The sequence below is a fragment of the Hyperolius riggenbachi genome, chromosome 8 (assembly GCF_040937935.1).
Source record: "Hyperolius riggenbachi isolate aHypRig1 chromosome 8, aHypRig1.pri, whole genome shotgun sequence".
NCBI classification, from domain to species: Eukaryota; Metazoa; Chordata; class Amphibia; order Anura; family Hyperoliidae; genus Hyperolius; species Hyperolius riggenbachi.
In genome coordinates this window covers 44,106,660-44,542,420 of record NC_090653.1, presented here as the reverse complement: position 1 = coordinate 44,542,420, position 435,761 = coordinate 44,106,660, and the positions used below count along the sequence as shown (strand labels likewise).

The 435,761-nt window shown below is 46.2% G+C and overlaps 2 protein-coding genes across 5 annotated transcripts; one reads left to right on the top strand and one right to left on the bottom strand.

The window, feature by feature from the left end:
* Positions 1 to 34,928: 34,928 nt before the first annotated feature.
* On the top strand, positions 34,929 to 254,220 carry LOC137528776 (complement factor B-like). The gene is made up of 18 exons (XM_068250347.1): positions 34,929 to 35,036; positions 67,699 to 67,893; positions 71,146 to 71,331; positions 73,409 to 73,579; positions 76,573 to 76,668; positions 94,545 to 94,678; positions 99,045 to 99,183; positions 103,443 to 103,574; positions 108,443 to 108,538; positions 143,188 to 143,325; positions 176,655 to 176,755; positions 197,553 to 197,670; positions 214,587 to 214,731; positions 220,170 to 220,249; positions 236,361 to 236,479; positions 241,607 to 241,739; positions 249,137 to 249,186; positions 253,800 to 254,220. The coding sequence occupies exons 1-18, from the start codon at positions 35,003 to 35,005 to the stop codon at positions 253,953 to 253,955; spliced, it is 2,223 nt and encodes a 740-aa protein (XP_068106448.1). The 5' UTR covers positions 34,929 to 35,002; the 3' UTR covers positions 253,956 to 254,220.
* Positions 254,221 to 267,383: 13,163 nt separating this feature from the next.
* On the bottom strand, positions 267,384 to 410,218 carry LOC137528775 (complement factor B-like). 4 transcript variants are annotated; one of them, XM_068250342.1, is made up of 18 exons: positions 410,113 to 410,218; positions 408,103 to 408,306; positions 404,882 to 405,064; positions 400,490 to 400,663; positions 373,462 to 373,554; positions 368,460 to 368,596; positions 361,801 to 361,939; positions 351,415 to 351,552; positions 339,504 to 339,590; positions 337,193 to 337,330; positions 318,016 to 318,110; positions 308,777 to 308,894; positions 305,656 to 305,803; positions 302,221 to 302,294; positions 298,144 to 298,253; positions 280,626 to 280,755; positions 274,797 to 274,846; positions 267,384 to 268,841 (listed from the first exon to the last, which is right to left on the bottom strand). In XM_068250342.1, exons 1-18 carry the CDS (start codon positions 410,144 to 410,146, stop codon positions 268,689 to 268,691), a joined length of 2,205 nt encoding a protein of 734 aa, XP_068106443.1. In that variant the 5' UTR covers positions 410,147 to 410,218; the 3' UTR covers positions 267,384 to 268,688. The 4 variants fall into 4 exon arrangements, with proteins under 4 accessions (XP_068106443.1, XP_068106444.1, XP_068106446.1 ...); XM_068250343.1 differs by having other exon boundaries at positions 368,460 to 368,593; XM_068250345.1 differs by having other exon boundaries at positions 404,996 to 405,064.
* Positions 410,219 to 435,761: the final 25,543 nt, after the last annotated feature.

Below are 435,761 nucleotides of genomic sequence, written 5' to 3'. Positions count from 1 at the left end.
AAGAGTATGTACTTTTCTTGTTTCTTGTGGGAGGGGTTTCACCACAATATCAGTCATACAGCGCCCCCTGATGGTCTGTTTGTAAAAAGGAATAGATTTCTCATGTAAAAGGGGGTATCAGCTACTGATTGGGATAAAGTTCAATTTTTGGTCGAAGTTTCTCTTTAAAGAGGGACTCCAGTGAAAATAATGTAATAAAAAAGTGCTTCATTTTTACAATAATTATGTATAAATGATTTAGTCAGTGTTTGCCCATTGTAAAATCTTTTAAATCCCTGATTTACATTCTGACATTTATTACATGGTGACATTTTTACTGTTGGCAGGTGATGTAGCTGCTGCATGCTTTTTTGGCAGTTGGAAACAGCTGTAAACAGCTATTTCCCACAATGCAACAGGGTTCACAGACAGGAAACTGCCAAGAGTACGTACTCAGAATTTCTTTGTGGGAGGGGTTTCACCACAATATCAGCCATACAGTTTGTGAAAAGGAATAGCTTTCCCATGTAAAATGTAGTATCAGCTACTGATTGGAATAAAGTTCAATTCTTGGTCGGAGTTTCTCTTTGAAGGCAGCAGGGACAGCCGTACTATCCCAGGAAAAAAAAACACAGTGCACATTTTGATTTCAGTGGATGTTATATAGTAAATAAAGAGAATTCTGTTCCTGCCATTTGCCATCTTTATTCCCTCTTACTGAAGCCAATTCTCATGTCATTTCCTCCCTTACTTTTTTTCTCTCTTCTCAGCCAATCCCTCAGCCCTGAACTGCCCTCCGCCAATCAGCGAGGAACAGGAATGTGGGTGGGGGCAAGCTTTCTTCTCGTTGGCAATGGCAAAAATAGAGCCAAGCTGATTGAGAAAAGATTTATTACAACAGAAACATTTCTGATTAGATTGGAGTGCTTGCGATGCAGGGTGAGATTCCAAGCTGCATATTAAACACAGAGCAGTGGGTAAATGGAATTTGATTTTGTGGCTGACAATCCCTCTTTAACCACTTGCTGACCGCGTCACGCCGATGTGGGTGGATGCAGCGGCAGCCCCAGGACCGCCTAACGCTGATTGGCGTAAGGTCCTGGAGTAGTGGTTTGCAGGAGATCTTTCTGCTCCGCCTTCAGTCTCCCAGCAGCAATCGCCGCTAGGAGACTGTTAGACGGCAGCGCTGTACTGGAGACAACCGTGTGACATGGTGGTCCCCCTGGGACACACGAGAGCGATCAACTCTCATAGGCTGAAGCCTATGACAGCGGATCGCCGTTATTGGCTGGCTGGGGGGAGGGAGGGATTTGAGTAAAGAAAAAAAAATTATAAAAAGAAATAAACACTGGGGGAGCTATCAGACCCCACCAACAGAGGCAGAAAGGGGAGGGGGGGGGGGGGGGTTGGGGGAGATATCACGTGTGTGCTGAGTTGTGTGGCCCTGCAGCTAGGCCTTAAAGCTGCAGTGGCCCATTTAGCAAAATAATGGCCTGGCAAACTTAAAGAAAATTATATGCAGCCTGGAATTGACTCAGTTAAAGGGAAAGGGAATGTCTGAAGTAATTAAAATACAAAAATCTACTTACCTTGGGATTCCTCCAGTCAGCCTTCCTCCAGCTCCTGGCAGCCTTGCCAGGTCGGCATCTACTTGTGCTTCAGCATGCAGCTCACGGAGTCAAACTGATGCCATCCGGACTGTACTGTTCAGGCACAGAACTACTAAACCTGCGCAGTACAGTCCGGATGACGTCAGCATGACTATGTGAGCCACACGCTGGAGCGCAAATAGGCCTGTTGTACCGGAGGGGACCCTGGGCCACCGGCGGGGAGCGGAGCTGCGGTGAGTGCCTTGGTCAATCTCTTTAAACACACTTCCTGATGATTTCCCAATCCAAAACTCTGTGAATTATATTCACTATAAACTCTACCCCCCAATTATCTACAACCCCAACCCCTAAACAAATTTTTTGTAGAACATGACAAAAAACAAAAAGTTACAATGTCACTTTTAATTAAGTTGTATTACAATGGCAATCCTTTGTGTTTGTTATGTTAATTTGCTTCTATTTGCAGATCGGGTTTGATCATCCTTATCACAGTGATCTGTAATGATGATCCTAATCAGCTAATTATGATTATGCAAACTTTTGCTTAAATTTCTGCAATTGTGCCCATACATAATTACGATTTGTAAATTCTATTGATTTCGTAAAATCATTCTTAATTTTGAGTACATTTTCATGTAATTTTTGTGTAATTTTGTGCCAACTTTACCGGTGAATAGCAAAGCCCCCATCACTGAAATTGCTACAAATGTTAAGGAGAATAGTGAGTATAAGTCAAAAAATGTTTTTCAAAAAGAACTTTTTGAGAAAATAGTTTTTAAAAATGCAAAGAAAAATGGTTTTTAAACTCAGAAAAATAACAGTTAAAGTACTGTTTTTCCTTTGCATTTTTAAAGCGAGTCTGAAGCGAGAATAAAACTCGCTTCAGCTCTTATATTCAGCAGGGGCATGTGTGCCCCTGCTAAAACGCTGCTATCCGCTGAACGGGGGTCCCTTACCTCCCAAATCCCCTCCGTTCTTTGCGGGGATCTCTTCCTGGTGAGGCAGGGCTAATGGCTGCAGCCTTGCCTCACACGCGTTTGTCAACGCGTATCTCTGCCTCTCGCCCGCCCCTCTCAGTCTTCCTTCGCTGAGAGGGGCGGGGGAGAGGCGGCGATGCGCCGCTGATAGACTCGCTGAGGGGCAGGGCTGCAGCCGTTAGCCCTGCCTCCAGCAGCAGCAAAATTTACAACCAAGTTGGTCATAGATTTTGCAAGGGGGGATTTGGGGGGTAAGGGACCCCCGTTCAGCCGCGGGATAGCGGCGTTTTAGCAGGGGCACACATGCCCCTGCTGAATAAAAGCTCTGAAGCGAGTTTTATTCTCGCTTCAGAGTCTCTTTAAAATCGATTTTCTCTAAAAAATACAAGGTCTTTTTAAAAAATTCCTTTTTTTTTTACTTACCCACCGTAGCAATTTTCATGGTAATAGCATTTATGTGGGCGTTGCTATTAACCAGTTCGCATTCAGTCGTTTTTCACTTTATGCATCCGAGCTATGTTCACCTCCCATTCATTAGCCTATAACTTTATTACTACTTATCACAATGAACTGATCTATATCTTGTTTTTTCCGCCACCAATTGGGCTTCCTTTGGGGGGTACATTTTACTAAGAGCCACTTTACTGTAAATGCATTTTAAAAGGAAGAAAAAAACAGAAAAAAAACATTATTTCTCACTTTTCGGCAATTATAGTTTTAAAATAATACATGCCTCCATAATTAAAACCCACTTATTGTATATGCCCATTTGTCCCGGTTATTACACCGTTTAAATTATGTCCCTATCACAATGTATGGCGACAATATTTTATTTGGAAATAAAAGTGCTTTTTTCCCGTTTTGCATTCATCACTATTTACAAGCTTATAATAATAAAAAAAAAAAAAATAGAAATATTTCATCTTTACATAGATATTTAAAAATTTAGACCCTTAGGTAAATATTTGTGTTTTTTTTTTTTATTGTAATGGTTTTTTTTGTTTTTTTTTAATGAAACATTTTATGTGGGTATTTTTGGGAGGGTGGGATTGAAATTGTATTTTTTTTGTAACTATATGTGTATTTTTATTTTCATTTAACATTTAGATGTAGTTTACTTTTTGGCCACAAGTTGGCAGCCATGGGTTTGTTTACAGTGACGTCACTCTAAGCGTAACACGTATGCTTAGAGCGACGTAGGAAGCAGAAAAAGCGCAGCTTCCGAGAGAAGCTGTCGCTTTTTCTGCGGGGGAGAGGAATCAGTGATTGGGCACCATGGCCCGATTCACTGATTCGTTGGCTAACGAACCGCGGGCTGGGAGCGCGCGTGCACGTGCGCGATCGGCCGCGGGAACGCGCAGGAGCGCACATGGCTTCCTGGACAGGAATGTCAAATAGTTAATGTCTAAAATCAGCCCAAAATTACACAGAAATGATTCGAAAATTTACAATTACACACAAAATTAATTAAAATTTCTCCAGAAGTTCTGCATTACGATTTTGCATTGTAACTACGAATTTTGAAATGAAATTACATCTATGGGAAATTTGTGCTCATCGCTATGCCCATGACACACACCACACACAGGCAGGAGCCAACAGGTTGTACAAAACGAAATCCTTAATACAAGTAGAGAGACACCTAGTGGCTGAACTGCAATACTGCATATTGCTACACTTTGTGAGGAAAAGGTCAGTATCTCTGTCCTGATCTTGTATAGTTGGCCTGTTCTACTGATCCACTAAATAAACCTGAATACCACGGTACACTTCTCTACGAACTGTCTTTATGAGGAAAATTTGGGACTTCTAGTCCATGGACAATGGAGAGTATTGTGGGTCACTCCACATTGAACTCACACCACCCCAGATGTTGCATCTCTCTTTCTCCATATTCTATATGTCCATATTGGTGCACAACATCCACATACGCCAGTCGCGTGTTTCATGACCGCTTCTTCAGAGGCACAAACTCATATCTCCCAACTTTTGAGCCAGGAAAACGGGACACTAAGACACGTCCCTGCCACACCTTTAACCACACCTCCATTTTTCAAAATCACACCCCTCCCTTATACAGTTTCCCCCTCCATCCTATGCAGAGATTGATGAATGGAACGATGGTAGGCAAGCTATTTCAATAATAATCACAGCACACATATGTATTAAAGGATATAAATTAGAGTAAACAGCTCTACATGAAGAGTTATGAATATATTAAATAAGAAAATAAAGACTGAAATGTGCAAAATATTAAATTCTTTATTTCTGGGCTTCTGTCAAAAAACTTCACATATCAGAAATATTAACACAATGTCTACAATTAACTCTAGTCCCAGGACTGTAAAAACATAAAATCACACAACTATGCCTAATTAAGGATTTTGTGCCACGATATGGGTTATTAATAAGAGCAATAGCACAGAGAAATGCAACCAATATGATTGATACATATCGGATTTCTAGCACTTCACAAGCATATTGAAATTATCTTTCAATATATATATATCCACCTCACTATTCAGATGCTCTGTAACCAGGGTAGCCCTGTCTCTCACTCTCTCTCAACGTCAAAGACATTCCTTGCTGAGCCTGGAGTTTTATGTTATTGTGCTGCTGATGAAGTCCATGAGGCAAAGCTGCAGAGTGGGATGTGATGCATGTATTTTAGTGTTCTCCGCAAAGACTCTGGGCAGTGAAGCAGTTAAGGTAACTGCAAACTCTCCTTCTCTGTGAAGAGGACGGGACATTTGACCAGTGCCCCGTGATACAGTGATAGAGGCTGCAAATCGTTAGTGCCACAGAGAAACCTTGACACTTGTCCGGTCTGCAGACTTTACAATTCATTGCCAAGACACAGCCAGGGGTGTAACAATAGCTCCCATGACCCCTGCCATCACGGGGATGGGGGGAGGGGTGTTGGTGCTAGGTGGGCACTGAGCGTGGCAATGAAAGCGTCATCCATTATCTGTCAGTTGAGTTAGGGACACGTCATCTTCACTTCTCTCTTCCGCTGCGCCATACAATGTAAGAACTGGGACCCACTAGGACATTTTTGGCAGTGTTTTGGGATTGCCAACAATGGCTGTGAAAAGTGATTTTGCAGTGATTTGGGGGTTGAGTCATTAAACATTTAAATATAGATATTTAATATTTATACTTACCGAATGTCCGTATTTCCGGCTTATGTCCGTAGCCCAGTCTTCTAGCAGTATAGATCACGAGGCTTCTCTGATTGGTCCTAGAGAATCCCCATGACCTCTTCCTTTATGGGGTGGGGCTACAGACAGAAGCCAGACACCTGGTAAGTATACTAAAGTTTATTGAAAAAAAAAGTGAATTGCTAATCGTAAGCACTGTACAATTTAGTGTACAGCACTTTTAATCACAGGGAAAGACAAGTGCAATCGCACTAGGAATCACTGCACACAGCGCTGTGGTAATGTGAAAGCGCTGCATCGATTTCTAGTGGGTTCCAGACCAAACTCCTCTCGTCTTTCAGTAGGAGGTATCGTTAACTCCATGCTGTCAAGCAGCTGCAACAGTTATAGCAGCTGCTATGGTGCCCCGGCCGGAGCAGAGGGTGCCCCCTGCCCTGGTGGTACGTGATGTATATGCTACTTCGGGTACTGGCCGGTCAGAATGCGAAGTGGCCGCGTTGCAGCGGCAAATGTCAGAAATAAGTTTGATGCCGGCTCCACCCCCTGCCTCCCTCCTCTCACTATTCGCCCATTGTCCTGAGGCTCCAGCTCCTTCCCCCGCCCTTCCTCTCATCAGTCTGCCCATATTATGCTGTTGTGATTTGTGACGGCGGCAATCCAGCTCCTCCCCTATAACTTCTGGCAACTGCTATCCCCTAGGTACCCTTTATCTCCCCTCGCACACCATTCATTGCCGCAGGCAAGAACTCGGAGGAGCAGGCAGCGGGAATGCTGCAGACATTGCTTCTGCCAGTACCCGCTCTGGTGGCACTAATCCCTGCTCCTTGTGCTTCCTGCAGTGGGGAAGATACAGGACAGGGGTGTAACAATAGGAGAAGTAGCCCCTGCACCCACCCCTATGGGGCCTGTTTAGGGCCGTTTTAGGGGCAGGAGAGGTCGCAGCATTAGGGGAGAGCATTGCACATCGGCGGGGAGGGGGGACAGTCCCCCACCCCTCCCTCACTTTGGGCTCTCCCCTCTGCGCTCCCCTCCTGCATCTATTAGTGGCAGCGGCAGCTATAAATACCTCCATTCACCACGGAGGTCTCAGATCTTTAAGGGCTTCACACTACTTCCTGTTAAAACAGGAAGTAATGTGAAGCTCTTACAGATCGGAGACCTCCGGCCGTGAATGGAGGTATTTATAGCTGCCGCTGCCACCAATAGTTACATATATTACATATTTATTTTGGTTGAAAAAAGACATACGTCCATCGAGTTCAACCACTATAAAGTACAACACCAGCCTGCTCCCTCACATATCCCTGTTGATCCAGAGGAAGGCGAAAAAACCCTTACAAGGCATGGTCCAATTAGCCCCTAAAGGGAACAATTCCTTCCCGACTCCAGATGGCAATCAGATAAAATCCCTGGATCAACATCATTAGGCCTTACCTAGTAATTGTAGCCATGGATGTCATTCAACCCAAGGAAAGCATCTAAGCCCCCTTTAAATGCAGGTATAGAGTTTGCCATAACGACTTCCTGTAGCAATGCATTCCTTATCTTAATCACTCTTACTGTAAAGAAACCTTTCCTAAATAAATGATGCAGGATGGGAGAGCCCGTGGTCCTCATCGATGTGAAATGCTCTCCCCTCATGCCGTGACCCCTCCTGCCCCCAACCCCAAAACAGCCCAGGAGGAGGAGGGGTGCTCAAATTCTTGCAGGGGGGCCCGTTGACTTCTAGTTACGCCCCTGATACAGGGTAGTGTGTGCTGGGTGGGGATAGGGTTAGGCATCAGGCAGGTAGTGTGTGCTGGGGGAGTTAGGGTTTAGGCATCAGGCAGGTAGTGTGTTCTGGGTGGGGATAGGGTTTAGGCATCAGGCAGGTAGTGTTTGCTGGGGGACTTAGGTTTAGGCATCAGGCAGGTAGTGTGTGCTGGGGGAGTTAGGGTTAGGCATCAGGCAGGTAGTGTGTGCTAGGATGGTGGGGGTATAGGATTAGGTATCAGGCAAGTAATCAGCGCTGCGTAATATGTTGGCGCTTTATAAATACAACAAATAAATAAATAAATAATGTGTGCGTGTGTGTGTGTGTGTGTGGGGGGGGGGTTAGGGTTAGGCGTCGGGGGAAGGTTTTGTGTAGGAGTAGGGTTGGGTTTCACCATAGAAGAAATATCGGTATACAATACAGATATTTAACACTTTAATAGTAAAATATTGGTATATTATTTTACTATCAACATTACTGGGTGAGCACATTTCCAGGCAACTTTTTTGTATGCATGTGCTGCTGAAGAGTGTCTACATCTGAGGGCCCCATGAAAGTTTCGCTATGAAGCCCCATAATCTCCAGCTATGCCACTGTTTGCCTCTGGTACACTGATGCATGCAGTGAGCTCTTGTTTCTCTGTTCAATGTAAGTACTGTATCTGTTTTTTCCAGTACAAGTTCTCTTAAAAAGTTGTTGGAGTTCTCTGCTTACTTCTGCTTATTGCCAAATTACACGGGGTTGCCAAATACCTCAGAGAAACTGTGAAATAGAAAATTGTTTTGAAAGTTACTTCCTATTTAAAGCTGTTTATTTAGTTTAGTAACTTTTATCCTGGTAGCGATCTCTCTTTTGTTCTAACTGTAATAAAGCAAACGTAAAGCATAGTTACATAGTTATTTGGGTTGAAAAAAAAAAAAGACATACGTCCATCGAGTTCAACCAGAGAACAAAGTACAACACCAGCCTGCTCCCCCACATATCCCTGTTGATCCAGAGGATCAAGAAAGCAAGAAAACTCACTTCAGGTTAGATACTTACCCAACCCTCTCTCGGGCTTCCACTGTCCCCGGTTCAGGACCCTCAGAAGGCTTCAGAAGCACTTGTATCCCTGAGCACTTCCGAATATGGGTGCTGTTACAGATCAAACCTGTTAACCCCAGCATCGGCAGTTGGCACGGGTTGTCCTGAGGTGTGGAGCCTAAGCAACCACTTTTGTCTTCACCAGAGCGCCCCGCAAGGGACAATGGACTGCTTCCCCTAGTGGGCAGTGGACTGCTTTGCTGCAAGTGGTTACCAGGTCGCGGCCCCCAAGATCACCCCACCGGAGACGAGGAGAACAAGTGAGCCCACAACTGGGAGACGTAGTCAGGAACAAGCCAGTAGTCAGGAGTCAGGGCAGGCAGCAATCAGGATAATCGAATAACAGGCCAGAAGTTGAGGCAGGCAGCGAGCAGGAACATGGGTAACAAGCCAAGGTCAGTAACACGGGCAGGAGAGCAGACGTGATCAGGAACAAGCCAAGTCAATAACAGGTAAGCAGTAAGCAACAGGTAAGCGTCTAGATCTGGAGCAAGCTGGTCAGAACTATCAGCAACCAGCTACTCTACACCTTGGTTTAAAGGAACACTGTAGGGGATCAGGGGAAAATGAGTTGAAGTTACCCGGGGCTTCTAATGGTCCCCCGCAGGCATCCTGTGCCCGCGCAGCCACTCCCCAATGCTCCGGCCCCGCCTCTGGTTCACTTCTGGAATATCAGACTTTAAAGTCTGAAAACCACTGCGCCTGCGTTGCCGTGTCCTCACTCCCGCTGATGGCACCAGGAGCGTACTGTGCAGGCCCAGTATGGTCTGTGCCTGCACCGTGCGCTCCTGGTAACATCAGGGGAAGCGAGGACACAGCAGCGCAGGCGCAGTGGTTTTCAGACTTTAAAGTCTGAAATTCCAGAAGTGAACCGGAGGCGGGGCCGGGGCATCGGTGAGTGGCTGCGCCAACACAAGATGTCTGCGGGGGACCATTAGAAGCCCCGGGTAACTTCAACTCATTTTCCCCCGACCCCCCTACAGTATCCCTTTAAATAGGTTCCTTAATAGGAACACACACCCTTGTTTTGGCGCCTAAATGCTGCACCTGCGCAATTCCTTCTACCAGCACCGTGAAACTGGAAGTGCGGGGAAAGTGACGCACGCACTGATGCCAGACTGTCATGAGCATAAGTCCGGCGATCATGACGCGCGCACGCGTAAGGGAACGCGTACCATTACGCGTACTGGCGTAACTACTCAGACAGCAGGTGTGATTGGAGCCGGAAAATGCGTTGTGGCCAGGACGACGAATGTGCCCAGGACGATGACGGGACACAGGGCGACAACCCAGGGGTCGAGCACTGACAGACCCGGGAACAATACAGCAGCCAGGAGGATGAATGCGGTCTAAACCAGGGGTGTAACGATAGACTCTGCAAGGGATGCCTCCGCAGGATGGCCCAGAAGCCACAGGGGCTCATGGGGGGAAAAGTTTGAGAGACTGACAACTAAGGACATGGAGAGAAAACGTATTCTGCTCTCTTACCATTGTTATATTGGCGGCATGTGTCCACCACACAGATAAGGAATCATACACACTTTGGAATTTGTACGCTGTCCCTGCTCCCTAGGGTTCGTAAAAAACATCTGTCTCACACTGCAGTAAAGTTCTGATGACTTAATATACAACGTACAAAGAAAGGAGTCAGGGGTTGAAAAAAAATGTAGACTGACCCTTAATCAGCAATCCCTCAGAAGAGATTCCTAGATTCTTATCACACACAGGCTAGTGACCTTATGGTGTCGGATTATGGACACAGTGGAGTGGGTAATGCCTAATATACACGGTACGATTTTCCGTGCGATAGATGGATCACATAGATACAATCTGTCATGTCCGATATTGCTCCCGATCGTTTCCGTGCTCAATTTCTCATAGCGGTGAATGGAAAAAGATAAGAAAAACGAATGAAGATAAAAGAATCAAGCGCAAAATTCTGCGGGAAAAAACGATCAGGTCGCAAAATCGAATGGAAAATCTTACCGTGTGTACCCAGATTGATGTCTGACTGTCGCTGCTTCATTGAGATCCTATAACAGTATCAATCAGTGACATTCTGAATGTTTTGCCAAAGTTTTGCCAAAGTTACAGTGAATACTATATCTTATGTTCAGCCTGTCGTTGTTGTCCCTCCATATAGCATGTACTCTCATCCTCTATAATAAAACCCCTGTGTCCCTGCGTCACGCTGTCCCTGTGTAGCTTGCTCCTTGCTTTTTGCTACTGTGCATGTGCCCAGCACAGACCCAGCCTCACAGAGACAGAAGGATGGGGCCAGGGAGCGTGTGAGCGGGCGGCCAGGTCTGCGGCGGGTGCGCAGTAATATGCGGCGGCGAGAAATATACCCTAGAGCCCGTTTTTAAATGGGCTTGGGTCTGCTAGTGTAGTATAATAATACTGCTGTGTGTGTATGTATGTACTGGGATCAGAGCTGCGACGAGGGACTTGTCGGCTGCAAGGGGCTGGAGGCAGGGCTGGGCTGGAGGCAGGGTTGGGCTGAGGCAGAGGCGAGAGAGGCTCCAGCCTCAGGGCGCAGTGTAGGAGGGGGCGCACAACTCACTCATCTATCATTCCCCTACTGTGTTTGAAGCACAGAGAGATAAGAAAAAGGGATACATGGCAGGGACTGCAAGCCAGATAACAAGAGATAAAGGTTTTGTGGGCCCTGGGGCGCCTCTTGATCTAATATCAGTGTGTGATGGCTGGGGTGGGAGGGATGGAGGGGCGCACTTTGGTGTCTCAGCCTTGGGTGCTGGAGGACCTTGTCCCGGCTCTGGCTGGAGGAAACCCCAGTAAGTAGATCTGGGTGTAGTATAGATTGCCTGACATTTTCTTTAAGTCTAAGTGTTTTTATCTGCATGGGGAAAACACATTGGTCCTCAGTTTTCCTGTGCAGAAAGCGAGGGAGGTGGGGTGGGAAGGCCCCATCCAAAGTTTTGCAGGGGGGCCCTGTGATGTCTAGTTACGCCCATGTAAACGACCGTAAGTATTATAACGGTACATCCATATTGCGCACGTGGGACTGTGGAGTCGAGCGTGCGCTGTACGGACCTGCTTGTGTTCGGAGGTACTCGTGGACTTGATTACTTCCATGGAAGGCAAAAGACGTATTTGACCTGGAGGTCAAATAATTTCACAGAGCGGACATTTTCTATTGTCAGTCACAAAGTGCTTGAGAGCTGCAGCCACTAGGCATATGCTCAATAGGCCACCCTTCAGTGCTAGGGAGTTTTGCCCAATGACTTCTTACTGCATGGGTATTGGCTTACTGAATAGGAAGGAAAAACACAATTCAATATACATAATTTTTTACTGTATTGTATATGGCGGAGCTAACATATGTAACAGCGAGGCATAAGAAAGCAGTGTTTTCCGCCATGATGTGGTGAAACGAGGATTCGCATCTTGGGTGTGCAGAAACTATGATGCTATTTATACCCGCCGTAACCCCAAAGCAGCAAATATAGCCAACTATGACCATTAAGGGCTCATTCACACTATTTGCTGCACTGTCAGTTTTGACGCAACGCACATAATGTAAGATTCATATGGTAACATGAAAGTCAATAGACTTCCATGTTACCATTCACACTACAGGTGTGCGTTCCCATGCGTTACGTTGTAACGCATCTGGGAACATTTTAACGCACACGTTTCCCCGATGGGTACAGCTGCCGACGTCCACGCTTCAGCGCACCACAACGTGCATTCCGTGCGATCACTGTGCGTTGGCAGCGCATGCATGAAATCGCATTCGTGCATACGTTCTGTAGTGTGAATGAGCCCTTAATAATTAATGCAGCAAGTTACCCCAGACACCAGAAAATAAACGCAATGTGTGCAACATTTCAGCAGAAAATAATGCAATGTGGGCCACATTGCACCAGAAAACAAACGCAGTGGGCCAAATTTCACCAGAAAATAAACGCAGTGGGCCACATTTCACCAGAAAACAAATGCAGCGGGCAGCATTTCACCAGAAAACAAACGCAGCTGGCAGCATTTCACCAGAAAACAAACGCAGTGGGCCACATTTCACCAGAAAAACACAGTGGGCCACATTTCACCAGAAACCAAACACAGTGGGCAGCATGTCACAGGACATAAACACAATGTGACAAAACATTGGGCCGCATTTTACCTGAAAAAAAAAAAGTAATGTACTCACCTGACAGAAGTCTTCTCTCTCGGCTGGGCTCTGGCGCGCATCTCTCCCGGATGTTCCTCCTGCAGTCTCCCGCGCTGCCGCTGACAGGCAGAGTGCAGGGCTACGGGAAGATGGCGCCCGAAGCCCTGTACTGGAAACACAAATAGTCTCCAGTACAGGGCTTCGGCAGCCATCTTGCCGTAGCCCTGGTCTGCCTCCCCGGAGACTGCGGGGCTGCGGGATATGAACTGGTGCGGCGGCGTCTAGTAGACGCTGCGGCCAGTTCATAAGCAGCGGTGGCGTGCCAGCAGATTAGGCTACGCGTGCCGGGCCTGGCACGCGTGCCATAGGTTCGCCACCGCTGACCTAGACCATGATGTCACACAGCCTTCTGTTTCTGCTCACTATGGTACACAGAACAAACATTCCACTGTGATACACCTTGCCAGCAGTAAAGATAATATTAACACCTGTGATAAATTAAAAGCCAACCTGTCAGATCAAAAAAAAAAAGTTAAACATTACATACTGTATCTACAGACTTAAACGGGTTCTGTGGACTGTTTAAATAAACAAAAACCGCCACTTACCTGGGGCTTCTATCGGCTCCCTGCAGCTGAAATGTCCTGCGCCGTCCTCCTCCGATCCTCCGTTCCCTGCCGCCGGTCCCGGTCTAATCAGCCATCTGATTAGACTGCGGCTGCACGGCTATGGCGTGTGCTCACTCCCGCATGCGTCAGCTCACTGAGCAGGCACAGTACAAGAAAACATTGTACTGCAAGCTCCCGATGATGCACGTGGGAACAAGCATTATTTGTCTTGTTACACGAATATTACAACGGGACCGGCGGCGGGAAACGGAGCATCGGAGGACGGCGTGGGACATTTCAGCTGCAGCGAGCCGATAGAAGCCCCAGGTAAGTGGTGGCTTTTGTTTATTTAAACAGTCCACAGAACCCCTTTAAGTGGAGGGAAGGAAGTATAGAGTGGCAAATGTTGCCTTGTCCAATAATAAAAAAGAGTGGAAATAGAGGATGTGTATAAGTGCTAATAAAGCTGCTAATAAGGTGCTGAAATGCAGGTGGTGGATGATTAGATTGATTAGTAGCCAAGCAAGGGTTGTAACTTGTAACGTCTAAGGGCTCGTTTCCACTATCGCGAATCCGCATGCGTCCAACGCATGCGGATTCGCACATGTAATGCAAGTGGATGGGCCTGTTTCCACTGTAGCGTTGTTGAGGTGCATTTTTTTCAGCGGTAAAAAAACGCACAAAAGAGCCAACGAATTCGCCTGCGAGTGGAATGCATGCGATTCGCCGCTAATGTATTTAATAGGAAATTCGCATGTGGCTATGGTATGCGAATTTTCATGCGAATTCGCATGCGAATTCGCATAGGTACCAATGTAATTCAAACAGGCAGTGACATGGTTAAATTCGCATATACCCTCACCTATGCGAATTCGCATGCGAATTCGCGGCAAAAAACGCGCAAAAATTTGCATCCGCATGCTATTTCATGCAATTTCAACAGCGGTGGAATCCAGGCGATTCTGCACCGCAATAGTGGAAACGAGCCCTCAAAATAAATAAAAAAAATGCTCAAATATAGTAACCCCTCTTATTTTTCTAGCCCCTCCATATGTCCCCCATTTTTTTTTCTTTTTACCTGGTCTGGTTGCCTTTGCCTAACTGCATGATCTGTGCAGTTACCAAACTCAGTTTTTGAGTGGAACAAGAAAACACAGGGTTAATATTTCTATTATAATATTAAGAATGAGTAGAAAAGCAGCTAGCGTATTTTTCGGCATAAAAGATGCATTTTTTATTCCCCAAGTCTTGGAAAAGAAAAAGTGGGTGTGTCTTGTATTCTGAAGATCCGGAATAAAGCTATGCAGAGTGCGCAGGGAATACTATACCTGCCCCTGCCACGTGCTACTCTCCCCCGGGTTCCGGCCCTGCTGTCAGATGCCACCTCTTCTTCAGCCGTGTCCTCCATACTCCTCGTGCTGATTACTGTTGTAACGCTAGTGGCGCATGTGCGCTTGGGTCACACATGATGTGACCCCATGCGTGACCCTGGTACACATGTGCCGCTAGCGTTACAACCTTAGCGTGTATCGTGTAAAGAAAAAAAATTCTTTGTTATAACTGATACAAATCCTGCAATAAATGTGCAGTTTGTCCACTTCCTGCTTTCATGGAAGCAGACATAGGGTTACCATCCTGTGTTTACAAATTAGCTGCTCTGACGAGGCAGCCAGCTGACACAGCTGAGAGATCAAATTACTCTTGTGATTAATCACAGATGAGGGGGAATTGGACAGGCTAAACTCTCCGTATACATACAGGGTGCATTTCTCTGTGTTTCCTTTCCATCCTGTGCAAGAGTTCAGGTCCACTTTGAGTGCACAGCAGGTATCTAAGTCCACAGCAGGTATCTCAGTGTACATAGTTTGTTCAAACACTTGCACTGTATATAGCTGATCTGGCAAGGATTTTGTTTTCTGCTCATGAGAGTTACACATTTATAGCTCCTTTAACCCTTTTGTTTTTGCTGAAAGGGGGGGGGGGGGGGTGGCGCGTTTGGGGGTTAGGGCAGCCGGATCCCTGCAGGGTCTTGCTTGGCAGTTTCCTACCATGGTGGCCAGGTGTCCCCCCTTCATGCAGACCACTTCACTCACCTTACATGCTCCAGCGACGAGCCGCAGCGGACACCTCTGCTCCGGCCGGCATCTCAGCTCCTACTGCCGCTCAGCAGTGGTGCTCAACAGAGCTCGAATATTCGAGTAGCTCGAATATTCGAGCTCTTTTTCAGCTATTCGAGCTCGGTATTCGAGCTCCGAATAGCTGGAGATATTCGAATGGGCTATTCGAGTAAACTCGAATAGCACATTCACTATTCGCGCTATTCGAGCTAACAGCGCTATTCGAGCTCGAATAGCGTCATAGCCCAGATTGATGTCCTCAGAGCCAATCAGAGGGCTCCCAGGCCCTCTGACGGCAGCCAATCACAGAGGGGGACCCTGGCCAGCCCCTACCCTATAAATAGCGGCCGCCATGTTCGTTTTTTTCGTCCTTGCCTGACTTGGTACAGAGAGAGATCTGCTCCTTTGTGCTTTGGCTTAGCAAGAGCTTTATTGTGGTCATTCACCTAGCGTTTTTGCTCACATACACCTCCTATATACACCTATATTGTTGTTAGTTAGATAGACATTGTATTTTAGTTAGTAGCTTGTGTGTTACTAGAGAGCCAGCTGCTGCAGGCAAGCTTACACAACTTTAGGCCTCAGGGCCTGCCTGTGTGGGCACAGCTGTCCTCCTGTCCTCTGTTAGTTTATTTCTCATCTATACCAGTATTTCTGCTGTCCTTTACTAGTACTACTGAGTGATTGTATTTTGTACTGTAGTTATATAACTGTACTAGGACACTCACTGTCACTGTTTGTTCATAGCTCCTGCGTGTGACCGTGTGTGTGTGCGTGCACTGTCTGTAGTTTACACACACTCTATTTCCTTCTGATTACTGATTATTGTAATTTCTAGTTGTACTTACTGTTACTACTTACTGTACTAGGGAGGGACACTCAGTCACTGTTCATAGGCTAGCTCCTGCGTGTGTGTGCGCGTGCACTGTCTGTAGTGTACACACACTCTATTTCCTTGTGATTACTACTGAATCTGATTATTGTAATTTCTAGTTGTACTTCCTGACTGTTACTACTTACTTACTGTACTAGGGTAGGGACACTCACTCAGTCACTGTTCATAGGCTAGCTCCTGCGCGTGTGTGCGCGTGCGTGCACTCACTGTCTGTAGTGTACACACACTCTATTTCCTTGTGATTACTACTAATTATTGTAATTTCTAGTTGTACTTCCTGACTGTTACTACTTACTTACTGTACTAGGGACACTCACTCAGTCACTGTTCATAGGCTAGCTCCTGCGCGTGTGTGCGCGTGCGTGCACTCACTGTCTGTAGTGTACACACACTCTATTTCCTTGTGATTACTACTGATTATTGTAATTTCTAGTTGTACTTCCTGACTGTTACTACTTACTTACTGTACTAGGGACACTCACTCAGTCACTGTTCATAGGCTAGCTCCTGCGCGTGTGTGCGCGTGCGTGCACTCACTGTCTGTAGTGTGCACACACTCTATTTCCTTCTACTGAATCTGAGTGATTACTACTTATTATTGTATTTTCTAGTTAGTGTACTAGGGGACACACTCACTGTTCACTGTTCACACTTACTGATTACCGATTATTGTATTTTGTATTTGTACTGTACTAATCAGTTAGCGATCTAATCACTTAGTGATTAGTGTCACCTCACCCACCAACCCACTCCATTAAAGTACCCCACTTTTCACCCGCCCTTTTTAAAAACTTTTGTGTTTACGCCCAAAACATCTAAGATGTCTGGAAGTGGCAGCCAGCGCGGTTTGGGCAAGGGGAAGGGCAGCAAGGGAATCAGGAGGAGAGGGAGCAGCATTGTGGCAAGCCGCGGCCGCGCCACCATGCACAGTTCCGCAGCAGCAGCGTCAGTGGCTAACATTCCTCCTATAGCCACTGGCCGTGGACGCCTTGGGCGCCGCCCAGCAGGAGCATCTGCAACTCACGCTGCAGAGACACAGCAGCAGCAGCGTGTAGCACCTGCTCCGATTTTCCTCCAGCCGGGTCGGAAACGTCCCATTGAGGAAAAGGATGCAGCCACTGTGGTGCAACTGATGACGGAGGATGAGCAGCAGTGGCGTAGCTAAGGGGCTGTGGGCCCCGATGCAAATTTTACAATGGGGCCCCCCAAGCACTCTATACATAACAATTGATACAGCGCACCAAAACCTGCCAATGGCAACTACAGTGTTAGAGGTACAAGAAGGGGACAGGGGACAGTTTGTTAATGATTACCACTATTCAAATTATCTATAGAAGTGAATATTATGATCATAGGACCAATAGAGAGCTAATACTGTAGTTGAGGGAGGGCCCTTTGGGGCCCCTCTGGCCCAAGGGCCCCGATGCGGTCGCTACCTCTGGACCCCCTATTGCTACGCCCCTGATGAGCAGCCCGCCATCAGCTCTGCATCCGAGGCCTCCACCCTCACCACCACCACCACCCCTGTTCGCAGCAGCCGCCCAGCAGGGCCTGGGGAGGAGGCCAGTTCACCGTCAGTCGCCGACCTGTCACTCAGCAGTCTTTTGACCCCAGGCACCATCAGGGTATTGTCTGCTGTTGTTGGCGATTTTGAGGAGGAGATGCTGATGGGCACTTTGGGGGAGGAGGGATTGGACAGCAAGACTGTGGCGACAGTCAAGCAGCCCATCCATGCATCAGGAGAGGAGTTTGGGGGGTCATCATCCCAGCAGGACATGTTTCAGGAGGGGGAGGATGATGATGACACGGTGACAGACAAAGACTGGGTGCCACCAGCTCCAGGGGATGTCGTCAATCGTCATCAGCAGCTCTGAGGAGGAGGAGGATGCGCTTGTGGGCCTTGCAAGGAGGCGCATCATTGCAAGCATTGGCAGCAGTAGGCAGGTCCCACAGCCTGCTGGTGTCTCAGGCTCAGCAGCAGCAGCAGCAGCATCTGCCAGTACCACCACCAGCTGCACCCAAGCCCCCGCCCCAACCACCACAGGGAGACAGGCAGCAGCGGCTCCAGGCCGTAGGGGGTTGTTTTGTCACCAATCTGGCGATTTTTCACCATGCCCACAGTGTACAGCAAGTACGCCACTTGCAACCACTGTCAGCGGAAGTTGAGCAGAGGTGCAGACCCCTTAAAGTTCAGCACCAGCTCGCTTATCAACCACCTTGCTGCGAAACATTTCCACCAGCATGAGGAGTTCCAGAGGCTGAAGGCATCTGGTGCTGGCAGTGGCACCACACCCATCACTGCACAGCCTTCAGCAGCAGCAGCAGCAGCAGCAACAGCAGCCACCCGCCCTCCTGCTCCTCCAGCAGCACCAGCAGGAGTGCGGAAACGCACTGCTCCTCCCCCCTCTGCAACTCCTGCCGCCGACACTGAGGCCTGTTCTGGCAGCCAGTCCTCAGTGGCCTCCTCTGCTGTGTCTGCTGATTCCCGTGCTAGCAAAAGGCCACGCCAGAGCCTTTTGAGCGAGTCCTTCTAGGGGGTGGTTAGGGCTCTGCCTCCCAGCAGCCGTCGCGTGCGGCAGCTGAACGGCTTGCTGGCACGGGCCATGTGCTCCCAACTCCTGCCGTACACGCTCGTGCAGGAGGGGAGCGACATGCGTGCGCTGCTTGCTTGTGCAGCCCCAGACTGACAGCTCCCCAGCAGACACTTCTTCGCCCGCAAGGCCATTCCTGCACTGCATCGCTTTGTGATGGCCAATGTGGATCGAGGGCTGGAGCACGCGGTTGGTGAAAGGGTCCACGTCACCATGGACTCCTGGAGCAGCCGCTTTGGGACAGGCCGCTACCTGTCCTTCACTGTCCACTGGGTCAGCTTGGTGGAAGGGGGTGAGGATGGGAGAGCAGCAGCGGGCACAGCAGCAGCAGCAACACAGTGGGTGGTGCCACCCCGCAGGGTCAGGGGAACTGCAGCAGGTTCCTCCGATCCTCTGCCATCCTCCGGCACACCTGGCCAAACCCCCCGCCTCAGCAGCAGCGTGAAGGACCGCCACTGCCAAGCGCTGCTGCACTTGGTCAGCCTTGGGAAGACCAAACTGACGGCAACCCATGTGTTGGCCAAACTCCAGGAGCAGGAGAGGATTTGGCTGACCCCCAGAGGCCTCAGAGTCATTGAGGTGGTGGCCGACAATGGGGCCAATCTGGTTGCCGCAATAGACAGGGGAAACCTGACCCACATCCCCTGTCTTGCCCACGTGCTGAACCTGGTGGTGCAGAAGTTCTTGCGCACCTACCAGGGGATGGGCGAACTGCTGGAAACGGCAAGGAACGTTGTGCGTCACTTCCGGCGCTCGGCTGCAGCCTGTGCGAGCCTGGAAGACGTGCAAAAGGAGCTGGAGCTGCCACGCCATCGGCTGATCCTTGACGTTCCGACTCGCTGGAACTCCACCCTGGCGATGTTGGAGCGTCTGGTTGAACAGAAGCACGCTGTCAACCAGTACCTTGCCCTGGCCACTGTGTCCGCCGCTCAGAGAAGGGACAGGACCAGCAACATCCCGTCCATCGTCCCCGATGATGACTGGAGGCACATGCAGCAGGTGTGCTTAGTGCTGGCTCCCTTTCTGCAGGCCACTAACATGGTGAGCAGGGACCATGCTATGGTCTGCGAGTGGGTGCCCCTGGTTTGTCTGCTGAACAGGGCCCTCGATGCTTTGCTGGAACAGGGAGCGGCAGCCTTGGACCAGCAGGAGCGTCATGCAGCTGCACAGTCCACCTCTGAGGGGGAGGAGGAGGAGGACTTGGTGGAGGTCCCTGACCTTGCTGCTGATGAGGGGGATCAGCACAGCGCAGCTGAGTTGGTGCAGGGGTGGAGAGAGGATGAGGCTGAGGAGGCAGAGGAGGAGGATGAGGACAGCACTGCCGTCGATGTGCCAGCACACGTGGCCCGCCTCTTCCCAATGGCAGCGCACATGCTGACGTGCCTGCGCAAGGACCCCAGGGTGATCCAGATGAAGCAGAGGGAGGACATCTCGATCAGCATGATGTTGGACCCACGCCTCAAGGGGAAGTTGAGCCAGTTCCTGCCGCCTGCAGGAGGAGACCCAGCGCAACAAATAAGGAGCTTGCAGCAGGCCCTTGTTGAGCGCTTGGAGGAAGCCTTCCCCCAGCCTTCCACCCCCACTGTCCAGCCAGCACAGAGGCAGCAGCAGGTGCCTGCATCCAGCAGCAAGCGCCCCACAGACCTGCTGTCTCTCAGCAACGAGCTCTACAGGACTGTAGAGGCTCCGGCAGCAGTGACTAGAGAGGAGGTGCATGCAGCAGCATCCTCCTCCGGTCACAGCCAGCGCCTGACCCGAATGGTGGCTGACTACATGGGGTCCTACAGCGGGCTTGACAGCGATGCCCCTGTTGATCCCATGGAGTATTGGGTCAAGCGCCTGGAGATCTGAAGCGAGCTGGCGCAGTATGCCCTGGAAGTGCTGTCCTGTCCCCCTTCCAGCGTGCTGTCCGAGCGCTGCTTCAGTGCAGCTGGTAGCGTGGTCACCGAGAAACGCTCACGTCTGTCTCACAAGTCTGTGGACAGACTGACGTTTCTCAAGATGAACCAGGCGTGGGTGTAAGGCGAGTTCCTGGCCCCTGTTGTCGGCGAGAGGGGGACATGAACTGGCTACCGGAAGAACCATCGTTAATGTGCCTTACCACCCTTTACCACCTCCTGGCTCCTGCTCACTAAGCCAACCTGGTTCACTTTGACTATTATGTCGCCTGCAGCCACACATTTTACACCTACAGTGGGCTGCTGTGTACTGCCCTTCTGCTGTCTGTCTGTGTTTCCCACTGCCAGGGTACACAGGTTTACCTTCTGCTGCCACTCTGCCACCAGCTATTACGTCAAACAATAGCTATATCTGTCTGTGTAATTTTCTGTAAAAAACAAAACAAATAAACCATAAAAAAAAAGGTTTAATTTTTCTGAGGTGCCCGGGTTGAAAACTGTGTTGTCCCAGTTGTGTATTGGACACGATGTGGGCTGCACGACCGCTGTCTGGGACCTCCTGCTGTGTTTATTTACAGCCCTGGTATCACCGCTAGGTACCAGGGCTATTATGTCACGCTGCCTGCCTGGCCTGCTGCCACACTCACACTACTCCTCCATTCCTCCTGCTGCTGCTGCTGTCTGTCTGTGTTTCCCACTGCCAGGGTACACAGAATTTCCTTCTGCTGCCACTCTGCCACCAGCTATTACGTCAAACAATAGTTGCTCACATTACTCCTCCATTCCTCCTGCTGCTGCTGCTGTCTGTCTGTGTTTCCCACTGCCAGGGTACACAGAATTACCTTCTGCTGCCACTCTGCCACCAGCTATTATGTCAAACAATAGCTATATCTGTCTGTGTAATTTGTTGTAAAAACAAAACAAATGAACTATAAAAAAAAAAAAAAAAGGTTTAATTTTTCTGAGGTGCCCGGGTTGAAAACTGTGTTGTCCCAGTTGTGTATTGGACACGATGTGGGCTGCACGACCGCTGTCTGGGACCTCCTGCTGTGTTTATTTACAGCCCTGGTATCACCGCTAGGTACCAGGGCTATTATGTCACGCTGCCTGCCTCATTGACTGCCTGCTGCCACACACTCATCCTCCTCCTCCTGCTGCTGAATTTACCTCCTGCTGTCTGTGTGTTTCCACTGCCAGGGAGCACATACAATGGCGCTTCCAACATGCGTGCGCCACCAGCTATTTGTTACGCTCAAAAATAGCTGCATTTCTTTAAAAAAACCAAAAAATTATATATACTTTTTATTAATACTGTGTGATATTATTTTTAGAGGTGTCCGGGTTGAAAACTGTGTTGTCCCAGTTGTGTATTGGACATGATGTGGGCTTCACGACCGCTGTCTGGAACCTCATGCTGTGTATTTACGGCCTGGTACCACCGCTAGGTACCACAGCCTATTATGTCTCGTCTCGCTGCCTGCCTCATTGACTGCAAGAAGAAGAAGATGAAGAAGATGAAGAAGATGAAGAAGAAGAAGAAGAAGAAGATGATGATGAAGAAGATGAAGAAGAAGATGATGATGAAGAAGATGAAGAAGAAGAAGAAGAAGAAGAAGAAGACGATATAGAAGAAGAAGAAGAAGATATAGAAGAAGATATAGAAGAAGAAGATATAGAAGAAGAAGAAGAAGATATAGAAGATAAAGAAGAAGAAGAAGTATATACAGTACTGAACAAAATTTTGGACACAACTTCTCTTTCCACCTTTTTTTTTTTAAAGGAACATCCCCACATAATCACTTGCTGTTGTTACTTGGAAAAAAAGATGTTTCTTGCATCATTCACCCTCAAAACAAGTGTTGGAAGCTATTTAAGGCCAATTCGAATAGTCAGCTCGAATAGTGAGCTCGAAGTCCGAGGTCGAATCGAATAGTAAAAAAAATTCGATTCGAATATTCGACCGAACGCAAATAATTTACTATTCGAATTCGACCAAACTCGAATAATAAAAAGGGGTATCCGAGCATCACTACCGCTCAGTTCCGGGTGGCGGCTTGATGACGGGAGGTGAGTGGATCCTCTTCTTTCCCAACTACCACCGCAGCTGTCAAATTGATCACTACGATCCGCCAGCGATCGTAGTGATCATACGATTAGCAGCCATACGCAATGGATGCTGATCACTGAGGGGAGATGTCAGCTGTCGTATGACAGCTTAATCTCCCCTCTCCGGTGCGCACGATCGCGTTGGGACGGTTCGTTAGCATGGATGTTGAATCAACGTCCGGTCAGTGCGGCAGCACCACCAGCTGGACATAGATTCAACCTACGTAGGTCCCCAAAAGGTTAACTAAGTAAAATGAAGCAAAAATGTTTACAGAAAAAGTTATTATTATAAATAATCATAAGCAAATATAATAAAATTAAATTAAAAGTGAAAATACTAGCACTCAGTCAGAATGTCAGTTTTCCTAGTTTATGTCAGAGTCAAATGTAGTCATGTAGTTTTATTACAGCACACCTGTGGGAAAATGGAAAAGATGGATTTTTGCCTCAGTAGAGGAAGGTCAGGCATGACCAAAATGTCCGGCCAAGGGGTCAAATGTAGCCCTTCGAACCTATTCTTGTGGTCCAAAAAGCTCTCTACAGTTGTTCATTCCATGTGGCCAGCAGGTAACAGCAGTAACAGCCACTGGTTAGCAACTGCCACTGCGCAAGCAGCAGTAGCAGCCACCACTGTGCCAGCAGTAACAGCCACTGATCAGTAGCTGCCACTTTGCCAGCAGCAGTAACAGCCACTGATTAGCAGCAACCAATTTGCCAGTAGCAGTAACAGCCACTGATTAGTAGCTGCCACTGTGCCAGCAGCAGTAACAGCCACAGATTAGCAACTGCCACTGTGCCAGCAGCAGTAACAGCCACTGATTAGCAACTGCCACTGTGCTAGCAGCAGAAGCAGCCACCACTGTGCCAGCAGCAGTAACAGCCACTGATTGGCAGCCACCACTGTGCCAGCAGTAGTAACAGCCACTGATTAGCTGCTACCACTGTGCCAGCTGCGTAAACAGCCAATGATTACCAGCCGCCACTACGCCAGCATCAGTAACAGCCACTGAATAGCAGCCACCACTATGCCAGAAGCTTTAGCAGCCACTGATTAGCAGCCAAAATTGCTAGAAATGTTAAGGAGAATTTTTCAAAAGAACCTTGTAGTTTTTGAGAAAATCGATTTTAAAAATGCAGAATAAAAATTGATTTTTAAAATTGCAGTTAAAAAAAAAATCACTTTTTCTTTGCATTTTTAAAACTGATTTTCTCAAAACTACAAGGTCTTTTTTTTAGCTCTGATCCCGCTATTCATCTTAACATACATAGCAATTTAGTTGATGATAGCATGTTTTGTATGAACTCACAGAGGTAATCAGCTCTTCTGCAACACTGATTACCTCACTTGTGCATGTTTGTGGTTTCCTACAAAACATGTACTGTTGGTGGGCCTTGAGGACAGGGTTGGGGAACTCTGCTCTATAGTACCCAGAGCCTTCCCTCTCCTTATGCTGGGAATACACGGTTCGTTCTTGAGGTGATTGGATCATACCTCCCAACATTTTAAAGTTAGGAATCGGGACACTTAGGCCACACCCATATACGATGGGGAGGAGGGTGTCCGTGTGTGGGTGGGGAGGAGGGTGAGGATGGCCGTGAGAGTGGGGAGGAGGGTGCCAATGCAAGAAAAAAATCATTGATCCATGGATACCGGTAAGCTGACAGCCCTCTCCGCTTAGCTGCACACTCTGCAAGCAGGGGGGGGGGGGGGGGGGAAACAGTGGGGCAGATTCCAAGGGAGGAGGGAGATAGAATGTAAGGACAGGCATCCCGCATCCCACTTCGGCGCGGCTGGCGCCTCGATCATTTTCTTCTTGCATTGTCACCCTCCTCCCCACGCCTCGATCATTTTTTTCTTCCTCCCTATCCACTGCCGCCCGGGACTTGGGGGGGGGTCATATCGGGTTAGCGGGAGAGTCCCCCCAAATCGGGACAATCCCACAGGATTCGAGATGGTTGGGGGCTATGGATTAGATGGTTCGATAGATCATTTCCGACATGTCCAATCTCCCTTTCGATCCTTTCGCCGCTCGATTTCTGATAGAAGTAAATGGAAAAAGATAAGAAAAATGAGCGGAAGATAAGAGAATCCACTGCAAAATCGAGCGGCAAAATCGATCAAGAGGACAATTGAGCACCAGAAACGAACCGTGTATTTCCAGCATTAGGTAAGTATCTGTTTTTTTTTTATTTTAAAATGGCTTAAGACTCCCTTCACCCCTCAGATAAATTAAAGCCATTTGATCTATTTGACTGTTAAACAGTTCAAAAGATATCATCAGCTGGGTATAAAGAAGTATATTGTATGGAAATCAAGATCAGTTTACTTCTGGTGAAAGGTAAAGCACAGTCCTCTCTCTGAAAACACTGTTGCTAGCATTATGGCCCATACTCACGGGCAACTTTTTGGGCCTGTCGCCAGCACACGTGAGCGTGTGGGCGACAGGCCGGCGACAGCTCCTCGCCAGGTCCCTCCGCGTACACACGCGGAAGAGGGACCAGCGGCGCGACGGAAGCTGTCACCGACGTTCCTCCTCCCCCCGCCGGAAGCTCCGTATTCCTCAATGGAGGTTGCTGTCGCTAGTCTGCGTACTCACGCGGACTAGCGACAGTTGCGGCGGAGTTGCGGTTCAAGCAGTTCAATCGCCTGGCGAAATCAGCGACGAGCGACAGTTCGGGGTGCGCGCCCGTGCAACGGCACATACTCACGGGCGACCTGTCGCCGCAACACGCACGCGCCGCGTGTTGCGGCGACAATTGTAGCCCGTGAGTATGGGCCATTAGTCTCTCTGTAATTGTTTATGTTCATGCTCGTATTTGTTGTTAGATCAGGGGTCAAGAACCTTTTTGGCTGAGAGAGCCATAAATGCCATATATTTTAAAATGTAATTCCGTGAGAACCATACAATATGTTTCAAACTGGGACAGTGCGCATGCGCAGCAGAGGGCTCATGTCCCTGTTGCCATGGTGATGTGTATACAGTTGATCCGCCGGGCAGCGGAAGTGCCTTCAGCTTCTCTTGGGTTTCAGCAACATCAGCAATTTCCCCAAGAGCCAGACAGGAGAAATACCAACTAACAGCTTGTACAATTAGCTAGCTGACTTGGGGGATGATTCACTTTGTAGGACGAGACCTCCGCACTTTGGCCCAATAGGCTGCCTGTCAAGTGACAGACAGCCTATTGGGCCAATCAAAGTGCAGGGATCTCATCCTACAAAGTCACTATATTGAAATATTGGGCAGTGGCGCAAGGTAGATGTAAAGCGACACAGGTGTACTCAAGGCCAGTCCCCAAGCCTTAAAAGGAAGAAACAATATAAAAATCTCATCCTACAAAGTCACTGGACCTGGCAGGGCCAGGGTGGTACAATTGGAGCAGCCGTTAGTTTTGGGGTAGTATTAGTAAGTTAGTAGTGCATGCTACAGCAGTAGCGTGCCTAGTTTGAAAATGTAACTTGCACTGCCACACTAAGCTGCTTCTTGAGCAGTGGAGCTTAGTGAATCAACCCCTACTTATTTATCTGTGAGCCAGATGTAGCCATCAAAAGAGCCACATCTGGCTCCCGAGCCATAGGTTCCCTACCCCTGTGTTAAACTCTACAAATAACATTCATTTATAATAAGGAAAAATGAAGTTTGTCATAACGGTTTGTGTTCACCCTCTTATAGGTGCTTCTATCGAAAAAAGGTGACCAGTGATCCCAATAATAAAAAACTGGTATACAATACTGATATTTTTATATTAAAGTGTAAAATATCATTTTCAAATACCGATATTTTACTATGGCTAAACCTAAGCCTATTCTCACACAGAACTCTCTCTCCTGACGTCTAACCCTAAACCCTCCCCCCGCCTAACCTGATGCCTAACCTTACCCCCCTCCAGCACAAACTTCCTACCTGATGCCTAACCCTAACCCTCACAAAAACATCCTACCTGACGCCTATCCCTAGCCCCCCCGCACAAATTTATGACCTGATGCCTCACGCTAACCCGCCCCCCCCCCCCCCAACTTCCTACCTGACACCTAATTCAAACACCCCCCACCCCCTCCACCGTACAACTTTCTACCTGATGGCTAACCCTAAACCCCTCCTCCCGCACACACTTCCTACGCAGGTGCCCAAATTATGCCTCAGTGCCAATATTTCAATTGGCACGTATGGCAGTGCCCACATTTCCTGCTTCACTTATAGGTATTAGTGATGTAGCGAACATCACATTTTCGGTACGCAGATGCAAATTTTCCACAAAAGTTTGCGAAGAGGCGAACCAGGTGAACCACCATGAACTTTAATTGGCAGGTGAATTTTAAAACCTATAGGGACTGTTTCTGGCCACAAAAGTGATGGAAACGTTGTTTCAAGGGGCCTAACACCTGGACCGTGGCATGCCAGAGGGAGATCCATGGCAAAAGCACCACCAAAAATGACGTAGTTGACGCAGAGTCGTGTTTTAATCTCTAAAGGGCAGAAATCACATTCTTAAATGTGTGGAATTAAGTGCTTTAAAACATCTGACATGTTTACACCTAACGGTGAGCAAATCATTGGTTTTACTAGTTGACACCTCCAGGACATTAATGTTAGTCCTCTCGGTGGCAATCTTTGTGTAATGGTATGTAGTGGCTGCACATTCGCGGGAATGCAGGCGATCGTGATTTTCCAGCCCCTATGGTCAGGCTGAGGTAGTTCAATGACAGTTAAGTGATAAAAAAGCCCACTGATTCTGCACTGAGGCCTTATACAGGGGGCAATAGTGGATACTAGATGCCAGTAGTGATGGTGAAGGATTATTGGGTTATGGTCAGTCCACTACTTGGACCAGCAGACATGTCTCCAAAAGCTAACATGTGCACTGGATACACAGTATTGCAATATAACAATAGCAAGAAAAACAGCCCTTACAAGGGGTATGTAATGAATAGTGGAGATGCCGCCGCGCGGTCTGGCGGCAGGGCGGTTGTCTCCGCATTCAGACCGGTGGTTTCCGAACAGCAACATGTGTTTGGTTTGCCTGGGCCTTCTAGTGCACACAGATGGAGAGCTACGCGCGCGCGCGCCAGAAGACAGGACCTTTATGCCAGCAGGAGAGGTATCAGCTGATCAGGATGATCAGCTGATCCCAGCGGAACTCCTGATTGGCTGAGTGGCTGGGGGCGGCGATGCGGAGCGCTGTAGTATATATAGATCTTGCTTGCCAGTTGCTGGTTGTCTGCCGTTGTGAATACTTACGTGTGAGCACTCAGACCTCAGTCAGATCCTACAGTGTGTTAGAACCAGTTGGAGCTGGGAATTCACACTTAGCCAGATTCCGCTCTTGAAGTTACTGTGTTATACTTTAGATCAGTTCCAGGGTGTTGAGACCAAGGACCTTACACCCAAGTATAGGATTACTGTGTTATTACTGTGTTATACCTTAGACCGGTTCCAGGGTGTTGAGACCAAGGACCTCACACCCAAGTATAGAATTACTGTGTCATTACTGTGTTATACCTTAGACCAGCTCCAGGGTGTTGAGACCAAGGACCTAACACCTCAGACTAGGATTGTGCTTATTGATATCTGTTATGACCTCTGGCTCTGTTGACTTCTCTCTTGCTTTCTGATTCGGTACCTCTGCCCATCTGTCTACTAGTTGCCAACCTTGCCTGCACCTGGTTACCAAATCAGTCTTCTGTCTCTAGTCTGTACCTTATCTGCTTGTGTGTTGCTGACCTGGCCTGTCTGACCCTTCTGGCTGTCACTCATCCCTTGAGTGATCAGTCTGACTGTACTACTCGTGACACTAATCCTCCAGGTGTCAAATAGCTGCAAGGGCTTCCTGCTCCTCATGAAGTCCTTCCTGCAGTTCATCCAGGGGCCTCTACTCCATAGGAGTCCACTGGCTGCAGTACAGTCTGATTCCCAATCCATCAGGGAATCCTTGGCTGCAGTACAGTCTGATTCCCAATCCATCAGGGAATCCTTGGCTGCAGTACAGTCTGTCTCTCCTATGCTCAGGAAGACAGCTGAAGTACAGCCAGTGGCCACCTGCACCTCAGGGGTCCACTGGCTGCAGTAGTATCTGTGTCTCCCGCTCCACGGGAGATAGCCTTAAAGTTGCACCAAGCACTTACACTTCATTAGGTGTCCAGAGGTTAGTCATACTTGTATTATTGGTGATTCTGCAGATCATCCTTAATCAGGTATACATCTGTATTGTTGGGAATCCTGCAGATCATTGATAATCAGATACTCTCTGTGTGCTGACACCAATTGTTACAGAACGGCAGACCAAAAAACATGATGGACGCACTGCATAGTCATGTTGAAGTCCTGACCACCGCGGTAAACAATCTTTCCGGGGTGATTATGAACCAACTCAGTTCCATCAGCTATTTGGGGCTATTCAGGAACTTCAACTAACTATAAATACAGTTCGCAGATATTACCAGCACACCAGGGGTTATGAAACGCACTTTATTGTGCCAGTTTCCACAAGAAATCCAACAATTGTTTCGGGGGCCACACAGGGTCCCCCTTTATCAAGGTATGTGGTTACATGTGACCTAACTATAAATACAGTGCGATCTCCTCCAGTCACGGACATTTGCATATCCGAAAAATTTTCTGGCTATAGATCTGACTTTCGGAATTTCAGAAATTGGGTATTGTCTTATTTTGAGTTGAGGACTACCTTGTCAGGAACTGAGTCGCAAAGGGTAACATTCATAAAGACCCTACTGTCAGGTGATTCCCAAACATGGGCATATAGCCTGCATGCAGAGCATGAGGCGTTATCATCAGTTCAGGAATTTTTTAAGGCCATGGCCATTATATATGATGATCCGGATATTGCTTCCACTGCTGAAAAGAAGCTCAAGATGCTCAGGCAGGGTCATAAATCGGTTGAGAGTTACGCAGCTGAGTTTAGGAAATGGGCAGTGTCAGCTAGATGGGGAGCATATGCATTATTAGACTGTTTTTTGGCAGGATTGTTGGATACAATCCATGATGTGATGATTGGACATCCTGAACCCAAATCTGTCGACGAGGCAATTTCTTTGGCCATGCAGATAGATCGCCGCTTGCGCTACCAGAAACAGATTCGTGGTAGGAATGCTATAAGGTCTGTCTCATACGACTCTCTACCTTCATCACCTCCTGACGAGCCGATGCAAATCGGATACTCAGGGCTGAGACAAGTGAAAAAGAGTCACAGAAGGTCAGGAAAACTTGGTCTATATGGTACTGAGGAGGGCCAGGTTGTCCAGAATTGTCCTAAAAAGCCAGGAGAATGCTGCCGCCTATGGTTAGTCAGTGGTCATACCATAGGCGAGCGGTCTTTATCTCTAAACAATAATCGTCTGCTCCTTCCCTGCTCTATTACATAGGAGGGTCAAACTAGTTCCGCAGAAGCCTTTGTAGACTCTGGTTCTGCAGCTAACTTCATAGATTATGATTTCGTAAAAAAATTGGGGATTCCCTTATTCCCACTAGATCGGCAGATTCTGGTCACTCCAGTGGATGACTCTCCGTTACAGAGTAGTCAACCTCTTTTGCAAACCCCTTTATTGTTGTGTAGTTTAGGGGTGTTACATCAAGAGAAATTACAGTTCCTGGTTCTGCCAATGGTAACCTCTACCGTTGTTCTTGGTATGCCCTGGTTGCAACTCCACTCTCCTCAGGTTGACTGGGCTTCAGGTCAACTACAGAAATGGTCAGCTCATTGTCATCGGCATTGTTTGGGGAGAGTTGCTACCAAGATACAGGTTGGAGGAGTGGCAGTGCAATGTGCGGATTTTGATGACGGGTTCTGTCCTTCCCGGTCACCTGTTACGCATATTACAGGTAGTAAAAATATCAAAGCAGACACTCTATCTAGGTGTTTTGAGCCTAAGACCATTCTACCTCAGAAGGTGGTCTTGGCAGCTACTGAGCCCCGGGAGGACTGGGTGGATACTCTGGGCCCTTACCAACGAGATGTTTCAGTAGGTAAGCCATCTCCTCAGGCGCCAGTGGGTACATTGCGACCTCTGCCAGTGCCAAACAAACCTCGGACTCAGAAAAAAACTGGCAGATAAGAGACGGTCTGTAAAGTGGAAGTTTTCCCCAGGGGACATGGTGTGGGTATCCACTCGGCATTTGGCCTTGAAGCAACCGTCACCAAAACTGGGACCTAGATTCATAGGACCATTCCCAGTGACCAGAAGGATCAATACTGTCACTTATGCGATTGATCTCCCATCCAGTATGAGAGGTGTGAGATCATTCCATGTGTCTCTGTTGAAGCCGGCAGTGCACGTGGATTCCTCTCCCTCCCCCCCTGTGATAGTTGATAACCAACCTGAATATGAGATCGAAAAGATTCTGGACTCTCGCTTAGTGCAAAATTCTGTGCAGTATCTGGTCCACTGGAAAGGATATAGTGTGGAGGAAAGAACATGGGTGCCGGAATATCGCATGCATGCGGAAGAATTAAAGAAAGAATTTCATGACTCTCATCCTGGGAGGCCGGGTGGGAAGTGTCCAGAGTCCACTCCTCAGGGGGGAGGGGGGTTATGTAATGAATAGCGAAGATGCCGCCGTGCGGTCTGGTGGCAGGGCGGCTGTCTCCGCGTTCAGACCGGCGGTTTCTGCACAGCAACATGTGTCTGGTTTGCATGGTGCACACAGATGGAGAGCTACGCGCGCGCGCGCCAGAAGACAAGACCTTTATGCCAGCAGGAGAGGTATCAGCTGGTCAGGACGATCAGCTGATCCCAGCAGAACTCCTGATTGGCTGAGTGGCTGGGGGCGGCGCTGAGGAGCGCTGTAGTATATATAGATCTTGCTTGTCAGTTGCTGGTTGTCTGCCGTTCCGAATACTTATGTGTGAGCACTCAGACCTCAGTCAGATCCTAGTGTGTGTTAGAACCAGTTGGAGCTGGGAATTCACACTTAGCCAGAATCCGCTCTTGAAGTTACTGTGTTATACTTTAGATCAGTTCCAGGGTGTTGAGACCAAGGACCTCACACCCAAGTATAGGATTACTGTGTTATTACTGTGTTATACCTCAGACCAGTTCCAGGGTGTTGAGACCAAGGACCTCACACCCAAATATAGGATTACTGTGTCATTGCTGTGTTATACTTTAGACCAGTTCCAGGGTGTCGAGACCAAGGACCTCACACCCAAGTATAGAATTACTGTGTCATTACTGTGTTATACCTTAGACCAGCTCCAGGGTGTCGAGACCAAGGACCTCACACCTCAGACTAGGATTGTGCTTATTGATATTTGTTATGACCTCTGGCTCTGTTGACTTCTCTCTTGCTTTCTGATTCGGTACCTCTGCCCATCTGTCTACTAGTTGCCAACCTTGCCTGCACCTGGTTACCAAATCAGTCTTCTGTCTCTGTACCTTATCTGCTCGTGTGTTGCCGACCTGGCCTGTCTGACCCTTCTGGCTGTCACTCATCCCTTGAGTGATCAGTCTGACTGTACTACTCGTAACACTAATCCTCCAGGTGTCAAGTAGCTGCTGCAAGGGCTTCCTGCTCCTCAGGAAGTCCTTCCTGCAGTTCAGCCAGGGGCCTCTACTCCATAGGAGTCCACTGGCTGCAGTACAGTCTGATTCCCAATCCATCAGGGAATCCTTGGCTGCAGTACAGTCTGATTCCCAATCCATCAGGGAATCCTTGGTTGCAGTACAGTCTGTCTCTCCTACGCTCAGGAAGACAGCTGAAGTACAGCCAGTGGCCACCTGCACCTCAGGGGTCCACTGGCTGCAGTAGTATCTGTGTCTCCCGCTCCACGGGAGATAGCCTTACAGTTGCACCAAGCACTTACACTTCATTAGGTGTCCAGAGGTTAGTCATACTTACTTACATACTGGTGATTTTGCAGATCATCCATAATCAGGTATACATCTGTATTGTTGGTGATACTGCAGATCATCAATAATCAGATACTCTTTGTGTGCTGACACCAATCGTTACAGGGGATTGATTTATCAAGTCTTGCACTACCAGGACCAGCAGACCTGTCTCCAACAGCTAATGGGTGCACTGGACACACATAATTGCAATATAACAATAGCAAAAAAAAAGAAAACCAGCCCTTAAAAGGGTGAACTACTGTAGCACTAAGCACTGACTGCTCCTGTCTGCAACAGCTTAAAGGGAAGGTTCAAGCAAAAAAAAAAAATGAGATTCACTTACCTGGGGCTTCTACCAGCCCCATGTAGCCATCCTGTGCCCTTGTAGTCACTCACTGCTGCTCCAGTCCCCCGCTGGCAGCTTTCTGACCTCGGAGGTCAGGGCCACATTGCATACATTTTTACGCATTCCAGCTAGTGCAGGAACAAAAATTTACGTGTTTCACCACTAACGCGTAAAAATGTATGTGTTAATGTTCCTGCACTAGCGGGAATGTGTAAAAATGTACGCAATTTGGCCCTGACCTCCGAGGTCAGAAAGCTGCCAGTGGGGGACTGGAGCAGCAGTGAGTGACTACAAGGGCACAGGATGGCTACATGAAGAAGCCCCAGGTAAGTAAATCTCATTTTTTTTTTTTTTGCTTGGACCTTCCCTTTAAGTGCACTATGTGGACACACTGAACAGCAATATCACAAGATCAAAACACAGCCTTTAGAAGGGCTCTTGGGGTTATGTAGAAGGGGAATTGGTACTGTAGCACGGATCAGTGAATAATGGCGCACAGCGCCTATGCATACAAATGGCGCCGCATTAAAAAGATACGCTTATCGCTATTTATGGTTAGTACTGCATGATAATGGCGCACAGGAAAAAAAAGAAGAAAAACGGCACACAGTAACGTTATTTATCAATAGTGCCGTTCATATGCCAAACAACAGACGTTATTGTTTAAAGTAACGTTATTTATCAATAGCGCCCTACATAAGCCAAAAGTGCAGAAGTTATTTAACTGCAAAACAGTGAATGGATTTAATGTAGTACTGTCAAGGTTAGGGTTAGGCACCACCAGGGAGATCTTAGGGTTAGGCACCACCAGGGGGGTGGTTATGGTTAGGCACCACCAGGGGGGTGGTTAGGGTTAGGCACCACCAGAGGGGTAGTTAGGTTTAGGCACCACCAGGGGGGTGCTTAGGGTTAGGCACCACCATGGGGTGGTTAGGGTTAGGCACCACCAGGGGGGTGGTTAGGGTTAGGCACCACTGGGGTGTTTAGGGTTAGGCACCACCAGGGGGGTGGTTAGGGTTAGGCACCACCAGGGGTTGGTTAGGGTTAGGCACCACCAGAGGGGTCTTAGGGTTAGGGATAGGTACAGAGAGGGTTCTGTGTGTTAACGCTAAACAACAATAAGGCTTTAACATTAAATAGCGATAAGGTTTTAACGTTAAATAGCGATAAGCATTAAACGGATTAGCGGCAACACCGTGCGCCATTATTCGCAGGCGCCATTTTCAGATGGACCCGTGTGAACTCCACTGGGTGGGACACAGGCCTAACTAACACTTTCCCTAATAGCAGTACAGCTCTCTCCCTAGTCTCCTTCACTGCAGCCACAGTCAGCGTGTAAAATGGCTGCTGTGCTGGCTTTCTGATAATTTACCAATATTCTACCAGCGGCTATTTCAGGTGCCCAACTTTCCGGGTGCCCTTTTTGCATTTACGTTTTTTATATACATGTGTACGTTTGTACTTTACATTTGACAGGTGTCGTTTTTATTTTTTTGCCATAATGCCCCGTTAATAATTCAAAACCCCATATTTTTTTTCATCACAAATAAAAAGTTTTTGTTTCTGTGGCTACTGTGGCTACGTTACATCAGCTGCAGCTCATTTCCCCTAATTTAGGCAGCTACCATGTACAGTACACGTTCAGTCTACCAGAAAGTATCAGGAATTTCCATCTCTGTGTACTATTGTGCAACTGCTCGCTTTCCCTCCTACCTTCTGCAAATACCTGTTGTGAAAGCAGCTGTTTATTCTTTCAGTTACAGGAATTTACCTCATCCTCTCCTCCCAAAGTTCACATGTCCACAACCCCCCTGCTATATACACAGATAAAGAGTTCATCCCTCTAAAACATTCAGACTAGAACACTACAGAGGAGGCACAGAGATCTTCAAAGCCTCCAAGATGTTGCCTCTGCTCCTGCTCTGCCATGCAGCACGTAAGTCACACCGTGATACTTATCGTTGTATCAAGACAGATTCCTTCCAACAACACAAGCTATGGTCTATATCTAGATCGGGGGTGCCCATTGGGTAGGGTGTGATCAGATTGTAAAGGACTTCTGGGTAGATCCCACACCACCTGAGTGACATACAGGTTGTACACTCTCTCTGTGACTTGGATGAGCTTAGTGCATTATGCTATCCTGAAGTTCTGCACAGTAGTGTAGAGAATTATGTGTTTGCATGGTGGGGGGCTATACATTAAGAAGCATTATGTGCTACTGTTGATTACAGTGTTGCTGAACTGAGCAGCATGTTATTGTAAGCATAATATTGTGACTCTGTTTGGCTAAGTACTGTTTCTCTTGGCTCACTGAGGAGGACTCTATCATATACATCGAACGGCTTGTGGTAATCACTATGTACTGCCGCTGTACATGTGTTGTTGCAGTTGTGACTTGTGGCAATAATTGATAGAGTGCCACTGGGGCGTAACCATCACCCTAGCAATGGAGGCAACCACTGGAGGGCCCATGGGGGGGAGAAGCCTAGGGGGGCTGCAAAGGCGTATCTAGAGAGGTACAGGCATGACTTGTGCCATGGGCACCACAGCAACATGGGCGCCATGTCTCCTCCTGTGCTGCACCGCCATGCCTGCCCCTGTGTCTCCCCATCACTCAGATCAGATTAATTCTGTTATCTGGGGAACATGGCTATGTAACTTTTGTATTTAGAGCTCACTTGGCTGAGTGTTAGAAAAGAGAACAGAGAGGGAATAGGAAGAGATATTTCCCCAAAAAGTAACTTCAGTAATATATTGAGGAAAAAAACACAGGAAAGCATAACACATGTATGCAGGAAAGGAGGCGGTTTATAGAGGGGAAGGGGGCTCTGGCTGTGTGTGTGTGATGGGAGGGGGGCACAATTTCAGTATTTGCCAGAGGCTCTATATTACACAGATACACCCCAGGGGGGGGGGGGGGAAGGGGCTGCAGTTTTTAGGGGCAGGAGGCGGAGCAGCAGGCACACACAACAGAGGGGAGGGGGGGCCTGACTCCCACAAGCAGGTCATTTTTGTGAGTCAGTTTTGGCTTGTGGTAATAACTGATAAACTGTCGGTGTGCATGTCCTGCAGTTTTGGCTTGTGGTAATCACTGCTGGGCTGCCGCTGTGCATGTGCTGCAGGTGTGGCTTGTGGTAATCACTGATGGACTGCCACTGTGCATGTGCTGCAGGTGTGGCTTGTGGTAATCACTGATGGACTGCCGCTGTGCATGTGCTGCAGGTGTGGCTTGTGGTAATCACTGATAAACTGTTGGTGTGCGTGTGCTGCAGTTTTGGCTTGTGGTAATCACTGATGGGCTGCCGCTGTGCATGTGCTGCAGGTGTGGCTTGTGGTAATCACTGATGGACTGCCGCTGTGCATGTGCTGCAGGCATGACTTGTGGTAATCACTGCTGGGCTGCCGCTGTAAATGTGCAGCAGGTGTGGCTTGTGGTAATCACTGATGGGCTGCCGCTGTGCATGTGCTGCAGTTGTGGCTTGTGGTAATCACTGATGGGCTACTGCTGTGTATGTCCTGCAGTTGTGGCTTGTGGTAATCACTGATGGACTGGCGCTGTGCATGTGCTGCAGGTGTGGCTTGTGGTAATCACTGCTGGGCTGTCGGTGTGCATGTCCTGCAGTTTTGGCTTGTGGTAATCACTGCTGGGCTGTCGCTGTGCATGTCCTGCAGTTGTGGCTTGTGGTAATCACTGATGGGCTGCCGCTGTGCATGTCCTGCAGTTGTGGCTTGTGGTAATCACTGATGAACTGCCGCTATGCATGTGCTGCAGTTGTGGCTTGTGGTAATCACTGATGGGCTGCCGCTGTGCATGTGCTGCAGGTGTGGCTTGTGGTAATCACTGATGGGCTGCCGCTGTGCATGTCCTGCAGTTGTGGCTTGTGGTAATCACTGATGAACTGCCGCTATGCATGTGCTGCAGTTGTGGCTTGTGGTATTCACTGATGGGCTGCCGCTGTGCATGTGCTGCAGGTGTGGCTTGTGGTAATCACTGATGAACTGCCGCTGTGCCAGTGCTGCAGGTGTGGCTTGTGGTAATAACTGATAAACTGTCGTTGTGCATGTGCTGCAGTTGTGGCTTGTGGTAATCACTGCTGGGCTGCCGCTGTGCATGTGCTGCAGGTGTGGCTTGTGGTAATAACTGATAAACTGCCGCTGTGCATGTCCTGGAGTTGTGGCTTGTGGTAATCACTGCTGGGCTGCCGCTGTGCATTAGTGATGGGTCGTTCGCGAACGACAAGAGCCGGTTCTCAGTTTTGAAAGAGCCGATGCCTCAGCTGCCCCACACAGCTCTGATTTGCTGTGTAATAAAAGGCGCTGAGGAATGCTGGGAGATGTAGTCCTCCTCTTGCAGCTTGTAGGAGTGTATGGGGCGGAGCAGCAGTTGCAAGAGGGATTGCCCCAGTCAGAGAAGCAGTCTGGAGTGGTCATGGAGATGGGGGCGGGGCTTTTACTTCGATTCTGAGTGGTGTCTAGTGATATTTAATGAAGAGCCGATTCAGAGCCGTAAGAGCCGGCTCTTTAATGGGAGACGATTCAGAAGAGCCGATTCTCTGAGAAGAGCCGGAATTCCCATCACTACTGTGCATGTGCTGCAGGTGTGGCTTGTGGTAATCACTGATGGACTGCCGCTGTGCATCTGATGCAGTTGTGGCAATCACTGCTGGGCTGCCTCTGTGCATGTACTGCAGTTGTGGCTTGTGGTAATCCCTGATGGAATACAAACTAGGGAGTAGTGGACAGATTTTACAAAATTCTTAATTCCGACTTTTGCATCAGAATTTCACCGTCTCACAGAATCTTGAAACTGATCCAGAAACGGATAGGGAGACGGTGTAGGGCTTTGCAAACGAAAGACGTGAAAGCAGAGTGGTGTGAAGAATGGATGAGTCTGCTGCCTTCATAACTGATTTGAAGGGGGGTAATGTGGTTCAAGGGGAGGGGAGTAGATGATGAGGGTGAGGATGAGAAGCTTGGTAGTTTCAGGAATGGGCAAAACTTGGAGATGATCTGGAGGTGGAAATTAAAGGGAACCTAAACTGAAGAACCTAAAAAAAGTATATGGATTTTTCCTTTTAAAATAATACCAGTTGCCTGACTCTCCTGCTGATCCTGTGTCTCTAATACTTTTAGCCACAGCTCCTGAACAAGCATGCAGATCACGTGCTCTGACTGAAGTCAGACTGGATTAGCTGCATGCTTGTTTCAGGTGTGTTATTCAGCCACTACTGCAGCCAAAGAGTTCAGCAGGACTGCCAGGCAACTGGTATTGTTTAAAAGGAAACATCCAAATCCCTCTCAGTTTAGGTTCCCTTTAAAGGCTCTGGTAACAATTTGGCTGTGGGGCCCAAAGGAGAGAGTAGAGCCTAGGGTGAAGCCCAGGCTGTGGGCATGGGAGATAAGGAGCATGGTCAGCTGAGGAGATAGCCGAGAGGCAGGAGGAGACCTTGTCCATGGTGGACAGTGTCGGATTGGGAGCTGGAAAAGCTGAGGAGATCCACCTGCAGGCCAAGCAGCAGTAATCCTGTGTTATCACTCCCAATAAAAACCTGCAGCAAGTCTTTACTATGAGCAGCAACACCTGATTACTGCTGCTTGGCCAGCAAGTGGATATCTTCAGCTTTCCCATCTCCCAGTCCGACACTGATGGAGGACGAGAGATCTGGGGTATGGAGATATATGTGGGTGTCATCAGCATATAGGTGGTATTTGAAGCACAGGGAGCCTTGAATTGTAAGCTGTCACAGGGAGCCCTCGTGGCTGACCGCACTTAGCCTTCTAAACGGTGCCAGCGCACAGATCGTGCGAACTCTGGTCGCAGTCAATTAGTGTTGGGCGAACAGTGTTCGCCACTGTTCGGGTTCTGCAGAACATCACCCTGTTCGGGTGATGTTCGAGTTCGGCCGAACACCTGACGGTGCTCGGCCAAACCGTTCGGCCATATGGCCGAACTAAGAGCGCATGGCCGAACGTTCCCCGAACGTTCGGCTAGCGCTGTGATTGGCCGAACGGGTCACGTGGTTCGGACCCGAACGCGCTCTGATTGGCCGAACTGTCACGTGGTTCGGGTAAATAAATACCCGAACCACGTCATATCTCCGCCATTTGTCTGTGGGTTTAGCTTTGGGTAGGCAGGCAGGGTAGTTCGCGCTCCAGCCACGCTAGCCAGGGTCCCCCCCAGTCATTGTGTGTCACTGCTGGGAACAGTAGTACACCGCTCGTTCAGCCACACTATATAGCATTCTGTGTACTGTTCTGTGTCTGCTGGGAACAGTGGTACACCGCTCGTTCAGCCACACTATATAGCATTCTGTGTACTGTTCTGTGTCTGCTGGGAACAGTGGTACACCGCTCGTTCAGCCACACTATATAGCATTCTGTGTACTGTTCTGTGTCTGCTGGGAACAGTAGTACACCGCTCGTTCAGCCACACTATATAGCATTCTGTGTACTGTTCTGTGTCTGCTGGGAACAGTAGTACACCGCTCGTTCAGCCACACTATATAGCATTCTGTGTACTGTTCTGTGTCTGCTGGGAACAGTAGTACACCGCTCGTTCAGCCACACTATATAGCATTCTGTGTACTGTTCTGTGTCTGCTGGGAATAGTGGTACACCGCTCGTTCAGCCACACTATATAGCATTCTGTGTACTGTTCTGTGTCTGCTGGGAACAGTAGTACACCGCTCGTTCAGCCACACTATATAGCATTCTGTGTACTGTTCTGTGTCTGCTGGGAACAGTAGTACACCGCTCGTTCAGCCACACTATATAGCATTCTGTGTACTGTTCTGTGTCTGCTGGGAACAGTAGTACACCGCTCGTTCAGCCACACTATATAGCATTCTGTGTACTGTTCTGTGTCTGCTGGGAACAGTAGTACACCGCTCGTTCAGCCACACTATATAGCATTCTGTGTACTGTTCTGTGTCTGCTGGGAATAGTGGTACACCGCTCGTTCAGCCACACTATATAGCATTCTGTGTACTGTTCTGTGTCTGCTGGGAACAGTAGTACACCGCTCGTTCAGCCACACTATATAGCATTCTGTGTACTGTTCTGTGTCTGCTGGGAACAGTAGTACACCGCTCGTTCAGCCACACTATATAGCATTCTGTGTACTGTTCTGTGTCTGCTGGGAACAGTAGTACACCGCTCGTTCAGCCACACTATATAGCATTCTGTGTACTGTTCTGTGTCTGCTGGGAACAGTAGTACACCGCTCGTTCAGCCACACTATATAGCATTCTGTGTACTGTTCTGTGTCTGCTGGGAATAGTGGTACACCGCTCGTTCAGCCACACTATATAGCATTCTGTGTACTGTTCTGTGTCTGCTGGGAACAGTAGTACACCGCTCGTTCAGCCACACTATATAGCATTCTGTGTACTGTTCTGTGTCTGCTGGGAACAGTAGTACACCGCTCGTTCAGCCACACTATATAGCATTCTGTGTACTGTTCTGTGTCTGCTGGGAATAGTGGTACACCGCTCGTTCAGCCACACTATATAGCATTCTGTGTACTGTTCTGTGTCTGCTGGGAACAGTGGTACACCGCTCGTTCAGCCACACTATATAGCATTCTGTGTACTGTTCTGTGTCTGCTGGGAACAGTGGTACACCGCTCGTTCAGCCACACTATATAGCATTCTGTGTACTGTTCTGTGTCTGCTGGGAACAGTAGTACACCGCTCGTTCAGCCACACTATATAGCATTCTGTGTACTGTTCTGTGTCTGCTGGGAACAGTAGTACACCGCTCGTTCAGCCACACTATATAGCATTCTGTGTACTGTTCTGTGTCTGCTGGGAACAGTAGTACACCGCTCGTTCAGCCACACTATATAGCATTCTGTGTACTGTTCTGTGTCTGCTGGGAATAGTGGTACACCGCTCGTTCAGCCACACTATATAGCATTCTGTGTACTGTTCTGTGTCTGCTGGGAATAGTGGTACACCGCTCGTTCGCCACTGTATAGCATTGTGCTCTGTGTCGCTGCTGGGAATAGTGGTACACCGCTCACCCGTCACTGTATAGCATTGTGCTCTGTGTCGCTGCTGGGAATAGTGGTACACCGCTCACCCGTCACTGTATAGCATTGTGCTCTGTGTCGCTGCTGGGAATAGTGGTACTGTATAGCATTTCTGTACTGCCACTGTACTGCTGCCAGTCAGCGTGTACTGTAAGGATAAGTGAAATGAGGAAGAAATCCGGTGAAAGAGGGAGGGGCAAGGGAAGAGGTGTTTCCCCTGACGGTTCACGTACAGGCCACAGGGGAGCACCCAAGAAAACCCACTCAATACCGCCCATGTTGTCCAGGACAACAACCCTCACAAATCCAAAAGAACAGGACCAGATAATTACTTGGATGACCTCTCAAGCGTCCAGCAGTGGGTTAAGCAGCACCAGCACATCACGCACGAGGTCCGAGTCCTCAGCCAGTTACAAGGAGCCAGTGGGCACAAAGCTGACACAACCGGCAGCGACACCACGCACACAACTGCCAGATAACCAGTCCGATGAATTACCTCAGGACACAATGGGGTATTCGCAGGAGCTATTCCCAGCCCAACAAACTTCCACCTTTCAAAGGTCAATGGAGGAACAGCCAGAAATGTTGTGCCTGGATTCACAACCGTTAACTGTGGGAAATGCACCGCGCACTGAAATACAAGGCGAGTCCGAAGAGGACTCGGAAACCCAAATCCCAGAGCAATTTGGGCAGGAGGGGTTGCAATTGCAGGAGGTCGGCCGACAAGATCTGGAAGACGACGTTGGAGTGTGCTGCGCAGAGGTTGTTGTGGGGAGCTCTACTCCACGGCGGTGGCCCACAATGACATATGACGAGTTTGAGGAGATGGAAGAGGAGGGTATGGACAATGTGGACAGAGACCCAGATTTTGTTTGTGAACGAGAACATCGCCGTCGTAGCAGCAGCACAGATGAGTCTGTTGAAGAACACACTGCTGCACGAGTTCGCCTTGTGCCACAAGGTAGGCGGCGCGCAATTTCAGGCACCACAAGCGTGGAAGTTCAAGTGAGAGGCAAAAGAGGAGCAAACAGAAATCGCCAGCAAGGAGGCAGGTGCTCCAAAGTCTGGGCTTTCTTTGAAGACTGCACTGAGGATGTTACCATGGCGATTTGCAAGGTGTGCAAGACCCGCCTGAGCAGGGGGAAAAATATTAACAACCTCTCCACCACCAGCATGAGCCGTCACATGCTATCCAAACATCCCACTCTTTGGGCAAACGCGTCAGGACAGGGTACCAGAAACAACACTGCCTCCCTTGGGTTCACCAGACTCACCACCAGACCCGCCTCAGCAGCAGCAGTAGCCCAGCCATTGCGTGGTTCACAACATTCACAAACATCAGACGACGCTGACACTGTCACTTTCCGGAGTAGTGCTCTTGAGGTCTCCCAGTGTTCATCAAACACAACAACCAACAGCCCTTCCGTGTGCAGCGCTACGGTTCAGTTGTCTGTGTCGGAGATGTTTGAGCGCAAGAGGAAATTGCCAGCAAATGACCCCCGGGCCGTGGCAGTAACAGCCAGCATAGCCAAGCTTCTGGCCTGCGAAATGCTGCCATATCGATTGGTGGAGACAAACAGCTTCAAGGGCATGATGTCAGTGGCCATCCCACGTTACGTGGTTCCCAGCCGCTACCACTTTGCACGCTCTGCAGTGCCTGAGTTGCATGAGCACGTGGTCAGCAAAATAACCCGAAGCTTGAAGAATGCCGTTGCCTGCAAGGTTCACCTCACCACTGACACCTGGACGAGTGCGTTCGGCCAGGGTCGATACATCTCCCTTACCGCGCACTGGGTGAACCTTGTGGAGCCTGGCAGCGATTCCTCACCTGCTACGGCACGGGTGTTGCCCACGCCACAAACAGCTGCACCGCCGTCCCTCCCACTGGATAACAGCAGCACCTACCTCTCTGACTCCTTCTCCTCCAACGCATCTCAAAGCTGTACCTCATCCGGAAACGCTAACCCAGCAGCAGTAGGATCGTGGAAGCAGTGCAGCACAGCTGTTGGCATGCGTCAGCAAGCGTTGCTGAAGCTAATCTGCCTTGGGGATAAGCAGCACACAGGGGAGGAAATTTGGAGGGGAATAAAGGAACAGACGGATTTGTGGCTGGCACCGCTGGACCTGAAACCGGGCATGGTTGTGTGTGATAATGGGAGTAATCTCATTCGCGCTTTAAGGTTGGCTAAGCTGACACACATCCCTTGCCTGGCGCACGTGATGAACCTAGTAGTTCAGCGGTTCCTGAGGACATACCCAGGCGTGCCCGATCTGCTGTTGAAGGTGCGTCGAGTGTCCAAACATTGTAGAAATTCCAGTACTGCTTCGGGGGCACTCGCCAAGATGCAGGAGCGCTTCAATCTCCCCCACCATCGCTTGCTGTGTGATGTCCCTACGCGCTGGAATTCTACGCTGCACATGCTAGCCCGCTTTTGCGAGCAGAAGAGTGCAGTGGTCCAGTACATGACGGCGCAGTACCGAGGCGCATCCGGCCAGCTGCCAAGCTTCTGTGGATCCGATTGGGCCAACATGTTGGACCTCTGCCAAGTCCTCCAAAATTTTGAGCAATCCACGTTGCTTGTGAGCAGTGACAACTCTTCAGTCAGCATTACCATACCACTGCTGTGTTTACTGAAGAGGTCGATGTTAAAGATCAAGGAAACAGCTGTCATGATGCAACTGGGGGAATCTGAAGGAGAAAACGATCAGCGTGATGGTACCAACATCAGGCCATCCGCCTCAGGGAACGCTGGCCCCAGCAGCTATGACGAAGAAGAGGAGGAGGAACAGCTGGAGTTGGAGCAGGAATTTCATGCCACCACTGACGAGGGCCAGAGCGGTGCACGTTGGACTTCCACAATTCAACGCGAATGGTCAGCAGAAGCAGACCAGGAGGAAGGTGACGACTATGATGCATCACAACAACTATCACAACGCTCACAAGAGGATGATGAGGATTCTGGTAGGACTCTGGCACACATGGCTCAATTCATGCTAGACTGCATTGAACGTGACCCACGCATTGTGCGCATTCTGGACAACACCAATTACTGGGTTTATACCCTTCTGGATCCACGGTACAAACACAATGTTCCAAAACTGCTTGAAGAAAGAGTCAGACAGGTCAAAATGGAAGAATACCAGCAGGCCCTTGTGGAGACTTTAGAGAGGAGATTGACATCCTCCCCCTCCTCTAGCCAGTTGTACGCAGACAGACTGACTTCCGCAAACCCAGGACGACCAGGAGGGCAGCAAACAACGCAAGCCGCAGCTAGTACCCAAAAGGGAATGGTATCGGCAGTGTCCTTGGAGTGGGAAAATTTTCTGACACCCATGCAGCCGCAGCCCACTGAACAGCAAGCGTGCAGATCCACCTCCAACACCGATCGCCTGGAGAAGATGGTCAAGGACTACATGTCAGATGGCGTAGCTGTGTCGAACCATCCATCTGCACCCTTCAACTATTGGGTATCGAAGCTAGACACCTGGCACGAACTGGCAATGTACGCAATAGAGGTGCTGGCTTGCCCGGCAGCCAGCGTTATGTCGGAACGCTGTTTCAGTGCTGCCGGAGGCATCGTCACAGATCGGCGTATCCGCCTCTCTACAGAAAATGCAGACCGTCTGACTCAAATTAAAATGAATCAATCCTGGATTGGAAATGACTACGCAACACTCCAGGACCCCAACCAAGTAACATGACCAATGAACATCTGGGATGGTGTTGCGTTTCCGGGCCCTGTTTATTGAACCTCTCATCTGTATTACATTTATGACTGCATGGCGGCAAAAAGCATTGCTGCTATATCCGCACGCTTTTTGTCCACATGCAAGGCCTGGGTTGTTGTGTCTCACAAAGCGTGGCCTTCTCCTCCTGCGCCTGCTCCTGTTCCATCACGTCTGCTGCTGCTGGGTTAGCGTTGCCGCGTGGTCCCTGTTTATTGAACCACTTATCTTTATTACATTTATGACTGCATGGCGGTACAAAGCATGCTATCCGCACGCTTCTTGCCCTCATGCAAGGCCTGGGTTGTTGTGTCTCACAAAGCGTGGCCTTCTCCTCCTGCGCCTGCTCCTGTTCCATCACGTCTGCTGCTGCTGGGTTAGCGTTGCCGCGTGGTCCCTGTTTATTGAACCACTTATCTTTATTACATTTATGACTGCATGGCGGTACAAAGCATGCTATCCGCACGCTTCTTGCCCTCATGCAAGGCCTGGGTTGTTGTGTCTCACAAAGCGTGGCCTTCTCCTCCTGCGCCTCCTCCTGTTCCATCACGTCTGCTGCTGCTGGGTTAGCGTTGCCGCGTGGTCCCTGTTTATTGAACCACTTATCTTTATTACATTTATGACTGCATGGCGGTACAAAGCATGCTATCCGCACGCTTCTTGCCCTCATGCAAGGCCTGGGTTGTTGTGTCTCACAAAGCGTGGCCTTCTCCTCCTGCGCCTGCTCCTGTTCCATCACGTCTGCTGCTGCTGGGTTAGCGTTGCCGCGTGGTCCCTGTTTATTGAACCACTTATCTTTATTACATTTATGACTGCATGGCGGTACAAAGCCTGCTATCCGCACGCTTCTTGCCCTCATGCAAGGCCGGGGTTGTTGTGTCTCACAAAGCGTGGCCTTCTTCTCCTCCTGCGCCACCCTCCTCCTGTTCCATCACGTGTGCTGCTGCTGGGTTAGCGTTACCGGTCCCTTTTCCTGGAACCTCTTATATGTATTACATTTATGACTGCATGCCGACAAAAAACATGTTACCTGTGCAAAGAAAACAGACATTTCCCGCATTTAAAAGACAGTTTTCCCTTTGAAACTTTAAAATCGATTTTCTCAAAAACTATAAGCTCTTTTTGCTAATTTTTTTTTCCTCTTGTACCCACTCCCAAGGTGCACATACCCTGTAAATTTGGGGTATGTAGCATGCAAGGAGGCTTTACAAACCACAAAAGTTCGGGTCCCCATTGACTTCCATTATGTTCGGAGTTCGGGTCGAACACCCGAACATCGCGGCCATGTTCGGCCTGTTCGGCCCGAACCCGAACATCTAGATGTTCGCCCAACACTACAGTCAATGCGCAGGAACCGTTAAGAATTAGCCGCAGACAACTCAGAAGGGAGCCTGTGAGACACGGGTAATTACAACGTCACCTACTGGTTCAGCGTAAACTGCCACCACCGCGGTTACTATGGGACCGTGGGGCCCACTAACTGACTGACTAATCCTGCGAATAAAACGGTTAAACACACGATATTCTGTCTAGCCAACAACAGACAAACAGTAGCGTATCTTCAGAGACCCGGGATCATTTCTGTGTGGGCTGATAAGCAGGGTAGCGAAACAGTGAATGACTTGGGGAAAGTCGTTTATTCACGCAATATAAATAATTAATATATACAGACAATTATGAAAATCAACAATTATTAAAACAGTAATAGCCAGTATGAAAAATAAAAGAAGGGAGAAAAATACTTAGTTCCTGGAAAGATGTCCTTATTGTGGGAAGAATCATAAAGTTCTTGGTTTCAAAGTCCAGAGTTCAGAGTTCAGACCAGGTGGATGCCAGCATATCCTCAAGCTGGCATCTGATGAGTGCAAGATGGTTCAGTGTGGAGGACACTGAGTTTGGGTCCTCAGCCATTCTTATGCCCCTGCTTCAGTAGGAGGGAGTGAGGGCGGGGAGCCATACACCCCCTTCAAAGATGAGATGAGCCCTCCCCTTGTACTGGGAATGAGCCAGTGGGTCTGGCTTTTAGCCCAACTAGATTGCTCCTGCCATGGTGCTTGTCACCTTATACCTGATGGATGGGCCATCAGCACAGCTTGACGCCAGGGACTCTCTGGGGCAGATTAGGCTCAGGCTCATTAGCATATCAAAAGAGCCAGCCAGCCTTTGGAATGGTGCTCTCTTTGCTAAGAAAAGGACTTCAGCTGTCCCTACACACTCAACCCAGATTGTATCGTTTTGAAGCGCAATCGATGCAGGGATCGAGTGCGATCGTTCTTTTCTTCACGGGCGGTTCCAGGACGCGCCTGCGTCCCCGCAATCGTCCGTGACAGCCCTCCCCCTTGTCCGTGGCTTAGCCACTCATCCGCAAGATGTGTGGCGGCGCCGCTAACCTGGCTGACGGGCCTCGAGTTGCCGGTACGGCGGAAAAACCTATTGGAGCCTGTGGCTCGGTTCCCCTGGACCGGTCGCGGTCTGCTACCCTCAGGGTTGACCCAACATGGACCGTTCTGGACAGGGCGTTTGCGCCACTGCAGTCGGACGTGGTGTCTGCCGGGACTGCTGACAACGGGCAGTGGGTTGGTTAGGTCAACAGCCAGCCCACGCAGGGTTCCCCTGCGGAGTGGCTGTGGACCTAAGGGAACCCCGCGGGAATCCCTGGACCTTCCCAGCTCCTGACAGATGGCACATGCCCTGCAGTAGTTGGCTACATCCCTGTTCATCCGGGGCCAATAAAACTGTTTCCGAATACCGGCGAGTGTCTTGCGAACACCCGAGTGCCCTGTCAGAGGATTACCATGTGCGGATTTCAGCACATGTCCCCTGAACGCACTCGGGACCACAAGCCACTTGGTATCCGCGTGGGATCTACCTGTAGGGGGCTGTACAGACTCACTGTACAGTCTCCCACCTTCCCAGTACACTTTGAAAGCGGCCCCGTCTGCGAGGGGCTCAGCGGCTTGCTGCCTGAGCACCTCCAGGCTCGGGTCACTTTGTAGTGCGGCTGAGAATATGGCGCTGTCAGTTTCAGCCAACTGGCTCATGTCACACGAGGCCAGCGGCTGAAAGGTCTCATCCCTGCGGTCAGAGGAGGGGGAGGAGGCCGGAACCCCCTCCACCTGTTCTGAGCTCGGGTTCTGAGCAGTGCAGCTGCGCGGTACTGCTAGCACAGGTACACTGTCAGAATGGCACAGACGGACATTACTCAAATCATCATTGCATGCAGTAATGACATTGACAGGTATAGACATTTTTTCATTACAGACAGGTTGTACAGTAAACTCAGGTACAGTTACAGCATCATCACAACAGACAGTCTGTACATCAAACTCAGGTGCCTTTGAAGCAGGCACTATTGAACCTGGTACCCTTGAACTGGGCACATTCAACCCACCTCCCCCTGGTGCTTCCCCAAGTGTATAAAGTACCTGGTGGTGGGTGGAGAGTCCGTCTCCTTCCGTGAGCGACAAAGCGGTCGTGGCAGGTTCATAGTAGGACACAAGCTTGCCCAAATCAGTCCCCAGCAACACAGGGACTGGGAGATCCTTCATAACCCCAACAACCCTTTCGTGGACCCCTCCCACTCCCCAATCCAGCTTCACTCTTGCGTGGGCTATGTGGAAAAGGGTGCCCTCTACTCCAGTAAGGGCAAGGGATCGGCTGGAGCGGATGCTCTCCTTTGGCACAAGATGTGAGTGAACTAACGTGATGTCAGCTCCGGTGTCTCGAAATCCGGTGACAACTTTGCCGTTCACTCTAACAAGTTGCTGCTGGTCGGTTCGGTCGCGGATTTCCTGTCCGCGTGCAAACAGGACAAAATCTGATGATCCAGGCTGTGGTTCGCTGGCGGGTTGCCTCTGCTGTGGGTGAGGTGCAGGTGATGCAGATGATCCAGGTGCTGGTGGTGTCTGTCTCCGCTCCGGACAGTCGAATTTCATGTGTCCGGGCTGGCGGCAGTAGTGACAGGTGACCTCTCCAGGCGCTGCAGGCCTGGGTGCAGCAGCTGCGCTGGGTGGCCTCTGTGGCGGACGGCTCACAGGGGCAGGAGGGTCTGCCGAGGTATTGGGCTGACCTCCTCTCCAGCTGGATGGGACAGTTCTGCGGGTATCAGCCACCCGGGTAGTTGCAAAGGTCTCAGCAAGGTCTGCAGCGACAGTGGCTGAAGCCGGCCTGCGTTCTAACACAAACTGTCGTACATCAGCAGGGCAAATGTTCAGAAATTGTTCGAGGACTATCAAGTCCTCCAGGACGCCATAAGACCCTTTGGTGAGGCCTAGCGTCCACTGGCGGAGTGTGGTGAGCAAGCTGCTGGCCACATCTCGGTACGAATCAGAAGGCTTTTTCTGCCAGGCCCTGAACTTTTTCCGATAGGCTTCTGGCGTCAGCTGGTACTTAGTAATGATAGCGTCTTTTATAGCAGCATAATCATTATCCTTCTCCGCAGGCAATTCTGCGAAGGCATCAAGCGCTTTGTAGCGCAGCAAAGGTGTCAGATGTCTGGCCCACTGGTCTTGGGACAGACGATACTGACGGCATGCTTTTTCAAAAGACCGCAAAAACAAGTCAATGTCAGTGTCTTTTTCAATATTAGCAAATTTAAATTTTGCACTTACGGGTGCTGCAGCTCCTTCAGCAGGGAGGCTGGGCGGTGAACTCCGGCTGGCCTGTTGCACTTTTGCCATGTTTAGCTCATGCTGTCATTGGCGCTCCCGTTCTCGCTCCCGCATTTGGCGCTCCTCACGCATGTACTGCAGGTACTTGTCCAGGTCAGTGTCCATCAGCTTTTGTAACGCCTGCTGCATTAGCGGATCAGTACAAACGGACAGTCCAGTACTGGCCGGTTCCAGGCGAGTACTTTCAGAAACTCTGGGATTGGGGTCCACACTGACATTCTCCGGCGTAACTGTTGATGCAGGGCCCTCAGGATGCACAACCTCTGTACGGTCAGGAGTCTCAGTCCCTGGTTCCCCTCGATTGTCAGATGGGCTGGTATCCACTTCAGCGGACACTCCCGGCTCCCGCAGTTGCTGGGTATCCCATTGAAACAATTCCGTTACCAGGTCCTGTTGTTTCTTGCGGCCGACCTCAATGCCTCTCTCTTGGCAAAGATTTTGCAGGTCCGCCAGGCCCATTTTCTTGTAGTTCCCGGACATTTCCATGCCAAATAAAATAAAACTTTTGGGGAGGGGTACTGGCTACACAGTCTCTCTGTATATATAAAAAATATATTGCCTTCCAGCTACACCAACGAATTAGTTCGTTTCTCGATAGCGCTAGCGCTATCGTAGATACTTTCAGCACAACACAGGTCCCAACCGCTGCCTAACACTGTCACAGGGAGCCCTCGTGGCTGACCGCACTTAGCCTTCTAAACGGTGCCAGCGCACAGATCGTGCGAACTCTGGTCGCAGTCAATGCGCAGGAACCGTTAAGAATTAGCCGCAGACAACTCAGAAGGGAGCCTGTGAGACACGGGTAATTACAACGTCACCTACTGGTTCAGAGTAAACTGCCACCACCGCGGTTACTATGGGACCGTGGGGCCCACTAACTGACTGACTAATCCTGCGAATAAAACGGTTAAACACACGATATTCTGTCTAGCCAACAACAGACAAACAGTAGCGTATCTTCAGAGACCCGGGATCATTTCTGTGTGGGCTGATAAGCAGGGTAGCGAAACAGTGAATGACTTGGGGAAAGTCGTTTATTCACGCAATATAAATAATTAATATATACAGACAATTATGAAAATCAACAATTATTAAAACAGTAATAGCCAGTATGAAAAATAAAAGAAGGGAGAAAAATACTTAGTTCCTGGAAAGATGTCCTTATTGTGGGAAGAATCATAAAGTTCTTGGTTTCAAAGTCCAGAGTTCAGACCAGGTGGATGCCAGCATATCCTCAAGCTGGCATCTGATGAGTGCAAGATGGTTCAGTGTGGAGGACACTGAGTTTGGGTCCTCAGCCATTCTTATGCCCCTGCTTCAGTAGGAGGGAGTGAGGGCGGGGAGCCATACACCCCCTTCAAAGATGAGATGAGCCCTCCCCTTGTACTGGGAATGAGCCAGTGGGTCTGGCTTTTAGCCCAACTAGATTGCTCCTGCCATGGTGCTTGTCACCTTATACCTGATGGATGGGCCATCAGCACAGCTTGACGCCAGGGACTCTCTGGGGCAGATTAGGCTCAGGCTCATTAGCATATCAAAAGAGCCAGCCAGCCTTTGGAATGGTGCTCTCTTTGCTAAGAAAAGGACTTCAGCTGTCCCTACACACTCAACCCAGATTGTATCGTTTTGAAGCGCAATCGATGCAGGGATCGAGTGCGATCGTTCTTTTCTTCACGGGCGGTTCCAGGACGCGCCTGCGTCCCCGCAATCGTCCGTGACATAAGCCTATGCTGGGACATGGAGTAACTGAGGGGCTATTTCTTATGCCCCAGATACACCTCAGTGCACTTGAATGCAATGTAACACAGCTTTGATAAATGAGAATGTTTATGGACTAATATTGGCAAGTGTAGCCAATGTTTAGAGTCACTGCTGGAAATAATTCCCTTAAAAGCAAATAAATCAGTTCCTTGGAACAAACCATCAAGGCATTTTAGTTTGTAGTTATTACGTGTACATACAGTATTTATACTGCTATGAGTCACTACAGGTATTTTCAAGGAAGCGCTTCCAAACAGACGCTGCACCTGAATTGACTACCTGCACAAGTATGCAGAGCTCGACTAACGGGCAGGTTACACACCTTGCATTCAAAACAGGTACAGTAAAGGGGGCGTTAGCTTCAGCATAAGTTGTGCACAAATTATCCCTAATAGACTCTCCTACGGCGGTGACGTGCCCCAACAGGAGAGAAACTAACCACTAATCTAGCAGTGAAACATTTCAAAAAGTGAAGCATGTTCAAATAATGAAAATTGTCCAAAAAAGAAAAAAAGGGTTAAAACCTCAAACTAGTGTAACAGTGAAGCATATTCAACAGTGAAACATATCCAACAGTGGACCCTAGCTAGTCTAAAATTAAAATCATAATCCTTACCTGGTGCAGCTAGCCATAAATGGTATACACATTTGTTCAAAAGACAGCAAGCAATGGGCAGCGCTCACAGGCTGCAAGTGAAGTGAAAGCTCCAGAGATATGCCCAGCCCCTTGGGGCTAAATACATACCTTGAATACAAATCAGATGCAAATTATGTGCTAACACTAATCTAAATTCTAAAATTTGAATGCAAGCTGACACCCCTGGAGGCAGCTAGCCTGAAGTATACTTAAGTTTTGTACAAAACTTAAGTATACTTCAGGCTAGCTGCCTCCAGGGGTGTCAGCTTGCATTCAAATTTTAGAATTTAGATTAGTGTTAGCACATAATTTGCATCTGATTTGTATTCAAGGTATGTATTTAGCCCCAAGGGGCTGGGCATATCTCTGGAGCTTTCACTTCACTTGCAGCCTGTGAGCGCTGCCCATTGCTTGCAGGTATTTTCAAGGCTCAGCAATAGAATTCCCTTGTTGGCGTTTATTTCAGGCTATTCCTCCTCTGTAGCTCTGTACTTTGCTTCTACGTGCAATAAATGCAACCCCCCTCCCCCCCATACATTTACACATGGCACCTTCAAAACATTTAGGCACTAGTCTAGTTTTGGGGACCCAGCAGGAAACAGTTCTCCAATCACAGCACCCTCTACAACATGTGTGTTGTGACTGACCAAATAGTGTAGGAGTAGTTTGCAATCATCTGGATCTGAATCTGCTGTCTGAGTCTGCTGGAAAAACATGATGTTACAGGGGATGTTACAGGCGAGCCCAGAAATTAGCAATATAGTGAGTCCAAGACCACTAATTACTGCTAAAAGGGCATCCATTCAGGATAGGTTAATCAGAAGTCAGTATGTACCTTCCAGGCAGGACAGTACTTGGTTGTGTAGCCTTGCGGGGAAACGCATGTACAATTGTGGCAAATGAAAAATGTGTATATACAGTGGCTTGCAAAAGTATTCGGCCCCCTTGAAGTTTTCCACATTTTGTCACATTACTGCCACAAACATGAATCAACTTTATTGGAATTCCACGTGAAAGACCAATACAAAGTGGTGTACACATGAGAAGTGGAACAAAAATCATACATTATTCCAAACATTTTTTAGTGGGGTGTGCGTAATTGTTCAGCCCCCTGAGTCAATACTTTGTAGAACCACCTTTTGCTGCAATTACAGCTGCCAGTCTTTTAGGGTATGTCTCTACCAGCTTTGCACATCTAGAGACTGAAATCCTTGCCCATTCTTCTTTGAAACAGCTCCAGCTCAGTCAGATTAGATGGACAGCATTTGTGAATAGCAGTTTTCAGATCTTGCCACAGATTCTCGATTGGATTTAGATCGAGACTTTGACTGGGCCATTCTAACACATGGATATGTTTTGGTTTAAACCATTCCATTGTTGTCCTGCTGGAAGGTGAACCTCCGCCCCAGTCTCAAGTCTTTTGCAGTCTTCAAGAGGTTTTCTTCCAAGTTGGCTCCATCCATCTTCCTATCAACTTTGACCAGCTTCCCTGTCCCTGCTGAAGAGAAGCAACCCCAGAGCATGATGCTGCCACCACCATATTTGACAGTCGGGATGGTGTGTTCTGAGTGATGTGTAGTGTTAGTTTTCTGCCACACATAGCGTTTTGCATTTTGGCCAAAAAGTTCAATTTTGGTCTCATCCGACCAGAGCACCTTCTTCCACATGTTTGCTGTGTCCCCCACATGGCTTGTGGCAGACTGCAAACGGGACTTCTTATGCTTTTCTGTTAACAATGGCTTTCTTTTTGTCACTCTTCCATAAGAGCCAACATTGTGCAGTGCACGACTAATAGTTGTCCTATGGACAGATTCCCCCACCTGTGCTGTAGATATCTGCAGCTCATCTAGAGTCACCATGCCTTGTTTGGCCTGTGAGTTTAGGTGGACGGCCTTGTCTTGGTAGGTTTACAGTTGTGCCATACTCCTTCCATTTCTGAATGATCGCTTGAACAGTGCTCCTTGGGATGTTGAAGGCTTTGGAAATATTTTTGTAGCCTAAGCCTGCTTTAAATTTCTCAATAACTTGATCCCTGACCTGTCTTGGACCGGTCTTGTGTGTTCTTTGGACTTCACGGTGTTGTTGCTCCCAATATTCTCTTAGACAACATCTGAGGCCCTCACAGAGCAGCTGTATTTGTACTGACATTAGATTACACACAGGTGCACTCTATTTAGTCATTAGCACTCATCAGGCAATGTCTATAGGCAACTGACTGCACTCAGATCAAAGGGGGCCGGATAATTATGCACACCCCACTTTGCAGTTATTTATTTGTAAAAAATGTTTGGAATCATGTATGATTTTCGTTCCACTTCTCACGTGTACACCACTTTATATTGGTCTTTCATGTGGAATTCCAAAAAAATTGATTTATGTTTGTGGCAGTAATGAGACAAAATGGGGAAAACTTCAAGGGGGCCGAATACTTTTGCAAGCCACTGTATGTGGGAAAAAAACTAAAAAATATTTTTGGACGATTCAGGTATTTTAAAATACACAATTAACAACTTTCTGAACTTCAACCCTTATAGAAAAAAATGGGAGAAACTGAGAGCCCTAATAATGCAGTATGTACTGATAAAGACAGAAATGTATGTGAATATGGAACTATACTCACAAACGTGGGTCGCCTCCCAGGCAACCACTGTAAAGGCAGGGTGGGATAACAGTCCTGTCCTCACTCAAGTAAAATCGTAGTACAGTATCTCTGTAGTAGGAAGATAAGTGGGGATACACCGTCCACTAAGGGTGGACAACGATGATGATTGTGGGGATACACCTCTCCACCAAGGGTGGACAACTATGATGATTGCGGGGCTACACCTCTCCGCCAAGGGTGGACAACGATGATGATTGCAGGGTTATACCTCTCCGCCAAGGGTGGACAACGATGATGATTGCGGGGTTATACCTCTCCTCCAAGGGTGGACAACGATGATGATTGCGGGGATATACCTCTCCGCCAAGGGTGGACAACTATGATGATTGTGGGGATACACCTCTCCGCCAAGGGTGGACAACGATGATGATTGCGGGGATACACCTCTCTGCCAAGGGTGGACAACTATGATGATTGCAGGGATACACCTCTCCGCCAAGGGTGGACAATGATGATGATTGTGGGGATATACCTCTAGTCTCCACCAAGTAAGGACAACTATGGTGATTGAGTTCAATGATACAGAGGTGCCAGATAGAGTAAAACACTTTAAAGTCGTTAAAATGAGGTAGTGGCGGACTTACCTGCAGGCAGTAGGACACAGTTGTCAATTTTCAAAAGCAGTTCTTTATTAGTCAAAGTGGAGCTATCATAGTTGCTGTTTTTTTTTTTTTTCTTTTTTTACTAATAAAGAACTGCTTTTGAAAATTGACTATTCTAAAAAAAGGAAATGGAGCGCACGATAGTGCATTACCTAAGGTAAACTTTATTCGCATAAGAATTTTGGTACTCACAAGATTGAAGATAAAATCAGCGTTTTGTCAGCGGTACAGCCACCGCTTAACCTAGCAGACGATTCAGCGGTACCGCGTTGTGGCCAGCAGCGCGTTCTCCGGTTGAATTGGGAGTGCCGTCTCGCTGTGGGTCTGGGCGTGGCTGAGGTTCAGTGTGCGTATGGCGTCATGACGCGTTTCGGCGCTCCGCGCCTTCGTCATCTGACGAAGGCGCGGAGCGCCGAAACGCGTCATGACGCCATACGCACACTGAACCTCAGCCACGCCCAGACCCACAGCGAGACGGCGCTCCCAATTCAACCGGAGAACGCGCTGCTGGCCACAGCGCGGTACCGCTGAATCATCTGACGAAGGCGCGGAGCGCCGAAACGCGTCATGACGCCATACGCACACTGAACCTCAGCCACGCCCAGACCCACAGCGAGACGGCGCTCCCAATTCAACCGGAGAACGCGCTGCTGGCCACAGCGCGGTACCGCTGAATCATCTGACGAAGGCGCGGAGCGCCGAAACGCGTCATGACGCCATACGCACACTGAACCTCAGCCACGCCCAGACCCACAGCGAGACGGCGCTCCCAATTCAACCGGAGAACGCGCTGCTGGCCACAGCGCGGTACCGCTGAATCGTCTGCTAGGTTAAGCGGTGGCTGTACCGCTGACAAAACGCTGATTTTATCTTCAATCTTGTGAGTACCAAAATTCTTATGCGAATAAAGTTTACCTTAGGTAATGCACTATCGTGCGCTCCATTTCCTTTTTTTAGAATTGTCTCTTGCCCTGTCGTTTGGAGCTGCACATGGCATTGAACTAAGGCACTAAGAAGATTCATTTGTGAAAGAGTGTGTCTGCAGTCTTTGAAAGAGGAGCGCAAGGATACTTTGTTTGTTTTTGAAAATTGACTACCTGTGTCCTACTGCCTGCAGGTAAGTCCATCACTACATCTCCTCTGTATCATCAAACTCAATCATCGTAATTCTGAAAGAGTAGTTTACTCTAGTGGTGAGCAGAAATTACGCCAATGCATAATTACGTATCATAATTTGCAATTATGCATCGTAATTGTAATGCAAAATTTGCAGATTACGCGTAAACATTTTTGGCATGGAAATGTAATCGCTGCCAGTAATTACGCATGTTAGCCTAATTCATGCAAAATTTGTTTGTGTTACGCGGCGGCTCCATAGACATAAAGGGCAGGCGAATAGCGGTTAATAGCAAAGCCTCCTTACATGCTAGAAACACCAAATTTGCAGTGTAAGTGGAGGGGGACAGTAAGAACAAGAGGAAGAAAGACCTTTTAGTTTTTTGAGAAAGTCTATGTTAAAGTTAGAAGAAAAAATTAGCAAAGTTACTGCGCTAAAATGACAGATAATGTATTGATTAACATGTATATAAATGTATTTTTTTAATATATGTTCAAAGTGTGGCAAATATTTTAAAAAAATGATGTTGGTTCCCCCCTCCCCAGCCTCTTTAACCTCTTGTCCCCCATGCAGGCTGGGATAGCCACAATGTGGAGCCCCGGCCGACTGGGGCTTCGCACCCTGAGCTATACCAGCCTGCATGGTCCATGGTATGGGGAGGGGCTCTATGGAAGAGGGGCGGCCAAGCCTCCCCCCTCTCCTCAAAAGCCCTTGTCCAATCTATGGCGCTCCAGGAGGAGGTGGGGGTCAATGACGCCTTGGGGTGGGGGGTTCATGGTGGCATCTGGGAGTTCCCTTTAAGGCTGGGACCCCCAGATGCCAGCTCCCCTCGCAGGAGAAATGGGTATAGGGGTACATGGTACCTCTTAGCCATTTCCACAAAGGGTTAAGTAAAATAAGAATATAATGACAAGTAAAGACCTTTAATATTCTTAAATAACCAGAAATACTTACCTGTACCTTTAAAAAAATGTTCCCACGTCAGTATCCTCTGAAACGATCACACGCCAATATCCTCTAACGTGACTGAAGATCTCCGGGCACCTGACCACCACACATTGCTGCTCTGTGCAGAGCTAGCTAGTATAGCTAGAACAAAAGCATCTTTGAATTTGGCTCCAAGGAATCGGATTCCCATTGGTTTAATAACAGAAAGGAGGCGATCAGGAGGATCCCCATTGGTCTGTTATTAAACCAATGGGGATCCTTGAAGCCGAATTCAAAGATGCTTTTGCTCTAGCTATACTTAGTATAGCTAGAGCTGCGCGGGCAGTGTGGTTTATGGCTCTTGTTCCTCTTGTTCCCACTGTTTTTCCTTAACATACCCTGCAAATTTGGTGTTTATAGCACTTATGGGGGCCTAGCTATTAACCGCTAATGTCAGCGGCCGCTGAAACATTTCCCACACGCTGCATGAGAACTTTAAAATCAATTTACTCAAAAACTATAAGATCTTTTTGATTTTTTTTCCTCTTGTACCCACTGTCCTCTTCCACATACCTTGCAAAGTTGGTGCTTCTAGCACGTAAGGGGGCTTTGCTATTAACCGTTAAAGTCAGCGGCCAGTGACTTTAATGTAAAAATGCAAATAGATGTGAATTTTATTACGCATGTACGCGTAAATTATGCGTAATTACAGTTCAAGTAATTGCAATTATGCAATGCGTAAATGCGGAAAATGACACCAAATTTTGCATAATTGACCCATTACGAGCTCCACTAGTTTACTCAATGGAATGCCCTTGCAGTATTATGTACATAGACAAAAATTGCCATGATTTCAAGTCGAGAATTTTGGAATATTTCAGGGAAATAGAAGATGGTGAATTAGTCACTCCTTTATACTCTCATTACAGAGAGTGCCGTGTAGCATCCCTGCAGGAAACTAAGGTCAAGGGAATGTGTAAACTGAATCTGTCGGAGGGGCGGGGCGACTTGGATGATGTTTTACTTGACAAGGAATCCATGTTGATATAAATACATTGTACCGCATGGATTCAATGCTTAGCTGGAACTCGCCCCTTTCTTCGACAGATGACCTACAATAGATAGTCTGTCATGCATCTCTGGTTTATTGGTGTGTTCAGGCAAATAACTTGTTTAGGTGAATGGTGGATTGAATGGCTAGGCTCTTCGAAGATTAATGCTGTATGAAAAGAAAAAGTTTATGTATTGCTCTATAGGAGTTCCTCTCCTATAGGCTCCCTTTTGTGGTATTCCTTTCTCTCCTCTGTGCCTTTTTTTTCTTTGCCCCTCCCCCTTTCGCTTCACACACTCCCCCGCCTCCCCCCTTTCCCCTCCTTCCACCTTTGTTTTGATGATATCCCCCGTGTTCATTATCCTTCCAATTTTAAAGGCAGACCATTAGGGGTTAAAAAAGCCAATGGGTGGCAAAAAGCCACGAATATGGACAATATAAAAATGGAAGCAGGGATAGCTGGATGGGTCTGCATCTGACATGTATTGACATAGTGGACGGTGTCCAGTGTTGAGAATTAGAAGGCAGCTGTACTGGACTCTTTGAAAAAAAAACCCTCTGTGTTACCAATAACAAGTTATGAGGATGCCAGCACGTCTGTAATGGGCGGTAGCTGAGAACTTTGTATTACATCGTAGGAGGAGGTGGGGTGAAACAGCACCTTCCGCATATAGGAAAGGGCTTACAGTGAGTTGGAAACCATGCCCTGACGAAGCGTCTGATGAGGTGAAACGCGTAGGAAGGAGCCACTAGTAGTAGTGAAAAAAAGATCCATGTGATTCCAGAAATGAGAGCGCTTGTCTCATTGGCAGGGCCGGTGTTACCATAGCGGCGCGATTGCCTCAGGGCCCTCCAGTGCTGCTGGCCCCCCCCCCAGGCCTCCCCTTTACTTGTGCTCCCTGCAAAGTTTTGTCAGCACAGCAACTCAACTGTCTCGGTGTGCTGCTCCATCCGTTCCCCCCATCTTCATCCCCTCTCAATGCCGCTTCTCTATGACCTGTCGCAGGTTATTACCAGTGGTGGGCCGAAATTTTGCATTGAAATTCGCAATTACGAATCGTATTGCGAAATTTCAGAGAAAACTGTAATTTATTTCATATGTAATAGTAATATTTCATAATTTTCGTGCAATTCCGCAAACGTTTGTGCCGACATTATAGGTTAATAGCAAAGCCCCCCATACATGCTATTGCTACCAAAATTGCTACATATATTAAGGAAAATATTTGGTACAAGTGAACATTTTTTTTTCAAATAGACCTTGTAGTTTTTGATAAAATTGATTTTAAATATGCCAAGAAAAATGGTTTTTAAACTTGTCTTTTTTTGTTTTAAAACCATTTTTCTTTTCATTTTTAAAATCGATTTTATCAAAAACTACAAGGTCTATTTGAAAAATGTTTACCCATTATTCTCCTTAATATACAGTGGGTTGCAAAAGTATTCGGCCCCCTTGAGTTTTTCCACATTTTGTCATATTACTGCCACAAACATGAATCAATTTTATTGGAATTCCACATGAAAGACCAATACAAAGTGGTGTACACATGAGAAGTGGAACGAAAATCATACATCATTCCAAACATTTTTTACAAATAAATAACTGCAAAGTGGGGTGTGCATAATTATCCGGACCCCTTTGATCTCAGTGTAGTCAGTTGCCTATAGACATTGCCTGATGAGTGCTAATGACTAAATAGAGTGCACCTGTGTGTAATCTAATGTCAGTACAAATACAGCTGCTCTGTGAGGGCTTCAGAGGTTGCAGCAACAACACCGTGAAGTCCAAAGAACACACAAGACAGGTCAGGGATAACGTTATTGAGAAATGTAAAGCAGGCTTAGGCTACAAAAAGATTTCCTAAGCCATCAACATCCCAAGGAGCACTGTTCAATCGATCATTCAGAAATGGAAGGAGTATGGCACAACTGTAAACCTACCAAGACAAGGCCATCTACCTAAACTCCGAACAAGGAGAGCACTGATCAGAAATACAGTCAAGAGGCCCATGGTGACTCTGGACGAGCTGCAGATATCTACAGCTCAGGTGGGAGACTCTGTCCATAGGACAACTATTAGTCATGCACTGTACAAAGTTGGCCTTTATGGAAGAGTGGCAAGAAGAAAGGCATTGTTTACAGAAAGCATAAGAAGTCCTGTTTGCCGTTTGCCACAAGCCATGTGGAAGACGGTGCTCTGGTCAGATGAGACCAAAATGGAACTTTTTGGCCAAAATGCAAAACACTATGGGCCATATGCAATTCACTTTTTCACCTGAGTTATCTCCTAGGAGATATTTTTCATCTTCTGTTTAAACTAACTTTTAAGCATTTTACAATTAAAAAAGTACCCAGAGCTTAGTGAAAGAGTACCACCACATTTATTTTGAGTATTTTCTTGCTTGCTGGAAGCTTAAAAGGAATTGTATGGCAAGTTGTGAAAATATCACCTAGGAGATAACTCAGGAGAAAAGGGGAATTGCATATGCCCCCATGTGTGGCAGAAAACTAACACTGCACATCACTCTGAACACACCATCCCCACTGTCAAATATGGTGTTGGCAGCATCATGCTCGAGGGGTGCATCTCTTCAGCAGGGACAGGGAAGCTGGTCAGAGTTGATGGGAAGATGGATGGAGCCAAATACAGGGCAAACTTGGAAGAAAACCTCTTGGAGACTGCAAAAGACTTGGGACTGGGGCGGAGGTTCACCTTCCAGCAGGACAATGACCCTAAACATAAAGCCAGGGCAACAATGCAATGGTTTAAAACAAAACATATCTATGTGTTAGAATGGCCCAGTCAAAGTCCAGATCTAAATCCAATCAAGAATTTGTAGCAAGATCTGAAAACTGCTGTTCACAAACGCTGTCCATCTAATCTGACTGAGCTTGAGCTGTTTTGCAAAGAAGAATGGGCAAGGATTTCAGTCTCTAGATGTGCAAAGCTGGTAGAGACATACCCTAAAAGACTGGCGGCTGTAATTGCAGCAAAAGGTGGTTCCACAAAGTATTGACTCAGGGGGCCGAATAATTACGCACACCCCACTTTGCAGTTATTTATTTGTAAAAAAATGTTTGGAATGATGTATGATTTTCGATCCACTTCTCACATGTACACCACTTTGTATTGGTCTTTCACGTAGAATTCCAATAAAATTGATTCATATTTGTGACAGTAATGTGACAAAATGTGGAAAACTTCAAGGGGGCCGAATACTTTTGCAATACAATATGAAAAGGGGGGATCTGGGGGTAGGGTGGCAGACGAATCAGGGGACCAGAGGGTAAATATGCTGTGGAGTGTGTGTATATGTGTGTGTGTATGGAGGGGGGGGGTGTTAGAGCCCCCCATGTTAATTTTTCCCCAGGGGCAGGCCAAATTCTGGCTTGAACTGGCCCTGCTCATTGATTATTTTTGTACAAAGTAATGTACCTTTTTTTTAACCTCCAAAGTTTCAAGGTGACCTGATATTTGGCACACAAAGGTCCTATTTTGTTCTCAGGGAGGGTGGGGATTTCAAAGGAATTATTTGACTTCCTTGAGTTATCAGAGGCCTCCTTGTGCTGATAGCAGTTGGATTTGTAAACAGGTGAAGATAATCAGCTCCAAAGGACGAGTCAAATTTCATCAGACTCTCAAAATGAGAATAACAGACTATACCTGGCTTCATGGGAATGCCAAACAAATGGCAGACGACCATGTCGACCAGAGAAAATCTCTACTGCATCCACGCATCTGCTCTCGGCCATGGGAGCATGATCGATGACGTGCATGGCCAGGCCAGCGCAGGCACAGTAGACGGAGACAGTGGCGTAGCTAAGGAGCTGTGGGCCCCGATGCAAGCTTTACATGGCCTCCCCCCAAGCACTCTATACATGCTGTAACAATTCATATGTCGCACCAAAACCTGCCAATGGCAACTACAGTGTCACAGGTGCAAGAAGGGGATGGGGAACAGTTTGTTAATGATTACCACTATTCAAAGTATCTATAGAAGTGATTATTATGAGCACAGGACCAAGAGAGCGCTAATACTGCAGTTGAGGGAAGGCCCCTCAGGGCCCCTTTGGCCCAAGGGCCCCGATGCGGTCGTTACCTCTGCACCCGCTATTGCTAAACCTCTGGACGGAGACAGAGCCAACTGCCGAACACTAAACTAGGGGCGGCGGGGGACCCAAGGTTTGCATTCAGGGCATGTATTTAGCCCCAGAGGGGCTCTGCACACCTCTGTTAGTTTTCATTTCAGGTGCAGCCTTTAGCGCTGTCATTTGTCTGTCTGCTTGATGAAATGTGTACACCATTTATGATCAGCAGCACAAGGAAAAATGTATGTTTTTAATGTTAGACTAGTGTTAGGACTTCCCCATGAGGGTCCGTCATCGCTGTGGGGAAGTCCAATAGGAAATAATCTGTGCACAAATTATTTACTGAAGCTAACACCCTCCTTTGTTATACCAGTTTTAGTGCTAGTTGTGTAATGTTGTCCAGTTTCTTGAGCTCTGCACATACAAGCAGATAGATCATTCAGGTACAACTTCTGTATGCAAAGCGCTGCCATGGCTCCCGCTGTACAAATTGAATGTAAGTTTACCTGCGGCTACCTGCATTCATTGCTTCAATCTGTATTCAAAATCTTTTAGATTAGAATTAGTACATAATTGCATCTGTTTTGCATTCAAGGCATGTCTCTGTTATGCTGGGCATAGACGGTACGTTTATGCGCCGGTATCGAGCCAGCGAGCGTGCGCGCGGATCGATTCCCGCTTGTCCCCGAGGGCACTTCCTTATCAGCGGTTCGTTTTTGCCCATTATCCGCCCGCGGGGATCGAGCCAGGAATCGATCCACGCGGTGATCGGACACTTCGGAAATTATCAATCGAGCCGATGAAAAAAACGTACCGTCTATACCGAGCATAAGTTTGCATTTCAGGTGCAGCCTTGAGCAATGTCATTTGTCTGCCTACTTGATGAAATGTGTATACCATTTATGATCAGCAGCACAATAAAAAATGTATGTTTTTAATGTTAGACTAGTGTTAGTTCTTCCCTATGAGGGTCCGTCATCGCTGTGGGGAAGTCCAATAGGGAATAATATGTGCACAAATTTTTACTAAAGCTAACACCCTCCTTTGTTATACCAGTTTGAGCACTAGTTGTGTAATGTTGTCTAGTTGCTGGAGCTCTGCACATCCATGCAGATAAATCATTCGGGTACAGACTTTGTATGAAAGCGCTGCTAAATCTAGTTTTTACTTTTTCATTGTCTCTGCTCAATGACACATGCCTTAATCGATGCCAGAGCTCAAATCTAAGAACTATTGACTATTTTTAACTCTTTCCTGCTCTCAGAAGCCATTTACTGATAGGAAAGTCTTTTATGTCTGTATTTCCTTATCAGTGAGGGTAACACTATAGTCCGACCAGTCTCGACCTGGACAGAAACTGTCACTTGCATACCTGAAGTTTAACGATTTCAGGCAGAGAAATAAAAAAAGGAACACAGCATGGTTATTTGTGTGCTTGACACTGTACATACACATGTCTGTCTCATTATGTCACGTCACCTCAATTGTCCTTTAAGAAACTTCACTAGTTATCTATGCAAAAGAGCTTCTCTGAGCCCTCATAACAAACTTGGGTTGGCTACAGTGCTGTTTTCTGAAGCACTTATACAACCAAGAAACAGTGAAAGACAACTTCAGATAAGGTTTTGCTGTGCGGAAGTTCAAAGGGTAATCAGCTCTGCTCTGTTTCATAGTTTAAAATACAGAGTGTAGTTTGTAAACTGCAAATATTAGAGAATGATGCAAGGATATAAAAAATAAGCTATATACCTGAAAATAAAAATATGAGACTCTTTTCTTTGCTACTAATGTTCTATTAATTATCCGTACTACACATACAATTCATTATATCATATGTTTTTTATTTGCTTTAGTGTCACTTTAACTCTGACAAAGTGGTGTCGACCTTTGTCCCCAAAACACACTTGGGCAGCGTACCCCAAAGCATAAACAGGCATTAGGGTGCTCATCCCTCCCCCACATCACTGGTGTTTACTGGTGTCTGTATCAATACACTCATTTCCATCCTGTTGTCTCTTTGTTTTCTACAGCTGTCCTCCATATGTCAGCCCAGCTATAATGAAGTGCGGGGTGATGCGGCTACGACATATATCACTCCACATCGCACAACACTGCTGGACCACGGGCAGCATTCCTTTCCTTCCTCCCTGTAGTGTGGCAAGCAGGGCCATAATTACAGGGTTAACCCACCTAATTGCCACTTCCAGCACCTATCTCTATGACCACATCAGTGTTGTGTGACTTGCCATCAGCATGTGTCAGCGTGTCACATGACGCCACTTTGGCCATGGAGATTGGCAATGGAAGCGGCGATTAGGTGAGTAACCAAGGATCAAGTTTCAGTCCAATCAGTAGCTGATACCCCCTTTCCCATGAGAAACCTTTACCTTTTCTTAAATAGGTAATCAGTGACATCTGTATGGCTGATATTGCAGTGAAACTCCTCCCACAGCGTGATGTTAGGACCTATGTTGCCTTGGATGCTGCCTGGCCGTGATGCTGGCAGTGATGATGGCTGGTTGACCATGGTGCTGGACTGTGTCTGACAGTGATGCTGGCTGGTTGGCTGTGATGCTGGTGGTTGGCTGTGATGCTGGCTGGCTGGCTGTGATACTTGGCTGGCTGGATGGCTGGCTGGGTGTGATACTTGGCTGGCTGGATAGCTGGCTGGCTGTGATGCTGGTATGGCTGTCTGTGATGCTGGTTGGCTGTGATGCTGGCTGGCTGGCTGTGATACTTGGCTGGCTGGATGGCTGGCTGGCTGGCTTTGATACTTGGCTGGCTGGATGGCTGGCTGGCTGTGATGCTGGTATGGCTGTCTGTGATGCTGGTTGGCTGTGATGCTGGCTGGCTGGCTGTGATACTTGGCTGGCTGGATGGCTGGCTGGCTGTGATACTTGGCTGGCTGGATGACTGGCTGGCTGTGATGCTGGTATGGCTGTCTGTGATGCTGGTTGGCTGTGATGCTGGCTGGCTGGCTGTGATACTTGGCTGGCTGGATGGCTGTGATACTTGACTGGCTGGATGGCTGGCTGGCTGTGATGCTGGCTGGCAGGGATGCTGGCTGGTTAGCTGTAATGCTGGTTGGCTGTAATGCTGGTTGGCTAACTTGGCAGTGATGCTGGTTGGCTGTGAGGCTGGCTGGCTGTGATGCTGGCTGGCTGTGATGCTGGCTGGCTGGCTGTGATGCTGGCTGCCCGTGAGGCTGGCTGGCTGTGATGCTGGTATGGCTGGCTGTGATACTGGCTGGCTGTGATGCTGGGCTGGCTGGCTGGCTGTGATGCTGGGCTGGCTGGCTGTGATGCTGGGCTGGCGGGCCTACTGTGATGCTGGCTGGCTGTGATGCTGGTATGGCTGGCTGTAATGCTGGTTGGCTGTGAGGCTTGTATGGCTGGCTGTGATGCTGGCTGGCTCTGATGCTGGGCTGGCTGGCTGTGTTGCTGGCTGCCAGGGATGCTGACTGGCTGTAATGCTGGTATGGCTGGCTGTGATGCTAGCCGGCTGTGATGCTGTTTGGCTGTGATGCTGCTATGGCTGGCTGTGATGGTGGTTGACTGGCAGGGATGCTGGTATGGCTGTGATGCTGACTGACTGTGATGCTGGCCGGCTGTGATGCTGCTATGGCTGGCTGTGATGCTGGCTGGCTGTGATGCTGGGCTGGCTGGCTGTGTTGCTGGCTGGCCGTGCTGCTGGCTGGCTGTGATGCTGGTATGGCTGGCTGTGATGCTGCTATGGCTGGCTGTGATGCTGCTATGGCTGGCTGTGATGCTGGCTGGCTGTGATGCTGCTATGGCTGGCTGTGATGCTGGCTGGCTGTGATGCTGGGCTGGCTGGCTGTGTTGCTGGCTGGCCGTGATGCTGACTGGCTGTGATGCTGGTTGGCTGTGATGCTGCTATGGCTGGCCGTGATGCTGGCTGGCTGTGATGCTGGTTGGCTGGGATGCTGCTATGGCTGGCCGTGATGCTGGCTGGCTGTGATGCTGGTTGGCTGGGATGCTGCTATGGCTGGCCGTGATGCTGGCTGGCTGTGATGCTGGTATGGCTGGCTGTGATGCTGGCTGGCTGTGATGCTGGTTGGCTGGGATGCTGGTTGGCTGTGATGCTGGTATGGCTGGCTGTGATGCTGGCTGGCTGTGATGCTGGTATGGCTGGCTGTGATGCTGGCTGGCTGTAATGCTGGCATGGCTGGCTGTGATGCTGGCTGGCTGTGATGCTGGTTGGCTGTGATGCTGGTATGGCTGGCTGTGATGCTGGCTGGCTGTGATGCTGGTTGGCTGTGATGCTGGTATGGCTGGCTGTGATACTGGCTGGCTGTGATGCTGGCTGGCTGTGATGCTGGTTGGCTGTGATGCTGGTTGGCTGTGATGCTGGTATGGCTGGCTGTGATGCTGGCTGGCTGTGATGCTGGCTGGCTGTGATGCTGGCTGGCTTTGATGCTGGTTGGCTGTGATGCTGGTTGGCTGTGATGCTGGTATGGCTGGCTGTGATACTGGCTGGCTGTGATGCTGGCTGGCTGTGATGCTGGTTGGCTGTGATGCTGGTATGGCTGGCTGTGATGCTGGTTGGCTGTGATGCTGGTATGGCTGGCTATGATGCTGGCTGGCTGTGATGCTGGCTGGCTGTGATGCTGGTTGGCTGTGATGCTGGTATGGCTGGCTGTGATACTGGCTGGCTGTGATGCTGGTTGGCTGTCAGGGATGCTGGCTGGTTGGCCATGATGCTGGCTGGCTGTGATGCTGGGCTGGCTGGGATGCATCAATGGGGTGGCATGTTGTGTGCCGTTGTGTGTGTGTTTCTCACCTATGCCAGCTTTGCCCCCACAGTCTGGCAGAAGAGAGATAAGGAGGGCATAGCTAGCAGAGAAGAGGGACACACACAATGGTGCCAACTCTGCCCCGGTCCCCAGATGTGCCCTGTATATCCCCCGGACTCACCAGCACAGTAGCACAGTGGATGGTGGTGTATTCACCTCTTCCATCCACAAGAGACATCATAACTTCATGGCTGCCTTAGAGGCTTACAGTCAGACCCCAGGAGCGCTAGCATCTGATTCGTTCTCAGACAATAGGGGGAGAAGCCTGGAAGTCAAGATGTCTGCAGACTTGCAGAACAAGCAGCCAGAGGTGAGTACTGTGCGCTACTCCGCCGAGGAAAAGCTTTGGGCACCCCAATACATCCATGGGGCTAGCGATGCACCTAGTGCATATTATTTTTTTTACTTGGTCTAAAAGAGTTTAAATAGAAGATACATTATATTGCATATTAAGTGCCCAGTGCTGTGAGGCTCAAAATGACATTGACACTCTTTTTCTCATTCTCAGTGACCATTGCTGCCCCCACACGGCAGTGTGACCTCAACAAAGCAGCCATTAAGGGCGGAGACCATTATTTAAGTGAGGATGAAAATACTGTGCAATACAACTGTTCCACAGGGATGTATCCATACCCAGGTCCCATTCGTGAGTGCACGAGGAGAGGGACTTGGACCAATGAAAAGGAAAAGGCTGAATGCAGACGTATGCAAATTTGGATGATTTTTTCTGTGCTGTTACTGCTTGCCTCTTCATGTGTTATGTCACTGCCTGCTTCCTCCTGTGCGGTGTCATTGCCTGCTTCCTCTCTGCTGTGTCACTGCCTTCCTCCTTCTGTGCTGTGCCCCTGCCTTCCACCTCATGTGCTGTGTCACTGCCGGTAACAGTAAATTCGGGCGCCTGAGGCTAGTGGACAAATCGGGCGCCGCCATTCACTCCTATAATAAATATCGTTTAATGGGCGCCCGATAGGAAAAAAGGGCGCCGGAGAAAAATAATGTTTTAAAAGCGGCGCCCGGAGACTTAATGTTTTATTACTGTTTCTCATGATTACACATTATTTAATGATTTATAAATTTTTTAATTTTATTTTTAAACGAAAAACAGTACAATATTTTTTTTCAAACATTATTTTTAAACGAAAAACAGTACATTTTTTTTACATTATTTTTAAACGAAAAAACCAACAGGGGGGTCTTAGGTTTAGGCACCAACAGGGGGGTCTTAGGTTTAGGCACCAACAGGGGGGTCTTAGGTTTAGGCACCAACAGGGGGTCTTAGGTTTAGGCACCAAAAGGGGGGTCTTAGGTTTAGGCACCAACAGGGGGGTCTTAGGTTTAGGCACCAACAGGGGGTCTTAGGTTTAGGCACCAACAGGGGGGTCTTAGGTTTAGGCACCAACAGGGGGGTCTTAGGTTTAGGCACTAACAGGGGGGTCTTAGGTTTAGGCACCAACAGGGGGGTCTTAGGTTTAGGCACTAACAGGGGGGTCTAGGGGTTAGGGGTAGGTACAGGGAGGGTTACTTAGGCACCAACAGGGGGGGTCTTAGGTTTAGGCATCAACAGGGGGGTCTAGGGGTTAGGGGTAGGTACAGGGAGGGTTACTTAGTAATTTTTTTTTTAAACGTTATTATACGTTTCACTATTTAAACGAAAGATTAACGTTTTTACAATTGCCGATTTAATGCACATTATTTAATGATTTATAACTTTATAAAACATTAATTTTAAACGAAATACAGTACAATACATTTTTAAACGTTATCCATGCTTATCGTTAAAAACCCGGCGCCCTTTTTTCCCAGCGCCCCTTTTTAACGTACGCGTCACTGCCTGCCTCCTCCCATGCTGTGTCACTGCCTGTCTCCTCCTGTGCTGTGCCACTGCCTGCCTCCTGCTGTGCCACTGCCTGCCTCCTCCTGTGCTGTGCCACTGCCTTCCATTTCATGTTCTTTGTCACTGCCTGCCTCCTCATGTGCTGTGTCACTGTATCCGCCTCCTCCCATGTTCTCTCACTGCCTGCCTCCTCCTGTGCTGTGTCACTGCCTGCCACTTCCAGTGCTGTGTCACTGCTTGCCTTCTCCCATGTTGAGTCACTGCCTGCCTCCTCCTGTGCTGTGCCACTGCATGCCTAGCCTTCTCCTGTGCTGTGTCACTTCCTGCCTTCTCCTGTGTCGTCACTGCCTGCCTCCTCATGTGCTGCGCCACTACCTGCCTCCTCCCATGTTCTGTCACTGCATGCCTCCACCTGTGCAGTGTCACTCTCTGCCTTCTCCTGTGCTGTGTCACTGCCTGCCTCCTCCTGTGCTGTGTCAATGCCTGCCTCTTCTCTGCTGTGCCACTGCCTGCCTCCTCCTGCGCTGTGTCACTGCCTGCCTCCTCCTGTGCTGTGTCAATGCCTGCCTCCTCCCGTGTTCTGTCACTGCCTGCCTTCTCCTGTGCTGTGTCACCTCCTGCCTCCTTCTGTGTCGTCACTGCCTGCCTCCTCATGTGCTGCGCCACTGCCTGCCTCCTCCCATGTTCTGTCACTGCCTGCCTCCACCTGTGCAGTGTCACTCTCTGCCTTCTCCTGTGCTGTGTCACTGCCTGCCTCCTCCTGTGCTGTGTCAATGCCTGCCTCTTCTCTGCTGTGCCACTGCCTGCCTCCTCCTGCGCTGTGTCACTGCCTGCCTCCTCCTGTGCTGTGTCAATGCCTGCCTCCTCCCGTGTTCTGTCACTGCCTGCCTTCTCCTGTGCTGTGTCACCTCCTGCCTCCTCCTGTGTGGTCACTGCCAGCCTCCTCATGTGCTGCACCACTGCCTGCTACCTCCCATGTTCTGTCACTGCCTGCCTCTTCCTGTGCTGTTTCACTCTCTGCCTCCTCCTGTGCTGTGTCACTGCCTGCCTCCTCCCGTGTTGTGTCACTGCCTGCCTCCTACTGTGCTGTGTCACTGCCTGCCTCCTCCTGTGCTGTGTCACTGCCTGCCTCCTCATGTGCAGTGCCACTGCCTGCCTCCTCCTGTGTTCTGTCACTGCCTGCCTTCTGCTGTGCTTTGTCACTGCCAGCCTCCTCCGATGCTGTGTCACTGCCTGTCTCTTCCTATGCTGTGTCACTGCCTGCCTATTTTCTGCTGTGTCACTCACTGCCTGCCTCCTGCTGTGCTGTGTCACTGCCTGCTTTCTCCTGTGCTTTGTCACTGCCTGTCTCCTCCTGTGCGGTGCCACTGCCTGTCTCCTCCTGTGCTGTGTCACTGCCTGTCTCATTCTGTGCGGTGCCACTGCCTGTCTCCTCCTGTGCTGTGTCACTGCCTGTCTCCTCCTGTGCTGTGTCACTGCCTGTCTCCTCCTGTGCGGTGCCACTGCCTGTCTCCTCCTGTGCTGTGTCACTGCCTGTCTCCTCCTGTGCTGTGCTACTGCCTGTCTCCTCCTGTGCTGTGTCACTGCCTGTCTCATTCTGTGCGGTGCCACTGCCTGTCTCCTCCTGTGCTGTGTCACTGCCTGTCTCCTCCTGTGCTGTGTCACTGCCTGTCTCATCCTGTGCTGTGCCACTGCCCGTTTCCTTCTCTGCGGTGTCACTGCCTGTCTCCTTCTCTGCAGTGTCACTGCCTGTCTCCTCCTGTGCTGTGTCACTGCCTGCCTCTTCCTGTGCTGTGTCACTGCCTGTCTCCTCCTGTTCTGTTCCACTGCCTGTCTCCTCCTGTGCGGTGTCACTGCCTGTGTCCTCCTGTGCTGTGTCACTGCCTGCCTCCTCCTGTGCGGTGTCACTGCCTGTGTCCTCCTGTGCTGCATCACTGCCTGCCTCCTCCTGTGCTGCATCACTACCTGCCTCCTCCTCTGCGGTGTCACTGCCTGTCTCTTCCTCTGCGGTGTCACTGTCTGCCTCCTCCTGTGCTGTTTCACTGCCTGCCTCTTCCTGTGCTTTGTCTTTTGTACTTAAATGCCATACAATTGACCTTTTCCTTTTCTTTATCTCAACAGCTATTGAATGCCCAAAACCACAAACATTTGAGGGTGGAGAGTATTTCCCAGTTGCAAAAAACTACTATATTGGTGCTATCCTAACCTTTGAATGCTGGGGTGGATATAAAATGGTTGGTCCCGAAAGCCGCACATGCCAGGCAAATGGAAAATGGAGCGGAAGAACAACAATATGTGATGACAACCGTAAGCTCACGTGTCCCATACCTATTCCTTGTGTTGAATATGACTGACTTGGCGGTGCTGATGTACTAGCAACTGGTGATGAGCAAATGTTGCCATTTTCTTTTCAACATAATAGTAAACAATTTACAAGAAATGAGAAAATACCTTAAAGGGAACATGAAAAAAAGAGTATTTTACTACCCTGCAGCCCCCTGCAGCCGCCCTGTACCTGAGCCGTCATTCCACAATCCTCCAGTCCCCACCAGTGACTAAGTTTCGCGTTTGGCAACAGAGCCAGTCATTGGCCACTGCGGCTGCGTGGCCCTGGCCGCACGCGTCCTCTATTACACTCCGCCCCCGAGAGCGTCCTGTGCATGCGCAGTACGACTGGCTCGGCAAATGGCTCTGTCGCCGAAAGCTAAACTTGGTCACTGTGGGGCCCTGGAGTATGGCTCACCTATCCGCCGTGTGGTTCTTCCAATCAGGGATGCTCTCCGACCTCAATCATGAGTAATTACGAGTGATCACTCGTGAACCAAATGAGGTTTAATTACCGCAGGCGTGCAGCGGGGATTGGAGGGGTTATTTACCCATAAAACAGCATCCTCCCTGCGCTCCAAAGTGGTCCATGTGTCCTATTAGTTGTGTCCAAGCCTCGCCGCCGTCACTTCCCCCTTCTGGCTTGAAAGAGGAAGTGACGGCAGCGAGGCTTGGACACAACTAATAGGACGCATGAACCACTTTGGAGCGCAGGGAGGACGCGCTGATTTATGGGTAAATAACCATTTCATCCCCCGCCACACACCTGCTGTAATTAAACCACATTTGAATCACAAGTAATCACTCGTAATTCCTCATGATAGAGGTCGGAAAGCATCCTTGCCCGTCAGCTGCTATTTTGTTCATGGTTAGCTGTGTGATGTGAGGACATACAAGAAAAGACAAGACAAATAACATTTATATCGCACTTTTCTGCTGGCGGACTCAAAGCGCCAGAGCTGCAGCCACTAGGGCGCGCTCTATAGGCAGTAGCAGTGCTAGGGAGACTTGCCTAAGGTCTACTACTGAATAGTTGCTGGCTTACTGAACAGGCAGAGCCGAGATTTGAACCCTGGTCTCCTGTGTCAGAGACAGAGCTATCCAGCCACACTACACTATCCAGCCACACTACATGACACTACACGACACTACACGACACGACACTACACGACAAGGTACTGTAGCACATACCTTACTTTATCACTAGAGGCCTCTAGTGTTACGCCACACAAGCAGGGCCGGTTGAAGGGGCCCCGGGGCAAACTGGCGTATGGTGCCCCCTGCCCACCTTCCCCCCACCATTACCACACTGCTTCCCGGGGCCCTGCAAGTGTACTTACAGCACTAATTACCTCTGTTCCGGTGGGCGGGCAGCAGCTGCGCATTCCGTGCACTCTCAGTCTCATGATCTCCCTCCCACTCTATGACCCGGCGCGTGTTTACACATAACACGCCGGATCATAGAGTGGGAGGGAGACAGCGTGGCCTGAGAGTGCATGGAATGTGCAGCCGCTGCCCGCCCGCCTGGACAGATATTTAATTAGTGCTACGATTACACTTGCGGGGCCCCAGGGAGCAGTGCCACTGATCGTAGCAGGGCCGGCGGGGGGTGGGGGGGCCCTGCGGAGGTTGGGGCCCCGGAGCAATTGCCCAATTTGCCTCTGTGGCAGCGCCGGCCCTGCACAGAATCATCTGGGGACCCGGGAGTGAAGAGAGAGAAAGCAGACAGTCGGGAGAGAAGACACCAGAACTGCACAATGAACGGTGAAAGAAGACTCTGTGTCACTCACTGCAAAATCGATTGCTGCTAGGGACGTGCTCCCGATCCGCCACCAATCGACTAAAATCTTACATTCTGCGTAATCAACCAATTTTGGCCGAAGATTGATTTGCAGTGTTTCTATCAAATAATCAAATTGGCCAGATATTGATGCAAAAGAATCTATTAATGTATAGCTATGTTTATTCTTTATACTATGGATGGATTCTCAAACTACTCATATGTGGCTAAACCAATATTTTATGTAACTCACAATACTTTTATGATCTCTCCAAACAGAGGGTTATTGTCCTAACCCCGGTATCCCTATTGGGGCTACTAAAGCCGGCACATCCTACAGAATTGAGGACAGAGTGAGATATCAGTGCCAAGATGGAAGTATGTTTGGATCAAGCGAAAGGGAATGTCAGGAGGATAAAACCTGGTCGGGAAGAGAGCCATCTTGCCGAAGTAAGATGACAGAAAAAGATTTAAACCGTGGTTACAAAGTTACATAGTTATTTGGGTTGAAAAAAGACATACGTCAATCGAGTTCAACCAGAAAATAAAGTACAACACCAGCCTGCCCCCTCAATTATATCCCATTACACACATTTATCCACATTATAATTATATGCTTTATGATCCAGAGGAAGACGAAAAAAACTTTTACAAGACATGGTCCAATTAGCTCCAATAGGGGCAAAAACATCCTTCCCGACCCCAGATCACAATCAGATAAAATCCCTGGATCAAAACAACCGGGAATTACCTAGTATTTATAGCCATGGATGTCTTTCAAAGCAAGCAAAGCATCTAAATCCCCTTTAACCTCCTTGCCGGTCTAATTCCGCCAGCAAGGAGGCAGCGCAGCACTTTTTTTTTTTTTTTAAAATCATGTAGCGAGCCCAGGGCTCGCTACATAATAGCCGCTAAGTGGCGGCATCCCCCCACCCTTCGGCGATCAGAGTAAGCAGGAAATCCCGTTCAGAACGGGATTTCCTGCAGGGCTTCCCCGGTCGCCATGGCGACAGGGTGGGATGACGTCACCGACGTCATCGACATCGGGACGTCACAGGGAATCCCGATCCGCCCCTCAGTGCTGCCTGGCACTCATTGGCCAGGCTGCGCAGGGGTCTGGGGCGGGGCGACTCGGCGCGGCGGATAGCGTCGAATCGGCGGGTAGCGACGGCGATCGCGTACTACACGCAGCTAGCAAAGTGCTAGCTGCGTGTAGGAGAAAAAAATTATGCAAATCGGCCCAGCGGGGCCTGAGAAATCCTCCTGCGCAGGTTACCCCGAGCTGAGCTCGGGATAACCGGCAAGGAGGTTAAGGATACCCGAGGTGACGTGACATGATGAGATAGACATGTGTATGTACAGTGCCTAGCACACAAATAACTATACAGTGTTCCTTTTTTTCTTTCTCTGTCTGAAAGAGTTAAATATCAGGTAGTTAAGTGGCTGACTCTGTCCTGACTCAGACAGGAAGTGACTACAGTGTGACCCTCACTGATAAGAAATTCCAAATATAAAACACTTTCCTAGCAGAAATTGGCTTCTGAGAGCAGGAAAGAGATAAAAAGGGTCAATAGTTCATAGATTTTAGCTCTGGCATACGTCAATGAATGTGTCTTTGAACACAAACAATAAAACAGTTAAAACTTAAAAAGTAGTTTTAAACATAAAATAAAACCAAGGAGTATCTTAAAAAATTCTCTTTAGGAGAAGGAAGATAGATACAATCATTTATTTCATTAGTTTATTTTCGCCTCGGGGATCCTTTAAATGTTTACTAAAGCCCCCCAAAAAATTAGTTTAACTCACCTGGGGCTTCTTGCAGCACGGTAAAGTCATCCTGTGCCTGCGCCGTCCTTCTGAGACCCTCCAGCGAGCAGTGGCGACCTCCTCCAACCTGGCCAGTTGGAGGCTACTGTGCATGCACAGCCCGCTTTAGAATTCCTTTAAACGCAGATAGAGAATTTGACATAACTACGGTACTTCCTGTGGTAATACATTCCATAATGCAACGAGGTTCACAGACAGGAGACTGTCAGGGCCTAGGTCATGACCTCACACTGTGGGAGGGGTTTCACCACTATATCAGCCATACAGACCCTCCTGGTGAGCTTTTAGAGAAAAGGTAAAGATTTCTCATGGGAAAGGGGGTATCAGCCACTGGTTGGAATGAAGTTCACTCCTTGATTAACGTTACTCTTTTGGTTGGCCAATAACAGTACAATGTCCCAAACAATCGGCCATATGAATGATTGGATCAGGTAGCATTAATGGTGCTTATTTACGACAAATGATTGTTCTAGCAATTGGATTGGTTACCATTTTCTCCTTTGTGGAAGGGAAAATGATCCTTTCTGATCACTTTCAACAATTGGACTGTGGATCGTTCAAGTGATTGTATCGTTAATGAGCACCTTAAAGCCCCATCTACAAGATACAATTTTTCGTGCTATTCGATCGGATCAAATTTGATTGCTCAATTAAATCTGACATGTCCGATCGGGATTCGATTCGATCGGTAGTGTAATCGATTTGCCATTGTTTTGCAATGACATTCGACCACACTATCAAATCCCGATCGGACATGTCGGATTTAATCGATCAGTCGAATTTGACTCGATTGATTTGCACAAAAAATTGTATCGTGTAGATGGGGCTTTTCAGTAGGTTATAAAAATCTAACCAAGAAACTACGGGATATCAACCAAATAATTATCCTAGAAAAATAAATGGTCATATTGCACAAGGAATAAGGGAGCCTAGCATACATTCAAAGATTAACAATTTATTATTATATCTGCATACAAAAACACCAAAGACATTATAAAAATGCCACCCATAAAATTCCCTGTGGTGACTAAATGAAATGCCCTGTAACCTGTATAGATAATCAGCAGTCCTGGAGTGCACTCCTTTTAGAACCAGCGCTGTGTCTCATAAATAATCTTCAGGCCCATTTAGAATTCCAACAACAGTAAAAGACAGCCAAATAGGTTGGAAGGAAAATCTTCATCCTCTACCCGTGTGCCAATTAAAGGCACGCCTCTATATGATACATATATACGTGCGCATTACAGCCACTGTTGTGTCAAACCTCTCAAACCTCAGCTGGCAGCAGCCACTCAGGTATTAACTTAGGCGAACTCACGTGACCCAGCACGGCGCTCTGCTCAAACCCCTCTGAGGAGAATTGGAGACCCGCAATGTTTAGCCATGTTGTAAGCGTTGTTGTCAGCGGGGAAGGCTGCAGATAGGCGTGCTGTATGCTTAGCCGACAACCACGAGGCGAGAGGAAGCGCACGGAGGCACGGGGAGTCTGCAGCCTTCCCCGCTGACAACAACGCTTACAACATGGCTTACAACATACACAAAGTAAAGAACAAATATGACGATGGTGATAATAGTAGCAATAGTAATACCCTGTCTTGTACATGTCTTCTGCACAGAATGGTATGCCTATGATACTCCAGAGGAAGTTAAGGAGGATTTTGCCTCCTCTCTTGCTGAAACCATTGAGTCTTCGAACCCAAATAGAGTTGAAGGTATGAAAAAGATCTAGTTAATATCCATTTACTATTTCCCTGTTGTTGACATCTGTTATTACTTTCCAGAAACTATGCTGGGTTTTCAAACTTTTGTTCCTGGAAATTTTAATCTATTCAATTTTCCTTCTTTAAAGTAAAAAGTGCCACTAGGTGATGCTTACCTCGGGAGGGGGAAGCCTCTGGATCTTAAAGAGCCTTCCCCATCCTCCTCAACAGAAACAATGTAGCGCTGGATCCTCCGCATCTGCACAAGCACACTAGTGGCTTTCCCACAGCCTCCGGTGGAAATAGTTGAACCCAATTGGGCATGCTCTACTGCGCAGGCGCAAGCCGTCTTCCAGTAGAGTGGACCATATAGGACTCGGCTATTTCCACCTGCTGGAGCTGGAGTGGAGAGTCGCTAGTGCACCTACACCAAGCCCCCCAAGTGTCCTGAATCCTGTGGGACTGTCCCAATTTGGTGGGCGCTACCGCTATCCTGTGCCACCCCCTTGTGTCCCGGTCGCCTGAGCAGAGAGGGGGAAAAATTATCGAGGCGCTGCGGGGCCGGCATCACATTCCTCCCTCCCTTCCACTGACTGTGTCCTCCTGTGTACCCCCTTCTTGCAGAGTAAGTGTGCGCAGTGGAGCAGGCTGTCATCTTACCATTTATCCATGCATACCGGCAGCCAGCTTCACTGTGCTTCCTGTGACATCACAGGAAACAGGAAGCAGACAAGAGCCGGCTGCCAGTACGCGTGGATGAATGGTAAGATGACAGCCCGCTCCGCTGCGCACACTTACTCTGCAAGCAGGGGGGACATGGGGGGGGACAGTCGGAGGAAGGAATGGATGAATCTGATGCAGGCCCCGCATCCCGCATTAGCGTGGCTGGAGCCTCGATCATTTTTTTCGCCTTCTCTCCTGTGGCACCCTCCTCCCCACCCAAGGGCACTTTCCTCCCCACCCACATACGTTTCCGTATAAAATCTTTATAGTAAGCGTGACTAGGGGTGCCGGGGTGTGGTTAGGGGTGTGGCCTAAGTGTCCCGCTTTCTGATTTCAAAATGTTGGGAGGCATGCTACACAGGCAGGCAAATGTAAATATTATTGTGCCTACTTGTTTGGAGTTGCCACTTGCCAGTGCTGGATTGGGCTGGCTGAGGGAGACAGGTGAAGCCTTATTAGGATTGAGAGGCTTCCCCCTCCCGAGATCGGTTTATTTTAAGCTGTTGATAAGATGTAATATTATTTGACTGTGTTAGCTTATTTTAAAGGGACAACAAGTGAGACGTGAATGATGAGACGGTTGATCCAAATTGAATTATTTATTATTATGCAACTGAAGAAAGAAAGTTCTTATAGATAAAAAAAAGTAACAAAATATCTTAAATTGCAACTTTTCTAGGCAGCATTTATATAGCAGCATATGTCCCAACCAAGGGTGTACTTAAGTGCTGTAAACTAAATGTCCGTTGTTCAATCAGTGGATAAATTAGGATCCAAGGTACAAAGAATTAAGGTGCCCATATACTTGTCAATTTTAATAAAACGACAAGGAGATGAGCGCTCCTATGGTGTATTACCCTTTTATTTACAATCACAATAATGCACAATGCATATACAAGAAGATACAGACATTCAGGCAAGTGGAAATCTCAACTAACCAGCATGCCTGTTGGATAACGGGGACCTTTTTGTGGGGGCTTTGTGGGGTTGCTGGCAGGCAGGTAAAATACTTACTGAGCCTCCAGCGATGTCTAGCAACCTTCCCATACCTCCTTGCGGGCTCCTAGTGGCTTCCGGTGTCCATGTACGCTGCTGTGTCACCTGAACCAATGCAGGTCAGGTGACATGCCAAGTTAGGTGCATGGGGGAAGCCGCAAAGGCTCTTAGAGCCTGCAAGGAGGTACAGGAAGGCTGCTAGACTTCACTGGACACTACACTAACCCTACTACACCTCCAGCACACAGCATTACACTTCACTACACTAGCCCCTACTACCCCACCAAGTATGCTTCAAAGCATTACATTTCACTACACTAACCCCTACTACCCCACCAGCTATGCTACACAGCATTACACTTCACTGCACTAACCCCTAATACCCCACCAGCTATGCTACACTGCACTACATGAAACTAATCACTGCTGCCCCAGATTCCAGGGGAGGCTCTTGGATGAAAAATGGGACAGGAGCAAAACTATCATTCTGCAGTATTACATACAGTAGTAAAAGATGGGCACAACATTTCGGCTTCACCAACCTTCCTCAGCTGCCTAACCTGTAATGAGGACTGATTAGCCTTATCAACCTGTAGTTAGTGTTGGGCGAACAGTGTTCGCCACTGTTCGGGTTCTGCAGAACATCACCCTGTTCGGGTGATGTTCGAGTTCGGCCGAACACCTGATGGTGTTCGGCCAAACCGTTCGGGTTCGCCCGAACTACTAAATGCCCGGCTGAACAGGGCCGAACAGGGCCCCTGTTCGGCCGAACAGGGCCCTGTTCGGCCGAATACCGCCCCCCTATGGGGTCGCAGGCATAGGGGGGGAGCATGCCCCGATCGCGGGGGGGGGGGGGGTCGGAAATTCCCCCCACCCCCTCCGCTAGCGCTCCCCCCTCTGCCCGCTTCCCCATAAAAAAGTTGGCGTAAAGTTAAATATTACCGGTGGTGGCTGCTGCAGTGGCTTGCTGGCAGTGGTGTGAATGAGGAGGAGGAGTCCGAGTATGACGCGTTGAGGCCAGGCAGCGGGCGGTTCAGCGGTAGTACCCTTGTGGTACTTCCGCCCTTTCTCTGACCTCACGTCCTCTACGTGATGACGCATACGAGGGTACGCGTCACGCGTACCATCGTATGCGTCATCACGTAGAGGACGTGAGGTCAGAGAAAGGGCGGAAGTACCACAAGGGTACTACCGCTGAACCGCCCGCTGCCTGGCCTCAACGCGTCATACTCGGACTCCTCCTCCTAGTCCTCACTCACACCACTGCCAGCCAGCCACTGCAGCAGCCACCACCGGTAATATTTAACTTTACGCCAACTTTTTTATGGGGAAGCGAGCAGAGGGGGGAGCGCTAGCGGAGGGGGTGGGGGGAATTTCCGACCCCCCCCCCCCGCGATCGGGGCATGCTCCCCCCTTATGCCTGCGACCCCATAGGGGGGCCGTATTGCGGCATGTTCGGGTCCCCATTGACTTGCATTGAGTTCGGGGTTCGGGCCGAACATGCCGAACATCTGGCCCATGTTCGGCCTGTTCGGCCCGAACCCGAACATCCAGGTGTTCGCCCATCACTACCTGTAGTCCACATACCCTAAATGTTCAGACACAATCTTAATGGCACATATTGTGAAAAAGTCAAGTAATAAATGAGAGCACTTTGATTCACAGAAAACAGCGTAAATTTCCATGGGCGCCAAAACATCAAAGAGGACAGGGCCAAAACAGTATTGTTGATTAGGGATGCTCGCTCCGACTCTGTATTTCCGATCGGTAATTGAATTTCCGCATCGGAATTCGAAAATCAGTAATACAAGTGCGGTAGGCGGATTTTCGCAGAAATTTCAGCGGACATTTCCACTGACTTTGACATTGATTTTCTCAAAAACTACAAGATCTTTTTGAAAGATTTTTTTCCCTCTTGTTCCCACTCTTCTGCTTAACCCCCTTGCCGGTCTAATTCCCACCGGCAAGGGTGCAGCGCAGCACTTTTTTTAAAATGTATTTATTTTTTAAATTATGTAGCGAGCCCAGGGCTCGCTACATGATAGCCGCTAAGCCTCCGGCGATCAGCGTAAGCAGGAAATCCTGTTCAGAATGGGATTTCCTGCTGGGCTTCCCCGGTCGGCATGGCGACGGGGCGTGATGACGTCACCGACGTCATGGACGTCGGGACGTCAGAGGGAATCCCGATCCACCCCTCAGCGCTGCCTGGCACTGATTGGCCAGGCTGCGCAGGGGTCTCGGGGGGGGGGGGGGGGGGGCGGCTTGGCGCGGCGGGTAGCGGCGAATCGGTGGGTAGCGGCAGCGATCGCGTACCACACGCAGCTAGCAAAGTGCTAGCTGCGTGTAGGAAAAAAAATTATGCAAATCGGCCCAGCTGGGCCGGAGAAATCCTCCTGCGCAGGTTACCCCGAGCTGAGCTCGGGATAACTGGCAAGGAGGTTAAGATACTCTGAAAATGTGTGTTTCTGGCACCTACGGTGGATTTTCCTATTAACCACTAAAGTCGGTGGCCATTGTCTGCAATGTAAAATGCGGAGAATCCCCATTACCGAATTTCGGTATGCCGCTGACTTTAGAGGTTAATAGCAAAGCCCCTGTAGGTGCTAGAAACACCAAATTTTCAGAGTATGTTAAGCAGAAGAGTGGGAACAAGAGTGGAAAAAATTGTTAAAAAAAAACTTGTAACAAACCAGAAAAAAGATCAGCCATCCTAAATCTGTGTCGTAGAGAAAGGGCGGTAATTGTATGCCTGCAGGAAACGCATTTTAAAGAGACTGTGTAGCAAAAATAAATCTCGCTTTAGAGCTCATAGTTAGCAGGGGCATGTGTGCCCCTGCTAAAACGCCGCTTCACCCCCAAACCCACCCCCGCAAACCTTGGTCGTAGAGTTGGTCGTAAATCTTGTCTTCCTGGAGGCAGGGCTAACGGCTGCAGCCCTGCCTCTCAGCGCGTCTATCAGACGCGCATCGCCGCCTCTCCCCCGCCACTCTCAGTGAAGGTAGACAGAGGGGCGGGGGAGAGGCGGAGGTACGCGTCTGACAGACGCGCGTGGGGCAGGGCTGCGGCGGTTAGCCCTACCCCAATGCGGAAGCGCTCCCCCGCTGTACGGAGGGGATTTGGGGTGAAGGGACCCCCGTTAAGCCGCGGGATAGCGGCGTTTTAGCAGGGGCACACATGCCCCTGCTAACTATGAGGTCTGAAGCGAGATTTATTCTCGCTTCAGACTCTCTTTAAAGGCCCTACAGCCCCAAGAATGTTTGATATGTACTACAAAACAATATATAGGAGTGGCCTGCAGGCATCCAAGATCAAGGGAACAGCAATCCTAGTGGCAAAGGATGTGCCATTTGTATTGGGGGAGGAATATGCGGATCCGCAAGGTCGGTTTAATTAAATAAAAGGACAATTATTCAATAGAACAGTGACAGTGGGTTTGTATTATGCGCCAAATGCCAGTCAGGCAAGAACATTAGAACAATTTCTGAAAAAAGTTGAGGTGTTCGCAGAAGGATGTATTATTATTGGTTCGGATTTGAATGTAGCCCTGGATCCACAGATAGACACCTCTGCTGGTAAATCGACCATTCCTGGTGGTATACAAAGGAAGAGTAAAAGATTATTGCATGGACTGCAACTGGTGGATGTTTGGCGCATATGCAATCCCACTGCGTGAGACTATACATATTATTCTCAGGTACATAATAGATATTCTAGAATAGATTATGTTTTTGTTTCACACGATTTGCTTTCTATTTCGAGGTCCCCAAATATAGGCCCTATAACACTCTCAGACCATGCACAAGTATCGGTGGAATTGAGGTGGGGAGAAAAGGTTAAGGGCCCAATGGTATGGCGCTTGAATGGCGCATTATTAAGGAATGAGGAAGTGACCCAGAGGGTGCGGGAAGAATTGGAAAGCTATTTCCTTCTTAATTCCAGGGGCGAGGCTTCGGATATGACGGTCTGGGAGGCCAATAAATGTCATATAAGGGGTATTCTGATACAAGAAGGAGCCAGGAGAAAGAAAGAGAGAGATAAAGAAATCAAGGTTTTATTGGATAATATAGCAGAATTACAAACATAAAAAAGATAAAAATGAGAACATATTGGAAGAATTAACTAAGGAAAGGAAATGTTTGGAAAATCTCCTCTTAAAGAGAACCCGAGGTGGGTTTGTTGAATATTATCTGCATACAGAGGCTGGATCTGCCTGTACAGCCCAGCCTCTATTGCTATCCCAAACCCCCCTAAGGTCCCCCTGCACTCTGCAATCCCTCATAAATCACAGCCACGCTGCTGACAAACAGCTTGTCAGAGCTGGCTGTGTTTATCTCTATAGTGTCAGTCTGCTGCTCTCCCCGCCTCCTGCAGAACTCCAGTCCCCGCCTGCATCCCTTCCCTCCCTGCTGATTGGAGTGAAGGGACGGGGTCAGGGACCAGAGCTATGCAGGAGGCGGGGGAGCAGCTGAGACTGACACTACAGATGTAAACACAGCCTCACAGCATGGTTGTGATTTATGAGGGATTGCAGAGTGCAGGAAGACCTTAGTGCGGTTTGGCATAGCAACAGAGGCTGGGCTGTATAGGCAGATCCAGCCTCTGTATGCAGATAACATTCTTTAAACACACCTCGGGTTCTCATTAAGTGTATGGCTACCTTTTATGAGTATGGAAATAAATGTGGTTCATTGCTGGCCAAATCCCTCAAGAGACAGCAGAAAAGTAACTATATAGCATGTATTAAAAATACGAAGGGAGAGAAATGTTACAAGTTGGAAGACATAGTTGGAGAATTTCAGGAATATTATAAAAAACTATATAATCTAAAAGGGTCAATGCATGAGAGAGATATGGAGGTAAAGAATAGGAAGATACTGGATTATCTAGGAGAAAGTGGAATGCCCAGACTGTCAGATGAAGAGGCCTCGGCCCTGGAATTCCCTATTTCACTACAAGAGCTAAAATTAGCAATTACACAGACACCAACAGGAAGGCCCCCGGACCCGACGGGTTTACAAGTGAATATTATAAGAGGTTTGGGGATAAAGTGGTGGGACATCTGGTAAAGGCAATGAACAATATAACAGATGAGGGGACACAGAGAGGGTTTTCCCCCCGTATGTTGGAGTCCTTTATATCGGTACTGCACAAGGAGGGAAAGAACCCCACACACTGTCAGAGTTACAGGCCAATTGCCTTGTTAAATGTGGATGTCAAACTATATGCAAAGGTATTAGCTAATAGAATATCCCCTTTGATAAATAATCTCATACACCCAGACCAAGTGGGGTTTGTTAGAGGTCGGGAGGCAAGAGACAATACTATACGGACTATTAACTTGGCCCAATGGGTGACAGCCCACTCCAACCCTGTCATGTTTCTATCTACAGACGCTGAGAAGGCTTTTGACCGGGTGGAGTGGGCCTTCATTGAAGGGGTACTGAAATATATAGGCATAAAGGAGAACATGGGAAGAAGGATCATGGCACTATACTCAGAACCAAATGCGAGGGTAAGGGCAAATGGGGTCTTATCGGACACGTTTGGTATAAAGAATGGGACGCGACAGGGGTGCCCTATGTCCCCAATGATTTTTGCGTTGACATTGGAACCCTTCTTGTGTAGGGTTAGGCGGGACTCCAACATACGGGGCATTGAAGTAAGGGGAAAATTGTACAAGGTGGCAGCATATGCCGATGATATGTTGTTTTATCTTGTGGATCCGCATATTTCTCTCCCAAACTTGATGTGGGAATTTCATGATTTTGGTTTAGTCTCAAACTTAAAAATTAATTTTGACAAAAGTGAGGCAATAACCTGGGGGTTGGAGGAGCACCAGAGGAGCCTGTTGAAGGAGAATTTCTCGTTTAAGTGGCCAGATAAAGCGCTGAGGTACCTGGGAGTGAAGATGATGTTTAATTTAAAGGATTTGGTATTATATAATTATTACCCAATGCTGGAACAAGTAAAAAAGGATTTAGAGTCCTGGGACCAACCAAAATTTTCATGGTTTGGCAGAGTGGCTATAATTAAAATGAATATTCTTCCTCGGTTACTGTATCTGTTCCAGGCCCTACCCATACCAGTGCCATCTTGTTTTTTTTATAAATCTAACCAGTTGCATTAATAGATTTATAAATAGGGGCCAAAAGACGAGAATAAGTTATAGACTACAATCAGCAGGAAGGGAAAGGGGGGGGGTTGGCGGTACCAAATTTCAAGTACTATTATGAAGCCGCGATATTGACAAAAATAGTAGACTGGCATAAGCATGCAGAAGAAAAAAGATGGGTATCTTTAGAGGAAGATATAGCGGGATGCCCTCTGACAAAGTTACTGTGGACTTCAGAGAAAAATAAAAAGAATATACAAGGCAAAGGAATAGAAATTATAAAATACACGGTAGGGACCTTTGAAAAATATAGGGTAAAGGAAGAGATTTCCCCCTGGCCAACGCCCGCTATGCCAATACTGGGAAATAAAAATTTTCCTCCAGGAATACACCCAAGTAGTTATCCAAATTGGAGGGGAGAAAAGGAATTAATAGCCCGAGATCTAATGATTAACGGAGAATGGGTCCCCTTGCAAGAATTGGAAAGGAAGGGGGAGAGGAGAACACTAGATGAATGGAGCCACATCCAATTTAAATCTTTTTTGAAAAGATGCGGTACTAAAGAGGCCCTGAGCAGGAAAAATACCCCATTTGAAGAGATGTGTAGGGGAAGGGGCCAACAAAGAAGGACCCTTTCTAAGATATATGCCTTATTGAATGGGACAGAAGACCCTGCGGTCTCAGTGCGGGCTGGTTGGGAGAAGGACCTGGAAAGACCATTCACTGATGAACAGTGGAAGAAAATAACTAAAATGGCAGGCAAGTCATCTATATCTACAAGGGGCCAGGAAGCAGGATATAAGATATTTGCTAGATGGTACCTCACCCCGGAGAGGCTGAGTAGGATGTTCCCAGGTACCTCAGCGCAGTGTTAGAGGTGTGAAAAGGAAAAGGGAGACATATTAAATATTTTTTGGGGGTGCAAAGAAATACGAAAGTTCTGTGAGGCAGTGAAAAACTATACTTCCCAAATAACAGGAGAGGAACTCCCTGATGACCCCGCCTTTTTTCTACTGCATAGCAATGAATGGCCATCGGGGAAATATGGGGGGTCTTTGATGGGGGTCTTGATTAATGCAGCAAGGACCCTCATAGCAAGGCACTGGAAATCGACACAAGGCCCAAGTGTCTGGGAATGGTTTGTGGAACTGGAAAGGGTCTGGAAGATGGAGGAATTAACTAGTTTTGTACATGGAGATACAGGGAGACATGAGGAAAGACAGAGGCAATGGTTCGAATTCAAAGCCTCAGATGAATACGACAGAATGAGGAAGAAATCAGAATGAGATGAGACCCCTGGGGTTTTGATGGACAGGAACTAGGAAATAAGGAGAAGTTAAAGTAAGAACGAGACGGACTGACCCTTGGGGGGGGAGTGAATGGAGGCTTGTATGGTGGGAACTGGCACGTGCGTGTGGGGGTTATAGGAATTTAAGATACGAGAAAGGTCATATAAAAGACACAGTGCTATAAACTAATATACATGGTGGAAGGTATGACATTAGAATATAAAACATCTATAAAAAAAATTTTGGGGAGAAAATCGATGTTAAAATCGGCAGAAATTTCCATTAAAATCCACATCGGAATGCGGAAATCGGTAGCGGTAATCAGCAATGGCGGAAAGTGGATTTTCCGTGGAAGTGGAAATGTGGCAATTCTGACCATCCCTATTGTTGATAGTAATGATAGAAACCTGCTAATTATGTTTAAATAAAATTTCACATTTTAGAAAAATGTTGCAATTACGGCGATATGTAATTGCGATTTGAAAATTCAATTGATTTTACGTAAGTAACGTAACCCATTCATAATTTTGTATAACTACGCCAAGTTTTGGGTAATTTTTGGCCGGCTTTAGTGTTTCAGTGGTTTAGTGGTGCTGGCAGCAGATCGATGGCCCATAGAGTTGCATTGGATCTAATGGTGCAGTAATGCATTTAGATCATTTAGATTTCATTTGGAAATCTATTGGAAATCTGTTCCTAGTGTGTGGCACACATCAGATAGATTCCTGTCAGATTCGACCTGACAGGCATCTGACAGAAATCTATCTGATGGTCGAATCTGCTGCAAATCTGGCCAGCCATCTTAAGTAAGAAATTCCTGGCAAAGTTGATTCACAAATTTTATCTTCTTGCCATCTGGAGTCAGGATCTTTTAACTGTTAAGGCTAACTGGCCCAAGCCTTGTGTGAGTTTTTTGGCCTTCCTAGGGATCAGCTGGGATATGTGCGGGTGTAGGACAGAGATGTACCTAATTTTCTTTTCTTTGTTGAACTTGATGGATGGGGTCTTTACTTCAACCAAACTATGACAATGACAGCAACTGAAAATATCAAGAAAGAATAGTAAACTTTCATGGGTGAATTGTGTTGCTACAACATGCACAGTAATAAATTAATAATGATCAAGTAGTGGTGTGACAACAGCTACTGAAGAACTGAAGACAGAATGTAAGCGGGAAATTTGGGCACCTGCAACTAGAGGTGTAGCGAACGGTTCGCCGGCGAACGGTTCCAGGCGAACTTCGGGGGTTCACGTTCTCCTGCACCAGGTGAACTTTTGCGGAAGTTCGATTCGCCCCATAATGCACTATGAGGGTCAACTTTGACCCTCTGCATCACAGTCAGCAGGCACATTGTAGCCATTCAGGCTATACTAAGCCCTGGAGCCCCACCCCCCTTATATAAGGCAGCCTCCGGCGGCCATTACAGTCATTCGTCTGCCTGCTATTAGACAGACTAGGGAGAGCTGCTGCAGACTTGTTCTTCTAGGGACAGATTAGTTAGGTTCTTGGCTGCTTAGCTTGCTCCTGGCTGATAGTTATTGCTTTCATAGCACCTCTCAATAGCTCTTGTCAGAGCTCATCCTGTACTTTTTTTTTTTTTTCTGTGTGTCAAACTGACACTTTTGTTGTATGCACAGCATTGCTAATTGATAGTGTGTGTGCCACTGCCAGCAGCCCAGCACATTCAGTGACTACCTGTGTGTGCTGCACATTGTACTACCCAGTACTGCATATACCCCAGTACCTGTTGTGTATACTTAACCCACCTCATCACTGCATATACCTAGCGTTGTGTTGAGTGAACCCAGCTCACTGCATCTAACTAGCTGTTGTGTTGAGTGAGAACCCACCTGGCCACCTCACTGCATTTAACTACCTGTTGTGTTGAGTGAGAACCCACCTCACTGCATCTTAAGTACCTTTACTGTTCAGTGAACCCAGCTCACTGCATCTAACTACCCAGTACCTGTTGTGTATACTTAACCCACCTCATCACTGCATATACCTAGCGTTGTGTTGAGTGAACCCAGCTCACTGCATCTAACTAGCTGTTGTGTTGAGTGAGAACCCACCTGGCCACCTCACTGCATCTAACTACCTGTTGTGTTGAGTGAGAACCCACCTCACTGCATATAGCTAGCATCCCCCCGAGATGGACAAACCAGGTAGAGGAAGAGGTAGAGGCAGACCCAGAGGAAGGCCACCAGGCACCGGCAGGTCTGTGCGAGGTGGTGTTACTCTGATTTCGTGCGGACCTGCCCCAAAATACAGTGCTCAGAAGAAGGCACATGCCATCACTTCCCAAAATCGTGAGGAGGTGCTTGAGTATTTAACACAGAACACCTCATCTCCCGCAGCCACCAGCGCTACGACAAGCACCACATCCGCTGCATTTGACACTTCGCAGGAGTTATTTGGTGGTGGTGGTGAAATCACTGATTCCCAGCCACTACTGTCACAACAACAAGAAGGCGCAGGTACACCACCTCATAAGTCTGAGTTAGGTGGCGATAGTATGGACGTAACGTGTGTGGATGGGGATGATGGTGGACCACCTGAAGTTGGTGCACTTGAGGGGGTGTCTGAGGAAAGCGCAGCTGGCCAGGAGGATTATGATGACGATTATACGGATACCACATATGTTCCCGGTAGAGGAGATGACCAGGGGGACAGTTCAGAGGAGGAGTCAGAGAGGAGTAGAAGGAGACGACTCCATGAAGCAGAGGGAGCTCGTCCTCAGAAACAGCTGGGGGCAGTGTCCGGCGCCATGTATCGCCAGCTATGGCCAGCCAGCACACATGCCCTTCAACGTCAGCTGCTGATGCCACCGTAGCGCCATCACCCCAGGGGGGCTCAGCGGTTTGGAAATTCTTTCACGTGTGTGTCTCAGATCGGAGCAAAGCCATCTGTTGTCTCTGCCAGCAAAAATTGAGCCGTGGAAAGGCCAACTCTCACGTAGGGACAAGTGCCTTACGAAGGCACCTGGAGAGAAGGCACAAACAGCTATGGCAAGAACACCTGAGGAAAAGCAGCACCCCTCAAAAGACAAGCCAGCCTCCTTCTCCTCTTCCTCCTTCAGGTGCATCATCTTCATCCACTTTCTCCCTTGCACCTTCACAGCCACCCTCCTCCACACCGCCTCTTCCCTTCAACGGTTCCTTCTCCTCTGCCCACAGCAGTACCCAGCTGTCCGTGAACGAAGTATTTGAGCGTAAGAAGCAAATGTCTGCCAGTCACCCTCTTGCCCGGCGTCTGACAGCTGGCGTGACGGAACTATTAGCTCACCAGCTATTACCATACAAGCTGGTGGAGTCGGAGGCTTTCCGTAAGTTTGTGGCCATTGGTACACCGCAGTGGAAGATACCAGGCCGCAATTATTTTTCACAAAAGGCCATACCCAAACTGTACCGTGCAGTTGAGAGGCAAGTGGTGTCATATCTGGCACACAGCGTTGGGTCAAGGGTCCACCTGACCATGGATGCCTGGTCTGCCAAGCACGGGCAGGGCCACTACATTACATACACAGCCCATTGGGTCAACCTGGTGACCGATGGCAGCAAGCAGGGAGTACGTGGCTGCGCAGCGGACCGACTTGTCACACCTCCACGGCTTGCAGGCAGGCCTCCAGCCACCTCCTCTCCACCTGCTACCACCGCTTCGCTGTCATCATCCTCCTCCTCCTCCTTGGCTGGTGCCACGATCTCCTCTCCAGCTACACAGCCCCAGCACCCCAGGGCCTATGCTGCATGCCAGGTACGATGGTGTCACGCAGTGTTAGACATGTCTTGCCTGAAAGCGGAGAGTCAAACTGGAGCAGCTCTCCTGGCTGCTCTTAACAAACAGGTGGAGCAATGGCTGACCCCGCACAAGCTTGATATTGGCAATGTGGTGTGTGACAACGGCAGCAATCTCATTGCTGCGTTGAATTTGGGAAAGCTGACACACATACCCTGCATGGCACATGTGCTGAATCTGGTCGTGCAAAAATTTGTGTCCAAGTACCCAGGCTTAGAGGACGTCCTGAAGCAGGCCAGGAAGTTGTGTGGGCATTTCAGGCGCTCTTACAAGGCCATGGCACGCTTTGCGGACATTCAGCGTAGAAACAACTTGCCGGTGAGACGCCTGATTTGCGATAGCCCGACTCGCTGGAATTCCACCCTGCTGATGTTCTATCGCCTGCTAGACCAGGAGAAAGCCGTCACCCAGTACCTGTATCATTACAGTACAAGGACACAATCTGGGAGAATGGGGATGTTGTGGCCCAACAACTGGACACTGATGCAAAATGCATGCAGGGTCATGGAGCCCTTTGAGGAAGTGACCAAACTGGTGAGTCGCGATGAGGGCATCATCAGCGACTTGATCCCCTACGCCTACTTCCTGGAGCGTGCCGTGCGTAGAGTGGTGGATACAGCTGTGGAGGAGCGTGAACGAGAAGAGTTACGGCAGCAGGAGTCGTGGGAGCCATTTACACACGAACCCGATGTTCCCCGATGTTCCCACAACACCTGCAGCAGCACAGAGGGGGGAGGAGGAGGAGGAAGAAGAGGAGTCGTGTGGGGAAGGAGAGGAGTCAGACTCTGATGATGGTGATGATGAGGAAGGTGTTTCTGTGGAGGAGGAAGAGGCGGCGGAAGAAGAACAACCGCGGCAGCCGTCACAGGGGGCTTCTGCTGCTCCACGTTCCCGTGGTATTGTTCGTGGCTGGGGGGAGGAAGAGGAGTTGCATCCCGTCACTGAGGAAGAGCAAGAGGAGATGGAGAGTACGTCTGTATCCAGCTTTGTGCAGATGTCCTCTTTCATGTTGTCCAGCCTGTTGCGGGACCCCCGTATCAAAAAACTCAAGACGAATGACCTGTACTGGGTGGCCACGCTACTAGACCCTCGGTACAGGCACAAAGTGGCGGACCGGTTACCAAGTCAACACAAGGCGGAAAGGATGCAGCACTTGCAGAACAAGCTGTCGATGATGCTTTACAATGCGTTTAAGGGCGATGTGGCTGCACAACGCAATCAAGGAACCACTGGCAGTAACCCTCCTCCTCCCAAGCCCACGCAGGCAAGGACAGGACGCTCCAGCGATCTCAGGGTGATGTCGGACATGCGGACGTTCTTTAGTCCAACTCCTCGCCATAGTCCTTCCAGATCCACCCTCCACCAACACCTGGACCGGCAGGTAGCCGACTACCTGGCCTTGAGTGTGGATGTAGACTCTGCGAAAAGCGACGATGAACCCTTGGACTACTGGTTGCGCAGGCTTGACCTGTGGCCAGAGCTGTCCCAATTTGCCATACAACTTCTCTCTTGTCCTGTCGCAAGCGTCCTTTCAGAAAGGACCTTCAGTGCAGCTGGAGGCATAGTTACTGAGAAGAGAAGTCGCCTAAGTCATGAAAGTGTTCAGTACCTGACCTTTATCAAAATGAATGAGTAATGGATCACGGAGGGCTACTGCACGACCGAAGACTAAGTCAGTCCCCACACACAGCATCTCTGCCTGCAGGCCGCTTGACTGCCTTCTCCGCCACCACCAACAGGGTCCAGGACTCTAGGCGGATTCCTGAATTTTTAAGGCCGCTGCTAGCAGCGGCCGCTACACAAATTTTTCTGGTGCGTGTACATGCCTGCCTAATTTTTCTGGCTGCACTGCGGCGGCTGCAACAAAAACACAAAACGCATGTACATGTGCCTATCCCCCTTCGTGATCATTACCTTGCCGCAGTGAAGGGGCTTGCGTATCACAATGAAGCAATGACCGCCGGCTATTTGAGTGTCTCGGGTGGGGGTAGCACACCAAAGATAATAAGGTCATTCCTTCATTGTGGTCAGACCAAATTTGATCAGCTGGACAGTCACTGTTGTTCTATCATTGAGCTACCACAGCCCGGCGACCATATGGGCTTGAAAAACGCCACGGCCTACACTCTGGCCACGGTGCGCACCACTACAGCATGGCCGTCACTACGCAAACAGCTGTTTGCGGTGCGTTACACAGTGAGTTTGGTGTGTCAGTGTGAAGCAGAACTCTAATTACACTCTCTGATTGATGTATACCCATGCAAAATGTTTGAAAGCACGTTAGACCTGCAATTTAGCATTCAATGTGATTTCTGCCCTTAAAACGCTGCTTTGCGTCACATCCAGATTTTCCCCCGGGACTTTTGGTATCTATCCCACTCTTCCATGCAAAAACTCAGATGTTAGACCCCTTGAAACATCTTTTCCATCACTTTTCTGGCCAGCATAAATGTTTCTATTTTTCAAAGTTCGCCTCCCCATTGAAGTCTATTGCGGTTCGCGAACTTTTCCGCGAACCGAACCTTCCGCGAACAGAAAATCGGAGGTTCGCGACATCTCTACCTGCAACCAATGGACGATTTGGACGCTGCCACAAGTGCTAATGCAAATATCGGTTATTGGGCGCCTAAAGCAGAAATTTGGGCACCCAATAAATATTGGTTTGAAAATTAGAACATTATAGTTATTGAAATTTTTGGTCTTTTGTACTTAACATGAACAGTTTAACAAATTGTATTTTACAATTTTTGTTTTTTGAAAATTAGTTATACATTTTAGGGTTAGGCGTCAGGAAGGTCCTGAGCCTACTAACGCAGTTAGGCCCCTTTTACACTTAATATGTTGCTCTCAGTTATTACTGAAAGAATACTGATTTTCAAAGTAGCGTCCATGTTTTCCTATGGCACAGTTCTCACTATACGCATTTTAACTGAAGTCTTTTTCACACTGCACTGCTTTGGAAAAACCCGTACTAATGCACACTACCGCATACCAACTGATTAAGTGTAAAAAAGGGCCCTTAGTGTCCGCTTCTGGCCACTTTCCATCTGTTACATTGATGTGTAACTGAAAAGTGGACACAACTGCGTCAGTGGGCTCAGGCCCAAAGGGAGCTTTTAGGGTTAGGCCCCATTTACACTTAATCAGTTGCTCTCAGTTATAACTGAAAGAAAGGACAACTGATTTTCAAATGCCCATGTTTCCCAATGGCTCAGTTCACAGTATTATCTGACAGATTTTTCCTAATGCACTGCTATGGGGAAGAAAAAAAAATGCGTACCAACTGATTACGTGTGAATGGGGCCCTAGGCAGCAGAAAGAAGGGTTTTAAAAGTTAAGCTGGCCATACACTGACCCGATTCGCCGCCGTTTCGACAGCAGATTCGATCACTGGGATCGAATCTGCTGCCAATCGTTCGCGCTACACGCCGAATTTCGATCCTTTTCGTCCGATCCCGTCCATCGCTCCGTGCGGAAAATTAGCGTCGATCGCCCGCGGGTAGGGAGCCCGTCGCTAGCGGCGTTCGAGTACCCGACGACCGACGCAATAGAGCCGCATACATTACCTGCTCCGCCGGCGCGACTGCCCCCGCTGTCACCGCTGCTTCTTCTCCGCTCTGGTCTCCGGCATGCTTCAGTTCCTCCTGCCCGGCAGGAAGTTTAAACAGTAGAGGGCGCTCTACTGTTTAAACTTCCTGCTGGGCAGGAAGAAGTAAAGCATGCTGGGGCCGGAGACCAGATCGGAGACGGAGCAGTGGTGACCTGGGGACTGGAGTCGCGCCGGCGGAGCAGGTAATGTATGCGGGCATGCGGAAGGGTGGAGCGGCGGCAGCACCACCACCACCACATTGTGAACGGTTTCAGGCTGAAATCGGTTCACAATCTGTTTGCGGTAAAGGTAGCCATACGATCCCTCTCTGATCAGATTCGATCAGATAGGGATCTGTCAGTTGATCGAATCTGATGGCAAATTGACCAGTGTATGGCTACCTTTAGGCATCGAAGGAGGGAGGATTTGGTGTGACAGTTGGGTTAGGTTTAGTTGTAGTAAAATATTGGTAAAATTTACCAATGTTTTACAATCATCATTGCCACTGTCAATATTTTTCATATTCATCAGACGTCCAATTCACAACAGTATTTATTGTTTAGACTTATATTGGCTTCACCCGGCACCCATTTTTCCTTGTGCCCCTATTTCATGCACTCACAGGTCTGTCACCATTTGAGGGTAGACTGCTCAACATTGTTGTATGTTTTTGTACGTTCAGCTTTGAGGAAGATGGGCACTTTTTTCCCTACAGGTTCACTTTAAGTGCACACTTCCCTTAAAAGCGGGATTGTCACCATAAAAATCAAATTTCAACAGCAACTGGTATGAGTGTATTAAGTGATAAAGATGTTAATCCTGCATTCAAAACTTTCATAACTTTGTCTGCTGTTATGGTTTGGAGTTATCACATACCTTAGGAGCACTGGCCCTTTAATTGCCATTGCCATCGGTTGGCAAAACAGTTGCATGCTGTGGGGTCTTTTTATCTATAATATATTCCTCCTCTTCCCTTTATTTCCCCCTCCTTCTAATGACATAAGACAGTGCACTTTCTAGTATAGGCCTCAGTGGGAGTGTCTGAAGACTCTGGGAGGAGGGCGGGTAATGAATACACAATTAGCAAGAGGAGAAAACAGAGTGAGGGAGGAAATGATGTCAGGATTAGCTTCATTCAAAGGTAATCAAGATGGAAACTGTCTAGAATAGGATTCTTTGCTTTTCCTTTATAAAATTTACAGGAATCATAATGTGAACAGTGCAATACATCTGTTATGTAAGTAGAACTAGTATTTATCTACTTATATATGTGTTTTTTATTTCTAGGTTAGCATGGGTATCACTTGTTCTTTAAGTGCCCATTTCACTAACTCTCCATCCTTCAACCTCCCTTATGGAATTTCACCTGTACTCTCTTGACAGAAAAAACCGACCGGAAACTCTCGATAACCGCAGGTGGCCTCATGAATATCTTCATCATCATTGATGCCTCGAAAAGCGTTGGAAAAAAGAACTTCAACACTGCAAAGGATATTGCCGCAACATTCATAGAGAAGGTACACATTGTTGTGGTGCAAGCGTGTCTGAACTGACACATGACATGATGATGATGAGATAAACAGAGGTACATATGGTACCAAACCCACTCATTTAAGTTGTGAATAAACATACATATATCCAGGCACATCGCCTCTAGTTAGGACATTAAATAAATTATTAGGGAAAGGGAGGTGCTGAAGGGGGTGTGGCTAGAAAACAGCAAAAATCTATTAACCCTTTGCACACCCACATGCAAATGTTCAAACAATTGCATTCACAGATTCACACATCCAGGCACAACTGTTATCCCTACAGCTAAATTAAAAGCCAGGGTTTTAGTTCACAGAAGAATGCATTCTTATGCTTAATCACCTATACTGCGCAGAAGTACCCAGGTAAACATAGGTGTCCTAACTCTGGCCCTGTAACATGCATAGTGCAGACATGCAAACACATTCATTGCATCAAACCTATCAATGGATTAGGAGCACACATCCTAACTTCCTCTCCTGGGAAAGACAGTGCATCTTACCAATCGCACAAGGGAGCTAATGTTATGTGTCCATGTGCACCATGCGCATACACCAGCATAAGCTGTCTGCATGCTGACAAACATACAGGGGAAGGGGGGAGTGCACCGAATTGGACCCTAGCCACAGGGGTCAATGATAAGAATAAACATACATATATCCAGGCACATCGCCTCTAGTTAGGACATTAAATAAATTATTAGGGAAAGGGAGGTGCTGAAGGGGGTGTGGCTAGAAAACAGCAAAAATCTATTAACCCTTCACATCATTTAAGTTGTGATTCTGTAGCCCGACAGTGGAGGATCAGCATAGATAGTGACCTTTATCAGAATATTTTATCATTTATTCTGACTGTGGCAGAGTATCCTTTTTAGAGGATATAAGGCATTGGCCTCAATTCACTAAGCTTATCTCCTGTCTTTAATAACGTTTCTAGAGTTATTACCATGGTGATAAGGCATGTAGTATTCAGGAAACATTTTACCTCAGGCAAACCTAAAGTTAACTCTTCTGTCTTTAAGTTAACTCTCCAATCCTTAAACTAACTCCACAGTTAAAGACAGGCTGTTTATTACCTGCGTGTGAAAATAACTACAGAGGAGGTAAATTAACTACAGAGGAGGTAATGTAAGGAATGAAGAGATAAGATAACTCTCTCACTGTGTGAGGTAAGTTTTCTCTTGCCTTATTATCTCCAGCATGATCTTAGTGAATTGAGGCCATTGACTTCTTTCATCATCTGTTTACTTAAGGCCCGTACACGCGCTCAACAAAACTGCCTGCTTGTCGTCCGACTTTAGTCCGTTTTTGACTGTTGGACGAATTGGGCATGTGTACGCGTGCAAACCTCTTGACGAGCGACTGATAACAGGCGTTGCGCCCAATCCAACTGTCGGATCTATGTCGGCCTACGGTCGTCTGATATTGTGCAGATTGTCCATGTGTACAAGTTGTTTGAACAACTCGTTGTTTGAACAGCTCGTGCGTGCGCTCCCGCCACTCGTGCACGCCGCCGCCCACTCGCCTGGAGATCAATGAATGGGAAAATACATTCCCGTTCGTTGATCTAAGCCCCCGCAATGATCTGCTGCTTCTATGAGAAACAGCGCGATCATTGGGATTTTCCCAGCCTCATAGTGCTTCCTGTAAGCGTCCTTCCGGATGCTTACAGGTCGCATGAACACAAACTCACTGTGGCCATCTTGTGGCCAAATAGTAAAACTACACCCTAAAGCATTTTACATATACAAATACATTAGTTTTACACATTAAATTAACTCATTACCTCCCACACTCCCCAATTATGTTTTTGTAATTAAAAAAAAAAATACAATAAAAACAAAACAGAAATAGGGACTTAGGGACTGAACCTTTTAAATATTTATGCCAAGAGGGTATAACACTGTTACTTTATAAACTATGGGCTTGTAATTAGGGATGGACGCAAAACTGAAAAAAAATGCACCTTTATTTCCAAATAAAATATTGGTGCCAAACATTGTGATAGGGACATAATTTAAACGGTTTTATAACCGGGACAAATGGGCAAATACATTTCATGGGTTTTAATTACAGTAGCATGCATTATTTAAAAACAATAATGGCCGAAAACTGAAAAATAACGATTTTTTCCCACATTTTTTCCTATTTTCCCATTAAAATACATTTAGAATAAAATAATTCTTGGCATAATGTCCCACCTAAAGAAAGCCTAATTGGTGGCGAAAAGAACAAGATATAGTTCATTTCATTGCGATAAGTAATAATAAAGTTATAGACGAATTAATGAAAGGAGCGCTGAAAGGTGAAAATTGCTCTGGTGTTTCAGGGGTAAAACCCCTCAATGGTGAAGTGGTTAAGCAAGCGCCCGCCGACATCTGTTACCTGGTGAAACTGAAGTATATCCGTAAAGTTAACCCAAGGTGAAAATAAACTGATGAGATAAACAATTATAATTATCCTCCTACTCCTAAAAATGACTTTCTTTAAGTATCCCAGGATTTTCTCTTATTTTTAAACATTCACAAAGTAGGTTGAACGTTTTACTGTCTCTAATCAGTAGCCGTCTATTAAGTGTCCCAGAGTGAAAATACATGAACTATTGAGCTTGTCTTACCTCTCCCCTGTCCTCAGAAGTTGTACTCTGCCAAGAAAAGGTTTATGGCCGTAATTAGCTTATCAGTGATGTTTCCTATATTACCGACAAGACAGAAGCTGTCACTTCCATGCCTAGAGATGAACTCTTTCAGGCAGCAAAATAAAGCAAGTAAAACAGCCTGCTTATTAATGTTTTATAGGGTACATGCACTTGTTTATCTCATCTTGTCATATATCGCCTCAGGTACACTTTAAATTGTACGAGAAGCATCTCAGGTACCATACTTACCTGGGGCTTCCTGAACCTCCCTGGCGGTCTATTAAAACCTCCAGGGGGCAGCGCAACACTTTAATTTTTTTTTTAAATCATGTAGCTAGCCTGGCGCTAGCTACATGATAGCCGCTGTCCAGCGGCATCCCCCCACCCCTTCCGATCACCTCCGGCGATCAGAGCAAACAGGAAATCCCATTCAGAATGGCATTTCCTGTTTGGCTTCCCCGTCGCCATGGTGACAATCGGAATGATGTCACCGACGTCATCAACGTCGTGACGTCAGAGGGAGTCCCGATCCACCCCTCAGCGCTGCCTGGCCCTGATTGGCCAGGCTGCGCACGAGTTCTGGGGGGGCCCTCTAATGCGGTGGGTAGCGGTGAATCGGTGGCGATCGAGTTATGCACGCAGCTAGCAAAGTGCTAGCTGCGTGCAACAAAAAAAAATTGTGCAAATCGGCCCACCAGTGCCTGAGCAATCCTCTGCGGCTTAGCCCGTGCTCAGCCAATTGTGCTTAAGGCCACTTGTCCCTTGCCGTCTCCCGGGGTGGCTCCTGTCAATCACAATAGTGCCCGAAAGCCTGGCTGAGGATGCCATGCTTCCGTGACTGGGAGCGTCCTGCGCAGTACTAATGCACAGAGGCAGAACACTCCCAGAGAAGGGAACGCAACAGGTGAGCGCGCCTAGCCGAGCTACGCATGCACGAGGAAGTGCAAGTTGGACGAGGAACGAGCGACCTTAAGGTGGCTTAAAGGATACCCAAAGTAACATGACGAGATAGATGTGTATGTACAGTGCCTAGCACACAAATAACTATGCTGTGTTCCTTTTTTTCTTTCTCTCTATGAAAGAGTTAAATATCATGTATGTAAGTGGCTGACTCAGTCCTGACTCAGACAGGAAGTGACTACAATGTGACCCTCACTGATAATAAATTCCAACTATAAAACACTTTTCTAGCAGAAAATGGCTTCTGAGAGCAGGACAGAGATCAAAAGGGGAGTGTCTTATCAGTGGGGGTCACACTGTAGTCACTTCCTGTCTGAGTCAGGACTGAGTCAGCCACTTACATACCTGATATTTAACTATTTCAGGCAGAGAAAGAAAAAAAGGAACACAGCATAGTTATTTGTGTGCTAGGCACTGTACATACACGTCTATCTCATCATGTCACATGTCACTTCGGGTATCCTTTAAGGAAGCCCCATGTAAGAATGGAACCTGAGAAGCTTCTCATCTCAGGTTCTCTTTTAGCTGATACAGCTGGAACAATTGAGGTGAATACGAAACTACTGTATATTTATAAATACCTATGGCTGGGGAGCGCAACTTTTATTCATTTGACTTTTTACAACTGGTATTGTGTAAGAGGAAATAAATATGGCAGTCTCCATATCCCTTTCACCTCGGGTTCCCTTTAATTGTATGCACGTTCCAATGATTTCTTCAACTTCATGCACCTAACCATGTACGTTTCTTTTTCAGGTTTCCACTTATGCCTTTACACCCCGATACTGCATCATCACCTATGCCTCAGAGGCCAAAACCTTAGTATCTATTGTAGATGAGAGAAACACAGAGGCAGAAGATGTTATTGACAGTATTAAAGCATTTAAGTATGAAGGTAAATTGTTGCTGCTTTATTAAAATTAAACTAAACATGAATACACTGGCTAACCTGCCATCCTACTTGATGTAAATCCAGGCCTAAATCATTTCAGCCATAGTGAGATACTGACTGAAATGTTGTAGGCTTGGTTGAGTGGTGAACCAAGCAAAGTAAATATTAAGAAAAGGCAAAATGTCAACAATAAACGGTGTTCCTAAACACAGTGATGGACATGATGGATTATTAGTCTTGCTGCCTCTGAGGGAATGAGAAGAGTAGCATAACTGATAATTATCAAATAATAGACCAAAATGAGTTGTAATTCAAATCATTCTAGCCGGGGGCTAACCTACCATGAAGTCACCTGTATCATGTGATTCAGGTGACAAAATCTAGTGGGTGGCGTTTGTATAAACATTTTGGGCCACCTGACACCTGCCTCCTCTCTGGTCTTCCGACCACCTTCCTGTCTTCTCCGGTCTTCGGCTCGCCTTCCTGACCTCTCCAGTCTCCCGCCTATCTTCCTGTCTTCTCTGGTCTCCCGCCCACCTTCCTGTCCTCTCTGGTCTCCCGCCCACCTTCCTGTCCTCTCCAGTCTCCCACCCACCTTCCTGTCCTCTCTGGTCTCCCGCTTACCTTCCTGTCCTCTCCGGTCTCCCGCTCACCTTCCTGTCCTCTCTGGTCTTCCGCTCACCTTCCTGTCCTCTCCGGTCTCCCGACCACCTTCCTGTCTTCTCTGGTCTTCAGCTCACCTTCCTGTCCTCTCCAGTCTCCCGCCCACCTTCCTGTCCTCTCTGGTCTCCCGCTCACCTTCCTGTCCTCTCCGGTCTCCCGCCCACCTTCCTGTCCTCTCTGGTCTTCCGCTCACCTTCCTGTCCTCTCCGGTCTCCCGACCACCTTCCTGTCTTCTCTGGTCTTCAGCTCACCTTCCTGTCCTCTCCAGTCTCCCGCCCACCTTCCTGTCCTCTCTGGTCTCCCGCTCACCTTCCTGTCCTCTCCGGTCTCCCGCCCACCTTCCTGTCCTCTCTGGTCTTCCGCTCACCTTCCTGTCCTCTCCGGTCTCCCGCCCACCTTCCTGTCCTCTCCGCTCTCCTGCCCACCGTCCTGTCCTCTCGGCACTCCCGCCCACCTTCCTACTCTCCTCATCCACGCATCCCTGAATCCCCACCCTCATTTGACTGGTGGCACCTGCCGCCCTCCTTCTTGACATCATAAGCAGGTTAGGTGTCGATGTATGCCTCTTATTGGGCTTGATTCACAAAAGGGTGCGTTTTCGTGTGAATTTTCGTATTGCGCGCGATCGTGAATTTTCACGTGAAACGATAACGGTTTTCACGCGCAAACGCGAATTCGCGTGAAAATTTTCGATCCCGCGCAATGCGAAAATTCACGCGAAAACGGCCGTGCTAACAGTTAGCACTCTTTTGTGAATCAAGCCCATTGACTCTTTCAAAGTTTGCTTCAGGCAACAGAAAGACTAGAACCGACCCTGATTCTAGCCTTCCCCCCATTGTAACAAGTAGTTCAACTACTTTTCCACTTCTCATGATGCTGTTTCTTTGCAATAAGAATATCCCACCCCACGCTCTGTCGACAAACATCCTTTTTCGAGGTGCTATTATCACACTAATCTGCCTAAATATAATCTTGTTCTCATCATACATTATGATCAGGTTGCTAATTTCATACTTTGCCTAAATTGGTCTTAGGCATCGTATAAAACCAGGGTCGGTTCTAGACTTTTTGCTGCTTGAGGCAAACATTTGAGCATGCGCCCTCCTCCCAAATTTGGACTGATCGCACAGCACCCGACAATTTACTCTGATTCATTTAATGTTCTCACATGACATGCTGCAGCTCAACACTACTAGCACACTGGCTGTGAGTCTGTGACAAACAAACTGCTGCTGACACTCAGCCACTCCATTCCTCGTCAGTCAGGAGTAGGACAACAGTGCCACCTCCTCCCTTCTGCTGTGCAAGTCAAATAAAACACTGTTGCTCTTCTGCCTCCTCCCTCCTCACACACTGTCAGACTCCTCACACAGCACAACAAGCTGCTTTTCCCTGATGACCTCTTCACCTCCTGCTCCTCCTCCTACTCTGACTGTATGCTGTTAGTGTAAGCACAGTGCAAACATGCTGCCCCTGTAATCTCTGTGCCTGATGCAAATGTTTTTCCTTTCTTCATGAGAGAACTGGCCCTGTATACAACACCAGGGCAAAGCACATCATATTTTGAAATCAAAAAAAGGCATTTCATGTATTGCCTGAAAAAATTTAGGCATTTTATAGAGTTCCTGAATTCCATAATTCAGGCACTTTATAAAATGCAAAAGTTTACCAGCAGTACGGAATTCCTGAGTACCTTTGCCTAATAAAAGTCTGCTCTTTCTCATCAATGGCAAACAAATATTAACACTAATAGGCATGTAATGATTAAAGGTGCGTATACACCTTTGATTTTGATCCGGACCCGGCCCCCTTGTTCGACATCGCTAGTCCAGCCAGTACAGACACGTGTCAGCTGTGTAGCCGGCAACGGGTGCGAATGATGGAGCGGGACGTGCGTGACGTCACGTGGTGAGTGGGGGAGCGATGTGAACAATGAAGTTGGCGTCGGTCGGGTGAGTTGATCTACCAGGTGAATCACTCATGAGTTGGGGGTTGGGGTCTGCAGTATACACACCAAGTGTGTGTACAAACCTCAAACTACAAAGTGTGCACAACATTGCTATAGGATACAATCTTCTCAGAGTATAGTCTGTGTCCAACCTCTTGCAATCTAAATAAACAGCAGTAGAAGCATCATTCTTCTGAGGACCCTGATACCAACTCCCTCATCAAAGCTGATCAAACTTTAATCCCGATCATTTTTTTCTGTAAATTCCTAGCTTGCAGTTTCTGCAGACAATTTTCTTGAAACAGCAGTAGAGCACATAAAAAATAACTACTTGGATGAGTCTATGAATAGCTATCCAGTGCTTTTTTCATGAAGAGATGATGGATTTCTAACCATGTTGAAGACCTGCCATCTGGCTATGAAACTGGACAAGGTGGCCCATACATAACAGTCAGGGTGAACAGTTCTACAGTTGATTGCCACGCTATTTGCGTCAGTTCTGAAGCTGGAACTGACTCATTCAGTTCCTACTTTATCTCTGTCCATCCAGACCTCACCTAGAAATGCATTCTCATAAGTTCGATAGACGGCCTATTGCTTTCTACTTCAGAATTCCAAATTCCAACACAAGTACGTCAATCTCCCCAAATACACTCCACGTGAAAGGAAAGAGGTCATAGCAAAAGAACCAAATATGCTGCATGCAGCATTAACAAAACACTTTTCCTATCATATACTGTATTTTGTTTCATACTTTTTTCAGACAATTCTCTCTGAATAAGCCATGGACTATAGCATGATAGATGAAGTACCTCCTCAGGTGAGAAGGTTCCAGGTGAAACTTGATGGAAAATGTAGTTCCTCCAGGACTGACAGTCACCATTTCACTTTTGTCATTACGGTGGTATCTTCAGAGCTGAGAAGCAACAGTTGACCCATTTGGGGAGCTGAAGATACATCTGGGCTAGGCTAGGAGGTGGTACTAGCTGTTTTGTAGCAATTTTAGCCCTTTTAGGTCTGGAGGCTGCAGATGACATGACGGAAACCTTATTTCTTCAGACATGAGAGAGTCATCATGGTAATGGTACTTCCTGTAGGGCTAGGATGTACCCATGATCCTGTGGTGATAACTACAGTTACACTAGGCTGAGAGGCACCACTTGATCTTAGGTAGGATAGATCTGCAGGTTTTTCTATGGTGGGCAGATATCAGCTAATCCACAGTGTGAGCTGCATTTGCATCCAAGGTTGGGAACTCGGGATTGCACAATTTGACCAGAGGTGTAATAGTTGTTCCTCCAGACTTGGTTTGATCCATAAAGGGAATTGGAGAAACTACTACAAATTATTAGATGTCTCTTGGGAAATGAAGCTCCTTCCAGGATGGCAATCACCTATAAAAATTGTCAAGAGGCCAGTAGTACCTGCAAAGCTGATAATGCTTGCTTATGTTTACTTCTAGGAGGCACTAGTTAACCCCTCATGGAAGTTATTGCTCCAAGAAGACTGAGGGTCACCAGATAATTTTTGATAGGAAATATGAGTTTATCCAGGGACGCAGTTCCACATTTTACTTGCGTCTACCTTTGTCTGTATAAGATTTAAGGTATTATGATTATTCTTTTTGATTTTTCCCCCTTTAACCCTGCAGCACATGATGACAAACAAGGGACTAACACACGTGGTGCTCTTCGGGCCGTCTACGGTGAGCTGAGTCTGTTTAAGTTGAGAAATGAAAAAACTTTTTTGGAAACCTCAAATATCATCCTCCTTATGACAGATGGTAAGTAGTCTGTGTTCTGGCTTGGCAACACTCCCAATCCATGTCCTCCTTTTAATAACTGAAGTTAATACAGGTCTTAAAGATTAACTTCATGCACATTACTTATAATCCAGAGGCTTCCCCCATCTGCTGAGTCTAACGGAAAATAGTCGTCAAGCCCTTGTCAATGGCTCGCACATGTGCAGTACCTTGGGACCGCTTGGGCTTTGGCAGAAAAAGCAGAGCCTGATTGGGTGCGTGCTAGGCCAAAGCCCAAGCAGGTCCATGCTACTACGCAGGTGCAGTGCAGCTGTTCTTCGGGGGTGGGTCCTAGTGCTGGATCTGCCTGGTGATGGAGGATCCGGAGGCTTCCCCTTCCTGAGGTAAGTATCTAAATTGATTGTATGGAAACCTTGCAGGGTGAAGACGGGGCCTGGAGGTTTGGTAGATTCTTTCTGCTGCACTGGGGTGGAGGTTTGTACTTTTTTGTCTGGTTGCTCAAGCAACTGACAAGCACACGTATCTGGCATCAGGCATACTGGGGATCTTGCTGTAATAACTAGGTACACTGAAGTAAGAAATTGCACCCGGCACGTTATCTTGAGGGTTGGCCTCTCTGCAGGAGCTTGTACATGTAATAACAAATGCTTCACCTAATCCACACACTCCTCCATAAGCTGTAAAGGTATTTTTGTATGCAATGCACCCATGCCACAATTTTGTACGCATTAATCACTTTTCCCAAATTTATGTACGCATCAAGCACGCATCCCAGCAATGTTATTTAATATGCCATGCGGATTTTTAGCCGCATGATAGCGGATCCCCGCCCCTTCACATTTGACCTCTTCCTTGTACACACTCCAGCCAATGAGACAGTGCCGGAGGCGCGGCCTGAAGGTCCTATGAAGGGAGCCGCACGGCGCTGTCTCTCTAAGGACATTGCACGTGAGCAAGCGCCGGTTCTGGCGTGAAACGGCTGTAGTGCCGTCCTGTTCACCCCCTGGTCACCCTTCCCAGCTCACCAGACACCCTCCACCACCCAGGTTTGATGCATCTTTACTATTTATCAAACTGTTGCATTCGTGGCTGTATGCTGTTTACTGAATAAAAGGTCTTAAAGAGACAGGTGCACAGTCATCTCTTGCTGTAATAACTGCAGGTCCTTCTCAAAAAATGTGCATATTGTGATAATGTTCATTATTTTCTGTAATGTACCGATAAACATTAGACTTTCATATATTTTAGATTCATTACACACAACTGAAGTAGTTCAAGCCTTTTCTTGTTTTAACCTCCCTGGCGGTAAGACGCGCAGGAGGATTTCTCCGGCTCTGTTGGGGCGATTCGCCCCATTCAAAGTGCTGTGCGCGCAGCCAGCACTTTGCTAGCCGCGCGCACAGCTTGATCGCCGCCGCTCTGCGGCGATCGCCCGCACGCAGCGGCGAAAGAGGCCCCCCCCCGCCAGAGCCCTGCGCTGACCGGACCAATGAGTTCCGGGCAGCGCTATGGGCTGGATCGGGTGCGCCTTACGTCCATGACGTCATTCCGATCGTCGCCATGGCGACAGGAGAAGCCAAACAGGGGAACGCGTTATATACACGCTCCCCTGTTTGCTATTAGTGTCGGCGACGATCGCACTAGAGGGACACATGCGCCCTCTAGTGGTGTTTCATGTAGCTACCACTCTGGTAGCTTTACATGAAACAAAAAAAAAATATATAAAAAAAAAAAGATTTTTGCCCATTTGAAAAAAAAAATTAACCGCCAGGGAGGTTAATATTGATGATTTTGGCATACAGCTCATGAAAACCCAAAATTCATATCTCAAAAAATTAGCATATTTCATCCGACCAATAAAAGAAAAGTGTTTTTAAAACAAAAAAAGTCAACCTTCAAATAATTATGTTCAGTTATGCACTCAATACATGGTCGGGAATCCTTTTGCAGAAATGACTGCTTCAATGCGGCGTGGCATGGAGGCAATCAACCTGTGGCACTGCTCAGGTGATATGAGCAACAGTCCAGTGCTGCTTCTTTGTAGCCCAGGTCAGGCGCTTCTGCCGCTGTTTCTGGTTCAAAAGTGGCTTGACCTGGGGAATGCGGCACCTGTAGCCCATTTCCTGCACACGCCTGTACACGGTGGCTCTGGATGTTTCTACTCCAGACTCAGTCCACTGCTTCCGCAGGTCCCCCAAGGTCTGAAATCGGTTCTTCTCCACAATCTTCCTCAGGGTCCGGTCACCTCTTCTCGTTGTGCAGCGTTTTCTGCCACACTTTTTCCATCCCACAGACTTCCCACTGAGGTGCCTTGATACAGCACTCTGGGAACAGCCTATTCGTTCAGAAATTTATTTATGTCTTACTCTCTTGCTTGAGGGTGTCAATGATGGCCTTCTGGACAGCAGTCAGGTGGGCAGTCTTACCCATGATTGCGGTTTTGAGTAATGTACCAGGCTGGGAGTTTTTAAAAGCCTCAGGAATCTTTTGCAGGTGTTTAGAGTTAATTAGTTGATTCGGATGATTAGGTTAATAGCTCGTTTAGAGAACCTTTTCATGATATGCTAATTTTTTGAGATAGGAATGTGGGGTTTTCATGAGCTGTATGCCAAAATCATCGATATTAATTTAAAGCAATAAAAGGCTTGAACTACTTCAGTTGTGTGTAATGAATCTAAAATATATGAAAGTCTAATGTTTATCAATACATTACAGAAAATAATGAACTGTATCACAATATGCTAATTTTTTTAGAAGGACCTGTATATACGCAGTGAAGCCTTGAGTGTCTAGCGCTATTGTTTTCATCATCTTAAAGGGAAGGTTCAGGGAGGGTGGGGAAAAAATAAAAATCAATTTCCACTTACCTGGGGCTTCCTCCAGCCCGTGGCAGGCAGGAGGTGCCCTCGCCGCCGCTCCGCAGGCTCCCGGTGGTCTCCGGTGGCCGACCCGACCTGGCCAGGCCGGCTGCCAGGTCGGGCTCTTCTGCGCTCCAAGTCCTTGTACTTCTGCGTCCCACACCGGCGCTCTGACGTCATCGGACGTCCGCCGGGCTGTACTGCGCATGCGCAGTAGTTCTGCGCATGCGCAGTACAGCCCGGCGGACGTCCGATGACGTCAGAGCTCTACTGCGCATGCGCAGTACAGCCCGGCGGACGTCCGATGACGTCAGAGCGCCGGCGTGGGACGCAGAAGTACCAGGACTTGGAGCGCAGAAGAGCCCGACCTGGCAGCCGGCCTGGCCAGGTCGGGTCGGCCACCGGAGACCACCGGGAGCCTGCGGAGCGGCGGCGAGGGCACCTCCTGCCTGCCACGGGCTGGAGGAAGCCCCAGGTAAGTGGAAATTGATTTTTATTTTTTCCCCACCCTCCCTGAACCTTCCCTTTAAAGAGGCACTGCAGGGTGGATTTTGCAGATGGATTTGGGGTGTATAAACCCCTCGTTTTGCCGCAGGATAGCGGCGGTTTAGCAGCTGTTATACTCATTGACAGGAATACAAGTTAAAAAAATAGAATTTATCTTCGCTTCAGAGTCTCTTTAAAGGGAATCTAAGCCAAGAGGCATACATAGGTTGCCATATTTATTTCCTTTAAAACAATGCATAATGCCTGGCTATCCTGATGATCCTTTGCTTTTAATACTTTTAGCCATAGACCTGAACAAGCATGCAGATCAGGTGCTCTGGCTGAAGTCTGGCTGTGGCTGGATTAGTGCCATGCTTGTTTCTGGTGTTATTCAGACACTATTGCAGCCAAAGAGATCAGCAGGACTGCCAGGCAACTGTAATTTTTTAGAAAGGAAATAAATATGAAAGCTTTGCTTTAGGTTCACTTTAAAGAAAACCTGTAATGAAGAAAAGCTCCCCTGGGGCCGGGGGGTACTTACCTCTGGTGGGGGAAGCCTTTGGATCCTATCGAGGCATCCTCCGTCCTCCTGTGTCCCATGGCAGTAGCGAAAAAGCTCCAGGAATGGTGGGGTTGTAAATACCCTCCCGGCACCAGCGCAGGCGCAGTATCGGCTCTCTGCTCAGAGATAGGCGGAAATAGCCGATCGCTGTCGGGCCGCTCTACTGCACAGGTGCAAGTCTCCTGCGCCTGCGTAGTAGAGCAGACTTGAGAGAAATCGGCTATTTCCGCCTATCTCCATGCTGAGAGCTGCAACAGCGCCCCCACTGGAGCCAGGAAGGTAAATATTTACATCCCCGCCGTTCCCAGAGCTTTTCAGGCTTGTCAGGATTGTCGAACCAGGATTGCGGGACACTTTGGGGGAGCCAGCGCTGGACTGCCTGCAGCTACAGGGATGGGGAAAGCCTCATTGGGACCCTGAGGCTTCCCCCTACTGAGGTGAGTACCCCCCGGGGGAATCTTTTTTTGTCCCAGAGTCTCTTTAATAATGTGGTATCAAAATTATTATTATTATTTAGCACTTGTATAGCACTGACATCTTCCGCAGCGCTGTGCAGAAAATATATTGTCTTGTCACTTAACTGTCTCTCAGAGGAGCTCACAGTCTAACGCCTGCCATAGGTCTATGCGTGTATCGTGGTCTAGGGCCAATTTAGGGGGAAGCCAATTCACTTATTTGTATGTTTTTTGGGATGTGGGAGAAAAACCATGTAGGCACAGTGAGAGCATACAAAATCCATGCATATAGTGCCCTGGCTGGGATTCAAACCTGGGACCCAGCGCTGCAAGGCAAGGGATCTAACCACTATGCCACTATGCTGCCTTTGAGTGGCTCAACATCTGTGTGAATTGGATTCTTTTGTTTCTACGGTCACTGCACCTCCACATAAGAACTACATTGAAAATAGACTTTTCTTTTTCATAAGCACAGCCCATGCTTTGACTGCATAGAAGATTATCACTTATGTCTTTTTCACTCCTTAGGAAAACATAATATGGGAGGAGATCCGTCTGTGGAAGTAAGAAGTATCAAAGACTTTCTTGACATCAGGAAAGATAACAGCCGGGATGATAAACTAGGTATGGACATTCTGCCTATAATGGATTCTTGAAATTCCCAAACCAGCACTTTAGAGCGAATCTGAATCTTATGGGATAATTAATTGTATGTGTAGTACAGCTACATACACACTTGAGATAAGTCTTTGGAAAAGGCAAGATCACAGACCAATTTTACCCCATTCCATGCAGTATGAGAGCAATACTACAAAAACAGCACTGTAGCTGGAGAGCTCAGAGAAGCTCTTTTGCATACATAACAACTGAAGTTTCTTGACTCTTCCATTAATGGAAACAGTATGAGACTTGTGAGACTGTGTTTTTGCTACTAATGTTCTATTTCTTGTGGTGTGTACACACTTGAAAGATTAATGAAAGATCTTAGACCAATTTTACCCCCTTCCATGTAGTATGAGAGCCATACTCTACACCAGGTATGTCAAACCGGTCCTACGAGGGCCGAGATCCTCACACATTTTTGATGCAGCTCAAATGAATTGATGGGTCTGAATTAGGAAAGGTGTGGTCCATCAGGTAGAACGCTATCCTTTCTTTCTCAGTCCATCCTAAACGCTGGCATGGATCTGGCCCTCCAGGCCTGGAGTTCGACACATGTGCTCTACACAGTCTATTCTATGGAGCCGAACTCCCCATCAGATAGAAATCTTTGCAGGATGCTGCACACACAGATGCTGTACACATTCAAAAGATCAGTATCTGCAAAAGATCTGTTCCTGCAAAAGATCCATTCCTGCAAAATGCATTCATAGTCTATGATATCTGCAGATCCTCATACACACCTTGTTTAACCCCCTTGCCAGTCCAATTCTGATGGCAAGGGGGCGGCGCAGCACTTTTTCTTAAATTTATTTATTTTTTTAAATCATGTAGCGAGCCCAGGGCTTGCTACATGATAGCCGCGGACAATCTTTGCAAGCAGGAAATCCCGTTCAGAACGGGATTTCCTAATCCCGTTCAGAACGGGATTTCCTGCAGGGCTTCCTTGGTGACGGGCGGGATGACGTCACCGACGTCATGGACTTCGGGACGTCAGAGGGAGTCCCGATCCACCCCTCAGCGCTGCCTGGCACTGATTGGCCAGGCTGCGCAAGGGGTCTGGAGGGGGGGTGGGTGGCGGGGCGGCACGGCGGGTAGCTGCAAATCGGCGGCAAACGGCGGCGATCGGGATATGCACGCAGCTAGCAAAGTGCTAGCTGCGTGCAGTAAAAAAAAAAGTGTGAAAATCGGCCCAGCGGGGCCGGAGAAAACCTTCTGCGCAGGTTACCTCAAACTGAGCTCGGGTTAACCGGCAAGAAGGTTAACAGACATGAATACTGGTACATGGTCATATGATAAATAACATCAACTAGGATTGCAAATCAATGTTATGGCTTTTCCATCATGAAAGATTAAACAAAGATGGACCCTTTTCTGCAGCAAACTCAGAGGATGTGCACAAATCAACCAATCCACATTATGTTGAGAAAGCTGGACATGGTTGGGAGGCAGATTTGTAATCAAAGGCGTATTGTTCTTTCACCAAATATATAACCCTAATCTATATATTTAAAGGGGCACTACAGCGAAAAACTGTAAAATGTAAAATATGTGCAAACATATACAAATAAGAAGTAAGTTTTTCCAGAGTAAAATGAGCCATAAATTACTTTTCTCCTATGTTGCTGTCACTTACAGTAGGCAGTAGAAATCTGACAGAAGTGACAGGTTTTGGACTAGTCCATCTCTTCATAGGGGATACTCAGCCAGGCTTTTATTCTTTATAAAGATATTCCCGAAAAGGGATTTAAACAATGATGCCGGCCAGCCTCCCAACTCCCTACACAGTTTTTTGGCAGTTGGACAGAGCAACAGTTATTCACTAAGTGCTTTTGAAAATAAATATATCCCTAAGAATCCCCTATAAAGAGATGGACTAGTCCAAAACCTGTCACTTCTGTCAGATTTCTACTACCTACTGTAAGTGACAGCAACATAGGAAGTACATAGGAACCAGGGGCGTAACTAGAAATCACTGGGCCCTGAAAGGAGTCATATCTATTTAAGTTCATGTCAGATATCAGATGCTTTAGACTACTTCACTTCCTGGCGCCAGGACATAAAGTTGTTAACAGAACACACAGACACAGGAGATGTGAGCACAAATTATGGTATATTATGAGTTCCCTATTTTCCTTATATGCTTACTGAATACAGGTTTTGCTCATGCGCAGTATATCATCATACATCACCATAATTACAGAAAGTCATGTGATTTACGAGAATTAACACAGTTCAATGATCACGGGGAAAACATGTTATTTATGACTTTCCAGGTGTCCCCATTTGGGGCACTTATGGGTTTTGCCCAGCAAGAAGAATTTGGCTATTCTCTATTCCATGCAGCCAGCTCTTCCTGCACAGATGTGTGGGGGTGGCTGATTCTTCTATAGACACATTAATATCACATTGATCAGATACATGTATGCTTGTATATGAAATTGATCTATATACTATACTATATACTAATATATATATATATATACATATATACCTACATATCCTTTCAGTCCCCCCTTTGGTAATTTCTTCCAAAGGAAGAAGATGACCATACTAAAGCCAATACCTAAAGCAGGTAGAGCTAGCATCACAGTGGGCAAAATTTTGGTCGAAGCCTCCTAATGGTCAAAACACGAATAGCTATTTGGTAAAGTATTTCTAACAAAGAAAATTATTAACTAACCTGTAACCTTAAACAACCAATTAAACAATTTTGGTCAATCTAATGGTCAAACAAATCAGAAAAGAACCCAATCAGAAATTAATCAGGAAAAACCAAATAATTATTTTTCCTGATGCAGATCAGAACTAAGAACATTTCTCTTTCCTGATGTGATCTAGTAAAGATCTTATGCGCACTACATGTGAGGGTACACTCATGTGTATAACTTAGCCTGCAGCAGGAATATTTCTCTTAGATCAATACAAGAAAGAAGCTTTCTTATTATCTTAGTACTTACTGCAAGAGAAACTTCCATCTGCTCTTTTCTGGAAAAGGACTTTTCTAAATACTAGGCCTTAGGTAGGCCAAGGTCAGAAACCCTTATGGTGGCAACTAACTCATGCATAAGGTGGCCATATTTGGTAGAGGGTGGTCTTGACTCTACAATTTAGTTCACAAACCGTTTGTGAGGCATGGCAGACCACTCATCCTCCATCAGCCACTGTACTCCAAGCTATCTCTGCATCCTTTACTCAAAGTCACACACTCCTGTTAACCCAGGGGGTGAACACCAACCCAACTACACTCATACTCAGGTCTCAATGCCCAGAGTACAGAGGCTGAGATCAGAAATACAGGAGTACTGCCAGAACTCACCAAACAATTCAAAAAACGTAGCTACAGGCCTCAGTCCAGGACACATTTGTGAAAGGGAATACAGATCACAGCAAGAGACTAGGGAACAAGGCTGCATGAGACCATCAACATCTCTGGCCTTCCAATTATCCCATATTAAATATACCAATCCGGTTGCTCAAGGCAACTGTGTTGCTGTGAAATTGTAGTCCATCACACCAATCATACTGACCAAAGCCTGTTATGCTTGCTTCAGACAAACAGATACAGCTCTGATTTAGTAGGGGAAGGGAATGTTAGCTAATCGACTTTTTACCACAGTAATGGTAAATATCTATACAGACATACTACAAATCAAAGCAGAAAAAGATGTAACTAATAGCAACCTCTGCCAAAGATACTCTTTCTAGGTCAGGACTAACAGGACAACTGTAATGATGGCTACCTTCAGATTTAACCATACTAGAAGGACTCTGCTAATCACACATATGGACACTCACCAACTATATTCACAATCAGGATAGGACACAACACAATAGCAACATGGACCCTTCACAAAACAATTATGGCCAGATTGAATCTACTGAAGACCAAGGTATCAGAGAATAGGAGACTTGTTCCCTGAAAATCGCCCACTGAGATCAGGCCTGCTGAATGATATGTGTCAGTAACACGTATGCGTATGTATATATATATATATATATATATATATATATATATATATATATATATATATATATATATTTTACCGTCTGATAAATATACAATTTTATAGTTATCTGGGTTGAAGAAAGATGTGTGTACATAAAGTTTAACCAAAAACAAAGCACCACACCGGCTCATTTCACTGCTGATCCAGAGGAAGGCAAAAACCCTTATAGGGCATAGTGTAATTAGCCCCAGAAAGGGAAAAATTCCTTCCCGACTGCAAAATGGCAATCAGAAAAAATCCCTGGATAATCAGCACTTGGCCTTATTTAGTAATTGAGATAAAAAAATTATCAGCTCATTACATATCAACCCATTATCTAACTTACAAAATTCCTAATCCTAATCTTTACTTAAAGAATGATATAGCAAAAATAAAGGCTTTTTACTATTCAGAAAGCATTAACCCATAATGTGACTTCCAACTAACTCTCCATCTAGAATATCCTTAATATCGTAGCCCACCCCTCTAGTACTGAACCAATAGAAGTTATTTTTAGATAAACCAAGGTTTTCCCCATAGCTACTATTAATAGCTTTCCTATGGGCCCAATACACATAAGAATGTCCCACAATCCATACAATCTTCCTGGGTCTGAGATCCAGATCTTGTTCCATTCTTCAACAGATGACACAAGCAACCTTGAAACTTTTATCAGAGCACGCGTTACTGTCCACCTGATGAATAGTCTCTTTTTTCTTGGGATTCAGGACTTAGTCGAACTATTTCACCCGATACAGTGGATCCAGTAGGAAATCCTTCTGTAAAGATAGCCTCAGGATAGATGTCTGGCAAGTTGTTTCTGAAAAAATAAAGAAAAATGTGCGAGCATCATGTTTTTCCCAAAAATCCAATAAGTCATTTATTTTTCCTAGTATTTGTAATACTACTATTATTCATACTCTCCACCATGAACTTCAAAACATACTTAGCGGATCTTTCTATGATCCTAACGGATCTCTCGCAATACCCCGTTCGCATGACGTCGTGTCGCTGTACCCGTGCGAGTATGTGACTCCATACATGGCAGAGAGGATACATTCCCAATGAATTTTTACACCATAATGAATCCCCATTTTTCATTCTTCCATTACCAGTCACACTCTCATTCCATCATACCTTCCACAACCATACCACAAACCCTAAATAGTGATGTATTTAAAGAACTTAGGTGGCCCTAGTGCAATATCTACCTCACTACCCCTTCTTACTACACCACTATATGAAATGACATGACACAGATCACTAGGCCTGGGCAGGGCTGGACATGTGTATAGACAACAAACTAACATGACCGTTCCATATACCTCCTTTCCCCCATTTGACCATACATTAAAGTTATTTTAATGTCTGGTCAGAGTTAGTAAGCTATAAGGCATACTATGAGCAGGGTCCCAGTACAGCAGAACAGTGGCCAGCACTGTCTCCCTGTAATAGGGTTGGGTCCCCTTTCAGATTTAAAGCTACAGACATACAAAGAACATCTATAGTGTCCTTTTTCCCCATAGTGCGCTTAAGGTACTACAGCTATGGTTGTCCCCGAGACACACTTCTATAGGTACACATACAAAGAACAGCACTACAGAGACTAGGCTAAGGCCTCCTTACTAAACAGACACTGAACTACAAATCAAGCAGAACTGAAATTAAAATCCTGTCAGAGGTAAAGCTTCTAATCAGTACACTATAAAATTAAACAGTGTATTTTTTTTTCCTCTCTGGAGTCTTCAGAACAGTGAAAAATCCATAAAATAATTGTCATACCAACATCAAATGATTCTGCAGTTTGTCAAAAAGGTTCAAGCACTAAAATAAACTATTTTCCTAAGGATGAAAAAATGAACTTATTTTCCTATGCTGAGTGTGAGGACTTTGGGCTTACAAAAACCCATATATTCTCAAAAAACACGAGTAACTTAGAGTCAGAGTCTTAAACAACTCTCTGCTAATATATGTCATTAATTACATACACACAAAGATGTTGTGACACCCGGAGAGGAGATATTAATTTAAAGGAGATGGATTTATTAACAGGAAGAGGGGTTATTAAGGTCAAAAACCCCACTATTTGGGAAAGAATTCCCATAATCTAAAGGGTAATATGAAATAAACAGCAATCGTGACCCAGAACTACACATGCGATCTTAATTGACCTAAAACTGTATACCTGTCCTGACTATTTAATATGTCCTCAATGTTTTCCATAAATTTTCCCAAATGAATATGGCTTTCACAGTTTCACAATATCCACTAAAATGTAAGTACAAACAGTATACAATGCGTTATTTCTTTAATAGTTGCATGACATTTAGAAATATTGAAGTTACAATAACTGTACTTTATCAGTATGGCTTGGAGGAGGAGCAAGCTGAGAAAATTCGTTCAACTGGGTGACCAGGCCAGTGAAGAATTAAATCAGGCACAGTTTAGTTACAACAGCAAGTAACATTTCAACAATGAGTTGCAAACATCATTAAATGCCTTTTCTGCTGCGATTTATAAAAAATACAGCCTACCAACTATGATACAATATTCAAGAAGGAACTTATCCATGGAGAACTATTGAGTAAATCATTTGAATCTATATGCGTCAAAGTTACAAGCTATATAAATTCTGTTCAAATATGAACATTATTCTAACAACTTATGGCACACTACCATGCCATGGGGAAATGATTTAACTCTACTCACTTGTATAAGTCTGGGTGACAAATGCCATCAGTTAATTAATCCACTTTAGACTAAGGGAATTAGGTTGTACTAAAAACTCAATTCACTTTACACTATGAAACTAAGGTAACACAGTGACGTAGCAGCCAGTGCTCTCGCCTTGCAATGTTATTCAAATCTCTGCCTGGTCAACATCTGCAGGGGGTCCGCATGTCCTCCCCGTGTCTGCATGGGTTTCCCCCAGGCACTTAGTTTCCTCACCCAAAAAAACACAGACAAATCTATTCTGTAATATGGGAAACGTCATTCACATACATATAGACCTGGGTGACAGTTGGTATCAGTGAATTAATCTAATTTAATCTAAGGACACTAAGTTTCAGGAGAAAAATCATTTTCATTAAAAACTTCCTATACTAGACTTTTGGACTTATTTAGAGACTGCCACGTGTGTAGTGAACACAGAAGCAGGTATATAAAAGAAAGAAAGGGACAAAAGGAATATATATATATAAATTATTCACTGTTCCAAATACTCCAATAATATAACTCATAAAATTCCTTTCTACTCCTATATACGTATATAATATATATATATATACGTATATTACATGTATACGTGTATACAGATATATTGTATTATTAGGTAAAGCTTTTTAAATGCATTTTTTCCTCTCTACTTTAGTAGTGAGGAATGGCAAAGTAGTACGTTAGTTCCTCATTTCTGCTGGCAGAAGAAAAAACCCACAAGCAGGTGTTTTGTGCAGCCACCCGGAAACACCAATTAAAGAGAAAAAAATGAATCTTTTGTCACAGAACCAGACCTATCTCGATACAATTTAACTCTTTTATTTCTAACTATTAAGAATACATCCGTATATATGCAGAAATCATTATTAACAGATAATTAAAATACTACTATTTCATAAGGTTTTTTTAAGAGCGGACTATCTGACATTAATGTAATGTTTAATGTTAAACCCCATTAGAGTAAAAAGTAATAAACTTTTTACTTCCTCATTTCTGTCCTCATTTTACTTTTCCTGTCACTGATTACTTCAGAAGAGGAACCCACACAGATGTTGGCGGGCGTAGATTAGATCACTTAAAAATGACATGTACTCATTTTTAACCCTTTCAAACTTAAAGGGGAATTCTAACACTTTTTATTAAACCAACTTAAGTATTTCTGACTATTTCGAAATTACATCTGCATTTAGCTAAACAATCATTACCCATAGCTCTGCAGTATCTGTCTAATTAGAATAACTAATTTAAAGAAGTCATTTCCTAATGAGAAAGAAGAAAATCTATTTTATGAGGCAGCTATACCCATAGTTTCAACACATACTTTCACGGGTGAACTAAGGCGCTGCGGGCCCTGGTGTAGGTTTTACATCAGGCCCCCCCCCCCCAAGAACTCTATACATAGCAATTGATACAGCGCGCCAAAACCTACCAAAGTACAGTGTCAGAGATACAAGAAGGGGATTGGAAACAGTGTGTTGAGGATTGTTACTATTCAAAGCATCTATAGAAGTGATTATTACCACTACAGGACCAATAGAGAGCTAATACTGTGATAGAGGGTGGACCCTTCGGGGCCCTTGTGGACCAAAGGCCTCGGTGTGGCCACTACCTCTGTACCCCCTATTGTTACGTCCCTGCGGGTATCACTCAATACAATCTCTCAATTTACACACATATGTGTCAGTTTACACACAATACATATGAATACATGTTATTCTATAACTGTATCCTAATTTACAGGAATTAATTACATTACTATATTTCTGAAATTTTTTCTCTTACAGAAAGACCTATATAAAATGATACATACATAATTCAGATAATTTCTGACGGTCAATGTACAGATCTCAGTATAACCAGATATTTGTTAAATATGGCATCTGAAACCAGTTGTGTACGTACATAGAATTTATACTGTAGATTTTGATAATTGACCGTTCTTATCCGAATTTCATTAGTGTCTTTAATATTAATTTTACTAATCATCAGAAATACAGTAAGGATCTTATAACATCGCTGGCGCAAGTTATAGACGGAGAACAGACATAAAACACACATTACTAGTCAAGATTAACACACAAACACGACAGACTTGGACATATATAATTCTAATCACCGTTAGACATAGTTCTTTAACCAATTGTATATGGATTGAACTATTATTCCTTTCTCCCCCCCAAGGGAATGACAGCCCAAGACTAATATAATATATTATATTCTACCCAAAGATGAACAAAATATTTTTCTTCCAGATATTCTGGCAACACAAAGGTTCATAAGTTTCATCTATATTAGGGATTGGGATAGGAAACATTTTGACAATATTTTGACCCATTGATCTAATTTCAGTTTTATACTGTAATTTATTGGCCCTCTATTAAATCTATGTGTCAAATACAAATATAAGATATTGACGTACCAATAGGCAATTCTTATCTAGATAAATTATAATTTATGTATTTTTCAAATTTATCAACCATATTTTTATCAATAACTAATATTTATCAATAATTTTATCTATAATTCTCATCTCATGAGAACAAAACAAACTTTGTCTAGGGATTTTATCGTTCTACAACCTCACTAAACCCAAACTGTTTCTTAGAATTTAATAACTTTTTTCTTAACCTTACTAATAAAACAGATTATTATTTACAAAACAAACACAGACAAATAATCTAAAACATCTGAATCTTATCTGACATTATAAAAACCTTACAAAAATAACCTATAATAAACCCATTCAAAACCTAAGAAGAACTACAAGTACCCAGAAATCCATACCATATGGTGCCCTGTTCATTTCCCAAATGAACTCTATTTTCTATCCAAAAGAAAATTTATTGAAGTTGATCAGACTTCAAATTTGCTAGATTTTTCCCAAAAAATCTATATTTCCCTTAGACCTACTAAGAGAAGTGTAATAGACTTACCAAAAGTCCTTTCTCCCTAATAATTTGTTTTTTTTTTTTTAATTAAACGAAGGCCTTCTAAAAACCTTATAATCTATATAATTAAAATTATACTATCAAAAAACACAAACTCCAAAACCGGATTCGTTTTGGTATCAACAGAAATTTCACATAAATAATATAGACACCTCTCTCTTTAAAAAAATAAAAAGAGAAGTATAGTCATATTACTTACGTGAACTCTGAAGAAGACCATCCGCGGCGAGCCCTCAGCTGATAGGAGTCGTATCTATTTAAGTTCATGTCAGATATCAGATGCTTTAGACTACTTCACTTCCTGGCGCCAGGACATAAAGTTGTTAACAGAACACACAGACACAGGAGATGTGAGCACAAATTATGCTATATTATGAGTTCCCTATTTTCCTTATATGCTTACTGAATACAGGTTTTGCTCATGCGCAGTATATCATCATACAGAATCAGAATCAGAATCAGAATCAGCTTTATTCGCCAAGTAAGCCAGAGGCTTACCCGGAATTGTTTTTGGAGCACATGGCACGGCATTTGTACATGCATACATAGACTTGCAAACATATGGCGTAGTGAGGGCTACATAACATGAATATTGTGAGGGGCATACAGTCAAGAGGGGGTTATATGCAGAAGGAACAGAAACACAATTGTCATGTGAGGTACGAGTTCAGTTGGCGTACCGCCTGGGGGAAGAAGGTGCTCCTGCGTCTGGAGGTTCTGGAGGGGACAGCCCTGTATCGGCGGCCCAGTGGAAGGAGCTTGAAGAACCGACTGCCTGGGTGGGAGGGGTCGGACGAGATCTTGATGGCCCTCGTCCTCATTCTGGCCGCGTGGAGGAGATCGAGGGGTGGCAGTGGCAGCCCAATGATCTTTTCTGCCGTGCTGATTACCCGGTGGAGTTTGTACTTGTCGCTAGCAGATGCCCCTGCGTACCAGACGATGAGGGATGAGCAAAGGATGGACTCCACGGTGGCAGTGTAGAAGCTCCTGAGCAGCTCGCGTGGGATGCCAGATTTTTTCAGTTGGCGCAAGAAGAATAACCTCTGCTGAGCCTTTTTCTGGGTAGTGGAGGTGTTCTCCCCCCATTTTAGGTCCTTGGTGATGGTTGTGCCGAGGAACCGAACGCAGGGGACCCTGGAGACTTCGGTATCCCTTATGAGGACAGGGTGGAGAGGGGGTGGGCGTCTCCTGAAGTCCACAACCAGTTCCACCGTCTTAGCTGCGTTGAGGACTAGGTTGTTTTCTGTGCACCAGTTGCAGATCCTGTCTATCTCGCTGCGGTAGGCGACTTCATTGTTGCCACTGATGAGTCCAATGATTGTGGTGTCATCCGCAAACTTGATGACCTTGACAGAGTCATGAGTTGAGGTGCAGCTGTTGGTGTACAAGGAGAACAGGAGCGGGGACAGGACACATCCTTGCGGAGCGCCTATGTTAGTAGTTCTCACCTTGGAGTAGCAGTTGCCTAGCTTGACCCTCTGCGTTCTGTTGAGAAGGAAGTCCCCGATCCACCTGCAGAGGGGGGGGGGGGGGTACTCCCAGCTGTGCAAGGTTGGTCAGCAGGATGTCAGGGCGGATGGTGTTGAAGGCGGAGCTGAAGTCCAAGAACAGTAGTCTGGCGTAGGAGTTGGGCCTGTCGAGGTGCTTGGTGATGTACGCCAGGCTGATGTTGGTGGCGTCCTCCACCGACCGGTTAGCCCTGTAGGCGAATTGATGTGAGTCAAGGAGGGCGTTAGTAGAGTGCTTCAGGGAGGCAAGGACCAGCCGTTCAAAGATCTTCATGATGGTGGGGGTTAGGGCCACTGGTCTGTAGTTGTTGAGGTCCGATTTACCTGTCTTCTTGGGGACTGGGATAATCGTGGACCTCTTGAAGCAGGAGGGGACCCTGCCCTCCATAAGAGATCTGTTGTATATGGAGGTGAGTACAGGGGCCAGCTGGTCTGCACATGTCCTTAGACAGATAGACGTCACGCCATCCGGGCCTGGAGCTTTCCTGGGGTCGAGCTTGCGTAGGTGTCGTAGTACTTCCTCCTCACAGACTGCAGTCGGTGCGTCACCGCCATCTTCCGGGACAGGAAGGGATGAGTGCGCCCCATTGTCCGTTGTCGTGTCGGGCTGCTTGGGTAGCTTTTCGAACCTGCAATAAAACTCGTTGAGTTCGTCGGCCAGTTTGGTGCTGGGGGCTGCTTGTTGGTGCGGGGGCTTGAGGTTAGTAGCTGCCCTCAGGCCTTTCCATACCTCCCGTGAGTTGTTGGACTGGAGGCTCAGCTTGTTCGAGAAGGCCCTCTTTGCATTTTTTAGTTCCCGATTTAAGTCATTTCTGGCAGCTCTAAACTCCTCCAGGGAACCGGACTTATGCGCCACCTCCTTCAGTTTTCTGAGCCGTCGCAGCTTGCTATTGAACCAAGGCTTGTTGTTGGGGTACACCTTGAAAGTCTTGGTTGGTATGCAGGAGTCCTCACAGAAACTGATGTAGGAGGTGACGTTCTCTGCCCATTCCTCCAGGGAGGGAGCTGCAAGGGCTGCCCAGTCCGTGCAGTCAAAGCATGCCTGAAGCTCCAGCTTTGCCTCCTCTGTCCACTTTTTGTTTGTTCTGACAATGGGCTTGGTGGTGTTAAGGTGCCTTCTGTAGGTGGGGATCAGATGGATTAGGCTGTGGTCGGAGTTCCCCAGAGCAGCGCCTGGGGCAGCCTTGTACGCGTTCTTGTGGACGGTGTAACAGTGGTCAAGGGTGCGGTCATTCCTGGAGGGTCATACATCACCATAATTACAGAAAGTCATGTGATTTACGAGAATTAACACAGTTCAATGATCACGGGGAAAACATGTTATTTATGACTTTCCAGGTGTCCCCATTTGGGGCACTTAGGGGTTTTGCCCAGCAAGAAGAATTTGGCTATTCTCTATTCCATGCAGCCAGCTCTTCCTGCACAGATGTGTGTGGGTGGCTGATTCTTCTATAGACACATTAATATCACATTGATCAGATACATGTATGCTTGTATATGAAATTGATCTATATACTATACTATATACTAATATATATATATACATATATACCTACATATCCTTTCAGGCCCCCTGCGAATATTTGGATGGGGCCCCCCCATAGGTGCCAAATAATCGTAATGGGGCAGCGTTTCACTGTAAATTAATTGTAAAGTGGGCAGCATTTCACCAGACAATCGTAATGTGGGCCAGAAAATCGTAATGTGGGCAGCAGTCACCAGAAAATCGTAATGTGGGCAGCAGTCACCAGAAAATTGTAACGTGAGCAGCGGTCACCAGAAAATTGTAACGTGGGCAGCGGTCACCAGAAAATTGTAACGTGGGCAGCAGTCACCAGAAAATTGTAACGTGGGCAGCAGTCACCAGAAAATTGTAACGTGGACAGCATTCACCAGACAATCGTAATGTGGGCAGCGTTCACCAGAATATCGTAATGTGGGCCAGAAAATCGTAATGTCGACAGAGTTCACCAGAAAATCGTAATGTGGGCAGCGTTCACCAGAAAATCGTAATGTAGGCAGCGTTAACCAGAAAATCGTAGCGTGGACAGCATTCACCAGACAATCGTAACGTGGGCAGTGTTCACCAGAAAATCGTAATGTGGGCCAGAAAATCGTAATGTAGGCAGCGATCACCAGAAAATCGCAATATGGGCAGCAGACACCAGAAAATCGAAATGTGGGCAGCAGTCACCAGAAAATCGCAATGTGGGCAGCAGTCACCAGAAAATCGCAATGTGGGCAGCAGTCACCAGAAAATCGTAATGTGGGCAGCAGTTACCAGAATATCACAATGTGGGCAGCAGACACCAGAAAAATCGCAATGTGGGCAGCAGGCATCAGAAAATCGCAATGTGGGCAGCAGTCACCAGAAAATCGCAATGTGGGCAGCAGTCACCAGAAAATCGCAATGTGGGCAGCAGTTACCAGAAAATCGCAATGTGGGCAGCAGTCACCAGAAAATCGTACAGTGGGCAGCAGGCACCAGAAAATCGTAATGTGGGCAGCAGTTACCAGAATATCACAATGTGGGCAGCAGACACCAGAAAAATCGCAATGTGGGCAGCAGTCACCAGAAAATCGCAATGTGGGCAGCAGTCACCAGAAAATCGCAATGTGGGCAGCAGTCACCAGAAAATCGTACAGTGGGCATCAGGCACCAGAAAATCGTAATGTGGGCAGCAGTTACCAGAATATCACAATGTGGGCAGCAGACACCAGAAAAATCGCAATGTGGGCAGCAGGCATCAGAAAATCGCAATGTGGGCAGCAGTCACCAGAAAATCGCAATGTGGGCAGCAGTCACCAGAAAATCGCAATGTGGGCAGCAGTTACCAGAAAATCGCAATGTGGGCAGCAGGCACCAGAAAATCGCAATGTGGGCAGCAGACACCAGAAAATCGCAATGTGGGCAGCAGGCATCAGAAAATTGTAACGTGGACAGCATTCACCAGACAATCGTAATGTGGGCAGCGTTCACCAGAATATCGTAATGTGGGCCAGAAAATCGTAATGTCGACAGAGTTCACCAGAAAATCGTAATGTGGGCAGCGTTCACCAGAAAATCGTAATGTAGGCAGCGTTAACCAGAAAATCGTAGCGTGGACAGCATTCACCAGACAATCGTAACGTGGGCAGTGTTCACCAGAAAATCGTAATGTGGGCCAGAAAATCGTAATGTAGGCAGCGATCACCAGAAAATCGCAATATGGGCAGCAGACACCAGAAAATCGAAATGTGGGCAGCAGTCACCAGAAAATCGCAATGTGGGCAGCAGTCACCAGAAAATCGCAATGTGGGCAGCAGTCACCAGAAAATCGTAATGTGGGCAGCAGTTACCAGAATATCACAATGTGGGCAGCAGACACCAGAAAAATCGCAATGTGGGCAGCAGGCATCAGAAAATCGCAATGTGGGCAGCAGTCACCAGAAAATCGCAATGTGGGCAGCAGTCACCAGAAAATCGCAATGTGGGCAGCAGTTACCAGAAAATCGCAATGTGGGCAGCAGTCACCAGAAAATCGTACAGTGGGCAGCAGGCACCAGAAAATCGTAATGTGGGCAGCAGTTACCAGAATATCACAATGTGGGCAGCAGACACCAGAAAAATCGCAATGTGGGCAGCAGTCACCAGAAAATCGCAATGTGGGCAGCAGTCACCAGAAAATCGCAATGTGGGCAGCAGTCACCAGAAAATCGTACAGTGGGCATCAGGCACCAGAAAATCGTAATGTGGGCAGCAGTTACCAGAATATCACAATGTGGGCAGCAGACACCAGAAAAATCGCAATGTGGGCAGCAGGCATCAGAAAATCGCAATGTGGGCAGCAGTCACCAGAAAATCGCAATGTGGGCAGCAGTCACCAGAAAATCGCAATGTGGGCAGCAGTTACCAGAAAATCGCAATGTGGGCAGCAGGCACCAGAAAATCGCAATGTGGGCAGCAGACACCAGAAAATCGCAATGTGGGCAGCAGGCATCAGAAAATCGCAATGTAGGCAGCAGGCACCAGAATATCGCAATGTGGGCAGCAGTTACCAGAATATCGCAATGTGTGCAGCAGTTACCAGAAAATCGCAATGTGGGCAGCAGGCACCAGAAAATCGTACAGTGGGCAGCAGGCACCAGAAAATCGCAATGTGGGCAGCAGTCACCAGAAAATCGCAATGTGGGCAGCAGGCATCAGAAAATCGCAATGTGTGCAGCAGTTACCAGAATATTGCAATGTGGGCAGCAGTTACCAGAATATCGCAATGTGGGCAGCAGTTACCAGAATATCGCAATGTGGGCAGCAGTTACCAAAATATCGCAATGTGGGCAGCAGTTACCAGAAAAAAAAATGCCCCTGAAAAAAAAAAAACAATTCCCTTACCTGTCAGGAGACTCTTCCGGCCTCTGGTGCGCATGCAGCTCCTCCAGCGACGATCCTCCTGTGCACTGCAGCACATCTCCCGCGCCGAGTCTGACAGGCAGAGTGCAGTGCTACGGCAAGATGGCTGTCTCCCTGTACTGGAGACACAAATAGTCTCCAGTGCAGGGCTTCTTCGGCAGCCATCTTGCCGTAGCCCTGCTCTGCCTGCTGGAGGAATATGCAGGCTGCCAGAGCGGGGCTGCGGGGAATGAACTGGCGCAGCGTCTATTAGACGCTGCGGCCAGTTGAGCACCTTGCTGGGGGGTACAGAATCGGGCGGGCGGCAGCGCTCCCCCCGCGCACAGTGAGCGGGCCCCTGAGCGGCCCCAGGCCCCCCTGCGGCTGAGGGGGTCGCATCCCCGGTAGGTACGCCGGTGATAGGAACTACATCGGAAGTACAAAAGTAATTTATGGCTCATTTTACTCTGAAAAAAATGTACTTCTTATTTGTATATGTTTGCACATATTTTAAATTGTACAGTTTTTCAGTGTAGTGCCCCTTTCGGATGTATGTATGTATGTGGGTCTGCAGTGCTGGTCAACAAGATTTCGGATATCCGAGTTACCCAGATAATCCGAACTTTTTCCACTATCCGAATCGGATTCGGATTCCGGATACCTGGGCCAAATCCGAATCGCACTATCCGAGTTATTGCGGATATCTAGCCGAAATCCGGAATCTGGTCGGATGCTAAGGTCGGATATCCGAATCCGGGTACTGTAACCATGGAGAAGACGTCCATGACGTCATTGAGCCAATCAGAGGGCACCCAGCCTAAGCCCAAGCAACCAATCACAGAGGGGAACCCTGGCCAGCCCCTCCTGTATATAAGGAGGGGGGGCATGTTGAAAATCGTCCTTTCTTGTGAATGCATCCTGAGAGACAACTCCAGTGCTGTTTGGCTAAGCAAGTACATTATCACACTGTTTAACCCAGTGTTTTTGAGTGGAAACCCCTTCTCTACACTACTGTTATATTGTGTTATAGATAGCTAGCCTGTATAATTTGTCAGTGTCAGTCAGTCAGACTTTCAGCTGCAGCATCTACTAGTTAGGTCCTGTGTCGCGTCTAGTTAAAAATGGCGCCAGCCGAATAATGGCGCCATTTTTAGAACGATATTTTAAAACGATATTTATCGTTTTATATAAAAACGATAATTATAGTTTTTAATTGCTCTGCACGAAATTTATCGTCTTCAACGTTAGCCCTAACTAATCCGCCGCATTCCCGACTCTCTTTTCTAACTAAATCCCCCCCTAAATCCCCGGGGGGCAATCTGGCAGCATTTCTCGAGTGAAGCAGGGCTATGAGCTGAAGCCCTGCCCCACAGGTGTCTGTCATCGGCGGATCTCCGCCTCTCCCCGCCCCTTTCAGTCTTCCTCCATCTTAGGTTTTTACACAATTTTTCTCTTTAAAGCAATACAATTAATTCATTTGTTTAATATAAATGGATATTTAACTTAATTGACAATTGTATATTCCATTTTAATTATTTTAAAAAAAAAAATAAATTAAAACCTTGAGTCTCGAACTTAAAAAGTTGTGAGCCCATGCTTACTAACCCTTTCATCTACCCACTACGCTATTTTTTTTTTACTGTTAACACAGCTAGTAATGTTTTAGTTCTTTTTTTTTTACATACACATTAGTTCAATAGCGCCATCTAGCAATTACATTAAATACAGACTGTTGTAAAGATAAATTAGCTGCTGATATTAATTTAATAATACTTGTAATAGACCAATATGTATGTATCAATATTTCTTTGTGTGTGTGTGTGTGTGTGTGTGTGTGTGTGTGTGTGTGTGTGTGTGTGTGTGTGTGTGTGTGTGTGAATATCTATCTATCTATCTATCTATCTATCTATCTATCTATCTATCTATCTATCTATCTATCTATCTATCTATCTATATATAGAAAATATATATATTAATATTTATAAATATAATTTATGGAAGAAGGTTCATACATGTATTTATACATGTATTCACGTATATTTTTATCCCCTTACCGGCCACCCACAGCCGATAGGCGGGGTGAAAGTGGTGTCTGCAACGACCACAATACGCCCTTCGTTGGCGGCTCGTTGCGTAGTAGCTGGCCGTGGATCGTGCGCTCGGATGCGCGTGCATCCGTCGGCAATAGGCTCCGCCCACCCACAACGTCAGCCCGCTGTCCGTTCGGCCGCGGGTTGTTAACTCCTTGATCGACGCATACAATGCGTATAATACGCTTTCTAATGTAAACAAAGCGTATTGTACAGGCTGCCTCCTTCCCTGGTGGTCCAAGTGACTGAGGGACCACCAGGGCAGGCTGCAGCCCCCCTATTGTGCACCCAAACACACTGATCCTCTCCCCCTGCCCCCTGATCGCCCACAGCACCCCTCATACCCCCCCCCCCTGAACACCCTCTCAGACCCCTGTTTGCACCCAATTACCCCCCTACTCACCCATCAATCACTCCCTGTCACTATCATTCAACGCTATTTTTTAGATTAGGCCCTAAACTACCCCCTAAGTGCTCCTGATCATCCCCCCTCACCCTCATATCCTCCACAGAACACCCCCTCCCCCCCCCCCACCAGGTGTACTGTATTCATCTATTCTCCCCTATAATCACCACTTATCATCTGTCAATCACACATCAATCACCCCCTGTCACCACCTGTCACTGCCACCCATTAGATCAGACCCTAACCTGCCCCTTATGGGCACCCTATCACCCGCCCACACCTTTAGATCGCCCTCAGACACCCCCCCTCCTGATCACCTCGCCAGTGCATTGCTTGCATCTATTCCCCTCCTCTTATCACCCCCTGAGACACCCTTCAATCACCTACTGTCAACACCTGTCACCACCTAGCACACATACCCATCAGATCATGCCTTATTTTGCCCCGTGTTTACTCCTGATCACTCAGCAAAACTCTCAGATCCCCTTCAGACCCCCTTCCAATCACCTACCCAGTGCATTGATTGCATCTATTCTCCTCTTTAATCACCCAAAGAGACAACCATTAATCACCTCATGTCATATCTGTCACCCCCTAGCACTCCTATCCATCAGATCAGGCCGTAATCTTCGCCTGGGTCTTCTGATCACCTGACCAAACCCTCACCCGCCCCACCGCAGTGACAGCATTTTTTTTTTTATGATGACTGCTGGTCAGTACGACTTCATTGTGGCTGAGACCAACCGTTAGGCCACACAATATGTAACTGCCAATCCAATAAGCTACCATGCCCAGTCTTTTTGATGGAAACCATTCCAAGTTTCCGAACGTAACATTTTTGTGTGCCTTCTCCTTAACATGGGTGTAGTAAAAAATAATGTATTGTGGTCTTATAGGTCTACGCACCCAAAACATCACATGCCCATGTTCTCTGTCCAGGTCACGATTTGAGAAAATCCTGCGCTTCCTGCACTTCAGTGCCAATACAACCTGTCAGTCATCTAAGAGGACACCCTGCTTAACGTTTGGTCTCAGCCACAATGAAGTCGTACAGACCAGCAGTAATTATAAAAAAAAAATCTGTCACTGCGGTGGGGCGGGTGAGGGTTTGGTCGGGTGATCAGAAGACCGCGGGGGAAGATTACGGCCTGATCTGATGGATAGGAGTGCTAGGGGGTGACAGATATGACAGGAGGTGATTAATGGTTTCCTCTTTGGGTGATTAAAGAGGAGAATAGATGCAATTAGAGATGTAGCGAACGGTTCGCCGGCGAACGGTTCCAGGCGAACATTGGGGGTTCGCGTTCGCCTGCAACAGGCGAACTTTTGCGGAAGTTCGATTCGCCCATAGACTTTAATGGCCGCCGACTTTAACGGTTAATAGCAAAGTCCCCTTACATGGTAGAAACACCAAAATTGTTGTAAATGTTAAGTGGAATAGTGGGAACAAGAGGAACTTTTTGAGAAAATCAATTTTAAAGTTTCAAAGTAAAATGAGCCGATTCATAAAAAAAAAAGAACCAATTCATTAAAAAGAACCGGATGATTCAAGAACTGTTAGTATAGCAGAGAATGCGTCCTGAGCAGGACGTGAAGCTGCTGGCTCGCTGCTGTCTCTCCCCACCTGCCTGCACCTGTCACCCTCACCTAGCCTGGCACCCAGTGCACCCATGGGTGCCAGGCCAGGTGAGAGTGACAGGTGAGGAGGTGGGGAGAGACTGCAGGAGCCGGCAGCTATGCGTCCAAAAGGAGGCATTCTCTGCTATGTGGGAGGCGTCGGAGATCTTCAATCAACTTAATTGAAGATCGCAACATAAGAGGATACAGTTCGTTGCATCGTTTACCGTGGATATTGGCGGGGGATAACTTTTTTAAAGGTACAGGTAAGTATTTATGGTTAATTTAGAATAATAAAATACTTTTCTCGTGGTTGTGTTTTTATTTCATTTAACCCTTTGTGGAAATGGGTAAAGGGTACTTTGTACCCCTATATTCATTTCTCCTGGGAGGGGGGTGGGCATCTGGGGCCCCCTTCTTAAAGGGGACTCCCAGATGCCACCATGAACCCCCCCAGGGAGTTGTCGCCCCCCACCTCCTCCTGGGGCACCGGAGGTGGGGAAGAGCCCCTTGTCCATGGATTGGACAAGGGCTCCGGGGGGGAGGGGAAGGCTTGGCCACCCCTCCCCCCCGGAGCCCCCATACCATGGACCACGCGGGCTGGTATAGCTCAGGGTGCGAAGCCCCAGTCGGCCGGGGCTCCGCATTCTGGCTATCCCAGCCTGCATGAGGGACAAGGGGTTACAGAGGCTCGGGACGGGGGACCCCACGTCATTTTTTTTTCATTTATTTCCCACACTCAGCACATAAAAATAATAAATATATAAATAAATATATATATGTGTGTATATATATATATATATATATATATGTGTGTGTATATATATATATATATATATATATATATATATATATGTATGTATGTATGTATGTATGTATGTATGTATGTATATATATATATATATATATATATATATATATATATATATTATATGTGTGTATATATATATATGTATATATATATATATATATATATATATATATATATATATATATATATATATACATATTTTTTTTATTATTATTTTTATGTGCTGAGTGTGGGAAATCTGAAAAAAAAAAAGTGACGCGGGGTCCCCCCTCCCGAGCCTCTGTAACCCCTTGTCCCCATTGCAGGCTGGGATAGCCAGAATGCGGAGCACCGACCGACTGGGGCTTCGCACCCTGAGCTATACCAGCCCGCATGGTCCATGGTATGGGGGGCTCCGGGGGGGGGGGGGGAGGGGCGGCTAAGCCTTCCCCTCCCCCCCGGAGCCCTTGTCCAATCCATGGACAAGGGGCTCTTCCCCACCTCCGGTGCCCCAGGAGGAGGTGGGGGCGACGACTCCCTGGGGGGGTTCATGGTGGCATCTGGGAGTCCCCTTTAAGAAGGGGACCCCAGATGCCCACCCCCTCCCAGGAGAAATGAGTATAGAGGTACAAAGTACCCCTTACCCATTTCCACAAAGGGTTAAATGAAATAAAAACACAACCACGAAAAAAGTCCTTTAATTTTCTTAATTAACCATAAATAATTACCTGTACCTTTAAAAAAAAATTCCCACGCCAATATCCACTGTAATTGATCCAAAGAACTGTATCCTCTTATGTTGCGATCTTCTATTAAGTTGATTGAAGATCTCCGAAGCCCCCCACCCACATAGCAGAGAATGCGTCCTTTCGGATGCATAGCTGCTAGCTCCCGCTGTCTCTCCCCACCTGCCTGCCTGCACCTGTCAACCCCCACCTAGGCTGGCACTCAGTGCACCCATGGGTGCGCTGGGTGCCAGCCTAGGTGAGGGTTGACAGGTGCAGGCAGGTGGGGAGAGACAGCAGCGGGAGCTAGCAGCTTCACGTCCTTCCGAGGACGCATTCTCTGCTATACTAACGGCTCATGAATGAGCCGGATCTTTTTAATGAATCGGTTCTTTTTTTATGAATCAACTCTTTTTCTTTTTTACTTTAAAATCGATTTTCTCAAAAACTATAAGGTCTTTTTGAAAAAATGTTTTCCTCTTGTTCCCACTGTTCTTCTTAACATTCCCAGAAATTTTGGTGTTGCTAGCTTTTAAAGGGGCTTTGCAATTAACCTTTAAAGTCGGCGGGGGTATATTTTCCCACGGTCAGAAGGAGAATTTACATTGAAACTTTAAAATTGATTTTCTCAAAAACTATAAGGTCTTTTTGAAAAAATGTTTTTCCTCTTATTCCCACTGTTCTTCTTAACATTTTCTGCAAGTTTGGTGTTTCCAGCTTTTAAAGCGGCTTTGCTATTAACTGTTAAAGTCGGCGGGCACTTAATTTTCCCACGGTCAGAAGGAGTTACTTTAAAATTGATTTTCTCAAAAACTATAAGGTATTTTGGATTTTTTTTCCCCCCTTGTAGTCACTGAAAGATCTCAGGTGTTAGACACCTTGAAACATCTTTTCCATCACTTTTCTGGCCAGCATAATTATTTCTAGTTTTCAAAGTTCGCCTCCCCATTGAAGTCTATTGCGGTTCGCGAACTTTTATGCGAACAGAACCTTCCGTGAAGGTTCGCGAACCCCGTTCGCGAACCGAAAATCGGAGGTTCGCGACATCTCTAGATGCAATCAATGCACTGGGTAGGTGATTGGAAGGGGGTCTGAAGGGGATCTGAGGGTTTTGCTGAGTGATCAGGAGTAAACACGGGGCAAAATAAGGCATGATCTGATGGGTATGTGTGCTAGGTGGTGACAGGTGTTGACAGTAGGTGATTGAAGGGTGTCTCGGGGGGTGATAAGAGGGGGGGAATAGATGCAAGCAATGCACTGGCGAGGTGATCAGGAGGGGGGTGTCTGAGGGCGATCTAAAGGTGTGGGCGGGTGATAGGGTGCCCATAAGGGGCAGGTTAGGGTCTGATCTGATGGGTGGCAGTGACAGGTGGTGACAGGGGGTGATTGATGGGTGACTGACAGGTGATTGACAGGTGATAAGTGGTGATTATAGGGGAGAATAGATGTATACAGTACACCTGGTGGGGGGGGGGGGGAGAGGGTGTTCTGTGGAGGATATGAGGGTGAGGGGGGATGATCAGGAGCACCCAGGGGGTAGTTTAGGGCCTAATCTAAAAAATAGAGTTGAATGGATAGTGACAGGGAGTGGTTGATGGGTGAGTAGGGGGGTAATTGGGTGCAAACAGGGGTCTGAGAGGGTGTTCAGGGGGGGGGGGGGTATGAGGGGTGCTGTGGGCGATCAGGGGGCAGGGGGGGAGGACCAGTGTTTTTGGGTGCATAATAGGGAGGCTGCAGCCTGCCCTGGTGGTCCCTCAGTCACTTGGACCACCAGGGAAGGAGGCAGCCTGTACAATACGCTTTGTTTACATTAGAAAGCGTATTATACGCAGTGTATGCGTCGATCAAGGAGTTAACAACCCGCGGCCGAACAGACAGCGGGCTGATATTGTGGGTGGGCGGAGCCTATTGCCGACGGATGCACACGCACGATCCACGGCCAGCTACTACGCAACGAGCCGCCAACGAAGGGCGTATTGTGGTCGTTGCAGACACCACTTTCACCCTGCCTATCGGCTGTGGGCGGTCGGGAAGGGGATAAAAATATACGTGAATACATGTATAAATACATCAAATGTATTTATACAAACACAACAAATGAATTAATTGTATTGCTTTAAAGAGAAAAATTGTGTAAAAACCTAATTTTATTTAAATACATATATTACCTAATAGCCCTAAGAAAACGGCCACATGAAACTATGTAGACCCCCCCAAACTCCCCCCTCACTAGTGTCCACCTGCAAAATCCACGAATTTCTCGGTCGTGGATTTTGCTGACAGTATTAGCTTCAGAGTGAGACAGAGCTATGAGCTGAAGCCCTGCCCCACAGGTGTCTGTCATCTGCGGAACTCCGCCTCTCCCCCGCCCCTCTCAGAGGAGGAAGACTGAAAGGGGCGGGGAGAGGCGGAGATCCGCCGATGACAGACACCTGTGGGGCAGGGCTTCAGCTCATAGCCCTGCTTCACTCGAGAAACGCTGCCAGATTGCCCCCCAGGGATGTAGGGGGGGGGGGGGGAATTTAGTTAGAATAGAGCATCGGGAATGCGGCGGATTAGTTAGGGCTACCCGTAAACGATAAAAAAAATTAGCACAAAAACGATAAATAACGTTTTGGCCGGCGGCGCCAATTTTTAACACTGTAAAACGATAATTATCGTTGAATAATGCATTTCTATGGGGCGCCATTTTTTAAAAACGGTATCTGGCGCCATTTTTAATAGACCCGCCTGTGTCTGTGTGTGTGCTGTGCACACAGTCCAGGCCTCCTGCTGCTGGCCTGTTATTAGCCTTAGCTAGCTACAGTATAGGTAGGATTACTGTATTATTGTGTAGTTACTGCAGTGCTAGTTAGTTAGAGTAGTACTACTAGCTACTACAGATTACTGCAGTGCTGGTGTACTGCTGAGCAGTGTCAGTGTGTCTTCTTCTACTCTGCTGTCTGTCACTGCATGCAGAGCTGGAACAAGGTCCTCCAGCACCCAAGGCTGAGACACCAAAGTGCGCCCCTCCATCCCTCTCACCCCAGCCGTCACACACTGATTGCTATTAGACTAAAAGGCACCTCAGGGCCCCCAATCCCCCAACACCTTCATCTCTAGTTATCTGGCTTGCAGTCACTGCCATGTATCCCCTTTTCTTATTTCTCTCTGCTTCATACACAATAGGGTAATGGTAGCTGAGTGAGTTTTGCGCCCCCTCCTACACTGTGCCCTGAGGCTGGAGCCTCTCTCGCCTCGGCATCGGCCCGGCCCTGACTGCATGCTGATTTTATCCAAAGTCCAAGCCCGATATTAATAAAGAACAATTACCACACATCATCTGTCAACACATATCTTGTACTATGTCTGGCACTGGCAACTGGGGGAGGGTCAGCAAGGCCAAGAGGAGAGGGAGCAACATTGCGGCCTCCATCAGCAGTTCTGCCGCGTCAGTCTCCATTCCACCGCTACCCACTGGCCGTCCAGCTGTTAGGGGTAGTCAAGCTGCAGAGACACAGCAGCGTGTAGCGGCCATTTTCAAGCAGGGTCGGCAGTGCAAATTGGAGGAGAAAGACGCCGAGCCTGTGATGCAGCTGATGGATGACGAGCAGGCCACCACCAGCCCTACAAAAGACGTTCTGTGCGCAATGGGCTTTGTGGAAGAGTCTGATATGGTGATGGTAATTGTTGGGGGGAGTCTGTCCATGATGTGTCAGGAGAAGAGGAGTTTGGGGCGGGGTCATCATCGCGCCTGTGATGCAGCAGATGGTGGATGACGAGCAGGCCACCACCAGCCCTACAAAAGACGTTCTGTGCGCAATGGGCTTTGTGGAAGAGTCTGATATGGTGATGGTAATTGTTGGGGGGAGTCTGTCCATGATGTGTCAGGAGAAGAGGAGTTTGGGGCGGGGTCATCATCTCAGCAGTTGTTCGAGGAGGGGGAGTATGATGACAAGATGAAGGACCAGGACTACCATCCACAGGAGGGGGATGTCAGCTCTGACTCTGAGGAGGAGGAGGATGCATCAGTGAGTCTGGCATGGAGGATCAGCATCACTGACATTGGCAGGAGCAGCAGTGGGCATGGAATGCGTGACCCACAGCCTGTAGTGGCGTGACCCACAGGAATGTAGTGGCAGCAGCTCCATCTGCCACTACTACCACCAGCCGCACCACTCAACCCCTGGCCCCGCCCCCAACCATCACTGGGAGAAAATCAGCCGCAGCATGCCATTCTGGGCGTAAGGGAAAATTGTACTCCTGGGCTCCCCAATCTGGCAGTTTTTCATCTGCCTTTACTGGAAAGCAAGTGTGTGACTTGTAATGTGTGCCATGTGAAGCTGAGCAGAGGGTTTAACCCCTCCAACTATGGCACCTCCAGCTTCATAAACCACTTGGAAAAAAAGCACAAACATGAGCAGGAGGCATTCAAGAGGCTGTAGGAAGCTGGCGCTGGCCCTTGCAGTGGTCAGAGCACCATAACCCTCTTTGCCACTCCTGCCGACACTGAGGCCTGTTCAGGCAGACAGTTCTCCTCAGTGGTCTCCTCTGCTCCCTCCTCGGCAAGCCAAAAATGCCACCAGACCCTGCTGAGCGAGTCCTTCGTGGTCAGGGCTCAGCCTTCCGGCAGCCGTCGCATACGCCAGCTAAATGGCTTGCTTACATGGGCCATGTCCTCCCAGCTCCTCCCGTACTCGTTTGTGCAGAAGGGGAGCCAGATGCATGCGCTCCTGCAGTACGCAGCGCTGGATTGGCCAATCCCCAGCCGGTACTACTTCGCATGCACGGCCATCCCAGCACTGCACCAATTTGTAAAGGCAAACGTGGAAGGTGGGCTTGACCATGCAGTGGGTGAGCGGGTCCATGTGACAATGAACTCATGGAGCAGCCGGTTCGGGACAGGCCACTATTTGTGCTACACAGCACACTGGGTCAGTTTGGTGGAAGTGGGTGAGCAGGGGACAGCAGCATTGGGCACAGCAGCAGCAGCATCATCACCCCAGTGGGTGTTGCCACCCCGCAGCACCTGGATCACCCTGATGCTAGACCCACGGCTGAAGGGGAAGCTGGCTCAGTTCACGCCTGGAGGAGGAGACCCAGTGCGCCGAATCAGGGACTTGCAGCAGATTCTGGTTCAGCGCTTGGAGGAAGCCTTCCCCCAGCCTTCCACCCCCCCCCCCCCCCCCCCCCCCTGCTGTCACAGTCCAGCCAGCACAGCAGCAAGTGCCTGCATCCAGCAGCAGCAGGCGCCCAACAAACCTGTCTCTGACAAAGGCGCTCTGCACCAGGCACGTACCGCTGCCTACAGAGGAGGTGCCTGCAGCAGCATCCGGCTCTCAAAGCCAGAACCAGCACCTAACACGGACGGTGGCAGACTACATGGGGTCCTACAGCGGGCTTGACACCGACACCCCTGTGAACCCCTTGGATTACTGGGTCAAGCACCTGGATATCTGGAGCAAGCTGGCACAGTATGCCCTGGAAGTGCTGTCCCGCGTGCTGTCAGAAAGGTGCTTCAGTGCGGCCGGTGGCGTGGTCACCGAGAAGCGCTCTTGTCTGTCCACCCAGTCTGTGGACAGACTGACGTTTCTGAAAATGAACCAGGCTTGAGTGGTTGGTGAGTTCCTGGCCCCTGTTGTTGGCAAGAGGGGGAAATTAAGTGGCTGAGTGGGTTTTCACTGTGCCTGCCTTACCACCATCTTTGACCACCCCAACCTCCTGGCTCCGTCTTCAATAATAAGCCTGGTTCAATTTTTTTTTACAGCCGTGGTACCAACACTAGGTGCCATGGTGATAATCTTAACATAATTGCTGTGTAATTTTTTGGAGGTGTCTGGGCTTATAACTATGCTGTCCCAGTTGTGGGGATGCCCCAACTGCAGCAGTACGACCGCTTCCTGGAACCTCTCCTTTTTAATGTTTTACCTGTGCTGTGGTACCAACACTAGGTGCCATGGTGATTATCTTAACACAATTGCTGTGTAATTTTTTGGAGGTGTCTGGGCTGATAACTGTGCTGTCCCAGTTGTGGGGATGCCCCAATTGCAGCAGTACGACCGCTTCCTGGAACCTCTCCTTTTTAATGTTTTACCTATGCCGTGGAACCAACACTAGTGTCATTTTTTGGAGGTGTCTGGGCTGATAACTGTGCTGTCCCAGTTATGCGGTTAGACTTTGGACACAATGTGGGCTGCACGACCAATGTCTGGAACCAAGTCCTGATCTTAATTAAAACAAAAACAAAAGTTTGCTTTCTTAAAACAGAAAGAATTTGCGATAATTCAGGTTGGAGTGAGCTTGAGATGTCTCCCAGGGCATCACTGTTGAATATATGTAAATTAACCATTGTACCCTTAGAAGCTAAACACACCTCCAGAGCCGCTGAATTGAATGATGTGTCATCTTGTTAATTTGTACAGAGCCATAATAATCCAACATGCATACAGACTGTTTCGGATTGTTTGATCCTCATCAGTGCATGGCATGGATTAATTTGGCTCTATGCAGTAGGGCTTGTAACACCGAGAGGTACAGACTAACCAGCAAGCTCATGGTGACCCAGAACTCATTGGAGTGTGTAAGGGACTACAAAGGTCCTGAAGGGGAAGCTGGCTCAGTTCACGCCTGGAGGAGGAGACCCAGTGCGCCGAATCAGGGACTTGCAGCAGATTCTGGTTCAGCGCTTGGAGGAAGCCTTCCCCCAGCCTTCCACCCCCTCCCTGCTGTCACAGTCCAGCCAGCACAGCAGCAAGTGCCTGCATCCAGCAGCAGCAGGCGCCCAACAAACCTTCTGTCTCTGACAAAGGCGCTCTACACCATGCCAGTACCGCTGCCTACAGAGGAGGTGCCTGCAGAAGCATCCGGCTCTCAAAGCCAGAACCAGCACCTAACACGGATGGTGGCAGTCTACATGGGGTACTACAGCGGGCTTGACACCGACACCCCTGTGGACCCCTTGGATTACTGGGTCAAGCACCTGGATATCTGGAGCAAGCTGGCACAGTATGCCCTGGAAGTGCTGTCCTGCGTGCTGTCAGAAAGGTGCTTCAGTGCGGCCGGTGGCGTGGTCACCGAGAAGCGCTCTTGTCTGTCCACCCAGTCTGTGGACAGACTGACGTTTCTGAAAATGAACCAGGCTTGAGTGGTTGGTGAGTTCCTGGCCCCTGTTGTTGGCAAGAGGGGGAAATGAAGTGGCTGAGTGGGTTTTCACTGTGCCTGCCTTACCACCATCTTTGACCACCCTACCACCATCTTTGACCGCCCCAACCTCCTGGCTCCATCTTCAATAATAAGCCTGGTTCAATTTTTTTTTTTACAGCCGTGGTACCAACACTAGGTGCCATGGTGATAATCTTAACATAATTGCTGTGTAATTTTTTGGAGGTGTCTGGGCTTATAACTATGCTGTCCCAGTTGTGGGGATGCCCCAACTGCAGCAGTACGACCGCTTCCTGGAACCTCTCCTTTTTAATGTTTTACCTGTGCTGTGGTACCAACACTAGGTGCCATGGTGATTATCTTAACACAATTGCTGTGTAATTTTTTGGAGGTGTCTGGGCTGATAACTGTGCTGTCCCAGTTGTGGGGATGCCCCAACTGCAGCAGTACGACCGCTTCCTGGAACCTCTCCTTTTTAATGTTTTACCTATGCCGTGGAACCAACACTAGTGTCATTTTTTGGAGGTGTCTGGGCTGATAACTGTGCTGTCCCAGTTATGCGGTTAGACTTTGGACACAATGTGGGCTGCACGACCAATGTCTGGAACCAAGTCCTGACCTTAATTAAAACAAAAACAAAAGTTTGCTTTCTTAAAACAGAAATAATTTGCGATAATTCAGGTTGGAGTGAGCTTGAGATGTCTCCCAGGGCATCACTGTTGAATATATGTAAATTAACCATTCTACCCTTAGAAGCTAAACACACCTCCAGAGCCGCTGGATTGAATGATGTGTCATCTTGTTAATTTGTACAGAGCCATAATAATCCAACATGCATACAGACTGTTTCGGATTGTTTGATCCTCATCAGTGCATGGCATGGATTAATTTGGCTCTATGCAGTATGGCTTGTAACACCGAGAGGTACAGACTAACCAGCAAGCTCATGGTGACCCAGAACTCATTGGAGTGTGTAAGGGACTACAATGGTCCTAAAAGCCCCCTTACTAAGGGCTGGTGCACACCGAGCGGCTTTTTCAGCGTTTTCAGATCCGCTTGCGGCTGCGGATCCGCTTGGTCAATGTATCTCAATGGGGTGGTGCACACCAGAGAGGAAGGTGTTTTGCAAAAACGAATCCTCCCGGGGTGAGGCATTTTTTGGATTGTGGATGCGTTTCTGCCTCAATGTTAAGTATAGTAAAAACGCAAACCGCTCTGAAAAACGCCAGTTCAGAGTGGTTTTGCAGGCGTTTTTGTTACAGTAGCTGTTCAGTAACAGCTTTACTGTAACAATACATGAAATCTACTACACCAAAAACGCTTCACAAAACCGCAAAATGCTAGCTGAAACGCTACAGAAAAAGAAGAAAAAACGTTTCAAAATCTGCTAGCATTTTGCGGATCTGCTAGCGGTTTTTGGTGTGCACCAGGCCTAAGATGTTAAGAAAAACAAAAGTTTGCTTTCTTAAAACAGAATTTGCGATAATTCAGGTTGGAGTGAGCTTGAGATGTCTCCCAGTGCATCACTGCTGAATATATGTAAATTAACCATTCTACCCTTAGAAGCTAAACACACCTCCAGAACCGCTGGAATGCAATGATGTGTCAGCTTGTTAATTTGTATAGAGCCATAATAATCCAACATGCATGCTGATGTTAATTAACAGACATTTTTTTTTTTGGGGGGGGGGGTTAAGTCCCCACCTCATCAGTTAGTGTTTCTCTTTACAAATAACATGATGTTACATGCCTCATTCACCCTAAAAAACGTTTTATAAGCAATTTAAAGGCCACTTCCGGTTTTCTACTCGGATATCCGAATCTGGGCGAATATCTCCGATTCTGGTTCGGATATCCGAATCGGATTCGGGTACCAAAAAGTTTGAATTCGGATATCTGATTCGGATCGGATTTCTAGGTATCCGGATAAATTGCTTCCATTCACACATTTTTTAATGCCAGCAACCCGAAAACTCACATTCAACTTGCTCATTAAAGGGAAGGTCCAAGCACCACTAATGAGTAAAAATGTATGTGTTAATGTTCCTGCACTAACGGGAATGCGTAAAAATGTACGCAATGCGGCCCGCTGACCTCCGAGGTCGGCTAGCTGCCAGCAAGGGACTGGAGCAGCAGTAAATGACTACGAGGTTTTCTACTCGGATATCCGAATCTGGGCGAATATCTCCGATTCTAGTTCGGATATCCGAATCGGATTCGGGTACCAAAAAGTTTGAATTCGGATATCCGATTCGGATCGGATTTCTAGGTATCCGGATCCGAATTCTATTCAGATTTTGAAAAGGGGTATCCGAGCAGCACTGTGTGTGTGTATGTATGTATGTATGTGCTGCGATCACTCGAAAACGCCTTGACCGATTTGAACGAAACTTGGTATACAGATCCCTTACTACCTGGAATGATATGTTCTGGGGGTCTCGCATCCCTCCTGCATACCTGGGCGGAGCTACAAACAGCAAATCAGATTTCACCCATTCATGTCAATAGAAAAAATGTAAAAGGCTGCCATTCTCTCAGTAATCAAGCCAGAGTCCCCACACTTGGCACAGTTGGACACTTGGTGACAGAATATTGGCATACTTGGTCACTGAATAACTGGGATTAATATTCAGAAAAGTGGGTGGAACCTACAACAGCGAATCAAAATTCACCTATTGATTTTCAAGGGGAATATTTAATTTGCTGCCATTCTTACACTGTTAATGGCAGAGGCTTCAAACTTTCTACAGTCAGTCATTAGGTGACTGGGGTTCAAATTCACTAAAGGGGCAGAGCCACAAACAGCCAATCAAATTTCTTTGGTGGATAAATTGCTTCCATTCACACATTTTTTAATGCCAGCAACCCGAAAATTCACATTCAACTTGCTCATTAAAGGGAAGGTCCAAGCACCACTAATGAGTAAAAATGTATGTGTTAATGTTCCTGCACTAACGGGAATGCGTAAAAATGTACGCAATGCGGCCCGCTGACCTCCGAGGTCGGCTAGCTGCCAGCAAGGGACTGGAGCAGCAGTAAATGACTACGAGGGCACAGGATGGCTGCATGGGGCTGGTAGAAGCCCCAGGTAAGTGAAACTCATTTTTTTATTTTGCTTGGACCTTCCCTTTAAGTGACTGTAAGTAAAGGTTACAAAAAGTGGGTGGAGCCAAAAACAAATTTCACTGGGAAAATATAAACTGCCGCCATTCTTACTCTTAACCGTTTAAGGACTGCAGTGATTGAGATCTACGCCCTGTTTTGGTGGGCTCCTTGCTGGCAGGGCGTAGATCTCAATCACTGTCCACAGCACACATCCGCCGTTTCTGCCGCTCCCTGCGCTGCTCAAACCCGACGATTCTCGCCGCATCTCACAGGCTCTGCCTGTCTCTATGACAGCAGAGTCATGTGAGCGGGTCAGGAGCCGATTTCATTGGCTGCTGGCCCTGTCTTTCAATGCAAGCCGTTCCTATTGGCTTACATTGAAAGACAGGGTCAGGAGCCAATGAAAGCGTCTCCTGACCTGGTCACATAACTCTGCTGTCATAGAGATGGCAGAGTCTATGTCCTGGGGGTCCGGCGAGCGGCGGTGACGGCGGTTGCGGCGAGTATGTGCGGCGATTCGTCGGGATTCCGTCGGGATTGGACCAGCGGTCTCTGATCCTTAAAGGGAACCTGTACTGAGTGAAACTATTTAAAATTAACACATGAGGTAACTTCAAATTAACATTACATTACTACCTTGCCATCTGTTCCTCTCAGAAGCTCACCATTTTCTTCTGACAATGATCCCTTCCAGTTCTGACAACATTTTGTCACAACTGAAATATATCAGTTGCTGTCAGTTATATATCAGTTGCTGTCAGTTACAGCTGAGAGGAGAACTGATGTGCCCATGTTTCCTTATGGCTCAAGTGGGCGATATTACAGTTTAACTGTGTGCTGACCAGGAAGCTGTTATAGGGTAATGGCCATTTTCAAAATGGAGGACGGATAATTCCATTGATCACAGGGGACAAACAGGACACAGGAGAGGAGAAAGAGATTGATGAGAAGACTACGCAGCAGGTAAGTATGACTTGTGTGTGGTTATTTTGACTTTTAATTTTCAGTACAGGTTTTCTTTAAGTGTGCAGAGACCGCTGGTCCTTAAGTGGTTAATGGCAGGGTTCTCAAACTTTGCACAGTTGGTCACTGGGTGACTGGGGTTATTATTCAGGGAAGTGGGTGGAGCCTAGAATAGCCAATCAAAATTCACCTGTTGATTTGTAAGGGGAATATTTAAATTGCTGCCATTTTTACAAGGTTAATAGCAGATGCCTCAAACCTGGTTCAGTCAGTTACTCGGTGACTGGGGTTCAAATTCTGGAAAGGGGTGGAGCCACAAACAGCCAATCAGATTTGTTTAATTTCTATGGGAATATGCAAATGATTGATACCAAGGACTCCAAAGCTCATAAACTTGGTCATTGAGTGACTGCATGTCAAGGTCAGAAAAAGTGGGCAGAGCCAACAACTACATTTTTTACATGGAAAAATATAAACTACTGCCATTCTTACACTGTTAATGCCAAGGTTCTCAAACTTGACACAGTTGGCTGCTGGGTGACTGGGATTAATATTCAGAAAAGTAGGTGGAGCCTACAACAGCCAATCAAAATTCACCCAATTGAATTTCAAGGGGAATATTTATATTGCTGCCATTCTTACGCTGTTAATGGCAAAGGCCTCAAACCTGGTACAGTCGGTCATTGGGTGACTGGGGCTCACATTCTGAAAAGGGGGTGGGGCCACAAACAGCCAATCAGATTTTTTTAATTTAAGTGGGAAAATTTAAATTATTGATGCCATGGACCACATATTATCAGTAACCCCTAGCGCAGCACAGTCCTTCTATTTCCCGAGTGGTTTTTTCTTGCTAAACAGTCCTTATTCAGGTTCTGTCACCACCACCACACCCAATACGACTCACCCTCTTATAGGACCAACAATATGGTCTATTCGCGCCTTGGGGTTATTCCCTGGTCACCCCCGACCAATCGACCTGAATTGCCTTTTATGGATGTTAGGACTTCCAGCACAAGGTTAATGGATCTCCAGTTCTCCCACTTTGTTATCCTCTTCATATAAACTTAGGTACACACCTCCAAAGAGAGGCACAACATAGCGTAATACTGTTTTAAAAAGTTTAATACTAAAAAATATTGCACTTACACGTTAAAAGTAGTTTCTCAGTACTTGAGTTTTTTAACGGGCTCTCCCCCGTTTGTGTGGGCCGCCGAGGGCTGTCCTGGTTTCCGAGGCTGGTATCAGCTGCCGCGCGCACAGCCGTCCACTCCTCACCAAACGCTCAGGTCCTTGCACTCTACCGCCACTTCCGGGTTCAGGTGTGTCATGTCATTGAAGGCTCATACACACATCAGACCATAGTCTTTGGAAAATGAAAGATCACAGACCAATGTTACCCCCTTCCATGTAGTATGAGAGCCATACTCTACACAGTCTATTCTATGGAGCTGAACTCCCCATCAGACAGAAATCTTTGCAAGATGCTGCACACACAGATGCTGTACACATTCATCAGATCAGTATCTGTAAAAGATCTGTTCCTGCAAAATATCCGTTCCTGCAAAATGCATTCATAGTCTATGAGATCTGCAGATCGTCATACACACCTTGTTTAACAGACATTCATCTGCAGATCAGATCCACCAGGATGGATTTTCAGATCTGCAGATGATTGTCAGTTAAACAAGGTGTGCATGACGATCTGCAGATCTCATAGACTATGAATGCAATTTGCAGGAATAGATTTTTGGCAGGAACAGATCTTTTGCAGCTACAGATCTTTTGTGTCTGTACAGCATCTGTGTGTGCAGCATCTTGCAAAGATTTCTGTCTGATGGGGAGTTCAGCTCCATAGAATAGACTGTGTAGAGTATGGCTCTCATACTACACGAAGGGTGGTAAGATTGGTCTGTGATCTTTCATTTTCAAAAGACTGTAGTCTGATGTGTGTATGTGGCCTTAGACTCTACTGACCAGAAAGATCAGCAGGACTGCCAGGCAACTGGTATTGTTTAAAAGGAAATAACTATATCAGCTTCCATAGGTCAGACACCTTGGGTCCCTTTTAATCTTCACAATAACTAGAGTAGAACGGAAGAGATTATGTTTTAAGTGTCATTTTCCTAAAACTGCTAGCGATCTGCCATAAGTCTCAGGATATTTTGGTGAAAATAAATTACAATAAAAAAATAAAACCACTGATGGTGTGACTTCTTTGTGGTTTATTTCTCCCCATCGTTTACAGATATCTACGTCTTCGGCGTGGGAAATGAAGTCAGCACTGACGAGCTCAATGACATCGCATCCAAGAAAGATAACGAAAAACACGTCTTCAAAATGGAGTCTATAGACACAATGAAGAAATCTTTTGAGGCTATAATAGGTACATCAATTTTATTTGATTTTTCACTGCACCACTTAAAGAGAAACTGTCACGAAAATCTTAACATTTAAAACACATACAAATAAGAAGTACAGTTCTTTCAGAGTAAAATGAGCCATACATTACTTTTCTCCTATGTTGATGTCACTCACAGTAGGTAATAGAAATCTGACATTACCAACAGGTTTTGGGCTAGTCCATCTCTTCATGGGGGATTCTCAACATGGCCTTTATTACCTGAAAAAGATTTATACAAAGATGCTGGCCAGCCTCCCTGCTCACAGCACAGTTTTTTGGCAGTTGGACGGAGCAACTGCCATTCACTAATAAAGAAAACCCTGAGAACCCTTCATGAGAAGATGGGCTAGTCCAAAATCTGTCGGTAATGTCAGATTTCTACTACTTACTACTACTACTACTTACTGTAAGTGACAGCAAACAACATAGGAGAAAAGTAAACTATGGTTCATTTTACACTGAAATAAATGTACTTCCTATTTGTATGCGTTTACATGTATTTTACATTTTAACCACTTCACCACTGAGGGGTTTTACCCCCTGACCACCAGAGCAATTTTCACCTTTCAGCGCTACTTCCATTCATTCGTCTATAACTTTATCATTACTTATCACAATTAAACGATCTATATCTTGTTTTTTCTACCACCAATTAGGCTTTCTTTAGGTGGGACATTATGCCAAGAATGATTTTATTCTACATGTGTTTTAATGGGAAAATAGGAAAAATGTGGGAAAAAAATTTATTATTTTTCAGTTTTCGGCCATTATAGTTTTTAAATAATGCATGCTACTGTAATTAAAACCCATGAAATGTATTTGCCATTTTGTCCCGGTTATAAAACCGTTTAAATTATGTCCCTATCACAATGTTTGGCGCCAATATTTTATTTGGAAATAAAGGTGCATTTTTTTCAGTTTTGCGTCCATCCCTAATTACAAGCCCATAGTTTATAAAGTAACAGTGTTGTACCCTCCTGACATAAATATTTAAAAAGTCCAGTCCCTAAGGTAACTATTTATGTATTTTTCTTTTATTGTACATTTTTACATTTTTTTTTAATTACAAAAAAAAAAAAATGGGAGTGTGGGAGGTAATGAGTTAATTTTTTGTGTAAAAGTAATTTATTTGTATGTGAAAAATGTGTAGGGTGTAGTTTTACTATTTGGCCACAAGATGGCCACAGTAACTTTGTTTTAATGCGACCTCCAAGCGTCCTTCCGGAAGCTTGGAGGAAGTACTTGGAGGCTGGGTAAGTGTGTATCTTTTCACAATGATCGCGCTGCTCATCGGAGAGCAGCGGATCATTGCGGGGCTTAGATCAACGAATGGGAATGGATTTTCCCGTTCATTGATCTCCGGGCGAGCGGGCGGCGGCATGTTTACTAACGGCGGACGGTGTGTTTACGAGCGGGAGCGCGGGCAGTGGCGGGAGCGCGGAAAGTACGGATTTCTCCATCCCTGGGGGTTAAAGGATGGAAAAAGGGACGGAGAAATCCGTACGGGCGGGGGTAAAGTGGTTAAGATTTCCATGACAGATGTCCTTTAAAGAGAACCTGTAACTGGAAAAAAAAAACCCTCTGGGAGATACTTACCCTGGGAGGGGGAAGCCTCTGGATCCCAATAAGGCTTCCCCCATCATCCTCCATCCCTCCGATCCAGTGCCAGGACCCCCAAAGTGCGGCGAGGTAAATATTTACCTACAGCGATCCTGAGCAGACGCACTAGCAGTTCTCCATTCGGGCTAGGCAGAAATAGCAGAACCCGGTCGGATCCGCTCTACTGCTCAGGCGGGAGTCCTTGCACTGTGCACCTGCACAGTAGTGCAGATATAATCGGGCTTGGCCATTTCCATCTAGCCCGAATGAAGACATGTTAGTGCACCTGCGCAGGACCGCAGAAAGGTAAATGTATCACCGCTTGTCAAGCTTGTCAGGGGAGGTTTCAGGGGAGCCAGCACAGAATTCCTCCAAGCTTCAGAGGTCAGGGAAGTCTTATGGGAATCCCGAGGCTTCTCCCTCCCAGGGTAAGTATCCCCCAGAGGGATTTCTTTCTTTGTTACAGGTTCTCTTTTAAGTCCCGACTGTTATTTTAGAAAAGGAAATGACAGCTGAAGCTACATTTTAAAATTGAGTCTGGAATAGAGTTAGGACAGTGTTTCAGACTAAAGCTGGGTACACACATGAGATAAAAGTGTTTGGAAAATGAAAGATCAAAGACCAATTGTACCACCTCCACGTACAAGAACATTACTAGACAATAATATTCTTAAAGTGAACATAAAGCAAGAGGTGTACAGTATGGAGACCCATATTTACATCCTTTTAAAGAGACACTGAAGCGGAAAAAAATGATGATATTATGATTTGTATGTGTAGTACAGCTAAGAAATAAACATTAAGATCAGATACATCAGTCTAATTGTTTCCAGTACAGGAAGAGTTAAGAAACTCCAGTTGTTATCTCTATGGAAAAAAGCCCTTAAGCTCTACGACTTTCAAAGTCGTGGAGAGGGCTGTTATCTGACTTTTATTATCTCAACTGTTACTAAACAAATTCCTTTTTCTCTGCCAGAGGAGAGGTCATTAGTTCACAGACTGCTCTGAAAGAATCATTTTGAATGCTGAGTGTTGTGTAATCTGCACATATTAGAAAATGATGCAATGTTAGAAAAAACACTATATACTTGAAAATAAAAATATGAGAATATTTTCTTTGCTGCTAATCTTCTAGTAATTATTCATAGTACACAACCAATTCATTATATCATATATTTTTTTTTGCTTCAGTGTCTCTTTAAGCAATACCATTTGCCTGGCAGCCCTGCTGATCCTCTGCCTCTAATACTTTTAGCCATAGAAACTGAACAAGCAAGCAGCAGATCAGATGTTCCTGACATTATTGTCAGATCTGACAAGATTAGCTGCATGCTTGTTTCTGATGTGATTCAGGCACCACTGCAGCCAATAGACCAGTGGGGCCGCCAGGCAAACAGCTGGTAATGTTTAAAAAGAAATGAATACGGGAGCCTACATAAACTTCTTGCTTCCTTAAATCTGAGTACATACATCAGGTAAAAATCTTTGCAAACTGAGGTATTAGTCTGCTGCAGAGGCAGATCGCTCTAAAAATGCGGTACACATGCAAAAGATCAGTGACCGCAAAAGACCAAAAAAATGCATTCATAGACTACTTACTTCCTTCTTTTTCACACATGCCTGTGCACACAAGTTAAGAAATATCTGCAGATCTCATACACACCTTGTTTAATGGACAGTCATCTGCAGATCAGGTCCACCAGGATGAATCTGAAAGATTGAGAGATAAATATCTTTTGAGGTCTTTTGTAAAAAAATTTTTTCAAAGCAATAGAGTGTGGTACCGTGTTAGCCTCTTGCACACTGCATGCATTTCAGATTCCGATTCCGCTTTTTAGGCCTCTTGCACACTGCAAGCAATTCAGATTCAGATTCCGCTTTTTAATCTGTTTTTACTTCCGATTCAGATTCAGATTTGCAGTTTGCTCCCTGCACACTGCAAATCTGAATCTGAATCGGAGGTAAAAACTGATTAAAAAGCGGAATCTGAATCGGAATCGCGTGCAGTGCGTTTTTTGATCCGTTTTTCTGTTGAATGTATTCAAGGAAAATCGGAAACGGAATCGGAATCGGAATTGGAAACGGAATCGGAAAACGGATTTGCAGTGTGCAGGGAGCCTCAGCCATCAGTAAAAGCAAGACGCTTTGAATCAGAATGATTGGCTAACTTAGTAGAAAAGCAGGGCTTGATCATTGAGAGGCGGCTTACTTCCCAAGTGCCTCCCTCCAGGCTTACCTATGCAGAGAGTCCCAAGCAGAGTTTAATGAGAGGTTACTCACCCGGCTCTCAGCATTCCACTGACAAAGATCTCCCTTCAGTCGCGTGCACCTCTTGCTACCTAATACTGAAGGTACCTCTGGCCACCTAATACTAAGGGGCACTTACCAATGACAGGCAGGGCTGGATTTGTACTCTTTACTGCCCAAGGCCACTGTCACCAGCCGCCCCCCTTCAGTATAGCTAGCGAGATGACCCCTCCCCACTTCACTCCAGTATAGGTAGCCAGATGACCCCTCCCCCCTTTCCCTCTAGTATAGGTAGCCAGATGACCCCTCCCCCCTTTCCCTCTAGTATAGGTAGCCTGATGAACCCCCCCAGTATAGGTAGCCAGATGACCCCTCCCCCTTTCCCTCCAGTATAGGTACCCAGATAACTCCCTTAACCCCCCTTTTTCCCACCTTCCCTTTCAGTATACGTAGCCAGCTCGCCTTCACACCGCAGCAGCCATCAGTGTCACTTATTTCTCCGCTCCTATCCAGTGCAGAAGTTTCCTTTACCTTTCCGTCTCCAATGCTGCCCAAGTCCATAGCCGCCTGCCACGATGCAAACGTCCCAAGAGAGCAAGGTGGCTGCTGCACAGGCGGCTAGCAGCAGAGTAACGCCGTCAGACGCTCACCTGATATCACTACAGTGCAGCATTTGCAAGCTTGCAAATACTGCACCAGTTTATGCTGCTGTTTTGGTGCCCTTGCACCTGTCGTGCCCTAGGCCATGGCCTAAATCCGGCCATGATGACAGACAGAGGAAGTAAGGGAGAAGTTACAGTGGGGCCCACCAGCACACTTGTGGTGCGGTTGTAGGTTCATGAAGAGTGTAGTCTAGGGTGCCAGAACATCTGTGCCTATAGGCTCCTCAGATGTAAATTCGGGCCTGGCAGTAAGCTTTCGGCAATGAAACCTTTGTCAGAATGATTCATAAATGCCGACACACTATACAGGGGCGTAGCAATAGGGGTTGCAGAGGTAGCGACCGCATCGGGGCCCTTGGGCCAGAGGGGCCCCATGGGGCCCTTCCTAAACCAAAGTATAAGCTGTTTATTGGTCCTGTGTTGGTAATGATCACTTCTATAGATGCCTTGAATAGTGGTAATCATTAACAAGCTGTTCCCCATCCCCTTCTGGCACCTCTGACACTGTAGATGACCTTGGCAGGTTTTGTTGCGCCGTATCAATTGCTACGTATAGAGTTCTTTGGGGGGCCCCAATGTAAAACTCACACCGGGGCCCCGAGATTCATAGCTACACCACTGAAACTATAGTACATAGCTTATATACTGTACATTGCATCATACTGTAATAAATGCAGGGTCGGTTCTCTCATGAAGCAAGGTGAAACATTTGCATCAGGCGCAGAGATTACAGGGGCAGCATTTTAAGATAAAACTTAAAGGAACACTTTCAAACCAAGTGATCTAAAATGACAATGTTCCAATAATGTCTAAGTAGCTGTGTAAACATTTTCCTACTTTTCATGTTAAAGCGGAATATAACCCTGCATTTCAACTTTGCTCTAAAACATTATTTACAGCAAAAAGCATTTTTTATTTACTAGACCAGCATTGGAAGGGTTAAACACAGAGGTTTAAAGTTCCGTGGAGAGATATGCAGAAGTTCAGATTGTTGCATTCTATTTAGCTATATGTACAGTGGTGTGAAAAACTATTTGCCCCCTTCCTGATTTCTTATTCTTTTGCATGTTTCTGCTCATCAAAAAACGTTAACTATTAGTCAAAGATAACATAATTGAACACAAAATGCAGTTTTAAATGATGGTTTTTATTATTTAGTGAGAAAAAAAAACCTCCAAATCTACATGGCCCTGTGTGAAAAAGTGATTGCCCCCCCTTGTTAAAAAATAACTTAACTGTGGTTTATCACACCTGAGTTCAATTTCTGTAGTCACCCCCAGGCCTGATTACTGCCACACCTGTTTCAATCAAGAAATCACTTACATAGGAGCTATCTGACACAGAGAAGTAGACCAAAAGCACCTCAAAAGCTAGACATCATGCCAAGATCCAAAGAAATTCAGGAACAAATGAGAACAAAAGTACTGTAATTGAGATCTATCAGTCTGGTAAAGGTCATAAAGCCGTTTCTAAAGCTTTGGGACTCCAGCGAACCACAGTGAGAGCCATTATCCACGAATGGCAAAAACATGGAACACTGATGAACCTTCCCAGGAGTGGCCGACCGACCAAAATTACCCCAAGAGCGCAGAGAAAACTCATCCGAGAGGCCACAAAAGACCCCAGGACAACATCTAAAGAACTGCAGGCCTCACTTGCCTCAATTAAGGTCAGTGTTCACGACTCCACCAGAAGAAAGAGACTGGGCAAAAACGGCCTGCATGGCAGATATCCAAGGCGCAAACCACTTTTAAGCAAAAAGAACATTAAGGCTTGTCTCAATTTTGCTAAAAAAACATCTCAATGATTGCCAAGACTTTGGGGAAAATACCTTGTGGACCGATGAGACAAAAGTTGAACTTTTTGGAAGGTGCGTGTCCCGTTACATCTGGCATAGACAGCATTTCAGCAAAAGAACATCATACCAATAGTAAAATATGGTGGTGGTAGTGTGATGGTCTGGGGTTGTTTTGCTGCTTCAGGACCTGGAAGGCTTGCTGTAATAGATGGAACCATGAATTCTACTGTCTACCAAAAAATGAAGGAGAATGTCCGGCCATCTGTTCGTCAACTCAAGCTGAAGCGATCTTGGGTGCTGCAGCAGGACAATGACCAAAAACACACACCTCTGAATGGCTGAAGAAAAACAAAATGAAGACTTTGGAGTGGCCTAGTCAAAGTCCAGACCTGAATCCTATTGAGATGTTGTGGTATGACCTTAAAAAGGTGGTTCATGCTAGAAAACCCTCAAATAAAGCTGAATTACAACAATTCTGCAAAGATGAGTGGGCCAAAATTCCTCCAGAGCGCTGTAAAAGACTCGTTGCAAGTTATCACAAACGCTTGATTGCAGTTATTGCTGCTAAGAGTGGCCCAACCAGTTATTAGGTTCAGGGGGCAATTTCTTTTTCACACAGGGCCATGTAGGTTTTGATGGTTTTTTCTCACTAAATAATAAAAAACATCACTTAAAACTGCATTTTGCGTTCAATTATGTTATCATGGACTAATAGTTAACGGTTTTTGATGAGCAGGAACATTTAAGTGTGACAAACATGCAAAAGAATAAGAAATCAGGAAGGGGGCAAATAGTTTTTCACACCACTGTATCTATTGAGAAATGTTACACACTCTTTGGCTGTCCTCCAGCTCCTTCTCAGTCAGAGAGAGTGAGTCACATTCAACACTTAGATACATTTATGTAAACAAAATGTATATCTGTCAGCTTCGGATGGGTCTGCAGAAATCTCAAGGAACTTTAAAGCACAGTGTAACCCTTCCAATGCTGGTCTAGTAAAAAAAAAATGCTGGTTGCATATAATATACTGTAAATAATGTTTTAGAGCAAAGTTGAAATGCAGGGAATATAAATTCCGCTTTAAATAGAGGAAAAAGCTGTATTTCACTGTGTGTAGATTTTAGCTATGTTTGGAATGTCTCATTTGCATAGGTGAATCTCTGCAGTCTGACATGCTAAGAACAGTGTAATATTGAAGCAGAGTTATATGAAAATCCTGTCAGGTGTCAGGTTTCACATCACATTTATTGCAAATGTTTATGTTGAACATACATTACATTTCCTCTGCTTTCTGCAGACAGGCAGCTGCAGAGAGATTTCTCACACACACAGTGTGGTGAACATTACGGAAAGTCATGCATAATCGCCAACGATTTTTGTATGGTCCAGCACAATTACTGTCAGTCCTGTGTAAATGTACAAACAAATGTCTTTCCTTTCTCTCCCCCCCCCCCCACCCCGAGAGCATTGCAGAGTACAGTACCTTCCCCCCCCCATGTCCTGCTTAGGTCAGCAAAGAATTTCACACGTAGCTCGGGAGGACCACTTCCTGCCACAGCCCTCTCTCCCAAAAGCCAGATCGAACTGGCCAGATAAGAGCTCCCTCCAAAACCTTACACTCAGACAAAGTAAACTTTAATGTATTTGTATTTCAAAATAGGCTTGTCACGGAAAAACAAAAAATACATACTCTGATACCCATAAAGCAGTTCTATCATCCATCCGAGTTCCAGTTTCCCAACTGTCAGGGGTCAGTCAGGAAACTGCTTTATTCAACCTGCGTAGAGCGAATGCAATAGAATAGGCATGTTTAGCCTCATTTGATACAGGGTCGCAGGCCACTTATGAATATAGCCTCGGATTTGTGATGCGCCAATCTAGGGCGGGGTCACACAGATTATTAATAAATGCTACATTTTCTTGCTCTGAGTCTGGGGGTGGCAACCTTGCTGCCAGGAGATAACCCCGCCTTCCCTCCACCTAGTTTGGAGGTAACCCAGCCCCAATTCTAAAATAGTATAAATCTGGGGGCCAGCAGAGCCCGCCCTGTCTTTCATAATTTCATCTGCTAAAGAAGAGCTTGGAGCATTGGTTCAAGGAGGACCGAACTCATGCTGTGTTTCAAGGACTCTTAACATTAATGCCTACTTTAAACTGGACTGCTCAGCCGTAACTAAGTAAGAACTTTCTAATTTTATCACTTTTATTTTTAAGCTTTGTGTTTTGTGTGTATATGTTAATTGGTGTATATAACTGTATGTAATGCATTTTTGCTATTAAACGTTTTAAAATCGTTTAGCGGTTATGACCTGTTGCTGAACATACACAATCGTATCCATTCTTCTGAAACCGCAACCCTGTGTTTAATAGAAGTGTACATTTATAACCCGTATGCGTGAATCCGGCTCAGATAGTCAGAGCTGACTCAGATTCCTGCATACTACAAAGGGTTAACAGAGCGTTCTCGAAGTATTAGCATAATTACAGTAGCGGGCTGTGTAACCCGCTTGGTGGAAGATCTTTGAATTGTATGTGTGTGGTAAATCCGTTGGCGTCTGAACGCTCCCTCCGCGAGTCAGTTCATCAAACTGCGAAGTCAGGTTTACGCTTCGTGATGAGCAAAATGACAGTGTGAGAGGATTTCTGACGCCGATCGATTGACCCCATCCGCAGACCGGCCTTGCGGTCTGTGACACTGGTTGGCAGCTTATTGGGATTTGTGTATGTTCAGAACATCAATGGCAACGTTATTTGATTAATCTGCCAGAACAGATCAAAATCTGTGGTCGATAACTGGTGCATTACCATTTATATAGACTAAACGTATAGCACAGAGTTCCCTCCCCAATCTCTTTTCCTATCCTATCTTTTATTTGGCAAAAATAGCTGCAGCAAGATACAAGCAAATGTCAGTGCCAGACCTAGTAAACTTGTGTGAATAAAAATTGGCCTCAATTCACTAAGCTTATCCCTTGTCTTTAATAACTCTTCTAGAGTTGTTACCATGGTGATAAGGCATGTAGTATTCAGGAAACATTTTACCTTTAGGCAAACCTAAAGTTAACTCTTCTGTCTTTAAGTTAACTCTTCAATCCTTAAAATAAATCCAGAGTTAAAGACAGGCTGTTTATTATCTGCATGTGAAAATAACTACAAAGGAGGTAAATTAACTACAGAGGAGGTAAAATAACTACAGAGGAGGTAGCTTAAGGAATGAAGAGATAAGATAACTCTCTCTTATGTGGAGGTAAGTTTTCTCTTGCCTTATTATCTCCAGCATTATCTTAGTGAATTGAGGCCAATTGTGACTTACAGAAAAAAGAAAGCGCAATTGGTCAAGGACTTATTGCGACTGAATACCCAGCCGGAGCAGATGCTGGGAGAGCACACTCCTTTTTTAAGATGGTGCTGTAACTGGGGCAGAGGGAAGTGAGCGGTTGGAGCAAAGTAACCCACTTCCAGACCCAGATGAAAACGGAACCGCGTCTGAACCGATTGCTGTAAATGCAGAAGAGCATGGTGGCCGGCAGGAGCCCGCCCATGCCAACTGTTCCTGCGTTCCTGAGGCTGGAATGCAGCATGCTTTACAAAGACTGGCGGATACAAATCCTGAGCTGTACATGCAGATTGTCAGAGAAAACGCTGACTGCTCAGAACGCCAGGCGGAACGGGAAGCGGCAGAGCGCCGGTGGCTTTATGAGAAAGAAGCGGAAAGAAAGGAGAGAGCAGCCGCACGCAGACATGACCTTGAAATGGCCACCCTGCGAGCGCAGGGCCAAAATCCCTCGCAAAGTGCTCCGGAACCCCGGCCCACAGCAGGCCCGTTTGGGACTCCCAAGTTTAAATTCCCAGAAATGGAGAAGGGAACTGACCCGGACACTTACTTGCAGTCCTTTGAAAAGACTTGTCGTCAGCATCATCTGCCCCAGGAGCAGTGGGCAAGATTTCTAACCCCTAACTTGCAGGACAAAGCGCTTGAGGCGTTTGTGGACTTACCCGCTGAAAAAGACAATGACTATGAGGCGATAAAAGCTGCAATTATCGCCAAATACCAGTTGACCCAGTTCAGAGGTCTATCTCAAAAAGTTTCGCTCCCTGCAGAAAGGCCACACCGACACTTACACCGATCTGGAGAGTCGCCTGCTGACCGTGTTCAGGCAGTGGTCGCGGGGCCTCAACAAAGACTCTCACCAAGGTCTGGAGGATCTCATCGTCAGGAGCAGTTGCTGAACTGCTGCACTCCAGATGTCCGTCAGTTTGTCCTGGAGTGGAAGCCTGGATACGCCAAAGCTGCTGCAGAACTTGCAGACACTTTTGTGGCCACCCGTGTGCCGGACAGCCGCAAACCTCCAGCCCAGAGCTGGAAAGGGGGGAGACCTGCGCAACCTAGTTCTCCTCCCCCTGCTAACCGTGGGAATCGGGTCCCACAGCCACAGAGGCTGGATGCTGCACCTGCTACTCATTTGCCTGATGCCACATATGTTCCGAAGTGTTACCACTGTGGACAGCGAGGACACCTCAAGTCTGCCTGCCCCGAGGTGAGGATGCTGTCTCCAGAGCCTAGCGCAGAATCGGCTAGCGCATCCTCTACTGCACACACCTACCTCGTCATGGGAGCGGCAAATCCTCGACTTTCCGGAAATAATCAAGTCATGGAAGTAAACGACCAGATCGCTGTTGGTTTCCGCGACACCTTGGGTCGCTCTCATCTTGTTGCCAGGGATAATTTCCTTCCTAATGAGCGTGTTACACTTGTGGGAGTTGGTGGCACACACGCCCGCATCGCCAAAGCTTGTGTTGTTCTCGATTGGGGAAGGGGGCGCCAGACAAGAGTTGTGGGGGTGACAGATGACATCCCAGTGCCTGTGCTGTTGGGCACCGATCTTGGCGCCCTACACTCCTTTTATGAACCTGTGATCAACACCCCGGACTGCCAGTCTGGACCCACTCAGGTACTGTACAAGCTTGGGGAGGGACAGAGGGAGGCAGCCAGGCAGCTCTCCTAGGGAAGGAGGCAAAGAAGAGGTACCTGTCTCTAATGGACAGCTGTCTAATGACTGTTTGTCTGATTCTAAACCTGTCACTGTTGTCCCAGATACCTGTGTACATGATGTGAAAAATGAACGTAACTGTGATGTTAATGCTGTACCAGATGTTGCTAATAGTTTTCATGCTGAATCTCCTATTGGTAAAAATGATTTAGGTTTAAGTGTGATTGCCCCTAACCTAAGAGATAACAGTCTTGTTTTGCCTGGGTCAGATCCTTGCAGGGCAGCGGAAGAAGGCCAGGTGTCAGAGCAGGCAGCTGGGGGCCTAGATCTCACCTGCTGCTATGACATCCAGAATGCTTCATCATTGCCTGTTATCAAACCACTTTTGAAGACAGGCAGTTCTTTCCCTGACTCACCCTTGCATGTCTTCCCCTTGCAGAAGCAACCCAGTGCAAAACTGCCCAGAGGTCCACCCTCTATCCCTCCTGGAGGAGGGGCAAGCCTTGCCACCCAGGTGAAGGCTAATTCGTTTTTTGAAATGTGTTCTAATGTTCACCTAGGCTGTGCTGACCAAAATGTGTAGCCAAGGTGTAGTCAGTTAAAGCGGGGGTATGCCACGCTGCTTCCAGATTCGCAGGCTGACACCCGAGAGTCAGAAAGTGACCTGAATGTCAGCTAATGACTCTCTCCCTTACAGGAGGGGCTAGGCAAACTCAGCCAGACGTTTAGAGGTAAACCTGTGGGTGTGTACCTTACCGTCCCCAAAGCGGACACTGGGACACACCGGACCATGAGGCCTTATGCCTCTGGTGAGTTGACTAAAGTACAGTCAGATACGAAGTCGAGAACCCATTCAGTAGCTAAGCGGCGCGTAGAGCAGGTCTGGCAGACCCACTCTGTGCAGCCGACTGGTAGGGGGAGATGTGGTGAACATTACGGAAAGTCGTGCGTAATCGCCAACGATTTTCGTATGGTCCAGCACAATTACTGTCAGTCCTGTGTAAATGTACTAACAAATGTCTTTCCTTTCTCTCCCCCCCCCCTCCTCTGAGAGCATTGCAGAGTACAGTACCTTCATCCCCATGTCCTGCTTAGTATGCACAGAAGGATCCGCAAACCAAGCAGTAGTTGGAAAACGTTGGTATTCTTTATTCAGAGATTCCACAAGGCAAGTGCAATAAAACCACAGGGTTCAACTAACGCGTGTCGGGCGTGCCATGTCCTGCTTAGGTCAGCAAAGAATTTCACATGCAGCTCGACCTCCCGGGGAGGACCACTTCCTGCCACAGCCCTCTCTCCCAAAAGCCAGATCGAACTGGCCAGATAAGAGCTCCCTCCAAAACCTTACACTCAGACAAAGGAAACTTTAATGTATTTGTATTTCAAAATAGGCTTGTCACGGAAAGACAAAATTCTGATACCCATAAAGCAGTTCTATTATTCATCCGAATTCCAGTTTCCCAACTGTCAGGGGTCAGTCAGGAAACTGTTTATTCAACCTGCGTAGAGCGAATGCGATAGAATAGGCATGTTTAGCCTCATTTGATACAGGGTCGCAGGCCACTTATGAATATAGCCTTGGATTTGCGATGCGCCAATCTGGGGCGGGGTCACACAGATTATTAATAAATGCTACATTTTCTTGCTCTGAGTCTGGGGTGGCAACCTTGCAGCCAGGAGATAACCCCGCCTTCCCTCCACCTAGTTTGGAGGTAACCCAGCCCCAATTCTAAGATTGTATAAATCTGGGGGCCAGCAGAGCCCGCCCTGTCTTTCATAATTTCATCTGCTAAAGAAGAGCTTGGAGCATGGGTTCAAGGAGGACCGAACTCATGCTGTGTTTCAAGGACTCTTAACATTAATGCCTACTTTAAACTGGACTGCTCAGCCGTAACTAAGTAAGAACTTTCTAATTTTATCACTTTTATTTTTAAGCTTTGTGTGTATATGTTAATTGGTGTATATAACTGTATGTAATGCATTTTTGCTATTAAACGTTTTAAAATCGTTTAGCGGTTATGACCTGTTGCTGAACATACACAATAGTACCCATTCTCCTGAAACCGCTACCCTGTGTTTAATAAAAGTGTACATTTATAACCCGTATGCGTGAATCCGGCTCAGATAGTCAGAGCTGACTCAGATTCCTGCATACTGCAAAGTGTTAAAAGAGCGTTCTCAAAGTATTAGCATAATTACAGTAGCGGGCTGTGTAACCCGCTTGGTGGCAGATCTTTGAATTGTATGTGTGTGGTGAATCCGTTGGCATCTGAACGCTCCCTCCGCGAGTCAGTGCATCAAACTGCGAAGTCAGGTTTACGCTTCGTGATGAGCAAAATGACAGTGTGAGAGGATTTCTGACGCCGATCGATTGACCCCATCCGAAGACCGGCCTTGCGGTCTGTGACACACAGGGTTAACAGATGCAGTGTGAGGGAATTCCTTCTCCCCTCATGGTTCACTCTGCCATCAGAATTGGTTACACTGAAGTGGGAATGAGATTTGATAACAGTTAAACAAAGAGATACGCATTTAAATGTATACCCCAGTACTTAAAAGCATTTCCGAAACAATTCCTATCTCAATTGAAAAAAAACATGTTGATTGACAGTGTTCCTTTAACTTGAATACATATGCATTAAAAGTTAAATTTTATCATATTTATCTCCTACAATAAGCATACATTGAATGTAAGAGTGAACAGAGGCGCCAGCAGGATAAAAGGTTCTAAAAGGCTAAAAATCCCTCAGGAGGTGGTGGTGGACTCGCCTCCCCAAAGCAGACAAGATACAGTCAGTTTTATGACAACAGGTTTATTAATATACTCCAAAACAAACAGTGCAACGCATTTCACAGGTATGTTCCCGCTTCCTCAGGCAATAAACAGACAGGAGTACACAGTATAGTCTTAAGGTCACGAATAGCGTACAGAGGCGCTATTTGTGGCCTTGAGACTATACTGTGTACTCCTATCTGTTTATTGCCTGAGGAAGCGGGAACATATCCGTAAAACGCGTTGCACTGTTTGTTTTGGAGTATATTAATAAACCTGTTGTCATAAAACTGACGGTATCTTGTCTGCTTCAGGGAGGCGAGTCCACCACCACCTTCTGAGGGAATTTAAGCCTTTTAGAATCTTTTAACCTGCTGGCGCCTCTGTTCACTCTTACATTACCAATATCCACCCCTGGTGGAGGGGTTGAGCCCCATTTTTCCTTATCTACAGAGAGCAACTTTTAATCCTGAGTGAGGACAGGTCTAATCTCCTCACCTGCCTATGCAGTGGTTACCTAGGCGGTAACCCACGTTTGTGAGTATATATTTTATATACTTTTCATTTCCAACTCCTTGTTTTGCATACTACACTATATTGGGCTCTCTGTATTTCTTTTGTCAGTAAGCATGCATTGTGTTTTTTTTTAATCTTTCATTTTTCAAAGACTTTTATCTTGTGTGTACCCAGCTTGAGTATTCAAAATCTGTATGCTTTAATACAACATGGCAGTGGTAAAATTAGACAGTTCACTGCAGATAAAAATTGGATGTGTGTATGGACCAGAAATTGGAGTAAGCAGGCAGCTGTAGTTTCCTGAAGAGGGTCAGTTCATTTTTGTTAAAGGTAATGTCTTTCTGTTTATTTATTTAGAACACTGCGGGTTTTTTTTTCCTATTACACTAATATTAAAAACTGTGCCTATGCAGTGCTGGGACATTAAACAGTTAAAATCATATGTGATGTAGAAAGGAATAAAGCTAGCCATACATCTAGAGATGAGTGGCATATTTGACCAAGATCCAAATCTCTCTCTGATCTTATTTGATTACAAAAAGATCTCTTAGCTGTCCATACACCGCAGGCCGGTTCCCGATCATCTCATGCTGAAATTGTTCAGGAACTGGCCTTGTGACGCTGCATCCACCGACTCATCGGCCCGACGCTGTCCCTCTAATATGAAATGCGCCCTTCCAGTGATGTCACATGTGCACCAATGTTACTCCAGCAACCACGTGGGGCGTGTGTATGCGGATTGTTGCAGAGCCTGGCGCCAGCAGCGGACATGGACAGGTAAAGTTTAATGCAGGGGGAAGTGACGCATTTGACATTAAAGGAGACAGTGCTGGGGCTTCATCACATTCCTCACTCGTCCTGATGTTGCTTGCCACTGACGCCGCGCCCCTGATCAGCCACGACGGCCTGACATCTTGCAGCATTGCGGATCGATGCATGTAACCAATTTTAGCCCAAAATTGGTCGCATTGCCGATCGGGACATGCTCTCAGTGGCACCGATTTATATCCAATTCAATAATAATTATGGAATATAATGGTCGATCGGCCGCCAAGTCGATAGATGCATGGCCACCTTAACTCTACAAGAAACTCCACCAATAAGTCATGTGCTAAACATTAATATTCAGGTGAGATGCATCTTCATGCACAAAACCTCAAGAGATGTCAGTGGTGGTGCTTTGGTAACTGTAAGATTTTATTGGTGGTAAGTGTTCATTGGTGGTAATCGGTTTGGGATTCCTCCCTCCATCAGTTATCTGCCATCACAGATTTCACTTAGGGGTTCTCGTAAACACTTTCCTTCTCCTTGAGTGTGACCACAAAGCAGTAGAGTGTCTGGGTAAAATAGTGCCTATGGCAAACTCTAAAATTGTGCTCCCCCTTCCCCCCGAGCAGAGCTTCATTCCCCCGTAATAAAAACAGCCGAGTGCCTCAAGATTAAGAAATTGTGCGCCAAGATAATTAAGTACTACACTTTATAGAGAATTTATGTGTGCATCGAAACCAAGTAACACCTGACAAGTCTGGCTTTGCAAATTTGGCCTAATTGGCTATTCACGAGACATAGCTCATGCAAATATGCATTTGCTTTCGCTTGCCAAAGTTTGCAGGGTTAAAAACAAAACCGCAAAGCGGTTGCCCTGCGGGAATTAGTTCATGCTACATTAGCACTATCCAGGAGCGCCACGGGGAGGCTTCCCAATGCCCCCATACACCCGGGGTGCCTCGGGGCCCCAAGTGCTCTCACTGCCTGAAACCACAGCGGCATCCCGGAGGGGGAGGCTGGGAGGTGCAAGCGATCCCCCCAAGCGTGGCCAGCGCCGGGAAGAGCCGCCTGCACCTGCCTCCCAAAATTTTAAAACAGGCACTTACCTTAACGTCCATTGCGTTCTGCTACATGAGCACGACTTGAGAGCGAACACATGAGAAAGGAGTGTAGCATGGGCCACTTCAAGCTTTGGAGCTCAGAGCTGGCTTTTACACAACACTCCAAGGGGGGGAAGACAGTCGCAGACAGCTCGCTCCAGGGCTCTCACCTCCTAGAACAAGCAGGGTCCCCAACCGTCCCGGATTCGTCGGGACGGTCATGGGTTGGGGGAGGGGTCCCGCTGTCCCGGGATACCCCCCCTTGTGTCCCAGCAGGCAGAGGTGAGGCTGAGGAGAGAAAGAAAAGATCGAGGCACCAGCCGCAAAACAGTGTACTAATGCGGCGGTGAGCAGAGCGGACATCACTCCTTCCTCCCTCCCTCTCCATCATGCCCCCCTCGTGAGTCCCCATCATGAAATGCAGAGATCGTGCGCAGCGGCCAGCGGGTGTTTAGTTTACATGCTGTTCGGTGACCGGCTTCCTACTTCCTGTTTCCGCGAAACAGGAAGTACTAGGAAGCCGGCCGCTGGAACGGTATGTAAACTAAACACCCGCTGGCCGCTGCGTACGATCTCTGCATTTCATGATGGGGACTCACGAAAGGGGCATGATGGAGAGGGAGGGAGGAAGGAGTGATGTCCGCTCTGCTCACCGCCGCATTAGTACACTGTTTTGCGGCTGGTGCCTCGATCTTTTCTTTCCTCTTCTGCCCAATACCCCTGGCTACATATACGGGGGACATATACCCCTGGCTACATATACTGGGGACATATACCCCCTGGCTTCATATACTGGGGACATATACCCCCTGGCTTCATATACTGGGGACATATACCCCTGGCTACATATACTGGGGACATATACCCCCTGGCTACATATAGTGGGCACATATACCCCCTGGCTACATATACTGGGGACATATACCCCCTGGCTACATATACTGGGGACATATACCCCTGGCTACATATACTGGGGACATATACCCCCTGGCTACGTATACTGGGGACATATACCCCCTGGCTACATATACTGCGCACATATACCCCCTGGCTACATATACTGGGGACATATACCCCCTGGCTACATATACTGGGGACATATACTCTTGGCTACATATACTGGGGACATATACCCCCTGGCTACATATACTGGGCACATATACTCCCTGGCTACATATACTGGGGACATGTACCCCCTGGCTACATATACTGGGGACATATACCCCTGGCTACGTATACTAGGGACATATACCCCCAGGCTACATATACTGGGGACATATACCCCCTGGCTACATATACTGGGCACATATACCCCCTGGCTACATATACTGGGCACATATACCCCCTGGCTACATATACTGGGCACATATACCCCCTGGCTACATATACTGGGGACATATACCCCCGACTACATATACTGGGGACATATACCCCTGGCTACATATACTGGGCACATATACCCCCTGGCTACATATACTGGGGACATATACCCCTGGCTACATATACTGGGCACATATACCCCCTGGCTACATATACTGGGCACATATACCCCCTGGCTACATATACTGGGGACATATACCCCTGGCTACGTATACTAGGGACATATACCCCCTGGCTACATATACTGGGGACATATACCCCCTGACTACATATACTGGGGACATATACCCCCTGGCTACATATACTGGGCACATATACCCCTGATTACATATACTGGGGACATATCCCACTGGCTACATATACTGGGGACATATACACCTGGCTACATATACTGGGGACAAATGCCTCTGGCTACATATACTGGGACATATACCCCTGCCTACATATACTAGGGACATATACCTCAGGCTGCATATACTGGGGACATATACACCTGACTACATATACCATAGCTCCCAACTGTCGCTTTTTTGGAGGGACAGTCTCTCTTTCACCCTCATTTGTCCATCTTTCTATGTAAATACATATATTTCTATACTAAAAATGTGTTTGATTGACTCTAAACTTTATTCCCATCCTTTAAATTGATAGAATACTAATTTTAAAATGTTAATATGAAGGAAAATGAGCCAGGATAGAAAGGACCAGTGTGGTTTGAATTATAAAACAACATATTTTTCGTATGAAATCTTTATGGTATGCGTGACTAGAGGCATGATGATGGCGTGGCCAGGGGTGTGGCTTAAGTGTCCCTTTTTCTCAGCTCAAAAAGTTGGGAGGTATGGAACAAGCCATCCACCACCCACCTCCAAAGGGGGATAGAAATGAAACACTACACTTTATAGAGAACTAGCTGATTGCCCGGCGTTGCACGGGTAGGTATTTGGCTGGTGTCGGCTCCACCCACTCTTTCTAACCCTAACACACAATTACTCAATGACCAAGTTTGTGAGCCTTGTAGTCTTTGGCATCAGTAATTTGCATTGAAATGAAAAAATCTGATGGGTTGTTTGTGGCTCCACCCCCTTTTCTGAATTTGAACCCCAGTCACCCAATGACCAACTGTACCAGGTTTGAGGCCTGTGCCAATAACAGTGCAAAAATGGTAGCAATTAAATATTCCCTTCAAAAGCAATAGGTGAAGCTTAATACACTTTTGTAGGCTCCACCCACTTTTCTGAATATTGATCCCATTCACTGAGTGACCAACTGTGCAAAGTTTAATAACCCTCCCATTAACAGTGTAAGAATGGCTGCAGTTTACATTTTCCCAGTGAAATTTGTATTTTTTTCCACCCACTGATTGCCCGGCGTTGCCCAGGTATGTATTTGACTTGTGTTGGTTCCGCCCACTTCTTCTAACCCTAACGCACAAACACTCAATGACCAAGTTTGTGAGCTTTGGTGTCTTTAGCATCAATCATTTGTATATTCCCATTGAAATTAAACAAATCAGATTGGCTGTTTGTGGCTCTGCCCCTCTCCAGCATTTGAACCCCAGTCACCCAATGACCAACTGTAGCAGGTTTGAGGCATCTGCTATTACCAGCAGAGCCGGATTAAGGCTAAATGGGGCCCTAAGCAAAGTATCATCATGTCGTAATAGAATCAGAAGATGCAGCTGCACAGCAATATGTCGCACACACCGGGCAGCCGAGCTACTGGTTGCTATGGGCAACAGCACGCTTTCCTCTGTGGGTGCACAATGCAGGGAATAGCAGCGGCAAAATGCAGAGTGAGAGATGAATGGCTGGGACATTTGCACTCAGGGGCTGGGGCACCCCTGTGAAGAGGGCGCCAGATATCACAACAGCAGCACTTTCCCCCTGCATCTCCAGCCTGGCAATAGCAGAAAGCTCTGGACACCGCCAAACCGGAAGCCGTTCCCCAGACAGAATTACATAACCACCCCCACCACCGAACAACCAATTTCCTCCCAAACTAGACAGCCACCATGCAGCCTCCATCCCAGTGAATATGATAGTCCAGCAGAGAAGGCAGCCGCAGTGGGGGAGAATGACAGCACCAGATGAATCACATTCACCTATTGCGATCCAAGCAATAGAGGTCCCGTCATCCGGAGCCCATCTGTCTCCTCTAGAGTGCTGCCGCTCTGTTACTACTACTATTGCTACTTCCTACTTCATGTCTGATCTGAGAATCAGGAAGTTCAGAGCGAGCAGCTGCACTGTAGAAGAGACAGATGGGTTTCAGATGACGGGATCTCTATTGCTTGGATCATGGATAGGTGAGTAAGCGTTTGCCATCTGCTGCTATCATTCTTGCTTCAGCTGTGGTTCTCTGTGGGAAGGGAGGGTGGAGTGGGCAGCGGCAGAGCGCACAGTAGCAGGAGGGGGACCTAGGAGGAGAGCCTGGCTCTGAAGACAATCAGCAGCGCACGGCATCATTTGACAAGACAAATAACATTTATATCGCGCTTTTCTCCTGGTGGACTCAAAGCGCCAGAGCTGCAGCCACTAGGACGCGCCCTATAGGCAGTAGCAGTGTTAGAGAGACTTGCCTACGGTCTCCTACTGAATAGGTGCTGGTTTACTGAACAGGCAGAGCTGAGATTTGAACCCTGGTCCCCTGTGTCAGCGGCAGAGCCCTTAAAGGGACTCCAAGCAGTGCCTGTGGATATGCCTTTAAGCATACCCACAACTAATTCATTACATCCTCACACCTACCAGCATGATGTTTGTAATTATATCCCCCTGGGTTCCTTATATTTCATTGCATTGTGCTGAATCGAGCTGCCAACTTTGAAGAAAAGTCGTCCTGTGGTCGTGATTTCGATCGTGAAAATATCAAAAACTAAAAGGCATAGAGCAGCTGTTTATATATCATTGGAAAGAGGAGAAAGAGAGCTTTAAAATGATATGAATCTTTCCATAGCTACTGCACTGCTCAGAGTCCCTTTAACCATTATACCATCCAGCCACCGCTGACTTTGGAGAAAAGTCGTCCTGTGGCCGTGATTTCAATCGCGAAAATATCGAAAACTAAAAGGCATAGAGCAGCCGTTTAGATATCATTGGAAAGGGGAGAAAAAGAGCTTTAAAATGATATGCATCTTTCCATAGTTACTGCACTGCTCAGAGTCCCTTTAACCATTATACCATCCAGCCACCGCTGACTTTGGAGAAAAGTCGTCCTGTGGCCGCGATTTCAATCGCGAAAATATCGAAAACTAAAAGGCATAGAGCAGCTGTTTATATATCATTGGAAAGAGGAGAAAGAGAGCTTTAAAATGATATGAATCTTTCCATAGCTACTGCACTGCTCAGAGTCCCTTTAACCATTATACCATCCAGCCACCGCTGACTTTGGAGAAAAGTCGTCCTGTGTAGTGTTGGGCGAACAGTGTTCGCCACTGTTCGGGTTCTGCAGAACATCACCCTGTTCGGGTGATGTTCGAGTTCGGCCGAACACCTGACGGTGCTCGGCCAAACCGTTCGGCCATATGGCCGAACTAAGAGCGCATGGCCGAACGTTCCCCGAACGTTCGGCTAGCGCTGTGATTGGCCGAACGGGTCACGTGGTTCGGACCCGAACGCGCTCTGATTGGCCGAACGGTCACGTGGTTCGGGTAAATAAATACCCGAACCACGTCATATCTCCGCCATTTGTCTGTGGGTTTAGCTTTGGGTAGGCAGGCAGGGTAGTTCGCGCTCCAGCCACGCTAGCCAGGGTCCCCCCTGTCATTGTGTCACTGCTGGGAACAGTAGTACACCGCTTGCTCAGCCACACTATATAGCATTCTGTTTACTGCCACTCTGTGTACCTCGCTCAGCCACACTATATAGCATTCTGTTTACTGCCACTCTGTGTCTGCTGGGAATAGTAGTACACCGCTTGCTCAGCCACACTATATAGCATTCTGTTTACTGCCACTCTGTGTACCTCGCTCAGCCACACTATATAGCATTCTGTTTACTGCCACTCTGTGTCTGCTGGGAATAGTGGTACACCGCTCGCTCAGCCACACTATATAGCATTCTGTTCACTGTTCTGTGTCTGCTTGGAATAGTGGTACACCGCTCGCTCAGCCACACTATATAGCATTCTGTTTACTGTTCTGTGTCTGCTGGGAATAGTGGTACACCGCTCGCTCAGCCACACTATATAGCATTCTGTTTACTGTTCTGTGTCTGCTGGGAATAGTGGTACACCGCTCGCTCAGCCACACTATATAGCATTCTGTGCACTGTTCTGTGTCTGCTGGGAATAGTGGTACACCGCTCGCTCAGCCACACTATATAGCATTCTGTTCACTGTTCTGTGTCTGCTGGGAATAGTGGTACACCGCTCGCTCAGCCACACTATATAGCATTCTGTTTACTGTTCTGTGTCTGCTGGGAATAGTGGTACACCGCTCGCTCATCCACACTATATAGCATTCTGTTCACTGTTCTGTGTCTGCTGGGAATAGTGGTACACCGCCCGCTCAGCCACACTATATAGCATTCTGTTCACTGTTCTGTGTCTGCTGGGAATAGTGGTACACCGCTCGCTCAGCCACACTATATAGCATTCTGTTCACTGTTCTGTGTCTGCTGGGAACAGTAGTACACCGCTCGCTCAGCCAGAGTATATAGCATTGTGTTTACTGCCACTCTGTGTACACCGCTCAGCCAGACTATATACCATTGTTTACTGACACTCTGTGTACACCGCTCAGCCAGACTATATACCATTGTTTACTGACACTCTGTGTACACCGCTCAGCCAGACTATATACCATTGTTTACTGCCACTCTGATTCTGCTGGGAACAGTAGTACACCGCTCGCTCAGCCAGACTATATAGCATTGTGTTTACTGCCACTCTGTGTACACCGCTCAGCCAGACTATATACCATTGTTTACTGACACTCTGTGTACACCGCTCAGCCAGACTATATACCATTGTTTACTGAAACTCTGTGTACACCGCTCAGCCAGACTATATACCATTGTTTACTGCCACTCTGATTCTGCTGGGAACAGTAGTACACCGCTCGCTCAGCCAGACTATATACCATTGTTTACTGACACTATATAGCAGACTATATAGCATTGTGTGTACACCGCTCAGCCAGACTATATACCATTGTTTACTGACACTCTGTGTACACCGCTCAGCCAGACTATATACCATTGTTTACTGCCACTCTGATTCTGCTGGGAACAGTAGTACACCGCTCGCTCAGCCAGACTATATACCATTGTTTACTGACACTCTGTGTACACCGCTCAGCCAGACTATATACCATTGTTTACTGCCACTCTGATTCTGCTGGGAACAGTAGTACACCGCTCGCTCAGCCAGACTATATACCATTGTTTACTGACACTCTGTGTACACCGCTCAGCCAGACTATATACCATTGTTTACTGCCACTCTGATTCTGCTGGGAACAGTAGTACACCGCTCGCTCAGCCAGACTATATACCATTGTTTACTGACACTATATAGCAGACTATATAGCATTGTGTGTACACCGCTCAGCCAGACTATATACCATTGTTTACTGACACTCTGTGTACACCGCTCAGCCAGACTATATACCATTGTTTACTGCCACTCTGATTCTGCTGGGAACAGTAGTACACCGCTCGCTCAGCCAGACTATATACCATTGTTTACTGACACTCTGTGTACACCGCTCAGCCAGACTATATACCATTGTTTACTGCCACTCTGATTCTGCTGGGAACAGTAGTACACCGCTCGCTCAGCCAGACTATATACCATTGTTTACTGACACTCTGTGTACACCGCTCAGCCAGACTATATACCATTGTTTACTGCCACTCTGATTCTGCTGGGAACAGTAGTACACCGCTCGCTCAGCCAGACTATATACCATTGTTTACTGACACTATATAGCAGACTATATAGCATTGTGTGTACACCGCTCAGCCAGACTATATACCATTGTTTACTGACACTCTGTGTACACCGCTCAGCCAGACTATATACCATTGTTTACTGCCACTCTGATTCTGCTGGGAACAGTAGTACACCGCTCGCTCAGCCAGACTATATACCATTGTTTACTGACACTCTGTGTACACCGCTCAGCCAGACTATATACCATTGTTTACTGCCACTCTGATTCTGCTGGGAACAGTAGTACACCGCTCGCTCAGCCAGACTATATAGCATTGTGTTTACTGCCACTCTGTGTACACCGCTCAGCCACACTATATAGCATTGCGTACTCTGCCAGTCAGTGTGTATATTGCTGGGATCAGTAATACTCCACTCACCGTCAACCACTATATGAGCTCAACATGAGTTCCCCAGAGACCTCCGCTGTGAGCAGCACTCCCAACAACAGCAACAGCCAACGCCCCACGCAAGCTATAACATCCACCCCAGCAGCCAGTGGTCAGCAGCAGCCCTCCCCGGAGGAGAACGTTGTGTCCATCAGTCCGTCGCCAGAGCGATTAATGAGGGCTGCCATTGAGGAGATGATGGGGCCTGATGTGGAGGAGGAGGTCTGGCTCAGGCCAGCATCCCAAGTTAATGTTGAGGACGATGAGGGGTCTGTGTCTGGGGATGTTGGGGTGGCAGAGGTGGTGGGTGGGTCAGACTCAGGAGAAGAGTTGTATGATGAGGATGATGATCGGGACCATCTGTATGTGCCTCAGAGTCCGACCCCGGAAAACATGTTGTATCGTGTGTTTAGGTACTAAAATCTGCGTTCCCTCCCAGTAGTGTTGGGCGAACAGTGTTTGCCACTGTTCGGGTTCTGCAGAACATCACCCTGTTCGGGGTGACTATATAGCAGACTATATAGCATTGTGTTTAATGCCACTCTGTGTACACGGCTCAGCCACACTATATAGCATTGTGTTTACTTCCACTCTGTGTCTGCTGGGAACAGTAGTACACCGCTCACCCGCCACTGTATAGCATTGTGCTCTGTGTCACTGCTGACAATAGTGGTACACCGCTCACCCACCACTGTATAGCATTTCTGTACTGCCACTGTACTGCTGCCAGTCAGCGTGTACTTTAAGGATAAGTGAAATGAGGAAGAAATCCGGTGAAAGAGGGAGGGGCAAGGGAAGAGGTGTTTCCCCTGACGGTTCACGTACAGGCCACAGGGGAGCACCCAAGAAAACCCACTCAATACTGCCCATGTTGTCCAGGACAACAACCCTCACAGATCCAAAAGAACAGGACCAGATAATTACTTGGATGACCTCTCAAGCGTCCAGCAGTGGGTTAAGCAGCACCAGCACATCACGCACGAGGTCCGAGTCCTCAGCCAGTTAAAGTCTGGGCTTTCTTTGAAGACTGCACTGAGGATGTTACCATGGCGATTTGCAAGGTGTGCAAGACCCGCCTGAGCAGGGGGAAAAGTATTAACAACCTCTCCACCACCAGCATGAGCCGCCACATTCTATCCAAACATCCCACTCTGTGGGCAAACGCGGCAGGACAGGGTACCACCAGCAACACTGCCTCCCTTGGGTTCACCAGACTCACCACCAGACCCGCCTCAGCAGCAGCAGTAGCCCAGCCATTGCGTGGTTCACAACATTCACAAACATCAGACGATGCTGACACTGTCACTTTCCGGACTAGTGCTCTTGAGGTCTCCCAGTGTTCATCAAACACAACAACCAACAGCCCTTCGGTGTGCAGCGCTACGGTTGAGTTGTCTGTCTCTGAGATGTTTGAGCACAAGAGGAAATTGCCAGCAAATGACCCCCGGGCCGTGGCAGTAACAGCCAGCCAGCATAGCCAAGCTTCTGGCCTGCGAAATGCTGCCATATCGAGTGGTGGAGACAAACAGCTTCAAGGGCATGATGTCAGTGGCCATCCCACGTTACGTTGTTCCCAGCCGCTACCACTTTGCGCGCTCTGCAGTGCCTGAGTTGCATGAGCACGTGGTCAGCTAAATAACCCGAAGCTTGAAGAATGCCGTTGCCTGCAAGGTTCACCTCACCACTGACACCTGGACGAGTGCGTTCGGCCAGGGTCGATACATCTCCCTTACCGCGCACTGGGTGAACCTTGTGGAGCCTGGCAGCGATTCCTCACCTGCTACGGCGCGGGTGTTGCCCACGCCGCAAACAGCTGGATAACAACAGCAGCACCTACCTCTCTGACTCCTTCTCCTCCAACGCATCTCAAAGCTGTACCTCATCCGGAAATGCGAACCCAGCACCAGCAGCAGTAGGATCGTGGAAGCAGTGCAGCACAGCTGTTGGCATGCGTCAGCAAGCGTTGCTGAAGCTGATCTGCCTTGGGGATAAGCAGCACACAGGGGAGGAAATTTGGAGGGGAATAAAGGAACAGACGGATTTGTGGCTGGCACCGCTGGACCTGAAACCGGGCATGAAGCTAGACACCTGGCACGAACTGGCAATGTACGCAATAGAGGTGCTGGCTTGCCCGGCAGCCAGCGTTATGTCGGAACGCTGTTTCAGTGCTGCCGGAGGCATCATCACAGATCGGCGTATCCGCCTCTCCACAGAAAATGCAGACCGTCTGACTCAAATTAAAATGAATCAATCCTGGATTGGAAACGACTACGCAACACTCCTGGACCCCAACCAAGTAACATGACCGATGAACATCTGGGATGGTTTAGCGTTTCCGGTCCCTGTTTATTGAACCTCTCATCTGTATTACATTTATGACTGCATGGCGGCAAAAAGCATTGCTGCTATATCCGCACGCTTTTTGTCCTCATGCAAGGCCTGGGTTGTTGTGTCTCACAAAGCGTGGCCTTCTCCTCCTGCGCCTCCTCCTGTTCCATCACGTGTGCTGCTGCTGCTGCTGCTGCTGCTGCTGGGTTACCGTTGCCGGTCCCTGTTTATGGAACCTCTTATCTTTATTACATTTATGACTACATGGCGGTACAAAGCATGCTATCCGCACGCTTTTTGTCCTCATGCAAGGCCTGGGTTGTTGTGTCTCACAAAGCGTGGCCTTCTCCTCCTGCGCCTCCTCCTGTTCCATCACGTGTGCTGCTGCTGCTGCTGCTGCTGCTGGGTTACCGTTGCCGCGTGGTCCCTGTTTATGGAACCTCTTATCTTTATTACATTTATGACTACATGGCGGTACAAAGCATGCTATCCGCACGCTTTTTGTCCTCATGCAAGGCCTGGGTTGTTGTGTCTCACAAAGCGTGGCCTTCTCCTCCTGCGCCTCCTCCTGTTCCATCACGTGTGCTGCTGCTGCTGCTGCTGCTGCTGGGTTACCGTTGCCGCGTGGTCCCTGTTTATTGAACCTCTTATCTTTATTACATTTATGACTACATGGCGGTACAAAGCATGCTATCCGCACGCTTTTTGTCCTCATGCAAGGCCTGGGTTGTTGTGTCTCACAAAGCGTGGCATTCTCCTCCTGCGCCTCCTCCTGTTCCATCACGTGTGCTGCTGCTGCTGCTGCTGCTGGGTTAGCGTTGCCGCGTGGTCCCTGTTTATTGAACCTCTTATCTTTATTACATTTATGACTACATGGCGGTACAAAGCATGCTATCCGCACGCTTTTTGTCCTCATGCAAGGCCTGGGTTGTTGTGTCTCACAAAGCGTGGCCTTCTCCTCCTGCGCCTCCTCCTGTTCCATCACGTGTGCTGCTGCTGGGTTAGCGTTGCCGCGTGGTCCCTGTTTATTGAACCACTTATCTTTATTACATTTATGACTGCATGGTGGTACAAAGCATGCTATCCGCACGCTTCTTGTCCTCATGCAAGGCCTGGGTTGTTGTGTCTCAAAGCGTGGCCTTCTCCTCCTGCGCCACCCTCCTCCTGTTCCATCACGTGTGCTGCTGCTGGGTTAGCATTACCGGTCCCTTTTCCTGGAACCTCTTATATGTATTACATTTATGACTGCATGCCGACAAAAAGCATGTTACCTGTGCAAAGAAAACAGACATTTCCCGCATTTAAAAGACAGTTTTCCCTTTGAAACTTTAAAATCGATTTTCTCAAAAACTATAAGCTCTTTTTGCTAAATTTTTTTTTCCTCTTGTACCCACTCCCAAGGTGCACATACCCTGTAAATTTGGGGTATGTAGCATGTAAGGAGGCTTTACAAACCACAAAAGTTCGGGTCCCCATTGACTTCCATTATGTTCGGAGTTCGGGTCGAACACCCGAACATCGCGGCCATGTTCGGCCTGTTCGGCCCGAACCCGAACATCTAGATGTTCGCCCAACACTAGTCCTGTGGCCGTGATTTCAATCGCAAAAATATCGAAAACTAAAAGGCATAGAGCAGCCGTTTAGATATCATTGGAAAGGGGAGAAAAAGAGCTTTAAAATGATATGCATCTTTCCATAGTTACTGCACTGCTCAGAGTCCCTTTAACCATTATACCATCCAGCCACCGCTGACAGGATGGCAAGGGCTGGTTTATGTGCTAATGGGGCCCCTTTGACTCTGAATGGGGCCCCAAGCGACTGCTTTTGTTGCCTGGTCGGTAATCCGGCCCTGATTACCAGTATAAAAATGGCAGCAATTTAAATATTCCCCTTGAAAATCAACAGGTGAATTTTGATTGGCTATTATAGGCTCCATATTAATCTCAGTCACCCAGTGACCATCTGGGCAAAGTTTGGGAACCCTGCCATTAACAGTGTAAGAAGGCCCGCAGTCTACATTTTCCCAGTGAAATTTGTTTTGCTCCGCCTACTTTTTGTAACCTGGACATACAGTCACTCAATGACTAAGTTTGTGAGCTTTGGGGTCCTTGGCATCAATAATTTGTATTTTCCCAAGAAATGAAACTGTTTGTGGCTCTGTCCTCTTTTCTAAATTTGAACCCCAATGACTAACTGTACCAGGTTTGAGGCTTGTGCCATTAACAGTGTAATGAATGGTAGCATTTTTAATATTCCCCTTTAAAATCAACAGGTGTTTTTGATTGACTTTTTTAGGCTCCACCCACTTTTCTGAATATTATTCCCAGTCACAAGTAACCAGCTGTGCAAAGTTTGAGATCCCTGCCATTAACAGCGAAGAAGGGCTGCAGTTTACAATTTCCCAGAAAAATCTGTTTTTGACTCCACCCACTTTTTGTAACCTTGACACACAGTCACTACTCAATGACCAATTTTGTGAGCTTTTGGGTTCCTGGCATCAAAATTGTGTGAATGGAAGCAGTTTATTAAAAAAAAAGCAAATCTGATTGGCTGTTTGTGGCTCGACCCCTTTAGTGAATTTGAACCCCAGTCACTTGATGACCGACTGTAGCAGGTTTGAGGCCTCTGCCATTAACAGTGTAAGAATGACAGCAGTTTCAATATTCCCCTTGAAAATCAATAGGTGAATTTTGATTGGCTCTTGTAGGCTCCACCTACTTTTCCGAATATTAATCCTAGTCCCCCAGTGACCAACTGTGCCAAGTTTGAGAACCCTGCCATTAATAGTGTAAGAATAGATGCAATTTATCTTTTCCCATGTAAAAAGTTAGTTGTTTTTGGCTCTGCCCACTATTTCTAACCTTGACATACAGTCACTCAATGACCAAGTTTATGAGCTGTGGGGTCTTTGGCATCAATAAGTTGCATTTTACCAATGAAATTAAACAAATCTGATTGGCTGTTTTTGGCCCACTCCCTTTTCAGAATGTAAACCCCAGTCTCCCAGTGACTGACTGTATCAGGTTTGAGACCTCTGCCATTAACAGTGTAAGAATGGTAGCAATGTAAATGTTCCCCCTTGAAAATCAATAGGTACATTTTGATTGGCTGTTTTTAGGCTCCACCCACATTTCTGAATATTAATCCCAGTCACCCAGTGGCCAATTGGGTCAAGTTTGGGAACCCTGCCATGTAAAAAATTAAGTTGTTGGCGCCGCACACTATTTCTAACCTTGACATACAGTCACTCAATTATCAAGTGTATCAGCTTTGGGGTCCTTGGTATCAATACTTTGTATATTCCCATTGAAAAATAAACAAATCTGATTGGCTGTTTGTGGCTCCGCCCCCTTTCTGAATTTGAACCCTAATCACCCAGTGACCAACTGTACCAGGTTTGAGGCATCTGCTATTAACAGTATAAGAATGGTAGCAGCTTAAATATTCCCTTTGAAAACCGAAAGGTGAATTCTGATTGGCTGTTGTAGACTCCACCTACCTTCCAAATTCTTAATCTCATTTACCCAGTGACCAACTGTGCAAAGTTTGAGAACACTGCCATTAACGGTGTAAGAATGGCTTCAGTTTATATTTTCTTAGTAAAATTTGTTTTTGGCTCCGCCCACTTTTTGTAACCTGGACACACACACATCACTCAATGACCAAGTTTGTGAGCTTTCAGGTTCCTGGCATCAAAAATGTGTGAATGGAAGCAGTTTATCCACCAAGGAAATCTGATTGGCTGTTTGTGGCCCCGCCCCTTTTGTGAATTTTGACCCCAGTCACCCAAAGACAGACTGTGGCAAGTTTGAAGCCTCTGCCATTAACAGTTGTAAGAATGGCAGCAGTTTAACCACTTTACCCCCACGCGTACGGATTTCTCCGCCCCTTTTTTCCCTCCTAAAAAACCAGGGACGGAGAAATCCGTACCTTCCGTGCTACCGCCGCTATCCGCGCTCCCGCCGCTCATGTGCGCGCTCCCGCCGCTCGTGCACGCCGCCGTCCGCTCGCCCGGAGATCAATGAATGGGAAAATCCATTCCCGTTCGTTGATCTAAGCCCCCGCAATGATCTGCTGCTTCTTTCAGAAACAGCGAGATCATTGTGAGTCTCCCAGCCTCCTACTGCTTCCTGTAAGCGTCCTTCCGGACGCTTACAGGTCGCATGTAAACAAACACTCTGTGGCCATCTTGTGGCCAAATAGTAAACTACACCCTAAAAGCATTTTACATATACAAACATTACATTTACACAATAAATTAACTCCCACACTCCCCAATTTTTATTTTTTTTTGTAATTAAAAAAAAAAAATACAATAAAAAAAAACAACATAAATAGTTACCTTAGGGACTGAACTTTTTAAATATTTATGTCAAGAGGGTATAACACTGTTACTTTATAAACTGCGGGCTTCTAATTAGGGATGGATGCAAAACTGAAAAAGATGCACCTTTATTTCCAAATAAAATATTGTCGCCAAACATTGTGATAGGGACATAATTTAAATGGTTTTATAACCGGGACAAATGGGTTAATACATTTCATGGGTTTTAATTACAGTAGCATGCTTTATTTAAAAACTATAATGGCCGAAAACTGAAAAATAATAATTTTTTCCCACATTTTTTCCTATTTCCCCATTAAAACACATTTAGAATAAAATAATTCTTGGCATAATGTCCCACCTAAAGAAAGCCTAATTGGTGGCGAAAAAAACAAGATATAGTTCATTTCATTGGGATAAGTAATAATAAAGTTATAGACGAATGAATGGAAGGAGCGCTGAAAGGTGAAAATTGCTCTGGTGGTCAGGGGGTAAAACCCCTCAGTGGTGAAGTGGTTAAATATTCCCCTTGAAAATCAATAGGTGAATTTTGATTGGCTGTTGTAGGCTCCACCCACTTTCTTGAATCTTAATCACATTCACCCAGTGACCAAGTGTGCCAAGTTTGAGAATCCTGCGATTAACAGTCTAAGAATGGTCGCAGTTTACATTTTCCCATTTAAAATGAATGGCTGAAATTTGATTGGCTGTTTTATGCTCCGCCCACTTTTCCTGGATTTGTAACCTCGGTCACCAAGTGACCAACTGTGCCATGTGTGGCGACTCTGGCTTGTTTACTGTGAGAATGGCAGCTTTTTACATTTTTTCCATTGACTTGAATGGGTGAAATCTGATTGGCTGTTTGTAGCTCCGCCCACGTGTGCAGGGGAGCCGCGAGACCCCCAGAACGTATCATCCCAGGTAGTAAGGGAGCTGTGTACCAAGTTTCGTTCAAATCGGTCAAGCCGTTTTTGCGTGATCGCGGCACATAGATACACACACACACATACACACATCCGATTTTATATATATATAGATTTATGTGTGCATCAAACCAAGTAACACTTGACAAATCTGGCTTTGCAAATTTGGCCTAATTGGCTATTTACGAGACATAGCTCATGCAAATATGCATTTGCTTTCGCTTGCCAAAGTTTGCAGGGTTAAGCCAGATTTGTCAGGTGTTACTTGGTTTGATGCACACATAAATTCTCTATAAAAGATAAAGTAGCAAAGTGCCCCTATATACATCATTTAAGTAGCAATGTTCCCCAGATAACCGAATTAAAGGAATACTGTAGGGGGTCGGGGTAAAATGAGTTGAACTTACCCGGGGCTTCTAATGGTACCCCGCAGACGTCCTGTGCCCATGCTGCCACTCACCAATAATCCGGCCGAAGTGTACTGCGGATGCACAGACCATACTGGGCCTGCGCAGTACTCTCCTGGTGACATCAGCGGGAGTGAGGACACGGCAACCCAGGCACAGTGGTTTTCAGACTTTAAAGTCTGAAATTTCAGAAGTGAACCGGAGGCGGAGCTGGAGCATTGGGGAGTGGCTGCGCAGGAACAGGATGTCTGCGGGGGACCATTAGAAGCCCCGGGTAAGTTCAACTCATTTCTTTATCAGTAATAGGTGGTCAGATGTGCACCCCACATTTGAAATTCGACAAACATTACCCTACAAAGGTATAGGTAGCCAAACCTCCCTCCCAAGAATTGGTAGCCAAAGATACCCCCACTAGTATAGTTACCCACTCCCCCATTGTAGTAGGTAACCAAAGATGTCCCCCCAAGTATAGGTAGTCCTCCAAATGTGGGAGGCAAAAAGTGCCCCCTGAGTATAGGTAGCCCCCTCCCATAGGAAGCCAAAGGTGTCCCCCCTGTATAGGTAGTGTCCCCCTATAGGTCGCCAAAGGTCCCCCGTCCCCCCGTATATGTAGTACCCCTTTCCTAGCAAAGTAGCATGCTGGTGGAAGTGAGAAGTCTCTCTCACCATCCAGCCACCCGGGTCTCACCATCCAGCTGGGCTGGCTGGATGGTTAAGAGAGCCTACTCACTTCTGCCAGCATGCCACTCTGCATCGAGGAGGGCCCTAGGAAATGGAGGGAGGAGAGAAATCCGGCTCCCCTCTGGCGATCACCTGAGCGAAAGTACTTGGGGTCCAGGGGTGGCTGCAAGTGGAGAGACTCCTGATTCAGGGAGGCTTTACTTCAAAGTCAGTCCAAATTTCCACTCAAGTCTGGAAGAAAATGAGTCTTAAATCTCCTCTTGCCTTGTAGGTGGGTGCCTGGCCTTGGTGGTAACTACAATCTCATGCGTCGGGCATTCTCTTACTTACTCTTCCCATATTGAAAACCCACTGTGCTCAGATCCTGGTCCCGTAGTTTCTGCTCTCTTTTTTTATTCCCTCCAATGTTAGGCACCTAGTTCATTTCCTTTACATTACAACATCACTGAAGTCCGATTACCAATTTCTTTCTCCTTTTGCTGTATCTGCAGATGAAACACATGCCTTTGCGATGTGCGGGATCTCCAATTCTCACCCAGAAGATAACGATGAAAAGAAAAAATTCCCATGGATCGTTAAAATTTCAGTTACCGTAAGTTCAAGTCTCGGCTCTGCCTGTTCAGTAAGCCAGCACCTATTTAGTAGGAGACCTTGGGCAACTCTTCCTAACACTGCTATTGCCTATAGAGTGCTCACTTGTGGCTGCAGCTCTGGCGCTTTGCATCTGCCAGGAGAAAAGCGCAATACAGATGTTATTTGTCTTGTCTTGTAAGTAGTGACGGTTGAATTCTTCTGTGGACAAGCAGTGTCTAGAGCAAGCATCGTCAGCAGACATGGGCAATCTGGGGCTGCCCTACCTCCTAGTCTGAGTGTGTTGATGGGTGGTATTGCTCGGATACCCCCGATCATGGATTCGACTAATTTGGCTGTGATTAAAAACAAAATCCAGATAAGTCGTGATTTTTATCCAGATTTGAAATGGCATCATGAATTCTCCCCGGATTTTAACCGTGATTGCTTCTAAAATCCGAAATCATGGCCATGCCCATGATCATGGATTAGCCTTTAAGTTATTAGAAAAGCCCCCATACATGCTAAAATCCCCAAAAGTGCATGGATTATAAAGGTGGTACAACTTAGTGTTGGGCGAACAGTGTTCGCCACTGTTCGGGTTCTGCAGAACATCACCCTGTTCGGGTGATGTTCGAGTTCGGCCGAACACCTGACGGTGCTCGGCCAAACCGTTCGGCCACATGGCCGAACTAAGAGCGCATGGCCGAACGTTCCCCGAACGTTCGGCTAGCGCTGTGATTGGCCGAACGGGTCACGTGGTTCGGGCCCGAACGCGCTCTGATTGGCCGAACGGTCACGTGGTTCGGGTAAATAAATACCCGAACCACGTCATATCTCCGCCATTTGTCTGTGGGTTTAGCTTTGGGTAGGCAGGCAGGGTAGTTCGCTCTCCAGCCACGCTAGCCAGGGTCCCCCCCAGTCATTGTGTGTCGCTGCTGGGAACAGTAGTACACCGCTCGCTCAGCCACACTATATATAGCATTGTTTACTGCCACTGTGTACCTCGCTCAGCCACGCTATATATATAGCATTGTGTTTTCTGACACTCTGTGTACACGGCTTAGCCTGACTAATATAGCATTGTGTGTACTGCCACTGTGCACCTCGCTCAGCCACGCTATATATAGCATTGTGTGTACTGCCACTGTGCACCTCGCTCAGCCACGCTATATATAGCATTGTGTGTACTGCCACTGTGCACCTCGCTCAGCCACGCTATATATAGCATTGTGTGTACTGCCACTGTGCACCTCGCTCAGCTGCGCTATATATATAGCATTGTGTTTTCTGACACTCTGTGTACACGGCTTAGCCTGACTAATATAGCATTGTGTGTACTGCCACTGTGCACCTCGCTCAGCCACGCTATATATAGCATTGTGTGTACTGCCACTGTGCACCTCGCTCAGCCACGCTATATATAGCATTGTGTGTACTGCCACTGTGCACCTCGCTCAGCCACGCTATATATATAGCATTGTGTTTTCTGACACTCTGTGTACACGGCTTAGCCTGACTAATATAGCATTGTGTGTACTGCCACTGTGCACCTCGCTCAGCCACGCTATATATAGCATTGTGTGTACTGCCACTGTGCACCTCGCTCAGCCACGCTATATATAGCATTGTGTGTACTGCCACTGTGCACCTCGCTCAGCCACGCTATATATATAGCATTGTGTTTTCTGACACTCTGTGTACACGGCTTAGCCTGACTAATATAGCATTGTGTGTACTGCCACTGTGCACCTCGCTCAGCCACGCTATATATAGCATTGTGTGTACTGCCACTGTGCACCTCGCTCAGCCACGCTATATATAGCATTGTGTGTACTGCCACTGTGCACCTCGCTCAGCCACGCTATATATAGCATTGTGTGTACTGCCACTGTGCACCTCGCTCAGCCACGCTATATATATAGCATTGTGTTTTCTGACACTCTGTGTACACGGCTTAGCCTGACTAATATAGCATTGTGTGTACTGCCACTGTGCACCTCGCTCAGCCACGCTATATATAGCATTGTGTGTACTGCCACTGTGCACCTCGCTCAGCCACGCTATATATAGCATTGTGTGTACTGCCACTGTGCACCTCGCTCAGCCACGCTATATATATAGCATTGTGTTTTCTGACACTCTGTGTACACGGCTTAGCCTGACTAATATAGCATTGTGTGTACTGCCACTGTGCACCTCGCTCAGCCACGCTATATATAGCATTGTGTGTACTGCCACTGTGCACCTCGCTCAGCCACGCTATATATAGCATTGTGTGTACTGCCACTGTGCACCTCGCTCAGCCACGCTATATATAGCATTGTGTGTACTGCCACTGTGCACCTCGCTCAGCCACGCTATATATAGCATTGTGTTTTCTGACACTCTGTGTACACGGCTTAGCCTGACTAATATAGCATTGTGTGTACTGCCACTGTGCACCTCGCTCAGCCACGCTATATATAGCATTGTGTTTTCTGACACTCTGTGTACACGGCTTAGCCTGGCTCTATAGCATTGTGTGTACTGCCACTGTGCACCTCGCTCAGCCACGCTATATATAGCATTGTGTTTACTGCCACTCTGTGTACACCGCTCAGCCAGACTATATACCGTTGTTTACTGACACTCTGTGTACACCGCTCAGCCAGACTATATACCATTGTTTACTGACACTCTGTGTACACGGCTCAGCCTGACTATAAAGCATTGTGTGTACTGCCACTGTGCACCTCGCTCAGCCACGCTATATATAGCATTGTGTTTTCTGACACTCTGTGTACACGGCTTAGCCTGACTATATAGCATTGTGTGTACTGCCACTGTGCACCTCGCTCAGCCACGCTATATATAGCATTGTGCTTTCTGACACTCTGTGTACACGGCTTAGCCTGACTAATATAGCATTGTGTGTACTGCCACTGTGCACCTCGCTCAGCCACGCTATATATAGCATTGTGTTTTCTGACACTCTGTGTACACGGCTTAGCCAGACTATATAGCATTGTGTGTACTGCCACTCTGTGTACACCGCTCAGCCAGACTATATAGCATTGTGTTTACTTCCACTCTGTGTCTGCTGGGCCTGGGAACAGTAGTACACCGCTCACCCGCCACTGTATAGCATTGTGCTCTGTGTCGCTGCTGGGAATAGTGGTACTGTATAGCATTTCTGTACTGCCACTGTACTGCTGCCAGTCAGCGTGTACTGTAAGGATAAGTGAAATGAGGAAGAAATCCGGTGAAAGAGGAAGGGGCAAGGGAAGAGGTGTTTCCCCTGACGGTTCACGTACAGGCCACAGGGGAGCACCCAAGAAAACCCACTCAATACCGCCCATGTTGTCCAGGACAACAACCCTCACAAATCCAAAAGAACAGGACCAGATAATTACTTGGATGACCTCTCAAGCGTCCAGCAGTGGGTTAAGCAGCACCAGCACATCACGCACGAGGTCCGAGTCCTCAGCCAGTTACAAGGAGCCAGTGGGCACAAAGCTGACACAACCGGCAGCGACACCACGCACACAACTGCCAGATAACCAGTCCTATGAATTACCTCAGGACACAATGGGGTATTCGCAGGAGCTATTCCCAGCCCAACAAACTTCCACCTATGAAAGGTCAATGGAGAAACAGCCAGAAATGTTGTGCCCGGATTCACAACCATTAACTGTGGGAAATGCACCGCGCACTGAAATACAAGGCGAGTCCGAGGAGGACTCGGAAACCCAAATCCCAGAGCAAGTTGGGCAGGAGGGGTTGCAATTGCAGGAGGTCGGCCGACAAGATCTGGAAGACGACGTTGGAGTGAGCTGCGCAGAGGTTGTTCTGGGGAGCTCTACTCCACGGCGGCGGCCCCCCACAATGACATATGACGAGTTTGAGGAGATGGAAGAGGAGGGTATGGACAATGTGGACAGAGACCCAGATTTTATTTGTGAACGAGAACATCGCCGTCGTAGCAGCAGCACAGATGAGTCTGTTGAAGAACCCACTGCTGCACGAGTTCGCCTTGTGCCACAAGGTAGGCGGCGCGCAATTTCAGGCACCACAAGCGTGGAAGTTAGAGTGAGAGGCAAAAGAGGAGGAAACAGAAATCGCCAGCAAGGAGGCAGGTGCTCCAAAGTCTGGGCTTTCTTTGAAGACTGCACTGAGGATGTTACCATGGCGATTTGCAAGGTGTGCAAGACTCGCCTGAGCAGGGGGAAAAGTATTAACAACCTCTCCACCACCAGCATGAGCCGCCACATGCTATCCAAACATCCCACTCTGTGGGCAAACGCGGCAGGACAGGGTACCAGCAACACTGCCTCCCTTGGGTTCACCAGACTCACCACCAGACCCGCCTCAGCAGCAGCAGTAGCCCAGCCATTGCGTGGTTCACAACATTCACAAACATCAGACGACGCTGACACTGTCACTTTCCGGAGTAGTGCTCTTGAGGTCTCCCAGTGTTCATCAAACACAACAACCAACAGCCCTTCCGTGTGCAGCGCTACGGTTCAGTTGTCTGTGTCGGAGATGTTTGAGCGCAAGAGGAAATTGCCAGCAAATGACCCCCGGGCCGTGGCAGTAACAGCCAGCATAGCCAAGCTTCTGGCCTGCGAAATGCTGCCATATCGAGTGGTGGAGACAAACAGCTTCAAGGGCATGATGTCAGTGGCCATCCCACGTTACGTGGTTCCCAGCCGCTACCACTTTGCGCGCTCTGCAGTGCCTGAGTTGCATGAGCACGTGGTCAGCAAAATAACCCGAAGCTTGAAGAATGCCGTTGCCTGCAAGGTTCACCTCACCACTGACACTTGGACGAGTGCGTTCGGCCAGGGTCGATACATCTCCCTTACCGCGCACTGGGTGAACCTTGTGGAGCCTGGCAGCGATTCCTCACCTGCTACGGCGCGGGTGTTGCCCACGCCGCAAACAGCTGCACCGCCGTCCCTCCCACTGGATAACAACAGCAGCACCTACCTCTCTGACTCCTTCTCCTCCAACGCATCTCAAAGCTGTACCTCATCCGGAAACGCTAACCCAGCAGCAGTAGGATCGTGGAAGCAGTGCAGCACAGCTGTTGGCATGCGTCAGCAAGCGTTGCTGAAGCTGATCTGCCTTGGGGATAAGCAGCACACAGGGGAGGAAATTTGGAAGGGAATAAAGGAACAGACGGATTTGTGGCTGGCACCGCTGGACTTGAAACCGGGTTGTGTGTGATAATGGGAGTAATCTCATTCGCGCTTTAAGGTTGGCTAAGCTGACACACATCCCTTGCCTGGCGCACGTGATGAACCTAGTAGTTCAGCGGTTCCTGAGGACATACCCAGGCGTGGCCGATCTTCTGTTGAAGGTGCGTCGAGTGGCCAAACATTGTAGAAATTCCAGTACTGCTTCGGGGGCACTCGCCAAGATGCAGGAGCGCTTCAATCTCCCCCACCATCGCTTGCTGTGTGATGTCCCTACGCGCTGGAATTCTACGCTGCACATGCACGCTTTTGTGAGCAGAAGAGTGCAGTGGTCCAGTACATGACGGCGCAGTACCGAGGCGCATCCGGACAGCTGCCAAGCTTCTGTGGATCCGATTGGGCCAACATGTTGGACCTCTGCCAAGTCCTCCAAAATTTTGAGCAATCCACGTTGCTTGTGAGCAGTGACAACTCTTCAGTCAGCATTACCATACCACTGCTGTGTTTACTGAAGAGGTCAATGTTGAAAATCAAGGAAACAGCTGTCATGATGCAACTGGGGGAATCTGAAGGAGAAAACGATCAGCGTGATGGTACCAACATCAGGCCATCCGCCTCAGGGAACGCTGGCCCCAGCAGCTATGACGAAGAAGAGGAGGAGGAACAGCTGGAGTTGGAGCAGGAATTTCATGCCACCACTGACGAGGGCCAGAGCGGTGCACGTTGGACTTCCACAATTCAGCGCGAATGGTCAGCAGAAGCAGACCAGGAGGAAGGTGACGACTATGATGCATCACAACAACTATCACAACGCTCACAAGAGGATGATGAGGATTCTGGTAGGACTCTTTTTTCATGGGCCCCCCTCACCCCCCGGGTAAATTCTCCCTCCCCCAACACAAACAGAAAATAAACGCAATTCGGCCCACATTTCAGCAGAAAACAAACGCAGTTCAGGCAACATTTCATCAGATAATAAACGCAGTTTGGGCCACATTTCATCAGATAATAAACGCAGTTTGGGCCACATTTCATCAGATAATAAACGCAGTTTGGGCCACATTTCATCAGATAATAAACACAGTTCGGGCCACATTTTATCAGATAATTAACGCAGTTTGGGCCACATTTCATCAGATAATAAACACAGTTCGGGCCACATTTCATCAGATAATTAACGCAGTTTGGGCCACATTTCAGCAAAAAAAAAAAAAAAAGAATGTACTCACCTGAAAGAAGTCTTCTCTTCCGGCCGGCTTCTGGCGAGCAGCTCCCCTGGAGATCTTGCTCTTCCTCCTTCTGCAGTCTCCCGCGGACCCGCGCTGGCAGTCAGGCAGAGCAGGGCTATGGGAAGATGGCGCCCAAAGCCCTGTACTGGAGACACAAATAGTCTCCAGAGCAGGGCTTCGGCGGCAGCCATCTTCCCGTAGCCCTGCTCTGTGAACTGGCTGGCACGGCGTCAGTGCGGGGCCTGTGGGCAACAGTGTGACGTCACGATGACGTCAAGGAGCTTCTGAGGCCCCTAAAAATGTGAGGCCCCTGGCGGCACCCCTGCACACACACACACACCATGCATACATACACACACACACACACACCATGCATACACACACCATACACACACACACACACACACACACACACACACACACACACACACACACACACACACACACCATACATATACATATATATACACACACACACACACACACCATGCATACATACATACACACACACACACCATGCATGCATACACACACACACACACACACACACACACACACACACACACCATGCATACACACAGCATGCATACACACAGCATGCATACACACACACACACACACACACACACACACACACACACACACACCATGCATACACACACCATGCATACACACACCCACACATATACATACACACACCCACACCCACACCATGGGCCAGTTACTCACAGTGTCTGGCTTCCGATGCTGTGACCGGGCAGACAGACGGGAAGGGGGCGGAGCTACATGTGGGAGAGGTGGAGCTACATGCGGGAGGGGCGGAGCTACACGCGGTAGGAGCGGGGCCATAGCCAGCGCTGCTCTTCTGTGTTCCGGGCCAGGCCGGAACTATGAAGTAAGTGTCGGCAGGCGGAGGGATATGCAGAGAGGCGGCAGGTGGAAAATAGTCCCATTTCACCTGCCAGCCTCTTTGCAATGCGGCAATAGGGGGGGGGGGGGGCGGGCGAGGGTGCTCACTCCAGCAATCCTGAATGGGCCCTGGACCCATGATTAAAGAAAAAAAAAGAAGCAGGAAACAAAAATAGGCTGCAGGACAGGCGGGCCCCCCAGTTGAAGCGAAGGGATCCGGGCCCTATAGCAATGCTATGGTTGCTATAGCGATTCCTATCTATGAGTAAGAACCGTTTGGTTCGAAACATGTCAGCTACATGATGTGTGATTTGGTGTGGATACGTCCATAATAAAGGAACTTGATGCAAGGGATATCGTGCGGACACCCTTTCTTTTCTGCTGTTTATTATTATAATATAGAAAATAGATATTTCTGAAATCTTGTATTTTTAGTCTGGGTCCACTTTAATAGCAAAGGCCCCTTACATCCTAGAAACACCAAATTTGCAGGTTATGTTAAAAAGATAGTGGGGAAAATATTATTTTCCTATTTTTTAAATGTTTTAATTTTTTGTGTGCTGAGTGTAGGTAATAAAAAAAAAATTACGTGGGGTCCCCTCTTCCTCTGTAACCCCTTGTCTCCCATGCAGGCTGGGATAGCCAGAATGCGGATCCCCAGCCGACTGGGGCTTCACACCCTGAACTATACTAGCCCACATGGTCCATGGTATAGGGGGGGGCTCCGGGGGGGAAAGGTGGCCAAGCCTTCCCCTTCCCCCCTGGAGCCCTTGTCCAATACATGGACAAGGGGCTCTTCCCCACCTCCGGTGCCCCAGGAGGAGGTGGGGGTGATGGATCCTGGGGGAGGGGGGGTTCATGGTGGCATCTGGGAGTCCCTGATCCCCATTGGTCTGTTAAAGTGAACCTAAAGGCTAAAAAAAAATGAGATGAATTCACCTGGGGCTTCCCTCAGCCCCCAGCAGACGATCGGTGCCCTCGCAGCCCCGCTCCGATGCCTCTGCACCCGCCAGCGACGACTTCCAGTTTCGCCGTCACCGGCCGACAGGCATGGGAACGCGAGTGATTGTTCGCGTTCCCAGCCTGTATATCGCCCCCTATGCTGCTATTGTGGCCTCCTGGCCCCAGGTGAGTTCATCTCATTTTTTTTTTTTGACTTTAGGTTATCTTTAAGGAACCAATGGGGAGCCTTGAAGGGAATTTAAAGATACTTTTTGCTCTCAGCTATACTGTAGCTAAGAGCAGTTTGGCGGGGGTGGCGAGCCAATGGGGAGCCTTTGGAGGGAATTTAAATATGCTTTTTGCTCTCAGCTATACTATAGCTGAGAGCAGTTTGGTGGGGGTGGCGTGTGTGGTCTGTGTGTGTGGTGGCGTGAGTGGTAAGTTGATCTTCAATCAACTTAATGAAGATTGCAAGATAGAGGATATTGGCGTAGGACCTTTTCTGAGGATATTGGAGTGGGAACAATTTTTTAAAGGTACAGGTAAGGATTTCTGGTTAATTAAGAATATTAAAGAAGTTTTTTCGTTGTTGTGTTTTTATTTCATTTAACCCTTTGTGGAAATGGTACTAATTTCTTCATTTCTCCTGGGAGAGGGGAAGGCATCTGGGATCCCCTTCTTAAAGGGGACTCCCAGATGCCTCCATGAACCCCCCCCCCTCCTTCCCCCTGGAGTCGTCGCCTCCACCTCCTCCTGGGGCACCGGAGGTGGGGAAGAGCCCCTTGTCCATGGATTGGACAAGGACTCTGGGGGGGGGGGGAAGGCTTGACCGCCCCTCTCCTCCAAAGCCCCCCCATTCCATGGACCATGTGGGCTGGTATAGCTCAGGGTGCGAAGTCCCAGTCGGCCGGGGCTCCGCATTCTGGCTATCCCAGCCTGCATGGGAGTCTTGGGAGAGGGGAACCCACGTCATTTTTATTTTTAATTTCCCACACTCAGCACACACAAAAAAAAATTAAAAATAGAAAAAGAATATTGGTTCCTGCTATCTTTTTAACATATCCTACAAATTTGGTGTTGCTAGGATGTAAGGGGCCTTTGCTATCAACTGCTAAAGTCGGCGGTGTAACAAACGTTGGAGAGGCGGCTGCGGTGAACACCGTGACCACCGCAGCTGCCTCCAGCTCTCTGTTTAGCAATGTTTCCGTGCCTCAGGCGTCTAGCAGGCCGAGGACGGGTCTGTCAGTTGCACATAGGGTTGCTTTGTCATGTGCGCGCAGGCACAGACAGGACCTTTAGGAGGTGGCGCGTCAGCTGACCGGCCGGTCGGCTGACGTCAGAGGAGACACTCGTCGCTCCTCATTGGCTAATAGGAGGGGGTGTGCCAGAGGGGTCTCCTCTGCTTCATAAGCCTAGCTGAATCACTCGCAACTTGTCTGCTGTTGCGAATACTCTGTGTTAGCGCTCAGACCCTTAGATAGTTCCAGTGTGCTTTGATCCGGGAGGAAACCAGGGATTTCACACAAGATAGGAATTGTTTGATAGCCTTAAAGATTTACATTACTGTGTTATTATTTGTGCATGACTCTGGCTCGTTCTAACTACTCTTCTGCTCAGTGATTCTGTACCTCTGCCCATCTGATCTTGCTACCGACTCTGCTTGCTTATACCTTCCTGTCTCTGCCTCTCGATTTTGTACTGCATCTGTCTGTTGCCGAACCTGATCTGTCTGACCACTCTACTCTCACCAGAGGGCCCTTGACTCTGGTGAGGGGCACTGTACTGTTAGTACCCACCAGCTCCTCTGGTGAGGTATTGCCAAAGCTATCAGTACTACTGTTGCACCAATCACTGCTATTTGTTGTCACATCAGCTTCTTATATACCAGTATTATAGGTGATTCTGCAGATCACCATATAATCAGGTATATATCTGCATTATAGGTGATACTGCAGATCCCCTAATAATCAGAATTCTGTTCTTTGCTGACACAAATCGCTACAGAACAGCAGACCAAAATGTCTATGGACGCACTGGGTAACCAGGTTGGGGCCTTGACCACAGCGGTAGATAATTTAACCGTATTGGTCAATACCCAACAGACTCAGATCACTCAGCTGTCTGGGGCGGTCCGCACCCTCCAGACTGCAACTGGACCAGTGCAGTCCCCTCCAGTTATAGAGCCTAGAATGCCTATGCCGGGAATATTTTCAGGGCACACATCTGATTTTCAGAATTTTAGGAACCGCTGCCTCTCTTACTTTGAGATGAGATCTGTTTCATCAGGGACTGAGAGTCAGAGGGTAACCTTCATTAAAACACTTTTATCAGGGGGTTCACAGACATGGGCCTACAGTCTTCCTAGTGGTCATGAGGCATTATCTTCAGTTCAGAATTTTTTCAAATCAATGGCTATCATATACGATGATCCAGATATCGCAGTCACTGCTGAGAGGAAACTTAAAAATCTCAGGCAGGGACATAACGCCGCAGAGACCTATGCTGCAGAGTTTAGACGGTGGGCAGTATCGGCTAGGTGGGGACAGTTTTCCTTATTAGACTGTTTTTTATCTCGGTTATCCGACCCCATTGTGGATGTAATGCTAAGTCATCCCGAAGCCAAGACTGTTGATGATGCGATCTCACTTGCAGTAAGAATAGATCGCCGTATTCGTTATCAAAGGCAACCTCGTGGTAGACGCCCTGTAAGGTCTGTTCCCGTCACCTCTCCTACCCCTTCTCCTCCTCAGGATGAACCGACGCAGATTGGACATTCTTTATTGTCAGAGGTCGAGAAAAATCTGAGACAGTCGGAGGGGCTCTGTCTATATTGCGCAGAAAAAGGCCATATAGTACAGAACTGTCCTAAAAAGGCGGAAAACTCTGCCGCCTAGGAGTAGCTAGAGGTACTACCCTAGGCGAGGCAGTGTTACCTCTACCTGATAATCGGTTACTACTCCCTTGTTCTATTTCCTGGGAAGATCAGGTCCGGTCTACCCAGGCATTTATAGACTCTGGTTCTGCCGCCAATTTTATAGATTATGATTTTGTTAAGAAATTGGGGATTCCCCTGCTTCCCTTAGACAGACAGATTGTCCTCACTGCAGTGGGTGACTCTCCACTTCAAAAGGGCTATACCCTGTCTCAGACTCCAAGTTTGTTATGCCATGTGGGGGTATTGCATAGAGAACAAATACAATTTTTTTGTACTTAAAATGACCACTTCTACTGTAATCCTTGGGATGCCGTGGTTGCAAAAGCATTCTCCTCAGATAGATTGGAGTTCCGGCCAGTTGCTTAGCTGGTCCTCCTTTTGCCATCATCATTGTATGGAGAAAGTTGCTGTTTGCACCACCAGGATTCAGATAGAAGGGTTACCTGCACAATATGCTGAATTCACTGATGTTTTTTGTCCTAAGTCGGCGGACAAACTTCCTCCACACAGAAGTTTTGACTGCCCCATTGAGTGAAGGCCTGGTTGTATGCCCCTTAGAGGTCATTTATATAACCTGTCCGCTCCTGAAAAAGTCACTATGCAGGACTACATTAAAGAAAACCTTGCCAAAGGTTTTATCTGTCCTTCTAAGTCTCCGGCCGGAGCAGGGTTCTTTTTTGTTAAAAAAAAAAAAAGACGGTGGGCTTCACCCCTGCATAGATTATCGAGAACTGAATAAAATTACCATAAAGAATCATTACCCACTCCCGTTAATTGACGACTTCTTCTCCCAGGTTACGGATGCATGTGTCTTTTCTAAACTCGATCTATGAGGGGCTTACAACCTAGTACGCATAAGGGAGGGTGATAAATGGAAGACGGCATTTAACACACCTGACGGGCACTACGAGTACCTTGTTATGCCCTTCGGGTTATGTAACATTCCTACTGTCTTCCAGGAGTTGGTCAATGAGATTTTCCGAGAGGTCCTGGGACGATTCGTCCTGGTATATCTGGACGACATACTGATTTTCTCACCCAGTCTAGCTAAACACAGGGAGCATGTGAAGTTTGTCCTGAACAAACTTAGACAGAATTCTTTATATGCAAAAATTGAGAAATGTCTTTTTGAGGTGTCGGAAGTTTCTTTCTTGGGGTATATCATTTCAACCTCAGGACTCTCCATGGACCCCAAAAAAGTAGCTGCCATTTTGGAGTGGCCACAGCCCATGGGACTGAAGGCACTCCAAAGATTTCTTGGCTTCGCCAATTATTACAGAAAATTTATCAAGGGATTTTCTTCTGTAGTGTCACCTCTGACTAACCTCACCAAAAAAGGAGCTGACCCTTATAATTGGTCACCCGAAGCACATTCTGCTTTTTCATCTCTGAAGAACTTGTTTTGCTCCGGCCCTATTTTGCTACATGTTGATGTTACTTGTCCCTTTATAGTTGAGGTGGACGCATAAGAAATCGGGGTCGGGGCTGTGCTGTCTCAACACTCGGGTTTCCAGGGCAGATTGCATCCATGTGCTTTCTTCTCATGTAAATTCTCTCCGGCAGAGAGAAATTATGATATCGGTAACCGAGAGCTGTTAGCCATTAAACTCGCGTTTGAGGAATGGCGTCATTGGCTCGAAGGGGCAGAACATATGATTACAGTCTATACTGACCACAAAAACTCGGAATATATTGAAGGGGCCAAGAGGCTTAGTCCTCGACAGGCCCGCTGGTCATTATTTTTTTCAAGATTCAGATTTATTATTACGTATAAGCCAGGGAGTAAAAATGTCAAGGCATATGCTCTGTCTAGATGTTTTCAGCCCGAGACAGTACAGTCACCAACTCCCGAGAACATTCTGCCCGAAAAAGTGGTCGAGGCAGCTGCCGAGACCTGGGAAGATTGGTGGCTTACTTTAGGGCCTTATCAACAGGATATTCCTCGAGGGGAAACCTGACGGAGTTCTATTTGTGCCACTTCATTTGCGGCTGCAAATTTTACAATTGTTTCATGCACATAAAAATGCAGGGCACCCTGGGGTGGCCAGCACGCAGGATTTACTGTCTGTGTGTGGTGGCCATCATTGGTCCTAGATTGTAGGGAGTTTGTCAGAAACTGTACAGTTTGTGCCAGGAATAAGCCATCCAGACAGGCTCCTGTGGGCACCCTTCAGCCTTTACCAGTACCTGAGGAACCATGGACCCATTTGTCCATGGATTTTGTGGGTGAACGCCCCAGGTCTGAGGGGAAAACAGTCATATGGGTGGTAGTCGACAGGTTGAGCAAAATGGCTCACTTTATTCCACTGGACGGCGGATCTCTTCATTCAACGCATTTTCTGCTTACATGGCATACCAGAAAATGTACTGTCAGATAGGGGAGTCCAGTTTGTGTCCAAATTCTGGAGAGCGTTTTGTCATCATCTCGGAATGAACCTGTCATTTTCCTCCAGCTACCACCCACAGACCAATGGGCAAACTGAGAGGGTTAAACAGTCTCTAGAGCAGTTCCTTAGATGTTATGTGGCTGACGCGCAGTTAGAATGGGCAAAGTTCTTGCCATTCGCAGAATTTGCGCATAACAACCTGAAAAGTTCCTCTTCAGGCTTTTCTCCTTTTCAGGTGGTGACAGGGAGATCTCCCAAATTTTCTCCATTGCCAGTGGTGTCTTCTCCTTTCCCTGCTTTGGAGGAGTGGCAGGGATCTTTTAAGGAGATTTGCACCATGGTCAAAAGGAACCTGGAAAAGGCCTTTTAGACCCAGAAGAAGCAGGCTGATAGAAAGCGATCTGTAGAGTGGGACTTTGTACACAGAGACATGGTGTGGGTTTCTACCCGACATCTGGCACTGAAACAGCCATCAGCAAAATTGGGTCCCAGATTTATAGGCCCATACCCTGTGTCCAAAAAGATTAATAATGTCACTTATGTCATTTCATTACCACCCAGTATGAGAGGTGTTAAGTCATTCCATGTGTCTTTGTTGAAGCCGGCTGTGCATGTGGATTCCTCTCTCCCCCCCCCCCCCCCCCCAAGATGATTGATGGGGAACCTGAGTATGAGATTGAGCGGATTTTGGATTCTCGGCGGGTGCGTAACTCGGTACAGTACCTTGTTTATTGGAAGGGGTATGGGCCTGAAGAGAGATCTTGGGTGCCGAGTCATCGCATGCATGCTGAGGAACTTGGGGAAAAGTTTCATGAGTTGCATCCTGAGAAACCAGGCAGGACGTGTCTGCAGTCCACGCCTCAAGGGGGCAGTACTGTAACAAACGTTGGAGAGGCGGCTGCGGTGAACAGCGCGACCACCGCTGTTGCCTCCAGCTCTCTGTTTAGCAATGTTTCCGTGCCTCAGGCGTCTAGCACGCCGAGGACGGGTCAGTCAGTTGCACATAGGGTTGCTTCGTCGCGTGTGCGCGCACACAGACAGGACCTTTATGTGGGGAGGAGGCGCGTCAGCTGACCGGCCGGTCGGCTGACGTCAGAGGAGACGCTCGCCGCTCCTCATTGGCTAATAGGAGGAGGCGTGCCAGAGGGGTCTCCTCTGCTTCATAAGCCTAGCTGAATCACTCGCAACTTGTCTGCTGTTGCGAATACTCTGTGTTAGCGCTCAGACCCTTAGATAGTTCCGGTGTGCTTTGATCCGGGAGGAAACCGGGGATTTCACACAAGATAGGAATTGTTTGATAGATCATGCACCTCCATTACTGTGCACCCATGCTATGCATTTGTGTGAACCTAACTTGCCTAATCTCCATGCTCCATCCAGTGACTGACTAAGCATTACCTTGTACTCATACTGTGCTGTGTGATCTGGTTTTCTTGTATTCCTGTATTGTCATATTGCTGTTTGTCACTCCTAAATACTGTCTGTAACCTAAATTAATGTCCAGTGCTGTATAATATGTTGGCGCTTTATAAATACAATAAATAATAATAATAATAGCCTTAAAGATTTACATTACTGTGTTATTATTTGTGCATGACTCTGGCTCGTTCTGACTACTCTTCTGCTCAGTGATTCTGTACCTCTGCCCATCTGATCTCTTGCTGCCGACTCTGCCTGCTTATACCTTCCTGTCTCTGCCTCTCGATTTTGTACTGCATCTGTCTGTCTGTTGCCGAACCCGATCAGTCTGACCACTCTACTCTCACCAGAGGGCCCTTGACTCTGGTGAGGGGCGCTGTACTGTTAGTACCCACCAGCTCCTATGGTGAGGTATTGCCTAAGCTATCAGTACTACTGTTGCACCAGCCCTTGACTCTGGTGTGGGGCGCTGTACTGTTAGTACCCACCAGCTCCTCTGGTGAGGTATTGCCAAAGCTATCAGTACTACTGTTGCACCAATCACTCTTTGCTATTTGTTGTCACATCAGCTTCTTATATACCAGTATTATAGGTGATTCTGCAGATCACCATATAATCAGAATTCTGTTCTTTGCTGACACAAATCGTTACAGGCAGGTTTTGTTTCACTAAGAACTGTCATTTACCACATTTAAATGTATACTATTTTCCTTTGAAATTTTAAAATCGATTTTCTCAAAAAGTATAAAGTCTTTTTGAATTTCCTTATTGTTTTCACTGCTCTTCTTAACATATCTGGCAAATTTGCTGTTTCTACAATGTAAGAGGAATTTGCTATTAACCACTAAAGTCGGCGGGTAATAATCACGGAATATTTTTGCAGTGATCCCCGCGATGACGAGTGTGATCATGGTCTGAATAACTGTAACCACGGCTGATTCCCTCCCTTCCTCTCCCCGGCCGCCCTCCGTGCTCCCCCCTCGGTGTGCAGACAGCAATGTGCAGGGAAGCGCTATACAAAACTACTCACCTCCCTGATTCCAATCGCTGCTCTCTCGCCGCCAGTCTCGTCTCCTCTCTCCATAGACGCTGATACACACGCTGCTTCCTGTTTAACAGGAAGCAGCGTGTGTGTGTATCAGCATCTATGGAGAGAGGAGACTGGCGGCGAGAGAGCAGCGATTGGAACCAGGGAGGTGAGCAGTTTTGTATAGCGCTTCCCTGCACATTGCTGTCTGCACACCGAGGGGGGAGCACGGAGGGGGGCCGGGGAGAGGAAGGGATGGAGAGGTCGGGCTGCCCTCCCCACAGCTGCGGCTCCCCCCTCCATCACAGCGCCCCCCTCCCAACAGCGCACAAGGCGCCCGCACGGGACGCACGGCCCTAGAAACGGCCATGCCCCCGTCCTCCTGCATGCCTCTGTTAGCCTGTCCGGGTCCAATAAAGTGCGGCGATGTAAATATTTACCTTGCTGGGACTCAGCGCAGGCGCACTAGCAGCATTTCGTTCGGGTAAGGCAGAAATAGCCGAACGGATCGATCCGCTCTACCGCACAGTAGAGCAGATCCGATCGGGTTCGGCTACTTCCGCCTTACCCGAAGGAAGAGCCGCTAGTGCGCCTGCACTGGATCCCAGCAAGGTAAATATATCAAGCCTTATCAGGCTTGCAGGACGCTGCGGGGCCCTGGGGGAGCCAGCGCTGGTCTGCCTGCAGTTATAGGGATGGGGGAAGCCTCATTGGGACCCTGAGGCTTCCCCTTCCAGAATAGCTACCCCCCCAGGGGATTTTCATTTGGTACAGGTTTTCTTTAAGGGACCCTATCAAAGTTTTGCTGAGGGCCTGTATGTTGTAATGTTAATTTGCTATTATTATTATTATTATTATTTAGTATTTATTGTTGGTAGAAGTAATATTACCTGTATATCCTTGAATATAAGTCAACCTCATGTAAGTAGTAGTGACATAAGTCGACTCCAGTATTTGACCCACTTAAAGGAAACTCAAGGTGAGAGGGATATGGAGGCTGCCATATTTATTTCCTTTTAAACAATACCAGTTACCTGGCTGTCCTCGTGATCCTGTGTCTCTAATATGTTTAGCCATATTAGGACTGGATTAGCCACATCCTTGTTTCAGGGGTGTGATTTAGGCACTACTGCAACCAAAGAGATCAACAGGATGCCAGGCAACTAGTATTGTTTAGTTTCAAAAAAGTTTTATTGAAAATTTTCAATAGAAAACAAACATGCAATTGGACAAGCCCTTAGCAAAGGGCGGAATAGCAATTTATAAGCATTGAGTGTATTTGTTGCATGTGACAGTAACATTAACAGGGAGTAATATGACACAGGGTATAGACGGTTGAGTATCAAGTGCAAATGCAAGTTATATATCAGGTTAGAAGGATAAGGCACAGGATCTAAGGCCAGTTGAAGCTGCGGCCGCAAGCCAGGGTTGCCAGGTTCTAATGAAAGATAGAGTATTGTCATTGAGGATTGCCAGGAGCCTTTCAGAGATTAGGATGTCTCTTACTATGAGGTCAGCTAAATTTAAAGAAAGTGTAGGCTTTTGCCATTGTCTCGCTACATGCAATCTTGCAGCTTTGGCAATATGCTGAGCGAGTCGATGTTGGGGAAATTTCCATTTTTGTGGTTTGTTTCCCAATAATAGTTGAAATGGATCAGGTGCTTATGGAATTTCTGGGGCCGTACTAATGGCGGATGTGACCTCTTCCCAGAACTTGTGGGCTATTGGGCAGTACCACCATATGTGGGCCAGGTCCCCTGTTTGGCCACAGCCTCTAAAGCATGTTGGTGGTGTCGAGCTGGAGAACAGATGGAGTTTCTGCGGTGTTAGGTAGGTTCGATGTAGTATTTTATAGTTTGTCTCTATATGTGAGTAATAATTACTGCCTTTAGTTAGAGTGAGACAGCATTTTGTCCACTGCTTCTCGGAGAGCTCTATACCAAAATCTGATTCCCAGTCAGTCATGGCTTTTAATTTAGTGAATTCAAGGGGTTGGGAAATAACAGAATATACATACGAGATCAGTCCCCCCTCCAGGGGCCGATAGGAGCACCAGGCTTCATATGGGGTACGAGAAAGCGTGGTGTTAGGTTCGATTGGGAAGAATTTTAGATAGTGGTAAATTTGTCTGGCTCTGAAGCATTCATTGGGGGGCAGAGAGATAGCTGCACAGAATTGGGGCCAAGAGGGAATCCTGTCATTGATAAGTAGTTTTTCTATGGTGGCTAAGTTTTGCGAGGTCCACCACTGGAATGCTCGAGTTTCGAGTCCTGGTGGAAAAGTTGGATTATGCAGGATCGGGAGTAGTTTGGGGAGAGTGGATTGTAGCTTTCTGGTTAATTTGATACGGTTCCAAATTTGTAGTGAATGTGCAGTTAAGGGTGATTTAGCTATGTATTTTGCCGGTGAGATATGCAGCGACCATTGGAGGGAGGAGATGGATGCCGGGTAGAGTAGGGCATCTTCAATATCTGCCCAAAGTGGGCAATTGTATTGGGAATGTGGTTGAGCCATCTGCGCAATTTGGGCAGCTCGATAAAATTAAAAAGATCTGGGACCCCTAATCCCCCTCCGTGCCTATTCATAAACATTATTTTTTGGTTGATTCTACTTCTTTTATTGCTGGATATACATTTGAAAATGAGTGTTTGAAGGTTCTTGAGTGATGACTTAGTGACTTGGATAGGGAGGGTTCTAAATAAGTACAGCAGACGGGGTAGGAGATTCATGCGGATTGCCTGTATGCAACCAGTCCAGGAGATAGAGGGAGAGTTCCATCTAGAGAGTTCTTGTTGTAGCTCAGCAATCATTGGTTTATAATTTAAGTCAAATAGGTTTTTGGGATCAGCAGATATTTTGATACCCAGGTAGGTTAGATAGTTAGTTCTGAGTTGTAAGCCTAAGCTGGTTGCCATAGACGTTGCACTTTGCATGGGAAGATTAGTCAATAAGATTTCTGATTTGTTTATGTTTAAGCATAATCCAGAGATACTCCCAAATTGTTTGACAATTTTTAGGAGATTGGGGACAGAAGTGTGGGGGGAGGTCAGTGTGAGAAGGAGGTCATACAACTAGTATTATTTGAGGCTAGGTTCACATATAGCATAGCGTAAAAATCCTTCTTTCAAGCGTTTTGTGTGTGTTTGTACACGTTTGCGGTTCGCTAATAAAAAACACATATGCGTTTTCTATGTGTTTTTTTTATGCATTTTTACATTTAAATGTATGCAAATCATTAGGAAGACAACAGGAAGCGGGAATACATCAGAGATCTTTAACTTTGAATGAAAAACACTTCAAAAAACGCATGGAAAATGCAATGCATATGTGCTTCCGTAGACTATCATGATGTGCCTTTTGGGAGCCAGCCTGCATATCATGCAACACTGCAAACGTCTGCAGAACGCTTACTGTAAATCGCAGATGGAACCAGTGTCGGCTGGAAGCTGGAAAAGCTGAGGAAATCCACTTGCTGACCAAGCAGCAGTAATCAGGTGTTACTGCTCACACTGAAGACTTGCTGCAGGTTTCTATTGGGAGTGATAACATAGGGTTACTGCTGCTTGGCCAGCCGGTGGATTTCCTCAGTTTTACCACCTACCAGTCCGACACTGGATGGAACGCTGGTCCTTTTACGTCCCATAGATTTACATTGCTGCATAAAACGCAGTGTTTTCGGCCCCGCAAGCGTTTCTGCCATGTGTGCACCCGGCCTCAAAGAAAAAAAAATGGCAGCTTCCATATGACTCTCACTTTAGGTTACCTTTAAAAAATACAAAGGATGCCTTTATTTGAAAACCATGCTTGGCCCTGTCTGCCCTTTCCTCCAGAGGCCCAGATCCAATTAACCTTTCTCCTGAGCTTTTACCTAGGATATTGTTTTTCATCTTATCTGCAATTTAAAATTTACTAAATCATGGCAAACATATTTTGTGTATTTCCTTGCTTGCTGGGAATTTGATAAGGTACGAAACTATCTCCTAGGAGAAAACTTTTCAAAAAAGAAATATGGGCCTACATCTTATGATTGGCCGATAGGATGTTTTATGATTGGCCGATAGGAGGGGTGAGGTTGCTACTGTTTGTGACAAGGCTCTGAAGGTGGGAGGCGCTCTGTCAATGTGGGGGGGAGGGGTTCTGTCAAGCATGACTTTTAAAGAGGAGCAGTCAGCCATACTATCTCAGAAAAAAAACACACATATATATAAGTAGAAAAATACTTGCTCTACTTACATAACATGTATTGCACTGTCCGCGTTTTTTGATTTTAGTGGTTTTTCTACAGTAAAAGGAGAAAATTCTTCTTAGCATTTCCCATTTTAATTGTGCCTATTCTGAAGCCAATCCTGATGTAATTTCCTCCCTTACTCTACTCTGCCTCATTGTGTATGCATTGCCCGCCCCTTTACTATAGAAAGTGCATTGTCTCAGCATGAGAAATAATGGCCAATCAGAGAGGAATAGTTGTGGAAGGGGAAAACAGGAGGGAAAGAGGCTTCAGCCAATCAGGCTGCATTAGTTAAGTATGGGGGGAAAGTAGAGAAGCAAAAAAGGACAACCCAGCATGCCTTGCAACTTCCTTTTTGCGTATCAAATTTTGTGTGTACCAAATAAGATTCATGTAAACTGGGGAATGATCATTTATCAACAAGAAAAATAATAGTGATTTTAACTTTTGGATTGCCTGGTTAGCATCCTTATTACTTTTTTACCAGATAAAAATAAAGAAATGATTTTTGATTTTATGCTCGACAGTTACACTTTAAGGTGTTCATATTTTTGTTATTTCAGCGTCCAGAAGGAGTTGAGAATTGTAAAGGATCAATTATAACCCAAAACTTCATCCTGACAGCCGCTCACTGCTTCCACCTTCATGAGTCTACGCATGCTGTCGCCGTGCAGACAGGTGGTAAGTATGCTTGGAAGCAGTAGTACAGAGACCAGATTTTTCTGGGCTCAACCTGGGCTGGGGGTGGAGCAGATAGAGGGGGCAGTCAGGCCAATATCAGGAGGTGGGATTCTATATTACATACAACACTAATGTTGAAAAATATATACTGTAGAATCCCTTAGCTGTAGCAAACGCCAAGCAACCAAGAAAAGTAGTTTACTATATAAGAAGTTTGCTACAGCAAAGTTCCCGTTATATGGAACTCAGGCATACGGAAGACTCAACTAACTGGCATGCCTGAGGGGATAACAGGGACTGAGTTTTTGGGTTATGCAGGGGTTTTGCAATGAATAAAATACTTACCAAGCCTCTAGCGATGTCTTCTAACCGTCCTGTAGGTCCCGGTGGCTCTCCGGCATCCATGCACGCCTCCTGGCATGTCACGTGACCCGATGCAGGTCAGGTGACACGCTGGAAGCCAAGCACAGAGGACGCTAGAAAGATGCTGGGAGCAACATAGAGGTAAGAAACCCTCGCTGGAGGCTTGGTAAGTATCTGTTTCTGTACCAGCGGGGGAGGGGGGGGGGGCTGGTGTTGTGCTATGGATAGCAGAGGTAGCAAGTGAGATAGACGTGTATGTACAGTGCCAACCACACAAATAACTATGCTGTGTTCCTTTTTTCTTTCTCTGCCTGAAAGAGTTAAATATCAGGTATGTAACAGTAATGACTCAGACAGGAAGTGACTCACTGATAAGAAATTCCAACTATAAAACACTTTCCTAGCAGAAAATGGCTTCGGAGAGCAGGAAAGACATAAAAAGGGTCAATAGTTTATAGATTTTAGCTGTGCCATACTTCAATGAATGTGTCATTGAGCAAAAACAATAAAACAGTTAAAACTTAAAAAGTAGATTTAAACATAAAATAAATATGTGGGATATCTTAAAAGGTCATTTTTAGGAGAAGGAAGATAGATACAATCATTTCATTCATTTTCATTCGTTTATTTTCGCCTCAGGTGTCCTTTAACCACTTAAGGACCACAGGCTTACACCCCCCTAATGACCAGGCGATTTTTTACAATTCAGTGCTCTGCAACTTTAATAGCTCGCTGCAGAGCCATACAACTCAGCACACAAATTAGTCTCCCCCCCTTTTCTGCTCACCAACAGAGCTATGAATTTAAAAAATAATTTGATAAACGATATGGGAGTTTTAGTGTTCCACACTACCAGGGGAGTTTATAACTAAATATATCCATGAAAAAATTATTTGATAAATTATATGGGAGTTTTAGGGTTAGGCACCACCGGGGGGATTTAGGATTAGGCACCACCAGGGGGGTTTTAGGGTTAGACACCACCGGCAGGATTTAGGGTTAGGCAATAGGCACCACCGGAGGGGGGTCTTAGGGTTAGGCACCATCAGGGGGGGGTCTTAGGGTTAGGCACTACCAGGGGAGTCTTAGGGTTAGGTACCACCAGGGGGGTCTTAGGGTTAGGTACCACCAGGGGGGGGGGGGGGGTCTTAGGGTTAGGTACCACCAGGGGGGTCTTAGGGTTAGGTACCACCAGGGGGTCTTAGGGTTAGGTACCACCAGGTGGGTCTTAGGGTTAGGTACCACCAGGGGGGGGGGGGTCTTAGGGTTAGGTACCACCAGGGGGGTCTTAGGGTTAGGTACCACCAGGGGGGGGTCTAGGGGTTAGGGATAGGTAGAGGGAGGGTTCTGTGTGAGAGTAGGGTTAGGTTTAGTTGTAGTAAAATGTTAGTAATATTTACTAATGTTTTACTACAGTTATTACGAACGTACTTATATATTTTTTTTTCCATTGTTATAAACAATATTTTCTAATTTTCTTACATGAAGAAATGATAAAAGAAGGTTATACACAATATTATACAATTATACATATATTATCATTTTCAGTTTTATAAATGGTATTTTCAGATTTCTTTATTATAAGAAATGATAAAATAAAAATCATTAAATTACGGCTACACCACGTGCCCTTTTTTCCAGGCGCCCTTTTTGATGTACTCCAGTCGCCCTTTTTTTACAGTTTACAGCTTGCAAGCCGCGATTCAGAATTGGTCATACATTGTTTACACATACACAGGGGCTGTATGGGTTGTAGGCAGGACAGTCTCTAGGCTAAATTGCACCCAGGGCGAGGGTGTAAAACTTGCGCCCCCTCCCTCCCCATCCACGTGGACTCGCGAACCCTTACTCTTTAGGGACAGTCACACAGCCACAGGCCACAAGTAGATCTGCCTACTTACTAGTGATCAGCCGCTCATCCAGGAGGAAGCAGGGACCAGGAAAGCACACAGGCGAAGAGAGCCCGGAAAGCGACTCCTCGATGGGCGCCGCACACTGACAGCCTGCAGTACTGCTATAGGACATTAGGTGGGATCACGCGGTGGTGACTTGATGATGACTTGATGCCTGACGCAGGCAGCACAGGAGGAGTCAAGGAAGGTGATCGCGCTGGTAATCTTCTTCTTCCATTTGGCCGCACTGTGCGTCACCAGCTCCCTAGCAGTTATGTTCTGCCTGCTCCCCCTTCTTCTACTTGCTGGTCTACGCCAAGGGCAGTCACCATACCCACACTGCCTAAAAAACGGCCTTGTTTGTACTTACGCCCCTGTCCACAACGCCACAGTTCCAAAAAGCAGTAGTGCTTTAATAGGTATGGACTGTACTAGGTCATGCGCAGTACATCAGTGCTTGTACACGGACAGAAGTGGGACCACAAGAACAAATACCACAAGCACTTGTTGGATATGATTAGTGGGCCCTTGTGCAGGCACGGTGGGCTCAAGGAGGATTCTGGAATACTTTGGATTACCCAGAGGCCTCCCTCTACTGAGGTAAGTATTTTCACCCTATTTCTCCTTTCAGGATACTTTAAGCATTGTAACCCCCCCCCACAGGAGGGAACACAGGGACAGGTGGCATGACCCCCCCCCCCCAGTAATAAGAGGTACCGCATGGGGAAACAAAGGGGACAAGTGACATGACCCCCCCCCCCCCCCAGTAATAAGAGGTGCCACATGGGGCAACACAGGGGACAAGTGACATGACTCCCCCCCACACACACACACATTAATAAGAGGTGACGCATGGGGGAACACAGGGGACAAGTGACATGACTCCCCCTAGTAATAAGAGGTGCGGCATGGGGGAACACAGGGGACAAGTGACATGACTCCCCCCCCCCCCCCCCCCCAGTAATAAGAGGTAGAGATGGGCCGGACCTCCGATTTTCAGTTCGCGAACCCCTCCCTGGAAGGTTCGGTTCGCGGAAAAGTTCGCGAACCGCAATAGACTTCAATGGGGAGGCGAATTTGAAAACTAGAAACACTTATGCTGGCCACAAAAGTGATGGAAAAGATGTTTCAAGGGGTCTAACACCTGAATGGTGGAGTGGGATACATGCCAAAAGTCCTGGGGAAAAATCTGGATTTGATGCAAAGGAGCATTTTAAAGGCAGAAATCACATTGCATGCTAAATTGCAGGACTAAAGTGCTTTAAAACATCTTGCATGTGTATACATCAATCAGGTAGTGTAATTAGTGTACTGCTTCACACTGACACACAAAACTTACTGTGTAACACACCACAAACAGCTGTTTGTGTAGTGACGGCCATGCTGGACTACTGCGCACCATGGCGAGGATTGCTCTTCCTCACTCAGTGATGTCTGGTTAGGTAATGTCGGTCTGCCTTATCAACTTTCGATCGTTCGTTCTCTACCATTGTTAAAGCTTACATCTATTTTTTTTACATTACATTTTCTACTTGCTGTTCAGTACCTGCAACGAGAATCTATTATGGAGGGCAAGTCTGCCATTGTGACCAAGGGTAATGGCGGGGGAACCCTTCCTGGTGTCATTCCGGTCCAGAGTTGTAGCCTAACAAACGGTCGGCTACCACCACACATCTATTGCAAGGAGGGCAGCAGGCATGCCCGCCCCAAGGTAGTGAATGGAGGGCAAGTCTGCCATTGTCACCACGGGTAATGGCCCGAAGTGGGAGCCTGCTGAGACCCATGCTGTAGCTGCCCTGACCGTGCTTTGCAGACCAGGCATCTGAGGTCAGGTGGACCCTTGACCCAGCGGAAGACAAACCAAGTCGAAAGCATTTGCCAGAAATGTTTTATGGAGGGCAAGTTAGCCATTTTTTTCAATTGTGTGAAACGGTTTGATGGTACTATAGTCTCAGTACCATGGTGACTAGTGACCACTGACCACAGGTAATGGCCGGGGAATCCGGTTTGTATTGCATTCCGGACCTGGAGCCTAAGAAACGGCTACCACCACACATTCAGGCAAGAAGGCCAGCAGGCATGCCCGCCCCGAGGTAGTGACCAAAAACAACAATACGGGACTCGGGAGGCCCTGCTGTGTTTGAAATGAGTTGACTTTAAATCCTTTAACGGGAATCAGTTATGGAGGGCAAGTCTGATGGTGCCTTCACTGCGATTCACCAGGTTGGTCTCCGGCGAGAATCTGTTATGGAGGTCAAGTCTGCCATTGTGACCACTGACCATGAGTAATGGCGGGGGAACCCTTCCTGGTGTGATTCCGGTCCGAAGTTGGAGCCTAAGAAATGGCTACCACCACAAATCCAGGCAAGGAGGGCAGCAGGTATGCCCGCCCCAAAGTAGTGACCAAAAATAACAATACAGGACTCAGGAGGACTTTTGAGGCCCTAATTGTAATGAATCAACTTTAAATCCTTTAACGGGAATCAGTTATGGAGGGCAAGTCTGCCATCCATTCAAGTGCAAGTTATGCACTGACTGCCAGGTATAATACAATGTGCAGTCACAGATGCAGTGAAAGGTATGCAGTGACTGCAAACAGCCGTTTGTGTAGTGACGGCCGTGCTGGACTGGTGCGCACCATGATGAGAGTGCAGGTGACGGTGGCTTTACAGCCCATATGGTCGCCCGGCTGATGTAGCTGAATGACAGAACAGTGACTGTCCAGCTGATCAAATTTGGTCTGACCACAATGAAGCAACGACCCTATTATCTTTTGTGTCCCACCCCCACCCGAGACACTCAAATAGCCGGTGGTCATTGCTTCAATGTGATACGCAAGCCCCTTCACCACGCAAGGTAATGATCACGAAGGGGGATGGGCACATGTACATGCCTTTTGTTTTTTTGTTGCAACCGCCCGCAGTGCGGGCAGAAAAATTAAGCAGGCATGTACACGCACCAGAAAAATTAGTGTAGCGGCCGCTGCTAGCAGCGGCCTTAAAAATTCGGGAATCCGCCTAGAGTCCTGGACCCTGTTGGTGGTGGCGGAGAAGGCAAGCGGCCTGCAGGCAGAGATGCTGTGTGTGGGGACTGACTTAGTCTTCGGTCGTGCAGTAGCCCTCCGTGATCCATGCCTCATTCATTTTGATAAAGGTCAGGTACTGAACACTGTTGTGACTTAGGTGACTTCTCTTCTCAGTGACACTGCCTCCAGCTGCACTGAAGGTCCTTTCTGACAGGACGCTTGCGGCAGGGCAAGAGAGAAGTTGTATGGCAAATTGGGCCAGCTCTGGCCACAGGTCAAGCCTGCGCAACCAGTAGTCCAAGGGTTCATCGTCGCTGTTCGCAGTGTCTACATTCACACTCAGGGCCAGGTAGTCGGTTACCTGCCGGTCCAGGCGTTGGTGGAGGGTGGATCCGGAAGGACTATGGCGAGGAGTTGGACTAAAGAATGTCCGCATGTCCGACATCACCCTGAGATCGCTGGAGCGTCCTGTCCTTGCCTGCGTGGACTTAGGAGGAGGAGGGTTACTGCCAGTGGTACCTTGATTGCGTTGTGCAGCCACATCACCCTTAAACGCATTGTAAAGCATCATCGACAGCTTGGTCTGCAAGTGCTGCATCCTTTCCGCCTTGTGTTGAGTTGGTAACAGGTCGTCCACTTTGTGCCTGTACCGAGGGTCTAGTAGCGTGGCCACCCAGTACAGGTAATTTGCCTTGACTTTTTTGATACAGGGATCCCTCAACAGGCTGGACAACATGAAAGAGACCATCTGCACAAAGCTGGATGCAGACTTACTCTCCATCTCCTCTTGCTCTTACTCAGTGACGAGACGCAACTCCTCTTCCTCCCCCCAGCCACGAACAATACCACGGGAACGTGGAGCAGCAGAAGCCCCCTGTGACGGCTGCCGTGGTTGTTCTTCTTCCGCCTCCTCTTCCTCCTCCACAGAAACACCTTCCTCATCATCAAAGTCTGACTCCTCTCCTTCCCCACACGACTCCTCTTCTTCCTCCTCCTCCTCCCCCCTCTGTGCTGCCGCAGGTGTTATGGAAACATCTGGTTCGGATGTACATCGCTCCCACGACTCCTGCTGCTGTAACTGTTCTCGTTCACACTCCTCCACAGCTGTATCCACCACTCTACGCACGGCACGCTCCAGGAAGTAAGGGAAGGGGATCAAGTCGCTGATGGTGCCCTCAGCGCGACTCACCATTTTGGTCACCTCCTCAAAGGGCTCCATGACCTTGCATGCATTTCGCATCAGTGTCCAGTTGTTGGGCCACAACATCCCCATCTTACCAGATTGTGTCCTTGTAATGTAATGATACAGGTACCGGGTGACGGCTTTCTCCTGGTCTAGCAGGCAAGAGAACATCAGCAGGGTGGAATTCCAGCGAGTCGGGCTATCCCAAATCAGGTGTCTCACCGGCAAGTTGTTTCTACGCTGAATGTCCGCAAAGTGTGCCATGGCCGTGTAAGACCGCCTGAAATGCCCACACAACTTCTTGGCCTGCTTCAGGACGTCCTCTAAGCCTGGGTACTTGGACACAAATTCAACGCGGAAATGAGATTGCTGCCGTTGTCACACACCACGTTGCCGATCTCAAGCTTGTGCGGGGTCAGCCATTGCTCCACCTGTTTGTTAAGAGCAGCCAGGAGAGCTGCTCCAGTGTGACTCTCCGCTTTGAGCCAAGACATGTCTAACACTGCGTGACACCGTCATACCTGGCATGCAGCATAGGCCCTGGGGTACGGGGGCTGTGTAGCTGGAGAGGAGATCGCGGCACCAGCCAAGGAGGCGGAGGAGGATGACGACAGCGAAGAGGATGTAGCAGGCGGAGAGGAGGTGGCTGGAGGCCTGCCTGCAAGCCGTGGAGGTGTGACAAGTCGGTCCGCTGCACAGCTACGTACTCCCTGCTTGCTGCCATCGGTCACCAGGTTGACCCAATGGGCTGTGTACGTAATGTAGCAGCCCTGCCCGTGCTTGGCAGACCAGGGATCCGTAGTCAGGTGGACCCTTGACCCGACGCTCTTCGCAATAGATGACACCACTTGCCTCTCAACTGCACAGTACAGTTTGGGTATGGCCTTTCGTGAAAAATAAGTGCAGCCTGGTATCTTCCACTGCGGTGTCCCAATGGCCACAAATTTACGGAAAGCCTTTAACTCCACTAGCTTGTATGGTAATAGCTGGCGAGCTAATAGTTCCGCCATGCCAGCTGTCAGATGCCGGGCAAGAGGGTGACTGGCAGACATTTGCTTCTTACACTCAAATACTTCCTTTACGGACAGCTGGGTACTGCTGTGGGCAGATGAGAAGGAACCGCTCAAGGGAAGAGGCGGTGTGGAGGAGGGTGGCTGTGAAGGTGTAAGGGAGAAAGCGGATGAAGACGATGCACCTGAAGGAGGAAGAGGAGAAGGAGAGTGGCTTGTCTTTTGGGTGCTGCTTTTGCTCAGGTAGGCTCAGGCCCTACGTGAGAGTTGGCCTTTCCACGGCTCAATTTTTGCTGGTAGAGAGAACAGATGGCTTTGTTCCGATCTGAGACACACACGCTAAAAAATTTCCAAACCGCTGAGACCCCCTGGGGTGATGGCGCTACGGTGGCATCAGCAGCTGACGTTGAAGGGCATGTTGGCTGGCTGTCCATAGCTGGCGATACATGGCGCCGGACACTGCCCCCAGCTGCTTCTGAGGACGAGCTCCCTCTGCTTCTATCATGGAGTCGTCTCCTCCTACTCCTCTCTGACTCCCCCTCTGAACTGTCCTCCTGGTCATCTCCTCTACTGGGAACATACGTGGCATCCGTATAATCGTCATCATAATCCTCCTGGCCAGCTTCGCTTTTTTCAGACACCTCCTCAACTGCACCAACTTCATTTGGTTCATCATCCCCCTCCTCACACGTTACGTCCATACTATCGCCACCTAACTCAGACGTATGAGGTGGTGTACCAGCGCCTTCTTGTTGTTGTTGCAGTAGTGGCTGTGAATCAGTGATTTCACCACCACCAAATAACTCCTGCGAAGTGTCAAATGCAGTGGATGTGGCGCTTGTTGTAGCGCTGGTGGCTGCCGGAGATGAGGTGTTCTGTGTTAAATACTCAAGCACGTCCTCACAATTTTGGGAAGTGATGGCACGTGCCTTCGTCTGAGCACTGTATTTTGGGCCAGGTCCGCACGAAATCACAGCAACACCACCTCGCACAGACCTGCCGGTGCCTGGTGGCCTTCCTCTGGGTCTGCCTCTACCTCTTCCTCTACCTGGTTTGTCCATTTTGTCCATCTCGGGGGGATGCTAGGTATATGCAGTGAGCTGGGTTCACTCAACACAGCAGGTAGTTATATGCAGTGAGCTGGGTTCACTCAACACAACAGGTAGTTATATGCAGTGAGGTGGGTTCACTGAACAGTAAAGGTAGTTATATGCAGTGAGGTGGGTTCACTCAACACAACAGCTAGGTATATGCAGTGAGCTGGGTTCACCGAACAATAAAGGTAGTTAGATGCAGTGTGCTGGGTTCACTCAACACAACAGGTAGTTATATGCAGTGAGCTGGGTTCACTCATCACAACAGGTAGTTAGATGCAGTGAGCTGGGTTCACTGAACAATAAAGGTAGTTAGATGCAGTGAGCTGGGTTCACTCAACACAACAGGTAGTTAGTTATATGCAGTGAGGTGGGTTCACTGAACAGTAAAGGTAGTTAGATGCAGTGAGCTGGGTTCACTCAACACAACAGGTAGTTAGATGCAGTGAGCCTGGTTCACTGAACAGTAAAGGTAGTTAGATGCAGTGAGCTGGGTTCACTGAACACAAAAGGTAGTTAGATACAGTGAGGTGGGTTCACAGAACACAACAGGTAGTTAGATGCAGTGAGGTGGGTTCACTGAACAGTAAAGGTAGTTAGATGCAGTGAGCTGGGTTCACTGAACACAACAGGTAGTTAGATACAGTGAGGTGGGTTCACTCAACACAACAGGTAGTTAGATGCAGTGAGGTGGGTTCACTGAACAGTAAAGGTAGTTAGATGCAGTGAGCTGGGTTCACTCAACACAACAGGTAGTTAGATGTAGTGTTGGGCGAACAGTGTTCGCCACTGTTCGGGTTCTGCAGAACATCACCCTGTACGGGTGATGTTCGAGTTCGGCCGAACACCTGATGGTGTTCGGCCAAACCGTTCGGCCACATGGCCGAACTAAGAGCGCATGGCCGAACGTTCCCCAAACGTTCGGCTAGCGCTGTGATTGGCCGAACGGGTCACGTGGTTCAGACCCGAACGTGCTCTGATTGGCCGAACTGTCACGTGGTTCGGGTAAATAAATACCCGAACCACGTCATATCTCCGCCATTTGTCTGTGGGTTTAGCTTTGGGTAGGCAGGCAGGGTATTTCGCGCTCCAGCCACGCTAGCCAGGGTCCCCCCAGTCATTGTGTCGCTGCTGGGAATAGTAGTACACCGCTCGCTCAGCCACACTATATAGCATTCTGTTTACTGCCACTCTGTGTACCTCGCTCAGCCACACTATATAGCATTCTGTTTACTGTTCTGTGTCTGCTGGGAATAGTAGTACACCGCTCGCTCAGCCACACTATATAGCATTCTGTTTACTGCCACTCTGTGTACCTCGCTCAGCCACACTATATAGCATTCTGTTTACTGCCACTCTGTGTCTGCTTGGAATAGTAGTACACCGCTCGCTCAGCCACACTATATAGCATTCTGTTTACTGCCACTCTGTGTACCTCGCTCAGCCACACTATATAGCATTCTGTTTACTGCCACTCTGTGTCTGCTGGGAATAGTAGTACACCGCTCGCTCAGCCACACTATATAGCATTCTGTTTACTGCCACTCTGTGTACCTCGCTCAGCCACACTATATAGCATTCTGTTTACTGCCACTCTGTGTCTGCTGGGAACAGTAGTACACCGCTCACCCGCCACTGTATAGCATTGTGCTCTGTGTCGCTGCTGGGAATAGTGGTACACCGCTCACCCACCACTGTATAGCATTTCTGTACTGCCACTGTACTGCTGCCAGTCAGCGTGTACTTTAAGGATAAGTGAAATGAGGAAGAAATCCGGTGAAAGAGGGAGGGGCAAGGGAAGAGGTGTTTCCCCTGATGGTTCACGTACAGGCCACAGGGGAGCACCCAAGAAAACCCACTCAATACCGCCCATGTTGTACAGGACAACAACCCTCACAAATCCAAAAGAACAGGACTAGATAATTACTTGGATGACCTCTCAAGCGTCCAGCAGTGGGTTAAGCAGCACCAGCACATCACGCACGAGGTCCGAGTCCTCAGCCAGTTACAAGGAGCCAGTGGGCACAAAGCTGACACAACCGGCAGCGACACCACGCACACAACTGCCAGATAACCAGTCCGATGAATTACCTCAGGACACAATGGGGTATTCGCAGGAGCTATTCCCAGCCCAACAAACTTCCACCTTTCAAAGGTCAATGGAGGAACAGCCAGAAATGTTGTGCCCGGATTCACAACCATTAACTGTGGGAAATGCACCGTGCACTGAAATACAAGGCGAGTCCGAGGAGGACTCGGAAACCCAAATCCCAGAGCAAGTTGGGCAGGAGGGGTTGCAATTGCAGGAGGTCGGCCGACAAGATCTGGAAGACGACGTTGGAGTGAGCTGCGCAGAGGTTGTTCTGGGGAGCTCTACTCCACGGCGGCGGCCCCCCACAATGACATATGACGAGTTTCAGGAGATGGAAGAGGAGGGTATGGACAATGTGGACAGAGACCCAGATTTTGTTTGTGAACGAGAACATCGCCGTCGTAGCAGCAGCACAGATGAGTCTGTTGAAGAACCCACTGCTGCACGAGTTCGCCTTGTGCCACAAGGTAGGCGGCGCGCAATTTCAGGCACCACAAGCGTGGAAGTTCAAGTGAGAGGCAAAAGAGGCGCAAACAGAAATCGCCAGCAAGGCAGGTGCTCCAAAGTCTGGGCTTTCTTTGAAGACTGCACTGAGGATGGTACTATGGCGATTTGCAAGGTGTGCAAGACCCGCCTGAGCAGGGTGAAAAGTATTAACAACCTCTCCACCACCAGCATGAGCCGCCACATGCTATCCAAACATCCCACTCTGAGGGCAAACGCGGCAGGACAGGGTACCAGCAACACTGCCTCCCTTGGGGTCACCAGACTCACCACCAGACCCGCCTCAGCAGCAGCAGTAGCCCAGCCATTGCGTGGTTCACAACATTCACAAACATCAGACGCTGACACTGTCACTTTCCGGAGTAGTGCTCTTGAGGTCTCCCAGTGTTCATCAAACACAACAACCAACAGCCCTTCAGTGTGCAGCCCTACGATTCAGTTGTCTGTCTCGGAGATGTTTGATCGCAAGAGGAAATTTCCAGCAAATGACCCCCGGGCCGTGGCAGTAACAGCCAGCATAGCCAAGCTTCTGGCCTGCGAAATGCTGCCATATCGAGTGGTGGAGACAAACAGCTTCAAGGGCATGATGTCAGTGGCCATCCCACGTTACGTGGTTCCCAGCCGCTACCACTTTGCGCGCTCTGCAGTGCCAGAGTTGCATGAGCACGTGGTCAGCAAAATAACCCGAAGCTTGAAGAATGCCGTTGCCTGCAAGGTTCACCTCACCACTGACACCTGGACGAGTGCGTTCGGCCAGGGTCCATACATCTCCCTTACCACGCACTGGGTGAACCTTGTGGAGCCTGGCAGCGATTCCTCACCTGCTACGGCGCGGGTGTTGCCCACGCCGCAAACAGCTGCACCGCCGTCCCTCCCACTGGATAACAACAGCAGCACCTACCTCTCTGACTCCTTCTCCTCCAACGCATCTCAAAGCTGTACCTCATCTGGAAACGCTAACCCAGCAGCAGTAGGATCGTGGAAGCAGTGCAGCACAGCTGTTGGCATGCGTCAGCAAGCGTTGCTGAAGCTGATCTGCCTTGGGGATAAGCAGCACACAGGGGAGGAAATTTGGAGGGGAATAAAGGAACAGACGGATTTGTGGCTGGCATCGCTGGACCTGAAACCGGGCATGGTTGTGTGCGATAATGGGAGTAATCTCATTCGCGCTTTAAGGTTGGCTAAGCTGACACACATCCCTTGCCTGGCGCACGTGATGAACCTAGTAGTTCAGCGGTTCCTGAGGACATACCCAGGCGTGGCCGATCTTCTGTTGAAGGTGCGACGAGTGGCCAAACATTGCAGAAATTCCAGTACTGCTTCGGGGGCACTCGCCAAGATGCAGGAGCGCTTCAATCTCCCCCACCATCGCTTGCTGTGTGATGTCCCTACGCGCTGGAATTCTACGCTGCACATGCTAGCCCGCTTTTGCGAGCAGAAGAGTGCAGTGGTCCAGTACATGACGGCGCAGTACCGAGGCGCATCCGGACAGCTGCCAAGCTTCTGTGGATCCGATTGGGCCAACATGTTGGACCTCTGCCAAGTCCTCCAAAATTTTGAGCAGTCCACGTTGCTTGTGAGCAGTGACAACTCTTCAGTCAGCATTACCATACCACTGCTGTGTTTACTGAAGAGGTCAATGTTGAAAATCAAGGAAACAGCTGTCATGATGCAACTGGGGGAATCTGAAGGAGAAAACGATCAGCGTGATGGTACCAACATCAGGCCATCCGCCTCAGGAAACGCTGGCCCCAGCAGCTATGACGAAGAAGAGGAGGAGGAACAGCTGGAGTTGGAGCAGGAATTTCATGCCACCACTGACGAGGGCCAGAGCGGTGCACGTTGGACTTCCCCAATTAAGCGCGAATGGTCAGCAGAAGCAGACCAGGAAGAAGGTGACGACTATGATGCATCACAACAACTATCACAACGCTCACAAGAGGATGATGAGGATTCTGGCAGGACTCTGGCACACATGGCTCAATTCATGCTAGACTGCATTGAACGCGACCCACGCATTGTGCGCATTCTGGACAACACCAATTACTGGGTTTATACACTTCTGGATCCACGGTGCAAACACAATGTTCCAAAACTGCTTGAAGAAAGAGTCAGACAGGTCAAAATGGAAGAATACCAGCAGGCCCTTGTGGAGACTTTAGAGAGGAGATTGACATCCTCCCCCTCCTCTAGCCAGTTGTACGCCGACAGACTGACTTCCGCAAACCCAGGACGACCAGGAGGGCAGCAAACAACACAAGCCGCAGCTAGTGCCCAAAAGGGAATGGTATCGGCAGTGTCCTTGGAGTGGGAAAATTTTATGACACCCATGCAGCAGCAGCCCACAGAACAGCAAGCGTGCAGATCCACCTCCAACACCGATCGCCTGGAGAAGATGGTCAAGGACTACATGTCAGATGGCGTAGCTGTGTTGAACAATCCATCTGCACCCTTCAACTATTGGGTATCGAAGCTAGACACCTGGCACGAACTGGCAATGTACGCAATAGAGGTGCTGGCTTGCCCGGCAGCCAGCGTTATGTCGGAATGCTGTTTCAGTGCTGCCGGAGGCATCGTCACAGATCGGCGTATCCGCCTCTCCACAGAAAATGCAGACCGTCTGACTCAAATTAAAATGAATCAATCCTGGATTGGAAACGACTATGCAACACTCCCGGACCCCAACCAAGTAACATGAACAATGACCATCTGTGATGGGTTAGCGTTGCCGGTCCCTGTTTATTGAACCTCTCATCTTTATTACATTTATGACTGCATGGTGGCAAAAAGCATTGCTATATCCGCACGCTTTTTGTCCTCATGCAAGGCCTGGGTTGTTGTGTCTCAAAGCGTGGCCTTCTCCTCCTGCGCCTCCTCCTGTTCCATCACGTGTGCTGCTGCTGGGTTAGCGTTTCAGGTCCCTGTTTATGGAACCTCTTATCTTTATTACATTTATGACTGCATGGCGGTACAAAGCATGCTATCCGCACGCTTCTTGTCCTCATGCAAGGCCTGCGTTGTTGTGTCTCAAAGCGTGGCCTTCTCCTCCTGCGCCTCCTCCTGTTCCATCACGTGTGCTGCTGCTGGGTTAGCGTTGCCGGTCCCTGTTTATGGAACCTCTCATCTTTATTACATTTATGACTGCATGGCGGTAAAAAGCATGCTATCCGCACGCTTCTTGTCCTCCTGCAAGGCCTGGGTTGTTGTGTCTCAAAGCGTGGCCTTCTCCTCCTGCGCCTCCTCCTGTTACATCACGTGTGCTGCTGCTGGGTTAGCGTTTCCGGTCCCTGTTTATGGAACCTCTTATCTTTATTACATTTATGACTGCATGGCGGTACAAAGCATGCTATCCGCACGCTTATTGTCCTCATGCAAGGCCTGGGTTGTTGTGTCTCAAAAAGCGTGGCCTTCTCCTCCTGCGCCTCCTCCTGTTCCATCACGTGTGCTGCTGCTGGTGCTGGGTTAGCGTTACCGGTCCCTTTTCCTGGAACCTCTTCTCTGTATTACATGTATGACTGCATGGCGACAAAAAGCATGTTACCTGTGCAAAGAAACATGACATTTTCCACATTTAAAAGACAGTTTTTCCTTTGAAACTTTACAATCAATTTTCTCGAAAACTATAAGCTCTTTTTCAAATATTTTTTTTCCTCTTGTACCCACTCACAAGGTGCACATACCCTGCAAATTTGGGGTATGTAGCATGTAAGGAAGCTTTACAAAGCACGAAAGTTCGGGTCCCCATTGACTTCCATTATGTTCGGAGTTCGGCGCGAACACCCGAACATCGCGGCGATGTTCGGCGAACGTTCGCGAACCCGAACATCTAGGTGTTCGCCCAACACTAGTTAGATGCAGTGAGCTGGGTTCACTCAACACAACAGGTAGTTAGTTATATGCAGTGAGGTGGGTTCACTGAACAGTAAAGGTAGTTAGATGCAGTGAGCTGGGTTCACTCAACACAACAGGTAGTTAGATGCAGTGAGGTGGGTTCACAGAACACAACAGGTAGTTAGTTATATGCAGTGAGCTAGGTTCACTGAACAGTAAAGGTAGTTAGATGCAGTGAGCTGGGTTCACTCAACACAACAGGTAGTTAGATGCAGTGAGCTGGGTTCACTGAACAGTAAAGGTAGTTAGATGCAGTGAGCTGGGTTCACTCAACACAACAGGTAGTTAGATGCAGTGAGCTGGGTTCACTCAACACAACAGGTAGTTATATGCAGTAAGGTGGGTTCACTGAACAGTAAAGGTAGTTAGATGCAGTGAGCTGGGTTCACTCAACACAACAGGTAGTTAGATGCAGTGAGGTGGGTTCACAGAACACAACAGGTAGTTAGTTATATGCAGTGAGCTGGGTTCACTGAACAGTAAAGGTAGTTAGATGCAGTGAGCTGGGTTCACTCAACACAACAGGTAGTTAGATGCAGTGAGCTGGGTTCACTGAACAGTAAAAGTAGTTAGATGCAGTGAGCTGGGTTCACTGAACACAACAGGTAGTTAGATGCAGTGAGCTGGGTTCACTCAACACAAAGCTAGGTATATGCAGTGATGAGGTGGGTTAAGTAAACACAACAGGTACTGGGTATATGCAGTAATGGGTAGTACAAGGTGCAGCTCCCTGTCACACACACAGGTAGTCACTGAATGTACTGGGCTGCTGGCAGTGGCACACACACTATCAATTAGAAAGGCTGTGCATGCAACAAAAGTGTCAGTTTGACACACAGAAAAAAAAAAGGTGCAGGATTAGCTCTGAAAAGAGCTGTTGAGGGGTGCTATAAAAGCAATAATAATCAGCAAGGAGCAAGCTAAGCAGCCAAGAAACTAACTAATCTGTCCCTAGGAGAACAAGTCTGCAGCAGCTGTCCCTAGTCTGTCTCTAGCAGGCACACAAATGAGTGTAATGGCCGGCGAGCCAGCCTTATATAGGGGGGGGGTGGGGCTCCAGGGCTTAGTGTAGCCTGAATGGCTACAATGTTCCTTCTGACTGTGATGCAGAGGGTCAAAGTTGACCCTCATAGTGCATTATGGGGCGAATCGAACTTCCGCAAAAAATCGCCTGGTCCAGGCGAACGCGAACCACCTAAGTTCGCCTGGAACCGTTCGCCAGCGAACCGTTCGGCTCATCTCTAATAAGAGGTACCGCATGGGGGAACACAGTGGACAAGTGACATGACTCCCTTCCAGTAATAAGAGGTGTCGCATGGGGGAACACAGTGGACAAGTGACATGACTCACCCCCCCCCACATACACACACAGTAATAAGAGGTGCCACATGGGGGAACACAGGGGACAAGTGACATGACCCCCCCCCCCCCCCCACACACACACACACTAATAAGGGGTGCCGCATGGGGGAACACAGGGGACAAGTGACATTACTACCTCCCCCCAAAATAATAAGAGGTGCCGCAGGGGGGAACAAAGGGGACAAGTGACATGACTACCTCCGCAATAATATGAGGTGCCGCATGGAGAAGCACTGGGGAGAAGTGTTATGACTCCCCCCAGTAATAAGATGTGCCACATGGTGGAACACAGGGGACAAGTGACATGACTCCCCTATGATGCCATGAAGCTTTCCAGTGCCCCCTCTGGATAAAGTACACGTGTATGTGTGTAAGGGGGATGAGTTAGAGGATAGCAGGTTTTTTAGGCTGGGGTATCAGATCAGTCAGCGATGGGTCTGAGGAGAACTATAGCTTGTTTCTGTGTTTGTCACTAATGTTGTGTCTTCAAATTATTTCAGAGAAGGGAAGCTTAAAAATAAAGAATATCTATCGCCACCCAAAGTACGACCCTAATGCCAAGCAAGACAAGAATATTAAATCCTATGATTATGACCTGGCTATTCTTGAACTGGAAAAAAAGCTTGAATTTCAAGCCACCGTCAGGTAAATGCAAGTTCACAGTATTTTTGCAATTTCGTCTATACGTAAGTACAATTTGTACATTTAATTGATTTTGTGTAGTCATTTGCAATTTCGCGTCAAATTTTGCGTAATTTTCGAGTAATTTCTTGCCGAATTTTGCAGTGAATAGCAAAGTCTCCATATACGCTTTTGACACCAAAATTGCTACATATGTTAAGGAGAATGGGTGGGTACAACTCAAAAAAAGAATTGTTTAAAAAGACGTAGTTTTTGAGAAAATTGATTTTAAAAATGCAAAGAAAAAATGGTTTTTAAACTCAGAAAAATAACAGTTTAAAATCCATTTTTCTTTGCATGTTTAAAATCGATTGTCTCAAAAACTACAAGGTTTTGAGGCTAAATATACACCTTGAATACAAATCAAATGCAAATTATGTGCTGAATACTATTCTGATCCAAGCGAAGCAGGCACCACTGTAGCCAATTTTATCAATGACTTGTCATTTTTTATGACTTTTCCAATAAAGAGCTACTAAATTACTGAAGGTGGTGCCTGCTTCGCTTGGATCCGCATCTTTTGATTAATGGTACAGTGATCTTAAAGAGGAACTCCAGTGAAAATAATGTAGTAAAAAAAGTGCTTAATTTTTTACCATAATTATGTATAAATGATTTAGTCAGTGTTTGCTCATTGTAAAATCTTTCCTCTCCCCGATTTACATTCTAACATTAATTACATGGTGACATTTTTACTGTGGGCAGGTTATGTAGCTGCTGCTAGCTGTTTTGGCTGTTAGAGACAGCTGTAAACAGCTAATTCCTGTCTGTGAACATTGTTACATTGTGGCAGTTTGTCCAGAGTACCGCGGTACTCAGAGCTTCTTGTGGGAGGGGTTACAGCACAAAATCAGTCATACAGCGCCCCCTGATGGTCTGTTTGTGAAAATCATTATATTTCTCATGTAAAAGGGGGTATCAGCTACTGATTGGGATAAAGTTATATTCTAGGTTGGAGTTTCTCTTTAAAGCTACGGCACACCCCATATCCTCTTGCATGGGTGCTCCTCCACTTCTGTTGTTTTTGCTGAATACTATTCTAAAAATTTGAATGCAAACTGCTTCAGTTTTCAATTCAATTTTTAGAATAGTGTTCCACACATCATTTGCATTTGATTTGTATTCAAGGTGTGTGTGTATTTAGCCTCAGGGGGGCTGTGCACATCTCTCTAGGTTTCATTTTACTTGCAGTCTGTGCGCCCTGCCTGTTGCTTGCTGTCTATTGCTCACAAAGAGTGCCTAGGTCTGATGGCCCCATCCAAATTCTACTATGGGGCCTCATAGTCTCTAGCTATGTGTAACGATTGTGGAATTCTCTCCGTGATCAGCGCACAAGACGTGCGGTGACACTGCGGAAATTCTCCACAAGCGTATAATTTGCGGGAACCCAACAAAAGGTGCAATGCACCTGTAGAGGGAAATTCCTGTCGGCAGGTGGAGCTGTGGAGTGCAGAGGAACAGATCCTCTGCCCTACCACAGACGCCAGACAGGAATTGCACGAAGGGAAGAAACGCAATCGCAAGAGAGGCGATTGAGAATGAGCACAGAGACAGATTGTATGTGTGTGCACCAAACTAGTCGCCAACCCGGGACGGTGCACACACCACAGCAGATATGAAGTAGGAACGCGATCGCGAGAGGTGCGATCGCCAGACGTGACACAAGGCTACAGCAAGGCAGAGCACGAGAGTAGCAAAGGCACAGCAAATCATACAATGAGAAGATACGGAAAATAACAAACGCTAGCTAAACACGAACACCGCACTCATTCGCAACAGTGCACGCGTTTATGCGCGGTCTCCACGTGATAAGCACAATAGAGACAAGCACGCCTAACTAACCACCGACAGACAAACATGAAACAGAGGACGCGAGCGCTTGCTTAACGGTTACCTCACCGAGCCTCCAGCAAGCGTTCGTAGCAGACAAGACATACACACGAAAACATGAACAAGCGAGAGATAGGATCCACAGCACTAGCGCAAGAGGCTGGTGCGATCCAGGAAGACAGAACAGAAGGATCCACAGCGCTAGCGCAAGATGCTAGTGTGATCCAACTACAGAGTAGCAGACCAGAAGGATCCACAGCACCAGCGAAAAGAGGCCAGTGCGATCCAGGAAGACAGATCAGAAGGGGCTACCAGTAACAACCACTGTTCTGGTTAGCACCCAGACATACAGAACGATTTCCTGTCGACCACCGCTGGGACAGGACAATCGCAACAGACAAACAAAACAGATAAGCAATCCTAACTGCACTAGGGAAACCTGCCTAGTGCAGTGCCAGGAATTACTCTAAGCTGAAATTCAAACAATGAGCAAGGCTGACACTCTCCAGAGTGTTTCACAGGAAGAATCCTTATGACCAGCCACTTACTGTGGGAAACATAGCTCTTTATAGAGCAAGCCCACAAAGGATGTGGCTAGGCAATCTGCATGACAAACATATGCAAATTCCTCAGCAGCAAGCTGCAATACTGACAAAAGGTCTCTCCTCCAGAGACCTGCAGAATGCAGACCTGAACAGTGGTCAAAAGGCTGCCTGCCTGCCTGCACAGGCAGCCCAGCGGTTCCTCACACTATGCCTTTGTGTACCAGCAAAGTAGCACAGTTCCTTCTAATGTTATCATGTGGCTTTGCTGCTAACTAGTTCACACTAGCAGCAACCTTACCTCCATGGGCGCATACATTAGCACTGCAAAAAAAATGTTGCAGGGCAATGCCGTTAATGACATCTTGCTAATATGGTTATTTAATGATTTTGAAATGTCCTAAAATGTTAATTAACTTTAGTAACAAGATGTCATTACCGGCATCTGCATACAACATCACCTAGTCCCGGCGATCGCATCTCCTCCACTTCCTGTTGGTTTGCAGGAGTCCTGCAGCTAGCCAATCACCATGCGGGGACTGGAGCTGCATGATGATTGGCTGGCTGCAGGACAGCTGCAAACTAATTAGGAAGTGGAGGAGATGCAATCACTGGGACCAGGTAATGTACCCCTTCATCCTTGCCTTCTCTCACACTGAATCCTTTCTCTACCTATGCCTAACCCTAAGTCATACACAGGGGCGTATCTGGGTAATAAAGAGCCTATGGCAAACGCTGAAATTGCGTCGTCCCCCCCCCCCCAGTCAGAGCCCCCTTTCCCTCTAAAAACAGCATCCTTTCCTGCTACGTGTGTTATGGTTGCTGTGTTTTGGCTCGGGATATTGCTAAAGTTACTGTTTTCTTCTTATTCCCTCTCTGTCCTCTTTTCTAACACTAACCAAGTGAGCTCTACATACACAAATTAAGTAGCAGAATTAATCTGATCTGAGTGATGGGGAGATACGGGCAGGCATGGCAGCGCAGCACAGGAGGAGACGTGGCCCATGTTGCTGTGGCGCCCATGGCATGAGCCATGCCTGCATCCCTCTAGATACGCCTCTGGTCATACATGAAAAAAGGAACCTGGAGAAAAAGGCACAGGGATTGCCACTAGTAAAATATCATGCAAATTTGTGACATTCTACTACTGGACTTTGATAGTAAAATATTTTAATATGGCTAAACCTAACCCTACTCTCACACAGAACTCTTTTTTTGGTGATGCCTATTGCCTCACCCTAAGACCCCCAAGCCCCCCTCCCCACGTGGGTGCCTGATCCTTAAAACCCCCCTGGTGGTGTCTAACCCTAGTAACCCCCAGTGGTGCCTAAACCTAACCTCCCTGGTGGGCCCTAACCCTAAATCCCCCTCCTAAAGCCTTACCCCCCTCTTCCACAGAGCCATAATATTCAGCTATGAAGGTAAATAGCGGCAGACTCGGCACCAGAGGCACCTGATTAGCAGCAAGAGGTGGCAATTTCAGCATATAGGCTTACGGAAAACTAAATTGGCTTGCAGAAAACCAAATTGAGGCATTGCATAGCGGGAGCTCAGCGCCCACTATGCAATACCACAATTTGGTCTCAATGCTGCAATTTGGTTTTCCACTCCACACCTGCTAGTCAATGCCACAATTTGGTTTTCTGCAAGGCGGTCTACTGAAATTTCCCCCTCTTGCTGCTAATGGAGGTTCCTCCAGGCTCCAAAATTTACCTTTGTAGTTGCATATTGTGACCATTCTAAAAGCCGTGATTTGCAGCAAAGAAGATAAAATTCAGCACTATGAGGCACCCACTACGTCCCTGTGCTGCCCACTATGCCACCCGGCTGCCCACTAAGTCACTGCGCTGCCCACTACATCATTGTGCCGCCAACTACCCCACTGTGCTGCCCACTACGCCACCATGCTGCCAACTACCCCACCGTGCTGCCCACTACTCCACTGTGCTGCCCACTATGCCATCGTGCTGCCAACTACCCCATTATGCTGCCCACTATCCCACCGTGCTGCCCACTAAGCCACTGTGCTTCACACTATGCCACAGTGCTGCCCACTACTCCACAGTGTTGTACCCCAGTCAAAGTTTGGGTCAAAAAGTATAACTAACCTAGGAAGAGGGAAGCCTCTGGATCCTTTAGAGGCTTCCCATGTTGTCCTCAGGTCCACCCGTTGCTGAGCGGTGTCCCCCGAAGATTACTGACAAGGAATTGTCAGTAATCACATGAGGGACACTCTCCTCTTCCTCTAGTTTTGCTCAGGGCATTGTGAAACCTAAAGGTGGCCATACACTTATAGATTTGCAGCAGATTCGACCATCAGAATTGAATCTTGTTGTGCACTTTACTTGGCCTGAAGACGGGCTATACGCCCGAAAGAGCTCTTGGCCGGTGTCTGTCGCCATGATACTTGGACTTTCTATATAATGGTGACCTTTGTCTACCTGACTGCTATAAATACTCTGTCTGTTTGGGGACTAGGCTTTTGATGGACATTGACCGTCTTTGGCGGTTATCGTATTGCTGGATTGTCCCCGTGACAATGTTTATGATGTTGAAGATTTTGTAATAAAGATTTCTATGAGTTTTGGAAGAAATCCCTGATTTGCTGGTCCTTGTGGACTTTGTCAGGTTTGAATCTGACAGGAATCTATCTGATGAGTGCCACACACTAGGAACAGATTTCCAATAGATTTCAGAATGAAATCTATTGAAAATCGATCGAAATGCGTTATTGCACCATTCGATCAGATGCAACTCTATGGGCCATCGATCAGCTGCCAGTAGCCGGATTTTTCATCCATACCAATCAAGCAAATCGATCAAAATCGGTCGGAAATCGATCGATCATGCTTCCTGCTTGCATCGATTTCTAGCCAATTTTATCAGAGCAATCGAATTGGCCATCGGCTGAAATCGACCAGTGCATGGGCCCCTTAATGCTAGTCCTGGTGGGAGTGCTAGACATTTAGGTAATATTTATTTTACCCTAAAAAAAAAAAAGGTAATGCAGCTTTTTTTTTTGCTTTGTAGGCCAATCTGTCTCCCGTGCACCAGCGGAGCGGCATGGGCATTGAAACTAAGGGACAAAAAATCAACTTGCAAGGAACATGGTGAGTGACCAGAAATGGAAGGAAATGTCGACACTGGGATCGGAAAAGTAATACTGGTAATGCAAAGTAGAAATAGCACTAAAAGCCTCATTTTCTATTACATTTATTACTTTTTTTTTTTGATTGCTTGGCTTGCTGGATAGGAAATGCTGATTCCCTATTCACTAGCATCGTGGGGGGGGGGAGTGCGACCCGCACCCGGCCGGCCTGAGCACTGAGAGAGTGGGGGCGCTGTAATGGAGGGGGGAGTCAGCCGTGGGGAGGGCAGCCCGACCTCTCACTCCTCCTCTGCATAGACGCTTATACACATGCTGCTTCCTGCAGAACAAGAAGTATAGTGTGTATAAGCGTCTATGCAAAGGAGAAGACCGGCAGCAATTGAGCGGCAATTGGAACCAGGGAGGTGAGTTACTGACTACTTACAGCCAGGCACGTGCAGAGGGGGGTGCTCTGGGTGCCCAGGCACCCCCCCTTTTAAAATCTTCAAAAAAGGCCCCTCTCGGCGCGTTAAATAAGCCCCGCCCCCGACCGTGATAAGCCCCGTCCACCAGTGGGAAGCTCCACCCCCGCCTGGGACACTTTGCAGTGAAGAGGCCCAAACAGGAATCCTAGTGTGGCATACTGACCTCTCCCTCCACCTAGGACCCATACTGACCTCTACCTCCCCCAGCACCCATAGTGACCTCTCCCTCCACCTAGTACCCACAGTGACCACTCCCTCCCCTAGCACCCACAGTGACCTCTCCATCCACCTAGCACCCACAGTGACTTCTCCCTCCACCTATGACCCATTCTGACCTCTCCCTCCCCAGTACCCACAGGGATATCTCCCATCACCTAGCATCCACAGTGACCTCTCCCTTACTCAGCACCCACAGTGACCTTTCCCTCCATATAGCACCCACAGTAACCTCTCCCTCCCCCAGCACCCACAGTGACCTCTCCATCCACCTAGCACTCACACTGACTTCTCCCTCCCCCTAGGACCCATACTGACCTCTCCCTCCCGAGTACCCACAGTGATATCTCCCATCACCTAGCACCCACAGTGACCTCTTCCTCCACCTAGCATCCACAGTGATCTCTCCCTCCACCTAGCATCCACAGTGACCTCTCCCTCCACCTAGCATCCACAGAGACCTCTCCCTCCCTCAGCACCCACAGTGACCTCTCCCTCCACCTAGCACCCACAGTTACCTCTCCCTCCACCTAGCACCCACAGTGACCTCTCCCTCCCCAGCTCTAGCAGTGATCCTGCCTACCCCAGCACCCACACTGACCTATCCCTCCCCCAGCACCCACAGTGATCTTTCCCTCCCCCAGTGGCTACCTTCCTGTCCCCTGCAGCACCCACAGGGACCTCCCAACCCAAAAACAGCACCTACAGTGATCTATCCTATAGCCAGCGCCCACGGCGACCTCTCCCAACACCCAGAATCCACTCCCTCCTCAGTACTACACTGACTATCCCAGCACCCACAGTCCACCTCCCCTTCCTCCAGCACCCATACTGATCTCTTCCTTCCACAGCCCCCACAGTGAATTACCCTTCCCCCAGCACCCACACTGACCTCTACCTCCCTTAGCAGCAACTATGCCATTCACAGCAGCACCCATAGTGCCCTCCCCTTCCTCCAGCACCCACAATGACCTCTACCTCCCCCAAGACACACAGTGACCTCTCCCAAAGGACCCACAGTGACCTCCCTCTCCTCCAGCACTCATATTGACCTCTACTTTCCGCAGCACCCACAGTTACTCCCCCCCAGCACTCACAGTGACCTACCCTTCCCCCAGCACCCACACTGAGCTCTACGTCCCCTAGCAGCAACTATGCCATTCATAGCAGTACCCACAGTGATCTCCCACCCCCTGCACCCACAACAATCCCACCAATATTCAGCACCCACATTACACTCAACCAGTAACCCCCACTATAGCAAGCACCCAGTACTTGCGCCCTGCACCCAATACTCACATCCGGCCTCAATATGGCACTTAGTACTTGCATCAAATAGCCACATGACACCCAGTACCTGCACCCCTTCACCCTATAGCGGATACCCAGTACTCACACCCACACCACATGGCACAGTACTTACACCCAGTCCCAACATGGCACTCACTACTCACACCTGCACACCGCCTTCACATGGCACCCACTATCTGCACTCACATAACTAGTACTAGCACCCAAAGTACCTGCACACAGAACCCACATAACACACAATTCCCACCCATAGCTAGCACCCAGTGCAGGCATGGCGCCAAGTATTCGCACCTATGTGATACCCAGTACCTGCACACAACACCCACATGTTTCATCTGCAGTAGTTACAGTTGCACTAAGCCTCCACTTAGTGCCCAGTACAAACACCAAGCACTCACCTATCACATCCAGTACTTGCACCCAGAACTCACAAGGGACTGAGTACCTGCAATCAACATCTTCATGATAGTTGATACACACCCATACAGCCACTCAGTATTTGTATCTAAGACCCAAATACCCCCATAATCAACACCCACATGGCAGAGTACTCGCACGTCACCAAGTTCCAAAGCCATTATATGCACCTAGTATCCGTCCATGGCCAGGACCCAAATAGCACCCAGTACCCATCCTTGGTCTGAACCCATATGGGAGAGTACTCTACCATGGCACACATCCAGACCACACATGACACTCCCTACTCACTCATGTCCAACACTCACATGTCTCCCTGTACCAATTAGCACTCACATGGCACCCACTATTGTTTATCACCATCTGCTACTCATTCAGCACCCAATACTGCATAGCACCCACTGCAAATAAACACCCAATACAAACTGGACCTTGGTACCCACAGCAGCTTGACACAGACTGTACTTTGGCATCTCGGCACCCACTGCAACTTAGCACAAAGTGAACCTTTGCATCTTACCACCCGCTGCACCTTGGCACTTACTGCAGTTTTGCATCTACTAATGCTTAGCAACCACTGCATATTGGTAACCACTTCTTCTTTGCCTGAAAAGAAGCTTGGGTGCTGATCAAGAGGGACAGAGGTCCCAGTAATGAAAGGTGAGTCTGTGCCTCCACAGTGGGCTCCACTGTGCCCACTCTAACCCACTAACAGTGGGCACCTATCACTGCTGATTTGAGGGTGGTGGCGCCAAAACAGTTGGTTGGAAGGAGACACAAAGTCTGCTTGATACTGCTTAAAAGGTATAAGTATCTGCACCCATGCCTAAAATTGCACCCAGTACTCACGCCTGCACACAGCCTCCACATGGCTCCCACTATCTGCACCAAGCACCCACTTAACCCGTACCCGCACATAAAGTACCAGCACCCAGTACAGGCATGGTGCCAAGTATTCGCACCCATGTCACATCCAGTACCTGCACCCATAGCCAGAACCCACATGAGACTCTGTACTCACACCCAGAACCCACATGGCACCCAGCATCTGCATTCAGCACTGTTGACAACCAATACCCCCTAGCCAGAAACGAGGAGGGGGGCTTGCGGGGGAAGATGTTGCCAGGCCGCTTTTTTAAATTTGAGCACCCCCCACTTAAGGACCCTCTGCACGGCCCTGCTTACAGCGCTTCCCTGCGCTAACTCTGTCTGCAGTGGGAGGGGGGAGCACGGAGGGCGGCCCGGGGAGAGGAAGGGAGGGAGAGGTTGGGCTGCTCTCCCCTTGACTGACTCCCCCCTCCATTATGAGGGGGGGGGCACCTACCTACCTAACCAACCTATACTGGGGGGCAGCTACCAATCTAACCTATACTGGGGGGCAACTATCTATGTAACCTATACTGGAGGCACTTACCTATCTAACCTATACTGGGGGGCAGCTACCTACCTAACCTATACTGGAGGCACCTAACTATCTAACCTATACTGGGGGGGCAGCTACCTACAGTATGTAATCTACACTGGGGGCACCTACCTATCTAACCTATACTGGGGGTACCTACTTATCGAACCTGTATTGGGGGCACTTACCTACCTAGCTAGCCTATACTAATGGCAACTATACTGGCTACCTATATTGGAGGCACCTACCTAACTAACCTATACTGGGGGCACCTACCTATCTAACTTATGCTGGGGCAACTATTCTGGCTACCTATATTAGCCCACTGCCTTACTGTTACACAGTTACATTACAGTTAGCTCCACCCATGTGATGTCATGGCCACACCCATTTTTGCCGTAGCGTGCTTCGCTTTTTTTTGGGGGGGGGGGTCGGTAAATTATCCGCACCGGGTGTCAAATACCCTAGCTACGCGACTGTCCTTGTGATAATGCCAGATGCTGGATGGCCATATTTCATAGCAATCTATTAGCTGTCCAAATTCCTCACCTATCCCATCATCACCCACAGGAGGAAGTTTGGGGGAGGGATATTAGCAAGGCTTTTTCTTTGAGCTAACCCCGCCCCCTCCTTCCTGAGCTCCATGGAGAGTCAAAAACTCACACACTGGTGGTATCTCTGCATCATGTGACTCCCTGTTCCAAAGTAATTTTCTGTATTATAACTATTATGAAAGCTGCACAAGCAATGGCTTAGCCCCCCCATTCAACTATACCAACAGAAACTCAGTGGGTTGAACTAGGGCTTCAAAGGACCACTATTATGACAAATTATAAAATTTAAAGGACTTCTGAGGCCAAAATGACGAAAATGACACTTTACTTTTTTATCTGCAGGATCCACGGTGGACGCCCTCCGCGTCCTCCGCTCCGTACCGCCGTTGATCTAGACCTTTTAGTTCCCCCAGGGCTTGTCCCGACCCCACCGAACGGGTCGCATCTATTCCACCCCTAAGATGGCCACCACCTTGATCCGCGGCTGCGCAGTACGCTTTGCCGCCAGTGCGACTGCTCAGCCTTTAGCCCACCTCCAGCCGCGCCCGACGTACGCTTCAGGAGGATGCCGGGAACCACTACGCGGCTGGAGGTGGGCTAAAGGCTGCGCAGTCGCACTCGCGGCAAAGCGTACTGCGCAGCCGCGGATCAAGGTGGCGGCCATCTTAGGGGTGGAATGGATGTGACCCGTTCGGTGGGGTCGGGACAAGCCCTGGGGGAACTAAAAGGTCTAGATCGACAGCGGTACGGAGCGGAGGACGTGGAGGGCGTCCACCGTGGATCCTGCAGATAAAAAGGTAAAGTGTCATTTTCGTCATTTTGGCCTCGGAAGTCCTTTAAAATACATTTGTATGCATATGAATAAATGGAGTTGGTACAAAAATTGTCAGACTCCTCAGTTTATGAAACCTCCGACTCCAGGTACCCAAAATTGCTCTGACACTGACTCCTCAACTCTGACGCCTTAGTCCAATACTTACCAGGGCTTTGGAGTTGGTACAAAAATCATCCAACTCCGACTCTAACTCCTCAGTTTATGAAACCACCAACTTGGACTCCAGGTACCCAGAATTGCTCTGACTCCTCGACTCTGATTCCGACTCCACAGCCCTAATGTAAATAAAATGAACATTTGTTGCAGACTAGTGAAATTCATTTAACTACTTAAGAACCAAGCTAATTGAAATCTACACCCTGTTTTGACGGCTACCTGGCTGCCAGGGCATAGAGTTCAATTCACAGCTGCAGCGCGCATCTGCCGTTTTTGTCGCTTCCGCCCAGGCCCGGATTTTCATCCCAGGAGCCTATAGGTACAGATGTCCTGGCACCCTACACTTTGCCATCTATTAACCTACAAGCACCCATCGAACTGTACCACAAGTGTGCGGGCTGGCCCAGCTATCACTTCTCCTTTATTTCCTTTGCCCTTCATTGCCAGTTACAGGTGCCCCTTAGTATTAGATAGCCAGAGGTACCCTCAGTATTACGTTGCCCCTGAGATCTCCTCAGTGGAATGTCAAGAGCAGGGTGAGTAGCCTCTCATTTGCATTGTGCTCAGGACTCTGCATAGGGAAGGAGGGAGAGGGGCGCTCTGGGAGGGGAGTGAGCAGCCTTTCTATCATCAAGCGCTATTAGGCATGTGCCTACAGTGCCCCCGCCGATCTCGCCACTGTCTCCCCGCCGTCTCCCATTGCAGCTCACTTGCTCTGCCTGTCTCTATGACGGCAGAGCCCTGTGAGCTGGCCAGGAGCCTATTTCATTGGCTCCTGGCCATGTCTATCAATGTAAGCAACTCCCATAGGCTTACATTGATAGACACGGTCAGGAGCCAATGAAAGCAGCTCATGACTGGCTCACATGACTCTGTCGTCTTAGAGACGGCAGAGTGGATGTCCTGAGGATCCTGGCATGCGGCATGGATGGCGGTTGTGGCAGGCATATGCTAGTGATTTGTCTGTGATCGTTATTGTACCAGTGGTCTCTGGTCAGAGACCGCTGGTACAATTACTTTTCGTCTATGTCGCTGTCATTAAGAGTAAGCAGTAAACCCTTTACAGAACTGATAGTTTTGGGACTAGTGCATGCCTTGTAGGGGATTCTCAGGATTTTTCCTTATTTTTAAAAGCACTTACTAAATGCCAGTTGTTCAGTCCAACTGCCAAATAGTGTGCAAGCAAGTAGGGAGGCTGGATGACTTCTTTGTAGAAATCCTTTCCAATGAGTGTTTTTGTAAAGAATAACAAAGCTGCTAAGATTTCCCTAATTGGCTGGTGGCTGCACTGGAGACAAGACCGCTGGAGGTTGCGCCGGCGCAAGTCCCCGCAGTCTCATTTCTTCCAGCGTACTCCTCCATCTTCGCTTCACTTCCTGTCAGTGTACCGTCCTGTCACAAGCAGAAACTTCAAACACTAGAGCGCTCTCTACTGTTTGAACTTCGCTTTCTTACAGGACGGGACAGGAAGTGAAGAGGAGACGCCGGAAGAGGTGAGAGCCTGCAGAGACCTGGGGACTCGTGCCGGCCGGACATGTGATGTTATGTTGCATTGGTCGTCGCTGTATCGCCACTAACGATGCGCTCCCGGCCTGCCGGCGATCGATCGGTCCGCATTCGCATTATTGATTTCACAGCAGATTCGATCACAGTGATCACTGATCGAATCTGCTGTCTACCGGCGGGAAATCGCGTTAGTGTATGGGCACCTTTTGAACAGAATTCAAAAAGTGCCTTTCTATATCTCTTCGGATAACAATAGTACATATCAACCTGTTCAGAAATGAAATCGACACAGACTTGATTTTTCACAGTGTAAAGGTGGCCACTAATGATCCAATCTTTTTCATCCAATTTTACCAAATCTATGCAGTGGAAGGGTAAATTTAGTGAATATATTGAACTGATAATATAGGCAGTTTCCTTACATTACATAGAAATGGTAAGATTGGATGAAAAAGATTGGATCATTAGTGGCCACCATAAGCAGAACATACAGAAACAATCTTCTGCCAGACAGACAACATAAAAAGAGACCTTCCCATATTTGCATATTCCCTGATTGATCAGAGACTGAAGGGAATCAATGCAAGTTTGCGCAGCATGTTTATCCTTTTTTTGTATAATAATGAAGAAAACACTTCCCATACCTCCCAACTTTTTGAGATGAGAAAGAGGGACACTTAAGCCACGCCCTGCCACACCCCTGATCACACCCCCAGCACACCCCTAGTCACGCATTCCATAAAGATTTCATGAGAAAAATATGTTGTTTTATAATTCAGACCACACTGGTCCTTTCTATCCTGGTTCATTTTCCTTCATACTAACATTTTGAGATTAGTAATATATCAATTTAAAGGCTGGGAATAAAGTTTAGAGTCAAACACATTTTTTTAGTAGAAAACTATTTATATTTACATAGAAAGAGGGGCAAAGTCCTGAAAGAGGGACAAATGAGGAGGAAAGAGGGGCAGAGGGACAGTTGGGAGCTATGGCTTCTTGCTATCCTCAAACAAATTGATCAAAGCTTCTACCTCATAGTTGTCATAGGGTTGACCATGAAATCCTGCTTAACAGACTGCAGGAGTACTGTGGCATCAGTGGATCAGTCCTCCAGTGGTTCAGATCATTCCTGACTGACAGAACACAGAGAGTATCCCTAGGACCTATAATGTCCAAACCTGCACCTCTACAATTCGGAGTGCCACAAGGATCAATCCTATCCCCTCTGCTGTTTGCAATCTACATGTTGCCACTCGGTACACTTATCCAACGACATGGCCTGACGTACCACTGCTACGCCGATGACACACAGCTATACCTGTCCTTCAAACCTGGTGGAACAGACCCTACCCCAAAAATAAACTCTTGCTTAGCTGAGCTTCAGGCATGGATGAATGATAACTGGTTGAAACTGAATGCTGACAAAACTGAGGTCCTGTTTGTCCAAAGCCAGTGCTCGCCATCAAAACAGCTCTATCCTAAAGCAACACCAATCAGGATTGGGAATTCAGACATAAACAGCTCCAACCTTGTGCGCAGCCTTGGCGTACTAATCGATGGGGAATTGAGTTTCAGAAACCAAATTTCATCTGTAGTTAAATCTTCCTTCTTTCATCTGAAGAACATTGCAAAGATTAAACATCTGATTCCCCCAGAGGATCTTCAAACCCTAGTCCACGCCTTCATCACATCACGGCTGGACTACTGCAATGCCCTTTATGCTGGCCTCCCCAAAAAAGACTTGCGTCGCCTGCAATTAGTGCAGAATGCTGCTGCCAGATTGCTAACAAACCAGCCTCGCCACTGTCACATTACACCGATCCTTCGCTCACTGCACTGGCTACCAGTAGAATGGAGAATACTCTTCAAGATTGGACTGCTGACATTCAAATCCCTGCACAATCTGGGCCCTGGATACATGAAGGACTTGCTGAAGCTGCACCACACCTCTCACAACCTCAGATCAGCAAGTTCTATAAACTTGGTCACTCCCAGAGTGCACCTCAAAAAATCTGGAGACAGAGCCTTCTGTCATGCTGCCCCTACTCTTTGGAACTCCCTACCACACCCAGTAAAGACAGCACCATCCCTGGAGCTATTCAAATCCAGACTGAAAAGCCACCTGTTTAGCCTGGCATTTCCAGATTTATAAAATTCTTCCCCTGTACCACGATGGTCGGAGCCATGCTTATGCGCTTTGAGTCCCACGGGAGAAAAGCGCTTTACAAATGTTATTTGTTGTTGTTGTTGTTGTTGTTATGGCAAACACTGAAATTGCGCCCCCCTCAGAGCCCCCTTCCCCTCTAAAAACAGCATCCTTTCCTCATGTACATGTGTTATGATTACCTGTGTTTTTTGGCTCGGGATATTGCTGAAGTTACTTTTTGAGAAATATCTCTTCTTATTTCCTCTCTGCCCTCTTTTCTAACACTAAGCCGAGTGACCCCTACATACAGAAATTAAGTAGCCATGTTCCCCAGATAACAATTAATCTTATCTGAGGTCTGAGTATGAGGCATAGCGCCCCATGGTGCAGTGGCGCCCATGGCACAAGCCATGCCTGCAACCCTCTAGATTCGCTTCTGCATATCAGAGTTTGATTATGTATTCAAAAACCCGTGGATCAAAAGGTTCAAGCTTAATGTAGCAATACAGCTAATTAGTTTCAGCAGCTCTTCTATGTCATAATTGGCAATGGGAAGCCTACAACACACCCAGTGCAACCAAAAACACGCCCACTTCTCACTCTGCCCACTTCCCAGCAGTTGCACTCCTTAAGGCTCGTACACACGTCAGATAAAAGTCTTTGGAAAATGAAAGATCACAGACCAATTTTACCACCCTTCATGTAGTATGAGAGCCATACCTACACAGTCTTTTCTATGGAGCTGAACTTCCCATCAGAAAAAAATCTTTGCAAGATGCTGCACACAAAGATGCTGTACAGACACAAAAGATCAGTATCTGCAAAAGATCTGTTCCTGCCAAAGATCCGCTCCAGCAAAATGCATTCATAGTCTATGAGATCTGCAGATCATCATACACACCTTGTTTAACGGACAATTATCTGTAGATCAGATCCACCAGGTTGGATCTTCAGATCGGCAGATAATTGTCTGATCTGCAGATGAATGGCCATTAAACAAGGTGTGTATGGGATCTGCAGATGTCATAGACTATGAATGCATTTTGCTGGAGCGGATCTTTGGCAGGAACAGATCTTTTGCAGATACTGATCTGTTGCATGTGTACAGCATCTTTGTGTGCAGCATCTTGCAAAGATTTTTATCTGATGGGGAGTTCAGCTCCATAGAAAAGACTGTGTAGAGTATGGCTCTCATACTACATGAAGGGTGGTAAGATTGGTCTGTGATCTTTCATTTTCCAAAGACTTTTATCTGACGTGTGTACCCACCTTTAGCAAGATAAGCATAATGACCCAGGAGTAGTTTTGGGGTCATAGTCATCTTTCCTAGAAAGGAAATTTTGTTTAAAAAAATGAAAAAGAAACGGTGCAGTGAAAATGGTAGAGATTATGTGCGGAGGGGGTGAAGATTCACTTAGCATGTTTTTTTACATTCTTTCACAACTCACAGGTTTGTTTTAACCACTTAATCCTATCTGGACGACTATAGTTGTCCAGATAGGAGCCACTGTAGTCTATCTGGATGCGTGTCTGCATCCAGTGATGTTGCGGTGGGTGCACGTGCATTCCTGGTGGCACTTACAGGGGATTGATTGGTGAAGGGGAACATGTGTTCCCCAAACCAACCTACGCTTCTGTGAATGAATCAACATACCTCGAATAACGAGGCATGTTGATTCATAAAACTGAAACTTCAAACATAGTAAAAAAAAAAGATTGAGCACTTCCTGGTAACTACTAGGATAGTGTGTAGTGCCACCTAGTGGCCAAAAAGTAAAATTAAAAATGTTTTTTAAAATAAATAAAGTAAAAATAATTAAAATAAATAAATGTAATATTTAATAAAACCTTATTAACCCTTCCCCATAGCTACAAAAAATAAAAACAATAGTGGCAGTTTAAAAAAAAATACTTCAATAGTTACCTTAGGATGTGTGGTTTTTTTTTTTAAATATGTATGTAATGAGGGTATATGAATGTTATTTTTGCACATAAGGGGCTTTTAATTATGTTGGCTTTGAAGAAGCCAACATATTGTTCTTCGAGTTCAGCTCAATTTTCTTATCTATATATATAATAGACTAAGGCCACATACACACATCAGACCATAGTCTTTTGAAAATGAAAGATCACAGACCAATTTTACCCCCTTGCATGTAGTATGAGAGCCATACTCTACACAGTCTTTTCTATGGAGCTGAACTCCACATCAGAAAAAAATCTTTGCAAGATGCTGCACACACAGATGCTGTACAGACACAAAAGATCAGTATCTGCAAAAGATCTGTTCCTGCCAAAAATCCATTCCTGCAAATTGCAATGATAGTCTATGAGATCTGCAGATCATCATACACACATGATTTAACTGACATTCATCTGAAGATCAAGCAATCATCTGCAGATCTGAAAATCCATCCTGGTGGATCTGATCTGCAGATGCATGTCAGTTAAATCATGTGTGTATGATGATCTGCAGATCTCATAGACTATCATTGCAATTTGCAGGAATGGATTTTTGGCAGGAACAGATCTTTTGCAGATACTGATCTTTTGTGTCTGTACAGCATCTGTGTGTGCAGCATCTTGCAAAGATTTTTTTCTGATGTGGAGTTCAGCTCCATAGAAAAGAGTGTGTAGAGTATGGCTCTCATACTACATGAAGGGTGGTAAGATTGGTCTGTGATCTTTCATTTTCAAAAGACTATGGTCTGATGTGTGTATGTGGCCTAAGTGCCTCAACCTTCAAACAAGAAGAAGAAGTACTTTGCATGAGAAAATTTATGCGTGATCAAACACCAAGTTTAAGGCCTCTTTTCCACGGACTGTTGAGCTGTGTGCTCAGCAAGCAGTTACCAGTCAGCAGTGAGCAGATACCAGGCAGCAACAAGCAGTTACCAGGCAGCAACAAGCAGTTATCAGTCAGCAGTGAGCAGATACCAGGCAGCAACAAGCAGTTACCAGGCAGCAACAAGCAGTTACCAGGCAGCAACAAGCAGTTACCAGGCAGCAACAAGCAGTTACCAGGCAGCAACAAGCAGTTACCAGGCAGCAGCAAGCAGTTACCAGGCAGCAGTGAGCAGATACCAGGCAGCAACAAGCAGTTACCAGGCAGCAGCAAGCAGTTACCAGGCAGCAGTGAGCAGATACCAGGCAGCAACAAGCAGTTACCAGGCAGCAACAAGCAGTTACCAGGCAGCAGCAAGCAGTAACCAGGCAGCAGTGAGCAGATACCAGGCAGCAGCAAGCAGTTACCAGGCAGCAGCAAGCAGTTACCAGGCAGCAGCAAGCAGTTACCAGGCAGCAGCAAGCAGTTACCAGGCAGCAGCAAGCAGTTACCAGGCAGCAGCAAGCAGTTACCAGGCAGCAGCGAGCAGTTACCAGGCAGCAGCGAGCAGTTACCAGGCAGCAGTGAGCAGTTACCAGGCAGCAGTGAGCAGTTGTGAGAGTTTGAGAGCCATTTCACTGCCTATTCACAGTCCATGGAAAAGAGGCCTTACCCTAGCAAGTCTGACATTGCAAATCTGGCCTAATTGGATATTCATGAGGCAATGCTCATGCAAATGCATGCACAAACCAATACCACAAAGCAGTCACCCTGCTACATGCTACATTAGCACTATCCGGCTTAGTGCACACCAGAGCGGTTCGGCAGCGTTTTGCGAACCACTTGCGGCTGCGGATACGCTTGGGTAATGTATTTCAATGGGCTGGTGCACACCAGAGCGGGAGGCATTTTGCTGAAACGCATACTCCCGAGGTGAGGCATTTTTTTGGATTTCGGATGCGTTTCTGCCTCAATGTTAAGTATAGGAAAAACGCAAACCGCTCTGAAAAACGGCAGTTCAGAGCGGTTTTGCAGGCGTTTTTGTTACAGAAGCTGTTCAGTAACAGCTTTACTGTAACAATATATGAAATCTACTACACCAAAAACGCTTTACAAAACCGCAAAATGCTAGGTGAAATGCTACAGAAAAATAAGAAAAAGCGTTTCAAAATCTGCTAGCATTTTGCGGATCTGCTAGCAGTTTTTGGTGTGCTCCAGGCCTCCAGGAGCGCCACGGGGAGGATTCCCAATGCCCCCTTTTTATACAACTGGGGGGACCGCAGGGTCCCAGGCTCTCTCACTGCCTGGAAACCACAGCGGCACCCCGGAGGGGGAGGCTGGGTGGCGTGGACGACCCCCCCAAGTTTGGCCAGCGCCGGGGAGAGCCGTCTGCACCCACCTCCCAATATTAAAAACAGGCACTTACCTTAACGTCCATTGCGTTCTGCTACATGCGCATTAATTTGGGGGCACCACATGAGAAAGGAGAGAAGCATGGGTCACCCCGAGCTTTAGAGCTCAGGGCTGGCTCACATACAGCACTCCAGAGGGGGGGGGGGGGGAGGACAGGCGCACTCACTCCAGGGTTCACACCACCGGAGCAAGCCATCCACCACCTGCCTCCAAAGGATACAAATTGCACAAAATGCGTTCCATGAGAAAATTAATGCGCATGTAGCAGAACCCAATGGACGTTAAGGTAAGTGGCTGTTTTTAATATTAGGAGGTGGGTGCGGACGGCTCTCCCCAGCGCTGGCCACGCTTGGGGGGGGGGCAGCTGCGCCACCCAGCCTCCCACTCCGGGGTGCCGCTGTGGTTCCCAGGCAGCGAGAGAGCACTTTGCAGTATTGGTTTTTTGACCCTGCATAGTTTGGCATGCGAAAGCAAATGCATATTTGCATGAGCATTGCCTCATGAATAGCCAATTAAGCCGGATTTGCAAAGCCAGACTTGCTAGGGTTAAACTTGGTGTTTGAGCACGCATACATTTTCTCATGGAAAGCCTACTTCTTCTTGCTTCAAGGTTGAGGCACGTACTCTATTAGATAGATAGATGCGGCGTATGCTACGACGCGGGTTGGCTAGTTATTATTATTCGGTCACATTTTGGGGACCCAAAAAAGTGAGCGGAGCCACAATCAATCAGATTTTCCTAATTTTTTCAATGAGAAAGTACAAAGCTGTAATTCTCACAGTAGTAAAGCCAGAGTTCCCAAACTTGGCACACTGGGTGACTGGGATTATAATTTGGCAAAGTGGGCAGAGCCACATAGAGCCAATCAGGCACAAAGTCAACATCATGTGTTTTTTTCAGAAACGCCACCATCTAGTTATTGATGGGGTAGAAACAGAAAAAAATACAGCTTTATTTACAAATAATATATTGTCGCCATACATTGTACTAGAAACATACAGTAATTTAAATGTTGTGATAGCTGGGACAACTTGGTGAATAAAATGTGTGGGTTTTATTTATAGTAGCATTGTTTATGTTAAAACTATAAGGAATGGAATTGGAGAAATTGTGGTGGTTTTTTTTTCTTGTATTTCCCTAGAAAATGCATAGAAAATACAGTAATTACTGAAAGCAAGTATCACTCCCCAAAAAGTTTAATTTTTGGAAAAAAACAAGAAATAGATCATTTAGGTGTGATAAGTAGCGATAAAGTTAGTTATTGGCGAATGAATGGGAGGAGCACTACAGGGGAAAATCGCTTCCATCCTAAGGCACTGTTCACACTTGCGGTTGTCTGCCAAACGGACCGGATGACCTGACCGGATCCGGACCGGATCCGGATCGGATCCGTACGGTTCTGATCCGGATCCGATCCGGATCCGGTCAGGTTGCATCAGGTGTTCATCAGGATGCGATCCGGATCCGTTTGGCAAAAGTTACGTAAAAAACAAAAAAAATGTTGGGGTCTGGGAGGTCAGCAGAAGGGGGACCTGTGGAATCAGGCCCTCTGCTGTTTAGCACTCACCTCCACCTCCAACATGCTGCCAACATCTCCAGCTCGTGCTGCTCCACTCCAAAATGCTTGCCCATGTGTCCCCGATCCAATATCGCCGCAACAATCCTCATAGGAAGTGGGGTAGAACCAGAGCCGGGACAAGGTCCTCCAGCACCCAAGGCTGAGACACCAAAGTGCGCCCCCCATCCCTGCCACCCCAGCCATCACACACTGATTGCTATTAGACTAAGAGGTGCCACAGGGCCCACAACCTCCCCAACACCTTAATATCTAGTTATCTGGCTTGCAGTCACTGCTATGTATGCCCTTTTCTTATTTCTTTCTGCTTCAAACACAATTAGGAATGACAGCTGAATGAATTCTGCGCCCCCTCCTACACTGCGCCCTGAGGCTGGAGCCTCTCCAGCCTATGCCTCGGCCCGGCCCTGGGTAGAACATCCGGATTTTTAGCCAGTGTGTTGTGCGCTATCCGGTTCTCATTGATTTGTATTGGCCGGATGGTGCAGTCCGGCTCCGCCCCGGATACGGCTGCCGGAGGAGCCGGACCAAAAAATAGCGCATGTTGGAACGGACGCCGGATCCGGTCCGGCTCCGGTCTGGACGAAACGGACGCATGTGAACGGTGGCATAGACTTACATTGCTATGCCGTGCGTCCGTTTCGTCCGTTCCGCATGCGGTGCGGCTCCGGCACGGCGATTCCGGATAGCCACCGCTAATGTGAACCGGGCCTTAAAGTAGTCATTCAAACAGTTAAACACAGCACTTTGGGGTTGAATTAAGTTGCTCTAGCAAGGCAGCTTAATGAATCAATCCCCTTTGTTCTGTGGGGCAAGCTCCTTCAGCTTATGATCCAAATTTGCAGAGATGATAACATTATCTTTTGTTTCCATTTCTCTTTTGTTACTATTAATTACAGCCAGCCACTGAACTGACAAGCAGAGACAGATGAGACATTTTCACTAGAAAGCTGCTTTATTCATATATTAAAATCTATGAATGAAATGCAATGGCAGTTTTCAGAGCAGATAAACTGTACTTTGAAGCAATATTACTTGTGCACAAAAGCAAATATGGTAACTTGACAATTCCAGTTGTTTGCCTTGGTGGACTGGTATCTCCTACATAGTTCTGTACAGACGTGTTGCTAGCCTAGACTATTATATAAATTGCAGCAAAAAAGTTGGCATTAATGTAATCTTCCAGTAGGTAGAAAAAGACAAAGTTTTGTAAAAAATAATACCTTTTATCTTTTGTTATCTTCCTGAAAACTATTTGGTCATCTGGTAACTTTCACTTTTTTTCCTTTAGAAAATATATTACTCCCTAAAACTGCAGAAACGGTCCCTTCACTATTCATTACTGAGGAGACTGTAGACAGCGAAGTCAGATACGTGGAAAAGTTTGTTGACATTAAACAAGGGAACGCGGTATGGTCCATAATCACTAATGCGCTGTTCATTTCTTTATGTTGTACCTGCAAATGTCTGTGCAGTGAATTCTGAGTTTGTTCAAACGCCACTCGTTGCCTTTCCCTTTCCATAGAACAAAACAGACTGCATGGTCAAACAGTATGGGCCTGATTCAATAAGCGGTGCAAAGTGTTTGCATGCCTGTGAAAAGCCCTTTATCACGCCTAAACTCAGTTTAAGCGTGATAAGAAGAAACTCGCGCGAAATTCCAGTGCGCAAAGTTTTGCGCGCACAGTCGCGCACAGGGCGATGCACACGGTGCGCGCGATGCTCCCATTAAACCCTATGGGCACTGCGCGTGGAATTGCGCGATTGCAAGTCTTTTAGGCGTGATAACTTGGTTATCACCGCCTGATTCACAAAGCGGTGATAACCAAGTTATCACGCCTAAAAGACTTTAGGCGTGATAACCTTTGCACCGCTGAGTTAGCACCGCTTTGTGCTGGTGATCGCGTGCAAAGTCCCGCGCGAAAAGTTTTACGCGCGCAATCGTGCAATTCCGCGCGCAGCACCCATAGGGTTTAATGGGCGCATCACGCTGTGCGCTGCGCGACTGCGCGCCCGGGAATTTTGCGCGAGTTTCTACTTATCACGCCTAAACTGAGTTTAGGCGTGATAAAGGGCTTTTCACAGGCGTGCAAAAACTTTGCACCGCTTTGTGAATCAGGCCCTATGTCTCTATAGTGCTTATTCTTAAAGTGTACCTGAGGAGATATGTGACCCGATGAGATAAACATGTGTATATACACCAAACCAACATAATTTTGGACTAGTCCTTCTCCTCACGGGGGATTATCAGGGCTCATTCACGGGCGTTTTTGCCCTTTTGTTTCAAGCGCAGGTGATTTTCAAAATCGCCCTCAAAACGCTTGTGCAATGATTCCCTACGAGAGAGTTCACATCTGAGCAGTTTGTTTACGATCCACACAGCAAAGTGTTGCCTGTACCATTTTACCATTGCTTTGTGCAGCGATTGCATTCGCGTTTTTTTTAAGAATAAATATTTTGTATTTATTCTTTTCTGGTTCAAAGAGTTCACTTCCTGACTGACGTCAGGAAGTGAAAAAATGCAATCGCTCTGCAAAAGCGCTTATTAAAAGTGCTGTCCAAAAACCGCAGCGCCCACCCGAGCGTTGGGAGGAGGAAAAAAAAACTGCCCACAAAATCGAAAATTGCTGGCACCAGAGTTTTCTTTGTTTTTCAAAAGCATTTCCTTAACGGCAGTTAATCTGACAAATTATTAAAATACCAGCCAAGCTCTCTACTCATCTGCATAGTATTTTGTTATGGTAGCCACTAATGATCCAATCTTTTTCATCCAATCTTACCAAATCTATGTAGTATAAGGGTAAATTGAGTGAATATACTGAATGGATACTTCAGGCAGTTACCTTATATTACATAGAAATGGTAAGATTGGATGAAAAAGATTGGATCATTAGTGGCCACCCTTAAGCTGAGTACACACGTACGATAACGATCGTTCAAAAACGAACGATAACGACAATCGGAACGATAATCGTGCGTTCAAAAAGTGTGAACGATCGTTTTTGTGAACGATAACTATCGTTATCGTTCAATCGGACCGATCCAACCCGGCGGATTTTTTCGAAAGATAATCGTTCAATCGTTGCAGTGTGTACAAAGATCGTCCGATAACGCATGTTCTTATTGCCTGTCATAACGTCACTTCCGTTTGCGCACGCATTTTTTTATCGTTCGTCGTTCAGTACTTTATACTTATATCGTTCACGTGTGTACACAATCGTTCATTACGAACGATCTTTTCAGTCTAATTTGAATATCGTGTAAACGTCACGAATCGTTCGTAACGAACGATCTTTATCGGACGTGTATACGAACCTTTAGTTAGACATAGCAACTGCCATCCAGGAAATGCTTTTGAAAATAAAGAAAACCCTGAGAATACCACATGAGAAGATGGGACTAGTCCAAAATCTGTCACTTCTGTAAGATTTTAAATGCTGAAATGGTCCTTTAAAGAGGACCTGTAACAAAATAAAGTTCCCCTGGGGGGTACTCCCCTGGGGAGGGGGAAGCCTCAGGGTCCCAATGAGGCTTCACCTATCCCTGTAGCTGCAGGCAATCCTCCCTCGACAAGCCTGACAATCGCTGACAAGGCTTGATATATTTACCTTCCCTGGCTCCAGCGGGGGCGCTGTTGTGGCTCTCAGCACGAAGATAGGCGAAAATAGCCAATCTCCATCGGGTCCGCTCTAATACGCAGGCACAGAAGACTTGAGCCTGCACAGTAGAGCAGACCAACAGCAATCGACTATTTCCGCCTATCTCCGAGCGGAGAGCCGATACTGCGCCTGCGCTGGAGCCAGGAAGGTAATTATTTACATCCCGCTGTTCGGAGGGGCAGAGTCAGCAAGACCACCGTGGGACACAGGAGGATGGGGGAAGCCTCGATAGGATCCGGAGGCTTCCCCCACCTGAGGTGAGTACCCCCAGGGGAACTTTTTGTTGTTACAGGTTTTCTTTAACGTGACAGCAGGCATATAGGAATAGTAGCACTATGTGTGAACTGTCAAAACAGCAGGATACCACATTGCTAGCTGGCATCCTGAACTGGATGACATCTAGGATGAATGCCACTCAAAAATGTGCGTAGAAGTACCATGTGACATTAGGCCCAAGATTGGATTACAGCAGTAGCAGGAGAAGGAAGTGGCGGGTCCTGAGATGGAGCATAGATCACATTGGTAACTGGTGTCTTGGAGGACTTGGAGCATCAGAACTCCATTACAGTGGCTAAAGACAGAAGAGGAGACAAAGGGTACCGGCTGGATAGGTGAGGGCAAGGCAGTTTCTAGGCTAAATTGCTCTGAGTAGGTTTAAAAATTCCCCCTGCCCCCCCCCCCCCCCCCTCAAGTGAGCTTCAACGTTATTTGCAATACGGTATTTAGCCCCCCAGTATAGGTAGCCAGGTGTTCCTTTAATATAAGCCAGGTATAGGTGCCCCCAGTATATGTAGCCTGGTGCAGGTGCCCCCATTATATGTAGCCTGGTGTAGGTGATCCCAGTATAGGTAACCAGGTATAGGTGATCCCGTATAGGAAGCCAGGTAGAGGTGCCAGCAGTATAGGTAGCCAAGCATAGGTTCCCTGAGTATGGGTAGCCAGGTATAGGTGCCCCCAGTACCGGTAGCTAGGTATAGGTTCCCCCATAATAGGTAGCCTAGTATAGGTGCCACCAGTATAGGTAGCCAGGTATAGGTGCCCCCAGCATAGGTAGCCAGGTTTAGGTGTCCCCAGTACAGGTTAGCCAGGTATAGGTTCCCCCAGTATAAGTAGTCAGGTATAGTTGCCCCTCAGTATAGGTAGCTAGGTATAGGTACCCCCATATAGGTAGCTAGATATAGGTACCCCCATATAGGTAGCTAGATATAGGTACCCCCAGTATATGTAGCCAGGTATAGGTGCCCCAGTATAGGTAGCTAAGTATAAGTGCCCCCAGCATGGGTAGCCAGATATAGGTGCCCCAGTATAGGTAGCCAGGTATAGGTGCCCCCTTTCCCCATCCTACTATTCATTATCTAGCTAGAGCCCCCAATGCAGAGCGCAGTGGAGTGATTAATTCACCCTCCTGACTGGGACAAAGCATACTCAATACTTCCGTCTACCTTTTTAGTGTCCAGGTCTCCATAGGACATGCTACTTCTCCCTCCTGAACTGTGCCCTGGGTGGTGACCCACCTCACCCGCCCCCAAGAAAGGAGTCTGAGCGTTCAATCTGCAGGTCTTCGTTGTTAGTGTAGCTAGTAGTGTAGTTAGTGTAGCTGGTAGTGTAGTTAAATTTAAGAGGTTAGTTGATGTAGCTGGTGGAAACAGAAGGGGTTGCTGCAGCTGGCAGGGTTAGGTTAGTGTAGCTGGGCATTGTAGCTTAGACAAAGGAAGCTTGGGGGGGGGGTCTGCAAGACGCTCCAGCACCAATAATGCATCCAAGTTTAGTATATTTTTTCCCCTGATCCTCTAAACCTAGGTGAGTCTTATGGTCCAAAAAAACATTCTGTCTGTACAATCTTGTCAAATCTATGTAGTAAAAGGGTAAACTAAAGGTGCCCAAACATCTAGCAATAATGGGCAGATTCATCAAAGAGACAAATCTCCCTTTTATCGAATCTGATTAGAGAGGGATCTGTCGGTTGCCCATACACCACAGGCGGAAATCGATCGGGAATCGGGACGCTACATGTAGCGCCCAGGGGTGCCTTTAACACCAGGGAAAATCGGGACCCGAACGCCGCGTTTGCGTAAAAGCCTGGTGCAAACACCCCCATTCACTTGAATGGGAGCGTTTAACACCAAGTCCCGAACGCTGGCAGCAAACGCTCCGCAGACGCCCGTCTGAACCAGCCCTTAAAGAGGAACTGTAACGTAAAAACGTCCCCTGGGGGGCACTCACCTCGGGTGGGGGAAGCCTCCGGATCCTAATGAGGCTTTCCACGCCGTCCTCCGTCCCTCAGGGGTCTTGTTGCAGCCCTCCGTGCAGCGGTGACGTCAATATTTACCTTCCCGGCTCCTGCACAGGTGCTCTGACGGCTGTCGGCTCCGAAGTAGGCTTAAATACCCGATTGCCGTCGGGTCTGCTCTACTGCGCAGGCGCAAGTTTCCGGCGCCTGCGCAGTAGAGCAGACCCTACGGAGATCGGGTATTTCCGTCTATTTCCGAACCGAAAGCAGCCACAGCTCCCCCGCTGGAGCCAGCAAAGGTAAATATTGAATCTACAGTCGGGTCTGTCGCCGGCTGTTCGGAGGGCTGCAGCAAGACCCCCGTGGGACAGAGGACGGCGTGGGAAGCCTCATTAGGAACCGGAGGCTTCCCCCACCCGAGGTGAGTACCCCCAGGGGAGGTTTTTGATGTTACAGAGTCTCTTTAAGACTGTGGTTATAATTACCTGACCCCCTAACTTTCAAAGTTCTCAATGCATGCGCACAGCCTGAAACGCAAAGATGTGCTTCTGCCCAGCGCAACAACTAATGCCCACAACTCAGTCTCACCTTTTTTCTTACCTCCCTATTTTTTTCCATCATTAAATTAAACTCTCTGCTTCTCCATAGAGGAACGGCTGCCTTGATGATGCCCGGAAAGTGGAAAAATTCAAAGATTTGGCAGATATCAAAGATGTGGCGGCGGACAGTTTCCTCTGTACTGGTGGGGTACACCCTAAAATTGAACCTCAAACATGCAAAGGTAATGCACTGTGTCATGAATGCCTGGTTACTTCCTAATAACCATAAATCTAGTGTTTCCTGTTCTAAAATTGGTGAGTACAAATGTGTACATAGTGCACATAGCATCATTCAGGATGAAGTGAGCAATAACCAGTAGATCTCATATGGAGGCTGCCATATATATATTTATTTCCTTTTAAACAATACCAGTTGCCTGGCAGCCTGCTGATCTATTTGGCTGCAGTAGTGTCTGAATCACACCTGAAACAAGCATGCAGCTAATCTTGTCAGATCTGACAGTAATGTCAGCCTCCATATTCTTCTCACTTCAGTTGTCCTTTGAGGTGACCATAAATGATACAATTCAGCAGAAAATTTCTCTGATTCTCTGATTCGATCGTAATTTTGATCTATTCAATTTGATTTTCGGATCGATTCCATTGATTTGATTGAATTGGAGAGCAGCTTACTTCTGTTATGCCTGGTACACTCTATTGGTATGCAACTGATTGAATTTCCTGGCTGTATGCTTAAAATCTAAATTCTGCATCAATCTGCTTAATTATAAAGGTGCGTACACACATGCGACTATAGTCGTTTGTAACGATCGTTCCCCGATCTTTACCAACGACGATCGTTACAAAAAACGAACCAACGACTATTAAGGCAAACGACGAACGAGGCAAATCGCTACAAAACAAAGTTCTGTCTTGGCGGATTTTTACCACCGACGATCGTTAGCAAAAGTGGCACATCGTTGGAAACGATCGTTCGTACCAGGCTGGACATGCGCATTTCACTTTTTCTCCAAGGAACTTTACAATTTTATGCGCAGGCGCATTAAGTGCTTTTACGTGGTGTAACGTTCGTTCTAACGATGTGATCGTTACATACTTTTTACAACTAACTTTACTTCGGTCGTTCTTTCGTCAATTAAAAGATCGTTCGTCGTTGACAACGAACGATCGTTGTCGCATGTGTGTACGTAGCATTAGTGTTAATAATTGGGGCTTCTTCCTGTGTTACCATTTGCCTACTTCATTTCATTAGTCACAATTTGCATATCTTTAGACTGGCCCTGCCCCTGTGTGGCTAGAGACTAGTGTCTAGTATATTCACAGCTGCAAGCAGTCTGTTTGTTAGCATCTATCTAGTCAGTGGATATATTAGTAGATCATATAGTCAGCATGACCTTGGTCAGCAGGGTATAAATTTAAAGGGTACTTTAGACAAACCGAATTATACCAGAATTGAGCCAGAAGGGAACAGAAGTGAACTAGCACAGAACTCGGGGCTGTTGTTCATCTGCTGATTTTCTACACCCTGCATAGAAGCACCTTCAATACCATATTGAACATACACCCATGGCCGGATTTGTGGGCAGGCCACAGAGGCTCAGGACTAGGGCGGAGCTTCAGCTGGGGCGATGTTACAGCTGTCGGCAAATCAGCTGTTCAATTATTGCGTATCTGTGCAGCGCTGTCCTCTTCCTCCTCGGGTCTCTCATGTATTCAGTCAGTGTGTCCCTTCCGCCCCTTTCCTCCACTCTGACACTGAGGGGAGGGGCCGATAGGGCGGGAGACCCGAGGAGAGGATGAAGACCACAGGCAAAGTAGGTAGTTGCAGAACAGCTGCTCTGTTTAACATGACGAAAGTTCTGTGCTGTTCTCTGGCTTTATTGCTGGAGTGCAGCGCTGCCTGTATTACAAAGTGTCACTCAGTCTTCTTCTTTTACCACCAAACATTCCTTGTAAGTCCGGAGCCGTCTCCTCTTCTCTTCTCGCATAGCATCTAAGAGGAAAGCTGCCCTGTGTCTCTGCATCCTCATAGCACACATTGCTGAGCATCCAGTACACGCTGCTGCCACGGGGAAGGGAAGTAGCTGGCTGTGTCTGCCTGATATGCAGTGTTCAGTCCACCACTTGCTGCCAGTGTTATATTCCATGCTGGAGAGTCTGCAAAACTATGTTTTTTTCTGAAACTATGTTATATAACAATTTTGTGTGTGCTGTATTGAAAAACTAGTGTTTGCCATCTGTGGCTTATTTGAGGTTTGTTCATTGCTGAATGCTGAGTATATTATTGCAGGCAACTGTTGCTGTTATAGAATCTGTTTAAAGCACCAGGAATGATTTTATTTACAATGAACTTTCCCATAAGGGAAGTTCGGAAGAGTGTTCTGTTGGGATAAGCATCATAACTTTTGTAGGGGGTGCTGCTCCCCTGGCCTGTTCCTATGAGATCTTCATTCTTCTCCACAGACTGACCTCACAGTGATGCATTTTTATTTTCCCAGCAATGGTGTTCACGCACCGCAATGCATGCCGGGAGATATAGTCCATGGTTGTGAGTCCAGAGATGTTCTTGCATCCAAGGACTACATCTCCCAGCATGCTATGCAGCAGGCACACACAATTGACTTAGCTTGGTGGATCTCATAGGTACAAGAGTTGGTTAGTGTTTAGTCTGCATAGTGTAATGGTCAAAGGACAATGTAGCGAGAGGTATGTGGAGGCTGCCATGTTTATTTCCTTTTAAACAATACCAGTTGCCTGGCTGTCCTGTTCTCTTTGACTGCAGTAGTGCCTGAATCACCCAACTTAAACAAGCATGCAGCTAATCCATCCAGACTTCATTCTGAAACACCTGATCTGCATGCTTGTTCAGGGTCTATGGCTAAAAGTATTAGAGGCAGAGAATCAGCGGGACAGCCAGGCAACTGGCATTGTTTAAAAGGAAATAAATATGGCAGCCTCTGCATACCGCTCGCAATAGTTGTCCTTTAAGAGCTCTGCCTCTGACATAGTAGACCTGGGTTTAAAACTCGGCTTTTCCTATTTAGTAAGTCAGCACCTATGCAGTAAGGAGTTCTTGGGTAAGGCTAACACTGCTACTGCCTACTGGGTGCGCTCTAGTGGCTGCCCCACAAGCACTTTGAGTCCGACAGGAGAGAAGCGCTATACAAAATACTGGAATTATTATTATTATTATTATAGATATTTCAGGTGCTCAGTTTGTTTAAAAGTTTTGTAAGTGAACACAAGTCCCAGCTGTCCCTTTATTGGAACCAAATCCTTTGTCTTTGTGTCTCCTCCAGGATGTATGTGCAGATCTATGTACTGTACTGTAAATATATGTCTCTAACTACTCAAAACCTTTTTAGAGCCTCAACATTTAAAGCAAACCTGAAGTGAGAAAAAGTGCTTCAGGCTTTATACTTAAGTATAGGGAAGGCCCTGAATAACATAGAGCCTTCCCATTCCTCCGTCCAGCCCATCATTCCAGCAACGTTCTCCGTTAGAGGTATTCCACCAAAAAGATTTTCGGAACTAGTTATGTCCCAGGTTAGTTCAGAGGACGAGGGCATCACTACTGCCCATGTGCGGGGCTGGACTTGCACATGTGCAGTAGGGTTGCGCTCATCTTTGGACCTAATCAGGGGCACAAGTAGTTCCGGAAAGCTGTTTCACCGAGCGTCACAAATAGCTTTACCAGAGGACGGCGTTAGAATGACAGGCCGGGTGGAGGCTCTATGCAATCCACAGCCTTCCCTCTACAACAAAGGTAAGTATCAAATGTGACGTTCGTGTTCTCACTGCAGGTTTACTTTAATCCCTCCCTCTAAACCGAAGTTGCCTATTTCCAGATGCTAATATGAAACAGTGAGTAAAAAAGGCCCAGCATGGTTAGACTTAACAACCTATGCATTTTCTCCATGCTATCTTCATATGGTGTGACAAGGGGTTATGGCCGGAAGTGTGTTTTAAATGCCTCCCACTTTTTTAAATTTAAAAACTTTGGGGACATTTGAAATACCGGTAATGTATTCATTAAACCTTCCTCAGTGTAACAGCAGTGAAAAAATTTTCTGATACCTGATTTTGGAATCCTCCAATACTCACTAATAACTCCTCAACATCCTTTCTGGTGCAGTTTTCTGTTAGGCACAGACATTGATTTTACTGCCCATCTTTCCTACCTGAAGTTCAGTTTTACGTTGGGCTAATGGCAAAATAGTAAATTCAATAAAAGTGTGGTCATTTGGGAGAGCTATTAGCAGAGCCGGGACAAGGTCCTCCAGCACCCAAGGCTGAGACCCCAAAGTGCGCCCCTCCATCCCCCCCAGCCCAGCCGTCACACACTGATTGCTATTACTAAGAGGTGCCCCAGGGCCCCCAATACCTTAATCTCTAGTTATCTGGCTTGCAGTCACTGAAATGTATCCCCTTTTCTTATTTCTCTCTGCTTCAGACACAATAGGGGAATGATAGCTGAGTGAGTTGTGCGCCCCCTCCTACACTGCGCCCTGAGGCTGGAGCCTCTCTCGCCTCTGCCTCGGCCCGGCCCTGGCTATTAGTAAGCTATTGTGACTTGTATAAAGAAATGTATTATTGATTTGGGACCATTTAAAGTAAAATGAATAAGTTTACTTATCTGGATTGTGATTCTCTGAAAATATATTTACCACAGCCCCCCCGCATCATGTTCTGTGATGTATTTAATCATATGCTCTGCTATTGTATGTGCAAGTCATATTTAGACATGCAAGGGGCACTTGGTCGAAGTTGGGCCTAGGGTGGACAAAAGTGTAAATCCGGCCCTGCATACACCAGATAAACATACAGCCAGCTAAATTTAAGCACTGCACACCCGCTTACCAAACTACTGATGGTTTCACCGTGCCTCACCAACCACACTACTGCTGATCTTCGCTAACTGCTCCACTGCTGAACTCCCTATCAGCTGATCCATCGCCGACCTCCAGACAAGCTACGTCATTACCAACCAGACACCCCATCTACCAATCACACACAGCTGGATTTTTTTTTATTTTTTATTTTGCCATCATTGATGATCTGCCAACTTCACTGCTGATCTCCTGTGGACTGCGCCTTACCAGATTGATTACTGATGCAACTTTGCTTAACCCCCTTCAGCCACATCATTGGTGACATTTATCTCATCTTGGTCTAACTGCTGTCCCCCGTCTATGCTTCCACTCTCCACACCCCATCCTACCTTATCCCATCAGTACAAAATGTTCCCTCCTATTCACTCCCTTACCCCTCCACCATTTCCAAGCTATCTCCCTCCCCATCTCGCTCTCCCCCATCACCACATGCTCTACCTCCACCTCCTTCTACACCTTGTCCCCCTTCTGTTTCCCCGCACCCTCTCCCCTTTTGTCCTTAGACTATTTCCCACTCTCTCCTTATCCTTGGTGCCCCATGGCGCCCCAAACATTTCTAAATCCTAGCTGCACCCCTGCTGTCCGCACAGGTGTCTGTGTGTACGTGTGGGTATATGTGGTGCTTGTGTATGTGACGGGCCCGCCATCGTGACCCCTCCCTGGTCCTGATGGCGGCACGGTTAGCCCAGTGACTTCAAGCGAAGTTGTGTGCAACTGCGCATGCGTGGCCTGTCAAAGCACCCGCATCCATTCCTGTAAGCATCCTGCGCGGTTGTCTTCCGAGAGCTGCGCATGCGCAGGATGCTTACAGTAATGGGCGTGTGATCGAGCGGTTGTGCAGATGTGCCGTGCACAACTTTGTCAGCAGGACCACGGAGGGGACTCAGTGAACCTGGCGGGACCTCGTGGGCTATGGGGAGCTGGGGGAGGCCCCAGGTAAGTGCAGATTTTCATTTTAACGGCCTGCTTAGGGCCCTTTACATAAAACAAAGGCATCAGCTGCACACATCTGCCTTTTCTAATGATGTGACTTTAGTAGTCATATTGTCCCATTATTGTCATGTTCTGTGATGTATGGAGACATCACATGATGTAGAGAGCTTATGATGGTGAAGAATATTGCTTCCCCCATCCTGCCCTTAAAGTGTACTTGAGATGGCTAAAAATAAAAAAAACTATTTATACATACCTAGACCTTCCTTCAGCCTCCTTCAGGCTAATCGGTCCCTCCCCGTCTTCACCAGGCCACCTGGATCCTCCGCTAGGTGGCCCGGTAATTCCGCCAGTCAGGGACAGCCGGCACAGGCACAGTCTGGTCATGCACCCGCTCCCCGTTGTGCTCCTGCGCAAGCGCAGCACACTCCTGGTGACGGGGGCACGCCGATTTGCAGCATTAAAGGGGCATCTGTTGGAGGATCCAGGTGGCGGAGAATGATGCCAAGGGACCGATCATCCTGAAGGAGGCTGTAGGAAGCCCCAGGTATGTATAATTTTTTTTTTAATTTTTAGCCATCTCAGGTTTACTGTAAGCTGTGCTTGTTTTAGGATTTTGTCAATCACTGCGGCAATGTAAACAGAGGTGTATCTACAGGGCTGGGCCGAGGCAGAGAGGCTCCAGCCTCAGGGCGCAGTGTAGAAGGGGGCACAACTCACTCGGCTATCATTCACCTATTGTGCTTGAAGCTGAGAGAAATAAGAAAAGGGGATACATGGCAGTGACTGCAACGTGCAAGCCAGGTACCTAGAGATTAAAGTGTTGGGGCGGGGGGGGGGGAGGGGGGCTGGGGCACCTCTTAGTCTAATAGCAAGCAGTGTGTGAAGGTTGGGGTGGGAGGGATGGAGGGGCGCACTTTGGTGTCTCAGCCTTGGGTACTGGAGGACCTGGTCCCCGCTCTGCATAGCTAGGCTTTTCAATGCGCCCCCCTCTGGATAAATTTGGCTTGGTCACGCATCAGAATGTGGTCATAGTCATGGGTGGAGTCAAATGCACAAATGCTGCTTGTATAGCCAGATGTGCCCCCCCTTCCCTCTGGTTAGATAGCCAAATGTGCCCCCCTTTAGATAGCCAAATGTTCCTCCCTTCCCCTCATTTAGATGTACCCCCTACACTTAACCAGATGTGCCCCCCTTGTTCTGCTGCTGCTAACACTTCTGCACTCCTCTGCGGAGGGAAGGAGAGAAGCAGGGGTACTTTGGGCAGCCAGCGAATCGCTTCTCACTCACTTGGGGGTGCGGTGGCCATGCTCTGTGCCCCCTTACAGTGCTGCGCTCGGGGGGGGGGGGATGTGTCCCTCCTTGCCCACCCATAGATACGCCTCTGACTGTAAACATTGGAAATCTCTTCCAAATGCTCAGATGTGGTTAGGACCGAATGTATTTCTTGTTTGTAAATAGGTCCCGTAGTATCAAGAAGGTGAAACATGGGTCAGTCTGCTGCCACTCTAAGGATCGTCATCTGCTAATTACACAATTACGGCCACATGTATTTCAATTTGGAAATTCAATTGACTTTGTGTAATCCATTCGTAATTTCTCTTTGTCCTCCTCTTCCTCTTGATTCCTTTTATTTTATTTTATTTTTTGCTGTCTTTTATTACTAGCCAATTTGTATTCTGTGGGTCAGATGGAATGTCACCTAGTAGTCGTCTCCTCCCATCGCTGTCACCAAAGAAATTGGTTTTATTTACTTTATTTAGGCAACTTATTTGTTTATTTGTCTGTTTTAGGGGATTCTGGAGGCCCTCTTATGATACAACATAAGAACCGTCATGTCCAGGTAAGAACATTTGAGTTTTGCCTACAACTATCCTGTTAACTGTACAGGGCCTTACTTGCCAACACACCTCTAGAGATGTTCCGAACATAGAATTTTATGTTTGCGAACGGCGAACTTCCGCAAAACGGACGAATCTGGCGACCCGTCATAGACTTCAATGGGCAGGTGAATTTTAAAACCTACAAAGACTGTTTCTGTCCACAAAAGTGATGGAAACATTGTTTCAAGGGTCTAACACCTGGATAGGGGCATGCCAGTGGGGGAACCATGTCAAAAGTCCCACCAAAAATTACGGAGTTGACGCAAAGTCGGGTTTTAATTCCTAAAGGGCAGAAATCACATTATGCACAGCACTGGGTGTCAGTGGGCTGTGGAGTATCTCACACAGAGAAATGCAATACTACTATCAGAATACAGTGAAATAATAATGCACTGGAGTGGTTCTGTGCCTGCAACTTAATGAGGCAACAACAATAGCAGTAGTGTACACAGCTCTGGGTCTCAGTGGGCTGTGGAGTGTCACACACAAAAAACACAGACCAATGTGCTAGTCCTCAAAAGGGCTGTTTGGGGTGCTTTCACAGCAAGTGAGGAACAAGAACACAGGCCTAGCTAATGCTGTCCCTACCTATCTGCAGCAAGTCTGTCCCTGCTCTCACTAACAGTCAGCAGCCAGCAGAGAATTGATCCAATATGGCCACCGCAACTGCTTTTTGATAGGGAGGTGGGGAGTCCAGAAAGGGGTGTTAGCTGATTGGCTGCCATGTGTCTGCTGACTGTGAGGTAAGGGGTCAAAGTTTAGCTCAATGATGTATAGGGGGTGAATCGAACAAGACAAATGTTCGCTGTTCGCCGTGAATGCGAACAGCAGATGTTCCCAGAATACTGCTCGTCGGCGAACTGTTCGGGCCGTCTCTATACACCTCTAAAATATTCACATAGCATTGTCTTATTTGTTGTTGATATAATTTTCTATCTGCTCTTGTTGTAAACTAGTGCTCATCCTCTTCTCCTTCCCCTTTCACATCCACTCCAACTGTCTTCCCTTCAACCTGCATGCTCCTTCTCTTGCCTTCTTCTTCCTCTTTCTCCCTCTTCTGGGGCCTTATTCAATTTACATCCTTCCTCCGCACCTCCTGCCATACCTGCTATACCATATGTGCCAATAAGTATATGTGTTTTACTACATGTTATGCCTTTTTAGTGAAATTTTGTATTAAAGTGGACCTAAATTAAAAATACAAGATTTCAGAAATAAAATCTATTTTCTAAATTATAATAATAAATAGCAGCCTTTTTTCAGCTGCATGATGACAAATATAAAACTACATTTATTGGAGGAACCCCTCCCTTCCTTTCATATTGCCGGGACAGAATCCGGCAAACTGGTGGAGTAGGTAGTGTCCAGCAATGGAGGAATTGCTAATGGCTGCCCCCAGTATAACCCTAGTTATGGAAAGAAAAGGGTGAAAAGCATGCACTGAAATGCTCATAGGCTTGAAGGAGTGTTTATTTATCTTTGTATGTGTCAGAGTGGTGCAACTAAATATTTTTAATTGAAAAAAATGTTTGGTTTGGGTCCGCTTTAAAGATGTGGATTTTTTACTAAGTATATAGCGTGTTGCTCCTGTATTCTTTGTCTAGTTGGAGGCATAATACTGTCTTTTTTCACCCGTATATTGCACTGCTTTGGAGTATGTCATTTCAGTGTCAGGCATATTTACTGTTATGCACTCACTTTTCTCTTTTGTTTGGACAGTATTCAATTCACTATTTCTCCTAACTTTTCTCCTAGGAGATAATTTTTCAACTTCTGTTGAAAATAACTTTTCGGCACTTGAAAAAGTACCAACAAGTACTAAAAAGTACCAACTTCCTCCCTTCCTTCCTTCCACCTGAACTGAAAATGAAAAGTCAAAATAAACATACAAACGTCATACTTACCTCCCATGTAATCTACTCTTTAATCTCGTTCTCCTCTCCTGCATCCTGTTTGCCTACAGTTACATAGTTATTTGGGTTGAAAAAGAAATATGTCCACCAGAAAACAAAGTACAGCACCAGCCTGCTCCCTCACATATCCCTGTTGATCCAGAGGAAGGAGAAAAAACCCTTACAAGGCATGGTCCAATTAGCCCCAAAAGGGAAAAAATTCCTTCCCGACTCCAGATGGCAATCAGATAAAATCCCTGGATCAACATCACTAAGCATTACCTAGTAATTATAGCCATGGATGTCTTTCAAAGCGAGAAAAACATCTAAGCCCCCTTTAAATGCAGATATACAATTTGCCATAACTACTTCCTGTGGCAATATTTTCCACATTGTAATCACTCTTACTGTAGAGAACCCTTTCTTTAAAAAAAATGGCTAAAACGTATTTCTGCCATGCGCAGATCATGTCCACTAGTCCTTTGCAAAAGCTTAGGGACAGATAGTTAATCTGCCAAGCTTTTATATTGCCCTTTGATGTATTTATACATGTTAATTAGATCCCCTCTAAGGCATCTTTTCTCTAGACTAAATAAACCCAGTTTATCTAACCTTTCTTGATAAGTGAGACCTTCCATCCCACGTATCAATTTTGTTGCTCGTCTCTGCACCTGCTCTAAAACTGCAATATCTTTCCTGTAATGTGGTGCCCAGAACTGAATTTCATATTCCAGATGTGGTCTTACTAGAGAGGTAAACAGGGGCAATATTATGCTAGCATCTCAAGTTTTTATTTCCCTTTTAATGCATCACAAAAAATGTTTTGCCTTAGCTGCAGCGGCTTGGCATTGAGTACGATTATTTAACTTGTTGTCGATGAGTACTCCTAAGTCCTTCTCCAAGTTTGATGTCCCCATCTGTATCCCGTTTATTTTGTATGGTGCTAGACCATTAGTACGTCCAAAATGCATGACTTTACATTTTTCAACATTCAATTTTATCTGCCATTTATGTGCCCATATAGCCATCCTATCCAGATATTGCAATATGCCAATATCTTCCTGAGAGCTGATGATTCTGCACAATTTTGTATCATCTGCAGAACAGCTTTCTACTTCATCTACTAGGTCATTCATAAATAAATTGAAGAGCACTGGACCCAGTACAGACCCCTGTGGGACCCCACTGCTAACAGTCTCCCATTTTGAGTATGATCCATTGACCACAACTCTTTGCTTTCTGTCCATTAGCCAGTTCCCTATCCATGCACACAGACTCTTCCCCAGTCCTTGCATCCTCAACATTTGCACCAGACTGTTGTGGGGAACCGTATCGAAAGCCTTTGCAAAGTCCAAGTATATCACATCTACAGCATTCCTAATATCTTTACTAGTTCACTACCTCATAAAGGCTGAGCATGTTAGTCAAACAGGACCTGTCCTTAGTAAACCCATACTGATGGAGAGAAATAATATTATTCTCTGCTATGAAGTCTTGTAAAGTATCTCTTAGTAACATCTCAAATAGTTTGCACACAATTGACGTTAAGCTTACAGGTCTATAATTTCCCGGATCTGATTTTTTGACCTTTTTAAATAATGGGAAACATGGGCTGTATGCCAGTCTATTGTAACTCTGCCAGTTGAAAGAGAGTCACAAAAGATAAGATAAAGGGGTTTATCGATAACTGAACTTAATTCCCTTAGGACCCGAGGATGTATTTCATATTGACCAGGTGCCTTATTCATTTTTATTTTATTTAGTCTTTTCAGTTCTTCCTGCATTCATTATTTAATATTACAATTGGAAGATTGGGACTGTCCCATCTGTAATTAGCATGTTTCCATTGTGAAGACAGAAGCAGAGTGTACTGTGATCAATGGAATTCTCTGTTCTCCATTTATAAAATGGCTTTTACCCCATAATAGCTTCATGGTCAGCATACTGCTAAACTGTAATATTTGCCCACTTAAGCCATAGGGAAACATGGACATTACCTTGCTCATCAATTGTCCTTTCATTTATAACTGACAGCAACTGATATAAATCTGACATCAACTGATATATTTCAGTTCTGACAAATCTTGTCAGAACTGGAAGGAATCATTGTAAGAAGAAAATGATGAGCTTCTGAGACAAACTGATGGCGAGATAAGTACGTAACATTCATTTGGAGAAACATCATGGGCGCGATTCACAAAGCGGTGCTAACCCAGTTAGAGACTTTAGGCGTGATAACCATTGCACCACGCTGGTGAAAAGCCAGTTTAGGCGTGATAAGTTTAGGTGTGATAAGTTTAGACATGCTAAGTTTAGATAAGTGTAGATAGCGTGCAAAGTCCCGCACGCAAAGCAGCGCCATTAAACTTTATGCAAAGTGCACCAGACTTTGCTAGCGCAAAACTTTTGATCAGCTGTGCACTGCGGTGCTAACGCAGTTGGTGCTTAAACTTATCACACCTAAACTTATCATGCCTAAACTGAGTTTAGGCGTGATAAAGGGCTTTTCACCAGCGTGCTAACTGTTAGCACCGCTTTGTGAATCAGGCCCCATGTGTTTATTTTAAATATTTTTACTCGGTTCAGGTTCAATTTTAAAGAGAGATTTTCATAAACAGGATGTTACGTGTTTGGCCCTGATTTCCATTTTTCTAAGTTCTCTCTCCTTTCCTCCTCTACAGGTTGGGGTGATAAGCTGGGGAACAATAAACAGCTGTAAGCAGCTTAAAAGAGACAGGGTTCCTGAAGCATCTCGGGATTTTCATGCCAGTGTACTCTACGGACTGGACTGGATTCTTGACATTGCAAAGGAGGAATTATTACCCACTGAAGAGTAACTGAACTAAGAAAGAGCTTAGAACATTTTGCACCCGCAGCAGTAGAGATAGAATAATACAGCAATACTGATTGGGCGCATATAACAAGCCAACGGGTGATGGAGTCTAGCAACATCTGTCTGTAGCTGAAGTATCTGATAGGACTGACCCTTTGAAAGTTAAAATAAGTGTAAAACATTTCAATCATTTTTACTGTGTAATCGTACTCTATAGCTCATTTCGCTCTGCATATAAAAAAATTAAAAATGACGTCCAAATTAAACAATTCATGTTGTTTTGTTTTTTTTTCAAGAGGGTGTAATATTTAAAGTCAATGGCAGTGTTGATTGTAATAAGCTAATTATGATGATGCAAAATTTTGCGTACATGTTTGCAGTTACGCCTATATGTAATTACAAATTGCTTATTCAATTGATTTTGTATACGCATTTGTAATTACGCATGAATTTACACGTCATTTCGTGCCGACTTTGGCGGTGAATAGCAAAGCCCCCCCATACATGCTATTGCTACCAAAATTGCTACATATGTTTAACCTATTTTGGTTCCTGGACGTAGAAACTACGTCCAGGAACCATGCGCACCACCGCGCGCTCCCATGGCCGATCGCGCGCGTGCACGCGCACTCCTGGCCGCGGATTCGGTAGCCACGGAATCAATGTATCGGGCTATGGTGCCCGATCACTGATTCCTCTCCCCCGCTGAAAAAGCGACAGCTTCTCTCGGAAGCTGCGCCTTTTCTGGCCGTTCCCTCCCCGATGAGTCACTCTTAGGCCCGGTTCACACTTGCGGTTCTCTGCCAAACGGACCGGATGACCTGACCGGATCCGGACCGGATCCGGATCAGAACCGTACGGTTCTGATCGATCCGGATCCGGTCAGGTTGCATCAGGTGTTCATCAGGATGCGATCCGGATCCGTTTGGCAAAAGTTAGTACAAACCAAATAAAATGTTGGGGTCTGGGAGGTCAGCAGAAGGGGGACCTGTGGAATCAGGCCCTCCGCTGTTTAGCACTCACCTCCACCTCCGACATGCTGCCAACATCTCCAGCTCATTTAAAAGTCACTGCTGCTCCACTCCAAAATGCTTGCCCATGTGTCCCCATCCAAAATCGCCGCAACAATTCGCATAGGAAGTGGGGTAGAACATCCGGATTTTTAGCCAGTGTGTTGTGCGCTCTCCGGTTCTCATTGCTTTGTATTGGCCGGATGGTGCAGTCCGGCTCCGCCCCGGATACGGCTGCCGGAGGAGCCGGACCAAAAAATAGCGCATGTTGGGTCTTATGCCGGAGTCCGGATCCGGTCCGGATCCGGTCCGGACGAAACGGACGCATGTGAACGCACGCATAGGCTTTCATTGCTATGCCGTGCGTCCGTTCCGTCCGTCCCGCATGCGGTCCGGCTCCGGCACGGCGATTCCGGACGGCGCCCGCTAATGTGAACCGGGCCTAAGCGTGTGTTACGCTTAGAGTGACGTCATGTAAACAAACTCATGGCCGCCATCTTGTGGCCAAAAAGTAAAACTACAACTAAAAGTAAAAAAGGATTAAAACAACACACAATTACATTATAAAACTACAGTTTACATCCCACCCTCCCAAAAATACCCAAATAAAATGTTTAATATAAAAAAAAACATTACAATAAAAAAATAAAGGTAAATATTTACCTAAGTGTCTAAACTTTTTAAATATCAATGTAAAGATGAAATATTTCTATATTTTTTTTATTTTAAACTTGTAAATAGTGATAGATGCAAAACGGAAAAAATGCACCTTTATTTCCAAATAAAATATTGTCGCCATACATTGTGATAGGGACATAATTTTAACGGTGTAATAACCGGGACATATGGGCAAATACAATACGTGAGTTTTAATTATGGAGGCATGTATTATTTTAAAACTATAATGGCTGAAAACTGAGAAATAATGATTTTTTTCGTTTTTTTTCTTATTCTTCCAGTTAAAATACAGTAAAGTGGCTCTTAGCAAAATGTACCCCCCAAAGAAAGCCTAATTGGTTGCGGAAAAAACAAGATATAGATCAGTTCATTGTGATAAGTAGTGATAAAGTTATAGACTAATGAATGGGAGGTGAACATTTCTCAAGTGAAAACGACGGAACGCTAATGGGTTAAGGAGAATAGTGGATACAAGTCAAAAAAAAATATTTTTTTTCAAAAAGACCTTGTAGTTTTTGATAAAATCGATTTTAAAAATGCAAAGAAAAATAAACGCTAAAAAATACGTTTAAAAAACATTTTTCTTTGTATTTTTAAAATTGGTTTTATCAAAAACTACAAGGTCTTTTTGAAAAAAATGTTTTAACTATTATTAGTTGTACCCACTAGCCTGTAACAAAAATTAAACACATAATTACAAATGCTTACGATGACAAATTAAATTAATTACGCTTTCCCCGAAATTTTGCATTATGATTATGATACGTAAATGCAAATTATGATGCATAATTAATTACGCATAGGCGTAATTTCTTCTCATCCCTAGCCACTCAATGGGAACTGTTGTTTTTTTTTTTTATTATTATTTCATAAACACTTTTTTCCTTTAATTTGTTTTGATGATTCGGTTCACACTGTTCCTCCAAAATCCCTCTTGTAAAAATTTGACCGTTTCTGTCGATCAAGGAATGAAGAGAAGGCAGAGTTTATTTGAAAGGATCTGCCTCTCCTCCGTCATGCATGCCCTGTCTCCGCCCCTCTGAGCCCCGCTGCTCATGATGTGGGCTCCCTGCTCTGACTCACCAGAGCATGCATAGCGTCAGGACTGAGTCAGCCACTTACATACCTGATATTTAACTCTTTCAGGCAGAGAAAGAAAAAAAGGAACACAGCATAGTTATTTGTGTGCTAGGCACTGTACATACCCATGTCTATCTCATCATGTCGCTTGTCACCTTGGGTATCCTTTAAAGGACAACTGTAATGAGGAGGATGTGGAGGCTGCCATATTTATTCCGTATTAAACAATACCAGTTGCCTGGCAGCCGTGCTGATCTATTTGTCTGCAGTAGGGTGTGAATCACACCATAAACAAGCATGCAGCTAATCTTGTCAGATCTGACAATGTAAGAAACACCTAATAAGCTGCATGCTTGTTCAGGGGCTATGGCTGAAAGTATTAGAGGCAAAACATCAGCAGGGCAGCCAGGCAACTGGTATTACTAAAAACGAAATAAATATGGCAGCCTCCATATACTTCTTGTTATAGTTATCCCCAAAAGTTGGTGAAAAAGTCACTGAGTCTTATAGTACAAATGCAGGGAGTTCCTGACTTGTGAACACCTGCCAATACGAGTGCTGCATTCACCACATCCACATTACTATCACTCACTACTAGTACACCAATACTCATGGGCGTCCTGGTTCCCTTAAAAAATACACATACATATATGTGTCTGTAAAAATATTCTACACTTTAAAAATATATATATAAAAATATGCAGATTATGCACGTATATACAAAAATTCCGATGAGAATAAAACTAGGATTGCAGAAATTATGACCATTTTGTCTAGAAAAAGTTCATTTCATCTTCTGATTTCCAATATGACAGCAGGATGTCCCCACGTTATCACAATGTCCAATTAGGTATATATTGTCTCACCTGGTATTCCAACAGCGTTATGTTATTTCTAGAGCAGACACCCCCTCGGGTATTCCTCCCGCAGCTGAGGACACTGATTGGGTCTATCTCACCTCGTATAGTGTAGCTCCCGTGGATGGTTGTAATATCCTATTTCCACATCAGCTCTGGGCAGCTCGTGTCATTCGGGTGATCAGTCCCCGCAATCCTCCTCAGGGAATCGGCGGCGAGAGGCCGGCTCGCCACGCTATCTCTCACCCAACAAGCGGCTTCCGGTTCTTCGCTCTTCCGTGTTGACGTCACTTCCTCCAGTGCGTCTCACACTCTGTACAGATTACTTCCTTGCGTTCCACCCAACTTGTATTGTATCTTGCACTCTCTTCGGGTGATATAAGCAATTGAAGTGCACTGGCTAGTAGGTAGAATGGGGCGCCCCTTCACCACTACTACAGTATACAGATGATTGACATGTTTCGACGGTAACGTCCGTCTTCATCAGAATCTAGAGAGCCATTGAACCAGTTGCCTTTTTTATACCAGCTGACATTCAGATCGTAATCCCTCCCATCTCTTCCATTAAAGGGACAGTCCTACAAATAGCTTCACACAATCCGGCTGATATGTATATATTATATTGAGTTATAGTCCACTACAGCACTTCTTAGTGTATTGCAAAATCTTCTACAGCCCTCATTATCCAGAGGAGAGTGTAAAAAATTGCACATATTATAATGAACCATTATAAACTTATATACACATATAAAATCCTCAAGGGAACCAGTCCTCCCACAAAGAACCAGAATACCCATGTGTAGCACTCACACCCTAGTTCATAAATCCAAATAACTCCATCTCCTCATTCAATCCTTTGGGGGCAAGGCTATCCAAATTAAAAATCCATCTGCTCTCCTGTCTTGACATTTTAGCAAGATAGTCGCCCCCCCTTATATCCCTATGTACCACTTCCAGCCCAAAGTAGATTACATTTCTCACACAGCAATTGTGGTGGTTTGCGAAATGTTTGGAAAGTGGGTGCCCCTGCCACCCCTTCCCAATATTGTTTAAATGTTCCCCAATCCTGCTGGACAGAGATCTTTTAGTGCGCCCCACATATATTTTCTTGCAAGGGCAGATCAGGCAATAGATCACACCTTTTGTATCGCATGTGATCAATTCCCTGATCCTGTATCTATCATGACCCCCTCTAACCTCAGTAATTTTCTTATAACCCACTGTCTTCCTACAGTTAACACATCTCCCACATCTCACAAATCCCCCCCCATCTCCCCCCTTAGGTTTCGTGATATAATCACCAGCCGCCAAGGCTACCCTCAGACCCACATTTTGGGATTTCCTATAAACGATGGCTGGGTTAGTAGGCAGGATCCCATTCAGCACCTTGTCTTCCCTTAGAGTGGGCCAATGTTTGGCAATAATGTTGCGTACCACTCGACTACGTGGGCCATACCTCAGGCTCATTTTCAGGGAATGGTCTTGTACACTTCCAACCCCTCTCTTACATAATAGATCTTTCCTATCCATCACCCCTACTTCCCTCTTGGCTGCTGTTATAATGTTCTCAGTATATCCCTTTTCTCTAAACTTATCTGCCAGGATGTCTACTTCTGCTTGATATTGTATATCATCTGTGCAATTACGTTTCATACGTACAAATTGGCCTTTAGGGATATTTTCAAGCCACATAGGTAAGTGACAGCTGGTAGTTAAGATATAGCTATTGACATCCGTAGGTTTTGTGAACGTGCGTGTTTTTAAACAGTCATTTTCTACATAAATGTTCAGGTCCAGAAAATTGATTTCCTTCTCGCTAATTTCTGATGTCACAAAACCTACGGATGTCAATAGCTATATCTTAACTACCAGCTGTCACTTACCTATGTGGCTTGAAAATATCCCTAAAGGCCAATTTGTACGTATGAAACGTAATTGCACAGATGATATACAATATCAAGCAGAAGTAGACATCCTGGCAGATAAGTTTAGAGAAAAGGGATATACTGAGAACATTATAACAGCAGCCAAGAGGGAAGTAGGGGTGATGGATAGGAAAGATCTATTATGTAAGAGAGGGGTTGGAAGTGTACAAGACTATTCCCTGAAAATGAGCCTGAGGTATGGCCCACGTAGTCGAGTGGTACGCAACATTATTGCCAAACATTGGCCCACTCTAAGGGAAGACAAGGTGCTGAATGGGATCCTGCCTACTAACCCAGCCATCGTTTATAGGAAATCCCAAAATGTGGGTCTGAGGGTAGCCTTGGCGGCTGGTGATTATATCACGAAACCTAAGGGGGGAGATGGGGGGGATTTGTGAGATGTGGGAGATGTGTTAACTGTAGGAAGACAGTGGGTTATAAGAAAATTACTGAGGTTAGAGGGGGTCATGATAGATACAGGATCAGGGAATTGATCACATGCGATACAAAAGGTGTGATCTATTGCCTGATCTGCCCTTGCAAGAAAATATATGTGGGGCGCACTAAAAGATCTCTGTCCAGCGGATTGGGGAACATTTAAACAATATTGGGAAGGGGTGGCAGGGGCACCCACTTTCCAAACATTTCGCAAACCACCACAATTGCTGTGTGAGAAATGTAATCTACTTTGGGCTGGAAGTGGTACATAGGGATATAAGGGGGGGCGACTATCTTGCTAAAATGTCAAGACAGGAGAGCAGATGGATTTTTAATTTGGATAGCCTTGCCCCCAAAGGATTGAATGAGGAGATGGAGTTATTTGGATTTATGAACTAGGGTGTGAGTGCTACACATGGGTATTCTGGTTCTTTGTGGGAGGACTGGTTCCCTTGAGGATTTTATATGTGTATATAAGTTTATAATGGTTCATTATAATATGTGCAATTTTTTACACTCTCCTCTGGATAATGAGGGCTGTAGAAGATTTTGCAATACACTAAGAAGTGCTGTAGTGGACTATAACTCAATATAATATATACATATCAGCCGGATTGTGTGAAGCTATTTGTAGGACTGTCCCTTTAATGGAAGAGATGGGAGGGATTACGATCTGAATGTCAGCTGGTATAAAAAAGGCAACTGGTTCAATGGCTCTCTAGATTCTGATGAAGACGGACGTTACCGTCGAAACATGTCAATCATCTGTATACTGTAGTAGTGGTGAAGGGGCGCCCCATTCTACCTACTAGCCAGTGCACTTCAATTGCTTATATCACCCGAAGAGAGTGCAAGATACAATACAAGTTGGGTGGAACGCAAGGAAGTAATCTGTACAGAGTGTGAGACGCACTGGAGGAAGTGACGTCAACACGGAAGAGCGAAGAACCGGAAGCCGCTTGTTGGGTGAGAGATAGCGTGGCGAGCCGGCCTCTCGCCGCCGATTCCCTGAGGAGGATTGCGGGGACTGATCACCCGAATGACACGAGCTGCCCAGAGCTGATGTGGAAATAGGATATTACAACCATCCACGGGAGCTACACTATACGAGGTGAGATAGACCCAATCAGTGTCCTCAGCTGCGGGAGGAATACCCGAGGGGGTGTCTGCTCTAGAAATAACATAACGCTGTTGGAATACCAGGTGAGACAATATATACCTAATTGGACATTGTGATAACGTGGGGACATCCTGCTGTCATATTGGAAATCAGAAGATGAAATGAACTTTTTCTAGACAAAATGGTCATAATTTCTGCAATCCTAGTTTTATTCTCATCGGAATTTTTGTATATACGTGCATAATCTGCATATTTTTATATATATATTTTTAAAGTGTAGAATATTTTTACAGACACATATATGTATGTGTATTTTTTAAGGGAACCAGGACGCCCATGCGTATTGGTGTACTAGTAGTGAGTGATAGTAATGTGGATGTGGTGAATGCAGCATTTTTATGTATATTTCGCTATAAATCAAATGCAAAGTGAACTAATAAAACAAGAGATTTAAATTCCATATAGTAAGAAAGCAATTATTCAGCGCACCTCTCAATATATTGTTATATCTCTCTTTGTGGACGGTGGGGAACGGGGGTTTCACCCCACCTGAGTAGGTTGCAGCAATAAATAGGATATATAATATTAAACTGTATCCGAATATATTATTTGGGCAGCGCCCTCCAGTTATTGTATACCTGCCAATACGAACCTCCAACCAGCCGCAATGTTGGGGGCTCCCTGTACTGTGCCCATGCAGAGGAGGACACAGTGGGACACAAAGGGGCATAGAGGGGAACACAAAGGGGCATAGAGGAGGACACAAGAAGGACACAAAGAGACACAAGAGGTACAAGGGGGCATAATCCACAAGATGCCCCTTCACCGTGGATGCACTATTATCCATAGATTATATGTATGTTACGCGAAAGGGTAGACCGCTACACTTACGTGTGTACACAGATGGGAGCAGGGAGATCAATGCCAAAAGTCCATAAATGTCCAAGGAAGTCCCGCTACACCAAGAGGTAGGGTGAAGTAGAAAAAATACTTTATTGTAAATCCATCTTAATCCATCACCAGTGTACAAGTAAAAAGCTCACGCAAATCGGAGCGATGTATGGCTCCTTAATCATAGCTATGATTAAGGAGCCATACATCGCTCCGATACGCATGAGCTTTTTACTTCCTTGGACTTCCTTAGACATATATGTATGTTACGGCCAGAACCCGAAGTTTGGCCACTTCGCGTAGTGGCTGGCCACTTTCGGGTTCTGGCCGGTCAATGTGCGAAGTGGCCGCGGCGCTGCTGCCAATGTCCAAAATGAGCCGAATCCTGTCGGCTCCGATCATTTTCCCCGGTGCTGGCTCCGCCCACTGCCTCCCTGCTATCGGCTTCTGACAGCCGGGCGACACATGCGTCCCCCCCAGAGTCGTTCGTGGCTGCAGGAAGGCAGGAAAGCAGGAATTTGTTCGTCCCTGCAGAGTGGGTGCTGACAGAAGCAATGTCTGCAGCGCTCCCTGCTCTGCTTTCCTGCAGCCACGAATGACTTGGGGGAGGGGGGGGGGGCTTGTGTGTCTCTGGCTGACTGAAAGCCGATAGCAGGGAGGCGGGGGGCGGAGGGAGGGAAAATGATTGGAGCCGCCAGGATTCGTCTCATTTCAGACATTGGCAGCAGCGCCGCGGCCACTTCGCACATTGGCCGGCTAGAACCCGAAGTGGCCAGGCACGACGCGAAGTAGCCAGACTTCGGGTTCTGGCCGTAACATATATAATAACTTGAGAGAGAGGCCAAAAGAATAGGACTATTCTGGATGAGAAGAGGCAAAATAATAGGTCTAGAAGAAAAGAAACAGGAAGAAGTTATAGGATGAGTAGATGCACCTTGTATGTAGAGAGTTTAGTTTGTCTAATTCCACCTCATCTGTGTTTAATCACAACTGTAATTTGATCTCTCCCCTGTCACGGCAGATAAGCTTATTTGTAAACACAGGATGTTAACATTATGTCTGCTTCCAAGAAAGCAGAAAGTAGACACACTGCAGATGTATTGCAGGATTTGTATCAGCTGTAACAAAGAAATGTTTTTCTTTAAAGGTTAATATGCTGTTGCTTATCTTTTAGAGCAGAGAGGAAGTTCTGAGATCAGGTCCACTTTGATTTGTGTCAATAGTGCTAAATATTACCAAACTGTTTCCCTCACCTTGCAACCCCCTCTTGTTCCTTGTGGTGGTTGTCTTTGAAAGTTTTTTTGGACTAGATAGTATAGACTTGATGGTATGATGTAACTGTTAAGGCCTGTACCCACTACGACCATAGCTCCCAACTGTCCCTCTTACTGAGTGACAGTTCCTCTTTGCAAACCAAATCCCTCTGTCCCTCTTTCTCCCTCGTTTGTCCCTCTTTCAGGACTGATGTACAGATCTATGTAAATATATGTATTTTTCTACTGAAGTAATATACTGTATTTCCTATTATCAAATGTTAAAATGATGAAAACCTACGGATGATAGAAAGGACCATGTTGTGATTCTGAATTCTTTGGGATATGCATGACAAGGGGTGTGGTGGAGGCACGGTCAGAGGCATGGCAGGGGCGTTTCTTAAATTGTCCCTCTTTCTTACCTCAAAAATTTGGGAGGCATGACTGTGATTTCTCTGACACCCAGCGACTTTTTGAGAGATGAGCAATCGTTTCCACGGTCTCGCAACGTGGGTACAAGCAAAACAACCGTCACGGCGGATTGGATCTTTAACCTCCTTAGCAGTATGCCCGACACTGTGTCGGGCATACCGCCAGCTGTCCCCAGGAGTCCCCCAGTATAATTTTTAGAGATTGCATAGTTCAGCTAGCACCAGGCTAGCTAGCAGTGGTGGCTGGCATCCCCCAATTACTTTTGATCCCCCCTGATCGCCTCTAAATACATTACCCCCCCTGGATCTAGTGATCGCACAGCCTCCCTGCACATCTCCGGTCCTCTCTATGGGAGGATCCGGTCTGCGCATGTCGTCATGACGTCGCCGACGTCATGTTCGATCCTCCCCATAGAGAAGAGCAGAGCTGTCCGGGGAGGATGCGCCGGTCGCTGGATCCAGGCTGGGTAATGTATTTAGCGGCGATTGGGGGGGGGATCAAAAGTAATCTAGTGCTAGCTGAAGCTATTACAACTATGTGATCTCTAAAAATTATACTGGGGGACTCTTGGCTGCAAACCCTCCTGAGCGGCGTAACGCTCAGGAGGGTAAGATCCCTGATGACTCCACACAAAGTACTGCGATTGCTTGACTTTCCATTTGTGCCTATTGTGTGCTGTGTATCCGCCCGCTAGAAGCTGAATGGCAGACCGCGGGAGGACAGCGTGGGACTTAGATGTGTTCATGGGGTGGGGGCAGGAGGACAGCGTGGGACTCAGATGTGTTCATGGGGCGGAGGCAGGAGGACAGCATGGGACTTAGATGTGTTCATGGGGTGGGGGCAGGAGGACAGCGTGGGACTTAGATGTGTTCATGGGGTGGGGGCAGGAGGACGGCGTGGGACTTAGATGTGTTCATGGGGTGGGGGCAGGAGGACGGCATGGGTCTTAGATGTGTTCATGGGGTGGGAGGAAGCCCCGGGTAAGTATCAGAGCTTTACATTATTTTCTCTCTGAGTCTCTTTAGGACAGTGATGATGGGAGGGGGGAATATAAAGTTCAAACTAAGATACATGACTCTGTAACTGCACCACTGTCTGTACTCCAATTTTTTATCATACAATTTGTGCTGAGCCCATTTAGTGGTTCCCTGTGTGCCTGGTGGACACCCAGGATTAGATTTCTACACAGGCCACATAGGCCATGGTTAGAGGGAATGCTCCATAAGGGAGAGGCTGCCAGTGGAAGAGGTCTCTGTGCATAATGAGAGCTGCTGCTGCCTCACATGCATGTGAGTGTTGCACATGGAATGGGGGCTATAGTGTAAGAAGAGGGGCACAAGATAGTTGCCCTGGATTAGTTAAAAAAGTACAGATATAACAAAATGGAGACGCAGAGAGCCCAATTTAGTGCAGTATGTACTGGTAAGTGGTTATGAAAGGTAAGTATGTATTTATACTCACAAACATGGGTTACCATCCAGGAAACCACTATGAAGGCAGGAGAGGACATTAGACCTGTCCCCACTCAGGATTAAGAAGTCGCTCTCTGTAGATCGGATATAAGGGGCCAACTCCAGAGACGCTGAGCTTTGCACCAGACCTATCTGAGTGTTGTGCTCTATTTCTATTGCCTGATGAAGCGGGAGATGCCCGGGAAATGTGTTGCACTTTCCGGAGTATGTAAATACATTTTTGTTACTTTTTGAATATACACAATACTAGTGTGTGTCTGCTTGGAGGAGGTGGGTCCACCTCGGCCTCCTCTTGTTTTGGACGTTTTACACTATTTTATCCTTCTGGCGCCTCCGTCTACTTATACAAAAGTACAGATATGTCCCATTTGAACCCCCGGGATGACTCCCTCTCCTATACTGCTTATTGGATAAAGCTAGTTTACAGTTTCAGGTATATTTGCCTGCTCTTCTAGCCTGCGTGTTCCTTCCCCAATCTTAGTGATCTTATTGGGACTTAAAAAAATAAATGCAAAATGTAGTTAAAGGAGCACTACAGCGGAAAATTATAAAATTTAAAATATGTGCAAACATATACAAATAAGAAATACACCTTTTCCAGAGTAAAATGAGCCATAAATTACTTTTCTCCTATGTTGCTGCCACTTACAGTAGGTAGTAGAAATCTGACAGAAGTGACAGGTTTTGGACTAGTCCATCTCTTCATAGGGGATTCTCAGCAAGGCTTTTATTCTTTATAAAGATATTCCCTAAAAATGATTTAAACAATGATGCTGGCCAGCCTCCCTGCTTCCTACACAGTTTTTTGGCAGTTGGACAGAGCAACTGCCATTCACTAAGTGCTTTTGAAAAAAAATATATCCCTGAGAATCCCCTATAAAGAGATGGACTAGTCCAAAACCTGTCACTTCTGTCAGATTTCTACTACCTACTGAAAGTGACAGCAACATAGGAGAAAAGTAATTTATTTCTCATTTTACTCCGGAAACGTGTACTTTTTATTTGTATATGTTTGCACATATTTAAAATGTTATAATTTTTCGCTGTAGTGCCCCTTTAAGGTCATAAAAGTTATTATTATGGCCAGAATTATATTTCAGCTTTTGTTTAGGCTATGCAGCCAAACAATGTTGGTTCTTCACATGCAGATTGTGAACTGGGATACCATGTTTACTTTCACATTCGCCCCGCACCTTATATGGCTCAGTGGATTCTAAGCAAAGTATTATCACCAAAAGACATGGAAAGTAGGGTTTTTCATTAATCTCCAAAAACATAGGAGGTACGCTAGAGGAAACTTGGCTGAGGCACCCAACAACAACCACCTCTACTACTACTGACAATCCAGCATGTGTACAGCAGCCTCTGGTTCCCCTCTCTCTTTTACCCATTGTTTGCCCCGCTCACTATCCCTGTTTCTGCCCCGACACACACACACACAAACACATAGCAAAAGAAAACGCCACTAGCCCAGGGGCCTTAACCCTGCACTGTCGCCCGAGGAATCAAATCCCTCTCAGGTGATCATGCTTGTTGTAGGTGTCTTTGAGGCTTAACAGCCTACCCAGAGGCACTGGACCAATAACTGCAGTAATGGAAAGAAATCACCAGTTGAGATGATGCCTTCTCCTAGGAAAAGCCCATTATTGATCAATTCAGTTTGCCATGTTAGCTGGTCCCGACCAGGCTGCAACCATGATCACATGATCCTGAACAGCCAACAAGGACAGATTTATATTGGCCACGTATGGTGTGGCTCTGATTCCATGTGCAGCAGCCCTCCTCCCATTCCATGTGCAGCCCCCTCTTCTATGTGTATCATCTATGTACAGCAGCTCCTCTCTTTCATTAACAGCTCCCTTGGGCATCAGTTTCCCTTTTCCACATGTTGCTCCCCATTTCAGCCTCCTTTTTCATATGTAGCAACCACTCTTTCATTTTTAAAGTGTCCCTTGGGCGGTAGCGACCCGAGGCCCAGGCCTTTGTGGCCTTCCCAGAAATCCAACCCTGAGAGCCAATCACTGAAGTACAACCCAAATCACTTGATAGGTTGATCGTTTGGTTCTCCATGAATTAACTTTCCCAAGTGAAGTGAATATCTGTAACCATAAGAGGAAACTCATTTCCCTATGTTTCTGTCAGTGACGTGTCTCATGTGCTGAATAGTATATGTACTTGAGAATTTTGCACAGAGCTTTCAGGCCATCGCCCATCCTCAACAACATGAATGTCTTTAGTTGGAGGTTATCCTTAAATTAAATAAATCAAATCACGAGTTATCAGTAACAATTTTTATTTGAAATAGTGAAAACATGGTCAGTGTCCCTTTCAAAGATCATTCCTCCTAAATCAGGTATTTCAGTTACAGACATGTGCTGATGGACTCTGTCACCCACTGACTGATAGTCTGGCTACTTCGGGTTCTGGCCGGCCAAAATGCGAAGTGGCCGTGTTACAGCGGCCAATGACAGAAACGAAACATTCCGGCGGCTCCGGCTCCTCCCCCTGCCTCCCTCCTCTCAGCAGTCGGCCAATTAGAGTCCAGGGCACTAGCTCCTCCCCCACCTCCTTCTCTCACCACTGGCATTAGGCATTGGGCACTGGGTATCCCTACCCACCCTATATCTTCCCCCTTGCTAACTTCCCCGCCACGACAAGTTTCCGTTCGCAAACGCGGGGAAGTACTGCAAGAGGCAGGGGTTTGTGCCACCACTTTCATTCCGATGTGTGGGCACTGCAGAGCGGGTGCTGGCAGAAGCAATGTCTGCAGCGTTCCCGCTTCCTGCTCCTTGCGGTGCTTCCCTGCGGTGACGAACTCGGAAGTGCGAGGGGAGATAGAGGGTGGGTAGGGATACTGGACCTGCGGCTGCCAGAGGTGAGACTGCTGAGAGGAGGGAGGCAGGGGGAGGAGCCGGAGCTGCCTGAATGTTTTGTTTCTGACATTTGCCGCTATAACATGGATATTTCGCATTTTGGCTGGCCAGAACCCAAAGTGGCCAGACTTCAGGTTCTGGCCGTAACATATACATCACCCCCCAAACATTGTCACCCTTCAGCGCTTCTAATCATATAAAGAAAATCAGCTGGTGAGCAGGAAGGAATGGCAGCTCCTGGTCATTACTGCAGCAAATAGGAAGAGCCAAAACTCCTGCTCATGCTTAGATCTTTCCGCCAGAGTTCTCAAAAGCTAAATAAACACTTCAGATTTCCAGCTGATATAATCAGTAGCTATCATTTTGGCCAAAGAAAATCAAAAGTGCGAAGTGTGAACACTTCAAAGAAAGTTCCATCAGCATTGTGCCACTCAGTCAGGCAGCTGCCTCCTCCCGTCTCCTTACTGCAGAACACACTGCTCGGCAACAGTGTGTCTACATAGAGATTGTTTTTTAAAACTAGTTCCTGAAATGATCTGTAAAGATTGTTTTGAGCAGCAAATAAGGAAAGTGAGTATAGAGAAAGAAGAAGCTGGGACAGCTATCTGCAACTGAAATATCAGTTTTGTGATAATAAATGATGTTTGATAGTTACAACAAGCAACAAAGAACTCTGATCATGTTAGCCAAGGTTCCACATCTGGACATTTACTTGACAAGACTTAATTCATCTTTTGTAACTTCTCCAATCCAATCCATGGAGTGCAATACATCTGCATGGAAGTCTCGAGACCCTGCCGGAACCTTATTGCGTATAAAGGCTTGACAGCTGTTTGTTGTCCCCCAGCTTATTACCCCCACCTACAGAGAAGAAAAAGAAAGGCGACATTAGCACAAATACATGAAATGTGCTGCCTGAGCATGTTAGGCCGCTTACACAATTTTGATTGGTCAATCACTGGCCAATTTTGCCACCAAGGCCGGTTCTCACTACAATTGGGTCTTGGGGCAAAATTGACTTGGGAGGGGGGCGGGACCCTTCCAACCAAATCACACCCAGGGCCCATGAGCTGGCCGCCAGGCTCGATCCAATCCCCCATCACAAAATATCATTACGTGTTCATCATATGTCCCCCGATCCCTTTTTGGGGTTCCCATTAGTAACCTCCTCCTTTTCCTATATAGAGTAAACACACAGTGTCACACGCCCCCTGGTGGCCGGACTGCACAATGCCTTTCAATCGGTTCCAGCACACAGACCATGCAATCGGTGGTCACAATCAATGTGCAGAAACCACTGGAATTTTGGCAGCAGACAGGCTAGAAGGGAGCTTGTGAGTTACAGTAACACAAATTACACACTATTTCAGGGTATAACTGCCGCCACTCCTGCAGAAGGCAGGAGACCTAACTACACTGATACTAATACCTGCTAATAAAACGGTTAAACACACTCTATTTTATCTAGCTATCAACAGTAGTAGCGACTCTTCGGGATGCTAGGATTCTTTCTATGTTGCGGAATAGTAGGTTTAGCTGAACAAATAAATGACTTTAGAGTCGTTTATTATAAATGCAATATAAATAATTAATATATACAGAAAATCATTAAAATCAACAATTATAGATACAATAGTAGCGCAGCATGAAAATAAAAAGGGAGGAAAATATGTACACTTAAGGTCAGGTAAAGGGAGCTGGGAAAAAAGTGCGCAGGCCGCTAGTGGACAAAAAGGGCGCCGCCATTCACTCCCATAATAAATAGCGTTTAACCACTTGAGGACCCACCCTTTACCCCCCCTTAAGGACCAGCGCTGGTTTGATTGATCTGTGCTGGGTGGGCTCTGCAGCCCCCAGCACAGATCAGGGTGCAGGCAGGGAGATCAGATTGCCCCCCTTTTTTCCCCCCTATGGGGATGATGTGCTGGGGGGGTCTGATCTCTCCTGCCTGCTGTGGGTGGCGGGGGGGGCACCTCAAAGCCCCCCTCCGCGGCGAAATTCCCCCCTCCCTCTCCTACCTGCTCCCCCCCCTGAGATCCGGGGTGCACAGGACGCTATCCGTCCTGTGCAGCCAGTGACAGGACGTCCCCTGTCACATGGTGGCGATCCCCGGCCGCTGATTGGCCGGGGATCGCCGATCTGCCTTACGGCGCTGCTGCGCAGCAGCGCCGTACAAATGTAAACAAAGCGGATTATTTCCGCTTGTGTTTACATCTAGCCTGCGAGCCGCCATCGGCGGCCCGCAGGCTATTCACGGAGCCCCCCGCCGTGATTTGACAGGAAGCAGCCGCTCGTACGAGCGGCTGCTTCCTGATTAATTAGGCTGCAGCTGGCGACGCAGTACTGCGTCGCTGGTCCTGCAGCTGCCACTTTGCCGACGCACGTTATGAGTGTGCAGTCGGCAAGTGGTTAATGGGCGCCGAGCAAGAAAAAAGGGCGCCGGAGCTAAATAAAGTTTACAAACGGCGCCCGGAGCTAAATAAAGTTTACAAACGGCGCCCGGAGATGTTTAATGATTTATAACTGAACTTGTGGTGATTTACGTTTATAAAATCCACCCGTGCCGAATAACGTTTATGAAAATACTAAACATATTTATCTTATTTAAATAATTAAAACATTATTTAAAGTTTTATCCCTTACTGTTTGTAAAACATTATTATTCACAAAATAAAGCGATCAGTACGTAACGTAAATTGCAAAATATTTTTTGCATCCACAATTAGTAAAACATTATTATCCACATAATAAAGGGGGGTCTTAGGTTTAGGCACCAACAGGGGGGTCTTAGGTTTAGGCACCAACAGGGGGGTCTTAGGTTTAGGCACCAACAGGGGGGTCTAGGGGTTAGGGGTAGGTACAGGGAGGGTTACTTAGGCACCAACAGGGGGGGTCTTAGGTTTAGGCACCAACAGGGGGGTCTTAGGTTTAGGCACCAACAGGGGGGTCTTAGGTTTAGGCACCAACAGGGGGGTCTTAGGTTTAGGCACCAACAGGGGGGTCTAGGGGTTAGGGATAGGTACAGGGAGGGTCCTGTGTAAGAGTAGGCTTAGGTATAGTTTTAGTAAAATTTTAGTAATAATTACTAATGTTTTACAACACTTATTACGAATGTAGTTATATTTATATCATCGTTATAAAGAATATTTTCAGATTTTATTATAAGAACAAACCATAAATGAAGGTTATTCACAATAATATACAATTATAACAATTAAACATATATTATTGTTTTTTTTATAAACGTAATTATAAGTTTAACTTTTGAAACAGGGAAGATTAACGTTTTCACAATTTCCGATTTCATAAACATTATTTAATGATTTATAATTTTGTTCAACATTATTTGTAAACGAAATATAGCACACTATTTTTATAAACCCTATTAATGATTAATTATTATTTAGAGTTTACACCCCGCGCCCTTTTTGTCCGGGCGCCCTTTTTGTACGTACGCCAGGTAAAGTCTGTCCGCTTTGGAAAGCAAGTTAGAGTCCTTTATCCCAGTTTGGAAGGACTGAGAAACAGAGAACCAGCCCTCGGGTCCTCCGGCTGGTTCTGGCAGGATGGAAAATGGGAGAACTACTTCTCTCTGCCTGAAACTTGGTTTTATTGAAGCTAGTTTTGGGGTGGGACAAAGCCTGCCCCTCTGGTTGACAACCAATCACAGTCCATGTCCTTGGAGAGAGATTTAGGCTTAAACATATATACCCCTGTCATTCAAAACCAATAAATGCCACATTTGCACTGATAACAGATTAATACACAGTGGATCTGGAGGATCATACAGAGATCAAGAATCACGAGTCTAGCCCAAGTGGTTGCACAAAAATTAATACCTCAGCTTAGGAAAGAGCTAGGAACTTGCGCCATTTCATCTGAGCTTAAATGTGTTATTATCATAGAGATCATCAGTGGCATTCTGCTACAATCTTACCAAAAAATGACTGGGTATATTTTTCACTTTGTGCTATCCATAGTAGGAACCATGCTGAGCTGCTGCCAGGCTGACTGGGGGAATGTAGGTTCTGAATAGGCCCCCTGCTGTGCATTTCCTGACTATTCCTGTGTATGCTGTCCTTCGCAGGTAACTGTGGCGAGGTTAATTACCCGGTCTGAGTTGTCAGAGGTACATGTGAAAATGTCTTCTGGGCCCCCTGCATTCTAAAGTAGGCTAGGGCAAATGGTACTGAAACACACTCAGCTGAGAGAGACATTCCTTTGAACCAGGTAATTAAATGTAAACACTGGCTACCCTAGAGAACAAAGTAATTCTCATGAAAAGAGACTCTATGAGCTTGATTCACAAAAGAGTGCTAACTGTTAAGCTGGCCATACACTGGCCCGATTTGCCGCCGTTTCGACAGCAGATTAGATTACTGGAATCGAATCTGCTGCCAATCGTTCGCGCTACACACCGAATTTCGATCCATTCCGTCCGATCCCGTCGATCGCGCCGTGCGGAAAATAACCGTCGATCGCCCGCGGGACGACCGACGCAATAGAGCTGCAATACATTACCTGCTCCACCGGCGCGACTCCCGGGTCTCCGCTCTTCTTCTCCGCTCTGGTCTGGTCTGGTTTCCGGCATGCTTCCCTTCTTCCCTGCGCAATTAAACGTTTTTGCGCGCAAACATGAATTTTCATGCAAAATCGTTGTCGTTTGTGCGAAAATTCTCGTTTGCGCTCGAAACTGTTTAATTGGGCGCCAAAATTTGCGATCTCGCGCAAACGTGAAAATTTGCGCGAAATAGGCCGTGCTAACAGTTAGGACTCTTTTGTGAATCAAGCCCTATGAAAGGTCGATTCCCAAGGCAAGACCCCCCAAGCTCGGCAGCCTGCTATTCGTAAATGTCAGATTATTATCTGGCACGTCAACAGCAATCGGTGCAGCAAACCGATTGCAATCTCTTTTCTCACGGCTCTTCCGTGGCATACAGCATCCCCGCTCTCATGGGTCACCATAGCTGGGGGGCCCTGAGAGGCTCTGGGACAATTGCCTTCTTTGCCTCTGTGGATGCGCCAGCCCTGTTTACCAACTCCATGTAACACGAGGGCCAACAGACTTTGAATACTATGAACACATTGTGTAGGTAAGCCCTCATAATACATGATAGTGGTAAAATTGGCTTATAATTGGCCAATCAAAATTGGAAGTGTGTACCAGGCTTTAAGCTATGTTCACACATTAGATATACAAGACGATCACTTAAGATCCTTAAAGGGAAGGTTCAGGGAGGGGATTAAAAAAATAAAAATACATTTCCACTTACCTGGGGCTTCCTCCAGCCCGTGGCATGCGCAGTACAGCCCGGCGGACGTCCGATGACGTCAGTGCGCCGGCGTGGGACGCAGAAGTCCCAGGAAATGGAGCGCAGAAGAGCCCGACCTGGCAGCCGGCCTGGTCGGGTCGGGCACCGGAGACCACCGGGAGCCTGCGGAGTGGCGGCGAGGGCACCTCCTGCCTGCCACGGGCTGGAGGAAGCCCCAGGTAAGTGGAAATTTATTTTTATTTTTTTAATCCCCTCCCTGAACCTTCCCTTTAACATTCACCGATCAATTGTTGGTCAATGCTAATTTAGACCAATTTTCATCTGTGGTGTGTATTTTCCTTTAACACTCTTTCACAGAGACAGTAGACAGTGCTGCGTCCACCACCTGCCAACTACTGTTATGGGTGGTGGTTTGCACCCGTGTTAATGAAAAAAGTGATGCCACACTATGCCGACAACCATGTGGGGTGCGTGTATGCGGATTGTGGATAGAGATGTTGAGAACCCAGAACTTTCCATTCGCGAACAGGAAATGTGAATTTCCTCAAAAATGTTTGAACCGACTGTTTGCAGCGGGCTCCATAGACTTATATGGCAGGCGAACGGCCGCCGACTTTAACGGTTAATAGCAAAACGCCTTTATATGCTAGAAACACCAAATTTGCAGGGTATGTGAATAGGGACAGTGGGTACAAGAGAAAAAAAAAATTCAAAAAGACCTTATAGTGTTTGAGAATATCGATTTTTAAAGTTTCATAGGAAAAAAGTACACATTCAAATGCGGTAAATGTCAGATAATGTAGCAAACCTAGCGGTAATGTAAATTTACGTATTTCAAAGGAAAGAGCAATGAATTTCATGAGGGGGTATCCAGGGGGTACGTACGCACTGCGAAACTCCTCCGGAGACGCAACGCTTTGGCCAGGGATCACTATACAGCTGCAATATGGCAGTATAAAGATCCTTGGCAACTTCACCTATTTTTGGAATAGGTAAAGGTTTTTTAAATGTTCAGACTGTGGGGAATAAAAAAAAATGACCTAGGGTCCCACCTCCCGAGCCTCTTTAACCCCTTGTCCCCTTGACCCGAGTGGGGTTTCGCACCCTGAGCTATACCAGCCCGCATGGTCCATTGTATGGGGGGGCTTCGGAGGGGAGGGGCGGCCAAGCCTCCCCCTCCCTCCCAGAGCCCTTGTCCCAATCCATAGACAACGGGCTCTGTCCCGCGTCCGATGCCCCAGGAGGAGGTGGGGGTGACGACTCACTGGGGGGTTCATGGTGGCTACTGTTCACTTGTCATTCGATCGACACTGAAATGTTTCTTGCATTGAGAGCATGGAGGCATATCATTGGTCAAATCGTTCAGTGAAGGTAAATCGCATAGGCCATCACAATGTGCGATCGAGTTTCGATCAACCATACTGAAGTTTATGGATGGCTTAGCCAACTGACGCCAAATCGCTAGATGTATGGCTACCTTTACTCCAAAGCTAAGCTAGCCAGTCACAAAGCATTAGTTAAATTAAACTCACACCCATCTTACCTGGATATAACGTCCTTTACGTTGTATAATAAGAGGGCCGCCAGCATCCCCTGTAAGAGAGCAGATTAGAAAAATGTACCATAAATTACAACAAAAGATACCAGTTAATAACCCAGGATTCACACTTATTACATTAAAGAGGAACTGTAACCAAGGATTCATCCCAATCAGTAGCTGATACCCCCTCTTACATGAGAAATCTTTACGTTTTCTCGAATAGATCATCAGGTGAATCCCCTCCCACAGTGTGATGTCAGGACCTAGATCCTGACAATATCCTGTCTGTGAGCCTTGGTGCATTGTGGGAAATAATGGCTGTTGCCAACTGCCAAGCAACCGGTTTCTCCCTCTGTGTATATGTATATCTATAAAAAAAACAACCTTGTAGACTATTGCATTGTTAAGGAGTGTGGTCATAGTCATAGATAATGGCAGTTGGTGTTGTGTAGTTATTTCTTGTCTGCCAGTGGTAGAGATGATGACATGCAGGCTGATTGTGGATCAAACAATATGAACAAATTACAAAGCAAATATCAATCATTTCTTGATCTTTCTTCTATTTTTTAACTTTTCACTTTGCAATGTATTGATTTATTTTTTCCCCTTTTTGTGAAAGTTCCACTTTAAATCCAGATGCTGATCCCAGTTATTGTATTAGTCCTGCAGGAATTCCAGAAACGACCACCAGTTTAAATCATATATGCCTGAAGACAAAACACTTTATTCAGGAACTAGCTGATGACCGGGCGTTGCCCAGGTATGTATTTAGCTGGTGTCGGCTCCGGCCAATTTTTCTAATTTTAAAGTTGGCCATACACTTATAAATTTGCAACATATTTGACCATCAGATAGATTTCTGTCAGATGCCTGTCAAGTTGAATCTGGCACGAATCTATCTGATGTGTGCCACACACTAGGAACAGATTTCCAATAGATTGCAGCATGAAATCTATTGGAAATCAATCTAAATGCATTATTGGACCATTAGACCTTGTTATGATCATGTCTGCAGCGTTTACTGCTGGCTGCAGTGGTATTGCAAGCCAAGCAGTTCTAATGTCATTACATGCATTTGCTTGCATAGTTTGGTTTGCACTTAAACTAGTTGCTGATTCCATCTGCAGTCGCTCTGAAGTTAATGACAGTTTAATATGCTTTTGTGTAAGCAAACATTGTCTGCTGCAATGGAGGGGCAATCCCTTTCATGCAGGCTGCATATCATTGTCTGCCTTTTCCTGCTATCAGCCTGTGATTAATTACCATTCACTTGTGTGGGAATCTGCAGGTCTGCTCCCATTGGATGACCTCAGTATAAAGAACTGCTTCCTGCAATGCCTCATGGGCTACCATAGTCTCAGATTCAGTCTGTTACTCTGCTCGTGCCCCACCTCGTTCCTGGTCCGTGTGGACTGCGCTGACTCCTGCGAAGGGGTCAGCGAGTCCTCCTAGTTCTGCTTTTGTTCTAGAAGTTGTTACTCTGCTTGTCTTGTGTCATATATTGGTTCATCGCCAATATATACGCATACTTGCGCATTTTGTTATTTTCTTTGTATTCGTGTTACGTTGATACATCAGTGTCGCTGATATATACGTACACGAACTGTTTATTTCCTGTGTTCAGTCAGTCAGCCTTCCAGCACGCTTTGGTAGTTTGCGCGTATCGTGAGCTCCCGTGCTGAGGTAGTATCCTGTTCCTGGTCCTGTTTGTGGATTGCGTTCATCTCTGCGAAGAGATAGCGAATCCTTCTGAGTCCTGTTCCCTGTATTACTCCAGTCTTAGTCAGAGTTCCTGCTTATGTCATATATCGGTTCATTGCCGATATATACATATGTTAGTCAGACGTTACAAATAGTTTCATTGATAGCTGTAATTGTAATACACTAGGAAATCATACTTATTGTATATTTATCTGTGTTACGTTCATCTATCTTGATCCTGCTATTTCCTGACTATCCTGTCCTGTCTTTGTGAGGCACGCCATTGCTGCAAACGCATTGGCTACCTCATTCCAGTCTGTTTTATTGTGGACGCTTGCTGTCACTAAGTAGTGGCTAGTTAAGCAAGCGTTCATTCTGTCTACCTGTCCTGATCTCCTCAGTCCTGGTTTATGCGCTCAGCGCTACTTTGCGCTGAGACGTTATTACGAAAGTGTTGTTTGTGGCTGTTCGGATCTGCACCGGCTCTGTGCACCACAATCTCCTATTGGAGTCAGTCCTCTCCTCCACTAAACTGGGGATATCCTGATCCCTTGTGCTGGTGTGTGTACCTCCTTCACGTCAGCTTATGTGTTGTATGCTGACTGTGGAGATTACACCTCCAAGCTTAACAGACCTTTAGATCCAATGCAACTCTATGGGCCATCGATCTGGTGCCAGCAGCAGATTGTCCTAGATTTTCCATTCAGTGAGATAGATCAATATTCTATAGAATCGATCGATCGATGAATTGCTGAAATCGACCAGTGTATGGGCCGCTTAACACACAAACACTCAATGACCAAGTTTGTGAGCTTTGGGGTCTTTGGCATCAATAATTTGTATATTCCCATAGAAATAAAAAAAAAATCAGATTGACTCTTTGTGACTCCACCCCTCTCCAGCATTTGAACCCCAGTCACCCAATGACCAATTGTAGCAGGTTTGAGGCATCTGCTATCAACAGTGTAAGAATGGCAGCAATTTAAATTTTCCCCTTAAAAATCAACAGGTAAATTTTGATTGGCTATTATAGGCTCCACCAATTTCCCTGAACATTAATTTCAATCACGCAGTGATCATCTGGGCAAAGTTTGGGAACCCTGCCATTAACAGTGTAAGAAGGCCTGCCGTTTGTTTTTAGCTCTACCCACTTTTTGTAACCTGGACACACAGTCACTCAATGACCAAGTTTGTGAGCTTTGGGGTCCTTGGCATCAATAAAAACGAATCTGATTCGCTGTTTGTGGTTCCGCTCCCTTTTCTGAATTTGAACCCCAGTGACCAAATGACCAACAGTACCAGGTTTGAGGCTTGCGCCATTAACAGTGCAAAAATGGCATCAATTTTAATATTACCCTTGGAAATCAATAGGTTGATATTGATTGGCTTATATAGGCTCCACCCACTTTTCTGAATATTAACCCCAGCCACCCAGTAACCAACTGTGCAAAGTTTGAGTACCCTGTCATTAACAGTGAAACAGGGCTGCAGTTTACATTTTCCCAGGGAAATATGTTTTTGACTCCACCCAGTTTATGTAACCTTGCCACACAGTCACTCAATGACCAAGTTTGTGAGCTTTCGGGTTCCTGGCATCAAAATTGTGTGAATGGAAGCAGTTTATCCAGCAAAGAAATCTAATTGGCTGTTTGTGGCTCTGCCCCTTTCGTGAATTTAAACCCCAGTCACTTAATGACCAACTGTAGCAGGTTTGAGGCCTCTGCCATTAACAGTGTAATAATGGCAGCAGTTTCAATATTCCCACTGAAAATCAAAAGGTGAATTTTGATTGGCTGTTGTAGGCTCCACCTACTTTACTGAATAGTCTCCCCAATCACCCAGTGACCAACTGTGTCAAGTTTGAGAACCCTGCCATTAACAGTGTAAGAATGGCTGTAGTTTATATTTTTCAATGTAAAAAGTTAGTTGTTTTTGGCTCTGCCCACTATTTCTAAAGTGACATACAGTCAGTCAATGACCAAGTTTATGAGCTTTGGGGTCCTTGATGTCAATTAATTGCATTTTTTCCATTGAAATTTAACAAATCTGATTGACTGTTTGTAGCCTTCCCCCTTTTCAGAATTTAAACCCCATTCTCCCAGTGACTGACTGTACCAGATTTGAGGCCTCTGCCATTAAGAGTGTAAGAATGGCAGCAATGTAAATATTCCACTTGAAAATAATAGGTGAATTTTGATTGGCTGTTGTAGGCTCCACCAACTTTCCTGAATATTAATCCCAGTCATCCAGTGACCAACTGTGTCAAGTTTGAGAACCCTGAAAATAAGAGAATGGCTGAAATCAATCTAACAAATCTGATTGGCTGTATGTGGCTCCACTCCTTTAGTGAATTTGGACGCCAGTTAATGACTGACTGTATCAGATTTGAGGTCTCTGCCATTAACAGTGTAAGAATGGTAGCAATGTAAATATTCCCCTTGAAAAATCAATAGGAGAATTTTCATTGGCTGTTGTATGCTCCACCCACTTTCTAAATATTAATCCCAGTCACCCAGTGGCTAACTGTGTCAAGTTCGGGAACCCTGCCATTAACAGTGGAAGAATGGTTGCAGTTTATATTTTCCCATGTAAAAAATGTAGTTGTTGGCGCCACCAGTGTAAGAACAGCAGCAATTTAAATATTCCCCTTGAAAATCAACAGGTGAATTTTGATTGGCTGTTGTAGGTTCCACCCATCCACCCAACCCTGCCATTAACAGTAAGAATGGCTGCAGTTTATATTTGACCAATTAAATTTGTTTTTGGCTCCGCCCACTTTTTGTAACCTGGACACACAGTCACTCAATGACCACGTTTGTGAGCTTTCATGTTCCTGGCATCAAAAATGTGTGAATAGAAGCAGTTTATCCACCAAAGAAATCTGATTGGCTGTTTGTGGTCCCCAATGACCACCTGTAGCAAGTTTGAAGCCTCTGCCATAAACAGTGTAAGAATGGCAGCCATTTAAATATTCCCCTTGAAAACCAGTAGGTGAATTTTGATTGGTTGTTGTAGGCTCCACCCTCTTTCCTGAATCTTCATCTCATTCACCCAGTGACCAAGTGTGCCATGTTTGAGAACCCTGCAAATAACAGTCTAAGAATGGCTGCAGTTTACATTTTCACATTTAAAATGAATGGTTTACATTTGATTGGCTGTTTTATGCTCCGCCCACTTTTCCTGGATTTGTAACCTCTGCCACTAAGTGACCAACTGTGGCAAGCGTGGGGACTCTGGCTTGATTACTGTGAAAGTGGCAGCCTTTTACATTTTTTTCCATTGACATGGATAACAAAATCAAAATCAAATAATAACAAAATCCTGCAGCCTCGTAGTAAAAAAAAGTTATAGTTACCTTAGCAGCCTTCTCCTACAAAGCCGTCCTGAAGACCCCACATCACTCCTGGCGCCTGGCCCCTCCTCCTCTCTCTCCCAGGAGTAAAACTGCAAGCTATTTACTTTAGGGAGCGATCATATTTACCTGCTCCAGGGGGTGGATGGTGTCTTCTCTCCTTCACCGGCGGCGCCACAATCTCTGCATCCACATCGGAGTTCCGATCACATGGTATGACATGTGATTGTAACCCAGGAGATGATGTCAGTGGTGCTGCGCCCCCTGTTTCATCAATGGCCGGAGCTGTAAAGCTGACACCATCCCCTGGGTTACGATCACATGTCATACCATATGATCGGAACTCCGAGGAGGGTTCAAAGATTGCAGCGCCACCGGTGGAGTAGAAGAGACTCCATCTAGCTGCCCCAACCATGTAAGTATGACAGCTCCCTGCACCACTCTGTATAGCTGCATTAAGCAGGTAAATGGCATATGCCACTTGAAGATGCCCTTGCACGCATTATGCAACATAATGCGTGCAGGGCTGCTAATAGGTTAAAGTGTGTCTGAATTCAACATCTGCTGCAAACTCAAGCTACAGTTGCACTGTACTCATGATAAACCTGATTCCACACAAGTTCTATCTGCATAGTCGGGTGGAGTGGAATGCAATCGACAGCTCCATAGTTTTGTGCTGCACTGAACACTACATACAAGCAGTACACATAGTTGCTTTCTGCAGCACATATTGATGGTTTTTGGAAGACGCCCAATGACCCGGCAATACAGTTGATTACCTTTGCATATCTGTGGTTCCTCTACAGGCTGCATCCCTCCAGTGCAGAGGAATTTGTCCGTCACGTCTTTGATATCCGCCACATCTTTGAAAGTGCTCAGGTTCTTGACATCACAGAGGCAGTCTTCCCTCTGAAGAGCAGGAGAGAGATTCATTGGTGGAGGAGGACAGAAGAAGATATCAGAGCAAAGAGAAACTGAACAAAGTCCTCAGACTCTGCTTCACCAAAATTTTTGGTATAAATATTAGATTTTCATAAAATGTATTGCAAATTCACCTGCAGTAAATGCGACCAGCCCAAAGGGATGGAAGAGCCGTGGAACCAGGGCCAGATTTACCATAAGGCCGGGCAGGTACGTGCCTACAGGCGACTGATGATGGAAAAGAGGCTAACTCCTCTACCTGAGTGCCTCCCTCCTTCCCATGCAGAGTCCCAAGTGGAGCATAAATGAGAGGTTACTCACCCTGCTCTTGGCATTCAATTGACAAGATCTCCCTTCAGTTGGGGGCACCTCTAGCTACCTAATACTTTGGTGCACCTGAAGCTACCTATGACGGGCAAGTGAACTAAGGGAGAAGTGAAAGCCGGGCCAGCTATTACACTTGTAAGTTCATGAAGAGAGAAGACTAGGGTGCCAGAACATCTGTGCCTATAGGCTCCTGTGATGTAAATCTGGGCCTGCGTGGAACACAACCCAACAAAGTTAAAACCTGGGGTGAATGGATAGAATAATGTTTAAGGGCTCTGCCTCTGACACAGGAGACGATGTTCAGTAAGACAGCACCTATTCAGTAAGGAGTCCTTGGGCTAGATTCCACTGCTACTACCTACTGAGCATGCCCTTGTGGCTGCAGCTCAAGTGCTTTGAGTCCACTAGAAGAAAAGCAAAATATAAATGTTATTTATCTTGTCTGGTGAAATCAAATATAATAAAACCAATACAAGTTTAAACCCTACCGTGACCATACGGCATCTGTGCACCGAGGCAAGAGATCTACACTGCCTATTGATCCAGTTGCTTGTGCTAGCTGTGAGGTTACAACAACATGAAGCAGTAAGACTAGGTGGGCCCTTTAAATGCTTAACCATGCAAAAGCATGCGTGATCCTTGCATTTGCACATGAGCAATGAAGGATACTGTAGAGCCTTGCGTGTGAGCGCAATGCACAGGGCACACCACACCTGCGCACAACTTAAAAAGCTGTGACCTGCAATGTTCAAACTCCCAACTAGTGATGGGCAGAAACTACGGCTATGTGTAATTACACATCATAATTCGCAATTACACACCGTAATTGTAATTTCGTATTAATTTTCTATGTAATTGTAAACATTCATAATTTAGAGTAATTTTTCACCGACTTATGTGGTTAATAGTAAAGCCCCCATACATCCTATTGCTACCAAAATTGATACATATGTTAAAGAGAACCCGAGGCGAGGTTCTCACAACGAAATCCCCATACAGAGGCTGGCTCTGCCTATAGAGCCCAGCCTCTGTTGCTAATCAGATCCCCCCTAAATCCCCCTGCGCTCAGCCAGACCCCATAAATTACAGATGCGCTGTGCGGCTGTGTTTACCTTTCTAACGTCAGTCTCGGCGCTCCACCCGCCTTCTGCAGAGCTCCGTCCCCGCCCGTGTCCCTTCCCTCCAATCAGCGGGGAGGGAAGGGACGCGGGCGGGACCGGAGCGATGCAGGAGGCGGGGGAGCGCCGAGACTGACGTTAGAAAGGTAAACACAGCCGCTGCTGACACGCTGCGTGTCAGCAGCGCGGCTGTCATTTATGGGGTATTGCGGAGCGCAGGGGGGATTTAGGGGGATCTGAGTAGCAACAGAGGCTGGGCTCTATAGGCAGAGCCAGCCTCTGTATGTGGATTACGTTGTGAGAACCCCACCTCGGGTTCTCTTTAAGGAGTGGGTTCAAGAATTTTTTTTTTCAAAAAGAGCTTGTAGTTTTTTGAGAAAATCGATTTTAAAAAATGCAAAGAAAATGGTTTTTAAACTGTAATTTTTATGAGTTTAAAAACCATTTTCTTTGCATTTTTATAATCGATTTTCTCAAAAACGACAAGGTCTTTTTGAAAAAACAAACAAACAGCATCTATTTATAGTTTTGCTATTCACTGCCAAATTCAGCACAAAATTACGCAAAAATGCATGCAAAATTACGAATGATTATATTAAATCAATAGAATTAACATTTTGTAATTACATATGGGCGTAACTTTAGTGACATTTCACGTAATCATATTTAGCTTATTATGATCATCACTGCTCCCAACAGCATGGACTGCACCCAAACACCCCCCGCCAGGCTTGTCATGACATCCAGTAACACAACCTGACATAACTCTTCTGTACTGATGACCCCAGTTATATTTATCCCGAAAACTTGGAGGGGATGATAAATGGCTGACTTAATGCTGTCACAGCTGAAGCTCTTTTTGTTGGGGGGCCAGCAACTCTCAACAAAAGAGCTCCACCCCTAATAATCACCACTCATCACCACAGGTATCTACATAGATCACACCACACAAGCAGCTATTTCATGGGGAATTCATCTCTGGAAACCTGCTGTTGTGGAACCTTCCTGTCTGTAATCCCTGATAAATCCTGGCGAAACATGTTGGTACTAAACGGCTTCATGACGGTGTGCGGATGCCACTGTCAGCCTGCATGATGCATCATCTGGCTCCTGTACCTGGCTTCCAGTCACTCTTCAAGTGAACTTTGCTCATTAATGATCCACCTACCCCAGCAGCTACAATCAGCATGCATGTATTTCTGCAGCATTATGCATTGAGTTGCTTTACATGCTATTCTTCACTTTGCAACTTTCTAACCGCGCTTGTGCGTCTTTCTTGTGGCCATAGACTTGTTTCTATGTGGCCTGGTCCTTTCTTGCTTGGCATAAGCTTCACCTCATGACTTGCTGCTCTGTGGGTTGAACACTTGCACAAACTAGGGCAACGATGCATAAGGGTCTTTCTTGACTGTTTTTTGGCTGTGGTTGTGCTTTTTCCTAGAACCTGTATGCAGCCAATCGGAAGTCCCTGATCAGTCTTACGAGACGAAACGCGTAGGGCGGAGCCTACGGCAGTGCAAGGAAGTACTGGGTTGAATGGTGGCGCGGACTGGGGACCTTTATGTTCACAGAGGCTGATGCTGTGGGAGCGGTGTCCTGGGAACACCATATGCTACACGCTTGTATCTTCTGAGAATTTGTGAGTGCAATATGTACCCGTATTTTAAAAACTTTTTATAATAAATAGTATTACGCTATGGTCGCTTCCTCTTGAGTTCTAGTGTATGACTGAACGGAGGTCTGAGAAGGACCCTGCGGAGGTGCACCTTGCCTACGAAAGGCTGGGAAATCTATGCGATTGAGAATTAACAAACCCCCAAAGCGATTTCTATACCTCTTATCTGAGAGGTCGCCTGGGTGAGTGCGGGCTAAGTGGGGCTAACTTTATTGCATCCTTCTGGGACTGTGAACTTGCAGCGCAATATCCATATATACTAGAACCTGTATGGATGGTGCATTATACCTTGTGGGGGGTGGCAAAGGAAAACTATCATATCTGATAGCTGTTTGTGCTAATAGACATGATTTGTGATTTACTCAGTACTGAAAAATGATTTTATGTTTGTGTTCTATATTATATTTATTACTATCTTTTACTAGATTTTGGTTATTGTTGGGTTCGGCCACTTTTTCTAACCTTGACACACAGTCAGTCAATGGCCAAGTTTGTGACCTTTGGGGTCCTTGGCATCAATCATGTGATAATAGAAGTAGTTTGCCAATGAAACAAATCTGATTGGCTGTTTGTGGCTCTACCCCCTTTTCTGAGTTTCACTCCCATTCACCCAATATCCGACTGTAGCAGGTTTGAGGCCTCTTCCATTAATAGTGTAAAGGTGGCCACATACCATACAATTAAAAGATTCAATTTTTCACCAATTCGATAAATACAATAAGTTGTCCCAAAAAATCAAAAGCTTTTTCATCATTCATTTGAGAAATCGAATCACATTTCCCATTTTTATTCGACAAAAGAAGATTGGGTGTGATGGATTTTTCTGTGTAGGGTAGATTGTCAATAACTTGATGTACAGATCCAATTAATTTTTTTCTGAGTTTTCAATTATTTTATTTATGATTGGGATAAAATAGAGCATACGTGTGTGGTACATTGGTTAGATTTTTGAAATGTTACAATCAGTCAGAAAAATTGATTGCACTTCTTGAATTGAAAAGATATTGAAAATAATTGTATGGTGTGTGGTCACCTTCCAATTTGCAGCAATTTATTTATTCAATTTGAAATTCAATAGGTGAATTTTGATTGGCTGTTTTAGGCCCCACCTACTTTTCTCGATATTATTCCCAGTGACCAGCTGTGCCAAGTTTGAGAACCCTGCCATTAACAGTGTAAGAATGGCTGCAGTTTACATTTTCCCATTTAAAATGAATGGCTGAAATTTGATTGGCTTTTTTATGCTCCGCCCATTTTCACTGAATTTTTAACCTCGGTCACCAAGTCACCAACTGTGCCACGTGTCTGGACTCTGGCTTTATTTATGTGAGAATGGCAGCCTTCTAATTATTCCCATTGATGTCAATTGGTAAAAGCTGATTGGTTGTTTGTGGTTTGGCCCAGGTGTGCAGGGGAGGAGGAGAGGCGTGAACTCCAGGACATATCTTCCCAGGTTGTAATGGTGGACCCGTATACCAAGTTACCTTGAAACCGGCTGGTCAAGGCACTTTGGAGTGATGGCAGCACATGAACACACACACAGTATATATACTGTATATAGATACTAGCTGATGACCCAGCGTTGCCTGGGTATGTATTTGGCTGGTGTTGGCTCTGCCCACTTCTTCTAACCCTAACACACACTCAATGACCAAGTTTGTGAGCTTTGGGGTCCTTTTGTGGCTGTTTGTGGTTCCATCCCCTTTTCTGAATTTGAACCTCAGTCACCCAATGACCTGCTGTACCAGGTTTGAGGCTTGTGCCATTAATAGATTGGCTTTTGTAGGCTCCACCTACTTCTGAATATAAATCTGTCACCTAGTGACCAACTGTGCAAAGTTTGAGAACCCTGACGTTAACAGTGTAAGAAGGCCTGCAGTTTAAATTTTCCCAGTGAAATTTGTATTTGTCTCTGCTCACTTTTTGTAACCTTGGCACACAGTCGCACATGACAAAGTTTGTAAACGTTCAGGGTCCTGGCATCAAAATTGTATTCCTGGTCTGGCCTCTGCCATTGGCTGATGTAGCCTCCACCCACTTTTCTGAATATTAATCTCAGTCACCCAGGGGCCAAATGTGTCAAAATTGAGAACACCTGGCATTAACAGAGTACGAATGGCTGCAGTATATTTTCTCATGTAAAAAGTTAGTTGCTTTTTGCTCCGCCCACTGTTTCTAATCTTGACATACAATCACTCAGTGACCAAGTTTATGAGCTATGGGGTCCTTGGCATCAGTAATTTGCATTTTCCCACTAGAATTAAACAAATTTGGCTTTTTTGGTCCGCCCCTTTTCAGAATTTGAACCCAAGTCACCCAATGACAGACTGTACCAGCATTGAGGCCTCTGCCATTAAGAGTGTAAGAATGGCAGCAAGGTAAATATTTTCCTTGAAAATCAATAGGTGAATTTTGATTGGCAGTTGTAGGCTCCACTCACTTTTCTGAATAATAATCCCAGTCACCCAGTGGCCAACTGTGTCAAATTTGAGAACCCTGCCATTATCAGTGTAAGAACGGCTGCAGTTTATATTTTCCCATGGAAAAAAGTTAATTGTTTTTGGCTCCGCCCAGTGTTTCTAACATGCAGCCACTCAAAGACCAAGTTTATGAGCTTTGGGGTCCTTGGCATCATTAATTTGCATATTACCATAGAAATTAAACAAATCATATTGGCTGTTTGTGGCTCCACCCCTTTCCAAAATTTGAACCCCAGTCACCCAGTGACCGACTGTACCAGGTTTGAGGCATCTGCTATTAACAGTATAAAAATGGCAGCAATTTAAATATTCCCCTTAAAAACCAACAGGGGAATTTTGATTGGCTATTGTAGGCTCCACCCACTTCCCTGAATATTAATCCCAGTCAACCAGTGACCAACTGTGCAAAGTTTGGGACCCCTGCCATTAACAGCGTAAGACACAGTCACTCAATGACCAAGTTTGTGAGCCTTCGGGGTCCTCCTGGAATTAAAAATGTGTGAATGGAAGCGCAGGTGTGGTGCACCCTGTGCATTGCGATCACACGCAATGCTCTACAGTATCCACCAAGTAAATCTAATTGGCTGTTTATGGCTCTGCCTTTTAGTGAATTCAAACCCCAGTCACCCAATGACCGATTGTAGCAAGTTTGAAGTCTCTTCCATTCACAGTGTAAGAATAGCAGCAGTTTAAATATTTCCCTTGAAAATCAATAGGTTAATTTTGATTGGCTGTTGTAGGCACCACCCACTTTACCAAATCTTAATCTAATTCACCCAGTGACCAAGTGTGCCAAGTTTGAAAACCCTGCCATTAACAGTTTAAGAATGGCTGCAGTTTACATTTTCCCATTGAAAATGAATGGCTGAATTTTGATTGACTGTTTATTGCTCCATCCACTTTTCCTGGATTTATAACCCCGGTCACCAAGTGATCAACTGTGCCAAGTGTGGGGACTCTGGCTTGATCACTGTGAGAATGGCAGCCTTTTACATTTTTTCCATTGACATGAATGGGTGAAATCTGATTAGCTGTTTGTAGCTCCGCCCAGGTGTGCAGGGGGGACACGAGACCCCCAGAACATATCATCCCAGGTAGTAAGGAATCTGTATACCAAGTTTCGTTGAAATCTGTCAAGGCTTTTTGAGTGATTTCGGCACATACACATCCGTTTTTATATATATATAAATATATATATATATATATATATATATATATATATATATATATATATATATATATATAAAATCGGATGTATGTATGTGTGTGTGTATGTGTGTGTGTATGTGTGTGTGTATGTGCCGCGATCACGCGAAAACGGCTTGACCGATTTGAACGAAACTTGGTACACAGATCCCTTACTACCTGGGATGATATGTTCTGGTGGTCTCGCGGCCCCCCTGCACACCTGGGCGGAGCTACAAACAGCAAATCAGATTCCACCCATTCAAGTCAATGGAAAAAATGTAAAAGGCTGCCATTCTCACAGTAATCAAGCCAGAGTCCCCACACTTTGCACAGTTGGTCACTTGGTGACCGAGGTTACCAATCCAGGAAAAGTGGGCGGAGCATAAAACAGCCAATCAAATTTCAGCCGTTCATTTTAAATGGGAAAATGTAAACTGCAGCCATTCTTAGACTGTTAATCGCAGGGTTCTCAAACTTGCCACAGTTGGTCACTGGGTGAATGAGATTAAGATTCAAGAAAGTGGGTGGAGCCTACAACAGCCAATCAAAATTCACCTATTGATTTTCAAGGGGAATATTTAAACTGCTGCCATTCTTACACTTTTAATGGCAGAGGCTTCAAACTTGCTACAGTCGGTCATTGGGTGACTGGGGTCAAAGTTCACTAAAGGGGCAGGGCCACATACAGCCAATCAGATTTCCTTGGTGGATAAACTGCTTCCATTCACACATTTTTGATGCCTGGAACCTGACAGCTCACAAACTTGGTCATTGAGTGACTGTGTGTCAAGGTTACGCAAAGTGGGCGGAGCCAAAACAACTTTTACTGGGAAAATATAAACGGCAGCCATTCTTACATCGTTAATGGCAGGGTTCTCAAACTTTGTACAGTTGGTCATTGGGTCACAGATTAAGATTTTGGAAGGTGGGTGGAGCCTAAAACAGCCAATAAAAATTCCCCTTTTGATTTTCAAAGGTAATATTTCATCTGCTACCATTCTCTTATACTGGTAAAAGCAGATGCCTCAAACCTGGTACAGTTGGTCATTTGGTGACTAGGGTCCAAATTCAGGAAGGGGGCGGAGCCACAAACAGCCAGATTTGTTTATTTTTCAATGGGAATATACAAAGTATTGATACCAAGGATCCCAAAGCTGATAAACCTGATAATTGAGTGACTGTATGTCAAGGTTAGAAAAAGTGGCCGGTGCCAACAACTTCATTTTTTACATTGCAGGGTTCCCAAACTTTACACAATTGGCCACTGGGTGACTGGGGTGAATATTCAGAAATGTGGGTGGAGCCTACAACAGCCAATCAAAATGTACCTATTAATTTTCAAGGGGAATATTCACATTGCTACCATTCTTACACTGTTAGTGGCAGAGGCCTCAAACCTGGGTGACTGGGGTCCAAATTCACTAAAGGGGTGGAGCCACAAACAGCCAATCAGATTTGCTAGATTGATTTCAGCCATTCTGTTATTGCCAGGGTTCTCAAACATGACACAGTTGGCCACTGGGTGACTGTGACTAATATTCAGAAAAGTGGGTGGAGCCTACAGCAGCCAATCAAAATTCACCTTTTGATTTTCAAGGGGAATATTTACTTTGCTGCCATTCATGCACTCTTAATGGCAGAGGCCTAACATCTGCTACAGTCAGTCACTGGGAGACTGAAATTTAAATTCTGAAGAGAGCGGGCCAAAAACAGCCAATCAGATTTGTTTAATTTCAATGGTAAAATGCAACGTATTGATGCCAAAGACCCCAAAGCTCATAAACCTGGTCATTAAGTGACTGTATGTCAAAATTAGAAATAGTGGGCAGAGCCAAAAACAACTAACTTTTTACATGGGGAAATGTAAACTGCAGCTTTTCTTACACTGTTAATGGCAGGGTTCTCAAACTTCACACAGTCACTGGATGACTAGGATTAATATTCGGAAAAGTAGGTGGAGCCTACAAGAGCCAATCAAAATTCACCTATTGATTTTCAAGGGGAATATTGAAACTGCAGCCATTCTCACACTGTTAATAGCAGAGGCCTCAAACCTGCTACAGTCGGTCGTTAAGTGTTTGGGGTTCAAATTCAGTAAAGGGGCGGAGCCAAAAACAGCCAGATTTCTTTGCTGGATAAACTGCTTCCATTAGCACAATTTTGATGCCAGGAACCCAAAAGCTCACAAACTTGGTCATTGAGTAGTGCCTGTGTGTCAAGGTTACAAAAAGTGGGTGGAGTTAAAAACAGATTTTTCTGGGAAATTGTAAACTGCAGCCCTTCTTCACTGTTAATGGCAGGGTTCTCAAACTTAGCATAGCTGGTTACTGGGTGACGGGGATTAATTATCAGAAAAGTGGGTGGAGCCTAAAAATGCCAATCAAAAATCACATGTCGCTTTTCAAGGAGAATATTAAAATTGCTGCCATTCTTGCACTGTTAATGGCACAAGCCTAAAACCTGGTACAGTTGGTCATTGGGTCACTGAGGTTCAAATTCAGAAAAGGGGACAGAGCCACAAACAGTGAATCAGATTTGTTTCATTTCATGGGAAAATACAAATTATTGATGCCAACGACCCCAAAACTCACAAACTTGGGCATTGAGTAGTGACTTTGTGTCCAGGTTACAAAAAGTGGGCGGAGCCAAAAACAAATGTCACTGGGAAAGTGTAAACTGCAGCCCTTCTTACACTGTTTATTTTAGGGTTCCCAATCTTTGCCCAGATGGTCACTGAGTGACTGAGATATTCAGGGAAGTGGGTGGAGCCTATAATAGCCAATCAAAATTCACCTGTTGATTTTCAAGTGGAATATTTAAATAGCTGACATTTTTACACTGTTAATAGCAGATGCCTCAAACCTGCTACAGTTGGTCATTGGGTGACTGGGGTTCAAATGCTGGAGAGGGGTGGAGCTACAAACAGCCTATCTGATTTGTTTAATTTCTATGGGAATATACAAATTATTGATGCCAAGGACTCCAAAGCTCACAAACTTGGTCATTGAGTGTTTGTGTGTTAGGGTTAGAAAGTGGGCGGAGCCAACACCAGTCAAATACATACCCGGGCAATGCTGGGTCATCAGTGGGTGGAGACAAATACAAATTTCACTGGGAAAATGTACACTGCAGCCATTCTGTTAATGGCAGGGTTTTTAAACTTTGCACAGTTGGTCACTGGGTGACTGGGATTAATATTCAGAAAAGTGGGTGAAGCCTACAAAAGTGAATCAAACTTCACCTGTTGCTTTTCAAGGGGAATATTTAATTGCTACCATTCTTGAACTGTTAATGGCACAGGCCTGAAACCTGGTACAGTTGGTTATTGGGTGACTGGGGTTCAAATTCAGAAAAAGGGGTGGAGCCACACACACCCACTCAGATTTGTTTCATTTCAATGCAGATTATTGATACCAAAGACCGCAAAGCTCACAAACATGGTCAGTGAGTAATTGTGTGTTAGGGTTAGAAAAAGTAGGCGGAGCCAACACCAGCCAAATACATACACGGGCAACGCCGGGCAATCAGCTAGTATATATATATATATACTAGCTGATTGCCCGGCGTTGCCCGTGTATGTATTTGGCTGGTGTTGGCTCTGCCTACTTTTTCTAACCCTAACACACAATTACTCACTGACCACGTTTGTGACCTTTGCGGTCTTTGGTATCAATAATCTGCATTGAAATGAAACATATCTGATTGGCTGTGTGTGGCTCCACCCCCTTTCTTGAATTTGAACCCCAGTCACCCAATAACCAACTGTACCAGGTTTCAGGCCTGTGCCATTAACAGTTCAAGAATGGTAGCAATTAAATATTTCCCTTGAAAAGCAACAGGTGACGTTTGATTCACTTTTGTAGGCTCCACCCACTTTTCTGAATATTAATCCCAGTCACCCAGTGACCAACTGTGCAAAGTTTAAAAACCATGCTAACAGAATGGCTGCAGTTTACATTTTCCCAGTGAAATTTGTATTTGTCTCCACCCACTGATGACCCGGCGTTGCCCGGGTATGTATTTGACTGGTGTTGGCTCCGCCCACTTTCCAACCCTAACACTCAAACACTCAATGACCAAGTTTGTGAGCTTTGGGGTCCTTGACATCAATATTTTGTATATTCCCATAGAAATTAAACAAATCAGATAGGCTGTTTGTGGCTCCACCCCTCTCCAGCATTTGAACCCCAGTCACCCAATGACCAACTGTAGCAGGTTTGAGGCATCTGCTATTAACAGTGTAAAAATGGCAGCAATTTAAATATTCCACTTGAAAATCAACAGGTGAATTTTGATTGGCCATTATAGGCTCCACCCACTTCCCTGAATATTAATCTCAGTCACTCAGTGACCATCTGGGCAAAGATTGGGAACCCTGAAATAAACAGTGTAAGAAGGGCTGCAGTTTACACTTTCCCAGTGAAATTTGTTTTTGGCTCCGCCCACTTTTTGTAACCTGGACACAAAGTCACTAATCAATGCCCAAGTTTGTGAGTTTTGGGGTCCTTGGCATCAATAATTTGTATTTTCCCATGAAATGAAACAAATATCTGATTCACTGTTTGTGGCTCTGTCCCCTTTTCTGAATTTGAACTTCAGTGACCCAATGACCAACTGTACCAGGTTTGAGGCTTGTGCCATTAACAGTGCAAGAATGGCAGCAATTTTAATATTCTCCTTGAAAAGTGACGTGATTTTTGATTGGCATTTTTAGGCTCCACCCACTTTTCTGAATATTAATCCCAGTCACCCAGTAACCAGCTATGCTAAGTTTGAGAACCCTGCCATTAACAGTGAAGAAGTGCTGCAGTTTACAATTTCCCAGAAAATCTGTTTTTAACTCCACCCACGTTTTGTAACCTTGACACACAGTCACTACTCAATGACCAAGTTTGTGAGCTTTTGGGTTCCTGGCATCAAAATTGTGCTAATTGGCTGTTTTTGGCTCCGACCCCTTTACTGAATTTGAACCCCAAACACTTAACGACCGACTGTAGCAGGTTTGAAGCCTCTGCTATTAACAGTGTGAGAATGGCTGCAGTTTCAATATTCCCCTTGAAAATCAATAGGTGAATTTTGATTGGCTCTTCTAGGCGCCACCTACTTTTCCGAATATTAATCCTAGTCACCCAGTGACCAACTGTGTGAAGTTTGAGAACCCTGCCATTAACAGTGTAAGAAAAGCTGCAGTTTACATTTCCCCGTGTAAAAAGTTAGTTGTTTTTGGCTCCGCCCACTATTTCTAATCTTGACATACAGTCACTTAATGACCAAGTTTATGAGCTTTGGGGTCTTTGGCATCAATAAGTTGCATTTTGCCATTGAAATTAAACAAATCTGATTGGCTGTTTTTGGCCCGCTCCCTTCAGAATTTAAACCCCAGTCTCCCAGTGACTGACTGTAGCAGGTGTTAGGCCTCTGCCATTCAGAGTGCATGAATGGCAGCAATGTAAATATTCCCCTTGAAAATCAAAAGGTGAATTTTGATTGGCTGTTGTATGCTCCACCCACTTATCTGAATATTAGTCCCAGTCACCCAGTGGCCAACTGTGTCACGTTTGAGAACCCTGCCAATAACAGAATGGCTGAAATCAATCTAACAAATCTGATTGGCTGTGTGTGGCTCCACCCCTTTGGACCCCATTCACCCAATGACTGACTGTATCAGGTTTGAGGCCTCTGCCACTAACAGTGTAAGAATGGTAGCAATGTGAATATTCCCCTTGAAAATCAATAGGTACATTTTGATTGGCTGTTGTAGGCTCCACCCACATTTCTGAATATTCATCCCAGTCACCCAGTGGCCAATTGTGTAAAGTATGGGAACCCTGCAATGTAAAAAATGAAGTTGTTGGCACCGACCACTTCTTCTAACCTTGACATACAGTCACTCAATTATCCTTGGGGTCCTTGGTATGAATACTTTGTATATTCCCATTGAAAAATAAACAAATCAGGCTGTTTGTGGCTCCGCCCCCTTCCTGAATTTGGACCCTAGTCACCCAGTGACCAACTGTACCAGGTTTGAGGCATCTGCTTTTACCAGTATAAGAGAATGGTAGCAGATGAAATATTCCCTTTGAAAATCAAAAGGTGAATTTTTATTGGCTGTTGTAGGCTCCACCCACCTTCCCAAATCTTAATCTGTCACCCAATGACCAACTGTGCAAAGTTTGAGAACCCTGCCATTAACGGTGTAAGAATGGCTGCAGTTTATATTTTCCCAGTAAAAGTTGTTTTGGCTCCGCCCACTTTTTGTAACCTTGACACACAGTCACTCAATGACCAAGTTTGTGAGCTGTCAGGTTCCTGGCATCAAAAATGTGTGAATGGAAGCAATTTATCAACCAAGGAAATCTGATTGGCTGTATGTGGCCCCGCCCCTTTAGTGAATTTGGACCCCAGTCACCCAATGACCGACTGTAGCAAGTTTGAAGCCTCTGCCATTGAAAGTGTAAGAATAGCAAAAGTTTAAATATTCCCCTTGAAAATCAACAGGTGAATTTTGATTGGCTGTTGTAGGCTCCACCCATTTTCTTGAATCTTAATCACATTCAAACAGTGACCAACTGTGTCAAGTTTGAGAACTCTGTGATCAACAGTCTAAGATTGGCTGCAGTTTACATTTTCCCATTTAAAATGAACGGCTGAAATTTGATTGGCTGTTGTATGCTCCGCCCACTTTTCCTGGATTTGTAACCTCGGTCACCAAGTGACCAACTGTGCCATGTGTGGGGACTCTGGCTTGATTACTGTGAGAATGGCAGCCTTTTCCCATTGACTTGAATGGGTGGAATCTAATTTGCTGTTTGTAGCTCCGCCCAGGTGTGCAGGGGGGCTGCGAGACCCCCAGAACATATCATCCCAGGTAGTAAGGGATCTGTATACCAAGTTTCGTTCAAATCGGTCAAGCCGTTTTCGCGTGATAGCGACACACACACACACACACACACACACACACACACACACACACACACACACACACACACACACACACACACACACACACGATTTTATATATAGATAACTATATATATATATATATATATATATATATATATATATATATATATATATATATATATATATGATCTATATAGCTGATGACCCGGCGTTGTATTTGGCTGCTGTTGGCTCTGCCCACTTTTTCTAACCCTAACAAACAAACTCAATGACCAAGTTTGTGAGCTTTGGGGTCCTTGACAACAATAATTTGTATTTTCCCAGTGAAATGAAACAAATCTGATTACCAGTTTCAGTTTGTGGCTCTGCCTCCTTTTCTGAATTTGAACCCCAGTGACCCAACGACCAACTGTTCCAGATTTGAGTCTTGTACCATTAACAGTGCAAGAATGGCAGCAATTTCAATATTCTCCTTTGAAAATCAACAGGTGAATTTTGATTGGCTTTTTTAGGCTTCTCCAACTTTTTTGGATATTAATCCCAGTCACCCAGTAGCCAACTGTGCAAAGTTTGAGAACCCTGCCATTAACAGGAAAGGACTTCTCCTTGCTGAACAATGAAGGACTGCAGTTTACATTTTCCCAGGGAAATCTGTTTTTGACTCCACCCAGTTTTTATAATTTTGACACACAGTCTCTCAATGACAAAGTTTGTGAGATTTCAGGTTCCTGGCATCAAAATTGTGTGAATGGAAGCCGTTTATCAAGCAAAGAAATCTGATTGGCTGTTTGTGGCTCTGCCCCTTATGTGAATTTGAACCCCAGTCACTTACTTAATGACCGTCTGTAGCAGGTTTGAGGCCTCTGCCATTAACAGTGTAAGAATGGCAGCAGTTACAATATTCCCCTTGAAAATCAATAGGTGAATTTTGATTGGCTGTTATAGCCTCCCTCCACTCACTTTTCTGAATATTAATCGCAGACACCCAGTGACCAAGTGTGTCAAGCGTGAGAACCCTGCCATTAACAATGTAAGAAAAGCTGCAGTTTATATTTTCCCATGTAAAAATTTAGGTTTTTTTGACTCTGCCCCTGTTTCTAACCTTGACATACAGTCCCTCAATAACCAAGTTTATGAGCTTTGGGGTCCTTGGCATTAATACGTTGCATTTCACCATTGAAATTAAACAAATGACTGTTTGTGGCCCGCTCCCTTTTCAGAATTCAAACCCCAGTCTCCCAGCGACCGACTGTACCAGATTTGAGGCCTCTGCTATTAACAGTGTAAGAATGGTAGCAATGTAAATATTCCCCTTGAAAATCAATAGGTGGATTTTGATAGGCTGTTGTAGGCTTCACCCACATTTCTGAATATTAATTCCAGTCACCCAGTGGCCAACTGTGTGAAGCTTGAGAATCCTACCATTAACATTGTAAGAATGGTTGCAGTTTATATTTTCCCATGTAAAAAATGTAGTTGTTGGCACCGGCCACTTTTTCTAACCTTGACATACAGTCACTCAAATACCAAGTTTATTAGCTTTGGGGTCCTTGGTATCAATCATTTGTATATTCCCACTGAAATTAAACAAATATGATTTACTGTCTGTGGCTTTGCCCCCTTTCTGAATTTGAACCCCAGTCACCCAGTGACCATTTGTACCAGGTTTGAGGCATCTTCTATTAACAGGGTAAGAATGGCAGCAATGAATATTAATCCCAGTTATTCAGTGACCAACTGTGTCAAATTGGAGAACCCTGCCAATAACAGAATGGCTGAAATCAATATAACAAATCTGATTGACTGTTTGTAGCTCCACCCTTTTAGTGAATTTGAACCCCAGTCACCCAATTTCTGACTTTATCAGGTTTGAGGCCGCTGCCATTAACAGTGTAAGAATGGTAGCAATGTAAATATTCCCCTTGAAAATCAATAGGTGGATTTTGATTGGCTGTTGTAGGCTCCACCCAAATTTCTGAATATTCATTCCAGTCGCCCAATGGCCAACTGTGTCATGCTTGAGAACCCTACCATTAACAGTGTAAGAATGGTTTATATTTTCCCATGTAAAAAATGTAGTTGTTGGTAATGCCTACTTTTTCTAACCTTGACATACAGTCACTCAATTACCAAGTTTATGAGCTTTGGGGTCCTTGGTATCAATAATTTGTATATTCCCATTGAAATTAAACAAAACTTATTGACCGTTTATGGATCCGCCCCTTTCTGAACTTGAACCCCAGTCACCCAGTGACCAACTGTACCAGGTTTGAGGCATCTGCTATCAACAGTGTAAAAACGGCAGCAATGTCACTATTCCCCTTGAAAATCAATAGGTGAATTTTGATTGGCTGTTATAGGCTCCTTCCACTCTCCTGAATATTAATCCCAGTCCCAGACCAACTGTGTCAAGTTTGAGAACCCTGCCAATAACAGAATGGCTGAAATCAATCTAACAAATCTGATTGGCTGTTGTAGGCTCCACCCATTTTTCTGAATATTAATCAAAGTTACCCAGTGGCCAACTGTGCAAAGTTTAAGAACCCTGCCAATAACAGTGTAAGAATGGCTGCAGTTTATATTTGACCAGTGAAAATTGTTTTTGGCTCAGCCCACTTTTTGTGACCTTGACACACAGTCACTCAGTGACCAAGTTTGTGAGCCTTCGGGTTACTGGCATCAAAAATATGTGAATGGAAGCAGTTTATCCAGCAAAGAAATCTGATTGGCTGTTGGTGGCTTCACCCCCTTTAGTGAATTTGAACCCCAGTCACCCAATAACCGACTGTAGCAAGCTTGAAGCCTCTGCCATTAACAGTATAATAATGGCAGCAGTTTAAATATTCCCCTTGAAAATCAATAGGTTAATTTTGATTGGCTGTTGTAGGCACCACCCACTTTTCCTGGATTTGTAACCGCGGACACCAAGTGACCAACTGAGCCAAGTGTGGGGACTCTGGCTTGATTACTGTGAGAATGGCAGCCTTTTCCATTTTTTCCATTGACATGAATGGGTGAAATCGAATTTGCTATGTGTAGCTCCGCCCAGGTGTACAGGGGGGTTGTGAGACCCCCAGAACATATCACCCCAGGTAGTAAGGGATCTGTATACCAAGTTTCCTTCAAATCGGTCAAGCCGTTTTCGTGTGATCGCGGCACATACACACATACATACACACATACACATACACACATACATACTGTACATCCGATTTTATATACTGTATATAGATATATATATATATACCCGAGGCTTCCTCCAGCCCCCTCCAGGCTGATCGCTCCCTTGCTGTCCTCCTCCACTACCTGGATCGTCCACAGCTTGCCCTTGAAAGCGCATGTGCCCTGTTGCGGTGCCGTTGCTGGGAGCGCTCTACGCCTGCACAATAAATGAGAGTGCAAGCGGGGAGCGTGTGTGTTCATACTGCACCTGCACTAACTGACAACAACTGGAGGACTTTCCGATGCAAACTACGGACGATGCAGGCAGTGGAGGAGGACGGCGGGGAAGCAATCATCCTGGAGGAAGCCCCAGGTATGTATATTTTTTTTCACTGTCTCAGGTACACTGTCTCAGGTACACTGTAGGTCTATGCAAGCCCCACAATGATGGCCTCATAAAACATTGCACAAACTTGACATAAACATATAACGGTGATCAGAAGTACGTAGAAAACTGCCAGACCTTTCTTCCCTGTTTTATGAATACATTCATCTCCTCTGAGACATCTCTATTTTTCCCTGAAATGAAGAGCGCTCTGATCAGTTCTTCATCTTCAGGGAATAATGCATTTTCTAGAGGAAAAACAAAACAAATGTTATCAATTATTTTCGCAAAAGATTAAAGAAAAATGAATTATCTTAGTATCATTCTTAGTTTTGAATTCCATGATTTCTGGTGATCTTAGGATTATCTTTTACTTTGTGTGCAGCTACATGAATGAATTGAATGTACGCAAGGGCACTAGGCTGAGTCATAGATACTTGTTGCCAGTGATGGGCCGAAATTTCGCATGTGCAAAATTTCGCATCAAAATTCGCATTTTCGCATCGTAATTGTAATGCATAATTTTAGGGAAAATTGTAATTGATTGCGTATGTAATAGTAGTATTTGTAATTTCGCAAAATGTTTGCATAATTTCCGCGAAATGATGTGCCGACTTTGGCAGTTAATATCAAAGCCCCCATACATGTTATTGCTACCAAAATTAGTACATGTGTTAAGAAGAATAGTGGGAACAAGGCAAAAAAAAAAAAAAAAGACATTGTAGTTTTTGAGAAAATCGATTTTAAAAATGCAAAGAAAAATGGTTTTTAACCACTTCTGTGCCAGGGGGGTATATTGCTGATCGGTGCTGCGTGGGCTCTCCAGCCCGCAGCACCGATCAGCTGGCAGCCAGGGCGATCAGACTTCCCCCCTTTTTTCCCCACTAGGGGGATGTCCTGCTGGGGGGGTCTGATCGCCGCCGGCTGCATGCGCTTGCGGGGGGGGGGCTCTCTTCAAAGCCCCCCTCCGCAGCGCTCCCTGGCCTCCTTCCCCTTCCCTCCCTCTCTCTCCGCTTTGTGAGCAGCGCAGGACGGAATTCCGTCCTGCGCCGGAGAGGATAGGCTTCAGCCTATCAGGTGCCGGCGGTCCCCGGCCAATCAGAGGCCGGGGATCGCCGATCTCTGCCACGGCGCTGCTGCGCAGCAGCGCCGTTTACATGTAAACACCGGGGAAGATCTTCCCCGTGTGTTTACATTTACCCTGCGAGCTGCGATCGGCGGCTCGCAGGGTGTTCACGGAGACACGCTCCGTGAACTGACATGGAACGGTTTGAGCGGCCGTTTCCATGGCATCCACTTCAGGATTCAGGGGTGTAGTTATGCGTACGCCGAATCCTGAAGTGGTTAAACTGTCATTTTTCCAAGTTTAAAAAACATTTTTTCTTTGCATTTTTTAAATCGATTTTCTTAAAAACTATGTGGTCTATTTGGAAAATTCGGCACAAAACTATGTGAAATTTCGTGAAAATTACACACATTTTTATGCGAAATTACGAATGACTACGAAATCAATTTAATTTTCAAATCGTAATTACGCATAGGCGTAATTGCAAAAATGTATGCGAAATTTAGCGAAATCGTAATTTTGCTGATTACGATCATCACTACTTGTTGCTGTGTGCTCCATCCCCTATTGCCTGATGAAGTGGAGCCACACCTGCAAAACGCATTGCTTTGCCCCTTTGGAGTGTATATATAAATACATTTGCTTGTTGATATAATATCAACCTGTTTTTGTATCTGCTTGGAGGAGGTAAGTCCACCACTACCTTCCCTGGGTTTTTTTTTTTTATTGCTTTGGCACCTCTGTCCATTTCCACATTGAATGTACGCAAGAAATAAGGGGAGAAAGAGGAGGACAATGGTCTCGGCTGGCACTCAGACAAGAGGATACGGCAGACCAGTGATGAGCGAAAATACCAATATTGTTTCCACATTCGTTTTCGTGAAAATAATGTTACATGCGATTTTCTAGCAAAAATGCCATTGAAAATAAACACGTTTTTTAATTCGCAAAAAATATTTCACAGTAAAAAAATTCCATGGTAAAAATGTTGTTTTTCCGCATATTTTCATGGTAAAGTAATGATTTTAGCCACTTCAGGTTTCAGGGTTTTTACCCCTCAGGCCGGTTTCAGACTGCAAACCAGCATTGGCAATGCAGTGTAGTTTAACTGCCAAATATGTAAAAGCACCAATCACAAACCCAGTCCACAGCACAGCACAGAATGGGGGAGCACAGGACCAAGGAAGTACACAGGATCAAGGGAGCACAAAATTAGAGCACAGGACCAGAAGAACAAACGGGACAGTGAGAGCACACGAGGACGGGTGGTGCACACGATGGGGCAGTGTGTGTGTGTGTGTGGGGGGGGGGGGTGTTGGGGGGGTCTGGGTTGGTGACAGTGGGCTTTGGGCAGTAAAATGTCCAAATCCAGCCCTTACAGAGGCGCTTGATGTTACCTAGATCTGCTACTGTTATATACTCATGTTATTGCCTGATGAAGCAGGGTCATACCTGTGAAACGCGTTGCATGTCTTTTGGGGAGTATGTCAATAACATTTCTGTGATTTTCAAATTGATAGTATTTGTGTCTGCTTCGAGGAGGTAAGTCCACCACTGCCTCCTCAGCACTTTTAACAATTTTAGCTATTTTTATTCTTCTCGCACCTCACTAAGGATCTTAACCACTTTACCCCCAGCTATACGGATATCTCTGTCCGTTTTTCCATCCTTTCACCCCCAGGGATGGAGATATTCGCACCTCCCGCACTCCCGCCGCTGCCCGCGCTCCCGCTCGCTCGTGCCTGTGCTCCCGCTCTCGTGCACACCACCACCTGCTCGCCCGGAGATCAGTGAACGGGAAAAACTGTTCCCATTCGTTGATCTAAGTCCTGCAATGATCCGTTGCTTCTATGAGAAGCAGTGCGATCATTGTGAAGAGAAAAAAAAGTTTCCCAGCCTCATAGCACTTACTGCAAGCGTCCTTCCGACGCTTGCAGGTCACATAAACAAAAAGTTACTGTGGCCATCTTGTGGCCAAATCGTAAAACTACACCCTAAAGCATTTTTCATATTCAGATACTTTAGTTTTACACAAAAAATTGACTCCCACACTCCCCAATTTTTTTTTTTGTAATTAAAAAAAAAATTACAATTAAAAACAATACATAAATAGTTACCTTAGGGACTGAACTTTTTAAATATTTATGTCAAGAGGGTATAACACTGTTACTTTATAAACTACGGGCTTGTAATTAGGGATGGACGCAAAACTGAGAAAAATGCACCTTTATTTCCACATAAAATATTGGCGCCAAACATTGTGATAGGGACATAATTTAAAAGGTTTTATAACCGGGACAAATGGGCAATTACATTTCATGGGTTTTAATTACAGTAGCATGCATTATTTAAAAACTATAATGGCCGAAAACTGAAAAATAATGATTTTTTTCCCACATTTTTTCCTATTTTCCCATTAATACATATTTAGAATAAAATAATTCTTGGCATAATGTCCCACCTAAAGAAAGCCTAATTGGTGGCGAAAAAAACAAGATATAGTTAATTTCATTGTGATAAGTAATGATAACGTTATAGACGAATGAATGGAAGGAGCACTGAAAGGTGAAAATTGCTCTGGTGCTCAAGGGGGAAAACCCCTCAGTGGTAAAGTGGTTAAAGAGACACTGAAGTGAAAAAAAATATATGATATAATGAACTGGTTGTGTACTATGAATAATTACTAGAAGATTAGCAGCAAAGAAAAGATTCTCATATTTTTATTTTCAGGTAGATAGTGTGTTTTCTAACATTGCATCATTCTATAATATGTGCAGATTACACAACACTCAGCATTCAAAATGAGTCTTTCAGAGCAGTCTGTGAACTAATGACCTCTCCTCTAGCTGGTAAAAAGAAAATTGTTCACTTACAGTTGAGATAATAAAAGTCAGAAGACAGCCCTCTCCACGACTTTGAAAGTCGTAGAGATTAATGGCTTTTTTGCATAGAGATAATAACTGGAGTTTCTTAACTCTTCCTGTACTGGAAACAATTACACTGATGTATCTGATCTTAATGTTTTATTTCTTAGCTGTGCTACACATACAAATCATAATATCATAATTTTTTTTTCGCTTCAGTGTCTCTTTAATTAATGCCCATCTACCTTGCCAACATTTCCATCTACTGTTTTTCTGAGCACTCACCATGGTCTTTGCAAGTTGCCCCTATCTTCCGTAATGCCCTGGATGCCCCGCGGGTGCACGGCAGACAGATAGGCCTAAGGAAGAAAAGCTGTTTTGTAACACTGTTTAAAACAATAAAAAAGAATGCATCTCAATGCTACATAATGTGCCCCAGGACTCATGCTAGCATTGTGTCAGTGCCAGCAGCAGGAAACAAGCATGGAGACTCCGAGATTCTACCAACAGGAAAACTTCCCTTCACTTTATTAGAGCAGCTTTGTCAGACTACATACCCTGGCCATGTTTCAGGCTAACACGTCCTTCCTCAGGTCATGAGAGAGAGAGAGAGAGACACTGGAGGAGTTTAGCAGACACTTGGTTAATCAGAGTCCACGTTAAAAAAAGAAGTGTCAAACGTGTTCAAAGTGTTGACTCCTTTAAGCCAATGAAGGAGCTATCAGAGGTTCCTTCATCCAGAAGCCACAATCATGATATCCAATGACCCGTAGCCACCCAGTGCACAATACAGCTAATAGGCTCACAAGTGGTCACCACCACACGAATAGATGGACTAAAAAATGTTACCCCTGACAATGCTGCAATGCCGAAACCGGTCGGGAATTTGATAAGTGGCCAAGTTTTACTGTTGCAATGCACTAAGAACTTTATGTGCGATTTATTTAATGAAATGTCAAATTGCATTGCACTTTGTGTTCTGTTTGCAGAATTGTTCAAATTGATCTACATTGAATAAGGGTTTTATCTTTTAGAACTGAGTGCCTTTACCATCTTATTGTTCATCTACTTGTGTGGTGGTGGTGGTCACTTGTGAGCTTATTGGCTGTGTTGTGCACAGATCATTGGCCAAAGAGCTGAGGTCACTGAATATCACTACAGTGCTCTAAATAACACTATTTGTTTTTCAAATTTCTACAAAATGACTGACGCAGGGGCGTAACAATAGACCCTGCAATGGATGCAGCTGCAGGGGGGCACAGAAGCCTCATGGGACCCTGTGGGGGAGAACTTTATTTTCCCAGTGCCGAGAGACTGAAAACTAAGGGAATGTTAAGAAAATACTTTCTGCTCTCTGCACAATTGTTCTAATAAGTGCAACTGCTCAGCCACTCATAAGGAATCACACAGAGATATGTAGACAGTCCATATTCAGTGTGCATCAGGGTCTTGTGTACAGCACCTCACCCCCAACCTCTCTACCCCCTTCCCAAGTGCTGTGTACTGTGGTAATGCTGGAGGAGTCTGCAGAGCCAGTTCTGCTCCATTAGATATGGACAGAGTGTAATAAGCTGAGGCTGGGAGCACACTTCTCTAAGTTTTCTGTATGTGTTTTCTGCACACCATGTGTGTCTGTATGTGTGAAAACATGCAAGTTTTATCACAGAAGCCAATGTAATTGATAGAGAAAATGCTCCCAGTGCTTCACTGACGTCTGTTTTTATCTGACTGCATGTGGAAAACTCATTCAAGTGTGCACTAGCCAATTGAATAAGATTGGTTGTCAGTTTACCTGTGGGGGGGCATCCAAAGTTTTGCAGGGGGCCCAGTGATTTCTAGTTACGTCCCTGGACTGATGCCCAGTTTTTCAGCTCTCATTTTTGAAAGGCTAGTGCTAGATTTCCCTCTCTGCTCAGATAATTCAAGAGCGCACTGCTGTTCAGAGATGACAATAACTGGATTTGAGTGTGATCTGTACAGGGAAGCCATAGTAAAGAGGCATATAATGAGTTTGCGCAGGTGCTATATGTACAAACTAGAGATGTTCCAGGCGAACTTTGGGGGTTCGCGTTCGCCTGGACCAAGCGAACTTTTGCTGAAGTTCGATTCGCCCCATAATGCACTATGAGGGTCAACTTTGACCCTCTGCATCACAGTCAGCAGGCACATTGTAGCCATTCAGGCTACACTAAGCCCTGGAGCCCCCCCCCCCTATATAAGGCAGGCTCGCTGGCCATTATACCCACTCGTGTGCCTGCTAGAGACAGACTAGGGACAGCTGCTGCAGACTTGTTCTCCTAGGGAAATATTAGTTAGGCTCTTGGCTTGCTCCTGACTGATTGTTATTGCTAAAATAGCACCCCTCAACAGCTCTTTTGAGAGCTCTAATGTTTTCCTGATGTGTTTTTTTTTGTGTGTGTGTTGCTCACTGACATTATACAGCCCTATCTGTTGCAGCTGGACCTTGGTAATTGTTATTACTGTGCCAGCCAGGCCCTTCCTAACTATCTATACTGGGACACCTACCTATGCCTACCTAACTACTGGGGCACCTACTTACCTATACGGGGACACCTACCTACCTACCTATACTAGGGGACCTACCTATGCCTACCTACCTATACTGGGACTCCTACCTATGCCTAGCTAACTACTGGGACACCTACCTATGCCTACCTACCTATACTGGGTCTCCTACCTATGCCTAGCTAACTACTGGGACACCTACCTATGCCTACCTACCTATACTGGGATTCCTACCTATGCCTACCTACCTATACTGAGACTCCTACCTATGCTTAGCTAACTACTGGGACACCTACCTATGCCTACCTACATACAAGAAGATAATAAGGTCGTTGCTTCATTGTGGACAGACCAAATTTGATCAGCTGGACAGTCACTGTTGTTCTATCATTGAGCTACCACAGCCCAGCGACCATATGGGCTTGAAAACCGCCACGGCCTACACTCTCGCCATGGTGCGCACCAGTGCAGCATGGCCGTCACTACGCAAACAGCTGTTTGCGGTGCATTACACAGTGAGTTTTGTGCGTCAGTGTGAAGTAGAACTCTAATTACACTCCCTGATTGATGTATACACATGCAAGATGTTTTTAAGCACTTTAGGCCTGCAATTTAGCATTCAATGTCATTTCTGCCCTTAAAACGCTGCTTTGCGTCACATCCAGATTTTTCCCCGGGACTTTGGGCATGTATCCCACTCCGCCATGCCCCCCTCCAGGTGTTAGACCCCTTGAAACATCTTTTCCATCACTTTTGTGGCCAGCATAATTTTTTCTATTTTTCAAAGTTCGCATCCCCGTTGAAGTCTATTGCGGTTCGCGAACTTTTCAGCGAACCGCAGCTTCTGCGAAGGTTCGCGAACCGAAAATCGGGGGTTCGCGACATCTCTAGTACAAACTGATGGAGCAAAGCGGTCTGTACACGCAGATAGACACCCAGTATAATAAGTTAGAACTCTTTACTGAAGAAAAACATGCAGAGATAAAACATACGCCACCATCAGGAAATACAGCTGACTTGGAACAGAGAGGAACACAGAGTGGATACAGGAAATAAGAATGTCATAGAGATCACCATCTAATTTTATAGACAGTGACATCTTGTGGTTGTTTTACTATACTGCAGTTTAGGTAATAATCCTGTTGATACTTCCAACACAAACGTGATCAACCTGTTCATGATGGACGATGTTACCTGACAGTTGATGAGAAAACCAGCTTCTGTTCCAGTTCAATAAGAGCCAAGTCATAATCAAAGGACTGTGCAATATTCTTGTCTTTCTTGCCAGTAGGGTTGTACTTTGGGTGACGATAGACATTCCTTACTTTCAATGCAACATTTCCTGAAATCAGTTAAAAATAATGTGTAATAGCAACAGCCTCTATATGGCAGTTCCTTATATTAACAAATATATATGTGGGCTGCTAATGACACAGTCTTGTTTTCATTAAGCCATAGCTTAGACTGAAATAGTTTATGGAATGATGGCAAATATTTTACAAAGCAAAGTGTCCTCTGAAATTATGGCTATGATGGGAATGCTATAAAATATTTTAATTGGGGGAAGAGAAATACTGAGTATGACGCAAAGACCAAACACCATATGGGGCTTTTTTCTGCTAACCATACATGATGATTTCCCCATATTGAGGGGCCAAAGAATGGAACCATGTACTGTAAAAGCTTGGATAAGGACCTTCTTACCTCGGCCAGTGCAGTGAAGATGGGTCAAGGAAGGGTCTTCCAGCATAATGACCCAAAAACATACCACGCCAACAAAGGAGTGGCTAAAGGAGCAGAACATTACGGTAATGGATGGCCTAGTGAGTCTGCAGACTTCAAACCTATAGAAGATCTGGGAGGACGTTGAAGCTTCAAGTTACCAAGCGACAGCCAATAAACCTAAAGGATTTAGAGAGTGTCTGTAAAGAGGAGAGGGCCAAAATGCCTCCTGAGATGTGTGCAAGGCTGCATTTCTTTTTTTTTTTTCAGGCTTCCTCTGATTTATTATTATTGGATTAGCATACACATCCACCTCTATAATAGGCTCTTTATTATTATGATTCAGAATATAATATATTATGAACTTTATTTATTTATTTATTTATTTTAGTAAATACACTTGATGATATAGGGCATTGTGAGGAGTCCTTTTATTGTTCTTTTTAGTGATTTGATTGTTGTACTATACATATGTATTGTTGACTTCACGTATTCCTTATTTAGTTATCCAGTCAAGTATGTAAAATCGTTTTTGGACTTGGATGCTGATTAGGGATGAGCACCAATTTCACATAGGCATAATGTTGCATTCAAATTCGCAATTACAATGCAAAATCGTAATGTGAAATTTCGGGAAAAATCTTAATTCATTTCATTTGTAATTGTAATAATTTCTAATTTCCGCATCATTTTTGCATCATTGCATTTCAGCGGGTAATAGCACAGCCTCCATATATGCTTTTGTCACCAAAATTGCTACATCTGTTAAGGAGAATACTGGGTACAAGTAAAAAAATAATAATTTTTCAAAAAGACCTTGTAGTTTGTAATCAATTTTACAAATGCAAAGGAAAAGGTTTTTAAAATGTCATTTCTCTGTGTTTAAAAAAGTTTAAAAATCCTTTTTCCTTTTCATATTTAAAATCAATTTTCTCAAAAACTGCATGTTTTTTTTTTTAAATATATTTTTTTGACTTACAGTGGGTTGCAAAAGTATTCGGCCCCCTTGAAGCTTTCCACATTTTGTCACATTACTGCCACAAACATGAATCAATTTTAATGTAATTCCACGTGAAAGACCAATACAAAGTGGTGTACATGTGAGAAGTGGAACGGAAATCATACACGATTCCAAACATTTTTTACAAATAAATAACTGCAAAGTGGGGTGTGCGTAATTATTCAGCCCCCTTTGGTCTGAGTGCAGTCAGTTGCCTATAGACATTGCCTGATGAGTGCTAATGACTAAATAGAGTGCACCTGTGTGTAATCTAATGTCAGTACAAATACAGCTGCTCTGTGATGGCCTCGGAGGTTGTCCTCATCCAATACACCACTTTGTATTGGTCTTTCATGTGGAATTCCAATACAATTGTTTTATGTTTGTGGCAGTAATATGACAAAACGTGGAAAACTTCAAGGGGGCCGAATACTTTTGCAAGCCACTGTACACCCACACTGTTCTTCCTAACATATGTAGCAATTTTGGTGACAAGTATGGGGGCGTTGCTATTCACCTAGAAAATTACATCAAAATTATACCAAAAAATACTCACATTTACGAATGAATACACTGAATCAACTGAATTTACAAATTGTAATTACATATGTGCATAACTGCAAAAATTGAAGTTTCACATAATCTTAATCAGCCGATTACGATCAACACTAATGCTGATCATTGTTTTACATATGGTGAGTGACCATAGATTCAAAATATCATGCCAAATAACATCCTGGTCAGTGATGCTCTCCGGATTAAATTCGGATGAAATCCAAACGAGTTTCATGTGGATTTCATCCTCCTAATTACTGCAGATAAGCTGGTGTGTGTGGGGAAGGGGGGGTTAAACTTACCTAGCAGACGTGTTCTTTAGCCCGTCCCACGGCGCGTCCCACGGCGCGTCCCACGCTGCGTTCCAAGCAACATCACGTGACTACTACGCTTCCTCCTTGAAAAAGGAAGTGTTTGTAGTCATGTGACTGCAGCTTGGAACGCAGCATGGGACACGCTGTAGGAAGGGTTAAAGAAGACGCCTGCTGGGTAAGTTTAACCCCCCACACACACCCACTCAACTGCAGTAATTGGGAGGATGAAATCCGACTGAAACTCATTCGGACTTCAACCCGAATTTAATCCGGAGAGCATCACTAATTCTGGTTATGTAATTCCATGTTTTTGAAATGTATGTTTTGTGGGTCTACGTTCTTTATCTATGTATCTCATTATCCATTGGTTGTTGACCCACTCATCTGTGGCCTCCATGGTTAGGAGCAGGCCACACTTGCTGAGTTGAGACATATTACTTTGCTCCTTGCCCCCTCCTGCATCCCGACTTCTTAGTACTGGAGCATTACCTCCTCTTTCTTGTCAAGATGCATATTATGAATGCCACCGTAATGGGGCAATATGAGGGGAGCACCATAGTGCAGGGAGCCCCATAATACAGGAAGCACAATAATGATCGCTCCTCCGTTATGGATATAATTGAGGCTGCCTTTGAGTTCCACATTTTTCATTTGAGTTTGCATTGCTGTTCTACAATGACGCAGTGTGATTTGATACAGAGTAGAGTGGTAGAACAATACTTACTGCCAACCGTCACTGAGATAGATTGTGGATTATTATTATGAAGGCTGTGAGCAACTGTTAGGATGAAATTTTGGGATATGATGGATCCTCCCATCTGCTGTACAGTTCCATCTGGGTGCTGTAATGACAAAATTACAGAGATGATAAGGAGGCTCCCTGATCTCTAAAAAGGAGTGCAAGTTACAGCAATCAACAGCTGACAGTAAGGCAAAGAAGTTTATCGAAAGCACCAAATACCCTATTTTTCTGCAGAGAAGGTAAGCTGCAGCCAATTATCCTTTCCGCTGATCGGATGATGCGCTGCAGTCTCACCTTTTCTAGTACTGAGAAGGAGCCGAACCATACAGTCATAGATGATGACATGCTTGATTCAATGATCGCAGTGTAGAACTGCACCATTCGATTTTAAGGTAGGCCAAACTTTTTCAGTTGCTAAAGGTGGTACATCCTCTGTTGCGCTTTCTTAACCACTTAAGGACCGCAGTCTTTTCACCCCTTAAGGACCAGAGCCTTTTTTCCATTCAGACCACTGCAGCTTTATTGGTTTATTGCTCAGTCATACAAGCTACCATCTAAATGAATTTTACCTCCTTTTCTTGTCACTAATAAAGCTTTCTTTTGGTGCTATTTGATTGCTCCTGCGATTTTTACTTTTTATTATATTCATCAAAAAAGACATGAATTTTGGCAAAAAAATGATTTTTTTTAACTTTCTGTGCTGACATTTTTCAAATAAAGTAAAATTTCTGTATACATGCAGCGCGAAAAATGTGGACAAACATGTTTTGGATAAAAAAAAACCCATTCAGTGTATATTTATTGGTTTGGGTAAAAGTTATAGCGTTTACAAACTATGGTGCAAAAATTGAATTTTCCCATTTTGAAGCATCTCTCTCATTTCTGAGCACCTGTCAGGTTTCATGAGGTGCTAGAATTCCAGGATAGTATAAATACCCCCCAAATGACCCCATTTTGGAAAGAAGACACCCCAAAGTATTCACTAAGAGGCATGGTGAGTTCATAGAAGATTTTATCTTTTGTCACAAGTTAGCGGGAAAATGACACTTTGTGACAAAAAATAAAAATAAAAAAAAGTTTCCATTTCTGCTAACTGGTGACAAAAAAAAATGAAATCTGCCACGGACTCACCATGCCCCTCTCTGAATACCTTGAAGTGTCTAGTTTCCAAAATGGGGTCATTTGTGGGGTGTGTTTACTGTCCTGGCATTTTGGGGGGTGCTAAATTGTAAGCACCCCTGTAAAGCCTAAAGGTGCTCATAGGACTTTGGGCCCCTTAGCGCACCTAGGCTGCAAAAGAAATGTCACACATGTGGTATCGCCTTACTCAGGAGAAATAGTATAATGTGTTTTAGGGTGTATTTTTACACATACCCATGATGGGTGGGAGAAATATCTCTGTAAATGAGATTTCTTTTGATTTTTTTACACACAATTGTCCATTTACAGAGATATTTCTCCCACCCAGCATGGGTATGTGTAAAAATACACCCCAAAACACATTATACTACTTCTCCTGAGTACGGCGATACCACATGTGTGACACTTTTTTGCACCCTAACTGCGCTAAGGGTCCCAAAGTCCTATGAGTACCTTTAGGATTTCACAGGTCATTTAGAGGCATTTATTTTCTAGACTACTCCTCACGGTTTAGGGCCCCTAAAATGCCAGGACAGTATAGGAACCCTACAAGTGACCACATTTTAGAAAGAAGACACCCCAAGGTATTCCGTTAGTAGTATGGTGAGTTCATAGAAGATTTCATTTTTTTTTCACAAGTTAGCGGAAATTGATTTTTATTGTTTTTTTCACAAAGTGTCATTTTCCACTAACTTGTGACAAAAAATAAAATCTTCTATGAATTCCCCATGCACCTAATTGAATACCTTGGGGTGTCTTCTTTCTAAAATGGGGTCACTTGTGGGGTTCCTATAATGCCCTGGCATTTTAGGGGCCCTAAACCGTGAGGAGTAGTCTAGAAACCAAATGCCTCAAAATGACCTGTGACATTCTAAAGGTACTCATAGGACGTTGGGCCTCTTAGCGCACCTAGGTTGCAAAAAAGTGTCACACATGTGGTATCGCCGTACTCAGGAGAAGTAGTATAATGTGTTTTGGGGTGTATTTTTACACATACCCATGCTGGGTGGGAGAAATATCTCTGTAAATTAAAATGTTTTGATTTTTTTACACACAATTGTCCCTTTACAGAGATATTTCTCCCACCCAGCATGGGTATGTGTAAAAATACACCCCAAAACACATTATACTACTTCTCCTGAGTACGGCGATATCACATGTGTGACACTTTTTTGCAGCCTAGGTGCGCTAAGGGGCCCAACGTCCTATTCACAGGTCATTTTGAGGCATTTGGTTTCTAGACTACTCCTCACGGTTTAGGGCCCCTAAAATGCCAGGGCAGTACAGGAACCCCACAAGTGACCCCATTTTAGAAAGAAGACACCCCAAGGTATTCCGTTAGGTGTATGGTGAGTTCATAGAAGATTTTATTTTTTGTCACAAGTTAGTGGAAAATGACACTTTGTGAAAAAAAAACAATACAAATCAATTTCCGCTAACTTTTGACAAAAAAATAAAATCTTCTATGAACTCGTCATACACCTAACGGAATACCTTGGGGTGCCTTCTTTCTAAAATGGGGTCATTAGTGGGGTTCCTATACTGCCCTGGCATTTTAGGGGCCCAAAACCACGAGGAGTAGTCTGGAAACCTAATGCCTCAAAATGACTGTTCAGGGGTATAAGCATCTGCAAATTTTGATGACAGGTGGTCTATGAGGGGCCGAATTTTGTGGAACCGGTCATAAGCAGGGTGGCTTCTTAGATGACAGGTTGTATTGGCACTGAAGTGCAGGAATGTTCTCAAATCGTGACCTGGACATGGCAATTAAGTCGTACCAGCAGTAATCAGAAAAAAAAATTCTGTCACTGCGGTGGGGCGGGTGAGGGTTTGGCCGGGTGATCAGAAGCCCGCAGGGGGCATATTAGGGCCTGATCTGATGGGTAGCAGTGACAGGGGGTGACGGGGTGGTTGATAGGTGATCAGTAGGTGATTACAGAGGAGAATATATGCAAGCAATGCACTGGCGAGTTGATCAGAGGGGGTCTGGGGGGCTAATTGAGGGTGTGGGCGGGTGATTGGGTGCCCGCAAGGGGCAGATTAGTGTCTGATCTGATGGGCAGCAGTGACAGTTGGTGACGGGGTGATTGATGGGTGATCAGTGGATGATTAGAGGGGAGAACAGATGTAAACAATGCACTTTCGGAGGTGATCTGAGGGTGGGTCTGCACGCAATCTGAGGGTGTGGGTTTGTGATCAGGTGCCCACAAAAGGCAGGTTAGGGTCTGATCTGATGGGTGGCAGTGACAGGTGGTGACAGGGGGTGATTAATGGGTGATTGACAGGTGATCAGTGGGTGATTATAGGGAAGAATAGATGTATACAGTACACAGGGGGGAGGGTCTAGGGAGGATCTGAGGGTGTGGGGGGGGTGTTCAGGAGCCTCCAGGGGGCAGTTTAGGACCTAATCTAAAAAATAGCGTTGAGATAGTGACAGGGAGTGATTAATGGGTGATTAGGGGGGTGATTGGGTGCAAACAGGTGTCTGAGGGGTGGGCAGGGGGGGTCTGATGGGTGCAGTGGGCGATCAGGGGGCAGGATCAGTGTGCTTGGGTACTTACTAGGAGGGCTGCAACCTGCCCTGGTGGTCCCTCAATCACTGGGACCACCAGGGCAGGAGGCAGCCTGTATAATACGCTTTGTATACATTACAAAGCGTATTATCCGCTTTACATGCGGCAGATCGGGGGTTAACAACCCGCCGCCGCTGCTAATTGGCTGGAGGGTTGACGTCGCGGGCGGGCACATCCAGCGTGCGATCCCCAGCCAGCTAGTCCGCAACGAGCCGCCGCCGATCGGCGTATTGCGGTCGTTGCGGGCTCCACTTTGCCGCCGCCCCTAGGGGGCGGTCAGCAAGTGGTTAAAATCACAATCCAGTAAAATATATATCGATATATATATATATATATATATATATATATATATATATATATATATATATATATATATATATATATATATATATATATCTCTATATATATATATATATATATATATATATATATATATATAAATATAGATCTATATATATATATATATATATATATATAGATATATATATATATATATATATCTATATATATATATATATATATATATATATATCTGTATATAGATCTATATATATATATATATATATAGATCTGTATATATATATATATATAGATCTATATATATATATATATATATATATAGATCTATATATATATAGATCTATCTATATATATAGATCTATCTATATATATAGATCTATCTATATATATAGATCTATCTATATATATAGATCTATCTATATATATAGATCTATATATATATATAGATCTATATATATATAGATCTATATATATATAGATCTATATATATATATAGATCTATATATATATATATATATATATATATATAGATCTATATATATATAGATCTATATATAGATATAGATCTATATATATATATATAGATCTATATATATATAGATCTATATATAGATATAGATCTATATATAGATATATATATATATATATCTATATATAGGTGGTTGGGGGGAGATCTGGATATAAAAAGATTTTTATTTACACTAAAATCGCACAGCCTGTCACGGCTGCAGGCTGTGCGTCTCTCCCTGTCACATAAGATCCACAGTGACAGGGAGAGGGAGGCGGAGAGGGAGGCGGAACGGCAACTATGTTGCCTTTCGGAGGGTGATCGCTGTGATTGGCTCACAGCGATCACACGGCAGGCAGCCAATCAGTGACGGCTCCTGCCGATACCCGGAAGCCTTAGCTGTCATAAGACAGCTAAGTGCAGCCGGTTCGGTGCGCGCGATCGCGGCGGGGAGCGGCGGCGCCGGTGATAGAGATCTACGCCCTGCCAGCCAGGAGCCCATCAAAACAGGGCGTAGATCTCTATCACTGCGGTCCGCAAATGGTTAAAGTGAAACTCCGACCAAGAATTGAACTTTATCCCAATCAGTAGCTGATACCCCCTTTTACATGAGCAATCTATTCCTTTTCACAAACAGACCATCAGGGGTCGCTGTATGACTGATATTGTGGTGAAACCCCTCCCACAAGAAACTCTGAGGACCGTGGTACTCCTGGCAGTTTCCTGTCTGTGAACCCTGTTGCATTGTGGGAAATAGCTGTTTACAGCTGTTTCCAACTGCCAAACAAGCATACAGCAGCTACATCACCTGCCAACAGTAAAAATGTCACCATGTAATAAATGTCAGAATGTAAATCAGGGATTTAAAAGCTTTTACAATGGGCAAACACTGACTAAATCATTTATACCTACTTATTGTAAAAAGTATGCACTTTTTTATTACATTACGTTCACTGGAGTTCCTCTTTAATAATAGTCATCATGTACCTTTCACTCCACCCATAAATTGTCATGACCACACCTACTTTCTCCCATGGCGCATATTGCAGAGTTCACACTTTCTTGGTGTCCAGGGGTGCTGCAGATCTTCTGAAATCCAAGCAGCACCCCTGAAGAGGGGGACATAGGTCCCCATTAGTAGCCCTACTGATACTTGGACATCAAACCATCAAAGGAGGAATCAGGTAATACCTTTTATGACTAACTGTCCATAGTTACATTCAAGCTTTCAAAACCTTGAAAGCGTAAAACTATGTACAGTTAGTAGTTAAAACCGGACTAACTACCTGGTGTTACCTGAATCAATGGGCCCAATCCAATTCACTTTTTCTTCTGAGGTTTCTCCTAGGTGATATTTTTACATTTTAAGCCACCAGCAATTAAGAGAATACTCAGAATAATTTTGAAAGGCCTTTTTTCACCTACTTTTGGGTACTTTATCAATTGCAGAGAGCAATATTTATTTTAAACAGAAGATGAAAAATTATCTCCAAGGAGAAAATTAAGGAGAAATAGTGAATTGGGTTGGGCCCATTGTATCTTGGTTTGATGTCTGCAAATCTGATCCATAACGAACACAAGACCATACTTCACTAGCCCTATTAAGAGATGAGAAACAGTAAGATATTGAATAACAGCATCGCTCGCAGTGATGATCCTAATCAGCTTATTAAAGTGAACCAGAGATGAAGCACCCTCATGTATTTTACCATATATATCAGTGGGAACATTAGAGAAAACACCTACCCTGCTCTCTGTTTCATTCTTCACTGTTCAGCCTGCTTGTTAGCAGCCCTGATAAAATCCCTGACTGAGCATTCAGTCTGGCTTTGCTCAGGAATCTTTATAGCTGAGTCATTATAGCAGAGGCAGAAGGGGGCAGGCTTGGGCTTGAAAAGCCATCAGAGAACACAGACTCAGCTATAATGATTTCTGAGCACAGCCAGACTGAATGCTTGCTCAGTCGGGGATTTTATCAGGGGTGGTAAGAAGCAAGCTGAACAGTTAAAAATGAAACAGAGAGCAGAGTAGGTGTTTTCTCTAATGTTCCCACTGATATATATAGTAAAATACATGAGGGTGCTTTGTCTCTGGTTCCCTTTAAGCAATACCAGTTGCCTGGCAGCCCTGCTGATCCTCTGCCTCTAATACTATTAGCCATAGCCCCTGAACAGGAATGCAGCAGATCAGGTGTTTCAAACTTTAAAGTCAGATCTGACAAGACTAGCTGTATGCTTGTTTCTGGTGTTATTCAGATACTACTGTAGAGAAATAGACCAGCAGGGCTGCCAGGCAACTGGTATTGATTAAAAGGAAATAAATATGGCAGCCTCCGTATACCTCTCTCTTCAGTTCCCCTTTAAAGGGACCCTGAGCAGTGCATGAAATTAAAAAAGTAAACTTACCTGGGGCTTCTTCCAGCTCACCGTAGGCGGCGAGGTCCCCCGGCGTCCTCCTGGCTCCTCTCCTTTAGCCTCTGCCAGCCCCCGTTACCGGCATCAGCGTCGGTTCGGCTTTTCCTGGTTAATGACGCATAGTGTCATCACAGTGGCCGGCGTGACAGGTCTGCGTATGCACGGAAAACCCACACATTCCCGGAAAACCTGCGCATGTGCAGACCTGTCATGCCGGCTGCCGTGATGACGCAAAGCGGCCGAGGTGATGATGCCATGCGTCATTAACCAGGAAGAGCCGGACCGACACCTGGGTGTCGCCGGGTGACACCGGTAATGGGGGTTGGCGGAGGCTGAAGGAGAGGAGCCAGGAGAATGACGGGGGACCTTGCCGCTTACGGTGATCTAGAAGAAGCCCCAGGTAAGTGTACTCTTTTAATTTCAAGCACTGCTCGGAGTCCCTTTAACTATTGCAGCCTGATTGGCTGAAGCCTCTTTCCCTCCTGTTTTCCCCTCCCACACCTCTGTTTCTCTCTGACTGGCCAATATTTCTCATGCTGAGACAATGCACTTTCTATAGTGAAGGGTGGGCAAATCAGGCAGACGAGGGTAAGCGAGGAAATTACATTAGGATTGGCTTTAAAATAGCCACAGTTAAAATGTGAAATGCTAAGAAGGTTTTCTCTTTTTTTACTGTAGAAAATCACTAAAATCGAAATGTGGACAGTGCAAAACATATGTTATATAAGTAAAGCAAGCATTTATCTACTCATATATGTGTTTTTTCTGAGGTAGTATGGCAGACAGCTCCTCTTTAAGAACAAGTCAAAAAATAATTTTTCAAAAAGACCTTGTAATTTTAGAGAAAATTGATTTTAAAAATGCAAAGAAAAGTGACTTAAACCCAACTATTCTCCTTAACATATGTAGCAAATTTAGTAGCAATAGCATGTAGGGGGTTTTGCTATTAACTGGTAACCGGCACAATATTACGCGAAAAATTACACAAAATTACGAATGATTACAATTGTTTACGAAATGAATAATTATTTTCCCCAAAATTTCGCCTTACGATTACGATGCGTAATTGCAAATCACAATGGCAAAATTTCTGCTCATCATGAACCTCTCAGTAGGGGTACTCATTCGGCTTCTGAATTAAAATTCCCACATTTCTGGGATCCATCTGAAAATGGCGCCTGCGAATAATGGCGCACATGTTGCCGCTAATCCGTTTGCCGCTTATCGCTATTTAACGTTAAAGCATTGTTGTTATTTAACGTTAAAGCCTTATTGTTATTTAGCGTTAACACAGAGAACCCTCTCTGTACCTATCCCTAACCGCTAAACCCTCCCTGGTGGTGCCTAACCCTTATCACCCCCCTGGTGGTTCCTAACCCTAAGACCCCCCTGGTGGTGCCTAACCCTAAGACCCGCTGGTGGTGCCTAACCCTAAGACCCTCTGGTGGTACCTAACCCTAAGACCCCCCCGGTTGGTGCCTAACCCTAAGACCCCCCTGGTGGTGCCTAACCCTAACCACCCCCCTGGTGGTGCCTAACCCTAACCACCCCCCTGGTGGTGCCTAACCCTAAGACCCCCGTGGTGGTGCCTAACCCTAAGACCCCCCTGATGGAGCCTAATCCTAAGATCCCCCCAGTGGTGCCTAACCCTAACCTTGACAGTGTTACATTAAATCCATTCACCATTTTTTCAGTTAAATAACGTCTGCAGTTTGGCTTATGTAGGGCGCTATTGATAAATAACGTTACTGTGGGCAATAACGTCTGCTGTTTGAGAAATGAAGGGCACTATTGATAAATAATGTTACTTTGTGCAACTATTGATAAATAACGTTAGTGTGTGCCACTATTGATAAATAACGTTAGTGCGTGCCGTTTTTCTTCTTTTTTCACTGTGCGCCATTATTATGCAGTACTAACGATAAATAGCGATAAGCGTATCTTTTTAATGCGGCGCCATTCTTATGCATAGGTGCTGTGCGCCATTATTCACTGATCCGACATTTCTGATCAAAAACCGGAAACAGGAATTTGGAGATCGAAATCCCATGGAAATCTGATTTACCACAACTCGGTAATTTTAGCCCAATCACAGAACTCTGAAGCATTGGACCAATAGGAATGCAGAATTTTTCTGCAAAATTTAAATTTTAGACCAATCACAAAACTCATTTTCCGTTTTTTCCAATTTCTGTTATTCTGATTTTCTTTTTTTCCGATTTCCATTTTTTCAATTTCATATGGTATCATAATGTTGCCATAATGACATCATAGCCCTTTGCTTACCGTAACATTAATTTTGGCAATCCAAGGAAATTTCTGCCTCGCATCATTTGTAGACTCTGTGGTCATTCCACACGCATCAGATGCCTCAATCCCTTCTAAAGCAGGAATACAAATGTTACAATGAACTTCCATCACAACACAGGTCCTAACCTACAGTGCTTCCCAGTCCCACCCACACCAGGGCTTGAGATCTCATGAGGAACATTTTGAGTCCCACTAGATGAGTGGTAGATTTTTGCCCAAGGTGGTGCTTATCTGCTGAATGTAATCTAGCTTGTGTAAGTAGCTGTTAAGGTGCGTACACACGCACTACCGCCGACAATGATGGGTATGCCGGACCCTCCTGCTGGGTGGACGTTCAGCCGACAGTAGCACATGTGTAAGCGCTATCGGGGGACTGATAAGGCTGTTTCTGAAAGATCTGCTCAGCGATGGTATTTCCATATCGGCGGACAGCGCGTACACACGTGCTACTGTCGGCTGAGCTTCTGCCCAGCGGGAGGGTCCGGTGGACCCGTCGTTGCCGGCAGTAGTGCGTGTGTACGCACCTTAACCTCCCTAGTGTTCTGGACAACCTGGTGGGCCGATTTGCACAATTTTTTTTCAAACACGCAGCTAGCACTTTGCTAGCTGCGTGTTTGTTTCGATCACCGCCGCTCACAGCCGATACGCCGCTACCCGGCGCAAAAGAAAGCCCCCCCGCAGACCCCTTGCACAACCTGGCCAATCACCACCAGGCTGCGCTATGGGGTGGATCGGGACTCCCTGTGACATCACGATGTCAATGATGTCACTCCGTTCGTCGCCATGGCGATGGGGGAAGCCCTAAAGGAAATCCCGTTCAGAACGGTGGCGGAAGGGTGGGAGGGAGAGAGCAGAGAGGGTGAATCATGTAGCTAGCGATAGGCTAGCTACATGATAAAAAAAAAAATTGGGCAAAAAAACCCTCCAGCGGGAATCAGAATGCCCAGCAGGTTAAGGTTGTTCACTGCATTTGAACTCAGGACTAGAGATGTCTAATACCCGGAGAAAGACATGGTAGAGTAAAATACACATCAAAAGTCCCAGGCAAAAATCTAGATTTCACATAAACCCCTATTTTAAGGTCACAAGTCTCATTCAATGTTCAATTACAGGCGTACACTGCTTTACAACATTAGGCAGTGTACCCCTTCCTCCCTCTCTCCCTCCTCCCGGAGGGACTCATCTTCCAGGGAATGGTAGAATTTTAAAAGCCAGCTTATATACTTTGGCCGGGAATTGAACTCAGGTCTTGGCCAGGAATTGAACCCAGGTCTGAGTTCATGGTAGATAGCTCTCTTAACCGCTATACCACCACCAGCACTACATTCTGAAACCAGCCTAGCATGTACCATTATGATATATCCTAGAGAAAAATGAGCTTGCTTAAAGATTTGTAGGCTTTCAAAAGCCAGCTTACATACCTTGGCCAGGAATTGAACCCAGGTCTGAGTGCGTGGTTGATATCTCTCTTAACTGCTATACCACCACCAACACTACATTCTAAAACCAGCCTAGCATGTACCATTATGATATATCCTAGAGAATTGAACCCAGGTCTGTGTGCATGGTAGATAGCTCTCTTAACCGCTATACCACCACCAACACTACATGCTGAAGCCAGCCAAGCATGTACCATTATGATATATCCAAGAGAATAATGAGCTTGCTTAACCCTCCTGGCGGTATGAAAAATTCCGCCAGGAGGCAGCGCAGCAGTTTTTTTTTCTTTTTTTTTTTAAAATCATGTAGCGAGCCCAGGGCTCGCTACATGATAGCCGCTGCTCCCCCCCCCCCCCCCGCCCGCTTCGATCGCCTTCGGCGATCTCCGATCAGGAAATCCCGTTCAAAGAACGGGATTTCCTGGAGGGCTTCCCCCGTCAGGGGGAGATGACGTCACCGACATCATCGACGTCGTGACGTCATTGGGAGTCCCGATCCACCCCTCAGCGCTGCCTGGCACTGATTGGCCAGGCAGCGCACGGGGTCTGGGGGGGGGGGGTGCGCGCCGCAACGGATAGCGGCGATCGGGCGCGGGGCGGCGGCGATCGGTGTGTCCAGCACACCGATCCGGCGGCTTACCCCGTGTCACACACGGGGTTACCGCTAAGGAGGTTAAAGATTTGTAGGCTTTCAAAATCCAGCTTGGAGCAGACTTACTTCCTCCCTCCAAAAGACACACATACATCCCCATAAAATCATTCAACAGCAACTGCGTGCACAGTCTTTGTGGTACACAGTCTCTGTGGCACAATTGGTTAGCGTGTTTGGCTGTTAACTAAAAGGTTGGTGGTTCAACCCCACCCAGGCATGGCCTGGCCTTTTGTGTTCAACAGTTGTCCGAAGAGAACCCGAGATAGCCATGTAGATTCAGCTCTCTCTCTCTCTCTCTCTCTCTCTCTCTCTCTCTCTCTAGTAGGAATGGTCACCGCTTTCCACGGAATTGTATTTTCCGCAATTTTGGGCGGAAATTGGTAATTCCATTCCATTTGGTCGGAACGGAATTGCTTTTTCAATACGGCAGAATTCCGAAATTGCCTGTGAAATTCTGCTGGTATCCGTTGATGTCATTGAAGTGAATTTTCAACTTAAAACCATCAAGTCCTAGAGAGAGAGAGAGCAGATTTAGCACAGATGAATGAAACAAAGAGCAGAGTAGGTTTTTACTGTCATGTTCCCACTGATTTATATTGTAAAATACATGAGGGTGCTTCGTCTCTGGTTCTCTTTAAAGAGGAACTGTCTCGAAAATCTTAAAATTTGAAACACATACAAATAAAAAGTACATTTCTCCAAGAGTAAAATGAGCCATAAATTACTTTTCTCCTATGTTGCTATCACTTACAGTAAGTGGTAGAAATCGGACATTGCGCAATTTTCAATTTTACGTGATTGGCCGCACCCAGGCTATGCATATGCATAGGTTAGGATTTAGTTAGTGTTAGGTCCCCTCCCATCAAGGATGACTTCTCCGCAGTGGGAGGGACGAGTACTTAACAAGTTGCATGCAAGCTGTTACAGGAAACCAACATCCTCCAGTGGTAGACAGGTCATGTGTATGCTGTGTATTTTATCCCACAAGTGGGGCTTGCACTCTTTTGCAGGTAGGCACCTATCTGTTTTTAAAGGGACACTTAAGAAACAAAAAAAATGAGTTTTACTCACCTAGGGCTTCCAATAGCCCCCTGCAGCTGTCCAGTACCCTCGCCGTCTCCCTCTAAGCCGCCGGGCCCCGCCGTCAGCCACTTCCTGTTTCGGTGACAGGAGTTAACAGGCTGGGGACGCGAGTGATTCTTCGCGTTCCCAGACACATTAGCACCCTCTATGCTGCTATATGCTATAGCAGCATAGATGGCGCTATTGTCGCCAGGAACACGAAGAATCACTCACGTCCCCAGCCTGTCAGCTCCTGTCACCGAAACAGGAAGTGGCTGCCGGCGAGGCCAGGAGGATCGGAGGGAGACGGCGAGGGCACCGGACAGCTGCAGGGGGCTATTGGAAGCCCTAGGTGAGTAAAACTCATTTTTTTTGTTTGACTTAAGTGTCCCTTTAAAAACAGATAGGTGCCTACCTGCAAGAGAGTGCAAGCCCCACTTGTGGGATAAAATACACAGCATACACATGACCTGTCTACCACTGGAGGATGTTGGTTTCCTGTAACAGCTTGCATGCAACTTGTTAAGTACTCGTCCCTCCCACTGCGGAGAAGTCATCCTTGATGGGAGGGGACCTAACACTAAACTCATTTTTTTTGTTTGACTTAAGTGTCCCTTTAAGTATCGCTGTTCATTTCCTTGCCATGTAGAAATCGGACATTACCAACAGATTTTGGACTAGCCCATTTTCTCATAGGGGGGTTCTCAGGGTTTTCTTTATTTTTAAAAGCACTTAGTGAATGGTAGTTGCTCCGTCCAACTGCCAAAATAGTGTGCAGTGAGCAGGGAGGCTGGCCAGCATCTTTATGTAAAAACATTTTCAGGGAATGTCTTCATAAGGAATAAATGCCATGCTGAGAATCCCCTATGGAGAGATGGACTAACCCAAAACCTGTTGGTTCTGTCAGATTTCTATTACCTACTGTAAGTGACAGCAACATAGGAGAAAAGTAATTTATGGCTAATTTTATCCTAGGAGAACTGTACTTCTTTTTTGTATACGTTTTAAATTTTAAGATTTTCGACACTTCCACTTTAAGCACTTCCTGGTCAGCAGATCACTGCCAGGTCACCAAAATTGTTTCCTGTGTTTCCTGGCTCCCTGTATCCTTGTCCTGGTTGTCTTTTCTCTTGCTCTGTGTTCTGAATCCATTCTTGAAGACTTTGCCTATGGAAACTTCATTACCTACTGTCGTATTACTAATAGTAAAAACATAAAAGTTAAACTGGCGTTCAGGAAGAGGGTGCCTTAATTGGCAGCCATGGCCACAGGATTCTGGCTTTTTCTTGTTTTTCTTCCCTTTTAGCCTGTGACACTTTGGCCTCAATTCACAGAGCTTTATTAAACACTTTATGAAACGTTTGATAATTTTCCTCATGGGTAAAATCTAGGGATGGGACGACGAATCCGGCGAATCCACGAATCCCTCGAATATTGGGAAATATTCGAGATTCGTGGATTCGAATCCCGACGCCATTTTTCACTTTCCGAATCCGCCGAATCCTGACGCTGCATCGCCGCGCATGCGCCATCCCCCCCGCTCGCACTCGTCCTCCCCGACCTCCCCGACCCCCCCGCGCCTCCTCCGCTCGCCCCCCCCCGCATAGCATCAACTCACCTGAGCGGAGCGCAGAGCGGCAGACCTCTCGCTGACTTCCTGGTTCCCCCTAGTGACCGGCTCTTACAATGACGTCATCAGTAAAAGCCGGTCCGGCCACTAGAGGGAACAGGGAAGTAACGAAGAGGTCTGCCGCTCTGCGCTCCACGGGAAAGGTGAGTAGGTACTTGTGCAGGGGTAAGCGGAGGAGGCACGGGGGACGGAGGGGGCCGTGGGGGGGTTGGCGGTGAGCGGAGGAGGCACGGGGGAAGGAGGAGGAGGCCGGTGGGGTTGGCTGGCGGTGAGCGGAGGAGGCATGGGGCAGCTACCTACATGAAGGCCCCTATACCTACCTACAGGCCCCCATACCTACCTACCTAAAGGCCCCTATACCTACCTACCTAAAGGCCCATATACCTACCTACCCATCTACCTACCTACAGGCCCCTATACCTACCTACCCACCTACCTACCTAAAGGCCCCTATACCTACCTACATACCTACCTATACTTAAGGCCCTATACCCTGCTACCTATACTAAAGGTCCCTTTACCTACCTATCTACCTACCTAAAGGCACCTATACCTACCTACCTAAAGGCCCCTATACCTACCTACCCACCTACCTACCTAAAGGCCCCTATACCTACCTACCTACCTATATTTAAGGCCCTATACCCTGCTACCTATACTGAAGGTCCCTTTACCTACCTACCTAAAGGCCCCTATACCTACCTACCTACCTAAAGGCCCCTATACCTACCTACCTAAAGGCCCCTATACCTACCTACCTACTTAAAGGCCCCTATACCTACCTACCTAAAGGCCCCTATACCTACCTACCTACATACCTACCTATACTTAAGGCCCTATACCCTGCTACCTATACTGAAGGTCCCTTTACCTACCTACCTAAAGGCCCCTATACCTACCTACCTAAAGGCTCCTATACCTACCTTCCTACATACCTACCTATACTTAAGGCCCTGTACCCTGCTACCTATACTGAAGGTCCCTTTACCTACCTACCTAAAGGCCCCTATACCTACCTACCTACCTAAAGGCCCCTATAACTACCTACCTAAAGGCCCCTATACCTACCTACCTACATACCTACCTATACTTAAGGCCCTATACCCTGCGACCTATACTGAAGGCCCCTATACCTACCTACCTACATACCTACCTATACTTAAGGCCCTATACCCTATATACCTATACTGAAGGTCCCTTTACCTACCTACCTACCTATACTGAAGCACATGTACCTTACTACCTATACTGAAGGCCCCTATACCGAGTTACCTACCAATACTGAAGGCCCATATACCCTGCTACCTAAACTGAAGGCCCATATACCCTGCTACCTAAACTGAAGGCCCATATACCCTGCTACCTAAACTGAAGGCCCATATACCCTGCTACCTAAACTGAAGGCCCATATACCCTGCTACCTATACTGAAGGCCCATATACCCTGCTACCTATACTGAAGGCCCATATACCCTGCTACCTATACTGAAGTCCCATATGCCCTGCTACCTATACTGAAGGCCCATATACCCTGCTACCTATACTGAAGGCCCATATACCCTGCTACCTATACTGAAGGCCCATATACCCTGCTACCTATACTTAGGGCCCTATACCTTGCTACCTATACTGAAGGCCCCTATACCTTGCTACCTATACTGAAAGCTACCCATATTGAAGGCACCCATACCTAGCTAGCTATACTGAAGGCACCTTTACCTTGCTACCTATGCCTGGGTACCTATACTGCGGACACCTATACCACGGATTGCACAATTCTTATGTGCAGGATTCGTTAGATTCGGGATTCGAAAGGTTTGAGATATTCGAGAACCTTTTTAGATTCGGATCCGGATTCGGATTCGAAGAAATTGTGGATTCGTCCCATCCCTAGTAAAATCTAATTTTGAATTCACTAAGGTGTTATAGATTTATTGATCATTTCGTCGATAAAACATTCAATAAATCTATAACACCTTAGTGAATTCAAAATTAGATTTTACCCATGAGATAAATTATCAAACGTTTGATAAAGTGTTTGATAAAGCTCCGTGAATTGAGGCCTTTGTAGCCTGGGACACTGGTGTGGGTCGTGGGGAGTCTGGGACCTGGAGTTTTTTCCACCTTGCGACTTCCTGGGTCCATTGTCTATGCAGGCACAGGCCTTGTGGAGTCCACCGCTGCTACCCAGGAGGTCTAGGTTCCACTGGGATAGGAAGACACCGCGCTGATCGGGAAACCTCTGGCCTCGCTGAATGCTGGTTCCATCCATCAATTGGCTGCTGCTGCTCCACTGCAGCAGGGACAACTCTGGTTCAGCCCCTCCATGATGCCAGCCACTTAACCGGAAGTAAGGGAAGCCGCAGCCGGACGGTTCTTCAATAGCCAGATTATGTTGACCAGCCCTGCTGAATGCTGCACAGGAGTTGGGACCTACCATAGAAATGAACACTACTGCACCTTTTAAACTGGAACACCTTGGCCAGCACTGCCAGTTGTCAGCAATCGGGATCCTCAGCAGCGTCAGCCATCACTGCAGGTTTCTTTCATGAAGAACTGGGTCAACGCTGCTGAAACTTCGCCTCCCTTTGCCAGTGTTGTATTGAATAGTGGTTGATGATTGGAAAAGGAAAATAGAGCTGTTGTGTAAAGGATAGCGGAGATACCGCCGTATGGCCAAGCGGCATGGCGGCTATCTCCGCGTGTCAGACGGCGGCCTCTGCCGCGCAGCTACATGCTGCTGTGTTACCTGGTCCTTCTAGTGCACATAGATTGAGAGCTACGCGCGCACCAGGCGACAGGACCTTTATGCAAGTAAAAGAGGAGTCAGCTGATCAGCCGGTCAGCTGACTCCAGTAGTGCTCCGGATTGGCTGAGTGACTGGGGCGGCGCTGTGGAGCGCTCTGAGTATATATAGGACATGCCTGTCAGTTGCTGGTTGTCTGCTGTTGCAAATGCTAACGTGTTAGCGCTCAGACCCTAGTCAGATCCTACAGTGTGCTAGAACCAGCTGGAGCTGGGGATCCAAACTTAGCCAGTTTCCTATGATAGCTTAAAGTACTAATTGCATTGTGTTATCTGTGTACTATACTTTAGTCTAGATCCCAGGTGTTGAAACCAAGGACTTCACACCTAGACTAGGATATTGCTACATTGCTATTGTTTATCTGTTATGACCTTATGCTTCCTTGACTACTCTCCTGTTTGCTGATTCAATACCTCTGCCTATCTGATTATTGTTGCCGACTCTGCCTGAACCTATACACCGAATCAGCCTTCCGTCTTTGTACTTTATCTGTCCGTATGTTGCCTACCCTGCTTGTCTGACCTTCCTGTCCTCACTAGTGGGCCTAGCCATTAGTGCGGAATCTCTAAGAGCTGTCACCTACTCCTTAGGTGAGCAGCCCTTGCAGCACTGTCTGTAACACTTGCTCATCAAGTGTCCGCTAGCTGCAGCACAGTCAGTGGTCCCTGCTCCTCAGGTGTCCACTGGCTGCAGTACAGTCTGAATCCCCTGCTCCTCAGGAGATCCTTGGCTGTAGTGTAGTCTTAATCATCTGCTCCTCAGGTGATCATCCTTGCAGCACAGTCAGTGGTCCCTGCTCCTCAGGTGTCCACTGGCTGCAGTATAGTCTTAATCTCCTGCTCCTCAGGTGATCATCCTTGTAGCACTGTCTGTAACACCTGCTCCTCAGGTTTCCACTGGCTGCAGTACAGTCTGAATCACCTGCTCCTCAGGGGATCCTTGGCTGCAGTATTGTCTGAATCTCCCGCTCCTCGGGAGATCTCCTCTTCTCATTACTGTTGCACCAAAGCACAATCCCACATTGGTTGTTCCGTATTTAGCTATACTAGCATTATTGGTGATTCTGCAGATCACCATATAATCAGGTATAGTATCTGTATTATTGTTGATACTGAAGATCACCAATAATCAGAAAAATCTGTGTTGCTGACACCAATCGTTACAGAACAGCAGACCAAACATTATGGACGCACTGCGCAGCCAAGTTGAAGGCCTGGCTACTTCGGTGAATAACCTCATCGGAGTGATTGATACCCAACAGACTCAGATCACACAACTAGCTGGGTCAGTACAGGTGCTTCAAACGGCTGTTAATACAGTGCAATCCCCTCCAGTCACGGACCTTCGCATGTCCATACCTGAGAAGTTTTTTGGACATAGATCTGACTTTCAGAACTTTAGAAATCGGGTGCTATCTTATTTTGAGTTGAGGCCTAACTTGTCAGGAACTGAGCGTCAGAGGGTAACATTTATAAAGACCCTTTTGTCAGGAAATTCACAAACCTGGGCATATAGTCTTCATTCAGAGCTTGAGGCGTTATCCTCAGTTCAGGAATTTTTTTAAGGCCATGGCCATTTTATATGATGATCCGGATATTGCTTCCACTGCTGAAAGGAAACTAAAGACCCTCAGGCAGGGTCGTGATCCGGTGGAGGTTTATGCTGCGGAGTTCAGGAAGTGGGCTGTGTCAGCTAGATGGGGAATATACGCTCTATTAGACTGTTTTCTGTCAGGTTTATCTGATGCAGTTTCTGATTTGATGTTAGGACATCCTGAGCCCAAGTCCATAGACGATGCAATTTCTTTAGCAGTACGGGTAGATCGTCGCTTACGCTATCAGAAACAGACCCGTGGCAGAAATGCTGTAAGATATGTCTCCTACGCCTCCTCCCCACCCTCGTCACCTCCGCCTGAGCCGATGCAAATCAGACACTCTAGGTTGACGCAGGTGGAAAAGAATCGCAGAAAATCAGAAAGACTGTCTATACTGTTCTGAGGAGGGTCACATGGTTCAGAATTGTTCTAAGAAGTCGGGAAACGCTGCCGCCTAGGTGTAGTCAGAGGTAATACCCTAGGCGAGCAGTCTTTACCTCTAAACAATAATCGTCTGCTTCTTTCATGTTCCATTACATGGGAAGGTCAGACCATATCCACCGAAGCCTTTGTGGACTCCGGCTCTACAGCCAATTTTATAGATTATGATTTTGTAAAAAAAATTGGCGATTCCCTTACTCTCTCTAGACCGGCAGATTCTGGTCACAGCGGTGGATGACTCTCCGTTACAGAGTAGGCAAACCTCTTTCCCAAACCCCCTTATTATTGTGTAATATAGGGGTGTTACATAAAGAGGAATTACAGTTCCTTGTCCTGCACATGGCAACCTCTACCATTATCCTTGGTATGCCCTGGTTGCAACTCCACTCCCCTCAGATTGACTGGGCTTCAGGTCAGCTACAGAGCTGGTCAACCCATTGTCATCATCATTGTTTGGAGAGAGTTGCTGTTTGCGCTACCAAGATACAGGTCAAAGGGGCACCAGTACAGTATGCAGAATTCGCTGAAGTGTTCTGTCCAAAGTCTGCAGATAAACTCCCGCCTCACCGGAGTTTCGATTGTCCCATAGAATTAAGATTTGGTTGTATGCCTCCTAGAGGTCATCTTTATAATCTGTCAGGACCTGAGAAAGTGGCAATGCAGGAATACATTAAAGAAAACTTGGCCAAAGGCTTCATCCGTCCCTCCCGGTCACCAGCCGGGGCTGGCTTCTTTTTCGTACAGAAAAAGGACGGTGGGCTTAGACCCTGCATTGACTATTGTGGTTTGAATAAGATCACAGTAAAAAATCGTTACCCGTTGCCTCTGATTGACGATTTGTTTGCTCAGGTGACCAATGCCAGTATCTTCTCCAAGTTGGACCTGCAAGGTGCATACAACCTGGTACGCATTAGGGACGGTGACGAATGGAAGACGGCATTCAACACGCCCGACAGGCATTACGAGTATTTGGTTATGCCCTTCGGGTTGTGTAATGACCCTGCCGTCTTCCAGGAGTTAATCAATCAGGTTTTCAGGGAGGTACTGGGGAAATTTGTGCTAGTGTATCTAGACGACATATTGATTTTCTCTCCTAATTTGACAGAACATCGTAAGCACGTCAAGTTTGTTTTAAGAAAATTAAGACAGAATTCACTGTACGCAAAGTTAGAAAAGTGCCTCTTCGAGGTCACTACAGTTCATTTTTTGGGATATATTATATCCACTTCTGGTCTCTCAATGGATCCAGAGAAAAAGTCTCTGCTGTTTTGGAGTGGCCCCAACCTGTAGGATTGAAGGCACTCCAAAGATTTCTTGGTTTCGCCAATTACTACAGAAAATTCATCAAGGGGTTCTTCTCGGTAGTGTCACCCCTCACCAACCTTACTAAAAAGGGGGCTGACACTTACCACTGGTCATCAGAGGCACAGTCCGCCTTTGCCACACTGAAAAAATTGTTCTGTTCTGCTCCCATTCTGAGACATGTGGATGTCACCTTCCCTTTCATTGTTGAGGTCGATGCATCAGATGTTGGGGGCTGTACTGTCTCAGCGCTCCGGTTTGCAAGGCAAACTTCACCCATGTGCCTTCTTTTCTCGTAGGTTCTCTCCTGCCGAGAGGAACTACGATATTGGCAATCGAGAGCTCTTGGCCATTAAGTTAGCCTTTGAAGAATGGCGCCATTGGCTGGAAGGGGCAGAACATACCATCACAGTCTATACAGACCATAAAAACTTGGAGTACATAGAAGGGGCCAAAAGACTTAGTCCCCGACAGGCCCGTTGGTCCTTATTCTTTTCAAGATTCAGATTTGTCATAACGTATACACCAGGTAGTAAGAACGTCAAAGCAGACGCTCTATCTAGGTGTTTCGAGCCAGAGACAGTTCAGCCTTCAACCCCTGAGACCATCCTACCTCAAAAGGTGGTGTTGGCAGCTACCGAAACCTGGGAGGACGGTCATTTGGGTGGTAGTTGATAGTTTCAGTAAGATGGCTCATTTCGTTCCTCTGAAAAGACTCCCCTCGGCCCAGGAGTTAGCTGATCTCTTCATTCTGCACGTTTTCCGGCTGCATGGCATCCCAGAGAACGTGGTGTCAGATAGGGGAGTCCAGTTTTTGTCAAAATTCTGGAAAGCCTTTTGCCATCAGTTAGGTATGGACCTTTCATTTTCATCAGGCTACCACCCACAGACTAATGGTCAGACCGAAAGAGTTAACCACTCCATTGAACAATTCCTCAGATGTTATGTGGCAGATGCACAGTCAGATTGGGTAAAGTTTCTGCCATTCGCGGAATTTGCACATAATAATCCGAAGAGTTCCTCTCCAGGATTTTCCCCTTTTCAGGTAGGTTCGGGAAAATCTCCCAAGTTTTCTCCATTACCTGTGGCATTTACCCCGTTTCCGGCCCTGGAGAATTGGCAAAGGGCATTAAAGGAGATCTAGGTGTTGGTTAAGAGGAATTTGGGAAAAGCTTTCCAGACTCAGAAGAAACAGGCAGATAAGAGAAGGTCTGTAGAGTGGAAGTTGTCTCCAGGGGACATGGTGTGGGTATCTACTCGGCATTTAGCGTTAAAACAACCGTCACCTAAGTTAGGACCGAGATTTGTAGGCCCATACCCAGTGTCTAGAATGATTAATGAGGCCACTTATGCGATTGATCTCCCAGCCAGCATGAGAGGTGTGAGATCATTCCATGTTTCCCTGTTGAAGCCTGCGGTGCATGTGGATTCCTCTCCCCCCCCCTGTGATGGTTGATGACCAACCTGAGTATGAGATCGAGAAGATATTGGATTCTCGATTAGTGCAAAATTCTGTACAATATCTGGTCCACTGGAAGGGGTATGGTCTGGAGGAGAGAACTTGGGTGCCGGATTGTCGCATGCATGAATTTAAGAAAGCGTTTCATGACTTACACCCTGAGAAGCCGGGTAGGAAGTGGCCAGGGTCCACTCCTCGGGGGGGGGGGGGGGGGGGGGGCGGGGGTACTGTAAAGGATAGCGGAGATACCACCGCATGGCCAAGCGGCATGGCGGCTATCTCCGCGTGTCAGCCGGCGGCCTCTGCCGCGCAGCTACATGCTGCTGTGTTGCCTGGTCCTTCTAGTGCACATAGATTGAGAGCTACGCGCACGCCAGGCGACAGGACCTTTATGCAAGTAAAAGAGGAGTCAGCAGATCCGCCGGTCAGCTGACTCCAGTAGTGCTCCGGATTGGCTGAGTAACTGGGGAGGCGCTGTGGAGTGCTCTGAGTATATATAGGACCTGCCTGTCAGTTGCTGGTTGTCTGCTGTTGCAAATGCTAACGTGTTAGCGCTCAGACCCTAGTCAGATCCTACAGTGTGCTAGAACCAGCTGGAGATCCACACTTAGCCAGTTTCCGTTGATAGCGTAAAGTACTAATTGCATTGTGTTATCTGTGTACTATACTTTAGTCTAGATCCCAGGTGTTGAAACCAAGGACTTCACACCTAGACTAGGATATTGCTATATTGCTATTGTTTATCTGTTATGACCTTCTGCTTCCTTGACTACTCTCCTGTTTGCTGATTCGGTACCTCTGCCTATCTGATTATTGTTGCCGACTCTGCCTGAACCAATACACCGAATCAGCCTTCCGTCTTTTTACTTTATCTGTCCGTACGTTGCCTACCCTGCTTGTCTGACCTTCCTGTCCTCACTAGTGGGCCTAGCCATTAGTGAGGAAACTCTAAGAGCTGTCACCTACTCCTTAGGTGAGCAGCCCTTGCAGCACTGTCTGTAACACTTGCTCATCAAGTGTCCGCTAGCTGCAGCACAGTCAGTGGTCCCTGCTCCTCAGGTGTCCACTGGCTGCAGTACAGTCTGAATCTCCTGCTCCTCAGGAGATCCTTGCTGTAGTGTAGTCTTAATCATCTGCTCCTCAGGTGATCATCCTTGCAGCACAGTCAGTGGTCCCTGCTCCTCAGGTGTCCACTGGCAGCAGTACAGTCTGAATCCCCTGCTCTTTAGGGGATCCTTGGCTGCAGTATTGTCTGAATCTCCCGCTCCTCGGGAGATCTCCTCTTCTCATTACTGTTGCACCAAAGCACAATCCCACATTGGTTGTTCCGTGTTTAGCTATACTAGCATTATTGGTGATTCTGATGATCACCATATAATCAGGTATAGTATCTGTATTATTGGTGATACTGCAGATCACCAATAATCAGAAAAATCTGTGTTGCTGACACCAATCGTTACATGTTTTAGCTCATTTATGTGTAACAAGTATTGTAAGTAACCTGAATTTCATTCCTTAGCATTTACCGGTGCACCGTCTGAAGAGAAGATTCAACTGACTCTTAGGGCCATATCCTATTCAAGGTGATAAGTAGCTTGCAGATGCGAGCTACTTATCACCTTGCCACGAGGATTACCGGCAAATCCTATTGCCCATATCCTTCGAGCGATGGCCAATCGTTAGGGAGCATTACTCAGGCGAAAGCCTGAGCGATGCTCCCTTTTACCGAGCGATGGGGAGTGAGGTTTACGCTGTGGTGCTGTCCATCAGCACCACGGCATCACTTCCCACACATGCGCACCCGCCCGCCGAACATCGCCGCCATCTTCCGCTGCAGCATCTGGGGGTCTCCTTTAATAAGGAGACCTCCAGAGCTCCCCGTCGGGTCGCCGCACAGTTTAGAAGCCCCCACGCAGCTCTGCTAAGGCTCCCGTCATTATAAATACCTCCGCCGATCACCTGACGCCTCTCGCCGCAAAATCCCTCACGTAATTACAGTGTATCTAAAACTGTAATTACTGTCCGCATAGGAGCCCGGGCAAAGCATCTTTGAATCTGTAGCCGGGGCTCCCCATTGTTCCGCTGCCTGAACCAATAAAATGGCTCACACAGCGGACCAATGGGGAGCCCGGCTGCAGAATCAAAGATGCTTCTATGCGGACAGTAATTACAGTGTTAGATACACTGTAATTACGTGACGGATTTTGCGGCGAGAGGCGTCGGGTGATCGGCGGAGGTATTTATAATGACGGGAGCCTTAGCAGAGCTGCGTGGGGACTTCTAAACTGTGCGCCGACCCGACGGGGAGCTCTGGGGGTCTCCATATTAAAGGAGACCCCCAGATGCTGCGGCGGCAACGTGCGTTAGCTGGTTTAGACCTCCTTTTTGCAGGTCTAAGCTAACACTCATGTCTGCCGGGAAGCATCGCTTCCTGGAGACATGATAAGGGTAATTGGATTCTGTGTTAAGAACTCGCTGGGCGATTATATCGCCCAAGCGAGTTCTTTTCCGCCTGGGGGGGTCTAAAGTTTAGTAGGAGTAGGCGATGCCCCCATCGCCTAAGTTAAGAACTCGCCAGTGCTTAGCGGGCGAGTCCAGCAATAGAATATGGCCCTTAATGTGAAAAGAATATATGCATTTGTGTTGAGAGTTCTTACTGGTTGAGAGAAGTTACCAGTTGACCATTGTTAGGTCACAAATAAATTCTTGATATTTGCATTTAAGTCAGTGTCTGGTAGATTCCTCTCAGTCGGGGTGGGACAACTCTAGTCGGGTTACACTTACCTGTGGTTTCCTTCAGTCTCTAGAAGCCTGTGTGTCCTTGCCTCGGCTCCTCTCCCAGCCAGTGCCCTGGGGTCCCCTCTATCGATTGGCGGCTTCTGCGCATGTGCGAGCATGCGCCACTCGCGGTTAAACTTTGGTGGCCAGGAGCATTCTGTGCAGAGTCACGGCCACAGAAGCCCGAGGGACAGCTAGACTTCTAGGGACTGGTGGAAGCCCCGGGTAAGTTAATATGTTATTTCATTTATTTGTCTCAGTTATCCTCTGAATGTTCTCTGAAATAATTAACACTGTGTCCAATACTTTTTTAATATTAATATAATTTAATAATTTGTAATATTTGAAATAGCTGGCATACTGGTATAATTCTTCTATTTCTACCTTTGTTACTATCACTATGTTCCTTATATGCACCGACCGTGAGGCTGTCATGAAAAGTAATTTCATTGTCTTACACAATGACAAAAAAGCACTTGAATGTTGAAACCTTTTAATTTATAAATTATGGTCCAATTGTGTTTTATATTTCAAATTAGTTTTATAGTGCTTTTGTAAGTTATTTGTAAAGAAAAATAAATACCAGAAATCATTTAGTACATTGTACAGGTAGTCCCCGGTAAACGAACGGGATAGGGACTTTAGGTTCGTTCTTAACCTGTGCCTCCAGTGTCCCCTTTTGTGTCACCTCTGCCCTTTGTACCTGTTTATACAGGTCCTTCTCAAAAAATTAGCATATTGTGATAAAGTTCATTATTTTCTGTAATGTACTGATAAACATTAGACTTTCATATATTTTAGATTCATTACACACAACTGAAGTAGTTCAATCCTTTTATTGTTTTAATATAGATGATTTTGGCATACAGCTCATGAAAACCCCAAATTCCTATCTCAAAAAATTAGCATATTTCATTCGAACAATAAAAGAAAAGTGTTTTTAAAACAAAAAAAGTCAACCTTCAAATAATTATGTTCAGTTATGCACTCAATACTTGGTAGGGAATCCTTTTGCAGAAATGATTGCTTCAATGTGGCGTGGCATGGAGGCAATCAGCCTGTGGCACTGCTCAGGTGTTATGGAGGCCCAGGATGCTTCGATAGCGGCCTTAAGCTCATCCAGAGTGTTGGGTCTTGCGTCTCTCAACTTTCTCTTCACAATATCTCACAGATTCTCTATGGGGTTCAGGTCAGGAGAGTTGGCAGGCCAATTGAGCACAGTAATACCATGGTCAGTAAACCATTTACCAGTGGTTTTGGCACTGTGAGCAGGTGCCAGGTCGTGCTGAAAAATGAAATCTTCATCTCCATAAAGCTTTTCAGCAGATGGAAGCATTAAGTGCTCCAAAATCTCCTTATAGCTAGCTGCATTGACCCTGCCCTTGATAAAATATAGTGGACCAACACCAGCAGCTGACATGGCATCCCAGACCATCACTGACTGTGGGTACTTGACACTGGACTTCAGGCATTTTGGCATTTCCCTCTCCCCAGTCTTCCTCCAGACTCTGGTACCTTAATTTCCGAATGACATGCAAAAGTTGCTTTCATCCGAAAAAAGTACTTTGGACTATTGAGCAACAGTCCAGTGCTGCTTCTCTGTATCCCAGGTCAGGCGCTTCTGCCGCTGTTTCTGGTTCAAAAGTGGCTTGACCTGGGGAATGTGGCACCTGTAGCCCATTTCCTGCACACGCCTGTACACGGTGGCTCTGGATGTTTCTACTCCAGACTCAGTCCACTGCTTCCGCAGGTCCCCCAAGGTCTGGAATCGGTCCTTCTCCACAATCTTCCTCAGGGCCCGGTCACCTCTTCTCATTGTGCAGCGTTTTCTGCCACACTTTTTCCTTCCCACAGACTTCCCACTTAGGTGCCTTGATACAGCACTCTGGGAACAGCCTATTCATTCAGAAATTTCTTTCTGTGTCTTCTCTTGCTTGAGGGTGTCAATGAGGGCCTTCTGGAAAGCAGTCAGGTCAGCAGTCTTACCCATGATTGCGGTTTTGAGTAATAAACCAGGTTAGGAGTTTTTAAAAGCCTCAGGAATCTTTTGCAGGTGTTTAGAGTTAATTAGTTGATTCGGATGATTAGTTTAATAGCTCGTTTAGAGAACCTTTTCATGATATGCTAATTTTTTGAGATAGGAATTTGGGGTTTTCATGAGCTGTATGACAAAATCATCAATATTAAAACAATAAAAGGCTTGAACTACTTCAGTTGTGTGTAATGTGTGTAAAATATATGAAAGTCTAATGTTTATCAGTACATTACAGAAAATAATGAACTTTATCACAATATGCTAATTTTTTTAGAAAAACATGCACAAGTTTAAAGAGTAACTGTTAGCCCCCAAATTGAAATTTAAATCTGTATTGCAATGTTTTATTTAGTATTTCAGTGAACCAAAAAGCCAATGCAGAACTTTAAAATCAATCTAATTTTTTTACAATGTAACCTTTTTCCCCGCTCCGGACGCAAAGCCGCATATCTGATACTGCTTAGCATGCAGAGCATGCCTATGTCTGCCCGACTCCCCTCTCCCCCCAGGACCAGGTGCCAATATATTCTCCCCACCAAACAGCTGACCGCTCTGACACGGAGACAGAGCGGCAGCACTTCCAGCGCCGTCACCGCAGAGCAGCCGCCGCCGTGCATCTCTCACATGTGTTTCTCTCACATGTGACTCGGCGGCGGCTGCTCTGCGGTGACGGCGCTGGAAGTGCTGCTGCTCTGTCTCCGTGTCAGAGCGGTCAGCTGTTTGGTGGGGAGAATATATTGGCACCTGGTCCTGGGGGGGAGAGGGGGGTCGGGCAGACATAGGCATGCTCTGCATGCTAAGCAGTATCAGATATGCGGCTTTGCGTCCGGAGTGGGGAAAAAGGTTACATTGTAAAAAAATTAGATTGATTTTAAAGTTCTGCATTGGCTTTTTGGTTCACTTAAATACTAAATAAAACATTGCAATACAGATTTAAATTTCAATTTGGGGGCTAACAGTTACTCTTTAAACGCCATTTTTCTTTGAATTTTTTAAAATCGATTTTCTCAAAAACTACAAGTCCAATCTGAAATTTTTTTTCTTGACTTGTTCCCATGGATACAGAGAATCCATGGTGTTCATATCGGCGGATCGTTTGTAAGTCGGGTGTTCGTAAGTCGGGTATTACCTGTACTGTACTGGTTTTACTTGTTATATATTCACTATTATGTGAATTTTATGCGTAATCTCTAAGGAGCAGCTGATTGAAATTAGGGACAGTTCACATGTACATCTAAATGGCGTTAAACAATGCCCATCAGCGCTCATCATGTAAGCGATGTCCATTTGAATGAATGGACAGCTGTTGGTACAATCGTTTACCGTAGTTCATGCCAATGCTGTGCTTGATCCCATTGTATTGTTTAGTGTCCCGGGACTTGAGGTTGCAGAGGTAGCGACACATCGGGGCCCTTAGCCAGAGGAGCCCCAAGAGCCCCTTCCTCAACCACAGTATTAGCATTCTATTGGTCCTGTGCTGGTAATAATCACTTCTATAGATACTTTGAATAGTGGTAACCATGAACAAATTGTTCCCCATCTCCTTCTTGCACCTCTGACACCATAGTTGTCCTTGGTAGGTTTTGGTGCGCCGTATCAATTGTTATGTATAGAGTGCTTGGGGGGCCCCAATGTAAAACGTGCACCGGGGCTCATAGCTCCTTAACTACGCCACTGCATTTAGGATCGGCTAACCACAACGTTTCCGTGAACTCCTGCAGGGATCAAAATGGGGCATGTTTACCAAAGACGGAAAGCACCACCAAAAGGTGTAAACTGCTTTCTGCTCACAATTCCATCTCTGTACCTGAAGTACCACCTTCAGGTCTTTACGTTTGTGACCTGCATCTAAGCTCAGTAGCAAATATGCTCAAGTTGTGTTATGCAAACTATAGGCTTATTTAAAAAATAACTAATTTCTAAATAAGCCCCATCATCTGATTCAAAGACTCTCACCTGTTATATTGTTGAAGGCCCTCTTCAGGTCATCAATACCTTGCACATGAAAGACGCGTCTCTCTCCATCTATCTTAGTTGCAAGATCATTAAGTTCATCCAAGGAAACATCATGGCCCAGACCAAAGCTATAGATATCTGCAGATGGAAAAAAGTAATAAATTGCAAACATGAAGGTCACATGGTGGACTATTCATGAAAATGTAGACCATTTATGGTTAGCAGCTCCAGGTTTACACTATGTTTTAACTCTTAGTTAGTGGTTAAGTCTCTTCCGTGAGAGCCCATCAACATTGTGGAAGTCTAGTACTGAACAATGTGCACACAAACTGTTTTTGGAAGCTAACATCCTCCATTTTCTGCATCTGTTTTGAATGAAGTTGTGTAATCTGCTGTTTTAGGGCTCTGCACATCTATGCAGCTGGTTAATTTGGGTGCAGCCTGCATTTGGTAGCACTGCCATTTTCTTTCTGTTGTATTCATGAAAATATCATGGCCCAGAACAAAGCTATAGATATCTGAAAACGTCAGAGCAAGAAGGAAAAAAGTAATGAGTTACAAACATGAAGCAGGTCACGTGGTGATTACCATAGAGGCAAAGGAGGCAATCACCCCTAGGCCCCTGAGTACTGCAGGGCCCCCAGGTCTCCCCCTGACATGGGTTCCCTGCATTCATTTAGCTTTATCATCTATGCTCCTTGTCTGCATCACTGCTGGCTGCCTCTTTTCCATGACCAATCATTAGGTGATAACAACAAGCACAAAGTCGTGAAGAAGAGGCAGCCAGTGGGGCAGGGAGCATGGATGGAACAGCGAGTAGGTGAGTTGCTATTCTGACAAAAACAGTGTAGGGGCCCTGGGGGACACAAAGTTGTAGGGGGAGATCTGGTGGGGGCACGGCAGCCGGCTTAGGTGTCCTTCGAGTGGATATGCTGGGGAAGGGGCAGGGCCCCCAGGTTAATTTTGCAATAGGACCCCATTGTGGCTTGAACCGGCCCTGGGTGTGCCATCATATTCATGGAAACATAATAGCCCAGATCAAAGCAGGGGCTTTACAATCACCCCTGCGGTGGATGCAACTGCAGGGAAGGGGCCTAGGGATGTGGGAAAAAGCCTGGTGGAGGCCTGTGGCTCTAGGGCCCATACAGGGCCATTTACATGGAAAGGCCGGGTGCAGCACAGGAGCAGATATGTCGCGAACATCAAATTTTGCGTTCGCAGACACCGAGCTTGAACTTCCATAAAAGTTTGAGTTTGGGCAAATCAGACAAACTGCCATAGACTTCAATAAGCAAGCAAATTTTAAAGCCTACAGGGACTGTTTCTGGCCACAAAATTGATGACAAATGTGTTTCAAGGGGTCCAATACCTGGACTGTGGCATGCCGGATGGGAATCCTTGCCAAAAATTACGTAGTGGACGCAGAGTCAGGTTTTAATTGGTAAAGGGTGCAAATCATAGTCATTCCTAAATGTGTGGAATAAAGGGCTGCTTTTAAATGTCCAGAGTGGTAAGGTAATGGTTATGCCCGCTTCACACTGACAGACTAAACGCCGTATTTAGATGTGCGGGTGCTGCATGCACGCTCAACTGAATGGACCAGCATGGCCTGTAGCAGAGGCCAGGATGGGGAGTTATTAATGGAACTAACCTCTCTCCTGGTGGCGCGTAACCCTAACCCCCCCCCCCCCCCCGGTGGTACCTACTCCTAAACCCCCCCCTCGGCCGGTGCCTAACCCTAACCACTACCCCTGGTGCTGCCTAAAACTAACTGCTGCCCGGGTAGTGCCTAACCCTAACTGCTCCCCCTGGTGGTGACTAACCCTAACCACTCCCTCTGCAGAAACACCCTTTTACACATAGAAATTATAATATCTTTGATAATGTAAAAATCTGTACATACAAACAAAATAATATGATAAAAACTATACCGTTGCAAGCTTTTAAAACGATAACAAACTTCAAAAACTTTAATGTTCTAATGTTGTTAATGATATTTATCACGGCACCTTTTTCTGCTTTTTTAACCGTGTCAACGATAATTTCATTCGAGCCCTTTTCATCCACTAGCTGTTGGTGCCCTTTTTTCCTGCTACCTGCCCCCAATAATCCAAATAAAGGAAGCTCAGAGCATACTCAGGGAGGCAGGGGCACCCTCTGGTGGTGACAAATGAATCTGCTTATGCACCATAATTCAAAAACAAAGTCACGCAGCAGGTTCGTGAAAATATGAAAGTGACATAAATAAGTCAGACATGAGACATATACGTTATATAAACAGGAAATACAGCAGTTTTGTTTTTGCCTTTACCTGGATTATTTTGCCCTTTAATGCTTAACAGAAGCTCTCTCATCCTCTTGATTTCCACTTGAGGGTCACCACCTAAGTTGTATCTTCCTGAAAGAATCATAGAATTCATCAAAAACACACTCATTAAATGAGATATAGCACTGCAGCACAACTGCAGGTCCGTGTTCTGTAATCAGCTGACCTGCAATCAGCTGACCTGCTTTTATTGCATCTGGATCCCTTAGGGCAAGTGAATGGGACTGTTTCCACTTGTCAGGATTCCTTTGTGTTTTTCTATGCAGAAAAAATTTGCATGGCAGAGCCATCAGAATTCGCATACTGCCTACCGCTATGCGAATCGCACACAATGTATTTAATAGGAAATTCACATGCGTTTTGGGTATGCGAATTTTCATGCGAATTCGCATAGTAACAATGGAAAATCACACCAGCACTGCCATGGTTAAATTCGCATACATCGTCATCCATGCGAATTCGCATAGACCCGTATGCGAAATTCGCATCCGCATGCAAATTTTCCCCGCGACGATTCCCACCGTACAAGTGGAAATGCAGCCTCAGACAATGTTCAGCAGAGCAGACACCCAGGAAGTAGTGGAAGAAGCAGTAAGTTTGAGTGCCTGTTAGTGGTGGAAGATAGGGGGCCGACATAGCAGGTTCCAGGCCACCCGCAATGCAAAGTATGGCTATTTTGCATTGTGAGTGGCCCTACAGCTTGCTATTTATTGGGCCTAATGGGCGATCAAATTTCATCCCATAGCTGCTATTTATATGGGCACCTATGTCGGTGATCGAAAACATGTTTTCAACAACTGTCAACCCACACTGGTTAAAGTGTAACTGTCGGCCATAAAATCAAAAATCAATTCTGTATTTTTATCTGGTAAACAAGTAATAAGGATGCTAACCAGGCAATCCAAAAGTTAAAATCATTATTACTTTTCTTGTTGATAAATGATCATTCCCCACTTTACCTGACTCTTATTTGGTACACACAACATTTGGTACACAAAAAGGAAGTTGCAGGGCATGCTGGGTTGTCGTTTTTTTCTTCTCTATTTCCTCACAGACTTAACTAATGCAGCCTGATTGGCTGAAGCCTCTTTCCCTCCTGTTTTCCCCTCCCACACCTCTGTTCCTCTCTGATTGGGCAATATTTCTCATGCTGAGACAAGGCACTTTCTATAGTGAAGGGTGGGCAAATCAGGCAGAGGAGAGTAAGGGTCCGTTCACACCTAAAACCGCAAAACGCCGGCGATTACCGCATAAAAACCACTGTGCTATGCATGGTAATCGAGAATTGCTGGCAAACCACTGCATGTAACACGTTTGCGGTTTGCGGCAGTGAGCACAGGGCCATAGTGTTACATGTGATAGCATTTTTTAACCACTTGCCGACCGCACACTCATAACGTGCGTCGGCAAAGTGGCAGCTGCAGGACCAGCGACGCAGTACTGCGTCGCCAGCTGCAGCCTAATTAATCAGGAAGCAGCCGCTCGTACGAGCGGCTGCTTCCTGTCAATTCACGGCGGGGGGCTCCGTGAATAGCCTGCGGGCCGCCGATGGCGGCTCGCAGGCTAGATGTAAACACAAGCGGAAATAATCTGCTTTGTTTACATTTGTACGGCGCTGCTGCGCAGCAGCGCCGTAAGGCAGATCGGCGATCCCCGGCCAATCAGCGGCCGGGGATCACCTCCATGTGACAGGGGACGTCCTGTCACTGGCTGCACAGGACGGATAGCGTCCTGTGCAGCCCAGATCTCCCGGGGGAGCAGGTAGGAGAGGGAGGGGGAGGATTTCGCCGCGGAGGGGGGCTTTGAGGTGCCCCCCCCGCAAAATGCCAGCCAGGAGGAGCGATCAGACCCCCCCTGCACATCATCCCCCTAGTGGGGAAAAAAGGGGGGCGATCTGATCGCTCTGAGTGCCCTTTGATCTGTGCTGGGGGCTGCACAGCCCACCCAGCACAGATCACCTAAAACAGCGATGGTCCTTAAGGGGGGGTAAAGGGTGGGTCCTCAAGTGGTTAAAAACCGCTAGTGGTTTGTCTTGAGCGGGAATCGCTCAAGTGTGAATGGACCCTAAGGAAGGAAATGCAGAGGCGTATCTAGAGGGGTGCAGGCATGGCTCCTGCCATGGGTGCCACAGCACAATGGACGCAATGCCTGTCCCTAAGCTGCACTGCCATGTCTGCCCCCATGCCTCCCTGTCACTTAGACCTCAGATCAGATGAATTCTGTCATCTGGGGAACATGGCTACTTAATTTATGTATGTAGGTTGCTTTTGGCTTAGTGTTAAAAAAGAGGACAGAGAGAAAATAAGAACAATTTTCCCTTCTCAAAACAGAAGACAATTACAATTAGTGATGAGCACTAATGTTGTATAATTTTCATTTCACTTTGTAATTTGCAATTACGATGCAAAATTGTAATGTGAGAGTTTGGAAAAAAGCGTAAATACCTTAGTTTGTAAATGTTATCAGGAACTGTAATTATGCAATTACACATCAGTTCGGATAAGTTTCCTTAATTTAGTGTCGATATTAGCGGTTAATAGTAAGGCCCCCAAACATGCCATGGCCACCAAAATTGCTGTGTATGTTTAAGCGGGATTGTCAACATAAAAAACAAATTTCAACAGGAACTGCTCTGAGTGTATTAAGTGATAAAGATGCTAATCCTGCATTCAAAACTTGGAAGACTTTTTCTGCTGTTATGGTTTGGAGTTATCACATACCTTAGGAGCACTGGCCCTTTAATAGCCATTGCCATTCAGTTGCATGCTGGGGGTTCTTTTTTTCTATAATATATTCTTCCTCTTTCATTTATTTCCCTGCCTAGCTGCTTATCAGAAACACCCTCTGATCACTTGTGCTTAGCGACTGGAAGAGTAAATAAAAAAAAAAAGACGTGCAGTTCCTAGTATACACCTCAGTGGGAGTGTCTGAAGACTCTGGGAGGATGGCAGCTAATGAATACACAATGAGCAAGAGAAGGGAGGGGAGAAAACAAGAGTCAGGGAGGATATGATGTCAGCATTAGCTTGGCAAGATGGCCACTGCCTAGAATAGGATGTTCTGCTTTTCCTTTATAAAATTCACAGGAATCATTACGTGGATAGCACAATACATCTGTTATGTAAGTAGAACTAGTATTTATCTACTTATATTTATATGTGTTTTTTATTTCTAGGTTAGCATGGGTGTCGCTTGTTCTTTAAAGCAGGGGTCCCCAACCCCCGGGCCGCGGCCCACTGCTGGGCCGCAGGCTGCTTTGAGCTGGGCCGTGCCCTCTGTCATCACAGTGCAGAGAGAAGTGTCACTGAAGTTTGCCGGAAGCTATAGAGATGAGCCATCTGCAGCCATTGTTACTGCTGCCACCTACTGTCTGTTATTTGTAATGCAGCATGCTTTCTGTCTGTACGGACACCAGGTGGCAGCAGTGAGGATGACTGGGACGCTCTGGTCTCTTGCTAGCCACAGAGTTCAAGAGTCAGCCTGCACGGAGGTGAGCAGCCGATGCTGGAAGCTAGTGTGGGAAGAAGAATGGAAGGGTAAAAGTGAGTGTAGGGAGGAGGGAAGTGTGGGTGGTGAGATGGGAAGTGTGAAGTGAGTGTAGGGAGGAGGAAAGGGTGAAGTGAGTGTGGGGAGGAGGGAAGTGAGTGTGGGGAGGAGGGAAGTGTGTGTGGGGAGGAGGGGAGGAGGAAAGTGTGTGTGGGGAGGAGGAAAGGGTGAAGTGAGTGTGGGGAGAAGGGTAAAGGGGCTGTGGGGAGGAGGGAAGGGTAAAAGTGAGGCAATGCAGATGAGGGTAGGAAATTACAGTGCCAGTAGATAAGGAAGCCCAGGTAGCAGTCCCCTGCACACCACCTGTCACACCAATATGTACCTTGTGCTGGTGGCTTATGCAGCAGCCCCAGTGCAGTGCGAAGACATCTTTGCCAAAGTGCTGAGGGTGATGAAGATAGTGGGTAGATAAGGCTGGTATTGCCAGGACTTCTTTATATAATGGCCCTGCCTGTAGAACCAGCCCGCACCCCCCCCCCCCCAACGCGCAATAACACCACCATCCCCCGCATACGCTTGCATCCATCTTTGGAAAAATTGCCTGATGCTGAAGCGCTCCTTCGGTCAAAAAATGTTGTGGACCACTGTGTTAAAGGACAACTGAAACGAGTGGAATATGGAGGCTGCCATGTTTATTTCTTTTTAATACCCGTTGCCTGGCTATCCTGCCGATCCTCTGCCTCTAATCAGGGCCGGTTCAAGTAACAATTAGGCCCTAGGGCAAAATTAGCCTGGGGGCCCCCAACAGACACCCCCTGACCAAACAGCTCCATTAGAGGCCCTTTGTTGCAGCCAAATTTCCCTCCTGGGCCCCTGAGTTGGCTGCTGACCCTCCCCCAATCACCTCCCAACTTAACAGACTCTGCAGAGTCCCTGGAGAGAAACAGTTAAGATGGGGGAGGGACACCTTGGGGGCCCCTACAAGCTCTGGGGCCCTGGGGCAATTGCCCATTTTTTCCTATGGTAGCTCTGGCCCTGACTCTAATACATTTAGCCATAGACCCCAAACAAGCATGCAGCAGATCAGGTGTTTCTGACATTAAGCTACAGGCTTGTTTCTGGTGTTATTCAGACACCACTGCAGCCATATACAGTAGATCAGCAGGGATTCCAGGCAACGCATATTATTTAAAAGGAAATAAGTATGGCAGCCGCCATATTCTTCTCACTACAGTTGTCCTTTAAGAAAAATAAAGACCTTGTAGTTTTTGAGAAAATCAAATTTCAAAATTCAAAGGAAAAATGTTTTTACAACTCGATGAAATGACATTTGGCTGTTTAAAATAGTTTGAAAACTATTTTTTCTTTGAATGTTGAAAAGCAATCTTCTCAAAAACTACAAGGTCTTTTTGACAAATTTCTTTTAACATGCTCCCACGATTCCTCTTAAAGGAGAACTGTAGTGAGAGGTATATGGAGGCTGCCATATTTATTTCCTTTTAAGCAATACCAGTTGCCTGGCTATTCAGCTAATCCTCTGCCTCTAATACTTTCAGCCATAGGCCCTGAACAAGCATGCAGCAGATCAGGTGTTTCTGACAAATTTAGACAGATATGACAAGATTAGCTGCATGCTTGTTTCTGGTGTGATTCAGACACTTCTTTAGGCAAATAGACCATCAGGGCCCTTTTCCACCAGCGCGTTTGCGCTGGCTGAATCGCAAAAACGCAAACCGCTAGCCATTTTACAATCGCTACGGTTTGCTTTTTAACATAGGAATCGCGGTAAGTCATTTCCACTACCGCGATTCGCTTTTTACGGGAACGCGAACGCGCGGCGGAGCGATATTTGCCACGATTTTGCTATGCAGTGCATAGCATAGCAAAATCGCGGCCGTGAACGTCGGGGAATTGCCGGTAATTGTGATTCAGCAATCGCTAGCGTTCAGCGTGAACGCTAGCGACTGCAAGTGGAAAAGGGCCCTGCCAGGCAACTGGTATTGCTTAAAAGGAAATAAATATGGCAGCCTCCATATCCCTCTCACTACAGTTCTCCTTTAAAGCAGTCTAAAACCCTGACATAATATTCAATAAAAACATTTTTATATGTCATACAGTTATCATATTTGCTTTTGTGCATAAGTATTATTATTCATTTAGAAATTACAAGTTTCCAAAGTACACTTTTTTGCTTTGAGAGCTGACTTTACATTTTATTCATAACAGTTTTTTTTTTCATGTTGAAATATATGCAGAAATACTTTCTGACTGTCTGTCTGTGTTCAGGAGACCCAGCAGTGTCAGAGAAGTGTTTGTTTACATTCCACGCTTGATACAATTAAACACAAGATAACATTATCTCTAGTTCGGATTCATCCAGCTTTCCCGGCATTGAGCTTTTCTGCCCTGTGTTTAACCCTTTGAATGCTGTTCTAGAAAAAAAAAATGCTGGTAGTATATAATAGTTTCTCCAAGATGATCCGGCACAGCTCTTTTAATCAGCAAATTATTTTATTGGATCATAAAAATACAAACATTAAAGCTGCATAGTGGCTACGGTCCACCGTTTCGGACCATCACAGTCCTTGTTCACGCCACACAGCCAAATGAACAACTGCAAGCATGTTCCTTATATAGTCAAAGCTATGGCATAGCAACCAATCAGAGAAACCTATGCAAATGACTGGACCTGATGGGGAACTGCAGGGCTTGTCCACAAAGGGTACCGCCCTCTCACTCCATTGGTCAAACATTTTGAAATGCATGATGTCATTGCAGCAACATAAACATGTAAATAGAAACGTTTCTAACTCTGATCTATTGCATCTATTAATCATCTAAAATGATCCAAGGAAGAATCCAGGGCATCATGATGCAGAGGGCATGGATGTGTCATACACAGTGTAAAACTGTAAATAAAAGTACTCCGAGCGCTGTCCGCCGTCGCCATGGCAACCACGTCACATGACAACCAATGCGGAAAGACGTACGCAATGACGCCTCTACAGGCGTCCTGTTGCCGTCGCGATGCGGAAAAAACATACGCATAGTACACGTATAAAAATACGGAACTGACACAGACAAAAATACGCATGCCCAATACTATCAATGGGTGACCTGGATTCAACCCAGTCTGTTGTTTTGGGGTGGGGGGTGTCCTTTGGGTCCTTTCCTCATTGTCATTTATGTATCATAGGTTCTTTTGCCCTTTTTCACTATGCATGATAGAACTAGGGGTGTTATTTTATGGGTTGAATCCAGGTCACCCATTGATAGTATTGGGCATGCGTATTTTTGTCTGTGTCAGTTCCGTATTTTCTACGTGTACTATGCGTATGTTTTTCCGCATCGCAACGGCAACAGGACGCCTGTAGAGGCGTCATTGCGTACGTCTTTCCGCATTGGTTGTCATGTGACGGTGGTTGCCATGGTGACGGCGGACAGCGCTCGGAGTACTTTTATTTACAGTTCTACACTATATATGACACATCCATGCCCATGCCCTCTACATCATGATGCCCTGGATTCCTCCTTGGATCATTTTAGATGTTTAATAGATGCAATAGATCAGAGTTAGGGCCCTTTTCCACTAGCAGTCGCTAGCGTTCACGCTGAACGCTAGCGATTGCTGAATCGCAAAGCAAAAAAATTCCCGGCGATTTCCCGACGTTTGCGGCCGCAATTTTGCTATGCTATGCACTGCATAGCAAAATCGCGGCAAATATCGCTCCTGTAAAAAACGAATCGCGGTAGTGGAAATGACCTACCGCAATTCCTATGTTAAAAAGCAAACCGTAGCGATTGTAAAATCGCTAGCGGTTTGCGACTTTCCGATTCAGCCAGCGCAAACGTGCTAGTGGAAAAGGGCCCTTAGAAACGTTTCTATTTACATGTTTATGTTGCTGCAATGACATCATGCATTTCAAAATGTTTGACCAATGGAGTGAGAGGGCGGTACCCTTTGTGGACAAGCCCTGCAGTTCCCCATCAGGTCCAGTCATTTGCATAGGTTTCTCTGATTGGTTGCTATGTCATAGCTTTGACTATATAAGGAACATGCTTGCAGTTGTTCATTTGGCTGTGTGGTGTGAACAAGGACTGTGATGGTCCGAAACGGTGGACCGTTGCCACTATGCAGCTTTAATGTTTGTATTTTTATGATCCAATAAAATAATTTGCTAATTAAAAGAGCTGTGCCGGATCATCTTGGAGAAACTGTTCGCTATACCCTGTGGGTACAGGGGTGGATCCGCTGCACGCCCATTCCCCAACATCGCTAGTGTGCGGTTTCACACATCTTTGTGGCGGTAGTATATAATATGCTATAAATAATGTTTTAGAGCAAAGAAGAATTGCTCGGTTTCATTCCGCTTTAACATATGTAGCAATTTTGGTGACGATAGCATGTATGGGGTCCCGGCATTGGTTGCTGCCACCATTTTCTGTACTGCAGACAGTACTATTAGTTGGAATTTAGAATGTCATTCCAGACAGGTGTTCAACTATCCATCATTGTCTTAGCTCAAATACAAGACATTCAAACAAACTTTTTTTAAACCTATACAAAAATCTTTTGCTGTATAGAAACCTATAGAAACATCTATATATATATATATATATATATATATATATATATATATAATAGACTAAGTGCCTCAACCTTCAAACAAGAAGAAGAAGTACTTTGCATGAGAAAATTTATGCGTGCTCAAACACCAAGTTTAAGGCCTCTTTTCCACGGACTGTTGAGCTGTGTGCTCAGCAAGCAGTTACCAGGCAGCAGTGAGCAGATACCAAGCAGCAACAAGCAGTTACCAGGCAGCAGCAAGCAGTTACCAGGCAGCAACAAGCAGTTACCAGGCAGCAACAAGCAGTTACCAGGCAGCAACAAGCAGTTACCAGGCAGCAGCAAGTAGTTACCAGGCAGCAGCAAGCAGTTACCAGGCAGCAGCAAGCAGTTACCAGGCAGCAGCAAGTGTTATAATTTAAGTAGGCTCAGTTATTGGGACTGAGTTTTAGGTAAAAGGCTTGTTCGCAGAATATACCTTTAAATAGAGTTTCTCGTGAGGCAGGCAGAAGCATCTCAGTGTCTGCTTGAAGCAAATGATACAAGCAGATACTGAGAAGATGTTCCTAGTCCAAGGTCTTAGGCCTACACTGCCCCAGACAAATGGACTACGGGAACAATCAACATGGGCCATATTTATAAAACAACATTCTTGCAACTAGGGCATAATATCTTATATAATATTAATCGAGTAGGTGTGTGTCCTGACATCACAAGGGATCTGAACCAATCATAGATGGCTCAGATGAGGTCACATTTAACTCTTTCTGGTTCATATAAAGAGGGAGCACGGAGGGAAAAGGGGCGGCACTCTACTTTCCAGCTATCCGGCTCTCTATGCTTCCTAGTTAGAATACTAGCTTCCTGTATGTATGATGTAAATATATGTGATGTACATAGGAAAGACTATTTATACTTTGAAGAAATCAAACTGTAACACAAGATGCTTAATAAACCCCTTTGAAAGGTGAAGAAGGCTGTCTCCGCTCTATCTCCTGTATGCTGTCGCTGTGAGTTGCAGCTCTGATGAGTTGCTGGTGCCGGAGCTAAAGGTGATTTATTACAGCAAGCAGTTACCAGGCAGCAGCAAGCAGTTACCAGGCAGCAGTGAGCAGTTACCAGGCAGCAGTGAGCAGTTGTGAGAGTTTGAGAGCCATTTCACTGCCTATTCACAGTCCATGGAAAAGAGGCCTTACCCTAGCAAGTCTGACATTGCAAATCTGGCCTAATTGGCTATTCATGAGGCAATGCTCATGCAAATGCATGCACAAACCAATACCACAAAGCAGTCACCCTGCTACATGCTACATTAGCACTATCCGGCTTAGTGCACACCAGAGCGGTTCGGCAGCGTTTTGCGATCCACTTGCGGCTGCGGATACGCTTGGGTAATGTATTTCAATGGGCTGGTGCACACCAGAGCGGGAGGCATTTTGCTGAAACGCATACTCCCGAGGTGAGGCATTTTTTGGATTGCGGAAGCGTTTCTGCCTCCAATATAAAGTATAGGAAAAACGCAAACCGCTCTGAAAAACGGCAGTTCAGAGCGGTTTTGCGGGCGTTTTTGTTACAGAAGCTGTTCAGTAACAGCTTTACTGTAACAATATATGAAATCTACTACACCAAAAACGCTTTACAAAACCGCAAAATGCTAGGTGAAATGCTACAGAAAAATAAGAAAAAGCGTTTCAAAATCTGCTAGCATTTTGCGGATCTGCTAGCAGTTTTTGGTGTGCTCCAGGCCTCCAGGAGCGCCACGGGGAGGATTCCCAATGCCCCCTTTTTATACAACTGGGGGGACCGCAGGGTCCCAGGCTCTCTCACTGCCTGGAAACCACAGCGGCACCCCGGAGGGGGAGGCTGGGTGGCATGGACAACCCCCCCCAAGTGTGGCCAGCGCCGGAGAGAGCCGTCTGCACCTACCTCCCAATATTAAAAACAGGCACTTACCTTAACGTCCATTGTGTTCTGCTACATGCGCATTAATTTGGGGGCACCACATGAGAAAGGAGAGAAGCATGGGTCACCCCGAGCTTTAGAGCTCAGGGCTGGCTCACATACAGCACTCCAGAGGGGGGGGGGAGGACAGGCGCACTCACTCCAGGGTTCACACCACCGGAGCAAGCCATCCACCACCTGCCTCCAAAGGATGCAAACTGCACAAAATGCTTTCCATGAGAAAATGAATGCGCATGTAGCAGAACCCAATGGACGTTAAGGTAAGTGGCTGTTTTTAATATTAGGAGGTGGGTGCGGACGGTTCTCCCCAGCGCTGGCCACGCTTGGGGAGGGGGGGGGGGGGCGGCTGCGCCACCCAGCCTCCCACTCCGGGGTGCCGCTGTGGTTCCCAGGCAGCGAGAGAGCACTTTGCAGTATTGGTTTTTTGACCCTGCATAGTTTGGCATGCGAAAGCAAATGCATATTTGCATGAGCATTGCCTCATGAATAGCCAATTAGGCCAGATTTGGAAAGCCAGACTTGCTAGGGTTAAACTTGGTGTTTGAGCACGCAAAATGTTTCTCATGGAAAGCATTTTTTGCAGTTGTATCCTTTGGAGGCAGGTGGTGGATGGCTTGCTCTGGTGGTGTGAGCCCTGGAGTGAGTTGTCTGCGCCTGTCCTCCCCTCACCCCGGAGTGTTGTATGTGAGCCAGCCCTGAGCTCTAAAGCTCGGGGTGACACATACTTCACTCCTTTCTCATGTGGTGCCCCCAAGTTAATATGCATGTTGCAGAACGCAATGGACGTTAAGGTAAGTGCCTGTTTTTAATATTGAGAGGTGGGTGCGGATGGCTCTCCCCGGCGCTGACCACACTTGGGGTGGGGTGCAGCTGTGCCACCCAGCCTCCCCCTCCGGGGTGCCGCTGTGGTTCCCAGGCAGTAAGAGAGCCTGGGACCCCGCAGTCCCCCGGTTGTATGGGGGCATTCGGAATCGTCCCCGTGGCGCTCCTGGATAGTGCTAATGTAGCATGAACTAATACCCACAGGGCGATCGCTTTGCGGTATTGGTTTTTGGACCCTGCATAGTTTGGCATGCAAAAGCAAATGCATATTTGCATGAGCATTGCCTCATGAATAGCCAATTAGGCCGGATTTGCAAAGCCAGACTTGCTAGGGTTAAACTTGGTGTTTGAGCACGCATACATTTTCTCATGGAAAGCCTACTTCTTCTTGCTTCAAGGTTGAGGCACATACTCTATTAGATAGATAGATGCGGCGTATGCTACGACGCGGGTTGGCTAGTAGAGCATATTTATGAAGGGTGCCCACATCATTTTCTTTCATATACACCACATCATATAATTCACAAGCAACTATGATTAAGAATAAGATAAACTTTGACCGCATCGAATCTGGAGAATCATCGATGTACATCACATCCGGTTTTAACCCTGTATTTATTACACCCCTGCTCTCAAAAGCCATCTACTACCAGTTAAGTGTTTTATTGTTGTGATTCCTTATCAGTAAGGGTTATAGACCGATGCAGTCCGGACTTAGACAGAAACTGTCACTTGCATACCTGATGTTTAAAAAAAAAAGGAGCACATCATAGTCATTTATGTGCTTGCACTGTACACATGGGTGTAAACATCACCCCTGCGACCCCCGCACTCGCAGGGGGGTGGCAGGGTCGTTTGTTCACAAAAACGACCCTGCCACCTCCTCCTTATGTCTAGTTATACTCCTGACTGTACATACACTTGTCCATCTCATGTCACGTCACCTTGGATATCCTTTTTTCTGCGGATCACTGCAATAATGCATTAGCGCTAAATACGGTAAGTGTAATATAATACTCAAAGAATGAGCCCCATAGAGTATAACTGTATAAACTTTGTTACCGTTTGCCATGAAAACAATGATGTTTTGTGTCCACAACAGGCCCAATGGATCTCTCTGTTGGTTTGCATTTGCAAACAGCATATTATACACTTTCTCAAAAGCTCCACGAGAGTTTGTTCCGTGTTTTCTCCCATGTTCTGGGAAGGAGAGAAAAGAGATTAAAAAGAGACTAAAAAAAGGAAGCAATACAGAGCAAAATTAACAAATTAGTTTTGTGCTGTCATTTCCCAACTGCTAGTTTATTCCGGCACCTGATTGCCGTTTTTTCTGCAGTTCTGATGCCTATAAAATAAGTATTTGTAGTTCTCGGATTTGTGACTATCAGGGCAGTGTGGGATACACATAACATACATGTAGTTGAGCCGCCGGGAGATTTGGGGACAGGGTAAAGGTAAAAAACAGCTTACCCTGCTCCTACAAAACTCCCGGTGGCGTTAATTACTATTCCCCCTCTGGGTCGCCGCTATTGCTGGTGCCTAATTATGCTGTTATTATAGTAATTTTGGCCACGTCTTTTGACGGCACCCAAATTACTGTCTGAACACTGTTTTAGCCGTAATTTCTATTACAGCCTATGGTGGCGCTGGCTGCACCAAAATCTCTGACGCTGTTTTTACTTGATTCGGTGTGGGATGCACCATACCAAGTCATTTTGAGATGGAACCGAGGGTACCTACCCAGGGCTGCGGCACTATTTTAGAAAGGTGAATTATGAGTTTTTTTGTTAAAAGACAACTGAAAAGAGAGGGATAAGGGGGGGGGGGGGGGGGCTTACATATGTATTTCCTTTTAAGCAATACCAGTTGCCTGGCTGTCCTGCTCATCCTCTGCCTCGAATTCTTTTTGCCATAGACCTTGAGGCCTTGTTCCGCTCACGTTAGCGTTCGCGTTGGGCTTTTTTTATGCAATTTTTTTTTCGGTTCCCGGCGCTTGGGTGGGTATTGTGTATTTTGTGAAAATCGCTTTTCTAAGTACTTTTCCAGAGAGTTTTTTAAATTCATTCCCTGACGTCAGCCAGGAAGTGAACTCTTTAAACTGGAAAATAATATATACAATGTATTTATTCTCAAAAATGCGAACGTAATCGCTGCACAAAGCGAATTTGTGAGTGTTTTGCTTTTCCCTATACCTTCCATTGAGGCAAAATCGCCTCAAAAATGGTACAGGCAGCGCTTTCCTGAGCGGATCGCAAATGAACCGCTCAGATGTGAACGCTCTCATAGAGAATCATTGCACAAGCACTTTTAGGGCGATTTTGAAAATCGCCAGCGCTTAAAAAAATATCACAAAGCTTGATTCACAAAACCGTGATAACTGATATCACGGTCGCACTAGCGTTTTGTGTGCATTATAACGCTCATAATGGTTTCCACGCGCAATCGTTAATTTTTGTGCAAAACTGCAAATTTTCACTTTTTTGCACAAAAATGTGTAATTGCGCGTGAAAATTAGCGATTGCACACAAACGTTACGCACATTATAACGCGCTCCAAACGCTAGCACAACCGTGATATCAGTTATCACGGTTTACTGAATCAAGTCCCTAGTGTGAACGAGCCCTGTGCATTTGCAAATAAAGTGTTTTTTGATATTATTGTCAGATCTGACAATTATCCCCAGGCTTGCTTCTGGTGTGTGATTCAGACACTACTGAAGCCAGGGCTGCCAGGCAACTGGTATTAATTAAAAGGAAATCAATATGGCAGCCTCCATGTTATTCTCACTTCAGTTGTCCTTTAACCCTCCTGGCGGTCTATTAAAAACCGCCAGGGTGCAGCGCTGCCGTTTTTTTTGGTTTTTTTTTTAAATCATGTAGCGAGCCTAGGGCTCGCTACATGATAGCCGCTGCTCAGCGGCATCCCCCCAGCCCCTCCGATCGCCTGCGGCGATAGGCGATCAGGAAATCCCGTTCAAAGAACGGGATTTCCTGGAGGGCTTCCCCCGTCTCCATGGCAAAGAGGCGGGATGACGTCACCGACGTCATGGACGTCGTGACGTCTAAGGGAGACCCGATCCACCCCTTAGCGCTGTCTGGCGCTGATAGGCCAGGCAGCGCAGGGGTCTACGGGGGGGGGGGGGGCCTCTGTGGCGGTGCGGATAGCGGCGAATTGGCGCGGGGGGTTACCGCCAGGAAGGTTAATGAGAAGCATGAATTTTGCATAATCATAATTTTGCATTGTAAGTCGCAATTACAATGTGAAATCGTAATGCAAAGTTTTAATTTTATTTGTAACCGTAATCAGGAACTGTAATTTCACATTTTTGTATAATTGTTTGTAAAATTTGGTGAATAGCAAGGCCCCCATACACGCTATTGTCACTAAAATTGCTGCATATGTTAAAGAGGAGCTGTTAGGTATAGGGTCTCAGAGAAAATAAACACATATATCAGTAGCTAAACATTGGCTGTACTTACATTACATATGCATTTCACTGTCCACGTTTGGATTTCACAGAAGTTTTATATAGTATTTGCAGAGAATGATGCTCCTGACAGCTTATGGCAGGTTCCATGTTTGTCTGTCTCCTATGAAGCCAAATGTGTCATCATGTCCTGCCTGCTTCCTGATGATTAGACTCACACAAAAGATCGGTAATGTAAAACACTACTGTGCAGTGAATATTAATTAGCCATGTGGCTAGGAACAATAGCGGACTCCTGGAGTGTACTCTGCTGGGTGTTTTTTCAGCTGCTGCTGTTGTAACACGAGCCCTGTAACTTATCACTAGCAGCCGAGGGGAGGGCCCCAGAATGCTTTGCTGTATGGTATGCGGCTCTCGGCTTCTTAAGAGCTTGGGTCTAACATCCTTGCAGTTCAGCACACATCAAAACTAAGAGAGATTTTTAACTTCAGTATTGCCTTTTTGGCTTCCTTCTAAACTGTTTAACACAAGAGAATAGAGGTTTAAATTAGCTTTTGCAGCCTGCCAGTTACTCTTTAAGGGAATAGTGGGTACAAGTAAAAAAAAAGAAAAGTGTTTTTTAAACAAATTTAAGTTTAAAAACGATTTTTCCTTTGCATTTTTAAAGTCGATTTTCTCAAACACCTTACAAGATCTTTTTGTAAAAAAAAATATTTTGCCTAGTTCCCTCTATACTCCTTAAAGTGAACCTCCAGACTAATCTACTCGGCAGCACTGAAAAGGCTTGGTGTTTCTTTAACAAGTTCACAGCATCCGAGCTTTGTTTTTCATACCCAAGCCTAATTTTTAGCTGTTCAGAAGCTAAGCTCCGCCCCATCAAAGAAAACTGCCCGGGCATTTTTCCCCTGATGCTGTGCAAAGCATGATGGGATTTCTGATGTTGTTGCACTCGTTGCCTAGCAGCTGGGAGGGATAATCAGGACACAGGACAGTTGGAACTGTGTCGCATGCTCCCTGTCACCTCCTTTCAACCAAAAAGATAGCTGCCCTCATGAAATCACAAACATTTGCCTGTTCTTTTAAAACAGGGTGGGTAAGAGATTATATTACCTATCTATTTTAATTAACATAACTAATGTAACTTAATGACAGTATGTTTGTTTAGGCTGAAGTTCCTCTTTAACACACATAACAATTCTGGTGAAGATAAGCAAGATTTGGGCACTGGCACAAAATTACGCAAAACGTACACGAAATAATGAATGGATTACATGAAAACAATTCAATTTCTAAATTGTAACTATGTAATTACAAAAAATTGCATGAAACTTTGCATAAAAGTAATTACCAGATCATTATTATCATTACTATTTTCTGTTACAGCTATAAAAAAAATATAAATACAGCTATATAAAAAAATACAAGTGAAACTCGAAAAATTAGAATATCGTGCAAAAGTTCATCTATTTCAGTAATTCAGCTTAAAAGGTTAAACTAATATATTAAATAGGAACCCTTTGCAGGTGTTTCAATATTGGTCTGAGTGAGATTTTGATTTGGGGGTTTTCATAAGCTGTAAGCCATAATCATCAAAATTATAACAAGTAAAGGCTTGAATTTTAATTAACCACTTCAGCCTTCAGTCGTTTTCACTTTATGCATCCGAGCAATGTTCACCTCCCATTCATTAGCCTATAACTTTATCACTACTTATCACAATGAACTGATCTATATCTTGTTTTTTCCGCCACCAATTAGGCTTTCTTTGGGGGGTACATTTTGCTAAGAGCCACTTTACTGAAAATGCATTTTAACAGGAAGAATAAGAAAAAAACGGAAAAAATTCATTATTTCTCAGTTTTCAGCCATTATAGTTTTAAAATAATACATGCCTCCATAATTAAAACTCACGTATTGTATTTGCTCATATCTCCCAGTTATTACACCGTTAAAATTATGTCCCTATCACAATGTATGGCGACAATATTTTATTTGGAAATAAAGGTGCATTTTTTCCGTTTTGCATCTATCACTATTTACAAGTTTAGAATAAAAAAAATATAGAAATATTTCATCTTTACATTGATATTTAAAAAGTTTAGACCCTTAGGTAAATATTTACATGTTTTTTTTTATTATTGTAATGCTTTTTTTTTTTTTATATTAAACATTTTATATGGGTATTTTTTGGGAGGGTGGGATGTAAACATTACTTTTATAATGTAAAAGTGTGTTAAGTTTTATTTTTTTTACTTTTAGTTGTAGTATTACTGTTTGGCCACAAGATTGCGGCCATGAGTTTGTTTACATGACGTCACTCTAAGCGTAACATACGCTTAGAGGGGTGTATGGGGGACGCAACAGCCAGAAAAAGCGGAGCTTGTGAGAGAAGCTGTCGCTTTTTCTGCGGGGGAGAGGAATCAGTGATCGGGCACCATAGCCCGATTCACTAATTTATGGGCTAACGATCCATGGCCGGGAGCACGCGTGCACGCGCGCGATCGGCCGCGGGAGCGCGGACGCGCACATGGCCTCCTGGGCGTAACTAGTACGTCCAGGAGGCCAAGGTAGTTAATGAGTCTATTTCATATATATTAATTCCACCTTTTAAGTTGAATAACTGAAATAAACAATCTCTTGCTCAATAGTCTAATATTATGGATTCCACCTGTATATTCACCTACTGAATACCTAATTTCTTCTTTTCTGCACGCTATCCGGGGTCTGGCATTGCTGGCGCCCAAATTACACAGTGAGCAGCGCTATAGCACACACTAGGAAGAATCGCACATGCTTTTTCCATAGCACATAGTGGAAAACACATTCTGCCCAGTGTGTTCCTTCCCTATTTAACATTACAGGCTATGGTGGTGCCCAAATCAGGGTGGGCACAGAAATGTCCTGTATTGTCTGAAAGCCCATGCAAAGGAAAAAAAGAGGAAAAAGCATTATCAAAATTATTTTGAGTATTTGTTTGCTTGCTGATGGGTTATAAGGCATTTTAGTTACATATTGTGAAAATATCACCTAGGAGAAAACTCAGGTGAAAAGGTCAGTTGCATATGGCTCCAGGGCCCATATGCAATTCACTTTTTCTCCTGAGTTTTCTCCTAGGTGATATTTTTAAAATGGTCAATAAAATGACATCAAATGCTCAAAATAATTGTGATAGTACTTTCTCACGTACTTTTTGGTACTTTTTCAATTACAAAATGCTGAAAATGTATTTTAAAAAGACGTAGAAAAATTATCTCCTAGAAGAAAACTCAATTAACTTTTTCTCCGGAGTTATCTCCCCCTAGAAGCAATTTTTTCATCTTGAATGTAAAATAATTTTTCACCATTTTGCAATTGAAAGATGTGCGAAGATGTGGAGTCCGTTTGGGTAAATATTCATGGTGGAAATAAAAGTTGCCAATTGCTTATTGGGGTATGCTACAGGCCACCTCTTATTAATGAAGCTGCAGAACTGCGATTACTACAGCAGATTGAAAAAGCTGCAAGTAAAAATGAGGTCATAATTATGGGCGACTTCAACTTTCCAGACATTGACTGGGGTATTGAGGCTACCCATTCTGGTAAAAGCAGCAGATTTCTGGCAGCACTACAGGACAATTACTTGACTCAAATGGTAACTGAACCAACTAGGGGGAATGCGTTACTGGATCTGATCATTTCTAATAGGTTCAAGAACATTTGGGAAATAGTGATCACAACATGATAACGTTTGATATGGTGACTGATAGGCCACGGGGCAGCGGGACCACTAAAACTATGAATTTTAGAAAAGCAAAGTTCAATCAAATTAGGCAGGCACTAAGTTTGGTGAACTGGGATAATGTACTACAAGGGGAAGACACTGAAGGGAAATAGCAAGCTTTCAACTTATACTCAATCAATATTGTAGTATGTATATCCCATATGGAAACAAAATATCTAGGAATAAAAAAAGGCCTCTATGGATGAATACAAAGGTTAAAGATAAAATGAAGAGGAAAAAGAATGCCTATAAGGTCTTAAAAAAGGAGGGGACCGAGGCTGCACTAAGCAATTATAAGGAGTGCAATAAAGATTGTAAAAAAAAAATTAGGCAGGCAAAGATTGAAGCTGAAAAACAAATCGCTAAGGATATCAAATCTAACCCAAAAAAGTTTTACAAGTACATTACCTCTTAAAAAAGAAAGGTTGACTGTATAGGACTCCTAAAGGATGAGGGTGGGAACTCAATGGTGGATGACCAAGGTAAGGCAGAGTTATTAAATGCTTTCTTTGCTTCTGTCTTCACAAAAGAAACAGCACTGTTGCAAACTACAGAGGCGGAAGAGTCTCAATCTTCTAACTGTAATATTAAATACTTAACGCAGGAAGAAGTGAAGGCAAGACTAAATAAATTAAAAATAGACAAGGCACCTGGCCCGGATGGCATGCATCCTCGGGTTCTAAGGGAATTAAGTTCAGTTATAGATAAACCCCTTTATCTTATCTTTTGTGACTCTCTTGCAACTGGCAGAGTCCCAGTGGATTGGCGTACAGCCCACGTTTTCCCATTATTTAAGAAGGGCAAAAAATCAGATCCAGGAAATTATAGACCTGTAAGCTTAACATCAGTTGTATGCAAACTATTTGAGGGGTTACTAAGAGATACTATACTTGACTTCATAGTAGAAAATAATCTTATTTCTCAGCATCAACATGGGTTTACTAAAGACAGGTCCTGTTTGACTAACATGCTCAGCTTTTATGAGGTAGTGAATGCTAATATGGATATTGGGAATGCTGTAGATGTGATATACTTGGACTTTGCAAAGGCCTTCGACACTGTTCCCCACAAAAGTCTGGTGCAAAAGTTGAGCATGCAAGGACTGGGGAAGAGTCTGTGTTCATGGATAGGGAACTGGCTAATGGACAGAAAACAAAGAGTTGTGGTCAATGGATCGTACTCAAAATGGGAGACTGTTAGCAGTGGGGTCCCACTGGGGTCTGTTCTGGGTCCAGTGCTCTTCAATTTATTTATTAATGACCTAGTAGATGCAGTAGTGAGCAATGTTGTTATTTTTGCAGATGATACAAAATTGTGCAGAATCATCAACTCTCAGGAAGATAGTGTCATATTGCAACAGGATCTGGGTAGGATGGCTATATGGGCACATACATGGCAGATGAAATTCAATATTGACAAATGTAAAGTCATGCATTTCGGATGTACTAATGGTCTAGCTCCATACAAAATAAATGGGATACAGTTGGGGACATCAAACTTGGAGAAGGACTTAGGAGTACTCATTGACAACAAGTTAAATAATCATACTCAATGCCAAGCAGCTAAAGCTAAAGCTAACAACATTTTGGGATGCATTAAAAGGGAAATAAAAACTTGAGATGCTAGCATAATATTGCCCCTGTTTAACTCTCTAGTAAGGCCACATCTGGAATATGGAATTCAGTTCTGGGCACCACATTACAAAAAAGATATTGCAGTTTTAGAGCAGGTGCAGAGACGAGCAACAAAATTGATACGTGGGATGGAAGGTCTCACTTATCAAGAAAGGTTAGATAAACTGGGTTTATTTAGTCTAGAGAAAAGACGCCTTAGAGGGGATCTAATTAACATGTATAAATACATCAGAGGGAAATATAATAGCTTGGCGGATGAGCTTTTTGTCCCTAGGCCTTCTCAAAGGACTAGAGGACATGATCTGCGCATGGAGGAAAAACGTTTTAGCCATTTATTTAGGAAAGGGTTCTTTACAGTAGGAGTGATTAAGATGTGGAATGCATTGCCACAGGAAGTCGTTATGTCAAACTCTATACCTGCATTTAAAGGGGGCTTAGATGCTTTCCTTGCGTTGAAAGACATCCATGGCTACAATTACTAGGTAATGCCTAATGATGTTGATCCAGGGATTTTATCTGATTGCCATCTGGAGTCGGGAAGGAATTTTTCCCTTTAGGGGCTAATTGGACCATGCCTTGTAAGGGTTTTTTCGCCTTCCTCTGGATCAACAGGGATATGTGAGGGAGCAGGCTGGTGTTGTACTTTATACTGGTTGAACTCGATAGACGTATGTCTTTTTTCAACCAAAATAACTATGTAACTATGTAACTATGAAAAAGTAACAAAAACAGGTGAAAAAGTACTATCAAAATAAATTTGAGTATTTTTTTGCTTGCAGGTAATTTAAAAGTCCTTTTATTTACAAGTTGTGAAAATATTACCTTGGAGAAAACTCAGCAGAAAAAGATAATTGCATATGAGCCCAGTGCCCATATGCAAATCACTTTTTCACCTGAGTTTTCTCCAAGGTGTTATTTTTACACCTTGGGCCATATGCAATTCAAGTTGACAAGAAGCTAAAAACAACTCCAGCCTGATGTGAGGTGATAAGACGCTCGCACGTTTTGAGCTTCTTATCACCTCGAAATGCATATGGCCCAAGGTGTATAAATAACACCTAGGAGAAAAAGTGAATTGCATGTGGGCCCTGGGCAGATATGCAATTTCTTTTTTCTCCTGAATTTTCTCCTAGGAGATATTATTAAATGTGTCTATAAAATGTCTTTTTACCCACCAACAAGCAAGAAAATACGCAACATTATTTTGATAGTACTTTTTTCACATGCGGTTTGGTACTTTTTTAATTGTATAATGCTGAAAAAATGATTTTAAAAAGAACATGAAAAAACTCAGGAAAAAAAAATGATTGCATATAGCTTTGCCCCTATAAATTAATTTTTAAGCATGTTACTATTGAAAAAGCTCCAAAAATCTTGTGAAAAGGTAGTATCAAAATTATTTTGAGTATTTTCTTGCTTGCTGATGGCTTAAAAGGCATTTTATGGCAAGTTATTAAAATATCTCTAGGAGAAAACTCAGGAGAAAAATGTAACTGCATATGGGCCCTAGGTCCATATGCAATTACCTTTTTCACCTAAGTTTTCTCCTAAGTGATATTTTCACAACTTGTCACAAAATGTCTTTTAAGCCACTAACAAGCAAGAAAATACTCAAAATAAATTTGATAGTACTTTTTCAGTAACTTTTGGGTACTTTTTCAATTGTAAAATGCTGAAAAATGAGTTTCAAGAGAAGATGAAAATGATCTCCTAGGAGATAATTCAGGTAAAAAAATGAATTGCATATGGCCCCTAGTCATAAATTGCCCTTTACACCACAAGCAAGCAAGAAAATACTCAAAATGATTTTGATAGTACGTTTTCACCAACTTTCGAGTACTTTTTTCAATTGTAAAATTATAAAAATTGTTTTAAATAGAGGATGAAAATGTTCTCCTAGGAGATAACTCAGGAGAAAAGGGTAATTGCAGTTTTCTATTTATCTTCTGTTTCAAATAACTTTTTATACCACTCTCCAATTAAAAAAGTGCCAAAAGGTATATGAAAAAGTACTGTCAAAATGATTCAGAATTTTTTTCTTACTCGCTGGTGGCTTAAAAGGCATTTTAATGATGAAGTGTGAAAATATCACCTAGGAGAAAACTTAAGAGAAACAGTGAATTGAATAAGGGTCCTTGGGCCCTATGCTATTCACTTTTTCTTCTGAGTATTCTCCTAGGAACACTAGGGAACTGTATAGGGGAGGGTGGGGGTCTCTAGACACCAGGGAACTGTATAGGGGAGGGAGGACCACTAGACACCAGAGAACATTATAAGGGAGGAAGGTGGCCAGTAGACATTTAGGTTGGCCCGCGCCTAGATCCCAGTGTACAATTTTGGCCCGTGACTAGGTTCCAGTGTACAATTTTGGCCCGTGACTAGGTTCCAGTGTACAATTTTGGCCTGTGACTAGGTTCCAGTGTACAATTTTGGCCTGTGACTAGGTTCCAGTGTACAATTTTGGCCTGTGACTAGGTTCCAGTGTACAATTTTGGCCTGTGACTAGGTTCCAGTGTACAATTTCGTCCCACTTTGTATTTGAGTTTGACACCCCAGACTTATGCCTTTATTCTATAAGGTGGCAACGTTAAGTGGTTGCCAGTAAGAATACAGTGCGTCATTTTTACCTTTATACTGGAAATTTTTTAATCGCTTAATTACTGCCTGTGCTTCCCCGCTGTCATCATCATTTATGTTCACAATAGTTTTAGCCTCCAAAGCATAAGAGATAACAGCAAAGCGCCATCTAATATCATAGCCGGAGACCTGAGGACACAGTAAAGATAACAGTTATATAGGAAGATTGCTGTAAACGTCTTAGACTTACAAACGTTAAACTCCTTACACATGCTCAGTCACAATCATTATAAATCAAATTGTCTCCATGGTTTACATCTGTGCATTCGGTGAATTTATTGACAGCATAACAACGGTCTACCGGAACATAGGATTGTTAGTGGACATGTTAAGCTGAACAACCGGAAGTGAGTAACTAGCCACATGTGAGTTGTTTGAATGAAGCAAACGTTTGTTATCGTTGGATGGAATGGCTAAAACTGAGTATTGACTGAACTGATCCGCTAGGACCACTAGAGACCAGGGAACTGTATTGGGGAGGTAGAAAGCAAACACCAGAGTGCTGTATGGGGTGGGGGGGGGGAGGGGGGGGAGGCATTAACCACTTCACCACTGAGGGGCTTTTCCCCTTGTGGACCAGAACAATTTTCACCTTTCAATGCTCCTTCCATTAATTTGCCAATAACTTTATCAATACATATCACAACTAAATAGTCTATATCTGTTTTTTTTTTGCCACCAATAAGGGTTTCTTTGGGTGTTATGTATTGCTAGGAATTATTTTATTCTAGATGCATTTTAATGGCAATAATAAGAAAACTAAAAAAAATAATTTCTGTTTTTGGCCATTATATTTTTTAAATAAAAACGTGCTACTGTACATAAACGCTGTACATAAAAGCCACACATTTTATTTTCCCATTTGTCCCACTTAGTATAACATTAAAATTATGTCTCTAGTACAATGTATGGGAACAATATACTATTAGGAAGTAAAGGGTTTTTTTTTCCGTTTTGCGTCCGCCACTAATTAATTACAAGCCCTTACTTGCAAAAATAACAGTAATATACCCTCAGGACATCCATATTAAAAATGTTGAGTTAAGGTAACTATTTATGTATTTTTTTTTAAATATACTAGCTGATGACCCGGCATTGCCTGGGTATGTATTTGGCTGGTGTCGGCTCCGCACACTTTTTTCTAATTCTAACACACAAAAACTCAATAATCAAGTTTGTGAGCTTTGGCATCAATAATTTTTATATTCCCATAGAAATTAACCAAATCAGATTGGCTGTTTGTGACCGCCCCTCTTCAGCATTTGAACCCTAGTCACCCAATGACCAACTGCAGCCAATTACCAACTGTAGCAGGTTTGAGGCATCTGCTATTAACAATGTAAAAATGGCAGCATTTAAATATTCCCCATTAAAAAAAAAGTGAATTTTGATTGGCTATTATAGGCTCCACCCACTTACCTGAATATTAATCACCCAGTGACCCTCTGGGCAAATTTTGAGAACCCTATATTTTTCCATTGAAATTTGTTTTTGGCTCTGCCCTCGTTTTGTAATCTGAACACACAGTCACTCAGTGACCAAGTTTGGGAGCTTTTGGAGTCCTTGGCACCAATAAAACAAATCTGATTAGCTTTTTGTTTGAATTTGAACCCCAGTAAACCAATGACAAACTGTACCAGGTTTGAGGGTTGTGCCATTAACAGTGATAGAATGGCAGCAATTTTAATATTCCCCTTGAAAATCAATAGGTAAATATTGATTGGCTTTTTAAGGCTCAACCCACTTTTCTGAATATTAATCCCAGTCACCCAGTAACCAACTGTGCAAAGTTTGAGAATCCTGCCATTAACAGTGAAAAGGGCTGCAGTTTACATTTTCCCAGGGAAATCTATTTTTGACTCCACCCAGCTTTTGTACCCTTGACACACAGTCACTCAGTGACCAAGTTTGTGAGCTTTCGGGTTCCTGGCATCAAAATTGTGTGAATGGAAGCAGTTTATCCAGCAAAGAAATCTGATTGGCTGTTTGGGTCGCCACCCCTTTAGTGAATTTGAACCCCAGTCACTTAATGACCGACTATAGCAGGTTTCAGGCCTCTGCCATTAACAGTGTGAGAATGGCTGCAGTTTATATTTTCCCATGTAAAAAGTTACTTGTTTTTAATTGTTTTTGGCTCTGCCCACTGTTCCTAGCCTTGACATACGGTCACTCAATGACCAAGTTTATGAACTTTGGGGTCCTTGACATCAATGAGTTGCATTTTTCCATTGAAATTAAACAAATCTGATTGGCTGTTTGCAGACCGCCCTTTTTCAGAATTTAAACCCAGCCTCCCAGTGACTGACTGTACCAGATTTGAGGCATCTGCCATTAAGAGTGTAAGAATGGCAGCAATGTAAATATTCCCCTTGAAAATCAATAGGTGAATTTTGACCGGCTGTTGTAGGCTTCACCCACTTTCCAGAATATCAATTCCAGTCATACAGTGACCAACTTTGCCAAGGTGAGAACCGTACCCCAATAACATAATGGCTGAAATCAATCTAACAAATCTGGCTGTTTGTGGCTCCACCTCTTTAGCGAATTTGGACCCCAGTCACCCAATGACCGACTGTATCAGGTTTGAGGCCTCTGTCATTAACAGTGTAAGAATGGAAGCAATGTAAATATTCCCCTTGAAAAAAAAGGTGAATTTTGATTGGCTGTTGTAGGCTCCACCCACTTTCTAAATATTAATCCCAGTCACCTAGTGGCCAACTGTGTCAAGTTTAGGAACCCTGCCATTAACAGTGTAAGAATGGTTGCCGTTTATTTTTTCCCATGTACAAAATGTAGTTGTTGGCACCGCCCACTTTTTCTAAACTTGACATACAGTAACTCAATTATCAAGTTTATGAGCTTTGGGGTCCTTGGTATCCATAATTTGTATATTCCCATTGAAATTAAGCAAATCTAATTGGCTGTTTGTGGCTCTGCCCCCTTTCTGAATTTGTACCCCCAGTCACTCAGTGACCAACTGTACCAGGTTTGAGGCATCTGCTATTAAATATTACCCTTGAAAATTAACAGGTTAATTTTGATTGGCTGTTGTATGCTCCACCCATTTTCCTGAATATGAATCCCGGTCACCCAGTGACTAACTGTGCAAAGTTTGAGAACCCTGCCATTAACAGTGTAAGAATGGTTGCAGTTTATATTTGACCAGTGAAATTTGTTTTTGGCTCTGCCCACTTTTTTGGAACCTTGACACACAGTCACTCAATGACCAAGTTTGTGAGTTTTCGGGTTCCTGGCATCACAAATGTGTGAATGGAAGTAGTTTATCCATGTGATGAATAGCGGAAAAGCCGCCGCATGTTCTGACAGTAAGGCGGCTGATTCCGCGTCTGATGCGGCGGTTTGTCCGCGTCAGCATGCGTCTGGGTTGTCTGGAACTGGTGGTGCACATGGGAGGAATGGCGTGGGGGCCGCCGCGTGTTCTGACGGTAGGGCGGCGGATTCCGCGTCCAGTGTGGCGGTTTCCCCGCAGCAACATGTGTCTGGGCTGTCTGGACCTAGTAGTGCACACAGATGGAGAGCTACGCGCGTGCGCACTGCAAGACAAGCTCTTTATACCAATAGGAGGAAGATCAGCTGATCAGGGCGGTCAGCTGATCCCTGATCAGTCAGTGATTGGTTGATGGGAGCTGGGCGGCACTGTGGAGCGCTTTACTATATATATATCTCCTGCTGTTCAGTTGCTGGTTGTCTGACGTTGTGAATGCCTATGTGTAAGCACTCAGACCTTAGTCAGATCCTTCAGTGTGGTGGAACCAGGAGGACCTGGGAATCCACACTTAGCCAGTTACTGTATATCATCTGTGTTATTCTCTAGCATAGTTCCAGGGTGTTGAGATCACAGCCCTCACACCCCAGACTAGGAATACTGTACATCATCTGTGTTATTCTCTAGCATAGTTCCAGGGTGTTGAGATCACGGACCTCACACCTCAGACTAGGCCTTGTTCTGATATCTGTTATGACCTGTAGCTTTCCTGACTATTCTTCTGATCTCTGATTTGGTACTTTGCATATCTGATACTCTGTTGCCGACCCGGCCTGTCTGACCTTCTGGCTGTCACCCCCGCAGGGTGTCCAGCCTTTCCGCAGGGGTCCCCTGCTCTACAGAGGGGACACTGCTCCTTATCAGTCAGGGACTCCCTCTCCAGGTGTCCCTGACTGCAGTAGAGTCTTCTCTACTTATTGGACCACCTGCTTCCCCGGTGGTCCAAAGGTTACTGTTGCACCAAAACACTTACACACTCAGGTGTCTAGAGGTTAGACATATTTGATTGTTGGCGATTCTGCAGATCCCCAATAATCAGGTATATCTGTATTCTTGGGGATACTGCAGATCGCCAAAAATCAGATTCTCTCTCTGGTTGCTGACACCTATCGTTACAATCCAGCAAGGAAATCTGATTGGCTGTTTGTGGCCCCACCCCATTAGTGAATTTGGACCCAAGTCACCCAATGACCGACTGTAGCTAGTTTGAAGCCTCTGCCATTAACAGTGTAAGAATGGCAGTAGTTTAAATATTCCCCTTAAAAATCAATAGGTGAATTTTGATTGGCTGTTGTAGGCTCCACGCAGTTTCCTGAATCTTAATCTCATTCACCCAGTGACCAAGTGTGGCAAGTTTGAGAACCCTGCGATTAGCAGTCTAAGAATGGCTGCAATTTACATTTTTCCCACTAAAAATGAATGGCTGAAATTTGATTGGCTGTTGTATTCTCCGCCCACTTTTCCTGGATTTGTAACCTCTGTCACTAAGTGACCAACTGTGCCAAGTGTGGGGACTCTAACTTGATTACTTTGAGAATGGCAACCTTTTCAATTTTTTTCCATTGACATGAATGGGTGAAATCTGATTTGCTGTTTGCAGCTTTGCCCAGGTGTGCAGGGGGGACACGAGACCCCCAGAACATATCATCCCAGGTAGTAAGGGATCTGTATACCAAGTTTCATTCAAATCAGTCAAGGCATTTTTGAGTGATCGTGGCACATACTCACATACATACATTTACACACAGTGGTGCTCATCCAGATTTCGGATATCCGAAGTACCCAAATAATCCAAACTTTTTCCACTAACTGAACTTCAAATAGCAATTCGGATATTTTTAAAAATCCGAATAGACTATCCGAGCAAACTCGGATTTCCCTTTTAAAATCCGAAATCCGGGCAGATAGTTAGTTCAGATATCTGAGCAGAAGGCAAAATGAGAGAGAGAGAGAGAGAGAGAGAGAGAGAGAAAGGCAACTTTCGGTTTTCTATTCGGATATCTGAATCCGACCGGATATCCGGGTATCTGGATCTGAATCTATTCGGATTTTAAAAAGGGGTATCCGAGCACCCCTGTATACACACACACATAGTCCTCGGTTAACGAACAAGATAGGGACTGTAGGTTCGTTCTTAAGTCGGAACACTGTGCTATCTCTGTCCGCTTTGCCTCCTATGTGCCCCCCTTTGCCTCCAGTGCCTCCCTCTGTGCCTCCCTGTCTCCTTCTGTGCCTGTTTGTCCCCTTCAGTGCCTCTGTACTCTCTCTGTACACATTTGTCCCCCTCTGTGCATCTCTATGTCCCCATGTGCCTCTGTACCCCTGTGCCTCTGTGTGTACCCTTTGTGCCTCCATTTCTACCCTCTGTGCCTCTGTTTGTACCCCCCTGTGAATTTTTGTACCCTTCTGCACCTCTGTCACCCCCCTGCCTCCGTTTTTACCTCTTGTGCCTCTGTCTCTATTTGCCCCCTAAATTTGTACCCTTCTTTGCCGCTCTTTCTCCCAACCCCCCCCCCCCCCCCCCCATGCGGGTGTCCTGCTTTTTTCTGTCGCTGTCTGCCTATGGACTCACCTTTTTCCTGTCGCTGTCTGCCTATGGACTCACCTTCCAGCCCGAGTCCGACGCTGTCTGTCCTCCGCTCTCCGTCTCCTGCTCCATATAGCCCCGTACAGCCACCGCTAGATGCAGCTTCGCAACGCTTCCTGTATGTCATGAGACATACAGGAAGCAAGTGGATGCTGCATCTAGCGGTGGCTGTACGGGGCTATATGGAGCAGGAGACGGAAAGCGGAGGACAGACAGCATTGGACTTTGTTCAGAGGTGAGTCCAACACTTCTGCGGGGCCATGCCCCGGCACACGGGGAAGTTTGAAGCCGCTTCTTCAAACTTCCCTGACACGGAAATTACATCATTGCGACGAGATCGGGCCGTTCGTATCGGTGGGTCGTTTGTATGTCGGGCGTTCGTAGCCCGGGGACTACCTGTACATACAATTTTATATATATATATATATATATATATAGATCAGTGGTCCTCAAACTAGGGTGCGCAGGCCGAATATGGCCCCCTGAGGCTTTTCTACTGGCTCCCCACACACATAATGCATTACTCATAGATGCGGTCAGCTACATATTTAAATATTGGTCGTCCACATATAGAATAGCAGTGCTGGCACCAACCATCCACATGGAAGCCAGAAAGCAGTCATTCGCTGGTTTCCAATAAAGAAAGTTATGTATTTTATGCTCCTGGAAGGGAAACAGTTCTCCCACAGGGCATAGAGAGAAAGAACCTGATAGGTTCCTTACGTTTTGACACTACCATACAGAACTTGCTTAAAACCCTCTATTGATAGGATTACCTTTTGTATGAGTATTTCAGCGGTTTCCTTTGCGGCGTTAAACTTCTCCTCGCCGGCATTTGCTGATGCATCCAACAGTATGAAGAGGTTCCGAGGTTGTCCTTTTCTTAAGTCTGTCTCACAGCCTGAATCCTCTGCTAGACAGAAAAGTAACGGTTAGTGGCAGCAAGTCTAGGAGAAGCAAGGGGGGGAAATGTCTAGAAAGTAGTTTTCAAGTTGAGATCTCATTTCTGTGAGATGATGGAGCAAATCCAGATAATATTTTACATTAAGATCAGGTGAACACAGGTGGGGTTACCTAAAGCTGATATGTATGCATGCATTTGTTTTTCTATCCCCTCTCTTCCCTTTTAAGCACTATGAAAAGCACCAGCTGCCCTTATATACTAACACAATCCTCCTGAAGTGTCAGCAGTGACATCACTTTGGGACTTCCAGCCAAGGCAAGGCTCCACTGTTATCTGGAGGAGGGTTTCTATGTCACCGCCGTGCCTCGGCCTACTGCAGTCACTTCCAGGAGGGAACATGGGATACATGGCACTCACTTCCTCTTTTTAACATTATCATTAGGGCCATATACTATACATAAATTGAAAAAGTTGAACTGAAAGAGCTTCTTTAACTTGTTTTCTTAAAAAAAAAACAAAAAAAACCCCTTAATTTAAAGAGAATTTGTACTCTAAAATTCTTACAATAAAAAGCATACCATTCTATTCATTATGTTCTCCTGGGCCCCTCTTTGCTGTTTCTGCCACTCCCTGCTGCAATCCTGGCTTGTAATTGCCAGTTTTAGGCAGTGTTTACAAACAAAAGACATGGCTGCTACCCAGCATGTGATAGGCTGAGAGGAGCTCAGTCTGTGACTCACACAGAGCCTGCAGGGGGCATGGAGAGGGTGTGTATAACTTCTATTCTATCACAAGCAGAGCAACACATTCCTTCCTGAGTGCCTGAGCTCAACAAAGCTGACAAAGGAAAGAAGATTAGACTATATAACAGAGATAATACAGCCACTGTGCAACTAGGAAAGGCTGCAGTAAGACAGACCACATTAGAACAGATATAGGCACGTATAGAATAGAAGAAATAAGGCTGAAAATTTTGTTACAGAGTCTCTTTAAAACTACTGCACAAGGTAATTAATTGCGCACAGAAGGCACCTCTTTGGATGCATAATGTGAGCAATGATGACCAATAGCAGATACTGTTGGTATGTCGCAGGGGCAAAGTCCTGGACAAACAGTCAGCTGGAAGAAGTGTTACCCACATGAGAAACTGAGAACGTTAAATGACAAACGCAGTCTTCACTCTCCCGTATCATTGTAGGTGGTAAGAGTATTGGAAGCTGAGCTCAGTTCTTTATGCCGGAAGAATCATTGCATTTCTTTGACCTTTTAACAGCCCTGACCTGAGTTTTCTCCCTATAGTAGATAACTTGGGCAGGGCTATCTCAGCCCTCAAAACTCAAAGTTGGTACGGGGAGCAGTTTCATATATACCTGTTCTAGGCACTGTATCGGATATCCTCTCCCTCCACAAAGCAGCCGCTGTAATGCCAACATCCTCTTCGGGGTCCCGACCACATGATATGATGTTGTGTCAGCACTGCAGTGCTGTTTGGTGGTGGAAGAGGGGTAGTGGAAAAGTCTCTTCCATCACCTCTCTTCTACCAGCTAGCAGCACTGCAATTGCTGACATCACTCTCTGGGTCCCGATCACGTCATATCATGTGATTGGGACCAAGAAGGCGATGTTGGCGTTACTGCGGCCATGGAGGGAGAGGAAAGCCAATCCAGCGTCTAGGAAAGATAAATATAAAACTGCTCCATGTACCCACTCTGCATTAGGCTGCCAGGCTGGGGGAGAAAAGGGGGGAGGGTAAAAAATGAAGCACCACAGCCCTGCAGCAGAAACAGTTTAATTGGACAGGGAAAGGGTTAAATATGGACAATGATTTTGACTTGCATTTAAACTTCATTTAAATTACTCTAATCCAAAACCTCAGTTATTTTTCTCATCTTAGGAGATCTTTCTGAGCACTGGAACCAGTGTTGTGAAAGCTCTCATCTGGTAAGGATGGTCACCATGCAAGCATGGGTTGTCAGATGAGATACCAACCAAATACAGGTCCTTCTCAAAAAATTAGCATATTGTGATAACGTTCATTATTTTCTGTAATGTACTGATAAACATTAGACTTTCATATATTCTAGATTCATTACACGCAACTGAAGTAGTTCAAGCCTTTTATTGTTTTAATATTGATGATTTTGGCATACAGCTCATGAAAACCCAAAATTCCTATCTCAAAAAATTAGCATATCATAAAAAGGTTTTCTAAACGAGCTATTAAACTAATCATCTGAATCACTTAATTAACTCTAAACCCCTGCAAAAGATTCTTGAGGCTTTTAAAAACTCCCAGCCTGGTTCATTACTCAAAACCGCAATCATGGGTAAGACTGCCGACCTGACTGCTGTCCAGAAGGCCATCATTGACACCCTCAAGCAAGAGGGTAAGACACAGAAAGAAATTTCTGAACAAATAGGCTGTTCCCAGAGTGCTGTATCAAGGCACCTCCGTGGAAAGTCTGTGGGAAGGAAAAAGTGTGGCAGAAAACGCTGCAGAACGAGAAGAGGAGACCGGACCCTGAGGAAGATTGTGTAGAAGGACCGATTCCAGACCTTGGGGGACCTGCGGAAGCAGTGGACTGAGTCTGGAGTAGAAACATCCAGAGCCACCATGTACAGGCGTGTGCAGGAAATGGGCTACAGGTGCCGCATTCCCCAGGTCACACCACTTTTGAACCAGAAACAGCGGCAGAAGCTGCTGACCTGGGCTACAGAGAAGCAGCACTGGACTGTTGCTCAGTGGTCCAAAGTACTTTTTCCGGATGAAAGCAACTTTTGCATGTCATTCAGAAATCAAGGTGCCAGAGTCTGGAGGAAAACTGGGGAGAGGAAAAATCCAAAATGCCTGAAGTCCAGTGTCAAGTACCCACAGTCAGTGATGGTCTGGAGTGCCATGTCAGCTACTGGTGTTGGTCCACTGTGTTTAATCAAGGGCAGGGTCAATACAACTAGCTATCAGGAGATTTTGGAACACTTCATGCTTCCATCTGCTTAAAAGCTTTATGGAGATGAAGATTTCATTTTTCAGCACGACCTGGCACCTGCTCACAGTGACAAAACCACTGGTAAATGGTTTACTGACCATGGTATTATTATGCTCAATTGGCCTGCCAACTCTCCTGACCTGAACCCCATAGAGAATCTGTGGGATATTGTGAAGAGAAAGTTGAGAGACGCAAGACCCAACACTCTGGATGAGCTTAAGGCCGCGATCGAAGCATCCTGGGCCTCCATAACGGAAACAGTAAATTCGGGCGCCTGAGGCAAGTGGACAAAAAGGGCGCCGCCATTCACTCCCATAATAAATATCGTTTAATGGGCGCCCAACAGGAAAAAAGGGCGCCAGAGAAAAATAACATTTTACAAGCGGCGCCCAGAGACTTTTACTGTTTCTCATGATTACACATTATTTAATGATTTATAATTTTTTAAACATTATTTTTAAACGAAAAACAGTACAATCTTTTTTAAAACATTATTTTTCAACGAAAAACAGCACAATATTTTTTTCAAATGTTATTAATGCTTATCACAGGTGGGTCTTAGGTTTAGGCACCACCAGGGGGGTCTTAGGTTTAGGCACCACCAGGGGGGTCTTAGGTTTAGGCACCACCTGGGGGGTCTTAGGTTTAGGCACCACCTGGGGGGGTCTTAGGGTTAGGCACCACCTGGGGGGGTCTTAGGGTTAGGCACCACCTGGGGGGGTCTTAGGTTTAGGCACCACCAGGGGGGTCTTAGGTTTAGGCACCACCAGGGGGTCTTAGGGTTAGGCACCACCTGGGGGGTCTTAGGGTTAGGCACCACCTGGGGGTCTTAGGGTTAGGCACCACCTGGAGGGTCTTAGGGTTAGGCACCACCAGGGGGGTCTTAGGCTTAGGCACCACTAGGGGGGTCTAGGGGTTAGGGGTAGGTACAGGGAGAGTTCTGTATGAGAATAGGATTAGGTATAGCTTTAGTAAAATTCTTATTAATCTTTTATAAAACGTTATTATACATTTCACTTTTTAAACAGGGAAGATTAACGTTTTTACAATTGCCGATTTCATACACATTATTTAATGATGTATAACTTTATAAAACATTCTTTTTAAACGAAATATAGCACAATTTTTTTTAAACGTTATTCATGCTTATCGTTTAAAACCCTGCGCCCTGTTTTCCCGACGCCCTTTTTTAACGTATGCCTTCATAAAGGTGGCCATACATAGTACAATTTTTCAATTAGATAATTTAGTTAGATTATTCCTTTAGATCGAATATAAAGATTTTTCCAGCATGTCCGATCATTTTTCCCGAAAAAACGGGATAATCGTTCAAATTTCTTGATCGAACATTTTTTTTTCAACTTTCATTTAATTCGATCATTTAGATCGAATAAACGGGAAAATCGAACGTTTTTATTGTACCGTGTATGGCCACCATAACACCTGAGCAGTGCCACAGGCTAATTGCCTCCATGCCACGCCACATTGAAGCAGTCATTTCTGCAAAAGGATTCCCGACCAAGTATTGAGTGCATAACTGAACATAATTATTTGAAGGTTGACTTTTTTTTGTTTTAAAAACACTTTTCTTTTATTGGTCGGATGAAATATGCTAATTTTTTGAGATAGGAAATTTGGGTTTTCATGAGCTGTATGCCAAAATCATCAATTTTAAAACAGTAAAAGGCTTGAACTACTTCAGTTGTGTGCAATGAATCTAAAATATATCAAAGTCTAATGTTTATCAGTACATTACAGGAAACATTATCACAATATGCAAATTTTTTTAGAAGGACCTGTATTTATTTATTTATTTATACAATAAAATGCTGAAGGATTTCAGCCAAACCACATGGAAAGCAGTAATATATTATTTCTCTGACTCACCTTTACAGAATGGTTTTGCCCCTGCGATGGTCTCAGCTATAGAGAGGGAGAAGCTTTCTGTGACCTCCTCAGGGCTGTCATATTTCTGCCGCTCTGTAACAAATAGAGATAGAGATGTTAAACAGTTTTTGCTGCTCTGTAATGATGCCGTAGAGCTGTAAAACATCATAGCTCCCAACTGTCCGTTCTTTGGAGGAACAGTCACCTTAGCTTCCAATTGTTGAGGGACAGACCCTCTTTGGGAACTCAATCCCTCTGTCACTTTTTCTTCCTCATTTGCCCCTCTTACTAGTCTAATGTACAGATCTGTGTAAATATATGTATTATTCTACTGCAAAATGTGTTTGACTCTAAACTTTATTCCCATCCTGTAAATTGATAAATGTCTTGTTTTAAAATGTTAATATGAAGGAAAATGACCCAAGATAGAAAGGACCAGTGTGATTTGAATTATAAAACAACATATTTTTCTTATGAAATCTTTATGGTATGCGTGGCTAGGCATGTGTCAGGGGCATGGTTAGAGGTGTGACAGGGGTGTGGCTTAAAGTGAACCAGAGACGAAGCATCCTCACGTATTTTACCATATATATCAGTGGGGACATTAGAGAAAACACCTGCTCTCTGTTTTATTTTTAACTGTTCAGCTTGCTTGTTACCAGCCCTGATAAAATCCCAGACTGAGCATTCAGTCTGGCTTTGCTCAGGAATTTTTATAGCTGAATCTGTGTTCTCTGGTGTCTTTTCAAGCCCAAGCCTGCCCCCTTGTGGCTCTGCTCAGGAATCATATAGCTGAGTCATTATAGCAAAGCCAGGCTGAATGCTCAGTCGGGGATTTTATCAGGGCTGATTAGAAGCAAGCTGAACAGTTAAAAATGAAACAGAGAGCAGGGTAGGTGTTTTCTCTAATGTTCCCACTGATATATTGTGAGAGAAAAGCCGCCGCGTGTGCTGACAGCAAGGCGGCTAATTCCGCGTCCAGCACGGCGGTTTGCACGCAGAAGCATGTGTCTGGTACTGTGAGAGAACGCGGAAAAGCCACCGCGTGTACTGATAGCAAGGCGGCTGGTTCCACGTCTAGTGCAGCAGTTTGTATGCAGCAGCATGCGTCTGGTGTGGCTGAGCCTGTTAGTTCACACAGATTCAGGAATACGCACGCGCGCGCTGAGAGGCAGAACTTTTATGACGGCCAAGGGGGGATCAGCTGACCAGGCTGGTCAGCTGACCTCAGAGCAAGTGGCTATTGGTCTATCACTTAGGGGTGGCGCCAGAGAGCGCTACTCTATATATAGTTACTGCTGGACAGTCACAAGTGGTCTGCCATTGCAAACACTACGTGGAAGCACTCAGACCTTAGTCAGATCCAACAGTGTGTTTGAACCAGGAGGACCTGGGAATTCACACTGAGCCAGATTACTACTGTGTTATTATTTGTGTTATACTTCAGACTAGTTCCAGGGTGTTGAGACCACGGACCTCACACCCAAGATTAGGGAACTTGTGTATCATTCTGTTATACTTCAGACTAGTTCCAGGGTGTAGAGACCACGGACCTCACACCCAAGATTAGGGAACCTGTGTATCATTCTGTTATACAACAGACTAGTTCCAGGGTGTAGAGACCACGGACGTCACACCCAAGATTAGGGAACTTGTGTATCATTCTGTTATACATCAGATTAGTTCCAGGGTGTAGAGACCACGGACCTCACACCCAAGACTAGGCATTGTTTGATATCTGTTATGACTACTGCTTTCCTGACTACCTCTCCGCTCGCTGATTCGGTACCACGCATATCTGATCTTCCATTGCCAACCCTGCCTGCCTTGGATACCGAATCAGTCTTCTGTCTTTGTACTTTGTCTGTCTGTGTGTTGCCGACCTGGCTTGCCCGACCTCAAGAGCGATCTCTCTCCCTTAGGAGATAGTCTCCAGATCACCTAGTGACATCCACCTTTAGGTGTCACTCACTTACTGGTCCTTCCTACCTTCAGCCTGAGACTCTACCCCTTGGAAGATCTCAGGCTGCTGGAAGGTTCTCGTGCTTCTCTAAAGAGCAGTGTTGCCCACACTGCCAAGGATCACCTGCTCATCAGGAGGATTACTCAAAGTAAATACTGTTGCACCAAACACTCACGATATATACAGGTGTCCAGAGGTTAGTACTATATCTGTATTGTTGGTGATTCTGCAGATCAATAATCAGGTATATATCTGTATTCTTGGTGATACTGCAGATCACCAATAATCAGATTCTCTCTGTGTGCTGACACCGATCGTTACATATATATATGGTAAAATACATGAGGGTGCTTCGTCTCTGGTTCACTTTAAGTGTCCCTCTCTCTGGTCTCAAAAAGTTGGAAGGTATGCAGTCACTCTTTGGAAACCCAGTCCCTCTCTCTATTCCTTGAAAAACAAAGAAAAACACAATTGAGAGCCCCCAAAAGTGTATTACCGATGGTGATGGATGTAAAAGTAGCAGTAAAATAAATATACTCACAAATATACTCAGGCAGAGGCTCTGTGAATTTACACACAACTTCTGAGTTACTCTCTTTTGTAATTTTGCCTGAGGAAGTGGCCTAGAGACCCGTGAAATGCGTTGCATATGTTTGGAGTAAGAATTAAAGCAAATTTTTGATCACATAGAATTGTTGTGTTGGTCCTGGGGAGGTAAGTCCACCCTTGCCCCCCATCTTATTTGTTTTTATTCTTGATCATATTTTATCCTGTTGGCGCCTCTGTTCATCTACACCTCCGTCTTACTTATTTGTCCCTGTTTTAGGACCGGTGTACTGATCTGTGTACATATGTATATTTTTGTCCTAAAATAGGTTTTTATTTGACTCAACTTTATGCTCATCCTCTAAATTGATGTTTCTTACTTTTTAATTTTAGTATGAAACAAAACTAATGATGATAGATAGGACCAGCATGGTATAAATGATAAAACAACATCTTTTGTTTTTGAATTTTTTTAATTCCTTGTGATATGTGTAACTATGGGTGTGGCATGGCTAGAGGTTTTGCAGGCAGGGGCGTGTCTTAAAGTGTCTCTTTTTAACTTAAAAAGTTGGGAGGGATTAAAACATTTTTTGTACCACTCTGTAAGATCAGCCCCAGGTTATTTACTACTACACACAAAGTTTTGTGGATGCAAACAGAGTAGTTCATACTTTTCCTACTTCATTTGTGTTACAGCAATTGTGTGCCTTATTCGTATATATAATGGAAGGATGGTGACCCTAAATAGAATTGCAGGACACATGCAAGTGCAGAAAACACCCTATTGTTATATTCTGTGTATGTATACTGTGTGCTGGCTTGTGTCTAATGTCTATGGAAAGATTAAGCTCAGCTTCATGAACATGCTGAACTCAGGAATGCTGGGGTTATTCTGTCCAATCATGTAGGACCTGATGGATAGTAATGGAGTTTCTGGTTAGTATGGTAACTGGGCCAATAAGGTGTCAAAGGCGTGGTGGTATAAAAGTTGAGGTGACTTCCTGCCCACGGCATTCTGAAGTGGGCTGTTGAGCGTCCCGCCCACCCTTCCAATTGATAAGGTTCTAGTACTCCTTTGCGGTATCCATTTATTGTGCTTTCCACTAATGTGGGTGGACAGTTGGTAGTTTCTGGACTGTTGGTAAAGTTTCTGTTGCTTGGCTCTACAGACCATGATATTTGTTGTTAGGCATGGAACACACTTGTCCAATTTTCTGCGCGTGTTTTTCTGCATACTTTTTCTGCACACCAAGTGTGTTTTGATGCAGGAAAACGCGCGCCTTTTTCAGAATCAGAATCAGAAATCTGTATTTCGCCAAGCATGACATGGATCCATGCCCGGAATTGCTTTTGGCACAGTACAGTACAGATGGTCGAGAAAAGAAGAACAAGACAGATAGAAAAAACAAGCTAGCAGACATCAACAGTTACATTTTACATCAGTTACATTATACATCACAATCCCAATGTGACATTAGATTCCCCCAATTAGTCACGTGGGCCGGTTGCCTGGTTTTCCGTTACTCTGCCCAGGCTGCAGCTCATTTGGATTGCCCTGATGGGAGTATGTGGAGGGAATTAAGGAGGCTGACAGCCGAGGCGAAGAATGAGTTGCTGTGTCTAGTGGTCTTTGTGGCAATGGCACGTAGCCTCTGCCCCAGTGGAAGCAGCCTGAAGTAGTGGTGGCCTGGGTGTGAGGGGTCATTTGCAATCCTCAGTGCCCTAGATCGCAGTCTATTTTTATGTAAGATGGCAAGTGAGGGGAGGGAGCACCCAATGATCCTCTCCGCCGACCTGATGACTCTTTGTAGTCTGTTCCTGTCGTTGGTGGTGGCGCCAGCATACCAGACTAAGATGGAAGAGCAGAGGATCGATTCGATGGTGGCGGAGTAGAAGCTAGTCAGAATCTCTCGGGACATGCCAAACTTCCTCAGCTGGCGGAGGAAGTACAGTCTCTGCTGGGCTTTCCGCTGGGTGGCAGTGAGGTTAGTCTTCCAGCTGAGATCACTGGAGATGGTCGTGCCCAGAAGTCGGGCGCAGGGAACCCTAGCTACCTCAGTGCCATCAATGTAAATTGGAGGTGGGGCGGGAGCTGACTTCCTGAAATCAACGATTAGCTTAACTGTTTTCGCAGTGTTGAGCACCAGCCTGTTCTCCTTGCACCAGTTACAGATTCTCACCACCTGCTGATGGTACTCCTCGACCTTATCCTTCGTGATAAGGCCAACAATGGTGGTGTCATCAGCGAATTTGATGACCTTGACAGAGTCTGTCTCAGATCTGCAATTATTTGTGTAGAGGGAGAACAGCAGTGGAGACAGGACGCAGCCTTGAGGAGCACCTGTGTTCGTGGTCATTGGTTGTGAGCATATGCCGCCCAGCCTGACGACTTGGGACCTATTGGTGAGAAAGTCTGTGATCCAAAAGCGTAGGCTTGGGTGGGCGCCGAGTGCGACCAGATCATCCTGGAGAATGCGTGGGCAGATGGTATTAAACGCTGAGCTGAAGTCCAGGAGTAGTATTCTGGCGTACGCATCTGGTCTGTCAAGGTGGTCGTTGATGAACTCCAGGCAGATATTTATTGCGTCATCTGTGGACCTGTTTGCCCTGTATGCGAACTGGTAAGGGTCAAGGAGGGGTGTAGTGGAGAGCTTCAGGAAGGACAGGACTATGCGCTCCAAGGTTTTCATGATAATGGATGTCAGGGCCACAGGCCTAAAATTATTAAGGTCGACGGCCCCCTGCTTTTTAGGAACAGGTATGATAGTGGACCTCTTGAAGCATGTGGGGACCTTGCCTTCTTTCAGTGACATCGTGAACATAGCAGAGAGGATGGGAGCAAGTTGCCGTGAGCCGGTTTTCAGGCAAGCAGGAGAAACGCCATCAGGGCCGGAGTATTTCCTGGCATTCAGAGTTGATAGGAGTTGCAGGACTTCAGCCTCACTGACCTCAGAAGGAGAGGGTGATCTCGGGGTGTTAACAGTGGACGGAGAGGGGGCAGGAGATTCCAGGTGCCTCTCCGGACTCTCCGTTCTCTCGAACCTACAGTAGAATTTACTAAGTTCTTCGGCAAGTTCCAGGCTGGGTGCTGCATGTTGGGGGGGAGGCTTGTAGTTTGTGGCAGCCTTAAGCCCCTTCCAAACAGCGCGTGAGTCATTCGAGCGCAGGTTGTGTTTAATCCTCTCAGCGTACTTCCTTTTGGCAACTCTCAGCTCCCGATTTAGATCATTCCTTGCCCTTCTGTAGTCCCCCTGGCTGCCAGACTTATGTGCGGCTTCCTTGCTCCTCCGCAGTTGCCGTAGCTTGTTGGTGAACCACGGTTTGTTGTTCGGGTACACCTTGAAGGATTTGGTTGCTACACATGAATCCTCGCAGCAGCTGATGTCAGCTGATGTCAGCTGATGTGCAGAATCATCATGCAGAATGTCAGTTTTTTCTCTGCGCGCGAACAACATATCAAGTGTGAACTAGCCCATTGAGTAACATGAGTTCTCAGTTTTTCTGTGCAGAAAACGCGCACGGAAACAGTCAAGTGTGTTCCCTGCCTGAATGTGCTAAATTACTGGTTTAAACCCTCAATCAGCAAAGATTGAGGCCTTACAATGGCAACAGGGGTCATGCGGCTTATTTAACCATTTCAGCCCGCGGGGATTTTTCGCCTTATGCATCAGAGCAATTTTCACCTCCCATTCATTCGCTAATAACTTTATCACTACTTATCACAATTTATTGATCTATATCTTGTTTTTTCCGCCACTAATTAGGCTTTCTGTGGGTGGTACATTTTGCTAAGAGCCACTTTACCGTAAATGCATTTTAACAAGATTAATAAGAAAAAAATGGAAAAAATTCATTATTTCTCAGTTTTCGGCCACTATAGCTTTAAAATAATCCACGCTACCATAATTAAAACCTATGTATTTTATTTGCCCGTATGTCTCGATTATTATACCATTTAAATTTTGTCCCTATCACAATGTATGGCGCCAATATTTTATTTGTAAATAAAGGTGCATCGTTTCCGTTTTGCGTCCATCACTATTTACAAGCTTATAATTTTAAAAATGTTTGTAGTATACCCCCTTCAAATGCATATTTTAAAAGTTCAGACCCTTAGGTAACTATTTATGTCTTTTTTTTTTTTTTTTTCTAATTGTAATTTTTTTTTTTACTATTAAAACTTTTATTTGGGTAATATTTTGGTGTGGGACATAAACTGTTAATTTTTAATGTTGTTAGCTGTGTAAATAGTAATGTAAAAAATGTGTAGCTGTAGTTTTACTATTTGGCCACAAGATGGCCACCTTCGTTTTTTGTTTCCCTCCTTGTACTTCTCTCTAAGCGGAAGTACAAGGGGGATGCGGAAATCTCTCCGGGCAGAAGAGCCGGAGCCTCACAGGTGAGCGCTTCGGTTTTTCTGCGGGGGAAAGGGATCGGTGATCGGGAACCATGTTCCCTTTCACTGATCCCAGGGCTACCGGGCGGCACAGCGGGGATGCGGGGGCGCGCCCGCGATCGCGGGCGGGAGCGCGCCCAAGCGCGGGAGCGCTGCAGAGCTGCCGCCCGGACGTGAGCTTCACGTCCGGGCGGCGGAAATGGTTAAATGATAGTGTATATGTTATTTATATTGGGGTTGTTCACATGCACTTTCCTTTTTGGGGGTGCAGGGGGACTTAATGTGTCCATTAGAGATGGCCTGAATAGTTCACTGGTGAGCACTATTCGGCAAAGATCGTGTATTCGCGCTCAACACGAGTGGCGAGCATATAACACTATTCGACCCACCCCCATATAACATCATTGGGCTAAATTTTGACCCCTTACATCACAGTCAGCAGGCACATGACAGCCAATCAGCCTGCACACGGACAACCCCCCGGCCCGCCCCTTATATAAAAAGCTGCAGCGCCCGCCATATTCCAGTCTGTGTTTGGCTGTAATAGCTAGAGGAAGGGAGAGACATTGCTGGAGACAGAGAAATTGGTAGTTAAGCTTGTTTATTTTGATCCTCGCTGGCTTATGGTAGTTTAATCATCCCAAACAGCCCTTCTGAGAGCTACTTCATGCTTCTGCTGTGTTTGAACTACTGTTGCAATATTCTCAGTGTCTGTGTGTTAGTGCACAGACAGCACAGAGCCACACATCTGCCCACTTAGGGCTTGATTCACTAACCGGCACTAAGCCGGTTAGTGTGCCTTATCACTTAGTGGGCACAAACTACAGCGCTAACCTTATCTGAGGTTAGTGTGCCTTATCTGAGGTTAGTGTGCCTTATCTGAGGTTAGTGAGTCTTATCTAAAGGTTAGTGTGCCTTATCTGCAGTTTGTGATGTAGCTTTGTCCATCTTTTAGTGTGCACAAAGCTATTTAGTGTGCACAAAGCTACTTAAGTCACACTAACTCAGATAAGGCACACTAACCTCAGATAAGGCACACTAACCAGCTTAGCACTCGGAAAACTCTTTTTTACTCCAGCGCTAACACTTAGGGCCATATCCTATTCAAGGTGATAAGTAGCTTGCAGATGCGAGCTACTTATCACCTTGCCATCGCGCGAGGATTACCGGCAAATCCTATTGCCCATATCCTTCGCGCGATGGCCAATCGTTAGGGAGCATTACTCAGGCGAAAGCCTGAGCGATGCTCCCTTTTACCGAGCGATGGGGAGTGAGGTTTACGCTGTGGTGCTGTCCATCAGCACCACGGCCTCTCTCCCCACACATGCACACTCGCCTGCCAACATCTTCCGCCGCAGCATCTGGGGGTCTCCTTTAATAAGGAGACCCCCAGAGCTCCCCGTCGGGTCGTCGCACAGTTTAGAAGCCCCGCGCAGCTTTGCAAAGGTTCCCCGTCATACGTACCGCCGCCGATCACCCGCTGCCTCTCGCCGCAAAATCCGTCGTGTAATTACAGTGTATCTAACACTGTAATTACTGTGCGCAATGCGCATAGAAGGAGCCCGGGCAAAGCATCTTTGAATCTGCAGCCGGGCTCCCCATTGGTCCGCTGTCTGAACCAATAAAATGTCTCAGACAGCGGACCAATGGGGAGCCCGGCTGCAGATTCAAAGATGCTTTGCCCGGGCTCCTTCTATGCGCACAGTAATTACAGTGTTAAATACACTGTAATTACACGACAGATTTTGCGGCGAGAGGCGGCGGGTGATCGGCGGCGGTACGTATGACGGGGAACCTTTGCAGAGGTGCACGGGGGCTTCTAAACTGTGCGGTGACCCGACGGTGAAGCTCTGGGGGTCTCCTTATTAAAGGTGACACCCAGATGCTGCGGCGACGACGTCCGTTAGCTAGTTTAGACCTGCTTTTTGCAGGTCTAAGCTAACGCTCATGTCTGCCGGGAAGCATCGCTTCCCGGAGACATGATAAGGATAATTGGATTCCGTGGTAAGAACTCGCTGGGCGATTATATCGCCCAAGCGAGTTCTTTTCCGCCTGGGGGGGTCTAAAGTTTAATTAGATTAGGCGATGCCCCCATCGCCTAAGTTAAGACCTCGCCAGTGCTTAGCGCTCAGCAATAGAATATGGCCCTTAGTACCGGTTAGTGAATCAAGCCCCTACTCTGATATTGAATTGTGTGCCATATTAAAGCACCTTTTCCCACAACTGCTGCAGGGCCTGTGTTATTATCACTAAATTGTGTTTGATATGTTGGTGCATATTCCCAGTGTCTGTGTGTTAGTGCACAGACAGCACACTGGCACTGACACGCACACAGGCCCAAGCCCGGTTGAGTGAGATACTCCCACTCAACACATTAACTGTTGTTTGGTTTATTTTGTATTGTTTTAATTCCCCTCCCCCCAAAAAAAATCTAAAATAAAAGATTATTTCAAGCTAAAGTGAGTAAATTGAGTCCAGTTTTGGAAGAGATCTAGAGCATGATGCTTGGACAGAACAATAAAAACAAAGGGGAAGGCTATTCAAAGCAAGGTCATTGTGTGGGCAATGGGCAAAAAACTATGCCGGTTGTTCTCAACACTTAAAGGGACACTGTAGGGGGCTCAGGGGAAAATGAGTTGAAGTTACCCGGGGCTTCTAATGGTCCCCCACAGACATCCTGTGCCCGTGCAGTCACTCCCCAATGCTCCGGCCCCGCCTCTGGTTCACTTCTGGAATTTCAGACTTTAAAGTCTGAAAACCACTGCGCCTGCATGGCCGTGTCCTCACTCCCGCTGATGGCACCAGGAGCGTACTGCGCATGCCCAGTATGGTCTGCACCTGCACCGTGCGCTCCTGGTGACATCAGGGGAAGCGAGGACATGGCAGCAGGGAAGGTCGTAGTCAGCCAACTTCACTACGCTGGAACTACGCGTATGTTTTACGCAAATACGCTTCGCAATCTACGGCTCCAAGATCAGCAACTTTGCTACGTTAGCATACCGTAGACTACGCGTTAAAATACCAAGGTTCACGTAGTGCGTAGCGTAGTTGATGCGATCGCTTATGCTAACTATGCGCATATATAAACTAATATAAGCATACATTCCACCCTCCAATGCGGAATTGTATGCGTATAAAGGGCAATAAAATTTCTGCGCATGCGCAATGATCCATATAGTGGCAGTTACCGCACGCGTAGTTGACTTCGCAATACATACCTCAACTACGCGTAGCGGGCGAAGCTTCATATAGTGGGACTACAACTACGCAGAAATGCGTACGTGTAGTTCTTAAACTTCGCCTACGAACTACGATGCGTAGTTGCGTACTACCAGGCGTAGTTTACGAGCAACCCTGCATGGCAGGCGCAGTGGTTTTCAGACTTTAAAGTCTGAAATTCCAGAAGTGAACCGGAGACTGGGCCGCAGCATCGGTGAGTGGCTGCACGGGCACAGGATGTCTGTGGGGGACCATTAGAAGCCCCAGGCAAGTTCAACTCATTTTCCCCAGACCCCCCTACAGTGTCCCTTTAAAGAAAGATGACTGTTATCACACAGCTGAATGGAAGACTCATGGTGAAGGAACTGCCCAGACAGGAAAGCCAGCTTGTGGGCATATTTGCAGGGTGCTGGAACTCGGATGGTACCAGGCCAGTCCAGTACAAGTGGCACAATTTGAAAGTCAACCTTTGTAGATGGTCAGGGCTGAGGTTTGCAGTGTTCATCATTACATATATAGTGAGTGAGAAAGCCACATTCTTGCCTGGCATGGTGGGAGAGCAGAAAGAAATCCACCCAGTCGCGGTTGGTGATGGTGACAGTGTGGTCCACGACGGTACCGGGAGCAGGAGTGACAAATGCTCTGGACGCGGAGCAGTACAGATTGGTGCTGATCCTTTTCTGCACTACGATGACAATCATGCGTGGGGAATAATTTTCAAAAGTACCAAAGCAGGTCTGTAACTGCAGATTCTCATAATTCTGCACTGTGCTGAGCTGTCCTTCTGACACTCCATCTCAGTACACCACAATCTTCTCTGGCAGCACATGATTTACCTCGTAGTATTTCTGGAGAGCGGCCACAACGCACAGCTTCAAGCCACCCATAATCTCCTGATGTGGAAGCTGAAGGACTACACGGGAGTAGCAGTGGGTCAGGCAAGAATTGAGGCTGGCCACAAAGCCTGTCACTGAATGGGAACTCCGGCCTACCATCTGGTTTTTCAGGGGAATGTCCAATCCCCACAGCTCTCCTCCAATCTTGCAATTTATCTGCAGCAAAATTTTCTGTGCAATGCTTCTCAGTTTGGATGGATTAGATACTGTTTCTACATTCACAACTTGAGAAGGCCCAGGCGTACAGTGAAAAATGGCGCCGGTTAAATAATGGCGCCCCCTTCTGCCCGATATTTGTTTAAAACTATATTTATCATTTTAAAGGTTAAAATAGTGCAGATCTTGTGAACGAAATTTATCGTTTTAAAACCTGCTTTTTTGTGTCCTGCCTGAACGATATTTACCGTTTTAAGCCCTGCTTTGCTGCCGTTTGGAAAATGTCTGGCCACTGACTTTAACGTTTAATAGCACAGCCCCCTTAAAAGCTAAAAACACCAAATTTGCAGGGAATGTTAAGAAGAAAATTGTAAACAAGAGGAATTTTTTTTTTCAAAAAGACCTTATAGTTTTTGAGAAAATCGGTTTTGAATAATTTCCTTCTGACCGTGGGAAAATTAAAGCGGACCCAAACCAAACATTTTTTAATTAAAACTATTTAGTTGCCCCACTGTAACACATACAAAGATAAATAAACACTCCTTCAAGCCTATGAGCATTTCAGTGCATGCTTTTCACTCTTCTCTTTTAATAACTAGGGTTATACTGGGGACAGCCATTAGCAATTCTTCCATTGCCGGACACCTCCTACTCCACCAGTTTGCCGGATTTTGTCCGGCAATTTGAAAGGAAGGGAGGAGTTCCTCCAATAAATGTAAAATATTTTATATTTGTCATCATGCAACTGAAAAAAGGCTGCTATTTATTATTATAATTTAGAAAATAGATTTTATTTCTGAACTCTTGTATTTTTAATTTGGGTCCACTTTAAACGCCCGCCGACTTTAGTGGTTAATAGCAAAGCCCCTTTAAATGCCAGAAACAACAAACGCGCAGGGAATGTTAAGAAGAACAGTGGGAACAAGAAGACATTTTTTTTTTCAAAAAGACCTTATACTTTTTGAGAAAATCGATTTTAAAAGTTCAAAGAAAAAAAGTATACATTTAAATCCCGTAATGACAGTTCTTCGGGAAACAATTCCCGCCGACTTTAGCAGTTAATAGCAAAGGCCCCTTAAATCTAGCAACACCTAATTTGCAGGATATGTTAAAAAGATACTGAGAAACAATATTTAAAAAAAATGTAAAAAAATTTTTTTTAATTTAAATTTTTGTTTTATGTTCTGAGTGTGGGAAATTTTTTGAAAAAAATGACGTGGGGTCCCCCCTCCCGAGCCTTTGTAACTCCTTGTCTCCAATGCAGGCTGGGATAGCCAGAATGCGGAGCCCCGGCCGACTGGGGCTTCGCACCCTGAGCTATAACAGCCTGCATTGTCCATGGTATGGGGGGCTCCAGGGGGAAGGGGATGCCAAGCCTCTTCCTCCCCCCGGAGCCCTTGTCCGTTCCATGGACAAGGGGCTATTCCCCTCCTCCCTTGCCCCAGGTGGAGAAGGGGGCGATGACTCCCTGGCGGGGTTCATGGTAGCATCTGGGAGTCCCCTTTAAGAAGGGGACCCCAAGATGCCCACCCCCCTCCCAGGAGAAATGAGTATAGGGGTACAAAGTAGCCCTTGCCTATTTCCACAAAGGGTTCAATGAAATAAAAACGCAACCACGAGAAAAGTATTTTAATATTCTTAATTAACCAGAAATACTTCTGATTAATTAAGAACATTAAAGGTCTTTTTTCGTGGTTGTGTTTTTACTTAAATTAACCCTTTGTGGAAATGGGTAAGGGGTACTTCGTACCCCTATACTCATTTCTCCTGGGAGGGGGGTGGGCATCTGGGGCTCCCCTTCTTAAAGGGGACTCCTAGATGCCACCATGAACCCCCCAGGGAGTCGTCACCCCCTTCTCCACCTGGGGCAAGGGAGAATGGACAAGGAATGGACAAGGGCTCTGGGGGGAGGAGGAGGCTTGGCCTCCCCTTCCCCCTGGAGCCCCCCATACCATGGTCCATGCGGGCTGGTATAGCTCAGGGTACGAAGCCCCAGTCGGCCAGGGCTCCATATTCTGGCTATCCCAGCCTGCATGGGAGACAAGTGGTTATAGAGGCTTGGGAGGGGGGACCCCATGTCATTTTTTTCAAAAAATTTCCCACACTCAGAACATAAAACAAACATTTAAATTTAAAAAAATTGTTTACATTTTTTTAAATATTGTTTCCCAGTATCTTTATAACATATCCTGCAAATTAGGCGTTGCTAGGATTTAAGGGGCCTTTGCTATTAACTGCTAAAGTCGGCGGGAATTGTTTCCCGAAGAACTGTCATTACGGGATTTAGATGTATACTTTTTTTCTTTGAACTTTTAAAATCGATTTTCTCAAAAAGTATAAGGTCTTTTTGAAAAAAAAAAATTCTTCTTGTTGCCACTGTTCTTCTTAACATTTTCTGCACGTTTGTTGTTTCTGGCATTTAAAGGGGCTTTGCTACTAACGCGCAAAAGTCGGCGGTCGTTTAATATATCCACGGTCAGAAGGAAATTATTCAAAATCGATTTTCTCAAGAACTATAAGGTCTTTTTGAAAAAAAAAAAATTTCTCTCGTTCACAATTTTCTTCACAACACTTCCTGCAAATTTGGTGTTTTTAGCTTTTAAGGGGGCTGTGTTATTAAACGTTAAAGTCGGCGGACAGACATTTTCCAAACGGCAGCAAAGCAGGGCTTAAAACGATAAATATCATTCAGGCAGGGCAAAAAAACGATAAATTTCGTTCAAAAGGTCGGCCCCATTTTTTAACATTTAAAATGACAAATATCGTTTTATAATGTAGATGAATGGGGCGCCATTTTTATCTATCGGTGCTGGGCGCCATTTTTCACAGATCCGGGTGTATGAACACAGCACAACTTCTTACTGGCACCGTACAGATCAGCGCTCGTCGGCAGGTATTAGCTTTGGAATTACCACAGTTATCACTTTAGAAAAAAAGTAATAAGGTCTTTGTTTGTTTTGTTTTTTCAATTTTCAGTTAGTCAAACAAGGCAAACTAAAAAAAGAAGTTGCCAGTTCACACACACCACCCACCACCCTCCCTTCTCGTTCTTGGTTCTTCAGACACCATGATGGAGTTTCAGGTAGCCTGCATTTTATTGCTTGCAAGCCTCCACTGTGTGGCTCAGCAGTGGAATTGGTGGCACCACCACCAGGAATAGTAGGCTGGACTGCTGCCAGCCTGGCTGACACCGCATGCAGCGCCCACAACCTAAGGGCCTTACAGACATGTTAGCATTAGCACTCAATCTGGGTAAATGTGGCGTTTGGTCTTTCAGTGTGAAGTGGGCATAAACCTTATATTACCACTCTGGACATTTTAAAGCAGCCATTCTCCTCAAATGTGGGAATGTACTGAGATTTCTGCCGTTTAGGAATTAAAACCCGACTCTACGTCCACTCCGTAATTTTTGGTGGGACTTTTGGCATGGACCCCCCTCCGCCACGCAACTGTCTAGGTGTTAGAGCCTTTGAAACTAGCTTTCCAAAACTTTTGTGACCAGAAACAGTCTTTGTAGTTTGCGAAATTTGCGAGGTTAGCCCAGTTCGCACAAATCCAAGCTTTTTCGGATTTGACGTCTGCAAACCCAAAATTTGATGTTCGTGAAATCTCTAATTTCATACCTGCTGATTTTGCAGCCTGATTGACTCAGATCCACAGACAGTTCAAGGAACAGAGAGTGTGGTATCTGCCATAAAAAGTTTGCTCCTTCCTATCCCAAACCCTTGTGCAATGTCTGTATACTGCAAGTAGTAAAACATGAAAGCGGTGACATGTTTAATGATATGCTTTCTAAGTTTCAAGAGCGTTTGGCAGATAGATTTCTGACTGCAAAAGAAGCTCCTACTGCACCAGGCACTTCTGAGGTAGCCCCACCAACCTTAGACTCTGACTCACTTAACTTTTTTGGCGCTTCCAGTGAAGCTGTCATTTCTGCTAGAACTCTAGCTTTGATTAATTGTGCTTGCAGGCTTTTATGGCAAAAGAATTGGGACGGAGATATGACAACCAAAAACAAACTTGGTGGTCTTCTGTCTGAAGGAGACCTGTTTGGTTCTGCTCTTGAACAGGCCCTAGAAAGGGCAACTGAAAAGAAAAAGTTTTCTTCCCCAAAAGAGAAAGTGAGCTCCCAGAAGATTTTGGGGCTCTAGAAAAAATTCTAAAAGTAAACAATTGAATAAGAAATGGCAATCGAAAAAAGGGCTTAAAGCCAAGGGCTTCCTGTTCAATCCTCAAATACCCCAAAGCAATCTAACCCTGCACAATGACTGTGCAGGAGGGGGGCAGGTTAAAAGTATTCTACCCAGCTTGGCGGAAAATGTCAAAAAGCAAATACATCTGCCAAACAATCAAAGAAGGGTACAGAATACAATTTTCCAGAAAACCTCCAAAAATGTTCAGGGGAACGTGTTTTCTGCAGTCCCCAGTGAAGCAGGCCACTATGGAAGATGCTGTGAAAAGTATTTTCCAGAAGGGTATAGTGGAAGAGGTTTCAGTTCAGGAAAGAGGAAGGGGTGTTTACTCCACACTCTTCCTGATTCCGAAACCAAACGGCGATTTTCGCCTGAATTTAAATCTTCGGTTTCTGAACCGTTTTGTAAAATACAAAAAGTTTTGCATGGAATCAATTTCTTCCACGATTCAGCTTCTGTGAAGGATTACATAGATCTCATGGACGCATATTATCATGTACCCATTCTGCCGGCTCACTGGAAATACTTGAGAGCAGCAGTTTGCACTTAATCCCAGGTCCTTTGCATGCAGTTCAAGGCACTCCATTTTGGGATTTCAAGGCGTACGAGAGGAATCGGTGCGAGAGACTTGGGCGCAGGATACAGACGGTAAATGGCTGATCCTGCTGCTGCACAAGTTCCCGGCCGTGTTATATACTATTCCCCCTCCAGGCCGCCATGTATAGTGGGGAATAAAATCATTTTTTGTGTTTTAAAAGTAACTTCAGCTCCATCTTCTGACGGCACCAAAGTTACTCCCTGTGCGCTGCTATAGCCGTAACTCCTATTACGGCCTATGGTGGCGCCGGCTGCGCCCAAGTCTCCTGCGCTGGATTCACTGTGTTCGATTTCAAGTGCTACCAGGATCTTTACGAAGATCATAGAGGTTGCAGCACATCTGAGAATGCAGAAGATCATTCTGGTACCTTACCTAGACGATCTGCTGATAGCTGCAAAATACTCTCCAAGAGCATATTCAGAAGGTTCTGACAGTTCTGAAGGACCTGGGATGGATTTTGAATCTAAAGAAATCTGACCTTACACCAGATCAGAGAAAATAATTCCTAGGGGTGTCGGTGGACACAGTGAATCAAATTTCCTGTCTGCCACAAAAGAAAGTGGATCAGATGATCAGTTCCACTCAAGAACTTCTGAGAGCAAATTCTGTCACAATATGACAAGCTATGTCTCTCCTAGGCAAGTTCTCGGCATGTATTCTAGCCGTGGCCTGGGATCAGACAAATTACAGAATCTTTCAACTGACAATACTGTGTCAGTGGTCGGGCTGACGGGAGGATCTAGACCAAAAGATCTATTTGTCAGAACCAGTGATTCATTCCCTGAACTGGTGGACTTCCACTCAAAACCTGCAAAAAGATGTAAGTTAGATTTCGCACAATCCAGTGATTATTATGACAGATGCGAGACTCTGGGGTTGGGAAGCTCATCTGGGTCAAGAAAACATCCAAGGCAAGTGGTCACCAATAGAAAAGACCTTCTCATCCAATCACAAAGAGTTATTGTCGATCTGGAAGTCTATACAGAGATGGGAAAATCTGCTTGTAAACAAGAATGTGATGGTTCAGTCAGACAACCAGCAGGGCCGGCGCTACCATAGAGGCAAAGGAGGCAGCTGCCCTAGGGCCCCACAGCTTGTAGGACCCCCAGTGGCTACAAGAGGAAAAAAAAATTCAAATCGACCTTATAGTTTTTGAGAAAATCGATTTTAAAGTTGCAAAGGAAAAAAAATACACATTTAAAAACCCGCCGACTTTAATGGTTAATAGAGATGTCCGAACGGTTTGCCGGCGAACGGTTCCAGGCGAACTTCGGTGGTTCGCGTTCGCCTACCAAACGCGAACTTTCCCGGAAGTTCGATTCGCCCCATAATACTTTATGGAGCAAAACTTTGACCCTCTACATCACAGTCAGCAGACACATTATTGCCAATCAGACTGCACTCACTGGTGGAGCCCCACCCCCCCTTATACAAGGCAAGGTCCTTGAGCCAGTTGACTCACTCATCTGCCTATACTAATTAGTTAAGGGAAAGCTGCTACACACTCTGCTAGGAAGATTTTAATTAGCCTCTTGTGGGCTCCTCCCTCCACCCTCCACCCCTTCTCCCCTTCCTCCAACCGGAGGAAGGAGGGTCTCATCTGCCAGAGAATTATATTATTTCAAAAGCCAGTTTACATACCATAGCTGAGAATTGAACCCAGGTCTCACTGTGTGGTGGGAAAGTACCTTAACCGCTGTACCACAACAGTACTAACTGAAGCTGGCCTAGCATTTACCATTTATGCTCAATCCAAGAGAAAAATTAGACAAGATAGCAGCGTTAGGAAGACTTGCCTAAGGTCTCCTACTGAATAGGTGCTGGCTTACTGAATAGACAGAGACGAGATTCGAACTCTGGTCTCCTGTGTCAGAGGCAGAGCCCTTAACCATTACACCATGCAGCCACTGCTTACAGATATGTAGCCAGACATGGCCTTGTCTTTTGTGTTCAACAGTTGTCAAGAGAAACATTAGATACGATAGCAGTGTTAGGAAGACTTGCCTAAGGTCTCCTACTGAATAGGTGCTGGCTTACTGAACAGACAGACGAGATTCGAACTCTGGTCTCCTCAGAGGCAGAGCCCTTAACCATTACACCATGCAGCCACTGCTTACAGATATGTAGCCAGACATGGCCTTGTATTTTGTGTTCAACAGCTGTCAAGAGAAAAATTAGACAAGATAGCAGTGTTAGGAAGACTTGCCTAAGGTCTCCTACTGAATAGGTGCTGGCTTACTGAACAGACAGACGAGATTCGAACCCTGGTCTCCTGTGTCAGAGGCAGAGCCCTTAACCATTACACCATGCAGCCACTTAGGCAAGGCTTCCTAACACTGCTATCTTGTCTAATTTTTCTCTTGACAACTGTTGAACACAAAAGACAAGGCCATGTCTGGCTACATATCTGTAAGCAGTGGCTGCATGGTGTAATGGTTAAGGGCTCTGCCTCTGACACAGGAGACCAGGGTTTGAATCTCGTCTCTGTCTGTTCAGTAAGCCAGCACTAATTCAGTAGGAGAACTTAGGCAAGTCTTCCTAACGCTGCTATCTTGTCTAATTTTTCTCTTGGATTGAGCATAAATGGTATTTTCCCCTGACCCCCCTACAGTATCCTTTTAAAATCGGTTCATCTCAAAGGAAAGGATAATGTTCTAGCGTTGGTTAAAGCGGATCCGAGATGAAAAACTAACCATAACAAGTAACTTGTCTACATATCTTATCTAAAGTTTACACAGCGTACACAGCAAATCTAGCTGCAAACAGCTTTAATAGAATATATTTATTTAATCCTGTGATACAATGACAGCAGCCATGTTGTTTGTAAACATTACACAGAGGCAGGCTTATCTGCATCTTGAGCAAAAAAACCTAATCCCCCTTCCTCCCTCCTCCCCTCTGCCTCTGAAATCTCTGGCTAGTAATACCTCCCCCTCCTCCTGCCCAGACTGAGCTCCCATGAGCCCTTGCTACTGTCTGAAAGTGCCTTGGCTCTCAGAAAACCTGTGGGCGTGGCTTTTTTAGTTTATAGGGAATTAGAGTATTAAAACAAAAAAGTATTTGAGGAATGCCCTATAAACAATAGGAAAGGAACACAATTATGCAATGTGTAAAAGTTCATCTCGGATCCACTTTAAGCCGCCAGCAGCTAAATCAGAGCAACTGGTGTCTGAACAAAGATGTCTTTTTGATGATTTGCAGCAAGTGGGGTCTTCCATCCATAGACCTGTTTGCTGCCTGGGACAATGCACTTCTTCCCAGATTTTGCTCTCTCAACCCCAGAGGCTCTCTGGTTTGTCTAGATGCATTCCTGATTCGCTGGGGACTGGAGAGAGCGTTTGTACACCCACCCTTGAAAATGATCGGGAGGGTACTACAGAAAGTAATGAAAGACCGGGCCACGATAATTCTTATTGCCCCAGACTGGCCAAAAAGGCCTTGGTGGTATCCTCTGTAACTCTCCCTAGCAGTAGAGGAACCCTGGATCCTGCCAATCAGGGAAGATCGGCTGTATCAGGGACAAGTATACCATCCCTCAGTGGTCAGTCTGAACCTGAAGGCGTGGCTTTTGAGCGGTGCTTATTATTGAATCAAGGCCTATCCGAGAAAGTGGTTTCTACCTTGCTACACGCATGGCAACCTGTCACTTCCACTATTTATCTTAGGACTTGGAAAGTGTTTTGTGAATTTAACAAAGGCACTCCTGAAAATCTTGTAAAGTTTTTGATCCCAAATATTCTAGATTTCCTGCAGAAATGGCTTGATATGGGTCTCAAGTTGAACACCCTTCAGGTGCAGTTAGCAGCCCTGGGTGCATACTTTCCCTTTTACCTCAAATTCTTTGATTAAAAAGGTTTATTAAGGCAGTTAAAAGGAAATCAGTGATGAAAAACCAACTGTTCCCCCTTGGGACTTGAATTTAGCCCTAAATTCTCTTATCGCATTCCCCTTTGAGCCCTTGGATCAAATTTCCATAAAGTATTTAACACTAAGAACGTGTTTTCTTGTAGCGATTACTATGGCTAGGCGTATTGGGGAAATACAAGCCTTAAAGCTAATGGGAACCGGGTTTAGGAAAAAAAGTCAGATACTCACCTAAGGAGAGGGAAGCTCTGGGTCCCATAGAGCACTCCCTCTCCTCTCCCGGTCCCCACTGTACCGCTGGCTCCCCCGTAGCTGTATTCGGCCATTTCGGTCAAATACCGCTGGCTCCCAGACGAAGGGAGGCTTCGGAGATGTTTCGGGTGCCCGAGTGCTCCCAAAGACGGGCCGCTCTACACTGCTCTTGCGCGTGTGTCCTCTATGACGAGTTCGCATGTGCGCCGCCTGTCTTCGGGAGGACTCGGCTCCTGAAGACTTCTGAAAGTCGCCTTGGCGTGGGACGAGAACGGAGGAGCCAGCGCAGCACCGGGGCCACCGGGAGAGGAGAGGGATGGCTCATTAGGACAGAGCCTTCCCTCTCCTTAGGTGAGTATCTGACTTTTTTTTTTAGATCCCGGATTACATTAGCTTTAAAGAGAACCCTATTAGCACACAGAGGCTGGGTCTGCATATAATGCCCAACCTCTGTTGCTATATTATCTCTCCCCCCCCCCTAGGACCCCCCTGCGCTCTGCTGTTCCCCCCAAAGTAAATGCCATGCTAGCAACACGCAGTGTGTCGCCAGCAGGCTGTTTACATGTACACTGTCATTCTCCGCCGCTCCTCCGCCTCCTCTATGACGCTGCTCCCCGCCCACGTCCTTTCCCTAGCCGCTGATTTATTTAGAGGAGGCAGGGAGCGGCGGAAAGTGACAGTGTACATGTAAACAGCCTGCTGGCGACAAGCTGCATGTCGCTAGCATGGTGCTTTACTTTGGGGGTCACAGCAGAGTGCAGGGGGGTCCTGGGGCGAGATATTATAGCAACAGAGGCTGGGCATTATGTGCAGAACCAGCCTCTGTGTGCTAATAGGATTTGTAAAACCCACCTAAGGTACCCTTTAAACATAAAACCACCATATTATGTCTATCCAGTCGGATAGAGTCACTTTTAAGCTACTTCCGAGTTTTTCTCCAAAAGTTGTGATAGAGAACAGGAAATCTTCATCCCTTCTTTTTGTCAGAATCCTTTAAACCGCAAAGAAGAGAAGTTTAGTTCTCTAGATGTCAGGAAAATTATTTTGTTTTATTTAGATAAAACTGCTGGATGGAGAAAGGAGAATAATTTATTTGTTCAGTTTCAGAGTGCTCGTAAAGGTTTAAGAGCATCCAAGAGTACGCTAAGGAACTGGTAAACGTTACAGTGGCTTGCAAAAGTATTCGGCCCCCTTGAAGTTTTCCACATTTTGTCATATTACTGCCACAAACATGAATCAAAGTCATTGGAATTTCACATGAAAGACCAATACAAAGTGGTGTACACGTGAGAAGTGGAACGAAAATCATTCATGATTCCAAACATTTTTTACAAATAAATAACTGCAAAGTGGGGTGTGCGTAATTATTCAGCCCCCTTTGGTCTGAGTGCAGTCAGTTGCCCATACACATTGCCTGGTGAGTGCTAATGACTAAATAGAGTGCACTTGTGTGTAATCTAATGTCAGTACAAATACAGCTGCTCTGTGACGGCTTCAGAGGTTGTCTAAGAGAATCTTGGGAGCAACAACACCATGAAGTCCAAAGAACACACCAGACAGGTCAGGGATAAAGTTATTGAGAAATTTAATGCAGGCTTAGGCTACAATAAGATTTCCAAAGCCTTGAACATCCCACGGAGCACAGTTCAAGCGATCATTCAGAAATGGAAGGAGTATGGCACAACTGTAAACCTACCAAGACAAGGCCATCCACCTAAACTCACAGGCTGAAGAAGGAGAGTGCTGGTCAGAAATGCAGTCAAAAGGCCCATGGTGACTCTGGACAAGCTGCAGAGATCTACAGCTCAGGTGGGGGAATCTGTCCATAGGACAACTATTAGTCGTGCACTGAACAAAGTTGGCCTTTATGGAAGAGTGGCAAGAAGAAAGCCATTGTTAACAGAAAAGCATAAGAAGTCCTGTTTGCAGTTTGCCACAAGCCATGTGGGGGACACAGCAAACATGTGGAAGAAGGCTCTCTGGTCAGGTGAGACCAAAATGGAACTTTTTGGCCAAAATGCAAAACGCTATGTGTGGCGGAAAACTATGTGGCGGAAAACTAACACTGCACATCACTCTGAACACACCATCCCCACTGTCAAATATGGTGGTGGCAGCATCATGCTCTGGGGGTGCTTCTCTTCAGCAGGGACAGGGAAGCTGGTCAGAGTTGATTAGAAATTGGATGGAGCCAAATACAGGGCAATCTTGGAAGAAAACCTCTTGGAGTCTGCAAAAGACTTGAGACTGGGGTGGAGGTTCACCTCCCAGCAGGACAATGACCCTAAACATAATGCCATGGCAACAATGGAATGGTTTAAAACAAAATATATCCATGTGTTAGAATGGCCCTGTCTAAATCCAATCAAGAATCTGTGGCAAGATCTGAAAACTGCTGTTCACAAACGCTGCCCATCTAATCTGACTGAGCTGGAGCTGTTTTGCAAAGAAGAATGGGCAAGGATTTCAGTTTCTAGATGTGCAAAGCTGGTAGAGACATACCCTAAAAGACTGGCAGCTGTAATTGCAGCAAAAGGTGGTTCTACAAAGTATTGACTCAGGGGGCTGAATAATTATGCACATCCCACTTTGCAGTTATTTATTTGTAAAAAATGTTTGATTTTCGTTCCACTTCTCACGTGTACACCACTTTGTATTGGTCTTTCATGTGGAATTCCAATAAAATTGATTCATATTTATGGCAGTAATGTGAAAAAATGTGGAAAACTTCAAGGGGGCCGAATATTTTTGCAAGCCACTGTATGTATAACCAAAGCTTATGAAATAGCAGGTAAGTCAGCTCCTGTAAATGTCAAGGCACACTCTACTAGGGCTGTCTCCTCTTCCTGGGCAGAAAGAAATTCTGCCTCAGTACTCCAAATCTGTAAGGCTGCCACATGGTTCTCTTATGACACGTTCATAAAGCACTACCGTTTGGATTTACCAAGTAACCAAGACTTGGGGTTTGGTCGCAAAGAGAAAGGTAATATTCTAACTCTCATCGTTCACCTGGAGCGTAGGCAAGCGGAAGCCAATAATTACACTTACCAGTAATTGGATTTCCGCGTTACCTCCACAACAGGTGGACATACCCCCACCCAAATCTAACGGTAAGTCTCCTACTGAATTGAGGTATTAGTCTATGCACTGAGGCTACGTAGGAGGATGTGGCTATTTAATTGCATCTTGTGCTTCCTGTCCCCTTGGCAGATGGGGCAATCTGATCATTCACCTGACGTGGAGGCTACGCGGAAATCCAATTACCGGTAAGTGTAATTATTGGCACTTGACACTCGGATATGCTGGAATGATCTCATTTGAAAGTGTTCAGCCGAGTGTGTGGCGGTAACGGCATTCAATATCGCAAAAATATTTTTTTTCAAACTTGAACCCACTATACTCCTTAACATATGTAGCAACTTTGGCGACGATAACATGTATGGGGGTTTTGCTATGAACCGCTAAATTCTGCACAAAATTATGTGAAAATTACGTGAAGCAGCAAATCGATTACACAAAATAAATTGAATTACAAATCGTAATTATGTATGGGCCTACTTGCAAAAATTAACACAAACTTTTACGTTATTGTAATTAGCCAATTAAGGTCATAACTAAGCATCAAGTCTCAAGGCAAAAGTGATAACAAAATGGCTTGTATCATCACCCCACTAACATTTTGGACCTGTGACCAGGAAACTCCCTAGATCTTAATTCTACTGAAGACTAGTGTCAATGGTCAATTCTCAAAGTGGATGTCAGGCGCGTAACAATAGGGGATGCAGCCCATGCGCCCGCGGGGGGGCCCAGCCCCCCCCTAGGGCCCGCTCGTGGCTGTTTTGGGGGGCTGGAGGGGTCGCACCATGAGGGGAAAGCTATGGCCATACTTGGCGGGGAGGGGGGAAGGTCCCCCCCTCCCTCACCCCGGGCTTTCCCCTCTGTGCTCCCCTCCAGCTTCTAACTATACAATTGCAGCGAGTGGAGCGGCAGGCAAATATACCTTCCGTGCGTTCCAGTGCAGACACTTCTCGCTCTAGTGACTGGCACGACTTCCTGTATAAAACAGGAAATCGCGTCAGTCACTAGAGCGAGAAGCGTCTGGATGCACGGAAGGTATGTTTGCCTGCCGCTGCTGCCGCTTCGCTCACTGCACTTGTCTTGTATAGTTAGAAGCTGGAGGGGCGCACAGAGGGGAAAGCCCGAGGTGAGGGAGGGGGGGGACCTTCCCCCCTCCCCGCTAAGTGTGGCCATAGCTTTCCCCTCATGGTGCGACCCCTCCAGCCCCTCAAAACAGCCACGAGCGGGCCAGGGGGGGAGGGGGGGCCGCTCACAATTTCTGCAGGAGGGCCCGGGGGCTCTTAGTTACGCCCCTGGAGGATGTACAAGTAAAACCCCACTAATTGTGATCACCTCCAATCACTAACAAAGCAAGAAGAAGCTGATATTTAGCATGGCACAACTGATGGTGGAAGTTATCAAGACGCATGGTCACCACTTAATATTGAGTTTCTACTTAAAGGGAACCAGAGACAAAGCACACTCATGTATTTTACCATATATATCAGTGGGAACATTAGAGAAAACCCTTACCTTGCTTTCTATTTCATTCTGCACTGCACAGCTTGCTTCTAATTAGCCCTGATAAAATCCCAGACTGTGCATTCAGTCTGGCTTTGCTCAGGAATCATTATAGCTCAGTCTGCGCTCTCTCATGTCTTTTCAAGCCCAAGCCTGCCCCCTGCTGGCTCTGTTCAGGAATCATTATAGCTGAGTCATTATAGCAAAGCCAGACTGAATGCTCAGTTGGGTATTTTATCAGGTCTGATAAGAAACAAGCTGTGCAGTGCAGAATGAAACAGAAAGCATGGTAGGTGTTTTCTCTAATGTGCCCACTGATCTATATGGTAAAATAGGTGAGGGTGCTTCGTCTCTGGTTCACTTTAAATCTGATGTATTTACCAATAAAAGCCTTTGAAATGTACAAAATGTTTATCAGTATACCAATGTAACAAGTACAAAATAAATACATTGAAAAATACTGAAGCAGCAAAGTTTGCAAAACACAGTTGTGTCACTCCCAAAACTTTTGACCATGACTGGACGGACATACTGAGTTGACATGACAGCATCTTAAAAAGGGGGTAAAATAAGTTTTGCAAGTACCTTACATATTGTATTATTGCTCAAGACCAATTTTAATATTGTAACCTGACGACCAGACATTTTACTGCACTAACTACTAAAAATCTGACAGATCCTGTGTACAGACCTTTAGTGGATGCTGATAGCGAGATCTCTCTGTTGCTTCTGATGTATGTGATCAGCACAGAGTTTCACTTTAAAGAGACTGTAACAAAATTTTGAGCCTTATTTCTACTATGCTATAAGTTCCTATACCTCTGTTCTAATGTGCTCTGTCTTACTGCAGCCTTTCCTACTTGCACTGTCTCTGTAATAAATCTTATCTCCTTTCCTCTGTCCTGTCTGTCGGCTGAGGCTGGAATGTGTGGAATGTGCAGCACTGCTTGTCATTGGCAGAAGCTTTACACACACCCTCCAAGCTCTGCATGAGTCACACAGTAAGCTAGTTCTCAGCCTATGATACTCTGGTTAGAAGCCATGTCTTTTGTTTGTAAACACTGCCTAAAACTGTTAATTATAAGCCAGGATTGCAGCAGAGAGTGGCTGAAAAAAACAGCACAGAGGGGCACAGGAGAACATAAGGAATAGAATAGTATGCTTTTTATTGTAAGAATATTAGAGTACAGATTCTCTTTAAAGCAGTAGGATCAGCCATACTATGTCAGGGAAAAAAACACATATATAAGTAGATAAATACTTGATCTACTTACATAACACATGTATTATACTGTCCACGTTTTGATTTCAGTGAATGTTATATAGAAAATTATGAGAATTCTGTTCCTGGTGGGGGCCATGTCTTGTGCCCACAGTTAAGGCTAACTCGTGATGTCATTTCTGCCCTTTACTTTTTTCTTGTCTCCTCCAATCGCTGAGTCGCCTCAGCCTTGCTTGTAAACACAAGTGAGTAGGGGATTAGGTTTCAGATAAGAAGCTGGCAGGGAAATAAAGGGAAGAGGAGGAATAGATTATAGATAAAAAGAACCCCCAGCATGCAATTCTTTGGCACGACTACTAAAGGGCCAGTGTTCCTTAAGTATGTGATAACTCCAAATCATAACAGCAGAAAAAGTTTTGAAAGTTTTGAATGCAGGCTTAGCATCTTTATCACTTAATACACTCAGACCAGTTGCTGTTGAAATTAGATTTTTATGGTGACGATACCGTTTTAACATACATAAAAAAGGAAAAATTGCTTCATTCTACTGGTCATGCCCGGACTTTACTCATGCATGCCCAATACATATAAGCTTCTACATGGCAAAAGTGTGGTCAAGAGAAGCCTATTCAACAACCTTCAATATTTTTAGAGGGACTCCGTGCTTGAGTGGTAAGGTGTTAGAGGTTTGGGGAAAGTCTCTGGACTATCCAGAGTCTTCCTACTACTGTGGTAAGTATCTTTTTTTTTTTGCTTCAGGTACACCTTAACCATTTAAGTACCAGCGGTCTCTGCTCCCTTAAGGACCAGTTACTGCTGGTACAGAAACAGCAGAACACTGACGAATAATGACAAATCGCCGCACATACCCGCCGCAATCGCAGTCACCCCTGCACGTTGGGAACCTGGGCTACCCACTCTACCATCTCCATGATAGCAGACTTCCTCTGAGCCGGGCAGGAATCTGCTTTTATTGGCTCTTGACCCTGCCTATCAATGTAAGCCAATGAGAGCTGCTTACGTTGATAAACTGCTCTCAGCTGGCTGGTACATAGACTGTGCCCTCCATTGCTGGAAAATGTATGCTCAGGGTGAGGCTGTGAGAGTGGTGATTGGCTAGAACCTTTGTGATAGTCTCCTCCTACCTTTGCAGAATGGCTCAGCTCCAGACCATTTCTTGTTCTCCATACATTGCCTCTCTGCAGACCCGATCAGGAACAGCCCAGACTGACACCGATAATGGACTTTATCATTAACACCGTACGATGTCCCAGTTTTTGCTGCCCCAGCAGGGATTCCAGGATTGGGGCAATATCCCGCTGTAAAGGGAGATGTTTATAATTGTAACATTTGTATAAGATTATTGCTAGAGAGACTTTAAGCAAACTGAACGCGAAAAAATTACTTATGAGGTAAGGAATTGTGTAGTACTTGTAATTCATAAAACATTAGTAGCAAAGAAAAGAGTAATATTTTATTTTCAGTTATATTGTGTTTTTTTTAAATAACATTGCATCATTCTGTACAATGCAAAGAATATGTTGGCGCATTATAAATCAATAATAATAATTCTGTCACAGTTGCAGTTTTAAAACCACACTGTATTTTAAGCTATAAAACAAAGCAGAAATAATGACCAGTTGAACTTTCCTGCAGTAAAACCTTATCTAAGATATCTCTCATTGTTTCTTGGCCATTTAAGTGCTTCAGAAAACAGGACTGTATTAGCTCAGAGAAGCTCTTTTGCACAGACAACAAATGAAGTTTTTTTAAACTTTTTCTGTACTGGAAAATTATATGAGACTATCTTCTTTGCTACTTATGTTTGATTTCGTAGCTGTACTACACAATCAATTCATTGGCCCATATGCAATTAACGTTTTCTCTTTAGTTTTCTCCTTGGTGCTATTTTCAAAATCATCAATAAAATGCCTTTTAAACAACCAACAAGCAAAAAAATACTCAAAGTAATTTTGATAGTACTTTCTCACCTACTTGTTGGTAGTTTTTCAGTTGCAAAATGCTGAAAAGTTATTTTAAATAGAAGATGAAAAATTATCTCCTAGGAGAAAACTCAGGAGAAAAAGTGAATTGCATATGGACCCTTGCCATACAATGGCCTCAATTCACGAAGCTTATCTCCTGTCTTTAATAACGTTTCTAGAGTGATCACCATGGTGATAAGGCATGTAGTATTCAGGAAACATTTTACCTCAGGCAAACCTAAAGTTATCTCTTCTGTCTTTAAGTTAACTCTCCAATCCTTAAGATAACTCCAGAGTTAAAGACAGGCTGTTGATTTGTGTGAAAATAACTACAGAGGAGGTAAATTAACTACAGAGGAGGTAAATTAACTACAGAGGAGGTAAATTAAGGAATGAAGAGATAAATTAAGGAATGAAGAGATAAGATAACTCTCTCACTGTGTGGAGGTAAGTTTTCTCTTGCCTTATTATCTCCAGCATGATCTTAGTGAATTGAGGCCTTGGGCCTCAATTCACTAAGCTTATCTCCTGTCTTTAATAACTCTTCTAGAGTTGTTACCATGGTGATAAGGCATGTAGTATTCAGGAAACATTTAACCTCAGGCAAACCTAAAGATAACTCTTCTGTCTTTAAGTTAACTCTTCAATCCTTAAAATAACTCCAGAGTTAAAGATAGGCTGTTTATTAACTGCATGTGAAAATAACTACAGAGGAGGTAAAATAACTACAGAGGAGGTAACTTAAGGAATGAAGAGATAAGATAACTCTCTCACTGTGTGGAGGTAAGTTTTCTCTTGCCTTATTATCTCCAGCATGATCTTAGTGAATTGAGGCCAATGTGTTTTAAACATCAGCAAGCAAGAAAATACTGAAAATACATTTGATAGTACTTTTTCACCAACTTTGGGGTACCTCTTTCAACTGTAAAATGATGAAAAATTACTTTAAAGAGAAGGTTGAAAATGATCTCCTAGGAGATAACTCCGGAACAAAAAAAAAGAATTGCATATGAGCCATTATCCATAAGTTTATTTTTACTTCAGGTTTGCTTTAAAATTGACATTTCACCTACATTAAGGCCTCTTTCACACCAAGACGTTGCGTTTTAGGGGATGTTAAGGTCGCATAACGTGCCCCTAACGCAACGCCTGGTGGTGTTGAAGTTGGACGTCAGATTGAGCCGCGTTATGAGGCTCTTGGTGCTATCCTGGGAAGTCCGGATCTTTTCAGTGATTCAAATCGGATCATTGAAAAGATCTGCATCTTTGAAACGATTCTTTGAATCATTTTACTAGGGAAGCAGGAAGCAGGGGTGCAGCAGAGTGAGAGGTGCAGCAAAATGAGGGCACATTGAGGGTGCTAATGGGGAAGGGAGAGATGCAGCAGGAAGATTGTGCTTGTGCACAGAAGCTGCAGTTCCTGTTTCTTCCAGACATCCACTGTGAACCGAATCCTTCATCGTGATGATCCGGATGTTTCGACTCATAAAAAAGATCCGGATCAAAGATCCGAATTGTTCATGATCTGGACAACACTACAGGGCAGTGAATATTAATTAGCCATGTGGCCAGGAACAATAGAGACTCTCCCCTACTCCTCTTCTGCACTGAGCATGTGCAAACAGTCTAACGCAGCTAAATCCACATATAACGCACAGCATGCTGCACTTTCTTTGAACGTCCAGCGTTATACTGTAACGCAAGGTGGGCACTGTGAACAGCCCATTGATTTTTCATTACTGTGAGTTGGGCTGCGTTACAGGCTGCTCTAACGTGCGCCTGTAACGTCCCACTGTGAAAGCAGCCTTGTCAAAGCCGGTGGTGCTCAGCAAGATTTCGGATATCCGAAATACCCAGATAATCCAAACTTTTTCCACTATCCGAACTTTGAATAGCAATTCAGATATTTTTTTTCAAATCCTACTAGACTATCCGAGAAAACTCAGATTCCCCATCCGAAATCCAGGTGGATAGAGAGAGAGAGATATATCCGAATCCGCCCGGATACCCCGGATACTGAGGTCGGATGTCCGACTCGGATCCGGATTGGAAAATGTTAAACTAGGAGATCCGACCCGGATCGGATATCTGGGTATCCGGATCCGAATTAGATCCAGATAGTGAAAAGTGGTATCCGAGCAGCACTGAAGCTACAAAGCCCATTTTGTAATTCCATTACAATTTTCCCATTTCAGTTTGCAGATTGTTTTGCTTGTTTACAAATATCTACAAAGTTAAACAGCAATTTATTACAGCTATCGAAGAAGACATTATGTATTGTATATTTACTGTTTATTGGCGTTGATAAATCAGCCAGTTATTGCCTTCCATTTGAGCACACTGACTCAACTTCCAAATTTCTTTATAGAATAAAATAATTAGCGATCGTAATCTGCTAATTACAATAACGCAAAATTTCATGTACTTTTTTGTAGTTACAGCCATGCGTAATTACGGTTTGGACATGCAAATGATTTTGCATACTCCATCTCTAATTTTGCGTAATTTCGTGAAATTTTGTGTAATTGTGTGCCAACTTTAGCGGTGAATAGCAAAGCCCCCATACATGCTATTTTCACCAAATTTGCTACATATAATAAGGGGAATATTGAAATATTGAGAACAAGTTAAAATATTTTTCAAAAAGATCTTGTAGTTTTTGAGATAATCAATTTTGAAAATGCTAAGGAAAAAAGGGGGGGGGGGTGCGGGATCTATACTGTGGGACACGCATTTGGCCTCTTATACAGGGGGGGGGGGGGATCTATACTGTGGGACACTTGTTTGGCTTCTTGTACTTGTAGGGGACTTCTTGGCTTCTTGTAGGGGATCTATGTTATGGATGGGACACACATGCAGCCCCTGCACCCGCACAGCCCTTGCACTTTGGGGCCCGCTCAGGGCCATTTTGGGGGGCAAGAGGGATCGCAACATGAGGGGAGAGCATTGGACATCAGCGGGGAGGGCGGACAGTCCCCCCCCCTCACCTCGGGCTCTCCCCTCTACGCTCCTCTTCAGCATCTATCATCAGTGGCAGCAGGTGGCGGGCAGGAACACATACCTCCATCCACACGCTGGAGGTTCCGATCTCTAAGTGTCTGACACTACTTCCTGTTTAAACAGGAAGTAGTGTGAGGCACTGAGAGATGGACCTCCGTGTTGGATGGAGGTATGTGTTCCTGCCCGCCACCTGCTGCCACTGATGATAGATGCTGGAGAGGAGCGTAGAGGGGAGAGCCCGAGGTGAGTGAGGGGGGGGACTGTTCCCACTCCCCACCGATGTGTGGCCCCGCTTTCCCCTCATGCTGCGACCCCTCCTGCCCCCCAAAATGGCCCTGAACGGGCCCGGGGGGGGGGGGGGGGGCATCCAAATTTTTGCAGGGGGGCCACGTAACTTCTAGTTACGACCCGGGGGGGGGGAAGGGAAGGGGTTATTTACTGCTGCTGTTAAAAGGGAAGGAGGCTTTTAGGGGGGGGGGGGGCAATTTCAGTTTTGTCATAGGCACCATTTTACCCAGATACGCCTCTGTCTGATCCCCACACCCCACTTACAGAAGTTCTCGCAGGTAGTTGTGGTCCCGCTCCACCTCCCGTTTTCCTGGCAGGTGCGTGTCTCGGGTCCAAGCCTTTCAAATCCTGCAGAGCACTTGAAGTTCAAAGTCTCACCGAGGTAGTATTTTCTCTTCTTTGGAAAGTTTCCGTTCTCAAACGTCATCTGTGGCGCGCAGACGATACCTAGCAGAAATCAAAATAGATGAAAAGAGATGTGACAGCTTCAAAGAGGATTTACAGCTGCTCTTGTTGTTGGTGCACCATGATTCCTAAATTGCCCAGTAAATGGATATCCCTCCATTTAAAGAGTAACTGTCAGGCTGCAGAAGCTAATTTAAACCTCTATTCTCCTGTGTTAAACAGTTTAGAAGGAAGCCCAAAAGCCATTAGTGAAGATAAAAATCTCAGTTACCTTTGATGTGTGCTTATCAGCAAGGCTGTTATAGACCCATAAGGACGCAAGCCGCATACTAAACTGCAAAGCATTCTGGGGCCCTCCCCTCGGCTGCTAATGAGACGTTACAGCAGCTTGTAATCAGTCCAGCGCGTAGCACTGATAAATCTCCGGGCAGAGTACACTGCAGGAGTCAGCTATTGTTCCTAGCCACATGGCTCATTAATATTCACTGCACACTGTGTTGTTCAAGTATGAGCTTATCTGTGATCAGGAAGCAGGCAGGACATGACGACACATTTGACAGAAAAACATGGAGCCTGCCATGAGCTGTCAGGAGCATCTATCTCTGCATATACTATATACAAATTCTGTGAAATCCAAACGTGGACAGTGAAATGCATATGTAATGTAAGTACAGCCAATCTTTAGCTACTGATATATGTGTTTATTTTCTCTGAGACCTTATACTTAACAGCTCCTCTTTAAGCTCAGTTTACTAAGACATGGGACACACTGGGACCTGTTTGCTGTGCATGCCGATCACTGGAAATGCAGCATATTAAAATCAAGAGGCAGCCTTCGAATTTGTATGCGGAAAAAAAAAAAAAAAACAGATCGTATGCATCAATAAAATTGCATCAGGAATTGGGAGCTCTATAACTGTGCATGGCAAGGCTAGAGAGATTCGGATACCTTCTCACACCAGCACAAGTGTCAGCGACCATCTCTGAGATGCACACCGACTATAGTGGAAACAGGCCCTGGCTACTGTATGCTTTTTTTCCCAAACGGACGTGTGGCCCCAAGGACGGATTTATACATTTTCTACCCTTAGGACAAGCATGCTTGGCTCCCCTTCCATGTGTAGCAGTCCCCATTCCCATTCCATGCATAGCCCCCTCTTCCATGTGTAACATCCATTTACTGTTGCACCCTTCTTTCACATACAGCCCCTTGGACATCATCTCTTTTTTTTCATGTGCTTCCCATTTGGAGTATTTTCTTTTCTGTGTAGAAACCGCTATTTCACATTCAGGTGCCCACTCGGGCTTCAGCCGCCCAAATTCCAGGCCTTTGTGGCCTTTCCAGAAATCCAGATCTGAGTGTCACCCTCCTTTCTGCACTGTCCCCATTATATCCTCATTTTCTACTATAAAACAGTTATATATATATATATATATATATATATATATATATATATATATATATATATTATCTTCAGGAGTGCCAGCACACCATGGGCTTGATGCACTTAACAGCAGTAACATGGCCATGTGCAAACCAATCAGTATTACCCTTACTTCAGCCAGAAAGTAACCATGAGTTACGCTATTAGCGTGACCCACGATATTTGAGTAGCGCGGCCGTTACCATGGTAACGAGTGTTCCCAAAGGTAATGCTCGTTAGTCATGCATGCTACCATAGAAACAGTTGTGCTAAATAACACAGTGTGCGCTAATAGCGTAAGTCGCTGTACTGGCTGGCAGAAGTAGGGGTAGTATTGCCATGCGATCTCTGTGCACGGCATTGTAACTGCTGTTACTTGCATCAAGCCCCATGTCTTCAGAAAACCTAATCTGTTGTGCCAATAATTGCAAAAAAAAAAAAAAAACAACAACAACAATTGTCTTGTAGGCCTCACACGGTGTGTCTGCCTGCCTTGAGAAAAGAGGACTCTACGGGTCCCCCAAGAAACTTTTTCTTTTTTTTTGGACGGTAATTGGCATGATAAATGAGGTGTGGTTAAGAGCCGGTGTGCTGGAATGATTTCAAGACATATATTTACTACTCCTCACAGAAGGTAGCGCTAACTCAACTTTATACAATACATTCAGTGCATATATAAGTCCTTAATCCAGACAACAATTCCTATGGCAAGTGCTCAGAATTCCTCTGCGTTATATCGCCTCTTCACAGCCTATTCCACCACCACACCATGTGGAAACAGACTCACCAGATTGTATGACCTCAATCAGGTCTAGTTACGCCTTGGGACACTTAGGGCCGTCCCCCACAGCCTCTGGCGATGTCTGCTTGTCCTGGACTGTTCCTCTCTATTGCACCTTCATATATGCATTGCACCCTCAGTGTTCGGGTTCTTTCTCCAGGTACTGCACAGTAAGTTCAATGAAGATCCAGTGCAACAAGGGTATTAACCTGAGCCCACTGGCTGCACTGACTACCTGCTGGTCACAGGCTCTGGACTGGGTGTCACTTCCAAGTTCACCGGTTAGCATGAAAACTTCCTACTAGTCACCATCTTGGATTTCCTGCCATTATATCTCAGGAATGCTTCCTTTTTAAAGGTGCCCTTTACAGAATTCAGGCCCTGGATATTTGCCCTTCACACCTCAGTGTGAATGGGTCACTAGGGTGCTGTCACTGTGGCACATGTACATAGGCGCAGTGATTGTTACACACAGGGGCGTAGCAATAAGGGTTGCAGAGGTAGCGACTGCATCGGGCCCTTGAGCCAGAGGGGCCCCAAAAGGCCCCTCCCTCAACTGCAGTATTAGCTCTATATTGGTCCTGTGCTTATAATAATCACTTCTATAGATACTTTGAATAGTGATAATCATTAACAAATTGTTCCCCATCCCCTTCTTGCACCTCTGACACTGTAGTTGCCATTGGCAGATTGGTGCATCGCATCAATTGTTATGTATACAGTGCTTGGGGGGGCCATGTAAAACTTGCATCGGCTCCCACAGCTCCTTAGCTACGCCACTGGTTACACACACTGCGCTTAAGGGTCATACCAAGATAGGGCAAGGAAAGTAGTCACCTGAGGAAGACATGGTGACTGGCACAGTTTTTGCTTACCTCTACACATAAACACATGTTCAGGTTCTGTCCAGCGCCCATTGGGAAGGCACTCGCGGGAGGATTCTGGGAACGGGTATGATCCTTTGGGGCAACTGTAGAGCACCCGACTGCCAACATTTCCACCATCGCTCACCGTGTAGCTGCCATTAAATATAGACACCTTGGTGAGGTCACACTGAGATTTGGGAGCTGCAAAGGACACTGGGAGAAATGCAATAAAAAAAAAAATTAAAGGAGAACTCCAGCATGTGGAAAATAATCAACTTAATGATTTTAGTTATTGAAAATCACATTAGAATACATGTTCCTCTTATTGTTTGTCTGATGTAAAATTACTTAAAGCACTAAACAGGTACAACGGTTTCCCTAGTCCAGTGCTGGCACTAAGTGACAGAAATTGTTTGTCTGTGTGTACCTGATTACCTGATGTCATTCCACCTTCTAGCAGTCTGTACCTACCGGTGTTCCTATCCAGCCATGGCTCCTTCTTAGGCAGCATAGGGGCCCAGGAACACTGATAGGTGCAGGCTGACAGTAAGGGGCATAGTAGTACAGAGGCACTGATAGGTAGGCATGGTCAGAAATGCCCATTTCCCATTCCTGCGGAAAGTCTATGGAAATTCGATTTACTGCAACTCAGTCATGTTATCCTAATCACAGAACTCAAAAGCATTGGCCCAATCAGAGAACGCGGAATTTTCCTGTAGAAATCTGATCACCGCGGTCATTTTAGACCAATCACAAGACATTTTCCGTTTTTCTGATTTCCGTTTTGTTTTTGTCATTTCTGCGGAAAGTCTGATTTCCGTCATTGCCAATTTCCGTTTTTTCCCATTTCTGATTTTTGAGGATTATTTTATTAGTCATTTTTTGCTTCAGAGAATGCAAGAAATGACAAAAACAAAACGGAAATCAGAAAAACGGAAAATGTCTCGTGATTGGTCTAAAATGACCGCGGTGATCAGATTTCTACAGGAAAATTCTGCGTTCTCTGATTGGGCCAATGCTTTTGAGTTCTGTGATTAGGATAACATGACTGAGTTGCAGTAAATCGAATTTCCATAGAATTACGGAAATGTGGACATTTAAATTCCACAAAATCTGAAAGAGCATCCCTACTGGTAGGTGCAGTTTCTAGGGGCTGGCAGAGCATCGCCCTGGGGAGCCACACTTGCTACATCGCCTTCCTATTCCTATGCATCCTGTCTCACAGCGCCCCCTATGATCTCATCACAGTTACCGGTGAGATAGGACAACTAGGAAGGAGATGTGGTGCTTGTGGTTCCGAGAGAGGTCAGTTATCTTTACGTTCCCCCTCTGCACTCTGCATGCGCACCCCCCCCCCCCCCCCCCCACACACACACACACGCAGGCTGCTTTCTGGCTACCTAAACAGGGGCCCTCTGGCACAGTAAATATAGGGGTCTATGGCTACTTAAAGGGGCGCTCTCTTGCTAGCTAAATGGGGTGCTCTCTGGCTACCTAAACAGAATGGGTCTCTCTAGCTAGCCAAATGGGGGGCTCTCTGGCTACCTACACTGGGGGACTCTCTGGCTACCTACGTGGAGGGCTCTTTGGCTATCTACACTGGGGGGAGAGGCGCTGGCTCCCTACATAGGGGATTCTTTGCTTACCAACACTGGGGGATATGAGGGCCTTCCTGAGGATCTACATAGGTATCTGGACATCTATACTGGGGGTGCATCTTATACTGGGGGGGGGGGGGCTGGCTTACCTTGTACCTGGGGTCTCATCGTTACCTACACCGGGGGCTGCATCTGACTAGAGGGAGGGAATTAAACATATTCTGGCCCTAGGAGCTCTATAGCCTAGAGACTGCCCTGGGTGCAGGCTGGAAGGAGGCAGCATGACAATACATTGATATTGACATTGATATGATCAGACCGCAGGGGAACAGCAGTGGAGGCATTAGGACAGTGATAGGTGGAGGGTGGAAAGAGCAAGCGGCACAGATCAGACACCGATAACTGAAGCTCTGTTACTTACATGCGATGTGGCTGAGCAGAAGCAGAGGCAACATCCTTACAAGTACTGCAGAGCTGTCCAGCACACCGTCTGTCCCTCCAGTCACCTCTCCTGATAAATATTACTGGGCTGTGCTTATATTGGGAAATGCTATACAGGGGTCAGAAGGAGGGGGGGGGGGGGAGAGCAAACGTGAATTCCCGCTATATGCTAAAATCAATATTTCACAACCTGCCAGTAAAAGCCAATGTCTTGGTTTGGTCAAGGATTGTCAGACATGCACCAACAGAGAGGTCAAAGGCCCTTTCCAGAGGCCCATTTCTACAAAAAGGGCAATCATTTGTTTGGAATAGTATGCTTACTGAAGGGCTCACATGCTTTTTTGTATGCATGATTCTACATTTGAGTTTTTTTTTTTTTATTCTGTTTTTGCAAACGTTCTTGAGTGAATTAATTGCATTTGTTTGCAAAAAAAAAAAAGAAGGGCAATGCAAATTCTGCACGAATACCACTGAAGCTAATTTACATGAAAAGTACATCTAATTAACTCCCACATTGCATGTGCTTTTTCGGGTACAGCACAATGTTACTGCATTAAAACACGGAACGTTGATGAGTCGTCGATGAAACGCATTGGCCGAGTCCTGGGCAGGAAGCGATCTATGTGTACAGAGGAGATGTCCACACTGTTACATAAATGTGAAAGGTGTCTTGGCACCTTAAAAAAGAAGAACAGAGATAACGGGAGCCCAAATAACGCAATATGTAATGATCAGATGAAAAATAATAAGTATGATACAGGACTACTCACAAAGTTGGGTTGCATGAGGGGGAACCGACCACTTAAAGCAGGTGGAGATGTTTACCCGCTTCCACTCTGGGTGTCCACTGGACTGGATTAGAGATGGCTCGAACCTCCGAATTTAGGTCCACGAACCTTGAACGCGAACTTCCGAAAAAGTTCGGTTTGCGCGAACTTTTGAACCGCAATAGACTTCAATGGAGAGGTGAACTTTGAAAACTAGAAACATTTATGCTGGCCACAAAAGTGATGGAAAAGATGTTTCAAGGGGTCTAACATCTGAGTTTTTGCATGGCGGAGTAGGATACACGCCAAAAGTCCCATGGAAAACTCCAGAATTGACGCACAGCAGCGTTTTAAGGGCAGAAATCACATTGCATGCTAATTGGAGACCTAAAGTGCTTTAAAACATCTTGCATGTGTATACATCAATCAGGTAGTGTAATTAGTGTATTGCTTCACAATGACAGACCAAACTCACTGTATAACGCACCGCACACAGCAGTTTATGTAGTTACGGCCATGCTGGACCGGTGCGCACCATGGCAAGAGTGCAGGCGATAACGGCTTTCCAGCCCATATGCGCGCCGGGCTGAGGTAGCTCAATGACAGAACAGTGACTGTCCAGCTGATCGAATTTGGTCTGACCACAATGAAGCAATTACCTTATTATCTTGAGTGTGCCCCCCCCCACCGCGACACTCATATAGCCGTCGATCATTGCTTTATTGTGATACGCAAGCACCTTCACCGCGGCAAGGTAATGATCACAAAGGGGAATTAACAGAAGTACATGCCTTTTGTTTTGTTGTTGCAGTCGCAGTGCAGCCAGAAAAATTAGGCAGGCATGTAAATGAACCGGGCGCGGGCGGGCAGCTGCGGGGAAGAGAGGCAGAAGAAGGGGACCCGCTGTCCCCACCCCTCCTTCTAGCGCTGCTTTTCCCCTTCCATGGGGGATCGTGGCGACACCCTCATGGGTGTCAGTCAACTGGGGCGCCACGCCCCCAAGCGCCCAATGGTAGGGACACCACTGAGTATCGCCTTTTTTGAGAAATAATTGCGGCCTGGTATCTTCCACTGCGGTGTCCAAATGACTACAAATTTTTGGAAGGCCTCAGAGTCCACCAGCTGGTTTGGTAACAGCTGGCGAGCTAACAGTTCCGCCAAGCCAGCTGACAGACGTCGGGCAAGGGGGTGACTGGCAGACATTGGCTTCTTCCACTCAAAGATTTCCCTCACGGACACCTGGCTGCTGCTGTGGGCAGAGGAGCAGGAACCGCTCAAGGTGAGAGGCGGAGTGGAGGAGGGTGGCTGTGATTGTGAAGGTGCAAGGGAGAAAGTGGCTGAAAATGATGCACCTGAAGGAGGAAGAGGAGAAGGAGGGTGGCTTTGCTTTTGTGTGCTGCTTTTCCTCAGGTGGTCTTTCCGTTGCAGTTTGTGCATTTTCTCCATGTGCCTTCGTAAGGCAGTTGTCCCTACATGGCTGTTGGCCTTTCCACGGCTCAATTTTTGGCAGCAGAGAGAACAGATGGCATTGCTCTGATCTGAGGTAGACACACAAAAACATTTCCACAGCGCTGAGCCCAGGGGTGTGGGTACTATGGTGGCGTCAGCAGCTGACGTTGAAATGCATGTTGGCTGGCTGTCGATACATGGCGCCGGACACTGCCACCAGCTGTTTCTGATGGCGAGCTCCCCCTGCTTCTTTCAGCAACCCGTCTCCTCCTACTCCTCTCTGACTACCGCTCTGAACTGTCCCCTTGGTCATCTTGCCTACTAGGATCCCACATGGCATCCATGGAAGTATCATCATCATCCTCATCATCATCATAATCATCCTCGCCAGCTTAGCTTGCCTCAGACACCTCATAAACTGCACCAACAGCAGGTACTTAATCATCCTCCTCCGCACACCTTACGTTACGTCCATAGTGTCACCTAACTCAGACATATGAGGTGGTGTAACTTGCTTAGCGCCTTGATCTTGTTGTAACAATAATGGCTGTGAATCGGTGATTTCCCCACCAAATAACTCCTGCGAAGTGTCAAATGCAGCAGATGTGGTGCTTGTAGTAGCGCTGGTGGCTGCGGAAGATGAGGTGTTCTGTGTTAAATAGTCAACCACCTCCTGACAATCTTGAAAATTGATGGGATGTGCCTTCTTCAGAGCACTATACTGTGGGCCAGGGCCGCACAAACTCACATCAGCACGACCTCGAACAAACCTGCCGGGTGGCCTGCCTCTGGGTTTGCCTCTGGCTCTGCCTTTGCCGGTTGTTTTGTCCATATTGGCAGGGCCGGCGCTACCATAGAGGCAAAGGAGGCAATTGCCCCAGGGCCCCAGAGCCTGTAGGGGCCCCTAGTGGCTACAAGAGGAAAACATTTTCAAAAAGACCTTATAGTTTTTGAGAAAATCGATTTTAAGGTTTCAAAGGAAAAAAAATACACATTTAAAAACCCGCCAACTTGAATGGTTAATAGCAAATCCACCTTAAATGCTAAAAACCCTAAATTTGCAGGGTATGTTAAGAAGATCATTGGGAATAAGAGGAAAAAACAATTTTTCAAAAAGACCTTATAGTTTTTGAGAAAATCAATTTTAAAGTTTTGAAGGAAAAAAGTATGCTTTTAAATGCGGTAAATGTCACTTTTAGTAGCAAACCTAACGGTAGTGTAATTTTACATGTATCAAAAGAAAGACGGGGTTTCCAGGGGGTCCATACGCAGCCGCAGCGCTTTGGCCAGGGATCGCTATACAGCCGCAATATGGCTGTATGAAGATCCCTGGCATTTTTTCCTATTTTCACAAATTTTTTTTTTTTATGTTTAGAGTGTGGGAATTTTTTTTTTTAATTATGTGGGGTCCCCCCTCCTGAAACTTTTTAACAACTTGTCCCCCATGCAGGCTGGGATAGCCAGAATGTGGAGCTTTGACTGATTGGGGCTTCACACCCTGACTATACCAGCTGCAAAAAAGGTCCTTTAATGCCGATTTGTGTCCCGGGGTATCTGTTGTGGGGACCCCCAGTTTTATTTTGCCCTGGGGCCCCATTGTTGCTTAAACCGGCCCTGCATATCGGGGGGAGAGGGGGGGGTGAAGTGAAAGGGATGCACTGACTTGACTATTACAATGTGCAGTCACACAGTGCAGTGAAAGGTATGCAGTAACTGGTATTACAATACAATGTGCAGCTGTCACACAGATGCAGTTAACAGGTATGCACGGACTGGTATATTACACAGCGTGCGGTCACACAGGTACTGTGAACAATTATGCAATGACTATGTAACGATTGTGGAATTCTCTCCATGATCAGCGCACAAGACGTGTGCGCTGAGTAATCCTCCACAAACGTATAATTTGCGGAAACCCAGCAGAAGGTGCAATGCACCTGTAGAGGGAAATTCCTGTCGACAGGGGGAGCTGTGGAGTGCAGAGGAACAGCTCCTCTGCCCCGCCACAGACGCCAGACAGGAATTGCACGAAGGGACGGAACGCAATCGCAAGAGAGGCGATTGAGAATGAGCACAGAGACAGATTGTATGTGTGTGCACCAAACTAGTCGCCAACCCGTGACGGTGCACACACCACAGCAGATATGAAGTAGGAACGCGATCGCGAGAGGTGCGATCGCCAGACGTGACACAAGGTTACAGCAAGGCAGAGCATGAGAGTAGCAAAGGCACAGCAAATCATACAATGAGGAGATACGGAAAATAACAAACGCTAGCTAAACGCGAACACCGCACTCATTCGCAACAGTGCACGTGTTTATGCGCAGTCTCCACGTGATAAGCACAATAGAGACAAACACGCCTAACTAACCACCGACAGACAAACATGAAACAGAGGACGCGAGCGCTTGCTTAACGGTTACCTCACCGAGCCTCCAGCAAGCGTTCGTAGCAGACAAGACAGACACACGAAAACATGAATAAGCGAACAATAGGATCCACAGCACTAGCGAAAGTGGCTAGCACGATCCAGGAAGACAGAACAGAAGGATCCACAGCGCTAGCGCAAGATGCTAGTGGGATCCAGGTACAGAGTAGCAGAACAGAAGGATCCACAGCACTAGCGGAGGATGCTAGTGCGATCCAGGTACAGAGTAGCAGAACAGAAGGATCCACAGCACTAGCGCAGGATGCTAGTGCGATCCAGGTACAGAGTAGCAGAACAGAAGGATCCACAGCACTAGCGCAGGATGCTAGTGCGATCCAGGTACAGAGTAGCAGAACAGAAGGATCCACAGCACTAGCGCAGGATGCTAGTGCAATCCAGGTACAGAGTAGCAGAACAGAAGGATCCACAGCACTAGAGCAGGATGCTAGTGCGATCCAGGGTAAACAGATCAGAAGGGGCTACCAGTAACAACCGCTGTTCCGGTTAGCACCCAGACACACAGAACGATTTCCTGTCGACCACCGCTGGGACAGGACAATCGCAACAGACAAACAAAACAGATAAGCAATCCTAACTGCACTAAGGAAACATGCCCAGTGCAGTTTCCAGGGATTACTCTAGGCTAATCTTCAACAAAGAGCAAGGCTGACACTCCCGGCGAGTGTCACACAGGATCTAACTCTTATGACCAGCAAAGGTCTGTGATATCACATGGTATATATAGAGCAGGCCTACAAGGGATGTGGCTAGGCAATTTGCATGACAAACGTATGCAAATTCTTCAGCAGCAAGCTGCAATACTGACAAAAGGTCTCTCTTCCAGAGACCTGCAGAATGCAGACCTGAACAGTGGTCAAAAGGCTGCCTGCCTGTGCAGGCAGCTCAGCGGATCCTCACAATACCCCCCCCCCCCCCCCTAGGGTCGGATTCCAGACGACCCTCCAAACTGATATCAACAAAAGACTCTAACTGAAGACTCATGAAGGTCAGGACAGCCCAACAAGGCCCAATTTCAGAGTCAGTCCAGCCGAAACCGACCTCATCGGAAGCAAACGCCACCGAAACATGCCCATCAGTACTACCAGTCTCAGTATAACACCCATCAGGACTGTGAACGCCAGAGAAGAAGCAATCGACAACCTCCAGACAATACCCACCACCTTCCAAGGAGCGTTCGAAAATACCAAACCTGCCACAATACCTGTTCGAAGTGTCCCTTACAACACAAAAGCCACCGTTGATCTTATCCAGGGCACCAAGCAAAATCTCTCCCGGAATCTCCCAGGCCAGAACCCTCCGAAGCTCCACAGAGATCCCAAGAGGGCAGAACAACCACCAGGCTCACACGGAGAACCACCAAGCCCTCCCATGGAACCAATGACTATTCTGGATTCAGAATTACGAGGACACCCATCAAGATCAAGACTTTCAGGGACCACTTCTGGGCATGCAAGCAGGCAGGCCATATCAGAGCATGTCTCCACCGAGGAAGCATCTGAGCATGCTGGTAACCGAGGCACACTTGGGCTTTCTGGGTCACAGAGCACATTGGGTTACACCAGCACAGGAGAAACCTCAGAACATGTCGGGGAACTGCCAACCTCAGAGTCCGGCACGACAGGACCAAAACCAGTACCGGGCAGAGAATCATCATGAGCAGGGGTCTCAAGCACTGGACTCTCAAAAAAAAAAACTCGTACTCAGGCTTAGAAGTCTCAGTGACTGTAATGGTATCTGACAAAAACTCATCATTGACTACACACGACTGAAGCTCCACCAGAGCTGAAAAAGTAGTCAGCACAACAGCAATGCCTACTGAAGTGGGCGACACCTCAGAAGGACTTGGGGGTCAGGAGACATCTCCTACAAGTTCTGCACCCTTTGGGAGGAACTCGGAGGTCTCCAGGACATCAGACAAGATCTCAGGAACATCATTTTTCAAGTTTTCTGAGAAGGATTCTGAACTATCCATGTTACAGGGCAAAACTGGAACTTTATTTTGTGAACAGGGCAGATGTCTCAGGGCAGGTTCCACCATAAACTGAGACTGAATTTCATCATCATGAGCGGAACGTACAGGAATATTTACTGGTACACACACTGACTCCCTAACCTTAATCTCGCTGCACCCAGAATTCTGTGTAGCAGTCAAACTAGCTTGCAACTCCAAAACTGCAGACAGGTGAGTATAGTGGCAATACCTAGACGAGCCTCTAGGGACACTGCAGGAGACTCTAAACAAGGCCATCTTAACTAATCCAGAGTACAGGGTGCAGAATCAGCATTTTCCTCAGAACGAGAAAGGGACTCACAAATGTCAGTGTGATTGGACATCATATTGTTATTCATGGTACAGGGCAGGCTCAGAGAAACTTTCTCTGGACCCAGCAAAAATGTTTCAGAGTCAGATTCGCAAAACCGAAGCGCTGTCTCACTCTTAGATTCGGCTAACAATGTCAAATCCGAGGAGCCAGAACGCAAAACCTGCGAATCAAAAATTGCTTTAGGTTGTGAAACTGATGCTTCCATAGCGCAAACCTCTGCGATCTGCAGGGCAGACTGTAAGGTGTTCAGGACAGAAACACTGGAGCAACTGTCACCAGGCAACGGGCCCTTACAGGTGTGAACAGGGTGAGACAAAGACGCATCTGCAGTAGAAATTGTGACAACATCAGGAAAAACTTTATTAGACATATTAATTTTACTTTTGATGCTGCAAAATTTAGGAATTTTCCCCATGGCAGGATCACCGATGGAAGATCTTAAAGATCTGTCTCTAAATGACAAGGGGTCCCACATATCCTTGAGAAAACTGGCACATTCATGCTGATCACAATCTGCAGGAACATCAGAGAAACAGGCATCAGATCGCACAGATTTAAACTGCACACAGTCAGGAGAGAATCCTCCAGGATTCGCACAGGAATCAACCACAGTGGCGCACCAACTCACTTCAGATAGCACAATGTCACGACTCACATGCTTTACCCCAGAAAGGCAGGAACAATCATTTGACAACGATGTCTCTTTATTGGAATCAATTGGTTGGTGTGTGTGCAACTCATCCAAAATCGTCTGCCATACATAAATCATCAGATCCACATCACCCTCGTCACATTCATCTGAATCAATCAATAGGTACATAGAATCGAGACAATCATTCAAGACATCTTCGCTTTTTGCGATGTAAAAATCGCAAAAGGCTTTCCAATCAAAATCAAATTTCTCCATCAAGGCCTCAATGTCCCATGAGGCAAATGGAGGTTCAAACAGGCCAGTATCCAAATAATCTCCATATGGGTGGAGTTCAGGAACAAGAACAGATTTTTTAACTGCTTTAATATAGTGTGTGATCCTACCTATAGTAGGATCCACATAAGCTTTGGATTGAGGCAAAAAAACAGGAGACAGATCAACATCATTATCATACTGAATGGTTTTGCATGGAAGGGAAAGATCAGCTGACTTATCAGCAGCTACGCATTCAATCAGAGCAGGTGGTAAGCCAGGCAGTCCAAACCAGTGAGAGAATAGCACTGCAAGAAACTGATACAGGTTATCATTCCAAGAATTGTTTTTTAGCACATCATACGCCCAGGTGAACAAATCGTCTTTTAAGAGCACATAGGCAAAGTGAAGAGCCGACGTAGACGGATCAGCAATCTGAAAGGTGGGATCCAGGCAAAACCTTACACATTCAGAGAGAAATTCCGCTTTGGTTTCTGAGTTTAGCCTTTTAAAGCTCTTAAAGACACAGGACCCATACTCGACAAAATCGTACAAATCAGAAATTCCCTCTACACTGGGAATTTTGGTTTGGCTGGTCATACTGTAACGATTGTGGAATTCTCTCCGTGATCAGCACACAAGACCTGTGCGCTGACACTGCGGAAATCCTCCACAAACGTATAATTTGCGGAAACCCAGCAGAAGGTGCAATGCACCTGTAGAGGGAAATTCCTGTCGACAGGGGGAGCTGTGGAGTGCAGAGGAACAGCTCCTCTGCCCTACCACACACACCAGACAGCAATTGCACGAAGGGACGCAACGCAATCGCAAGAGAGGCGATTGAGAATGAGCACAGAGACAGATTGTATGTGTGTGCACCAAACTAGTCGCCAACCCGCGACGGTGCACACACCACAGCAGATATGAAGTAGGAACGCGATCGCGAGAGGTGCGATCGCCAGACGTGACACAAGGTTACAGCAAGGCAGAGCATGAGAGTAGCAAAGGCACAGCAAATCATACAATGAGGAGATACGGAAAATAACAAACGCTAGCTAAACGCGAACACCGCACTTATTCGCAACAGTGCACGCGTTTATGCGCGGTCTCCACGTGATAAGCACAATAGAGACAAACACGCCTAACTAACCACCGACAGACAAACATGAAACAGAGGACGCGAGCGCTTGCTTAACGGTTACCTCACCGAGCCTCCAGCAAGCGTTCGTAGCAGACAAGACAGACACACGAAAACATGAATAAGCGAACGATAGGATCCACAGCACTAGCGAAAGTGGCTAGCGCGATCCAGGTAGACAGAACAGAAGGATCCACAGCGCTAGCGCAAGATGCTAGTGCGATCCAGGTACAGAGTAGCAGAACAGAAGGATCCACAGCACTAGCGCAGGATGCTAGTGCAATCCAGGTACAGAGTAGCAGAACAGAAGGATCCACAGCACTAGCGCAGGATGCTAGTGCGATCCAGGTACAGAGTAGCAGAACAGAAGGATCCACAGCACTAGCGTAGGATGCTAGTGCGATCCAGGTACAGAGTAGCAGAACAGAAGGATCCACAGCACTAGCGCAGGATGCTAGTGCGATCCAGGGAAACAGATCAGAAGGGGCTACCAGTAACAACCGCTGTTCCGGTTAGCACCCAGACACACAGAACGATTTCCTGTCGACCACCGCTGGGACAGGACAATCGCAACAGACAAACAAAACAGATAAGCAATCCTAACTGCACTAAGGAAACATGCCCAGTGCAGTTTCCAGGGATTACTCTAGGCTAATCTTCAAGAAAGAGCAAGGTTGACACTCCCGGCGAGTGTCACACAGGATCTAACTCTTATGACCAGCCAAGGTCTGTGATATCACATGGTATATATAGAGCAGGCCTACAAGGGATGTGGCTAGGCAATTTGCATGACAAACGTATGCAAATTCTTCAGCAGCAAGCTGCAATACTGACAAAGGTCTCTCTTCCAGAGACCTGCAGAATGAAGACCTGAACAGTGGTCAAAAGGCTGCCTGCCTGCGCAGGCAGCCCAGCGGATCCTCACAGACTAGTATTACAAATGTGCAGCTGTCACACACACACAGGTACTGTGAACAGGTGCAGTGACTGGTATATAATATAACTATGCTTGCGGTCACGTAGGTAGGTGCACTACTGAACAGGTATGCAGTGATTGGCATTACAAATGTGCAGCTGTCACACACACAGGTACCGTGAACAGGTGCAGTGACTGGTGGTATATAATACTGCGTGCGCTCACGTAGGTAGGTGCACTGAACAGGTAGGTATGCAGTGATTGGTATTACAAATGTGCAGCTGTTACACACACAGGTACAGTGGGTTGCAAAAGTATTCGGCCACCTTGAAGTTTTCCACATTTTGTCATATTACTGCCACAAACATGAATCAATTTTATTGGAATTCCACATGAAAGACCAACACAAAGTGGTGTACACATGAGAAGTGGAACGAAAATCTCTCTTAGACAACCTCTGAGGCCCTCACAGAGCAGCTGTATTTGTACTGACATTAGATTACACGGAGCGGGTTCTCATACAGGCAGGGTTCGGCAACAGAGCGGGTAGTCAGGCAGGCAGAGGTCATCAACAAACCGGGCAGTCAGACAAGCCGAGGTCGGGTTCTGGAATAAACAACAGAAAGGCAGACACTGGGTCACGGCACGGGAGTACAACACTAGCTGCAATACTACAGTAAGGAAGCAATGCACTCTCCAGGTTTAAATAGGCCTTCTTTGGCGCGCACAGCACGACGCACCGTGAGCGCATGCGCACAACACACCGCGCTGTGCACGCATGCGCTAAAGCTCGCGCAAACACCCACGCGCGCAAACGCCAGAATAAACATACACAGCAGCCGCCCCTGTGCACGCAACGCCACACAACGCTCACGCCAGCGCCTCCTGACACCAATGCTTACGCCGTGCAATGCAACGCACACTGGTGAGCACCGACAGGTCACCCCGCCGAGACCCACCAGGACGACCGCCAGCATTCTTGCGTACTGCCCGCCTCCTCTGGACAGGTAACTGACCGTGACAATGCCCCCCCCCCCCTAAGGGGCAGCCTCCGGATGCCCTCAGGGGCTGGCTTCTCTGGGAAATCCTTGTGGAACTGATTGACCAGACGGATGGCATGGACGTTACCTGCTGGTTCCCAGGTGTTTTCTTCTATGCCATATCCCCTCCATTTGATAAGGTACTGGATCTGGTTATATCTTTTCCTGGAGTCCAAGATTGCCTCCACCTCAAACTCTTCCTCTCCTTCTACCAAAATCGGTGGTGGTGGATTTGTTCTTCTATCAGGAAAGGGGTCCAGTGTAGTAGGTTTTAGCAGCGCGGAATAGAATACTGGGTGAATCTTCAAGTTATCAGGGAGATCCAATTCATAAGCCACCTGTCCAATTCTTCTTTTGATGAGGAATGGTCCAACGAACTTAGGACCCAATTTTTTGGAAGGGCAGGCTAATTTGAGATTCATGGTAGACAGCTAGACCGAGTCCTCCACTTTGAAATCTGGATTGTCTCTCCTGTGAAGATCAGCCTTCCTCTTGTAGTTTTCCTGTGCTTGGGACATGGTTCGTTGCAGAATCAGATCATTGTCATGTAATGTTTTGATCAGATTATCGGAAGCAGGTACTGATGTTTCTGGAAGAGTATTTGGCAGGAATGATGGATGGAACCCATAATTAGCAAAGAACGGAGATTGTTGTGTGCTTGAGTGAACAGAGTTATTATAGGCGAATTCGGCTAATGGCAGGAGCTGGACCCAGTTATTTTGTGCTGATGATAGAAAACATCTCAAATACTGTTCTAATGTTTGATTGGTGCGTTCTGTCTGACCGTTTGACTGTGGATGATAGGCAGATGAAAATTGTAATTGAATGTCCAAGGATTCGCACAAAGCCTTCCAGAATCGGGATGTAAACTGCTTCCCTCTGTCTGAGACAATGTCGGCTGGGACCCCATGAAGGCGTACAATCTCCTTTATAAAGGTCTTGCCCGTTGCTTGCGCTGAAGGGGTACCCTCCATGGGTAGGAAGTGTGCCATCTTAGACAGTCGGTCTACCACATCGAAGATGGTGTTGTGCCCTTCCGATCCCGGTAATTCTACAATAAAGTCCATAGAGATGGAGTACCAGGGCCTGGGTGGTACTGGCAGTGGGTTAAGTAATCCCCAAGGCTTGAACTTCGACCCTTTAAATCGGCAGCAAATGGAGCAGGAAGTCACATATAACTTACAGTCTCTTCTGAGCTTGGGCCACCAGAACGAGTGTTGTACCAGATCCAGAGTCTTTGTGACACCAAAGTGACCTGCTAACTTTTGGTCGTGACAGGATTTGAATACTACGGGGCGCAAGTCTTCTGGTACAAACAGCTTGTTGCCGCACCACCACAAGCCCCCCTTTTCCTCCAGAGAATTCCTGAAGAATTCTGGTGGATTGATTGATGCCTGACGGAGTTGACTGATCAGGGCTGGCTGAATAATTAGGAAGTTCTGATCAGACAAAATTGTGTCGGGTGCGCTTGGGTTCTCATCCTCTGAAAACATCCGAGATAGGGCGTCTGGTTTTATGTTTTTTGATCCGGGTCTGTAGGTGATGTGGAATGCAAATCTCGAAAAGAAAAGAGCCCACCTGGCCTGCCTTGGATTCAGCCTTTTTGCGGTTTTCAGATATTCAAGGTTACGGTGGTCCGTGAAGATGAGTATAGGCTGAGCTGCGCCAAGAGGTACCTCCACTCTTCTAATGCAACCTTGATAGCCAGCAATTCCCTATCCCCTACATCATAGTTTTTCTCTGCCTCCAAAAGCTTCCTTGAATAGAATGCCACCGGGTGAAGTAAAGCCTTGATTCCTTGTCTTTGTGATAGCACCGCCCCTACCGCAGAGTCAGATGCATCCACCTCTAATACAAAGGCCAGTCCTGGATCAGGATGTCTAAGAACGGGAGTGGATGTGAAGTGTTGTTTCAGTTTATCAAATGCTGCCTGGGCCTCTTTATTCCATACGAAATGACTGTTCTGACGTGTAAGTTGAGTGATGGGCAAAACTATTGCGGAAAAGTTTTTAATAAACCTGCGGTAGAAGTTGGCAAACCCTACAAACCTTTGAACTGCCTTTCTGTTAGTAGGAGCTGGCCAGTCCAGAATTTCCTGAATCTTCTGTGGGTCCATAGTAAATCCTTCATCAGAAATAATAAGCCCCAAGAACTGTATGACCATCTTCTCGAATTCACACTTCTCGGCCTTGACGAATAGGTTGTATTGTCTGAGGCGAGTTATAGTTATATAGTTATAGTAAGTTATAGGCCCCCCTTAGGTCTAGTTTAGAAAAAATCCTGGCTTCTCTGAGTTTCTGGAAGAGTTCCGGAACTAGAGGTAGCGGGTAGCGATTCTTGATGGTTACTTTATTAAGTTCTCGGTAATCTATGCAGGGTCTTAGCGTTTTGTCTTTCTTTTGCACAAAAAAAAATCCTGCTCCAGCTGGAGAGATGGATGGACGGATAAACCCTTTTTTGAGATTTTCTTCGATGTATTGCTTGAGGGTTTCTTGTTCAGGGTCAGAGAGAGGAAACATACGCCCAAACGGAATCTTGGCTCCCGGGACTAGATCAATCGGGCAGTCATACGGCCGGTGAGGTGGTAAACAATCCGCCCCTTTTTTATCGAAGACATCAAGGTATTCATGGTACTAGGATGGAACAATTTCTTGAAGTGCTTTTGATGTGCATAGTAGTGGGCCGGAAGTAACCGGACTGACGGATGAACAGCAACTCCCACAGTAAATTGAGTTAAATGAGACAGCTCCTGTGCTCCAATTGATAAGTGGGTTGTGTGCTTGCAGCCAGGGCAGTCCTAGGATTACTGGAAACATTGGAGAAGCTAGAAGATCGAACTTAAGCAGTTCTTGGGGAGTTTCAAGGATCAGGGCACTGGTAGGGATAGTCTCCATGGTAACCGGCCCTGAGCAGACAGTTGATCCATCCGCTAAATGGATGTGGAGTGGTTCCTTGCGAGGTTGTACTGGAAACTGATGATGAGTGGCAAATGCAATGTCCATGAAACAACTGCAGGCTCCGGAGTCAATGATGGCGGTGGTTCTAATGGTTCTTCCTGGGAACTGAAACGAGATAGGAATGGTCAGGTGATTAGTCATCTTTTGGGGGTAGCTAGAGAGTACACTTCTAGATGAGAATTCTTTACCAGTGGGTCGAACTGGGCAGGTCCTGATCATGTGACCAGCAGTTCCACAATAGAAGCATAGATTCCCCTGTCTCCTTCTGTTCCTCTCTTCTGTTGATAAGGGGGAGCGCATGACTCCCAACTGCATTGGTTCTTCTTGATCCACTGTTGTAGTAGGAACTGTGGTTGAGGCAGAAGGAAAGGTGGGTACCCAAGATGCACGGGAGGAGCTGCCTGCCGCTCTTTCCATCTGGCGTCCCCGCAATCTTCGGTCAATTTGGATTGCCAGGTCAATCAGGCTATCAAGGGTAGCTGGTACTCCCACCCGGGCTAGTTCGTCCTTCAGAGCTTCAGATAGTCCGAGGCAGAACTGGTGCTTCAATGCACCCTCGTTCCAGTCAGTGTCAGCTGACCATCTGCGGAATTCAGATGTGTAATCTTCGACCGGTCTCCGACCCTGGCGTAGGTTCCTTAGTCCCAATTCAGCTGTAACTTGTCGCTGCGGGTCGTCATACACGGCAGCCATGTAAGTAAAAAAGGTTTCCGTTGATGCCAGAGCGGGATGCTTCTGGTCCATCAGCCTGTGGGCCCAGGTTTGAGGATCTCCTTGTAGCAACGAGATGACGTAACCCACCTTTGTTTCTTCCTGGGAGAATGTGCGTGGTTGAAGCGAAAAATATAGCTGACAGGCATGTTTGAAAGCCTGGAACTTTGATCTGTCTCCTGAAAATCATTCCGGCGTGGGAACCTGTGGTTCGGGGGCTACTAGAGCAGGTGTGGAGGCAAGGTTGCTTGTTGCCCGAAGTTGTATTTGTGGTGCTGTGGCAGGGGCAGATGGCTGACTAGGTGCAGCTGCTGAGATGACGTCTATGCGGCCTTCCAGCCGTTGGTGTCCTGCTTGAAGATCCTTAATGGCGTCCGTTAGTGTGGCCATCTGATTGCAGAGGGTGGTCAGCACGGTTGCTACCTCAGCGGTCTCCATTGCTGGCTGTAGTATTATGTCACGAATCTTGTAGTGAAGGAGACCGTTGTGCTGAGGGTAGCAACTCTTGCAGCTTGACACCTGACACCCCTGGAGTGGGAACAGGGGTACCGAAGTGTGCAGGAGGCAGGAGTGTTCGCAGGATCCGATGGAACGTTGAGCAGGATGAAACCACGGCACTCCTCTGGTCTGAGTAGTGCAAGGACTCAGCAACCAGTGTGGACAGTAGTAGGAATATTCTCAGGATAAGCAGAAGTCGGCAGCAGAACAGGTTCTCATACAGGCAAGGTTCAGCAACAGAGCGGGTAGTCAGGCAGGCAGAGATCATCAACAAAGCTGGCAGTCAGACAAGCCGAGGTCGGGTTCCGGAATAAACAACAGACAGGCAGACACTGGGTCATGGCACGGGAGTACAACACTAGCTGCTAAACTACAGCAAGGAAGCAATGCACTCTCCAGGTTGAAATAGGCCTTCTTTGGCGCGCACAGCACGACGCACCGCGCTGTGCACGCATGCGCAGACGCGCACGCTAAAACGCGTGCACATGCGCAATCTAAAACGCGTGCACACGCGCACGTGCAAATGCCCACGCGTGCAAACGCCAGAATAAACATACACAGCAGCCGCCCCTGTGCACGCAACGCCACACAACGCTCACGCCAGCGCCTCCTGACGCCAACGCTTACGCCGTGCGATGCAACACACACTGGTGAGCACCGACAGGTCACCCCGCCGAGACCCACCAGGACGACCGCCAGCATTCATGCGTACTGGCCGCCTCTCCTGGACAGGTAACTGACCGTGACACTTATCCGTGGACCCAAGATGGCACTTCCTGAGAAATTCTCAGGTCATAAGTCAGATTTTAGAAATTTCAGAAACAGGTGTAAATCGTATTTTGAAATGAGGCCCATTTCGTCAGGCTCTGAATTGCAGCGGGTAACTCTGATTAAAACCCTGTTAAGCGGGGTTTCGCAAACTTGGGCCTATAATCTACCTGAGGGTCATGAGGCTTTGGGGTCTGTTCAGGCTTTCTTTGATGCCATGGCGGTCATATACGATGACTTAGACATCGTATATGACCTTTCTTTGATGTCATGGCGGTCATATACGATGACCTAGACATTGCAGCCACGGCAGAAAGAAATCTAAAAAGGCTTCGCCAGGGCCATGGTACTGTGGAAGACTATGCCTTGCAATTTAGAAAATGGGCAGTCTCCTCCAGATGGGAACACTACGCATTGCTTGACTGTTTTCTCTCAGGGTTATCAGATTCAGTTTCAGACATCATGATCCGCCATCCTGAGCCTAAAACCCTAGATGAAGCTATTGCTTTAGCTATAAAAATTGATTGCCGGGTACGCTACCATAAACAGGGCAGGTCATGTGGTACTCCCAGAACAGTTTTGTCTGCCCCTTCGGTCGCGACTACTTCGGATGAACCAATGCAGAACGGTCATTCAAAGTTGTCAGAGTCTGAAAAGACCAGAAGGAGGAGAGAGGGCCTCTGTTTCAGAATCAGAATCAGAATCACTTTATTTCGCCAAGTACAGCAAGAGCTGTAATCGGAATTAATTGTGGTACACATGGCAAAGGCATAATTGATATAATACAAGACAGACACACACACAACACGTACACTTGAAATGCAGTAGTCAGTTCGTATTGGCCATTTACACTGCTGTGCAAACACAGGTAAATAATACTAATGATAATAATAAGGATGCAGGTAGTGGTCTCGAGTCAATTTGATGAGCCCAGGCCGGCAGCGGCGGGGACCGGCTGACAGCCCAGCTAGAGTACACTGGTATGTGGGCCAGATAGAGGGAGGTTGGAGTTCAGAAGCCGAACAGCTTGGGGGAAGAAGGTGTTCATCCGCCTGGTGGTTTTGGATGGTATAGCCCTATAGTGACGGCCCAACGGGAGGAGCTTGAAGTAGTGGCTGCCCGGGTGAGCGGGGTCCCGGGAGATCATGGTGGCCCTCTTCCTCATCATGGTGGAGTGGAGGAGATCGAGAGGTGGAAGAGGAGATCCGATGATCTTCTCCGCGTCCGTTATGACTCTCTTCAGTTTGTGTTTGTCGCTGGCCGTTGCACCAGCATACCAGACAATGACTGAGGAGCAGAGGATGGATTCTATGGTGGAAGTATAGAAACTGGTCAGCAGCTCCCTGGGCATGCCAAATCTCTTCAGTTGGCACAGGAAGAACAGCCTCTGCTGAGATTTCTTCTGGATATTGGTGGTGTTCTGCTCCCACTTCAGATTTTTTGTTAGAGTCGTGCTGAGGAACCGCACAGATGTCACCCTAGAAACTTCGGTTCCCCCAATGAGGACAGGTGGGAGGGGGGGAGGGTTTCTCCTGAAATCAGCGACTCGACTAGCTCGACAGTCTTTGCTGCGTTGAGGACTAGGTTGTTGTCCTTGCACCAGTTACATATTCTCTCTACTTCGCTACGGTACTCCAACTCCCCGTTTCTACCAATAAGGCCGATGATAGTGGTGTCGTCTGCAAATTTGATGACTTTCACAGAGTCAGCAGATGAGATGCAGTTATTGGTATAGAGGGAGAACAGTAGCGGTGACAGAACACAAGCCTTGTGGAGCCCCTGTATTGGTGGTTCGAACACTGGAGAGGTGGTTACCGAGCTTCACCTGCTGCGTTCTGTTTGTCAGGAAGTCTTTGATCCATGCCCGAAGAGTAGGGTCAACTCCGAGCTGCGTCAGATTGGTGATCAGGATGTCTGGGCAGATCGTGTTGAACACTGAGCTAAAGTCAAGGAACAGGATCCTAGCATAGGAGGCGGGGCTGTCTAGATGCTCGGTTTTGTATGCCATGCTGGCATTGATGGCGTACTCCACGGATCTGTTAGCCCTATATGCAAATTGCAGCGGGTCTAAAAGGGTGTCCGTGGACTTCTTCAGGTGGGCCAGGACTAACCGCTCGAGGAGCTTCATGATGTTAGAGGTTAGGGCCACTGGCCGGAAGTTATTGTGCTCGGTACTGCCTGTTTTTTTTGGGACTGGTAATATTTTAGATCCCTTAAAGCAGTAGGGGACTGTACCATCCGATAAGGACTGCTTAAATAAGGTGGTGAGCACAGGGGCTAGCTGGTCGGCACAGGATCGCAGGCAGATAGACGACACTCCGTCCGGGCCAGAGGATTTTCTTGGGTTTAGCTTGCGGAGGTGCCGGAGTACCTCTGAATCCAGAACAGCGACAGGAGCCAGGGTGGCGAGTTCCCCAGAGGGGAGGGTCGCCAAAGTCGAGGCTGTTTGGCCCACGGGCTGGTTGGGATGCTGCTCGAATCTGCAGTAAAACTTGTTGAGCTCCTCTGCCAGTCGGGGGCTTGGGGTCGCCGTTTGGGGTGCAGGTTTGAAGCTCGTGGCGGCTCACAGGCCCTTCCATACCTCCCGTGTATTGGAGGACTGGAGGCAAAGCCCCAGCTTTTCGTACTGCGGGGAGAAAGGGCATCTCATTCAGAATTGCAGTAAGAAGGCGGAAAACTCCTCCGCCTAGGTGTAGCTGGAGGTACTACCCTAGGTGAACCTGTTCTACCTCCAAACATTTCTAAGTTATTGTTGCCGTGTTCTATTACGTGGAAGGGTCAAGTTTTCTGCACTCAGGCCTTTATTGACTCAGGCTCTGCAGCAAACTTCATTGACTCAGATCTGGCCTCAAAGTGGGGAATTCCCATTCTTCCCATGGAGAGACAGATACATGTTACCGCTATAGATGATTCTCCACTGCAGAACAAGCAACCTCTCTCCCAAACTCCTCTTCTCACTTGTCATGTGGGAGTCCTGCATAGAGAGGAGTTACAATTCTATGTGTTTAAAATGTCATCTGCTATGGTTGTCCTGGGGCTCCCATGGTTACGTCAACATTCACCTCAGATTGACTGGAACACTGGGCAATTGCTGGCCTGGTCTCCAGCTTGTCAGGCCTCTTGTTTAGAAAAAGTTACCCTGTGTTCCACTGAGGTTCATGTGGAAGGTGTTCCTACCTAGAGATGAGCGTAGTGACGTAATTACGATTTCGCGAAATTTCGCGTAATTAGTGTAATTACGATTATGGCAGTAAGTACAAAATCGTAATGAAGAAGGATTTCGCGAAATTTCGTGTAAGCGTAATTTTTCGCGTAATTTTCGCATTACAACGGGTATTACGAAATGAATGCGTATGGCCATGCTCCCAAGCGGAAAAGTTGACGCATGGATCAATGTTAGGTAGCCACCGACTTTAACGGTTAATAGCAAAGCCCCCTTAAATGCTAAGAGCCTCAAATTTGGAGGGTATATTAAGGAGATCAGGAGGAATAAGAGGAAAAATTTTTTTTTCAAAAAGACCTTATAGTTTTTGAGAAAATCGTTGTTAAAGTTTCAAAGTAAAAATGTATACATTTAAAAACCCGCCGACTTTAACGGTTAATAGCAAAGCCTGCTTAAAGTTTAGGAACACCAAATTCCCAGGGTATATTAAGGGGATCAGTGGGAATAAGAGGAAATTTTTTTTTCAAAAAGACCTTATAGTTTTTGAGAAAATCGATTTTTAAGTTTCAAGGGCGAAAATGTCTTTTAAATGCGGAAAATGTCAGTTTTTTTTGCACAGGTAACAATAGTGTATTATTTTCATAGATTCCCCCAAGTGGGAAGAGTTTTACTTACTTCGTTCTGAGTGTGGGAAATATAAAAAAAAACGACGCGGGGTCCCCCCTCCCAGACCTCTTTAACCCCTTGTCCCCCATGCAGGCTGGGATAGCCAGAATGCGGAGCACCGGCCGCGTGGGGCTCCGCACCCTGACTATACCAGCCCGCATGGTCCATGGATCGGGGGGTCTCGGAAGGGGAGGGGCAGCCAAGCTTTCCCCTCCCCCTCCGAGCCCTTGTCCAATCCAAGGACAAGGGGCTCTTCTCCACCTCCGATGGGCGGTGGAGGTGGAGGCGCGATTTCCTGGGGGGGGGGGGGTTCATGGTGGAATCTGGGAGTCCCCTTTAAAAAGGGGTCACCCAGATGCCCACCCCCCCTCCCAGGAGAAATGAGTATAGAGGTACCTGTACCCCTTACCCATTTCCTTTAAGAGTTAAAAGTAAATAAACACACAGACACTTAGAAAAAGTATTTTAATTGAACAAAAAACATAACCACGAAAAAGTCCTTTAATATTCTTAATTAACCATTAATACTTACCTGTCCCTTTAAAAGCCAGTTCCCACGCAATATCCTCGGAAATATACTAATCAGTTACAATGTAACAAAGTTGTTACAATGTAACAACTTTGTTACTTTGTAACACCACCGCACCCGACGTCACTCGCCGCCACCGCCGCACCCGCACGGACCCGACAGAGCTCTGAGCTATATAGCTCAGAGCTCCCTAAGCATCTTTGTATTTGGGCTCCAAGGAGCCCCATTGGTCCTTAGCAGACCAATGGGGTTCCTTTAAATCAGAAGGAACCCCATTGGTCTGCTAAGGACCAATGGGGCTCCTTGGAGCCCAAATACAAAGATGCTAAGAGAGCTCTGAGCTATATAGCTCAGAGCTCTGTCGGGTGCGTGCGGGACGCTAAGTCCCCGCCGGCTCCCGCTGTCCACCCCGCCCACATCTGTCACCCACATGTGGGTGACATGTGGGTGACATGTGGGAGAGGCGGGGAAGGCAGCGGGAGGCGGCGGGGACTTAGCGTCCCGCACGCACCCGACAGAGCTCTGAGCTATATAGCTCAGAGCTCTCTTAGCATCTTTGTATTTGGGCTCCGAGGAGCCCCATTGGTCCTTAGCAGACCAATGGGGTTCCTTCTGATTTAAAGGAACCCCATTGGTCTGCTAAGGACCAATGGGGCTCCTTGGAGCCCAAATACAAAGATGCTTAGGGAGCTCTGAGCTATATAGCTCAGAGCTCTGTCGGGTCCGTGCGGGTGCGGCGGTGGCGGCGAGTGACGTCGGGTGCGGTGGTGTTACAAAGTAACAAAGTTGTTACATTGTAACAACTTTGTTACATTGTAACTGATTAGTATATTTCCGAGGATATTGCGTGGGAACTGGCTTTTAAAGGGACAGGTAAGTATTAATGGTTAATTAAGAATATTAAAGGACTTTTTTCGTGGTTATGTTTTTTGTTCAATTAAAATACTTTTTCTAAGTGTCTGTGTGTTTATTTACTTTTAACTCTTAAAGGAAATGGGTAAGGGGTACAAGTACCTCTATACTCATTTCTCCTGGGAGGGGGGGTGGGCATCTGGGGGACCCCTTTTTAAAGGGGACTCCCAGATTCCACCATGAACCCCCCCCCCCCCCCAGGAAATCGCGCCTCCACCTCCACCGCCCATCGGAGGTGGAGAAGAGCCCCTTGTCCTTGGATTGGACAAGGGCTCGGAGGGGGAGGGGAAAGCTTGGCTGCCCCTCCCCTTCCGAGACCCCCCAATCCATGGACCATGCGGGCTGGTATAGTCAGGGTGCGGAGCCCCACGCGGCCGGTGCTCCGCATTCTGGCTATCCCAGCCTGCATGGGGGACAAGGGGTTAAAGAGGTCTGGGAGGGGGGACCCCACGTCGTTTTTTTTTTATATTTCCCACACTCAGAACGAAGTAAGTAAAACTCTTCCCACTTGGGGGAATCTATGAAAATAATACACTATTGTTACCTGTGCAAAAAAAACTGACATTTTCTGCATTTAAAAGACATTTTCGCCCTTGAAACTTAAAAATCGATTTTCTCAAAAACTATAAGGTCTTTTTGAAAAAAAAATTTTTCCTCTTATTCCCACTGATCCCCTTAATATACCCTGGGAATTTGGTGTTCCTAAACTTTAAGCAGGCTTTGCTATTAACCGTTAAAGTCGGCGGGTTTTTAAATGTATACATTTTTACTTTGAAACTTTAACAGCGATTTTCTCAAAAACTATAAGGTCTTTTTGAAAAAAAATTTTTTCCTCTTATTCCCACTGATCCCCTTAATATACCCTGGGAATTTGGTGTTCCTAAACTTTAAGCAGGCTTTGCTATTAACCGTTAAAGTCGGCGGGTTTTTAAATGTATACATTTTTACTTTGAAACTTTAACAGCGATTTTCTCAAAAACTATAAGGTCTTTTTGAAAAAAAAATTTTTCCTCTTATTCCTCCTGATCTCCTTAATATATTCTCCAAATTTGAGGCTCTTAGCATTTAAGGGGGCTTTGCTATTAACCGTTAAAGTCGGCGGCTTTTTTATATTATACGGAGCGTTACGGTTTAATGCGAAATTACGGTAGCGTTTAATGCGAAATTACGGCATGAACGAAACGCGAAATTTCGCGTTGAAAATTACGCTTACGGTATTTTCAATTACGATTTTAATGGCAATTTCGCTACGCTAATTTCGCATCGTAATCGCAAATTTCGCATGCGTAATTATAGTAATGCGAAATTACGAAAATTTCAGCTCAACTCTATTCCTACCCCATATGTAGCCTTTTCTGACGTCTTCTGTCCTCAAGCTGCTGATAAGCTTCCCCCCCACAGGGAATTTGACTGTCCTATTGATTTAAGACCAGGTTCCATACCTCCCAGGGGACATTTATACAACCTCTCAGGTCCAGAGCAGTTAGCCATGAAGGAGTACATAAAGGAGAACCTTGAGAAAGGTTTCATCCGTCCTTCCAAGTCACCAGCAGGGGCGGGTTTTTTCTTTGTTCAAAAGAAAGACGGTGAACTCCGTCCATGCATTGATTATAGAGCATTGAACAAAATGACTATTCCCAACCGCTATCCTCTACCATTGATTGACTATTTGTTTTCTCAAATCTCTGGGGCGCAAGTGTTTTCAAAGCTGGACCTGAGAGGGGCGTACAATTTGATTCATATTAGACAGGGGGATAAATGGAAGACGGCCTTCAACACACCCGATGGGCATTACGAGTACCTGGTGATGCCCTTCGGGTTGTGCAATGCCCCGCAGTATTTCAGGAATTCGTGAACTAAATTTTTAGAGACATTTTGTTGTTGTCTATTTAGATGACATTCTGATTTTTTCCCGGAGCCTCAGGGAACACAGGGAACATGTAAAATTTGTTCTGGAGAAACTCAGAGAAAATCGTCTTTATGCAAAACTAGAAAAATGTTTGTTTGAAGTGTCAGAAGTTTCGTTCTTGGGGTACATCATTTCCACTGATGGCCTGTCAATGGACCCCAAGAAAGTCTCCGCAGTGTTGGAGTGGCCGCAACCCGCGGGTTTGAAGGCCCTTCGACGATTTTTAGGTTTTGCAAACTACTATAGGAAATGTATTAAGGGATTCTCCTCTGTGCTTTCACCCCTCACCAATTTGACAAAAAAAGGGGCTAATACCTATAACTGGTCTGAGGAAGCCTGTAAGGCTTTTACACAACTTAAGACATTGTTCTGTGCTGCTCCCATTTTGCATCATGTGGATGTTACTTGTCCATTTATTGTGGAAGTAGACGCCTCCAAGGTAGGAGTGGGGGCTGTACTGTCTCAATATTCTGGACCTCAGGGACGGTTGCATCCTTGTGCATTCTTTTCCCGCAAGTTTTCACCAGCGGAAAATAATTATGACATCGGCAACAGGGAACTTTTGGCCATAAAGATGGCCTTTGAAGAGTGGCGACCTTGGTTGGAAGGGGCAGAGCATGTGATTACGGTGTACACAGATCACAAGAATCTGGAATATATTAAAGGTGCAACGAGGCTCAACCCGAGACAAGCTCGGTGGGTGCTCTTATTCTCTTGACTACGATTCATAATCACATACAAGCCTGGTAATAAGAACATTAAGACCGATGCACTGTCCCATTGTATTGAACCTGAGACAGTCCAGCCCTCACTCCCTGTTAATATTTTGCCGGATCACATAGTGGTAGCAGCTACGGAGCCCATGGAGGATCTGACAGTCACTCTGCAGCCATATCAGATTGACGCCCCAGAGGGAAAGCCAGATGGGGTACTGTTTGTCCCATTACACTTACGTCTTCAAGTTTTGCAGATGTTTCATGACCATAAAAATGCTGGGCATCCTGGTATAGGCAGAACAGAGGAGCTTCTGTCCCGCAGTGTGTGGTGGCCATCTTTGAAAAGTGATTGCAGGGAATTTGTGATCTCTTGTACAGTCTGTGCACGCAGCAAGCCATCCAGACAGGCTCCTGCGGGAACACTGCAGTCTTTGCCTACACCCACAGAACCATGGACCCACATATCCATGGATTTTGTGGGAGAACTTCCTAGTTCAGAAGGGAATACTGTGATTTGGGTGATCGTGGATCGCTTTAGTAAAACGGTCCATTTTGTCCCCTTGAAAAAACTCCCCTCGGCCCAGGAGCTAGCGGGATTCACACATAGCTTAGGATTATTAATATTATCTATTGTTATTGTAAACTGCATTATTGTATATCCTTATTGTGTATGAACCTTGCCTGAACTCTCGACTATTCTTCTGCCTTCTGATTCTGTACTCTGCCTATCTGTTTGCTGACGACCTCGGCCCGACCCCGACTCTGATATTGCCTCCTGATTCTGTTACCGACCTCGGCTTGCTTACTCACTAACGTATTTTCCTGACGATATTGTACCGCTACCTGACCGACCTGTTACCGACATTGCCTGTACGACCACTCTATTTAGTGATAGTCCCTACAGCCAAGGGCTATCACATAGGAGTACTCCTGTGTTATACTGTGCACAAAGACACGTGTGATCACACTCTGAATAAAATACTGACTACTGTGCTGTTAGAGCTAATACTGATCATTACACCCCCCTCCCCCCAGCATTACATTATGACGGGCCAAACACAGAGTTCTGTTATACTGTTTAATACTACCTGTGATTATCTGTGTTTGACCTATTGCCTATTTATCTTGCTTGGTCTGTCCTGCCTTGTGGATTGCGTCATCTCCGGCGTAGGAGTGGTGAATCCTCTAATCCTGCTCTTGTGAGGTACGCCATCGCTGCGGTCGTGATTGGCTGCCTCCTTTCAGTCTGTCTTGTATCTGTCTGAATGTTTGCTAACGCAAGAGCAGCGCAACATCGCACTGCACTGCCATTGCGTCTTATCAGAGGCCCAGAGCTGCAGTTGCTATGGGCAGCCTGTGTAGCCTCTTCCATTATCCAGCTCTTAGCCTTGTTGTGCTGGGTGGTCAGACAGTATGCCCCCCCAGCATTACACCTGCCTAACCTATACTGGTGGCAACTATACCTGGCTACCTATATTGGTGGCACCTACTTGGCTAACCTATACTGGGGGCAACTATACCTGGCTACCTATACTGGGGACACCTATACCTGGCTACCTATACTGGGGCACCTATACCTGGATACCTATACAGGGGGCACCTACCATGCTAACCTATACTAGTAGCAATTATACCTGGCTATTTATACTGAGGGCATCTATACCTAGCTACAAGGGTCACCTATACCTGGATACCTTCAGGGGGCACCTACCTAGCTAACCTATACTGGGGGCACCTATATCTTGCTAGCTATGCTTGGAGCACCTTTACCTGGATACCTATACTGGGGCCAACTATACCTGGCTACCTTTAC

Coding starts and splice junctions, on each gene's coding strand:
- LOC137528776 (XM_068250347.1), top strand. CDS start 35,003: ATGTTGCCTCTGCTCCTGCTCTGCCATGCAGCAC. Junction 73,580..76,572: donor AAGAGAGCCATCTTGCCGAA/GTAAGATGACAG, acceptor TCTTCTGCACAG/AATGGTATGCCTATGATACT. Junction 197,671..214,586: donor TGTCGCCGTGCAGACAGGTG/GTAAGTATGCTT, acceptor AAATTATTTCAG/AGAAGGGAAGCTTAAAAATA.
- LOC137528775 (XM_068250342.1), bottom strand. CDS start 410,146: ATGTTGCCTCTGCTTCTGCTCAGCCACATCGCAT. Junction 339,591..351,414: donor CATTGTTTTCATGGCAAACG/GTAACAAAGTTT, acceptor TGATTCTTTCAG/GAAGATACAACTTAGGTGGT. Junction 308,895..318,015: donor TTGCCAAAATTAATGTTACG/GTAAGCAAAGGG, acceptor TTGTCATTACAG/CACCCAGATGGAACTGTACA.